At 40.6% G+C, this 505,105-nt stretch overlaps 1 protein-coding gene and 1 pseudogene across 1 annotated transcript; both read right to left on the reverse strand.

Annotated features, from left to right (window-relative positions):
• Positions 1-38,397: 38,397 nt before the first annotated feature.
• On the reverse strand, positions 38,398-332,416 carry LOC126162448 (protein Gawky). Its single transcript, XM_049918963.1, has 24 exons — positions 332,387-332,416; positions 256,210-256,319; positions 224,503-224,655; positions 205,451-205,721; positions 204,538-204,755; positions 200,350-200,824; positions 190,571-191,160; positions 183,162-183,258; positions 176,828-177,100; positions 176,232-176,525; positions 172,233-172,400; positions 166,871-167,021; positions 163,639-163,846; positions 151,321-151,395; positions 127,798-128,052; positions 122,908-123,237; positions 121,958-122,149; positions 114,995-115,249; positions 111,724-111,905; positions 80,331-80,523; positions 69,800-70,008; positions 64,291-64,630; positions 48,364-48,483; positions 38,398-39,275 (listed from the first exon to the last, which is right to left on the reverse strand). Exons 2-24 carry the CDS (start codon positions 256,273-256,275, stop codon positions 38,871-38,873), a joined length of 5,520 nt encoding a protein of 1,839 aa, XP_049774920.1. The 5' UTR covers positions 256,276-256,319; positions 332,387-332,416; the 3' UTR covers positions 38,398-38,870.
• Positions 332,417-386,709: 54,293 nt separating this feature from the next.
• Positions 386,710-386,827, reverse strand: LOC126163229 (5S ribosomal RNA; annotated as a pseudogene).
• Positions 386,828-505,105: the final 118,278 nt, after the last annotated feature.

Consider the following 505,105-nt stretch of genomic DNA (forward strand, 5'->3'; position numbering starts at 1 on the left):
AAAAATACATAGCAGATGCCTCATACAAGCCACTGAAATACTAAGTAGAGTTTAGTCACATAACTCCCAGGAATTCTATGGAATGAATGTGGTTAAGATCACTTTACAGAGAACTCTCAAAACAATCATTTAAACTCTCGTTATCGACATCACCTGAAAGTTCAGTGGTTTCTAGAATACATGAGATTTGAAAATATATTCCAATTATTAGACAGAATTTATTTCCTGTATTTTGATTTCAAGTGCATCTTTACTTTAGTTGTAAATACTTTTTACTTTCACTTGGTTCTTTTACTTCACTGCCCCATTTAACTTCCTTGCATTTTATTGTTTTCACAAATGCCTACCAAGTCATGAGGCCTAACCTATGTAACCTGTAACTAGTATAGTGGGGGGTCTTGTAAACTGCAGGGAATTTTGTTTTCTGTTTAGTTTGAATGTTTGTAACATTGCAATCTCAGTACCTTTCAGTCCATCTGCTCTGAATTGTCTAACAGATTGGTCACGTTTAGAGCAGGGAAGTTTGTGACTACACCAATTTTTGTTTTAGTTAGGGAGAGACTGAAATGTGTGTGTGTGTGTGTGTGTGTGTGTGTGTGTGTGTGTGTGTGTCCACACAGTATGAAACTTACACATCACCAGCATTATACATTTGAAACTGGAAAAAGACCGAAACTGGCCAGTAATGCAATAAAGGCATCTTGCATAGTAAAACAGACAATCTACACTGGTTTTTCATGATGGTTTCATCATTTAAAAATGTGACAGTGGATAACTGGTCCTCTTTGATAATAATAATAATAATAATAATTATTATTATTATTATGACAAAAACTTTATTCAACATCATACAATACAAGTATCATTTTGCTGAATTCGTCAGTTCATAACAAATGGCTGCACATAGTACATTTTTTACAATAAACTGATACAATAAGGCACAGGTCTATAAGTAATTTACTTATAGACGAGGCTTGATTCAAAGGAAGAGAGCATTTCACTTTAGCAGCTAATATCTGTATCGACAACATAAGGAAAAGATGGATTACTAGGCATTGTGCCTGTCTGCATGTCAATGTGTCATCGTTATGGTGAGTAGCAATCTATCTTTTCCTTATATTGTTGATTTTTCCAACCTGGAGTTTCCGTTGTTTGATTTGATCTAAGATTTATTTTAGATTAGTTTTTTTAAGAAATAAATTAAAACTAAAACAACTGGATGATAAAGCATTTATATTAAATGATGTTAAACATACATAATGAAGTCTATACGAAATTGCCTTTATTCTGTGCAAAACAGACACACTCGTCTAGTGGTTAATGTGGGTTGATGAGCAATATTATTCATAGTTTGGCTTTAAATTTTGCAGTGGGGAGAGATCTGACTGAATTCTGTAATGAACTGACAAGCCTCAATCCAGCATAAAGTAGGTTTCTCTGCTAAAGTGCAGTTCAGTGGCTTGTGAGATGAAACTGATCTATGTTTTTTCTTGTGTTTGTTCATGTCAGAGTTTACCTTTAAATTAAGTGTTTTGGGCAACATAATTGGTTTAAAAACGTGTACTAATCAGCCACAACATTATGATCACCAACCGACTATCGACATAAACACAGCCAGGTAATAGCAGCAGCACCTGGTGAGGAATGACTGCTAGTCAGACACATGCACAGTGCATTGCAGTATCAGTGAGTGTGCTGTCCATTTGTAGAATGGGGAAGGCCCACGATCTGTCTGAGTTTCACCAAGGACAGATTTTGATGGCCTGGAGGCTCAACATAAGCATTTCAGAAACTGCACAACTTGGGTGTTCGAGGAGTGCTGTGGTGAGTGTCTTCAACACGTGATGAAACCGAGTTCAGACATCACAGAGTTGGGCAGCAGCCGTGGTCCTCAGTACCGATGTTGGACGCTGTAGGCTGAGAAGTGTGGTTAAACAGTACAGGTGGCAAACTGTGGCAGAATGAACATCGGACTTTAATGCTGGGCAGAGCGCGAGTGTGCCTGGACACACAGTGCACCGAACGCTCCTAATGATGGGCCTCCACAACCGACGACCCGTGCATATGTCAGTGTTGACAACATGACATTGGCAACTGCGACTGAAATGGGCATGTGAGAATCGGCTCCGGACATTGGTGCACTGGCAGAGTGTTGAATGCTCTGACGAATCCAAACACCTGCTTCGTCATACTGGTGGGAGGGTGCGAATCTGTCATCCTCAACGGGAAGAGCTCCTCGATACCTGTACTGTGGGATGCAGACTAGCGGGCGGCAGCTCCATTGTGCCCTAGGGAACATTCACTCGGGCATCTGTGGGTCCGGTGGAGCTTGTGCAAGGCGCCACGATGGCCGAGGAGTATCGTACACTGGTTGCACGTGTATACCCCTTCCAAATAATCATGTTTCCTCACGGCACAGGCATTTTTGAACAAGATAATGTGCTATGTCACAACGCCAGAACTGTGTTCAAAAGAGTGTGAAATCTTATGGGACTTAACTGCTAAGGTTAACCTAAATTATCCTAACAACAAACACACACAACCGTGCCCGAGGGAGGACTCGAACCTCCGCTGGGACCAGCTGGCCAGGACTGTGATGGAGTGGTTCGAGGAACACAGTGGCGAGTTCCAGTTGATGTGTTGGCAGCTTAACAAGCCAAATCTGAACTCGATTAAATACACCTTGGATGTGATTGAACGTGGCGTCAGAGCTCATCCCCAGAATTTACAGGAATTGGGTGACGTCTGTGTATATGTAGTGCCAACTCCATTCAGTGACCTACCAATGCCTCACTGCTTCCATGTCATGATGTGTTACTGCTGTTATCCATGTCAAAGGTGAACGTAACGGGTATTAGGTAGGTGGCCATAATGTTCTGGCTGATCAGTGTACAAATTTATAACAGTTAATATACCAACTTTAGGAAATAGAACACAGCATGAGTATTTTAGTTCTGCACCACAAATTATTCCTACAGCCTTCTCCTGTAACTTTAACAGCTTATGAAGATTACATCTGTGATACCTATGTCTGATTTATGCCGGCTTTCTGCTAGCTGCGCGGTTGGTCCTTCGTTTTCATTTATCTGTTCGTGCAAATTACTATCGTCTTGGCCGATTACACCTTCTGTGTTACGATCAACAATGGGTAATTTTTGGTCAGCCATTTTGATCGTGCTGGTAATTACCAAAAAACAAAAAATTAATAAACATCAATAGAAATTTTTTTTATGTAAATAAATGTTGCACCTGAAATATGCAATTTCCTGTGAAATCGCATTTCAATAAATTCCTGTCATTTTGTCAAACAGTATAAACAGTATTAGGACACCAGTGATTGAAATATTCGTAATAATTTACACTATGCTGATGAGTCAGAGTTTGCTATGATTTTTGCGTCCTTTCGATTAATAAATTTTCTTAGAGGGAGCGCTGAGGAAAAAGGAAAGAAAGCTAGCTACGAGAAGATAGGCGCTACTTAGCATAATCATGCAAGCTATTGAGCAAATGTCCTACATTCTCTACGTAGTCAAGCAGCTCACTTATGTCTCCCATTGGTGGACAAATTGGTCTTTTTAATCCTCTGCTTCTTGTTTTTTATATTATGCTCCTCGTTTTCTAATAATGTGGCTTTTGTTGCACTCGTATTCATACAGTAAGAAAATAGACAAAAATTAATTTTTCTTACACACAATACAAAATTTTTAAGCTACGACTTTGTCCCGGAAAATCAGTTGCGCCAATTGTGATTGATTGATTGATTTCTTTATTAATCCATGTAACAATTTACATTGTGTGGATTTCGTCAGCAAAATCATATACAATACAATATACCTACAATTATACACACAAAATTTGTATTTACACACATTTTTGAGGTATCTTAAATTAGTTTTATATCCTTGTGTAATTTGTAATTTTAATAACAGAGTGGATATAAGAAAAATATACAGATCTGACACATGTAGTATCACAAACTGCAGTCAGAATTCTCAGAGCATAGCATGCTGTAGCGATTCTGTTACTAAGTATTTTAATATGTTCTTCCCACTTTAACTGACTGTCAACATGCATACCAAGAAATTTTGTGTAGTCTACACATTCTATAGTTTCATTGTTTAACTTAAAGTTGTTATAGTGTGGTTTTTTGCAGACATAGAAGTTAACAGCATTTGTTTTTTTAAGATTTAGTGTTAGTTTATTATTGGATGCCCACTCACGTACACTGTTTAGTGTTTGTTTGGCTTTTTCTTTTAGTGCATCTGGTGAGTTGTCACTGATTAGAACATTTGAGTCATCTGCAAACAATATTGTTTGTCCATGCTTGATGCTCTGTGGGAAGTCGTTTATGTAAATGAGGAATAGTACTGGGCCAAGGACACTACCCTGTGGGACACCTATATTTACATAATTTGGGTCTGAAGTATACTTTACAATATAGTTTGAGCAACTTGAAATATGTGAGATTTCAGTTATCTGTCTTCTATTTTTTAGGTATGACTGGAACCATTTGTTCACAAGTCCCCTTATTCCAAGTTCATCTAACTTATTTAACAATATGTTGTGGTCTACTGTATCAAACGCTTTAGTTAGATCAAGAAAATATACCAGTTGTGTAGTTCCCTTTATCTAATGCTTTTAGAATGTGTTTTGTGAGGTGTGCTGTTGCTGATTCTGCTAGTCTGTTGGTTGGTTTTGGGATAACCGTGCTGGGAGGCAGCCCAACAGCTAACACAAAGAGTATCAATTGGCATGAAATTTACGATATGAGAGATAGTTACTACTTGCAGTACTGGGATTAAAGCATGGATTCTTATTGAAACTAAACTGGTGTCATGAAGAGTCTTCCACGTAGCGTAAGAAAAATACAATGCAACGTACAAATGCAATAAAGTAATAGGATAATTTTTCTTACTCTGCCCATGGAGATTTTTAGAATGTTTGATTTTGCAGCAAACTTGGGTGCTTAACAAAAAGTCAATTGTTTGACTATTACACATAAATATTTAATATTAGTCACTATTAGATTGCACTGATATCATAATGTACCTGTAATTTTCTGTAGACGCCGATTATGCAGTCCATCCAGTAAATCTTGATGATTAGCACATATATATTTTAGATGTCTTGCAGGATGGAAGAAATTGCTGCCTCTTCTTATGATTGCAGGCAAAAATCATGCTTATGAACAAATTTCGGAATATTTTGGCGTAATAAATAACAATATTCTTGCGGCTATAATGATTTTTTACATACTCATTTTCTTGCTTTTTTTATACACACACACAGCCCATTTACTACACACATTGTTGAGGCAAGAGTAAAAATTACAGTTCCTTTTAAAGTGAGATCTTAAACATAAGTACCCTCACGCAAGGTTGAAACAAAAGTCGCTGAGGCAGAAAAAAACTGAATATTCTCCGGACACTGCTCTTGTGTTACAATGATAATTTTAAAAGCCTATCTTTGCCGTCTTCTGCGGCACTATGCAAATTTCTTATTACTAATGACGGAAAGAAAACATTCATACAAATTAATAACGAGAAAAAAATTGAAAGGTATGATATTAGGAGCTAGGTAATGAGTTAAAATGGAATAAACACAAGGGGGAAAATCATCAAAAAGCTCAATTCAGCATCTTTAGCTTTCAGGGACATCTTTCAGTTTGTTGACCTAAGATAACACTGTAGGCTTATTTTACATATTTTCAGTTCCTTCTGTCTTATGGATTATCTTCAGGAGTGGTGACCTTAAAGTAAATAACGTGTTTATGTAACAGAACTGAGCAGTAAGAATACTGTATAAAGTACTAGTGCTATTCACGAATTAACCTCCCATTGGCTATAAAAATTAACAAATGCTTATAGCTTCACAGCACTTGCATGATCAGAAAAGGAGACTCTGAAGATCAGTCAGCACTCGCCTGGTTCACCAGTGTATAAGCAGCAAGCGATTCAAATAGACATTGTTAGCAAGTCTCCCGTTAGTTGTGAGGTACGATCCGTCAGTTTGTTTCTTGCAAGCAGGACGAGTGAATGACACCAAGATTAACTGTTATTGTGTCGTGTGTATGGGAATGGGGTCACAAGTGATGGTGGTGTGAAGGAGTGATGCAACAAATTCAAATCTTGCTGGAGAGATGTGCGTGATGAAAGTGGCAATAATGACATTCAGATGTGACTGACGATCTCGTGCAACATGTTGATAAAATTGTGTGTGTGTCATTGGTTCAAATTTTCTGGGGATGTGCTTCAGATTTCAAGTACAACAACCATTAACACTGTCACAGAGAGGTTAGGTTACCATTAGTTTTGTGCACAGTGGGTACCAAAATATCTAACTGATGTTCACTGAAAGAAATTGTTCAGCTTTGACATTCTTTCAACACTACCATGAAGAGGAGAAAGTATTTTTAGCAGACTCATGCCTGGAGATGAGAAATTGGTGCAATATGTGAACTCTCAAACTAAGTAACAGTCCCAGACAGTAGAAATCACAAAATAACAATTAAGTTCTTTGGGATTGCAATGGAATTTTGACAACGGACTTCATGACCGTAGTGCATGAGAATACCGTGTGATCCCATTTTTATTGTGAGACTCTTAGAGAAACTTTGAATGTTAAACCAAAACAATAGTCGAGATAATAACTGAAGGAATCATTCTCCTTCATGATAATGTACGGCTCGGCACAAAAACTGAATGAAGGAAAAACTCTAGACTTTTCACCTGGGAGATTTTTCAACGTCATCCACAGAGTCAGGCAACCTTCATCTCTTCCCTAAGATGAAGGCAAGTCTGGCTACTCAGTACATCATGACCAACGATGAGCTCAAGAATGCTGTCAGTAACTGGCTGAAGCACCAGGCAGCACCATTCTTGACTATGTGGAGAAGTAATGTCAGCATGGAAGTGAGGATTTGTGTGTGTGTAGTTTTTTCTTTTTTTTAATAGTAAATGGAAAACTTGATTTACGAACATTCCTATCACACACACCGAGAACCATAGAATTCACATATACAATCCTTAAATGGTTTTGGATGTTGACATTAAAAATCTGTTTCAGCTGCATTGTGATCTTCACAAGCACAATACATTGCACCAATTAATATTCATGTACATTTTCCTTCTTTTCAAGAGTTTAGAATGGAGTTACATACTCAGAAGCAAAGCTACTCAACAAGCTCTCACCTAGGAAATTTGGAATTCTGGCACATTCAAAAACAAAATAAAAATAACCATTAGCCACCCCCTTCTAAGTGTATATGAATATGTAATGTAAGAATTGAAATTTTCTATTATCTAGATGGCAGGTGGCAAAGTTTCTTCTAAATGTGCATGACAAGTATTAATGTAATTCAATCAGGCCCCATCATTTGAAGATGCAGGTCACTTCTGTGTTTGAAAAACACCACTCTAATGAAGAAGACATTAAGTTACCAAAGGGTGATAAACAGCAGGTACTCACTATAAATGAGACATCAGCAGTTTTTTTCCAAGTTTCAGTTTTCTTTCTAATTTACTTGATTAAATTTATCTGTCACCAGTATTAAGTACTACAGTGTTTACTGTTAATACAATCTACAGATTAAGTTTCTATGACTTGCCTCTTCTGTTAATGTGTATTTCGACTCATCTCAAATCACTAAATGTTCTCTATCTTGATGAGATGTGTGGCATGAATGAATTTGAGTACAGGAAATTTCTTGTCCCATGAAGACTACATTTTGCTGCAGTGTATTCTCCTTAACCTGTTGAATTACCCTTTTCTTTTGCATCATACCTGAGAATAACATGCTTCATCTGGTTTCTCTACATACATTTTTCAAAGTCTCTAGATACAATTGTTCAATAGTTATACAATCACTCAATAGATAGCTACAAGTTTCAATGATTTTTTTAAGCCTAAGAGAATGATCACCATCTTAATTAGAATGTGTTTGGGACATGGCTCGTACACGAAAATGTGAATTGTGGTGAGGTTTTTAGCAAATACATCCAAACAGGGCCGACATGCTATTATTCCTTTCTTGGCTGCCAAAGACAAACTCTGGTAGACATCCAGCAGAGAATGAAGAATGTGTATGTGGCAGCATATCTATCGAAAACCACCATTGTGGAATTGCACACCAAGTTCTGTGCTGCTGCTTCATGATTACGCATGCCCCATATTGCAAATATGTAGTAAAACAAACTCATGTGGGGGACACTCAAGCATCTGGTCTATAGCCCTGATCTCTCCCCCTGCAAATATCACACCTCCGCTCTCTTAAAATAGGCCTTGAAGGATTGAGATTCCTTTTGGACAAGGAAGTGCAGTAGGTAGTTACAGGCTTCTTCAAGCAGCAGGATATGGTGTTTCACAGAATGGATATCTTCAACCTCATGTGTCATTGGAATGATTGCCTCAATGCTCATGGGGAGATTCCATTGTTACGGGTGGGACAGTTGCACTACGTTTTTCAACAGTCAGATGCTGATATGACATAAAGTATAAATAGAAATAAAGTAAAGATTGACTGGTTGCCATACAAATAATTGTTTTACCTTCCCTTTAAATCTGAATGTCAGAAGTTTACAAATTGAGCTATTATTCATCTTTAAAACTTTGTCACGGGTGGGACAGCAAATAGACATAGCACTGAATAACCACCAACATTTTAGAAGAAATCTGTGATTTGTGCACTTATTTTCTTTTGAAAATATTGAATTCACATTAATAAAACAATTCTCTACATGACATAATATCAACAAATATTAGATTAGGAATACTTACTTACAATAATTGCAATCAAAGACTGTCACGGGTGGGACAAGGAATTGTCATGGGGTGGGACTCACGTGAAGTACAATCTGTTTTTATTATGTCAGTTAGCTATGAATCAGTAGGTAACATATATCTAGAGGGCACTTTAAGTTTTAATAACTTTGTAGAACATTTTTGTTGCCTATAAATAATATAAATTTTGGTATAGTATTAGTTTAAAGTTCTGAGTACTTAATTATTTCACTTGAAGAATGTACCACTTCGAAAAAATATACACTTGACATCTCATCCACTTTCAAAAATGTCTAAATTGCCGGGAAACTCATAATATAAGGTGTCCCTAACATGTTTGACATTTGGATTCGGGAGAATAGCAAGAACTTGTTTAAACTCTATGTGGGATACATTCTGCTCGTCAGCTTTGAATACCTTTGCTGAGTCCCCAACAGATCGCATACACATAATCTGTATTTCACCATTGTCTTCTACACTTCTCTGTGCAATTGCAGCATATCTATTTCTTTCTTGCAGTTTGGAACTCAACTAAAACAAATGTTCCTGGCATGATTTGTTCCACAGCTGGTCCCGAACCTGTAACTTCTTGGGAATTGGGTGTCAGCAGGACATCAGGATATGATTTCTCATCGCTCATCTCAGAATCTGTGTAGATTAGTGAATATATGTTGGCTGAAAGTGGAAAAACCTCTACTTTCTCTAAATCTGATTTTAGGAAAGTTCTACCACATACTAGGTTACAAGTATTGTAACTGTTGAAGTAATGCTTGCTGCGAATATCTTTTATTTTTTTAACAGCTTTCCAGTGTCCATCCAGAAGGTCTCTGATTTCATCAATATGATCTTTTGTCCGAAGAAGAAAGTTTATTCCAGAAACAGATGATTTGGCACAGTCTAAAAATTCCTGTGCATCGCTTATGATGCCTTTTCTTTGCTTAACTTTATTCCAAACAGCCCTTTTTGTTACAGCTCCAGTGCCATCCACTGCACCTTTCCCATGTGATGTTGCAAAGAAAAACCATTCTCCAGACACTCCAAAGTCTTGCATCATGTAGCAGAGGTTAGAAATGGTGAATTTGTTCTTCAATTGACCTGCGCAACCATCAGAAAAAATTCGTATCGAGGTCAAATTGGGAAGCTCTTGTTTCAGCTAACTTATTATAATCTTCAAACATGCATAAACTGAATACTTGTCATGGCACAGTTCATCGCTCACAATTGCAAATGACTGTAGCCCTGTTTTCATCCAAACACAAATAGTGACCACTGTAATCCGTGTATGACTCCAGTGGGCACTTTGTATCTCATCTAGTGCCAGTCCTACATAGTTTTCTGCAAAATCTATTTCCAATATCACTTCATCATCACTAACTGATGCTTTCACAGTCTTGAAAGCTCTAGATTGCATCCTTTTGACAAAGAAGTGCTCCTTGAATGTTTTTAGTTGAGACTGAAGTTCAGAGAGAGCTTCACAAAGTGTTCCACTGGTAGTAGTCTGTTTAGGATGACACTCATGTTCGGTCCATTTTCTACAAGATATTATGTCACGCAAATCAAACTTTCCATCTATTAATGTGTGAAAATTCATGATGCATTTCTTGCATTGACTTCTCATGCATATTTCACTTTCTACATCACAGCAAACAAGATTCATAAGGTGAGTATGAGTAGCAGGGAAACTAGCTATTTTTTTTTTTTTTTTTTTTTTTTTTTTTTTTTTTTTTTTTTTTTTGTGAATGGCTTCAATGATGAAGTTAGCATGATATAAGCACACGCATACATAGTGAGGCATTTGAGATGTTAGAACAACATTTTTAGGCCGCAACTTGTAGAATTTCAAAATCTTTACATCAATATCTGGATTGTCTTACTTAAAAAGAAAAAATGCTTCCTTAACTGTCATATTCATGTGACGTTTCTGCAAGCTAACTCTTTTCCCAGTTTCATGGTCTACAATAGACTTTACATCCTTTATACCAGGTGTCTGCCTGCTGATTTCATCATTTGTGAAAAATTTTTGTATTTTGAGCGGATTATCACCTGTAAGTTTACAAGACGTTTTCTTCGCTACCGGAAAAATCTGCTTTACTACCTTTTTAGGTAAGCTTTCACTTACAAGCTTTTTTATTACTGCTGATTTTTTGAGGGGCTTGAAGGAAGCACCTTCTTTACCCGAGAAACAGCTTTGCCAAGGGACTGAGGACATTTATATGATCCAAACTGGGAAATACAGGTCTTGGACTGATCTTCAATTAATACGGATTTTAGTTTAAGTCTGTACTTCCTTTTTCTTTCAGCTTCCTTCTTTCAATATTCCAATAAAGATTTTTCACTGAAGGATACCTTCATCTACATATTTTCCCTTCTTCTTTTATTCCGCTCTCTTTCTTTTTCTTTATGGACATTGTACTTGCTGGTATCTTTCTTCAGTTTTTCTCGAAGTTTTCTCATATGCTCTGCTGATGTTGTTTTCCCCATTTTCTGAATAAATAGTAAGTTTTTATTTAGTGTAAACCATCAAAGCACTTGTTATATGAACCAATTTAACTTAACAATAACAAGAAGTGTTAAATTGTTTAGATTTGAGTAACATCCAAAAAACTGTCACGGGTGGGACACAATTTCTTTTAACATATTTGTAAATGATCATTTACAACTTAGAAGGTGCCTTATGGTTCATTGGATGTTTTTATTTGTTTTTCTTAATCCTAACCTAAAATATATAGAATTATTATAATTGCTAGGTTAGAAGGTAAACTTTTTCATGTTTTTTGTCACGGGTGGGACACTAAATACATAGTAACTTTTGTGAATTAGCTGCATACTCAATAACTTACCTTTCTTTAAAAACTGAAGTTTGTCAGAAAGATAAGATCCTGCTCTTGAAATTTAAGAATTAAAACATCAACAATCGCTGCAACCCAAATTTAAACAGCTGCCAACACAAAAAGCAAACCTTTTGTTTTCCATCCTCTCTGTAGAATCACCAATTTTGTTTAACTAAATTTCCTCAGCTAATTATGTAATTTTTATAATTTTTTCAGGACAGTAAAATTCTACTTTTGTTGATTTGAAAAACTATAACATTGTTAAATTTGGAATTTTTTCAAGAAATATGCCTCAGGCTCAGTTTGGCATGGAATGACCCCATGGCGATATTGCTTGATTGACATCATACCGATTCTGGACACTATGGCCTTCAAACGAAAAATTTTTGACTGTCCCTTATAATGAAATCACAGTTCAATACAGCAATTAATGATTCTTTGTGTTCAAGGTAGTAGGTGATTATCTGACATCGACAGGCACTCCATGCAGAGACAGAAACATACTTTGGATATTCTCAGCTCCTTTAGTTCTTGCACCACAAAATAGCAGTAGATGATAATTAAATTCTTTCATACTTCATTGTGTATCACAATTATACACTCCTGGAAATTGAAATAAGAACACCGTGAATTCATTGTCCCAGGAAGGGGAAACTTTATTGACACATTCCTGGGGTCAGATACATCACATGATCACACTGACAGAACCACAGGCACATAGACACAGGCAACAGAGCATGCACAATGTCGGCACTAGTACAGTGTATATCCACCTTTCGCAGCAATGCAGGCTGCTATTCTCCCATGGAGACGATCGTAGAGATGCTGGATGTAGTCCTGTGGAACGGCTTGCCATGCCATTTCCACCTGGCGCCTCAGTTGGACCAGCGTTCGTGCTGGACGTGCAGACCGCGTGAGACGACGCTTCATCCAGTCCCAAATATGCTCAATGGGGGACAGATCCGGAGATCTTGCTGGCCAGGGTAGTTGACTTACACCTTCAAGAGCACGTTGGGTGGCACGGGATACATGCGGACGTGCATTGTCCTGTTGGAACAGCAAGTTCCCTTGCCGGTCTAGGAATGGTAGAACGATGGGTTCGATGATGGTTTGGATGTACCGTGCACTCTTCAGTGTCCCCTCGACGATCACCAGTGGTGTACGGCCAGTGTAGGAGATCGCTCCCCACACCATGATGCCGGGTGTTGGCCCTGTGTGCCTCAGTCGTATGCAGTCCTGATTGTGGCGCTCACCTGCACGGCGCCAAACACGCATACAACCATCATTGGCACCAAGGCAGAAGCGACTCTCATCGCTGAAGACGACACGTATCCATTCGTCCCTCCATTCACGCCTGTCGCGACACCACTGGAGGCGGGCTGCACGATGTTGGGGCGTGAGCGGAAGACGGCCTAACTGTGTGCGGGACCGTAGCCCAGCTTTATGGAGACGGTTGCGAATGGTCCTCGCCGATACCCCAGGAGCAACAGTGTCCCTAATTTGCTGGGAAGTGGCGGTGTGATCCCCTACGGCACTGCGTAGGATCCTACGGTCTTGGCGTGCATCCGTGCGTCGCTGCGGTCCGGTCCCAGGTCGACGGGCACGTGCACCTTCCGCCGACCACTGGCGACAACATCGATGTACTGTGGAGACCTCACGCCCCACGTGTTGAGCAATTCGGCGGTACGTCCACCCGGCCTCCCGCATGCCCACTATACGCCCTCGCTCAAAGTCCGTCAACTGCACATACGGTTCACGTCCACGCTGTCGCGGCACACTACCAGTGTTAAAGACTGCGATGGAGCTCCGTATGCCACGGCAAACTGGCTGACACTGACGGCAGCGGTGCACAAATGCTGCGCAGCTAGCGCCATTCGACGGCCAACACCGCGGTTCCTGGTGTGTCCGCTGTGCCGTGCGTGTGATCATTGCTTGTACAGCCCTCTCGCAGTGTCCGGAGCAAGTATGGTGGGTCTGACACACCGGTGTCAATGTGTTCTTTTTTCCATTTCCAGGAGTGTATTTCCTGTTCCATTACAACTGCCGTATTCCATTGCATTCATCTGATTTACTTTCTACAATTCTTCCATCGAATATTCACTTGCTGCAACATAATAACTGGTTGTGTCTGGTTCCTTTAACAAGTAAAAGATTCTTGTAAACAAGCAATGTTAATGTTCTCTTTCGGTAACACTCGATAGCCTAGCAATTATTTTATACACTTAAATCTGTAAAAATATGTTTTTTTAAATGGAAATATTTATAAGATTTTTAACTTATTCCCCAATGTTAATGAGCATTTGATTGAGGCTTTGTTGAAGAAATCTTAGCATGTTAGTTCTTTCATAAACATGTATTTTGTTTTTCTGATAGGTTCTATATCCTCCATGATTTCCTCACAATGAGTCTACGGAACGAATAGTGCAGCTGAGCTACAGTGCTGTACAAGTTAATCAACCAGGTGTGTGTTTGGTTTTACTTAGCTCTGAATAAGAAAAGCTTAGCAATGTTTTCTGTTTTGTGTGCCTATTGAAATGGAAATGAGCGTACGGCATTGTGGGCCAGGAGTCCCCCATTTGGGGAAGTTTGGCTGCCAAGGGCAAGTACCTATTGCATTTGACACCACATTGGGCAACTTGCGCGTCGGAGATGGGGATGAAATGGTGATGAGGACAACACAACACCCAATCATTGAGCGGAGAAAATCTCATGCCCCAGCTGGGAATCGAGCCTGGGCCCCTTGGCGTGGCATTCCCCCGCCTGACCACTCAGCCACTGGGGGCGGACTGAGCGCCTATTGACCACTCGATTTCTTGGGCATAATCCTGAGGTCACTTAATGCAGGGGGGGTTACCTTCATGGTATCTTATGTTATTGAATTAAACATATGTAAGTAAGAAGCACGAAATTTTTCTCGAACAGTCCACAGGTATACTGCCGGTTCATAGTGTCCAACGGGCACAATATTTCGGCAATCAGACATGTCGCCATCATCAGGTGCGCTGATGAACTGAGCTCCTGAGGGCGGGCGGCTGATTTAATTCCCCTCCCCCCGCCCATTGGACACTATGAACCGGCAGTATACCTGTGGACTGTTCGAGCAACAAATACGCAGGGAGAAACTGAAGAATCACACGTAATTTTTGGTTTTCTCCAAAAAAATTCCTGCCCCGAGATACAGATCTCCAAATATGACACTAAGAACACCATTTTCAAGATGCAAATTTTGGAATTTTTTTAAAATTCTGTATCTAGATATTTTGTTATTTGAAAGACAATTACTTTATGATTACAATGGTATCCTCCGTTTGGAAATATCTATCAAAGTAATTTCACTGTCTCCTTTTGAATTTTTTTTATAATTTACAGAAAAAAACTTTTTTTTTAATCCAGAAAAGTTATTGTTTATCTCTTGATTACAACCACGTAATGCTATATTCTTTGCAAAGGAGAGCTATCACTTTTAAGTTGGACAGGTTTTATTTAAATTTTTTTAAACTTTCAAGGGTAATGTATGTCTTTATTGAAGTTGTTTGTAATTAATTTCTTTGTTTCAATGTTTATTTCTGTTGTCTTTGTTGCAGTAATTTCTTATCACTTTCTTTGTTTCAGTTATTTCTTATCACTTTCTTTGTTGCAGTTATTTCTTTTCACTTTCTTTGTTGCAGATTTTTGTTGCACTTTGTTATACACTCCTGGAAATTGAAATAAGAACACCGTGAATTCATTGTCCCAAGAAGGGGAAACTTTACTGACACATTCCTGGGGTCAGATACATCACATGATCACACTGACAGAACCACAGGCACATAGACACAGGCAACAGAGCATGCACAATGTCGGCACTAGTACAGTGTATATCCACCTTTCGCAGCAATGCAGGCTGCTATTCTCCCATGGAGACGATTGTAGAGATGCTGGATGTAGTCCTGTGGAACGGCTTGCCATGCCATTTCCACCTGGCGCCTCAGTTGGACCAGCGTTCGTGCTGGACGTGCAGACCGCGTGAGACGACGCTTCATCCAGTCCCAAACATGCTCAATGGGGGGACAGATCCGGACATCTTGCTGGCCAGGGTAGTTGACTTACACCTTCTAGAGCACGTTGGGTGGCACGGGATTCATGCGGACGTGCATTGTCCTGTTGGAACAGCAAGTTCCCTTGCCGGTCTAGGAATGGTAGAACGATGGGTTCGATGACGGTTTGGATGTACCGTGCACTATTCAGTGTCCCCTCGACGATCACCAGTGGTGTACGGCCAGTGTAGGAGATCGCTCCCCACACCATGATGCCGGGTGTTGGCCCTGTGTGCCTCGGTCGTATGCAGTCCTGATTGTGGCGCTCACCTGCACGGCGCCAAACACGCATACGACCATCATTGGCACCAAGGCAGAAGCGACTCTCATCGCTGAAGACGACACGTCTCCATTCGTCCCTCCATTCACGCCTGTCGCGACACCACTGGAGGCGGGCTGCACGATGTTGGGGCGTGAGCGGAAGACGGCCTAACTGTGTGCGGGACCGTAGCCCAGCTTCATGGAGACGGTTGCGAATGGTCCTCGCCGATACCCCAGGAGCAACAGTGTCCCTAATTTGCTGGGAAGTGGCGGTGCGGTCCCCTACGGCACTGCGTAGGATCCTACGGTCTTGGCGTGCATCCGTGCGTTGCTGCGGTCCGGTCCCAGGTCGACGGGCACGTGCACCTTCCGCCGACCACTGGCGACAACATCGACGTACTGTGGAGACCTCACGCTCCACGTGTTGAGCAATTCGACGGTACGTCCACCCGGCCTCCCGCATGCCCACTATACGCCCTCGCTCAAAGTCCGTCAACTGCACATACGGTTCACGTCCACGCTGTCGCGGCATGCTACCAGTGTTAAAGACTGCGATGGAGCTCCGTATGCCACGGCAAACTGGCTGACACTGACGGCGGCGGTGCACAAATGCTGCGCAGCTAGCGCCATTCGACGGCCAACACCACAGTTCCTGGTGTGTCCGCTGTGCCGTGCGTGTGATCATTGCTTGTACAGCCCTCTCGCAGTGTCCGGAGCAAGTATGGTGGGTCTGACACACCGGTGTCAATGTGTTCTTTTTTCCATTTCCAGGAGTGTAGTTTCTTTTCAGTTGCTTTGTCGTGGTTGTTCATTGCAGGTTTCTGTTTTGAAGTAGTCCAGTGCTAATTTGTTTACTGAAGAGGCTTCTAAGAAATCTAAGACAATCCAGTAAGTTCTGCGTTTTTGTGAGTAATTTGCCAGTTGACACAGTTGCAGTGTGTTTTGTGAAAAGGACTGTTTGAAATGTATTCTGACTGGGGTCAAAGGAGAGTGAAGTGTGCTGACTATTTGCATATTCGTAAAAGAGTGATATATGAGGGTAAAAAAAAAACAGGCTTTGTTCAGGTTGGGAATAAGTGTTCTCATTTGAAGACTGTTTCAAAGAGAAGATTTTCCAGTGACGACTTTTTGTGTTATAAATGTTTTGACAGAATAAAAACAATGATCGTATCTGAACAAGATGAAGCCTCACACAGTGCAGATTTTGCATCAATAGAGGAAGAATTAAATACCCTGAATCAGCCAACTACAGAGGTAGGTGTTAGAGCTGTTAAGAAACTGTGGTCAGTGAAGTCGAGTCATAAGTTCTATGCGTCAAGAAGGTGCAGAGAAATTACTAAAGCTGTGGATGAAAACACAACAACAAAACTGACCACACTCTTCAAAGCAGAAATTCCATCTTCAGAAGAAAATGAACCAACGCACTCTTGCACCTCTTGCCAGGAATTTTTCACAAATATCAGTTCAGCTGTTGAATATTGTGCATCCTACTGTGAAAAAGTACAAGTTTTAACTGTTATTCTAGAGACATTTTCAAAGAAAACAATTTTGATGTCCATTATAATTATCCGGGCTGTTATGCCGTGGTCGGTTGATGAGTTTTGTCTCAATTCCCAACGTTTCGTCTCCGACTGCGGGAGACATCTTCAAGGGGGTCCGTAGGTCGATGGAAGGTCCAACACACCCACAGGCTCGCTACTGACTGCCGCTAAATTTCGTGTGTGACATCACGTGTTTTGAAAACGTCAGTGCAATTGGCCGCTGTCCGTCGCCGTCGATCGCCGTTGCCATCACCCAGTAGTGGACGGGTGGTACACATCTTCTTTAACACCGGCATTCATATACCGTTTAATTTCACGCCCTCCTCCTTTCGGTTGAAATTATTTGGGTGTTTAGCGATTTCGATTGCCTCCCTGTAGAGCCTTACGTAGTATCCGCTTGTGGCCGCTAGTACTTGCGTCTCCTCGAAACGAATATTGTGGTTCCCTGGCTGGAAAGCATGCTCGGCAACAGCTGATCGTTCCGTTTCTCCTCTTCTACAATTTCCCTTGTGCTCTTCCAAACGTTTAGAAACAGTTCTTTTAGTTTTACCCACATAAACATCACCACAGCTGCATGGGATCCTATACACTCCAGCTTTTTCCATAGGTTTGCGAGCGTCCTTGGCAGGCTTAAGGCATTCCTGTATCTTCCTGGTGGGCTTGTAAATTACGGTAATATTCCGCTTTGTCAAGATCCTCCCTATTCTTTCCGTTACATTTTTAACAAATGGCAGGAAAACCTTAGATTTTGCAGTAGCCTGTACGTCAGTATGATTTCTGCGTGGCTGCCTCAACGCACGTTTTATTTCGGCGGACGAATATCCGTTCTTCATTAGTGCATTGTGGAGATGCTCCATCTCGGCATCGAGTAACTCAGGTTCACAAATATTTCTAGCTTTGTCCGCTAACGTCTTGATAACATCCCGCTTCTGTTGTGGATGGTGGTTCCAATCCCATTGCAAATAACGGTCAGTGTACGTGGGTTTGCGGTATACTGAGTGGCCCAAACTACCATTTTCGTTTCTAAAAACAAGCACATCGAGGAAATGTAATTTGCCGTCTACCTCCTCCTCCATTGTAAACTGAATTCTCGAGTTTATGCTGTTTAGATGTTCGTGGAACCGGCTTAGTTCCTCCCTACCATGTCTCCACAGCACAAATGTGTCATCCACGTATCGTAACCAGTACCTGCTGGCAGTACCTAAGGCCTGTTCTTCGAATCCTCAGTTACTTTGCTGTACACATAGCAAAACTCGTCTATTACTTTAAGTGTCTCATTTCTTAATCTAATTCCTACAGCATCACCTGATTAAATTAAACTATATTTCATTATACTTGTTTTGCTTTTATTGATGTTCATTTTAACTCCTCCTTTCAAGACACTGTCCATTTCGTTCATCTGTTCTTCCAAGTCCTTTGCTATCTCTGACAGAATTACAGTGTCATTGGCAAACCTCAAGGTTTTTATTTCTTCCTCCTGGATTTTTCTTTGGTTTCCTTTACTGCTTGTTCAATGTACAGATTGAATAACATTGGGGATAGACTACAAACCCCGTCTCATCCCTCCCCAACCATTGCTTCATTTTCGTGCCCCTTAACTGTTATCACTCCCTTCTGGTTTCTGTACAAATTGTACATTAATATACTCATATCAAAAAACAAAAATATTGTTTCAAAAAATTAGTATCCACATGAATACACTCTTTAGTACATTTTGTACCATACAGACAGATTTATTGATCATAAAGCGAGTGACTGCGTGTGAGATCGTTCTCTAAGTTTTTATATATTTTTAGGTTTCAGATAGATATTTTAACAGTTTTTGTGATAATGTTTACTATATAAGTGACTTATTAGTGGTTTCTTCATTCACCTCTGCCTTTCTTGTGTTGTGACCTGATATTTGTGTTTCGTATCCAGCAACGTAACCTCTTACTGTGTTTACATTCCGCACTGAGCAGTTGCAGCTGTAGCAGCGCATCGAAAGCTAAGTACTAATTCATTGTTTGTGTATAGTGGTTTATTTAGGAACTTTAGTAGTCTTCAACCGGTGTTTTTTGTGTTTTCTGGTGAAATAGTTTCAGAAGAACCTTTTGGGAACTGTTTTCAGCTTCTTACTATGTCATTAGACATTTGATTCTCTTTCTGTATTAGTCTTTTGTTATATTCATATTTGTTGTTTATTAATACTGTTAATAATAGTAGTTACTTCCCTTGTAGAGTAAGTTTGTGATTATTGTAGTCAGTTTTTAACATCTTCTTATTGTAGTAGCGGAACTTAGAAAAAGTAAAATTTTACCATGAGTGAGAAGTGTGGGCTTTGCCGTAGGTTCGTGAGTAGTGGATTGTGGTGTGAGACTTGTTCGAAGTATTTTCACTGGGGGAATGCAGTGGGGAAGCCAGTGGGCATTCTGGTGAGATCCTCTCCTGGAACTGCAGGTTATGTATCAAGAGTAAGTTGATAGAGGAGCAGGAGAGTAAGATCTGTGCCCTTCAGGTGCAGTTGAAAAACGCAGAGCAGGAGCTAGATAGGATGAGGAGGGAGAAGGGGGTTGGGGAATGGGAGCAAGAGATCTGCTAGGAGAAGAAGATTTTCAGATAGTTTTACTATTGGTGTTTACAATAGATATGACCAACTGTCAGAGTCTAGTGGAGAGGAATCTCTAGTAGCTGTAGATGTAGGAAGTATGCAGCAGATCTCAGTAGTTACTGTGCCTAGAACAGCTGCAAAGTCGAAGAGGAAGAAGGAGGTTCTGCTGTTAGGCAGTTCTCATGGCAGAGGTGTAGGCCAGCAGTTGCAGGAAGTGCTGGGGAGTGAGTACCAGGTCACCAGCATTGTGAAGCCTAATGCAGGGTTGGCTCAGGTTACTGGTAACGTAGGGGGGTTATGTAGGGATTTTACTAAAGAGGATCAGGTAGTGATTGTGGGTGGGGCTGGTAATAGTATTGATAGGGATGGGGAGTATGACATAGATGGTGACCTGGAAAAGATAGCCACTCAGACTGGCAACACGAATGTGCATTTCGTGGGACTGTTTCAGCGTCATGATCGGCCTCATCTTAATACAGCTGTCAGGTGTAATAACATTAGACTTGGGGGTGCGCTGATGACAGAAAGCATGGGTCACATTTCAGTGGTGTCGGTGGAGTCTATCAGCAGGACGGGTTTCGCTAGACACGGCCTGCACCTCAACAGGTATGGGAAGGGGAGGTTGGCAAAGCTTTTAGGTGACAGCATAGGTGGGGTTGGTGGGATCACTCATGGGAAAATTCCTGCAGTAGTGGGTGTTAGAGCTGCACCTTTTTTAGATTGAAGTCAGCTGATAGGTATTCCTGCTTACAGGAAGTCTCTCTAACAAAGGAACCACTTTTGACAAAGCTTAGGTATCCAATTAATGAGGGAATTAGTATATTTCATCAAAATATACAAGGTATTAGAGATAAAAGTTAGTGAACTGCTTATAGATGTTGACTCTGAAATTATTGGTATATCTGAACACTTCTTAAATAAGGAGATAATTCAGAGGCTACCTTTACCAGGATACAGGTTGGCTGGCAGCTTTTCGAGGATCTCTTTGTGGTGTGGGGGAGTAGCCATGTATGTGAAAAACAGCATCCCATTTGAGTCAATTGATGTTTCAAAGTACTGCACTGAAAAGGTGTTTGAATGTTGTGCAGGTGTGGTTAAATTTAATGGAGCTAAACTTCTAACTGTTGTTATTTATAGATCCCCAGACTCCGATTTCACAACATTTTTGCTAAAGCTAGAGGAGGTTCTTGGTTCACTTTATAGGAAATACAAAAAGTTAGTTATATGTGGTGACTTCAATATTAATTGTATAAGTGATTGCGCAAGGAAGAGGCTGCTAGTAGACCACCTTAATTCAAATAATCTTATGCAAACCGTATTCTTTCCAACGAGAGTGCAAGGGAACAGTAGAACAACCATTGACAACATTTTTGTTCATTTCTCATTACTAGAAGGGCATTCTGTTAGCAAAAAGGTGAATGGCCTTTCAGATCATGATGCACAAATTTTAACTCTAAAAGATTTTTGTGCTGCAACACATGTTAAATATAGTCATCAGCTGTTTAGGAAAACTGATCCAGTTGCTGTAGAGACCTTTGTAAACCTTATCAAGGAACAAGAGTGGCAAGATGTTTATAGCGCTGATACAGTAGACGATAAATATAATGCTTTCCTCAAGACTTTTCTCGTGCTCTTTGAAAGTTGCTTTCCATTAGAACGTTCAAAACAGGGTACTAGCACAAACAGGCAGCCTGGGTGGCTGACTAGAGGGATAAGAATATCTTGTAGAACAAAGTAGCAATTATATCAAAACGTTAGAAACAGTCAAAATCTAAATGCACCAGCCCATTACAAACAGTATTGTAAGGTGCTTAAAAATGTTATTAGGAAGGCAAAAAGTATGTGGTATGCAGATAGAATAGCTAAGTCTCAGGATAAAATTAAAACCATATGGTCAGTCATAAAGGAAGAGGCTGGTCTGCAGAGACAGGTCGAGGATATAGAATCAGTGTGTAGTGGGAACGTCCGTGTTACTGATAAGTCGCATATATGTACAGTATTTAATAATGACTTTCTGAATATAGCAGGTGAACTAAATAGAAACCTAGTTCCAACAGGGAATCATATAGCACCGTTAGAAAAAAAGTGTTCCGAGACTGTTACCTGAAATGCTCCTCCATGATACTGACAAGAGGGAGATTGAGTTAATAATTAAATCACTAAAGACCAAGAATTCTCATGGATATGATGGGGTATCTAGCAGAATACTGAAGTATTGTTCTATGTATGTTAGCCCAGTACTTAGCCATATCTGTAACTTTTCCTTTAGGAGTGGTCAGTTTCCTGACCGATTAAAGTACTCGGTAGTGAAGCCACTTTATAAAAAGGGAGACATTGATAATGTTGACAATTTTAGACCTATTTCTATGCCATTGGTGTTTGCTAAAGTTATCAAGAAGGTTGTATATACAAGGTTACTGGAGCATTTAAATTCACATAATTTGGTTTTAGAAATGGTTTAACAACTGAAAATGCTATATTCTCTTTTCTCTGTGAGGTTTTGGACGGATTAAATAAAAGGTTGCGAACGCTAGGTGTTTTCTTTGATTAAACGAAGGCTTTTGACTGTGTTGACCACAAAATATTACTGCAGAAGTTGGACCATTATGGAGTAAGGGGAGTAGCTTACAATTGGTTCACCTCTTACTTTAAGAACAGAAAGCAGAAGGTAATTCTCCACAATATTGAGAGTGATAGTGATGTTCAGTCCCAATGGGGCACTGTTAAGTGTGGCGTTCCCCAAGGGTCAGTGCTGGGGCCACTGCTGTTTCTCGTTTATATAAATGATATGCCTTCTAGTATTGCAGGTGATTCAAAAATATTTCTGTTTGCTGATGACACCAGCTTGGTAGTGAAGGATCTTGTGTGTAATATTGAAACAGTATCAAATAATGTAGTTCATGAAATAAGTTCGTGGCTTGTGGAAAATAATTTGATGCTAAATCACAGTAAGACTCAGTTTTTACAGTTTCTAACTCACAATTTAACAAGAACCGATATTTTGATCAGACAGAATGGGCATATTATAAGCGAGATGGAACAGTTCAAGTTCCTAGGCGTTCAGATAGATAGTAAGCTGTTGTGGAAAGCCCATGTTCAGGATCTTGTTCAGAAACTAAATGCTGCTTTATTTACCATTAGAACAGTATCTGAAATAAGTGACACTTCAACACGAAAAGTAGTCTACTTCGCATATTTTCATATGCTTATGTCATATGGTATTATGTTTTGGGGTAATTCTTCTGATTCAAAAAGGGTATTTTTGGCTCAAAAACGGGCTGTTCGAGCTATATGTGGTACAAGTTCGAGAACCTCTTGTCGACCCCTATTCAATAGTCTGGGAATTCTGACAATGCCCTCACAGTATATGTTTTCTTTAATGTCGTTTGTTGTTAACAATATTAGCCTATTCCCAAGAGTTAGCTTTCACTCAGTTAATACTAGGCAGAAATCCAATCTGAGTGTGGAATGCACTTCCTTGACTCTTGTGCAGAAAGGAGTGCAGTATTCTGCTGCATCAATTTTCAATAAGCTTCCACAAGAACTCAAAAATCTTAGCAGTAGCACAAACACTTTGAAGTCGAAACTGAAGAGTTTCCTCATGGCTCACTACTCCTATTCTGTCGAGGAGCTCCTGGAAGAGCTAAAAAATTAAGCAAATTCCAGTGTTACATTGTTGATTTTCTTTATTTAAACTTACAACTTGTCACCTGAATATGTTTTTTTGTATTTCATTTTATCTGTTTCTAATATCGTGTTATAATTTCATGTATTGACTCGTTTCATGACCATGGATACTTCTCCTTAATTTGGTCCCATGGAACAATAAATAAATAAATAAAATAGTTGTTTCCTTCATGGTGGAAGTGAATGTTTTAAAAGTGGGAAAAAATCGTAATAAATTAGTCCAATGGTTTGGAGCTAACACCAGATGGAGGTAGCTCCTGTGTGGAATTAGAACAGGTGTACAATTACAAAATTGTTAAGGCTTTCGTGGCCACTTGTTGACAAACTGCCTATTGGCTTCTGTCTCGGGTTCTTCGGCCGACGTTCATCTAATGATTTTCCTGACGTTTCGCCAGCACGAGTGGCTGGCATTGTCAAAGCTTCACCCTCCATTGCCGGTGGTGAACTGGAGACGAGCTCGTGGCTGCAGACCGTGCTGGCGAAACGTAGAAAAATCATTAGATGAACGTCGGCCGAAGAACCCGAGACAGAAGCCAATAGGCAGTTTGTCAGATGTACAATTTCTCCTCTTCTTCATGTGTACTCAACGGCAACAGAATTGAGAGTAAATAAAACACAAGTTTCTGATTTGTCACACACACATTTGGCACTGAGGATTTCATTTCTGATCTGTGGTGTGAAATATACATTGAAGACCTGGTGTTTGTTCTCTAGGTTTTTTTTTAAGAGGGAGGGGGGGAGGGCGTATTGCAGCTACTGAATAGTTCATATTTCTCATCTTCACACGACTAAGAACAAAATCACATTCATTATTAAAATTACATGGCATTTCTCATTTTTAAACAAATTTTGAAGTATAGAAATAGGTTTTTGAGAGACAGAGAGATCCAAACTTACACTTTTGTGCTTGTGTTACATTAAGATACCAAAATACAAGCAACCAAAAAGAAATGAGACTGGCCTTATTCCTAAGGGATTATTTGTCATGGTGGAATACTGTACAACTCTTTTTTCAGATTTAAACCACATACATACACTGGGACTCAGCATCAGTGGACTGCAAATGGGTTCTTGTGCAATGCACAGTAAATGTAGGGCGACTGGCCACACATCTTCATTTATTTCTTCCTTGGTTTATAACATTTCTGGTCACTTGTCAGTGATGTAAGGAATTTGAAGGACAAGAAAATTAAGTACAAATGGAAATCATATCTCCTGACAACTCCTTTGACTTCACAGAATAATTTCTCAATGTGTAACAGTAGCCCCCCCCCCCCCCCCCCTTTGTTAAAGGTAAAGACACTGAACCCAGTAATAACATGTAAATGGTCAGCATGTTGCCATTTTTCTGTTGAGAGGATGTACTGTAATTGTAAACCGAGGCATTCTATATACTGAGATGTTCCACAGAACAGGCAAATAACTAAATTTTCCATGAAGCGGCACAGGAGCTCTTCCAGCAAAATCCATGGTCTGTAATCAACCACTTGTCTAATATTACTGGATTGATAGAGTTTTATAAAACTTGTCTCGGTGTAACAAAGTTGATACACAGTCATTGCAGTTGTGTGGGATGGTAAATAGTTCCTATGGAACGCAGGGGGGCCTCTGTTCCTTCTTGTACAATGCCATATTCTAATCTTGCCTAATGATATTTCCAACAATGATGTCGGCCACAGAGTGGTATACAGAGGTCGTTTCAGAAATTAACAGAATTAAAATGCTTCCTCTTCAAGAATAAGAACTGTGACTAAACAAAGATTAACTAATAGGCTGAATACCACCTCTCAATGTTCTCATTTCTTTGCATTTTAAATTCTGTTAAACAATGGACTTTGATGATAAACAATAGAAGAAATAAAAAAGGAATGATAAGTTGCTGAATTCATTCACATGGGCTGTAAAAATGATTGAGAATATTCATGCATCCTGTGACTCTGTGTAATACTTTGCAAATTGGCAGGTGATATGTTAGTAATAAAGTTACATATGAGCATGCCCTCATTACATTGCAGACAGCCTTTATTTCAATGCAACTGGTCATAGTACATTCAATGGACTGGTATAAATACTTTCAAGGTAATTTAATCTGGGCAATCAGGTCCATGTGACATTTTGTAATATGCAAATAAAGTACATTGTGTCTCGTTAGAACACTTTTAAATAACTAATACATGTGAAAAAAAAGTTAAAATAATGTTAACTTTTTGGCATACCAATTCTGGTCCCTGAGTTCTTAATCTTCATGAACGAGACATGTAAGACAACTTCCATTTCACTCTATTTTATCATTTTTTGCATGATCCTGTGATCACTAGTGCTACTTTGATTCATGACATTGTTCACTCAAATACTATCATATATACATTTAGTACTTATATGGCAAAAAAGAAACAAATAAAACTGAATCAACACTATGTTTCTTTTCCAAAATTACACTAAAAAAAAGCAAATACTGTAATCTGGAAAAAGAAGCTATACACCAAACAGCCAAAAATAATGCTCAGATGAAACAACAAGTCTTTACATGTAAGAGTTTTCCAAAGTAATGTATTTAATACAAAGCTCCCAAATACACTACAGGTGAAATTTTGTTTTTGTAGTTCATAAGAATGAACAGTGATTTGTTTTCATTTTGAATAATGATTTTAACAAATTATTGGTTATGGGTATCTTTTAGAAAACATCAACATCGTTTCACAACACCAGTGGCCACCATTTCACTGCGTGTTGAGTATAGCAATCTGAAAAGATATGTTATTTAGGATGGAAGTACAATGATTGTGCCAAATTAAATTATTTACTCCTTTCTGACTAGAAGGGAATACAAAAATCTCCACATCAAAATGGATACACAGAAAAATGTGGCAACTACAACAAAAAATAATGGAATTTGTTATGCCTCTAATGGCATTAAAATTCAAGATAGCATTACTATCTCAACAAACTGTTCCAGTGTCAAGTTCACAATTTTAACAACTGTGGTTATTACTGCATCCTTTTCACAAGCCATTTACCAATTTAACTGTAAACTGGTTATAAAATAACCATAAATAAAGTGAGTTAACCTAAAGCGTTTTTCTGATAATACATTGGCGTAAACTTGACAGAATATTCAGTCCACATCATTAATTCCCTAAAATACATGTGTGATGTGAGTATTTTTGTTCCAACTGATCCACAATCGCTCGTAGAAAATAAATAGAGAAAGTGAAAAGAATTTTTAGTAAAAGGAGACTACACAATCAAAACAGGTTATCAACCTGTCATTTTCATGAGCTTCAAACTAAAATGTAGTTATACGTTCTACGACAGTCCAGTAGGGAACAGAGTACTGCCTGTTATAGCAAGACACTGCCAATAGAGAATATAGCCTGTTCCTTGTGAAATCAGCCTGCAATAATTTCACAAAAGTTTCTTTCAAAAAATGAATTGAGTTGAATTACAAAAAACAAAAATTTTATATGACCAATACAAGAATCTGGACACTGATTGCTGCAGGAAATACACACAGACATAAGTGATGTATTGATTGCAGTATGTTTAACTAACTTACCCAGTCTCAATAAACTTTTAATACATGTTATTAAAAGATTTTATTTTATAAACAAATGTCACAAAATTATTATACATGGTAATCACTAAGAAAGCAACATTAGGAGAAAACACTTGTTTCCATGCTATAGGTGACTGTAAAGCGTTTTCATTATGGAAAGAATCTGTATTATTTAATAACTCTTTTACATATTGATCACAAAAAGCTTTTCTTTTTTTAATCAAATTTGCCCTGAGCAATGTTGGATTTTTATTCTAATAATTCTCACTTGTTTCTCAATGAAGTACACGATTAAAATAAAGTCTAAAGATTTAAATAAAACAATGATTTTTCCATAACCAATGTGCAAATAAAAAACTTATGACCAGCAGACATCGACAATAACATTATAATAATAGTAATAATAATAATAATAATAATAATAAACAAACACCCCATTGTTAATATGCAACAAACACTTTATACAAAAATGAATGTTCAGAGGAGTCTTGAGTGGCTGATGTAATACATTTCTTTTTTAAACACCTTAATACTATTACTGTAATAACACAAATCTAAAGTCACCTAAATAAAACATTATGATAATAATGTGGCCTGATGATATAATGTATAGTCTATTTAAGAATCAGTCTGCATAAATTTAACAATGGACAGAAAACAGTTAGAATGATGTGAATATTTCAGCAATAGACAATACCACACTGAAAATTAGAAACAGTGCACTTCCACTATTTACACATGCTCATACTGAAACATGCACATGTGCACACAAAACCAGTACAGAGATACAATTCTCTCGCCACACACACACACACACACACACACACACACACACACACACACACACAGTCTTCTTGTGCAAGCTAAAATGCTACAATATTGCTCTGGTTTCATTTTACCTTTGTAAAAGGTCAAGTAAATGCAACTGTTTTTGTCCTACACATGTAGCAAAGTCTAAACCAGAAGTTCTTAATAACAGTGATTGGCACGCTTATGGCATCTCTGAATTTGGTTTTTTCTTGGTAATTAACTGTTCAACAAAGATCTATAAACATTATATCCCTAGGGAGAAAGCAGAAAAAGTATGATAAAGGCATAAAAAGAATCTGAAAGAAAGTATTCATCAGAACAACTTCATAATAGTAATAATTCCTACTGGTAACAAAATTTAACAGCAGACTTTTAATTTCTTGCAGAAACTCAATCATGGAAGTGCAATGCTTATTTTGAAATTGAGTAGTCAAATTTTGAAGAATTCAGAGTGGTCCAAAAGCATGTTAACACCAACAGCAAAATAAAGTTCGTTTCTGTTTGGCACTTACAAAAATAAAGTGTAAATGTACGTGTGTGTGTGTGTGTGTGTGTGTGTGTGTGTGTGTGTGTGTGTGTGTGTGTGTGTGAAGAGGCACACATCTGATATCTCAAATGTGGAAAAATGGCGAGATTCAGTAAAATGTTTCTGTTTTATTAGTAGTAAAATGAAATGAGCAAATATAACATAAAGCTGGAATTCAATGAAAAAAGGCAGTATATCTGAATATCATATATTCAAACAAAATAAGAAATAAATGTTTTCAGGAACTCTAAGCAACCAGAGAACGAAAAGATAAGTATTCAGAATGATAATCATCATCACTCGCTTTAAACCACAGCACCAAACAGCTTATGGCCAGTTCTACATCTATTAAAGCACTTCATTTTGGATATGCTAACATTTTATATAATGCTTAGTGTATTTTGAATATGTTCTCACGCACTAACACACATTTCTGCACATGTTGTGCAATATGTATACCTCATTACTGCGTGACTGTAACCTAAGCAAACAGGATACAATGCAAATTTTCATGAGATTTTTTCACAATACTGATTCACAAACAATGCAAATAAAATTGGCTTGTTATGACTGATCATTTAAGGTACTTGAAACAAGCGGTTATATTCAACTAGAAACTATATTTACAAAAACTAGGTAACACATTTCAGTATTCATGTGGATCTAATACAGACAATGTACAATCATTGCCACAATCAGAACAACACTTATACAGTAACCAATATGTAATATTTACTTACATGGAAACAAAAATAAATCTGTTAAATCCTAACACTAAACAAAGCTGTTATATTTTTTTTAAATTTATTTATACATACATAAAACATCAACATTTCACACATTTTGCACCAATGCTTCTTTATGAAACATGACTGCCTGTTATGGAATATAAATGGATGGACTGAGAATTGCTACTCTTTATTAACCAGAAAATGTTCTCTATCTCTCACAGCTTTCAGTCAAACAGGGATGAACAAATATGGAATACAAAAACAAAACAAAAAATTACAGGATAAGACAAGTTGCAGCATTATTTGAACTTTCGGTAAAAATCAACTAAGTCCTCTGCTTATAAGTCTAATTCTGGCAACATCACAAAGTACAATAATTATCTGGTACTCAAGAAAAATTGAATTTATAATAGTAGTCTTAACTGGACAGTCCACAAATTGCTAACACAACTGAGCCAAGACATCCATTGTCTACACAAAAGGATACATGTAAAACATACACTTCTAAATTACACAAAATTAAAACATTTGTTACCAATTACTGAATACATATCTTTATATATATATATAATCTATAGCTCATTCTCTCTCTCCCATATACTTTTTACCTATCTACCTACATATCTACTTTAGATCACATTTGAAATGTTTGGTTCAATTCAAAGTACCAGGCTTTGTACGTCTTTCTTCAATGTGGAAGCATAAACATACACTCAATTACAAGCACCAACAGGCAGACTCTTTCTTCTACAAATATGCCATGACATTAAGTTTAGGACCAGAATACTATTCCATAAATTAAGGCATCAATTTTGTAGTATGGGTGTGTGGGGAACAGTGTCAACCATTTCCTACTGCATAATGAACACATTTTAACACATGAGAAGAAAAACAATTAAGCGTGAATGGAACAGCTAATTATTTACCCCAATAGACTTATTGATTATTGCACATCAATTTGACTTTAACATGATTTCTTGTGCGCTTGAGAGAAAACGAAGTTTCCATTTTTCTTCCCAGTTTCAACATAAGTCATTCTTAATCAAATGTCCAGTCTAACAGCTTATTACAAGATAAAATGCAACAAATAAATACATCCGTAAGAAAATTAATGAGTAATGGTAAATTAGTTACTAAGTTATCACAAGGCCGTGTCTGCGTCAAGTAATGTGCTGATCACTGCTAGCTGCCATTTCAACTCCACACAGCCATTGGTCCTATGGCTCTAGCTTGTGCTAAATGTTTCTCTTAGTACTGGAAAGGTTATAATGGCTCAAACATGTGCCAAGGCCAAAAAGAATTTTTTTTTATAAGAACACCAATATTTACAAGCCAGCTTTTACAAACATATTTTAGTCTACTGTACTATCTCACATTATCATGTAATACAGTCCTAAGGAAAAGCTGTCTGCTGCACAGAACTCTACATGTTACAACAAGGGTAATAACGAAGCATGACATACATATAAATTCACATTAACTATTTGTAAGTCTCAACAGATAGATCACAACATTAAGAGTGTCCAATACACAGAATCCTCATAGGTATTTCTAGTTACAGAAATATTTCTACCCTACTGTTATATTAGTTATTGCAATCTGAGGCTGCCAAATGGTAAATATAATGAGACATTTGTACTTGGCAGGAAAGCTGTGTAATGATGTGATTCGTCACAACTTTCTGTACGTGTTCTCATATTTAATTTTTATTGGGTTTTAAAAATTTACATTAAAAACAAGAATGATTATTCTGTCAGGTACTATACCGATCACCCATTATGATGAAGCCACATCTTGCCTGATCTTATTAAGTCTATATTAATACAAGAAGAGAAAAGTTTAGCCACAAAGAAAGTGGCAAAGAGATTTATTGGTGCATATAATATCACAATGGAAAGGATTCACATTCATATTTCAGTGTGAAGGTAGCCAGCTTCCTTCATGGAAGAACTGGAGTTACTTTCAAAACTGTCTTTCTAGCAATCATCATCAGGTTGCTAGTCTATTTCCATATGAAATCAACTCCACGTAACATCACAGACAGGAAACAAGACTATGCCAGGAGTTTATCTCACAACCTCTCAAATTAAAGTACATTACAATTAGTTGTCTTCAGCAAACTTTTCCAAATTTCAGTTCTCTGTGGCCAACACTTCTTGTGCTACATACTTACGTAGTAAATATTATAGTGAAAATGCACATTTTGTACAGCTTGTAAAACAATACAGCTCTACAGATACACAGAGCACCATTACAGTTGGAGTTAAATATGCGGTAATGAAATATAGTTCTTTATTACAAAATAGTGACTCACACGTGACAAGTCATCTAGAATGCCACAATCTGTTTTCCTCAACACATGTCAAATAATATCTACACAAAAAGTCAGCTTATATTGACAGTTCTGAGCACAAATTATATTACAATACTGAATATCTTCCACATGTACATCACTATGTACAGACTTAACTGCTAATGTATTCAAAATGCAAGTGTTCCTACACAGCATAAGCGTAACAGTATAATTTTGAGTCACAGGGTTATCCCATACACTGTCTATATCCAGTATAATCTTGCAGACTGTTAGAGAGCCTCTGGAAACTTCTATTCACTGATATGTCACACAAAATTTCGAAGTCATGCCCTCAACTGTAAGAAATTATGCAAATAAATCATTAATGAAAACATTTATTCTATTCAGCCACTACTACTCCTCAAGATTGGTGTAATATGCCATTTAACAAAACTGAGCAACCTTTCTCCCCAACCCCCACCATTATTTCATTCATTACCTATGACAAGCAGAGTCCTGAACAAACTGACACATTCTGCAAATGCTAGTTCACAAAGCCAATGTGTTGATTCCAATACTTATGAAGTCAGAGAATTCGTATTTAATTTTTTTCCCCACTACACTGTTAGGCCCACAGCACTGTCAGATCAACAGGCTTTAAAATAAATAAATTTTGCACCCAGATTAAATTTCAACACATTGGACAGTGTGACAAAATTGTTTCCACAGAAAAAAAGTTCCATTTATGGTTGAACATCCTAAAACTCCCTGAGGCTTCTAGAAGCACATCCCTTTTTGCTTTTTAGAAATAATGAAATACAAAGATTTCTTCTATATTGTGAATAATTGTAGGAGGACCTGAAATAAGTTGTTCACAAAAACTCTGTGTAAAATATTGTGGAATAAATATTTTTAAAGCAAACACCAAAATTACTTCCAAGAACAAAATAATGTTCTCAATTACTGTATGTAATATAAGGCCACTGAAATTTATTATTCTGAGTTATTGTTACTGAACAATTGATAGAAGTTTTCAAAACTGCCTACTTTTTTTAAAAAAATTCAACAGTTCACCAGCAATATGAGCAGACAGATAGCATGCTAACACAATAAGAATGCTGGTATCAATTCTGTTCATTGTTTATGTACATTAGTTCACAAGCATGGAGTATGCTGTGGTCCATTCGAACTGTTCATGTCATTCATTACCCATATAAGGCACAGATTAATTCTTTCACTCATACAAATAAATTAAATTGGATTTCAAATTTTAAAATTGACAGATCACAAAATACTCATAAAAATAAATTTGTGGTAACCAATATTGATTATACAAATGGTTGAGATACAAAATTTAGCAATTACAACATGAATGTGATTTAATTGATGTTCAGTTTGTTTTCATCTTTCACTGGGGAAGTCAACTGACAATTCCTAAGGAAAAATACACTCTAATCTTACACAGAAAAATAGCAAGATATGTGAACACCAGAATGTTAGCACAATATACAGCTCAGATTTGTTTTAAAGTCTGATTTCCTTGTGTGACATTCCACTGTCTTGTGAACACAAGAAGCTAAAGCTATTTAAACAATGAGCAAAAATCATTAGCATTTTTTTTATGTATCTGCTTATCAAGATCCCTATTCCCTAACACAGACATCAAAAGTTTTACTGCGTTTGGTTAATTACAGAGGGCACAAAGTGTATCAGGAGGAGATTTTTTGGTTGAAACTATTTTTTTCTTTTGCTTAAGTCCCACACCAAACAATTACATCTTTCTAGATTATAACACAAGTATCCTTCTGTGAACAAGCACCTACACCTGAGAAGTATGACATTTGCAGGTGTTTATAATAGCAGGCACATGTTACCACAAATTCAATCAATGCAATGACAAACCAGCTATGAACATACTGCTGCTTTCCATACAAACATGCAGTTTAAAAAATGGTGTTATTTCTTTTCATTTTACAACTGTCTAACCCTCTTTACTAAAGAAAACTAGGAAATAAAATTTTCATTTGTAACAAAAGCAGAGCATCACAGTACAGCACCTAAAATAGGATACTCTACATGATGCTCGATCGAATGCAATGTGCACTTTACAGATGTATCACAATTTTGGTCTCTTGAGCCTGAACTGAAACCTTGCCTGGTCTCCATTTATTTTGGAGCATGTTGGAAAGAAGGATATATTCGGTTTGTAAATAAAAATAAAACAAGACAAGGGAATAAATCCTAACCAATCATACCATATCAACAGTTTTCCTTTATCCAAGTGCACCAAAGCGTTAACTTCTAGAAGACACAGTTTAATAAGATTTTCAGCAGAGAAATAATGGATGGTTAGATAAGAAAATTCAAAGCCTTACTTCACAAACTGTGCACATCAGCCAGTAATACACAAGTATCAAATATCCAACACTCACCCTGATGATTTGCTTTGATCCCTGGTCATCTGATCAATGTTTATGGTTACAGGTATGAATGAGACTGACATTTCCAATCAAACACTCTTGAACTATTGGAGTCAGCAAAGCAGAGCAACAATGTTTACTGATACGAGCCCTGGAAAGCAACACCAGTACTCTGAAGCCAATAACGTGAAGGACGTAGAACTCCACTTGATGTTCTAACTCCAGTCACTAAACTTACTTCAGCAGACAGACAGTATTTACATTATACAATTTGTTTTAGGACAAAGTCTCCACAGAGAGCACTCATTTAGCTTCATAATTTGAGGGATATAGTCTCTTAGGCACATATGAAATTTGGAAAAAAATTGTAACACATGACAACAACAAACTGTCTCAAATGAAATGCTAGTGCCACCACAGCAAATTTGAAAGGCACAGAGGACAGGCCTTTTGGTGCTTGTTGGAGGATATGAAGAGGAAGACTACACAACACAGCAAAGCCAAGAGACTGATAATTAGGTACTTCCTTGCTACGGGCCCTGCAAATTAACTGGACTGGTCAGTAGTCTCCCTCCCCCATAAAAGGAACAACAACTTACACTGGGAACTTAAAAAGATTTTTAGCAAACAGTTAAGACAGGTCTGCAAGAAATTATCTGTGACTATCTCAGACAACACATACTAATTTTTGTGTGTGTGTATATATATAGACTATGGCTGTGAATGGTAAAGAGGCCCGTTTAATGTACAACTGATGTTCACTTCCTCCACTAATTCTTTAATGCAACAGTTAAAATATGATGATGTGTGGCATTGTGACAAAACATGGTAATGTGCAGAGGCACGTTTCTTGAAAATTGAATGGTACCTCCACATTACTAGCATGTTTTCAAATGCAATACTTTTCACATTTACATATGTAGAACCTCATAAGCACTCAAATAGAAACTTTATGAATTAACTGCTCAAATTCGCAGCAAATTACAAAGTAAATCACTCAAAATGAACATACTCCAAAAGGTTATGGAAAAGCTAAATGGATTCAATCACTTTCCACAAAATATAGCTAATACTTTTTTAGTGGTCAAATGATCAGTACTGACAAAGGAGAATATTTGGAGTAGGGGGCAGGAGGGGGGGGGGGAGACAACCATGAGACATTTCATACTCAAGTAATCTTGAGCATCACAATAACCAAAAACTAGCCTTTAGCATCCTTCAATAATGTGGCACACAACCTGCTGAAAATAAACGACTAGCAGCTGGCACACTTCAATAGCAGGAATGTGTGTCCCATACTGTCGGACAGATAAACGCTTCTCACACAGGCACTCACTAAGTGTAAGTTGTTATATATATCTTTACTCAAAGACAAATGGAAGAAATATATCACCAATATGGCTCACCAAAGTCTTCGGCACAAGAACCACCACTTCAGAAAGACAATGTATCGTGCTCTATCTGCCACTCAATATCTTAACCTACCGAACACAGTAAAATTCTGAATTGGTCAATGCACATAAATTTTGTCACAATTCATGCTGTTAGTACAGAATGTTTTGATCAGTGTTACACAATTTAATCACATTTTACTTATATTACTATAATGTTGTCTGTTGCAAAATCATTTGGCGTTAATTTAACTGAGATTTTAGTGGCCTGAGAGGCAAAATGTGCACAGTTTGCACATCCTCACCAGAATGGTGTTCACTGCAATGATTTCTTATTAGTACACTTTTTTTTGTTATATTTTCTTGTTTTTTAAAAAGCTATAATACATAACTCTTACCTTAATAATTACAACAAAGCAACTGATATGGCTCAAAACTGCAGTTACTTAACATTCTTTGATTAAAATGCTGTCATTACTGTCTACAAATCACACTTTTTGCATTTTATAGTATTGTTCACAGTTAATCACATAGAAGTTGTACAATCATGGAAAATGTGACCACATTTCTACAAAATACTGCAAATCTGGAGGTGAAAATACTAACAAGTCAACTTTTGTCATGTCAATATTTTGCATTACAAATCAAGGAAAAGATACTAGCTAGTAAAGCACAGTAATGGTATTATTAAATCCACTTTCTCCCATTAGTAACTGTTGCGGAAAGTAGATAAGACTGCCCAGTTCTTAAATGTACACTCAAAATATTTCACACTATGTGTCATTTTTAAAGTTCTGCAACTGAAAGCTTTCACTTTTCATAAAAGACAATTACTTCTGATGAAATATATGTTATTCTATTACAAGACCACAAATATATATTTATATTTTATATATATGTATCTTTCTTATTTCTATATGTATAACATGTTTGGTCACAGAGGTATTTTTATTCTCCCCTTAAGAGGCAAATTTCCTTATCCCTCCAATAAAAAAAAAGAAAAAAAAAGAGTATAACAGCCTTCACACACTCATTCTTCTCACATGATTAAAAAACAAACATGGCAAGGATGGATTCAACGTTTTTAGTTGCGCACACTTGTGTTAAGATCTTGCTACCTTATTTAATTAAATAGATCAACTATTTGTCTCAAGCTCATACTGCAATGTAAGATACTATAATTCTCCCCCTCATAAAAGCAATGAACTATTTAAAAATTGAAAGAAAAATGCAGAAAATACTCCTTAATTTATCTGTTTTGTGTCAAAAATATTTTTGAAATCCATGTCTTCAAAAATTTGTTTTATGTACATACATACTAGTTTTTTACAAATTACATGTGTCCATGCACCATCAAGAGAGTAATCTTCAGAGGAGGAGCGGGAAAGCAAGGAAAATCATAGTTTTCTCTAACTATTTTGACATCAAAATACACTCAGGCCCAAGATCTTGCACTAAACATGCACGCCACACAAACGCGCAAACTTGCGCGTCAACACACACACACACACACACACACACACACACACACACACACACACACACACACACACACTCACTTTTTAAAAAGAAATAAAGGAAATCACACATTATTCTCTAGTTAAAAGTTCACAAAAATTGACGAGTTTGCACAGGATCACTTACAAGATTATATCACATTTAATAAGGATGCAGCAAACTTTTTATATAAATACACATGTTTATACTTACACTGGCTACAATAGAATAATAATTAGAATGCACTTGGTTTTTAAATATTACCACTTTTCATAAAAATGTGTTTTTTAAACGCAATATATTAAATACCTCATATTTTACCTTAAAATCTTAATTCCTATGTATTTACGATTGATCTTAATCTACATAAAAACCTTGTGTTTCGATTCAGAATTTGGTACTATACTCACTGGAGAAAAATAATTACAGGTAAGCTTGTTATGTACACAATACTTGGCTCTTTTTGAAAAATCTTCCATATGTTCACTGCAGCTGCTGTCGTTGTTGTTGTTATTATTGTTATTGTTGCAGTAGTTGTAGTAATAGTAGTAGTAGTAGTAGTAGTAGTAGTAATAGCAGCAGTAGTAGATAGTAGATGTTGATGGATGTTGTTGCTGTTGTGGATGTTGTTGCTGTTGTTGAAGATGTGGTGGCTGTTGATGGCATTTGCATGGTTGTCATCTCTTTCACCATCACAGCATTCATCTATAATTATGGCTCTAGTCTAACCATGGCTTTTATTTGTAGCTTACAATACTTTATTTAAATGTATGTGCAGAGCCACAATTTCAACAACACTGAGTCTGCTTCTACAATACTATACTAAACTCTTTTTTGGCTGTTATTACTATAAAGAAAACCTTAGTATACTCAGGAGTATAAGTTTTGCACTATCATCTAAAAGAAAAGAAAAGCAAATCTCTCGTTGCTTTTGTCAATTCTGAAGGAGAGAGAGCATTTTCATTAATCAAAACTGGGCAAATGGAACATCTTACATTGAACATAAAGCCACTTTAGAGTCACAGCACAGTTGAAAATACAATACACATACAAAATTTTATTCTTTCCAGTTGTTAAGTGGATAAGTTTGATTACTCTGCACCAATTTACGTCTATGCACACACAGGTAATGCAACAAAGAAACGAGTGTATGCATAGCACCTACTAGTGCTGGTCAAAATTTATCACTATGTCTATATTTTCATTTTTTTTTTTTTTGAAGTAATGGATCACAAACATTGAACACTATTATTTCAAGGGAACACTTCGATTGTGTACAGCCGCAAAGAAATGGGAAGGCAGCACTTTTACAGGACAGCCTTCAAAAACTAATGCCAGGTATTTGGCACACAGTCTGATTGTAACAACATTAAATATTTTTAAAAATTAATCCTCACATCTTAACAGTCAAAACTGCAATCCTCATATATTTTATATACATATATATATATTTATATAAGTAACATAATAATAAGAATACAACTGCTGTCACTAACTAGACTCTCATAGTTATGGGGACAGAAGCAACCGTATAGCGCAAATAGGAAACTGAGATCACAGGTATGGAGATTTCTCTCTTCTCCACAGCAATGCGCACAGGTTCTCCAAGTCATTCTATTTTAAATTCAGTTTTGTTTTACAATGGCTACTATCCAACACATTTTGGAGTTGGACAGCATGCCGGCACTGAGGTGATAGATAGGAGATGGAATTTGGGAGCAGTTTCCTTATGTAAAAGGATGGAAAACTTCGAGTACGTCACTATGGAGAAGATTCGATAGAAGCTCATTCTTCACTCAATATTATGCCCAATATACGTTTACGTGCACAGATGGGACAAAGGAAAGGATTTTAAATTCCTGTAGGTAGGCACAAGTTTAGTTCACACTGAGCCCTCACCCAGCAAGTCACCTGGCAGGAACGAATTGAGAGACGAAGGCGTCGAGCGGTGTTGATCGCCACCTGATGTTCCGTCTCCCCATAAGGAACCTGAGACAGATGATGGAGTAGGTGGCCAAAGCTGGCTACCTGCAACTCCACCCCACGCGTCAGATGCCGACTTTGCAGGCCCTGGACCACCTTGGGATCCTCCAGCACCACTGCCTCCTGATCCACGTCCACTACCTGGTCCTGGACCCCAACCACTGCCAGATGTCTGCTGGCCACCAGCACCACCACCACCACCATGGCCCAGGTGCTGTAGCAATGAGTGCACCTCTGACTCACCAGGTGACTCGGCAAAAATCGTCGTATTGCCGAGGACGCAATTGTTAAGTGCCCCTTGAGCCTGGAATTAATACAGCATTTTTTAATTTTTTTTTAAATGTCACTCTTTACATTTCAGTCATATTTTTAAACTTTCAATGAAACAGTCACCACAAGTGTTTGATTAGAATCTTACAGTGCTCTTTAAAAAATTAACAGGGATCCAAAATGGAACTATCACTTAATTCTTTTACGACAAGAGTGCTATGTAGAACCACCACAGTGAAGAAAAGTGTTTTCTGATTGACTGCTATGACAATTTCATTTCCTGAACAGCATCACCATTCACTGAACTTTAACAATGCAACAGTGAATGTGCATTGAGCGGTCCATCCACTGTCAATGGTTCTTCTAGGCGCAGGCAGTGCATGAACAAGTTAAGACGTGAACACTTATTAGGAAATGACTTGTTTTCTGAACAGCAAATCATGAACTCAGATCAATAAAATATAATACCACAATCACACGGAAAAGTAGAAATCAAATAACAGGTGGCTATTTGATGGGAAAAACACAGCTTAACAAGTTATTTACAAATAAAATGAAAAATTAAAATGCAGAAATATTCCTAGTTTTTTTTTTAAGTAACTGTTACAGAAGTCCCAATAAATCAATCAAAAAGCATACAAAGTAATTTAACTCGATGTGGCATGGCTTAGTAACACTCCATCAAGGCATAAGTTGGTAAAGATACTCAAATGGAAACAAGATGATTATCAACTACACAACTGAGGGGTGTTGGATCCAAACATAAGAAATTAATTTAGATGCAAACAGATTGAAGGAAATTCCAGAGTGGAAGTGAAGCAAAGTGAGGTTTAAATTAATCTAAGCATGAAAATGAACAGGACCCATAAATACAGTTGCACAGAAAAGAAATAATGTTAAACTGAATAATCCTAAATTACATAATGTTAATTGGGATTGTAGGCAAGCTTTCTGAAACAGATAACAGAGTAAGAGAATTAAAAGATACAATACACCAACCGTGGAAACCTGGATTAGAATGTGTATTGAAAGAGCCATCAGTAAGTTAGGTGAGGAAGATAATGGGCAAAAACTAATGGGGAAAAAAACTAAGATGGATATTAATGACATCAAATGAAGAGTAACTATTGTGTGTGGATAATGATGGCAGCAGAAAAATTTAAACTGACAATAATTCCTAAATACAAAAATATATGTTTAGTACGTACCAACAATACTGGAAATAGCGTAACATAGGCAACAAACAATTTCTGTGTCAAAACCATTTTTGTTCTTCAATTAAATGTAGTGGACTTTATTAAAATACATAATAACGAAAAATTGCTATTTGTCTTAAAATGAAGACTGAACTGCTTAAGGCAGCTGATGAGAAATAGAAGTAAAAAATTGAAATCAGTAAAGAGTTTGGTACACACTAAGCGATAATTGAAAATAGAGATAAAATTATGGTAATATTTGAATGCAGAACATTCTAATCGAGAGAAAATATATTATGGCGGGTAGACATGAAGATGCAAGGACTGTATTGGTACGGAAAGGGAGAGGAGGTTCGGTGAAATAGGAACAAGGCAGCACGACAGGAGCAAGTATTGTCAGTGAGTCCATTATATAGCCAATAACATTAGTTCTACAGAGATGTAAAGCTTTGCTTTCATAGCAAATTTATTTCCTAGGACTGTTGCACTGATGAGAAATGATAATGAAATGAAATTCTCATTTCTTTTAATTGATGAAGAAAAAAACATGGGACAGCTAAGTATGAAACGATATTTCTTACAATTGGTGTAGCCTTATGACAAATGTCTTTTCGGGCAAAGTTTAAAAAGACATAAACTTGTGTTTTGTGACTTTTCTTCAAACACTAAACATAAAAATAATGGATGTCCATGAATACCCCCCCCCCCCCCTTTTTTTGCCTGGTGCCATTTTCTGAGCACTGCTACTACGAAGACAATCTTTTAAGCTGCAGTGTGTGAGTGATTTCCTGTGGGTAGTTTTTGTTCTCTTCACTGCAGAAAAAAGTTACTCGCATTAGTACATAGCTGTAAGCATAGCTGCAAACTTGTAAAGCCACAGTAATTTATGTTGAGAAATATTTTTATATGAATCTACAAGACTTATTTTATGCCCGAGTTGGCCAGTTTTGTTTTCCAATCACGTTACTGCAGAAACTACAATCAGCACTATGATGAACTTTGCTTGGTCCCTTCACTCATACAGGAGTTACAAATAATGCAATTCAAAGCAGAGTGCACAAAGCATTTGGGAATATCTAAAGTTGGCGGCATCATAAACTACATAGTTCAGGCCTGCTTTCTACTGATATCTTATGCAACCATACTTAAAAATACCATACATCATGTTGAAGTATCTGCAATTTCGTACAACAGGAACTTTAGCTTGAATACAAATGTACACATTTCTTTGTTCCAACATGCTACGTCCGACAACTGAGTCCCTAATCACCAAAATGCGGTATGTAGCTTGTAAGAGACCATTCAACTGCTCACTGTCTGATGTGGCACCCAAGCGTAAATTTACAACAGCACTGATACATCACTGCCTTTGTGCAGAGGTGTGTTCTTTACTTTGCAAGCACGCTCTTAAACACATTATGTTCCCTAATTGGGCTTCACCACCTGATGTGCTATATTATTAACCAAAAATTGGTTACTTTTGCAATATTAATATTCAGAAAATAAGGCCACTTCAAACTATCCCTGATAAAATAATCCATCTAGATACAATTCGCTATGCAGTAGCTTTCATTATGTAAATGGCATTTTCATGTTTTGGGGCAGAGTTCGTATCTACATTGGAATTTACTGTATCACAAAAGCAAATTTTTTGGGCTCCTAATTATTACACTTTATTACACTGTTCTACAGTACCACAGGATGAATTTGTTACTGCTGACAATTATGACAGACTGACCACGGCATTTTGGATATTGTTCAGAGCACAATAAATCAATTTCCTATATACGACAAAGACATATTTGACGAATGCAGCAATTAATTCTGCAGCTCTTGTAGACACCTGCTGTGTTGCTGATCTGAGCTAATGTATACAATCCTTTACATGAGCACACACAGGTAAAAAACGTCCGAGAAGTTTCAGGTGTTTCTGATGAAATATTCACAGCAAAAAAGTGTGGTTCCAGGAAAGTGACCTATCCTCAGTAAGGGTAACACTGCCTAACCTAATGTTGCTTGTGTAGTATTCGCATGTCACCACTTGAAGCATGTATCTTTCCTCCTGACTCACCCTGTATACCTACAAGATTTCTGTGTCTTTATTTTGTGTTAAACATTTTTTGGTGCATCTGATTTTATCACAAAAGCGAGGCAGGTTGAAGTTTATCATTTTGTCTATATGAGCTGACTACAGATCACGGAGGATGCAAATGAGTCAAAATACAACCTTTATTACTTTTCAGAAAAAAGGTAGCTCTATTCTGATGGAGCTGTTATGTTCTGATATCCATCTCCATTAGAGGAACAAAATGTGCATCAAAAAAGTTTCAAAATGACTTGGGTACAGCAACTAAGGTGCAAATTGACAGCCTGAGGCAATATCAACAAAGACCAAATACTCAGCATGCAACAACGAAGTTTCCCTTTAATATCCAAACCAACCAACCGACGACAAAGTAGCTTAATGCTGTCTAGGACTGATGGAATTCTATGAGTAACAAACAAGAAACTTTAGTAAAATTGTCAAACACAGACTGAATTTTTGAACAAAACAGTGTCTCTCAGCAGAAACATTTGAGACAAGGAAAATATTCAAAAAACTGAAATCAAAATTTATCAATTCCTCTTCCCTGAATTACAGTGGCACACACACACACACAAAATTATTTTCGTGAACTGAAGCTGTAAGGTGGGCTGGCTGGTGAAATGGCTTCGGTGGCATAGCACTTCCCTCAAAAGACAGAGATTTGGATTTCAATTATGGGTAAGCAGATAGTGTTAACATGTCAGTCAGCCTAAAGATTTAAAAAAGCAGAAAGATTCTGTACTGCAATACAGACAAGAGTGATACCAGTCACATACATTATTAATCATTAAATATTAGAACAAGTCAAATGAAAATGAGAACTACTGAATTTTCTAGAAGAGAACTTTTTTTCTGGCAGTGCCACTACTAGTGGTTAGCTCTTACTCGAAACCCTATCCCAATCATCATACTGTTCATATGATGGACATTCAATCAACTATGTTAATTACATGTAATTCAACTATTTATGATCCAAAGACATAACACAATGGTTAGAATAATGTGCAAAGTAAAACATCCTGCAGCAAACATCAGTAACTTAGTTCACTAGAAACTGTAATTTCTCAAATTAATCAAAGCCTCCAACAAAAGTGTAACCATTTACTATGAAACATTTTTGGTGTTATGAACGACCATTTCTACTGTGGTATTCCACCAAATATAAAATTTAATATTTCGAAAACATATTCCTTTTTTCTCAGCACTGACAGTCTCTGTGTGTGCGTGTGTGAATAATGTAATTGTGAGTAAAATTGTTTACTTAATTATTAATAAATATTTGTAAAAACAAAGATGATGTGACTTACCAAACCAAAGTGCTGGCAGGTTGATGGACACACAAACAAACACAAACATACACACAAAATTCAAGCTTTCGCAACCAACAGTTGCTTCATCAGGAAAGAGGGAAGGAGAGGGAAAGACGAAAGGATGTGGGTTTTAAGGGAGAGGGTAAGTCTTTCCGCTTCCGGGATTGGAATGACTCCTTACCCTCTCCCTTAAAACCCACATCCTTTCGTCTTTCCCTCTCCTTTTCCTCTTTCCTGATGAAGCAACCGTTGGTTGCAAAACCTTGAATTTTGTGTGTATGTTTGTGTGTCTATCAACCTGCCAGCACTTTCGTTTGGTAACTCACATCATCTTTGTTTTTAGATATATTTTTCCCATGTGGAATGTTTCCCTCTATTATATTCAGATAATAAATATTTGAATGTTCCACTACTCTACAACCTTTGCAATTCAATAAAGAGTGTCAGTTTGCTACTCAACAGTTGAGACATGTAAAGCTCTTATGGACATTATATGCTGTTGTGCACAACTAAAGGACGAAATTAACTCTAGCATGATGTTACATTGCTGAGTAACACAGCTCAATGAAACTTGGACCATACATAGAAAGAACTGCTAGAGCACAGGATGATTCAAAAAGAAAGAACGGATTTCAATTGTTTATTACAGGCAAAGTATAAAACATAGAAACACATTGCTCGTATGTCACTGGATGGAGGAAGGCTCAAAATTTTGACACAGCAGAGCTGTTGTTTGTACCAGTATGGCAATTACACCACCAGATAAAACCATTCCATTTGTGGAAGTCGCGCTGAGCCAATCCATTGTTCACGTGCAGTGAGCATTCTGTTGTTGATTCAGCAAGAAGCCACCTACTTGCAAGCAGATTTATGACTGGCATAATTTTTTTTTTTTTTTTTTTTTTTTGGAAGTTCATTGCATACACAAAGGGAAAAGTACTGGTTGGCCACTACATCTGATGAAAATGTTGAGCTTATCCAATGTGTGTTCACGTGGAGCCCTGAGAAATCACAAGAGGGGAGGCCACGAACTTCAACTTCCTCAGCAATATTGCGGCATGTTCTCAGATAATACCTGCACATGAAGCCTTGCAAGTTGCAGTTACTGCAGCAATTGTGTCCTTGTGACCATAACAAAAGGTAGGAATTTTGCATTTCAGTTCTCCACGATGTGGCAGAGGACATTTTTTCCTAGCGACTCACCTATTCAGACAAATCAATGTTTTAACTATCGGGTAATGTAAACGGTCATAATTTACAAATTAGGGGGTCACAAGAACAAGGCATTGTCATCAAACATGAATGAGACTCAATGAAACTGAATGCATTTTGCGCCGTTTCTGTACACAAAGTTCATGGATTTTTCTTTTTTGCAGAGGAATCTGTGACAGGAATATCACATCTGGACATTATGATGGAAGTCGAGACAGATGGTGCATTGTCCTTCCTTGACGTCCTCGTTCGACGGAAAACCAATGGGCACCTCAGCCACAGTGTCTACAGGAAACCGACACACACAGATCGGTTATCTGCACGCTCTCAGCCACCACCACCCAGCACAAAAATGTGGCATTCTGAATACCCTCATCCATAGTGCTAAAGTCGTCTCAGACGCTGAAAGTCTGCCACTAGAACTGAGCCACCTCCGAAAAGTATTCCGGGAAAATGGGAAGAGCAACAGACATGTGTCACAGGCTATATCTGGTGTGACATGCAAGAAACACACCAACAGGGAAGAGAACACCACTGAAGAAGAAAGCAAGAAGCTTGTGTTTTTTGCGTTTCTGTAGTACAGTGTTGGGAAAGATTAGCCAGCTCCTGAAGACAGATAACATTTCATAGGTGTTCAAGGCCCCCAGCAAACATTCGACAGCTCATGAGGCCCATGAAGGATGATCTAGGGCTTAGAATGCCTGGAGTGTACAAGATACCATGTCAGTGTGGCCGTTACTACGTCGGCCAAACGGTACACACTGTGGAGCAACAACAGACGTAACACATGAGGTGCTTATGCCTACACTATCCAGAAAAATCAGCAGTGGCAGAACATGCCTTAGAAAATGGACACTGAATTCTATTCGACGAAACATCTGTCGTTTTGAGAATGAAGGGATTTTGGAATAGTGTCATGAAAGAAGCTATTGAAATAAAAACCTCTGAAAACACCAACAACAAGGACAGTGGTTTGCAGCTCAGCACAGCCCAGTTAAAACGGGCACGATGGATGCAGCGTGAAAACATTCCCATATATGGCGAAGAAGAGAGCACTAGTGATGTCACAGCCAGCAGTGTGGCTATATAAAAATGCGGCCACGGCGACACAGCAGTCAGTCTTACCACTTGACGACGACTGAAGAGGCTCGTGGCATTTTAATCACATGATGCAGCTGGAAGCCCGAGAAAATTTTATTAATTCATATCGCTGCGAAATCATGCATTCATACATGCTGCAAGATTTATGTCTCTTCAACTTCAAGAAGATTACAATGATTTCATTTTTATGCACAATGGCGCCCCATATCATTTTCCCATTGAGGTGAAGCGTTACCTTAACAATACCATCCCACAACATTGAACTGCAAAAGGAGGACAACAAGATCTTGCACTTTTTTTTTTGGTGGGGGGTACATACAAGACAGAGTCTTTATCTCGTCTATGGCAGCTACTCTCCAAGACCTGGAAATGAAATTGTTGAAGCAATCAATTCAATAAACAGGGACCTGTTGATTTGTATTTGGAATTAAATGGACTACTTTTTGATGTTTCTTGACCAACACATGGTACTAACATTGAGTGAATGGTATTGTGTGTGTGTGTGTGTGTGTGTGTGTGTGTGTGTGCGCATGTGAACATAAAACTTTGAATCTTCGAAGGTAAATGAAAGAAATATTTAATAACTTGAACAGAAACGATCCTTTTATTCGCAGACAATACTTATACCGAAGTCACCGTGAATCACGATGGTCCCCTGAACATTGAAAATAGTGGGATATGGTTCTTAACGGGTGTGTGATCACTAAGCATGTCAATGTAGATCTGCAACATACTCCCATACTGGTCACAAGGTTGATAAGGAGTTTTTGTGGTAGTGCATCCCATTCCTCCACCAGTGTGACTGACACCTGCTAGATGTTGTCAGTGCATGTGAATGTGCTGCAATACACCACCCCAATGCAATCCACACCTGGTCGATTGGATTTAAGTTGGGAGAATGGGCAGGCCAGTCCACTCACCGAAAACCCTCTCCTGTACAATGCGTTTGTGCATTGTCATCCATAAAGATGAAGTCACGGCCGATTGAACCACTGGAAGACACACATGGGGCAAGAGTACAATGTCACAATAATGCTGATTGGCAAGTGTACCATGTTCAAAGATTTGGATGTCCATACGCCCATGCAACATTATGGCTCCTCATATCACAACACTTGGACCACCAAAAATGATCATGTTCGACAATGTTGGACATACCCTCACACGGCGAGAGTAGGAACGTGTATTGTACCAGAACACTGTCGAACATGATCGTTTTGGAGGTCCACGTGTGGGGTGGCATAACATTGCATAGGCATACTAACCACCACCTGTTTGAAAACAGTACTCTCACGAGTCACTGTTATTGTGAGACTGTACTCCTTCCCAAGTGTATCTTTAAGTGGTGCATTCAGCCCCGATTTCATTTCCATGGACGACAATGCGTGACTGCATCAAAGAACGCAGGGGAAGGAGCTCTCGGAATGAGAGGTTACTTGGTGAATGGAATGACATGTCCACTCCAATGACTTAATTCCCATCAAGCACATTGCGGAAATGCACTGCAACACTTCCACATGCACCGACAACCATCCAGAAGTTGCCAACCGTGCTGGTAGAGGAATGCAAGAACTCGTTTCCATTCTTGTGGCCAGCATTAAGCATACTGCATAGCACGCACTGCCATTCATGACGATCATGCACTGTTTTAAGAACTATGTCTCATGTTTTGTAATGCCCAGGAGGTGATCATGAATCGCAGTAGCTTTGTTGTATTTATTGTATTTGAAATTAAAAGTATCATTTCCATTTGTCTCATTGCATATTTCTCTCATTTATCTTCTTTATTATAATGTAGCAGTGACACATCAAGCAGAAGTTACTTTCATCCTTTTTTGCACACAACTGTACACAATGATTCACTGTAGAGTCACAGAGGAGTATCACATATAACTAACACTGTGGAAATCAAGTGAGCATGGTAACAATGGTGTTATACTACTGCCATATCTGTATCAGGTTTATTATTTTAACATAAACAGATGTTTAACAACTGGAACTCTAATGAATCTCTCAATCACGCCGTCCTTTTATAACACTCAAATACATGGTTTTAAATGAAGCAGCAACCATTCATATATATTTAAGATGTTGAATATAAAAATGAATTATTCCCCAAAAACAAACACACAAACACACACACACACACACACACACAAACACACACACACACACACACACACACACACAAAGATTAAGCAAATTGGATATACTCACTTTATTAGCCTCTTCACGTGTAGAATACTTGGCAAGAGCAATTCCATGATTCAGGTACAAATGAAAACTGAGCAAAGGACCATGTTGCACACAAAGTGTCTTTAGTGTTGAGCCATCAATCTATAAGAAGAAGAAGAAGAAGAATACAATAATTAACATGGAGTGTCACAACTGACTCAAATATTGATTCTTTGACATACATGTATAAAGAACGACGTGGAGTTAACTGAGACTTGACTTATTATTACTGGCAGAAAAAAAAGCTAAAGGCAAAAACCAAATTGGTAACTATTTACTTAATTACATAGAAATGATCCACTGACTATGGACCATAAGGTGGGGGAAATAACTGCACACACTGACAGTGTAAAAAACGAGCAACAAATGACATGTAATTTTCATGCAGCCTAGAGCTTACAGAAGTGTGCAGATGTTGGATTGTGGCACAAGGTTATTGTGAAAGGTGTGGGAAGTATTTTGGATCATCAGTCAAACTTCTTTAACTCTTAAGGTTCTGCAGCACCCTTAGACCTTCATCATCAACCAACAGTGATTTCTAGAATATACCCTCCACGTCCACTTGGTACTAAATAACTACCCCAATCACAAAGAAAACATACATGCACAAGGGGAAGAACTTACGAGAGAATATAGATGTGATTTGTTGCGTGACCCAAGTTGTGCCCAGTTTATTGCATTAAAAAAACAAATATATAACCTCAGCTCAACATGTGTGCACGAGTGATCATGTTCACACCTGACTGTTCACATTGGGTAATGGTCTGGTATGTGCGACTGGTTGAAGGAGGGGGAAAACCGCTTTCCCAATTTTCACACTGTAAAAACTTTATAAGGTGTCTACGGCTATGGCACATTGTTTCTTGAATTATTTTTTTATTAGAAGTTTTAATTTCCTCGTGGAAAAAGAAAACAGCTACTTTTCATTTCATGTGATTTTTTGCACATTTCTCAATTGGTTTTGAAGAAAGTACGTGGTTTAAAAATCTGAAATTTTTGCACTTGGTAGTGTGGGACAAACTTTGTGGGACAAACTTTAACAAACCACTCACCTTTTCACAATTCATAATAGTCATTGTTAAATGACGATATTTGTCAAGAATGTGCACTGATTTACAAATGTTGTATTTGAAAAGTGTGGTAGGGTGCAACTAACTATTCGCAATGTTTTAGACTATACATTAATGCTCGTGCAGCAGAGCTAAAAATACAAAAGTGTTTCTGAAATGGTAGTGAGTGACAATGATACCTGTCCTCTTTCACAAGTAAATGCAAGTCATTAAATGAAACAATGGAAAATCCAGGATGGAATAGTGAGAATATTATGAAAAGGACTGATTTCTACTCACCATATAGCAGGGACATCGAGTCGCAAACAGGCACAGCAAAAAGACTGTCGAACAAGTAAGCTTTCAGCCTGTGTGTGTGTGTGTGTGTGTGTGTGTGTGTGTGTGTGTGTGTGTGCATTGTCTATTCTGATGAAGGCCTTTTTGGCCAAAAGCTTACTTGTTTTGAGTCTTTTTGTTGTGCCTATAAGCAAATCACCATCTTCGCTATATGGTGAGTAGCAATTCATCCTTTTCACAGTATTGAGTTATAGAATGGCTTCAATGCTGTGAGTGTAAGTCAAAGGAGCTCGCTCAGGTTTAGTATAGTGTCAAAGATTGCAGTAAAGAAAATCAATTTACTAGCATTCAATGTAGGCAAAATATCAGACCCTCATAAGATTTAAATCATTCATATTCAGAACACTACAAATTTTTCCCTTAACAACACTTGCACCAGGCTTCAGGGAAGTTGAATGCCTGCCAGAGGAAATGGACATGATGGCCGTCGGAGACCATAGTATTGCCGCAGCACTGTGCTCCCACAGTGAGTGTACCACCCATCTTGCCATGTGAATATGTCAGCCAACAGGATTCCTTGCAACCAGTATAAACACAGCCACCCAGTGAACTGTATTCAATAACAACCTTGCTTCGCACTTGATTATTTTCTCAGGTTGTGTTTCAGATTCTCTCTCTCTCTCTCTCTCTCTACTATAGATGTAGATTTACTTGATCTGATGACATCATTGTGGAGAGGGTTTCTGATTTGCACTTCTTTGTTGCATAGGTTGCTTTGGGCTTGTCTTAGTCTGTGTCTTGTCCACAGTAAGCTAGCAATGTTTATCCAGACTACTGCTTGGGATTGTGTTCTCTTCCGCAGGAGGCCCTTCCGCCACGTGGCTTCACTCATTTCTCTCTTGGATTCTGGCACATATGAGTGGCTAATATCCAGCTACTCATGGATATAGCAGCGACAAATGATGACACTGTAAAGTCATCCGCTACAGTGTTACAGTAGCCAACTCGTTATATCATAAAAGACAAGCAGTTAATTTTTTCCATACCTTACAATTAAGTGGAATATATATTTTGTATATGAAACTAGTAGAGGAGAGTAAATTAGTGTAAGATTAGACTTTGCTGTGGACTGACTATAATAAAAGCTTGGGAGATTTTATTTAACTGATTTCTAGCTGGAAATGGAAAAAGTAGATGCCAAAAATAGAAGTACATTTATAGACGTCACTGTGTCTAAGGTGATTAATACACAAAATTTCCCTGTTTGACTTTTGTGCTTTCCTATTTCTGGGAGAGTGCAGTACCACACCTTGTAAATAATTATCCTACTTTTAGTTTCAAAGAACAGCGCGCAACTCTTAATGACCATATTTCTTTTACAAAATTCATATGATGAAACCAAGCCAAAGTGGAACTTCATTTTAATGGACTTGTAATTCATCATCTGATCTCATGACCTTGGCAAATTTTTGAATTCTTCTCTCTGTCTCTGAAGTGTTTCCATTTTAATTTCTATTTTAAAAGAAAGAATGACTTGAAAGTTTAGCATAGCCTCGAACACTACAGGTCAGGTAAATGAATTACTTTCAATCTATGCAGGTGTAGTGTTGTACCCTCATGTAATGTAAACCATGAGAAGTGTGTTTCTTTCCTTATATTTGTTTCTATGTTGCTGTTTTTTGTCTCACTGAGTGGCTAATTCACAACAAAGGAATTCCCCACTCTCCAACGGCCAACATATTCTGTCGCAGATACACAGGTGTAGCAATCAGTCACTCACTGCCAGTCAGTTTGAATCAACTTCTCGAAAAATGACTCCACTGTTTTATTGGTATAGTTTTGACAGTACAGAGACTCAGAGTTTTGAAGTGCACAGGAGATAGGAGGTTGAGGACTCGTACCATGAATATTGACCACATTTAGCAACTTTTTTTTCCCTTAAATGAAGAGCTAAAAAATTCTTCTGAAAAAGTTTATTTACATTATAGAATATTCAAGAAAAATTCTGTATGACATTAAAGTAAGATGAATTAGTGCACACTGTTTTGAAAGACAACTCTGCAAAGAACCCACTGCATCCCATACATTATTCAAATCAAACAATGGAAAATCCAGGATGGAATGCAGCAATATTTTGAAAAGGAAAGTTGCTACTCACCATATAGCGGAGATGCTGAGTCGCAGATAGGCACAACACAACAAAAAGACTGTCACAAATAAAGCTTACAGCCATTAAGGCCCTCATCAAAACACACACACACACACACACACACACACACACACACACACACACACACGAGACTACAGCTTCAGGCAACTGAAACCTGTGTGTGTATATCATCTATTGTTCACGAAGGACTCAATGGCCGAAAGCTTTATTTGTGACAGTCTTTTTGTTGTGCCTATCTGCAAGTAAGGAACTTCACTATATGGTGAGTAGCAACTTTCCTTTTCATAATATTCGTACATCATACAGACACTCTTGTATTTTTTAAGCTTTACAAATATTTATGTTTGAAGAAGAAGGGCGTTTATTGCACTCCTGAGACTCCTCAGAATGTAAAATGTTGCCATCTTTGATGGTGTCTTAGTGTGTCTTCATCAAAACTAATTTGTCCTCCTTGAGCTACTAAAATTTGTCAATATTTTTCGACAACTTTTTTTCTTTTGTTTTCAATGATGCAGTACTTGGCAGTGGTGATGATTCATTGACAAGAGCTAGTAACGACCCCTCAGGTGATCATCTTGTGGAAGATAGATTGAAGAGTGAAAATTCTTGAGGTAACCTCATTTACCTAGGTTCTGTTTCCACTTACAAGGAACTATGCATAAGTCTTTTAATTAAAACATTTTTTAAAAAGATTATGTGGTGAAAGCAAGGCCATGTGGAAATGCCTCGATGTACTTTTCCCTGAATCATCAAATCTCATTTTGCCAAGATTTTTGAAGTAGTTCTCTGTAAATCCGTCTGAGGTATTTCCTTTTCAATGTCACCATTCTAAATGTTATAATATTTAAAGGCTGTAAGAAAATATGCCCCTTTAGTTCCCTAGTGTTACAAAACTTTGAAAATAGATGGTCTATGTATACGTATATTTTAATAACAAAACCAAGGAAAAAACTTCACATGTACCATTACAATATTTGTAAATTTTCTTCACCAATTATGAAAGAACTTCTCCTTTCTCTAATACAATATGAAATTGTGCAGTGACAGTTATCATAAAAACAGATTCAACAAGAATGAGGAGAGCTGTTGTGAAGTTTGCAAGATGGGAGACAAAGTACTGGCGGAGTTGAAGCTGTGAGGACAGGTCGGAATCATGCTTGGGTAGCTCAGTCAGTATAGCACTTGCCAATGAAAGGCAAAGGTCACGAGTTCGAGTCTCGGCCTGGCACATAGTTTTAAGCTGCCAGGAAGTTTCATTCTGAATGTCACCAGTGGGACACAACCTGGTCGCTAATGTGTACACTGTCTAAAGGCCGGCTGAGGACCACCGAACATATAAGGCTTAATGTAAGGAAAAGAACACACTAGATTCTTAACATTTACAATGAACAGGTCAAGATTATTCCAGTGTGTTTATGTTATTTGCCTAGCAAAATGTGATATCATAATGATGAATTCCAAACAGGAATCCAGCAGGATCTCCAGTCACTACTCAAATCCTTAGGCCCATGCCAGAATCTCTGCCGGGAGTCCATCTCTCTACTCACCCCTACCTTGTACATGCTTCCTAGAGTCCATAAACCTAACATCCCCCCCCCCCCCCCCCCCGAGAGAATCTCTGCTCTCATACATCAACACCTTCAACCTATTACTCAGAACCAACCCTCCTATATAAAAGATACCAACCATTTCCTCCACTGACTCTCCGCAGTTCCTGTCCCTTTACCACACAGTGCCCTGCTCGTCGCTATTGATGCCACCTCCGTGTACACTAACATTGCTAATACCCATGGCCTTACCACTATTTAACACTACCTTTACCAATGCACGATGGATTACAAACAAAAAACCTCTTTCCTTGTCGCCATTACCAACTATATCCTCGCTCACAATTACTTCTCCTTTGAAGGCATTACCTACAAACAAATCCAGGGTACGGCTACAGCCAACCGCATGGCACCATCCTATGCCAACTTATCATGGACCATCTAAAGGAAACCTTCCTAAACACCCAGAATCCTAAACCCCTCACCTGTTCAGATTAACTGATGACATCTTTGCTATCTGGATTGAAGGTGAGGACACCCTATCCATATTCCTCCAGCAAGAACCTCAACAACTTCTCCCCCATTTGCTTCACCTCGTCCTACTCAACCCAACAAGCTACCTTCTTAGATGTTGACCGCCAATCCCGAAGATGGCTAGGTCAGTACCTCCATCCATATCAAACCTACTAACCACCAGCATTACCTCCACTTTGACAGCTGCCACCCATTCCATACTGAGATGTCCCTTCCGTACAGCTTAGCCGTGGTTGTTGCATCTGCAGTGATGAGCAGTCCCTCTCGAAATATACAGAAGGTCTCACTGAAGCCTTCACTGACAATAATTATCCTTCCAACATTGTACAAAAATAAATTTCCTATGCTTTGTCTTTCCAGTCTCTCACCAGCTTCCAACGTCTCACTGTGCGGCCACAGAGGAGCGTTCCCCTTTTAACTCAGTATCACCCAGGAATCTAACAACTGAATTACATTCTCCGATAGGATATCGACTACCTCTCATTGTGCCCTGAAATGAGAAATGTCCTACCCACTATCCTTCCCAGCCCTCCCACAGTGGTATTCTGCCGTACACCGAATCTACACAATACACTTGTCCATCCCTACACAACCCCTGCTCCAAGCCCCCTACCTCATGGCTCATACCACTGTAATAGACCTAGACGCAAGACCTGTCCCAACACCACATACACCAACCCGATCACAATCACCACCTGTCCCATCAAAGGCAGGGCTATCTGTGAAACAAGTCATCTGATTTACAAGCTAAGCTGCAACCATTGTACTGCTATCTATGTGGGTACAACAACTAACAAGCTGACTGTCTGCATGCATGAATGGTCACCGACAAACTGTAGCCAAGAACAAGTGGACCACCCTGTGGCAGAGCATGCCGCCCAACACGACATCCTTCGTTTCAATGAAAGCTTCACAGCCTGCGCTGTATGGATCCTTCCCACCAACAGCAGCTTTTCTGAATTGCACAGGTGGGAACTTCGCCTGCAACATATCCTATGTTCCCGTAAAACTCCAATCCTCAACCTACATTAGTCACTGTCCTCACCCATCCAGCCCCTTCCCTGCTCCCATTCCAACACTACACAGCCGCTATTCCACCACCATACCCAGTCTTTTATTTATTTAATTTTTTTATTTATTTATCTCTATTTCTCTCCTTTTCTGCAACCCCCCCTCACCTCTCCCCTGCCCACCTCCCAACCTGCAGCACTTCACTGTCTGCCATCCCTATCATACTATCCCTCCCCCTCCGCACCCCAGCCTCCTCCCTTCGCCCACCCAGTCACTACTCCCATCATGCACTGGTCCTGCTGCTTGCAGCGTGGTTTCAGTTCGTTGAGACTGCAGTTTGTGTGTGTGTGTGTGTGTGTGTGTGTGTGTGTGTGTGTGTGTGTGTGTGTATTGCTGACAAAGCCCATTGGCCGAAAACTAAGTTCAAAAATCTTTTTGTTGTGCTTATCTGTGACTCAGCATCTCCGCTATATAGTGAGTAGCAACTTTCCTTCTCAGAATATTGTTATGTTCCGTCCTGGATTTTCCATTGTTTGAAACAGGAGGAAAGTTTATATTAAGGAAAAAGTAACATCAATCAAATCAACATGCCTTGTAACGTCCTTCAGTTTATATTATGAATGTATATTTTTCATTCACTTGGAGAGCTCATACACATAGGCATAAGAAAGAGTCTGAAACATCTAGACATTTTATTGCTGCTCTGATGAATTAAATACATTGGCTAAGCCATATGGGATGGGAGCAGAAAATTTGTGAAGCATAGAGAAGAGCAGTTTCTGCAGCATGTGGATCTGCAACATACAAAGACTGGCTGGTGGGTGATAAAGAAACACCAGATATTAGTTGTTTGGTTTAAGAGTCAATTTTGCTGCTAATAAATACACGTCAAGCTTCATATTGTCCAGTGCAAGCCTTTCAATATAAAGCCTGTACATCAATTTTGCTGTTTTTATATGGAAATATCTTTTCTATTGCCCTCACAGGGCTGTCTAGATTTCCTTCCATCCTTTCCCACCAAAAACAAATAAATTTGAAGTAGTTGCCTGGTTCTGAACAAAGAACCTTGGCATTAGGTAGCTAAAAATGCTGACCACTGTACCATGCAGTCAGACAGCGTGTGCAATTGTGATATTAGTTTTTAGTGTTTTGGCATTATAAGACTTTTAAGGCTGTGTATAAGGCCAAGAATGTGAGAGGTATCAGTGACATGATGATGAAATTGAAAATATAATAATTTGAACAAAACATCAAATGATGAACAGCCAATCCAGTAGAAAATAGCGACATCAGTGGGGATGGTAGTTTTATGGATACTGCCAATGAAGTGTAGTTAGCAGCTGATGTGAGAAACATTGTACGTTCTGCTTCTGTTCTTGTTCTAAACAGGCTCATCGTTCAGTGGTGTGCAGGCGTATAGGGCACTACAGCACTCCACACATAAGAGTACTGGAGTGTATGCTGTTGCAGCTAACCTCCCCGCTTCATGGGCGCAAATACGACAGTGCTGCCACCACGGTCAGGTTACAAGTTTGGTTTGCTGAGTAGTATATTATTGGTGGTAAATATTTATGTAATAGTGCTTAATGTGCTACTTGTATATATTAATTATATTTATGGGATGATTACATTTGTTTTAAATGTACAAAGAATGATCATGTCCAAGACTGTAAAGTTATTATGGGCAAATAAGGATTATTACTACTACTACTGTTATTATTTATTTGTATGATGATACTAAATTAAAAATTCACAATGCGCGTACTCTGGCAGGAAATGCAGTGTACTTAACAAACTTTCAAGAGATTAGAAAAGCAGCAGGGGCCATTCCACGCCAAAGCGCGCAACAATTCAAAGATTTGTGACCCTCTATTTCAGATTTCCACAAAACTTTGCACATTTGCTTAAACCTATAATGTAAGAACTTATGCAAAATCTTTTTGGTCTCAGACTACAACTTTATTTTGTATCAAATTTTAAATGTAGTGATATTCTGATAACTGGGCTCTGCAAGAATGTCAGTTCAAAATGGTACTTATAAATGCTCATAACTCAGGTGTTCATGAAGCTTTTGACTTGGAATTTTTTTTTCAGAAGTTAAGTAAGGCATATAGTTAACAGATATCCAGTTATTGAAGCAGTAAAGATAAAAAAAGAAAATTAACAAAAATTAATGTGTCAATTTCTGGTTACAGAAAAATTGCGAGGATGTGGAAAAGTGCTTATAATCACATTTCTTCAACTTGCAGGGAACCTAATTTTGGTCTATAACCCCTAGATTGTAAGCTTTCTAATAAAATAAAAATTTTAATTGGTCTTCTGCTAATTGACACAGACATATGAAATCAAAATACTTGTCGCTGTGATGGAAAAGGGTCATTTTAAATAACTTCATCTACTCACAGCCTTCTGTCTCGGATGCAAGGGTATCATATTAGCACATTTAACTCAATCAAGGCAGGCAACTTAATTTTAAGTGTGAAAATTTATTTCCTTTCATTTGACTAATTCAGTAATTTTTTAAAGACAATAATATATATGATTTGTGTGTTTAGCCAATCACTTGCTCACAGTGATAAACTAGTGTTGTTAGATACCAGTAGCTTGTTTGAAACATTTACAGGCATCAAAACAATGCAACAATTGCTGAAATTCATGGTTGAGAATAACTGGCATGCAACAATTACACTATCTGGCCTCAGTTGCTCTCTGTCTTTCTGTGAGACAGGTAATATCTGTTTGTGGTGCAGCCCTATCATTCCATTTGTATAAAGTATGCTTTACGTGAATTGGTGCTCAGTTAATTCCAATGGAAAATGTGAATTATTGCACTGTTGAAAAATTACTAAAAAACACCACATCATTTGACAACCTATACCTCAGTAAAAACTTTACAAAAAATAGAAGAGCTGAGTGAAGATTAACAAGATTTGATATTGCTGTGACCCAGTATAAGCTTCCCACAAGATCAAGAAAGTGCTACTATATGTGGACATCACAGATATTATTACTTAAAAGTTTCTGAAAGTCATCAAGGAACTTCTTGTGATCCTTTCACAAAAACACAAACAGTTTTTAAAAAAATCTTTTGAGGTCAGTTTGGTTGTTTATGTCTAAAAACATTAAGTGCTAAAAGAATATATGTAAAGATACGCCGAACACTGTGCACAACATTTGTAAGATTTGTGAACAAAAAAGTAGAAATGAATGTCTTGCAAATGACCTCGAGGTGACATTTCAAGAATCAGTACTAAAAAGTCAAAGAACTGAGGATGCAAATAAAACTTTACATGATTTAGGGTGCTCTCCCTTACAACTTCACTCCATTCAAAACCACAGCAGGGCTTCATAAAGCAAAAAGGAAGTAGAATAAGTGGAGCATGTTTTGGAAAGAAAAGTGTTCTGCGCATTAGACTGCCGTATTGAACACACTGACCGGAGAGAAGAAAAATCTGATGATGAAATTGTTAAGAAAGCCAAAGATTTTGATGCCATGATATTGTTAACGAAAGAAAAAGTGGTTAGTGTAACAGTACCTGAAAAAATTGAAAGTTTAACTCTAGCTCCACCCTCCTGGTCAAAAGAAAACATATCAGAATTCAATGTTAGTGAGAATGTGGTTCGACAAGCAAGGAAAATGAAAAAAAAAAAAAAGAAATGGGTATTTTATCAAACCAAGACGGAGAAAAGTTATTGCTGATGAAGTGTTCAAGATTATCACCAATTTCTACCAAAATGATGAATATACTCAAATGTTACCAGGAGCAAAAGACACAGTCAGCATTCAGAAAGAATCCAAACATTAACATAGAAAAAGCTTTAAAAATTTGTAGGAGCACCAAAACTATTTTTCTACTGAGGCTGAGCATTTCTTTTTTGCTACTCTACTAGCCACTGTAAATCTGTGTGTGACAGTTTGGGAGGAACTATAAAACATATACTGAGAAGAGTTACCCTTCAACTAGTGGATGATGCACAAACAACAACTGTGCCTGGTGTTTACGATTTCTGCTATGCTAATATTGACATATTTTTTTCCCTTCTTAAAGACAGTCAATGTAGATTTCCTATGCAAAAACCTAGAGAAGAGATTTTTGACAACCCGCACAATACCATGTAGGAGGAATTTTCACCATAACAAACCACTTTCTTGTGATTCTTTAAAGATTAGATGAGTAACTTCTTCTGAAAAGCCTTCCTTGATTTTTTCATTCAATGAAAATGCCCCACAATGGACATGCACTCTTTCTCAACAAAATTCTTTTGTAGCAGCTGTATGTGATGACAGGGAAGGCGGTGTTTAAGTACTATTTCTCCACCCCCCCTGGACCAGCAGTGTCATTCTTTTGGCGTGAGAAGGAAGTCTTGTTTTGTGTATTTGGAAAACATTTTCTGTGCTGTTGGTGTACCTAAATCAACATCATTAGGTTGAATGTATTACTTTAATGAAAAATATATGAAGTTAACAGAATATAATCTGAACAATGATGTGATATATATTAAATGAACATCCAACATCTATCAAAACTCAGGGTGCTGCTGTTTTCTTCTTCTTTTTTTAAAAAATATCAGTTTCAATGAAAATAAATCTTGTATCTGCTGTCAAAAAGTGTTTTACATATTTAAAAAATCATTGTTTGGACAACAGCAGCTTAAGTTAATTTTCTATATTCCCATAAATCTACATCTACGTCTATACTCCACAAGCCACATGACGGTGTGTGGCGGAGGGTACTGTGAGTACCTCTATCGGTTCTCCCTTCTATTCCAGTCTCGTATTGTTCGTGGAAAGAAAGATTGTCGGTATGCCTCTGTGTGGGCTCTAATCTCTATGATTTTATCCTCATGGTCTCTTCGCGAGATATACGTAGGAGAGAGCAATATACTGTTGACTCCTCGGTGAAGGTATGTTCTCGAAACTTCAACAAAATCCCGTACCGAGCTACAAGAACAATTATTAATTTTTTTCCAATAAAGATACACCCCTTCTGTGACATCTGGGGAAATATGACAGTGATGTGTTGAAAACAAGATACTTTCTGATATTATTATTATTATCATCATTGTTATTTTTGTCTGAAGCAGTGCAATCCAAATAAAATCCAGTTGCAACATTTATGTTTGTAAATAAAACTTCCACTTTATGCCCTCAGACTACATGAAGTATGCGGAGAAATTTTTCATTGACTATTGCCGTGAAGGAAGTACCAAGTAGAGAAAGTTTCGTGAAAATCTGAAGCAGGAGGTGTCAGGTATGAATGATCTATCTTAGAATTATTTTTTTCCCACCACCACAAAGAGTATTGTGATTTCAGATTTATTTGTGTGTCCACTGGTAGAAAACCATTTATAATTTTATTTTATTACAATGTGAACTGTATTGGGAATTATTTAAGACCAATAATAAGTTCCCACAAGGTTGGAGAAATGTGATCTAAGCAGTTTTCAATGTGTCTGCACTTTTTCCAGAAACTGGAAAGTGACCCATGTTAAACTTTTTTGTATTATTCTTTGTAACTTTACTGCTTAAATAATCACATGTCTGTTTAGTACATGCTTAACTTTAAATTCCAAATCAAAAGCTTCATAACCGCTCGAGTTACGGGCATTTACGTAGATAAGTGCCATTTTGCACTGACATTCTTGCAGAGCCCAATTATCAGAATACCACTGCATTTAAAATTTGTCATAGAAAAGTTTTAGTCTGAGAGCAGAAAGATCTTGCACAAGTTCTTATGTTATAAGTATAAGCAAATGTGCAAAGTTCCATTAAAATCTGACCTGGTGGGTGATATAACCTGCACAATTTGATGTGGAATGACCCATAGCTGATGAGGCAATGTTAAAAAGCAACTTTATAATATTATGTGCTAACATTTAAGGACAATCTGAATAAACGAGGACAAGGTGAAAAATTCTTGCACTGAACTATGATACAATTGATATCAATCAACTCTGCTATAGTTATATTGGTGGATGTTGTACAGCCATCAAACTGATCTGTGGTCTGAAACTGATTTTGTGGGCTGATTTCTTACTGTGGATCAGATGTGGGCCCACTACTTTACACCATAATTACAACTGCAAGCCAAGCAGTAGATGGAAGACAGTACCCATTTACAAAAACAGGCGAAATTAATTTCATTTGCAGGAAAGACTACTGCCAATGGTTTCTGGGATGCATAAGAAATTATACTTACTGATTACCTTTCAAAACAATGATAGCTGGTGGAAGTCAGCCCAAAGAAGCTTCCTACAGAGATGGCATGACAACAGTAGAACTGAAGGATTTGACGTATGATTGCTGGAATGTAAATTTTATTTGAAGCGTTCACCATCTTCCAACTTTCATTTATTTATGCCTCCTCAAAAATGTACGTGTGGAAAACTTTTTGATTATTATGAAATTGTTCAGTTGGTTAAGCATTAACACGATTTTCAAATGTTGAACTACAATCTATATGAGAACCCAATGGCTCCACCTTTCCCTACCCTGCATATAAGTAGACAGCAAGAGGATATACACAGGGTAACATTAATAAGGCAGACAAATTGCAGCGACAGATTCCTGACTGATGGGAGAAAAAGGTCTTGTGAACATATGTCTAGAAATGCATTGTTGTTGCAGTAGGTGTTGCTGACAATGAAAATGCCTCTGACCATATGCCATGTGTTCCTTGCATGTTGCAGACTGTGAGATTGACACAGCATAATGTTAGCAGCAGAATGGTCAGGTATACATGTTGATAACAAGCCGTAATGGTGTTTGTGTACAGCCAAGCAGATGAAAATGGTCAAGAGGCAGCACAGTTATACGAAAACACGTACTCTCACAGAAACCAACCACATCACGCAACAGCCCTTTTTGGGTGTTTGTGTGAACATGGGTTGTTTCAGATAGACGAATATGCAGAGAGTTGAAATATTGTGTAACGTGGGTGTCTGTGAAGGTACTTGTTTTGGTGTAGCCGTCCTGTCTCTTGACCATTTCCAACCGCTTGGCCGAACACAAACACCAACTCGGCTTCTTCTGACACGAATACCGGATCATTCTGCCACTTACAGTACACTGCGTCAATCACACAGCCTGCAACACATAGGGAACATATGCACATAGTCAGAGGAACTTTCATTCATCAGCTCCATCTACCATGGTAACAATGCATTTCTGGACCCATGTTCACCTCTGAACTTGTCCTCAGTTTCCAGTCAGGAATCTGTCCCTGTAGTTTACTGGTTTTATTAATGTTCACCCTGAATAGATTTCCATAGCACCAGAAGTAGCAAAGCACTGTAGTGTTCAGTCTGGCTTTCGGCTTACTAATTTCTTTGCCTGTTTCACTACATTAGCTAGAATCAAGCACACAGCATCCCTATGTTACATCAGATCTTTACTATTTTTCAAAATCAGGAGACTTCTGAAAACAACTTATAAATCTTGCAAAACAAGCTCTCCAACTGAGGCAAACTAGAAAGACTGTGTCATTCCTAAGAATTTATAACGAAGTGTACATATTTCGGTCTAGAATTTATGCTTCTTCCTGCAAAACCATGAAAGACTTATGTTCTAAAAGAAGTTTAAAAATCTTCTTCAAAACTGTTCTTGATTAATATCAGTATATGAACACTAAAGCAGATATTTCATTTCAGTTTGTCACGAATTATTTCTCCCATCAGCAGTAAGAATACTTCTTTCTTAATTGTGTGTAGTATTCTACTAGTCATCCATGTTTACATTCCTTGTTTTCTTAGAAAAAGCACCATTCAGTTCACTTCAAGTACATTCTTTCTAAACATGATTCTAAGGCAAAAAATGTTGAAAGTGACTAGAACGTCCTGATGTATTATGAGAAAAATTACGATCACATTGAATCAAAATATTATAAGGATAGATTGCTACTCAATGTAAAGACAACACACTAATTTCCAGACAGGCATGACAAAAAATTTGTTACACATTTAGCTTTTGGCCAAAGCCTTCCTCAAAGAGGATACACACGCACACGTAAGAACACATCACGCACGACAGGTATCTTTAGCTGGAGTTTCTAAATGTAAATACTTGTGTTACTGTGTTAAACTTTTCACATAATATTATACTTCTTAATGAGTAGATTATGACAGCACTTGGAATTCCTGCACCGCAACTTGTACCGGGTACTGGGCAGATGTTTTAAGTAATATAAATAAGAGTTATGAACAGCATCAGATGTTGAGTGATCACTGTGAAAGAAACAAAGCGGGGGGAGGGGGGGGGGGTGGAGGAGAGAAGGTAAGCACTCTTATGATCAACATTTTGACATACAATTACAAGTGCTGGATTCCCTACACATTCTGTGTCATCCCAAACCATTGGTCAAAGACTAGTAGCAGCCTGACTAGGGAATTACTGTCCCATGTATAGGCTTTGTTAACACCAAAACGCAAATAGTTGCATTTTGAGTGAAGCTGTGACAGGGAAGCATGGACTGTTGACAAACAGCACTGCATTGCGTTCGGTGGCGAATCTCAGTTCTGAACTATTTGGGATGACCACTGTTGGCAAACATGTTGGTGATCTGGTGAAAGGTCCTATTCTTCCAATGTTATGGAGAGGCAATGTAGAGTACCCCATAAGTAAGAACATTTATAACAATTTGGAACAGATTTTATGGGAAAGTGAACAGCAATCTGGCGGATGTAATAATTTTAAGTGGAGGATCAAAATGTGTAGCTGAGTTATTGCTTTCAATTGCACAACTTCAGCAGTCCATGAAATCGTTTTGTGCTGATTTCTCCATCTCTTACCACTGTTTTCATATAATTTTCTAAAAAATCAAAACTGAATTAATCAAGAAGAGCTTACCCTTTTTACAAAATTTAGTCAACAGGTGCCGAATGCAAAGTGTAACAATCACTATGCGACAATGGTTATTACATTGCTTAATGTAGATTTGAAACGGGTGAAATTACAAACAGTTCATCCTTAAATGAATTACTTACACACACACACACACACACACACACACACACACACACACAGTTTCTCCATCACTAGTATACACGTTATTTTGCAATCAAGCCACATATCATACTCCCCCCCCCCCTCTCTCTCTCTCTCTCTCTCTCTCTCTTCTGTATGTGTGTGTGTACTGCAGCATGGCTCCACATTGCTTTCTTATATTACTTTTTAATTCCTTCAACAAGTAACTGTAGACCCTCTGAAACACTTTATGCAATCCAAATAATTTAATTAAAATATTTATCAAATAGTATCAATTTCTGAATATCCATAGTGTGTCAAAACAGGCACTTTTTATACCTGTGGTGTGAGATTCCTGAGCAGCAACCATGTGGAGCCCCATGCAGGAGTCTGAATGCCCCAAGAAGAGCGTCCTGTGCCACCAGTGCCAGCAGCATTTGTGGCAACAGAACCACTGAGGCCTCCCCAGCCATTGCTCTTTCCTACAGCAACGCCTGCACCAGTACCTGCCAGGCCAGGTGGTGGTCCTCGTGCTTTGCTGGCTGCTGCCATTCCGCCAGAAGGGGCTCCCCACAACTCACCAGTAACGACACCCCCAGAAGGAGGTGGTTCACCCCAACCACCCTTGCTGCCACTTCCAGCACCTGCTCCACCACCACCTCCCAATTTTCCCATGGAACTGTAACAAGATGTCAGTAATGAAGTGAAAGTGGTTATGAAATAAAACAATGATTGTGATTAGTAAATTAAATTTTAGGGTTTATAATTTGAAGCTGTATTTTAGTTGAAGATTTGCTTTTACTAGGTTACTAGTTAGCACACTAATTTTATTCAACTTATTTCATTTTCTAAGCATTGGTAGAGTGCTTTGACAGTCGGGCTTTTGTGGAACGTGACTCCATTATTCTAAATGACATGGGTTATGTTTATCATCCAAACAAATAAGACGACACCACAACTAGTCACACACAATGTATCTGCATAGCTGCATTTTGTTATCAAGTGAAAATTAAATATGTACATAATCTTTTATGTAATACAGTATAACCTTGTTAGCACAAATCCTAAGAAAAATGAAGAGTTCATTTTTTTAAAAATTGTGTTAAGTGAAAAACACAGATTTTAATATGCATAAATGAACAGTAGTGCAGCTATGCGTAATACACTACAGTCTCAGTCACTTTATATTGCTGTAGACTTGTAACAGTATAAGTGACTCCAAAAGTACAAGTACTGACAAACTACACTAATTTCTTGGAAGAAATTCAAGAATGGTTCACTCATATTCATGGGAACGAAAATAACTCATCTACGTCTACATGGTTACTCTGCAATTCACACTTAAGTGCCTGGCAGAGGGTTTATCGAACCATTTTCATACTATTACTCTACCATTCCATTCTCGAATGGTGCGTGGGAAACAGGAACACCTAAATCTTTCCATTCGAGCTATGATTTCTGTTATTTTATTATGATGATCATTTCTCCCTACAATATTTTCGCATTCGGAAGAGAAAGTTGGTAATTGAAATTTCATAAATAGATCTCGCCACAAAGAAAACCACCTTTGTTTCAGTGACTGTCACCCCAGCTCGAGTATCATATCAGTGACACTCTCACCCCTATTGCGTGATAACACGAAACAAGCTGCACTTCTTTGCACCCTCTCGATGTCCCCCGTCAATCCCACCTGGCAAGGATCCCACACCACACAGCAATACTCCAGAAGAGGATGGACAAGCGTAATGTAGGCTGTTTCTTTAGTGGGTTTGTCACATCTTCTAAGTGTTCTGCCAACACAGCGCAACCTTTGTTTCACCTTTCCCACAATATAGCTTGTAATTTCACAACCAATTGTAACTATAATATCTGTAAGTCCAGTAGTGATGTCAGATGTTGAAGCTAATCATCCTAAACTGGCCAAGGCTGTAAGCATCTCCTGATTGGTAGGTGGAATGGTATCTGTATTCTCCTCCTCATCATCATCATTTTCTTCTGATGTCCCTTCTTGCACCTTCGTCACAGACTTTGGCGCATCAGATTCCACAGAAGCATATATGGTAACACCATTGTCTGCACTAATGAATTCCTCAAAACTAATCCCTTAGTTGGCAACATCTCACAAAACTATCCATTCATTACTTGAAATGGCATCGTCCAACTTGTAAGTGCTGTCATGTGTTCATGCTCTGTTAAAGCACTTCTGCACATGATGGGGTTCCAGGCTGCTGTGATGGCTTTTATTGCATCAAGCAGATTCCAATTTGTGGTTGAAGTACTATTTTCAGCAGCATGGGTGGCAGCTTTTACATTTTGCTTGTGATAAGTGCTCTTCTTGGGAGAAATAATGCCTTGATTCAAGAGCTGAAGGCGTCTTTGTCACAGTTGGTGGGAAAAAACTGAAATGGAGACGCCACTTGCGAAATGATGTGCAGTCGATCTGAGCTTTCTTAAGGTGAGAGTAGATGCAAAGCCAAGTGATCATATACATGTTTTTATAACAACACGGTTTCTTGGACTTACCAAAAACCCAGAGGCAAAACTTTTTACTGCCATCCACATTACATACAAGGGCAACCATTACAAGTTATTTTCTGTTTGCTCCACTGGGACATTTATCACGTTTTATTCCCTGGCTGCAATCTGGAAAAAGTTTGTAGAAGAGTTCAGTTTTGTCCATGCTGAACACATACTTTTCCCTCATTTGGTCAAATTCAAGCAACCAGCTTGTTTGCTCTTTCTTCCTCAACTTTATTTGCTTCACTAGAAATTTGAACAGACAACATCAAATGTCTCTTTTTGGAACTGATATATCCAACCAGCAGAACAGAAGTTTCTGATCCCTTATTTCTGGCAATCTAATTTGCTTTTGACAGAATCATAGGGCCACTTAAAGGTATGTTAGATACACACACGACTGAACCATTCTAGTAGTAATATTTTGATGTCTTCATTCTTAGTGCTACAAAGTCATTTATATTTGTTCCCGGAGCCTGATAAGGCAGCATTAATGATTTTTCCTCAATTCTTAATTATTGTAGATAAATTGGATTTGGAAATTCCAAACTGCTCTGCAATTGGTTTTCTTCTCTCTCTCTCTCTCTCTCTCTCTCTCTCTCTCTTCTTTTGACAACAGTCCACTTCATATAGAATCTTATGTTTTACCTGTACATTTAGAGCCGTCTGTTTCCTCTTTGACATGTTTTTTGTGCTGTCTAACAATTTGGCTATGACTAAAAGGACACCTGGCATCAAACACATTTCTAAATGCATTAATGAATTTATTTAAATGTACCCCACAAGCTTATCTTGAGGTTATAATCACAGCTGCTGACCTACAATACTTTAGAAACAAGTCAACTGTGGGAAGTTAGCTTTGTAATTACATTTCTTGCATTCATTTCGGAAAAAAATTAATAATTAAAAATACTGAACATCAGAAGTTTGCATTACAACGAAATTTAAATACGCTAGAGCCTGAAAAAAAGTTCATAATTTGCTTTAACCGAAATTCGTGTTGACCAATAAAATTCCCCATAAGAACTAATGTATTCCTGCCAGGGCCAATATTTCATTCATGTTAACAGGAAGTTCGTCTTTAACGAGTTCGCGCTAATGAGGTTTATACTGTAAACAAATGCAATGACTGGGAACTGATTTTTGTATTTTTCTTAGTTAACATACAGCTTTGTTAACAGAAAGTATGGGAATGTTTTGAAACAGTGAATACACTAAGTACTACTGCCAAACTGTACGACGAAAGATGTATTTTTATAATAAGAAGAAAAGTCTATGCACAGACATATTTTGGATGGTGTTGGTAATGGAAGAAAGGAGAGGCTGAAATACTGGAACTATTTACACTATGAACATCACTGAGCACCCCAACAACTCGAAGATGTGTGTGAGAGAGAGTCACATTGTGGTAAGAAAACCACAAACCAAAACTTGCAACAGTAGATGTTCGCTGCAGACTGCATGTCCACACTGAGGCTTAATACTCAGAGTAATGTAGGCATAATAATATTCATCTTAATACAAAGAATGTGTTAATGCCTCCATCAGAAGGTGACTTCATGGACCATTTACGAGTGTCCCGGGATATCACTCATGTACAACAAGCACACTGCACAGCGATTTATTGAAACAGTAACTTTCTGTTGCCAAATTTGGGGTAGCAATTACCACAGAGAGAGAACTTCAGTTAGAGAAAACGAATCCCAGACAAATATCAATAGGCCAAGAATACACAAATAATATGAAATAATGCGTATACAATGAAATACTATTTAATGAGGCACATCCATAATAAAAGTTTATATTCTTGACACCTAGTGAAGGCAGAGTGGCAAAATGAAACCTCATGGCCAAGGGTCAACTTCTTATGCTGAACATAATGTTGAATGTTATGCTACAATAGCTGATTTGTACAGGGTAGGCTACCAGCCATAAAAAGTTTTAATTTCATCAAGCAATTAGAGTGAATCATGGATTATGCAGATCACTTATTATAAATAATTAAGTTCAATGAGAAATGTAATGGAATCAAAATAAAAATCGATGAGAGAGACTGCAGATAAACCTAACAAGAAATGACTGTAGGAAACATTGATGCTACATTCGCCAAAAGAAAGGAGCCAAAAAAAAACAAGTGAATAAATCTAAGAACTAACGAACTATCAGTATAAGTAAAATATGGGAAACACACACACACACACACACACACATCTAGATGAACAGACATGACTACACGGACACCCAAACTACACTCCTGTGGTCACCCATTAAGGATGAAAAGCAACTTTCGCACTTCGTTTGAAAGTACTGGGTGATCAAAAAGTCAGTATAAATCTGAAAACTGAATAAATCATGGAATAATGTAGATAGAGAGGTACAAATTGACACACATAGTTGGAATTACATGGGGTTTTATTAGAACCAAAAAAATACAAAAGTTCAAAAAATGCCCGACAGATGGCGCTTCATCTGATCAGAATAGCAATAATTAGCACAACAAAGTAAGACAAAGCAAAGATGATGTTCTTCACAGGAAATGCTCAATACATCCATCATCATTCCTGAATAGTAGCTGTAGTCGAGGAATAATGTTGTGAACAGCACTGTTAAGCATGTCCGGAGTTATGCTGAGGCATTGGCATCAGATGTTGTCTTTCAGCATCCCTAGAGATGGCGGTCGATCACGATACACTTGCGACTTCAGGTAACCCCAAAGCCAATAATCGCACGGACTGAGGTCTGAGGACCTGGGAGGCCAAGCATGACGAAAGTGGCGGCTGAGCACACGATCATCAGCAAACGACGTGTGCAAGAGATCTATCACGCGCCTGACGGACATTTTGTGGACTTTGTATTTCTTTTTGGTTCTAATAAAACCCCATGTCATCCCAAGCATGTGTGTCAATTTTTACCTCTCTATCTACATTATTCCGTGGTTTATTAAGGTTTCAAATTTATACTGACTTTTTGATCACCCAGTATACTGACTTGCTACATATCTGCTCAGTACATTTTCTTGTACTTAAATTTTTATCCATTTATATTATTAATTCACTTCTTGTTCAGTAACAAAATATCTTCATAAGGTTGCAATATTCAAGCTGTTTCTCCAGAGAAGGCAGTAAATATCATTTGAGGAGAAACTCTTCATCCACAACAGATTTTGAAACAAAGAATTCATTAGGACAAGTTAACTGCTACAAAGATTACTCTAAACATTATTTTCTTACGTGGCTTCTCATAGTATACAATACTATCATAAGAAAACTGCATTTGTAGTACTTCAAAACTATGATTTAAAAAAAGAATAGGATCAAAATAAATGCCATACCTCGTTGGTGGAGCAGGATTAAAAGTCCACGTAGATGAGGAAAGGCTAAGAGGTGGTACAGGCGTATCCATTGATGAACTGACAGTAGGAGAGGTTTTGCTACCTCCAGTGAAAATTTCATCTTTTATTACCGGTAATGATAGTGGAGAGCGCACAACGGACCCTGGTGTGATACTCGGATCATCCTCAATGCTTTTCATTGGAGTACCCTGTTACAAAAGTACAACACTTATTGTTTACACAAAAAAACACTTTAAAGAGATGCATGCAATCCACCAGACAATACAATACAAACAAAATAAGTCTAAATATATACAGTCAACAGATAAACTCTATAAATAAACCTATGCATAAAACAAAGTTGAAAACTCTCATTCTGTAAGTGCTTCAGAAAACACATGTTGCAATATGTATGGGTAGTCAATTAACTTCCACCGTGACAAATCCAGTTCTAAACCTTTAAGAAATTAACAATATTATGAAAGGAAAGTTGCTACTCACCATATAGCGGAGATGCTGAGTCAAAGATGGGCACAACAAAAAGACTAAGCTTTCAGCCAGCAAGGCCTTCGTCAAAAATAGATGGACAGACACAGAAAAACAAAAACAAACACAAACACAAACACAAACACACACACACACACACACACAAATTCACACATACAACTGCATTTTCTGGCAACTGAAGCCACACCATGAGGAGCAGCAGCAGCAGCAGCAGAAGCAGTGCATGATGGGAGTGGCGACTGGGTGGGGCTAATGAGGAGGCTGGGGCAGGGGGAGGGATAGTAGGGTAGGGCCAAGGACAGTGAAGTGCTGCTGGGGAGTGCACAGGGACAATGTGGAGAGAGGGCAGGGTACTAAGGGCAGTCGGGAGGTTAGAAAGAGGCAAAGGGTGTAGCGGAAAAAGAGAGAAATACACTGGGAGAGAGAAATACACTGGGGGAATGAGGCCTGTGTAGTGCTGGAATGGGAACAGGAAGGGGGCTGGACTATTAAGGCCAATGACTTACCAAGGTTGAGGACACGAGTTTTACAGGAACATAGGATATATTGCAGGGTAAGTTCCCACCTGCGCAATTCAGAGAAGCTGGTGTTGGTGAGAAGCATCCATATGGCACAGGCTGTGAAGCAGTCACTGAAATGAAGGATGTTGTGTTGGGCAGCATGCTCTGCAACAGGGTGGTCCACTTGTGTCTTGGCCACAGTTTGTCAGTGGCCATTCAGGCATGCAGACAGACAGCTTGTTAGTTGTTGTGCCCACATAGAAAGCAGTACAATGGGTAAGTGGTGCCCACATAGAAAGCAGTACAATGGGTAAGTGGGTACAGCTTAGCTTGTAGATCACATGACTGGTTTCACAGGTAGCCCAGACTGTGGTGTCACCGCCAGACACCACACTTGCTAGGTGGTAGCTTTAAATCGGCCGCGGTCCATTAGTACATGTCGGACCCACGTGTCGCCACTGTCAGTAATTGCAGACCGAGCGCCACCACACGGCAGGTCTAGAGAGACGTACTAGGACTCGCCCCAGTTGTACGACGACTTTGCTAGCGACTACACTGACGAAGCCTTTCTCTCATTTGCCGAGAGATAGTTAGAATAGCCTTCAGCTAAGTCCATGGCTACGACCTAGCAAGGCACCATTAACCATTTCTAGAGAGAGTCTCACTTGTATCATCAAGAATGCTGTATACAAATGATGGATTAAAGTTAAGTATTCCAGCAGCTACGTACTTTTCTTTATAGCATTCATTACGTATCCTGTTTCAGACCTAATGCCAGCCAGCGTGTGTAAACGCGTGCCTTTCGGTTACCCGTCACTTTGGACTGGCTGTCTTGTCAGTCCACAACACAGACATTGATGGGATAGGTGATGTTTGTGACTGCTCTGGAGTAGGTTGATGGGAGGATGTATTGGACAGGTCTTGCATCTACGTCTACTACAGGGATATGAGACAAGAGGTAGAGCGCTGGGAGCAGGGGTTGTGTAGTGATGTTGGCCTCCACCTCAAAGATTGTTACATCAGTACCTCTGTCACATCAAACCTACTAACCACCAGCAATACCTCCAGTTCGACAGCTACCAACCGTTTCATACCAAGAAGTCCCTTCCGTACAGCCTAGCCACCCGTTGTTGCCGCATCTACACTGATGAGCAGCCCCTCTCAAAATATTCCGACCGTCTAACTGAAGCCTTCACAGACCATTATTATCCTCCCAACCTTGTACAAAAATGTATCTCCTATGCCTTCACTTTCCAGTCTCCCAACAGTGTCCGTCTCACTGTGCGGCCACAGAGGAACATTCCCCTTGTAACTTATTATCACCCAGGACTAAAGCAACTGAATTACATTCTCCGCCAGGATTTTGACTACCTCTTGCTGTGCCTGAAATGAGAAATGTCCTATCCACTATCCTCCCCGACCCTCCCATATTGGTACTCCTCTGTCCACTGAACCTACAGAATACACTTGTCCATCCCTACACAACCCCTGCTCCAAACCCCCTACCTCCCTGTAACAGACCCAGACGCAAGACCTGTCCCATACATCCTCCCATCACCACGTACACAGTCTGGTCACAATCACCACCAGTCCCATCAAAGGCATGGCTACCTGTGAAACCAGTCATCTGAATTACAAGCTAAGCTGCAACCAGGGTACTGCATTCTACGTGGGCATGACAACCAACAAGCTGTCTGCCCGCATGAATGGTCACCGACAAACTGTGGCAAAGAACAAGTGGACCACCCTATTGCAGAGCATACTAGCCAACACATCCTTCATTTGAATGGCAGCTTCACAGCTTGCACCGTATCGATCCTTCCCGCCAACAGCAGTTTTTCTGAATTGCGCAGGTGGGAACTTTCCCTGCAATATATCCTACGTTCCTATGAAACTCCTATTCTCAACCTTCGTTAGTCATTGCCCTCACCAATCCAGCCCCCTTTCTGTTCCCATTCCAGCACAACAGAGGCCTCATTCCACCATTGCACCAAGTGTTTTTATTGATCTCCTTTCCTGCTACCCCCTCCACCTCCTTCCCTGCCCTCCATCTAACCTCCTAACTGCACATAGACCCTTTCTCCATTTCGTCCCTGCACACTCCCCAGCAGCACTTCACTGTCCCCGGCCCTATCCTATTATCCCTTCCCCTCCCTGCCTCAACCTCCTCCTTAGTGTCAGCCAGTCGCCATTCCCATCATGCATCAGTGCTGTTGCTCGACGTGTGGCTTCAGTTGCCAGAGACTGTAGTCATATGTGTGTGAGCTGCTTTTGCGCGCGCGCGCGTGTGTGTGTGTGTGTGTGTGTGTGTGTGTGTGTGTTTTTCTGGCAAAGGCCTTGCTGGCTGAAAGCTTATTTGTGACAGTCTTTCTGTGGTGCCCATCTGTGACTCAGCATCTCCGTTATATGGTGAGTAGCAACTTTACTTTCAAAATACTGCTATATTCCATCCTGGATTTTCCATTCTTTAAGGAATTATTAACAATGTATCATAATATTGCGCGCAATTAAGCATAAAATGTTCCACACAGACTGAGAAGTGTTTCCCCACAGTCCTTGTGACACAACGTATGTAACGCTGAAGATTTTGATCAGTAGGTAAGTTCAGTGATTAGGAGGTACAGACGGTAACGCTTTCCAGTATCCATTACGGCAGCATGAAGAGATTCTTTTACTGGATACTATATGTTCCTTTCATATCTGCCTGAACTTACTCTTGCAATTTCGACTACATTTCTTTGACATTGTAACATTTTGATTCCATGCAGCGCATGTATATACTGCTGCCATATTCTGAGATCAAAAATGTGTCCAGATATTAAATAGAGATATCCACACTTCATTCGTTGATTAATTTTGATTTACCTTTCCTCTCTCAATCCACATCCTCCTTTGCAAACAAGAACAGGTTACTTTTGTTTATCAGAACTGTGTTTACTTTCTTGCAAAACAACACTACACCATATACAAACTACTTGTGGAAAGCAAACTACGTTTTAGGAGGGAGGCAAAGCAAAGCTATTCACTGATATGACCTAATGTGATTCATACATCTTTCAACAAAACCATGGACGAAATATGTATCTTTATAGTGTGCGATGATGATAGGCAGATACTACTGTGTCGTTCTATGGCCAAAAGTAATTCATCAATATTAAACGTCGTAAATGTTTGTTCTATTTTACAGGTCCTGCTTCTTAGTAACCATTTTGTTCCTTTGACTTTGCAAAAGGCATCTCATAGCTGGGAATACATTACTTACACCTTTCTCTGTGGCCACCTATGAACAGAGCAGACTGAGTGTAGACCACAGTGAAGAAGTAATAACAATAACATTATTATTATTATTATTATTATTATTATTATTATTATTATTATAAAGAGACACTGTGCATTGCATCTTAATGGAAAAAAAGAAAAATGTTATTTCTTTGAAAAATGGGAGGGCTTCTTTTTTGTTTCTTTTTGGACTCCAAAGATTTTACTTTTTCTGGACCTAAGTTTTCCTTCCCATCATCTGGGTGACAAAATTCTTTCCTGACATCCACAGAACTGATTTTCATAGGCTTCTCTTGATGAACATGAAGGAGTATTTGGGTGAGTCTTGACTCTGTCATAGTTACAAATCTGAGGCAAGTTTTAATTCATCACAAGACAGCAAATGACCTCTCAGAGGATGCTAATGATAGATCATAATCAGAATAATCAGGCGAATGATTTTCTAAAACCATTCTTTATAAACCTACCACATTCAGCAGTATGTTGTCTCAAATAGTGGATACATTTCATGATTGTGCAATTATCTTCATGGTCCACAGCATTTCGAGCTGTGCATGAAGGTTGTACAAGTTACAATGTGCACTGTGTCTCTCTTCCAAATATTGTGCAGATGGAGGATTTGTTTGGAGGAATGTAACAAGTCTCTGTTCAAAACTAGTTAGTCTCTTTAGATCCTCTTCATAGAATTTTTGATCAATTTCATTCAAAATAGATCAAGAACTTCAAAAACAAATTTCTTAAATCTCTGTTCATGAAATAATTCCTCAGGAAGAGAAGACGTTTCTGTGTGCTTCAATGTTATTGATTTTTTCTTGGGTGAGAGAAATCTGGATCTTTCAGATTTAGGTTCTTAAAATAATCTGTGGTTTTCTCTAAAAGCTTATCAAACGCTTCTGAAGTCCTAAAATTTGCAAGAGCTGCTTTTAAAAACATCATCTGTCCAGCTGCATTAAGATCTGGATTCTGTACAGATCTGGCCACATCTTCGCATAATCCAAAAACTTCGATAATGACTTTAATATCACCAAGTCTCAGAATTTATGATCCACATCACATAACTCTGCAGGAGTGATCGTCTTTCATCTCTAATTGAGCTCTATGCATTCAATACTTCAGTCAGGAATTTACAGTGACGCAGCTGAGAACAAATTCCCTGTGGATAATTTTGTAAGCACCAGAGACGACAGTGAGCATTGTCTTCATTTTGTCTTCTTCAGTTTTGGTGAGTCATCAGAGACCCATTCTGCACTTTGTACTAGGTTATACTGGCAACACAAGTCTTGTCACCAGTTACAATTTTTTTCAGGTCTAATCGTCCACTTTTTCATTTCAATCAAGGTGCAGATGGCATCCATGTGTTGGCATTTTAGTTTGAGAATTAAGAAGAGCAGGACAAACTTTGCACACATTTTTCTTTTCTTCAAAACATTCTTGAGAATGCCTTGAACACTTGACTTAGAGATGTTCAGTTCTTCAGTGATAAATGCTACGTAAGGGATTACTAGGAACCTGAAAAATTTGTGATTTGGGATAATCATGAATATATGTGCAAATTCTGCCTCAAAATTTGAAAATGGTGCCTTTGCTAACAAATTGTATTTTACAGAAATTATATCCATATGAACTGTTTTACAAGAGATAGTTTGTCTTAGCTTTATTTTCTGCATATAAATAACTTTACCATGTTGTACTACATTGAAGGAGGACAAGTATGTTATACCCTTACTGGCACAAGAGGTGCAGTGAAAAATTTTCTTTACGCAGGTAGTCAGTGAACGTTTAGTAATACCTATTCAATCACTGCTATCCACAGCTCAAGTTGGTGCTATCAGCTTTGTTGTAGCTACTTTTAAGTAATAATCAAGAAGTGTTTAAATATAAGAAAATAGGTTAGAAATGCAATATTTATGGAGGGCTGACAGAAGGTCAATGTTTGCAAAAGGTATCTTTCATGCTTGGAACAGACTATCTGCAACACTCTTATCGTATTCACACGATTGGTAAGACATTACTCAATTCGACTTGTCTGATTGTTATGTGAAGGAAATGATGTTGCAATCCAGAAACTATATTAAATACCATATCTTTGTGTCTGACACTAAATGAGATAAATTATATAGATGTGCGCATTACACTAAAAATGAACACAGTAACCTTCAATTACAGGATTCACGAGTCACAAGTTTGCGATTACAAAACTTTAGAGAGAAAAAAAGACATATGGGCGATGTGATGGACTGATCACTTACACCAACAACGAGAGGTCCCCAGTGGTGGGATAGACTTTTTGAAACCATCTATACAGCGATGTAGGTTAAGGTCGCAGGTGTCACACCCTGCAGCCATTTGCCCTGGTAGCGTCTTATTGCAAGTAATCGAAGAATTTTGGAGTTTCACTTGGTGGTGCACAGCCTTAAAAAGGTATGTTATACAGGATAGTTGTGTAGTATATTGGCTATGGTACAGGTCTCACAATTTAAAGGTTTTGGGGTCAAAAATCATCAGATCCTTTGAAATGATTGGTTTTTAAACCTTTATCAAAATGACTGATCATTATTTTTATTCAATTAACTGATTGAAATGTGATTTTCTTATATTAATTACTTTGTCACATCATTTTGATCACCACATTAATGTTTTCAATTGCAATCTTTTTGCATGTCAATTTAATTATTTTTATCTATCATAGTATTTAAACATTTGAAACTCGCGTTCTGTCAGTCAAAAAACAAAAGATGAAATAATCTACAGCATAACTCCACTTTTACATTCCCAGAATTAACATTTTCCCACAGTTTATGGCATTTTTGATTGCTCCCGTCAAATTTCTTATGTCCAAAATCTTAATTTGCACTTGGTTTTACATTAACAAATTTATAATTGTCCGGCAATTTACACTTTACGAAAAGAAGATCATGGAGAAAATACTGACAACTTGTGTAAAATGATGCTGACATGGCATTCAACTTCCTGTAGTGTTTACTCATTGCTGGGCCACTTGTTGCGATAGTTGACGCCTTTGCTTTCTTTGCATCACTCAAATGTTTCTGGTTTATTAAACAGAGCACCAGTCATGTAGTTTTTCAGTCAGCAGGACACATTTTGAGAATTTATTCTTGCTGTTAATTGCAAATACGAGGGTCGTCCACAAAGTAAGTTCCGTTTCTATTTCTATCCACGGCAGCGCTACGATCGCAGTTCCGAGCAAGCGTGGCAATTACTCTGACTCAAGGAGACGACATGTACACCATTTTCAGACCGCTGCTGCTGACATAGTGCTTCTTTATCATGTCAGCCATAATTGAAAACGCCGCCGCGTGTGAAATCAGATTTGTGTTTTGTTTTCTAAAAGCAAAGAAAGTTAAAACCAAAGGATATTCATCGGCAACTCTGCATAAGTGATTCAATGATTAGAAGATGGGTCAGCATGTTCAATGAAGGAGGAGATCAAGTGCATGATGAGAACAAAGTGGACGCCTCTCTGTGGTTACTGATGAGCTGGTTCACACAATTGAAGAGAAGATTAAGCACAACCATTAAGTTTACACTTAGTGCCCTTGCTAGGGAAGTTCCGCAAATCTCACGATCACTAATTCATGAAACTGTTACTGAAAAACTGACATTTCGAAAACTTTGCTCACATTGGGTACCCAAAATTCTTACTGAACAACACAAAAAACAATGGATAGGCAGTGCACTTCAATTTTTGAAACACTACAATGAAGAAGGCGATGGTTTCGGATAGTCACATGGGATCGTACGACACCGCTGGGGGGAGGAGGGGGGAGGGGGCAATCAATGGTATGGTGGTGCACTTCATCCCCGACGAAGGTTAAGCCTAAGCAAATCTGGACACCTCGATAAGTCACATGCACCGTTTTTTGGGACAGAAAAGGCATTTTGCTGATTGATTTCTCACCACGAGGGCAAACAATCAACGCACGTGGTTACTGCGAGACCATTAAGAAATTGCGCCGCGCAGTACAGAATAAGTATTACTGTCAAAAGGTGGTGTTTTTTTCTACAATAATGCCTGACCTCACACGGCAAATGTGACCAAACAACTCTTATGGGAATTTCACTGGGACGCGTTTGATCATCCTCTGTACAGCCAGGACCTCGCTCCTAGTAACTTTCATCTCTTCTTACATCTAAAATCTGTCCTTGGTGATCAACACAAGGTTGAATACACAGGCGGCAACCTTCTATGAAGAAGGCATACAACAACTTCTGCCATGCTATGACAAGTGCCGACAAAATTTTTGAAGCTATGTAGAAAAGTAGTTTAACAGTTGTAGATTTTTGTACAATAAATATTTTTCCTGTATCTGTACACATTTGTTTTATATAACCAAACGGAACTTACTTTGTGGACATACCTCGTATTTATGTAAGCATTTTTCGTTTGTGTTTCACAAACAAAGAATGCGAGTGATAGTTTGCGTGTATGTGGTTTCTTATAGCCTCAAAAAGACGGCTGTAGCACAAGAGACGCAGAACAACATATATGCAAACGCCACACAAAATATGTAAATATTTGCACTTCACAACGAGAATAAATTTTTGAAATGCATTGTTCTAAGCAAGAAAAAATACTTAACTAGTGCAGTGTTCCATTATTTAAATAAAGAATGACAGTCACAGGCTTTTCAAAAGCATCGATTATGATGTATGAATTTAAGCCTGACATTTCTACTTCCCAGGCCGTTACCAGTTCCACTTACATCCGTGGCTAAACATAATACAAAATTCAGACAGCCTGTTTTTTAGGTGATAGACAAGTCCCTGAGGAGAGTTTTGATGCATATTATGTGCATAAATCTTACATAAAGTGTGAAAATGCAAGGGGGATACTATACACAACTTTTACCGCTTAGAATGTTATTTTCACATTTTACATTTTCCTGAATTTTACACCATTTTTTGAAGCCCCTTGAGAAGTGTAAAAGCAGGATTTCACTGTATTTATATTGACAGTGCATTGGTGTCAAAAATTTATTTTTCCTTTTTTGGATGGTAGTCACAATACAAACATTTAGGACCTAAATTATTATTGTACTGTGGACAAAATAACACAGATGAAAATTCAAATGAAAGAGGGGATTATGGGTAAAATGAAAGTCAAACAAAATTAGGAATTGTTTAATGATTGTGGTAACATGAATGGAAATATAGGATGATAAAAAGGAAGAACTTACATCAAAGTTAACACACAAAAATAATAGACATCACATGAACAAACGTTCTAAGTAAGAAAAAAATTATACGAAGAAAAATGAGAGCACATGGAAAATCAATACAATGATTAAAATGATGTGACAAATGAACAGAACTAAAAAATTACTTTTTCATCAATTAATTGATTAATAATAATGACCAAAGTTATTTTAAAATAGATTTTAACATAAAAAATTCAAAGCACCTGAACAGATTTGAACCCGCAACCTTCTGCACATGAGGCTTGTACCTTAACCCTTACTTACACAAACAGTGTGTTGATCCTTACTTTTTAAAGCTCTAGAGCACCACTCAAAATTCTGGACTGTTTTTCTGTGTTGATTACTCACATACAAAGGCCCACCAAGGCGAATGGCTGCAGGGTGTGATACCAGTGCCCTTAACCTACGTCACCATATAAATGGTTTCAAAAAATTATCCCACTGCTGAGGACCTCTCATCAAAAGAAAGTTGTGATTCATTGGTGTGATATTGAAAAATTATCGTCTATCTGTATAGGAGTCTGTTTACGAAACACTTGCAAAAACATTTTGAGAATGTTTAGGCCTACTGAGCAGTAGGAGGAAGGAGTGGAGCAGTACTCACGTTTAACAGACATCGGAGTTCAGAGAAATACTTTAGGATGCAAAATAAGTGAAGAAAAATTATTTCAGAATTGTAAGAAAAATTTTCAACAAATATCTATGACTAATAAGGTGGTTTCTACATATTTTTCCCACAAGTATCAACTGTATAAATAACAGCTTGCAGAGAGAGATGTAATCAATCACTGTGTGCAGTCATTGTATCCACTAATGGAACATGCAGTCTTCACCAATGGAACAAAGTGCGCAGCAAAAAGAACAAAACCTTTAGCATGGAAAAGCTGCAAATTATACACAAAGATTTGAGTGTAGCAAGTATGGGAAGGTAAGTAAAACTGAAGAAAATGTTTAAGCTTAACCATCCTGCTCTTCCTATGTACAAAGGAAATAAATAAAGGAAACAAAATGATTTATGATTCTTGCCTTCCATGGCTTTCCTGGTTCAAATTCTGGTACAAGGTCTGTGAATGCAGCTGCTGCACTGGTAGTAACTGCTGGCCATGGGTCTTTACTGTCACCTCCGGGCTGAATGCTGCCATCCCCACCACTGCCTGCTCCAGACACATCAGGCCAACCTGTATCTGATCCAGCCCGTGCAGTTACAGTTGACCAAGTCCTGTAAGTATAATCACACGCCAAAACCATTATGCAATTTTGTAATACGAACTACAACAGTGACAAAAATATAAATGAAGAGCAGTAACTGTACCAGATATTCGAACTCCTAAAATTTCCCAAGTGAGGTGTATATTTATTATTAGCAGTAAGCTGTATCTCAATAAACTTTTTGCAGAAACTGAAACGACAAATGTACATTACATAAATCAACACTCTGCTGTTCAGGTAATGAGCAATGCTAAAAGAAAGGCAATGATCTATACCCACACATATTATAAAAATGGATGCACATAGATAACTGTGCCTGTGTGTGTGTGTGTGTGTGTGTGTGTGTGTCCAGTCTCCTCCTAAACCACTCAAGCGATTTTAACAATATTTACTACATCCATCCTTTACTGTCGAGCAATAATCGCTGTGTGGCTAAGAACCACCTACCTAACATTGTTCAGTAAAAATGACATCAAACACCAAGGTGTGTGAAAAACTGCCGCACTGTGCATGACATTTAAGTTCTATTACTTCTTTACAACTAACTCTATTCTCAATAGACTTTGCACATAGTATCCATATATGCCTCTGAATGTACCTACAACATTTTATCATGGTACCACGCACAGTCCAGAAGAGACGACATAAATTTGTGATGCATGAAAAACTGTTGCATCACACCTGACGTTTAAATTTACTGCTCCTTACTACTAATTCTATTCACAACATATTTCACAAACGCTACCTACATATGTTGCTGAATGTACCTACCCAAGTACACCATTGTACGGCACATAATTCAAGAGATATGATGCCATAAACACTGAGATGTGTGAAAAACTGCCGCATTATGCATGAAGTTTCAATACATTTATTCATTAGTACTATGACACTTGTACAGTTGAGTCAATTTAAGATAATCCCCGACACCTGACAATGCTTTTGACACCTTTCCAACTGTGGAGCATAAATGGATGTAGGTGAAAACATTAGCAGTCTATAGAGCTATGAATAGGCATTGCTGCAAACATGTTTACAAAATCGCGTAGACACGTGAAGCAGCTGCGCCCAGCATACAGAGACTTTACAGGATCATGTTTCTTAACACAGATCCTATACTTACACATTTGAACATTACACATATTTCTGTGACAACTGTTTCATAATTTGAAAGGTATTTCCATGGATACATGGAAACAATGTTTATTTTGATACTTCACAACCAACACAGTTCATTTCATTTTTGTTATAATTTCTAACAGAAAATTGGCAAAATAAATATCTAGAGAATGACGGGTTTGTCAGAGAGAGAGAGAGAGAGAGAGAGAGAGAGAGAGAGAGAGAGAGTGTGTGTGTGTGAGCGCGCACGCGCGCTTGCTTGCTTGTGTGTGAGTGTGTGTCTCCCTTTTACTGAAGAAGGCTGTGGCCAAATGCTACATGTAAGTGTCTTTTGATTATGTCTGTCTGCAACTTGACGTGTCTTCTTTTCGGTAAATAGCTATCTGTCTTTTCCTACTTTTTTTATTTTTTTTAATCTAGGATAACTTGGTAATTATGTGAACAGCTTTATGACATGTCGGTTGGCTGCAAATGAGGAAGAAATCATCACCAGAAAGTCATTCTCTTATATGAAACAAGCTGCCAAAACATGATCCAAATTTGTCACAACATAATTTGTGAGCTGCTTTGATAGCAAAGTGTGATAAATCTGCTGCACATTGAGCACAGGTTCAGTAATTACACTGTTGTATCTAAGAAGTTGAACGGAATCATAGAGTTACAACAATTGAGTATTCTTAACTCATGGTCAACAATAAAACAAACTTTGTGTTTTATTGGTATCTGTTGCAAAATGGAAAAAAAAACTAAGCTTAACAAAAGCACAGTTAATGGCTGCACCAATCTACTTATCAAGGTGTAATTTGGCATGGCTTGATGTCCCCTCATACAGACATACATACATCCTGTAAAAATTTCATCAAAACTGGAGAGGGCTGAGTGGGGACCTAATTTAAATTTAGGCCACTTGGCATGGAATGACGCTGTATACATGTCCTGCCATTTTCTTACGAAATGGTCTGAGGTGAATACATGATATGAATTATGCAGCTCCTTCTGTCCCTAATAAATTTGTTAACTCATGGAATTTGATATTTGATGGCCTGCTGCAATATGACTGTGTAATGACAATGTTTGAAGATATGAAAGCTCATTTTTGTTTTTAGATGAAGAAGCAAAAGCTACACTTGTGGATATTTTGTCTATAAATGTAGATCATGTGGTTACAGCCAGATTCTGGCCATCTAACATCTAATGTCAAATCAGTTTTTGCTTCCTGGTAGATCAAAACTGTGTGTCCAGACCGTGACTCGAACTCAGGACCTTTGCCTTTTGTGGGCAAGCAAGTGCTCTACCAACTGAGCTACCCAAGCACAACTCGCAACCTGTGCTCACAGCTTTACTTCTGCCAGTACCAGGTGATCAGGAGGAGGAGGAGGAGGAGGAGGAGGAGGAGGAGGAAGAAGAAGAAGAAGAAACCTTGTCACCAAAAAAAAGGGCAAAATAAGCATTACCAGGGGTCATATACAGTGACAGACCTGGATGTGAATGTTACCCTCACAATCATAAAACTATTGGAAACTCTTTAAATCATTTACTTAATTTTCTTTCTTATCAGTTGAGTTAGTTTCACTTAATGTGCTAATACTTATTACAAAATATTCTGTTCAGAGTGATGACATTCTGAAGAATAACCTCATAAATGTGTTTGTAAAGTAAACATTTTTTTCTTTGCTGAAATCTTTTATTAAATCAAGAATGGTAATGATTACTCTGATGGAAGGAGGAAGATTAGAAGTTAACAATGTCATTAAATGCAGAGAACAAACTTACAAGCCTGGACCAGAATGGGGAGGAGGGGTCAATTTTGTCGTTAATGCAATCCCAGCATTTGCATTAACTGGTTTGGTAGGACAGGCAGCTCTTTGAGCACTTCTTGTAAAACAATCAAGTGGCACCTCACACAGTTCGTATGAAAACTGAACAAGAGATGAGAATTATTGCTAAAGACACAGATTACTGGGAAAATGCCTTCTCTCCCATAAAATGATGCTATCCACAAACCAATGGATTTGCGCGTTACATCCATTTTTTTTTAATTTTTTTTTTCCAACTATGAAACAGTGGTGGAGGAGGAAGAGGAGGAGGTGGTGGTGGTGGTGGTTGCTGTTACCATTATCGAGGTCTTCAGTCTGAAGATGGGTTTGATGCTGCTCTCTATGCTAGCCTAGTCTGTGTAAGTCTTTTCACCTTGGAATAATAATAACGCTAATAACACTCACTCTCTCTCTCTCTCTCTCTCTCTCTCTCTCTCTCTCTCTCTCTCTCTCTCTAACTGTTCCCACTAGATGCATCAGGGCATATCCTATCACCTTAGTCTTTCTTTCAGACAAGTTGTGTCTGCTCCACAATTTTATAGGTGTGTCTTCATTAATTACTCAATCTAACCTTCTATTCTTCAGCATTCTTCTGTACTACAATATTTCAAAAGCTTCCACTTTCTTCTTATCTGTGCTGCTTATTGTTGTTTCACTTCCATATATAACAGACTCCACTAGACTTTCAGTAAAAACTTCCAAACACTTCTTTTTTTCAGATATTCTGTCTTGCTATCGTCAGTCCACATTTTATATAGTCATGTAGAAGAAGGTGTAATTAGATGAATTACAAACACTAACTTCACTTAACGAAGGTTAATTCAGCACTTGCACATACAACAGCGCGGAGTGAACTGCTCCGGCCAGAACACATACGGTATGTATACAGTTATAGAACATTCCAGTACAATGATTCTTCACATTTGTGGATACTTCTAGAATGTACTCGAACCAAATATAGAAATTAAAATTTTACAGTTCAGGTGAGTTTTGAACTCACGACCCTCTATGCAACAGTCTAGTATCATAACCACTACACCACGGTGACTGAGCTACTCAGCTTCTTCTGCGACATTGCTCCCTCCTTATGAGAACAGCGTCTTGGTGTTACATTCTCCTAGTCTGGGAACGGGTCATCGGTCCTCTGCATAGTCCAACTCCCGATGACCGATTCTCGCCCTGGTGGTGATCTTCTTAGAACTTCCTATGCGACTACGCTTTTTGTCCACATTTCCACTTGTTGCCTGTCAATGGACCTTCGAATTTACCCTGGGTTGCAGGATCCTTATAGGGCTTCATTCGAAGGACATGGACCATATCTCTGATCTTTCGTCATCTTGTGTCGGGGTCGAAATTTTCAACTTCATAAGTAACATCAGACAACTGTTTTACAACCTTATAAGGTCCAATGTACTGCCTGAGGAGCTTCTCAGAGAGACCAACCTTCCGAACAGGAGTGAAGATCCAGACGAGGCCACCAGGCCGATAGACAAGAGGGCTGTGGCTCGCGTCATACCTTCTACAATCATTTTCTTGAGCCTGCAGCGTGCGAAGTTGAGCTAACTGCTGAGATTCCTCAGCTCTGGTTAACACTTGGCTGATGTAGTTATCGTCCACGTCATCAGGATGTAACGGAAACACTGTCCATTGTCGTAGTTGCCTCACACCCTTGCACCAGGAAAAATGGTGTAAATCCTGTGGTGTCTTGTTTGGCGGTGTTGTAGGCAAACATAACGAAAGGTAGCACCTCATCCCAGTTGCTCTGCTAAACACTGATGAACATTGATAGCATGTCAGCCAATGTCTTATTAAGATGTTCAGTAAGCCCGTTATTTTGCAGATGGTAGGCAGTCATCACGTGATGAGTAATGTTGCACCAACGGTTTCTCTCTGTCACAAGATTTGATTGAAAAACTTTCCCTCGATCGGTAATTAATGACCTTGGGGCACCTTGTTTTGCTACAATGTCTTCCACGATGAATTTGGCTACCTCCAATGCTTCGGCTGTTTTCACGGCTTTTGTAATGGCATAGTTGTCAGATAATCAGTGCAAACAATAATCATCTGTTGCCACTAGCAGATGTTTGAAATAGTCCAAGGAGGTCAATCCCAACACGCTGGAAAGGCATTTCGGCTGGTGGAATTGGTAGAGTCAGTCAGGTGGTTTCTGAGGAACTGCCTTTCTCCTCTGCCACTCTCGACAGTGCGACACATAGTGACGGACACTCCTAAATAAACCTGGCCAGAAAAATCTCTTGCGGATCCTATTGTATGTCTTAATAAATCGTAAATGTCTGCCCTCAGGTGCGTCATGGAAATTCTGTAGAACATCCAAGTGCATGTGTTTAGGAATCACTGGTAGCCACCTCTTTCCACACGGATCAAAGTTTTTCTTGCAAAGTAATTCATTAACTACCTTAAATTGTCCTTTCACACCCTCTGACCAATTTCAGGCAAGTATAATTTGAGATATCGTGGTGTCCTCCTGATCAGCAGAGATCCTGGAGTGCAGCGAGGCAGTCGCTATCTTCATCAAAGTCTTGATGGTTTTGCACAGGGTTTCTTGAGAGACAGTTGGCATCTTGGTGTTTTCTTTCACTTTGTACACTATGGTATTGGAGATGTAGTGCTCAGCTGGCGAGTCATCCTGTTGGAGCCTGAAGACCTGTCAACCAACAAAGTGAATGATGGTGTGTAACAACTGTGAATGGCCTTCCATTGAGATACTGTTGATATTTGCACATGGCCCAGGTCACAGCAAGACATTCTCTTCTGTAGTTGCATAGTTTCTCTCGACTTTTGTAAGTGTCCTAGAAGCATAGGCTATAAACTTCTCCCTTCCATCCAAAATTTGCACCAGAACAGCACCGATCCCATACCCAATGGCATCTATGTGTAGTTCTGTAGCTGTTCTCTCATCATACAGACCAAGTACAGAGTCAGTCATCGGAGCTTTTCGCAGCACATCGAAAGAAACTTGTTAAGCACCACCCCAGATATTTTTAGCATCGGCTTTTAACAACTCTTGGAGTGGCCTGGCTTTAAAGCCATTGATAAAACAAAAGTAATCAGAATATAATCCGAGGAAGCCTCATGTCTCTCTAATACTTTTAGGAATAGGAAATTCCGTTTGGATCTCACTTTTTCTGGGCCTGGCCGCACACCTTCGTTTGACACAATGTATCTAAGAATATTGATTTCTTTTGCTCAAAAGAGACACTATCTTGGAATAAGTTTCAGTCCACCTTGTTGGAGACACTTAAGAGCGGCCCTCAGTCTTGTTACGTGTTCCATCAGATGTCTCTGAGAACACTATAATGTCATCTAAATAACAGACACATCGTCCACTCTAGGTGAATTAGAAGATTATCCATCATCCGTTCTAAACTTGCTGGTGCATTACACAAGCCAGACAGCATTACCTTAAACTCACACAGGCCCTAAGGGGTGATGAATGCAGTTTTGTCACGATCAGCCTCATCTTCTTCGATTTGCCAGTATCCAGAGTCCATGTCAATGGTTGAGAAAAACTTAGCCCCCTTCAGACAATCTATTTTATCGTCAATTCATGGAAAGGGGTAAACGTCCTTTTTAGTTATCTTATGAAGCTTCCTGTAATCAACACGAAAGCGCCAACTGCCATCCTTATTCCTGACGAGAACCACTGTTGACGACCATGGGCTCTACGAAGGCTGAATGATGTCATTCTTCATCATTTTCTCTAACTCATCGCGAATTGTTCGATGTTTCATTGCTGACAGATGGTACGCTCTCTGGTTTATTGGTTGATGGTCTCCTGTGCTAATCCAGTGCTTCACCATCGATTTGTCTAATTTGCTCTTCATCTGTGGATTGAAGCATTCAGAGAACTCTTGAAGAATGGCAAGTAGCTTCTTCTGTTGTTCCTTAGTGAGATCTGGTGATGGTCGAGCTAGGTCTTGTCTCATAGTGGTAGCGCCATTTCGCCCACAGACTCGGCATGGGAGGTCTCTATGATGTTCAGCTGTTCTGCAATTAACAGCTCAGCGTTTGCTATGCACATGCGTCTTGGAAGAATCTCCGGTTCTCGGCGACAGTTAACTATCCGCAATTCACCCAATCCGTTCTTGAATGAGACGACAGGAGCTGGGATGACCAAATTATTCTTCAGTGGTATGCTTCTCTTACATTCCCCTACAAGATCCATGGGTTGATGCATGGCATGACACGTGACAGTTATCTTTCTAGTGCTGACTGCAGGAATGATCACTTCATCCAACACAATCTCCACACACTTGGATGTGCATCTTCCTATCCACAGTCTCTCATCTCGTCTAGCATAATCTTCAAGTGGCCACAATCTGTAAATGCCTGAGAAGCTTTCAAAAAGTCCCATCCGAGAATGATGTCATGACTACACTCTTTTAAGACAATGAATTCTAAGGACTGTTTATGGGCACTTATACGCACACAAATGATATCTTCCTGTAGGTTTTACATACTTACCATTAGCCACTTTCAGCAGTGATGTTTTGTTGTCGACGAATATGATTTGCTGCAACTGGCAATAGTACTTCTCCGAAATGACTGAATATGATGCTCCAGAGTACACAAGATCTTGGGCTGGTCAGCCATCCATGAGGATATTGACATAGTTTCCTATCGTTTTTGTAGTGATACATGGCGGAGGATTTTTCTATTCGGTGGCCTCACCTCCAAGGAAGGTCGCACCCTTTAATTTTCCATGTTGCAGTGCCAAGGTGATTGGTTGGAGCTTCTAAATGGGGATTGAGACCTCGATTGGCATGTTGGGGAGCGTCTTCTCCAGCGGCAAGCTTGCAGCAATGGTGATCTATGTCGTCCTGCACCCACATCTTCTTGTTCATCTTCATCGTCCCCAAGTTGGTGTTGTCTAAGATCAGTCTGCTGTGTTCAGGTGCAGGCGTCATCAAATATCTGATGCCTTTCTCGACAACAGCACACCACATGTCCCGGTCATCTGCACTGGAAACATACTGGTTGGTTGTACTGGGTCCTCAAGATATCAGTCTTCCTTGGTGCCCAAACAGGTTCCTCATGTGGCATTGTAGGAATGTAACTTCACCTGGGTCTCGACTTTTTCAATGTTTTAAAGGGAAATGAAAGACAAGAGATTGGGTTCAATGTCTGTTCCACTTCCTCTCTTATGACCTCTTGTGGTGTCTCAGTTTTTTTGCTCTCCATGCAATCCAAGTGCCTTCTGAACTTCCTCTCTCACTATCTGATGAACACTTGTGTAATCAGTTGTTTCCTCCATCATAGACATAGATTCGACATTTGGAATCTGTTCAAACTTCTTGCATGTAAATCTTTTTTGATGCATTGTCTCAATATACTGGCACCATTTTATGAAGTCTTCTGCTGTCGAAACCTCCTTCAGGAGTACGGCTTTATACATGTCCTCAGTAACACCCTTCATGAAGATGCGCAACCTTATCTTCCTCCTTCACTCTAGGATCCACTGTTTTACACAGTTCCAAGACATCTTGAATGTAGGATGCTGTAGTTTCTCCTGGATGCTGTGCCCTGCACTTTAATTAATCTTCAGCCTTGCACTTCTGTCGTCGTGTGTAGCCGAAATACTGGCGCAGTTCCGCCTAGAATACTTTCCTGCTTGTGAACTTCTCCTCGTTCTTACACCATTGCTTGGCAGTGCCCTCCAAGTAGAAAAATAAGTTAGCCAAACACATGGTGTCATCCCATTTGCTAGATTTGGCTATACACTCTTATAACTTCGACCACTTGTTTGGATCTTGGCCATCATCACCAGAGAACCTGGAAGGAGGTGGCACACAGTTGCCGTCATCGTAACGCCGTCGTCTTCTTCTGTCTCCGATAGATTGCAATCTGCTGAATATGGTTGGAACTCAGTTGCTGTCATTGTAACGTCGTCGTCTTCTTCGTCTTCTTCTTCTTCTTCTTCTTCTTCTGCTGTCCCTGATAGATTGAAATCTGTTGAATATGGATGGAACTCGGGTTTAGCCACGTAAACGGCGACTATGTCATGGCCTGATGGGAGCCACTGTGTCGTCGATGATGTGCGCCGCTACCCAGCATCTCCACCAGAATAATATCATGTAGAAAAAGGTGTAAGTAGATGAATGACGAACACTAACTTCACTCAACGAAGGTTTATTCAGCACTTGCACATACAACAGCGCAGAGCGAACTGCCTCCGGTCTGAACACATACGGTATGTATACAGTTAAGAGAACATTCCAGTACAATGATTCTTGACATTTGTGGATACTTCTAGAATGTACTCGAACTGAATATAGAAATTTAAATTTTACAGTTCAAATGAGTTTTGAACCCACAACCCTCCATTTAACAGTCTAGTATCATAACCGCTACACCACAGTGACTGTCCTACTCAGCTGCTTCTGTGGCAATATTCTCTATATTTCAGCCATTATTACTTATTTTCCTGCCCAAATAGCAAAACAAATCTAGTGTCACATTTCTTAATTCAATCCCCTCAGCAACATCTGATTTAATTCAACTACATTCAATTACCATTGTTTTACTCTTATTGATACTCATCTTGTATTCTTTTTGCAAAGACACTATACATTCCATTCCACTGTTCTTCCATGTACATATCTGTATCCGACAATTACAATGGCACTGGCAAACAACAAAGCTTCTATTTCTCTTCCCTGTACTTTCATTCTCTTCCAAAATTTCTTCGTTGTTTCCTACACAGGTTGCTCAATGTACAGATGGAATAACATCACGGATAGTTACAAACCTGTTTCAGTCCCTTCTCTCCCCCCCCCCCCCCCCCCCCCCCCCAAGCTATGAATTGGTTCTTGCTTCCTGTGTTTGATCCAGTCAGTTACGACTAGTCGTTCTCGTCTTCTGTAGGTAGTCACTACATATAAACACAAAAACCTGTTTTCAAATGTTCATCCTTTACTTCATGATGGAGGTCTAATGATATCAATGCAGACAAAATCCAACAATGTATAAAGGTTGGTACTTTTAATATGGTAGCTACTCATCTGCAGCTTACACAAAATACATCGATGTTTCAAACTTTTATTGTTCTTCAAAGCAGTCACCAGCGGTGTATGTAACCGTGAAATGTAACGCATCACTTTATAAAGGCAGTAATGTATCTGTTACCAACGAATGATGATTGTCATTTGCACGTAGAAATTGCTCGAAGTATGTAATAAATGTTAATATGCAATTGTCAGCAAATTCATTTGTACGTGCATGAAATTGGAAGGCGGGACACCGAGTTTCTACGAGATGTGGTGGCTCTGACCACCATTCGTCACTTGCTGGGTCGGTGGTTGTTCCATAAAGATGCGCCCCTTCTTGGAGAGATTCAGTGCTCTAAAGAATGCTGATGCTTATGACAACACTGCGAGGACAGCATAAGTTTCATTCTGCCCATATCCCATGAAGTGGAAAGTCTGTTCAGTTAGTTTAACATATTTATGGACAGAAATGTATTAAAAGCAGTGTCTCCAGCTCTCTTATTCAGTTAAAAGTGTAATGTTTCATGAAGAAGCTACAAGTCTTATTGTGTGGATTTGAGAGAGAGCTATGAGTTACATTTTCAGCCTCGATTTCAGACTACGGAGATGAAGTCAATAAGAATAAGCACGGTACCTGAGCACAGTAAAGCAGGGTGATCATACTAATGGTCATGTATCCTTCCAGCTCTGAATTTTAATCTAACTGCAATTAGCTGAGGCAGAACACAGGTAACACCTCAAGCTGTTGCCACCAATGTGGAGGTTGTAGGCTATACTTAGTAGTAGCAGTTGTTTTGACTGTTGGTGTGGAGCGGTCTATTGCCCGATGAATCTCTCTTACCAGTTGTGAAGCAAATGCCATGAAGTGCTTCCCTCAATTTAGGAATCAAGTTGTAGTCACAAGCCGTAAGTCCAGAGAGTGTGGTGCGTGGTTCAGAACTTCCCAGCTCCATTGACTAAACAAATTAGTCACAGTGCTGTCCCGCAAAATAATGGGCGGGTACTGCAGAATGTTACACCACTTCTTTCACTAAGCTGGTCGCAGACTATATTCCAAGAAGTAACAGCTTAGACACACAAGTGGAGAAACTTTCTGCAATAGACCAGCAAACTCTAACTATCAACACAACTGGCGCTGCTGAGGTTATTCTACCTTCCACATCGCTGGCAATTGGATATGCACAATGCTGATGACTGGTGTGTTGAAAAGTAATATCTCTGAATTTTTTATTTGTAAGTTCTCAAAGATTTTTAAATAAAATAAACATTACTAACATTCTACATCTCTATTCTTCATTTCTTCATATGTGTAGCCCTCTGTTGCCAGATAACTCCGAACTATAGCATGTAATGTGGCAGTGTGGAACGTAACTACACTACTGGCCATTAAAATTGCTACACCACAAAGATGATGTGCTACAGACGCGAAATTTAACCGACAGGAAGAAGATGCTGTGATATGCAAATGATTAGCTTTTCAGAGCATTCACACAAGGTTGGCGCCGGTGGTGACACCTACAACGTGCTGACATGAGGAAAGTTTCCAATCGATTTCTCATACACAAACAGCAGTTGACCGGCGTTGCCTGGTGAAACGTTGTTCTGATGCCTCGTGTAAGGAGGAGAAATGCGTACCATCACATTTCCGACATTGATAAAGGTCGAATTGTAGCCCATCGCAACTGCGGTTTATCATATCGTGACATTGCTGCTCGCGTTGGTCGAGATCCAATGACTGTTAGCAGAATATGGAATCGGCGGGTTCAGGAGGGTAATACGGAACGCCGTGCTGGATCCCAACTGCCTCGTATCACTAGCAGTCAAGATGACAGGCATCTTATCCGCATGGCTGTAACGGATCGCGCAGCCACGTCTCGATCCCTGAGTCAACAGATGGGGACGTTTGCAAGACAACAACCATCTGCACGAACAGTTTGATGACGTTTGCAGCAGCATGGACTATCAGCTTGGAGACCATGGCTGCGGTTACCCTTGACGCTGCATCACAGACAGGAGCGCCTGCGATGGTGTACTCAACGAAGAAAGTGGGTGCACGAATGGCAAAACATCATTGTTTCGGATGAATCCGGGTTCTGTTTACAGCATCATGATGATCGCATCCGTGTTTGGCGACATCGCGGTAAACGCACATTGGAAGCGTGTATTCGTCATCGCCATACTGGCGTATCTCCCGGCGTGATTGTATGGGGTGCCACTGGTTACACGTGTCCGTCACCTCTTGTTCACATTGACGGCACTTTGAACAGTGGACGTTACATTTCAGATGTGTTACGACCCGTGGCTCTTCCCTTCATTTGATCCCTGCGAAACCGTACATTTCAGCAGGATAATGCACGACCGCATGTTGCAGGTCCTGTACGGGCCTTTCTGAATACAGAAAATGTTCTACTGCTGCCCAGGCCAGCACATTCTCCAGATCTCTCACCAATTGAAAACATCTGGTCAATGGTGGCCGAACAACAGGCTTGTCACAATACACCAGTCACTACTCTTGATTAAACTGTGGTATTGTGTTGAAGCTGCATGGGCAGCTGTACCTGTACACGCCATCCAAGCTGTTTCACTCAATGCCTAGGCGTATGAAGGCAGTTATTACGGCCAGAGGTGGTTGTTCTGGGTACTGATTTCTCAGGATCTATGCACCCAAAGTGCGTGAAAATGTAATCGCATGTCAGTTCTAGTATATTTGTCCAATGAATACCCGTTTATCATCTGCGTATCTTCTTGGTGTAGCAACTTTAATGGCCAGTAGTGTATGTCGGTGCATGAGAAACAGCGTCATGTTACAGAGTTTCAAATTCGAAGAGTTCATCCACACATTGAGCACCTCTCCTTCAGCATGACATGCCACACCAAAATGAGAGCTGTGACATCTGTAACGATCTGATACCTTGCGTTTGCACTCATCGATTATCCACCATACAATCCTGAGTTGGACCCACCTGATTTTCATGTTTCCAAAACGTAAAGAATGCTTCGATAATGATAAAGCAGTGCAAGCAGATGTGAGGTTGTGGCTCCATCAACAAAGTCAAACATTCTATAGTGACAGTATCAACAAACTGGTCTCTCACTGGGAGAAATGCTTCCATTGCCAGGGAGACAACATTGAAAGATAAATAAGTAGACATGAAGAATAATGGCATTCTCTGAAACATTTATCCATTTTGCACACGTTATTAAATAAATAGTTGCCACTATTAAGGTTCCATCCCCTTGTATTATGCAGCAGGTGTGCCAAGCGGACTAAAATACCACCAGCAGGCACTATCATGAAGCATGCAACATCACACACGAAAGAGCACAGTGTTGCGAACTATGCAGTCATTGAATTATTTGTATTAACTGACTGAACAGTGCTACACACAAAACCCCACATGCTTGCTAGGAATTAAATCCAAGTACTCCTTACTAGTTACTTTACTCATTTGCTACGTAACAGATTGTCCCTGTAATTAGGTCCAATCAAACTCAGTTTGTTACCTCAACAAGTTCTACACGAAGCTATGCTGTCTTTCACAGTTGATTTATGTAGCTTTTTTTCTATTTACAGTGCAAATTTGGTATATATTTTAGCACAGTATTCTGCAAGTCTTTTACTGTATCTTTAACCTATCTAGAATTCACTTGTTCAGAACTTTTCCAACTTTGTTTCCTCCCCTCAGCACCTTACAGACAAAAATATCTTCCATATAATGAGATCCCCACAATTCAAGAAATTACAAAGTTTCTCTTTATTTGATTATCCATCAATGGTTCCTTTATCACTTCCCATCAAATGTGAACATATTACCACACCACCACCACCACCACCACCACCATACAGTGTCATTGGATGGCTGCAAGTCCTCAGGGTGGCAAAACTGCTGCACATCAGGCACAGTGAGTGCTGAGCTTCAACTAAACTACAAACTGGATGAAGACTTACTTGTCTGCTCTAGTAAGATAATGGCGAGGAATGTGGGACTTGTCTGGCAGTGTTTATCATTAGCATGGCAACTATCTTCAGTTACAGACATGGACAAACTTCATTCTTTTTATTACCAGATAGTGCATTAGTATATGATGTAACATCTTTCCTTCCACCCTTCAGTGTTGTTACGTAGCTGCCAAAAGCAGATGCTTGCATCAATTATGATGTAAAATTTGTGTCATTACAAACACAAAAAAGTGAAGATGTTTAGTACAAATGCAGTAAGTCCATCTCAAGAACTGCCACTGTGCAAATAGTAACGCTGCAGCAGAAAGAATCAAACAGCAACAACAATAAAGACGTGCAGCAAGCTTTTATGCAGCTAGTTGGCAGCAACCACATTAACCACAACCATCCACCAATTCTCCCGAGTTTCTATATTTACAGCTTTCAAGTTTACTAAGTCAACTTGGTAAGACAAGCTGTATCATAAACCCAGATTTTTAAAATAATTTTTATTTTTGAGTGTTCAGATTTATGAATTTGAGGAGAGAAATATTTACTGTCAATACACACAAATAAAAGCAAAAGTGACGAGACTATCCTTGTGTACCATCGACCTCACAAGTGTGCCCCTCCCATCTTGGGGTCTAAGTGACTGCCCTTCCTTTTTAGTCTTTCCCAACTTACCCCCCCTTCTTCCCCAGGAAGGAACTAATAGTTTCAAAAGCTAGAACAGTGTCATCACTTCAGGAGAATTAAGTAGCCCCGCAGACAGGTCGAAGACCACAGAAAGGAGAAGGTTTGTGCCTAAAGAAGCTAGAGTAGCTTGAACACACATGGAGGTACCTGGGATGCTAACAGCCTATTTTAACCCTGCTGACACTTTTGTGTCCAACAGTGGTCATTCAATTCAGAACGATGACAAAGTTTGTCAAAGAGTGTACTCTTCCAGGTGGTAGACAATCTACAATCGTCTAAGACCCTCAGATCCTGCAATACACAAACTTTGAAAAGTACAAGTGTCGAAGTTTGCTGCCTCCAGAGTTAAATTACTCCTCAAAAACCAGGAAAACTGAAAACTTACAGATACTGTGGCCTAACACAAGATCATTATAAAGCATTCTGACCGGAAGCCCAATCAAGACAGCAATGAGAACATTCCAAACGTAAGGCCAGGCAAAAGAGTAACAAAGAATTTCTGAACAGAAAGCCAGGCAAGAGAGTAATAAAGAATTAACTCACGCTGGAGGAGGTTCTAAAGTCAATAAACAAATCCTGTGAGTTATCACTGACTTCAGTTCCAGAATAGTCGGATCTCCACACTTTATAGACGCAAATGAGATACACTTCTTTAGTCACTGCTAATACTGCCATAAATCAAGACTAAAAGAACAGCCACAGAAAGTAGAAAAATTTGGAAAGACCTGGAAGCGACGTTGCTCAAGATTTTATTTAAGAACATCAACATAGTTCTTTGAGAATTAAATGTTCAAACTGGAAGAAAGAAATTCAGGAAGATTATTAGGGACTATATCCCTCCACAGGATTAATTAGTATCGCCAATGAATGGTGGAACACAGTTTAGATCTGATAATGAAATCATAAAAAAAAAAATAATAAGAATGGGTATCTCACAATGCTTAACTAGGAGCATTTAAGATTTATCATTTGGTGATCTCACAACATGCAAACAAGGAAAATCAAAATGCCAAAGCCCTCAGATTTAGACTCTAATCATTTTATTTCCAAAATAAAGGTCAAAATGCTCCAAAGACTACAGCAAACTAAAATACTACTTATACTGAGAGCAAGCAATGCGACACAGGACAAATGGGTAGCTCAGAGACGAAATGGTGAAGCAACAGAAGGTCAAATAGGTAAAAAGATGAGGCCTAGAAGAATTCCTTGTATAAGACAGGAGATATAGAATTTGATTCACGAAAGGAGAAAATACAGGAAAGCATCAACTGAAGCATGTAGAAGGAATAAGTTATCTAAAAAATGACAAAGAAAATACAAAATCTCAACACAGGAACGGCTAAAGAACACACCTAACATTGTCAAAGCATGCATGACTACGGGAAATGTAGCAAATAGGAAAATTATAGAGGCATTTGGAGAAAAGCAACTGCGTGAATATCACGAGCTCATATGGGAAGCCAGTACTAAGCCATGACGAGGAAGCCAAAGGGTGGAAGGAATTCATAAAAGAGGTACACAAGGTAAATGAACTTTACAGCAATATTGTAATCATGGAAGAGGAAGTAAATAAGATGAGACGGGTATTTTGATACTACAAGAATAATTTGACAGAGCAATGGAAGATCTAAGTGGAAACAAAGCATTGAGAGTAGATGACCTTCCCTCAGAATTATTAGTTGGTTGGTTGATTGGGGGAGGTGACCATCGGTCACAAGGTGGCAGGAATCAAGGGAGGAGCTACACGAACAGCACAGTCTAGTCAACGAGAAGGGAATACGGGCAAACGAAGAGGTAAAATGAATGTCAGGGTAGCAGAAAGAGGAAAGAAAATGAGAGCTGGAGGAAAAGCAAGAGCAGGGCACCCCACAAATGCTACCACTACAAGAGTTGGAGCACCAGCACTGCCACCAACCTTTCCTGATCATCACGTCACTACATTATTACGACAAAATTGGGACAACACCAGGCAGAGAATACACAAGAAAAGGCAAAACAAAATGGCACAAAAGACCAGGAAAAACCTGGGTAAAAGGGGCGGGGGGGGGGGGGGGGGCAGTACTGACCAGTGTGGAGGCAAAGGCTGGGGCCTCCATAACCAATGCCAATGTTAACCACGAACTCCAATTTCACAGGGAAGTTCAAGGACTGGAGGAAAAATTACTTTCACGAAGAAAACAGGACAGATGTAGCCGTGTGAGGCCGCCCGCTAACACCCAGGACAAGGATGGGCAGGGGTATATTTAGTGTGAAGGGCCAAAAGATGAGGGCAGTCCAGCAAAAAATGAATTACTGTGAGGGGGTGGGGACAAGGCAACTACAAATGAGGGGCAGCTCATTGCAGGGTAAAAAACCACAGATCAACCTACTATGGCTGATGCCGAGACGGCAAAGGATGGTTGATTCCCATCGGGAGATGCGGAAGGAAGAACACCATGTGGTGCGAGTCTCCAGTGTGTGAAGTTTACGAAGCCACAATTGTGCAAAAAGGTATATGACAAAGCCGCAAATCTCCCCCTGGAGGGGTCATGGGAGAAGGGACGGGACGGGACGGGACAGATGGAGGTGGAGGTGCAGGTGCAGGCGCAGGCGCACTGTCAGGTTGTGGGCGAACAGGCACAGCTGCTGATCAGGATGGACCACAGTATGGCAACAAAAATGCACCACCCTTGACCTAAGCAGACAGTTTTGAAAACAGTGCAAGTGTGTCCATGTACAGGCATGCCAGACAACCCTGGAGTCGTCATTCTGCAGAGGCCACCAAGTGGGAGCTAGTCCAAACACAGAAATCATCCACGTACAGAGCAGAGGTGACCAATGGTCCAGTAGAGGCCACACATTCATTAATAGCAATGAGAGAAAGAAAGACACTAATATGGAGCCCTGTGGAATGCCATTCTCCTGGGTCTATGGAAAGTTGAAACAGGTGTAAATCCGGACTCTGAATGACCAGTGGGACAGGAACACACATGGACATAAGTGAGGCCTTACGAAGATCAAAGAAAACTGCAACAAGTTGGCGATGCTGAGGGAAGGCCTGCCAAACTGTGTTTACAATTAAAGCAAATGATTCATCTTAGACTGTCCCTCCAGAAAGCCATGCTGGTAAGGTGATAAAAGGACCCGAGATTCAGTACCCAACTGAGCCGACGAGCCACCATTTCCTTACGTAACTTGCAGGGGACATCGGTCAAACTGATGGGATGGTAACTATCTAGGGACGATGGATCCTTGTTGCTCTTGGAAGGACAGGAATCATAATACTGTCCTTCCCTGATAGGGGAAAATGCCTTGGAGCAAAATATGGTTGAATGCCTGGAGGAGATGCTGTCATTGTGGAGGATTGACATGTTGAAGCAACTGGTTATGGATGTAATCAGGACCACAGTGTGATTTGTGGGAAGAGGAAAGGGCCAGAAGTAGTTTCCATTCAGTAAAAGATTCATTGTAAGATTCTGCCTGACAAGGGGTAAAAAGTAAGTGGGAAGCTTTAGCCCGCTCTTTCTGGACAAGGAAGGCAGTCGGATAGGAGGCTGACACCAATGCCATTACAAAATGGGCTCCACAGTGTTCTGCGAGAACTGATGGATCTGTACAACGGCCACCTGGAAGGATGCTACTGACAACCTGGCAGGGTGCAAAGTGTAGCCCATGCCTGCGATACGTGGCAGAAGAACCTATGGAGGAAGCAAACTATTCCCAACACACCTGCTTACAGTGTTTTACTAAGCAACAAGCTTTGGCATGAAGACATTTAAGTAATAACACCGGTGAGGGACGGGTGACGTTTAAGATGCTGCAAACAATCAGATGGCAGTGGCAATGGTCATGCTCTACCGTGAAACTGGCTGGCAGCAAATAGGGGCCAGCAAGCAGGGAACAGCAATGCCAGCAGTGTAAATTATCCTATTGGACAGATCACAAACAATTTCACTAATACAACATGACGAAGAAGGTGTAAGCAAAATCTGGGAGGCATATACAGGGTGATTCACATACACACACAAATATTAAAATATGTTATTCTAGAAGTAAAACTAAAGAAGAAAGTTCATATAAACATACCGTATTTACTCGAATCTAAGCCGCACCTGAAAAATGAGACTCGAAATCAAGGAAAAAAATTTTCCCGAATCTAAGCCGCACCTGAAGTTTGAGACTCGAAATTCAAGAGGTGAGAAAAGTTTTAGGCCACACCTCCAAATCGAAACAAAGTTGGTCCATTGTAATATGAGACACAATTTAGGTCGAATAAATGACGATACAGCTACAGTAGTTTGGTTCGAGTCGTAAGCTTAGCAGTTAAGCTGCACCAGGCACCAGGCGTCAGTCGCTCCGTCCATATTTATACGGGTACCCTTCTTTTTTCACGTGCTTCGTCTGGTTTGAATTGATTGCTTATTTCTCTTTGATCTGATAAGTGCCGTTCTCTTTGTTATAGGTGTTTACGTCACTCTAAGCTGAAAATGCATTACTGTACTGTCATGCATTGTTTGTCGCATTCTGATAATGAGTGTTTACGACCTGTCACCTTTCGCGGCATGGCTTGCTTTTGTGCGCGCTACCGCCGCTTAGGCGCTTACAATTAAAAAAAAAAAAAGAGAGGAATCGTCTCATTATCGAAACAATGACAAGAGACTGCTATTTGTTGTTACTTACACTGCTGCTTTCTTTGGTAATGAACAACAAGAACCAAATAATAGGCTGCGTATGATAGAAGATGTTCTGAACGAGAGTTTAGCAAAAATTTTTCTCAGTTTGAAAATCTTTGCAGACGCTTCTTTAGTACATTATATTCTGCACTGAAATTAGTCATCTTAGATTTAAAAATCTAGTCAATTGCCGTGCTTCAATTCTGACTGTATCACTATTAGGCATAAGAATAATACGAATAAAAACATTACATGATATGTATATTCTTCCGCGTTTGTTGTTGTCTCACTCTAGTTTCGTATTTTATTAGGCAGACAGAATTTAAATGAGATAGCAGCAAATACGAAAGAATGCATGGTAAAATGTTTATATTCGTATTATTCTTATGGTAAAGAGAATACTGCGTGTGATTCACAATTCATAAAAGTTCCTATTAGCAAGCATCTCTTCTGACAGTTAGGAAAAAATTCAGAACGTAGAGTTGGCCATATTGACAAACATCCCAAACAGTCTTGCCAGTCGGATTTTCGTAGTACATAGAAATGCTGCTACATTCGAAGATGAACAATACGGAATTTGTATTTACTTTGTCGGATAATGTACGAAAATGCAGTGGTTCGAAACTCGGGGCGGAGAAAAAAGCTCGTCTTCCACCTTTTTTTAATTTTTTTACTGATGCAGACGTTTTGGCGCCAGTATTTATCTTTGTGCCTGCAAAGCATGCCCGTGTAGCGCTACACATATTCGAAGGCAGAAGTTAGTTGTGGCGGCACCTACCAACATTTTTCAGAACTTCCACTTACTTTGCACTCGATTCTAAGCCGCAGGCGGTTTTTTGGATTACAGAAAACGGAAAAAAAGTGCGGCTTAGATTCGAGTAAATACGGTAGGTCCACAAATGCTTAGTTACCAAGTTACAGATAGTAAAAGATTTTGCCTGAAATTTAGCAACTTCACTAATATGAAGCCATCGCAAAGCTGTACGAGGTTGAAGTAAAGCATGATTTTCATATATTTTGTTGTTATTGGTCAGGTGAATCTAATAAAATATGTCCCAGACGCGTATCTGCAGTAGTTTTCCAGAACATCCAGAGAAGCAAAGATAATTATACAAGTAAATTTGTTTACTTTCCATTAAGAATGTAGAAAAGTTTATGTCACTGTTGGCAACCGTTTGCTGGTTGTTTCAGTCATTTCCTAACCTCGAAACAAGTTCGTTTTCTGTATTGTTCAGTGACAGAACATAATAACAACAGTGTTTTTAAGTGAAATCACATAGTATCTGTTGCAGTTTGTACACTGCTCTCCTGCCATACGCAGTTTCCAAGACCAGAGCCGCTACTTCTCAATCAAGTAGCTCCTCAATTTGCCTCACAAGGGCTGAGTGCACTCCGCTTGCCAACAGCGCTCGGCAGACCGGATGGCCACCCATCCAAATGCTAGCCTAGCCCGACAGCACTTAACTTCGGTGATCTGATGGGAACCATTGTCACCATTGCAGCAAGGCCATTGGGGTAGTTTATAGATTATTTATGAAATAGGAATGCCTTTCAAATTTACAACACAGGAATATACGGGTATGGTGTTTGTTTATGGCAAAAGTGATGGTAATGCTATGGCTGCAGTTAACGAATGTCGTATATGTTATCCAACTCTGAGGATTCCGAATGCACGAACCATTAGTGGAGTATTTTGAATGTTACAGGAGACAGGTTCTCTATGTAGCATTCATAATCAGTACAAGCACTCGATGTGTGAAGACAATGAGGAGGATATTATGGATGCTGTTCAGTGTAGCCCGGGTACCAGTACACAACACATCTCTCAACGATTAGGCATTTCACAATCTAAGGTATGGTGTACACTGAAGACAATAATCTGTATCCTTAACATAAACAAAAAGTGCATCATTTACATCTGTGAGATCCTCCCCTCACTTGGAGTTGTGCAACTGGTTAAATACCAATCGGTGGTTACACAAATACATTTTATTTACTGATGGGGCACAGTTTACTTGAGATGGTATAAACAATTTACATAACATGCATATATGGTCTAAAGCAAACCCACATGCAACAGTGCATCGCAATTTCCAGCAGTGATTTGGCATAAATGTGTGGTGTGGTATAATCAACACGCGCTTTATTGGATTATTCATTTTCCCAGGATGTCTAACTGTTTCCCAGGACGTCTAACTGGCGAGACATACTTACAATTCCTTCAACAAGAAATGCTTCGCTTGCTCGAAGATGTTCCACCTGCTACGTGATTGCAAATGTATTTTCAACATGATGGCATACCTCCTCATTTCACCAACGCTGTTACTACACATTTAAATGAACATTTTCCCCCGAAATGGATTGGTCATGGTGCTACACGTCTGTGACCATCCAGATCGCCTGATTCAACACCAATGGATTTTTGTGTATGTATGAAAGACATAGACATAGTTTATGAGAATGAAGTCAATACACGCGAGGCATTACTTGCTCGCGTTATGAATGCAACATACAAAATAAAGAGCAACCCTGTGAAACTGAAACACGCAACAGAATCTACTCATAACGTGCAGCTAAATATGCTGAACTTGGTGGAGACGTTTTTAAACATTCATTGTGAAATTGTGTGTATGCTGTACAACTTCCTTAACACTGAGCCTTGTTTTTTCCGGTTTAACATGAATTCACTTGTGCTATGGTAAGAAAGCAGATTATCTAACATCATTACCATCATTTTTCCAAAATTAAATGCTCTACAACTTCTGTTGAAAACTCTGTTTTTTGAATTCCAGACAAATGCACAAATTGGGCCAAGTAATTAAAAAATTAAAAATTTTACAAAATTACACATTTGCTTCTCTGGATGTTCTGGAAAACTACTGCAGATACATATCTGGGACTGTTTCTTAGATTCGCCAGATCAACAACAACAAAATAAATGGAAATCGTACTTTACTTTAACCTCGTACAGTTTTGCAATAGCTTCATATTAGCGAAGCTGCTAAATTTCACGCAAACACTTATTAGCCATAACTCTAACATTTGGGGATCTATGTTTATATGAACTTTTTTCTTTAGTTTTACTTGTAGAATAACATTTTAAAATATTTGCCTATCTTCACAAATCACCATGAAGAAGCCAATCAGCACAATGGAAACCCCAGTGGAATAATCTGCCCATCGGGAGGGGGGAAGGGAATGAGAGAATCAACAGAAAATGGTCACTATCGCGATCATCTTGTGGCAACCAGTGTAAGGAAGGAAGAAGGGTGACAGCAAGCGAGTGCAAAATCAATGGCAAGAAAAAGTGCCATGCACGGCACTAAAATGACTAGAGGAATCATCATGAAGAAGGCATAGGTCGTGGACTGCATGGAATTGGTCAATGAGGAGCCCCCTATTAGACGAAAAAGCACTGCCCCACAAAGAGTGATGGGTATTAACTCAGTGAGGATGTGGTGGGGTCAATTTGACCCCACTCATTTTGTTTTGTTGGCAGTTCCTTGTTGCGCAGTTGCATATTGTCGAAACTGTAATTATTGAACTCCCTAATGCGTGCATGCACTCAGTCTATTACCGTCCATGAAAGGAGATAATGAGTGCAAATGGAAAGAGGGTATTTGTGATCCTTGCACAACCGCGAAATAGTATTTCTGTGCCATTTTGCAATTAACGTTTTTACATGAATGTTATGTGTTTTTTGGCATAGTCAAAATGGATAATGAAAGGGATGCTGAGTGTATATGTCGTTGGCTGGTGGAATCACCAGACAGTAAAAATTGTCTTACGACAGATGGGAGTGAAAATGAAGATTGTGTAATGAGCGCAGTGGCAGTAGTAGTACTGAGCAAGATTCATGTGAAGGCAGTGACAATGAAGATAACATAACGCTAAATGAGCTACAAAATACTGCCCTCAATGCTGCGTTACTAGAATTAGTCGAGCAATTGGGAAATCAGGTACGCAGTTCATTCTATTTTGGTAAAGATGGATCCAAGTGGTGCAAAGATCCACCTCAACAACAAATTCGGCCCCGTTCTGAAAATATCATCAGGCAGGTACCTGGCATGAGTTTAGTGGCAAGATTAGCAAAGACAGAACTTGAAAGCTGGAGTCTAGGTTGCAATTAAAATATGCTTAGTTGTTGTTGTTGTGGTCTTCAGTCCTGAGACTGGTTTGATGCAGCTCTCCATGCTACTCTATCCTGTGCAAGCTTCATCTCCCAGTATCTACTGCAACCTACATCCTTCTGAATCTGCTTAGTGTATTCATCTCTTGGTCTCCCTCTACGATTTTTACCCTCCACACTGCCCTCCAATGCTAAATTTGTGATCCCCTGATGCCTCAAAACATGTCCTACCAACCGATCCCTTCTTCTAGTCAAGTTGTGCCACAAACTTCTCTTCTCCCCAATCCTATTCAATACCTCCTCATTAGTTACGTGATCTACCCACCTTATCTTCAGCATTCTTCTGTAGCACCACATTTCGAAAGCTTCTATTCTCTTCTTGTCCAAACTAGTTATCGTCCATGTTTCACTTCCATGCATGGCTACACTCCATACAAATACTTTCAGAAACGACTTCCTGACACTTAAATCTATACTCGATGTTAACAAATTCCTCTTCTTTAGAAACGCTTTCCTTGCCATTGCCAGTCTACATTTTATATCCTCTCTACTTCGACCATCATCGGTTATTTTACTCCCTAAATAGCAAAACTCCTTTACTACTTTAAGTGTCTCATTTCCTAATCTAATTCCCTCAGCATCACCTGACTTAATTTGACTACATTCCATTATCCTCGTTTTACTTTTGATGATGTTCATCTTATATCCTCCTTTCAAGACACTGTCCATTCCGTTCAACTGCTCTTCCAAGTCCTTTGCTGTCTCTGACAGAATTACAATGTCATCGGCGAACCTCAAAGTTTTTACTTCTTCTCCATGAATTTTAATACCTACTCCGAATTTTTCTTTTGTTTCCTTTACTGCTTGCTCAATATACAGATTGAATAACATCGGGGAGAGGCTTAGTATTATCTTGAAATACACAAACTTGCAAATTGCAGAAAGGAAAGCAGCTTGTAAAGTAGTTGCAAATCACTATTTTATGAAGAAAATGATCATGAGAGAGCTTAAGGCTTATACAGACTTCTTGTACATTGCTGGATTTTACCGCCGATCTGGTAGGCAGAACACCAGTGACCTATGGGCTTCAGACGGAACAGACATTGAAATATTTTGGCTGACAATGAGACAGCAACGTTTTCATTTTATTCAAAGTGGTCTTCATTTTGACAATAGATCCACACTTGAAGAATGAAAACAGCTGGATAACTTAGCACCAATATGTTAGGTATTTGAAATATTTGTTGAAAACTGCAAGAAAGCCTATGTCCTAGGAGAATATACAACCACAGAGGAAATGCTGATTGCATTCACGGGCAGGTGCACATTTAGTCAATACATTCCATCAAAACTGGCCAAATATGGCATAAAAATATTTGCCTTGGTCAACGCAAAGAATATCTGCATCATCAACCACAAAATATATCCTGAGAAGCAGCTAGAGGGATCATTTCCACTGAGTAATAAACCATTTGATGTGGTGAATTGGCCAGTGCAACCCATTTCAAAAAGAAGCTGTAATGTGGCTTTTGATAACTGGTTTACAAGCTATAAACTAGTGTCACATCTGCTGAAATAACACAGGCTAACTTCTGTGGCAACAGTACGCAAGAACAAGAGGCAAATCCCTCACGAATTTTGCAAAACTTGTGGTAGAGTAATCTACTCATCTTAGTTTGGTTTCCAAAAGGATATTACACTTGTTTCTCATATACAAGAAAAACAAAGTCGTTTTGCTCATGTCTAGAGTTCACCACACTGGTGAAATTGATGTTGCTCATGTCTAGAGTTCACCACATTGGTGAAATTGATGAATCAACAGGAGATAAAAAGAAACCAGAGATAAACATGTTTTATAATTCTATGAAAGATGGAGTTGACGTTGCAGATGAGCTGTCAGCTACTTATGATGTAAGTCACAACTCAAAAAATGGCTTCAGACTCTTTTCTAAGCAATACTGAACATGGCCAGCATAAATACTGCTATTGTTCAGCAATCAATAATAATAGAAACCGAAAGCGTCGTAATTTCATAAAAACACTAGGCCGTATGCTCATCAGTGTCCGACAAGAAATACCTCAACTGCCAAGCACTTTGAATCAGAGAATTTACTGGAGAATCTTCACAATAATCAACTGCCAGAGTCCAAGATGTACAAAAAAGATGTCAAGAGTGTCCCTATGCTGGACATCATAAGACAACTCATGTTTGTGGAGGTTGTCAAGAACACATTATTCCATTCGGCCAACAATGTGCTGTGGTAAGAGATGATTAACATCTTACGTCAAAAGTTTATTGTTCATTTTGTGTTCGAAGAGGATTTATCTCGTAAATACTTAGCAAAAAATCTGAATTGTCGATGACAATCTATAGTTTTGTGGATTTTTAACAAACATGTAAAGTTAAGAGCTGTTAAAGTGATTATTTTGTAGACTTTATGTAAAAATTAAGTAATAAAGCATTTGTACACTTAATGGTGTTTGTTTATATGAAAATCATATAATTAATAAATAATTCATAAATTTAATTCCCATTTTTTGTTAAGAAGTGCCAATAAATACTTAAAAAATATAAATGAAAAACAAGGTCAATAGGACAGCTAGGGCAGCAGGTGTAGATGGCCTCCCTCAGAAGGGAGATAGACCGCAGAGTTTAAGTTGACTCAGATGGCAACTGCTTCCTATGTGGTACGGAAGGGGATTCTAATGTCGTCTACACGGATAACGTGCAAATGCCCCAGGAAGCCCTCAAAGGGCCGACCCAGTCACAACAGAAAGCATTGACCCATGAGGTTTGGTGAGTTAGTATCAATAAAATGAGATTCCTGGAGAACAACACAAGCTGCCAAGTAAAAGGAAGTAAGCGATTGCTACTCTGGGAGGTGACAGTAGTATACATTACAATTCCACTGAATAAGCACGGAAGGGGATCCAAATGGGAGGCGAACGGCCTGAAGTTTAACCACGTTGTCGGATCACTATCCGTAACCAATTAGGATTGGGTGACATAAGAGGTCAGATGCAGATTGTGAAGGAGGAGACAATAACTCCAGGGGCACCAGAGGGCCTTGTCCAGGAACTTATGTTTCTTTTTCTTCTCTTTCTTGGGTCGAGGAGGACAGAGAATGGAGGGAGAGCAGGCTTCTGCAAGATCCAGAACAGAAAGAGAGCAGGCAAGTTTGAGGCACATGACCTGTGGGGGTCTCAAGGCCGAATTGTGGCAGCAGGCCTCTGGCCTCGGAGATGCCTGGGGAGGGATCCAGGAGATGCTTATTTATACTCCTGTATGTTTTTTTCCTTCTCATAAATTTGGCAATCTGACACGCATGGAGAGTGATGCTCATGACAGTTCACTCACAAGGGCAGCAAAACACAGGGGCTCCCCTAATAGATTGGATGTCCATATTCACTACATAGAGGGTCCACTGTACAGCAAGAAGACATGTGCATGAAAAGAAAGCACCAAAAACACCTTGAGGGTGGCGGGGCATACGGTTTCACATCACACCGATTACACATAAAATTCACCTCCTCCAGGTGGGTAACACGCTCACATGCCAGAATAAAGGCACCCATATCGATGCAACTGTCTTTACGACCTTCCTTAAAATGAACGCCCTGTTATTCCATATTGGCATGGAGTACCTCATCGGTTTGAAGGATGAGGTCCCTATGAAAAATGACTCCCTGAATCATATTCAAAGACTGGTGGGGAATAAAGCACACCGAGATGTCACCAAGAGAGTCACAAGCATGAAGGGCAGCAGATTGGGCAGCAGAAGTAGTTGTCATCAACAGCGAACCTGACAGCTTCTTACCGAGACATGCCACTTCTCCAAACTAGTCTTCAACATTTTCCATGAGACATAACAGTTTGGTGACAGTAAACATGTCTCTATCAGTATCAGTGCCGACCAGGTAGTGAGGAAAGCGTTTCACATCAAGCCAGCGAACCTAGCTCTCCTCCCAGGATGTAGCCAGGAGAAGGAAGGCCACAGGGTCATAAGAAGCAGCATTAAATGATCCATTGCCAATCAAAGAAATGGCTGTGGAAGACTAGCCAGTTCTTTGGAGCTTAATACATTTCATATGCCTAGAATCCAGCCTGATGCTCCAATTCTCCAATCGGGGTTCTCCCCATGGCGCCACCCAGCCACAGCAAAAGCTGTGTGACATGCCTGCTGTTGCTGGGAGCTCCGAAGCTGCAGAAGACAAGCAACCACTCCTATGCATACAGGAGGAGGCAACAGCACAGTTATCAGAAGTGTGATTCCTGTACTGCCAGGGGGGTTCAGCCAGAAGGGTACATAACAGCCCCACCACACAGACTGGCTACACGTGCTGGCGACCTAGCAAGGCGCTTGGGGTGGGATGATTTGAACTGTCGTCATCTCTACAGCAAGTTCAGTGTGCTAATCACTGCACCATCTCACTCGGTGTTTGTCTAAAGAAATGGAGAAAATGTACATGGTAATTAGAAGAATGTTAGAAAGAGTGGGTTTATTAGCAGTCTCAGAAAAATTCAGAAACTCTAAAGAACTTCCAAGAAGTAAAAAGAAGCATTGCCAAAACTACAGGGAATTACACAAAATAAGAGAATAAATGTTTAACTCACGTAAAAGAGTTCTTCTGAAATAACAATGTAGTAGAATTTTACAGTACATTGGAGATTAACTTAATTGGATATGATCCCATGAATCTCAGCTTTAGTAACAAGGAAGGAAACTGTCTGATCTTGGCCAAGTACTTTCATTCAAGAAACTGAAGCAGCATCTAAAACATTCAGTTACAATTAAAATGAATGAAATCAGGACGCCAATCGACCCTACAGAGGAATATTGTTAGTACTAGTGAACTGTGAGATCTTGTGAAAAGACATTCTGCAGAGAATGAAAAGACAACTAAATCCATTAATTGGTGTGCCAAGGAGGCTTTAGGAAGGATAGATCATGTATGGAACAAACCTTCAAACTGAAACCGGCTTCAGAAAGGACAAATCATGTATGGAATAAACATTCAAACTTAAACTGATAATTTTGTATCACAAACAGAGAAACAAGAATTTTGTGTTCACATTCATAGACATCAAGAAAGTATGTGACACAGCAAATATATAAACATTGTTCTAAATTATGGAGGAAGTGAGTTTAGACAGTAAAACCAGTGATCTGATTAAACAGACTTTAAAAATCCGGTGTAAAGTTCAGGCAAAGTCTCCCCCTTGCTCTTTAACCGTGCAATTGATCAGGTGATCACGAAATGGTGACACCAACTGAAAGGAGTGAGTTAATTACAATTGGAATGCAAGCTGAAAATGAAGACAGATGGACTGTCTGGCATTTATAGATGGCACAGTCATATGAAGCAGATGACGCAAGTAATCAACCCCCTAAATCCAGATACTTCTTCGTCTACAAATGCCTATTGAGAAGAGAGAATATACATGACTAATATCAAGACAACACCTAGAAGGATGGCATTGGAAGGAAAATTCAGAAACTGGATTATTTTAAACATCTTGGTGAATGGGTAGAAACTGTTCCGACAGAAAAAGAAGCTATGGGAACAGAAATACATTACAGTGCTTTTGCATACAAATTCATTATGAACATCTACAATAAGAAGAATCGTTCTCTGAATGCAAAATTTAGACATTACCGGACAGTGAACCCCCCCCCCCCCCCCCCCCCCCCGAAACCTTATATGCGACTAACCTTGTAAGAACAGTGTTACTTAGGAGGCCAGAACTTGTGGAAGTAAGTATTCTCTATGTCTACATTTACATCCATACTTTTGCAAACCATTATGGAGTGCATGGCAGAGTTATTCCCAAGAAAAGAATGATTGTTTAAATGCCTCTGTGCGTGCTATAATTAATCTAATCTTGTCCTCGCAATTGCTGCAGGAGCGATACTTAGGGGTTTGTAGTGTATTCCTTGAGCCATCAGTTGAACACAATACCTGAAACTTTTTAAGTAGGCTCTCTCATGATAGCTTGCACCTACTTTCAAGTGTCTGCTGGCTAAATGTCATCTTCATCTCAGTGACACTCTCCCACAGGTCAATTAATCATTTGTGCTACCCCTCTTTGTGTTAATTCAATATCCTCCATTATCCCATTTCCTATGGGTACCTAACACTTTAAACGTATTCTAGGATGGGTCCCGCAACAGATTTGTAACCAGTCTCCTTTGCAAGAGAGGATACTCTCAGGTGGGTGCTTGGACCTTGAAGAACAAGAGAAAATTATTCTAAGTGAACAAAGAATTGTACAACCAGATGAAGAGGATCTCTGACCACTGCCAGGAAATGAAGGACTTACGTTGTTCTGAAACACCTCAGAATGGTTCAGGAAATGTTGACTCACCATGTAATAAAGTTTCTTGTGAACAACAGAGCCAAAGTACAGAGGATCCAGAGTACTAAAGCATCTGCAGAAAATGGGAATACAGGAAATGAGATTTCGAGCAAAGTGACTTTCAAATAACAATTTCAGGTTGCCGTATGCTCCTGTAAAATTGGAGAAGAATGTTACAAAATATGAAGGTGAAAGTATACTAGACAAGAATAAAAACAAGATAACAAGCTGATCCAAATTAACATGGTCCTCAGGTGGCAAAATGGGTGGAAAGATGAAGAAAGACTCACAATCTTATAATGCTTAGGTTTTTAGGATGAGCAGTCTTGAGTAGACACCGAAAGCCTCACTACAGCTCCTCTAATGCAGATTGCCTAACAGTGGAAAGTTGTGAGGTTAGTGGATGAATTCCTTGCAATAGATAAAGTATACAAAATTTATGCTGAAACATTTGTATAAATAAGTATGTCCATAACACATATGCTTGGTGCTGTGCTAATTAGGAAATATGTTTTCCACCAGAACAATAATCAGCCTACAACCAGAAGAGAGTCCTACTGTTTTTTTAATTACACAGCTTCAGAAAAATATTGCTAAATTCAATATCAGTCTCGATAAATATTCAGTTCTACCTGTTCCCTCCTCCCATTGTTGACAAATGCTTCAAATGGTCCACTCTTCTCTAAAAATTAGGTCTTACTTAAACACAACTTATGATTACGAAAAGCTTTATCTCCTCTCTATGCAGTCCAAATTTTGACCGGTTAAAAAGATTACAAATGCTGTGCTTGAAATTTCTAAACAAACACAAAGAGTACTGAGCAACAACATTATACAAACGACAGAATGTTACACAATGAAAATAAAGCTATTGTTTCCCTTCAGGCATTGCACTTAAACTATGCAAGCCGTATTTTCAATTGCTTTTAACAGATTACCAGACAGGGTGCAATGTCATAAAAATATTGAATTTCTTTCTTGATAGCAGTGATCTCATATGCACAAAACTCAATACTGGAATCAGACTGCTAAGGTAAAAGTAAATCATGAACTATTCAACCAAGTCCAGATGCATGGAGAAGTTATACCAACCTGTTTGAAACTTATTCAGCTCAGTTGCTTCTTAAAGCTTAGAGCTAAGGTAGTTTTAAATGAATCAACCACTGTGTATATAAATACCATCACCTATTTCTGAAGCCAAAATGGAAATGTCAAAAAATAAGTGGTCATGGCAATATTCATTCACACAATGACAAGGGGAAACATGCCTCCTCTTAATTCAGGGACCCTTCTTACATACTCTTCCAATGCTTGCAACAAAACCGTGACAAAGCAAACTAAATTTTATAAATCTGTCACAACACTGTTTCCTGTTTCAGAGTGGGTTACTCAAGAAAATTATTGTTAAGTGTCCTTTTTGGTTGGTGCTCAACTACAACTATAGACCTACAAATATAAATTTAGATAATGAATACAAATAAAGAAAAATTACCCATCACTAGGTCCGAGGAGAGGATTCATATTTGGTGAAGAATGACTCTGAGGAAGTGCAGTCTTAGTAGTTGTTCCTGGAGCTCTGCTGAATTCATTACTGGTCACGTCTTGATCTTTCTCCAGAGATGGCAGTTTCCACTGATTCAGACGGGACTGCTGACTGGTCTGATAAGATGATGGCTGTAAAATAGAAAGTAAAGTTACACAACAGCAAAAGATACATAATTTAAAACGTAAACTAATAGTATGAGAACTAAGGACTACAACTGCAACATTACAGCATCCTCACTACCTCTTGTCGTCAGTCTTAGATTTGTGGGGAAAATAACACGAGACCAACTCATGAAAGCCAATGGTAGGAAGGATCCACATTCATTAATCAGTCTTATTTATCTGTACAAACAGGACACACAGTAAATTTCTTTATTTTGGAATGTAACAAATATTTCTGATGGTCCCACTGAAACTGGCATATGAACAATGTCACAGCAACTTAGCAGTAGGTTTAAAGGAATAGATATGAAACAAATGGTAAACACATTTTTACCTTAAATTTCCATCACAGGCTAAGCAGTTGTTTCTTTAATTTTCTAACAGAGTGTACTAAAATATTGATGTAATAAATGGCAGTAATCAATAATCAATTCTTAAAGTCTATAAATTAGGTCATAGTTTTTTAGCAAAAAATTTCAAACTGCATTAAGATGAGGTCAACGGTAAATTTACAGCCTTGAGTTAAGCCATGCAACCTTATGAAACAGGGGAATGTGATTTTATTTTACTTTTGTATCACTCATGCATTCAAGTTTGGGTTTAAAACATGCCTCTTAGTACAATGATCATCAAAAAATCAGAATGCCAGGGTGTAGGTAGAAGTCCTTTTGCAGTCCACATTTTTGCATATTATGGTGCAACGTAAGTTGCTTGATTTATGTTGGAGACACTGCTTTGAATGTTAAGTGCACAAACATACAGTCTTAATATTCTAGTTTCTGCAGAGTACATGCAACACAGGGCAACTCCAAGGTGAGTATATAAGCACCGACATGTAGGCAAGCGATTAGTGTGGCATTCGTGTTTTTACAACGTGCATCCAGTAAATGGAGAAACGTGAACTATGGGACATTATTACATTGTTTTGAAACAGGACTAATGTGCTGTTATTGTTTCCTTGGCTGACAAAGGACAAATACCAGCAGACATCCGTAGGAGAATGAATAATGTTTATGGGGCAACATGTCTGTCAGAATCCACTGTTGTGGACTTCTTCATGCAGCAGAACACACTGTTTTATCAAATGGGTACCTTCAACCTGATGTGTCAGTAGGGTGACTGTCTCAATGCTCACAGTAATTTTGCCTGATTGGCATGCAGATTCTAGATTGTACAGACTTCAAAAGGGAATTTTACAATTGCTGTTTATATAACACACAACTGTTACTTATGTAACCAACCAAAACAGTGAGAGAGAGTTATTGCAACTGTCCAAATTTGATCCAAACTTGCAGCCTGCACTGCCAACGACATATCAAGTGGTCATTACAAGACAAACACGAGAAAGAAGCTATGTCCTCGAGGCAATCACCATATCAACTGACAGGACTCCCATGGCCAACCTGGCTGATATAAGCAGTTGCTCTGCTGGGAACGTCAATTCTCATTGGTGCTCTATATGATCCACATATGACGCTGGCTGCCTTGTGATGACGACTGCCACCTCGGACCTGGACTACTCTTCAGTGCTGAGACTGGTTTGATGCAGCTCCTTCATCTATCCAGTGAATACTGAATCAGTGTAAATCTCAACAGTTCCTGTCTTTTACTAGTGACATATTTACCCACATATCTTCATATCACTTATCCACTCCCCACAAACTCCACATTTCAGATGTCTGGCCATCTAGAAGTGCATTCATATCTCATATAGTAACATGCTCCGTGAGGCTATTTGCAGATGGCACGGTTGTCTACAAGAAAGTAGCAACATCAGAAGACTCGTACGTACTCCAGGAAGACCTGCAGAGGATTAATGCATGGTGCGACAGCTGGCAGCTTTCCCTAAACGTAGATAAATGTAATATAATGCGCATACATAGGGGCAGAAATCCATTCCAGTACGATTATGCCATAGGTGGTAAATCATTGGAAGCGGTAACGACCGTAAAATACTTAGGAGTTACTATCCGGAGCGATCTGAAGTGGAATGATCACATAAAACAAATAGTGGGAAAAGCAGGCGCCAGGTTGAGATTCATAGGAAGAATTCTAAGAAAATGTGACTCATCGACGAAAGAAGTAGCTTACAAAACGCTTGTACGTCCGATTCTTGAGTATTGCTCATCAGTATGGGACCCTTACCAGGTTGGATTAATAGAAGAGATAGACATGATCCAGCGAAAAGCAGCGCGATTCGTCATGGGGACATTTAGTCAGCGCGAGAGCGTTACGGAGATGCTGAACAAGCTCCAGTGGCGGACACTTCAAGAAAGGCGTTACGCAATACGGAGAGGTTTATTATCGAAATTACGAGAGAGCACATTCCGGGAAGAGATGGGCAACATATTACTACCGCCCACATATATCTCGCGTAATGATCACAACGAAAAGATCCGAGAAATTAGAGCAAATACGGAGACTTACAAGCAGTCGTTCTTCCCACGCACAATTCGTGAATGGAACAGGGAAGGGGGGATCAGATAGTGGTACAATAAGTACCCTCCGCCACACACCGTAAGGTGGCTCGCGGAGTATAGATGTAGATGTAGAGTAGATGCCAGGAAATTAATTATTATGGAATTCCACATGCAAGTGAAATAGCCCAGCAGGTTTCCCCCCTTGAGACCCAAAAGTTAATTGTAGTTATTTAATGGGGTATGAGGTGTGTCACCAACACTTCAGCCACAAATGAATCAGAGAAATTAATGTTTCCAATTGTCAGGTCATGTTAAACTATTTGTAATTCACAGTATCTGGCAACAACAATAATTACCTTCAGTTGTAATGCACACTGCTATTAGCTTGGTGTGTTATGCAAAACAATGTTAGAAGTGCAGAGTTCGGCAATGAAGAGAAGAAAAGATGTAGAACAGATGACTATTTCACAGGTAATGGAGCTTATGAACTACTGTAACTGCAAAGCCTGTGGTCTTTATGCTTGCTATTGATAACCATTTATAATATAGTTTAGGAAAGTGCTGACCCCACAAATTTTCTCTTTGAGGTGGCACTTTTCTCCAATCATTCACTCACAGAATGAATAAATGACTAACCATCTGCGCAGTTGGATCTGTAGCAATTGTGAGATCAGCAAACTTGTGAGGTAGCATCATCTGATCATGCAGCGTAGATTTGAAAAATTCAGATTGCTGTGCCCCTTGCACAGCGGCAAGGTGATGCTGCTGCTGTTGTTGCTGCTGTTGCTGTTGTTGGTGCTGCTGCTGTTGTTGCTGCTGCTGCTGTTGCTGCTGCTGGTGTTGTTGCTGCTGCTGCTTCACATAGATTGCCTGCTGTGATGCTATCTGGTTCTGGTGGGAACATAAAAACAAACAGGTTAAGAAGATTCCTTCTCTTTATTACATCTAGTAATTTAAATGTTTTTCAAGTAGTTATTTTACTCATATAAAAAAATCCATGTAAGCAACTCAATCACTTTTCAAATCCTCTTTATGAATGAATTACATTGCAGTTGTATTATTATTAAGACAGACTCTTCATAACAGGGAAGGAAACTTGGAAAGGCAACCATATATTGCATCACACAATACTATGGGTAAATTACTTCTTATAACAAAGTCTGTGGAGCTCCATGTGTCTAATCAACTTCAGACATCTCATAATATTTCACATATTCCTTTTCCATACTCTCCAACACTACACACTGCCTTCTTAGGCCACACATATTAATCTTGTCAATTGAAATTCTAAATGTATCTACAGTTCCCACTATATTTCTGCCATAGGGTACGTGTTGTAGAGAAAATAGGATCCAGCTATTCATTAGAAAATGCAAGGCAATTTGATAAAAGCAAAATTCAACCCATATCTCCTACTGAAATTAATAAAATAATAAATTCACTCAAAAGTAAAAGTTCACATGGAATTGATGGCTTTTCCAACACAGTACTACACGCTTGTTCCCAACCACATCCATAACAGCTCACTGAAACACAGGATTTTTCCAGATAAACTGAAATATGCTGTTGTTAAATCACTGCATAAAAAAGGGATAGGTCTGATGCTAACAACTACTGTACAATATCACTTCTGACAGGTTTACCTAAAATTCTTGGGAAAGTATTGTAGTCAAGAGTAGCATCACATACTTGTAAAAATGAAGTACTAACAATCACATATTTGTAAAAATGAAGTACTAACAAAATGTCAGTTTGGTTTTCAGAAAGGCTTTTCAACAGAAAATGCTATATATGCTTTTACTGATCAAACATTAAATGTTTTGAATAACCCAACATCAGTCACTGGGATATTTTGTGACCTCTCAAAGGCTTTTGACTGTGAGAATCAAGAAATCTTTCTAGATACTGGAAGAATGCATAAGGTTGAAATTAACAGTACCGCTAGCCTGCAAAAATCAGCAGAGTGCCAGAGAAAAATTAGAGAATGCATATTGTGAAATCATGATGCAAGGACAGGAAACAGAATGCACAGAAGGAAGATGGGATTGTTTTAAAAATGGGATCAAAAAGGCAGCTAAGGAAACACTTGAGTCAAGGAGAGGAAAAAAGTAAAGAAAGAATGGGTAACACCAGATATGATAACCAAGATGGATGACCACAGGAAATAGAAAACTGTAAACACAGAAGAAGGGAAGCACAACTACAGGAGGTTAAATAATGAACGATGTACAAAGAAGCAATGGAACTGACATTCAGGGAAAAGAGAAACAACAATGGACTGAAGGAAGTAGAGGCAGCAGATGGTAAAATGGCGAGTGAACCCCAAGAAATAATGAGAAGATAGGAAGAATATACATAATGGCTGTACGCTGCAGACAGCCGACCAAGTGAAGAAGAGCTTGGGATAGAAGAAGAAGATAAAGTTGCATATGAAGACAATGGAAATGCAATACTAACTAGTAAGGTTGCAGCATTTAGGAAGGAGATGAAAATGGAAAGGCAATGGGAATTGATGAGATTCCTGTGGAACTGTTAAAGTCATTGGAGAAAGAAGGGAAAAGGGAGTTGATTGAATTGTGTCATATGGACTTTACAGGAAGTATCTTAATAACTACAGAAAAGAAAAAGAACAGCAAAAAGTGTAAGGAACATAGAACAGTAAGCCTGATATTGCATGCAGACAAGTCTTGCTGAGGACATTCAACAGAAGGCTATATGGAAAGTTGAATTACATAATAGGAGATGAACAATTTGGTTTCAGGTGAGGAGTGGGAACTAGAGATGCCATTGGGCTACTGAGAGTGACAGGGGAGAGGTACATGGAGAAGAAAAGGAAGGTGTATGTTGTGTTCATTGATCAGCTAATTAGAAATTTATATTTGAACCAGAGAGCAAGAGTAAGAATAGGAGGTGTGATGAGTGCAGAAATTGAACTGGGAAGAGGTGTAAGACAAGGTGGTTGTTTATCAACAACACTGTTCAATATCTATCTGGAGTAAATCATTAGTGAAAGTTTTGATGGAAGGAGAGCAGTTTGTATGGGGGGCAGGGTCAGAGTGTGGAGTGTGTAAGATTTGCAGACGACATGGTTGTGATGGCAGGGAGTGCAAGGGAGATGGAACAAATGTTAGACGGCCTAAACAAAAAATTAGAAGAATATGGAATGAAGATTAATAAGAAGAAAATGAAAAGCATGGTAACTGGAGGAAAGGGGAGAAAATGCTGTACGAAAAAAGGGGAAGAGGAAAGAGAATAAGTGAGTAACTTCAATTACTTGAGAAGTCTAATAATATATTGCTCAACAGAAATTACGAAAAGAATTGCAATGGCAAAAGGAGGAGTCCAGAGGAAATAGAAATTACTTTATAGACCACTAAAGAAAGATCTGAGGAAAAGACTTGCCAAGTGTAACATCTGGAGCATTGAACTATATGGTGCGGAGACCTGGAAATTGAGGAAGGAAGAAAAGGAAAACTGGAGGCAATAGAGATGTGGATATAGAGAAGAATGGAAAAAGTGAAATGAGAAGACCCAGTAAGGAATCAAGAAATATTAAGGAGAGATGGAGAAGAAAGAAACATGCTGAAAGTCATCAGAAAGAGAATATGGAACTGGATTGGACATTGTTTGAGGAGGGACTGTTTATTGAAGGAAGGAATAGAAGGAATGGTGGAGGGAAAAAGGGGGAAGAGGAAAAAGGAGATATCAAATGATGGACAATATCAAAGGAGACAAATATTCATAAATGAAAGGATAGTTATGGACAGACAAAAGTGGAAGAGGCTTAACCCATGACAAGACCTGCCATAAGGCAGAATATCTACTACTACTCTACTACTACTACTACTACTGCAACCGGGAAGGTGTCAAGAATGATGTCCAACAAGGTTCAATCTTGGGTCCCTTATTGTTCTTAATATATATATTAATGACTTGCCACTCTATATTCATGAAGATGCAAAGCTAGTTATTTTTGCTGATGGCACGAGTGTAGTAATCACACCCAACAAACAAGGATCAGCTGAGGAAATTGTAATGTCTTTCAGTACATTATTAAGTGGTTCTCTGCATATGGACTAAATTTTGAGAAGAGACAGCATATACAGTTCTGTTCAGTAAATGGCATAACACCATTGATAAATATAGACTTTGAACGGAAGTCTATTGGTAAGGCAGAATATTTGAAATTTCTGGGTGTTTGCATTGATGAGAAACTGATTTGGGGGGGAAAAAAAATCTGTGATGATCTGTTTAAACGGTTAGGTTCCGCTATTTATGCTATTAGGGTTATTGCAAATTTTGGTGATAAACGTATCAGTAAATTAGCCTACTATGCCTATTTTCATTCACTGCTTTCATACGACAACATATTTTGGGGTAATTCATCATTAAGATTTTCTCTTAATGATTGCACAAAAGCTTGTAATCAAAATAATGGTTGGAGGAAACCAAAGATCACCTTGCAAAAATTTATTTATGCAACTCCAGATATTCACAGTGCCTTCGTAATACATATATTCGCTTATGAAATTTGTTACCATCCCAATTCAAAACTAAAAGCGAAGTGTGTAGCAGCTACAACACTGAAGAAAGGATGATCTTCACTAGTCTGGATTATATCTGACTTTGGCACAGAAAGGAGTGAATTACACTGCCACAAAAATTTTGTTCATTTCCCAAATAGCATTTAACGTCTGACAGACAGGCAACAAACATTTAATACCAAATTAAAATAATTTCTGAATGACGATTCCTTCTATTCAATACATGAATTTTTAGATATGAAGTAGTAACTGTAAAAAAGAGAGAGAAAAATTTATACTGTGTAAAGAAAACTTATTTAAACTGACACATACCACCTCATTACAAAATTTTGTATTCATGATATATGGAACAAGTATTAATTTAATATAAACTGAGTCACTAGAGGGATTAAAAAGACACTATACAGTGAAGTCATCAGTCACTCCATCACATAGTGTTTTAATAAATTTTCCAAGATGGAAAGTGCTTCCATCCTCCTTCAAACTGATTTTGGCATTATGGATGTTCCCATTCAGAAAAACTATTTTGACAAGACTTCTAAATAAACTTGTAGGCATGCCCTGCACCCCTGTCAATAATCTAGTATAGGATCAGTATATAGCAACCATTTCTGCTTTAGTGTCTGCATAACACCACATAATCTAGATTTAAAATATCATTTGCTGGTATGCTTTTGCCAAATGATCTGATTCAGTTGTTTGCACAATAGTGCCAACACTTTTAGTGACAGGCACAGCATGAAGGAACATAATTAAGTGAACAGTCATCAAACATAAATCATCAACCACAGTTAAGATTCCTCATAAACATATTTTACAGTAGCAGCTGCAGCAGCAAACTCATGAGCTCCTACTTGCATGAGCCAGAGCATGAACAGATAGTCTTAGATATTCCTGTAGCAGTAAATCAAATTGAAGATAACATTGGTTATTAACCATAAGATAGCATTGACAGCTATCTACGATGAAGCATAACTCAAATGAATCTACAAATATATAAGCATAAAACCCACCAAGTCAATACCATAAATACCAATGTGCACTGTTAAATAAATTACGACAACACATTCTCCAACTCTAGAGACTTTTTAATTCTACCAGACAATTACTACCTTGACTTACGACAAAACGTAGGTCCTGAATGTGACAATCCTGACTACATTATAGCCACCAATAAAAACTGTAATCACTGCTGCACACCCGAAGTATTTTCTTTGTGACTTTTGCATGTTTCTTTAAATTCTAAACACTACGGTAAATTCAGAGCTCCACATCACAAGACTTCTGTGATATGAAGCAACTATGATTTAACATAAACAAAACACTTTAGGAAGCAAAGGCTGGTGGATTTTCCTTTTTATGAGTAGAGAAGGAAAAGTGTAGGTACTGCTGTATCCTATCCCTATTTTCGGCACAAGGTGAAAGGCATTAGAAAGTGTGTCTGAAGTGGTTTAATCATATGCCATAACTGTTCTATAACTATCTAAAGGACAGTCTTCAGAGGTACCTTGCAACACTCCAGTACCGTTGTACTGCCATTTGCAGAAATATCTGTGTAGTCCAAAATTGTGATCTTTGGTAATTCATTATGGAACTCAGTTCAAAATTTTGCAGACTCGCTGCTGCAGAAGAAGATAACTTTGAAAATATTTTCTATTAAATTTCAGGTTGCCATAAATATGATAAGAATCTATCACTCCATATTATGTCTAGCAGACAAAAACTTTCTAAAACCTATTTTGCACCACCCTGTGCTACCAAGCAGTGAAAATAAAAAATATTTATGAGCATATAAATGAAAAGATATGAGAGCTCCTCACGTAATCCATGACATGATAATCACTTAGTAGCACATCGTCTTAAATTAGAAACCTCACCTTACTACACAGTAAAGGGAACAGTCACAAAGAAAACAATATCCTAATTAAACAACAATTAAATAAAGATTCCTTACTAAATGGCAACAAATGCACAAGTAAGAGTGACAAAATTTTCAAAAACAACCTCCTACTACAATATGAAGTAGTCACAGCATAAGTAAAGACTTAATCCGTCATTTGCTGCCCCCCCCCCCCCCCCCCCTCCGCCACTGCTGTAACATCTACCAAATTTGCAAAATGCAACTATTTCTATTATTTCAAACAAGAAGGAATGTAAGCCTGGACTTGACAAATATGAAAGCAATGTCACATGAAGAATAAATTCTGAGTAAATGCACATTTGTAAAAACAGCTCTTATATAAACTAAATGAGTTTCAGAACAACTATTTCAAATGAACGAACAAAAGACGACATAGACCATCCACAAATGAACAAAACAATGGTATGCAATTTCGAACAAATGTCTCATTCAAACCCAAAAATACTGAAACCAGACATGAGCCAGTTATCAACGCAGAAAAAGTTTAATAAATCAGTTGATGTATTATGTTCTGAAATGAGTTAATGTCAACACTTTAGCACTTTATCTGAAAAAAATTTCACAAGCTGAGTTAACTGTTATATCTACACTCGATGGGTTACACGAAAATACAAGCACGAACAAAACCTCTTTCAAGTGTGTTGGAAAGAACAGAACTATTTATTTTTAATTTGAACTTCATCTTTTTCTTACATTCTAGAATCAATATGCGATCAAGTATTCAATAGTGCATTATTCATGTTGTATATAGAAAACAACTAATGATTTGCTGTGTTTGTCTGTTATGGTTCAGGTAATAAAAAATATAACCACCAGAAAAGTTCACAAGAAGTGTTCATCTGTATGAAACAATGAGATAGTCTGCATGAAATATCTGAAACAGGATTTCTATAGCGTCCCTCTTTTAACCTGCAGTATTCATTAATAAACTGAAAGCAACAGAATATATTTTAAAAGAAATTGGAATAAATATTTTAGATAGCTTTCAAGGGACATTCAAGTGTGTAAAGACTGCAGTCTTAGTGAACATGACACATGCCACTTTATTTGCTCTACACTTTAGTGGTAACATTTTTATCAATAAAAGTAGACTCTGTAATGAAATTTTAATCAAAAAAGGTATTCAAAGTGTACCTGCAAATTTGTAATTTGCTGTTTAGTCTTCGTTATTTGCACAGAAATTTGCAGAACAGCATTGGAACTATTCTTATGGGGTTGCACTTGCACAACAGCTTGTTGTTGCATCAAGTTCTGCAAGGCCTTTATCTGCTGCAGCAATTGATTTAACAATATCAAAGTTTGTGGAGCCAATGGTTGGTTAAGAATCTGAAAGAGCAGGAAACAAACATGTAACACACAAGACTAAATATGGAATAGCAATGCACCAATGCATTCAATTACACATTAAAAAGGAAGCCATTATCAAGCATAATGCTAACAATTTATTTTAATCACTGCAATACAGTATGTTTTTTTTTTTTTGTTCCAGCACTTTAAAGCAAAGCCTTACCGATTTTGGGTTTAGGCATGCAGAGAGAATAAGAGTAGAAACACAAAGTTGTATAACACCTTGATACTGGGTTGTTTGATAATTACTGCTCTAAGACTAATCTCTGTATCTGGTCTGTGTGGCAGTGATGAACATGCTATTCAGCCACCACTGAAAGTTGAAAAGCTTCAAATTAATCGTCACAAAATGTGCACCTACAATAACGTGTTGTCTTAAGTTATCGACATTAGTGAGAGTTCTCACTTGCTTCTTGCCTGAAGCTAGACACTCAAGTGAAGAAGTGTAGACTTTTTCAGTGTGCACTTTTGAGCAGCAGCCAGAAGTTCTCATTCCAAATGAATCTGTCCATCTCCTTTACATTTTATTTTTTGCTGCTAATTTAACATGATTTTTATTAAACAAACATCTAAATTTGGTGACTCTTCTTGCTTGTAACTGAGAATTTAGAGCCCTCAGATATAGCTTTCTGTGTCACTAATTACTAAGTGTTCTAGATCTTTACACATCCATTTACAATAGTGTTGAAAACTAAACTTTCAAGTTTTGCACTGTTCAATTAGTGAACAATATGTACCTGATGATTGAGGTAGCCAGCTTGAACGGCCATCTGTATTTGCTGCACAAGCATGCGTAACTGAGTAGCAGTTGGCTGCGCCTGGGGTGCACGTGCAGCAGCAGCAGCCGCCGCAGCTGCAGGTGAGCTGAATGCGCCCACACCAACACCCGCACCTGTGGGCTGTTGCACGGCTGCCTGGGCAGCAGCACCAGGGTGAGCCTGCTGCGGTGTTGGGGGTGGCTGTTGGCTGAGCATCTTCTGCATAATAGCTGGGCTCATGCTGTTTATATTTAATCCTGCATTATTCAGAAGGTTTGGTCCTGCATTACTCACACCACCACCAGGGCCCTAAAGTGAAAATGAGCATTATCTGTATTTGTTTTTCAAAAATGATGCAAAAATACAAAACAAAATCATTGTTTTAATATTTATCACAACACAATGTGTGAAGACTTAATCTACCACAAACGTAATATTAATGAAACAAACAATAAGAATTAAAAATGTGTGACAATTTACAAGTGTGTGCCAGATCGAAATCTGTATCTATATACTTTCACTTAGAAACATAATAGATGTATACAGCAAATAGTGAAAACTATGAGATGGTCAATAGAATGAGAAGAAGGAATAATGGACCCAAAACCAAGGAAACATCCACTGAGATTTTTTTTTTAAATGTATCTCGTATTTCTATTACCACAGAACATTACTCAAAAAGTATTCCAAATTTCTTTATTATAACCAATGTTTTAACATTCCCTTATGCTCAGTTTACTTATCTTTCACACTGCTCCAGTTGATCCAGCTACTCTGCTAATTATGCAAAAAATATTACAGTAACCACTCAACATATATGAAAATATATCTTAAGTGTCACAAACATTGTAGTTCGAATATAATAGAGGGAAACATTCCACGTGGGAAAAATATATCTAAAAAGAAAGATGGTGAGACTTACCAAACAAAAGCGCTGGCAGGTCGATAAGACACACAAACACAAACATACACACAAAATTCTAGCTTTCGCAACCAACGGTTGCCTCGTCAGGAAAGAGGGAAGGAGAGGGAAAGACAAAAGGATTTGGGTTTTAAGGGAGAGGGTAAGGAGTCATTCCAATCCCGGGAGCGGAAAGACTTACCTTAGGGGGAAAAAAGGACAGGTATACACTCGCGCACACACACACACACACATATCCATCCGCATATACACAGACACAAGCAGACATTTGTAAAGGCAAAGAGTTTGGGCAGAGATGTCAGTCGGGGCGGAAGTACAGGGGCAAAGATGATGTTGAAAGACAGGTGAGGTATGAGCGGCAGCAAATTGAAATTAGAAATTAGCGGAGATTGAGGCCTGGCGGATAGCGAGAAGAGAGGATATGCTGAAGGGCAAGTTCCCATCTCCGGAGTTCTGACAGGTTGGTTTTAGCGGGTAGTATCCAGATAACCCAGACGGTGTAACACTGTGCCAAGATGTGCTGGCCGTGCACCAAGGCATGTTTAGCGACAGGGTGATCCTCATTACCAACAAACACTGTCTGCCTGTGTCCATTCATGCGAATGGACAGTTTGTTGCTGGTCATTCCCACATAGAATGCTTCACAATGTAGGCAGGTCAGTTGGTAAATCACGTGGGTGCTTTCACACGTGGCTCTGCCTTTGATCGTGTACACCTTCCGGGTTACAGGACTGGAATAGGTGGTGGTGGGAGGGTGGATGGGACAGGTTTTACACCGGGGGCAGTTACAGGGGTAGGAGCCAGAGGGTAGGGAAGGTGGTTTGGGGATTTCATAGGGATGAACTAAGAGGTTACGAAGGTTAGGTGGACGGCAGAAAGACACTCTTGGTGGAGTGGGGAGGATTTCATGAAGGATGGATCTCATTTCAGGGCAGGATTTGAGGAAGTCGTATCCCTGCTGGAGAGCCACATTCAGAATCTGATCCAGTCCCGGAAAGTATCCTGTCACAAGTGGGGCACTTTTGGGGTTCTTCTGTGGAAGGTTCCGGGTTTGAGGAGATGAGGAAGTGGCTCTGGTTATTTGCTTCTGTACCAGGTCGGGAGGGTAGTTACCGGATGCAAAAGCTGTTATCAGGTTGTTGGTGTAATGGTTCAAGGATTCCGGACTGGAGCAGATTCGTTTGCCACGAAGACCTAGGCTGTAGGGAAGGGACCGTTTTATGTGGAATGGGTGGCAGCTGGAACCACAACACCCCAATTCAGTAGTTAAACTTTCCTCCAAACCTCTCTCCCAATCCGAAACCTCTGTCCTATCCAAAGGCCTCACCTTCAGCCCCACTCCCAGATTTAACCAAACAGCCCTCGTCAAAGATTTACTGTCCTACACCCGTACTCTCTGCTGGAAATATCACTTTGCCACGAAGAAAAATGATCCTAATCCTACTCCTAATGATCCAACTCCCCAAGACACTATCCTAATTGAACCATGCCTGGTACAGTTCCGTCCTCCGTCACAGCGGGACCCACCTCCTCTTCCTCAAAATCACCCTCTCCTAACCTTCCAGGAATTTCTGACTTCCAGCCTTGCCTCTCAATCCTTCTTAAAAAACCTTAATCCTACTCCCAACATCACCACTGCTGAAGCCCAGGCTATCCGTGATCTGAAGGCTGACCAATCCATCGTCATTCTTCCGGCGGACAAGGGTTCCACGACTGTGGTACTTGATCGTCGGGAGTATGTGGCTGAGGGACTGCGTCAGCTTTCAGACAACACTACTTACAAAGTTTGCCAAGGTAATCCCATTCCTGATGTCCAGGCGGAGCTTCAAGGAATCCTCAGAACCTTAGGCCCCCTACAAAACCTTTCACCTGACTCCATCAACCTCCTGACCCCACCAACACCCCGCACCCTTACCTTCTACCTTCTTCCCAAAATTCACAAACCCAATCATCCCGGCCGTCCCATTGTAGCTGGTTCCCAAGCCCCCACAGAACGCATCTCTGCCTACGTAGATCAACACCTTCAACCCATTACATGCAGTCTCCCATCCTTCATCAAAGACACCAACCACCGGAAACCATCCTTGTAACCATTGATGCCACTTCCTTATACACAAATATTCCGCATGTCCAGGGCCTCGCTGCAATGGAGCACTTCCTTTCACGCCGATCACCTGCCGCCCTACCTAAAACCTCTTTCCTCATTACCTTAGCCAGCTTCATCCTGACCCACTACTACTACACTTTTGAAGGCCAGACATACCAACAATTAAAGGGAACAGCCATGGGTACCAGGATGGCCCCCTCGTACGCCAACCTATTCATGGGTCGCTTAGAGGAAGCCTTCTTGGTTACCCAGGCCTGCCAACCCAAAGTTTGGTACAGATTCATTGATGACATATTCATGATCTGGACTCACAGTGAAGAAGAACTCCAGAATTTCCTCTCCAACCTCAACTCCTTTGGTTCCATCAGATTCACCTGGTCCCACTCTAAATCCCATGCCACTTTCCTTGACGTTGACCTCCACCTGTCCAATGGCCAGCTTCACACGTCCGTCCACATCAAACCCACCAACAAGCAACAGTACCTCCATTATGACAGCTGCCACCCATTCCACATCAAACAGTCCCTTCCCTACAGCCTAGGTCTTCGTGGCAAACGAATCTGCTCCAGTCCGGAATCCTTGAACCATTACACCAACAACCTGATAACAGCTTTTGCATCCCGTAACTACCCTCCCGACCTGGTACAGAAGCAAATAACCAGAGCCACTTCCTCATCTCCTCAAACCCGGAACCTTCCACAGAAGAACCCCAAAAGTGCCCCACTTGTGACAGGATACTTTCCGGGACTGGATCAGATTCTGAATGTGGCTCTCCAGCAGGGATACGACTTCCTCAAATCCTGCCCTGAAATGAGATCCATCCTTCATGAAATCCTCCCCACTCCACCAAGAGTGTCTTTCCACCATCCACCTAACCTTCGTAACCTCTTAGTTCATCCCTATGAAATCCCCAAACCACCTTCCCTACCCTCTGGCTCCTACCCCTGTGACCGCCCCCAGTGTAAAACCTGTCCCATGCACCCTCCCACCACCACCTATTCCAGTCCTGTAACCCGGAAGGTGTACACGATCACAGGCAGAGCCACTTGTGAAAGCACCCACGTGATTTACCAACTGACCTGCCTACACTGTGAAGCATTCTATGTGGGAATGACCAGCAACAAACTGTCCATTCGCATGAATGGACACAGGCAGACGGTGTTTGTTGGTAATGAGGATCACCCTGTGGCTAAACATGCCTTGGTGCACGGCCAGCACATCTTGGCACAGTGTTACACCGTCCGGGTTATCTGGATACTTCCCACTAACACCAACCTGTCAGAACTCCGGAGATGGGAACTTGCCCTTCAGCATATCCTCTCTTCTCGCTATCCGCCAGGCCTCAATCTCCGCTAATTTCTAATTTCAATTTGCCGCCGCTCATACCTCACCTGTCTTTCAACATCATCTTTGCCTCTGTACTTCCGCCCCGACTGACATCTCTGCCCAAACTCTTTGCCTTTACAAATGTCTGCTTGTGTCTGTGTATATGCGGATGGATATGTGTGTGTGTGCGAGTGTATACCTGTCCTTTTTTTCCCCCTAAGGTAAGTCTTTCCGCTCCCAGGATAGGAATGGCTCCTTACCCTCTCCCTTAAAACCCAAATCCTTTTGTCTTTCCCTCTCCTTCCCTCTTTCCTGACGAGGCAACCGTTGGTTGCGAAAGATAGAATTTTGTGTGTATGTTTGTGTTTGTTTGTGTGTCTATCGACCTGCCAGCGCTTTTGTTTGGTAAGTCTCACCATCTTTCTTTTTAGATATAATCAATGTAGATTGCTATAAACAAAGATTGAATATTTAGATTTGCAGCTTAATATAAACTTTCACCAATTAGACTAACCGGTGGTGCAAAGGGCATCTGTTGAGCAGCAACAGGGTTGAATCTCTGACCAGGAAAGGCTCCCATTCCAACACCAACACCTACACCAGCTGCACATGCTCCAACATTTGGGTGTCCACTTGTGAGATCAAATGGCGAATGATCATCATGACGACGCCAGCTCTCAACACCCACACGACTAGCAGTGGACAGTAGCTCATGTGCATCCTCAAGAATCATGTTGCTTGCACGCAAGGCATTCTCGATATCTTCCTTCTGTAAAAATGCAATAATAACCAAACTTCAGTGTCGAGATAGCTGTTACTCAATTACAAATATTTTTTTTACAAAATTGTTTTAACATGTTTGCTGTCTCCATTCAAACTGCAAGAAGTTCTGTCTTTTTGCTCTTTCTTTCTTTTTTGTGGAAGCATAACTATCCACTGTAAACATAAACACTAACAGAGGCAGAAAAATACAATGAAGCAGACGCAAAGCTCAACATTTATTTTGCAAAAACTGTCTGGCAACAGAAGAAATGACAGATGCAATATTATGATAATCCTGAAACCCATACAGCAGAAATGACTGCAGCTCATTAGTTGTCATTTAACATATTTGAACTAATCTCATCATCATGAGGGTCACCACACCAATCTCAACCAACACCAACACACTTCTCATCAAATTCAATGAAATGCCATTTGACCTGAGGCATATATACATACCTTACAACACAAATACTTAAGTAAGCAGTGAAACATTTCCCTTTTACAAACGATGCAATTCTACAAATGATTTAGAGAACAACATAAAGATGTTCTTCCGAACAATATCGTATCTGTAAGAAACTTTTGAATTTAGCAAACATGTACTTTGATATATATTCCATATCACAAACTTTAAATTGCTTTCAAACACTGTTTCTGTGTACCATCCCTACTCTCAATGTCATTACACCTTGGACGTCAGTATTAATGGAGATCACTGAAAAATTATTAGCTGACAGTACTGGAATGCTGTTGGCAGCAGACCTGAGCTAGAAGAGATGCACGAGTCTCCGAGCTCTCATGAAAGTTATTGAGCATGAAATAATAGTTATTTTAGCACAGGTTACTCATTAAATACTTACATAAGTGTGTTTTTAAACTTACTATTAAAGGTTTTAATTTTCTGTACACACTGTTAATGAAAACATGAAAAGATGTAAGTTCAAGTTGTCATATTTTTTATGTATTGGCATAGGGAACTTACAGAATCTCATTGTACTGTTCTGTTTTTGTTCCAGCAATATTTCATATTACCGGAAAGTATCGTAAATTTTAAGTTGTTCAATTCAGAAATGTTGCATTAGTAGTTATCTTAACTTTCATAAACATGTTTTCTTGTTTATCGGTCATTTAACTGACTTTCTTATTAAACTACAGGGTGGCACAAAGAAACATGAAAATCTGGAATATTATAAAAATGAACGAAACTTATTTGATGTTTAAATGCTTGTTCTAGAAGAGTTGGAATCTCATTAGGCATTACTTTTTAAAAATTACGTCATTCAAGTGTTGACCATTCTGTTGACTCTGAAGCTTTAGCACAATGTAGTGCAATATGTTCTATGGGATATTGAGGATGTTTCTTCATTCTGAGTCTTGAGCTGGGTAAAATTAGTCTGTCTAGTTTGGTAAACAACACACTTCAGATGTTACCACAAAAAGTAGTCATGAACTGAAGTCTGGATGTCAGAGTAGACAAGCAAAGTTAGCATTCTTTGAAACTATGTAATCTCTAAAGAAACATTCCACTACAGCCATGGAATGTCTGGCACTGTGTTGAGGTGGCTTCACCCTGTTGAAACCATGTGTGCTGAATGTCAAGATCTGGAAGAGAATGGAGTCTTGAAGCCAAAGACGTCATGTAGACATAAAACTGAGACAACACATTGAAAGTAGTGTTTCCTTCTTCCTTGAAGTAAGAGCCAATCATTCCACAACACAACACTGCACACCGTACAGTAACTTTAGCTCTACGTAATAGATGCCGGTGAAGTGCAAAATTATTTGTTTGTGACCAATAATACATGTTATGCAACTCATGTACCAACTTAGGTGAAAATGGGTTCTGTCTGACACTGAAAAAGTTTCAGTAATGTTAGTATCCTGACTGGTTTTAACTAACAGGTTTTCACAAAACTGCACTAGCAATACAGAATCATTCATTTCACTTCTTGAATAACCTGAACTTTTAAGGATGAAATTGAAAGCTATGGAGTATTCTTGGGACACATCAATGTCCGAGCTCCAATGACAAGGTAATTTTTCCACCAGATGATGAGGACTCCTTAGCACTGCAGCATGCACAGCGTCAATGTTTTCTAGGGTACATACAGCCAATGCATGCCCAATAAGTTTCTTGTGAAGAAAAAACTTTAATGCTAAGTGAAATCTCATTCATTGTGAAGCTGTCACAGTGCCACCACGCTGGTAAAATACTTTCACAATGACCCACACGATCCATAGCATTTAAGAGTCTGTTACTACTGAACAGTCTGGTGTTTTCCCCTACTTATTGAACATTTACACAGCTGCCAACATCAACTACAAATGTTCCTGTTTCTCTGCATCACAATGTATTATTTTTATCACAAGTGAGAAGTGCCTGTATTGGCACTGAATGTTAGATCCAGGGTTTGGTGTGATGGGTGCTATAGTATTTTTTTTTTCTCCCCCCCTCTATAAGTTGATTGTAGTGGTGTGGAAACTGGAGGAGTAAACGAGGCCCTTCAGTGGTTTTGTAGGATATGTAGTAACGATATGAAGACAGCTGAACAGGAGCCTAAAATTGCTGCCCTTCAGGCTGAATTTTACAAGGGTAGGAAATATCTGGACAGATTAAAGAGGAGTAAGGGTAAAAAGAGGTGGGAAGTGGCAACTGGTAATAGAAGGAACAGGCTTATAACCTCATCTGATAGCTTTATGGTAAATGTGACAAATAAGTTTGAGCTCTTGCTTCAGTTAGAAACTAATGAGCCTCATGTAGATAGGGCACAACAAACTTTCAGCAGTAGATTGATAAGTAAGAATACAGGAAAGCCAGTAAAGAGAAAGGAAGTTTAATTGTTAGGTAGTTTTCATGCCAGACATTTAGGCCAACTTTTGCAACATTATCTTGGATCAGAATAGTAGGTCACTATCCCTCCCAGCCTAAAGCTGGTGAGGAACAGATGACAGAGGGTTTAGGATAATTTTGCAAAGACTTCACCAAATAAACAAAGTCACTATAGTGCGTGCACAGGACAAGAGTACTGAGGTACAATACAGAGTGTGACTTGGGAAGATTGCCACAAATGAGCCATAGCAATGTTGAGTTTGTATCTGTCCCGAAAATCCTGACCAACTTCATTTGACCTCTATAAAAGAGGCTTATGTGATGCAGGGTCACATACTGGCATGGTTCCTGTTGAGTAGATGGAATTTTACTAAGCACGCCTTTCACCACAACAGGAAAGGGAAGGATAAACAGGCTGGGCTAATAGCAGAAAATTTATGGGGGAAGGGGGCAGGCAGTTGGTGGCACTGTTGTAAGTGGTAAAATATAAGTGGTTACAGATGCAGCACTGGTATCTTACTGGTATCTTACCATTTACGTCACGGGCATCAACACCCCCCCCCCCCCCCTTTAATTTTCTGCTACACAGAAATATCAGTCGCTTATGAATGAAATAAATAGAAAGTGCAAGGAAGCTAAGACAAAATGGCTGCATGAAAAATGTAAAGAAATGGAAAAAGAAATGACAGTCGGAGGGACTGACTCAGCACACAGAAAAGTCAAAACAACCTTCGGTGAAATTAAAAGCAAGGGTGGCAACATTAAGAGTGTAATCCAGAATTTAAAAAAGGTCTGGAAGACTTAAGATCAAATAAGGTAGAAGGGATAGACAACATTCCATTAGAATTTCTAAAATTAAAGGGGGAAGTGGCAACAAAACAACTATTCAGGTTGGTGTGTAGAATGTATACGCCCAGCGACATACCATCTGAGTTTTGAAAAAACATTCCAAAGATTGCAAGATCTGACAAGTGCAAGAATCACCACACAATCAGCTTAACAGCTGGTGCATCCAAGTTGCTAACAAGAACATTATACAGAAAACTGGAAAACAAAACTGTGGATGTGCCAGATGATCAGTTCGGCTTTAGGAAAGGTAGAGGCACCAGAGAGGTAGTTCTGATGTGATTGATATCAGAAGCAACACTAAAGAAAAATCCATGTCCACAGGATTTGTCACCCTTTAAATCGTGTTCAACAATGTCAAATGGTGTACGAGATTCGAAATTCTGAGAAAAACTGTGGTAAGCTAAAGGGAAAGACAGGTAATATACAACACGTACAAGAGCCAATAGGGAACAATAAGACTGGAAGACAAAGAATGAAGTGCTCAGATAAAAAAGGGAGTAAGGCACAGATGTAGTCTTTCACTCCTACTGTTCAACTACAAAGCGAAGAAGCAATGACAAAAATAAAATAAAAGTTCAAGAGAAGAATTTAAATTAAAGTTGAAAGGATATCAATGATATGATTCACTGGTGACACTGCTGTCCACAGTGAAAGTGAAGAAGAATTATAGCATTTGTTAAATGGAATGAACAGTCGAACGAGAACAGAACATGGATTGAGAATAAATCACACAAGGGTGAAAGTAATGAGAAGTAGCAGCAATGAGAACAGCGAGAATGTACCATCAGGACTGGTGATAATGTACTAGATCAAGTTAAGGAATTCTGCTATCTAGGCAGCAAAATAACCAATGACGGACGGAGCACGGAGGATATCATAAGCAGACTAACACTGGTAAAACAGCCATTCCTGGCCCAGAGGAGTCTACTAATACCAAAAATAGGCCTTAATTTGAGGAAGAAATTTCTGCTAATGTATATTTGGAGCACAGCATTGCATGGTAGTGAAACATGGACTGTGGGAAAACCAGAAGAGAGAAGAAATGAAGTGAAGCATTTGAGATGTGGTGCTACAGAAGAACACTGAAAATTAGGTGGACTGATAAGGTAAAGAATAGGAAGTTCTCCGGAGAATCACGAGGAAAGGAACATATGGGAAACACTGACAAGAAAAAGGGACAGGATGGTACAATATCTACACTGAAGAGCCCAAGAAACTAGTACACCTGAATAAAATCATGTAGGGCCCCCGTGAGCACGCAGAAGTGCTGCAACATGAAGTGGCATGGACTTGACTAATGTGTGAATTAGTGTTGAAGGAAACTGACACAATGAATCCTGCATGGCTGCACATAAATCCATGAGTATGAGGGGGTGGAGACCCCCTTCTGAACAGCATGTTACAAGGCATCCTATGTATGCTCAATAATGTTCATGTCAGGAAGGTTTGGTGGTCAGCTTAAGTGTTTGAACTCAAAAAGAGTGATCCTGGAGCCACTTCGTAGCAATTCTGGACGTGTGGAGTGTTGCATTGTCCTGCTGGAATTGTCCAAGTCTGTCAGAATGCACAATGGACATGATTGGATACAGGTGATCAGACATGATGCTTACATACATGTCACCTTTCAGAGTCTCTTCTAGACATATGCGGAGTCCCATATCACTCCCACTGCACACACCCTACACCATGACAGAGTCTCCACCAGCTTCAACAATCCCCTGCTGACACGCAGGGTCCATGGATTCATGAGGTTGTCTCCATACCAGAACATCTCCTTCCGTTCAATACAATTTGAAACTAGACTCGTCCGACCAGGCAATATGTTTCCAGTCTTCAACAGTCCAATGTCGGTGTTGACAGGCACACGTGAGGCATAAAGCTCAGTGTTGCGCAGTGATCAAGAGTACTTGAGTGGGCCTTTGGCTCTGAAAGCCTATGTCTATGTTGTTTTGTTGAATGGTTCACACCCTGTCATGTGTTGGCAGCCCAGCATTGGAATCTGCAGGAATTTTGAGGAAGGATTGCACTTCTGTCACGCATTATCTTTTTCTGGGAGCAGTGATGCCAGTGATTTGATGTTTTACCAGATTCCTGGTATTCACAGTACACTCGTGAAATGGTCATACAGGAGAATCCTCACTTCATCACTACCTCGCAGATGATGTGTCCCATCGCTCGTGCGCTGACTGTAATACCACATTCAAACTCACTTCAACTTTGATAATCTGCCATTGTAGCAGCAGTGACTAATCTAATAACTGTGTCAGACACTTGTTGTCTTACATGGGCGTTATCGACCGCAGTGCCATATTCTGCCTGTTTACATATATCTGTATTTGAATATGAATGCCTATAAAGATGCTTTGGCACTTCAGTGTATTAGGATATAATGGAGTAACTTTCACAAAACTAAATGGAGCTGCAGAGGGTAAAAACTGTAGCTGAAAACAGTGATTGGAATATATGCAGCAAATAACTGAGGACGTGGGTTGCAAGTGCAACCCTAAGATGAAGAGGTTGGCCCAGGAGAGGAATTCGTGGCACACCACTTCAAATTAAATCCGTTCATTCAGAGGACTGATGACTAAAATAAAGAGTCACAGCAGCACCTTTTTATGGGAAGGGAGGGCAGAAGGAATGCAAGTTTTAAGAAAGGTTAGGATCGCAACAACCTTCAGTCTGGAAGGGAAAAAAAAAACACACACACACACACACACACACACACACCAATGACTTAATTCTGGCATGTTCCATCAGCAAAAGCAGCTATTGGTTAAAAATTTTCATTAATTGGTGCAAATTTTATTTCCACCCAATTTGCACATTAAGAAGTAAAATTAATGAACTACTTATTTGTATCGATGAATTAAGAGTCATCTCTGGAACATCATGTGACTACTGGTACAAATGGAGAAATGGAAGTTGCTACTTTTATCAGGGATTGTCATAAATTTTGCTGAGTAGTGTACAAAAATATGCGCTACAAAAGCAGAATTTCATAACAAATCCTTCAAATAGCACGTGTACCAAGCACCGCACATAACTGTAATTTGCTCATAAATCACCTTGAAGCTCTACTGGTATACTTAAAGAAAAGATGGGCGAGGTGGGAGAAGGTGGGGAATTGTTTCTGGTGATTTTAACCAAACCTTTCTTGAAAACATTTATAGTAAGAATCTATTACAGTCAGTAACATTATCACTGAACTTAATTCCTACCATAAACTTCCCAACTACAGTAAATAATTGCTCACAAAGTGCCATAGTAATATTTTTGTACAAGGGTTTTACGAACAAAATTGTACTACAAAAGCGATCATCAATCACCTCTCAGACCATGATAGGCAGTTCCTTTTGTTATATGTTAATGCTGAACAGGATCTAAAATCTTACTAAATTTGAATTCAATTCAAGAAGGTATTCATTAGCCCAAAAGTTGATTACTTTATAACACTCCTCAAAGACACGAACTGGAATTATGTACACTGCGCTCACGGCATGAATGAGGAACTTACCTTACCTGAATACTATTTTCCCCCGGAACTAAGCCAGAATAGACCAATGTCTACAAAGACGCCATGGATTACTCAAAGGACACAGGTGTTGAGTAGGACGAGAAGGAAATTGTATGTTTCAGTCACAAATAGCTCTGATGTTGAAGCTGTAAGTCATTACAAGACATACTGCAAAATAAGTTTGTAATACAGAAATCAAAGCAAGTGCGATGAGAAATAACTAATTACATCAGGTAGTAAAAAGCATTTCACAGCAGTTACTGAAAAGATGGGGTTACCAGGTTCAGCAAATGCTGCCATGGAATGCTTCATCCAATAATTACCAATAACTTGAGTAATATGCATATAACCCTCACTATATGCAAAGAAGTAACGTCTACCATAAAATCGAGAAAATAAAAAACTAGTGGTTATGACAAAATATCAACGAAGTTAATTCATGAGTGTGCCTCTGAGTTTAGTGATATATCAAGGTATCTGTGTAACCAGTCATTTGCTAGTGGAGTATTTCCTGAATGGTTGAAATATGCATGGTGAAGTTTTATAAAGGAGGTAAAGAAATACTGTAAAATTTCCGTCCAATTTCAATTTTAGGAGAGGTTATATATAATCAGCTTGTTAATTACCTGACAACAAACATGTCAAAACCACAATCTGGATTTTTAAAGGGTTCTGATATTGGGAAGGCTCTCTACAAATACAGTGAGAATATGCTTAATTTATTACACAATACAGGCTACTGGTATATTTTGTGATGTGTCAGAGGCATCTGACTGTGTAATCACAATATCCTTTCCTATTATGCTGAAACAGGAAATGCAGCAAAATGTTTCAAATGCTATATTTCTGACAGGAAACAAATGTTTCATTAGGAAAGAGACATGATTAAATTATCAGGTATCATCCACATGGGAACAAATTACATGTGGTGATGCACAAGCTTCCATCTTAGGGCACTTACTTTTTCTCACTTGCATCGATGACCTTCTCCTGTACCATTACTACATGCCAAGTGTGTTTTGTTTGCAGATGATATAAAGGTTGCAATAAGTAGCAAATCAACTGTAAACTTTGAAGAATTGATTAATGAAATTTTCATGGATATTAATAAATGGTTCCTAGCTTTCGAAATGTGGTGCTACAGAAGAATGCTGAAGATTAGATGGGTAGATCACATAACTAATGAGGAAGTATTGAATAGGATTGGGGAGAAGAGAAGTTTGTGGCACAACTTGACCAGAAGAAGGGATCGGTTGGTAGGACATGTTCTGAGGCATCAAGGCATCACCAATTTAGTATTGGAGGGCAGCGTGGAGGGTAAAAATCGTAGGGGGAGACCAAGAGATGAATACACTAAGCAGATTCAGAAGGATGTAGGTTGCAGTAGGTACTGGGAGATGAAGAAGCTTGCACAGGATAGAGTAGCAAGGAGAGCTGTATCAAACCAGTCTCAGGACTGAAGACCACAACAACAACAACAACAACAACAACAACAAAGCACTCAACTTTGAAAAAAACCCACTACACGCAATTTAGAGCTTGTCTGACAGTTCTCGGCAGTATATGCCTAAAATATGATGACAGACAGATAGATAGATAGATAGACAGATAGATAGATAGAAGAAGTTAACAATATAAAATTCTTGGGAGTACAGATTTATGATAAATTCAACTGGGAGGATCATACCACAGTAATGCTGAAGTGCCTAGAAAAATCTCTATATTTACAATGCGAATATTGTCAGACATATATAACAGAAAAATAAGAAAGCTGGCATGCTCTGCTTACTTTCATCACACTATGTCACATGGGATAACTTTAAGGGTAACTCCTCATGCAAGTCTACAGTTTTCCTGGTCCAAAAATGAGTAACACAAATTATTTTTGGCATGAACTCAACATCCTGCAGATGCCCGTTAAGGGAACTAGGATACTAATTACTGCTTCCTAATATAACTACTCCTTAATGAAATTTGTAATTACAAACAATTCCTTTTTCAAACCGACAGCTCAGTTCATGGGACTGATACTAGAAATAAGAATAATCTTGACAAAGATTTTAAGTCACTTACTTAAGTCAGTAGCTTGCCAGCAGTAACAAAAAGCTTAACTAGTAATAAAGTTCAGTTCAAGAGGAGCCTAAACGATTTAATGGTGGCTAACTCCTCCAGTTGATGAATTTTTACTAGAACCAACTGCTGTATTGTGTGTGTTTGTGTGTGTGTGTGTTTTATGTACAATCTGACTTCAGTACAAATTTGGTACAATAATGCAATCACTGTAGATCAGTGTTGTAAAATGATTCTTCTATTTGATGGTGCATGGCTACTACAGCCTAAGAATAACCATATGCACATCAGAGTACTGAACATCTACATATTTTGTGAAACGTTATTTGTTACTTTTTAAATTTTTTTAAAACTTACTCCACACCCATAAGAGCCATTTAATTTAAGATCAGTGGACGGTACTTCAACATATTTTTCTTTTGCCCAGCATAGTGTGGAACTCTATGTGGCATGGATTCAACAAGTTGTTGGAAGTCCACTGCAGAAATATTGAGCTATGCTGCCTCTATAGTTATCCAGAATTGTGAAAGTGTTCTCAGTGCAGGATTTTGTGGATGAACCGACCGCTCGATTATATCACATAAATGTTCAATGGGAATCGTGTCAGGCAATCTGGGTGGCCCAATTGTTCACACAGATTGTCCAGAATGACCTTAAAACCAACCACGAGCAATTGTGGCCAAGTGACAGGGCGCATTGACATCCATAAAAATTCCATTACTGTTTGGGAACATCACATCCATGAATGGCTGCAAATGGTCTCCAAGCAGCCAAACAAAACCAGTTACATCAGTCCATTCCATGTAAACACGGCCCACATCATATGAAGCCACCACCACCTTGCACTGGGCCTTGCTGACAACTCGGGTCCATCACACTCGAACGCTACCATCAGCTCTTATCAATTGAAATTGGGACTTATCTGACCATACCACAGTTTTCCAGTAGTCTAGGGTCCAACTAATATCGTGATGAGCCCAGGAGAGGTGCTGCAAGCCACGTGTCACACTGTTAGCAAAGGCACTTATGCCTTTATGCTGCTACAGCCCATTAGTGGCAAGTCTTGCCGCACTGGATACAATTGTTGTATGTCCCTCATTGATTTCTGCGGTTATCTCATGCAGTGTTGCTTGTCTGTTAGCACTGACAACTGCGAAAAAGCTGCTGCTCTCCATTGTTAAGTGAAGGCCGTCGGCCTCTCTGCAGTGTTAGCAGTGCAAGACACAGGGTGTATACGGGGACAAGGAAAAAAAATTCCCGGATTATTCCCGGATTTCTCCCGGATATCCCGTTTAAAAAATACGCTTTTTCCCGGGCGAAAATACACTTTTTCTGTGCTAACTGACAGATTTTCCGTAGATTTTCCCTCGGGACTGCAAAACTTATCAATTCTTTGAATGGTTAACGTTTTATACAATCGCGTAGAGCTTCCCGAAAAAAAAAAAAAAAAAAAAAAAAAAAAAAGACGGGCAGAGAAGTTTTGGAGAGACTTATAACAAAAAAAGAGACCTTTGATTTGCAGCAACATATACGTTGCATATTTTCGTATTACGAAAGTATAAATTCGAATTGCACCAAACACAGCGCGTTAGTTTGCGGAGCGTTGAAACCGAGGTTGCGATGTCCTTTTGTAAGCGAGTCATATCTCAAGCCACGAGATCTCGTCAGCCGATGACAGCAGCTATTCAGAGCATAGGACACGTGTTATAGTCAGCCAATAGCAAGATCACTGGTTAAATAGCGGGAACACTCAAGAGGAAAAGTTAACGGTTTACATTAATGTACACAGTACCGTATATCTACAATAAAAGCTAAGCTTTCACATATAATATTAGTTTCTAAGATTAACACGCTACAACAGAAGCTTAGCTTTCACATGTAATATTGATCTTTTTTGCGTGTGTTATACTTTAAGATACATCACACACATGTGTCAGTAAATTTAATATTATGACATAAATGTCTCGGCTCGAAACTCTTGTAAGTGGCTGGTCCTCAAACTGTTCAGTTTCGAACGCTCTGTGGTTTAGATATCCATCCCACTTTCTCACACGTAACATAATTCATCTTGCGTAAAAAGAAATTTACTTTGAAAGTAACGCTTTTCTAACCACCGTTCGCAATACTATCCGAAGACTGTTAGAAATAGGTTCGATTTACCAGTTTCCAGAGAGCACCAGAAAACAGGCATTATTGTGCGTGTGCAACTGCAGTGGTGTAGGAAGCCAGTATGTTCGTGTTTATAAAGCACTAAAAGAGCTTATATTACACCATAAAAGAAACAGGGCATCAGAGGGTACTCCAAAGAGCATCGGAATTTCGTAAACCATACTAAAATGCATAATTCAGCTTGAAGTGCGAATTGCCTTTTGCCAGATTCACAATGAAGTATGTCCCATCTGATATTAAGCTTTTCAGTGTGGTTTTTGGGATGTAAATTTTCTCGGAGTACCAGTACTCTACGATCTCATTTTTGGTTCTTTATTATGGCATAATGCCATATATGGCAGAAGATGATAACGTGCACTTGAAATTCAGCGAAAAGTTGGAACTAGCCAATACTGTAGAATGAAACACTTCGTTTCAAGTAAAATGATTGCCTCAGCGGAAAGATTAATAAAGCCAAATTTCTTTAGCAAACTTGCTAAAATAACTTCACTGTTCTGCAAGGCGATTAATGCTTGACTGCTACTAACTTGGAAATAAAATAAAATCAGAAAACTGAAATTAATAATATATTTTTGCTCTCCATAATTATGTCAATGTATTTTAATTCACTTGATAGCTCCCCGGCCACAGAAATCCGTTTGGTTTTCATTTGACTTGGGAGCTGTACACGAAGAGAAGCAGCGAAATCACTTAACGTAAACACGCGTCACGTGGAGGTTAACCCCCTCCCCACTACAACTCAGACAACTCTGTGCAAGTGTGAATCTGGCAGCTAGGGCGCGTGAGAAAAAATTTTTCTCGTTTGCATCTGGCTGCTTGCTACTGCTACAGACACAGCTAACAGCCAAACTTCAAGTAGAAGGAGAAGGTACTGCTTATACGGAAGTCAAATGCGCATGCGCAACAGACCGCTGGCAATTGGTCAAACGAACCTAATGTGAACAGTTGTGACGTCATGCTCATAGCAAGCAGTTTATTGTTACGAAGAATTACAGTCTGCGCCCTACGGCCTTTGACATATTTTTGCTATTTGCAAACGCTTGTGCGTGCACGGTTTTTTGTTGTAAATTGCACATTTCCTTTGTCACTAAAGTTTTATTTTTTTCCCTCTCGTTTATATTTTATTGCTGCAGTATCATTCTCCAGTAGCAGGATACAATAACATTCTTTGCTAGAGAATCAATTCTGCAGCCAAAATTTAAAAAAATTAACTGAAAGCTAAAACAATGAAAAATTCCCGGGTTTATCCCGGTTTTCTCCCGGATGAAAAAATTCCCGGGTTTTTCCCGGATTTCCCGGTTGTCCCGGGTCGTATACACCCTGAAGACAATGCCTGATATTTGGTATGCTTAGCACACTCTTGACACCGTGGATCTCAGTACATTGAATCCCCTAATGATTTCTGAAATGGATTCCCATATGTCTAGCTCCAATTTCCATTCTATGTTAGAAGTCTGTTGATTCCCATTGTGTGGCCATAATCACTTCAGAAACCTTCTCACATGAATCACCCGAGTACAAATGACAGCTCTGCCATTGCACTGCCCTTTTGTACATCGTGTACATGATACTGCCACCATCTGCATATGGGCATATTGCTATCCCATGACACTGTCACCTCAGTGTGTATACTCTGCAGGAAGAGGTTTCGTAGCAGAGAGTGGCGCCATTAATTACCGTCCTGGGTAATTTAATGAATTAGGTGTAGTAAAGGACAAATTCAGTTTTCCAATGTGGAATTTTTGTGCGTGACCATCTCCACTTCTTTGGACTGTTTTCCAGTTTTGTTTATGGAGGAGATGAATGAAGGGAATTGCAACAAACCAGTTGGGGAAGATGTAACGACTTTTTCAAGTGCTTGTTTCCTATCTGGAGGCTGCATCATAGTCTCGAAAGTAGCAGAGTTCTGCAGGGAATTTGTGAGTGATATGGGAATAGTGAGACATTTAACCCTATCTAACGGCTCAAGACAGGGATTGTTACTCTTATTTTAGACCTGTTTTAATACTGTGGCAGTGTAGAGAATTAATCTAGGTTTGCCAACAAATAGGCAGTACATTATCTAATGTGTTTTGCATGCAGCGAATTGCCAATGAGTACGTGGAATCTGCCTGTAGGGTTGCGTGGAATATCACGAGCTGTTACGGAATATCCATTCATGAAGCGGAAGGAACATTTCAAATGCAGTTGCATGAATTATAACCATGATGACATAAAAAAACTGACTGAAAGGGTGTACGAATCTCATGTTACTATTCACCACACATTTTAGAAAGTAAATAATAAATCTGAATTTTTTTGCCCTAGAGACAATTTGACATTGCATATACAATTATCACCAACATCTTAAGAGAGCATCCTACATTGCATAAACTTCACATAGCATTGTATAAATCTGTTGATTCAAATTCAGTCATTCAATTCAAACTGAATCGTCATACTGACTTGTCAGGTGATATACATTTTCACGTGAAATGGAAGACATTAATTTTGGGTACAGAGTGGATTGACGACATGTGGGTAAAAGCTAATCATAGTGTTCCAGAAAATTGGTCCGATGTTAAGAGGAACTGTGGTCCCACTGGTAGAAGAGGTAGTCGATTTATACTTGGTATATTATGAGGAGCATTTAATAAGTAACGCAACACTTTTATTTCTGAAAGCACATTCATTTTATTCAGGATTCCAACACACCATACTATTCCCCACTCCTTTGGCTACAAAATCCTATTTTTCAACATACTCTCCATTCAATGCGACAGCCTTACAGCACCTTACTGGGAGGGCCTGAATGCCTGCATGATACCCCCTCTACTGGTCGACTTTGGTGTCAATGTCTTGCTGCATCAACAAATGGTCTTTCATTGTCCCTTTTGGTCTCCTCTTAGGTGGCAGGCAGTTGAGCAGCAGGGTTTTTGACTGTAATCTGTCAATCATCTACAATGAGAGCGTCTGCACATTCCAACACTGCGACTCGCTGGCACACGGCAGTCTGGACAGGTTTGCGCAAACCTGATTGTAATGATGACAGACATCTCATCCACTGAATGACAATGCCTTTGCTCACTGACAGGTCTCCGTAGACATTCTGTAAGCACTTATGATTATCTTTGATGCTCTAGTTTTCCACCAAAAGAAACTCAATGACAGCTCTCTGCTTGGAATGCACCTCTGTTATGAATGCCATTTTGAAGGCTACACACAGTGCCACCACCTAAATGAACTTCATGAAACTATTGTGGCTGAAGTGGCAATAATCCACTATGTCCCACAATAAATTCTGCATTTTTTCCAACTGAAATTGGCCAAGAAAAATAAGTGTTGCATTACTTTTTGAATGTCCCTCATAGTATATCCCACTGTTTTATCTCCAGCAGTCAATTGCTTTTCAGGTAGAAGAAAACACATAGAGGTGGACCGCATGCGCATGCACGTACACCACTATACAGAGGGTGGATGAAACATAAATACGCCTTCAGTAATAAAACTTTTGCTATTGAGGACGTGACTGAAGTGAGTAGCACAATAATTGTGGCACCTTTGTTTTGTTTCTGTAACACTCTACACCCCGAGCATTCTTCACGAGTCTAAACATGCTGCAAGTCATATTTACAAGACAGGAAGCTAGGCACAATGTACAACAGCAATCCAATGCATACTGGTCAAACCAGCACACAACTGTGCTTAGGTTTCACTAGTACCATGTTGCACTCTTCTATTACTCTATACCGGCATTCTTCAGTTTGAGGGAGCAATGATGGAGCCAAGCCTCATCAAGTATGATTGATTTTGTCAAAAAAGGCATGCCCTGTTAGAAGCATACGAAGCAGCTTATTGTGCTTCATTTAGCAGTTAGACAACCCAAATAACTGGCATTTTACAGAATTGCAACTCATTCTTATTGAATGACTGGACGCTTATGTGACGTTTCTAAGAAATTTCAGGCATAGATAAGTGCCCATCACTTCTGATGAGTTGTCGATTAGCCTTGATGTTCTCTGCTGTAGTGCAGTATTGCTGAACATGGGCAATGTTTTCAGCATATTCTCATACTTCTTTTTTCCTAAGTCCAAACAACGGATAATCCTGGACGGTATAATGGCAATATTATGAAAAGGATAGCTGCAACTCATAATATAGCAGAGATGCCGAGTTGCAGATAGGCACAAAAAAAGACTGTCAAACCAAGTCTTCGGGCAAACAGGCCTTCATCAACACACACACACACACACACACACACACACACACACACACACACACCTCTCTCACACGAATGACCGCAGTGTCTGGCAGCCTGTGTGTGTGTGTGTGTGTGTGTGTGTGTGTGTGAGGGGGCATGTGTGTGCTGTCTATTCTGGTGACCTATTTGTCTGAAAACTTTCTTCTCACTTCTTATACCAGAGACAGCACTTTGCAGCTCTAGCTCTAGCTCTAGTCCATTAACTCCTGGTGTATGTTATTCACAAGGCAATTTATACATACACTGTATCTTAAAATTACCTTTTATAACTGCCACTTTAATGCAACTGAATTTATTTGTGTACAAAGGAAAGGAAAATTATGTTTATTATTACCTTAATCAATATTTTGTCTTTGTGTGTATATTAGCTTGGTCATGAGCACTCGTGCTGTTTCTACTACACGACAAGTATAACTGAGTAATTATTATCAACAAGGTATAGCGAGTCGAGGCACACAGTCTGTACAGTCCTTAAATGAGTGTAAATAAAAACCTGAGACTTTGTTAATACATTTATCAGAAGGGATGAAGTCAAACAGTGCAAATAGTAAAATGATGATTTTGTTGTGCCAAAAAAGTTCATTATCACTGAAATTGCAAGACTTACTTCTCAGGACCTAGAAATCTTGTAGATCTCTTGAAACAGGGTGTAATGGAAATTACTAAATGCCCACAATGAAAAAGCTAAATAGGCTTTTAACCATGTGATGACTGCCCAATTCAGATCAATGCAGTTGCCTGCAGGTAAATAGCAGTGTAGATACATACACAAAAATTTAAATGTTACAGTCTTTTCATCTGAACCAAGCAGCAGATGACTGTTGCTATGGCAGTGGTTGTCACAGATGTCAGTAAGCAGTGATATCAATTATAGTATTGAAATCTGCATTATTAACCACATACCACTGAAGATGTCGAGTGTGGTGCCAAGTTAAAAACAGGTAGGAATATTTTGATATTTTTAAAACAGAATATCGCCACTGATAATCTCGCCCTGAAGAGCAGTTTTCACCACTGTCAACTGTTACCGCATTTCTAAACTAAGTGCGTTTCGGAGGTTTGTGATAAATTCTTCAATTGTGTCCACAATTCTATATTTATGAACTTGAACAATTCGCAGAACTCCAATAAGACGTAAACATTATGATTTTGCAATTCTTGGAATTCTCTTTTCAGTTATAGAAAAGCTGCTGGTATTGTTGCCAAATTTTTATTACACATTGGCTGGACTAGTTTTCTATTTTGACACAATAGGTTGATTTTTTTTCTTCTTCAAATTTACAACTGTCATCAGTAGCATTCATATAGATTTGAGGCTACACTAAAGAGCCCAAATCTAAAACCTATTTTGTTTAAATATATTTGCCCTTATAAATAAACCCAGTTCACATATATGAACCTTTATCTCGGGTTTATCCTAAATGACACTTCTCTATTGATAAGATCATTCTACATTTTCATTTTCATGATCTTGAAATCAATATAATCTAAATAACATATCACTTAAAGATATATGCAATCATTCATTGTATGACATTTTTACAGGAAATGCTGTAACCCAGCAGCACTGACCACTCTGACATCTTGAATCAGCCACAAGAAGGTGAGAACCACCACAATATTGATAACATTATCATATTCTTGACATTCATGATTTTGACAATGTCACACTAAGGATCATACTACCATTCCAACAATCTAGTGATATCTTTTTTAGTCTCACTTGTCTTTCAACTTCATTTAATTTTCAGGCTTTTGTCTTATTTCAGCACATTCCACTCATTTTGGTGATTATTTATGGCTTAGGGTGCTAAACAGCCAAGTCATTAATGCCCTTCAACTCATTTTATAAGCAGGGTGATTCATCTAAGCTATTTGTTTCAAAACTGCTGGAATCATTTCAGACATCATAATTGATGTGGTGAATTGTAAGAAAGTCCTCACTAAAAATCGTTAGTCTCTTGCCACAACTATATTTCATACTGAGATATTGGTATCAACTTCATTTTTTTCAAATATGTCTGCTCTTAGTATCATAGATATCAGAGAGACAAATTCAACCATATTGTACTCTCCAAAACCCATTAAGTAGTTTCAGAAAAATTACAATGTTGAGAACTTAGGATTTATCTGTTTTGAACACAAACCTATTGCTATTTCATGTGGAAGTTCATGCTGTTACACAGGACATCACATATGGCTGATTGGACATTCCATCTTGGTGTAGCAACAAAAAAAGAAATCACAACTTCTTGCTACAGGTGTCATATCCCAAGAACAAAGTCTGTCTTCTGCACCTATTCAACAGACATCCTGTGACAGACATTTGTTGTACCAGGTGCAGGGCAACCCGTAAAAGCAGTTATGTCATATACTAGTTCTGTTGTAACTTCTGCACACTCTTGTCTTCAATGTCTCCTTCTTCTGTCCTAGTGCCACACCCAGCCCACTCTGCCACTGCTTCATATGTCACATCCAAATACCCCTGCCAGCACCAGGGTGAGCAAACCAGTGCCACATTCCTGTATTAAGCTTTACCTGCCCCTCCCCCCATCCATAAGCTGTGTGTGTGTGTGTGTGTGTGTGTGTGTGTGTGTGTGTGTGTGTTATTTAGACATTTTTGTGGACTGTCCGACTACATGTCTGGAATGGCGTGGCATGGCATGGCATGATCTATAATCAATTACTTAAGCCTACTCTCCACAGGGACCCAGTATATAGAAACACCCAAAATGAACTCCCACTAGTATTGAAAGTGACTCCCTTTGGTTACAACATCAGCATAACAGATGCAACTCAATTTCAAGCAGTGAGATAGAATGTCAACTGTGACAACAATGAAGTTCATTAGACACACGTTCTAAGTATTGTTGCATTACATTATACAGTATAGCAGACAATTCTTTCTGATATTCTGAGAATGCACCCTATACCACACACTTCATGTTGTCTCTCAGATTATATACGCTGGTATGTGTTGTTACTGTTGTCGTCTTCAGTTTTAAGACTGGTTTGATGCAGCTCTCTATGCTACATGTTACTCTATCCTGTGAAAGTCTCTTCATCTTGGAATACCAACTACAAGCTACATCCTTCTGAAACCTCTGTTCTATTCTTGTTTTAACTGATTAATGCCCATGTTTCACTTCCTTACACAGCTACACTCCGTACAAATACTTTCAGAAAAGACTTCCTGACACTTAAATGTATATTCTATGTGAAGAAATTCCTCTTCTTCTGGTATATTTTGGAGAACAAACCCAGAGAACGCGAGAAACACACTGGTCACATTATGAACATTGTTAACCTCATACAAAACTGTGAAAACCTCAAAGGCACTATACATGTGATTGTAAAGTGGCTTTTGAGACCATTTAAATGGAAACTAGTGGAAGCTATACTTCTACTCCCAGAGGACATACATATCTATAAATTATTTAAAATTGTGGGCAACCACAGCCAAATGTCCACATTTTTACAAGTTGGCAAAGAGCATGACTGTAACTGCAAAAAAAATTTAATTAAATTAAAACCATGACCAATTTCATGCCAATTAAGGCACATCCACAGGTGAGGATTCTCATTTAGATCACAGGTGGAGGCTCCTAAATTGGCATGAAACCCGTCAGGGTTGTAATAAGAAACTTTCTACAGCCAGAATGGTGTTCTTTGACTTTTTATAAAAACCATCCATAAATAACTCCATGGCTGCTGGAAATTAAACTTCTCACATTATCACTTCCTCAGATATTTACTGTTTTTTTCCTCTGAATCCTGCCCATGGCTACACATTTTGCAAGCAATTTCCATAATTTTTTACATGCTTTCTAAATCTGAGGCAAATAAACACAAAATGGGCAGGTGAATGTTTTTCTAAAACTTGGCATATTTTCATATTTGGGTGCCTCATCACAATACAATCAAGCACTCAGTCAGACACATAAGATGGGAACTGCAGGACTTTAAAAGGCTTCATCTTATCAGTTAGGTTGCATTCACCGTGGCATATGACAACGAGCCCAGACACTATTGCCACAGGTCATCCAACAACCTCGGCTGACAACTCGATTGCAGTGAATGTGATCTCCACGAATGTTTGGCAGGATCCAGGAGGTTAGGTTAAGTTAGTTAGTACCTATCCTAGCAAGGAGGTCAGAATCTATTTTAACCTCCGTGGGTGGGACAGATGCCACAAGGCCTCAGTGCTTGAAGGCAAGTGCTAGGTTGGGGCTTTTGCTATTAAAAAGATCCGAATGCATGTGAATGAGCTGCACATGCCTCGAAACAAAAGTGGTGTGTACTGTACACTTTTCCCTCAGTTACTGGAATAACCAGCCAAATGTTATGAATATATGAGATGAAGAGAGAAACGTTCTACTATGTACTCTAGAGGATCCTTGGTGATATTGAAAAGCAGTATTACAAACATTCTGCAAAACTTCAAATAATTCACCAAAACAGACATATGCTAATTAAACGTCAATAACTGTCTTTCAACTCACGTGTGAAAGACAAACATAAAGCACTGAAAAGTGGAAAAACATACATCACCTTGCAAACCACATCATACGAGAGTTAGCACCCTTCTGCAATAAAAATGTTAGTAATCAGTAATAATAATTTGTAGAGTGTTAATGCCCACCTGCCACATATCAAAAAAGATCCATTACAGAAACTTCAGCTTCAAAATAGACATTTGTCACACTTCTCATTTTAACACAGTTTTTTGAGGTTATAACAAAGGCCAAAAATTTCTGTTATAGATTTTGTGTGCATTGAGTATGAAATGGCTACACAGCCACAGAACATGCATCATGTAAGTAATATAAGGTAACATTCAATGAACTATTACAAAGATTCTTTTTCCTGGGCAAAAACACACTTTTTCCGTACTAAGTGACAGTACATTTTCCGTGGATTTTCCCTCGGAACTGTAAAACTTATCAATCCTTTGAATGGTTAACGTTTTATACACTCGCGTGGAACTTACCGGAAAAAAAGCAAAGATGGCGGAGAGAAGTTTTCGAAAGACTTAATGAAAAAAAGGGAGAGAAGTTTTGGGAAGACCTTTGATTTGCAGCAACATATACGCTGCATATTTTAGTATTACGACAGTATAAATTCGAATTGAACCAAACACAGTGCATTTGTTTCCGGAGCATTGAAACCGAGGTTGCGAGTCCTTTTGTAAGCCAATCATATCTCATGCTACGTGATCTTGCCAGCCGACGACAGCAGATATTCAGAGCATAGGACACGTGTTATAGTCAGCCAATAGCAAGATCACTGTCACGTAGCGCGAACACACAAAGAGCGAAAGTTAACTGTTTACATGAATATACATAGCATAGCTACAAGAAAAGCTAAGCTTTCACATATAATACTGGTCTCTAAGATTAACAAGTACGACATAAGCTAAGGTTTCACATGTACTACTGATCTTTTTTTACACATGTTATACTTCAAGATTCATTACACAAATGTGCCAGCAAATTTAAAATTATGACATAAATGACTGGGCTCGAAATTCTTGTAGGTGGCTGATGCTCAAAGTGTTCAGTTTTAAACGCTCTGTGATTTAGAAATTCATCCCACTTTCTAACACGTAACATAATACATCTAGCATAAAAAGAAATTTACTTTGAAAGTAACACTTTTCGAACCACCGTTCGCAATAGTATCCGGAGACTGTTAGAAATAGGTTCGATTTACCAGTTGCCAGAGAGCGCCAGAAAACAGGCATTATTGTGCGTGCGCAGCTGCAGTGGTGTAGGAAGCCCACATGTTTGTATGTATAAAGCACTAAGAGAGCTTATATTACACCATAAAAGAAAAAGGGCATCAGAGGATACTACCAAGAGCATCGGAATTTTTTAAACATTACTAAAATGCATAATTCTGCTTGACGTGCACATTAGTTTTTTCCGAATTCACAATGAAGTAGGTCCAATCTGATATCAAGCTTTTCAGTGTGGTTTTCGGGATGTAAATTTTCTTGGAGTACCAGTACTCTGCAATCTCATTTTTGGTTCTTTATTATGGCATGCCATACAAGGCAGAAGATGATACCGTGCACTTGAAATTCAGCGAGCAGTTGGAACTAGCCAATACTGTGGAATGAAAACACTTTGTTTCAAATAGAATGATTGCCTCTGCGGAAAGATTAATAAAGCCAAATTTGTTTAGCAAACTAGCAAAATTAACTTCATTGTTCTGCAAGGTGATTAATGCTTGACTGCTAATAACTTGGAAATAAAATAAAATCAGGAAACTGAAACTAATAATATATTTTTCCTCCGTAATTATGTGAATGTATTTTAATTCACTTGATAGCTCCCGGCCACAGAAATCCATTTTGTTTTCATTTGACGTTAGAGCTGTAAACAAAGAGAAGCAGTGAAATCACTTAACGCGAACACAGGTCACATGGAGACTAAACCCCTCCCCACTACAACTTGGACAACTCTGCGCATTCGCGAATATGGCAGCTAGGGCGCATGAGAAAAATTTTTCTAGTTTGCATCTGGCTGCTTGCTGCTACTGCCGATACAGCTAACAGCCACATTTCCAGTAGTGGGAAGCAGGAGAAGGTACTGCTCAAAACAAACCTAATGTGAACAGTTGTGATGTCATGCTCATAGCAAGCAGTATATTATTACGAAGAATTACGTAGTCTTCACCCTACAGCCTTTGACATATTTTTGCTATTTGTGGACACTTGCACGTGCTCAGAGTTTTGTTGTTGTAAATTGCGCATTTCCTTTGCCACTAAAGTTTAATTTTTTTACTCTCATTTATATTTTATTGCTGCAGTATCATTCTCCAGTAGCAGGATACAGTAACAATCTTTGCTAGAGAACCAATTGTTACCAGCTAAAATTACAAAAATTTAACCGAAAGCTAAAACAACGAAAAATTCCCGGAATTCCGAAAAATTCCTGTAATTCCAAAAAATTCCCAGGTTTTTCCCGGTTTTCTCCCAGATGAAAAAATTCCCAGGTTTTATCTACATTTCCCAGTTGTCCCGGGTCGTAAACACCCTGTTTTTATGTTGTTTGAAATCTGTTATCTCCAATGAAAGGAAATTTCAGAACACATATTCAGAGATATATCCCAGTTATTATCTTTCTCACCCTCAGGATGCCACAAACTACTACTTTCTTGTACTAAATACAAAGACTGTGCACATACTGGTGTACTGGTTTGAAAACATCAGCCATCTTCAGCAGATATCAGTCGTTGGTAGTGCAACCCCCCACCCTCGATGTTGGTTCCACTGTCACTGTTGCATTACTGAGATATAAAAGAGATAAGGTACACAGGTAGCAGATTTAATACCCAATTACATGAGGAACAACAAGGTGATTGTATGTTACATACAGATGCTTCCGGTTAAACATTGCACCATTCTCACTACTGTAAAATAATGTCATGTGAAATGCATTAAAGTTATCTCTCTACTTAATAGCTGCTGTCTATTTGAAGATCAAGAAAATGTGTGCGATACTAAAAGATGCTGAGCGAAATATATGAATCTCTGCAAGCACCCAAGCACAATAATTATCTTTATGTTTATTTACTCAAATCAAGTGTGCCATACCTTGAATCCCAACTCTGACAGTAGTTTGAACTGTCTACTGGACCACACAATATCTCTCGTTAATTGCTTTGGACCCTGAAAAATAAACAAATAGATAAATAAATAAATACACACACACACACACACACACACACACACACACACACACACACACACACATACGGTGGAGGGGGAAAAAAAACCACAGACGTAGTAACCACAGAAACAGAACATAACAATGTGTTCTAAATGGTATTTCGCAAACACACAGCAAACAATATCCAGTAACTAAGTAACTATTGCCAGTCTGATGATAGTACAAATTGTATTCAGTGCTTTATGTTTGTCTTTCACACATGAAATGTTTGACAGTAATTACTGAATGTATTTAAAAGAAACAACAGATCAGAACACACATCATTTGCTGAGAATATTGTTTATGTTTGGAGGAAAATGAATACTTCATAAATATTGTGTGGTTATTATTGAAAAAAACTGTTTGTGTATTTGGACAGCCAACACTCAAAGGCCAAATCTGATGCTCAGCAAACCCATATGCTAGATTCGAATTCATATGCTTTGATGGCTGGTTTCATCACCGAATCTTTTTTTTCTCCAGAAAACATTCTGATAGTACAAATCGTCTTCAGTTATTGGTGTTGTCTACGAAACTGTAACTAGTCCACAGCATTTATTTTTTTGAAACAAGATGGTGCAACATTATATGGTCTCAAAGTGAGGCGTGTTCTGAACAACATATTTCTGGATCTATGATAAATATTCAGTTCACAGTGGAGTGGGTACTGATTTGAAACTTTCAGGGAGATTAAAACTGTGTGATGGACTTGGACTTCACAGGCAAGTGCTCATCTGTGGAAGACAACAAATCACAGCCCAGCACACACTTTAAATCTGGCATGAAGTTTTACATATACTTCTGGATGTTTATTTGTTGAGGTCTTGGCCTCAAAATGACATATATTTTGCCCTTTACCGAGACTGATGTTATGTTAAATACAGGGTTTACCAGTCTTCCCCGTAATGGACACCAAAGCTTTGAATTTATAAAATGAAGGATATTCTACCACTCTTATCTATATCTATTCAGACAACAACTTCATTCAACCAACAGCTTCAGCTTTCAAATCCTTTACCAAATATTTACCTGCATTAAAAAAAAGCACAATCCTGCCCCAAAATGGAAAAACATGTGAATGTAATGCAACAAAGATAGTCGCCTAGAACAACATCTACATCTACGTGATTACTCTGCTATTCACAATAAAGTGCCTGGCAGAAGGTTCAATGAACCACCTTCCAGCTGTCTCTCTACTGTTCCACTTTCGAACGGCGTGCGGGAAAAAAGAGCTCTTAAATTTTTCTGTGCAAGCCCTGATCTCTCATTTTATCATGATGATCATTTCTCCCTATATAGGTAAGTGCCAACAGTGTTTTTGCAATCAGAGGAGCAATACTCCAGAATACGGCAGACAAGTGTCGTGTAAGCAGTCTCTTTAGTAGACCTGTTGCACCTTTTAAGTGTTCTGCCAATGAATCACAATCTTTGGTTGGCTCTACCCACAACATTTTCTATGTGATCTTTCCAATTTAGGGTATCTGGCATTGTAATCCCTAAGCATTTAGTTGAATTTACAGCCTTCAGATTTGTGTGACTTATCGCATAATCAAAATTTAGCGGATTTCTTTTAGTACTCGTGTGAATAACTTCACACTTTTCTTTATTCAGTGTCAAATGTCACTTTTCGTACCATACTAGTATCTTATCTAAATCATTTTGCAATTCGTTTTGGTCATCTGATGACTTTACGAGACAATATATGACAGCATCATCTGCAAACAATCTAAGACGGCTACTGGGATTGTCTCCTATGCCGTTAATATAGATCAGGAACAATAGAGGCCCTATAACACTTCCTTGGGGAACGCCGGATATTACTTCTGTTTTACTCCATGATTTTCCTTCTATTACTACGAACTGTGACCTTACTGACAGGAAATCATGAATCCAGTCGCACAACTGAGGCGATATTGCCGAAGCATGCATGCACTTTGGTTAGAAGATGCTCGTGAGAAACAGTGTCGAAAGCCTTCTGAAAATCTAAAAATATGGACTCAATTTGACATCCCCTGTCGATAGCACTCATTACTTCACGAGTATAAAGGGCTAGTTGTGTTTTGATGGAACCATATTTTCTTAATCTGTGCTGATTACATGTCAATAAATCATTTTCTTCGAGGTGCTTCATAATGTTCAAATACAGTATATGTACAAAAAACCCTACGGCAAATCGACGTTAATGATATGGGCCTGTGATTCAACAGATTACTCAAACTTCCCTTTTAAGGTATTGGTGTGACTTCAGGGTCAATAAAAATGAAGAGGTTCAATAAAAATTAAGTTCGTTGCTTGACCATTTTTAAATACTTTAATTTTTTTATCTATAATTGTGAAGTTCAAAACAATTTTTTTTTTTAATCTTTACTGGATGGTGGCCATTTTTGTTTGTAAGCACGCAACGATGTTTCAGATCAGAGACGTTAGCAAAAATGTGAATCTATTCAAAAACAACCAGTCAAAATTACCTCCAAAGTTTGGTATCCAAATTTTCAAAAATCCACTTTTTAGGCCCAAAAATAACACACAATGAGTAATTTATGAGAGCCTATTTTTTCCTATAGTTACCGTGTTTACTCGAATCTAAGCCGCACTCGAATCTAATCCGCACCTGAAAAATGAGACTCAAAATAAAGGAAAAAAAAATTCCCGAATCTAAGCTGCACCTGTAATTTTAGACTCGAAATTCAAGGGGAGAGAAAAGTTTTAGGCCGCATCTCCAAATCGAAACAAAGTTGGTCCATTGTAATATGAGACACAATTTAGGTCGAATGAACGACGATACAGCTACAGTAGTTTGGTTCGAGTCGTAAGCATAGCAGTTAAGCTTTACCAGGTAGCCATCGCTATGCATCAGGCGCTCCGTCCGTATTTATTCGGGTACCCTTCCTTTTTCATGTGCTTCGTCTGGTTTGAATTGATTGCTTAGTTTGCTTCGATCTGATAATTGCCGTTTTCTTTGTTATAGGTGTTTACGTCACTCATAAGTTGAAAATGCATTACTGTACTGTTTGTAGAATGAAGGCTTTCACGACCGGGTGACATGGCTGTTGATATACTTTCCGGGATGTAAGGTCGTGGTCCAAGAACTTTTCTGCTCCTTACGTTTCGTCCAGGACTGCGCTGGGCTTCCTCAGAGGCGCTGCTCCGCTGAGTCTTGCCGTCGGCAAGCAGAGCAGCACCTCTGAGGAAGCCCAGCGCAGTCCTGGACGAAACGTAAGGAGCAGAAAAGTTCTTGGACCATGACCTTACATCCCGGAAAGTATATCAACAGCCATTACTGTACTGTGTCATGCATTGTTTGTCGCATTCTGATAGTGCGTGTTTACGGCCTGTCGCGGCTCGTGGCATGGCTTGCTCTTGTGCGCGCTACCGCCACTTAAAAAAAAGAGAGAGAGAGAGATAGAGAGAGAGAGAGAGAGAGAGAGAGATAGAGAGAGATAGAGAGAGGAATCGTCTCATTAGCGAAACAATGGCAAGAGACTGCTATTTGTTGTTACTTACACTGCTGCTTTCTTTGATAATGATCAACAAGAACCAAATAATAGACTGCGTATGATAGAACATGTTCTGAACGAGAGTTAGGTGAACATTTTTCTCCGTTTGAAAATCTTTGCGGCCGCTTCTTTAGTACATCAAATTCTGTACAGAAATTAGTCATCTTAGGTTTAAAAATCTAGTCAGTTGCCGTGCTTCATTTCTGACTGTATCACTATTAGGCATAAGAATAATACGAATATAAACATGACACGATACGTATATTCTTCCGCGTTTGCTGTTGTCTCACTCTACTTTCGTAGTTTATTAGGCAGACAGGATTTAAATGAGATAGCAGCAAACATGAAAAATACGTGGCAAAATATTTATATTCGTATTATTCTTATGGTGAAGAGAATACTGCATGTGATTCACATTTCATCAGGTTCCTATTAGCAACCATCTCTTCTCACAGGTAGGAAAAAATTGAGAACGTAGAGTTGGCCATATTGACAAACATCCCAAACAGTCTCGCCAGTTGTATTTTCGTAGTACGTTGAAATTCTGCTACATTCAAAGATGAACAATACGGAATTTGTATTTACTTCGTTGGATAAAGTATGAAAATGCAGTGGTCGAAACTCGGGGCGGAGAAAAAAGCTCGTCTTTCACCCTTCTTCTTCTTCTTCTTCTTTTTTTTTTTTTTTTACTGGCGCAGAGGTTTTGGCGCCAGTATTTATCTTTGTGCCTACAAAGCTTGCCTGTGTAGCGCTACATATATTCGATGGCAGAAGTTAGTTGTGGCGGCACCTACCAACATTTTTCAGAACTTCCGCTTGCTTTGCACTCGATTCTAAGCCGCAGCCGGTTTTTTGGAGTACACAAACCGAAAAAAAGTGCGGCTTACATTCGTGTAAATACGGTTGATATCATACCCTACTAGCCTCATATACAGCAAGAACACTTACAAATGTTTCCTTGATTTTTTATGAATTTTTGAAATTTGAAAATTTTCATTTATTGTAAAGTTTGGGGTTGGTTATCTTAGGTGGGACTGAATATAAAAATTTGATTTTTGCCCAGTTTGTACTCTTATATGATAGCAACATACTGTAAAAATTTCAATATTGATTTCTGATTGTGAACAAAGATATGAATTTTTGAAAATGAGGAAATAATTCACACATTGATGTGTGATATTGGCAGGATATAATCAATTATTATTGAAGTAAGGTACTGAATTATATACAGAAAGGGGAAACATCACTGAAATTAACATTTATATTATTTTGACAAACTTAAAATAAATATTTTCAATTAATATCCTTCGAGATGTGACTGTTTCTAAACCAGGTGATGAATGATAAGAACACTTATTTCTTCAGACAGCTTCTGTGATACAGAATAAGACCTCCCATTTGCTGTGGTAAGTTCAAGCACTGAAAGTTTCCTTACATTTTTCATTGGTATCCAAACTTTGTCACTATTAGATTTCTTGAATGATGTTCTTGGGCCAGTAGGGTGGTAAAAATGCACAAAAACATCATTGTTTTCCAAACTTATTCTTTCAACCTCTGCAAGCCACCACTGTCCATCATACACACATGCCACTATGTCATTCAACGTTAAAGACAAGACATGTAATTTTACAGACACAATGACCCTCATAAATTTCAGTTTCTGATGTTACATAGCATCAAACTAAGTTTTCTGCAATGCCAAGGAATTTGTGGAAATGCCTTGTTTTTTTATTGCTATACAGTTTTCAAATCTGGTTTGAAGTGTTGTTTTCATATGCAGAACCACTACTTCTGTCTTGATCAGCAAATAGGTAATGCCTTTAATATTATCCTTGCAAAATACATACACATCCTGTACTGTGAGAATTTGGTCTGTGGTTGGTCTTTGTAGGCTGGCTTTACTTCACATTTTGTTGTACCTCCTACTCCATCACATGCAGTTTTACCATGGCAAGACGCAAAAAAGCGCCATTTAGCCTCCAACCCATGTCTACTTTGTGGCTGCACAGATTTGAAAAATTCTTTTTGTTCTTAGACTGATTACCACTTCCATCTGAAAAGTATATCAGCTTCTCAACCTTGAGAAAAATTTCTTTTATGTGGTTTATTGCATATTTTTGGAACACATGTACAGCCAAAATACTGTGATCCAAGTAGTTGCTTAGAACGCAAATTGAGGAACTGCAAACTTCACCTTTCTTATTTTTAAAGTAGAGAATAAATGGATGCACTGTTGCCTTGTCACTGACCCAGTGGTACTCTAGTATAGCATCCTGAATTACAAATGTAAATTTTTTTTGCAAAATCAGCTGGCAGTAGGCATTCAGTTTCATAAAGCTGTGCTTTTTTGTCCTTCCATTTTGTCCTTAAGAAACATAGTGGTGACTTTTGAGTTTTTGTAAGTTATCAATTAAAGATTCCATGTGCTCTTCCTGAGATTTAACCACTGTTATCATTTCTGCCCTGTCAATTGTTGTTGTGTACATAGTTCCCCATAGTCAGCGCATACACAACTTTCCCACTAGAGCGTGCCCCGCTAAGCACAACAGTGCAGGCAAAGCGCTCATTCATCTCCGCACTACGAGATGGCGCTGCCTTAGAGACGGACCAAATTCTGCTTCCGCCAATCCGTGTATTAATATGTAACGCAGCCAATGAGATTGCTGCTAATGTAGAACCTTTTCTCCTCGCGGATCACACTCACGCAGTAATACCTGAACGCGCGAGGTATTATAACGAGTGTACAGACCTCCGATTAGTCAATCTGTACGAGTCTGCATTACTCTGTACCAGTCTATAGTCAAGTTTCAGTCTGTGCCTAATAAGATTACCATATTCCTGTACATAGCCATGAAGATAAATGTAGACACTTTGCCAAGTATCAGAGATATGTGAGAATAAGATTAACGTACCAAGACCAAAGGAACTTCAGATCGTCAATTGTAAATAGCATCCAGAATCAAGTTACGTAATGTTTATGCTTGTTATTATTTTAATAAATGTGTGTGAAAATTAATCAAGTTCTGTTTAAAGTTGGTCACCGTCTATCTGCTACTCTAAGCGTGCAAGTGGCATTTCTATCATCTGACCTAATGGCAGAAGATAAACACGCCACAATAAGACCACGAGAAATATTGCTGACACTCGCCTACTTCGTTAGAGAGACAAGTCAAATAATCTGATGGTATGTATACCGAAGGTCTTACAGTACGCACACCACAATTGTGATCCACTGTTTGAAGGTAATACTGTCTGGCATATCCTCATCACATTCATGAAACAAATCAATAACAGTTTCCTTACCAGGGCATTTATTACATAAACTCATGATGCAGTCATAACTATTAGTATCACAAACCATTAAATCTAGTAACTCTTTGTAGTTAAGATCACTGAGTTTTGCATCCGCAATCATCAGTATGACATTCTGATGATATAAACAAACACATACGGAGTGTGTCCCTGAGGATCCAGCCAAAATACACCACTTAGGGTGGAGGTCACAAAATTTTGACCTTCCAATTTTGCATTCAGGATGAAAATTTTTGAATGCGACATAAGTTCATTTAAATTTCACAGCACTAGTCGTTTCTGCTTTGTTACTTTAACTCCATTTATAACAACTCTTTTGCTATCTTTGCAACCTGGGCACATTCTACTATTTTCATCGTCTGCAAAAAACTGCTGGATCTTTTGAATTGTTTCTTCACTTACACCTACTCCTTTCTTCTTTCCTAAAACTCTAAGAATGCCTTGCTCTTTCACTAAATTTTGGGTTAGTTTAAGCAAATGATGAGAAACTGAATTCGTCAACTATTTTTTTCTCTTGACCATGAGTCAGGGAGCAAACTTAAAATTTTAACTTTTTCCTCTTTAGATGTCACTGACATTTAATTTTTAATTTCTCTATTAAGCTCAAATATTCAGTGTCAGATGATGCTGGTGGTAGGTTTTCTTCTTCTTTAGAAATAATGTTGGTATCTGTATTATTAAAGCATGAATCCAAGTCTTTTCTCATTTTGTCTGAAATTTGTTGTACCTTATTTCCAGTAGCTGCTTTTCTTTTTCTGCTACTTAATTTTATTATTTTTGAAGCAAAATCCAATATGCTAACAGCTTCCTCATTAGGAATATAAATGTCATTAACAAGGTTACATGATTCTGGTTCTGGATTCACAACAAATATTTTTGAGTAACAATTTGGGCACAAGGGAATTTCCAGGAATCACATTACTTTTCATTTGGGAAGCTGTTTCACTCTCACACAACAAGGACAAATGTTCAAGTTTTATTTCCCTCAAACCTTTAGTAATAGGCTTTTTATGAACTTTATAAGTGGATCACAGCACTTTCTTCCAAAAATGTGGTTGTACTTCAGAATATATTTGTTCTCTTGATAGTCACACATGTTACAGAAGAACATACTTTAAATTTAAACAAAGTTTGTCTAACTTCGTCAAAGTCATTTACATCTTTCAAGTTTTTTTTGAAATTGAACCATAAACTGTTTTGTGACACACTTCACTTGCTATCTGTCCAACAGAGCACTGTTCATCCATGTTATTGCATTCCAGTTAATCTCTCAAAATTAATTACACACAGAACAAAGCACATAACACATTCTACACTCTCGATGAAGTATGTACAGTCGTTTCCGAATGGACTGACTACAACAATGCCACACCCAGCAATAATGTACTTCTATAATGCCACACCTAGCAATAATTTACCCTTTATTGACAATAAACCTAAACGTAAATGTGCAATTTTATTACCATAGAACAAAAGCGAAAGCTCCTATCGTTTAATATTGCATCATTAACAATAAATAAACTAAATGAATACTCGGTGATAGGTGTACAAACTGTGCAAAAATCGTATTTTTATATTCAGTCCCACCTGAGATAACTAACCCCAAACTCTACAAAAAATGAAAATACTCAAATTTCAAAAATTCATAAAAAATTAAGGACACATTTAAGTGTTCTTGCTCTATATGAAGCTAGTAGGGTATGATACCTAACTATAGGAAAAAAAACAGACTCTCATAACTTACTCCTTGTTTGTTATTTTTGGGCCTAAAAAGTGGATTTTTGAAAATTTGGATACTAAACTTTGGAGGTAATTTTGACTGGTTATTTTTGAATTTACGGTATTTTGTGTAATAGTCAATGTTGTAGAGGACACTTTTCTAAAAACAATCATGTCAATTGCATTGTGTTAACTTAACCTAGTGCAGAGATATTAATATTTTTGCTAACTCTAAACTGAAACATTGTTGTGCGCTTACAAATGAAAATGGCCGCCATTCAGTAAAGGTGAGAGGCAAAATTTATTAAAAACTGTTTTGAACTTCTCAAGTAAAGGGCAATCACATATAAAAAATTAAAATATTTAAAAATGGTCAAGAAACCATCACTGGACCACTTCATATGGATTGACACTTGAGCAATTTCCCAGTCATTGGGTACGGATGTTTCTGTGAACAAGTGGTTGTATATGACTGCTAAATATGGAACTATTGTATCAGCATACTTTGAGAGGAACCTGACTGGTATACAACCTGGACCGGAAGCCTTGCTTTTATTAAGCGATTTAAGCTGCTTTGCGCAACTGAGGATATCTATTTCTATGTTTCTCATCTTGGCAGTTGTTCTTGATTGGAATTCAGAAGTATTTACTTCGTTGTCTTTGGTGAAGGAGTTTCGGAAAATCATGTTTAATAACTCTGCTTTAGTGGCACTGTCATCAGTCACTTCACCATTGTTATCGCGCAGTGAAGGTATTGATTGCATCTTGCCACTGGTGTGCTTTATGTATGACCAGATTTTGAGACACATTTTCGTTGTGGAAATTATTGAAAGCATCTTGCTTACCACATGTATGACAATGGCAATGTATCCACACAATGTACTTCTGTTTATTTTAGTTTATACAAGTTGCAGTTAGTTTTTTGTTTTTTTTTTTTTGTTTTTGTTTTGTTTGACAAATGGTCGTTTCACATACATGAGAACAATGTGCAAAAATGTAACAATGGCTAAAGAATAAAATTGAGTACAGACTGCCAATTTCAGTGATAAATGCACTTATATTTGTGTGTTTACCTAGAGAAAAGCTAATAAAAATAATAATTATCAAGAAGAACTGTGCAGCAAAATAGGAAAACTTAAAAATTTGAAAAATTTAACTTAGTGTGCAGACAAAAGAATGGGCTTGCTACTTTGGCCTTCATTAGCTGTAAGCAAAATGTGACTAAAATTGAGATAGCTTCACCACATAGTTTTAATAATTTTATTTTTATGTATTATTTTGGTTACCTTCATTTAAATACACAAGTAAATATATGAACACAGATGTTTGAAATTGTTGGTCAACCCTCAGTTTTATTCTTTAGTCAAAGTTACATCTCTGTATATTCTTCCTGTTTCATATTGACCAACTATCTGCCAAACCATCAAGAATAGTACAATTTGTAAACCAAAACAAACAGAAGCAAATCATGTGGGTAAGCTGGAACTCTCATATTTACAGGACCTGGCTCTAGGCAACTATCTTCTTTTGAAGTTATTTTCACACCACTGTGTTCTCGTTTCATGACAGTAATGTAAATAATTTTGATGACCACCTGTCATGAGAGGGCTTAGCTAGCACACTGTTCATGTGCTGCACATCTCACAAGAGACTTACATACTGATGGGACTACAGAATTAACAAAAAAGTTCTTCAGCTGCTGCATCGAATCAGTGTTTTTTCCTTATACACCAATGACAAGTCATAATAATGTGTTGTGTAGTTGTAAAATCGCTTCTGAAATATCACATAAAAATTGTGTGTGGAGTACTGAATAAAGTACAGTGATCTTCGCAACAAGCTGGCTCATACCATAACCTGCTAGCAGAATTCAAGAACTGTATACCATCATAGTTAATTTCTCTCAGGTACAGACGCAGCAATTCAGTTATAATCTGTCGTTCATGGAATGCTTTCAAAATTAAAACAAAAAAGGCATCTTAAAACAGTGATAGGAACATATACCAAGGCTACAAACACCCTGTTAAGTAACTCAACAAATCACACTGTATCGTACTGTGACATGTAAATCAGTACACTGTATAAAACACTGCATCACCAAAAACAACAACCCTTCCTTGGAAGTAGCTGCACAACTATTTATTCTTTCCCTATCAAATGGTTTCTAATTTTTTTCTCACTTTCACCATCTGTAAATGGTGTCTCTAGAATTAAAACCATAATTCTTTGTCAACAAAGTACATACTGAAAATCCGGTATATACAGTAGGCGAATCTTGCAGGTAACAGATTCAGTGGATCATGAACAACATTAGAAGAAAAAGACACAGATTATATGTAACACTACTGAATCTGTCTCAAGAACGGCATGGATAACTATCAAGTGCACATGCTACTTTTTTTAGAAAAATATTTTACATATTTTTAGACTGCTTGTGCTACTGCTGGAAAAAGAGCTAGTGCTCAAAATCTAGTGTGAATGCAGTTGTCTGTCATCTGTTACTGTGCCCCACGCATCATTGCATTGTAGGTGAGTGGTTGCCATTTCCTAATGTTACGTATTACATTTTTATCTGTCACTTATCATCGCTTTTACCCCTGGCAACGTTTGAGAATGTGAAAAATGCTGAGCAGCACGGCTGGCTGGGTAAGTCAGCTGACAGGTCAGAGGAAGCTGAAGACAGACCTCTTCCAATAGAATCATATTTAGTACAGAACTGCGGTGTTCAAACCAGCGGTCAGTTTAATGACAGCTTTATCTTTTTGTAACAAAATAATAAGCAATGAGTTTCATAAAAGAAATTTAATTTCTTTACCGGTGTTGAGCATTTGGTACCCTTCCTCAGAAGATTATACCTGCCGCATTATTTGCGACTGTCAACAAAAAAAGGCATACAGCAAATCGCACAGATACTATGAACCATATGACCATGGCATTTTGCTGTATGCCTCTTATTGCTGAAATCACAAATAATGCGAAGGGTATAACCTTCTGAAGAAGGGCACGAAGTCCCAAGAGCTAGTAAAGAAATTAATTATCTTTTATGCAGCTGGCTGCTTATTATTTCGTTACATACAACTACAGTTGCTGAAGATGTATAAAATACTACATTTTATCTTTTTTATATACTTTACTGACAATTATAATAAAAATGGCAAATGCAGATTTCTGTAACATGAAATAACACCAGCACGTTTTTTTATCAATGACTGAAATAATGGCAACTCCAGAAATATCAAAAAGAAATAACAGATATATCAAGTCTCCAGCAGACAGAAATTAACATCTATACTGCCCTCCATTGGAAGGGTCAAGTGCTGAACAGTATGAATATCCACATGCCTTTATTATCTCACGCCAAAACTACAGCAACAAATTCCAAGTTTCAAAAACTCTATATTTGTTTTGAATCTCTCACCACTTGTGTGCATGAATATTTTGTTGTGGGATTCCCACACTGAAACAATTCATTGATACCCTCTTCTTTATTAGAGACAAGACAAGCAAGGAGACAGGAATAATGAAAAACTAAGTAATGTGACTGTAACAGCTGATTGTAGTTTAGAAACAAAGCACAGGGCACAGGTGTCAAACTTTTTATTGTTTCAGCTATTCACAATTATGCAAGCTGCATAGTAGCCTCATACAAGTTGCTATGGGATCAAATTTTCTCACCTGTTTTGGAGGATGCCCCCAAGAACTTGTGTCCATATCACCATCCATCCAGCCACCCGGATTGAGAGGATTCTTTGCTTTGGGTCCAGCCCAAGAAGTTGGAGTGAGAGGTGGCTCATTCCAAGAATTAATGCTGGCAGCAACCTTTGATTCATCACCCCAGCCAGCATTACTTGCATCATGAGTGGTATCACCCCACGACCCATTTCTGTAATTAACAAAATGACAGTTCATAGACTTTTGCTGCAAAATGCGAATAATTCAGGCTGTGGTAATGACTAGAAATGAACTCTTCAATAAAAAATAATTACACACAGAAGGATTCTAACAAATATTACAGAAATCATCTCTGGAAGGTAAATAACAAAAGACAATGAATGCCTCTCTGATACTTGAAACTAATTTCCAAATTTCTAGTTAGTAGGAGCCAGTTCACATACAAGGTAAACGGCATGAGTAGTATAATAATTGAATACTGTTATACAGAGCTTCATGCAAGTCATATTAGCATCCTTCAAAAATAAAATTTAAAAACTTAAAACAGTCAACAGTGTGATAGAAGTTAAAGCAAACAAATTCTGTTACGTATTTCAAAATGTCACATATTCTCACATACATCAGGAGAGCAACATTCAAAAATGATATACGTATTCAGTGAAGATATGAAACTGTTTGACATTAACTTGAGAATGCAGAAATACTATAGTAAATAGTGTTTGAGGTGCAGAAACATGTGCAAGTGGATTAAACAGTTTAAATATCTCATATATGTCAGCAATACTCATCACAGCATATCACCAATTCAAATCTCAACTGCCAAATTACAAAATTGCGTAACAGCATTATTTGTCAAGCCGACATATAAAAATTGTGTTTCGTGTATGTTTAGTGTTTCAACTGTCCACACAATCATTCATGGTTAATTTAAGTTTTTGTTCTCTTGGTAAAAGTGTAAGCCCACTTCCCAGAATTTAGCAGTAGACACTTACATCCTGCTGCTGGAAGTTTATCTATTTGCATGTAAACCTCAAACTTAAAGAAAAAAGGTAAAAGAAAGAAATGGAGAGGGGGGAAAAAATCATGGTTCAAGTATTCAAGACAGTCTTCGATCCCTCTGCTCAAATAACATTTTCACTATTCCCAGTAAGAGAGTCATACAATATATACACAGTTGTAAGTGCAGGAGAGCTAATTATCACAAAATATGTTCATGGTGGGTTCAGACAGTGGACTAGAATCCACAATGACACCAGTTTTTATCCTTTTCGTTAACTCTTAACAACAATTCTTAGTGGAATTCAGTCAAGAGCTTGAACTTCCAGACTGTTATATCCTATAATTGTAAGTGCATTGTCACTATTAACCAGATTCAAATTAGTGAAATTGGTAACAATAAGATGGTTCAAGATTTGCATATTTAAATTTCATAATGACTAACGACCAACAACTGTTGTATACAAGTTTCACTGAGTGAGGTCTGTCCTATGTAATGACAAATGTACTATTATTATGTATTAGGGTCAGTCAATGTTCTAATTATCACTTCAGGAGGGAGGGGGAAGTTATGTAGTTAATTATTTGCCACAACCCAATGATAAAGTGCAGAAGGGCTACAACATTATTTTTCGGCTCCTCTAGCAGGATGTTACGGTAATATAGTGTGGGAAATTCAATATGTACCACAACTGACGATGTTCCCCCCCACCCTTTTTTTTATGGAAAAAAAAACCTATTTTTTGAAGTGTTATCTGAACTTTATGACTTCCCCTCAAATATGTCATTAAGTATGGATTCATACATATTTGTTGCTAATTGCAATGCAAAGGTTTCTGGACAGTGGAGAGTGATTATGTACGATTTGGTATCAGTCACACCTGAACCAAGTTCTCCACTCGCTGTATCTACTGACAAATGTGTAAGCCTATTTAATATTTAATGGATGTCTCTGCATACAGTATATTGTAGCTATTTGCAACCATTCTAGTAAGAAAAACTGTTTGTAAGAAGACAAGCATTAGTTGAAAAAAACGTCATTCTGTTGAGTTAAACAGAAATAGAATGTACAGTTAGGTGGGTGAAGTAAGTCATCAACTGTATTCTATGACTTTCTAACTTGAGCTACACGTTTCAAACCAATATTTTTATCACAGATTTTTTAGAAGTGAGTGTGGAGGTCAGAGTCTTAACACTACTTCGGAGAAGAAAAACTACACGACTTTCGAAAAATAAAAATGAAATGACATTCATACAGTACTATAGCAGGCGGAAGCCAGGAGGGAAAGGATCTGGATGGAAAGGCAGATAATGGTAGGGAGACGGAGGATGGATGGAGAATGGGAGATGGAGGGAGAAGGGCAGAGAATGAGGGACAGAAGGGTGAGGGCAGTGAATGGGAGAGAGGGGGGGCATTGAGAATGAGGGAAGAAGGGAAGGGGGGAGAGCATAGAGAATGAGGAAGGGAGGAGAGAGCATAGGGAATGGGAGAGGGAGGGAGGAGAGAGGATAAGGAATGGGAGCGGGAGGGGGAGAGAGGGGAGTGGGGAGCATAGAGAATGGGAGAGGGAGTGAGGGGGGTACAGAGAACGGGAGAGGGAGTGAGGGGGGGGGGGAGAATAGAGAATGGGAGAGGGAGTGAGGGGGGAGCATAGAGAATGGGAGAGGGAGTGAGGGGGGAGCATAGAGAATGGGAGAGGGAGGGAGAGGGGAGCATAGAGAATGGAAGAGGGAGGGAGGGAGGGAGGGGGTAGTGCAAAGAAAGAAAGAGGAGGAGGGCAGAGAAACAAAGAATGAGGAGGAGGGCAGACAAAGAAAGCAATGGGCAGAACATGAAGAGAGGGAGGGGGCTAGAGCACGAGAGGGGGAGGGGGGCAGAGAATGAAAAGGGAGGTGCGTGGAGGGGGGGGGGGAGGGTAGCAGAGAGGAAACATATCCAAGAAATCCCGAAGGGACTGCTGTAGTGTATTTACTATTAGACTGACTATTACTGAAATGTAATCAATACGTTTCGTTCAGAGATGTCCAGTGGTGCGTCACTGGAAAGTTGGTTGGGATGGGAATGTTGCTCAATGCTCTACTTTTCCCTCTATTGGTTCAAACTAAATAAACCATTTATTTTAGTAGATCCCAGGGATAAATAATTTTCTCCTAACACACTGAGTTACAAACTCACTTGATACTGTGGTAAATTACTGCCTAAAGCATTGCTGTCTGTAGATCCAATCACAACACTCACCTTCCTGGTTGGGCCCAAATTGGTGTACCATCAGGTTTTGCTCCTCCAGATGTGTTTCCTGGAAGTCTGTTTTGTGGCATGCCTGGAGGACACGGCATGCTTCCTCGCCCAACATTTGGAGTTGGCATTTCCTTCCAATGGGACACCTTACCTGTTAACACAAATGTGTATTTTTTGTTTAAAATAAATGGACGGAGTTTACACAGACTAATAAACCAGGAAACATAGCACATTGTGAATTTGCAGTATCTACAGCAAACAACCTTAAATCATTTCCCTTGATGTGTGGTGGCTGCTTTGTACACAAAAGCAGTTTTTCATGACATAAAATAATGAACGATTTGTTATAAACTGCTGCCAGTCACAACAATGAACTTACAAAATTTATTTTTCACCCATAATCTGCATTTCAGCTGTTAGACCATCACTTGGCATCTATCCACAATTAGTGGAAATTAACCATGTTTGCATAAACATGAATACTTAACATTTCACTTAGCTACTGTAGGTCTATGGGACACGAGATAGGGTAAGCAAAAGCTACATTTTATCGCAGGAATTTACCACATTATTGCAGTTGTAAGTAACACAGAATACCTGCACATTCTACTGAGATGTTGCACAATATGGAGCATTGGAAAAAGATATAAACAGACACATAGCCAAAACAGCTGCTGCTGATTACTGTCACAGGGTACAGAAATTTGCTTTGCGAGTGTATTGCGAACTTCATGACAGTTCCACCACCAGTGTCTACATATCATAATTACATACACAAATTTAAAAATTGTTTCAGAAGTGCAAACCTGTGTGTACATGCCAATGATTGTTGTCCATCTCACAAATAAACGGACTATCATGAACAATCCCATTATGAACTACGTACCCAAAGTACAATTTGCCCTTGAATATATAGCTTATATCTAATGTATTCTTTTATATAAAACTGGATCAAAGTTGTTACAGAATGTTAGACTCTACATTAGATGTTTTATTTAAGATCCATTTTTATTGGTGTATTTTCATTTCTCCCTTAATATATTTTTTTTATTGCCTGAGGAATGCAGCTTTTGTAAATAGCATGTCTAAATAATGCTGACTATTTTTCATGTCTGCAGGTAGTGTATCTTAGAGTGGTACTATAACCTTCTCCACATACACAAACACACTCTTGTAAGGACACTTTAATACTGCCTTACAGCTAATCTAGTTTGATGTTCAGCTGCTTCTCTCTCATTTTAAAAATTATACATATATTACACTGTCCAGTCACACTAATGTGACTACTTGTCAATTGCCTGAATAACCATCTATTCCAATGCAGACTACATCTACATTTATACTCCGTAAGCCACCCAATGGTGTGTAGCGGAGGGCACCTTACGTGCCACTGTCATTACCGCCCTTTCCTGTTCCAGTCGTGTATGATTCGCAGGAAGAACGGTGCCGGAAAGCCTCCGTGTGTGCTCGAATCTCTCTAATTTTACATTCGTGATCTCCTTGGGAGGTATAAGTAGGGGAAGCAATATATTCGATACCTCATCCAGAGAAGCACCCTCTCGAAACCTGGACAGCAAGCTACACCACGATGCATAGCGCCTCTCTTGCAGAGTCTGCCACTTGAGTTTGCTATAGATCAAAACGCGCCGCTCTTCTTTGGATCTTCTCTATCTCCTCTGTCAACCCGACCTAGTACGGTTCCCACACAGATGAGCAATACTAAAGTATAGGTCAAACGAGTGTTTTGTAAGCCACCTCCTTTGTTGATGGACTACATTTCCTAAGGACTCTCCAAATGAATCTCAACCTGGGACCCGCCTTACCAACAATTAATTTTATATGATCATTCCACTTCACTTCAAATCGTTCCATACGCACACTCCCAGATATTTTACAGAAGTAACTGCTACCAGTGTTTGTTCTGCTATCATATAATCATACAATAAAGGATCCTTCTTTCTATGTATTCGCAATACATTACATTTGTCTATGTTTAGGGTCAGTTGCCACTCCCTGTACCAAGTGTCTATCCGCTGCAGATCTTCCTGCATTTCGCTGCAGTTTTCTAATGCTGCAACTTCACTGTATGCTACAGCATCATCACGAAAAGCTGCATGGAACTTCCGACACTATCTACTAGATCATTTATATATATTGTGAAAAGCAATGGTCCCATAACACTCCCTGTGGCACACCTGAGATTACTTTAACGTATGTAGACGTCTCTCCATTGAGAACAACATGCTGTGTTCTGTTTGCTAAAAACTCTTCAATCCAACCACACAGCTGGTCTGACATTCCGTAGGCTCTTTCTTTGTTTATCAGGCGACAGTGCGGAACTCTATCGAACGCCTTCCGAAAGTCAAGAGATCGATGTCAGAGATATAGGCCTACAGTTTTGGGCATTTGCTCAATGACCCTTCTTGAAAACTGGAACTACCTGTGCTCTTTTCCAATCATTTGGAACCTTCCGTTCCTCTAGAGACTTGCGGTACACGGATGTTAGAAGGGGGGAAAGTTCTTTCGCGTACTCTGTGTAGAATCTAATTGGTATCCCATCAGGTCCAGTGGACTTTCCTCTGTAGAGTGATTTCAGTTGCTTTTCTATTCCTTGGACACTTATTTCGATGTCAGCCATTTTTTCGTTCGTGTGAGGATTTAGAGAAGGAACTGCAGTGCGGTCTTCCTCTGTGAAACAGCTTTGGAAAAAGGTGTTTAGTATTTCAGCTTTACACATGTCATCCTCTGTTTCAATGCCATTATCATCCCAGAGTGTCTGGATATGCTGTTTCAATCCACTTACTGATTTAACGTAAGACCAGAACTTCCTAGGATTTTCTGTCAAGTCAGTAGATAGAATTTTACTTTCGAATTCACTGAACGCTTCACACATAGCCCTCCTTACGCTAACTTTGACATTGTTTAGCTTCTGTTTGTCCGAGAGGTTTTGGCTGCGTTTAAATCTGCAGTGAAGCTCTCTTTGCTTTCGCAGTAGTTTCCAAACTTTGTTGTTGAACCACGCTGGGTTTTTCCTGTTCCTCACAGTTTTACTCAGTAGGTACCTGTCTAAAATGCATTTTACATTGCCCTGAACTTTTCCTATAAACACTCAACACTGTCAGTGTCAGAACAGAAATTTTCGTTTTGATCTGTTAGGTAGACTGAAATCTGCCTCCTATTACTCTTGCTAAACAGATAAACCTTCCTCCTCCATATTCAGGGATGCTGCAACGGCCTTATGATCACCAATTCCCTGTTCTGCGCTTACGGAGTTGAAAAGTTCGGGTCTGTTTGTTATCAGTAGGTCCAAGATGTTATCTCCGCAAGTCACTTTTCTGTTTAATTGCTCGAGGTAATTTTTGGATAGTGCACTCATTATAATGTCACTCGATGCTCTGTCCCTACCACCCGTCCTAAAGATCTGAGTGTCCCAGTCTATATCTGGTAAATTGAAATCTCCACCTAAGACTATACCATGCTGAGAAAATTTACGTGAAATGTATTCCAAATTTTCTCTCAGTTGTTCTGCCACTAATGCTGCTGAGTCGGGAGGTCGGTAAAAGGAGCCAATTATTAACCTAGCTCGGTTGTTGAGTGTAACCTCCACCCATAATAATTCACAGGAACTATCCACTTCACTACAGGATAAACTACTACTAACAGCGACGAACACTCCACCACCGGTTGCATGCAATCTATCCTTTCTAAACACCGTCTGTACCTTTGTAAAAATTTCGGCAGAATTTATCTATGGCTTCAGCCAGCTTTCTGTACCTATAACGATTTCAGCTTCGGTGCTTTCTATCAGCGCTTGAAGTTCCGGTACTTTACCAACGCAGCTTCGACAGTTTACAATTACAATACCGACTGCTGCTTGGTCCCCGCATGTCCTGACTTTGCCCTGCACCCTTTGAGGCTGTTGCCCTTTCTGGACTTGCCCGAGGCCATCTAACCTAAAAAACCAACCAGTCCACGCCACACAACCTCTGCTATTCGTGTAGCCGCCTGCTGTGTGTAGTGGACTCCTCACCTATCGAACTGAACCCGAAATACCATCACCCTATGGCGCAAGTTGAGGAATCTGCAGCCCAAATGGTCGCAGAACCGTCTCAGCCTCTGATTCAGACCCTCCACTCGGCTATGTACCAAAGGTCCACAGTCAGTCCTGTTGACGATGCTGCAGATGGTGAGCTCTGCTTTCATCCCGCTAGTGAGACTGGCAGTCTTCACCAAATCAGATAGCCGCCGGAAGCCAGAGAGGATTTCCTCCGACTGCTGTGAGACATGGAGGAAGAGAGTGAATATAAAGGTTCCAGAACCTACTGACAGATTCACATCCAAGCATACTCCACTGCTATCACCGCCTGCACTAGGTTTCTCGGTCTAGAGTCAATGGTGCGAACAGCCTGATCGATGTAGTCCCACAGATTCTCGATTGGGTTTATAGCTGGGGAGTTTGGTGGTGACGGGAGTACGGCAAAATCATCCTGGTACTCTTTGAACTGTGCACATACACTGTAAGCTGTCTCGCATGTTATCCTACTGGTAGATGCCATCGGAAAACCAAACTGCATGTAGGGGTGGACACAGACCCCAAAGATAGATGCATACTTAGTTGATGCACTGTGCCTTCCAGAATAACAAGATCACCCCGATAATGCCTTCCTGCCTGGACCCTTCTGACAATTCTTGCAGGATGTCTGCCTTCAGGAGTTCCACGTCATAACTGTCAACAGTCAACTGTCTGATGGAGCATTAATACGATTCATCAACTCAGGCAACCTGTCGCACTCAGTGGAAAACCAGTTGCAGTATTGGTGTGCAAATTCCTGCCTTCGTCACCAAAGAACAGCAGTCAGCATGGGTACATGAACCAGGTGCCTGCTGTGGAGATCCATACATAGTGCTTTTGTTGACTGGTCATTGAGGAGACACTGTTGGTAGCCCCTTGGTTCACCTGATGGTCAGCTGCTCAACACCTGCACATCTATTAGCCCATTCACATATCCACAGCTGTCATTCATCCTTGTCATCTATGGCTCGTGGTGCATCACAGCTGCCTTTGCACTGGTTTCGGATCGAATCAATGCACAGTATACTTCAATCTCATCGGCATGCAACCAGTTTCCAAACGTAACCATTCTGGAATTGCTTCATCCTTGGCCTGAAATCAGATGACCATGTCCTTCAACTCCAGTGCCGATCACTGTGTTTCCATATTATGACAACTGCACACTTTATACACCCTTCACTGCCACCTGCAAATGATTCTCGCACACTGATATCAAACCTAGGCAGTAGCCACACTAATGTGCTGGATGTTGTATTAGATTACATTAGAATTCACTGCTGTTTAACATACCAATGCGACTAGATTGGCTGCCCCAGAATGATGTTCCATCATCGTAGTTTGGCAGATTACGGCGTTGTGCTGGAGGAGACGGTTCTTCCCAACCTGATGGTTTGGTGACACCCACACTGCTTCCCAAAGTGAGATCTTTTGGGGGTGGGCCAGCCCACTGGTTTACGCCTGAAAGAAGTCCAACAGTGGGGTTTGTAAAAGTTATTTGCTGTTCCTATCATAGCAACACCAGTAGAAAAAGGAATATTCAGAGAAAACCAGAGGCTGCTCATAAAAATCAACTATAGAAAGACTAACAATGAAAATGACAATGAGAACCAAATTAGGATAAGCAACTTCAAACATTAAAACACACTGCACTTTAATCCATCAAACATTTCACCATCTGTTGATCAACACCATATTAAAAAGTAATTTTGCAACTTTAACACGTTCAAGTTGGTAAAGATAACTTTCCCCTCGCTGTGGGGATTATTCATGCTTATCGTCATCTGACGGCACTGCTTTTCTTGTTTCTTGCCTTGGGATGGCGGTCATATTCAAATGCCCTATGCTACTATTTTAATATAGTAATATTTTACTTTGAAAGTGAAGTAAATCCAATAAAAATAAATAAATAAAGCAAATTGGCTTACATCACCTTCACAATAAACGGTCCAATTAAGGCATGTGCATGACACGATGAGCGTATCGTTCAAACCATTACTCTCAAGTGTTGCCAGAGATACTGTTAATTAATGAACATTTTAATGAGACATCAAAACCAAGTGTACTTTACGTATTTGCAGTTACTTCTGTAATTATATTTGTACCAGTTCACCCTGAGCTATCAAGTGACTTTCTTCACTGAAGTAAACAAATCTACCATGGAGGAAGAAGGCTCCAAGTTTCTTTCATTGTCAGGGGAAGACGGTGAAGATAAGGAACGGCAGCAAATAAGGGGGGAGGGGGGGAAATAATAATAACAAATGAGTGTTTGGAAGGATAGGAACTGGTAACAAAATGTTGACTGCAATTACACTTTTTCTTTATAGATATTACTCTTGATTGAATAAAGATATTAGGAATGATATCTGAAGGAGCAAATAAATATGCTGTACAATGAATAAATTCTTTACCTAGTAGCAGAGGACACCAACAGGCACTGCAGCTTATTATAGGAAGCGAAACGAATATTTTTATTGACATACTGCTTATCACAGGTGGAAAGCAACCACTGATCTAAAAATAACAAGTATACAAAAACACATGCATAAAAGACGCCATGAATGTTATCTTTTTAAGTATACTGAAATTTTTACATTTTTTGGACAATACCACAGCTAAAACTGAAGAGTGATTGAATAAATTTCTAAATACTGTTGAAGCAATTTTTGATACTATCAACAATGCTGTTATGCCTGGCAATAACATTGTTGTCAATGAAAATATAGTTTCATGGAGAACATCACAGTTTTCACAAATATATTTAAGGCGTGCAACATAAGCATGGTATAAAAGTATATGAATTGTGTTTTCTTGGAGCTTACACTTGTAAAATTGCCATTTATGCCGGAAAAAAAAATGCAATGACAACTGAGAAAACGCATTCGCAGGATGTGGTAATGAAGATTAGTACAGGCATTATTATTTGAGGGACATATATTATTTATACATAGTTAATACACTAGTGTCTCTTTGGCTGAACATCTTTTGGAAAAAAAATTGTGGAACTTTAAAACAAACAAAAAATTTGTCACCATCGCAAAACAAAAACTGGGTGACATAATGATGCTTGAAAATCATTAAATTTTTGAGATGAAGTGACGCAAGTGTAGGCTAACTACATTCAAGAGTCAAGCATGTGCAATTCTTCACAGGGAAAAAACTTAAATACAAGCCTGATGCTGCCTTTAAAAAATGAATAATATAATAAGCAAAAAAAGGGTGCTGATTTATCCGATCAAGTGACATCATCTTATAGTTGAGGGTATTCAGCCCAGTTGTCAATCATGTGATTATTGCCACAACATGTTTTAGGAGAACATTATCCCACAAGTGCTAAAAACAAGGAAACCAGATACATATATATGGCTTACAGACTTCCTGAGTTATAGCCTACGCCCCCCCCCCCCCCCCCAAAAAAAAAAAAAAAAAAAAAACAACCATTAGGTCTCATTACAACTTGAAAACAAGCTGCAAGCATGCATTGTCAACTCAAACCATAAAAAATCACAAACCAGTGCATCCACCATTCCCGAGGTACAGTCGCAAAACAAAGTCGCTGCCATCACCTACCAACAATGATATTTACTTAAAGCCTAATGCTCTGCACCAATGATACTACTGAATACTGTCTGTCATAAGATCTTTGAGAAATGCCTGTCTGGTCCTGACTCATTCTAACTTAAAACCACCTCTATGCTGCAATCTGAATGAAAACAGCATGCAAAAATTTATATCACTAGGTAAAATGTGTTGGTGGCTGCTTCTTAAGGAGGGTATCACTAAAGTGTGCCCAAAAATGACCTTTAGGTACTTCCGTCCTCTCATTTAAAAAACTGACATGCTCCTCTTTCAAGGCACAATAAATCTCTACCTCCTCTGAATTTGATACCAACCCCCCTCTTTCCTCAATGTGTAACACCCTCATGCTTTCCAATATATCCCCAATGAATACTGCTCACTCTCAAGATGGTTTGCTACAGCTGACACGCTTGACAACTGTGGTTAATATCCTCAAACTGCTTGAATGACAGTTGTACGATGGCTTTACAGCAGTTATCCTTTCTACAGTTGTTTGTGGGAAACTGTTAAATGGTATATAAAACTTGTTATACAATTAATAAATGGGAATTGCATAATAAATATGTGGTATATAAATTATAGATAGGATAATAAACATACAATATTCTACACTTTAGAGAACAAATCCTTGGTCATCTTTAGATCAACATTCACCACATTGAACAAATGTATACTGAAAAGCAAACACCTACAAAAAGAGTTTCACATTTCCTTGAATCATATAAAGAGCCTGCAAGAAGTAAAAACAAGGGGTGGTGATTATTCCACTAGGAAAGCTATAAGGGTGGCAATTTACTGCAATCACCGTGAGGGCCAACCAGCACCCTAAAATTCTTTGAAAAATTGCATAGCAAACAAACAATACGTTAAGTTTACAACAGTGAAGTATTGTGTTTTTACAAACAACTTTTTGTTCATTATGTTTATAATATAATGTTCAGTTAAGTTTATAATATGAAACTGCATTGCTTTTAAAACTGCAATTTTGTTAGTTATGTTTATAATTTTCAGGTGAAATACAAGTACTACTACTGTTTTCAATTAATGTATGTTAAATTTCCATTATTTAAATTTTCAGCTATATGGCAAATTTTTCTAGTTGGTGTTTTACACTATCTGACAGAACATTCAAGTTTGGGCCACTGATGATACACACCACCCAATGGCAGACTCCATCGTGCGCCGTCTTGAACAAAGTTTAGAAACATTGACACCAGAAAAATTTCATTATTTCCACCCTGAGCTGTTGATAAAATCTTTATTTAAACAACCAGTTTCGGTTGACTGACCATCATCAAATCCTTAAAAGCAATTACAGCATCATATAAATATAAAATCATTGACATCAAATGATAAACACATATTAATATAAATTAAATTGCCCATATGTTAACTGTGCTAGGCAATGCACTCTTCCGTATCACATGAGGACTTGGTGTTAAGGCTGCGAACAGACGCATACCACAGAGTTGGCTCTTTGCGGTATGCAATCGTTCACAGCATTAATGCCAATTGTTGATGTGACAACAGTGACAAATTCGTGGTTTTATTATTGGCCTTCAACGACTTTATATTGACCTAATATGATACCGTAAATGGTTTAAAGAACCTCATGATGGTCAGTAATTGAAACATGTCATTTTTCAAATACCTATGAGGTGGGAAAAAAAGATTAACATATTTTCCACTAAAATTTACGACATTGGAACAGACCTGCTGTAGGGACTGTAGGTGGCACCATCTTCGCCTGTGACGGTTGCCCAGTGTGGTGTTGTGCAGCACCATGATGTGGAGCACTTGCTGTGGGGTGTGCTGCCCACATAGCACTCGTGTCACCTCCTGCCCCGACACCAACACCACTACCATTCAAGCGGCGAGGATCCCCCACTCCCACTCCAGTCGCAGCTCTCATCTCACCCACGCCCCGAATGTCCCTCACCCCTACATCTCCACGCAATCCCCCCTCAACCACACCATGCATATGTTCTCGTGGGCCTAACATTCCACCTGAAAGTAAGAATTTACAAATCAGTAGTGCTTTCCCCCTGCATGACACAAAATTCAATAAAAACCAACAGTTTTGTTCACAATTCAGTATACTCAAAAACTCTACCCTCTGTCAGTCATATTGTGTATGTGAATACTAAACACAACATCTCATAGTCTTCAAAAAAAAATCCGTGAAAGTGTGAATTCAAGAACAGATTTTACAAGAGGAAACACGACCATTAAAAAAACTATTCTTTAGAATAGAATCCAGCAGAATAATTATCTTACACATAACAGCAATGCACATGTGCAGTACTGACCACCCCAAACGGCTGCTGCAGCAGCTGCAGCTGCCGCCGCCGCACCAGGAGCTGCAGGTCCACCCCACTGAGATGCTGATGCCGTGGGGCCTGGGCCAGGGGGAGCTGTAGGGACACCGGTCCACACATTTGAACTATCTGCCACATCGTCGTCCTCACCCCACGTGCCTCCGATGTTGCTACTCGGTGTATGGCCCCATGGTGTCTTTTGAACAGCCTGCGAGGGTGGTGGCTGACCACCATTGCGGAGATTTGCTTCCCAGAGGTCTGTCCCTATAATAAGATTACAATTTTTAATAATTGCCAACATCATAAAAAAACTTGAAAGCCACAGCGAACAAAAATGTTGCAGGTCATGGAGAACACAACTGTATAAATTCCACCACACTTAAAACAAAGTGTGTGTGTGTGTGTGTGTGTGTGTGTGTGTGTGTGTGTGTGTGTAAACCCAAAAGATCAATGTGCACTGTTTACTGTGATGGTAACACTGATAATTTACTCTTCAGATAGGCAGAATATACTTTAATAGATACAATAAGCTTAATAACATAAAGAGCGAAAGAAGAAGACTCATAAATGAGTCTAATTTACTAACAACAAAAGGTAACAAATTAACTGCAGACACAGGTAGAAGTTCCCCACAAAATAAAATCAATTTTGATTGTGTGACTGTACACACAGTCTTCAAACTGTTTGCATGCTCAGCTCAGCACCCGCAATAAATGACAACTCTTGACAGACACAATGTAGATCGAGTCGCACAAGAACAGGAGAGTAAATCTAACAGGATGTTGCCAAATTTGGGGGGAAAAAACCCATAGAAAAACAAACTAGGAATGACCAGTGGACATTAAAGCACTACTACACCTAAATCAGGAATGGATATGAAGTAATCATGCATGTGGATCTCTAATCATGCATGTGGATCTCTCTCTCTCTCTCTCTCTCTCTCTCTCTCTCTCTCTCTCTCTCTCTCTCTCCCCCCCTCTCTCTCGTGTGTGTGTGTGTGTGTGTGTGTGTGTGTGTGTCCCGCTAAAATGCCATGCTGTCTCAGTGGGAAGTGGGGAACCTGCAAAAGTGCAGAATTACATAGCAGTGCAGTCGAGCCAGGAACACGAACAGCTTGCATGTGACATGGTTTCATATTATACCATATTTGGAAATTCGAAAATCTGTACCTCTGTACAACACATCACGAAGAGCAATTTATATTGTTACTGATTGTTGGTACAAGAAAATATGCCTAATAAAGCTATGTGCACTGAATTGTTCCCTGAAAAATACTTACAACATCTACACTGTAGGCAGAGAGGCAAAAACAAATGGTTTCTACAGCATGCCGTTAGAGGTGGAATGAATGTTTCTCTCACATTTTGTTTCAAACTCACTTTATTATCTACATTTGTTCCGCTAAAACCGCAAAGGTTACATTAAAAAAGCATTTAAGACATAATGAAAATTATACCTGGCACAAACTGTCAGAACACGGACACATGGAGACAGTTTACCAAATTTTCGACAATCGGGTTGCCATGTAATCGTTGTTTCTGTTAATGTTTTAGTGTGATTAAAAATAAAAGTTATGTGATGGCAATAATGAGAAATCTTCACAAGCAGGCTAGGGTGATTATTTGTTGCATTTGTAACTTTTTCAAATATGAATTTGGAATCTGAACTCTAACTACTGACATTTGAAGGCACTACAGAAGCGTGTGGTGTTGGCAAGAGAACTGTGAAGAGACTTAACAAAAGTGACACAGCTATTGTATTGCAAGCTTAAGGAAAGTTGGTTTCATGTCATCTAAAAGCATCAAAATTGTGAGAAAATTTTAACACAAAAGGATTCTTTTGACAACGCTGCTTCAAAGTGCTTCGTGTGAATGGTTAATAACTGACATCACAAAAATTTGTTACAATTGTGAATGAAAAAATTGGCTGCAAAGGTAGCACTTGGTCAATGTAAAGAATTTTAGACCACATTGGTTTCAAATAAGTTAAGGAGAGAGTTTCTAGTTGAAGAAAGTGACACAGGAGCAGCATAAACCATAATGTACGATACAAGAGATGGCGGTAGTTCAAGAGTGTGTTACCTAGATAAAGCCTGGTTGAATCAGAATCATTCCACATATACCTGCTGGAAAATGAGACATGGCCCTAGCAGTTGTAAAGTCCTCATAGGAATAAGTCCTTGAATAATTATTTTGAATGTTATATTAAAAAAAGATGCTATGACTTACCAAACGAGAAAGCGCTGGTATAAGACACAATAAAAAACACACAAACACACACACAAATCTCAAGCTTTCGCAACACACGGTTGCTTCATCAGGTAAGAGGGAAGGAGAGGGAAAGACGAAAGGGACAGGTATTGTCCCTTTTTCCCCCTAAGGTAAGTCTTTCCGCTCCCGGGATTGGAATGACTCTTTACCCTCTCCCTTAAAACCCACATCCTTTCGTCTTTCCCTCTTTCCTGATGAAGCAATCGTGGGTTGCGAAAGCTTGAAATTTGTGTGTGTGTGTGTGTGTGTTTGTGTGTGTGTGTGTGTGTGTTTTCATTGTGTCTATCTACCAGCGCTTTCTCGTTTGGTACGACACAGCACGTTTTTTTAAAATAACATTCAAAATAATTATTCACGGACTTATTCCTATGAGGACTTTACAACTGCTAGGGCCATGTCTCATTTTCCAGCAGGTATTCGTGGAATGATTCTGAGTCACAGCATCTTTTTTTAATATATTTTTCCCATGTGGAATGTTTGTTTCTAATATATTCATATTTTGAATGTTAGCTCTTCTTCTGGTTTTGTTCCTGAGAGTGAACGTATATTCAGGTGTAAGACGAATAGTAGTGACTACCATTCAGAAATGAATGTTGTCAGTTCGATGTAGTGGTTCACTAAGCAATTCTTGCCATAGCTCTCTTCGAAGTTGGTCACTGTAACGTACCATGCCTGTTATCATTTGGTTATTACACAGAAAACACCAAGTACAAACACCAAAATTCCTGCAGGTCATTAATTTATACAAGTCACACGATAGAATGTACAAACTTGACTTTCTTGCATGTGAATATGGTCGAACAGTTTTGCGTTTACCCAAGTATCACCAAGAGTATAATCCATGCAGCAGAGATGCTGAGTGCATATAGGTACAACAAAAAGAGTGTTACAAATAAGCTTTCAGCCAACAAGCCCTTTGTTGAAAATAGATCACTCACACATATTCAAATACAACACACACACACACACACACACACACACAAATGCAATCTCTGGCAGCTGCCAGAGACTGTGTGTGTGTGTGTGTGTGTGTGTGTGTGTGTGTGTGTGTGTGGCGGGGGAAGGGGGGGGGGGGGTGTCATCTATTTTCGACAAAGGCCTTGTTGGCCAGAAGCTTATTTGCGACAGTCTTTTTGCTGTGTCCATCTATGACTCAGCCTCTCCACTATATGGTGTGTAGCAACTTTCCTTTTCATATTATTGTTACATTCCATCCTGGATTTTTCATAGTTTGATTTTTGACATTATAATCCTATGGAACTAATTTGTGCTAAGGCATAAGGCTTTGGAAAACACATACACACACACACACACACACACACACACACACACACACACACACACACGCATGAATAAACAATCATCCCTCTCTTCAGTGTGGGCTGGAAAGCTTTAGGAAGAAGACTTTAATACAGAAGTGAAGACCGACACAAGCCTCGAATTCATCATCGTAAATTTTCACTCAGATGATTCAGGCAGAGACTCAGATAGCAGTGATGATAGTATTACAATGTAGACTTTGGAACAAATTAAAGTAATAATATTTCTTAGTTTTGGTGACTCATGGTAAACAAAATGTGGATTCCAACATCTACATTGCATAGATAGTATATGAGAGCTTCCTAGCCTTTATTTTTTTGAAATTTGTATCCAATGAAGTATGCAGACTATAGAGTTCAACATATTTCCCGAGGAGAAGTTAAGCCCTTCCCAACATGTTGTATGCTCTAATAATGTAAGAGAAAGTGGCCAGATGAATTGGTCAAAAACTCTTATTTCCACATGTAACCCGTCTTTTTAAGTCACAAATTGGAAAATGCCTGAAAATGGTAGGGAAGTTTACCTGTCGAGTTATTAATGGTTTTCGACGTTACTGGTAAGCATTCCCTCAAGTTATTCACAGAAGACTTAACTGCTTGCTTGTCAATGGATTGTACATGTGGTCTTTCACTGTAATGTCGAACAAGTTAACTTACCCTAATAATACCTGTTGACAGTGAAAATTATAACAACATACTAAACATTTCTACAACCGTCTTTTGTGCTGGTCTTTTCTACTAGTAATTCTTTTTTACGCACAGTAATTACACTTAACTGAAGTCCAACACACCCATAAAAATGCATTATACATATTTTCAAAAAATTCTATGGAGTAGAAACAGTTGTCAAGCAAATATAATGATTTCGGTTTGTGTTGAAGTTAATTTTGCTGTGTATTACATTTTTACATATAATACAGTTAAAATTGCAATAAATTACTATTGCAAGCAGTTTCAATGACCTTGTTGTTAGCCGATTGTCATTTTGAGAAAAATTGTGTTTTATGCCTCTGCAAAACTGTGCCAGTTGTTCTCACCTTTGAACATGGCACGGACTAAAGCTGTGGAGCTGTTGACGTAATGTCATCAAGATGTGCAGTAAATTCTCTCTCATGAAGATTGACCTACATCTGTTTTAAAAATTTATTATTGCCTTCATAGATCTGAACACTTAATACGATGTACCACAGACAAATTACTCTAATTTTTGTCCACAGCAACACAGTACGGTAAAATGGACTTTTGTCAGCCCGCTCTCTGCCGCCACACATGCGCAGATTCATCCCCTCCACACTTCCTTAGCACTCAGCCTCTATGCGCGCACCGAGCGAGGTTTCACAGTGGTTAGCACACTGGACTTGCATTCAGAAAGACGTCTGTTGTATCCCGCATCCAGCCATTCTGATTTAGGTTTTCAGTGATTTCCCTAGATCGCTTCAAGCAAATGCCGGGATGGTTCCTTTGCAAGGGCACGGCCAATTTCCTTCCCAATCCTTCCCTAATCAGACCTTGTGCTCCATCTCTAATGACCTCGTTGTCGACGGGACGTTAAACACTAATCTCCTCCTCCTGCTCTATGCGCGCAAGTGCCTTCCTATGTGATGCAGGCTGCAACAGTCCATCACTCCTGCATAATTAAAACTTTACACAACAGAAAGTATAGGAAGGTTCTGAAATCCTTGTATATAATCTACAAGGTATGCTCAGATAGTAACAGCATCGAGCCTCTAACAATCGAAGAGATTGTTTTGAAAGGAGTTGACAGCACTGTGTTAAGGATAAGGTGTTGGCAGTAGAATGCAATAATTGTGTGTGTTCCGAAAACTGCTGATTGGAGGTGAGGAGTGTAATCCGGTTTCTTCTCGCAAAGGAAAATGCACGTTTCCAGGTTTTTGATGAAATCAAAACTGTTTATGGGGGTGGAGTGATAAATCATATTAATGTGTCAAGTGGTATTGTGAGTTTAATACTCGCAGAATAGATGTTCATGATGAATGAAGGACTGGGCAGCCTTCAATCAAGGCTGATTAAGTGGAAGATGAAGTACAAGCTCGGACTCTCAAGAATGGGGAAGGAAATCGGCTATGTCCTTTCACAGAAAATATACGAACCATCACAACATTTGTCATTTGCCTGGAGCAATTGAAGAAAAGCACAGAAAATCTAAACCTGAATGGTCGAATGCGGATTTGAGATGTTGTCCCTCTTGCACACACACACACACACACACACACACACACACACACACACACATTATGCAATGCAATAGAAACAAAACAGTCAAAATAATTCATAAAACAATCAGCCAACAAAGTAGTACCTTGCTCAGAAAAATAAATTATTAATCTCATGTGAAATGAGGCGAATTACGGTCCAAGATTCAAAAAGTTGATAGTGAGCTTTGCAATAAGAGAAGAAAGTACACAGAACAATCCAATAAGAAAGCAAAAATGTTGCCTTAGTAATGTAAGAGTTGAATGTATCACCATAAATAATATTAAAAATTTTTCCTCCTCAGCAGCACTCCTCTTCCCTGCAGAAATTTCAAAAGTTAGAAATTTAAACCCTCTCCCGAAGTTTTTGTCCAGTCTCTTCATCCCATAAGAGACATAATGTAAAAATATGATACAATACATTAGATTGGATTTAATACCTGGTTATAGAGTGTCAAATACTTCTTATATTGCACAATCATGTTATACATATAAGATAGAGTCTAAAAGTCAAATAATTTACCATTGTTGACATTTGGCTTCCAGACAGGAGCACCATCTTTAACACCTGGTTCAGGTGAAGCAGGGATGTCCCAACCTGTATCCTGATTGACATGTTGCTGCAAATATATAAATAAACACACACACAGTTTTACTATATGCAATGCAATTAAAAATGCAGCATACTTGTGCAACATATTTTAACTACTATGTCCTGCTGTATGCAAACGGTTATACGAATTATCGCAAATAAAAATTTCAACTGATATGCTATTAATGACCCAACTAAAGTCTTTAAGAAACACATTAATCCCAGAGTTCTTCTCAAATGAGGGCCATCACCCTTGTGACAGTTGGTAACCATTCAGAATTTACTTCACAAATAAGCTAATATCAGAACAAAATGAATTACAAATTACATTAACTGATATTTGAGTTTGATTAACTGCACTGTGCTAAATATAAAATTCTTAAACTGCCAGTTTGCAATGAATGTATTATTGAGCAGGCAGTATTAATCAAGTCAAACCTGTAAGGTAAGGAATCTTGTCAAGTACACAAGAGTGATACATTAACTTTACATTTTATCTGCATACAATATTGGGGAGAAAACAAATTTAGTTGATTTTGAGTGGCAGGAAAAGATTACAGTGGAGACTCGACTAACTGGATTAATTTTTGTCATAAATCATTTGGATACTAAAAAATCCGAATAACTGAATGAATGAAGAAAAGTGATTTTTGTATTATTAACTATAGAAAGATGACCTATGTCGCCCACGTATGGTTATCTTTTAGGAACATTGTGACATGGTACTCTTTCTAGGGTAATACATAATGTTAAGTGCTTCCTCAAAACAACAAAAACAAATTAAACTTAATGAAATGAATAAAAATCTATGTTTATAAAGATTTTTTCTCTTCATTATTGCTACATCACGAACTCATTTTAACTGTAGTAAATTCATGCTATCACACACAGCTTGTTTTTCCAACCATTTGAAAGTAGTTTCCGGGGCTCGAAATGCTTCTGCATCAGAAGGTCCTGCACATACTTTTTTGCATGTCCTTTTTCTTCTTTCTTTCATTTCCTGCTGTTCGTTAGCACACAATGTTTCCAATAATGTTATCATCTGACATTATCTGAAAACCTTAGATCATTACTGTTGCAAGTGAACCACTCTTTCATATCACTAGTATCATATTCTTGGCATATTTTGTCAGTCATTAGCTCATTTGCACCCTCCAAAACAAAATCATCCTATCAGGTAATGAATGTCATGGGCCAGTTTTTAGTATTCTATTCCAACCTTTGTTTGAAGTCTCCTTTTAATTAAATCCAGAAACTGACAAAATAAGTCAACAATCTACGTAAAATTTGTTTTCTATAAAGTCATTTTAATGTTTATTACCAATCTGATCCATTGGTTGTAACAACAATGTCACATTAGGAGGAAAAAATATTCCTGCAAGCACTCCATTTTCTCTCTCTACAAGTTGTTGCAATTATAAAGTAAAAGTAGGACTGCTCCATGATAATCAATTTCATTTTGAATTTTTTTTCTTCCTTCGGGGATAAAAGTGTTGTCATATCACTCCATGAATATTTCAGTTTTCATCCAATCCAAGTACTTTTTTGGTTTTTATTAATTGAGGGAACCCCAATATTTTTTAAGCACATAGGGCTTTTGGAATTTCTTAGGAAAAGCTAAGGCATTTCACGGATCTCAGTAGCATTTGCACAAACTAATATTGTTATCTGCTATTTACTGGAACTGAAGTCTTGTCAATTAAAGATTTTGACTGTAATTATATCCAACATAAACCCATTCTACCAGTGTTGTAAATAAAGTCTAACTCTTAGACATTTTCAACCAACCTTTTTTTTTTTTTTTTTTAAACCACTTTTAGCAGAATTTACTGTATCTACATGACGTGAGGTTAACGAGCGAGTTGTGGCGCCCCAAACATATTCTAAGTTCGGAGATAGCATGGCCGCAAAGGCTGTTCGGCACACTGGGGCTTGTAAGCAACCGCGTTTTGCCGAACACTAGCCAGAGCAAGAGGGGTAGACCCAGCGCGTGGTCCAGGCCGAGGTTGTGTCGAGGATTGTGCTTTATGTCAATGAAGGAGATTTGTATGCCAAGAGTGCCAAAGATGGCAGACTTTGAGAAATCATAATGGCAGATATTTCACAGTTCATGTAGAAATTAATAATAGCCAGAAGAATCATGATACCTTAAAAAGAAACATGTACACTGCCATTATTTGCATGATGATTCTGAAGGTGTAATCAGATTTTCAATATCTTTATTAGTTTCAAGTTTAGTATCCGACTGTAAATTATACAAGTAACACCAAGCAACGAATTTCCAAAATCTTAACAGTTCACACGATTTTGTTGATCAACGTGTCTTTAGAAATCTATTAGTATAAACCTACATTGGTATGAATTACAGGCTTGTAACTTGAATAGTATATGAGTTATTGGAGGTCAAAGTGGCCGATTACTATTGACCGCTTCAGGCCATCAGTACTCCACAGTTACGCGAGAAAACAGTAGTAGCATGCTTATAAATATATTTATTCGTTATGTCTTTGTTTATTTCAGATATATACTATTCATGAAGAAATTGGTGCAATATTTACTGTGTTTTAGAAAGCACAGAGAGATCAGGCTACTGGCCTACCTTTGTTTCTATTCCTGTGATATACATATTTGATTTGTTTATGTATTTAATAATGTGTGTTAGAGCGAGTTTATGGCCCAGCCGTAGGAATATTTATTTAATTTTAATTTATTTAAACGTAAATCCAATATTCTGTATGTGTTTCAATATGTTTGTGAGTGTGCGTTGGCTTGGAGACACGGCGGGAGCGCTTTAGCCAATCACAGTGCTCATTACTACGGCAGGAGACTACTGAAGTCAATGGAGAGACTGTATGGAAGTGGGGAGGAGCATTGGATGGCACAGGACACAGGCGTGCTGGGCGGGAAGGTGCGACAGATGGTCGCAGGAAATACTTGGAGATTGTTAAACAGTTTGCGTATGGTCACGGGAGATAGAACAATTTTGTAGTGCCGACTTGGGTGCACTTGTGCGATTTCTGTGGCTTCTGCAGTGAAGACGTAGTATGTGTTTAGAAGTGACTATCTTGTGAGCTATGGTGTTGTTCAAAACTAATTACGTGAAGTAGGAATCTATTGTGAATCTTCAGGTTTTGGCGGCGCAAAGACTGTTCCATTAAGTTTCGGGTGTGCAGCCGCAAGAATTCTCCTTCTTCTAATATTTTGGCTGTATAACATTCAGCTATCTTCAGAGTGAGCTTCAAGACTGCCGCTCCAGTGCTCGCTTCGTCCCTTTATACTAATGTACTGCGCAACTGCGCATGCTGCCACAGATGCAAATGCGCCAGGGGCGTTGGTCGGTGGCAGAGATGTGCACAATGCGCGAGTTACATTTATGACTCCACAGTCGATCTGTGTTGGTATGTCGATATATCATTGTGAGCTGCACTGTGATGTTGTCTTTGTGAGCTTATTACACCAAGTGCTGGATTGCATGATTTATCAAGTTTGAAACCACTATCTCTATTAATTAAATTGGTCATCAAGCAAATTTCAATTGCCTCCTTCACTATTGAGTCCCGAAAAGATGATGTAGTCGCCAAAATTTCTACGTTGTCATACAATATACTGTGACCAGTGCCAATACAGCGCTCTCCCACTGCCGACTTGTTAGGTTGTTAAAGTCGTGTGTACATCCGGTTTTCTGTACATCTTTCTTGGACAGTACGAGTTGTTTGTCCAATGTAAGACAAGCCACATTCACATGGAATTTTGGAAACTCCATATTTTCAGAGTAGCAAATCATCTTTGACGGAGCCCACGAGTGCAGCTGTCTTGGGTGGAGGATGAAAAATTAGTTTTACTTTGTGTCTGCTGAGAATCCGTCCTATTTTTGATGAGAGGCTACACACATATGGCAGGAAGGCCATCAATTTAAAGGTTTCTTCATCTTCTTCTGCTTTCTTTGTGACCTCTTTCGGTTTCATTTTCAGTGCCTTCTGTATCTGCTGGGGGGAGTACCCATTGTCTTTAAACACTCTTTGTAAGTGGGAAAGTTCATCGTGCAGACTGCTTTCGTCAGAAATAATATGCCCTTTATGGGTCAAAGTTCAGAGAACAATCATCGTCTGGGCAGGATGGTGGCAGATATTTGCACGTAAATATAAATCCACGTGCATCGGCTTCCGATACACTTCATGTCCCAAAGTGCCATCCTCTCTGCGCCGAACCAGAACATCCAAGAATGGAAAGCATCCCTCCTCTTCAATTTTCACTGTGAGCTCTATTTGATCGTGGAGGGAGTTCAGATGTCTTGAGAAGTCTTGCAAGTTATCTTCAGCATGTGGCCAAACTACAAAGGTACCACCACCAACATACTTCCAGAAAACCATGGGTCTTCCATAAATAAGTTGGCCACCAGAGGCGTTAAGGGACTACACATGGCGACTCCGTCCGTCTGTGAAGACTTCGAGGAGAAAGTGCTTGAATCTGCTGACTTGAAACCCACAGTGAAGTGATATTTCGTCGTCCACCCAAGACAGCTGCACCCGTGGACTCTGTCAAAGATGATTTGCTACTCTGAAAATATGGAGTTTCCAAAATTCCATGTGAATGTGGCTTTTCTTACATTGGACAAACAACTCTTACTGTACAAGAAAGATGTACAGAAAACCGGAGGTACACACGACTTTTACAACCTAACAAGTGTCGGCCGTGGCAGAATACTGTATTGGCACTGGTCACAGTATGTTGTACGACAACATCGAACTTTTGACAACTACATCATCTTTTTGGGATTCAATAGTGAAGGAGGCAACTGAGATTCACTTGGCAACTAATTTAATTAATAGAGATAGTGGTTTCAACCTTGATAAATCATGGAATACGGCACTTTGTGTAATAAACTCACAAAGACGTCATCACAGTGCAGCTCACAATGATATGTCGACATACCAACACAGATCGATTGGGGAGTCATAGATGTAACACGCGCATTGTGCAAGTCTTTGCTGCTGACCAACACCCCTGGCGCATTTGCAGTTGCGCAGTACACGAGTATAAAGGGACAAAGCAAGCACTGGAGGGGCAGTCTTGCGGCTCACTCTGAAGATGGCTGAACATTATACAGCCGAAATAATAGAAGAAGAAGGAGAATTCTTACAGCTGCACACCCAAAACTTAATGGAATAGGAATCTATTGTTTCCCTGTTATTCAACTTATATTTTATTTAATTGCTAGACCATCGACACCAATAAGTGTTTTTCAGAAATAAACAGTATGCTTAAAGGTTCTTCTGCTATCGTACTCATCATTTAAAGTTGTTAAAATAGTACCTGCATATTTTAATTGCAATCTTTCATATATAAATTTCTATGTTGCATTCAAAATTAGGAACCTTCGACCATTCAATTCATGTGTAAATTCATATTGTATACTGTAGACTCAGCAGTATTTGGCATGTAATACAGCAACTACAAATCCGAGCCCCTAGACAATGAAACCAGGTAAACTTTTAATATTTGAACTCAGAGTCTGAGGGTACATAGTTGCGGGCCACATTTTTTACTTGAAAGCCCACAATCAGCTGTCATTTTTCATATTGTATTTCCAATCTGCAAATTCCATGATGAGATATAAATCTGTACAAACATCTGTTACCACTAATTACTCATCACCATTTTTTTTAAATTTAACTGCAATGCCTTTTCACAGAGCAAAGGACCAGATATTGATTACCCAGTTGATCATTTTTGTAAAAACCAGCAAGAAAAAGCTTCATTTTTCAGTTTCTTCATCACTTTTCTGTGTTTATTCCTGCCTTCACAATAAGGTTTTGCAAATGGATTTTAAAATTGAATCAGTAGGCTTCTTAAATTCACGTATCATAGAAGTATCTACACCACACTAATTGTCTAACTTGCAATAGCATTCTCCTTTTTTTTTTTTAGCGTTATAACAACAATCATTTTACCTTAAAGCAATAATACCAATCTGCTGCACTTGTACTAACTAAAATAACAATGAAATGTGTTGCGTAGAGATAATGCTGGGTGCAAGCAGGTAGTGCCAGCATGACACGTCCATGGATGCACGGACTAGACCACAAAGACATTTCTCACAGTTGACAATCTAGATAATCTCAAATGCATATAACTGAGACCTGGATAATAGTCTCCACTATATTAAGTGAAGGGTCTATTGATCACGAAGGAAATATTTTGGCAACAGGTTTTAATGACTGTAAAATCAAGGCTGTAATGTAGCAGACAAGCACACAGAAGAGAAAAAATTTGGTGAGTTTCTGGATAATGTAATGTTTGTAAGGATGGGAACTCACGGAAAGTAGGTGAGGGGGTGCATGTTCAGGTGAGTTGGGAGGAAAAGGAAGAGGGAATAGGAAGGAGGAAGGGGAAAGAAGGGGAAGAGTGGAGGGAGTTGGGAGAAGGAAAAGGGGAAGAGGAGTTGCAAGGAGGAAGAGGGGTAAGGGAGCTGGGAAAAAGAAGACAGAACGGGAAGCTGGGAGAGGAAAGGAGGAAGGGGAATTGGAAAGGTAAGAAGGAGAATGAGAGGAAGGGTGAGTTGGAGGAGAAAGAGGGGTAGAAGGAGGTGAAACAGCGGTAGGGGAGGGGGAGTTGGATGGAGAAAGAGGGGCACAGAGAGGGGGAGCTGGGCAGAGTAACAGGTGTACAGAGAGGGGGAGCTGGACAGAGTAACAGGTGTACAGAGAGGGGGAGCTGGACAGAGTAACAGGTGTACAGAGAGGGGGAGCTGGGCAGAGTAACAGGTGTACGGAGAGGGGCTGCTAGGCAGAGTAAGAAGGGTACAGCACAGGATGGCCAGGGTGGGCAGGGTCGTGCGGCGTGGAGAGGGTCGTGCGGCGTGGAGAGGGTCGTGCGGCGTGGAGAGGGATTGCGGGCAGTGTCGTGCGGAGTGGAGAGGGATTGCGGGCAGTGTCGTGCGGAGTGGAGAGGGATTGCGGGCAGTGTCGTGCGGAGTGGAGAGGGATTGCGGGCAGTGTCGTGCGGAGTGGAGAGGGATTGCGGGCAGTGTCGTGCGGAGTGGAGAGGGATTGCGGGCAGTGTCGTGCGGAGTGGAGAGGGATTGCGGGCAGAGCTGTGCGGAGTGGAGAGGGATTGCGGGCAGAGCTGTGCGGAGTGGAGAGGGATAGCGGGCAGAGCTGTGCGAAGTGGAGTGAGAGGTTGGGCAGAATTGTGCTTAAGTGGAGGGACAAGGTGGGTGAACAGACTGGAGGAACGTGGCAGGGGGAGTGGCAGCCATTTCATGAACATTTGAAGCAGTGAAAGTAACACACACAGGCTCCCAGTTATCTCTCATTGTCATATTTGACAAATCTACTCACCCCTCCCCAACCGTCTTGACTGAAGAGTGCTTCTCGCATGGAATTCAGGTGCTCAAGTTGCTGCTGCTTGGAAGAACCTGAAGTTGCTCCAGAAGACTGTTGTCCTGAACTAGATGTTCCTGTATTTACACTTCCGCTGCCACTTAGACCTTTGCCAGCGGCAGCAGCCCATGAAGCAGATGCACTAGAGTTGGAACCATTGTTACTCCCTTGTTGTTGTTGAGATTGTTGTACTGAACTCTGGCCAGATGTCACAGTCTGAATATGACCAGTTGATGTCCCTGGTTGCTGTTGCTGGGAAGAGGATTGATTTGTGGAACTGCCTTGCTGTCCAGCTGAGCTGGAGGTCTGCTGCTGAGTTACTGAGCTGCTACCAGACTGCTGCTGTTGTGAACCTTGAGATTGACCACTTCCACCTCCCCCAACCTGCTGTGCACCTCCACCTGTCTGGCCACTTTGTTGACTCATCTGGGAGGATGTAGACTGTGTTGATGATGCAGAGCTACCTCCTTGTTGTTGTGATTGTTGTGGCTGGCTCTGCTGTGAAGAATTCTGTCCACTTTGTGAATTATTGCCCTTATTTGAGTTACCTGTAAATTAAAGGATCATTATTCCCTAATCAACACACTCTCTCTCTCTCTCTCTCTCTCTCTCTCTCTCTCTCCACACACACACACACACACACACAAAATACTGTTCGTGACTGTGGTGTGTCATTAATATGTCACTTTCCCCAGCTGACCTAACATGCTGAGTCCTCATCTGTGGAACAAAGATGAAAAAGCACACAATCTAGAAATTCAATAAAAAACCACATGAATATTTGCATTATCAAAATAAAGTAAATATTAACCAGTATTAGCAAGACAAAACCTGCAGAAGGGGGAGACAAATTGTGTAGGATGAATCCCCTTTCCAGTGTGTCATAAAATGCATACAGTATGGACTTAACAAATGTCACGCACCCTGTTGGACTGGGATCACCAACATCCAGGCTGCCAACATCTTTTAGTCATCCTCCCTCGGACAATCAATTATTACAAAGGCTTTACCATCTAATTTTGTGCCCCTAGTTGTCAAGCAATTACACAATTTTCTTGAAAATGGATGTACCTGCCACATTCCTGGAGGTGTTGACTACTGTCAATTTGGTGTGTTGCTTCTATCATACGTAGCACTCATATTCCAAGACAGGGCCTAATCCAGGGTTGCCACAAGTTTTCCCAAGTGGAACTGTCTGGTATTTCCCTGATTTCCAGACAAATTTTAGCATTTTCCCCTGACGAAATAACCTCAGGGAAGAGTAAGCCTCCTGCAAGAAGCGTATAAGGTTGGGAAGAGTTGCGTAAACCAACACTACAGGTGACCGCCAATAAAATGTTGGTTCTACTATGTTCATTGTTGTCACTTATTACCCACTGTGTTATGTCTATTATTTTAGTGGTTCTGTGTGTCCGCCTGCTTAGCCGAGTGGTAACATGTTTGCCGGCCATTAGGCGGGTCCAGATTCGATTCCTTGCAGAGTTGGAGATTTTCTCCCCTCGAGGACTGGGTGTTGTGTTGCACTCATCGTCATTTCATGATCACCAACACACAAGTCAGTCAATGTGGCATCACCTGAATGAAGACTTGCAACTTGGTGGCCAAACTTCCCCGGATAGGGCATCCCAGCCATCAATGCCACACGATAATTTCATTTTACAGGCATTGTATAATTTTTCTTTCGAAAAATATATGAGTACATAGTGTACAAACTGCCAGCGATTGCCATAATTTTCTCCTTCTTATCATCCATACTTTCTAATGTATGGACTACTTTCAACGTGCCACAATCTACTACAACGAATAAAATGTTTATAAAACACCGCACTGTACAATTTACTTGCAGTAAGAAAGTTGCAATTCCTGAAATCCATTCTCTGTGCCCTCTGGCCTGCTGAGGAGCACCAGAGTCCTGGGTCCATGATGAAAATCCACCGCATTATGTCACACAGACCCGGCCTGCACACAGATCGGTGTGACTAGATCAGACAGACAGGGCCTGCACATTAGTGGGAAATGGTGGGCTTCAGATCAGCAGGCAGGCCAGATTCGTTAAGAGATGCCTGCAGAAATGGCCTGCGGTTTTGGACTGTTGTGGAAGTCCACTCATGTGGCCAGCTATTCAAGTGTCACAGACACCACATTGATGAAATGAGACTGCAGTGATTAATCCAAGCATCAGATAACTTGCACGAATACTCTGAGAATCAGTACTAATGAGGATAGGTAGCAACTCACCGTGAAGACAATCGCTGAGCCGCAGACTGGCACTATCATATTCCCCACAACTACATTTTTGGCCATAGCCTTTGTCAGAAAATTAGAGTGCACACACTTTCACACAATCACTCAGACAAAACTCATGTACCCATGACTGCTGTCTCTGGTGACTGCATCAGTATTATCTGAGAATCAGATCCAAACAAACCACTTGTCAAACCTCCCTGCCTCTCATCGGCAACTGATAGACTAGTGGCAAGAAGTCGTGGCAGCACTGACTACAAGCTGAGGGGAATTGTAGGAATGGGAGAAGCAGTAAGAATGAGTGAGCAGGGAAGCAGTGCACATACTCAGCTGCACCCAGCCAGAGACAATGCGTAACATCTCAGTAAACAAGCCATTTCATCTACTGAGACAAAAATGAGATTTCTTCCTTTTTTCCAAATTTCCCCGACATGTTTCAAATTCTCTGATATTCCCCGATTTCCAGAACTTGTGGCAAACCTGCAGTCAGTAACCTGGTTTCGCCAATGTAGGCATTGCGACATTCACACTGAAGTTAGCAAACACCTACAGCATGGAGAGAAACTGTATCACTGCAGATCTCATTTCTTGAGGCTGCTCTGAAATAGAGGCTTAAATCATTTGCAGTAAAAAATCCAGTCACAGACATCTCTCATGAAATGTTAGGTGAGCAACAGGGAGTTTTTTTTCCTGTTCTTTTGTCTGCTTTTGTCCCCACTGCACCTCACAGCTCACTGTGTCTCTTTATTGCTATATCAATCTGAACTGAATGTCGTTCGAACTTTTGTTAGTTCATGATGGCAGTAATCACTGTCCCTTAATCCGGTGAGCTTGGTTTAGCACAATGTACACAGAACAACATGCTTTTGTGGTGGACTGTGATGTATCTGTACATGCGGATACCTAGTGGCGCATATCAGTTTTCTATACAGATTGTAAATGGTAACTTTTTAGAAACAACATACCACAGTGGTGTAGGGGAAGTAGAGACAAACAGTTTGATACTGGACACCTGTGGTCAGTCAAACTGAGAAGCGATGACAAATTGACCTACAAAAGTCAGAAATACAGAGCATGTGCACCAAGCAATATTTTGAATATCCTCTCGCTTTCTTATGCATCTGCTTAGTCGGTCTCAACTGATTGAAGCTCATTATTTTTTTTCATGGAAATTGGTGTTGGTGTTGAATAAAACACACTTTGTTCTTGCACTTACAAATTTAAAACTGACGTTTGCGTAAATTTTACCTCTAAGCTTTGTGAATTTCAGCAGAGTAAAATTTACAAACTGTTTTATTTCTCTGATCATCTTACTGTGAGACTGCTGTGTTTGCAAGAGTTAAACCTTTTGAAGGTGCAGTTTTTGTAGTAACTCAGCAAAGATAATTTTTTTGCTGGTCTATTACGATTGTGATCAACTGACTTTATTTTTTTTATTTTGTTTTCTTTTACTTTATTTAAAAAATATTTTTACTGATATTTGAAGTTTACTCACCACAACATGCAAACATTGCAGAAGTGAAGCAATGTGTTCCGACAACACTAGTGACCCCACGACAAACAGAAACTGATTGTTGTAGCCATTTTTATAGATCTGGTGCAGTGGCCCTTGCTTTTCACTTTATTGATTTCACACTCTTCTAACAAGCTGAGAACATGGCCCTTCTGCACCCTGTGGAGAACACGAACACGAACACACACACACACACACACACACACACACACACACTCACACACACACACTATTCTCAATACTCCCTATATTATGACTGTTTTCTGATAAATGCAAACACAAAGCAGTTATGTTATGTGGCTGTGAACACCCCTTAAACCTTACTTTAAAAAAGCGGTCAGTTCAGCCTATGTAACTGGTAAATCACTAAGGTGAAGAAGGCTTTTTTTTCCATGCAGGATGCCATGAACTGCCACTGATGATAATATCTGCACATGTAGGTTTTCTGAAAATTGGAAATTTATGTTTTTTGTCAACTTTCTCAATAGTAAGGTCAAGGCAGTTAATGGAGTCCCCTTCTTCTACTTCCACAGTAAAAGTTATTTTTGGATGCATGCTGCCCATTGCTTGGGCAAGTGCATTAACCTCACAAGTCACAGCCTCTACCACTAATAAAATATCAACATACCATTTATAATAAATAGCTTTTTTCTTTTACCTGTGGAAACGTAGCAAAAAAATTATGTTCTAAATTGTTCATAAACGTATCTGGCAAATGTACCAGTCGGATTATTACCCATCCCAAGCCTATCTTTTTGATAATATATTTGTCACTGAAGAAAAAAAATAAAATAAAATAATAATAATAATTAAGCTCAAACAGAATTTAAAAATTTAGATAGTTCTGCACAATCTGCAGTACTGATTTTTCTACGTGTTAGCAGATTACGTCTAATAATTTCAATAGTTTTAATTAATGATATGGTTATAATAGAAGGAAACATTCCACGAAGGAAAAATATACCTAAAAACAAAGATGATGTGACTTACCAAATGAAAGTGCTGGCAGGTCGACAGACACACAAACGAACACAAACATACACACAAAATTCAAGCTTTCGCAACAAACTGTTGCCTCATCAGGAAAGAGGGAAGGAGAGGGAAAGACGAAAGGATGTGGGTTTTAAGGGAGAGCGTAAGGAGTCATTCCAGACCCGGGAGCGGAAAGACTTACCTTAGGGGGAAAAAAGGACGGGTATACACTCGCACACACACACATATCCATCCACACATATACAGACACAAGCAGACATATTTGGTCTTTAAATATGTCTGCTTGTGTCTGTATATGTGTGGATGGATATGTGTGTGTGTGTGTGTGTGTGTGTGTGTGTGTGTGTGTGTGTGCGCGCGAGTGTATACCCGTCCTTTTTCCCCCCTAAGGTAAGTCTTTCCGCTCCCGGGACTGGAATGACTCCTTACCCTCTCCCTTAAAACCCACATCCTTTCGTCTTTCCCTCTCCTTCCCTCTTTCCTGATGAGGCAACAGTTTGTTGCGAAAGCTTGAATTTTGTGTGTATGTTTGTGTTCGTTTGTGTGTCTGTCGACCTGCCAGCACTTTCATTTGGTAAGTCACATCATCTTTGTTTTTAGGTATAAATTTCAATAGTTTCTTTTATCAGAACATTACTGCTGAGGTCTGTTACATCCAGGAATGTCGTCGTCTCATTATTAGCTATTTGTGTGTCCTTCATTGCATTTGCAAACTAAAAACTGTTTTTAGCCTGTAAATATGTACCACATGCGTAAAATGATTTAAATTTAGTGTTAAGAAAATTATTTACTTTATAGCACAGTGATGATATGTTCACAGTTGGGCAAATCAGATTTCCATCTTTTTGAATCTTAAGTTGAGATTTAAGCTGGGGATGTGTAGCATTCATCATTTTAAGCAATTTCTTTATGTAACTGTTAAGAAGAAATTGGGAGTTGTCAACCTTTTTACACAGATCAGTCTGAAACTTCTCAGATCAAACAGAAACTAGTTGTCCTGAGATCAGTATGCGCATTCCCCACATGATGCAAAAAGGCCATACTCTCAGATTGTTAGAAGATCTTGAAACTTTACAAAGTGAATGAACACATCTCGTATGTATATTTTCGCCTGAGGTGCTGGAGTTGGCGGTCATTTGTGCATGAGGGGTGTGTGTGTGTGTGTGTGTGTGTGTGTGTGTGTGTTTTTTTTACTGACGAAGGCTGTGTCCGAAAGCTTTTACGAAGTGTCTTAATTGTGCGTATCTGCAACTTAACGTCTCTTCTTTACAGGAAGTAGCAATCTGTCTTTTCCTACATTGTTGATATTCCTACTGGAGTTCTGGAGTTTCCATTGTCTGCCTTTGTCTTAACTTGGTATAGAATGCATTACATATTTCCTTCATTTTCTTATGTTGAGCATATTACTCTGTACTTGTCCCTTCTCTGATTATATATATTTCAGTAACCAGATAATCTTGCTATTTTCTCATTCTTTTCTTGGAACAGCATGTCACAGGGTATGAAAAGAGTTCTGGCAGTGAAGTTCCTCCAACCACTGTAATAACTTATAGACTTTGTAAGCCTACTGTGGACTTTATATATTGTATTGTTCTTTCTATTGCATTCTGTACAATTATATAATTGATGAATGTGTGTACATTAACAGTAGCAAGCTTAAGTACAAACATTTTGTGGCTACTATACTTCACTTCGTTATGAACAGTAGCGCTGTCAACCAGAGAACTCTGTCGACATTGTGGCCTAATATTTACCATATTTTAAATATCTGCAACAATGCTAAGCTGACCTTGTGTGTATATTTTGATGCTGCCAATATGGCTTCATTATACTACGTGCAGGTTTTAAAACAGGTATGCCCTATTCATATTTTAAGTGCACATTTTTCGCATATGTCTGTAATACTTTACATAATGGGGTATTTTAGTGTGTTAAGATGTGGACAGTCCACTAGTTGCATTCGATTTTCCCATGTTTTGCTGCAGATGTGACAATATCATTGCTGATCAAAACTGGTAGTCTAAGGGCCTAACAATTTTGTAAACATAGGCAGAAATAAAAGAAATTTATTCTGTAATTTATCATGTATCTAAAAACAAAGATTCTGTAACTTACCAAACGAAAGCATTGGTACGTTGATAGAGAAAATAACATACACAAAAACACACACACACACACACACACACACACACACACACAAATTTCAAGCTTTCGCAAGCCACGGTTGCTTCATCAGGAAAGAGGGAAGGAGAGGGGAAACACGAAAGGATGTGGGTTATAAGGGCGGAGCGTAAGGAATCATTCCAATCCCGGGAGCGGAAAGACTTACCTTGGGTGGGGGGGGGGGGGGGGGGGGGGGGTTGCGCGCGCGCACACACACACACACACACACATACAGACACAAGCAGACGTGTGTTTCTGGTAGTACAAGGACAAAAATTAAACTTTGTGGTTGACACTATGAATGACAGTGGTCACACTCAACGTTTATGTGAGGAAACCACAACACAAAAAATGCCTACAGTGTAGAGGGGCCACTGTTCCCCATAAATAACTCTTCATATCCCAAACTACAAAAAATTGATATTAGTATGCACATGGACCACCACCACCACCACCACCACCACCACCACCACCACTAACAACAAAAAAACAGGTTTGAACCATAGATGCATGTCACCCAGATTAATGAATTACTGAACATATGTAATACACTGGTATAGTAGACTATGTGTGTGTCAAAATTCATGATAGAATTGATCCCTCTCAACAGTAGGGTGCACTTCAGGTTAGTAGATGGTTGCGGCCTTAAAGAAATGCATCACATTGTGCAGTTTTTCACAGGTAAACATGACAGAGACCTGCTACATCTTATGCGTGTCCACCTGTTTGCCTGTAATTCAACACCAGACATCTGTATGTTCAGAAAAATCACCATCTCATAATTTTCTTATTTATGTGAGTATTATGACAAGATGTTACTTTTTTTGTCACTGAGGCCATGTAACCTGAAATCCTATTTAGCATTTTTGGGTTAATGTTAACTACTCCAAAAATTGTCGCAAGTTGTGCCTGACAGCTGGATGCTCATGGATGAATTATAAGGCTTCTCAGGCTCGGTGTATAAACAGCACAATGAGTCATCACAACTTCTGTAAATGACTGCTGCACAACAGCCTATATGAGAGTAACTACACTATCTGACAAAATGAAGCACCCGAAAGGGGGTGGAAAAAAAATGAAACTTCACTGGTTGAAATAGTTTGTGATATTATTTTGGTGATTACAAAACTGAGTCAAATTCACAAAGAACTTGGCAATAAGTGCCCACTTATCAATATGACGTTGCATCCACTCTGGCCTGTATGCATGCACTGATTTCATTGGGAAGGGTGCCATAAAGCCATTGCATCCTCTCCTATGGCAAATTGGCCCACAACTGCTGTGGCTGGTCCTTGACATCCTTGATACTGGCACTGGGATAGAGTTGACATCTTAGCTAGTCCCAGAGATTTTCTATTGGAGACAGATCAGGAGAGCACCTCAAAATGAAGAAGAGAGTTCATCGAGAAATGGTGCCATGTGTAGATGAACATTGTCCTTTTGAAGAAATGGCACAAAGGAATTGTCATGCAAGATTCCGTGACATACTGCTGTGCTGCCAGAGTTCCCTCGATGACTACGAGTCATGAGCTGAAATCATACTCAATGGATTCCCACAGCATTCTGTCTGGAGTAACACCATAGTGCCTCTACAAAACTTTGGAAGAATGAGATCTTTCACATGTTGCCTTCATACTCACCAATGATGATCATCCGAGGTAGTGCAGAATCACGATTCATCACAGAACACAACGCAATGCCAGTCCATTCTTCTCTGTCATGGCACAAGTCCAAATGCAGCCTTTAGTGTTGAGCTATTATGGGAAGCCTATGCACGAGATGGTATTTCCCTAGTTTGGCTGGAGCTAGACTCGGACCAATGGCGCAAGTTGACACGAAATGTTGGTGGGAGTCCATTACCTGTTCTCAGATGACAGGTGCAGACATGAAGGGAGGATTACTGCATGTGTGGTTGCACAATGCAGTGGACCTCACTTGGCGTGGTCAGTCATTGTAGGCCAGAACCTTGATGGCAAGTATGCCTACCCTCAAGCTCCCTAGCAACCCACCATTGGGCCACTATGCCCCAAAAATGTAGATATTGCAAGATCTGATCAGCTGGACAAATGGAGACACACTATGAAGCCTCTTTTAAACTCTGTCAGTTGCTGATAATGCTGTCTCACACGAATACGAATATGTGATATCCCCATGTCCTTCACAGCGATTCCTCAATATCTGACGATGTTTATGCCATGTTATATGCCCCTTAATCATTTACAAACCTGCCAATGGTGCACACATGGACAAAATTACATTGACATCCAACCATGTCTTCTGCATGCTTCACTTTTCTGTCAGGCAGTATATTACAACCATACTTTGAGTGTTACATAATTATACAACAGGCCAAGCAATCACAAGGTTAGCATCTAAAAACAACAAAATTTTATTAACTATTTATCAGGATGATGTCATCTGAACGAACTAAACACGAAAATTTTATTCTGAAAAGTAGTGAATTATTGCGATACTATCAGAGAACTTTTTCCCAAGTAGCACCCACAATGATCTTAAATCAAACCCCATTATACACCTTACCTGTAAAGCATCCACAGTCTGACTGGCACTTACAAGAGTAAGGGAGAGGAGGGGTGGAAGGCAGAAGCATCTGAATAGTACAGCAGAGCATCATAGTTGACATTCCATGCAAGAAATAGGTACTACTGGAAGACATATTAGCATTGTCATCATCTGCACTCAACAACACAAGAAAACTCACAGAACACCAGCAGTATCATAAATTTCAAATGTACAAAATATGAAACTTAATTGATTATCCATTCAATGAAAAACCAAACATAAAAAACAGCATACTCCTCACCTGACCCTTGCTGAGCACTGCTGTTCGCAGCAGTAGATCCTGGGCCACTTGAGACTGCAGAGCTGGAACGGCTGCTACCACTACTACTACCCCACTGGCTGGAGCCCGACTGTTGCTGCTGCTGTGAAGACCCTGCGGAGGATCCCCAGCCTCCACCAGTTGTCCCCCCAGCACCGGAACCCCAGCCACTAGTTCCGCTGCCTCCAGTTAGGGAGCTCTCTCCACCACCACGTAATCCTACACCCCTGGGAATTCCCCATCGTAAGTTTGTTGCAGGGCCTTCAGTTGAATTTAAAATATTGCTGTCACTCTTATAATTATTAGAAGTTTCAGGAACATGTGCCGACTTGTCCAAGTATTTTAGATCTGACAGTGGATTGCAATTACTGATTGATTTCGTGCAAGTTTGTGCACTGGTTGGTGGACTATTGGTGTTGGAAGAACCGAGATGACTTGCAAGTGACGCACTGGTGTCCTGGAAGAAAAAAAAATGTACAAAATCATACATACAATACACGTAGAACTCAGAAGGTTCACTTCAATGTGAAAGAAACAACTACCCTGCGTGTATCAGAACAACGACCAAAATATTCTATGGATTCCGCCAGAAAAATGTATACACTCTTTGTCAGGCTCTATCGCGATATTGATATAGTCGTTTGATTTGAGTTACAAGTGTGTTGTAGTATGGTCTTTGGCTTAAAAGTTGTTAGTACTTTAATCTCAGTATTGAGAAAACAAGATGGCTGCAGCACACTTGACATTTGAGCAATGAAAACATATTGTGAAGCGGTTTTTCAAGTTTGATAATGCTGTTGAAGTGCAATGTCAGTGGAGGCGGGAGTTTGATGCCGAACCGCCAACCCGCCTAGCAATTAAATGCATCACTGACAAGTTTGAATTGCATGGAACGATTTGTGATATTCACAAAGGAAGATCAGGAAACAGCGTAAAGATACAAGTCCTGCCTCGTTGGCTCTCGTGTTGATAATGTTTGTTAATTCTCCACAGAAGTCTGCTATGCAATGTGCACGTGAAGTGGGGGTTAGCAGAACTCTGAAAGCTGCAAAGTGGAAAGTTTACATTCCATGATTACTGCAAGTAATTAATGACGATCCTAATCGCCGAATGAAATTTTGCTAATGATATCAGCAAATGGCAACTGATGACTAACAATTTATGATGAAGGTAGTATGGAGTGACAAGGCACAATTTAAATTTAACCGTGAATGAGTGTAATAGCGTGTACTGGGCACCGGAAAATCCGCATCTTTATGTGGATAATGCGGTCAATCTACCAGGAGTTCATGTGTGGTGTGGACTATCATCTAGGGCCTTAGTAGGACCCTTTTTCTTTGATGCTACTGTCACTGAAGAAGTGTACCTGGAAATGTTACGCACATCAATTTTGCCAGGTACACGTGCACTTTATGGAGCTGATGAAGAGGTTTTCTACCAACAGGACGGAATGCCACCACACTACCACCTAGCTGTATGAGCTTTCCTGGATGACAATTTTCCGGGGCATTGGATTGGATGAAGAGGGCCCACTGAGTTCCCTCCACGGTCACCAGATCTAACACCTATGAACTTTTATTTGTGGGGAACTGTGAAAGATAACATCTATGGACGTAAGCCACACATGTAGCAGGAACTTTCCCAGTAGATTACAGTGACATGTGCAGCGATCTCCACTGTAACACTGGCTGACATAGTTGCGGCGACTGCTCGTCGTCATGTGTACAGCCACCAACAGTGAAAATTTTGAACATTTAAAGTATCCCTGTGGTAAACAAAGTTGTACAACATGTGTGATCAATTATTAAATGTAAAATAAATAAATACGCAATGCTTTGGTTCCTTAAAGTGTGTATACATTTTTCTGGCGGACTCTGTATTTTGTTGAAAATACTAAAAAACTGCCAGTTAATAAAAGGATATAGGAAAAGGTGACTTACTTTACCCCATTCAACTCTATTACACACCACTTAGGCGAGTGAATAAAAATAAAAACTAATGAACTAATGTGCTTTGAATGTTTTGTGATCCTTGTGTAACTCTTACATCATACAATTTATGTCCCAGCTTAAATATGCACGTGCGCTTGAAATAACGCGCGCACACACACACACACACACACGTATTTCCCCCCCCCCCCCCCTCTCTCTCTCTCTCTCTCTCTCTCTCTCTCTCTCTCAACCTCTATTCAACCTGCTCATCTGTACCACAAATGTAAATCAATAGCCACCGCCACTAACTATTGAGTGCAGTGTAACTGTGACAAAACAAGAGTTCTCAATAATGCTTCCAGGCAGCTTATCACAAGGGACACTTTGCATTTTGTAATCTGTATAATTTTCTAGTTTTAGTTCACTTTCATGTAAATTCCCCTGTGGATGCTCATCGACTGTTTCCTAATAATACCCTAATATGTAGAAAACCTGTTCGTTATTGTTGCATTAATATCCATTTCACTACAATATGTGCGCTAATCCTCACAAAAATAATACTTCTTTATCTCAGTGGCAGAATACTCAGCATTTACATATGTTTATTCACCTTTCACTATATTCAGTGATATGTTTATAAGCATTTTGAAGGTACACAAGCTATCTACCACAAGAATGGAACTTAAACAATGGAAAAACCTGGATGGAATGTGACAATATTATGAAAAGTTTAGTTGCTACTCACCATATAGCGATGATGCGTTGCACGTAGGCACAACAAAAAGACTGTCAGAAAGTAAGCTATTGGTCAATGAAGACTTCATCAGAAATAGACCATGCGATGCGCGCGCGGACACACACACACACACACACACACACACACACACACACACACACACACACACAGTCTTTGGCCTCAGCAGCCACAGAATGTGATCATGTTTGTGTAAGTTACATTTGCATGTTTGTGTGAGAGGCGTGGTGGTGGGGGGGTTGTCTATTTCTGAGATGAAGCCCTTGCTGGCCAGAAGCTTACTTTCTGACAGATGAATTGAACTTTTGCGTTAATATCAGTCTCACAGCCAAGATGTACACAGCCATTAAATACATAGGTGTATATTACTTTTCACAGCAACTAGTTTTAATGGTTACAGCTCATTTTTTTAAATGGAAAAAATATTTAACTATCTCAACATGTTCTTGTCATGATCATACAGGGCTATTACAAATGATTGAAGCGATTTCATAAATTCACTGTAGCTCCATTCATTGACATATGGTCACGACACACTACAGATACGTAGAAAAACTCAAAGATTTGTTCGGCTGAAGCCGCACTTCAGGTTTCTGCCGACAGAGCGCTCGAGAGCGCAGTGAGACAAAACAGCGACAGGAGCCGAGAAAGCGTATGTCGTGCTTGAAATGCACTCACATCAGTCAGTCGTAACAGTGCAACGACACTTCAGGACAAAGTTCAACAAAGATCCACCAACTGCTAACTCCATTCGGAGATGGTATGCACAGTTTAAAGCTTCTGGATGCCTCTGTAAGGGGAAATCAACGGGTCGGCCTGCAGTGAGCGAAGAAACAGTTGAACGCATGCGGGCAAGTTTCACGCGTAGCCCGCGGAAGTCGACGAATAAAGCAGGCAGGGAGCTAAACGTACCACAGCCGACGGTTTGGAAAATCTTACGGAAAAGGCTAAAGCAGAAGCCTTACCGTTTACAATTGCTACAAGCCCTGACACCCGATGACAAAGTCAAACGCTTTGAATTTTCAGCGCGGTCTGCCGAATCACTAAAGGGGCACATATCGAACATTTGTGAATGCCTAAAAAAACTTTTTGAGTTTTTGTATGTGTGTGCAAAGCATTGTGAAAATATCTCAAATAATAAAGTTATTGTAGAGCTGTGAAATTGCTTCAATCATTTGTAATAACCCTGTACTTTAAATAACCCTTAACATATAAGAACAAACTGGGGTTACTCAACAAGCCACAATGAGTCCATCTTTGCATACCTATACTGTTTCCTCTGTATATTTTGAAAAAAAGTATTTCCTTATCAAACATCCTCCATTAGAATATTTTACAGAGATCCAAATTACAAAATGTTTCACAAAACATTTATGTCAAGTGCAAACCAATGATTAAAACCAATCTACGAACAAAACTGTGAGAGACCTACTTCAAATGAAAGCACATTGTATGAAAACTGCTCTTGAGGGCTCTGAGAATTACCTGGTGCTGCACTGCATTGTGGCTGGTCACCACAAGGGACGGAAGACCTGCGGTGCCACTATAAGTTGAGCTGATTATCACAGATGCTGAGAGTATCTCCAGCTCAGGGGATGAGCCAGAGGGTGGTTCAGCTCTATCCCTCCCTCCGGCTTCCCCTGTGCCCCCCTGCTGGCCCAAGGCCTCAGACTTGTTACTGCTGAGGTGCAAAGCATGTAGCCCTGCAAGTGGAACATAATGCAAACAAATGTGTCGCTTCGCTGTAGAACACATTTATAGTGTTTTTAAGTCTATTATTTAAAGTGTTTGTTTAATTAGCTTTAGTTTCTAAAGGTCAAAGTAATTGCAAGCTGACTGCAAATTACTTTAGAATACCTTGGTTTCAAGGACCCATCATGCTAAGCACCTATTACATTTTAATATAATGGAAGTTCTGGTGATCGCCATTTGAAAAGGTAACAAGCAATTACTTAACTTTAAAAATACTGATAAATTAGCATTTATATTCTTATATACTTGTATATTTTCTTTCTATATGCACACAAGACTTAAAACCTGAAAAATATAAAGTAATTATAACATACACCATTAGTTCAATGTAAAAAAAATTCAAACAAACTGAGTTCATACTCAAATTTGTTAATTTCTTTCCTTTACATCATTTCCCAGGTAGTGCTGAGGCACTGTTGAGAAAAGTATACCATAAACTCAAGTCTTTCAACGTAGTTCACATGGTGGATGTGACTTATAGTCAGTTGACAATTTTTACTGACATTATTCCACTAATTTCATAAGAAAACTTACAATTGGGCAATAAATACTGATCTTATTATAAAGCTTTCCTACAAAAAAACATGTTGAGATATGCTATAACAACATGAATGATACCACTGAAGCAGAGAGGTTGTAAAATCACCTGCACTAGTTTGTTTGTGGTTTGTCCCATCCCCCAGCCTGCTGGCAGTGGTAGATGCTGGAGGAAGGACAGATTGCTCTACATTTGAATGAACTGCTACTTCTTTGGAACTGATTTGCTGCTGCTGCTGGTAGTGGTCAGAAAATTCTGTGCACGCATGTCCCATTAGATCACTTTGTGCGCATGGAGAATGCTGCACAGGAGGCCGACTGTCTGTTGCTACTTCTGCTTCCAGGGTAGTGGATCCACTGGTACTGCAGTCCATTGAGTCCTGTGGTACAAAGTGGTAATTATGTTCATATACATGGATATGCAAGAGGTAAAAGTATTAGCATGAACAATTTTATAGTGTCTGTTACTGTTTTTATTGAACAGCAATTAAGTACACATGAATTGCAGAGCTTCAGTCTTCTTGAACCAAACAGAAACAAAACTTCTAGAGGAGGATATTTCTTGCCAATTAAAAGTACTATGGGATTTACCGAATAACTCAAAACATGAGTTCTCGAGGACAATCTAACTTTGTCAGGCTGGAAAGCACTCTCTTTGCGTGTGTTTGTGCACGTGTTTAGATAAGAGCTGAATATTGCAAGGTTGTCATGAATAAATACATCAGAGCACACAGTACACATCGGTGAGCTGAGACAAGTGAGATAGAGACGATCTGGGGCAGTCCTTAAATCTGCCACGCTTTGTTTATTGGCATGACCTGGCACTGGTGGTAGTATCACTATTATCACTATGCATTCCACTTTGTGACCTTGTCAGAAGTATGTGTATTTATACTGACTGATCGATCACTATGTTCCTGTTATCCTGGTGCCTGTATGACCTGCCCTTAATTTTTAATCTTCCCCAACTCATAGCCCCCCCCCCCCCCCCCCCCCCCCCCGGGAAGGAACTAATAGCTCCAAAAGTTAGGAAATTTATCGCTTTATCTTTCATGTGTATGTATCAGCTGTACTACATGTTTTGCATCCTGGAAGTAAGTATTGGTTAGCAGTTTCGTCTCCTAATATATAAATCATCTTATTTTGTTCTGTATTGACTTTGGCTCCTTAACAAATATGCCTCCACACATCTCTGTTGTCTGCATTTCTCCTTCAACCTCGGATCTCTATTTTGGCAAAGACAGCCAACACATGGTCCTTCCAGCAAACATACAAACCCACCTACAATTAGGATGAAGGTAAACAAATATCCCCACTACTCCATAAATGAAGCCTTCTTTATGTTCTGAGGGAAAAAGAGAAAGGTACTACCAAGAAACATATTAAAACATCATTTAGTGTTGAGTGAGCTGATGGTGTAATCGATTATACAGCTTATACGTTTTTACTATGCTTGATGCAGAGTTCTGAAGCCGGAAAATTTAAAATTTTCAATCTCAAATGTATGTCCTTCCCTCAGACATGTAATCTACCTTGTTATGGAGAAATATGTCACAAAGGCAAAAAAATAAAAAAATAAAACTTATAGCAGTGTTGTGTGACTACACAGATGGAAATATAAAGTTAGTGCCACTTACAACTGGAAAGCTTCAATTTAGGTGCATTTTGAATAGAACAACATTACCTTAAACTTTTGACTTCAACAGCAATGCCTGGATGACTTCAGAAATTTCTGTAAGGTTACTGATGAGTTTAGATAACAAGACTATAGCAGGTCTGTCAGTAATAAGAAATAAGAATAATGCTACTGTATTTTGTAGTGTTACAAATACTGCCATTAGTTCTGCTGTCTTTCCTGTATACAGTTTGTAAACAGGCTGACTACACTACTTCGTTTTCAGTCAAACAGCAGGAAAGATTCTCACTATGAATGGAAAGCTGTGTGTTTTTATGTGACTCTCCCTTTTCTCTCAAAACAGTTACCTTACATGCATTGTTGAAAGCATCAAAAGCATATGGAATGTCAAGTCTTAGAAAGCACTGTACGTACACAAGCTCAAGCTCAGATTAAGGAAGGATAGGGACGGAAATTGGTTGTACCCTTTCAAAAGGAAACATCCTGGCATATCGTTAAACAATTTAGTAAATTCACAGAAAATCTAAATCCGGATGGCCAAATGGGTATTTGAACCGTCATCCTACTGAATGGAAGGCTCTACAATGTTAATCACTGTGCCACCCCACTGGGTCAAAGTGTTCAGCATTTAACACTTTTAGTGAAACTATCAGAGTGATAGGTACACTGCACAGTACCTCCGCCTCGTGCACTCAGACGACACAGTTGAACACTCTTATAGATCATATCTCAAATACGATTAAGGATATTGAGCTAACTGATAAAAAACTTAAGTGGATCACTGAGGTTAAAAGCTTGCAGGAGGATGTCATAGCAATATAACAGCTTATGTCCTTCATCAAGTAGCAGCTGGAGAGTGAGTAAGGTGAAGGTCACACTCCAGAGGTTGCAGAGGAGGTCGAGGTGCGAATAGATGTTTCATGCCAACTCAGTAAAGTATCAAATCCCCTGCTTTCGGTCATTCAAAATATCCGTACCTTGCCAATCAGTAATATCAATCATACTGTGAGGTATCTACAAAACCTAGCCGAAACACTGTAAATACCACACAAGGTAGCGTGCAAGCTTATTTACCCACTAGCACAGGGCAATTAGCTAAATTGACCCCGGAAAATCTGGAAGGTGGTGGTTTGTTTCCTGCACTCCATAGAAGAATTTTATTTGATTGTATAGGGACACATGGCTTGGAGACTTGATTGAGGAGCACTCCTATAACTTACAAGACTTCTATACAGAGCGTGTGCAAGGGCCTAGAACTGCGTATCTCTGGACATTAGTGAGGAAGAGACTGTCACGAATGTCTTGAAAGGCATGCGGCCGAAGGATCACTCGCATGCTATATTTTTAAACAAGCTGTGCTCATTTTCTACTTGAATGGTATGATAATGAGTATCGAAAATCACAAAGATGGTGATGAGAAGCAGGGCTGCAAGAGGCTACCAGATAACCATAACATGTGCTTCATTTTCTACTTGGATGATATGATAATGAGTATCGAAAATCACAAAGATGGTGATGAGAAGCGGGGCTGCGAGAGGCTACCAGATAACCATAACAGGTGCTTCGGAGACTGGGCTGGGAACTTGGACATAAAGAGGGACGTGTCGTGTGACTCTTTTAGGTGCAGCTATACACTATACCTGGTGAGGGATTGCAAAGATCTGATGAAACAGTGTCAGAATGACAAATGCCAGGACCAAGCACAGGGGTGGGGTTCCTGGAAACCACTAGGCGGGTTAGCAGAGATTATGTGCACACTATTTGGAGCTGTATCACTGAGTGCACTAGTGGACTCAGGCAGCAGTGTCTTCTTACTAGATTATGACTGGTTTTGCAAACATACGCAGATAGCCAAGTTGCCTCAGTTGGAACACAACTCAAAGGGAAATGCAACTCCATGACAGAGAATCCATTGCAGGTGGCTGGTAAAATTAGATGTAAGCTTAGGATAAGAGATTTTATTCGGTCGTACTGGTTTTTAATAGTTAAGGGGGCTTTTAATTAAATTAGTGATTGTGTCTTTATTTTTTAATGGGTACAGGGTGCATATTGGACTATGTCAGTCATGACTTAGGTTTTAAATTTTCCCCTGCCACCAAAATTAAGTTCTGTAGGCATTGGGACTCAATGGGTGTAAGTCAGGTCCAAACTAGAAGTTCAGAGGTCAATGTGGGGCATTTGCCAGAGTATAAAGCCAGGCAATTAATTGAAGTTTTAGAACAATTCTCCAAGGTGCTCACCAACAGACTGGAAGTTACAAACAAAATTGTGTATAAAATCCAATTGAAGAACCAAGTCCTGGGGTGACAGGTACCTTACAGATTGTCACAACCTAAAATAATCAAATTGTATAAAATAGTGAAACAATTACTAAAGGATGGGGTTATCAGACCATTAGTGTCACCATATGCAGCTCCCATTTTTCTCACGCCTAAACAGAACAACATAGGATTCCAGCCAATAACTGATTAGTGAGCACTGAACCAAAAGGTGGTAACGGAGTCAGTGTTGTTGTCAGATCTTTGCAACTGCTTCACTTGGTTCAGTGGAGTCAAGAACTTTACAGTACTAAATCTAAATCATGCTTATTACCAAGTTCCTTTAACAGAGGACTCTAAACCACTGACAGTATTCTGCATGGATTACAATAGGTTTGAATTCAACAGAGTGCCACATGGTCTGTCCACCTGGGCCATAGTGCATTCTTGTTTGTTAAGATTGTGCTGAGGGATTTAAAGTTTAGTGTGTGACATTTTCATTTATAAAAAGAGCTTTGAAGACCACCTGGAACACTTGGGTGACATCTTGTGGCAGCTGAGGCAACCTGCCTTGAAAATAAAACCAAGTAATGTTAACACCAGCTTGCAAGAAAATTTTCTTCTTGGGATGCATCATGTCAGCTACAGGAGTCAGCGTGAGCCAGTCAAGGATGACCACCGTGCACAAGTTCCCACAACAAGAATCACATTGCTTGATTCATTGGCAGGACCAATTTTTTTTAGAAAGTTCATCCCCAATTTTGCCATTTGGCCTCACCATTTAACACCGTTTTGGAAAAAAGACGAAAAGTTTGAGTGGGGGGCATCACAACAGACATCTTTCAACACACTGAAATGTGCCCTTAGTGAGGCCCCAAGTGTTATGTAATCCTGACTTTAATTTACCTTTCACTGTACAGGTTGATGCTTCAAACGGAGGCATTGCAGCTGTTGTCCTGCAGGAGCAGGGTGGTGCACACCCTCCCTTAGCCTATGCCTCCAGGGCACTGCCTGGGGTGGGGAAACACTACTCCATTTGTTAAATTTAAGTGTTGGCTGTACTGTTTACCCTAGGAAGATTTAAATTTTATCTGTAACACCGCCACTTCAAACCAGAGACAGACAACCAAACATTGAGCTGGGTGCTGGTCAAACTGCGCAAGATCAGCCAAATATCAAGACGGGCAGTGCACATATCATCCTTCCAATCTGAAGTGGTCCATACCAAGGGCACCCAGGACCCCATAGTTGATGCACTGAGTCACATGTTTAGTCCCAAGGAAGAAACACCTAATGGAGAAGAGAAGGCACCAGTAGCTGCAGCGATAGCAGAGATGCCCATGACCCATGTTGACTGAGGTTCCAAAATTATTCTCTAACCTCAGTGAGGAGCAAGAAAGGGACGATCAGCTGAAGGAAGGATAGAACTAGGGAAGGGACATCAAGTTGACAGGCATACATTAGAAAAGGGAATTTTATACTCCAAGACAAGATATGATGGATTCAATTTACCTGCCCAGGAAAATAGTGGACCACAAAAAGAAAATTAAAAGCAATGAACAGATGGTGTGAAAGGTAAGGGCAAGAACATTCAAGAAGTAGTTTCAAAATGTCAGGAGTGAAAGTGGGGAAAACACTGATGCCATTGATAAGAATGGTTCTTTTACACTCCACCCTGAGAGAGAGATACATCCCACAGACAAACTATCTGTCGAGAGCCCTCCCACACACTAAGGCTGGAAACAGATTTGTATTTGTTGTTGTAGATACCTTCACCAGGCTCATTTGGTCGATCCCCTGTAGATAGACCACTACTGCATACAGAGTTAAGCATTTATCAGACATCTTTGTGAGTTTTGGCCGTCCTAGGGCACTTGTAAGTAACAACATGCCAGCATTTAAGTCATGGGGATTTCAGGTATTTTGTTTCAGACTTGGTATCAGGCACATTACAATAAAACCATACTGCCCACAGTCTTCCTTCGTGGAACAGATAAACCAAAATCTCAAATCATTACTCATGATTTACGAATTACAGTCTCAGTGTGTATGGGACAGCTTCTTGAGATGGCTGAGCATTGCTTTTAACACAGCGAACCACGTGTCACATAAAATGATGCCCCCTCAGCTAATGCTGACATATGATGTTAACGCACCCCTGAGCAACGTCTGGTCACTGAAAGACTTGGTGCACAAGAATGTCAGCCGCAACTAACAGAGACGGACATGAATTTGTAGCCGGGAGTCGGTATGCAGTGCAAAAGGCAGTGGGGGACACCATTTACGTAAAGAATAGATGTCTGGGAAGAGAGTAAAGGGACAGATGTGATCAATGTGAAGAAGCTGCCCCAATTTGTAGGCCCATGCAGGATGTTCAAAGTTCTGTCACCTGTTAACTTTCTTATGGAGTACTTGCAGATGCATTGCAAGGTCAGTGTTCAAGTGACTAAGGTTAAGCTGGGAGATCCAGCAGACAGCAAACAGGTGTACTAAACTTGTCTCTTTTAGCCCCTTACCCCATCTCTATCTTGGGGAGACTGATATGTCAATATCAATTATATTCAAACTACCACCACTGCCTCAGGAAGGTTCCATGTGGCATCCTGGGTGTGCCCTGCCTCTGACTTGAGGAGTGTTCAAATAGTGATGCACGAGGTGGGAATGCGAGAGCAGTGTCTGAGCAACCATGCAGGGGATCCGATAGTATGTGGCATCTCCCAGCATCATTAGGCACAGGTATTGCAGGCTTCTGCTGCAGAAGGCTCTATGGTGTGACAAGGACAGATCCTGCAGTGTGCGAATAGGAACTTTGCCTTCCTGCTGCACTGGAACTGCGTATCACATTGTACACTTCAATGCCCAGACTTCCTATGGACAACCTTTTGTGAGCTTGCTCTATCCGACGTAATGTTAATAGTGAGTAGTGGTTATGTTACTCCTGCTGCTTGTTCTAGCACTTGTTTTGCACTGTAAGTGCAAATGTCATACAACATGTTGGTTTAGCAGGATTATGAAGCAACTGTGACAGGGTGCGTGCTGCTAAGCGATTTGGTAAATTACATTCTGTATGTTAATACAATATATTATTCTCCGGTTCTAGAATACTGTCATTGTCATTTAAATCTGGTGTGTCCGGGTACACCTAAGGTGCCACCATTTTGTAATACGTGGCAGAGTACTGTCTGCTCTGATGGACCAGAGCAGACATCCAGATCAGATACGTAAACTGGTATTCTATTAACAGGGTTTTTCTATTTAAATTCACTTACTGTGGTGCTCTGCTGTCTAAACTGTAAGATTCTGATTGCTTTGAATTTGCACAGCGGTCATTCATACAGTGTAGTGAATTATTCAAATTAACTGTCTTCCCTTGCTTGCCTGTTTGATGTTTATCTGATACTTGAAGTTTAAAATTTTGTGCACTTCTCTATAATTAGATCTGAGTGCAGACACAAGTCTCTACTCGGACTTGACAGCTTTAACATTAGAAGTTGTTGGTTTGCCAGTCACTTGCTGTTAGCTCCCACGTAAGAATGTGTTTTGTGTATTTGATTCCACTTGTTACTGTTGCCTGTGCTCTCACAGCTGATATTTGTGTAAATTGCCTTCTTCAAATTCTAGCTCAACAGAACTAACAGTTAAAGAGTGTGTGTGTGTGTGTGTGTGTGTGTGTGTGTGTGTGTGTGTGTGTGTGTTTTCTTATATCTGCTGTTATTTTCTCCCTTTTGAAATTTTTTTAGTTAAAAACTTTTAGTGCAAGTCGGAATACCTACGCTGTCATCATTGAATCTTCTAACATTGTTAGATGTATATGCTTGCTACAACACTGAAAGTCACATAGTGATGTTGCGTCACATAAAAGTGGCAGAGAACATCAGCGTGTCACAAATACAATAACGTACAATTAAAACACAACATGTTGTGCTGATGTCCCAGCATACACTACTTGCTTTACACCACAATGTAACACACACACACACACACACACACACACACACACACACACACACATACACATACATGCACAGGGTTAACATTAATAAAACCAACAAATTGCAGAAATGGATTCCTGACTGGAGATGGAGAAAAAAAATGTCCTATGAACATGTGTCCGGAAATGCATCATTGGCACGGTAGAAGGCACTGATGAATGAAAGTTCTTCTGACCACATATCGCGTGTTCCTTGTGTGTTGCAGGCAGTGCGATTGACACAGCGTACTGTACGCAGCAGAATGGTCTGGTATTTCTAGTATTCATGTCGGGAAGAAGGTGAGATGCTGCTTGGGCCAAGCAGATGGAAATGCTTGAGAGGCTGCACAAAAATGAGTAACCTGACAGACACCGATCACATCACACAAAATTTCACATCCTTTTTGGGCATGTTTGTGACCACGGGTTCTTTCAGAGAGATGACCACCAACAATTATGTGTATACTGCATGACAACCACTACTGTGTCTTCCAGCTGCAATGAGTGCAAGGATTATCAGCAGTGGATTTTGTTAATAATTTTTCCACCAGACCATCACCATTATGGGATTTCTGTCATTAGTTTTCTTTACCAACAAATCAAACTTTACCAGAACTGGCATCATCAATCATTGGGGGATGGTTGAAACATCTCATCTGCATCAGTTAAACTGTCGATGTGTTGGCGGAGATTCTTCATGACCACATCCTTGGACCAGTCATTATTCCACAACATCTAGATGGAGGAATGCACCTGAACTTCCACCAGATACTCTGCCTGGGCTACTTGAGAAAGTAGCACAACAAAGCACCCCCCCCCCCCCCCACTTCTGCATTACTGTTTGCAGACACCTCACCTCACGAACATCTTCCCTGGACACTGGATATTATGCGGAGGCCCTATAACATTGCCTGTTAGATCAACAGACTTAAACCCCTCGGATTTTTATCTTGAGGTAAGGGCATGTGGAAAGTCCTGTGTATGCTGAACCAGTTCCTGATGTGCAGACACTTTCAACAGCATGTTCGCGACACCTGTGATGCTGTTTCGAGAGAGGTAAAAATGTGCATGAGAGTGCAGCAATCCATTATGCAAGGCGTGAACATGTGCACTGGAGACCACTTTGAACATCTGTTGTGACGTGGATGCGATGCAGCTCTGTACTGCATTCTGGGAAGATTTGTCATTGACACACACCTTCCATTTCCAGACACATATTCGTAGTATCTTCTTTTCTCCATTTCCAGTCATGAATCCATTCCTGCAGTTTGTCAGCTTTTATTAATGTTCACTGTGTTTGACCAAGTTCAGATCTAGAGTGTTAAGGGGCCAGCACATCAACTGGAACTTGCCACTGTGTTCCTCGACCCACTCCATCACACTCCTGACCTTATGACACGGAGCATTATCTTGTTGAAAAATGCCACCAACATCGGGAAACATTATCGTGATGAAGGGGTGTACATTGTCTGCAACTAGTGTATGATACTCCTTGGTCATCATGGTGCCTTGCACCACATCTGTTGGACCCATGGATGCCTACATGAATGTTCCCCAGGGCATAATGGTGCTGCTGCCAGTGTCTCTCTCTGTCCCGCAGTACAGGTGTTAAGGATCTGTTCCCCTGGAAGACGATGGATTCATGTCCTTCCTTTGGCATTATGAAGAAGGTATTGGGATTAATCAGACCATGCAACGCTCTTCCTCTGTACCAACATCCAGTTGCCGATGGCAAAGTGCCAGTTACAGTCATAGTTGCTGATGTCATGATGTTAACATTGGCACATGCGTGGGTCGTCGGATGGGGAAGCACTTCGTTAGGAGTGTTTGGTGCAATGTGCATTCAGATACACTTGTACTCCGCCAAGCATTAAAGTCTGATGTTAGTTCTGATACAGTTTGCTGCCTGTCCTGTTTTACCAGTCTGCCCAGCTTACAACGTCTGACATCTGTAATGAGAGAAGGCATCTCAATCTCACAATGTCTGGACTTGGTTTCACCTTGGTTTCGCCACATGTTGAAGACACTCATCACAGAACTCCTGCAGGAGGATCTGCAGCGAATTGACGCATGGTGCAGGGAATGGCAATTGAATCTCAATGTAGACAAGTGTAATGTGCTGCGAATACACAGAAAGATAGATCCTTTATCATTTAGCTACAAAATAGCAGGTCAGCAACTGGAAGCAGTTAATACCACAAATTATCTGGGAGTACGCATTAGGAGTGATTTAAAATGGAATGATCATATAATGTTGATCATTGGTAAAGCAGAAGCCAGACTGAGATTCATTGGAAGAATCCTAAGGAAATGCAATTCGAAAACAAAGGAAGTAGGTTACAGTACGCTTGTTCGCCCACTGCTTGAATACTGCTCAGCAGTGTGGGATCCGTACCAGATAGGGTTGATAGAAGATATAGAGAAGATCCAACGGAGAGCAGCGCGCTTCGTTACAGGATCATTTAGTAATCGCGAAAGCGTTACGGAGATGTAAACTCCAGTGGAAGACTCTGCAGGAGAGACGCTCAGTAGCTCGGTACGGGCTTTTGTCAAAGTTTCGAGAACATACCTTCACCGAAGAGTCAAGCAGTATATTTCTCCCTCCTACGTATATCTCGCGAAGAGACCATGAGGATAAAATCAGAGAGATTAGAGCCCACACAGAGGCATATCGACAATCCTTCTTTCCACGAACAATACGAGACTGGAATAGAAGGGAGAACCGATAGAGGTACTCAAGGTACCCTCCGCCACACACCATCAGGTGGCTTGCGGAGTATGGATGTAGATGTAGAACACCCAACAAGTAGTGCAGTTTCCGAAATGCTCGTGCCGAGTTTCTGGGCCATCAAAATCTGCGTTCAGTCAAACTCAGATAGATAGAGCGCCTTGCCCATTCTACACACAGACAGTATGCTCTCCAATACTACATGCAAAGTGCATATGTCTGACTAGCAGCGACTTTTCACCAGTTGGCGCTGTTATCATCTGGATGGGTTTATTTCAATAGTATGTCGGTGGTCAAAATTTCTGCCTGATCAGTGTATACAGCCTACTCCATCTGAATGTTAATTAGAGTATTGTGTGAAAATCTGAAGTAAATCTGTCAAGACCTTTCCGAGTCTTATGGTAACAACATTAAATGATGACTTGCCTTTATGTAGCAGTATAGATTGTATGTATAGTAAGAAATTTCTCATAGAGGAGGAAACAAACTGACAAGAGATCTGCATTTAATAATACATTAGGGGGCCACTAAGGTAGTAATTGACAGTAGTGTTGAAATCAACTAAGTTCCAAATTTTATCTTGTCACACGCAACTTACCACAAAGTACAGCCAGACAGAAAATAAAGGAAAAGATGATTATTATGGTTTAAAGTCCCATGAATAACAATGTCATTAAGGAGACTGAACAAAAGCTCGCATTGAGAGGGTATGGGGAAGGAAACTTGTGGTGTCCTTTTGAAGTATCCGTCAACCATATCTTACCCTTGTGTCATCTTGCTTGGTACCCATGGCCTGATTGTCCATCAAAAGGGTTGATGACGGATATCCAACAATAAATGAATATTTACTTGAGGAATTTTAGTTCTCCAGTTTACTTTTCTTCATTTGTCAAATGCCATACCACAGATTTAAAGAGAGAGAGAGAGAGAGAGAGAGAGAGAGAGAGAGAGAGAGAACCTATCTTCATTCCTTCACAACCTCAACACCTTCTCTCACACACATTTTACCTGGTCCTCCCCAACACAGCATGCCACCCTACTGTACGATAGCTCTATTCGCACCTCTATCCATATTAAACCCCACCAGCAGTACCTGCATTTAAACAGCTGTCATCCCTTCAACACCAAAAAATCTGTCCCATACAACCTGGCCAGCTGGGGACTGTGTATTTGCAGTGAAAGGAACTCCCTTTGCCAGAATGCCGAAAGTCTCACCAAAGCCTTCACAAACAGGTGATACAACACCCCCCCCCCCCCCCCCCCCGACCTAGTCCACAAACAGATCTCTCTTAACATTCCCTCACGCACTCCCAATTCTCCCACTACCCTTTGAAACAGTTACAAAAGGAATGCTCCCTTCATCACCCAACACAAACCCTGACTTGAACAACTGTATTACATCCTTAGTCAGGGCTTTGGTTACCTATAATCATGCCCTGACATGTGGCACATCCTACCAAAGATCCTTCTCACCCCTCCTGAAGTGGTATTCCCCCACCCACTCAACCTCCTAGTCCATCCCTATGCCAATCCCATCCCCTCGCCACAGGGATCATATCCCAGTGGAAGACCAAGGTGCAAGACCTGCCCAATTCAGCCACCGAGCACCTCCTATTCCAGGTCCTGTCACACAGGCTTATTCTACCGCATCAGAGGCCAGGCCACCAGCGAAAGCGGCCATGAAGTATCTCCTTCAGACCCTGGGTTGCCTTTTATACGTAATTTTGAAAATAGAAATTTTTAGGGTGTAAAAACCAGTCTGCAATTTGTTAGAAAAAATTATTTTCAGAAATTTCTCAAAATTTTGGAACTGCACAATTGCATGTTTGGTCCTTTACCACAACATTTTTTACGATATACACACAGTAACTAAGTCATGTTTTCATTCGCATTCCTTTCTGTGATGCAAGCAAGAGCAGCTGACATATTTGGGTAAACACAGGTACAAATCACATCTATTGAATTTTGTTCTTGAAAGCCATTTGCAATGGATTTTTTGGTAACTTCTTGTAGATTCTAAGCCATCAACAACAGGCCATTGATCAAATTTGTCTAATCTCTTATCTGTGAGTGTGAACATGATGGTATGTATCTTTCAGTTTCAACTATAATAAATGTCCTCCTCCTGTTTCAAAATGATCATCAATCCCTCTATGGCCATCCAGATAGCAGCAAATAATTTATGTCTTTCATTAGAGGTTTATTTGCTTTACTGTCATTCCTATATTGAATTCATACTTCATGTCTACCAGACGTAAATTTATGTTTAGGATCTCCTCCTCAGTTTACGTGTGTACAATACATCTCCATCTGCTGATACACACACACACACACCAATTCCTTCCATTGACTGACTGCACTTGCATACAATTTGGTGGTGGTGGTGGTGGTTAGTGTTTAACGTCCCGTCGACAACGAGGTCATTAGAGACGGAGCGCAAGCTCGGGTTAGGGAAGGATTGGGGAGGAAATCGGCCGTGCCCTTTCAAAGGAACCATCCCGGCATTTGCCCGAAACGATTTAGGGAAATCACGGAAAACCTAAATCAGGATGGCTGGAGACGGGATTGAACCGTCGTCCTCCCGAATGCGAGTCCAGTGGGTGCATACAATTGATGGGCACACTGAACAACTTCTTGATTTCCTGCGAATTTTGCAAGTTGTTGCTTTGTTTTTATCATGTAGTAAATGTCTCTGAAGACTGCAGCTTCTTGATACAATTGTTCATTGAAATGATTTAGGAAATAAGATGCTGGATTTATAACTTTGACAACATCCTGAAACAAATGAAATTAAATTTTTCTTGAAAAATATTGTACGCAAACAAACCTCTGCTTTAACATAGGTAGGTGGTAAGGTGTACTGCTCTGTTTGATCTTCAGAAGATGGTGGCACCTGAGAAAATGCTTATTTCCCCAAATATTCCGGTGACCTGATTTTTTAACATTTGCTAGTGCAGCTGTAGCCAGAACATGTATGTTCTGTTCCTCCTGGTGTTACTTATAATGTTGCTGGTTTACGTTCCACATGTTTTGTTGTTACATGTCATTTTCACTGAACTGTGACGTGGATGCTTCTTCAAAATCTTCACTTTATGACAACAACCCAGACAAATTTTTCCAGGAATTTCTGCATTTCTCTTTGCAGTTGGGAGCAAAGCAGAATCAAGGGTATCATCATCAATGCTTAAATCATCTGTATCTTACAGGTTTAGCAAAGCAGTGATCGCAGAATCACTCAGGTGTGCCGAAACCAATAATTTAATTTTCTTTTTCAATTACTTTCTAGACAGGTGATATTATCAAAGTAATGACAAAACAGTGTCACAGGATCATATAAAACCAACTGTCTGTCAGACATAACAGAAAAATATGTTGAAACAAACACAGATATATGCACTTTGTCAACATGCTTTGGTCTTAAAAATTTAACATTAGGCCCAATACACACACAATTGTGCATGTGCAAATGTTTCCATTTATATTTCCAATAATTTTCAATTAAATGAACAGTTTATAAGATATTTGCTTAATATGATCAATGTAAAGTAGATTTAAGTCATGAAAACTATCTAAACCAAACTTATGACAATGCAATGGAAAATCTAGAATGGAATGTAACAGTATTATTAGAAGGGAAGTTGTGAAGTGGATGCTTCTTAAAAATCTTCACTTTATGACAACGAACCAGAAAAATTTTTCCGGGAGTTTCCGCATTTCTCTTTGCAGTTTAGAGCGAAGCAGGATCAATGATATCATCATCATTGCTTTAATCATCTGCATCTTACAGGTTTCGCAAAGCAGCATTTCCACTATATGGTGAGTAGAAACTTTCCTTATGATAACACAGACAAACAGTCAAATGTGTGCTTCTTGGCCACCACCATAACTCGAACCACATGTCTGATGATGACTGCTGGTGCCCTCCAGTGATCAATTGTGGAAATAAAAGGCTTCCCACATCTCAACTCCCCCCCCCCCCCCCCCCAACATGATTGTACAGTGCAGGCCTGAATTTCCTAGCAAATACAGAAGGCAAAACTACAAACACACAATAGTGCGTGCAGGGCCTGACAGGAGCATACCAACCCTGCTGCTGTCATTACGCAGGTTTTTCTTTGGCGTGCCCACCAAGTGGCTGTCCAATAGAATAAACGGCCAGCAATAAACTGTGGCAAAGAGCAAAATGCAGCTGAACATAACATGCTTAATTTCAATGGCTGCTTCACAACCCAGACTATCTGGATAGTCCCCTGCATCACCACTTTTCTAACTGTACAGATGGGAATTATCCTTACAACACATGCTCCATTCCCAAAACTATCCCAGCCCCAACCTATGGTCCCCGCACCATCCACCCAACAGTTTCCGCCTCCTGCCCTATGACCTTCCCTCTACTCATGTCTCCTCACCCTCACTGTGTGCCGCCCTTTGCCAAAGCACTCACCCTTCTTTCCTCTACCCTGCTCCCTCTCCCCCCCCCCCCCCCCCCAACTGCATAACCTTTTGAAGCTGCACCTGGTGGCAATCTTGTCATGCCTCCATCTAGTCCCTGCATGCTCCAGTAGAGAGTGCTCCTCTCTCCCTGCAGCCATACTCCGTTATCCCTTCCTCTTCCCCATCCCTTCCAAATTGCTGCTTTTGTTTTCGTTCCACATGACAGTTGTATTTCAGTCCCAGCTGGTGGAGGTAGTAGTCATGTGTGCATGAGATGTTCTTCCTGGAGTGAATCATTCATCTACATGGATACTCGGCAAATCCCATTTAAGTACCTATTGTTCCAATCTTGTATAGTGCGTGGAAAGAACAAACACCCATATCTTTCCGTATGAGCTCTGATTCCCCTTATTTTATCATGGTGATCATTTCTCTCTATGTAGGTCAGTGTCAACAAAATATTTTTGAATTCAGAGGAGAAATTTGGTGACTGGAACTTCGTGAGAAGATTTCACCACAATGAAAAATGCCTTTGTTTTAATGATGTCCACCCCAAATCCTGTATCATTTCAGTGACACTCTCTCCCATAGTTCATAATAATACAAAACGTGCTGTCCTTCTTTCAATATTTCGATGTATTCTGCCAATCCTATCTATCAGTAGTATTCTAAAAAAAGACGGACAAGCATACGGTAGGCAGTCTCCTTAGCAGATCTGTTACATTTTCTAAGTGTCCTGCCAATAAAACAGTGTCTTTGGTTTGCCTTTCCCACAACATTTTCTGTGTGTTCCCTCCAATTTAAGTTGTTCGTAATTGTAATTCCTAGGCATTTAGTTGAATTTACGACCATTAGATTTGACTGATTTATCATGTAGCCGAAATTTAACTAGCCTCCCACGTCTATGATACCACCCACTTCCTTCATTAATTCTTCACCATCCCCACCATTTCACCTCCTGTACCCTATGCGTCACTGCTGATGCCCTTTCCCTATACACCAACACGCCTCATACCCATGGTCTTGCCACTACTGAACACTACCTTTCCCAATGTCCTTCAGCCTCCAAACCTGCAACCTCATTCTTCATACAGCATACAAACTTTATCCTAACTCACAACTACTACTCCTTTGAAAGAAAGGCACACAGACAAATCCGAGCACAGCCATGGGCACTCACATGCTATCCCCATATTCCAACCTTTTCAAGGGCAATCTAAAGGAGATCTTCCTAGCCTCCCGAAACACCAAACACCCAGTCTGGTTCAAGTTCACTGATGATATCTTCATGATCTGGACTCAGCACCAAGACACCTTATCCTCATTCCTTCACAACCTCAACACTTCTCCCATTCACTTTACCTAGTCCTCCTCAATGCAGCATGCCACCTTTCTGGATGCTGATGTCTTCTCTGATGGTTCCATACACACCTCTCTACAGCCACTAACAGTATCTGCATTTCGACAGCCCTACTATACAGCCTGGTCAGCCAAGCCAGGTATAGCATATCTGCAGTGACAAGAACTCCCTTGCCCAGAATGCTGAAGGTCTCGTCAAGTCCTTCATAAACAGGCACTATCCTCCAGAACTAATCCATAGACAAACTGCCCATCCCATTTCCTCACTCTCTCCCAATCATTCCACCACCCCTCACGAAACAGTTACAAAGCAGTGCCCCCTTTGTCATTCAATAGCACCCATGACTGGAACAACTGAACCACATCCTTCATCAGGGCTTCGAATATCTATCACAATGCCCTCAAATAGGGGGCATCCTTGCCACCTCTCCTAATGAAGTGTTCCATCACCAACCCAACCTCAATGACATCCTAGTGCATCCATACACTACTCCCAATCCCAAACCCAAACCCGGACCACAGGGATCATAACTGTGAAAAACCCAAGTGCAAGACCTACCCAATCTTCGCACAGAGCACTTCCTATTCCAGCCCCGTCACAGGCTTATCCTCCCCCACCGGAGGCCCGGCCACCTGTGAAAGCAGCCACGTCATACCAGCTCTGCTGCAATCATTGCACAGCTTTTTTTTTATTGGTACAACTACCAACCAGCTGTCCATCAGGATGGATGGCCAATGCCAAACTGTGGACAAGAGCAAAGTAGACCACCCTAGGGCACAACATGCAGCTGAACGTAACATGCTTTATTTCAATGGGTGATTCACAACCCAGACCATCCGAATGCTCCCTTCCACCTACAGCTTTTCTGAATTTTACATTATTCTGACCACAACCTATGGTAACCTACTGTCCCGGCACCCTCCACCCAACAGTTTCCATCCCCTTTCCTATAATTTGCTCTCCTATTCACATCCCCTCGTCGTCGTCATTGTGTGCCATCCTTCGTCAAACATCCGTCCAACTTACCCCTGCAATGCTTCTCTCCTTTCCTTCTTCCCACCTCCCCTCCCCCCAACTCCGAACTCCCTGCTCCACAGCCTCCCAACACTGGACCTGGTGGTAGTCTTGTCATGTCTCCATCCAGTCCCTGCACACCTCACTAGACAGCTCTCTTCTCTCCCCCCAGCTGTACTCTGTTATTCCTCCCTCTTCCCTGCCCCCTTCAGACTGCTGCTTTCATTCCACGTGATAGCTGCATTCGAGTCCAAACTGCCAGAGGTGGTGGTGATATGCATGTGAGGTGTACTTGCTTGTGTGAATGGAAGTGTGTGTTTCCTTTACCAAGGAATGCTTTGGTCGAAAGCTAAATGTGTAACAGTCTTCTCGTTACGCCTGTTCGCAACTCAATGTGTCATATTTACAGTGAGAGCAATCTATCCCTTTCCTTGTATTGTTAACTAAAAAAAGCTTGTATACAATGGCATAGAGAAAAAAATGCAAAAGAGAGGAAACTGTTGTGACTGGTCTTCCATCTGTCATGAAGTGTGTATTGGGTGGACCAATTAACAGTTCACAAGCATTAGGGGAATCAGGTATTGTCGTTAAAATGTACGAGACAAAATCTGGGGAAAAGAAACACGGCAAATGTCATCAAATCATCAGGCAGTGTGTGTCTGGTGGAATTCGGAGTCAATCTACAGAAGCCTTCCTTCTACTTGTGGAAGCACAAACTATGTGAGTCATGATAGGAATAATTGAAGAAAAGATCCTTCATTGGATGAGCATTGTAAGTGAGAGTTGGAAGTAATACAAAACTCATGGTGCTGACAGTTTTCAGCCCTTAAAGCGTCAACCATAATGTGAACTTTGTGCATCTAATAGATCATTCCATTCACATGCAAAAAAAGGAGAGAACGTTGTGAGACATTAGAGGCGCCATCCCATGATATGGCAAAAAGACAGAAATTTTTTTACGTTACCTACCTGGGCACACATTTCACAGAGCATATCACATGGAGGAACTATTAATGATGTTTTTGTCACAACAGGTAAATTTTACACAGCTGCGGAAACTGCAGTTCCTTCCAGAGTGCTGCAGGCCTGACCGGCAGCTACAATTCCTGTGCCAGCAGCTTTTTTCACCACTTTTGGTGAAAAACTTTTGGGGACTGACAAGATTACCTTCCTGACCATTCAAGGTATGTGAGAGCATGGATTTGCATCATATTGCAATGTTTTTAAGTTAATCCGAAATATTTACCATTACTACTTATTCATATTTCATGCTTAATGTTTCTAGGGTTTTTAATTCTGAACTTCAATGTGTGTTCAATGCAAGGTGTTTGTGTGTTCACATGGCAAAACAGTGTAATTTCCTTGAGGTCACATGACTGACTGACAGAAGCAAACCAAGCTCAGTTTGGTGCTCGCGAAATTGATACGTCGTATTTGGTAGTTTTCATGTTTATACATTTGTATTATTAAAATATGTAGTTTCAGTGACACAACACATTAAATTCAACTCCAAAACATGTCCTTTTTTAGTACAGCTGAATGTGCTAAAATGTCAGGAAAAGTGCATTAACACGGTACCATGGTACCAATTTCAAAATTACAACACTCGCCACATATCATGTATTTTAGTATGAACAACTGAAGTAAATAAACGAACAGTAATAGTTCTTAACACTTCACAAATATAATCATCAGCATCCTAGCCCTTTGTATGATGCTGATAACACAGTAGATCCATCAATAAAATAACCTGAAACTCACCCTGAGAGCAGGTACTTGGTCTGTGGACATCAGAGGGGCAAAATGGGCAGTGTGGATAGATGCCCCTCCTACAACACTATCGAAACATTCACAGCCAGCAGCAGGTAGCAATACTGCTAAATTTCCTGGCACAACATTTGGCTCTAAATTATCCTGAAACAATGGTACAAAAGTCTGTTACATACAATACTAAACTATTATAACCAATAAAACATAAAAAAATAACATGATGATTCTCAGTAATAAATGCTGAACTACTCTTAATAACACATGACTCAGAAATTTTCATTACAGTCTAGATTTAGTTATGGTCCAAGTCTGTAAGAAACTTTTTTTTACTACAATAAATGCAACTATCCTGCTCCGTTACCTGCTGTATAATGCCTGGGCTTCTTTAGCCTGAAACATGAAATTCCAACTTCTTATTTTCAAAGGCTCTTGTGGCTGTGACAATGGACTAGTGTGTTCGTGTAGCTACCACACACTGATTACCAGAAAACTTCCTTTGACACAGTAGAAGTTTGTACTGATGTAAAGGAGTATGTTAAACTCAAATTTAGTTCTCTTTGTGCCACATGTCACATATTTGATATAATGGTGGAACCATCACTCATTTATTCATCCATTCTTTTGTACTTTTCTGTTTCAGCTGCTGCTACAGGAGAGGTTTATACAAAAATGGATCAGATTTTTGTACTTCGGCCACAGGGAAAAATGGTAACGTAGTGGAGTAATAGACAGATTTACGTGGGGTACATAGAAGGCTCAAGCTTACGCACCATCATACAATCATTTCCCCACGAGTGGCAACTATGAACAGCAGGGTATACATTCCTCTGTTATACAACATATTACTGTTAGTTCTCTTGTGAAGAAAGATGTCAAGACATTTTAGCTAGACTACTAGCACTGTTTACAGATGGATTCTGTAAACGGCCAATATGTGTATTGAACAAAAAAAGAAAATCTCTGCAGTTATTGTGATGTTGTTGGGGGGGGGGGGGGGGGGGGGGCACTCGCAAATAACACACACTGTGTAGTGTCCCTATACCTGCACAATGACAATAAACAATAATGAGATTGACTGCTGTGCACAACTGATCATGGTAGAGGGTGTCAATGTGTCAGTTCACTACTACTTGCTTGTGAAACCTATGGGTTTGTCCTGAATACACCAAAAACATACCCCATTAACATGCAGTATTAAAATCAATTTGAAATGTTGTAATACCCATCCCACGTATCTGCGTCTATCAGATTTCTCATTGCACAAAAGGCTCCCACACACAATCAATCTGTCCAACTTCACCATGCTTACCGAACATTTGACAGTGTATGGTGCCGTTTGATATGTTTGTTAAGTATACTCCGTGTTTACGAGAAAAGTTTTCCAAGATGGCGTACATTGTTTGTGAGAATGTTTTGGCATATATTTTTAGTACAAATAATTATATTATAATTTATCTCACTGTATTGTGAGTTTCCACAACTATGGGAACTAAAATCAAGGATAAAAACAAAATAACAATGCCAATCACCAAAATGGCAGTGTTACATTTTTCCCAGTCCTATACTACACAGGCAGGTTTTAAGAGGAAAAACAGTATTTTCCGCATAATATACATGTGGAAGTGCAATGAAATAAAAAAATTAAAAAAAATGAAGTTCTCCAGTTCTTCCATGGATGATGATGATGTATTTTAATGAAATGTCATTAGGGAACCAAGCAGAGAAGAATAAATTTTCACATACTTGCATCTCCTTTTTCAGTGTGAGGGAGACATGACTCTAAACAAGTTATTGATGGTTTCACTCTCCATCCACAGAAAGCAGGTGTCATCAGCAGCTTCTGAGTGTAACACGTCAACAGGTTTTCATTTGTATATTTCTCTCTCATTTTAAAACAGTCTGGGCCAGCATCTTGCTTACTGCTTCTTCTTTAAACAAAGTCACAGAACTGTTTTGTCTGCATTTGCGATCATTCTCATTACTGTTAAAATACTTGAACATTTACAGCACCTCCTTCGAAGTGATGTTGAACTGAGAAACGCTGGTTGTGTACAGTCTCATTTGACAAATCTGTGACTAGACAATGGTTAATTTGACAAACAAGTTTGTTTGTTTATGGGAGCCTTAAAATATATGCCTTACACAGCAATAAAATATACAATGAGAAAGTCCTGACTACTTTGTTATCTACCGTAAGGGTGGTCAACTTACTGCTGACCATCACCCGAGGTAGAGACGCAGTAAGAAAATGCTGAAAGAGGGGACCAATTACAAACCAGAAGCCATCTGTCAGTAAAAAAAGTTCTAGCAATTGTCTTTTGGGTTTTAAACAGTATGCTGATTTCCAAATTTGATCAATTTTGTTTCTGCATGGCTATGTACTGCCCCAGACTTCAAGGTATAAGCCCTATGAAATTATACAGAAATGTCTTTTTATCACACTACTTACCATCTTCATTTATTACGATGTAGCTTGCACATATTTGAGCCAATATTCACAGACAGTACAGCAGCCTACAAGTTATACATCTGGACTTTCAGTTGGACAGTCCCAACTCTTTTTTCGATAAAGGCATCAAGAATTTCCCAACATAATAGAGAATTTTATTTCTGTAGAAATTAAGTGGAAAAATAATATACTAGTGTCAATTGTGTGAATCACACAAAAAATGAGAAATATTCTGAATCACACAAAAAATGAGAAATATACTGTTTACATCTGAAAGACCTTCATATAATTAAGAGGATGGATTCCACGTCAACTGGTTTTGGAGATGGTCCCCAGTTGACCATATCAGATATTGTTCAATTTTTGTGAACAAGTTTGCTAAACTAAAAAACCAAAGGAAGATATAAAAATTTCCCAAAGGAAGATACATAAATTTCTAGTTCCCAAATTTTAATACAATTTGAGTAGGAGACTCAAGGTAGGGTGCACACATGTCGCAGCAACATTGCAAACATGCTCAAAATGCAGTAATAGAGTGGATAACTGCAAAAGCTGCAAAATGTGGCATGACAGTTGAACAATTTGCATTGTGCACATTGTTAGTACTGCATAATCTGACTCATTAGTTTTGCTCCAAGTAGTACTCAATGTTGGCAATAAATTTTGTCATGACAAAATTTCTCCCACGTAGTAGCTTCATCTCTACATTGCTGGTTTAGAAACCTCTTCTTTTGTGACCTCGTTGTCTAGTAGCATGTTTATAAAATTTAGTATCAGACCATGATTCAGATCCCCCCCACCAGAGTATCGATATGGATGACAGATCACGAGATATCAGGCTCCATAATCTAGCCACAGCTTGTTTGTGGATGTGGTGGCACCCCTTGCTGGAGCACCCTTGCTGGAGCACCCTTGCTGGATCATGTCACGTCAAGCCGTCAACTGGTGCGAGACTGCCTGTAAATACTGCGGCCCATGCTTGCCAGTCAGTCTTTCCCTAGTCATTGTCACCTGAAGTACACACCAATGATCAGTAGAGTTTTGACCTTGCCTGCATTATGTTTCTGATTTGGATCACTCCCTGGGCTGTTTGTATACACTTCTCATTCTGGATTTATTTTTCATTAGCTGTTTACTCCATTGTAATCAATCTCAGGAACTATCTGTTTGTTCTTCCAGTCCGTGTGTTACTGCCAGTGTGAGTGAATGTAAACTGTTTTGTCTCTATAAAGAAAGGGACAGAACTGTGGTGATGAAAACTTTCCCACTATGCAATTATTCCAGTGAATCTAGGATTCTGAAATTCAAAAGTTGTGGTAGTGGCACCTGCAGCTACAACAGCAACAAAAACAGTGGGAATTCCAGCAGCAACAGCAAGAACTGTGGTAACTGCTGCAAAACGAACAACAGTCAGCAGCTGCAGCTTCCTTCCATTTTCCGCCACCATTCACCTGCTTTGATGTGGAAAACAAGAGTTGGGAGGTCTATTTACCTAATTTTGTTCTTCACAGCAAGGCAAGTCAAATAACTGATCCTGACTGTCAGAGTGCACTCTTACCATCTTCTAGTAATAAACTGTACAAAGTGGGGTAGAAACTAAATCCACTCCCAGACCGCAGTAGTTTGGGTTTTTCTAAAGTCTGTGGTTTGCTGATTGACTATCACAGTCACCAAATCCACTTAGTTGCAACTATACTCTGTTCATCATAAGAATAAACCTGAAGTAAACAAACACAAAAACAATGATTGGTCAGAAGCTGCCGCCCATGTGCACTGGTGGTGGTCCACTCTTTGAAGTAGGTCCTACTTACATATTAGATATCTTACTTCTAAGTTATGTTAAATGAAACTTTGAGATATTTTAATGTATTCAACAGCCATCTACGTTTTTTCTTAATCATGCTTTAGCTATGTCGTTTTTATTTTAAAAACCGTCATACTGGATGTATGACAGAATTGATAAACTAATCGGTAGACTGATAATCTGGTGCAGATTAGGGATTACTGGATCAAGTCATGCCTTGGCTATCCTTTTTTTAAATTCCATTTGAATACTGCACACAATATTCCTGCTTTCATTTCAAATATAAATTCTTAATTATCAATATTTTATGAAAGATTGTTAATAAAGGTTGCTTAAATTAAGAAGACATAACAATACAAATTTTAGGGCAAAAATGAAAAAACCAAATACTCTTTAATTCGACTATGTCCATTGTTTTATACTACAGATGTAGTCTTACATGAGGCAAGTGATAAGTGTCATAGAAATATGAAAGAAAAAATCATTTTCACAGCATTTCAGCACACCATACAAATGCTGCATTTTTTTAATTCCATTTGAATACTGCACACAATATTCCTGCTTTCATTTCAAATATAAATTCTTAATTATCAATTTGCAGGATACAGAATGGCAGTCACAAACAAAGAGGAAAATATGCGGCACCTGATTGGCTTCATGGATTCTGTTTCTGATCGGCTTGTTATCAACATAGCAGATGACACTTCCAGAAATGAAACTTATTTCTTGGATTCAGATAAGGAGCTAAGAGATTACCAGATGACTGACTAATTAACCCTTCAGTGACTTCAGTATTCAACAATATGGTGAAATCCCTGAAGTCTGCTTTTGCACCACACATAGCTTGCTCAGAAGAATTACCCTGTGTTTAAGTTAGGAATTTTCATCAGTCTTGTTTGTAAGTAGAATGCTTTTTTTACATCTCAGCTGCAACTGCTCACATCATTGTAGGTTAGTTGGACCAGATGGCTGACCAGTGCTGTCCAAGTTAAATGCACCAGTAAAGCAGTTGTTCCAGTTTACCACTTGGTCTATGTAAGTGCAACACAGCGTAAAATGTATCTTTATGATTGTACTTGACTGTACTGGGTACAGCTTGGCTTCTGCTCCATATGAAATGAAATCCAGTGAGATTCAAGCAAATACAGAAGAATATATGGTGTAATTGTTACGTCAGGTTGATTCTTATGACGAATACAGTATAGGGTCAAGTTTAATCAAGGTATTTAATAAAGTATGCAATCCTACTCAGCATGGGCTGCTAACTTGCAAGACTTGACATGCAACTGTGATTTTTCCTATAAATAGTGTAGCGTTCTGCATGCAGAATCCTTAATCTGTCTCACTCCTGATAGAGAAGTTAGTATGAAGGCTTTAGAATCATCCAACTCAAGCCTGAACAACGTGTTAAAAATTACCTCCAATTTATCAAGCATCTGTCCATCCGGTAATCTGGCAATGGCAAATTCATTAGTTAGTGCAGTAATTAGTAATCTACAGCCCTAATTGTTGGTAGACACGCAGAAACACAAGTGCTTTGTTTGCCGTCCATGTGTCCTAAAGCAAGAGGATTATCATGAATCCGTTTCCTCCCCATCATTGTGATGGGTCTCTGAAAAGTTTATACCATCAAATAGTAGCCTATGCCATTAGCAGCTTCAATGATCTTTCACTGATGTCACCGGTTTTGTCACAAACTGGGCCGTGTAGCAAGTGTCTGCCTCTTGACAGGGAGCGATGACGATGAGGTCATCAGCATGCTGCATGCTATCTTGCCGGATCCCATACAAGCAGTAGATGGGGTGCAAAAGCTTGATGTTTCAGATCGAAATTAATGGAGCAATGGCAGATTTCCAGCTGGACACAGACGTGGCCATGTACGTCTGATTAATGGGGACACGTCACAGCTCCCCACACCTGTAGCACACTCAATGTCATATAGTGATGTACAATGGCCAGTCAATCCTGTTGTGTGGTTAGATCATAGTCCAAGCTAAGTGTATAAATGTAGCTCAGCAACTAACCTTGCTGGAAGTAAACTCTTGACCAAAAACGATTACTTTTATCTTAAATGCTTTTGTGCTATTTAGTTTGTAACTTCAAAATCAAGTGACTCATTCTAACTACACTACTATTCACACAACTTGATGCATTATGCACACAGTAAAAGAACTGTTTGAACCTACATTAGGTTGTACAATATGTTCCCAAGGCCACATATCCTTTAAGCACTCAGTGGTGCCCAAGTTTTCTCGAACACACCCAGTACCTTTTGATTATGTTAAAGTGGGACTAGAAAGATTGGGCAGTATGGGAGTACTATCCCCAGTGTCACTGAGCCAGTGGACAACGACTGTGGTTGTAATAAAGAAGCCAAATGGCTCACTTAGAATTTGTGGCGATTTTAACTCTACCATTAATGCTCAGGCATATGTCGGCATGTATCTAATTCCTTGGTTGGAGAAATTATTGGCAAAATTGCCTGGGGGGCCATTATTTTTCACAGTTATATCTTGCTGACATCTATTTTTCAACTGCCTGTTAATGAACAGATGACTCTTTTTGTGATTAATAAACCATTCGGCAGGTATCATTACAAAAGGTGAAGAGGTTGAAAAATCAGCCAAACAACTGCAAATCTCTTCAGAATGACGCAATTGCTGTTTCTCAGCCATGTTCAAAACTAAAAAAGGTTGCTATTTGAGGTCACCAACACTGTTGCAATATTTCAGAGATACCTTGAGCAACTCATCCAAGATATCCCCCACTGTGTTAACAATTTATAAGACTTGCTACTTACTGTGGCCACATGGGAGCAGCACCTGTGCAATCTACAGATGATGTGTGAGTGGCTCGAAGCCCATTGTCTGCGTTGTCGCCTCGACAATTGTAGTTTTCTTTGAGCCAAGTGTAAGGTACCTAGGACATATATAAGTAAAGTAGGGCTCAAATCCCCATACGATTATGAGGAAGCAATCACTAACTTACCATCTACAAGGAACTACAGTCAGTCCTAGGCAAAATTAATTATTATGCGAAATTTATCCCCAATGTGGCTCATCTATCCCATCCGCTCCATCAACAGGGTAAAAAAAGGGTTGAATTTGTATGGTCAGAGAGATGGCAGCTTTCCTGCAATTTAAAAATTGCCTTAGCTCGGCTCCTTGTTTAGCAAAACACTTAATGCTTGCCACTGGTATGTCAACTGTGGCATTGGTGCTGAGCTGTCCCACAAATATGTCAATGGCATAGAACAGCCCATTGCATTTGCGTCTAAAACATCAAATGCAGCACAGAAGAATTATTTGGAAAATGAGAAAGAGGCATTGGCTATCATATAAGGTGTAACAAAGTTTTACGTGTACCTTTATGGTACTATGTTTCCCCGCAAACACTGATCCCAAACCCCTCATTTCATTGTTTGTTTCCCATTTGAAACTTCCCAATAAGACTATGCAGCAGATGCCACTGAGGACATTGTTCCTCAGTAACTACACCTAAGAGATCCATTATTGCTCCACTATGCAGCACCAAAACACTGATGCACTTTCCTGCTCACCATGCAGCTCACATGCTGCCTTTGGCTGACACAAAGTGCTGTATTTTGTCTCTTACTCAAATTAGTGTAGCAGCAGAAACAGGCCGTGATCCCCTACTGGACAGGGTGGTGTCTGCTGTAAGGCAAGGTTGGCCAGAGCACCTGCCTCTTGGCACCAACCCTGAATGGCACACTTCATTCTGCTTCTGAATACTAAAGCTCTTTCACACTACACGTGGGGAATGTGCAGAATGGAGGCAACAGCACTGCATCTTGTGCATTGGCCTGGTGTTGAATGCTACAATAGAACACTATCATCTGGAACTACAATGCCAGCATCTACTACCGATCAGCACCAGCACAGTGTTTCAACCATTGGTCATACCCTGACGTGCCCCGGAAAACAATGTGTGTTGACTTCACCAGGCCATTGCGACAAGTAATGCAATTGCTAGTTGATGATAGCCCCTCTAACTATCCATAAATGGCACAGCTGCTATCTGTCCATCATATTTGCAACAGAGGGAGCAACTTCCACCCTGGTTTCCAACAATGTTCCTCAATTCTCACCATCTGTGTTTCAGGATCTTTGTAAACACAACAGCACTTAGCACCTAACCACCTCTCCTTCCATCCCACGTTAGTTTGGATGACGAGCGAACGGCCAGGCGATTCTAAATGCAAATGCACAAGAAAATAACAACAGCTGACTCTCAGAGAAGCTCTTGCCAACTTCCTCACCACCTACTGGTCCATCTCCGTAAATGGATGCAGCTTGTCCGAAACTTTATACGAGTGGAGATCAACCTCAATAGCGCTACAGTCAGGTAATCTCTTTACGGGAGTCTTGTTAGTGCTTACTCCTGACTGTTTTGCTTGTATTTTTTGGGCTGTTCATTTTTTATTATCACAGTACGATATTTGCTACAGACTTCGCTTGTTGTGAGTAGACACAAGGAGAATTGGCTGCTGTCCTTAAGCAACTGAAAGCTGCATTGACCATGGTCGACAGCCTTCTGGGTGCTTCTCAAAACATTGTGGCAACATTGGGGTGCCAGAGATAAGACATGCGGCTGTTGGATTGCCCTCGTGACCTGTCTGTCGCTGCACCTTCCGATACGCAACAACTGACTGGTCCACCCGCACCCGAGGGTGAGTGGCAGGTAGGTTTGCATGTCACTGGGAGGGAGGGGGAAGAGGGAATGAGCTGCATGACTGGGTCCTTACACCTCAGCAACAGGTACTAGGTGCTATCCAGTGCTGTTAATGTTTCTGAGCCAGCAGAGGATGCCTCTTCATTTGGGCCAGCAGCAGATTTTCCTGTCCAATCTGGGCAAGTGCTAAGGGCGTGTATGTTAGTTATTCGGAGCACCAATGTCCCAGTATGTTTGCCAGGGGGTCTCATCCATGACATGGAAGCAGCTCTGCTGACAACAATCGAGTGCACTGGGTGCATCCGGCTGCAGATAGTAGCATGTCATTAAAAATGATTACTCTCACTTGGGTTTTGATGCCATACTTCATTCCTTTCGACATTGTTAGCTGCTCCATGCAGAAGACTTGCTTTGTTGTCACTGCACATTTTCGTGATTTAAACTGAGATAAATCAAAGCTGCAGTGTTCACCACCAGCACGACAGTGCAGAAGTCAACACAGAATTAAATAAGTATATATATTCATGCAATTTGCCCATTTATTTCTACATAAAATCTGACTTTGGAATTTTCCTTTGTCTGAGACTCCATGTACCAGATTTGTGTGCCGATTTAAAATTCTAGATCCACATATTTTATTTTTCACATCATTCTGCATAATCTTTCACTAATTGAATCAGTAATCATCTGCAGTGTGATATATTATGAAATTTCAAATATTTGCAAGTACTACAAAATTCTTAAGGCTTTCGTGGCCACTTGTTGACAAACTGCCTATTGGCTTCTGTATCGGGTTATTCGGCCGACGATTGCAAGTACTGTTATAAACTCATACTGTTATTAGCAATTGTAGGATTAAACTTATTTGCGCTCTCTTACAATTTTTTAGAACAGTAGTCCTATCATCATTCAAAACAATAGTTCTCTAATTTTGTTGGATAATTACATGAGATATGAATTATTTTTGAGAATTTTTGGATGCTTACTTAGCAAATGATATGACCAGAATCAAAAAAAATTCTGGTCCTATATAAAGTCGCTAAGCAGGTCTAAAGCTTCCATCCTGTTGCTTGTTGAATGCCCAAGTTTTAAATTTAGTGTTTAAGAAATCTTTCACGCAGAAGAATTGTGCAAACATACTACCACTTGAGTATCGAACAGACTCCCGTATGCAGGACATATTAATAAGCATCCCTGGTGTGGAGAAACAACAGAGTTGAAGGCACATAAGTCATGAGGTCCAGATGGAATCCCAAAAAACAATACTCTATACCTCTGGCCCCTTAATTAGCTTGCATTTATCAGGAATATCTCACCCTGTGCGATGTCCGAAGTGACTGGAAAAAAGTGTAGGTGACTCCTATACAGAAGAATGGTAAAAGACTCAAACCGCAAAATTAAAGACCAATGTCCCCAACATCGGTTTGCTGCAGAATCCTTTAACATATTCTCAGTTTGAATACAATAAATTTTTGTAAGGCCACGAAGATTATGCCCATGAACCAACACGGTTTTAAAAAGCATCACTCACGTTAAACTCAGCTTGCCCTTTTTCCATGGTATACAGCGAACAATGGATGAATGGCAACAGGCAGATTCCATATTTCTAAATTCCCAGGATGCATGTTACACAATGCTCCTCTGCAGGCTATTAACGAAGGTGTGGAAGTATGATAGGACTGTTACTATTTTCTATGTACATAAATGATCTGGCAGACAGCGACTGAAGCAATCTGTGGCTGATATGAAACTTCCTGGCTGATTAAAACTGTGTGCCCGGTAGCTCAGATGGTACAGCACTTGCCCGCGAAAGGCAAAGGTCCCGAGTTCGAGTCTCGGTCGGGCACACAGTTTTAATCTACCAGGAAGTTTCATATCAGCGCACACTCCGCTGCAGAGTGAAAATCTCATTCTGGAATCTGTGGCTGTTTGCTGATGATGCTATAGTGTAGGGAAACGTGATGAAATTGAGACACTGCAGTAGGTACAAGATGAATTGGACAAAATTTATAGTTGGTGAGCTGAATGGCAGCTATCTTTAAATGTAGAAATATTAAGTTAATGCAGATGAGTAAGAAAAACAAACTCCCAATTTTAGGATACAGCATTAGTAGTGTCCCGTTTAACACAGTAATGCTGTTTAAATATCCGGGCATAATGTTGTAAAGCAATATGAAATGGGATAAGAATGCAAGGATTGTGGTAGGGAAAGCAAACGGTCAACTTCAGTTTATTGGGAGAATTTTAGGAAAGTGTGGTTCACCTGCAAAGGATATGCATATAAGAGTACTAGTGTGACCTACTCTTGAGTAATGCATAAGTGTCTGGGATCCACACCAGGTTGGATCAAAGGAAGACACTAAAGCACTTCAACGGTGGGCTGCTAGATTTGTTACCAGTAGGTCTGAACAACATGAAAGTGTTACTGAGATGCTTCAGGAACTCAAATGGGACTCCTGGAGGAAAGGCAAAATTCTTTTCGAGAAACACTTTTGAGAAATTTAGAGAACCAGCATTTGAAGGTGACTGCAGAATGATTCTACCGGTGCCAACATACATTTTGAGTAAGGACAATGAAATTAAGATACGAGACATTAGAGCTCATACAGAGGTATATAGACAGTTGTTCTTCCCTCACTCTATTTGTGAGTCGAACAGTAAAGAAAATGAGAATTAGTGGTACAGAGTATCCACCATCAAGCACCATATGGTGGCTTGTGGAGTACGCATGCAGATGTAGATATATTTTTGAAAATTTTCGGAAGTTACAAAAGTCGTGGATAACTTATTTCATACAAATTAGTATTTATGACTCATAGTTACTGCCAAAGAACAGATCACCCAGAATTTCGGTGTATATCGACGCAAAGAAACTTCCATTTTTGCGAAATTTTGGAAGTTACCACTGTCCTGTCCATAAACTAACTTGTAGTATTAAATTGGCATTTGTGATTTAGTTACTGTAGAAGATATTATAATTAACACACTGTGTTACATTTAGTTTTCCCTTCCAAGAAGAGTACATATTATCTACATTTATCATAAACTAACTATTTTTGGGGTCTTTAGAGAGTAGAATTAAATTCAAAAAAGTTTAGGAAACTACATAGTAATTTTTTACCACAGGTATTTTGCTTATAAATCTTGTTGTGTGTATTTCCTTCAATTATTTATACAGAACTGGCAATTTTATAGCTCAACAGATCAAAAGATAATCAGCAGGCTTAGTTTAAAGTTAATTCTTCACTGTCCTGTAAAACATTGTACCAGCCACAAAGCAGCCCCACTGTGAATACTGTTCTCAAACACTGGATGAGTTGGTTGACATTCCTGAGCAGCTGGAAACTGCTCCGACTACTGTCGAAGAGCTCCCGAGAATTATGTACCTGTGACGACACAGATATGTCAAGTACTATCCTGCCCTGGGGATCTCTTCTCCTCTGCAGGAAATATGGGATATGTCATTACTTGCCCACCTGACTGCAAGTAGCGTGCCAATGCTACATCTAGGCATCCTGTACAGGGCAGACAAAGACCATGGTGGACTCAGGATGTTATACTAGTCCCTTTAACCAACAAGTTTGAAGTGCTCTCTTTTACAGAAACAAATTAAGCAAATGGGACTCGCCCGTTTTGAGGAAAGCTGCTTTGTCCCGTGTCAAGAGACAAACACAGAAAGATAGGAGTCTATTAACTGTCAGCAGTTCAAAAGTATGGCAAATAACACCACCACTTAGGGAAATGGCAGTGAGGAACAGGAAGGAACATCACATGCACTCAATGTTTATGCCTGGGGGCATTCAGCATATTGAAGAGGCTACTCCAGCAGCCACTGCGGGAACAAGGTGGAACCAACTGCAGACAGCGACCCAAGAAGGAACGAATGATGCCTGTGGCCTGGGCTCTGAAGTCATACTTGGACCATTCCAGAGGCTTGAAGAGTTGCGAAGATCAGCCTTGCAAATGGAGTTGCAACAAAGCTCACAATTTGCAGCATTGTCCCCAGAACTGATCGTGACCCCCTGATTCCAAGTCGCATGGAAGGAATGATTCAGAGACTTTGAGGGTTCTGTGACAAGCTACACTATGACTTGCAGAGCTTGCACCATAGACTGAGAACTATATAGTCCCCTTAAATGGATTTAGTATGCACTAGGTATCAGAGGCCGGTACCCAGGTAGCCGGCTTAGTGTGGGGGTGCACACAAGGTTTTTTTTCCCGATTAGATGACTCTCCAAGCCAGTCTATGTAACAACAGCTGCAGGACAACTGTAAGTATAAGTTCAAGGGCCAAAAGAACGCCTCCTACAGGTAAGAGTATTAAAATCCTAGTGGTTCACTGTCGAAGCATTCACAACAAAGTACCAGAGTTTGACGTGCTCTTGAAAAGCAGTGAAGCTAACTTAATACTCAGCACAGCAAGTTGAATGAAACTTGAAAGTGATAACAATGAGCTTTTTGGGGAAAATTTAACTGTATATCAAAAAGATGCTAATGGGAAATGGAGGTTGTGTATTTGTTGCAACACAGGAGGTTGTGTATTTGTTGCAACACACAAGACAATCAAATACACCATGATGGGAAATTGAAGCTGCATGCGAGATTGTGTGAGTAAGACTCAGTATACAAGGGTGGGCATAAAATATCAATATCCTTCTATTGACAGCCAGACTCACCTCCTGATGTAATTGAAAACTTCAGGGAAAACCTCAGCTCCGCTGTATGTAAGTCCCCCTATCATACTGTAATCATAGGTGGTGACTTTAATCACCCAACAATTAATTGCAAAATTTACAGTTTTGTTAGTGCTGGGCGAGACAAGACGTCCTAAGAAACATTACTAAATGCCTCCTCTGAAAATTACCTGGAACAAATAATTAGGAACCCCACTCATTGAAATATATTAAATCGGACAGCAAGAAACAGACTTGACCTCTTTGAGGATGTCCACATCAAAACTGGTATCAGTGACCATGATGCAGTAGTGGCAACAATGGTGGACAAAGGACAATAAAAGAAAGTAGAAAGACTATATATTCAGAAAATTATATTAAAAAGCAGAATGAGAAACATGAAACTTTCAGCACAGGGCTGGAGCATGTAGAGGAACTATGGGTCAAGTTTAAAAGAACTGTCTATCATAGACTGAATAACTTTGTAGAACCAGTAGAACAGTTTTGTAATGGGAGAGGCCCTCTATTACCAGTCACTGTAAAGGACCTTCTAAAGAAACAGTGACTACAGCATAATAGGTGTAAAACAAAGCCTAGGCCGACAGATGAGAGATGCTGAATGAAACACGTTTAGCTGTCAAGAGAGCAATGCATGAAACCCTGAAACCCTCAATGACTACCGTATATTGTCAAATGATATTTCACAAAACCCGAACAAATTCTGGTTGTATGTAAAGGCTGTTAGTGTCATCAAAGTTAGTGTCCATTCCCTAGCAAATGAGACAGGAACTGAAACTGAGAGTAGCAAATCAAAAACTGAAATGCTCAATTTTATTTTCAAATGTTCCTTTACAAAGGAAAACTTAGGATAATTGTGCCATAATTTAATCCTCGTCTCACTGAAAAGATAAGTGAAATCACTATTAGTGTCAGTGGTGTTGAGGAACAGCTGCAACCATTAAAACTGAACAAAGGTCCAGGACCCAATGGAATCCCTGTCAGATTCTCTACTGAATTTGCAGCTGAGTTAGCCAGTCTTCTAACCACACTGTATCACAGATCACTTGAACAAAAAACTGTGATGAGTAATTGCAAAAAAGCACAGATCACACGTGTCTACAAGAAGGGTAATAAAAGTGATCCACAACACTACCATCCAATATCCCTGACATTGATTTGTTGTAGGATCTTAGAACATATTCGAACATAATGAGGTGTGTCTAACAGAATGACCTCCTCCATGCCAACCAGCATTGATTCTGAAAACATCTATCATGTGAAACCCAACTTGCACTTTTTTCACATTACAGACTAAAAGATTTGGATCAAAGCAGTCAGACAGATGCTGTGTATCTTGATTTCTGAAAAGCATTTGACTCAGAACCACATCTACCTTTATTGCCAAAACTCGATCATATGGGACATCAAGTGACATTTGTGACTGACTGGATTGAGGACTTTTTGGTAGGGAGGGAGCAACATTTTATCTTGGATGGAGAGTCTTCGTTAAATGTAGAAGTAATTTTGGGTGCACCCCAGAGAGACATGTTGGGACCTTTGCTGCTAATCTTGTATATTTATGATCTTGTGGTCAATATTAACGATAACCACAGACTTTTTACAGATGACACAATAGTCTATAGTAAAGTACTGCCTGAAAGAAGCTGCAAAAATATTCAATCAAATCTTGATAAGATTTCAGAGTGGTACAGAGATTGGCAACTTGCTTTAAAAGTTCAGAAAAGTGTAAAACTGTATACTTCACAAAGAGAAAAAAAAGAAAAAACATGTGGTATCCTATGACTATAATACCAACAAGTCCCAGTCAGAGTTGGCCAACCCCTTGAAAATAGAGGTAAACGAAAGCCTACTTACAAAGTTTCAAAAAACAGCCTAAATGATGATTAGAAGAATATACTACAATTCTCTACCTACCATTCATATAGGGATTGTGAGGGCAAGATCAGATTAATTAAAATACACACAGAGGCATTTAAACAATCATTCTTCCTGCATTCAATATGTGAATGGAATCTGAAGAAACCCTCATAACTAGTACAGCTGGACATATTCTTTGCCACGCACTTCACTTCACAGTGGTTTGCAGAGTACAGATGCACATGTAGACATATCCTTTGCCATGCACTTCACTTCACAGTGGTTTGGAGAGTACAGATGCACATGTAGACAGCCGATTAGGTGAAGGCAACTAGCATCCTATGCATAGTGCAGGCTATGCAGACTATCTGTAGCATTGTACCCTGGGTCAGTCAGTCATCTGATTTGCAGCAGACTGGAAGGCCGAAACCAGAGGCTCAGATGATTCTGTGACGGTACTGGACATGAATTTCTCAATCTCCAGTATAAGGAGGAGAATTTTTCAGTTCCCCTTAATATGTCACATGTGCACTAAATACAGAAAGCGGCCATCACGGTAGCAGAGTACATATCGTGTGCACATGTGAGTTTTTTGTGTTAGAGAAACCCCCCCTTGAGATCAGAGATGATATGCCAACCAAAATTGAAGTTCCAACATCCACAATGTTCTCAGAGAATGCTTGCCCTCACACTGTGGATATAGAAAAGGTTAATATGATATTAGTGAACTGCAAGAGCACCTAAGAAAAGGTACAAGAATTAGTATCACTTATTACAGATTACAATGCCCAGATAGTATTAGGAACAAAAAGTTGGTTGAAATCTTAAGAGAATAGCAAGCAAATCCAAAGTTCAGAATGGAATATTTATCCTATGCATAGGTTAGTCACCAACAGGGGTGGCATATTCATTGTAGTTCTGATAATATCTAATGAGGTTATCATGGATTCTGAATGAAAATTAATACGGATTAAGTTAAGCAACAAAGGTCAGCCAAAAATTGTATATGAATGCTTTTGTAGACTGCCTGAGTTAGGAGCTGTAGTGATAGGGCACTTCAGATAGAAATTGCAGAACATTGTTAATAAGTTTCCTGGTGCTATTTTAATTGGGGATGACCTCAACTTGCCAGGTAGAGATTGGGAGAGTCATGCTATTAAAACTGGTGCAGAGACAGGGATTTGGGTGACATTATTCTGAATGTCTTGTCTGAAAATTACTTCAAGATGATGAACAGAGAACCAACTCGTGAAGGTAATGTCTCAAACCATCTCGCAATGGACAGACCTGAACTTATCGAATCAGTTAATATAGATGAAGGTATCTGTGCTCGTAAGGTTGTGATATCAACTGTGACTACGAGTTTTACAAGGAATGTTACAAAAGGAAGGAAAATATTTTTGCTTAGCAAGAGTGACAGTACACAAATTGCAGAGTATCTGGTGTCAGCATCAAATATTCTGGGCTCAGGGCGAAGATGTGAAGCACAAAAGGGAAAAAATTCAGAAGCATTGTTCAACTTTTGGTCTTGCAAAAAGTCAGTAAGAGGTTTGAAATCCTTTTTTAATTCATTCAGTGACCTTACTGACACCAACACAAAATATAACAGAGAGAGGGCCGAAATAATGTATTTGGTTTTTTGAAATTGTTTCATCACAGATCACTACGAGGTCCCTCCTTTCAATCATCACATAAACATCAAAACGGTAGATATTGAGATAACTAATTGTGGTATATAAAAGCAATTACATCTGCTTAGTAGTGGAATGGCATAAGGACCACATGAGATACCTGTAAGATTCTACAAATATTATGCGAAAGAACTTGCTCCCCTCCTAACAGCAGTTTATCATAGTTCGCTGGGCCAACCAAGGGGACCTAGTGACTCAAAACAAGTGCAAATCATTCCTGTTTTCAAGAAGGGTCATAGGACAGACGCACATAATTATCATATCAGCATGTACTGTTGCCGTAATCTGCTGCAGAATTGTGGAACATGTTTCATGCTCAAGAATTGTGATGTTTTTGGAGAATGAAAACCTGTTCTACAAAAATCAACATGGATTATACAAAGAGAGATTTTGCGAAATTCAGGTCACTATTCTGCAAAGAGATTTATAGTGCTGCAGTCAATGGGGCTCAGGTTGGTGTCATGTTCCTTGACTTCAGGAAGGCATTTGACACCATTCTGCACTAACGTTTAGTGAAAAAATACAAGCTTACCAAGTATTGGACAGATTTGTGACTCATACATAGAACGTCACTCTTAATGGAACAAACTCAAGAGATGTTAAGATAATTTATGGAGTGCCCAAAGAAAGTGTGATACGACTGTTACTGTTAACCATGCACACTGATGAGCCAAAATATTATGACCACCCACTTAACAGTTTGTTCGTCCATCTTTGGACCAAAATGCATCACGTATTCTGCAAATCAGGGATCCAACAGTTTTTTGGAACGTTTGTGAAAGTGTGTGGCATTAGATGTCCAAGCACAGATCATGTAATTCAGATAAATAAATTGCTACTGATTTTTGTATGCCATGATAGTGCCCAATAGCGACCCAGATGGGTTCCGTAGGATTTACGTAAGACGAAACTGGTCACGGAGACATCAACGTGAGTTCACTATAATGCGCCTCAAACCAATTTTGCACAGTTCTGGCTCCGAGGCATGGACAATTATACTGCTGAAAGATGACATTACCGTTGGGGAAGATATCATGCATGAAGGGATGAAACTGGTTCGCAGCTGTCAGCGTGTCTTCAATTACTACCACAGATCTAATGCAAGTGCAAGATAATGTCTCCCATAGCATAATACTGCTCCCACCAGCCTGCATCAGTGGCGTGCTGCACATTTCAAGCCACCATTCACCTCAATGACAGCATTTATAGAGACGACCAGTGACCTAGTGTGCAAAAATGTGACTTACTCAAAGAACTGACATGTTTCCACTAATTGACTGTCAAATATCAACGGTCCCATATCTGCTGCAAGCGTAACTGCTGATGATGTTGGGTCAACTGTGAACACACAGCGGTGGTCTGCTGCAGAGCTCCATGTTCAACAATGTACGATGAAATGTGTGCTCTGAAACACTTGTGCATGCACCAGCACTGCGCTCTTTTGGCAGAGATACCACAGATCAACATCTACCCTACATTACAGAGCAGACAAGACTCTGAACACCATGTTCTGTGAAGAGTTGTGGACATCTAACAAATTAGCACTGTCCTCCTATTGCTTTCTGTAAGATGCTCACAACAGTAGCATTCTCTAGATGCTCACGACAGTAACACATGAACATTTGACCAGCTTTGCTGTTTTCGAGATACTCGTTCACAGGCTCTGCATAATAATAATCTGCCCTTTGTACAAAAGTTGCTTATCTCAATGGATTTCCACTTTCGCAGCCCATACCTTCGCTAGAGTGGTCCCCTGTTCGTGTCTGCTCTGCTTACATATTTTTGTTTCTGTGTTATGTGCCCACAATGCAACTAGGCGGCAGTGGGCAGTTGTCATAACGTTCAGGCTTATCAGTGTACATAAATGACCTAAAAGAAAGTGCCGGAAGCATTTAAAGACTCTTCGCAGATGAAGAGGTGTTTGTAAGAAAGTAGCAATGCCACAAGACATCAATTCGCAGAATGATCTGTAGAGGATGGTGCAGAGTCTGGCAGATGACCCTGAATGTAAATAAATGTAACACATTGTGCACACAAAGGAAAACAAATCCACTGGTGTAGAACTACACTACTGACGAAAAACTGACGAAAAACTGTCGAAAACAGTATCTACAGTAACATATCTAATGAACATATAAAACAAATAACAGGAAAAGCAGACACCAGATTCATAGGAAGAATCATAATGTAGTGCAACTCTTTCATGAAATGGCTTAAACAGCACTTGTTCAACTGGCCTTACAGCATTGTTCACCAATCTGGGACCCTTACCAGGTAGAACAGATAGAAGAGAGAGAGCAGATCCAACAAACAGTAGCACCTTTTGTCACAACATCTTTTAGGTGGCACTAGTGCATTACAGAGTCCTGAACGAACTCCAGTGGCAGATATAACAAGGGAGTCAATGCACATCATGGAGAGGTTTACTGTTGAAAATTATGAGCGAGTGCTTTCTGGGAAAGTCTATTACTTCCTCCTACATACATCTCACAAAATGACCACAATGAAAATAATTCAAGAAATTAGAGTTAATACAGCAGCTTACTGACAATCATTCTTCCCATGCGCCATTCGCCAGAGGAATAGGGAAGAGTGGCACCGGAAGTATGGTACTCTCCCTCACACACATTATTAGTTGGCTTGCAGAGTATGGCATAGATGTAGGACCCTACACCCTCTTTGGCCTGCTAAACCAAACTCAATCGACTCATTGACCATGCACGTAGTCTTATTACCATGTGAGCTCCCACGTCTGGGCTCGCACTCTCAGCCAGGACACCGAACTGACCCAAGGCGGCGGTTGCAGCAAAAGAGGTGACAAAAGTTTGAGCTTGCAGCCTGTCAGAAACATCCAGTTGGCATCATATTCAGTTCCAGCCACAACAAGGTGTACAGTCCCCCTTCCCCTCAGCCACTGGCTGAGCATGATCTTCGCAACCAAGCCAGGGGCTAGCACAAACTTTCGTAACAGCCTGCCCATTCCCACTACAGCCCCCACCCTTGTGACAGACATCGACCATGGCCAATGATGGAAGTCAATAGGGGTGGAGCAGCTTTTACCCACTAACCCACTTCTGGCTCCCAGGTGTACCGGCAAGCCCCTCATCACACAATCGATGTGACTGCAGTGACCATGGAGGCCAAACTGCTCTCCCCTTCTTCAGGTGGGATCAAGCTGCACACCAGAACCCACTGATCAGCTGGGACTATCAGAAGTGGCACCAGCATCAGCCCTACCCGGTAATGTCTAGGTACTATCGCGGTAACCTTTGGCATAAATTCTGGAATCTTTTTCCCCCATTACACAATGAAGTCAACCCAGGCTGAGCCATTTCTGGTCCTACATACTGATTAAAGAGTGGAGGGGTTCAATACCTGAAAGAGATTGGGATCCCCGCCCTGCCCGAGTATTGATATGGAGGGCAGCTCAGAGGTACTCTCGCTGCTTACTCTTCCTACAACTTGCTCCCAGAACCAGTGCCACTGCAGGCATGTCATGTAGAGCCATCCGCTGATCTGAGACTACTTGTAAATATCACAGCCCACGCCTGCCAGTCAGTCTATCCCTAGTCACTGATGCCTGAAATACAAGTCATTGATTAGTTGATTACTGATTCCAATTGTTCCATAAACTGTTTAAAGAGCTTAAGATGACTTTCCTATGCTCTAGAGTTGTTTATTGCTAGCTGTTGACTTTGTGAATTACAGTGTTATTGACCTCAGAAACAGCCAGAACATTCCTCCAATCTCAGCATTAACAACAATCCGAGGCATTGTAAACTGTGTTTTACCTATGTGTTGTAGGAAAGAAAACAACACCTATATGTTTTAACACTTTGATTTGATATTTTTTTGAGACAGACAGGGTGAAGTTGCCCAAAATCACATTTCCTGTCAAACTAGGTGATTTTTGAATCCTTTTATCTCAGAAGGCCCCCCCATGAACCATGGACCTTGCCGTTGGTGGGGAGGCTTGCATGCCTCAGCGATACAGATAGCCGTACCGTAGGTACAACCACAACGGAGGGGTATCTGTTGAGAGGCCAGACAAACGTGTGGTTTCTGAAGAGGGGCAGCAGCCTTTTCAGTAGTTGCAGGGGCAACAGTCTGGATGATTGACTGATCTGGCCTTGTAACAATAACCAAAACGGCACTGCTGTGCTGGTACTTCGAACGGCTGAAAGCAAGGGGAAACTACAGCCGCAATTTTTCCCGAGGGAATGCAGCTTTACTGTATGATTAAATGATGAAGGCTTCCTCTTGGGTAAAATATTCCAGAGGTAAAACAGTCCCCCATTCGGATCTCCGGGCGGGGACTACTCAAGAGGATGTCGTTATCAGGAGAAAGAAAACTGGCGTTCTACGGATCGGAGCGTGGAATGTCAGATCCTTTTATCGGGCAGGTAGGTTAGAAAATTTAAAAAGGGAAATGGATAGGTTAAAGTTAGATATAGTGGGAATTAGTGAAGTTCGGTGGCAGGAGGAACAAGACTTCTGGTCAGGTGACTACAGGGTTATAAACACTAAATCAAATAGGGGTAATGCAGGAGTAGGTTTAATAATGAATAGGAAAACAGGAGTGCGGGTAAGCTACTACAAACAGCACAGCGAACACATTGTTGTGGCCAAGATAGATACGAAGCCCACACCTACTACAGTAGTACAAGTTTAAATGCCAACTAGCTCTGCAGATGCCGAAGAAATTGAAGAAATGTATGATGAAACAAAAGAAATTATTCAGATAGTGAAGGGAGACGAAAATTTAATAGTCATGGATGACTGCAATTCGAGTGTAGGAAAAAGGAGAGAAGGAAACTTAGTAGGCGAATATGGATTGGGGCTACGAAATGAAAGAGGAAGCCGCCTGGTAGAATTTTGCACAGAGCACAACATAATCATAGCTAACACTTGGTTTAAGAATCATGAAAGAAGGTTGTATACATGGAAGAAGCCTGGAGATACTAAAAGGTATCAGATAGTTTATATAATGGTAAGACAGAGATTTAGGAACCCGGTTTTAGATTGCAAGACATTTCCAGGGGCAGATGTGAACTCTGACCACAATCTATTGGTTATGACCTGTAGATTAAAACTGAAGAAACTGCAAAAAGGTGGGAATTTAAGGAGATGGGACCTGGATAAACTGAAAGAACCAGAGGCTGTACAGAGTTTCAGGGAGAGCATAAGGTAACAATTGACAGGAATGGAGGAAAGAAATACAGTAGAAGAAGAATGGGTAGCTTTGAGGGATGAAGTAGTGAAGGCAGCAGAGGATCAAGTAGGTAAAAAGACGAGGGCTAGTAGAAATCCTTGGGTAACACAAGAAATATTGAATTTAATTGATGAAAGGAGAAAATATAAAAATGCAGTAAATGAAGCAGGCAAAAAGGAATACAAACGTCTCAAAAATGAGATTGACAGGATTTGCAAAATGGCTAAGCAGGGATGGCTAGAGGACAAATGTAAGGATGTAGAGGCTTATCTCACTAGGGGTAAGATAGATACTGCCTACAGGAAAATTAAAGAGACCTTTGGAGAAAAGAGAGCCACTTGTATGAATATCAAGAGCTCAGATGGAAACCCAGTTCTAAGCCAAGAAGGGAAAGCAGAAAGGTGGAAGTAGTATATAGAGGGTCTATACAAGGGCAATGTACTTGAGGACAATATTATGGAAATGGGAGAGGATGTAGATGAAGATGAAATGGGAGATACGATACTGCGTGAAGAGTTTGACAGAGCACTGAAAGACCTGAGTCAGAACAAGGCCCCCGGAGTAGACAACATTGCATTGGAACTACTGACGGCCTTGGGAGAGCCAGTCCTGTCAAAACTCTACCATCTGGTGAGCAAGATGTATGAAACAGGCGAAATACCCTCAGACTTCAAGAAGATAATAATTCCAATCCCAAAGAAAGCAGGTGTTGACAGATGTGAAAATTACCGAACAATCAGTTTAATAAGCCACAGCTGCAAAATACTAACACGAATTCTTTACAGACGAATGGAAAAACTAGTAGAAGCCGACCTCGGGGAAGATCAGTTTGGATTCCGTAGAAACACTGGAACACATGAGGCAATACTGACCTTACGACTTATCTTAGAAGAAAGATTAAGGAAAGGCAAACCTACGTTTCTAGCATTTGTAGACTTAGAGAAAGCTTTTGACAATGTTGACTGGAATACTCTCTTTCAAATTCTAAAGGTGGCAGGGGTAAAATACAGGGAGCGAAAGGCTATTTACAATTTGTACAGAAACCAGATGGCAGTGATAAGAGTCGAGGGACATGAAAGGGAAGCAGTGGTTGGGAAGGGAGTAAGACAGGGTTGTAGCCTCTCCCCGATGTTATTCAATCTGTATATTGAGCAAGCGGTAAAGGAGACAAAAGAAAAATTCAGAGTAGGTATTAAAATCCATGGAGAAGAAATAAAAACTTTGAGGTTCGCTGATGACACTGTAATTCTGTCAGAGACAGCAAAGGACTTGGAAGAGCAGTTGAATGGAATGGACAGCGTCTTGAAAGGAGGATATAAGATGAACATCAACAAAAGCAAAACGAGGATAATGGAATGTAGTCGAACTAAGTCGGGTGATGCTGACAGAATTAGATTAGGAAATGAGACACTTAAAGTAGTAAAGGAGTTTTGCTATTTGGGGAGCAAAATAACTGATGATGGTCGAAGTAGAGAGGATATAAAATGTAGACTGGCAATGGCAAGGAAAGCGTTTCTGAAGAAGAGAAATTTGTTTACATCGAGCATAGATTGAAGTGTCAGGAAGTCATTTCTGAAAGTATTTGTATGGAGTGTAGCCATGTATGGAAGTGAAACATGGACGGTAAATAGTTTGGACAAGAAGAGAATAGAAGCTTTCGAAATGTGGTGCTACAGAAGAATGCTGAAGATTAGATGGGTAGATTACATAACTAATGAGGAAGTATTGAATAGGATTGGGGAGAAGAGAAGTTTGTGGCACAACTTGACCAGAAGAAGGGATCGGTTGGTAGGACATGTTCTGAGGCATCAAGGGATCACCAATTTAGTATTGGAGGGCAGCGTGGAGGGTAAAAATCATAGAGGGAGACCAAGAGATGAATACACTAAGCAGATTCAGATGGATGTAGGTTGCAGTAGGTACTGGGAGATGAAGAAGCTTGCACAGGATAGAGTAGCATGGAGAGCTGCATCAAACCAGTCTCAGTACTGAAGACCACCACAACAACAACAACAACCACACATCTCAGAAGGGAGACGTGAACCATACTTGCATTAACTACCATTTTAAAGAAGCCTCTTTTTCTCCACAATATATTAATTTTCCACAAATGCTGTTTCCTTGAAGGTCTGTAACTATCCAATAAAGTATCTTACACAAATCAAAATTTTGGAGTTATGCGAAATGTAGATTTTTTAAAAGTAGTAGTTAGTCACAATTTAACGGAATGCTTGCATTTGATCATGTTGTCTTTTGTCACTATCTGTTAGCAAAAAAACTGGCATCCTCATAGCCAAACGACCAGGTCAAGTCACCCATGGGCAGGGGGACCTTTTCCAGGTTCCCAAGCCTGCTAGTGGACTGTTTAGTAAAGGTTCCCAAGCTTTGGGTGAATTTTTTATGGTTCCCAATTTGACATACTGGCATTCTTGCAATACAGCATCAGTACTAGAGTGATTTAAATTTTCTCATTAAGTTTAGTAATTACTGTGTCTGTGAAATTGTGTTGTCAACCCAATGTTGTAATACAGTGGTAGATTTGTGATAATGTGCTTATCACGAATACAGCATTTATCCTTTTGTACTGGCCAGTTAAACAATCTCAAAGACAGCAAGGATGCATGGAGTTGAAAAGTGCATCTTTCTCCTCAAATGAAATTTCACACACACTACCAACCCACCAGCTGTTGTCATACAGGCAAGCATGCCTGGATGTCAAGTTCAAACCACAAATTCTGGGGCATCATCAGTTGGTTCTGATACTTTGTCAAACAACAAGTGCCCTAGCAACATTTTCACTGTAACTGTTTTACAATAAACTGGCGACTTTCTCTTATTCAAGCAAATCTCGAAGCCAAAGAAAACTTTTCTTCTTTCTTAGTGAGAATCTCTGACTGATAAACTTTGGAATTCTCAACAAAAATAAATTCAACTTTATTCTTGTTTCGCTTACAGAATGCGTGTAAACTGAAGGTGTGGGAATTTATTTTTCTTTGTGCGGAAACTTGTGTTTGTTTTACAGTCATTAATTCAATCACACACAGACTATCTACAACTGGGTGCAAATAATGTATTTTAACATCTTTGAGGTGGTAGCAAAGATTGGTCCAATTCTTGAAATATTTGTGTTGGTTTGGAGCCATTGCTGAGGTATGTAATTTTCTGCCGATTTGTCATTTTTTTTATTTTTATTCAACCCACATTCTGTGAAAAAGACGCGAACTGCAGTTGTATTTGTCATAGGATGCTAATAATTACGCATATTTTATTTGCTCATTTTCAACAAAATTGAGAACAACCAGTAAATCCCCATTCTTTAAAGAATCTAACTTGCATGTATAAGAAAAGCTCTGAAATTTTGATTACTTTACAAATGAGTTAATGGTTTAAATATTTGACATTAAGGTTGTAGGTGAGAAAAAGTTTGGAAAAGGTTTGAAATTATGCATAAAGTTTGTTGGAAGTTGCTAAGTGTTGTCATTCTCAAATACAGGATGAACAAAGTATGTGTATTAGAATACCACCAGTTATGCTGCTTCAAGACAAACACATAATTTCTAACTGTAACACTTGTCTTTTGGTTTCCAACTTTTAATATAAGATTATACATCTTAATGAGTACATAGCAACAGCATTTTAAATTTTTACATTTGGTCAATAATTATGCAAAATATTGAAAATCAAATGTTTGTTAGCCCTAGTAGCTGTTAGATAGGCAACCTGCAACTGGTACCAGGTTCCAGGATAGTCACTTAGTAATATGGAGGGTATGAACAGTAGCTTCATAAGTTTCCCCAGCAACCAAATGTGGCTGTTAATAAGATGTAAAAGAAATGTTCATTGCACAGCAACCTGTGCAACAAAGTAGTAGTTCTCTGCAAAATGAAGTGGTGCAATTACTTCACCCCGCTATGTTTTGTTCACAGTTTTAAGATACTGCCCTATTTTTTTAAATAACATTGTGAAACATCAGATCAACATCAGATCAGAGACTTTTGGTCCCATCTCTACTAGTAGTTGCCTAGTTTCAATTGATGCACAATTTGTTTGGAGCCACTGTTAGTACTCCATAGTGTCTTCATAATGACCCACTGTTTGTACTCCAGAATGTCTGAAGAATCGATGTGCTTATACCGATCAGTAACATGTTACTGAGGTGCAATTCTTGCTGGGCAACTATCATATCTATGCAGAATGCAAACTTTTGATTCACTACTGTGAACTGTCAATCCTGCAAAATGTTTATAACCCTTGTCAATACTACAACTGGCAAGCATCAATTTGATGTTCTGATGAATTGTGCACACACTTATTTGAGTTGAAAAGCCACTTACTTAGCCATTTTTGTTTTGATAAGCCATGAAAATTTCTATTACATTGCTTACTAACAGCCACATTTGATTCTGAACTTTTCAGCCATCAATTCAGACAGAAACACAATTGTTCATGTCAGGGCAAAGCCTACTGAAATCACCGTCCTAAAAAAAATTTAAGTACTAGAGCCATTATTCCTTCGGACCAAACATTGCCCTGCTTTTTCTCTGGCAGCTCGGCATTTTTAATTTTCAAATTTCTAGCTGTTCTCTCAGACACCAAATTCTGCTGAGATCTGTTGACTTTAACTGCTGGCTGAAGCAACTCACCAGGTTGGACACCACTAGCATATGCCACTTGGGCTACTGATCAAGCTTTGTGTCCAATTAACTTTTCATTTGACACAGACTTTAATATTGTGTTTACGGATGCTCTGAATTTTAACAGTGGAAACAATGACGGAAATCAAGCTGTTATTAAATCTATCACGTATCCATCTGCTGATCCTCAGCAGAGGAAGTCCAAGCTGCAACAGCAGTCAATTTATTAAAAAGTTCCCTATAGTAGACTGCGTACAACTTTTGCCCAACTGAACATTGCTTCCTGAAATTTTTCAGCCAATCTGCAGCAGTTCCAGTAACCCATCTAATTTTTTTTTTTTTTTTTTGTTTACCATGGCCATTCAGCTTTGAAAAAGAATTACAGCACGATCTTTGTAGAGATACAAAGTATCAGTAAAATGACTTTATGAAGAAAATTTGTGTGTTCAGCACTGAATCTCAGGTCATAACAACTCAACAACAGCTCCTTTCTTCTTGCCAACAGGAGAATAATCTCAATTTAGCAGCCTTTGCTGGAATTACATATCCGCAAAGGAGAACTTGAAGCAACCAAATTATCAAAGTTTTTCACATGCTGAATCCTTCAGGTATTCAAATCAAAACCATCAAGTCAGTTACAAAACCAAACTCTGCTTAAATTTTTGGAGTTAATTACATTTTTGTGTAATATGGTTCTAAAATATTGAAGACTGACAGAATATGCATAATGTTTCATAAATATTCATAGTTGTTATGTTACATGTGGGACATGACACTCTTGGAAAATTGAACAGCCAAAACTAAAATACAGTTATGCACCCAACAAAACGATTAAGTCCCCATGAATAGTTGCAGTAGCTTGAAGTTAGTGACTGGTGCATCATCTGCCTTCTAAAAACACAGGAGGCCAAAAAATGTGGCTGCTAACATGGAAAATACTCTACAGCTGATGTTCCAGAAGCTGTATTCCTACAAACTGAGAAAGTGACAGCAAAACAATGAATTAATTTTGTATCTTTATGTCCATATTTATTTGGAATGTGTGAGAGATTTTATTGAGCAATTTTAGACCTTCAAGGGAAAAAAAGTATTTATGAAAACCTATTATTTGGTAGAGAAAAAGATGCTCTTTCAAATGGTAGTTAACATAGGAAGGATTAGGTGATCCTTCTGGGATAAAAGTTTCAAAATCACTTACTTCGGCAGCAAATTTGATTTCGGGCATCTGCGCCTTTGTCTCAAAATGTATGAACTCAAAAGTAATGAAACTTACAAATTACATAAACAAGCCACTAAGCAATAAGATCACAAAATGAGATGTTTCTAAAACAGCTACATACAGAGATCAAGCTGCTTCAACCTGGAAGAAATTTTGCTGCAACAAATTTTCTTGATATCCGTAAGTGGAACTAGGAGCACTAGGCTACTAAAAAAATATGAACAATGTAAGTGTACAACTGAAACTGTTCAACTAGCTGACCAAGATTTTTTTTCCAGTTTTGCCACAATTATACACTGAATTACTGCACTTCGATATCGCTAACAATCATGAAATGTCACTGCGACATTAGTCTAACTTACATTTAAGAGATCCCTGCTCACACTGTATTTAAATTTGGGAGCCAAAAATTTGTAAATCTTCCTTTAGTTATTTATCAGACTTTCACACTCACAAGTAAATAAATGTGGCAATCTAAAATCCACCACAAAATACAAATTACTGAAAACAATTGGTATGGATATCACTTCATGTGTGTTCTTCTACAATATTCGCTTGTCCCTGGGTACGCTAGAATCTATTAGCTGGAAATCTAATGTCTCTGGATTCTCCCTGTGTTTTGAGACTATTCTGCCTGCAGGTAAAGGGAGAACTCTCTCCATGTCTCATGTGATTTGTTCTTTTATGCAATAGCATACAACTCTAAAGTATTTCAATGTTCACTGATAAAGTTTTAACTTGCTTATCCATAAAGGCCGACTGCTCTCCTCAGTGTTCTGTTGCACTTCCATAAAAATATACCTGTGACACCAGAAATGTTCTCAGAGAAACAGAATGTAAAATTTGATTAACAGTTAGTATTTACGTGGCATAAAAGTTGTGCTATATTCACATCAGCATGTATTCTACCAGAACCACATTTAATTGATGTAATTAGTACTTCATGTATAGCAGAATCAACAAAACTGATAAGGGTTAGAAAAAAATTTAGATTAGGTGACTATACAACATTTCTTTAACATTTGCATTCTGAATATTTTCATTTAAAATTTTTAATTAACTCTGTAACTTAAAAATGCTAGTTATCTCATTTTTATTATTCTGACAGAAACTTAAAATCTCAAGTATATTCTGTCAACTTAAGAACAGACCTTCGAAAAAGTAAACCCACTTATCTCCAATTCAGCACTGATAAGTGTTCAGCTACCTGAAAAGCAGCTGGCCCTACATTTGCAGCCTGGCTGTCATATTTTGGTTGAGATGCTTACCACTACATATCCTCTTTACTGGATGCATCTTTAACAGTAAAACATGCACTTTCTGCCACTCTCCTGTATTGCTGTTTAGGCAATGCTTTCAAATAAAGTATGGCTATAGTGATACTGAAACTTCCTGGCAGATTAAAACTGTGTGCCGGACCGAGACTCGAACTCGGGACCTTTGCCTTTCGCGGGCAAGTGCTCTACCAACAGAGCTACCAATGCACAACTCATGCCCTGTCCTCACAGCTTTCCTTCTGCTAGTACCTTGTCTCCTACCTATAGCAATACTGAGTTTGGTACTGAATTTAGAAGCTCATAAAGTAAAGAAGAATATGCTGTGACTCCATCAGACATTGAAAGGGACGACATTTGAGTGCCAAGAACTCAACAGTGATAGGAGATAAATACCACCACTGCATTCCACCTAGGTCCTCCAAGATTTATGTTCATCGGAAACTATTGTGAAACACACATGGTTTAGACTTCACTGCTCAAAAAACTACAAAATGACTTCCTTGTTTGAAGATAGTTTCGTCAAAGTCCAGTGCAGAAGTATACTTGGGATTTAATTAGCTTTAATGGTTCTCTTTGTATGTCTAAATGTCATGCCATTCATTATAGTATGTTTTTGATTAATTAAAAATATTATTTTTTGCAACATAGTTTGAAAAAAAATTAATATGTTATGGAGTTAATCAGTGTACAACTTCTCTGCCACCTAGTATTCAAAACAAGGAACTGCGCAAGTATTTTGAAGTTAAAAATTCTATTAGATCCGAGTAGTATGTTTCAACCGCTGACAAACCTATACATTCTCAGAAAAATTTAATGTAGGGGTATGTTAGTTGTTGATAACAGCTGAATCTACTGTGTATAATCAAATTATCAATGTGTGGGAATTCATGAACCCTGCAATATGTTTCATCTTTTCCCTTGACTGCACTGAAGCTATGTATGCCTAACTTTTCACACAGCATCATTACACCAGTGAAAATAACTGGGGGAGGGAGGTTGGGTGGAAGCATTTTAAGGTAATCAAGCAAAAGGGAATTGTAACTGAAAGAATTTGTATGGTATATCTCTGAAATAATTCTGTACATATTCAAATATCTTAAAATTATGGATATAATTCTCACTTCAAGATTACAAGGAAAAATATTCTCTGAAACAGATCTGCAATATAAATTAATACAATATCGAAATGTAGATCATACACTGCTGTGGGTTTTATTAGAGATAAAGAATATGATGTACATAATAAAAATTAAACCTAGGAGACAAACATTATACATTGGGGAAAAGTGAGACAAATAAGCCTGAAATACTGGAAATTCATTTATGGGTTAAATTTAACAAATATTCTGAAACATTATGGGCAATATACGCACTAGAGTGACTGACCTAGAGTTAAAATGTAGAAACTGCCTCTATACAAGGTGACAAACTTATCACCCATTTGTTTTATGTTTTAGTTATAAAAATACAAACAAACAAACAAACAAACAAACAAAAACACACACACACACACACAAGGTGAACCACATATTTAAATACTGATGCTGCTGTTTTCACTAAGATTTTCTCTGTTTCAACTTGTTTGAAGCTGTTGACTGACAAAAAAATCATATATTGCTTTACCAACACTTCATGCATAGTATTCTTTACTTGTGCATTCTCGTTTACCATAAAAAAGTGCATTACCTTAACAACACATCAGTACCTTGCCATATTATTTCCAAATGTTGGTGAACGTCAAAAAATGGTCAGTGTAGTATTCCAACCCAATGAGGTACTACATACCACTGCTAAGAGTATAATAAAGTTCTTGTAACTGGTCAAAATAAAGAAATAAGAGCATAACAGCTTCAATCTGCAAAGTCGTATTCCAGCTCATGGATCACACACTGGCTAAGAAACAAAATTAACAGGTACTTCCATAAAAATATCTGAAAATCTTATGGCAAATTATATATAAGCATCTGATAATTCGTATAGGGCTAAAGGACTACCTCCTCCACACGTCGAGCTCTAACATATCTCCATCTATACTACCACACACTTCCTAAGAGACGGAACTGTCCGTTACCTGCACTCACACAAATAATTATAAACCGCATTCAGTGGTGACTTAGGAGCTTCAGTAACTTAGGGGCTATTCCAATGAAGTTTACGAAACGTACTCACCTTAAACGTTTGTGTAACGACATTTACTTTAGAAATCTCATCTGAACTAGATTCGTTTGGAAACATTGGGCTCAATTTTTCTTTGGCAGGCAAAACATGGAAACTGATATCTGAAAAAAGAAAAGGACGGCGTAAATAGATTTTGTAACACTTTGCTAACTATCGCGTCAGCTATACAAACTTACAGTTATTACCATTTTACCGTACACATTATGACAAACAAGCACAAAAACATTTCATTAAACAGATAAAATAGATACTATTCTCTATTTTTCACATTAAGTCTGTTGGCTCACCTTATCAAATAAGACGTCAGTCATCATTGCAAACCACAATGGCAGATCTGAAACGTATTAAGCTAATTTAATACTATTCCTACTACATTGTTACGGAACGTACACAGCCGTTTAGTCTTAATGAAATATGATGGCAACTACGGCACAACAGCTGATACAATACGCGTATGTAGAAGCTGTTGGCATCCATGTTGTTTTACTGAGCATCAATACGATACTTCATTGCGCAACCATCCTTGCTAATTCTACAAATGGCATTTTGAACGAGTAGCATAGCACACTACATGCTTAAATCTGGAAAAATCATTGCTCTCGAATTTCATGTTTATTTATCTGTCATACGAATCTCTCTCTCTCTCTCTCTCTCTCTCTCTCTCTCTCTCTCTCTCTCTCTCTCTCTGTGTGTGTGTGTGTGTGTGTGTGTGTCACAGATTAACTACTGAAAACAACAGCATGATAATTCAAGGAATTTTTCTGCCAGTGTATGAAATAATTAACGTGCGTGTAACAAAAACAATTTCGCTACATAGAAATCACATTACAAATCGATAAAGAACTCAGGATGTTGTTCCATCAAGAAGGTTAGCACCCTTCTGTATTCTCTCAGCAGGAAGCTCTTTCGCAACTTTCATGGACTGGGTATCAAATGAATCTACTAATAGTACATGTACACGACTATTGAAGCGGAAGAATCTGTGGAGCGGGCTGTATTAATTGTTTGTTAAAAAAAGTATGTCTTGCAGTTTGTATTGATCGCGTTACGTGGCGCTGGTTACCTCCCGCGGCCTTTTACTGAGATAGCCAGCCACTACAATCAGATGTTGCAAAAAGTATTATTTGTAAAATACGTTACGAAACAAGAATTCACACTGGATTTCATATTAGTGCCGGCTTTTGTTGCACCTTCGACAGTACATATGTATGTATTGATATAATTAAATATATATTGTTTTATCTCTTAGTACTACACAATGGAGAGAAAAAACACAAATTACGAATTTAAAGACATTTCTCATACATTTCATCAGCAACAATATAAACTGGATTAACGGTGAGTAAGAACAATACCGGTGTTGGACGAACATTTTATTGAAACCTGTTTCACTGGCCATGGTACAAATCGAATCTTTTTCGGCCATTTTGTGCCTGCCGTGCTCTGCTGGGCGAACGAGACAACTAACCCGATCTCAGCCGGAAAGAGCCGAGCACCTTCCGAACAACCGAAGGTAGGCCACCGGTGACAGCGCTGCCAAACTGTTGGAACGACTCCTGGGTAACACATCGTAAATATGGCGGGTGTTATTGTCACGTTAGCCATGCTGTCGCGATGCTAACACAAACAGGTAGCGAAGCGGAACAAAATATATAAAAAAAACTCGGTTTAAAGGGACTGTGAAATACTATGATAGAACTTTTCACATTCTTACGACGACTGCGCTGCAGAGTTACAAATGACAAGACGTTACAGTAATTTGCTATTGGTACTTTTTGTTTTTACCCTGCAGCCACGGAGAAAGTAGATTGAGCAGGGCATTTTACCTATATTATTGCAACCGGTATTACATGGGCTCGTAAGATTTACGCGGGCAAACAGAGAGAGGGTAGACATTCATCTACATGACGAACATTTAAGAGTCAAGATAACAACATTGTAAGATAATAATATACTTATTAATTTCACAACAACATTATTTAATGTCTTATTTCACGTGTTATTGATGCTTTTCCTGGTGGTTTTTACATGTTTTAGAGCAAGTTGTAGAAGTGTTACTATTTTGAAACGGTAAATAAATTGGCTTTGCGCCCTCCCCACGTTTTTTACTAATGCTTCGTTGTTTCAGTCATCAAACGTGGGTTTGGTGCAGTCCTCCATTTCTGTCGATTCGCAGTTATCTTCTTCAGTGAAATATAACTTCTGCATCCTAGATCATCGACTTGTTAAAGATGTTCATCTGCAAGCATTGCTCTGCGATTCTTCCACCTTACCCTCAAGTAGTTTGTTTCCGAATGAATACGCGCCGTAATATGCATCCCAGTATTCTTTCGCTGCGATTTACGGTTTTAATTAATTTTCTTTACCTTGTTGACTCGTTACAGGACATCATCATTCATTACCCGAGCAATCCATCTAATCATTCAACAGATGGCTCTTATACCACATTTCAAAGGCTTCTAAACGTTTCATTTCAGTCCTTCCCATAGTCCAAACAGCGTTTCACCGAGCTTTTTCTGATCTGAAGCTTTGAATTTTTGGTTGGTAGCAGCTGTATTCTTTCATTTTGTTACCAAAGACTTTTTTCCTTGTGCAGTCCTTTTTACTCGCACACTTCGAGCTGACACGGCGAGGTGGCTTATGGGAGCGACCTTACAGCCTAGTTTACACTACGTTGCGCGCAGCTGCGCTACTGATCACTGCGCATGCGTGGCGCGCGTTTGCGCGACTCAGTGAAACCAAACAGTTTTGGCTTGATCCAACTTTGGCGACAGTAGTTGCACAGTATTGTCGGTACAGTGGGAAATTGAAATATAAAATGGGGAACGGAGGAAACTTCGATTTTTGGATATCCATGCTATGCATGTAAGTTTGTGGGATTTCAATCATACTGGATTCAAAAACAAGCAGCGATATATTGCTGCGTTTGAGGCCGTCCTAACCGATCTGAACATGAATGGGTTGACAATACATACGCTGCAGAGCAACATTCATTCAATTAGAAACACACACGCAAATGAATTACGGAAATACAGCAAGCAAAATATCTGGTTGTAGAAAACGTCTGCAAGAGTAAAATCCGTGTTTCAAGCTGGCCATTTCTTGAAGGAAATTTGTGTACAGGAAATTTGGAAACCAGAATCCAAATGCATATTCCACAACACGGCGAGCTGTCGACAGTTTATAATTGGAAACTCAAATGACCATGCTTTGAAAAAAAAGTCTTCACTGAATATGCCGTTGGCGCAAATGCGTCTTAACCAACTGCATCTTCTAATAGACCGAGAGTTATGGACTCTATTGCCGATTTTGGAGAATTGCTTGGAAAAATACCACCATCAAATTGTTGATTTTGGAACACGATATAGGCCCTGTAGAGAAGAATATGAAGAAACGTAAACTGTTCTGGTGACATTCTCAGATGACTGAAATAACTTCTCGGGTCTTCCACGACAATTTCTTTCAGCAAGGTCGCTGAGCAACCGAGCTGCTGGCTTTCCTTTACTCAAATCATTAATCCAAACACGTCTCTTATTTCTTTTCTTATGCAGTGATTTCTTGCAGACAAGCATTGATTCCGCCAGAACTCGTGCAGCTGCCGAAACATTCATTTCAGACGAGACTACGCCGTTCACAAAATGACGAAACAAGGGTACACTGTTGTCGCTCTTTCTAGTCACATATGACCCACCTGCGCGAAACTCGTTTCATGAAACGAGTTGCTCGAACTATTGTCGTGTAAACTAGCCTTAAAAGCATTTCCTTCTTTCCCATCTGTCACCGCGCCGAGTATCAAGTTGGATTGCGAGAATAGTAGGGTTACTACGCGTTTCTTTATCTAATTAATGGCATCGTGGCCTAACCAAAAGCTGTAGTAATGAATATTTGTTTCCAGACAACTAGTTTCAGTCAACCAACCATCTACAAATCATGGATTAATAGCAGTTCATAAAAATTAAGAGAGGACTACGTGACGTCAAGTACATTGGTAAGACGGTAATAGGCTGCCAAGTTTTGCACTATGCGACTGCTGAAAATTTAGGGTAGCGATATGTTAGACCCATCCTTGAACTTCACGTAGTGTCAATCAGTAACCTGCATATGATCGCTTTGTCAAAGTTAGGCGACTGGAAATAACTAATAACTTTTCGTAGTTCCACAATATCGGTCTTAGAATACAGTGTGTCCCACCCAAACCTTCCAGATTTGAAAGATCCAGGAGAGAAAAACCACAGTAGATACAACAATGAAAAATGCACCACATTGTAGAGAATATCACAGAATTTATATTCCCGAGTCAGAAGTGCCAAGTATCGCAGCCAGAGTGCAGCATGGTCGCATGAAGTGAAAATGGCGACTCCACAGTACTGCGCGCAAACAGTAGTGTGGTTTGCTGAAACAAAATCGCTGATTACTGTGCAAAGAAATTATCGTCGTGTGTATGAATGTGATCCACCTGATGTGAAAACAATTAAGGAATGGTATAGGACGTTTCTGGCAACATGAAGTGTTCTGAAACGTTCTGGTGGTGCACATTACGGACTTTCAGAAGAGACAGTGGTGGAAATCAGACAAATGTTTCTCAGAAGCCCACGTAAGTCAATTCGTCAAGCATCTAGGCAACTTGATGTACCTCGATCAATCGTGTAGTTCACCAGCGTCATCGTATGTGTGCTTACAAAGTGCAAATTCTGCAACATCTGACGCTGAACGACAAACCACGCCGACAGCAATTTGCTGCAGCGTATTGATATGGTTGCCAGCTTCCTGAAAAGATGTTTATTCTCAGATGAGGCAACCTTTCATCTATCAGGAAGAGTTAATAGGCAGGGCAGGTTGGTTAGATTAGGTTACGTTAGTTCGGATTTGCCGCGCGGTCTGAGGCGTATCTTGTCAAAGTCCGCGCGGCTCCCCCCCCCCCCCCCCCCCCGGAGGTTCCCTCGTGCGTGTGCGTGTGCGTGTGTGTGTGTGTGTGTGTGTGTGTGTCGTCCTTAGCGTAAGTTAAGTTAGATTAAGTAGTGTGTAAGCTTAGGGACCGATGACCTCAGCAGTTCGGTCCCATAAGAGCTTACCACAAATTCCAAATTTGTTCGGATTTGGGGTTCGCAAAATCTGCACGTTGTCATTGAACATGTCCGTGATAGCCCTAAACTAAATGCGTGGTGCAGGCTAATGCACGACAGGATTGTTGGACCGTTCTTCTTTGCGGAACAAACAATGAATGGGCCAGTGTATCTGGGCATGTTGGAGCAGTTTGTGTAACCTAAGATACGAGACTTGCAACCCAACATCATTTTTCAACAAGATGGAGCTCCACCGCATTGGTCAACGGCTGTTCGCAAGTTCCTGGATAGGACATTTCCCAATCGTTGGATTAGACGCGGACGACCCATTGCCTGGCCACCACGTTTACCTGACATTGCGCCGCCTGATTTCTTCATATGGGGATTCGTGAAGGACCGCGTGTATGCGACCAAAGTGGACGATACTTCTATTTTGCGACATCATATCACTAATGCAATTGCAACAATAACAGAGGAAATGTTACAAAGAACTTGGCAAGAAATTGAATACAGGCTCAATATTCTTCATGCTACAAATGGTTCACAAGTAGAGGTGTATTGATGATAAATAAATAAATTCTTTGAGATGCTCTACAATGTGGTGCATTTTTCACTGTCGTATCTACTGTGGTTTTTTTTTTCTGGGTCTTTGTAATCAGGGAGCTTTGAGTGGGACGCCCTGTGCTTTGAAACTGTGAAACCCACCTTTTCACTAGTTACACTATTTAAGAAACTGAACATGCAAGGGAATTAGTTAAGGATGGAAGGGCAGGTACTACAAACGTATGACGAAGATGAAGTCTACTTGAACAGTGAGAGAGAGAGAGAGAGAGAGAGAGAGAGAGAGAGAGAGACTGGGCATGCGGAGTGTGCGGAAATAAAGATCTCTGCAAATACCACAAAAAAAAAAAAGATTTAGTTTCAAACCCAGCCCATCTTATTTCCATCAGCTCATGATGAAAAGCAACTCAGCAACTTCATTCGTTAGAATTTTGCATACTGCGGGCTGTGGTATATCCAGCATTCAACGACCATTTTTAGTCTGCAGTCTCTTTCATTTCGACATTTTTACATCTTGTTTTCCTTTCTATCCATCGCTTTGTCGTAATTTTGCACGTACAACGAGGTGCAGCTAGTCAAGCTTGACCAATACAACTTGTTTAAATTACAATTTATTTGTGTGATTATGGCTATATGGCGAAAATCGTCGTAGCTTTACGTGAAATGTTAGCACAAACGGGCTATGTATGAAAATTTACTGGTGAACGTAAAGAGTTGACTGCTTTCTCGAATATCAACTGTACACACATTTATATAAGTAAATATATATTGTTTTATCTCTTAGTACTACACAATGGAGAGAAGAAACACAAATTACGAATTTAAAGACATTTCTCTGGGTAACACATCGTAAAATATGGCGGCACATGTACACACATAATTGGCCTCACTTCTCGCCACTACCCTCGTCTGTTCACTGAGTGAAAATGACTTCCCTGTCAAACTCCTCTGTATGAAAAAACAAATGACTCTGTCCAAATTCCAAGGACACTAACCATGGGATTGTAAAGCACACACAAAGGAGTTTGTTACACAGACATTTGGACTGATTGTAGAAGAAGACTGACAAGTAGATCCTTACTAAAATCACGACTAAGGGCCGTATTATACTGTCAAATAGCTTTGGCAAAAGTCTTTTACAGAAGACAGTTTACAAAATCTTGGTATTAAGGTATTTTCATTTCCTTTGTAAGTGTTGTAACGCAGTTTTGCTTTTTATAAAATGTTTTATCAAAAATATCTGACAGTGCAATTTGGGCCCCAGAATAAACGTCTCGGGTGAGCAGTCACATTTATAACACACTGCAGGTATGGAGATAAATCTTGGTACGCCAAATCTACGTTGTAATGGAAAGGGTTCCGATGTGACAAGTCCATGAAACAGTGAACACCACATGGCCTCAGCTGTTTCCAACAGTTCTACGGCTGATTGTGACCCCTACCTCATCAGAATCAGCATTTCCACGATAAGATTTCCTTCCACCACTGAGATGACAACTGCTATGTTCAGCTGTTAGTCAATTAAATGCGATTGACAGAATGAATGTTTCACACTGCAGTGGAGTGTGCCCTGTTCTGAAACTTCTTTTAAATACTAAAACTGTGTTCCAGATTGAGATTCCGATTGGGAACTTTGCCTTTCGTGGTCAACTGAGCCATCCAAGAGCGAATTACGACCCGCCCTCTCAGCTTCATTCCTGCCAGCAGGAAAGAGATACTGGCAGAATCAAAGTTGTGAGGGGTGGATCGTGAGTTGTGCCTCAATAGCTTAGCTCTGTTCTAAAGTCAATCAATAAAGCGACAGAAGCATGGCAACAACAGCACCCTCCTTCAACATCGAACGCGCTTTCAAATAAGGTGTGACATGCTGGACTACTCTTTAAAATGTAACGCTTCAACTTTTAATGCGAAATCATGAAGTTAATAGCAAATCTTATCTGTGAAGGCGGGTACACACTAGACCACAAGGCCAACGAACGACAGCTAACCGCTTCGCTGGCCGAGATTTGCTTGGTGTGTACGGGAGGCAAATCGGAAACAACGAAGCGGCTGGTCTTGCTTGCAGCAACGTCAAAACGTTGGCAGTGTGTAGGGGTCTTGAGACCCATCCCTTAAGGCGAACGCCGGGTCGAATGTTTGCTGGTACAGTAGCGATTTTCGGTGTCCCCTGAACGGGTATGTATTTCTTGCGTCTAAAAATATTGAAGTATTGAGAGGAGTGCCGAGACAGCATTAAAGTTGATAGTTTATCGTGAGCGGGAATGTTTATGGGAGCCTACGAACTGTGATTGCATAAATAAAGCAAGGGAAATAAGTGAGCTGTTATAAAATAAAGTGTACAATGTGAAAAAGAAAATGGAATTTTACAACCTACACAATTCAATAACGATTCGAAATCTGTAGCTCTAACTCGCAAAAAAGTGAAATAGCCCTTATTACAAGTCAGCTTTAACCTCAGAAAATCTTGTTTCATCACACCAACGTCGTTTCTTCTTAGACTTCTTTTTCTGATGAACAGCTTCTTGCAGTAAAATATGTGCTACAAATGCGACAACTGCAAAATCCGTCCGCCGCTCGTGGTCTCGCGGTAGCGTTCTCGCTTCCCGAGCACGGGGTCCCGGGTTCGATTCCCGGCGGGGTCAGGGATTTTCACCTGCCTCGAGATGACTGGGTGTTTGTGTTGTCCTCATCATTTCATCATCATCCAGGAAAGTGGCGAAATTGGACTGAGCAAAGATTTGATAATTGTACGGGCGCTGATAACCACGCAGTTGAGCGCCCCACAAACCAAACATCATCATCAACTGCAAAATCCTTTTCTTCTCCCATAATATCGGCCGGTGAAACTTATTTAAACACTGCTTTATAACAAACAATAAAACTGGAGCAACCTCGTCAAGTTATCACAGCCAACTGCGATTCCACAGAGTCTAACCTCTTGGTCCCAACCCATGTCAGGCCGAAAGCCAATGCGTTGGCCACCAACGTTCGACCGAATCCACTAGCTCTTGTTCGTTTGTCTTCGTAGGACTAGCGTGTACGCACCTTGACACGAAAGTACAAGTCCGAGTCGATGATCAGCTGTTGAGATGTTTCGCAAAAACGCAATGGTAGCACAGAAAAGCAGTCACATCTCGACAACTATACACAGTTGACATTCCTAGATCTCGATGGAGGAATGAGGCAATGGCCTTCTACGCAGTTTATACTGTATACTGGTGTTACGCCCAGACACGTGACAGAGTTAACTGACAAGCCAACGGCTACGAGACTGCAATCTTGGCTAAGTAAGTGGAGGATAAGACATAACCTCACAAAACGCCAGTTTTTTTGTTCCAACCCCGACACTTCATTAAAATGCAAGCACAGGAACAGCAGAACTAAAAACTCTACTCTGGGGGTAATAAATCATCCTACAAGCACAAGTAAAATACCTTGTAATTCACTTACACGAACTACTGAACTGGTGAGTAACACAACAGATAAAATAATAAAAGGAGAGTATAGACTAAACCTAGGACGACTTGTGAAATACAGACTGCGTGATGCAGACCAGCAGTACAATCCACCAGATTCAGTGACTGGAATCAAAGCACTAAACAGTTCTGACGCTGTCATACCTGCATGGCATCTAATTGGCAGGGTACGCTATGTCAGTGCACTTGTGTGGTTTGCCACCAGGCCCACGAGATGTTCTATCTCCGTAGTCGCCCAAGCAGCAACGCGATTCGAGCAAAGTCACCTCCGCTGCTAGTGCCTCCAGTAGCAGCCATGGTCAAGAACAGCATCGAAGAAACATTGGAAAGGAAGGAAGATTAGGGCTTAACGTCCCGTCGACGGTCAGGTCATTACCGACGGACCACAAGCTCTTAGAGGCGAAAGGATTGGGAAGCAAATCGGGCGTTACCTTTTAAACGAACCATTCTGGCATCAAATTAGGAAACCACGGAGAATCGAAATCGAGACGGCCGGACAGAAATTTTAACAGCAGTCCTCTCGAATAAAGCGGCCACTGGCTTACCACAGCGCCACCTCGTTTGGTATAGCAAATCACTATAGGGTCCAGGAGCCCCAGTCGCGTATTACACAAGAAAGGACGAACGCTCGAGGCGGGGAAAAAATTCTCTCTCTCTCTCTCTCTCTCTCTCTCTCTCTCTCTCTCTCTCTCTCCCCCCCCTCTCTCTCACCCTCCCTCTCCTCCCCCCACCTCAATAATTATGTACTTCGGTGCTATTGAAATCTTTCTACAGGTCATATGCACCCCATTTGTTCGCCCTCCTTACACACATCAAGATCCGTCACACTCCAACTGCACGCAAAAGGGTATTAACAACTCCTGCCACCCGTGCTCGGACACTATTCTGCTCCGACCAATGTCCCTTCGACTGTCTAACGCTCAAGGATCAGGACAGTTCTTCGACACTTCAGATGTATGGTAGAACCATGAAAAAAAAAAAAAAAAAAAAAAAAAAGATTCGCCAATATCTGACGAACGTGCGAGGTGCTACTAGGGAAGCGTCTCCGACCACTCATTATCTCTGAACACGTGAGGGGCGGGGGGGGGGGGGGGGGGGGGGCACCATTCTGTCGTGCATTGTTATCAAGACCTACTTTGTCCACATCAAACTCTGCCTTACACACTCTTAAGGGTGGCGTGCATTTCGCGTGCTCAGATTGAATTACCCGTTCCCAACAGTATCTATTCATACTATACCAGATACCACAACATCACCTCTGATGATACGCCGCTAGAACATCGTACACGCGATTTGATTAGAAGTATCCCGACCGTCCTATATAATCCGGAACTGACCACTAAATGTTACGAGAGGCGGATCCAGTGTAAGAGGAAGCGAGAAGTGTTGTGTCATCAGTAGATAAGCAGCAACAACAGAATGGATCAGTCGGGAGAGCTCAGTGACTTCCAACGTGGGCTGCTCATTAGGGTCATTTCAACCCTTCTAAAGCCCTCAAAGTCGACTATTTCTGACTTATTGTGAAGTTGAAAAGCGAAGGAACAACCACAGCTAAACCAAGACCAGGGAGGTGTCATATACCTGAAGGCGACTGTCGAGCATTGCTGAGAGTGGTTGCAAAAAAATCGCATGAAATCGCCGGAAGGAATCACTCTTGAGTTCCAAAGTGTTAACAGCAGTCCAGCGAGCACAACGACTGCGGGCAGGGAATTAGAACTGGGTGCAATGGTCGAGCCGCTCTTCGTAACCTACACATTTCTGTAGTCAATGCTGACATTTTAGATGGTGACCGGACGACGCCACAGGACAGCAGAAGACTTCAAACGAGTGATTTGGAATAATCCAATGGAAGGGTTTGTGTCTGTTGAATGCCAGGAAAATGTTACTTCCTAACATCTTTAGAGCCAACTGGGAAGTACGGAGATGGTGTTTCGGCATGGTGGTTTTTTCGTGGTCAGTGCGTGTTCCCCTTACTCCGCTTAAGGAAATGCTAAACGTGGAAGATATTAACACTTTTAGCGCATTATGCACTGCGTACTGTAGAGGGGCATTTCGGAAACGATGTCTGTATCAGCATAACAAGGCACCCTGTCATAAAGTATCATTTGGGAGGCTACGGTTGGTGGACACAACATTTTTTAAATGGACGGTCCTGCCCAGAATTCCGACCTGGACCCCATGGAACACCTCTGGGGAGAGTTAGAGCGTCATGTTTACTCCACACCCAAGTGTCCAACATGGCAGCACTATCTTCTCGCTTGCGAGGAAGAATGGGTTATCATTCCTCCACAGACATACAGGTACCTCACTGAATGAATCCCAAGAGGGTTCGATCTGTCAAAGGTAAAAGATGTCACACCCCATATTAATCTTCACTAACTGGTGTCCGGGTACTGTCGACAAGTTATTGCATACCACGCTAGTGCAAGATGACCGGACCAGGCAGCCAGAGATGTACCTTTGAGCTTCCTAATCTGTAATTCAGTTTTCCGCGTTGCAAAGTTAGTAATCACTACTACATTCCTTTTCTCTTTTCATATCTGTCTCTGGCAACGTTTGTTCATGCGAATAATGCCCAGTTGTAACGTGGTTTAGAAAACACGTTAAATTGTGGGTCCCCTTATAACTCTGGGTAAGTCAGTGCAGAGGTCGGAGGATGACAATGACATACCACTTCCAATTGGTCTATTCCTAAGAAAGCACTGAAGTGTTGAGATCAGTCTTCTGGTCAATGAGAGCTTTATCTCTTCCATATCATTAAAGACTAAAAGAAACGCCTTGTCGATGCAGCCAACTGTCTCTGTCTCTGTCTCTTGCCATCTGTACCATTTGGTTGTAGTTGCTCCAATTCATTCCACTGTTAACACTTTGTAATACGAATGTTCTGCACCTGTATATTCGTTTTTCCAAGGATTTTTACTTCTAAGGCGTCCAATCAATTTAGTTTATCTTTTCTGTATCATGTTAATGTCTTTTCATCTTAATTTTTTTTTAAATATTTGTTTATTGTATTTTCTTTCAATCGAGGATGCTTTTATGCTTTATCTCCGTATCTACATCTCTACTACATTTTTTTCCTGTTTCTCTGAGACTATCTTTCACAATTACACCTTAAAATGCTCCAAATAACTGTCTTAAGGCTTATTTGGTCATTGCAATTCTTTTAATATCCATTGTATTTCTGTTACCCTCTGTTATTCCACTTCCAAACTGATGCAATTCCTTTTATTTGTATTAGTATTGTAATTCTTATGTCAACGTTCACCCTTACTTGTATGTTCGGTTTTACAAACACCATTATTTTAGTCTTGTTTGTGCTTATTATTGTTAAAGGCATCAGACAAATTTTTTAACACATTGGTCATGTCCTTTCCAGAATCTGGTATGTCTACAGCAGTTTCGGTCACTACAATAGGTTGTCCGAGTACGCCAGCAAGTACGGACGTGATTATTGTCTTCGCGCTTCGCACTCTTTTACCACTAATTGTGTTCCCTTTAATGTCGCGTTTCATTGATTGTATTGCACTTCATAAATGTACTGAGAAGAGACATACGCACTCATTTGTCTTTTATGTCTCATATTATTATCCTAAGCATCTGCTGTAGCCTTCGCTCTATTGAGGATGTATGATTTACATGCTCAAGTATTCGGGAGTACATTTCAGTGACGTATGAACTGTTACGAGTGCATGAGGTGGCCGCTAAATCAGTAGGTTACAATAAACGGCTGTGTCACGCTACGCCAAGTCCCCCGCTCGTTGATATTGATCTGTCTTCGTATTTCTAGGCTTTGTCTGAAAGTGATCAAATAACCTGCCAAATCTCGAAATGTGAAAACAGAGGCGGATAAGCATCCTAAAGTAAATCTTTTATACGTAGCTTTAAGCGATCAAGTTACGTCACTGCGAAAAAAATCTCTGAAGTACATTTTATACATATTTGGATCAACGTCACTACAGATATTCGATATGCCTGCCATCAGATGATGTGGCGCAGACAAATTGTGAAATTCTGCGTGACCCGCTGAAGTGTCGTAACATTGATGCTGTCGATCACCTCCTGAATGGCCGTTTACAGCTCTGCAATGGTTTTGGGGCTGTTGCTGTACACCTTGTCTTTAATACAGCCGCACAAAAGGAGTTGCATGTGTTCAGATCCGGAGAATATGGCGGCCAATCGAGGGCCATGCCAGTGGCCTCGGCGGGTACCCCAGAGATAGAATGCGATCCCCAAAGGGCTCCCCCAGGACACCAAAACACTCTCCTGCTTCGATGGGGTCGAGCTCCGTCTTGCATGAACCACATCTTGTTGAAGTCAGGGTCACTTTGGATAATGGGGATGAAATCATTTTCCAAAACCTTCGATACCGTACGGTAATCACCGTGCCATTGAGGAATATCGCACCGATTATTCCGCGACTGGACGTAGCACACCACACAGTGACCCGCTGAGGGTGAAGAAACTTCTCGATCGCGAAATGCGGATTCTCAGTCTTCCAAATGCGCCACTTTTACTTACTGACGAACCCATCCAAATGAAAGTGGGCATCGTCGCTAAGCGAAGCCATTCAACGCATACTAATTCCCATCATGCCCCGCGGCCAACCGTGCAGTTTGAACGTCTTAACACAAACCGATTTTATTTCGCCTAGTTCAATAACTGTCACCCAACATACACACACGAAGTGCCGTCACATACATATCCAAGTCGGTGTTACAAAAGTTCAAGGCTTTGGCCTTGAGAGGATGCTTAATCGTTATTCCTGAGAATCTGGATCTGTTTTACGTGGTACAGATGAAGTGCCATAGACTCGCCAACAGAGCTGACAATATACATCTTGAGATATAATTTTTACTGGGTGCAAATATTACCGAGAATTATTCATTGCAACTCTGGCTTCTTGCACCGGAGTTTTTAAGCTTCCTCGCATGCTTTGATAAGGATTCATCAATGATGACTGAGTACTTTGCTGCATCTTTCTGCTTTCTGTGTTGTCAGATTTTCAGGTGCGTGAGCACCGCTTCTTTGCGTATAGGTTTGTACATACTCCAACAATGTTACATAAATGCAGCCACAATCTGGCTGAACTATAGGCGGGAAGCTCATACAACGAAGACAACGAATTTACACAAAACATGAATCGTCAATCCGGCTGAACACCGAACACATTCCGTCCACTACAGCAGATGAATTCTCCTGCCAGTTTCTAGTGTTTCCGAGATGCTACAATTAACTGATAATTCAAATCTTTAGCTCATTCTTGTTTCTTCTTCTTTACCCTACGATGTCCTACACTACATATAAATTTTGTTAGTGGAAAAAGGATACATGTCTTTTTATTTGCAATTTACTGGATTCAGACAGAGGACTGCAAGCAGACGAACTGTGCTGCGCTGTTTTAAAGATCGTAGTTTGTCTCAGAAGTACTCCTCACTTTGCTTTAAGCAAGTGTTTGACGGCTGTCCCATACGTACTACAGCCTGGGAATTGCTTCGTAATACAGGGTGTTTCCATTATGATAATACAAATTTTTAGGATGATTGAGAAGGCTGAATGTATCAATTTGAGGTAAGGGACCCTGGTCCGGAAACGAACGAGTCTAAAGTTATAAGCGAAAATCGTTGTGATACCTCTGCCAGTGAAATACATGTATCGGTACTGTTGCTACTAAGATTGTGGTGTAGGCAACTTTCAGTGCTGGTAGAATGGGCCAAAACAAGAATAAACGTCTGGTAAAGATGCGCTCTGAAATACAGTGAAGCGCCAAAGAAACTGGTATAGGCATAGATATACGCAAACAGGCAGAAAACCGCGCTGCGGTCGGCAACGCCTATATAAGACAAGTGTCTGGCGCACTTGTTAGATCGGTTAGTGTTGTTACAATGGCAAGTTATCAAGATTTAGAGTTTGAACGTGGTGTTATAGTCGGCCCACGAGTCATGGGATACAGCATCTCCGAGGTAGCGATGAAGTGGGAATTTTCCCGTACGACCATTTCACAAGTATGCCGTCAATATCAGAAATCCGGGAAAACATCAACTCTCCGACATCGCTGCGGCCGGTAAAAAATCCTTCAAGAATGGGACCAACGACGACTGAAGAGAATCGTTCAACGTGACCGAAACGCAACTCTTCTGCAAATTGCTGCAGATTTTAATGCTGGGCCATCAAGTGTCAGCGTGCGAACCATTCAACGAAACATCGTCGATATGGGCTTTCGGAGACGAAGGCCCACTCATGTATCGTTGATGACTGCGCAACACTAAGCTTTACGCCTAGCTGGGCCTGTCAACACCGACAGTGGACTGTTGATTACTGGAACCATGTTGCCTGGTCGGACTAGCCTCGTTTCAAATTGTATCGAGCGAATGGACATGTACGGGTATGGAGACAACCGTACGGATCCATGGACCTCGCGTGTCAGCTAGCGACTATTTAAACTGGTGAAGGCTCTATAATGATGTGGGGCGTGTGCATTGGAGTGATATTAGACTCCTAATACGTCTAGATACAACTCTGACAGGTGACATGTTTGTTAGCATCCTGTCTGATCACATGCATCCATTCATGTCTATTGTGCGTTCCGACAGACTTTGGCGATTCCAGCAGGACAATGCAACACTCCACACGTCCAGAATTGCTACAGAGTGGCTCCAGGCACACTCTTTTGGTTCAAACACTTCTGCTGGCCACCAAACCTCCCTGACATGAACATTATTGAGCATACCTGTGATGCCTTGCAACATGCTATTCAGGACTCAACCCCCTCGTACTCTTACGGATGTATACACAGCCCTGCAGGGTTCATGGTGTCGATTCCCTCAAACACTAATTCAGATATTAGTCGAGTCCATGCCACGCCGTGTAGCGGCACTTCTTCGTGCTTACGGGGGCGCTGCACGATATTAGGTAGGTGTATCAGTTTCTTTGGCTCTTCATTGTACAGATCTTACATCTATGAACACTTGCTCATCTTCGCTACTTCGACTACTGAGCAAGTAGTCACAACTCCTTATGATATACATTTTAGAGCCCATATTTAGTGGACTTTTTTGTTTACTCTACCAGCTCCAAAAATATGGAAACCAAAGTGCTTGCGGTAAAATAGATGTGCTTTATAGTATCTAAGAACAAGTGCGCATGGCTCGTAGGGTATGCATTTTAGCGCCCATGTTTACTAGATATTTTTTGTTTTGGTCCTCTGAAAGTTACCTACCCTACGAACTTGACAATAGTACCGGTAGCGGTATTCACTGTCGGAGGGGTATCAGAACGATTTTCACTTACACCTTTCGATACGGATCGTTTGCGGACCCAGATCCCTTAACCCAAATTGATACATACACCCTTCTCCAGCACTCCTGAAAATCTGTATTATCATCCACGGAATCACCCTATTGACATGTCGATCGAACCTCGTGAACGCAATATTGATTTGTCTGTGATAAGATTAGACGGTTTTGAACAAATGTTTATTGTTATTTACATACTGACACTTTTGAATACATTATAATGTACATATTGAATATTCTCCTCCATAAACAATCAAGTTGTGCGCTTAGTTTAATTTGTGTATCTGGTCCTTATGATCATTTCAATGCTGAGTAGCACACAGACAGTGCTATTAGCCGCCTCTCTGCAGTTATTCCCGTAACACTACTGCGTACCAAGGTGAGAGCTTCTCTGAGCTTTTACCCAGCATTGTTCTAGTCTTTTCTTTGAGAATGATAGTTGGGTAATCTGCACTGCAACATAAATATCCTGCAGCAATTCGGGCAATGGCTTTTGTGAGTATTGGCTCACCCTTTCGTGATTTCTTTCGTGCCTGACGTTTGAAGGCCCGTTAAGTTTACCACCCTATCTGTATAGCAGTACTTGAAACAGGGCCATGTATCGTGGGACGCCATGTGTCCTAACACAAGTCCTGTTAGCTTTCTTTTCGTTGCTAGCCGATAGCCGACTTTTTTATTCTACTTTACTCAATGTGTTTAGCAAATACATTGGTCTGTACAATACTTTTTACAGTATACGGTTGTTCCTTCATGAAATCAGCAGCCTATACCTGCCAAATATTTGTTCACATAATACGGCTCTACGCGCTCAGATAATTCGTTCGCAACGGTTAGCATCCACTGAATGAGGCATAATTCATTTTATATTGGGGGTTTAGTACGTCATTTTCAACAGGTGAGCGAAGGTACACATGATGTCCCCAGGAATCACGACTTTAACAGAAGCCTTCCCACTGCAACGACGTACAGTGAGTCCGAAAAGTATTCGTCTAGTTTTAATTAAAATAAATAAATAAATAAAAAACTACGTATATGTCACGTGAAAGGAAGCGAACACAAAATGTGAACATCCAGTCATAAGCAACGAACCATGGTAAGTCATTTTTATTGATGGACAAGGAAATAAATACATCCATAACGATGACAAATTTGACAAAATGGAGAATTTATTCAAGGGCTACTTCAAAGATATTTCGTCCACTCATTTTTTTTTAATTTACAATCTGAAAATACGATTTCAATTACAAAAATTAATATTTAGTGGTGTTTCCCTTTGCAGCTATTACTGATTGTAGTCGTCTGGGCATCGACTTGACCAAGTTTGCCGTCAGTGAGGCTGGAATTTTGTCCCATTCGTCTTTACGTGCTTCTTTTAGGTCCCTCTTGTTAGAAATGTGTCTTCTCCTGATACTGTCTTCCAGTACCTTCCACGGGTGTTCAGTACGATTAATTTCTGGGCTCTGAGGAGGGGTTTTAAGTTGTTTTGGGGTATTTTACAGGAGCCACAGCCTTCCATTTAGAGCCGTATGCTTTGGGTCGTTATCTTGTTGAAAAATGTAATTTCCTTGCAGACCTAATTTTTCGGCGCTAGGATTCAGACAGTTCTTTCAAATGTTGATATACATATGGTGATTCATTGTACCTTCTACGAGATGTAATTTTCCAGCACCTGCAGCACTCGTACAGCCGCACACCGTCAGGGAGCCACCACTGTGTTTAACCATTGGCACAAGATTGCGTGGCAACATCTCCGCATTCTTCTTATGCTACACCATTAGCCTGCCATCCGACCCGAATACGTTATATTTACTCTTATCAGAAAATATTACTCTATTCAAGAAGTCTTCCTTTTCGAATCTATGTTCTATCGCAAAACGAAAACGTTTCTTTCGATTCTGTTCACTGACCCAAAATTTCTTGCGCGCTACCCGGCCGTGATACCCATACGTTTTGAAGGTATTTCTGATTGTGTTGGCACATACTTTCTTTCCCCTAGACTAACTCCCCAGCCAACTTAGGAGCGCTGATTTTATGTTTCTTCTTCATTTCCGTCAAGATAAATCTCACGTCTGCATCAGTCAAAGTGTGAGGGCGTCCAGTACGTGGTTGGTTGCTTAATGATTTTGTTTCGCAAAATCGATCTATCATCGACTAAACCGTCGATCTAGGTCTACCGACTACTTCAACAATCTCGAGAGAAGATTTTCACTCATTGTGTAAGCGCAGAACAAGTTTCCTTTGGATCAGCATCGTCTCATTACCCTTACGAACTATGGCGCTCAGAAGCACAACAGGCGACAGAGTGCGCAGCGCACGGTTGACTAGTCAGCGTTGCAGTTTAATCACTGCGCGCAAAATTTCAGCGTGTTCAGATGGTGGGCGAATACTTTATGAACTACCTCTTGTATTACATTTTCTATTTCGTTAACCTTGCTGTCGATTTGGACGTATTTCTTTCCTTGCCTTTCAACAAAAGTTACCTACCGAGGTTCTTCTTATATGACTGGCTCTTTAGATTTTGTATACATTTCTTTTCATGTTACACATACTTTGTTTTCTAAAAGATATGCAGCTAGACGAATACTTTTTGGACTCACTGTATAGAACAGTTGTATTTAAGAAAAGTCGCACGGTATACTGGTCCCCAACAATAGCCAAAGAGTTCACACAGCTCGCTAAAACGCGCGGAGTGCTGAGTTGTGGAAAACCGTAACAGTGTGACGACTACAAGATAATCTTGCTGCAAAACAACAGCACAAAAATTTATTCATCTTCCATAAAAAAAACCGAACAATGTTATCAGCATGTTCTAAAAATGGGACGGCGCCTACACGTCGTCACCGATTTCGCCCAAATTTATGGTATTGCTGGGCTTGGCCAGAACTAAAAGCGATACAAGTGGGAGCGCCAGATGGCCAAAGTGTTTGGAAAAAAATTACATCTTCTCTGCGAATCGAGCGCGACATGAGCCGTTAAGTTGGTATATTCTCCAGGCAGCGGTTGGCCCAGAGGAATGACTACGTAACAGTAATCAGAAGGTGGTGGAGGTCCAGTTCCGATGAAATTACATTTTTCTGTTTTCGGTTTTTGCGTTACTTGCATTGTAAGTAAACTAAAAAAGTGCTCAATATAGTGTATTTATTAACATTTTCCTAAAAGGCACGAAAAGAAAAGGCAAAGGACAATTTGGTATTACAAATTTCCAGGAAGCGATTGTAAGGTGTACACCTGAACTTTGGATACAAAATTAGATACTTTATTATTTTACAGTTAATATACACGTGCTGTGGTGATATTCATTATAATAATATGGAAGCAGTAATTTTCTTGGCATCTTGCACAATTCAAAACGCCACTTTTTCACAGTTACACTGTTGTTATAGTTTCTATAGAAAAACAAACGTTCTTTGCATACCTAAAAGGTTCTCTTTCGTAGCACTGTTTGGCAGCAAACCAAGCATAACGCATCATTTCGCCAAATATTGCCGAGGATAGCTGGTGATGTCCAGTAGAATGTATTCTGATGCAGTCTTTCCTAATCCCCAACCCGCCCGGGAATTGAACCCGGGACCCCGTGATCCAGAGGATGCACAGCAATGCTAGCCACTAGACCACGGGCTGCGGACTCCTGACACCAGTGAAAAATTTTTTTGTATAAGCCTCCCAGATTTTTATGAGATAATGGCGACATTCTTATATTTTGTCGCGTGATCATCCACCGTTTATTGAATCCTCGGTCCAGATGAGCCAGTACTCTCCCGCTAGCAAATGTAACCGTTGGTAATAATTTTCCAGAAAGGGTTACAGTACATTGCACTGTGAACGAGTGGTTTACTTTATTCATATTCTGTCGTTTCACAACTACTTCTCCTACTTAACCTCCTCAGTCCTGGTGTCCCCTATGGGAGACATCACACATAGCATTATTTGATTTTTTTTTCCTCTGAGCTCGTATCATGTTGGCAACGCTGGAAAGTTTTTACCAAGGAAGCTCAAAGATGTCAGCACCTCATGCAACAGTAGTTCGTCGTCGTCGTGTTGAACCAGATTGTTGCCACGGCAGAATAGGAAATGGCTGACAGAAGAAAGCGCGTTTTCAGAGGAGAGGCTCTTTAAGTGTTTTATTACTACTTTTATCTATTTTAAACAATATAATTTATATGGGATAATTAAATGAATAGTCAGAGAATAATTATTTAAAATAATAATTTTACAGTTGTCTTTTAAAAATATATTGGAATTCGAGTGTACACTGTAGCGGACATAAGGACTTAGTATAATGTATAAAGCGATTTGTCAACAAATTATATTTCTTTTTTACAAAAATCACATTTTAATTGTTTATTTTATATTTTGTGGTGTGTATTAGATTAATATTAATTATGTTTCAGGAAATTGTAACCTACAGGTAGACAATTTTACAATTTGGTCCTTCGGAATTAGACGTGTAAAATAAAAGTAGTCGCAGTGGGACTCGACCGACGGCTTTCTGATGAGCGTTCTGTACTCATACCGCTGCGCCAGGTGCTGCATGAATTATACGCTGATTACGCTGACTTACGTTAACAGATCTATTTGTTTAATAAGAATTTTAGGAAAAGTAATAAAGTAGTTTCTGCGTGAGAGGTAACAACCTCACAGTATTGAGTGCCAATGTGGAAGAAATAAAGGATGCAATCAATCTTGCTATGACGGTTATTGTCAACTTGAAGGCATATAGTTGGGAATGGTAGGTATGGCCGGAGCACTGGATAATTTGTTATGCCTATCTTCTTTGCACAGCTTAGCGAAATGGACGTTTCTAGATATCAGCACAGCACTTTCACGGATTAGTGTGAGGCAGTAATTACTGGAGGATGACTGCAGAAGGTAACTAACGCTGATAAAAAATACTCCACAGAGCACAAAATACTCCACAGAGCACAAAATACTCCACAGAGCACAAAATACTCCACAGAGCACAAAATACTCCACAGAGCACAAAATACTCCACAGAGCACAAAATACTCCACAGAGCACAAAATACTCCACAGAGCACAAAATACTCCACAGAGCACAAAATACTCCACAGAGCACAAAATACTCCACAGAGCACAAAATATTCCACAGAGCACAATCGAATCTCTGTCAAGGAAACTAGAAGAAAATAACTGATGGTGTCATTTCAAATGCTGATGGCACCGTAATGACTGTTATATCCCAAAAGTCCAGGGAAAAGCTGGGGACTCATGAGTAACGAACCCAAGACGATCGAAACATGGTTTCACGGCGAAAGCTTACAGTATCTGCAAAAACGTTGCCGGGAAAAAAATACTACCCCATCAAGTGGCACCAGGGTAGAATATGTGCATACTTACGAGTTGCAGCGTTAGAGAGTCACTAGTCACGGTGGTAGGCGATCAGATGGCGCTCAGGAGGCCTGCCTGAGCGCCCTCTGTTTTGGCTCTGCAGGCAATACCTGTGCTGATTTTATTCTAGCGTACAACTACGCCCCACCGATGAATTCGTACTCCTGTTGAACAGCTTCAGCCAATTCAACGGGGTCGCATATTGGGCCTGCGGAAAGCTGGATGGATCATGGGCACTATGTATCGCTGATGTGTCGCTGCTTTCAACAGTGCTCTGGGGATCATTCCCACGTCTATATATCACGTTGTGAACGTCCATGTAGAACAGCCGCGTGTCAAGGTGAGGCGTTGTGCGAGCACAGCAGTGGCCCACCGAATATCATCCAGGAACGAAATCCGGTACATGTTGCACCTTCTCTGTCTTCACTACTTGCAGCATAAGATCATGTATATCTCTGGCGAGGCTACCACTGACACAACTAGAATAGCTACTCTGGCGTTGAGAAAGAGTTGACTGGAAAGTGGAATGGCGCTCTGTTGTCTTCGTGATGAGAATAGGTACTGTCCGTGTGAGTGACGTACACGTATATGGCATGCCTATTCCAGAACCCATTCGCCAACACATACCTCCCATCCCAGGCTTCTCGTTTTTTTTTTGGGTGGGGGGGTGGGGGGGGCTGTAAAGTAACCTGAGCACGCTATATTGCATCGGCTGCTATTCCCGGGCTATTGTCATTTCTTCGACAGGAAAGTGATACGCTTTTTCAGCAGGGCAAGGCACTTCCAGATACAGTCACTGCGACTCAACGTCTCTTCTTGGTGTACAATAACTGCCTTGGCCAGCAAGATCACCAGATCTCTCGCCAGTTGTACACGCAATGGGAACGGCGAAGCGGGAACTTACTCGTTCTCCAAGACATGCAATAACCATTGCCGAATTGTAACAAAAGGCAAGACGCTTGGGGCAGTCTGTCGCAGAATGCCATTCGGCAACTTTATGGCCGCTTGCTTGCAAGTTACACGCCCGCATTGTCGCCAGAGGGGGATACGCCGTGTATTGATGAGATTGTTTGGGCACCCTTTACTGTGACGTGTTGTTTCACTTTGTCTGAATTTGTTATCCTATATTGCTACAATGATGAACTACCTGTCACCTCGCTTGCAAATAAAATGACCTTGTCCTTGAGGGTGTTGCAATTTTCACCGACAGTGTAGAGAACAAATATTCTCTTAAACGTAAGGTGATGAGATATCCTACCTTGAAGTAGGACGGACGACTTCCTCATTTGTATAAGCGAGACATACAGATATGTGGACTACATTCTTGACAAAAAATGGGATGTTTTGCATGTTTTAAGGAGACACGGGTCTACCAAAATGATGAAAACGACCGCCGATTGTCATGCCATTTGGACAGGAATAGTCAGCTATACAAGGAGTGTGTTCAGTGTAAAATTACGAAATGCGCGCGTTGCAGACAAATTGTGTCGCCTCCAAACATGCATGCTTTTAACACGCCGCCTATGGAGGCACTCTTAGTCATTTGCCCCATAGACATAAGGTACATCCAGGAGCTTGTCTTCACGCGTGGAGAGGCAATCTAGCAAAAATGCAAGACAGTACTAACAAAAAACAAATAGAGGAATGGATGCTTTTTGAATGAAAACGTGGCTGGGACGCGACCACTATAGCAGGTGGGTTCGTGGGTTTTTTCTCCTATGGTTCGAGAAAGATCGGAACTAAATTTTATAAACCCTTTCGAAGCGATGACAATTTTTTTTGACAGGATATATAGTTCACATTCTGTGCATAGGAGTAGAATTAACAGGATAGGAACACACACGTGTAATTGTGGAGTGTTGGTCAGGCTTGATTTGTTTGAAAATGACATACGTGGAGCTTGTTTCCAAAAGTACCGAATCCATAAAATTAATAAAAAAAGATTTAGGAATTGCAGTCCCTACCTAATAGCTTGTCGGATCTAAGAAGCAAATATTTTCTTGCGAAAAGTACCAAATCTCTTACACAGCCAAATCCAGCATTTTACACCAAAACATTCCAAATCTCTCTGAACTTTCATAGCAAGCAAGAAGTACCTAATTCTCCTGCAATAATCTTGTTGAGTGTTGTGACGTCACAAACGCAGTCCGCCAACTTCAGTTTGTTATTGTGTTATTTCGTGTAATATTCTTGTGTGTTTGCTTATGGTGAACACTTGGAATGAATTCTGAAAGTCAATGAATATGCCGATATGCCTGAATTTACAGAAAACCCAAGGAAACGTAAAATATCTGGAAGTGAAGTGTTTCGAAACGCGTAAAACATAATGCTCCTGCAAGTACAAAACTTCAAATCACGTGTAAACGTAATGATAGCCTTATGCATGTCAGAAGATGACATGATATGTGAAAATATCAGATATTTAAACATTACGGATCCTGTAAGGCAGAGAAACTTTTTAAGGGGATATTGTTTTGAACTATCCTGAAAGAAGAACGCCTGATGAAGATGATAAAGAACGTTCAAGGTATGAAAGAATGTTCAAGCAAAAAGGAAACTATAAACTACAGGATACAAACTGCTCTCCAGGAGAAGACCCCTGTTTGTAAATTTACATTCCTAAGTATTTTTAACGTTGCGAGGAGAGGGGTGGGGGTTGAGCATGCAGCTGATGACAAAAAGAATAGTCTGTCAGCAGTTTCTGAAACAAGAGGTGCTGCAGGGCTTGGTGGTGATGAAACTACGCGCTGTAATTATAATGCAGAGAACAGCACTGGTGGAGAAAAAGAGACACCACTAAGAAAATACTTGCCTACAGAATTAACTATACTTACGATGTGGAATTGACTTTGCGAGGAGAGCTTTATTTGTTAATGAAGTATAATGTGTATACTTTTAAAATAATTTGTATTACAAAAGTACCAAATCCTAGATTACGTTGCAGATAATTGTACAACAATAATGAGGAATACCTTAAATTTTTCTAAAAGTCATGTCATTGATACTTGTTTTGTAAATAAAACTGTCATTGAGTCCCTGACAAACTGTATGTCAGCTGTGGTTTACATACGAGAACTATTGTGGGTACAGGGAATTTTTCTGCTCTACTCACACATCTGTCCAGTTGGATTTAGTACGCTTTGGAAACGAGCTCCACATATCGTATTTAGACAGTGTGTGAACAAAAATCTGATAGTGCGTACGTCTTTTTTTGCTTGATAGTCTAGCTTTGGACACAGCGTTGGCAAATTAAACGCGAATCAGAATGCAAGTAGTCCCCATCAAGAAACTGAAGAAAAAGCATCCTATGGAGTTCATCAAGAATTACAGACTAGCAAGTTTTAACGACTGCTGCAGAAGGAGAAAATTGTACTATAAACTACAAGATGTTTCTTTCAAACAATGCCATGCGGAAGAATAAAGGCGATTTTTGGATCTCATTAAAGAGGGACAGGGTAGGGCCGTCCGGCTCTGTCTTCTCCATGGGATATCCAAGGCAAACGGCTCCACATGAATCCGGTGAGGATGCGGTGTTAGATGCTGGCATTGCACAAAGAAAAAGATTTTTTATCGAACATGAACTCATTGTAGTAACACTGTACGCAGTTACACTGAGCAATTGTATTTTGTTATCTTTGAACAAGTAAGTACAGACCAAGCGCCGAGTACCAGTACGTGCAGAAAAACCGTATCATAATTTCTATGCGGCTTGGCTTGTCTAGCAAAAGGTACATAATATAAACCTGATATTTAGTTTTAAGGCATTATGTTGTGAGTCATTCTAGCTGCGATAAATACGCTGATTAAAAATATGTAATGGTTTTATGAATCTGTTGTTGTAATTATTGTCACAATTACGATTCGTATTATACAACGTGAGTCAAGTAAAAGGCTATAAATTCACTTTGTATCAACAATAAATAAATAAAGAAATCTCCTAAGGACTCCCGGCATGCATCTCCCCACTGACCACAGTGTAATCTTCGGTTTTGGAACGGTTCCCGCATTAGCGCCATGTCTCACTGCCGTTAAGTCAAACCTGGTAAACTTTCCTTTTGAGACACACACAAAAGTGAGCCTGCAATTCCTACTTAAGAAAGAGAGGTTAACTCACCTATATTTTGGATTTACAAAATGTGCTATTACATTCCACACTCAGACGCAAAGTAAATGTCTGTGCATTTGGAAACGTAATTAATTTTCACGTCTGCTCTTTAAAAATAACTTCCATATTTTGAAGTGACTGCCTATGTAAGAGGTGTTAGCAAGTGTAACTTTAAGACACTAGGTAGTCCTTTGCTAAATAACACAGTCCAAGGTACACATACCCAGTGACAGACGAAATCTGTCCCCTAGCGTAACGTTACCTGTGGACTCGTAATACTGCTTTCCACTCATCCTTATTTAGATTTTCAGTGGATTTAATGTATGGCACATCACGAATTCTGGGATGGTTCCTGCAATACGCCGCAATCGTTTCGTATTATCTACGCCAAACTTTTCGCCTGGTGAAAGAGGCGCCCAGTTGGCAGACTGTTGCGCGCCTGATTGTTACGAGTATCGGAGAACAGTAACAGCTTCTATTAAATTTCTCGTGGTACCTAAATTCGTAATTAAAGTTCTCCTACGTTCTCGCAGTCTTTTCGCGAAGAACTCGTGACCGCTTTTGTTAGGTGGCGTAAAATCGTGGAATCCTGTTTTGGCGAGCGAGCACATTTCTTGCTGTGGCAAACATAAAATTTTTAATCCTTACTCAGACGTCTGTCAACTTTTTTTATCAGAATTTAACGTCTAGTCCTATTTCACGTAACAGCAGTAAACGAGTTGATCTGTGTACGACATCGAAAACTGTTGTAAATTGGCAAGTTTGCTAATACCACAGCGTGTTGTGGGTATCAACATGACAGAAAAAATTTATGGAATGACACACATTTAAGACTGCACATTAAAAGTCGATATCATTCATTGTTCATCGCGAAGACCGCTTGCTATCAACATCAATGGCTACAATTCCGCATTATAAAAAAAGTTAGATATCTATTGTAGATGAAGCACAAAAACACACTTTTCAATTTTCACAGCCTTCGAAGTTCAGCAGGGAAAGAGTTTCTGTAAAAAAGCTTAATTTCGTGCATCTTACCGTAATGGCGCACGAAGGGCGCATCGTATCGGGGAACATTACAGCCGAGTGACTATTTATGTCTTCAGGGCGTCCTGCAACCTGCATATTACTGGCCTTACCGTTTGTACGATGTAACTAGTACGACTGAGTTTTCGACCGTACGAGCCAGCGTGAAACATGGCAGCGAGAAGTCTTATCCATGCTTCAGAATAACCAGTAGAAGCGTCAATACTATGACCTCGGCGATATTTGTAGCTTTCATACTGACGGCTTTGCCTCTCAGTATGAGTAGATTCACGTATATCGTGAACGCTATCTCCGCCCGCAGGCGCTCCTACCCCTTTAGCATTGACTACGCCTCACATTGGTATCGCAGGCAACGTCGTAACGTTAGTGATATGTCCACAACATGGTGGTGCTTATTGCGCAACATCTACGGATATAAAACAGAATCATGATACAAAATCATGCATCATACTAGCAAATACAAATTTGCTTATATTTTATTTTATTTCATTGTAAAGATTAACCAAAAATACCTGAAATTACGCTTACAACCGACAGTAATGTTCAAACTGTCACAGAAGTAAAAATATCGTGTGTACTTTTAGATATGATATTTACAGAAGCTTGAGACAATAGTGCATTGGACGCCAAAATTAGCGGCTTTGCGGGTGAATACTATCAAACGTTAACCTATTTCAGCTTTTGTCCTACGCAACAGAAACCTATTAAAACTTGCAGTAATGAAACTGCGTATATGTACTGTGTATGTCCCATCAACAGCGTCCAAGCTCCGCCACCTCCCCCTAGTACATCAAGTTGTTGCAGGTGTAAGATGCGCATGTCTTCTCATTTCAGTGTGACGCTACCATCTTATTCGAGCACAGTTTTTCAGGTGGTATAACAAACGTCTACTCATGTCCGATGTGGCCTTCTCAGAAAGAAGTAAAGCCTGCAGGCTAGAGAGGCACATTCCAATATTGCTCATATTTATACATTTGTTATACCTACTTTCAATAATATTTGTTTTAACTAAACGAAAGTCACAAGATACATGGCGTCCCTTTTTTGAATTTGATCTTATAGTCACTATTAATTCCATCTAGTAGTAGTTTCACACTGATCAGCAATACTTACGATTTTGGAACTACTATTTTCGTTCTCCAATTACAAAGCAGTTTTCCAATGAATCAGTGTGGAACCTGTCTTCCTTGAAGCTAGTTTTATGTTGCTATTTCATTTGTAAATCGCTCGGAATGTTTATAGCTTTGACTGTTTTCAGTTATTAATCACACAACATTGGGTCTTTCTATCGATTTTGGAGCAATGTTTCTATTTGTGTTTGTTGAGGGTTAGATGATAGTTTCCGCTCCAAGTATCGATCCTCGTACGTCCTTTTGCATTTTGCTACACTGTTCGGGCGTTGCAGTTTCCCTACATACTACATACAAAGCATCATCCGCGACCAGTCTCCTGAATTTCTGCAAGTTATCTACCAACCTGTGGGTTGTCCCCGGAGTTACGTTCAATATTCAGGGGTATGGCGGGAGCGATGATCCGAAGCAAAAAAAAATCTAGTACACAAGGAGTCTAAAATGCATACCTTAAGAGCTATGAGCACTACGTCTTCAATACTGTGAAATAGATCTCTTCTCCTGCAAGCTCTTTTTGCTTTCCACAATTTGGGTAGAGGAAATATGGACCAAAATAAGACAAAAATGTCTAGTAGACAAGGGCTCTAGAATGTGTACTTTTGAAAGCTGTTAGCACAATAGCGAAGATGGACGAACGCTCACAGCTCTTGAGATGTTCATTTTTGAGACCTTTTTGCTTCGAATGATCGTTCCTATCGTATCCCTGAATATTGATCATTCCTCCTGGGACAACCCGTATTGGAAACAGTAACGACCCAAGAAGACGCCCGTGCGTGACGCTGCAAGACAATTACACACTGAAGAAGCATTTGCCCTTCCTTGGATGCTAGCTGGGTGCGCCCTTGGGTATAGGTATGTGGGTATGCGCTTCAATCCGACAATGTTTTTAGAAAACGTAAGTCACCTGTGCTTTTTTCCAATGGTGTAGCACGACTCGTTGTCCTACTAACTTGCTACGTGGGCAGCAAGTTTCTTCTTCTTACTTACGTCCAACTGCACGGATTATCTCAACAGGTCCAGTGGTCTTCCCAGTATTGTTGATTTTTCTTAAAATTCGTTAATCACTAATATCTATACTTACCAAGTCGGCACCTTTCAGACAATTGGAAGGCGAATGAATACCATAATCTTCACCGAGAACGCAGTTTCTGAAGACAAAATTCAGCATTTCGGTCTTCTTTTGTCGTCCTGTATTGGTTTCAGTATGATCAATAAGGGCCGTAAAGATGACTACTCTGTTTGCTGTCGGCCTGCTTAGCTGACTGGTAACGCGCAGCGGGCGCGGGTTCGAATCCCGACCGGGTTGGAGATTTTCTCCGCTCGTGGACTGGATGTTGGGTTGTCCTCATCCTCATCATTACCGACGCGCAAGTCGCCCAATGCTGTGTCACCTGCAATAAGACTTACAACCCGGCGACCGAACTTCTTTAAAAGAACCTCCCGACCATCAATGCCATACGATCATTTCATTTCAGCTGTTTGCTGACTTCTACTAATATCAAAATTTCCTACGATTTTTCGTCAATTCCATAAGATACAACCTTACTTTCAAATATATTGAACACTTTTCGTATTGCTTTCCTTATGCTGATTTTGACTTCGTTCAGTGTTCGTGCGTCAAAATAACTTCAGTAAGATCTTAAATATATGCTGCACTTTCATATTAACTTTGCAGTTTGGATATTTAATCACAGCGGGTCGTTCACATCCGTCGCCTTATATCGATACATGCATATCTAAAACGTGTTGTACTAAACTCTTGAACTGTTGGCATTGATCATCCGTGTTTGCAGTTAGAGAGACGAATTTTTAATGTTGGCTGTTCGATTAGTCATCAAACTGTTTCTCGTTGCATTTGCCGATCTGTTTATTTTCCTACATTTATTAACATGTTCCTTTCAACGGCAGTAGTCACTGACGCTAAGGCAGGCTTATGGTTGGCGGTAACCTCCAATGCGTTAACTGACTCTGGTAAAAGCGTGGGTTCTTCTGTTACCTGGAGATTACGACGCGACCCTAGTATATTCGTTCTCAAAATAAATTTCGGAAAGCATGTTCAGTAAAACATCAAACGAAATCCTTACACTGCTGGCTGTTTTAAGCACACTTTCTGGCAGTCTCTACTGGTTAAGCACAAATCTCGTTGTTACTACAGCATGACCGATTATAAGCACGCTTTTGCTGAGTCATCCTGTCACTAAGGCACCAGAGACAGAGATGACCTACCGCAGCAATCGACTACGATGCTGGACTCAGATCTGATATTTATCTTCATTCAAATTATTTCGCATTCGTAACTGGTAATAATCTCACAAGGTGTGATCACATGGTTTAAGGCAATGAATACAGGCATCGTAGACGTCCAGGCTAGCCTTGTGACACATGTTCCACTCAATGTGTACTGTTTTATTGCTGGTTTCAGTCAGCTTTCATGTGCTCTTTCTGTACGGTCCAGTTACATTAATGTGACCACTGCGTAAGTTCGACGTCCCCCCTCCCCCCACCCCACACACACACAGACGGTAGGTGGCTGAACTGGCAGTGGAGGGTACACACAAATCGTGCCAAGGGGGGGGGGGGGGCGAAAAACAGTGCATTCGTTGTCGCAATGCGGAAACGGAGCGGTTTATCTGACGTCCAAAAGGGCACTATCACTAGTTTTCGGGCCAAGGGTGGAAGCATTTCCGAAACGGCTCAATCTGTTAACTGTTCGCGCACCGCCGTGCTTACAGCGTACCGTTATCCAGAAGCAGCGCCGAGGGAACAGTGGTGCGCCAAGGGTCATGGATGCCATCGGTGAACGACGGCTACTAAGATGTGTATGGGCGAACAGACAAACAACTGTTGGGCGACTGACCGCCAAGATGAACCAAGGGGCTATGAACAGTGGAGCCATGCTCACTGCTGTTCATCTACGACGAAGGCTGGAACTGGCACGCCAATCCCGCGACTGGACTTAACTGAGTTGCGACAGGCGGTCTTTTCAGATGGATCACGTTTGATGCTCCATCAAATATATAGCCGGTAGCGTGTGAAACGTCTGCAAGCGAAGGGCACAGGCTGCAGGAGGGCATTCCCTGGGTGATCTCATCGTTCTAGGAGGCACAATGCATCAACGCTAGCATGCATCTATCCCTGGGGACAATGTACACCCCCGCACGTAGTTTGTGTTTGCTAGGCACGATGGCATCTACAAGCAGGATGCAATGTGTCACACAGCTCGCAGTATATGTGCGTGGTTGAAAGAGCACCAGGATTAAAAATGGCTCTGAGCACTATGGGACTTAACATCTATGGTCATCAGTCCCCTAGAACTTAGAACTACTTAAACCTAACTAACCTAAGGACAGCACACAACACCCAGCCATCACGAGGCAGAGAAAATCCCTGACCCCGCCGGGAATCGAACCCGGGAATCCGAGCGTGGGAAGCGAGAACGCTACCGCACGACCACGAGATGCGGGCAGCACCAGGATTAGTTCACCATAATCACCTAGCCACCATACTCCCCGGATTTAAAACCAATCGAGAATATAAGGGGGCCACTTCAATCGCGCTCTTTGCGCCACGGGAGAAACTTGGCACAGCCGGTCACGGTAGTGGAGTCGGCTCGGCTCCACGTCCTTGTTAGTCCCCCCTCCCCCAGAAGTTCTCTGACTACCTCCCTACACGTCTCGCAGCGGTTCACGCTGCAACAGGCTGTTTTTCAGGTTTTTGACAGGTGGTCACATTAATGTGACTGGACAATGTATTTGTGAAATCAGCATGGGTAAAATACAGGGAGCGAGAGCCCACTTGCAACTTGTACAGAAACCAGATGGCAGTTATAGAGAGTCGAGAGGCATGAAAGGGAAGCAGTCGTTGAGAAGAGAATGAGTCAGGGTTAGAGCCTATTCCTTATGTTATTCAATCTGTACACTGAGCAGGCAGTAAAGCATTCAAAAGAAAGATTTGGTGCAGGAATTAAAGTTCAGGGAGAAGAAATAAAAACTTTGAGGTTTGCCGATGACATTGTAATTCTGTCAGAGACAGCAAAGGACTTGGAAGAGCAACTGAACAGAACCGACAGTGCTTTGAAAGGTGTATGTAAGATGAACAACAAAAGCAAAACAATGATAAATGAATGTAGTGTAATTAAATCACGTCATGCTTAGGGATTGACATTAGGAAATGAGACAATTTAAGTACTATATAGCTTTGCTATTTGGGCAGTAAAATGACTGATAATTGTGGAAGAAGAAAGGGTATAAAATGCGGACTCGCGATGGCAAGAAAAGCGTTTCTGAAGAAGATAAATTTGTTAACGTCGAATGTAGATTTAAGTGCTAGGAAGTCTTTTCTGGAAGTGTTTGTGAGGAGTTTAGCCATGAATGGAAGTGAAACATGGACGACATACAGTTTAGACAAGAAGGGAACAGAAGCTTTTGAAATGTACTGCTACAGAAAAGTGTTGAAGTTAAGATAGGTAGATTATATAACTAATGAGGGGGCACTGAATAGAATTGGAGAGAGAGAAATCTGTGGCACAAGTTAACTAGAAGAAAGGATCGGTTCACAGGAGACATCAAGGGATCGTCAATCTAGTGTTGGAGGGAAGTGTGGGGGTAAATAACTTAGGAGGAGACCAAGAAACGAATACAGTAAGCAGGTTCAGAAGGATCTAAGTTGCAGAAGTTATTTGGAGATCAACAGGTTTGCACAGGACATAGTAGCATGGAGAGATGCATCAGGCCAGTCTTCAGATTGAATACAACAACAACAAAGTGAGACGTTACCGTAGCCACTCCTTTGGTCAAGCGACCTGCAAGAACCACTAATTATTTGTTATTAATATGGGTTATCTATTCATCCTTCCGGGCTCTACACGTTACTGGTCGCTGGGGTTAATGATAAGTTCATGTAACCTAGAATATCCACACGAGCGCGCTCCAACAGCCGCTTATTGACTGTAGTGCAACACATGACAGGGGTGCTGTCGCTGCATTTGCTTTACAACCACAATGCAGTCGAAAATAGAGACTAGGATTGAGAGTTGCGTACCTCCTGCACTGTTGAGACAACATTGTCCAAATAAATAATTTTTCCCCCTGTACATTATGGATAAGCAGGAAAGAGGTGGAAGGCTTTATGCACTCGCGACTGCCGGTATTGCTACGACTAATTGAGTTTTTCTATGTTTGGATCATACAGGAATAATTATAATTTTGTGTGCACAAAACAAATTTATAAGGTAATTTTTTTTTAATTCATTCTTGTTAATTGCCAACACTGGCTCTCCTTGTTGAGGAAAACGACACCTCTTATTATAACATTGCTCTAGGACGAAAAGCAAATAAGTAGGCATACTCCATCGAAAGGCTGACCTGAACACCGCAACTATTTACCATGTATGGGAACATTGGTGATTTGAGTTCCCTTACATTTCGCTTACCTGAGAAACGTCTTGCCAGTTAACGATAGTGAGTGTACTGTGTAAAACGAACCTTCATACATCTGTTTTACGCATTCGGAATCCTGCGCCAAATATCCCAATCGAATGTCCAGAACGAGATCTTACGAGGGCACAAGATCGGCTGATCGTGGCCCGCCGCTGATTTGCTAGCTGCCACTCCGTTATTCGTCTTTGTAATTACAGTAGTTTCACTGTCACTACGCGACACAGTATTACACAACAATGCAGTCACGACAACAAGGCCAGCAAATGCCTGCTACGAACGGCATTATTTAGTCGGCAGTGGGCGTTCAGACAGACTTGACGTCAGTGCTTACAACTTTTTGCGACAAAGGTGACAATTTCTTCATGTACATATCTCTGTGAACCTAAAAGCATTAATTTCACGATTATCTGTCACTAATACCACAATAAAATCAATGGAGTGACAGGTTTCCAATTATATACTGTAGGCCTATATAAGGGATCAAGTCCGCAGCTCGTGGTCGTGCGGTAGCGTTCTCGCTTCCCGCGCCCGGGTTCCCGGGTTCGATTCCCGGCGGGGTCAGGGATTTTCTCTGCCTCGTGATGACTGGGTGTCGTGTGATGTCCTTAGGTTAGTTAAGTTTAAGTAGTTCTAAGTTCTAGGGGACTGATGACCATAGATGTTAAGTCCCATAGTGCTCAGAGCCATTTGAACCATTTTAAGGGATCAATTCCACATCAACTCACCTAGTCCTCCCCGCTGGACAATCACTGAGGTTTCGTTGAAATTTTATGTGAACACTTGCACATGTCCCTGATGAACATTGGTTAAAACTTAACATTCGTCGAAGCAATACTGGCCGAGATATAGCAGTACCCGTACGTGAATGACAATTTTATGTTGGAAAACCGTAGGCCTATGTTGCTAAGTAGTTGAGTCCAAAGTTTGATGTTTACTATGCCTTTAATCAACGAGATATAAAAAGCCAAAGTTAAAACTTTATTCGCAGTGCGATATTTCCGCTTACTATGCCTCAATTTATGGGCTTCAATACGTCGTTTCGAAAGAGACTGGTTTTGCAGCTTAAATTAAGAACGGCATTTATAAAAGAAGTGTCGAATATATTCTGTTTACATATTTCCACAAAAATCGTCATCTTATCACCGTATTCGTCGACTACTGGACAATAACAGGTGTGTGAATTTTTGTAGTCCACATCCTTGTGCTGCCCAGCTATTGCGTATTAAGTTTCATGTTCACCATGCATTTACTCTACGAGGTAAAAGAATACGGAGCAGCGTTGCCAACCATACGATAAATTATCGCGATATACGATAATTACAAAGTGAACACGATATAGTATAGTACATTGCTGATAATTGCGGAATCTACGATAATTTTTGTCAAGATTTAAAATGAAAATAAATTGATGCTTGTAGTAGTGTCATACGTTAATAATTTGTTTTGATATATTTAAGTCCATACTCCATTCAATATAAGCAATTTCCTCTTTTTCTCTCGTCCACTCCTCACAACAGTCCAACGACTCTTAACACTGTATATTCGCTTCCGGGGAATACCCTTACCACCTAACAAATATTGTTTCACAACAATATGGGCTATTAGGGCTAGGCCATCGTCATCAGTTGCTGGTGAAATTGGGACTTGAATGCACAGGTAGTTGTCTTTGTGCTTTGTTGTTGTTGTGGTCTTCAGTCCTGAGACTGGTTTGATGCAGCTCTCCATGCTACTCTATCCTGTGCAAGGTTCATCATCTCCCAGTACCTACTGCAACCTACATCCTTCTGAATCTGTTTAATGCATTCATCTCTTTGTCTCCCTCTACGATTTTTACCCTCCACGCTGCCCTCCAATACTAAATTGGTGATCCCTTGATGCCTCAGAGCATGTCCTACCAACCGATTCCTTCTTCTAGTTAAGCTGTGCCACAAACTTCTCCTCAATCCTATTCAATACCTCCTCATTAGTTACATGGTCTACCCATCTAATCTTCAGCATTCTTCTGTAGCACCACATTTCGAAAGCTTCTATTCTCTTCTTGTCCAAACTATTTATCATCCATGTTTCACTTCCATACATGGCTACACTCCATACAAATACTTCCAGAAACGACTTCCTGACACTTAAATCTATACTCGATGTTAAATTTCTCTTCTTCAGAAACGCTTTCCTTGCCATTGCCAGTCTACATTTTATATCCTCTCTACTTCGACCATCATCAGTTATTTTGCTCCCCAAATAGCAAAACTCCTTTACTACTTTAACTGTCTCATTTCCTAATCTAATTCCCTCAGCATCACCCGACTTAATACGACCACATTCCATTATCCTCGTTTTGCTTTTGTTGATGTTCATCTTATACCCTCCTTTCATGACACTGTCCATTCCGTTCAACTGCTCTTCCAAGTCCTTTGCTGTCTCTGACAGAATTACAATGTCATCGGAGAACTTCAAAGTTTTTATTTCTTCTCCATGGATTTTAATTCCTACTCCGAATTTTTCTTTTGTTTCCTTTACTGCTTGCTCAATATACAGAGTGAATAACATCGGAGATAGGCTACAACCCTGTCTTACTCCCTTCCCAACCACTGCTTCCCTTTCATGTCCCTCGACTCTTATCACTGCCATCTGGTTTCTGTACAAATTGTAAATAGCCTTTCGCTCCATGTATTTTACCCCTGCCATCTTCAGAATTTGAAAGAGAATATTCCAGTCAACATTGTCAAAAGCTTTCTCTAAGTCTACAAATGCTAGGAACGTAGGTTTGCCTTTTCTTAATCTAGCTTCTAAGATAAGTCGTAGGGTCAGTATTGCCTCACGTGTTCCAACATTTCTACGGAATCCAAACTGATCTTCCCCGATGTCGGCTTCTACCAGTTTTTCCATTCGTCTGTAGAGAGTACGCGTTAGTATTTTGCATCCGTGACTTATTAAACTGATCGTTCGGTAATTTTCACATCTGTCAGCACCTGCTTTCTTTGGGATCGGAATTATTATATTCTTCTTGAAGTCTAAGGGTATTTCGCCTGTCTCATACATCTTGCTCACCAGATAGTAGAGTTTTGTCAGGACTGGCTCTCCCGAGGGCGTCAGTAGTTCTAATGGAATGATGTCTACTCCCGGGGTCTTGTTTTGACTTAGGTCTTTCAGTGCTCTGTCAAACTCTTCACGCAGTATCATATCTCCCATTTCATCTTCATCTACATCCTCTTCCATTTCCATAATATTGCCCTCAAGTACATTGCCCTTGTATAGGCCCTCTATATACTCCCTCCACCTTTCTGCTTTCCCTTCTTTGCTTAGAACTGGGTTTCCATCTGAGCTCTTGATATTCATACAAGTGGTTCTCTGTTCTCTAAAGGTCTCTTTAATTTTCCTGTAGGCAGTATCTATCTTACCCCTAGTGAGATAAGCCTCTACATCCTTACATTTGTGCTCTAGCCATCCCTGCTTAGCCATTTTGCACTTCCTATCGATCTCGTTTTTGAGACGTTTGTATTCCCTTTAGCCTGCTTCATTTACTGCATTTTTATATTTGCTCCTTTCATCCATTAAATTCAGTATATCTTCTGTTACCCAAGGATTTCTACTAGCCCTCGTCTTTTTACCTACTAGGTCCTCTGCTGCCTTCACTACTTCATCCCTCAGAGCTACCATTCCTCTTCTACTGTATTTCTTTCCCCCATTCCTGTCGATTGTTCCCTTATGCTCTCCCTGAAACTCTGTACAACCTCTGGTTCTTTCAGTTTATCTAGGTTCCATCTCCTTAAATACCCACTTTTTTTGCAGTTTCTTCAGTTTTAATCTACAGTTCATAACCAATGGATTGTGGTCAGAGTCCACATCTGCTCCTGGAAATGTCTTACAATTTAAAACCTGGTTCCTAAATCTCTGTCTTACCATTATGTAATCTATCTGAAACCTGTCAGTATCTCCAGGCTTCTTCCATGTATACAACCTTCTTTTATGATTCTTGAACCAAGTGTTAACTATGATTAAGTTGTGCTCTGTGCAAAATTCTATCAGGCGGCTTCCTCTTTCATTTCTTAGCCCCAGTCCATATTCACCTACTACGTTTACTTCTCTCCCTTTTCCTACTACTGAATTCCAGTCACCCATGACTATTAAATTTTCGTCTCCCTTCACTATCTGAATAATTTCTTTTATTTCATCATACATTTCTTCAATTACTTCGTCATCTGCAGAACTAGTTGGCATATAAACTTGTACTACTGTAGTAGGCGTGGGCTTCGTGTCTATCTTGGCCACAATAATGCGTTCACTATGCTGTTTGTAGTAGCTTACCCGCACTCCTATTTTTTTATTCATTATTAAACCGACTCCTACATTACCCCTCTTTTGTATTTATAACCCTGTATTCACCTGACCAGGAGTCTTATTCCTGCTGCCACCGAACTTCACTAATTCCCACTATATCTAACTTTAACCTATCCATTCCCTTTTTAAATTTTCTGACCTACCTTCCCGATTAACGGATCTGACATTCCACGCTCCGATCCGTAGAACGCCAGTTTTCTTTCTCCTGATAACGACGTCCTCTTGAGTAGTCCCCGCCCGGAGATCCGAATGGGGGACTATTTTACCTCTGAAATATTTTACCCAAGAGGACGCCATCACCATTTAATCTTACAGTAAAGCTGCATGCCCTCGGGAAAAATTACGGCTGTAGTTTCTCCTTGCTTTCAGCCGTTCGCAGTACCAGCACAGCAAGGCCGTTTTGGTTATTGTTACAAGGCCAGATCAGTCAATTATCCAGACTGTTGCCTCTGCAACTACTGAAAAGGTTGCTGCCCCTCTTCAGGAACCACACGTTTGTCTGGCCTCTCAACAGATACCCCTCCGTTGTGGTTGCACCTATGGTACGGCTATGTGTATCGCTGAGGAACGCAAGCCTCCCCACCAACGGCAAGGTCCATGGTTCTTGGGGGGAGGTTTGTGCTCTTAAAAGAATATTAATTTTTTGTTCTTAAGGGAAATTAAAGTGTGGTGTTCTTTAAATAAATACTGTAGTAGTGTATTCAAATATAAATAATGGAAAGTGACAACAGTGATGTGGATTCTCCGCGGACGCCACAGAAGAAATTGAGGCTGCGTAGTGAGTTGAAATTAGAACGTTTGAAACAAAAATTCAGAAAGGAATTGTTGACTGATTTAATTTTCAAGGATTGGCTACAACCTGTTAGTGATGATGCATATAAAGCTCGGTGTAAAATTTGTAGATGTGAATTCAGTGCTGAGTTGACTGTAGTGAAAAATCACGCTGGAGGGAAAAAAAACACGTAAGTACCGTAAAATGTGTCGGGCCTCTACAAAAGAAACTTGACTAGAACTTGCAGTTGGGTAGAACAAAAGCCACGGGGATGATAAAGAATGTCATAGGTAAATGTCATTTGGATGAACTGAATGATGTTTTACGGAGACAAAAGTTCAGTTTCATAATTGATGAATCTAGCGACATTTCCGCTACGAAAAATTTGTGTATTTGTGTGCGGTATTTTGATGAAGATAGCTCCAAAGTACATACTAAATTTTGGCAGTTGTTACAGCTGTTTGACGAGAAAAATGCAGAGGCCGCTCATGAAGGTGCCACTGCTAATCGTTTGTACGATCTCGTACGTAAAACCTTGTCAGTAAATAATATTCCTCCTGAAAATTTAGTAGGATTTGCTTCGGATGGGTGCAACACAGTGATGGGGAAAGATAATTCTGTTGCTAGTCGAATAATTAGAGATTTTCCTGGTATTTTTATACAGAAATGTATATGTCATTCATTGCACCTATGTGCAAGTGAGACTTGCAAACAATTACCAAGACTATGTGAAGACACGGCAAGGGATACATATTCATTCTTTAAGCATAGTTCAAAAAGAATAGCCCAGTTTGTGGAATTCCAACAGTTTTGTAATGTCGAACCTCACAAGATACTGCATCCGTCTCAAACAAGATTGTTATCTTTGTTAACTGTTGTTTCACGTATTCTAGAACAATGGAATGCATTGCAATTATTTTACACTTGCAAGTGGGAAGAAGAAAGACTGTATGCAGCTGAACAGTTAGCAAAGGCATTCAGGGACAACTTTGTACGTGTATATTTTATATTTCTCGAGTGGATTCTACCGAAATTTGTGTCTCTGAATCAATATTTTCAAAGCGAGAAATTAGTAATTTGCTCTTTGCATGATAGAATGTGCAAAACGTACAAAGAAATCCTTCTCTGCTATGTGTCTCCTGATTATATCAATAAAACTGATTTGACAGACACAGATCCAGCAAACCCAGCCCAACTTGTGCATTATACGCAAATGTATTTTGGTGTAGGTGTGATGGATTTCATGAGCCAATCTGAAAACATCTCACAAAAATCTAAAGTGACTGATTTCTACTACAGAGTGCAATAGTTTCTTATAGTATCTTGTTGTGAGATAAAAAAGCGGTATGTTGTCAACAATTCTGTTCTAAAAATGTTGAGTTGGTTAACAGCAGAAATAGCATTGTCAAAAAGTGCTGCAAGGCCGTCAACGCTTGTTCCACTTATAAAGTCGGTTCAAAAAATGGTTCAAATGGCTTTGAGCACTATGGAACTTAACATCTGAGGTCATCAGTCCCCTAGAACTTAGAACTAACCTAAGGACATCACACACATCCATGCCCGAGGCAGGATTCGAACCTGCGACTGTAGCGGTCGCGCGGTTACAGGCTGAAGCGCCTAGAACCGCCCGGCCACTGCGGCCGGCCTATAAAGTCGGTTCAGAGTATTTCTCCAAAAGACAAAAGGCTTCTGCAAATGATTGATGATCAGTGGAGAGCATTGCCACATGCAGAATTTCCCGAAAATCTATGGTCTACAAAGGTGGACGAATTTTGTGTGTTCATAAAGAGCGCTAGGGACCTTCATGGTAACCAAGAGTTCCTCCAAATAGGAATCTTTGTGCTAGATATATTAGTTTTACCACATTCTAGTGCTGATTGTGAGCGGGTCTTTTCAAAAATGAACCTAGTGAAGACACAATTGTGAAATAAGTTACATTCGGGTACAGTCAGCGCAGTAATGCTCACTTCCCAGCGTATGAAGAATTGTGTACAGTTCAAACCAACCAGTACAATGACTGCATCAATGAACACGACGAACATTTATGCTAACAAGAAGGAATCTCATCGGGATGTGACGCCGATTTCGCCGATGTGGAGTTCGACGACGATGCTTATTAGGGTGAGTTTAATTATATTATTATTTTTAATTATATTACGTACACAGTGCTACTTTTCGATCGGGGTTAGCGAATTTTCCTTGCATAAAATCTGTGATGCTTTGGACACTTCCGAGTTTATCTGGTTCTGAACGTATTTTTAGTACTTAGCATCGCGATTAGAGACGTTATGGTTCGTAATTAGGAGGTTTTATGGATAAAAATTTTAAAAGATGAGAAGACTTTGCCATTCGCGATCGAAAACAAATATTGTGTACGTCATATTATCAGCATTACTGTTTTTGTTTTTTAGGATTATCAATATACGATAATTTTAGATAAAAAACGATAATTTTAAATACAAAATGCCATAATTTTATCTTCTGGGGTTGGCAACGATGATCCGGAGTTCAACATTTTTTCGTGACGCGATTTTCGCGCCAACTTCTGATTCAAATAGTCTGGCACTGTTAGCCCGCGTTGGATAATGGAATACACTTTTTTGTTGTTAAAACCGTGGTCTTTCTAATGAGCCCAATTTGGAAAGTTGTATAGAACATAATTTTTTTCTAATCATGTAGAAAATACCGCATTTTTTATTTTCTTACAAAATCTTCAAATTTGCACTTAATTTATTCAGTAGTGGAAAGAGGTACATAAATAGAACTTCTTGCAACAGTGTTGGCACTACCCGTGTTTTGCGCTCAACACGAAATCGTTGCGACAGTCGAGGAGCATTGCCCGCTTAAGTGACACTTCTGGATCGGAAATCGCCTAATTTGTTGATATTCCTGCTCGAGAGTTTTACCTATAACTTGTGTATCGAAAAAATGAAAAGTGAATGCAGATGAATGTGCGACTTACAGGACACTTTGACTCGAAAGTAAAAAACTGATTTTGGAATCTGTTCGCACGAACGCAGACAGCAATGTTTACAAAGTATCATTAAATACCTGAAAGAACAGTCAAAATGATGATCACTAAAGAACAGTGTTGGTTGTTTTTTTCTTCTTCAAGGTCATCATCATCATCACCGCTTGAAGGCATGGTACTAATAATAACTTCATTGATGGCCACTTCGATTATTCCATCTAGTGTCCCGTACTCTTGCTCCAGCTGCTGCAGATTCCTGCAATAACCTTGCCAGTCCTGTGCAGTAACTGAAAGGAAAGCAACATTAGGAAGTTTCTGCAATCTTTCGTTCGACATGTCACCAGCGACAATGTTCGCCTTGAAATTGTGTTTTATTTTGGCCTATGCCAATTCTATATGATTTAGATAGCAGTTGTAGGGCGGTAAACGCGTACTTAGTGGCTTCTGCTCTGCGATTTTGCTCACGACCTGCACTTTCAAGGCTGTTTTTTTTATGTGGATAACAGTTCGGCCTTCCTCATTGAGTCGTCGCACTTTTCTTTCCTCATCTTGCAACCATTCTTAACATTGTAATCATGAAATGGTATTTATTAGGCATTCTGTCGAACTTTCTGCTGTGGTTTGGCGCATTATCCATACAATCACAGAACTGAGTGGAATATTTACGAACGATGGTATCTGCAAACCACACCCACCCCCTCCGAATCTTCGATTACTAGTTACGTCAAATTGAAGAAGTATGCAACTTAGCGGAAACAGTTTCTTGCATGAAACTTTCTGACAAATTAGAACTGTGTGCCAGGTCGGGTTTCCAGATTCGTGTCCCGCCACACAGTTTTAATTTGTAAGGAAGTTTGAAAGCAGCGCTCACTCGGCTATTGGGTGCTATTCATTCTAGTTTCTTGCATCTTGCTGCAGGTACTTGCCGGATTTGTCTTTTCGGGGTACTTCTCAAATTTACAGAAGTAAATTTTACACACATAATTGATACCACCAGTCAAGGAACTGCGAAATGAGTTTACCAATCAATTTGTTTCACCGGAACGTAAAGCAGAACGGCTGTACAGACGTCATTAAATTTTAGCTGATTTTTGAAAGGTGCTGTAAACATCAATGCATTGTATTTGTGATAAAGGTAGAAAATATTGCTTGCAAAAATCGGAGAGTAATGAAATGGTCACCTCTTGGTGAGATACCGCACCTCAATTTTCTTTCGTGTAGTCGAGTACTTGATTACAAACTAGACAAAAACTCGTTCGAAATTTGCAAACGATATTCTTAAAGTTTTTAATCCAAGTGAAGTCCTCTGATTTTAATCAACTGAATAGTGTTTCTTGGTAACATCAATATATATTTCTCTAACATTTTTTTCTGTTTTTATTTGTGTGTTCCGTCACGATTCTGCTCTGGTTTTTAAGAATAACTGCACCTCTGTAACAAGTATTCGCGGGGAGTTCCTGAAATGAACTTTCCCAGTGACTTGAAGACACAAACTTGAGCAAGTTTTTGGTCTAATGTCAACACCACAGCAAGTGCTTACTTAAATTATTTGTTAGTGGGCACAAGCCTTTTGCAAACTTCACTGCAAAGTTTCACGTTCGTCATACCTTTAGCCCCTGATATATAGGAATTTTTTCGGGTGATTTTGCCTAAAGTTTTCTGGTTGAATAATGTCCGAGCAGTCCTTTTTGTTATTTTTGTGAAGGACTGCATTAAGCTGTACAAGATGGCGACATTTCATGTCTTCAAACAAAACAGAGCCTCGAAGTAGCAACAAATTCACTCTAGCCCTACGCCAAGGCGCGCTTGGAGGCAAACAAGTAACTAATCTCGGCCAGTATTGCTTCGATGAACGGCAAACTTTTAAATGTTCATTGAGGACATGTGCAAATGTTTACTTAAAATTTCATCGAAATCCATGTGGATCAAGCAGAAAATGTTCCGAAATTAGGCGATCTGACATACAATGACCTTACGGTGTCATCTGCAGCAGTCTTGCCGTCAAATATGCGAAATATCTTCCATGCACTAATGTTTCTAAATCTCAAATGCCTATGCTACATCTATATCCATACTCCGCAAGCCACCTGACGGTGTGTGGCGGAGGGTACCTTGAGTACCTCAATCGGTGCTCCCTTCTATTCCAGTCTCGTATTGTTCGTGGAAAGAAGGATTGTCGGTATGCTTTTGTGTGGGCTCTAATCTCTCTGATTTTATCCTCATGGTCTCTTCGCGGGATATACGTAGGTGATTTTATCCTCATGGTCTCTTCGCGGGATATACGTAGGAGGGAGCAATATACTGCTTGACTCTTCGGTGAAGGTATGTTCTCGAAACTTTAACAAAAGCCCGTACCGAGCTACTGAGCGTCTCTCATGCAGAGTCTTCCACTGCAGTTTATCTATGATCTCCGTAACGCTTTCGCGATTACTAAATGATCCTGTAACGAAGCGCGCTGCTCTCCGCTGGATCTTCTCTATCTCTTCTATCAACCCTATCTGGTACGGATCCAACACTGCTGAGCAGTATTCAAGCAGTGGGCGAACAAGCGTACTGTAACCTATTTCCTTTGTTTTCGGATTGCATTTCCTTAGGATTCTTCCAATGAATTCAGTCTGGCATCTGTTTACCGACGATCAACTTTATATGATCATTCCATTTGAAATCACTCCTAATGCGTACTCCCAGATAATTTATGGAATTAACTGCTTCCAGTTGCTGACCTGCTATTTTGTAGCTAAATGCTAAGGGATCTTTCTTTCTATGTATTCGCAGCACTTTACACTTGTCTACATTGAGATTGAATTGCCATTCCCTGCACCATGCATCAATTCGCTGCAGATCCTCCTGCATTTCAGTACAATTTTCCATTGTTACAACCTCTCGATACACCACAGCATCATCTGCAAAAAGCCTCAGTGAACTTCCGATGTCATCCACAAGGTCATTTATGTATATTGTGAATAGCAACGGTCCTATGACACTCCCCTGCGGCACACCTGAAATCACTCTTACTTCGGAAGACTTCTCTCCATTGAGAATGACATGCTGCGTCCTGTTATCTAGGAACTCCTCAATCCAATCACACAATTGGTCTGATAGTCCATATGCCCTTACTTTGTTCATTAAACGACTGTGGGGAACTGTATCGAACGCCTTGCGGAAGTCAAGAAACACGGCATCTACCTGTGAACCCGTGTCTATGGCCCTCTGAGTCTCGTGGATGAATAGCGCGAGCTGGGTTTCACATGACCGTCTTTTTCGAAACCCATGCTGATTCCTAAAGAGTAGATTTCTAGTCTCCAGAAAAGTCATTATACTCGAACACAATACGTGTTCCAAAACTCTACAACTGATCGACGTTAGAGATATAGATCGATAGTTCTGCACATGTGTTCGACGTCCCTTCTTGAAAACGGGGATGACCTGTGCCCTTTTCCAATCTTTTGGAACGCTACGCGAGACCTACGGTACACCGCTGCAAGAAGGGGGGCAAGTTCCTTCGCGTACTCTGTGTAAAATTGAACTGGTATCCCATCAGGTCCAGAGGCCTTTCCTCTTTTGAGCGATTTTAATTGTTTCTCTATTCCTCTATATCTACCATTTTGTCACCTGCGCGGCAATCTAGAGAAGGAACTACAGTGCAGTCTTCCTCTGTGAAACAGCTTTGGAAAAAGACATTTAGCATTTCGGCCTTAAGTATGTCATCCTCTGTTTCAGTATCATTTTGGTCACAGAGTATCTGGACATTTTGTTTTGATCCACCTACCGCTTTGACATAAGACCAAAATTTCTTAGGATTTTCTGCCAAGTCAGTACATAGAACTTTACTTTCGAATTCATTGAACGCCTCTCGCATAGCCCTCCTCACACTACATTTCGCTTCGCGTAATTTTTGTTTGTCTGCAAGGCTTTGGCTATGTTTATGTTTGCTGCGAAGTTCCCTTTGCTGCCGTAGCAAGTTTCTAACTCGGTTGCTGTACCACGGTGGCTCTTTTCCATCTCTTACGATCTTGCTTGGCACATACTCATCTAACGCATATTGTACGATGGTTTTGAACTTTGTCCACTGATCCTCAACACTATCTGTACTTGAGACAAAACTTTTGTGTTGAGCCGTCAAGTACTCTGTAATCTGCTTTTTGTCACTTTTGCTTAACAGAAAAATCTTCCTACCTTTTTTAATATTTCTATTTACGGCTGAAATCATCGATGCAGTAACCGCTTTATGAACGCTGATTCCCTGTTCTGCGTTAACTGTTTCAAATAGTTCGGGTCTGTTTGTCACCAGAAGGTCTAATATGTTATCGCCACGAGTCGGTTCTCTGTTTAACTGCTCCAGGTAGTTTTCAGATAAAGCACTTAAAAAAATTCACTGGATTCTTTGTCCCTGCCACCCGTTATGAACGTCTGAGTCTCCCAGTCTATATCCGGCAAATTAAAATCTCCACCCAGAACTATAACATGTTGGGGAAATCTACTCGAAATATTTTCCAAATTATCCTTCAGGTGCTCAGCCACAACAGCTGCTGAGCCAGGGGGCTATAGAGACATCCAATTACCATGTCTGAGCCTGCTTTAACCGTGACCTTCACCCAAATTATTTCACATTTCGGACCTCCGTCAATTTCCTTCGATACTATTGCACTTCTCATCGCTATAAACACGCCTCCCCCTTCACTGTCCAGCCTGTCTCTGCGGTATACATTCCAATCTGAGTTTAGGATTTCATTACTGTTTACGTCTGGTTGCAGCCAACTTTCTGTCCCTAGTACTATATGGGCGTTGTGACCGTTTATTAATGAGAGCAGTTCTGGGACCTTTCTGTAGACGCTCCTGCAGTTTACTATTAGCACATTAATATTGTTATTCCCTGTTGCATTTTGCCTACTCCTACCTTGCCGCGTCTCAGGAGGCGTCTTGTCGGGCCTAGGGAGGGAATTCTCTAACCTAAAAAACCCCCATGTGCACTCCACACGTACTCCGCTACCCTTGTAGCCGCTTCTGGCGTGTAGTGCACGCCTGACCTATTCAGGGGGACCCTACATTTCTCCACCCGATAGCGGAGGTCGAGAAATTTGCACCCCAGATCTCCGCAGAACCGTCTAAGCCTCTGGTTTAAGCCTTCCACTCGGCTCCAAACCAGAGGACCGCGATCAGTTCTGGGAACGATACTACAAATAGTTAGCTCTGATTCCACCCCGCGAGCGAGGCTTTCCGCCTTCACCAATTCCGCCAACCTCCTGTACGAACTGAGGATGACCTCTGAACCCAGACGGCAGGAGTCATTGGTGCCGACATGAGCAACAATTTGCAGTCGGGTGCACCCAGTGCTCTCTATCGCCGCCGGCAGGGCCTCCTCCACATCTCGGATGAGACCCCCCGGCAAGCAGACAGAGTGAACACTGATCCAGTAACAATAATCACCCACGTGCTTATCCAAAACACTATAATCACAAGCATAAGAAAATCAGAATTATATCCTCTAAATATATTCCAATTATTTGCCGTTTCCAAGGTCCGTTTGCTATGCCTCTTGTAATCCACAAGCTACTTTACATTATGTGACGGGGATCGTTTCCTGTTCTATTTGCGAATGCTGTGCAGGTAGTTCTTCCCATCATCGTCATTTAGCGAGATTTACATGGGAAGAAATAATATGTTGGCTTGTAGCATCTGCCAAAGGTCTTTCGAGAGCATCTCTGTAACGATCTCGTGTTTACTAAATGCCATGAAAATGAGGACTCTCAGAAAAAAATTTAATAATGTAAAATTAAATAATTGTAAAAAGGTTGGTTTGAAAACTAGAAGGCGTTACTAGGTATATTCCTACTACAGGAGGTGTGTTCTGGCCTTCCTTCGACATGAGAATCAACTAACCAGACACTTGTGCAGGGGGCCACTCTTTAAGACATAATGGCAACCCCTGCGCTGTTTAGCATTTATCTCATACAGAATGCAGTGTTACGTACGTTTATTTGGTTAAAAAAAAGAAAGTAAGAACGTAGAACTTATCAGACATACAACTCTAAATTATTGGGTTTGCAGCGACCATATTACCATCTTTTTGCAGATGTTGCCTTTACAATTGTCTAAATCAGAACAGAAACAGGAACGGCGAAAGCTAAGAAAGCAGTCAGTCCCGATCAAATACCAGTTGAAATGCTGAAAAAATGATAACAGTTTCTTAGTTCTCCCAAACGTATTTAATAAGATTTATAATACGGGTAAAATTTTCAGACAAATGGCTGATGTCACACTTTATCCCCTTGCCCAAGAAGAGAAATGTAACAAAATGCGGAGATTAGACTAATTAGCCTAATAAGCCATACCCTAAAGATATTCCTGAAGATCATTAACCTAGAACCACTGCGAAATGTGAAGAAATATGGGATCTTCACATTTTGGATTTCGATGGGGTCGCAATTCAAGTATTGGTTCAGAAGTGCTGCGTTCAGAGGGAGGAGTTAATACTGTGCGCTTCACAGATTACGGAAAAGCTTTTCACAACAGTGCAACACCATAATCTTGTAAAAATTTTGAGAAGACTTGACTTAGAGGGGAAAAAATATTCGCTGCATAGAAAATCTTTATTGGAATCAAACAGCTGAGGTTAAAATTGGCAGTCAAGTGACAGAAGCAAAAAGAATCTGTACTCAGAACATGTATTCCAGGAGGAGCCTGAAGACCGTGAGATAAGTATCGAAGTAAATGGGGTATGGATTAACAACATAAGATATGCAGATGACGCAGTCTTAATTGCTGATAACATGAACGACCTCCTTATTGCATTGGCAGAGCATAGTAGGACTATGGGCCTCAGTATCAACACCAAAAAGACAAAATTTATGTCAGTCACGCTCAATTAAAATGCACATCAAAATGTAGAATTAGTGCACAATAATCAACTCATGGAAAGTGAGAATAGGGACGTGGTTATGCGAAAATTGGTCTCCGACATGGACTTCAGATGTGAAATGAAGGCCCGCAGTGCGTTCATGAAATTTAACCAAATGTTAACAAGCAATGACTTTGATCTAAATCTCAGAATTGGATTTATAGAGAGCTATGTGTGGCCGGTACTTTTGCATGGCGTGAAAAGTTGGACGCTGAAAGTAAACACTATGAACTAGTTGGAAGCATTCGAGGTGTGGTTATATCATAAAATCCTGAAAACACCGTGGACAGCCGGTACTTTTGCATGGCGTGAAAAGTTGGACGCTGAAAGTAAACACTATGAACTAGTTGGAAGCATTCGAGGTGTGGTTATATCATAAAATCCTGAAAACACCGTGGACAGCAAGGAAAACTCATTAAGCAATTTTGAGTAAAAAAAGAGACCGAGAACTGCTAACCACAATCAAACGTAGGAAAACAGCTTACTTAGGTTATGTGATTCGAAATGAAAGTTATCACTTTATTCAAGTGATAATGGAGGATAAGCCTGAAGGCAACAAAGGAATTCGTAGGAGAACTGTCGTGGCTCCGCAACGTCTGACAGTGAACTGGTATGCGTGGGGCTTTGATACATACTGGTAACAGAGATAGAGAAGACAGGGCAAATGTGTTCGCAAACATCCACCAGTGGATATGCAGCAGCAGAAGAAATTATTGTAACCCACTGACTCAACAACGAACAGTAAATTTATCAGTACAACGTATTACTTTTATGTCTGCAAATATCAGGAATTGCTTGCTTTAAAAATTATTATTACCAACAAACTCGACAACCAAACAGCTCTGAGATCAGACATTGCCACTTCATATATTTTTGTGGGAATACCTACAATAGTGTAAAAACACAAGGTTTTCCGTATGGAAAATAAATTAATTAATGTTATCACATACTTCTTGAATTGCTGTTTTATTCAACTAAACACAATGCTTTTGGAGAGTCCCCATGAACTCTTTGCGTTTTTCCTGGGAGGATAAAGCAACTGAAAATAAGAATGAAATAACGAAACGAGACGCGGTTAGCGTTGGACATTAATAAGGCCTTGACTGGTAATGTATGATTTTAATTTTAAAACCATCACTGAACAGTCTTTGCAGAGAGACAGACTTTTTTCCACATCCCACAGATTGTTCTTCGCCTACTTCGCTTCTCGCCTACTTCGCTTCACTCAGCGCGAGCAAAAATGGTACGGATGTGAAAGTAGTTCACTTCTAAAACCGAAAATGTGTATAGTATTGAGATTATAGAAAACTGTGTCAGAAAACGCAGTTAAATTCGACAAACTTTACGGGGAGTAATGAAATCTAGTTCTGTGTGAATGGGATGTATATGTTCAGTTTTGATGCAAACGGTACAATACTCATATTTTGCTGTAAAATTTCATAAGTAACCACAACTAAAGCATGATTTGATTCCATGTGTAGCGCGGGTGTCATTCGACACGATGCCCAGATTTGCTGAGTGACGAGCAACTTGCAAATGCGCCGCGAAACAGACTGGTTTCCGCCCCCCGCCCCGCTGTTACCCCCTCCGCTGACACCGGGCACACGCCGGCCACGGCAGGGCTAACGGCAGCCGCCGCGGTGTTGCCGTCGTCTCTCTCCACAGCGTACAGACAGAGCGATCCGCGCGGCGGCTGGCCGCTCCCCACGTGTCGCGGCGGGCTTCCAAAGATCTGCAGTAAGGCAGTCGAGTGGTAGTGACCACCACACGTCGAGACAAGTGGTGTAAGAACGCTATCTTGAGAGACCTTTTAAGCTTATTACTGCAGTAGCCGTATCACACTGCGACTGAATTCTGAGTAACTTCATTCTCTCTGAACAAGACCCAAAAGATCACAGGAATTTTCAGTTAGGAATAATACTGCATGAACCACTCCTTCATGTTCTATACATTAGGAAACCAATTCAGTTTCATTTGAACTGGAAGTGAAATACAAAATCCCCGAAGAGTCGCTAATATACTGAACTGATTAGAACATCTGATCTACATGGATTTACATGACAGATAAAACATACACTAAACAGTCAAAATTAAATATCTGTACACTGAACAGTCAAAATAAAATATTTATAAGTCCAGAGCTTAGGGAAACAGATTCCATCAAATAGTTTACGACACCTACTTTGAGTCTGTTATAAGGTACGGAATTGGGAGACTCCATATTTTATAAATAGAACATTACTACAATAAATGAATAAATAAATATTAACGCAAAGCTTTAAAAGTCCAAAAAGAAAGACCTACATATTAACCCACAGCTTTAAAAGTCCAGAAAGAAAGACGTAAAACGCATGTTTTTCTCCCTATCAAATACTGAACAAGAATTACCAAATAAATTATCAACTAACCTAAAACGCATGTTTTTCTCCCTATCAAATACTGAACAAGAATTACCAAATAAATTATCAACTAGACCTGCAATTACACTTAAGTATTTGCTACGACTCAGAGATCAAAGTCTGTTCTAAGAAGTGGATACTAATAAGTAGCATCTTTACGCACAGTGGCGAGGAATGATTTTATCACCACTGGCCTTCGCCAACACCAAGAGTTACCGTGACTACGAAGCAAGAGGAGAAAAGTGCTCTGGATTTTGAAATGTCTTCTCTGTATTTGCGAACCACCATCTTCAACTGAAATGTTCTGAATAAATCGCCAGATGCATTATAAGTAGTCCTGGACGGTAGCTCTGTTTTCCAATCCCGGCAATGAACATATGAAGGTACAGAAGGTGCCTGAATTGAACTGTGCATCGCATCTGAACTCCTCTGTATGAAAAAAAGCGTACGTCTTGGTAAATGCTGGAAAATCCCAGTATGTATCGAACACTGAAGTAACAGGACTTCGTGAAAGCACATTATAGAGACAGTTATCTTCAAATGGGGTTCTTACAAAGAGAGGTCCTCAGCGCTGCGATCGACTTTTTTAAACTATCTATACGGTGATGTAGGTTAAGATTTTGTGTATCACATACTGCAACCATTCACCCTGATGGGCCCTCGTATGCGAGTAATATGGGAAAAAAATTCAGAACTTTGTGTGACACTCAATAGCTTTAAAAAAATCGGTTTACATAGTCTGATTCCGTGGTGTTGTGGATAGCTTCGTTAAATGTAATTTTTTATTTCTATTCCTCTGTCAGATGATTTTAAACACCGTATGAACTTTTTCATTTTTTCATTCTTCTTTATATCAATCTTTTTCCAGTCGGAATTTTTGTGAATATGAAATTAATTATATTTACCTATCATAATATTGAATTATTTGAAAACTCCGATCCATCAGTTAAACAGCGAAAGACGAAATAATTGTTTATATTCGTGCAATGCGTGAGACAAATGTACTTTGGTACGAGATCGACAAGTTTTTGTACGGTAATCGTCATACAGACATTTAAAACATAACCTAAGTACCTATTGCACTATACGCAGATGAAAACTTAAATGAAAGGCGGGTTTATAAGCAAAACGAAATTCAAGTAAAATGAGAAACTGATATGATGATCGCAATAATTCGGACAAAAAACTGGGTGTTGCAACTAAAAAAATTAAATCGTAATTAATACATAAAAATAACACATGAACAAAGATCAAATGGAGAAAGCATGATAGGAAGAAAAATGAGAACAAATGAAGTTGATATTATGATTAAAAGTATGTGACAAAGGAATGGAATTAAAAAATTACATTGAAATCAATTAATTGAATAAAAATGATCAAACTCATTTCGATACAGATTTAAAAATTAATAAAATTAACTGCACCTGGCGAGATTCTAACCCACAGCCTCCTGCATATGACGCTGCTATCCTAGTCACTGTACGCCACGCAACCGCGCTATTCGTTTCAGCTTTCTTAACGCTATTGAGTGCCATGCAAAATTCCAATACTTTTCCGTCAGTTACTCGCTAAAACGAGCCCACCACGGTGAATGGCTGGAGTGCGTGATACATGGCATCTTAAACTACATCACGGAATAGAAGGTTTAAAAAAGTCGATCGCAGCGCTGGAGGCCTCTCCTTTTTAATTGTAACAAAGGCTAGCCAATTAAATTAAAGTTGCTGTAATGCAATGCTATCAGTAGACGAAAAATGGCAACTACCGTTTGATTGCTAGGGTCAGCACTCGGATACATGACGATGGTCGACACGATGTATGCCAACTTGTACCTACATGCAACGATCACAACCAGGACACCAAAGCTAAGCTTCCGATCGAAAAGCTTTGTGTTAGTGAAGTGGGTCACACGGTATTGCAGTTATAAACGATTATCTTCACAAGAAATTACATCAAAGTTTTTCTAGTGCGATTTCGTATATTCTCTGTAGTGAAAATTGGATCCCATTATGTCAGTTCTCTCAAACTATTACCTGCACAAAAAATATCATTAAGATTTTCTGTAGAACTCTTGGGGTGCTATTCAGAACTGTAGCCACAATTTTACTTTCGCAAATTGATAATTTTTTTTACTTTAAAATTTCCCGTTTACAAATGTTTTCTTTACGAAATTTTGCAGCACTATTTAAATTTAGAACAGAGTAGGAGAACTATTTAAATTTAGAACTGAGCATTCTATAACTGTAACAAACCAAGAATGTATATTTCTCTACAGTCGTGTGCCAACTTCATACGATTGTGGCCACGGGTCCCTCATTATTCTAATTATCTCAAAGTATAATCTGCACTAAGAAATGTCATTAGGATTTTCTGAAGAACTCTTGGAGCGCTATTCAGAACTGTGGTTATTTTTTCGCAAATGTGGCGATTATTTTTTCAACAAGATTAAAATTTTCCAATGTGTTATTGTTTTCTTCGCTAAATTCTGTAGAACGATTCAAGATTTGTTCAGAGAACTCTAGAACTCTGGTATACCTATCAAGAACGCTGAAACATAAGTATATTTCTCGAAAGTCGGGTGCCAATCTCACGCGACTCCGCCTGGCCGGCGCTGAGTAACATGATGAAGTGCTGCTCAGTCGTTGCCGCAGTACTGGTTATTTCTCGGGTTTTACTGTTGCTGTTAATGCAGTGTGATGAAGTAAATAACGCACTAGACCAATCTGGGACTGCTCTATCGAATGGGCATCTAAAATTCTACTTCAAAAATCATTTTCTTTGTAAGCGGAAATAAATCGATCCTTTTCGTCGACGCTCGGCGACTTATGAAAAACGCGATGAGAAAGATTTGTTTGGGCTAACAGAACCACACGTTGCAAAAACGAAACTGCAAATATCCGGAAAAACATCGTGAAAATTCCCGTGACGACCCATAAGAGAGACACGTGGTATAGTAGTATAGATTACAGCTGCGCCAGGCAAATCGTCCTGCGATTCAGTTCGTTTCACACCACGATTTTCTCTACTGCAAAAGTGCAACTCAGCCCTGTCTACTTTTATCGTCAGGCAAACAATTTGGTCAAAAAGCTTCAAAAGCCTTAGCTACTATACCGCCGAGATAAAAAACAAATCACCTCCTGAGAAGGCTGTAACAAAATACATTCCATTATACATCACCGGCTATCCTCGTCAATATTTGGCGAAAAGATGCGTTACGTGTGGTTTATTTTAAAATAACTGTGTAATGCGGCGTTTGTAATGTGTGCAAAATGCCTAGGAAATTACAGCTTCCCCGTTTTTACGTGGATTATCGCTTCATCAACTCTACAACAATGAAAGTATCTAATCTTATATATATGAAGGCTTACAGTCCTTTCCCTGCAAATTTATGTGCAATTCCAAATTTTCCTTTGCAATTACTTTTCAAACCTTTTACGACAATGTCAGTAACTAAGATATATTGAGTACTACATCAGTTTACTTGCAGTTTAAGTAACGCATAAAATGATGACATAAAAACGGAAAAACTTCTGCATTAGGACTAGAACCCACGGCCTTAGGAATACAGTGTTGTACTCTTTCCACAGTGTGCAAACTACGAGGGTAATCCCAAAAATAAGGTCTCCTATTTCTTAATAAGTAGATAGACCTGTTTATTTCTACAATGGTTTACATCAGTTTACAGCTTGAACATTTAGCCATTTTTCGACATAACCACCATTTCTGTCGATGCATTTTTGTAGACGCTGTGACAGTTTTTATATGTCCATGTCATACCAGTTCGCCGCCATGCTGTTCAGAAAGTTATGAACCTCTTCTTTCACCTCGTCGTCAGAGCTGAATCGCTATCCGGCCAAATGTTCTTTTAACCTAGGGAACAGGCGATAGTCACTGATTATGTTCCACTGAAACTGTTGCAGGGGAGCAACGGTTTGCCGAGCGATGTGTGGGCGAGCGTTGTCATGGAGAATATGTACACCCTTGCTCAACATTCCTCTTCTCCCGTTCTGAATTGGCCGTTTGAGTTTTTTCAGTCTCACAGTATCTGTCAGCGCTAATTGTGGTCCCAGCGATTCAGCTCCGACGACGAGGTGGGTTCATAACTTTCTGAACAGCATGGCGACGAATTGGTATGACATGGACATACAAAAACTGCCACAGCGTCTACAAAAATGCATCGACAGAAATGGTGATTATGTCGAAAAATAGCTAAATGTTCAAGCTGGGATCACAGATTCAAGGACCTTCGCCATAGTGTTTAGGAGGCTGATGGGCCTGTTGTTGGTGGGGACTGTAGGATCCTTGAACCTCTTGGGGATCGCAATCAGCTTGGCTTGTTTCCGCTGTAAACTGATGTAAACCATTGTAGAAATAAACAGATCTATGTACTTATAAAAAATAGGAGACCTTACTTTTGAGTTTACCCTCATACGATAACACAGATGGCTCATTCCTCGCCGCCCGCGCCATACATTCTATATTTTCTAAAGGCTTGGTTATCTCTAACTCTCCCACTTCTGTTATTGCAATTCTGACCAAGCCCTGGCTGTAGCATAAATTTGACGAAATCAGTGAGATGAGCAGGCGCAAACCACTTGTAACCTGGTAAGACAAAAGTCATCAGAGACTCTCAAAAATCTACTGATGCGCGCCACTGCTGCTCCTTTGAAAAGGCTACGGTCGAATTTTGTCTCACCTTTGTCCATTACAAGCGTGTGTTCCGTATCTTATGCTCTCGCTTTCAACGTGACGTAAAACCCTTATTTTCCCTGCTGTTCTTCCGCAGTGGAAGTTCTGCTTGGTTTCGTTCCATCGAAATGTAACTCCAGTCAAAAGAGAATCATAATGATGAATAATAATTTTTTCCGGTCGTCCATAAACTAACAACAGAGACAAACATTTATCGTTAGAAAAACTGATTCGTGGTATCGGCGGTCTATTTTCGAAGTAGATCAATCCTGTGTTTATACTTTAATAACTGAATTGTTTTCCAGTGCTGCTGATACTACTTAGTCGTGCGTTCTTCCGCTTCCGTTCAAAGCACACTCACTGAAGTTAAACATGTGGTTAGCTTCCTTTAGTAACGAATTAATACACGTCTCGTGCTAGGCAGTACTTACAGAGCGGTAAACATTCCACAGGGTCACTCACAAGCAGCAGAGTTCAAGATATCGAAAGGCACTGCAAACGCCGATCCTTGCGATGCTATTCAAAACGCTGCACATTTTTAAAATCATTCCGAAAGGCCAAACAACATCAACATCTCACTTCCCCCGACTTTGCAGAGCAGTGGGAGAATATTTTTCATCTTGGGGAAGAAAATGGGTATACCTTTTTTTTTTTAATGACGCATAGTTCACTATTCACTAACAGATATTTCTTTTGTGTACAGGAGCCAGTCTTCTGTGTACATAAGCAGGCGACGATTCATCCTGTTGGAAAGATGATATACGCCATAGACCTGCTGTAAGAAAGGATCACAAATCTGAGTGTCAGCAAAGCATGTCTGCATTATTGCATAAGGCACACACGAGAAGCAGAATTAGAATTAGTTCAAAGTCCGACAGCGTTAAAACTATCATTCTAGCGTCGGCAAACTCAACCATTATTCCCAGTTATACGAGGAAACCTCAAATTACATGTTTAAAACGATATCGAATGGGCACTGCTGAGTATTTTCTGATTCAACTATGCTAAAAACTGAAGATGTTACTTGAAGACCAGCTTTGCAAACGAAATTCTTGTTTGATGCGGCCTTGGCCCTAGCCATCCGACTTGACTGGAATCACTCACGTTGCCAAAGTGAAAAACTTACTTGTTACAAGTTTTTTTTTATGAAACCGTTTAAAGTACTGCCGATGACATGACAATGAGAGACTTTCGGCCTGATTAAAAGCCGCAAACAAAAAAAGGCATTGCACCAGTTTCATAAATAAATCACGGAAACTAGCCTAAACAATTGAGTTTAAATCGAGGATCTTTATTTCTACCTTTTATATCTTTAACTTCCAGTTTACAAAACGCAGTTACGAAATAAAATTACATACAGATGTTCGAAAAAAATGTCATTTGGTAACACTACTAAAGCACGAACGAGCGCACTCCCTTTTATTTTCTCGTCCCACTCGCGTTAGGACGAAATTAAACAATTTTCCTATGCTACTCTGAAATTAGGTAAGCTCTCGACGTTACCTTTCTCACGGCAAACTGCTATTAATCAGCTGCGCTATTTCCATTTTCGTGCGTTGAATCTTTTCAGTCGATCCCAACAGCTTTTGCAGTGCTCAGAAAACTGTAGATGCCACTAGTATTTTGTCTGTAGTGAAAACTTGATAAAAAAGTTTGAACGAATAACAGTCCAGATAATGGGTGGTTGTGAAGGTTTAATTATACCTTTAACTCATTTCTAGTCTTGGACCAAGTAATCACAGCTGTCATAGATATGTTAAACTCAAGTACGTTTCTGTAGACGCAAACAAGTAGTTATAAAATAATGCTGCACATGGGTAGCAGTATTTGAGGGAAACTAAATCACGACCGACAGCTCCATTCCAGTTACTCCTTCGCAAGATGTGAAATATTATTCTTTGTCTGGTAGGACTGGTCGAGCGGCAACACATTGCTGAAATAAATGGGAAGTCTTCCATTATTGGTGTTATCGAGCACCAGCTTAAGGATGAAACTAGTGAAGCAGAAGGGATGAAAAGGAGACAATAGGTTAGTGAGCCTCCTGCATTGTATTTACGCAAAACGAATTTGGTATTCAAATGACATGTGTCTGTGACATTCCTAAGAGACTGATTGGGCGGAGCGTTGCCATGTGCTATCAGCTGTCTAGCATTACAGGCAGAGCTCAACTGGAGACTTTCCACAGCAGTTCTGAGAACAGTCCACATCTGTAAACGGCGCCAGTGTGAATGCGACCTGACGGCCGGAATACGTCGCTTGCGAACAATGAGAAGCCTGTAGTCCTGGCAGCTGCCTGTATCCTAGTCACAGGCAAAAAAAATATAACTCTGAAGATCCATGTTGCCCTGAAAAATGTGGATCCTAGTTACATCCGTGATACGGAGCGTGTTCTGCTCAAGCGCAAGAACTACGTACGAGTAAAGAAAGACTTGACGGTAATGTAAACAGTGCAAGTGTAAAATATTATATAAATATATGGGGGGTCATATGAAAACGAGACAGATAAAGAAATATGTAAACTGTTTATTATTTCAAAAGTAACCGTGAAAACCGGTAATATATTTATCCCACTGTGAGACAAGACGGTCACATATGCCTTCACGGAAAAATGTTTGCGGTTACCTATGGAATCACGATTGTACTCAGGCGTGCGCGTCTTCGTCCGAAGCAAATCGGCAGCCGCGAAGAACGTCTTTCCTCAGGGCTCCAAAAATACGTAAATTGCATGGGGAGTGATATGAGCTGTACGGATTGGTTGGTTGTATGGCTGGTTAAAGGGACCAAACTACTAGGTCGTCAGTCCCTTTGTCCTCTTAACAGACATGTCTATATGACTGTAGATCAGAGATAGCCTGCTATGCAAAACTCAGAGGAAGAAAATCCCACGATCTACCAATCTCAGCAAAGCTGTGGTATGGGACAAAAAGAAGAAAGGGAGACATCTAGGGGGGCCGGAAGCTACTGAAAGCAGAGTGCAATGAAGGGCATTCATCTCCAGCCCCCGCCACTTACCAGAGGTACTCTACTCCGACATTGCCTTGGAAAGACTAGCAACACGTACAGTGCAAGAGAAGCATAGAAGGCAGACGATGAACAGGGCTAAAAGACAATTTGACCATTTGGAGGGGGGGGGGGGGGGGAGAAGAGTAAAAGAACAGGCAGGATTAAGACCGAGCTGGAACACCAAGCCCAGATAGCTGTAGAGGATCCAACAGTGTTTTCTGCCAGTCCCTCAATGGGCCGATAAGGTTAAAGCCTGCTTCATGAATAAAACTTAAATCAGTTGCTGGGGCATTGTCGGCTAACACCAGGGGTAGCAAGTCAGGGAGATTAAGAGTCCGCCAAAGGGTGGCTAGGTTGGGACAGTCCAGCAAAATATGGACCACCATTAAACATGAGCCACAACGACAGTGGGTTGGATCCTCCATGTGGAGGAGATGATCATGAGTGTGCCATGTTTATGGTCGGTGTGGCGCTGGAAAAAGATGGTGGAGCCCTTCTGAGTGGCATGCATGAGGACCTCCACAGATCTGTAGTCTCCTTCATCACCTGTAGTTAGTTTGGTGGAGTCAGAGTGAGCCATTCTGTATTCCAGGCACCTACAACTTCCCAGTGTAATACTGAGTGGAGCTCTGTTTCTGGAATACCGATTAAGAGTTGGTTTACTGGTAACCAGTTTGACCAGGCTATCAGCAAGTTCATCCCTAGGGATCCCAATGGGGCCTGGGGCTGAGCGCTCACACTGTTTAATACAGGATATCCTGGATAGCAATGACCAAGGGATGGCGAGGATAGCACTGGTCGAGAGCTTCTAAACTCTTCAAGGAGTCGCTGCTTGAGAACGGACCCACCAGTGCAGAAATGTATATGCTCAAGAACACAAGAGATGGCTACCAACTGTGCAGTGAAAAAACTACAACCATCTGGCAAGGAGAACGGTTCAGTAGGTCCTACATGAGTATAGACTACTTTTGAACCCTGGGATACACCAAGGATAGTGAACAATTGGCAGAAGGACTGAGAACAATTGGCAGTGGAGGACCTGGGGATGAACAGCGTCTTTTGGACCTTGTGATAACGAAACTGTGGCTGAGGTGTGCACCATGGAGGTGTGTGGGAGTGTGTCCAGAGGAGAGGTGGAAGAGGAAATAACTGCAGTGCTGAGGGGATAGACTGGATGCCGACTGCAATCGTAATCCCTGATCAGGGCCAAAGAGGCCACGAGAAAGCAATTCACAGGGCTAGTTCGCAAGGCTCCTGTTACAAGTCGAACCTAGCAATGGTGCATCAGATCCAGTATCCGCAATGCTGAGGGCAGTGTCGAACTGTATGCCAGCCTCCCATAACTGAGGTGGGATTGTATCAAGACTTTGTAAAGTTTCAGAAGGGTAGTACAATCTGAACCCTAGATGGTGTTACTCAGTGTATTAAGGGGCAGCCAGGACATCCGCTTAAGCTGGAGAAGATGGGGAATCCACGTCAACCGAGAACTGAAGACCAGTCCTAAAAAGCTGTGTGTCTCCACCACACTGAGTAGTTGTTCATCGAGGTAAAGTGCTGGTTGTGGGTGAATGGCACGACGGCGACAGATGTGTGTGACGCGAGTCTTGGCGGCAAAAATCGAAAGCCATGGGTGAGGGCCACGCCTGAACCTTTTGTATGGCGCATTGTAGTCTACGTTCAGTGACATCCACACCAGAGGAGCAGTAGCAGAGGCAAAAGTCGTCAGCATACAAGGAAATTGGTACTGAGGAGCAAACAGTTGTTGCTAAATTATTGATGGCTAATAGAAAGAGAGGGATTACTCTCTACAGAGCCCTTCGGGACCCCATTCTCTTGCACAAGGGATTGCAATGGGAAGTCTCAACTGGAATCTGTAACGGACAGTGCGACAGGAAATTCTAGATGAAAATCGTTAGCGGACCCCAGAGACCCTACTCGTGTAAAATAGCAAGGATGTGGTATCATAAAGCCTTTTGCAGGTCGAAGAAGGCAGCTGTAAGGTGTTCACATCAGGCAAACGCTGTTCAGATGGCAGACTTCAGGTATACCAGATTATCAGTAGTGGGAAGGCCTAGGCGAAGACCACGCTGCGAGGAGCCAGAAGACCCCCAGACTCAAGGAGCCAACACAGCTGTCGGCTATCCATGTGTTCAAGCAACTTACAGAGACTAACAGGGCGATAACTGTCAATTTCCAGAGGGTGCTTACCCAGTTTCACTACTGGAACAAAGATGCTTTCTATCCACTGCGATGGGAACTTGCTCTCACTCGGTAAGTGTTTAAACATGGCAAGGATATGCCGCTGACAATCCACTGGTAGGTGCATCATTTTGTTTTGGGTGCGGTCGTGCCCTGGGGCCATACCAGGGCAGTGGGTTAGGGTACTGACGAATACCCACTCACTGAATGGAATAGTATACGGCTCCAGATGGTGTATAGTAAAAAAGATAATTGCTTTTGCACCAACCACTGTTTTAGGACAGAAAGGGTTAGGTTGATAATCCTCAGAAGCTGAGGCTGGAGCACAGAGCAAAATGTTCGTCAATGGATAGGCGAAAGCATCCCAATCATCACTGTTGAGAGCCCGTTGGGGCAGGCGTCCAGGGAGTGACACAGATACGGACAGGGAGATCGGAAGTGGTCACAACGACAGAGGTCATCGTGGACCTCCAGTGGATGGGTGGGAGAAGGCAAGGGCTGCAATTGGAAAGGTCAATAGACGAGAAGGTTCCATGCATCACACTGAAGTGTATGTGTGTATATCAGTATTCAAGAAGCAAAGGTCAAGATGTACCAGTAAACTGTTGTGACCACAGTTCCGTCCCACAAAGGGTTATGAACATTGAAATCACCCAAGACAGAGCAAGTTGGGCGGAACAGAGAAACCGATGCAAACAGTATGTTTGGAGACACTTCACTTCATAGAGAGGGAGGTAAATATTGCAGAGAGTAATATCCTGAAGTGGCCTTTCTGAGCAGCATCAGCCTCCAAAGGTGTACGAAGGAACACGAGTTCGCTATACAGGGTGATTCACGAAGATATGCAAATATTTTAATATGTTATTCTACACGTAAAACTAAAGATAAAAGTTCCTGTAAACATAGATCCGCAAATGTTTAGTTACAGAGTTATGGTTAATAACTGATTTTGCCTGAAATTTCGCAACTTCGCTAGGTTGGTTGGTTGGTTGGGTTGTTTGGGGAAGGAGACCAGACAGCGAGGTCGTCGGTCTCATCGGATACGGGAAGGACGGGGAAGGAAGTCGGCTGTGCCCTTTGAAAGGAACCATCCCGGCATTTGCCTGGAGCGATTTAGGGAAATCACGGAAAACCTAAATCAGGATGGCCGGACGCGGAATTGAACCGTCGTCCTCCCGAATGAGAGTCCAGTGTCTAACCTCTGCGCCACCTCGCTCGGTGCAACTTCGCTAATATACGTATCTGCCGTAGTTTTCGAAATATCCAGGAAAGCAAGGAAGTAACTTCGTAAAGTTTTCACTTTATTAACTAATTGGCCCAATTTGTTTTTTAAATTCCAGACAATTGCACAAAGTTTTCAACAGAAAATGTAGAGAATTTAATTTTGGAAAAATGATGGTCAACGGAAACTGTATGAATGTGTCAGATACTCTGCTTTTATCAATACCACAGCACCATCCCAATTTCATAAATAATCTATAAACTACAACAGTTACTATATGGTTTCACTGACGTACACTGCTGTTGTGTTCTTTCATTGAACAATACAGCAAACTAAATCGTTTCAAAGTTAGGAAATAATTGAAACAACTCACTAACGGTTGCCAACAATGGCATGAACAATTCTACAGTCTTAATGGAAAGTAAACAAATTTAGTTGTATAATAATCTATGCTTTTCTGGATGTTCCGGAAAACTACTGCAGATACACGTCTGGGACATGTTTTATTACATTCTTCAGATCAACAACAACAAAATAAATGGAAATCGTGCTTTACTTTAACTTCATAGAGTTTTGCGATGCATTCATATTAGCAAAGGTGCTAAATTTCAGGCAAAATCTTTTATTAGTCATAACTCTGTAACTAAACATTTGCGGTCCTATGTTTATGTGAGCTTTTTTCCCATTAGTTTTATTTGTAGAGTAACATATTAAAATATTTGCATATCTTCGTGAATCACCCTGTATAGTGTGTCTCTACCTGACACCCTGTCATAGGCAGCACGATTCTTATAATATCCCCAGAATTCGCGAAGGGCTGGGGCCTGTGTTGCTGGAAACCAAGTCTCCTGAAGGGCAATACAGAAGGCACGTGAAGTGCTTCAAAGATGTCGTAGCTCAGTCAGGTTGTGGAAAAAACCGCTACAATGACACTTGAGAATAACGCAGTTAATGTACAGCGAGGGAATGAAGTGACCAAGGGGCAGGTTATACCTTAGGGTCATTTGCTGCCACTGGGATCGGGGGGGGGGGGGGGGTGTGTACTGGAATGTTCTCCTACTTGGTGGACTTCTTTCTTGTCTTTCGTCTACTTAGAGAGGATTTAATGATCTTTTCTGAATCAGTTTCACATAAAGATGATGATCACAAAACACTGCGACCAGCAGCCTGTGGCTCCTTCAGCCGCTGGCTGGTGTCTGGTTGCAGACCAGTGAAAACCTTGGAAGAAAGTGCCTCGAGGAACCCTTTTATGGCGAGAGAAAGGTGATTTGTCTCCAGCTGGGCGGTTGGGACCAATATACCTGGAAAGTGTGAAGCCACTGATCCCAAAGTAGGTGTGGGCGAAGCAGCAAGAGGAGAGATCCCAAACATCACCGGGGCGGGCATGGTTGAGCAGCCATGAGGGCCCACTGTAGGAGATACAATGGGCGGGAGTACCGCTGGCTAAGGGGGTGATATCATAGACATAGACTAAGATATTGTTTGATGTGCTGGGTGCAACCACTCATACTTCATTTTGGTCTCTTGGTATCCGAGTTTGTCCAGTATCTTGTATTCTTATATGTTCTTTTCTCTCTGGAAAACAGTACAATCTGGTGATCAGAAAAAATCTTGCTTTCCACAGTTGACACAGATGGGAGAAGGTGCACATGGAGTGTTCACATGCAACACTCGTCGAGAATCTACAGATGGAGCAAGCGTTGCAACGCGAAGACATGCTCAAATTTAAAGCACTTGTAGTACTGCATGGGGAGGAGGAGTGGCATATGGTTTCACATTGCATTGATGTACCATCACCTTGACCTTTTCAGGCAGTGAATCGCCCTCATTGGCCAAGTTGAAGGCATCAGTAGATCTACTGTCCTTTGGCCCCCTATGTACACCCAAGCAAAGTGCACACTCCACAGCTAATGTCGACACTTAGTTCATCATCAGATTATATGAGCAGGTCTCTGTGGAAAACGATGCCCTGACCTCAATTTAGACTGCTGTGGGGAGTGACAGTCACCATTACGTCCCTAGCTCCTTACAAGAGAGCAGTGGCCATGACTGGGCAGAGGATGCCGTTTTTATCAAAACTGACCCACTTTTCATTTTAGAGATAGCTAACATTTCCCCAAACCTGTCTTCTAAGTTCCCCACAAAGAACAAAGGTTTTGTGGCCAAGAAGGAATCACTATCAGTCCTTGTACGAACCAAATATTGGGGAGAGGGGAGAGTATTGCTATGCTTACCACATAGCCTCCCATTCCTCCCATGGCGTAGCCAAGGAAGGGAACATTTTAGGGTTGTGTCTCTGCACATTGAAAGAGGACTGACCTTTCATAAGACTTGGGGCCTCATGGCCACCAGAGGTAGATAACTTCACCCGCTTCATTTGCAGCAGATTCGCCATGGGACCACCCCCTTTGAACGGGGGCTCTTCCCATGGCACCACCCAGCCTCAGCAAGAGCTATCTGGTCAGTAATCTGTTGCTTGGAGTCCCTGTGCCCCAATCATGATGGGCATATACTCCTTGGAATACATGGTGAGTTCTCAGTTCAGGTACCAACAGTGTAATCCCTTTGTGGTTAGTAGGCTACCACTGTGCAGGTACTTGACGAACCCCCACAATGGGGTGGCCACTATGATTGATTGATTGGGAGGGATTATGGGACTAAATGTCGAGGTCATCAGCTCCATGATTCAAAAGTTACTTGCAGAAGAGAGGGTCCACTAAAAGTGGGGAGATCCAGTCAGAGGGGTCAAACTATGAACCGAGGAAGGTAAAACCACACACAGTAGAAGGCATTATAGGGTACGGCAAACCTAAAACCGGAAAAACAGAAGGATAAAAGAGTGGTCGTTGGATGGGGGAGTTGTCATGTGTCCCAGACCTAGAAAACAAGATGAGAGGTTCCAACCACAATCACCCTACCCCTGCTCCAGGAGTAAAGCAGAACCTTATAGCTGAAAATAAAAAAACCACTTTCATGTAGAAAATTGAGCACCAGGTCAACCATTCGTGAATTGTCTACTAATATTACAGACATGGAATCTGGAAGTCTGTACTTAGTACGAAGGACCTAAAGTAGAAGACATTCCACGAATATATAGGATACCGTCAGTCTAGTTCTGCAGCCACATTTTGGGGGTGGCTTGTGCGGAGTTTATTAGGGTGAGAGCAGTAGCGCACCAGATGTCATGGGATTGCTACTGAGCTGGGTTTTGGGTGTATTACCATATTACAGAGAAGGGTGCATAGATGGCCGTTTAGGGCGACTTCCCTTGCACAATCCGCACTTCTGGAGAATTTTGAAAATGGTAGCAGGTCAAACCTAACAATGGGGACGTTGTATTTATATAATGGAAATTTGTAGAATACGCCGGAAGTGGAAACACGAGGCCCAATCATAAACCACATCCAAGAAGGGTCGGCACCAAGAAAACTATCTGCTGGAGGGGCAGAGGGGGATAGTGATAGTTGAAGTATAAGCATGCAGCACGATAAGGAAGTAATGCAGCAAAGGCTAGGGCCCTGTGGTATCCAAGCACGAACTCACGAAAGAGTTGTGAGCCCCCCGGGGAGGAGGCTCCTGCAGTGTAGTCGGGACAGCCTTGACTACATTTGGGCGGGCGTTAGACCGCAACAGAATGATGCCGTCCTTCAACATTCCTGGACGTCTGTTTGAATTTAATGGCGCGCTTCAATTTTTACAAGGTGACCTCACCTCGTACCGCTGTGCATTAATTGCGGCCCCTTCTTCCTGAAAGTCAGTGAGCAGCGGGATCTTGCAGTCCCGAATCTGGCGTGCCTGTTGTTTGGACTACGCTGCAGAAGTTTCGCTGGCGACCCCTTACGCGTGTTCCATACAGTTCCAATCTCTCCTCATGGCGTTTTCCATATTTTGGAGCCCCGCAGAACAACTTTCATGGCTGCTGACAAGCTTCGGGCGAATAGGGGTACAACTATGGTTCCGTAGGCAACCGCAAACATTTTTCCATGAAGGCGCTGACCGTCTTGTCTAATAGTGGGATAAATGTATTACCAGATATTACTTTTTAAATAGAAATCTCCTTAAGTTGTGGGTGCCTTTTTCTCTGGTGCCTCTGGGGATATATCTAATATCTTCAATTTCGTGATCAGCGTAGGTGGAAGCAGTCCAAAGACTGCTCATGACCAAATTATCCAGTAGTTTCATCGCCGTAAAATTAATTTCGTGCGATAATCAATTTATGAATATGTGCGAACTGTGACAGCAATTGAATAAAACTGTTATGCCCATTGGAATATCGTCAAACAACAGCCTTGCGAAATGATCAGGAACACTAGACAAATATACTAGTGGAACAAAAAACCAAGCGAAGGAGGTCTGTAGTATGTATGTTGATCTAACACACATTTAAAATAGTTACCTAGGGAAAATGGTTCGGCGGAACTACTACTCGAATACTGACAGGGGCTGCAATAGCAGACTGAAACTCGCAGCACGAAAGGAACCAGACTCCCTGGCCGCTCGGCCATTCCACCGGTGGTACGAGCCTCCATGACAAGAACTTGCACCAACTGCCTAAAGGAGTACCGCTCAGGTGAGCAAATTATTCTGACATATTCTACAATTCAGCATCAATTGGGACAATCCTGAATTTAGCTCTGTGATTTTATGGATAAGTCATCATATTTTATGAAGAAGTGTGAGTCATACAGCACGTAACTTCATCGTATATTCTAATTCGTGGTAATGCTACACTTTGCTTCCATTTTATGTTGCACACCTTATGGTCGATAGTCATTTTATACTTTCGCGTCGACTAGAAATACGCTTGATTTTATTTCTGACACCTTTGTGGAATCAAGAAACTGAACGACAACGCCAGGACACAAAATAGCCCTGATCACCACCTAAAGCCTCAAGTCATTACAGAGGTCCCTATTATATTGGTATAAGAGAAGCACCAGCAGTCATCCTCTGGCACACAACTTACTATCACAAGAAATTTCGTGTGTGTTCATCAGATGTAAGGATATGGCCAGGAGGGCTCCAGGGAAGTGTGATAGGATCGCTCTTGTTCTCTCCATGTCCGAGTAATACATCGGTCCGTACATGACAATGCCGCGAGCAAAGTGCGATTTTTTAAGGGTCGTATCTTCATCTACATATATACTCTGCAAACCACGGTGAAGCGAATGGCACAGCTTACGTTCCACTGTACCAGTTATTAGGGTTTCTTCCCGTTCCATTCACGTAAGGAACGCGGGATGAATGATTGTTTGAATGCCTCAGTGGGTGCAGTAATTTTCTAAACGTATCCTCGCGATCCCTGTGTGATCGGTACGTAGGAAGGTGTAATATATTCGTATAGTCGTCGTTTGAAGCTGGTTCATGAAACTTTATTAGTAGAGTTTCTCAGGATAGTTAACATTTATCGTTAAGAGTCTACCAGTTCGGTTCCTTCATTCATCTCTGTGAAGCTCTTCCGCGGATCAAACAAACCGGTGACCATTCATGTATACGTTCAATATCCCCTGTTGGTCCTCTCTGGTACGGGTCCCACCTACTTGAGCAATATCCTATAACTGGCCGCCAAATTGATTTGTTGGCAGTTCCTTTGTAGACTGCTTGCAGTTCCCCAGAATTCTACCAATAAACCGAAAAATGAATTGTGTGCCTAGGGCCTCCCATCCGGTAGACCGATCGCCTGGTGCAAATCTTTTGAGTTGACCCCATTTCGGCGACTTGCGCGTCGATGGGGATGAGATGGTGGTGATAACACAACATCCAGTCTCTGAGAGGAGAAATTCTCCGACCCAGCTGGCAATCGAACCCGGGCCCTTTGCACGGCATTCTGTCGCGCTGAGCACGCAGCTATCGGGGCGGACATAAACCAAAGTCTACCACCTACTTCACCCACTGTGACTCACAGATATTATAGTCAGAGGCTAGTATGTTTTTTCTTTTTCGTTTTGTGAAGTGTACAATTTTACATTTACGAACACTGAAAGCAAGTTGCCTTGAAATCTTATCAAGATCTAACTGAATATTTATGCAAGTTTTTTCAGACAGTACTTCATCATTGATAACTGCATCACCTGCAAAAAGTCTGAGATTACTATTAATGTTGTCTGCCGGTCATTGATAAACAACATGAACAGCAAGGATTTCCCTGGGGCACAACCGAAGTTACTTCTACATTTGACAATGACTCTCCGTGCAAGGCAACATGCTTGGTCCTGCCTAGCAAAAAGTCCTTAATCCAGTCACAGTTTTCACTTGATACCCCATACGATGGTACTTTTGACAGTAAGCGTAGGTGTGGTAGCGAGTCAAGTGCTTTTCGGTAATCGAGAAGTACTGAATCAAACTGACTGCCTTAATCAAAAGCTTTCGGTATGTCACGTGAGAAAAGTGCGAGTTGGGTTTCATACAATCGATGTTTTCGCAATCCATGCAGGTTCGCATTCAGGAGATCATTCTGTTCGAGCTCAGAATATGTTCTAAGAGTCTGTAACAAATCGCTGCCAAGGATAATGGTCGGTAGGTTTGTGGATAGCTTCTACTATCTTTCTCGTACACGGGTGTGATCTGTGGTTTTTTCCAGTAATTCAAAGTACTGGGCATGCATTTTTGTTCGAGAGATCTACGATAAATTATACTTAGGGGAGAGGCTAATTCAGCCGCAAATTGAGCATAAAATCTGATAGGGATTCCATGGGACCATGGGCGCTTTATTCAGATTTAACGATTTCAGCTATTTCTCAAAACCCCTGACACTAATACCGATTAGAATCATCTTGTCAGTGGTACGAGGATTGAACTGACTCTCCTCGGTTTTCCTTTGTAAAGGGACAATTGAAAACGGAGTTAAAGAGTTTCACCGTTCACTTTGCTACGTTCAGTTTCAGTCCGTGACTCATTCGCTAGGAGCTGGTCACTAACTTTGGTAACACTAAACTTTGGTGCCAAATACTTCCTTCACATACGGCCAGAATTTCTTTGGGTTTTGTGAAATATCATATGACAATATTCTATTACTGCAGTCACTGAAGGCATGACGCGTTGCTCTTGAGAGCCAAACGTGTTTCTTTCAGCAGCTCTATCGATAACCATACAATTTGTTTTAATCCTGTTATGCAGTAATACCGCGAGCAAAATGCGATTTTTAAGGGTCATATCTACGTCTACTACATCTACATACTCTGCAAACCACGGTTAAGTGCATGGCACAGCTTACTGTATACCGTGGAGGGTTCCTCTCATTATGAATTGTTCTACTGGATACATATTTATCCAGTGAATGATCTATTATTCTTTTAAACTTGAGCCATATTTGCTCTATATGCTCCTACCATATGCTGAAAGTTTCAAGTTCCTCGTTGAGATACGACACTACTGATGTTTTATCTACTTTACTTTACATATATATCTTTATTTTAGTTGTCCTTTGGTAATCATTGTTGCCGCAATGGCATCGTGGTCACTGATGCCAGTTTCGGTATGGACATCCTCAAAGAGCTCAGGTCAATTTGTTGCCATCAGATTCAATATATTTTCATCATGGATGCAGTTTCTAATTATTCTAGGTACTTTTCAGAGAAGGCATTTAGTAATGGTTCACAGAATGTCCCAAAATTCCCGCCACTAACAAAACTGTAATTTTCCCAGTTAATTGTTGGATGGTTAAAGTCTCCACCGGTGATTATAGTATGACTGGAAAGCCTACGTACAAGTGAAGCGAGGTTTTTCGAAGTTTTCGGATACATCACAAGGTGAGTCTGGTAGCTGAAGGAAGAATCCACTCCCCCCCCCTAATACTGAGTCTCGCACAATCAATATCACATGCACCTTCGGTTTCTGTCTCGGTGGATTTGAGCTCCTTGTGACTGCGACAGATACACCACCTCAATTTCCATATCGCGGGTTCTGTTGGTCACAGGGATAAGGGGTTAACTGTTTTTGATATTCCTTGGCCTACCGATCATTTGTAACTTATCGGAAGAACGGGTACACTGCAGCTACGATAAAGTACAGGGTCAAAATTTAAATATTACCCACTTCCTCACGCCCAGGTACATTTAGCAAATCAGTTCTTTTGCATTAGGTGTGGTCTAGGACGGACCTTAGACGGCATCTAAAGGTAACATTTGTTCATAGGCGTGATAAAAGCCCCGAGAGAAGCACCAGATCACGGCCAATCGTCGAAATTTTTACTTTGGATTGCTCAGATGATATTCTTGGAGAACTTCGAAAATTTTTTCGATATCTTTATTCTTGACTGAGACCCAATGTGTTAAAATATACTATAGTTACGTACGAAATATCGGGTCTGAACATATGACAACGGTTCTAGGTTCGTCGCAGGGTTTATGAAGTCACCAAACTATGTTTTTTGTCAGCATTTATTCACCAATAAAATTTTATGAAGCGCTTTCTCTGTATAATACATATTTCACACCTATGCAAATATGCCAAGGAGGTACTTCTGTAGTTCTTAAAGTACCTGGAAAGGACTAAAAATTACCTACAAAAATTATGGAAAACTGGAAAGACTGCAAATTCCGTAAAATATTTAATTAATAGTGGTATAGGGGCAGGCCGCATTTTGGACCGAAATGTTAAACATGTATATATAGGGGAAAATATAAGTTGGAACTACCAGAATTTCTGAGTTACTGAGAAATGGTGGAGACAGTTGCAGTGGGAAAGAGAGACAAAAGAAGACAGTATAAGTGAGAGAAGAGACAGTAGCTGTGGGACATACTGTCAATCAAAGGGAGAAAAAGGAAAAAGTGGAAGAGAGATGCTGAGTATGAAGGCATAACTAAAAGAGACACTTGGATAAAACGATTTGGAATGTTCCGTTAAAAGAGCTCAAATATTTTCGCATGCTAAAAATTTTAGTGAGGAAGGCGGGATGAGGACTGAGGTAGCTGGTTCCTCCCTTTTCTGCCCTTGTTTTTCGGGGGCATAGTCGCCTCTTTCGTGCTTCGACAGGAGCATTTTTCCGCTGGTACATAAACGACCTCAGGTACAAGTTGTGCAGCAGTCTGCGGATGTTTGCTGGTGACGCTGTGGTTCACGGGAAGGTGTCAATCTTGAGTCACTAGGAGGATACGTGATGACATAGGAAAAATTTACAGTTGGTGTGATGAATGGCAGCTTGCTGTGAATGTAGGAAAAATGTAAGTTAATGCATTTGAGTAGGAAAAGCGATTCCATAATGTTCGAGTACAGAATTAGTAGTGTGCTGCCTGACACAGTCTCGTCAATTAGATATCTAGGCGGAACATTGCACAGCGATATGATCCTGGTAAGAAATCGGTTTATTGGAAGAATTGTAGGAAAATGTAGTTCATCTGTCAAGGGGGCCGCGTATAAAATAGATTCATGAGTATTACTGGAGTGTTGGGATCCCCTCCAGGTTGGATTAATGGAAGACATCGAAGCAATTCAGAGGCGGACTTCTCTATTTGTTGTCTGTAGGTTCGATCAATATGCAAGTATTATGGAGAGATGCTTCCGGAACTCAAGTGGGTATCCCTGGAGAGAAGGCGACGTTTTTTTTAATTTTTTTTAATTGAGAGACACTATTGACAAAATGCAGAGAAGTTGATCGCAGAACGATTACTGCCACCAACACACATACCGCACAACAACCACAAAGATAAAAGAAATTAGGGCTCTTGCGGAGGAATGTGAACGGTCGTTTTTCTCGCGCTCTTTTTGCAAGTGTTACAGGAAAGGAAATTATTAGTAACTGTAAAAAGGTAACCTTGCCACGGGCCACACATAGGCTTGTGGCGTATTTATGTAGATGTAGACGTTGGATTAAGGGTTTCTGCGAGGGGGAATCTCACAATCAGCGTCCATAGTCGCTAAAGTGTCATTCTAGCCGGGGTAACTAATTCGAGCCCTGTTAGTAGGAGAACATTTTATTACAATTTACCCAAATAAAGTGTTGGAAGCTGTAGCGCAAAGCTCTTAACTGCCAGAGATTATGTAAATTCATGGGCTGAATTCCAAACTCCGCAGTTTCGTATTTGGCGTTGTTGTTGGTGATCTCTTCGTCATACGAGACCGTTGACCTCACTGACATTCTAGTGGATAGGTGAAGTAGTAGCATCGCTTTTCATAACATCACGGCTCTTATTCTATCATTCCACACACTAAACAACACTAAGTAAGCTCTCACCATTTATCTACACAATACAGCAAACGTTCGGGACTTAAATTGTCACGTCTCCACTAAAAGCTTCCCTTGAAAAGGATGCAGATGTCCTGAACTTTGAATCGTCTCACAATTCATTTTACATTATTATTTTTATTTCCCCATTGTTCCATAATTTTATCACTGCCGTGTCAGTGCACTATGCATCGAAAGTAAAAAGTTCTTTTTTCATCTGTCTCCCAAGGCAGTCACTCATTCAAAACCTATTTATAGCATAAAAATCCGCTTCGGCTGTCAGTAAGAATTTATTGCACGATCTGTTTCGAAGCCCGAAGTTTCGTCTTCAGGTGCACCAATTAATTATGATAACAGAAGTGTGTGGCGGTCGGGCCAGTGAGCCATGGTGGGGTCACACACACACACACACACACACACACACACACACACACACACACGAAAGTTGCTGGTCCTATGCTCGCATGCGTGTGTTTGACGTGGCTGTGACCCCACCATGGCTCACCGGCCCGACCGCCACAAACTTACGTTAACATAATTATTTGGTTGCACCTGAAGTCAAAATTTCGGGCTTCGAAATCGGTCATCCAATTAACAAGAAATGACTGATAACTGAAACGGTTTTTTTTATTCTGTTAACGTGTTTCTCAATTGCGGATATTAGCCTGATCAAATATTTTGCATTCAAAAAATATGGCTGATTGCAGTTCTTTTCCTCCTTTTTTCGAAAGTAGACGCCATGTTCTCAATCCATTGATAAAAAAATTAAAAGAATAGTTCCGGGTCTCGCCAATCCAGCTGCTAACAATTTTCGTATCCACACTATCAAAAGAACCAGCAAATCGTTACACTTACAACAGAGAGAGAGAGAGAGAGAGAGAGAGAGAGAGAGAGAGAGACGTATCACGTATATATAGATGTCCAAGGAGTACTGTATGTAGCGAACCAGTGTGACCAAGAGCAAGGCTAACATTTTAAGAAGGTGGGCCTGCTGTTTCATATTAATCTCCGCCGCTCGTCATTTAGATTACACGTAGTTTCTGTAAGAACTGCAACGATTTTCCTACTTAATCAGTTAACAATTTACATGCGAAGTTGTAACTCAGTGTTATCTTATGGCTAATCGCTACACTCCTGACAAACAGTTTTGAAACGTAAACGGTTTGTTACGGAAAAATCCACAAATAATAACAACTACATAACCTATTGATGACAAAGGGGCCGTGGTCCCGATTGTGTCACACTAGCGTGAACGTTCTCCCATATTCGTCGTATGACAGATTCAAACCGTTCAGAGAGAGAGAGAGAGAGAGAGAGAGAGAGAGAGAGAGAGAGAGGGGGGGGGGGGTTGATTCACCTACCGCACTGGCTCACTGGTGTGTATTGTCCCAGTGACGGGACGTTTAGCCTTGACAATCAAGTGTTCCACGCACACGTGTATTCGGCCAGTTCCCACTGAAAGGTTTTGCAGCTGGCAGGCAAACTGCTACTGGTACGTATTGGCAAGAAACAAGTACGGTTAGTTGACAGCAGAAAATTTCCCCGAGCTTAAGTCTAGCGTTAAGCTTTTGCTTTATCGTTTTGTTCGCGAGTTATACCTGTTCCAAATCTCATTCGCAACACGAAAGAAAAATAACGAAAATGAGTGATTACCGAAGAGGTTACTACCTGTATTACCTCATTAACTGTGTGTGTTCGACTATCAAGTGTGCAGAAGTCCATCATAAGAAGCAAGTTAACAAATCAGCTTTCTCCGTGTTATTGTAAAACGCGCCCCAATTAATATATTAAAGTACGTGGGCTCGCAAATAAAATATGGGTTTTCTGCAAAATCAATTTCCTAATACTGCTTCTGGTTGGACATGTAAATAGAATATCGATTCTGAAAAAGTGTTGTATCGTTGGTCGCTACAATTTTTTTTAAAAATGTTGTTTAATGAAGGAAGAGTGATTTTATGTGGATTGAATGAGAAGAATTACTGACTGGTGAGAAAGTTATTTATTTTCTTTATTTGATTGGAGGAACACACATTTTATCTTTATTAGATAAAAAAGCTGTTGACAGCAGCACAAACGAAGTGGTTCTGGAAAGAGCAGGTGAGAAGAGAAGCTTCTGGAGTTACATTGTTAAAAGAAGAGTGCAATTTACAGGCCATCTATTAAGACATAAAGGACTCCTGAACACAATGATAGAGGGATATGTCGAGGGAAAAAGGCCAAGAGGAAGACCACGACTGAGGTACATGGATCAAATCGTGAAAGATGTGGGATGTAACACCTATAAAGAAATGAAGAGAAAAGCTGAAAGACGCACAGAATGGAGACAAGCTGCCATTGTAGCTGTTGCAAACTAATCGTTGGATTGACCACTTCAGAAGAAGAAGAAGATAAAATGGCTCTGAGCACTATGGGACTCAACTGCTGTGGTCATAAGTCCCCTAGAACTTAGAACTACTTAAACCTAACTAACCTAAGGACATCACACACATCCATGCCCGAGGCAGGATTCGAACCTGCGACCGTAGCGGTCGTGCGGTTCCAGACTGTAGCGCCTTTAACCGCTCGGCCACTTCGGCCGGCTAAGAAGAAGATAAAAAAGGTACATAAATGCCGATATGTTTGTTGAATTATCAAAATCGTAATTCTTGGCAACAATCCTCTAGCATGTGTAGCTCGGTAATGAATGAACTGCTGTACCAGTTTCGCCTGTTTTTGTGACAAAGCCTCTCGTAAACTAACAATGGATGGTAACATAACATTCCCAAACTCTTGTGAACAGAAATATGAACGCGTCTTTACTCGTTCGAAGGCTATCTTCGCACATTTTCCCCCAAAAACACGCACGGTATTGGTGAAAGGAATACAAGTTTCGAATGCGCTAATTAACAGTGCATAAAATTTTTACAAACATTTTTTCTTGAACAATCTCCTCCTCCTCCTCCTCAAGCGTTTACTGACATTCGTAAGGAAATTGCACTCCCTCTACTGATACCTCAAGCTCACTTCACTGTGCTTATGATATCTGAACAACTGATTCACTGGCCGTAATACTGTAAAACAACTATCACTCGGGAAAAACAATATTTGATCAGGCTTATCACAATCAATTCAGGACTAACATACAAAAATGACAGTGGAAATAGATTGAGTTTTTGTGTTCCGTAAGATGCACTGCATGTAAATGTGATAAAAAGACCCTCTAATGACTCTTGTAGTAACGCGCAACAGATCATGGGTTAGTGGCCAGTATACGGTGGTAATGATAAAAAGAGAGCTATGGGGGAAAGATACGCGCAGAAGACACTGACAGAATGCAGGATGTAGAGTACATTACAGGCATACAGGCCGAGTATGTACATTACGGAAGAATAGAATTGCGCGAAGAAACGCGTAAATCACGTGTCGCTAATTCGGCGCTCTGACGATAATGTGAAGGCACAAGCAGTGGCGTGAAGGGCGGCGAGCGCAGCCGCCTGCATTGATCCGAGCCGCTTCCCCAGCCCCCGGCGAAGCCACGCCTCCACCGGACTCCCATGTCCCGTCCCGCGCTGCTCTGCGCTGTCCCTTGTGCGCCCCGACAATTCGTCCACCAGTCACCAGTCTCCTTCCCTGCCGTCAGCGAAACGGCACAGTGCGCACAATACGGCCGCAGCCGGTGTGAGTGCGCCTGCGCTACCGGCTGGCCGGGGATCAAGTTCGGTTCGCTTCGGTTGTACTCGCAGCCGCTCGATACGTCATCGAAGTCGCCGCCCTAACGCATTCCTCTGGCACTGGGGGCGCAATCTCGTTCATCGAACTGCGCGTCAGGATATGCTTCGCTATGCTTTCCAGGCAGTAACTTAAAGAGGAAAGCCTAAAGCTATTCTAACATCACACGATACTACACATTGCCCACGCTCTTCACTAGTGACCATAAAACTAATCGCCATTACGAGCATGCCACTCGTAGCGATGTTCGCGTCAACAGAACACACACTCCCTTGCACACTTAAAGGATAACACCGAAATATAGAGCTAGCAGAGCGCGCAGCTGCCAGCGCTAGGCTGGCGAGTGAACTTACGCGCGCCAGAAGGCCGTGCCGCCGCCGCCCGCAGCCCCGCTCAGTCTTGACTAGTTACGTAGCGCCGACGGCGGCATCGGCGACGCGACGCTGCTGCTCCCTGGCGGCGTAATCGCGGCCGAATTTCTACAGGTGCTGCTACCCGGCGGCCCGTAGCGTCAGCGTGCACTGCTGCCGAGTTCAGAAAAACACTGGCACGCAGCGTGTTCGCGGCTTCGCATCGGACTCGCCCGTAAGACACGAATATGAGGCCTAGAAGAAAATTATCTACGAAACGGCCTCTGAAGACGAAATAATGTAATCGTTATTCGGCTGGAAATCAGAAAAGAAAGCATCACTGAAGACTTAATATACTGAAGTCTCCTTTTTCTTCGTTGCAGCCACCTAAATAAAGTCAATGTAAAGGGTGCCCTAGCTGGAATGATGAACATTCAGAGTAGGATAGGAACGACGGTAGCCGCCAAAGCTCAAATGCTTACTCCGTTTTCAAAAGTTCCTTTGCAAAGGAGAATTGCTCCAATTGTTTCCTCGTACCACTGAAACGACTACTCTAATCAGTATTCGCGTCAGTGCTGCTGAGAAATAACTGAAATCGTTAATAGAAGAAGGCTTTCACGACCGGATGACACAGCTGCTGGTAAACCTTTCAGGACGTGAGGTCGTGGTCTAAGAAACTCTTCTGTTCCTGACGTTTCTTCCAGGACTGCACAGGACATCTTCAGAGGCGCCCCTCCAGTCGGCAAGACAGCGGAGGAGCGCCTCTGAAGATGTCCTGCGCAGTCCTGGACGAAACGTCAGGAACAGAAGATTTTCTTGGACAACGACCTCACATCCCGAAAGGTTTACCAGCAGCTATGAAATCGTTACGATTGAACAAAGCTCCAGAGTTCGATGGAATTTCTATCAGGGTCTATCCTGAATATGCTGCTAAGTTGGTCCCTCTTCTATCTGTCGTAGATCCCTCGAACAAAAAAAACCGTGCCTAGTATTTGGAAGAAAACACAGGTAACACCCGTCTACAAGACGGGTAATAAAAATGATCCACGGAACTACCGTCCAATATGTAGTGGACTGACCCGACAGCCAATCCACTATGACTTGTAGCCGAATAGCACGCGTTTAAGCTCACGCAGTTGGCGTGAGGTCTGGAACAATTAAAGGAGTTGAGTCTAATAAATAAAGTACGTAGTTGATGTAATACTTAACTTTAATCCATAATTGGTGTACATCGCTCTTGACTGTACAGGTTTTACAATCTCAATATTAACTGGTAATGGCGCCTTGCTAGGTCGTAGCAAATGACGTAGCTTAAGGCTATGCTAACTATCGTCTCGGCAAATGAGAGCGTAATTGTCAGTGTAGCATCGCTAGCAAAGTCGGCTGTACAACTGGGGCGAGTGCTAGGAAGTCTCTCTAGACCTGCCGTGTGGCGGCGCTCAGTCTGCAATCACAGACCGTGGCGACACGCGGGTCCGGCGTATACTAGCGGACCGCGGCCGATTTAAAGGCTACCACCTAGCAAGTGTGGTGTCTGGCTGTGACACCACACAATATACTTGACATCGATTTGTTGTACAATTTTATAACGTATTCTGAGGTAAAACATGATTAGGTATCTCCTGAATGCGAGCCAGCACGTATTCTGAATACATCGATTATGTGAAACCCAACTCGCCCTCTTCTCGTTGATACACTGAAAGCTTTGCTTTGGATACAGGTAAACAGATTGATGCGTATTTCTTTATTTCCGAAAAGCATTTGACTCAGTACCAATCTACGCTTATTGTCAAAAGTACGGTCATATGGGGTATCAAGTGAAATCTGTGACTGGATTGAAGACTTGTTGCTAGGGTGGACGCAGCATGTTGTCTTGGATGGAGAGTCATCGCCAGATATACAGGTAACTTCGGGTGTGCCCCAGGGAAATGTGTAAGATCCTTGCTGTTCATGTTGTTTATTAATGACCGTGCAGACAATATTAATAGTAATCTCAGACTTTCTGCAGGTGATGCAGTTGCTTATCATTAAGTAGTGTCTGAAAGAACTTGCATAAATATTCAGTTAGATTTTGATAAGATTTCAAAGTGGTGCAATGATTGGGAACTTGCTTTAAATCTTCGTAAATGTGAAATTCTACACTTCACAAAAAAAAGTAATAGCCTGTGACTACAATATCAGTGAGTCACAGCTGGACCGGCCAACTCACACGAATACGTGGGTGTAATACTTTGTAAGGATATGAAATGGAGTGATCAATATAGACTCAGTCGTGCGTAAAGCAGGTGGTAGACTTCGGTTTATTGGTAGAAAACTAGGGAAGTGCAATCAGTCTACAAAGTAGATTGCCTACAAATCATCTGTGCGACCAGTGCTACGAGGGTCAAAAAAATGGTTCAAATGGCTCTGAGCACTATGGGACTCAACTGCTGTGGTCATAAGTCCCCTAGAACTTAGAACTACTTAAACCTAACTAACCTAAGGACATCACACACACCCATGCCCGAGGCAGGATTCGAACCTGCGACCGCAGCAGCAGCGCGGCTCCGGACTGGAGCGCCTAGAACCGCACGGCCACCGCGGCCGGCTCTACGAGGGTCATTCAGTAATTAAAGAGACAAATTGGTCTGGAAAAAAGCGTAATTTTTACAAAACAATGCTTTTTCTATGTTTCAGCATAATCCCCTTGAACATTTATGAACTTGTTCCAACGGGCTACAAGCTTTTTTTATCCCAGCTGCAACGAACTCTTTTATCTTGATATTTGAACCAATTTCCCACAAACGTTTTCACGTCCTCGTTGTCCTGGAACATCTTCCCGTGTAATGCCTCCTTCAGTGCATCAAACAAATGGAAATCAGGACTGTAAGGGGGATGAGGCAGTACTTCCCAGCCCATTTTGTTGATGGTTTCACAAGTTAGTTGAGCAATATGAGGACGTGCGTTGTTTTGCTGAAGAATCACACCTCTTCTCTGAGATCCATGACGTCTCTCTCTCATGGCTGGCTTCACCTTGTTTAAAAGCAAATCCGAGTAGTATTGGTTGTTCATTGCACGCTGCTCTTCGAGAAAATCACAACAAAATGGACCTTCAGCATCCCAAAACACCGTCAACACGACTTTTCCTGCTGATGCTTGGGTTTTGAATTTTTTCTTGACAGGTGAGGTGGTGTGCTTCCACTGCATGCTTTGTCTTTTAGATTCTGGCTCACAATAGTGAACCCATGTTTCACCACAAGTTAAAATTTTGTTGAAGAAGTGCTCACCTTCTCTTTCATAACGTTCCTTTAGCTCTGTGCACACTCTCAACCTTGTTTCCTTGTGTAGCCGTATCAACTCCTTTGGGACCCATCTTGCACATGTTTTGCGATGCTTCAGCACCAGTACTAACTTTAACTTTTTCAACTATCGTTTCAAGAGTCACACGGCGGTCGGCACGAATAACGTCATCAATTCGACTTTCAAGTGAAGGAGTTCAAACTGCAACTGGTCGGCAAGAACGATGTACGTCAGTCACTGACTCGCGACCATTTTTGAACTGCTCTATCCACTTTTAAAAATCTATACGATTCATACAACCTTCACCATAAACTTGAGACATTCTGCAGTACATATTCACTGGTTTCTCGCCTTCAGCAAGTAAGAAACGAACATCGAACGCTGTTCAACTAATGGGGACGTTTCAAGCGGACTCGCCATCTTGAAATGTATTTTTGAGGTTATAAACAAAACAATGTTGATACGACAGCTGAACAGGGCTCATCCCAGTGATGCCAACTTAAGCCATAAAAGTACCAAACTTGCCGAATGGTCACAGGTTTGTTTGATCCATGGGAGAGTTTCACAGAGATAAGTGAAGCAACTGAATTGACAGACAGACTCTTGACGATAAACGTAAATTATCCCGAGAAACTCTATTAATTAAATATCAAAAACGGGCTTTACATGATTTGAAATACACTGCAATCCCCTACGTATCGCTCACGTAGGGATCGTGATTAGAATAATTGGAGCACGCACAGAGGCATTCAATCACTCTGTCTTTCCGCGCTCCGTAAGTGAATGGAACGGGAAGTATCCCTAATAATAACGGGTAAATGGGATGCATCCTCTGCCATGCACTTCGCGGTGGTTTGCAGAGTCCATACTCTAATAGATCATTCATAGCAACGAAGTCTAGTAAACATGTATTCTAAAATGAGTACCGTAACAGCAGTGATAACTTGCTCAGTAGAAGACATGTGTTTCACTACCTAGTTGTGATGTTTGTTGAATTTCTTCTTCTATGGGTGTGGGAGAGATAAGAGTTAAAATAGCCACATACATCCTGTGTAGATCGCATGTGGAGCTGCTTGAAGTACAACCGCTTGGTGTTGTAAAAACAGGTGATAAAAAGCGCAGATATATTTTCAAATCAATGCAGGATCAGGGGTAGAGTTAAAACATACGGGTACAGTATGCGGAGATCATACGCGGAGTTCTATGGATTAAAGATGTTTAGTAGGCCATTAATACAGAAAAAGCAGACTGAGGATGCTCCTATCAGCCATGTAACGGGGACAAAGAACTTATCCAAACTTTGATTAGTTATTGGACTCCCAGTAATAACCAGTGTTCACTCCAGTGCGGGTATTACCCGACCCAAAATATTATTTGCACTTGGCCTCCCGTGACCGTTACAGTAAACGGTGACGTTACAGTAAACAAATACGGTGGTGGCTAAAGAAATCGCATCGCACTGTGACTGACAGTTGTGCATCTATTATCAACTGCTGCAGGGCGTCATCGTAAAATATCACGATAAAAACAGACGATAGATCAAACACCAGGTGCAGTAAATAATATTCTAGTCGACTAATAATGGTCATGTTTTTGTTCTTGTTATGGTCTCAAGTCCGAAGACTAGTTTGATGCAGCTATCCACGCTAGCATTCCACGGGCAGGCCTCTTCATTTCTGCCTAATCATTACAATCTACATCCACTTGAACTTTGAGTAAAATTTTGGTTCCACTGGACAACTGCACTTCCATTATGGAGTGGACTTCGCCTTCCAGTTTCTCAACAGTAGCGCGTATTTGGGCAACTTCCAGGAGCGGACGACAAGAACCCGTCGCTAACAGAAAAGCTTGTGTCTGAAATATTAAATTTGATAACACAGTTAACCTAACCTAATAAAGGCAATCTGGACCATATAAGACAAGTTGGCGTTTACCGTTGTAACCAAAAAAATCTCGGAAAGTTCTTGCCCGATTAACTTCAAATTTTTGCAATATGCTCTAATGCACACTTGGATAGACGTAACTATATATTTTTTAAATACAGGGTAATTATAATTAAAGTTAAACTTTCAAAACGCTGTAGGAATAACACCACTGGTCAGAATGACGTCAAATTGCAACAGAATATTATCGGAGAAGGGGGAAAACGTATGGCAGAAGAAAAAAATAGTGTGAAATTGATCAATAGATGGCGCAGTAAGTGTCAGAATACGTAAATGAAAACGCCTGTGATGCGCACGACCCATTGAAGTTGGTAGAAACGCGCCGGGTACACGGCTTTCCCTCCTTTCGCGTCTGCGACGTTCGCCGTGACTGTCTCAAAGCAGGATCGCGCTCTGCTTGTAAAGCTGCATTACAAGAATTATGACAGTGTACACGTCGCTCGGCAGAAGTTCCGGACACTGAAGGGTTAAAAAAAGGGGGGGGGTTGATCCGATGACGATCGTGGGTGTGGAGGAAATGATTCGGAAATTCGAAAAACAGGTTGTCAGTGGAAGCAGTGGCCACAGCAAGAGGAGACGAGTGGTGGTTTGCAAACGTGTAGTGCACGAAGAATTTCCGAACGTTGGACATATCCGTGAGCACAGTGAGTAAAATCCTACGAAACATCCTTCTTTTCTATCCATTCCAAATTATCCATGTGCACGAGTTGCTTCCTGTTGACCTGCCAGCAAGGGAGAACTTTGCTTTAGAATTTCTTGCTCGCATGGAGGTGAACAATGATTGGCCGTGGAAGATGATGTGTGCAGACGAAGCCCACTTCGATCTGATAGGATATGTCAATATACAGAATTGTGGAATGTGGGCAACGGAAAGTCCACACGCAAATCAAACAGTACCACTTCATCCTGAAAAAGTCACAATGTGGTGAGGGTTTACGGCATAATTTATCATAGGGCCATATTTTTTTCGAAGAGACAGGTGCTTCCGGTCCTGTTAACTGTACCGTCACTGGTAAGCGCTATGAGTGTTTTTTGCGCTACCACGTCATTCTAGCTCTCCAACAGAGTGGATGGGATCATTTTTATGCAAGATGGCGCACCTCCCCACATTGCAAATCCAGTTAAGCAACTGCTGAAGCGCAATTTCGGAAATACCAGAATTATCCGCCTCCATTTTCTACAGGCTGGCTGTCCCGATCACCTGATCTTAATCCGTGACTTCTGGCTGTGGGGCTATCTGAAAGATGTTGTGTTCAGTGTTCCGACTGCAAACTTATCTGCATTGAAGGCACGCATAGCGCAACACATTCTGAACGTGACCTCGGGAACACTTCGATCAGTTACGGAACGTGCTGTTTCTCGATTCCCATTTGTTGCAGAAAACGGTGAGCAGCATACTGAACATGTTTTGTGCCAGTCACAGGAAATTAGTAATCCGATTTGATTTTGATTGATGCTTTTTATGCGGTTTTTGGCCTCAGGACAATTGGAAACCGGTTTTTTCCATCCGACGTGATGTGACCTTGCCGTGGTGGATGGACTTAAGTAACTATTAGTATCACACCTGTACACCCATGCACACTGAATAGTGCAGTTTGTTGAACATCAAACGTACACCTTAGGCATTGTTGTATGATTCATTTGTCATTTGTAGTCTACCACTATTAAATTATGATGCTTACAGCGCCATCTATTGCTACATTTTGTAACTATTTATTTTTCTTCCGCCATACGTTTCCTCCCTTCTCCGATAATATGCCGTTGCAATTTTACGTCATACTGACCAGTGGTGTTATTTCTACAGAGGTTTCAAAGCTTAACTTTAATTATAATCATCCTGTATATACAAAGGGGAAAGTTTAGATAGAAACTCTCGAAGAGTTCGAGACTGATTTACTTCAAATTTTACACGATGCTGCTCTAATTTAACACTTTGATGGACATAGGTTACATGTTTCTTTAATATATAATGGTATATCCAAGAGGACGACATTTCTAGGAAAATGCTGGGAAAGTTTTTGACCGAATTACTTCAAATTTTTCACGATGTTCTAATAAACGTTCGGATGGACAAGAGAGAGAGAGAGAGATGGAGAGGGAGGGAGGGAGGGAGGGAGGGAGGGAGAGGGAGAGAGAGAGAGGGAGGGAGAGAGAGAGAGAGAGAGAGAGAGAGAGAGAAATATGTGTTAAAAATCCGTGCTACTTCAGTATATAAAGCCTAGTCTATGTTTCACAGCGTTACCAAAAATCCCTCAAGTTCTTGACAAATTTATTTTACATAGCTAAAACCTCGAAACGTTTTTGCTTATAATTTTATGCACGATACTGTAGTAAACATCCAGACGCCCAGTGGTTAGAATTTTTTTAAACAACAATTTACAGGATTTCTATTCAAAGCGACAACAAGAAAGAAAAAGCTGTGCCATGCAACGAGAATGAGTGGTTTAGTTTTCTTCAGTCAAATCCCGTAACTACAATAGCGGGCATTTAAACCATTAGACAAACTGTTTCGCCCATATACTGTCCTTTGTCCTTAAATGCAATTTTAAATAAAATTTGTATACACGACAATGTGCTGCTATGTTTTCTTCCTCGCAGTCTGTTTTAACAGGAAACATGTATGATATACTTGTATGGCTTATCGGCTTATGATTAGAATACTATTAGATAATCTGGATCGTCCGGAACTTTTTAATCCTGCCAGTTCGCGGGTTAAAAGTATGCTAAATACTGTCACTGAAGCCGCTACTGTGTCCTCGCACATCCAGCAGTTGGGAAGGAGTGCCAGTGATCCCAGGCGATTTATCCGTTCATTCATTGCGTATTCAATTCGCAATCAAGGTTTCGTTTGAAACAACAACTAACGTTCAAGATAGGAGAGTGATAGATATATATTGGAATGTCTGTAATTAATATTCCGGTTTTAAAATGCTATGGAAAGAAAATCACTGCTCAGAATGACTTCAGGTTTGAACAGCATATTGTGACACAGGGCCTCATGGGAAAAAACGAAAATTTTAGCAATAGTTGGCACTGTAGGCTTCTTAACGTAAATGGGGTCGGCTACGAATGATAGATGAATCGCATTACGACTGCTACGGTTTGAGTTGCAAATTACACCATCCGTATTGTTCCATGCACCACATGATTGCACGAGTTCGCCAGTCAAAAGCTGTAGCACTGTTCAAAAATGGTTCAAATGGCTCTGAGCACTATGAGACTTAACATCTGAGGTCATCAGTCCCTTAGAACATAGAACTACTTAAACATAACTAACGTAATGACGTGACGTCACACACATCCATGCCCGAGGCAGGATTCGAACCTGCGACCGACCGTAGCAGTCTCGCGGTTCCGGACTGAAGCGCCTAGGACCGCTCGGCCACCGCACGGCACTGTTAGTTAAGCCCATCCACCACTAGAAAATTGCACCACAGCGAATGGGAAAAATCGGTTTTCAATTCTCCAGAGGCCAAAAACCGCATAAAAAGCAAAATGATATCAGTTCCTGATTATTGTGAGACTGGCGCAATAGATGCCCAGTATGATGCACACCGTTTTCTACCACAAGCTGAAATCGAAAAACATAATGTAGCACAACAAAATGGAATGTCTCTGAGGTCACGTCTAGAATGCATTGCGCAGTGCGTGCCTTCTATTCAGCAATGTTCGTAATTGGAGCACTGTACACACCACACAAATCAAGATCAGGTGATCTGGACGGCCGGGCGGTAGTGAAATGACAACAGATAATTCTAGCATTTCCGAAATGCCTCTGCAGCAGCCGCTTCACTGGCTGTGTAATGTGCGGAGGAGCTCAATCTTGCATAAAAATGAGCATAACGATTCCAAGTTTGCAGGGTTCGAACGGCGCTGGTGCGCGAAAGACTCTGACAGCGTTTACCAGTGACGGTAGAGACAAGAGGACCCGCAGAAATCATCTCGAAAAAGTATGGCCCTACGGTAAACAACACTGTCAACCCGCACCACAGTCATATTCGCACAATGGAGTGGTACTGGTTGATGTGCGTGCGGATTTTCCGTTGCTCATATTCTGCAATTCCGCGTATTGATATGTCCTTGAAGATGAGAATGGGCTTCGTCTGTCCACAGAATGTCAAATGACCGTTCATTGCTCACTTCCATGCGAGCGAGAAATTCCAGAGCGAACGTTTGTATTGCTGGGGGGTCAGCAGGAAGTAATTCCTAAACATGGGTGAGTATGTATGGATAACAATGCAGAATGTTACATAGGATTTTAAGAAATCTCCTCGCAGGCATGTCCAACGTTCGACCAATTGCCCGGGCACTGCATGTTTGCACACCACCGCTCAGTCCGCAGCTCGTGGTCGTGCGGTAGCGTTCTCGCTTCCCACGCCCGGGTTCGATTCCCGGCGGGGTCAGGGATTTTCTCTGCCTCGTGATGACTGGGTGTTGTGTGATGTCCTTAGGTTAGTTAGGTTTAAGTAGTTCTAAGTTCTAGGCGACTGATGACCATAGCTGTTAAGTCCCATAGTGCTCAGAGCCATTTTAATTAAAAAAAATCGACATATTTGGCCGCGCGGGGTAATCGCGTGGTCTTGAGTGCCTTGCCGCGGCTCCGCCCATAGGAGGTTCGAGTCTGGACCCCGGGCATATGTTTATTTATTAGTGGGTAGGCCTAGGGACCGATGACCTCAGCAGTTTGGTCCCATTGGAACTTACCACAAATTTCCAAGTTTTCTTTGACACGCGTCGTATCAACTGCCTTCCTCCGTCTGCCGCACTGCACTTCAAAGGAATCTGTCTTTTCGAATGTTGTAATCATTTTCTCCAGACTCGAACCAATGCCTTTTTCATTCCGTTAAGTGGAACTTCTGCAGGGCTGCCGGCGCACTGTCACAATTCTTGTAAGAGAGCTTTACCAGCAACTGCGCGATCCTGTATGGAGAGTCATGTCGGGAGGCTCGGACGCACCGCGTGCCGCGCGTCTGTAGCAGTGCGTATTCTGACGCTTACAGCGCCATCTGTTGGTCAAATTTTCGTTATTTTTACGCGCATGACGTTTCCCCCGGCGTCAGTAATAAGCTGCTCAAATTTATTCAAAACACTGTAGTGCTGCTCAGTATATTATTGACTTTCCTGAAAACATTTTCCAATGGTTGCAGTAATTGAAACATGGATAAAACCAAACTCTGACATCTGGGGGCTGTCAAGTGATAACATTAGTTCGGAATTATGGTAAAAGGGGAGGGGGGGATAGCTTGAATGACTTACTTGCAAGTGCTGTACTAATAAATTTCAATCCCCCATCCCCCCCCATGAACCATGGACCTTGCCGTTGGTGGGGAGGCTTGCGTGCCTCAGCGATACAGATGGCCGTACCGTAGGTGCAACCACAACGGAGGGGTATCTGTTGAGAGGCCAGACAAACGTGGTTCCTGAAGAGGGGCAGCAGCCTTTTCAGTAGTTGCAGGGGCAACAGTCTGGATGATTGACTGATCTGGCCTTGTAACATTAACCAAAACGGCCTTGCTGTGCTGGTACTGCGAACGGCTGAAAGCAAGGGGAAACTACAGCCGTAATTTTTCCCGAGGACATGCAGCTCTACTGTATGATTAAATGATGATGGCGTCCTCTTGGGTAAAATATTCCGGAGGTAAAATAGTCCCCCATTCGGATCTCCGGGCGGGGACTACTCAGGAGGACATCGTTATCAGGAGAAAGAAAACTGGCGTTCTACGGATCGGAGCGTGGAATGTCAGATCCCTTAATCGGGCAGGTAGGTTAGAAAATTTAAAAAGGGAAATGGATAGGTTAAAGTTAGATATAGTGGGAATTAGTGAAGTTCGGTGGCAGGAGGAACAAGACTTCTGGTCAGGTGACTACAGGGCTATAAACACAAAGTCAAATAGGGGGAATGCAGGAGTAGGTTTAATAATGAATAAAAAAATAGGAGTGCGGGTTAGCTATTACAAACAGCATAGTGAACGCATTATTGTGGCCAAGATAGACACAAAGCCCATGCCTACTACAGTAGTACAAGTTTATATGCCAACTACCTCTGCAGATGATGAAGAAATAGATGAAATGTATGACGAGATAAAAGAAATTATTCAGGTAGTGAAGGGAGACGAAAATTTAATAGTCATGGGTGACTGGAATTCGTCAGTAGGAAAAGGGAGAGAAGGAAACATAGTAGGTGAATATGGATTTGGGGGAAGGAATGAAAGAGGAAGCCGCCTTGTAGAATTTTGCACAGAGCATAACTTAATCATAGCCAACACTTGGTTCAAGAATCATAAAAGAAGGTTGTATACCTGGAAGAATCCTGGAGATACTAAAAGGTATCAGATAGATTATATAATGGTAAGACAGAGATTTAGGAACCAGGTTTTAAATTGTAAGACATTTCCTGGGGCAGATGTGGATTCTGACCACAATCTATTGGTTATGAACTGCAGATTGAAACTGAAGAAACTGCAAAAAGGTGGGAATTTAAGGAGATGGGACCTGGATAAACTGAAAGAACCAGAGGTTGTACAGAGTTTCAGGAAGAGCATAAGGGAACAATTGACAGGAATGGGGGAAAGAAATACAGTAGAAGAAGAATGGGTAGCTCTGAGGGATGAAGTAGTGAAGGCAGCAGAGGATCAAGTAGGTAAAAAGACGAGGGCTAATAGAAATCCTTGGGTAACAGAAGAAATATTGAATTTAATTGATGAAAGGAGAAAATATAAAAATGCAGTAAATGAAGCAGGCAAAAAGGAATACAAACGTCTCAAAAATGATATCGACAGGAAGTGCAAAATGGCTAAGCAGGGATGGCTAGAGGACAAATGTAAGGATGTAGAGGCTTGTCTCACTAGGGGTAAGATAGATACTGCCTACAGGAAAATTAAAGAGACCTTTGGAGAGAAGAGAACCACTTGTATGAATATCAAGAGCTCAGATGGCAACCCAGTTCTAAGCAAAGAAGGGAAGGCAGAAAGGTGGAAGGAGTATATAGAGGCTCTATACAAGTGTGATGTACTTGAGGACAATATTATGGAAATGGAAGAGGATGTAGATGAAGACGAAATGGGAGATAAGATACTGCGTGAAGAGTTTGACAAAGCACTGAATGACCTGAGTCGAAACAAGGCCCCGGGAGTAGACAACATTCCATTTGAAATACTGATGGCCTCGGGAGAGCCAGTCATGACAAAACTCTACCATCTGGTGAGCACGATGTATGAGACAGGAGAAATACCCTCAGACTTCAAGAAGAATATAATAATTCCAATCCCAAAGAAAGCAGGTGCTGACAGATGTGAAAATTACCGAACTATCAGTTTAATAAGTCACAGCTGCAAAATACTTACGCGAATTCTTTACAGACGAATGGAAAAACTAGTAGAAGCCGACCTCGGGGAAGATCAGTTTGGATTCCGTAGAAATGTTGGAACACGTGAGGCAATACTGACCTTACGACTTATCTTAGAAGAAAGATTAAGGAAAGGCAAACCTACATTTCTAGCATTTGTAGACTTAGAGAAAGCTTTTGACAATGTTAATTGGAATACTCTCTTTCAAATTCTGAAGGTGGCAGGGGTAAAATACAGGGAGCGAAAGGCTATTTACAGTTTGTACAGAAACCAGATGGCAGTTATAAGAGTCGAGGGGCATGAAAGGGAAGCAGTGGTTGGGAAAGGAGTAAGACAGGGTTGTAGCCTCTCCCCGGTGTTATTCAATCTGTATATTGAGCAAGCAGTAAAGGAAACAAAAGAAAAATTCGGAGTAGGTATTAAAATTCATGGAGAAGAAATAAAAACTTTGAGGTTCGCCGATGACATTGTAATTCTGTCAGAGACAGCAAAGGACTTGGAAGAGCAGTTGAACGGAATGGACAGTGTCTTGAAAGGAGGATATAAGATGAACATCAACAAAAGCAAAACGAGGATAATGGAATGTAGTCAAATGAAGTCAGGTGATGCTGAGGGAATTAGATTAGGAAATGAGACACTTAAAGTAGTAAAGGAGTTTTGCTATTTGGGGAGTAAAATAACCGATGATGGTCGAAGTAGAGAGGATATAAAATGTAGACTGGCAATGGCAAGGAAAGCGTTTCTCAAGAAGAGGAAATTGTTAACATCGAGTATAGATTTAAGTGTCAGGAAGTCATTTCTGAAAGTATTTGTATGGAGTGTAGCCATGTATGGAAGTGAAACATGGACGATAACTAGTTTGGACAAGAAGAGAATAGAAGCTTTCGAAATGTGGTGCTACAGAAGAATGTTGAAGATAAAGTGGGTAGATCACGTAACTAATGAGGAAGTATTGAATAGGATTGGGGAGAAGAGAAGTTTGTGGCACAACTTGACTAGAAGAAGGGATCGGTTGGTAGGACATGTTTTGAGGCATCAAGGGATCACAAATTTAGCATTGGAGGGCAGTGTGGAGGGTAAAAATCGTAGAGGGAGACCAAGAGATGAATACACTAAGCAGATTCAGAAGGATGTAGGTTGCAGTAGATACGGGGAGATGAAGAAGCTTGCACAGGATAGAGTAGCATGGAGAGCTGCATCAAACCAGTCTCAGGACTGAAGACCACAACAACAACAACCTCGATTTTCAAGCAACAGCGGCAGAAAAAATTACTGGCAGCTATCAGTTTTGCACTGCATCTGTACATCGTCCCGCATATTGCCGGAACTGTGGACAATATCTACGAATAATGTAACAACACTTTAAAAAACTATTCCTAACTTTTGGCGATTTCAGCGCCCATCACATAGCATGCGATTGCCATATGAAAGAATAGGCAGGAGACATCAATGGATATGACAGTGGCCTCTTTATTATCTTAACCAAATTACATCCTTGCCTGTACAGTAAGACAGTAAGGGATGAGACTACTTTTTTTAACTATGACTATCAGTCGTTAAAATAATAAACAGTTTTTTCTAATGAGTCGACTTGGAGCATGAAAACCGCAGATTGGTATAAATAACGAAAAATCCTTGATTCAGAAATATAGTAAAATGATAAATACCAACCATTGCACACAGTTTATTCACAACTTATGAACTGCATGTCACACATGGCAAGTAGGTCATTTTCAAAAAGGCAATTAACAGTAAAAACAAGAGGACAGGGGAGGTTTAAACATTGTCAATCGCGATCGGGAGCAGTATGTGCCGATTAAGCGTATCAGGGACAGAATAGACCCACTGAGGAAAATGCTGATGAAGAGATTATTGCACTTTTAGTGCAATGAAGGACGAGGAAATTGAGTACACACTCAAAAAGACGAGGAAATTTCAGCAGCCAAAATTTAGCAAAACTTTCTACGTCTATAAAAAGTTCGATGGGCGGAGCGTACAACTACTTCCACCGCCATACGTCACCGAAAGATCTTGCCAAGAACAAGAGAGAATTCTGGGCCTAAGTAACATCACTACGCAGATCGGAAGTTTCCATACATGCACTCGTCGACCAACATGGTGTGCCAATAGAAGACAGCAAAAGGATAGACGAAGTTTAAAATTTCGCAGTCAAGAAATCGTTTACGTAAGAGGACCGTGCAGACCCCCTTAAGAACACAGAAATAGACATCCCTGGCGTTGAGAAGCAACTGAAATGTTGAAAAGAAAAGTTGCCAGGTCAAGATGGAATCCCACTTCGGCTTGACAGAGAGTACTGTTCGGCATTGGCCCATTACTTAGCTTACATTTATCGCAAATATCTCACCCTGCGCTAAGTCCCAAGCGACAGGAAAAAAGCGCAGGTGGAGGGTAAATGGACGGGACCGCCAAGTTACAGACCAATATCCTTAACATATGTTTGCTGCAGAGTTCTTGTACGTATTATGATTTCGAATAAAATTTCTATGACGTTGGAAAGCTTATGTCAAGGAATCAGCGCAATTTAGGAAGCATTTGCCCACACTATAGCCTGCCAACCATGGAAGAAAGGGAACTTTAGTTTCATGCAATGTTCCCAACAGACTGTTGACGAAGCATGAGGAATAGGTTCCCGAATACGTAAGTGGCTCGAAGACTTCTTAAGTACTGGACGGCGAGTGTTTATCAGAGACAAGGGTATCGTCAGGAGTGCCCCACGGAAGTGTGCTTGGACCGTTATTGTTCTCTATATACATAAATGACCTAGCAGACAGGGTGAACAGCAATCTTTGACTGTTTGACTGATGACGGTATACGAGAAAGTATCGTCAGTGGGTGACTGTAAGGGGATACAGGACAGCTTAGACAGAATTTCTATTTGGTGTGATGAATGGCAGCTTGCTCTAAATGCTGAAAAATATAAGCTAATTCAGATGAGAAGGAATGTTTAAATACAGTATTGGTGGTACGCTGTTTGACACAGTCACGTCGATTAAATAGCTGGGCGCAACGTTGCAAAGCGATATGAAAATGCAATGTGCACCAATGTAAGGGCTACTTGACGTTTGTTTCACTGCGGATGCACTACTATAGCCCGTACTCTTGCGGGAATCAATAATTTGCGAGTAGAGGGTTAATGGACGAGAGACGCTGCACTGCAGCATGCGCAGAAGTTGGAAATCTGGGTCGGTAAGAGAGCGTGTCAGGATGGCTGAAGCCGTTCAGACAACCGCTCACGAGAAGCGATAAATCCGGGTTCGAGTCCAGATCCGGCACAAATTTTGAACTTCCGCCACTGCATTTCCACACTGCTCTGTGTCGCCGGAAATCACGTACTGCCACTCACCCCTTCCCTTTCTTTTCCCACTCTCTATTTCATACACATACCTAACTATACGGGGTGGGGTGCTCTTGCCGTTGATACTTCTGTACCGTTTTCTCATTCGATCCAAACTGGGTTACGGGTTCGTACTATATAAATAATCAACCAGCAGCTTATTATAGGAATGAAAGAGACTGTAGCGCACCTGCTTAGGGGCTATGAAATGTAGACCATCTCATGCACAACTCATTGAAGGACACGAGAAACCGTTTAATATTAGGTCAGTACTCATTGAACTATGAGGCAAGATACGCTAATTTCAATTCAGCATACAAAGAATTTGCAAGCATTTGCTGCGAAAATTTCTAGAACACACAGTGGCCTGCTTTTCTATATAACTGCATTTGAAACTACTGATGGAAAGGCTGCCTTTTTGCAGGTAAACAAAACATCGCAGATGGAGGAACATGGGAGCTATGTAATTCACATATACAGCTGAACACTGCAGACGAAAATAAAACAATGCGTTGTTTTCAGTTCTCAGCTTCGCATATAGCCAAAATTTCATTTCCCAGCACACCTCGATATACCTGGTAACGCTCCAGCAGGCTTGAAAGCGATGCAGTGTTGCACTTTACTCGTCTTTTGTAATTCTGTCACACTCTATGAGAGTGCAGAAAACACTATCTAGGACTAAATTCTCGAAAATCAGTAACGAGCATCTACCCAAAATTCTACCTGTTTACTACGAATGCCTAAGAAGACAAACGCAAATTACATTTACGCGAATTAACGCACATCATGAAAGTAAAGGTAACGAGAAAGCAGACGGCGTGGTTAAGAAGGCTATACACAATGGATCCCCACTAGACATGAAACATCCTTTTACGGAACATTGACATATCTTTTGGAAACGAGCGGTCCAAACCTGACTAGGCAAATTGTTTCGGAGCTCGCAGATCGAAGGACACGATTAAACTCAAACACAAATTGCCAACAGACCTTGGTTTCTTTTCTTCAACGGACCACGACAAGCTACCTCTAAGATAAGCAGATAAGTGTAAATCACAGATCATTCCCAGAAAATCCAGTTCGGTTACATATATTTCAGTCCCCTGCGTCCGAATGTGATGTTATGACGTATGGAGACACAAATAAGATCTTACTTCAATGCCAGAAATATTAAGAAGCCACAGTTTTCTTAACTTCTATCAACAACATATCGGTTCAGTATGTCTTATACGCAAAGTTCTACAAGAGCCTACGTTATTATAATCGCCTTTTTATGTTCTGGAAACGTAAGAAGTAGGGCAAAGAGATCACAGCCCAAGGTTGCATTGTTGGCAAATTTATTCAAGATAGCGGATCGAAGATGGCGGCGATAGATGTGCATACATTGCAATGACGTCATGGTGGGAAGTGCAAATTTTGGCGGAAAAACAGGTCAGTTGGGCTATATCGACTAACCTACCACCTCCCCTCACTGCCCCCCCCCCTCCCCTCCAAAATGGTGGGAAGTTCAAATTTTGGCAGTAAAAAAGGCACTTGGGCTACCTCCACTTACCTAAGAAAACGCCAGGAGAGAAGGTCACTTGCGCTTTCTCCACTAACCTAAGTCATCTGACCGCCAACTCTTCCTTGGAATTGTCAGGAAAAGAACTCAGCCTGTGCTGGATAGTACAGATGTAAGTCTTAATTTTTTCTGGCAGTCTTTATTTAAACAATTTGAGGCAGTAGCTCCATCTAGTGTGTTCACCATGAGGTACAGAGTCCAACTGACCTAGTGCACAGTACTGCCACCAGAGGGCACTATCGTCCCTCCCATGACGTAATCTAAGATGGCGGTCGGGTGAAAAATGGCGGGAAAAGGACTCGGTCTGTCCTTGACTGCTGGAGAGAGGAAGGAGTGTACTTTATTTATTTTGGGACAATTTATTCAGGGATGGATTTCACATAGTTCATTTATTACACTGATACAAAACACTTGTTCTGGTGTGCTTGAGGTCACACGACATAGCTACAGATCTGCAAATTACTCGTAAATCACGGAAATAATGCATGTAACATGCTCTGCAGCCACGCTCACTAATTATAAACTGTCGAAATAATGCAGTACGCAGCATACAGAGCTGTTCACTGATGTACAGTCATGCAAACTACTCGTAAATTGTCAAAATAATGCATGTAAAAGGTTCTGCAAACAAGCTCAGTGTCGAAATAATGCATTGCACAGCCTATGGACCTGTTCACAAAATAATACAACAAACACGTTCACTACAGGTAAAATTGGCAAAATAATGCTGTATAACGCTCTGACAACAAGCTCACAAAGCTTAGACAGCCGAAAATAATGCAGTGCACAAACACTCATTGCATGTAAAAACATGCTTTCGAACTACCATTAACCACGCACGACATATCACAGACTCCAACGCGTGCACGTGCCGGCGCCGCCGACCGCGTACATGCTCCTTGCATGGCTAGCCACACTCAAGCCTCCGCTGGAGAAACAAACGCCAGGGCGTTAGCCAACGCTCACACACCACTGCCACTTACAGCCAGCAGGTGAAAGTTGCGTCTATTTTCAGGTATACCGTTAGAATTATTCGGTTGTTATACTGCTGTCACATGTCTATGTAAATAACAGCCAGGTCACCCTTTGGATCCGCATGTGTTCACCTAACCACTGTGGCTGAGGCGTACCTGCCAGTACAGTGCTGAGAGTGATGTTTGCACAGCAGTTCACCCTCGTAGACGCAGCTAGAAGGTTCTCAATGTTATCCTGACATCACAGGTCTATGTAAGTAAGAGCCAAGTCTCCCCTCGGAAAGCGCTATAGAAATGTGTTGCAATGCTTCCCAGAATAGCACCGTTTGCATTCTCCCCAGCGATCATAACAGGCCATGCGAGACGCCTCTGGCCACGTGTGTGTTTACTCAGCCACCATGCGTACCTGCTGGTGCGGCACAGGCCTAATTGCCAAGCGTGAGATGTTTGTGTAGCAGCTCACCTGCAAAGGTCCAGCTAAAGGGTCCTCAATGATATACTGACGTCACATGTCTATGCAAAGAAGAGCCAAGTCTGCCTCTTGGAAATAGCAAAATGCTGCAGTAATAGTTAACGAATGCTTTTGTAGGAGCTTTCGTGATGTCTCAGCTTGCCTGGATGGAAATTCTGGTTCTAACGGGACCTGTTCACGAAAATAGCCCAGAATAAGACTGACTACATTCTCCCTCTCGATCCTAACGGGACTGCCCGTCCATTACTTATCAGTCCCTTCTTGGAATTTGTAAAGTGCTGCAGAAATAGTTAACCGTCGCTTTTGTAGGAGCTTTCATGATGTCTCAGCTTCTCTGAATGGAAATTCTTGTCCTAACAGAACCTGTTTACGAAAATAGCCGAGAATAACACCGAATGCATTACTCCTGATGGTCCTAAGTGACACCTCATCCTGGAAGTCGTGAAGTCCTGCTTTCAACAAACATCTCCAAACGGAAACGTTCTCACCGCTATGTAGGGGCTACTAAGTCCCAGCACAAACAATATATTGCGAATGAATGGACCATTCTTGTCGGCTCTTACTGAATTTACCCGCCAAATTACTGATGCTACCGGTGTGGAACCACTGTCCGCCTTTTTCTTTCTGCAGACGAGACTTTCAGCGGAAAAACTATTTTGTACAGATCGCCATATGCACTGACAGTTAAACCCTGCAAAAGTGGCCTACAGATCTTCAAATATGGAAAGACTCATGCTCAATTACACTACTCTGCTATGACAAATTGTTCCCATTCCCACCAAATGGTCAAAACACGGTCCCTGTCGCACTAACTCAGGCCACTGTTTCTACACAGGTTGCAGAAGGTGGTGGATATTGCTCTCTCCGACTTCTGCTCAGTTCAGACTCAAGTTGGAATGATCACATGCTCAAAGCTGCAGAAATGGCAGCAGTTGCCAGAGTCATAGGGACTATCTAAAACTTAAATGTAGCAGATAAGTTTGACAAAAGGTGGCTCATTCCGAGATATGAGAGTAACAGAAATATGGTTCACTAGTGGCCGTAATCATTAAAGGACTTCTCCATTGGATACAACGCAGGTATGTTCTTGAATGGAAAGACTTGATTCCAAATTATAGACATGATTTCTAGCGGATACCGTAACACTAGAGATCTGAAAAGCTAGTGCGCATTTCTTATGACCTCGATCAGCAAACCATCTAGTGTTTGTGATCCTTCTCAATCAACTATCGCCTGTAACCCAGTCGAGATATCACCAAACCTCTGATGTGGCATTGAGACAGAATGTGTTATAAATACTGGAGAAATATCCATTGGTGGCATGAGGGAGTTGCAAATACCGGTTTCATACCACATTCCTTAGCTGAATCACTTTCTGAATTCGGTGATTTTATCACGAGGTTGCATCGTCGGCGATGTGTAACCACAAAGTTGGTCTGATAATAAATACTCTGGTGATCACCATCTGTATTCAGTGTCGCGGTATTTGTCTAGAAAAACCACTTCATTCGGAGGTAATGTCATACCTCGATTTATAAAGCCAGTATAGCTTTTAACATGGATATTTGTATGCACCTGTAGAACCAAGACTGCTTGTGACAGTAACATACAGTAGTTGTTGAGATCGTGTTTTTTAACATCTGGCAGTTTATAAGACGATTAAGGCTCTCTAAGACACAGTGGTAGCACTCGCAAGAAAAACTTACGAGACATGTCCACCCACTGCTGATTTCACTCAGTATTATTTCGTATCACCAGCAATCAGTTATTGGCGAAGTATTATACTTAGTAGTAGGGGATCCGTGATAGGTTTGCCTTGAGCATAAGGCTTGTAAAGTATGTGTTTGTGTTCTGACATGTGCGAAGGAAATAAATATGTCCAGTCGTAAGGAAGGTATGGATCTGACGTGGAATACTGTTATAGCAAAGTGAAGAGTATGTCAGGTCATAAGAATGGTACAGATATATCTATTTCCAGAGCCACAGCCATCAGCAGGGTGTATTTCCGATACTTCACTTATTGTCGAATGTTGTCCAATTGAGACTGCAATCGTAATATTTAATAGTAAGCACAGTGATAAAATATATACGTTGCCACTTTCCTAAGATGATTCTGTCTTTGAGTGCGTGGCGCGCCGACAGTCGGTTGTGCCGGAAATGATTCACATTTCCCACTAAAGGCAGGAGCTGTCCAAATCGAGAGGCCTGTTGGGATCCTGGAATGCAGTTGAATCGTCCTCTAGGCAGCCGAATAGTGAACTAATACTTGGTAAGTGTAGGATAGTCTCCGTGATCAAGTGGAAATTTGAGAAGATTCAATATGGACGTGTGTTTGTGTTGGACCATTATTCTCTCCCTTGTAGATTGTCTGGTTGACTGCTTCTTCTGCACATTTGCCGTCTTTGTGTGGTTGAGAGAACTTCGATTGTGGTGTGCGCATCTAGCAAGTACAAGACGCGTGGAAGACACGTTTGCTGGTTCTCTAGACAACACCTTAGTTGACTTTGGAAATTATAAGGATGATTTGGGATACATTATATCACAGACATGGGTATTTGCGAGTGAAAATATCAGTTTCCTCTATTTTTATTTTTCGCGGTTTCATGTAAAGGTCTTCTCAGACGAGATTAGTTTCTAGTTACTCAGTGGTTTATAGCAAGCTCCACCTCACTAAAGTTTCGAGTTTCCAGAGAAATTATTTCCGTTCTATATCTTTGAAATTTACTGCACAAGAGATACTGCTAAGCAAGTGATATTTCTATGTACTTGATATCGAGGAGCATCGCGAAAATGGGATGATGTTCTGGCAAACCATGTGAAATTACATAAGTTCGTGTAATCCCAGAGTCTGGGGATGGGTGTAGAAAGCAAGCAAGCAAGCAAGTAGCTTGGGGCAGAAACAGTAACGCCACTGTGCCAAAGGGAAACGAGCCCATCTTTGTACAACAGTTCGGAGATTGACTTCGGTCCGTTGAGTGTGCTCTAGTCACGCGTCCACGCTGAAATATGCAAGCAAATATCCAACTCAGTGGCACAATAGTGTAATTGAGCAAGAGTATTTCCATATTTGACGATGTGTAGGCTACTTTTGCAGGGTTTAACTGTCAGTGCATATGGCGATCTGTAGAAAATAGTTTTGCCGCTGAGTCTCGTCTGCAGAAAGAAAAAGACAGACAGTGCTTCCACACCGGCAGCATCAGTAATTTGGCGGATAAATTCAGTAAGAGCCGATAAGAATGTTCCATTCATTCACTAGATACCCTTTGCGCTGGGACTTAGTAGCCTCTGCATAGCGGTGAGAACGCTTTCGTTTGGAGGTGTCTGTTGAAAGCAGGACTTCACGATTTCCAGGATAGGCTGCCACGTTAGGACCATCAGGAGGAATGCATTCGGTGTTACTCTGGGCTATTTTCGTAAATAGGCTCTGTTATGACAAGAATTTTCATTCAGAGAGGCTGACACATCACAAAAGCACATAAAAAGGCGATTGTTAACTATTTCTGGAGCATTTTACTATTTCCAAGACGTAGACTATGCTCTTATTTACATATAAACGTGACGTCAATATAACATTGAGAACCTTTTAGCTGCACCTGCGTGGGTGAGGCACTAAGCAAACATCTTGCACTTGGCAATTAGACCTGTGCTGCAACAGCAGGTACGTATGGTTGCTGAGTAAACCCATATGCGGCCGGAGGCATCACGCATGTCCCGTTATGATCACTGAGGAGAATGCACCCTGTGTCATTCTTGGAAGCATTGCAACACATTGGCTCTTATTTACATAGACCTGTGTTGTCAGAATAACACTGAGAACCTTCTAGCTGCATCTGCAAGGGTGAGCCGCTATGCAAACATCTCTCTCAGAGCTGGACCGGCAGTTACGCCTCAGCCACGGTGGTTAGGTGACCATGTGTGCGTCCAGAGGGTGAACTGGCTCTTATTTACATAGACATGTGAAGTCAGTATAACACTCGAAGAATTCTAAATGTATACCCGAAAATAAACGCCACTTTCACCTGCTGGGTGCAAGCGGCAGTGGCATGAGAGCGATCACTCGCAGCCCGGCGTTCGTCTCTGTGGCGGTGGCGGCTTGCGTACGGCTGGCCTTCCGAAGCGCATTTGTGAGCGTATCGGCGCAGTGTTATACAGCATTATTTTGCCAATGTTCCTTGTAGTGAATGTGTCTGTTGTATTATTTTGTGAACAAGTCTGTAGGCTGTGCAATGCATTATTTCGACAGTGGGTGTGTTTGCAGAGCCTTTTACATGCATTATTTTGACAATTTACGAGTAGTTTGCGTGTCTGCACATCAGTGTACTGCATTACTTCGGTAATTTACGAGTAGTTTGCAGCTCTGTATACTGCGTACTGCATAATTTCGGCAGTTTATAATTAGTGAGCATGTCTGCAGAGCATTTTAAATGCTTTATTTAAGTGATTTACGAGTAGTTTGCAGATCTGTAGGCTATGTAGTGTGACCCCAAGCACATCAGAACAAGTGTTTTGTATCAGTGTAATGAATGAACTATGTAAAATCCATCCCTTAATAAACTGTCCCAAAAGAAATAAAGTACACTCCTTCCTCTCTCCAGCAGCCGAGAACAGGCTGAGTCCTCTTCCCGGCATTTACCACCCAAACCGCCATCTTGGATTATGTCATGGGAGGGACGACAGTATTGTGTACTAGGTCAGTTGGACTCTGGACCTCATGGTGAACACACTGGATGGAGCTACTGCCTCAAATTGTTTGGGGGAGGGGGTGGCGGAGGATGGGGGGGAGGGAATAGTGGAGGTAGCCCAATGACCTATTTTTCCGCCAAAATTTGCACTCCCCACCATGGTGTCATTGCGAAGTTGCCAGATCTATCGATCTACCACCGCCATCTTGAATATATTTGGAAACAATGCGACCTGGGGCCTTGGTCTCTTTGTCATACAACTAATGTCAAGATTTAGTGGTCGATTCTACCAAATAAGAGATATTAAGCATTAATTATATAAAAATGCTGATATACTTTTTGTAATGTATCGTTATTTCACTGAAATGACTAAATGGCCTACAACTGAGGTCAATTAAACGAATGAATAATGAAAAAAATGTACTCTCTATGACGACTATAGTTAGTCAAAGTGTGATGATGGACCTTGTTGGAAACCGGTTAACATAATAAAGTAATACTGTAGAGCATACCGAATATTGCTCTTTACAATTGTAATAATTAAAGGACTGCAATGAGGTTATACTATGTTCTCGCTGCAAAATGAACTTCTGTATTGCCACATTATGAACTTGTATCCACATTTAGTAAAGGAAAACTGTAACTTCTATGCTTTACCACTCAGATTAGCACAGACCGATGGAGTTACTCTTTAGAGACAGAACTTAAATAAATTCTGTGATAGTTCACGGAACGGAAGAAGCGCTCAACTGTGTTGGCCTGTTTTAACAAACGCTGTAGCTTACGGAATTATCACAGAAGTTGTCAATGCAAGCAGGAAAACTAAAGCGTGAACGGAGAGTGGACGGTGGTGCTCTTCAAGCAATAAACATCCGACTGTCGTAATGCTGCTTTCCTATGAAAGTGGCAATTCGTGTTTTGGCATAGTGATTGAAGTAACTGATTACGATAGAGGCATAGAGGAAACGATCAAACGGCTCGAGTTAGTATTTTATAACAGTCGATGAAGCCGAACACCAGGCATGTAGGATATCACCTCAGCCGTTCCTGAAAGGTTTCAGCCAAGTTTCTGAGGAGCCATGAATTATTTGAAACTAAACGCTAGACAAAAGAAAGTTTAACGTTCAATTAATCTTGGGCAATACAGTCATTAAAAGGTGCATCGTAAGCTCAAATTAGACAAGCGATTTAAGGAGACAATCTCCACCCAGGGATCTGAACTACCCAAATGTACGAGCTCTGTGCTTTAATCACTTTGCTAGAGCAAACGCTGGGCAAGCAGCAACGGTAAGTCTGTTCCACTGCCCTTAACTTTCGAGCGCCAGTGGAATGCAGTTCAGTGGACTCAAGCTTTCACTGCCGATCGAGCCGGTGTTGCACCAGCCTAACTGCAGTCCAAGGACACCAAACACAAGCAAATACAGTGCTCTCCCCATACATAAAGTCTTCAATGAGACGACGGCACTTCGTAAGAACTCAACAACGCAACTATTCTAATTTGCACCTGTCATTCGAAAGAGAATTCGTTTGTAGGACTCTAAGTTGAAACTATTATATACACAGTTCACATGCAAATTCTAAACGTATTAGACTGGCATGTTTACTGTTACGACTTTAAAATCGTTAGGCAAAGAGATAGCCACAATTCTAACTTAATGTTACCTCATTTTTTCTACACTATACATTGTCACCAAATCATAGGTAGAATGAGGGAGAAATATTTCTCGTTATGTCCATGTCCGGATCGGACTGTGTCGTTTCACTATAGCTGATGCGTTTAACAATATCGCCAGAGAAAGTGTAGCTCAGATGCTCCATCACAGTGTCAACTGTGCAAAGCACGCAGTTTGGCTGAGTTCAAAGTTCCGCCTCGCGCCCTGTATACGACAACATCAGACTAACGGTAAATGAGTAGCCTCTTTGCCGTAGGTGCCGAGCGTAGTGGCGCAGAAGTCAGGCCACTCAATAGACACGCATTCGGGAGGACGGAAGTTCAAATCCCCGCACAGCCATCTAGATGTGAATTTTCCGTGGTTTCTGTAAATATCTTCGTGCAAATGCTGGAAGGTTCCTCGAAAAGGACAGAACCAATTCCTTTCTCCGCCCTTGCCCATTCCTATTTTGTATCAGATATATTTCATTACATCGGTAAGCCCCAGCTAGTAAAACTGATTATTACTAGTGACTGCAGCTTGATTCTGTTGTTTCTCAAGTGGAGTCTGACATCATAATCATTCAACTGAACTAGATCTGAAAATCTTCTCATCACACAGCTTCTTCCAGCATTGAAAGCCAAATACATGTCACGGCTGTACCTGTGTCGTCTAGTCCTTCGGGACCACGAGATGAACAGGTTTCTTGTCCTCTGATATGATGATCAAAATGGTTTTTTCACACTGTCCACCAGCCTTTTCATAGTTTTAGAAGAAACTAATAGTGAGTTTGGACTGAGAATTCGAGAATCTCGTTTTGAAGCACTAAATGTCCTCGTGACTGCATCGAAATCGGGTAAACAAACGTCTGACTAGGTGAAATGATATTTCAAAGATTTTTCTTTCCCAATGAGGGAAAGATTCTTGAGGCTGTCAATGTGAAAGAACCAAATAGAAGAGCAGCGTACCTGAGGGCAAGGAACTAGTTCATCTGATGTTCCCACATAACTCGACAGCACAGGTACTGTGAGTGTATACCACTTTCGATGTTGGAAGAACTTTGTGAGATTTTCAGATCTAGTTTTGTGGATGATTGTGATGTCAGTCTCCACTTGAGTAACAATATACTCAAGCTGCAGTGGCTAGTACATAATCATTTCTTTTCGCCAAGGCTTAACAAATGGTTCAAATGGCTCTAAGCACTATGGGACTTAACATCTGAGGTCATCAGTCCCCTAGACTTAGAACTACTTAAACCTAACTAACCTAAGGACATCACAAACATCCATGCCCGAGGCAGGATTCGAACCTCCGACCGTAGCAGCAGCGCGGTTTCGGACTGAAGCACCTAGAACCGCTCGGTCACTCCGGCCGGCCAAGGCTTAACAATGTACTGAAATATGCCTGATACAAATCAGTATATTTAGAGGATCACCTGAATTTCGATGTATTTGTGTGCCGTTGTATTATGGGAAGAAATTTCACTCATTTCATGTGCATTGTGTAAGAAAACATATTTTAAGCATTATTTACAGATTATCATTATTGTAATGATTTTTATCATAATAATGAGTTGCGTGTTATTTTCAGTTAACAAAATACACGTACGTGAAACGGTGAACTAGAAAACAAAAGAATGTAAAATAACTGGACTAATAATTAATGTTTGGATATTTTAATTAGCTTTGTTGAAAATACTCTGACAGCACATTGTGTACAGCTTCTTTTTACAAAAATGGTATTTCAGAAACCAACTTCATTACACATGATTGTACGCCGCTTGGAAGCTTCTTTAATTTATGTTGCAACAAAAGTTTTCATTTTCAAAATTAATTAATGATGATGGGGTATTTTGCAATATTTCGGATTATTACAAAATTCGATTATTCTGTGTTCAAGAATGTTAATTACATACTTTCTTTTATACAAGAAACTTTTTTTTAAAATCTTCATTTCGAAGATATTCCCTCCAAACCTAAAACGCCGAATTACCTTTCGAGTTATGTTTTACCCCATAAAAGTGAAAATGGACACAAAAAATAATAAACATCGAATTGTTTTGTCTCCTCTACATGCTCGCCAAATCTCATCAAGAACATTTATTGGCATTTGGGACTGTTCCCTTTTAAGTTGTGAAGAAGCAAAAGCACGCATCGTTACAAAAAAGTATAACACATATGTGAGTCATACTTTGGCATCAACTTCGTCGAAGATCAGAGTATGCAATACCGACACGACGCTCAGTAAACAGGCAACAGCGCCACGATTCCTTGGACAGCAGAAGCAACCGCAATGCCAGAGGGTTGGGTTATTTGGGGGAAGGTCAAAAAGTCCTAATATATTATACAATACTTCACTATAATCCGTTCATCATAAGAATAAACCTGATGTAAACAAACACAAACGCGATGATCGGTCAAAAGACGTAGGTCCTACGTATTTATGTATTAGATATCTTATTACTAAGTTACGTTAAATGAAACTTTAATATATTGAAATGTATTAACAGCCATCAACGTTTCTCTTAATCACGCTTTAGCTACGTACCGTAGTTTTTATTTCAGAAATCGTGTACAGTCACAGCCTCTTCAGCGTTGTGCTCTGATTGTCGCGCTGTTAAGGCGCAGTATGAAAATGGCTGAGGCTGCTTTCCTTTCCTTAGTGAAACACGTGCGTAGAACACGGTTAAGAAGTGCCGAGAAATAGCTGTTCTTAATGTTTTTGATAAATTTACGGAGAAAATCTGTTTTGAAGTTGTATATATTGCAGTTGTTGAAAAAAATTTCGTTGAACGTGTAGCGTAGTCGGTAGCGTATTGGAATGTGAACCACATACGGATATTAGTGCGTAGTTTATATCTCCCCAGTACCATTTTTTTACTCGTTCAGTTTGAAATACGTCTTCTTGTTTGTAATTAAATATTGGACGAGAAATTCCTGTTTTCATTTCAAATGCAAATTCTTAATTGTCGATATTTTGTGAAAGACTATTCACAAAACTTGTTTAAGAAAACATAAGAATTTAATTTTTATGGCAAAAATGAAAAACCAAATCCTCTTTATTTGGACTACGTCCATCATTTTATACCACAGACGTAGGTACGTGTCGTAGAAACATGAAAAAAAAACAGACATTTTCACAGCATCGAGCACATGATAAAAATGCTGCATTTTTACATTTGCTACTGTACCATTACAATATGAACCCAACAGAACGGATCTGGAGCCTTCGGGATTTGACCCGAGAAGTAACAAGACTGTTAAACTGCCAGACGTACTGGAACTAACGCACGCAGCATTTCACACGTCACTGCCGAACGCTGGCGGGATATAGATCGGTTCGTCATAAAAGAAGAAGAGAAAATGCTGCGCCTGTTGGGCTTCGTGGATTCTGCTGTTGATAGATTCGTTATCAACGTAGCAGGTGACACTTCCAGAACTGACATGTATCTCTCAGATTCGGATAAGGAAGGAGCTAAGAGATTGCCAGACGACTGACTGTAAGTAATACCTTCAGTGGCTTCAATATTTAACTATACGGTGAAATCCTTCAATACTCTTTTACGATACACACAGCTTATGCAGAAAAATTACCCTGTGGTTAAGTCAGGAATTTTCATCATTCTTGTTTTTAATTACAACAGTACGTTAGCTAAAAACGATAACTTGTTTCGGTTTTCGTCTAGTTGTCAAAGGAGCGTATTGTGGTAGATTTGCAGTGTATTATTTTATTCTGCTTAAAAATTAAACGACATTCGAAACTGTATTGCTCCTCTGCTAACGACATTCGAAACTGTATTGCTCCTCAGCTCGCCTCTTTTACGGTACGTCTTAGCAGCATCAGCTCATGTCAGAGCAGGCTAACTGTACCAGCTGGCGGGCCAGTGCTGTCCAAGTTAACGCGCCGGTAAAACTGTTGTCTCGTATTATAGCGAAGCCGATGTGCGCGTAACGCACGTACCCTTATTATAGTATTTGACGGTACTCGAGACAGCTTGGCTGCAGTCCCACGTGAAGCGGAATCGCCACCCACCTCCTCCTCGTTACAAGCAATTTAAATTAGATATCTGCTATGGAAATCAAATGATGAAATCTACCATAACATCTACATATGACCTCTGATGACAGCAGCTGCCGCAGATAAAAAAATCGGTACAAAACTTACACTTTGACTGCGGAGAAACTCACGATCATTTTTTACAATACCGGTATACTTATTTTGCGTCTACATTGCATGTACACTATTAGTGATGGTCGGTTTCTCTTTCAACAATATATATTCAAATATGTTGAACATTAATTACATTTTTAATGAATCACTAATATAACCATTATACATGTGTTGTTTTTTTGGAAATTTGTGGTAAATTCTATGGGACCAAACTGCTGAAATCATCGGTCCCTAAGCTTACACACTACGAAATCTAACTTAAAATAACTTACCCCTAGTCTTAACTTAAACTAACTTACGCTAAAGACAAAACACACACACCCATGCCCGAGGGAGGACTCAAACATCCGACGGGGGGAGCCGCGCGAGCCGTAAAAGTCGCCTTAAACCTCACGACTACCCCGCGCGGCTCATGTTGTATTAATTCCCTTTAACACCTTGGTTGTGGACGTCGTCATTTTCTAAAATGATGTGCCAGTGTTTCGACCACATAATGTCGTCTTCAGTCAGGAAGAATTTGGTAGAATTTCACTCCGGTCGAGAAGGCCTTCGAAAATACATGTTACCTAAGATCTGCCGGATCAAATCCAAAACGCGATTTGGTATTACAATGCATGTTCAGCGATCATGTCATGCAATTTAGATCAACACAAATGATGATTTACAGGAATAAAAACAGTTTTCAACAACATATATCATTTTAGATGGACACGTAAGTGTATACTGAATCGATCCATGACTGGACCAGTTTCTCGGAGAAATGCAGATGACATAAAACATGAAATAATTTCTGTCTAAAGTCTCGGTATAATTTTATCAATTATAGCGAACACCAGTAGGGCACAGAAGACAATCACATGAGCGAAGGGACACACATTACCCATTAAGCTTTACTAATAAGTTGATGCAAGAAAGTTTACAACCGACTTAAACACGCATATTATCTGCATGTCTTACATCTGAATCATGCATTTATAATTGTTAATAAAAATGTTTTTGTACTTCGGGTGAAAACATTGTCGCAAAATGAAGAATACCGAATGGATGAAACAGCTGCAGCTTACGGAGTAAGCTAAACGGTGTGCGGGAAATGCCATAAAATATCAGAAACGAACTGGGATGAGCAATCAAATTCGATGCATTTGTGTTTTGGAAAAAAGCATTCTTAGTTTTCTACGCCGCCGTGTACTTCAAATAGAAAACAAAAGAAACTCTGCAAAGGTAGGGAGCGAGAGGGAGGAGGAAAGTCCATAGAATTATTATGAGGCAATAAATTTGCGTTCACGAAAATAACCGATACAATTGATACCAGAGGTCAATGGGGGCGAGAAAATTGCGTCTACTCTTTGTGTTAATATATACGCAAAATTTATCTAGCAAAAAATGTCCATAGACATTTGAAAGCCAACAGAAAACTATTTTTGATAACAACGAGGTTATGAATGCTGCTGAAACACACTTCTCCCTTAAGTTAACTATCCGAGAACTTACGTTTCACTACTTTTGCACTGAGTAAGGCTGAAGCCCATTTACGGAAAAGCAGATGATGTACTGGTGCTTCATGTACAAAATTTCGTTAAATATCAGGAGAAACTTATTTAAAAACTTCGATCTTCTTTCGTTGTAAAAAAAAAGATCTATTTCCACTGCCAAAACACTGAAGAGCCAAAGAACCTGATACACCCGTTTAACATCGTGTAGGGCCCCCGCAAGCACGCAGAAGTGCCGCAACATGACGTGGCATGGACTCGACTATCTGAAGTAGTGCTAGAGGGAATTGACACCGTGAATCCTGCAGGACTGCCCATAAATCCGTAAGAATACGAGGGGATGGGGATCTCTTCTGAACAGCATGTTGCAAGGCATCCCAGATATGCCCAATAATGTTATTGTCTGGGGAGTTTGGTGGCCAGCGGATGTGTTTAAATTCAGGAAAGTGTTCCTGGAGCCATTCTGTAGCAGTTCTGGACATGTGGTTGTCGCATGGTCCTGCTGGAATTTCCCAAGTCCGTCGGAATGCACAATGGTCATGAAAGGATGCAGGTGATAAGACAGGACGCAAGTACTTGTCACCTGTCAAGAGTCATATCTAGACGTATTAGGAGTTCAATATCACTCCAACTGCACACGCCCCACACCATTACAGAGCCTCCACCAGCTCTAAGAGTACCCTCCTGGCATGCGTAAAGCTTTGTCGTGCAGTCATCAAGGGTACACAAATGGGCCTTCGGCTCCGAAAGCCCATATCGATGTTTCGTTGAATGGTTCGCACACTGACGTTTGTTGATGGCCCAGAATCGAAATCCGCAGCAATTTGCGGAAAGATTGCACTTGTGCCACGTTGAACGACTCTCTTCAGTCGTAGTTGGTCCCGTTCTTGCAGGATCCTTTCCGGCCGCAGTGGTGCCGGAGATTGATATTTACCGGATTCCTGATATTCACGGTACACTCGTGAAATGGTCGTACGGAAAAATCACCATATCATCGCTACCTCTGAGATGCCGTGTCCCATCGCTCGTGCGACGACTATAACACCACGTTCAGACTCACTCAAATCTTGATAACTCGCCACTGTAGCAGCTGTAACTGATCTAACAAGTGCGCCAGACACTTGTCTTATATAGGCGTTGCCGACCGCAGCGCCGTTTTCTGCCACTTTACATATACCTGTATTTGAATATATCTGTATCAGCTTCTTTGGCGCTTCAGTGTATATAGTTTGGACTCCAAACATGAACTTCAACAGAGTAAAAAAGCAAATACGATTTGCACGCAGAGTGCACTGAAACATTTTCTAGCAATACAGCGGAGGGAGCACGAAGTAACCGTACTGAAAATATGATACAACAGACTATAAAGTAAGAACTGTATCTGAAGAACAGGATGTGATATTTCGTGGCAAATCAACTGCAAATCAGCCAGATCACGTGAATGACATTCAACGCTTCTGGAGCAAGCCATAGATTTCTGTTTTCCTTTTGTTTTTTGTACCTCATAAATTCACTCCAGTTTAGCGTTATATACACATCACAATCGTGATAAGTCGCTGAGATTTCTTGTTAGCTCCATTTTAATTCTGAAAGTCATCACGTTATCCGTCTATAACCAGTTTTGTCCCACGTGAGTAGCCCACAATCTGAAGAACCCAAGTGTCACAGTGAGCAACTCGTCAATATGTGTGCCTGAGGCCCACCGCAACGGGATTGGTTCAGCACCGTTATGGGAGCAGAATGTCGGCGTAGCAGTATTGTATCACATAACTTCTCCTATCAATGGCTTTTTGAATACAAGCTAAGCACTCTGTCCATTTGTGATACAGAAACTGGTTGAATAGCGTGGTAGGACAGCCGAACGAAAAATTGTTCTACTGTGGTATTCTCTATGCACGCACTGAAAATCATTACTGCAATATTACAAGCATTTTGTAGAATCAAAAGTGTTTAGCTCACTGTGAAATGCTTTATGAACGGCATAAGACGAAACATTTCGATAACGAGGATGACCGATATAACTGAAGCTGCAGTCCCCTGAAAAACACAGTGTGTAACTGCAAAAGATGACTACTTTATTACTTTATAACTGGGGTGGGGAGGGGGGCGACGACCTATTAATAACATCACCGGAGTTTTAAGACGGCAAACCACGATAAATGACGATGTCAAATTCAGATTTTCACCCACAAAGTGAAGTTGTACACATTATTACCAAAACTAATCCGCTAAATTTCGGTTAAACAACAAAGCACACAAATCTAAAGAGTGTAAGTTCTACTAAATTCTTAGGGATTTCAATTACAAATAACTTAATTTGAAACAATCACGTAATGTTACGGGCAAAGCAAACCAAACACTATGATTTATTGGTAGAACACCGAGAAAATGCAATAGGTCTGCTAAAGAGACTGCTGCACTACATGTACGTTCACTTCTGGAGTGTTGCTGTGCGGTGAGAGATCCGCATCAGATAGGGTCGACGGAGGACATCGAGAAAGTTCAAACAAGGGCAGCTCGTGTGAATTGGTGTGACAATCATTAAAACAAAGGAGTTTTTCGTTGCGGGAAGATCTTCTCATGAAATTTCAACCACCAACTTTCTCACCACAGTGTGAAAATATTTTGCTGGCGCCCACCTAAATATGTAGGAATGATCATCATCGTAAAGTAAGAGAAATCAGCGCTCGCTCAGAAAGATTTGAGGGTTCACTTTTCCTGCGCGCTGTTCGAGAGTGGAACGGTAGAGAAATATCTTGAAGATGGTTTGATGAACCCACTGCCAAGCGCTTAATTGTAGATTGTAGAGTAATCATTTGGCTGTAGATACCAAGTGTAGAAGTGTGAAACCGGAATTTCCCTACAGAGGGTGCTAGCCGTCAGTGTAGGGCCCGAGAGACTGCGCCTGCAGCGCCATCTGCTGCCTGGAACGGCTTACGACGAATGTCGAGACTGCTACTGTGAAGTAACCCAACTCCATACATCGGTATCTGTTCAAACCCATAAACATGTCGAGTTTTGTGCCTACGAAGTACGATTTGCGGACAGTATTGGTTTTCTGTTATCAGCTAAAGAAAACTGCTGCAGAATCGCTTCGAATGTTTGTAGAAGCCTTTGGGGAACATGCTCTTGGGAAACCAGTGTTTCGAGTGGTTCAAGAAATTCAGAAGTGGTGATTTTGACGTGAGATGCGACGAGCGCAGGGACTCACCGAAAACGCTCGAAGACAACGAATTGCAGGCCTTAATGGATGAAGATGATACCCAAACAACAGGAACTCGCGGAACAATTGAATGTGACGCAGAAAGCCATTTCTCCTCGGTTGAAAGCTATGGGAAAGGTGCAAAAAGTGGGAAAATGGGTTCCGCATGAACTGAATGAAAGACAGCAAGCAAATCGACAGACCACTTATGAAATGCAGCTCGCTAGATTAAAAAATAAAAAAATGTCTAATAGTGACAGGTGATCAAAAATGGATATATTTTGAGAATACTAAGTGTCGTAAATCAAGGGTGAATCCAGGCAAACCATCGATATCCACTGCAAGACCAAATCGCTTTGGAAAAAAGACAATGCTCTGTGTTTGAGAGGATCAGAAGGGTGTCATCTTTTATGAGCTGCTAAAACCTGGTGAAGCCATTAACATTGGTCGCTACCGACTGCATAAGATCAATTTAAATCGAGCATTATGTGAAAAGCGACCGGAATATGTAAATAGGCAACACAAAGTCATATTGCTCCATGATAACGGCCCATCACACACAGCAAAACACGGGTCAGGGAAACGATCGAGGCGTTCAGTTGGGAAATGCTAGGGCATGCGGCTTACTCTCTAGACTTGGTTCTGTCCGATTATCTTCTGTTTAAAACGCTGGAATACGCCCTCGCTGAACAACGCTTCAATTCGTATGAAAATGTACGAAAATTGCTCGCTGACTGGTTCGCTTCAAATGAAGAACTTTTTTTTTTTGCGTGGCAATTCATAGCCTGTCGGAGAGATGGGCCAAATGTATAAATAGCAAGGGGGATTATTTTGAATAAAATATTGTTTATCAGTTTCAAACACAGTGTAATTATTGCAACCAAATTCAGGTTTCATACATCTACAGTGGTATTATCATCACAAAGTATTGATTTATGGGCAACAAACGTAGATACATTACTGCCCATTAAAACTGAAACACCCGGAGGCAACGAGTTTCACTTTCGGAAATCGCATTTGAACATTGCTTGTTTGTTTGCTAGCAGATCGTGTTACACTCCTTGTAAGAAGGGGGGGAGGGAGTCTTACAGCATAAATTCGTCAGCGGCGGGATCGTGACCTACCGATACTGTTGTTTATCGTTCTGCGATTTTGCTGCTCGCGTTGATCGGGATCTTGTGACTGTCATTAGAATGTGGAATCGATGGGCTCTGGGCGGCCATAACGCCATGCAGGATCTCAACAGCTCTACACGGATGACGCCTGAGAGGGCAGGCATAAATTGTTCATTTGGCCATGTAGGATTATCGACCAGGAAAGAGGGTTCGACCTTGTCAAATGTTAGATGATGTTCGAAATTCTGAGAAAAATAGGGAAAAGCTGCAGGAAAAGAAGAGTTAATATACAATATATACAAGAGATAAGAGCGAACAGTAAGGAAGCCCAAGAACGAAGTGGTCGAATTAAGAAGGGTGTAAAACCGGCATGTAGTCTTTCGCTTCTATTGTTAAACGAAGCATTTGAGATGTGGTACTATAGAAGAGTATTGATTCTCTGAGAATCAGGAGATAAGAAATATAGGGAAAACTGATGAAAAGAAGGATGATACACTGTGTTAAGTCATCAGGGAATACCTTCCATTGGACTATAGGGAGCTATAGAGGGTAGAAACTGTAGAGAAAGACGGAGATTGGAATACATCCACCAAATAATTGAGGACCTAGGTTGCAAGTGCTACTAAGATGTCGAGGTTGACACAAGAGAGGAATTCGCGGCGGGTCGCATCAAACATGTCGAAAAACGGATGCACTACGGACTGCCAGCACGGCGGCAACGAGAGGCAAGGAGGCAGCAGTGCGGTCACCGATAATACTTGGCACATACTGTGTGCTCGTGAGTGGCAGCACGTGGTCTTCTCAGGCGAGTCCCGGTTCTGCGTACAGCATCTGTGTGTGGAGGCCCGGAGGATGAAGTATTGGGTTGGTCTGCATTCGTCATCGTTATACGGGCACAGCACCTGCCTCGCTGCATCGAATGACGTATCTGTATCTGACGCCCAAGCTCAGTTCGACTCAATACACTGCCAGGTTAGCCATAGCTGCTGTCAAGGGTGGCAGTTCCATGTACTACATTTTCTACATCTACGTGGTTACTCTGCTATTCACAGTAAGTGACTAGCAGAGGGTTCAATGAACCTCCTTCAAATTGTCTCTCTACCGTTCCACTTTCGAAGGGCGCGCGGGAAAAACGAGCACTTAATTTTTTCTGTGCGAGCCCTGATTTCCCTCAATTTTATCGTGATGATCATTTCTCCCTATGTAGGTGGGTGCCAACAGAACGTTTTCGCAATCGGATGAGAAAATTGGTGATTGAAATTTCATGAGAAGATCCCGTTGCTTTAGTGTTAGCCACTCCAATTCAGTTATCATGTCTGTGGCACTATCTCCCCTACTTCGCGATAATACAAAACGAGCTGCCCTTCTTTGAACTTTTTCGATGTCATCCGTCAGTCCCACCTGCTGCGGATCCCACACCGCACAGCAATACTCCAGAATAGGGCGGACAAGCGTGGTGTAAGCAGTCTTTTTAGCAGACCTGTTGTCCCTTCTAAGTGTTTCGCCAATGAATCGTAGTCTTTGGTTGGCTCTACCTACAACATTATCTATGTGATCGTCCGAATTTAGGTTATTTATAATTTTAATCCCTAAGTATTTAGTAGAATTTGCAGCCTCCAGACTTGTGTGAGTTATCGCGTAATCGAAATTTAGCTGATTTCTTTCAGTACTCATGTGAATAACTTCACACTTTTCTTTATTCAGTGTCATCTGTCACTTTTCACAACATACAGATATTTAAATCATTTTGCAGTATGTTTTAGACATCTGATGACTTTACAAGACGGTAAATGACAGCATCATCCGCAAACAATCTAAGAGGGCTCTCCTAATTCGTTAATATATCAGGGACAATAGAGGGCCTATAAAACTTCCCTGGGGAACACCGGATATTACTTTTGTTTTACTCGATGACTTTCCTTGTATTACTACGAACTGTGACCTTTCTGATAGGAAATCACGAATCCAGTCGCACAACTGAGGCGATATTCCATAGGCATGCAGTCTGGTTAGAAGACGCTTGTGAGGAGGGCCTGTAATTCAGCGGATTACTCCTATTTCCCTTTTTGGGTATTGGTGTGACTCGAGCAATTTTACAGTCTTTAGGTACGGATCTTTCTGTAAGCGAGCGGTTGTATATAATTGCTAAATATGGAGCTATTGTATCACCATACTCTGAGAGGAATCTGACTGGTATACAAGGTGGGCAGGAGGCCTGTATACAAATTTTATCGTGTATTCTTCTACTGTGTATGGATTGCTTTCAGTCCAAAAACTCCTTATGATGCGGATCGTACAGTATTTTTATCTCTGCGTAACTACTGCAACCTAAACCCAGTTGAACTTGCTTACTACATTCAAGCCTTGGTTTCCGTCTGCAGTCCCCCTCCCCTCACAAATTCTTCCCTCAATTAAGAAATTGGCGGATCCTTAATGTCTCCTGGTGTCTCACGATGTGTCATGTCAACTAGACCCTTCTTTTTAGTCAGGTTGTGGGCTTTTTTTTTTTGCCAGATTCGGTTCAGTACGTACAATAAGTAAAAGTTAGTTATGTACTATCCTTTCTGGCGTTGTCATTTTAATGTTCGTTAGAGATGATTGTTCATCATTCTGACTTTGCACAGCTTTTTGTGTATGTCTGCAACTTTCTAGAATTGGATGCATTGAATATCACATACATCGACCACCTGTCCGTCCGTACACACCGTCCTGATTGATATGGATGGGGCCCTCAGACGTTCAATATTTACCGCGCAAAAAGATATTGACGTTCGCCCAATATACGGTAACGTGTAAGGGTGGTATTGCACAAGAAAAGGCAGCTCCTGTCGGGATCGAGAGAAATTCACTCCGAACGAATTTTTGCAAAGAACTGAAAAAAGGAAAAGACAAAAATATCAGTGTGCTAGAGGATGTATATTGATTGAAGCATCTTGCGGTACTTTGAGACATTGAATTCCTGGCTGTTTACGAAACATCAGCCACAGTACCTCTTCTTCCACAGTAGCAAAGGAAACTGATGCTCATGGTAACAACAATAAGCAGAAATGTTTATTTTACTTGTAGCCGGTTTCAGAATTGACAAATAAGATCAGATCGCCTGTCGAGTGAGCATACTTTTATTTCTTGGAACATTTGTCACACCACTGACATATCATGTAAGCTTTCACTCACAATCGATAAATAACTGTTCTATTTCGATTGCAACAGTTGTTACAATAGAAAAACACACAGAAAACAGCTCATGTACTCTATAAATTACACAGTTAACTTGTTGAATTTATCATTACTTGTTGTTTTGGTTTAAGAATATATTCTGCAGTGAATGAGTCCCTGATCCATTGATATGTTCACTGGAAGCTTTTCAGACTTATTACTCTGTTTACGTTTTGCAAGACAAGCATTCACTCCCAATACGCCCGATTTCCACATCGTCGAGCACGAGTTCGCAACGAAGGCAAGTTCTTTCTAAACTTACGTGTCTCAGGCATAAATATTGCGCAGTACGATTGTTACATTCTTGGCCTCGCACTTTCGCGATATATATTGCACAGTATTTTTGCCCAATAAATATTGCGCGTGTGTGGCCGCTTAAACGCCTGGCCAGACAGAACGCGGGCTGCCGTGCGGGTTACTCCGCAACAGACGGTCGGAGCTCACAGCGGCAAGGGGCGCCACGAGGGCAACATAGAGGCTGCTGTTGCTGCGTCAGTTGTCATTCTGTGGAAGCCGCCGAACCCTCAGTAGCAGCTTGCGCCTGTACCGCGGTACGATAGATCTACCACACCCAAGTCAAATCCGCCAACAAGGGCTCATAGCTCCTGTCTGTAGCAAGTCTGTACTGCGGCGTTCTGTACCGCCAGGCTTTAAATTACAATTCTGCCTTTAGGGCCCTGCTGCCACGTGATCAGTAAGGCCCTCCGCACACGGAACTACTCTAATGAAACACATTGCCTTGCCGACGCGAGTTGTTTAAATGTCGCTTGCGAATCACTTCCAGTGTGGTTAAATAGGGCTCCGCAGACGGCGCAACTTCAGAGTGACAGCAAATCGGCTGCAACGCGATACCAACCAGTTGCCAGCGACTCGGCATCCGCGATTGCCAAGCGATACGAGGTGGTCGTGTCTCGAATACATCGCTGTATTGCTTTAAGCTGGAAATGAACGAGCAGGTTTTGGACATCAGCTTTGTGCGGGAAGTGGAAAACATCCCACTTCATACAATATGCCATGCTTATGCAAGAAGGATTTGACAGACAGGCGTCGTGTGAACCGAGAAGTCGATACGGCGAGTGGTTAGCGTACAGTACATCTATTGTTTAAAATAAAATTACCGGTACGTAAATGACAGCAAATGCATAAAGAAAAGTCATGCCGGGAGTATTCTTTTGGCTACCAGCCCCTGCGTCGTTCCGTAATGTTATTAGGTTGGTACATAAGTTCGTTTCGTCTTTGTTTTGCATGTTGGTACTCCTGTTGCTATGGGTTTATTTATCGATTGGCATTTTTTATTTGTAACTTACTGTTGATATTTGAGTTTACACGTTGTCATTTTATCATTCGGAGATAGTGAGTAGAGCTGTGGAGTTAGAAAATGCCGAGTGCCCAGTGGAGAATCTAAACATTTCCGACACATTATTCTGTTTCAATTCAATAGAAGGGTGCCAGCAGCGGGGACAGCCAGAAACATTAACGCCGGAGATAAAGCTACTGGGCAGAGCACGGCAAGAAAGTGGTTATTTTGGCATTAGTGACTCCACGTTCAAGAAGACCTTCGAGATTTGATGATTGTTCAAACGCATTAATCCACAATGATCGACGTCAGTGTACTCGAGAACTGGCAAATGTGATGAACTGTTATCATTCCACCATTCTGTGGCATTTACATGCAATGGGCAAGGTTAAAAAATCGGGTGTATGGGTAAAATCAGCGGATGGCCATATGTGTATCTCTGCTTGCTCGTCGTCAGTTGGCTCGACAACAACACCGACCATTCCTATCATGTATCGTTACTGGTGGGTGACGAGAAATTGTGTCTTTATGCTAAGGAAAGGAGAGGAATAGTTGAGTACAAAAAAGGCAGCAACTCCCCGTACAAAAAAGACCTGCGCGCATCCGCGAAAGATAATGTTATGCATCTGACGGAACAGCGAACGGCGTAGGGTACTACCAACTTGTTTCCCGAAGTCTAATCATCATTGCTGACATTTATTGTCAACAACTGAGACGTCTTGCGCACGCACTCCAAGAACACCACCCTGGAAGACGGTGTAAAGTGATACTAGTACACTATAAAGCCCGCCCGCATTCTCCTACACTTACAAAAAAACACTATACAGGATTTGGATTCAGAAGTCATTCCGCACCTACCTCGTTCACCAGGTCTGTATATAGTGAGAAGAATATATTTTTGATGACTAAACGCAACGAACTTATGCACCAGAGTAATAAATTGTAATGTGCAAACAAACCGCGATAACGATGGGAACACGACAGAAAGCCACAATTTCTAATGCGTGTAAACACAATGCTGTTCACAGAAAGTGTGCTAAACCACTTTCACCATATTTCGGTGTAGCTTATATAAATCTCAAGACCTCTGGGTTTTAAAAATAGAAACACTGTTATGGCAGAAGAAATCATCTCTGTCAGATCACTGTAACACTGTTTAGTCGTTCATAGAAAGCGATGATTTTTTCTGCGGCTCCTAGGCTATACGGATGAATCCTGAATTTTCTTAGCTTTTTAATTCGTGTATAATAATAATAACAGAGCACCACGTCTTTCTCTGAACTTGTATCTCGACATGAGAGGTGCAGCAAGTAGTACTCCCTCTCTCCTATCCCATGCTTGCGACCGGCAACTGCAGTTCCTCATTGGAACAGTTGTGTAGTGTGTGGAACAGCCAGTTGCAACCAGTTACGGATTTAGATCACCTTCCCTTTACATACCTTTTTCGTCCCTCCATGTACGGACGACCCAAGTGGAATGTTCGTGTTGATTCCAAAGATTTAGAGTCACACGGGCCTGGTATGATGCTGCTTGTGAATATAGCTATGTCGATGTTTAAAAAGCACTGTGCACGTGTTCCGCCCAACTCCTCGGGTCCCATCAGGTGAGCGTAGCATTAGTACCCTTCTGCCCCACGCGAGTTCATGGGACAGTGGTGTCACGGTTCGAGTGACACAGTGTAGAGAGCAATGGATTCTGCGCACTAGGCAATGATTTAGGCCGAAAGCCCGTTCCTTCCCGTACACGAAGTTTAACTAAACAGTCATAACAAGGGTCTTATAAACCCAGGTTCTTGTGCTACTTTTTTAATTTAGGGCAGTAAATTGCAGAACATTAGAAGCCGAGGTTAAGTTAGTGAATTTAGAAAGGGGGGGGGGTATATATTACCAAATTGGATACAGTCTTTATCAGATTTGTAACTATATAATGTCAGTTCGAATAAACATCAGAAGTTGTGTTCTACTAGTAGCCTGTAAGATACACAAGAAAACATACTATTTCACGTATACTCGAAACATAACAGCTCGAATAAATATTTACAAAAAGAAACTCCATGTAAACCACTGAGGTACATGCACCAACGTGCTCTTATTATGATGAAGAGGTAGATGACCACTACAAAGAGTTACAGAAACTTACGAATGATGGGAAACAACTGCAAAATAATGTCCGAGAGGAGTGTTAAGACACTGCACTCGTATTCCGGAGGTAGGTGCTTCAAATCCCTCCCGGCATCTCCATATGTTTAATGGTTCTGGAGATAAAAGGGTTGTCCACCTCTAGTACATCCGGAACGAGTAAATTCACTACTGGCCATTAAAATTGCTACACCAAGAAGAAATGCAGATGATAAACGGGTATTCATTGGACAAATATATTATACTAGAACTGACATGTGATTACATTTTCACGCAGTTTGACTGCATAGATCCTGAGAAATCAGGAATCAAGAGTAGTGACTGGCGTATTGTGACGAGCCAGTTGCTCGGCCACCATTGACCATACTTTTTCAATTGGTGAGATATCTGGAGAATGTGCTGGCCAGGGCAGCAGTCTAACATTTTCTTTATCCAGAAAGGCCCGTACAGGACCTGCAACATGCGGTCGTGCATTATCCTGCTGAAATGTAGGGTTTCGCAGGGATCGAATGACGGGTAGAGCCACGGGCCGTAACACATCTGAAATGTAACGTCCACTGTTCAAAGTGCCGTCAATGCGAACAAGACGTGACCGAGACGTGTAACCAATGGCACCCCATACCATCACGCCGGGTGATACGCCATTATGGCGATGACGAATACACGCTTCCAATGTGCGTTCACCGCGATGTCGCCAAACACGGATGCGACCATCATGATGATGCAAACAGAACCTGGATTCATCCGAAAAAATGACGTTTTGCCATTCGTGCACCCAGGTTCGTCGTTGAGTACACCATCACAGGCGCTCCTGTCTGACAGTTTTAAATCCCTGAAAAACTCTAGTCACCGTTTCTTCTCTTGTTATCTAACAGACTTTGTTATCATCTGCACCAAGTACCAACTCTGCCCGATTTATGTTAAGGGGATCATTGGCATATACCTGTGTAAGTCTAAGTAGGCTGGTTTTTATGTTGGTAACGAACACCACGTAGCGCTCTGTATGAAAATCACAGACTCCGTCCGTGGCTGGTTGGCATACTTGGAATATTCACTGTTGTAGTGTTGAGCAGTTGGAGGTGAGCCAACAGCAGTGGTGGATGTGGGGGCAGAAATGGCAGAGTTTTGAGAGGTCACTATAAACGATCTCGAGGTGTGTCGGCCAGAAAAAGGAAATTTGTAAAGATGGATGTCATGAATTGATATACATATATATATATATAATACCCAGAAATACTTCATTTATCAGATATCCGCCCTATTTGGCTTTTGAACGTCTATGGGTATCAAGACTAAACTGGTGTAATGTTATTTCACCGAAATTGTTATTGTACCTAATATTACAGACAATAAAAGCAGCTGACGCTAGAAACATTAATGTGACAAGCAATCTGTGTTTAACACGAATGGATTTTCGCGTATCACTATCTGGGTTAGAAATTTTGGGTCTAATTAAAGAGTAGTATTTCCTCCATCTCCAAAGCTTTGTCGGAAATTTTCGATATTGTCGCGGATTTTCCATCGAAAGCTCTACAATGAGGTAGGTTCTTGCACGCTCCAAAATCCTGTCGCCTGACCTCCAAAATCCTGTCGCCTGACCCTGTCTCTTACCCAACACGAACGCGATCGTTTATTTTTTTCTTTGCCACTAAAAGTTTTAAAAGTACAGCTGCAGCCCGACGTTCTTCCATCGCAACTCTTCCTTCACGCAAACAGAAGAATCTCGCGGAGAGTGGTCTCTCAGCTCTCGCGTACACACTCACTCTACAGTGCTCAAACGCTTCCGCAAGACTCTCACAAACTTGAAAGTACTCGCAAGGTACTATCAGGCATTAACTATCAGCGAAAATAGTGGAAACAGTTCTGCAAGTTTTACAAAAACAGACAATGTCTGAAGGAATAATCGCAATCAGTGGTTTTACAATGTTCCTTATAATCCGTCTTGATTGCAAAATGTTTATTCATATGACCTGTTTCGGTTCCTCTAGAACTATCTTCAGATCTGATACTTCGGTTACAGGAGTAATCCGTCCACACACACCAACCTTCACATGTGACGCAGCATGTGAAGGTTGCTGTGTGTGGACGGGAGAAGAGTAGGATCAGCAACCTTCTTGGGGCCACAAGAGGTCCAAAGGTATCACAGAACAGGATACGGGGAGGTGTTGGGACGGAGCCCTAGGAACACAGACTAAAGGAAGCTGTTGGAGGTTATTCAGTAGAGTCCAGAGTCGGATCCCAGCTGGACTACCCGCTTTTGGGCGGTGCGCAAACGATCTGAACGGTTGGTCATGGAACAGAGTTGAGTGAAATGGGAGAGTACGCATGAATCAGGATCATTATTCCAATAGTCGCGGTGATTAAGTGTTCCCTTTCCTCTACAGCTTCGTGGTAAGTATGCTGTAAACACTTCCAAGAAGGCAAAACGTTGTGTCTGTAGGGTTGCATACAAATGTTCTTGGTTGGACGAATTCTCAGACGTCCAGTTGCACCTCGATTTTCCCGCATGATCGCCCTATCTTAATCCCATAGAAAATGCTCGTGACTATTTGCAACAGCAGATGAGACTTTGTAATCAGCACCCCCTGCCCTGGTAACTCTGCGGATTCTAATGATCTGTGAGTGATTTTATTTGGATACGACACATTCAAAGAAACTTGTGAACACTATTCTTCGCCTAGATGAGACCATTACCAACTCTAGCGGCGCTGTTAAGCGGTAGTAGCATATCGTCTCCTGGAAATAGCTATTTGTCCGGTTGTACACCTGCGCTAATTGAGTTGTGGAGGAAGAGATTCCCACCTGAACAACGCCACGGATACTAATTGAATAAAATAGAAAAACACAAAATTATGTTAATCTTTCAATGACATTAGAAAAGAAACGCTGACATTGGTTATATTCCTTCAATAGCTGACTGCAAAGGCAGATTACAACAGCCTTTTGGAATAGTAGTGTTCGATAATCACTCACCGATACAAACGACAATTATGACTTCTTATGTGGAACGATAATGTATCAAGAAACAGGAACTGGGCTGAAATCCAGGAAGCGTTATAGCAGACAGATTCACGAAACTGTGTTTAACAAAAATGCAATCTCTTTAACGTATCCTCCGTGCGCCCGCATTACGAAAATGGCGACTGTAACAGCGGGTTTCATCCTAGTGAGGGAAACTGTTACAGCTACACATCGAGCTGAGTAGATACCATTATCAGCTGTTCAGCCAGTCCGTTGCGATGCTGTGGCCGTTTTTGCAGCTTTGTCAACAAGAGAGAAACCAGAGGTATTCGTAATGAAAATGCTTCACCAATAATAGATCGATACTGCCCGTGCTCGTCATCGCAGCGATAGAAAAGATGCCAGTCAACATGTGATAGGCGAAGCTGTCGCGATGGAGACTCGTATTGGAATTCGAATTGGAATTCGAGGTCGTTAGGTTCGTCGATGTTGGGCCTTTGACAAATTAAACAAGACACTAGCAGATATTCAGAGGGGAAGGCTCTCAACCGCCTGTTTCATTATTGGGCACGAATAAAATTAGTACGAGCAGTTATCGTTCTCTCTGTCAAGCACAGTATTGTGGTCAACAGATTATAGAAACAATCACTTCACTACTCGTAAGGAAAATGACAATTCGCTCACGGCTCGCCAATTGATTGTTTGGCAAAGAGAAACGTGGAATTCGTGTGTCATTGCATGGATTCACCTACTTTGTCGCTATGACTTCTGTTTTGTTACCTTTATATCAATCGAATAACGCCTGATCAGGGATTTTCATCACTTTAAGAAGCAGTCGAATCCCTCAAACAAGCATGTCTCTGAGGTACAGACATCGTGGGGAAATATATATATATATATATATATATATATAATTTGCAGAGTTGGTTCGAAGACCTGCAAAAGCCAGTGAATTTTACGCCCGAATATTTATAGAAACAGTAAAAACATCGGTATGAAATGAAAGACTGTCGTTTTTGTAAAAACTTAAAAGTCTACCCTCGTATCAGTTGAAACGAATCGGAAATATGTTGGCAAGTATCATTACGCCTCAGTCACAGAGTAAAACCACTGCAATGTAGTTTGAAGAGGGTGGCATAATTGGCACCTATGAAATAATTTTATCACAAACATTTTGGTTCGTACAGGAGTTGCTACTGCACCACGCAATATGCACAGCACGGAATGAGCGCCAACTTGTGCACACGATAGGGTGCAGCTTGCTTTGCATGGTTGGTGCATTGCTGGCGAATAGTTTTGTAATCCTAAATTTTTATCAAATACGTAGTCAACTGTACTATCTTTCCTTGGTCACACCAAGATAAGCAGTTATTCAAAAGTTAATCATGTGCTTTAACTAGTAAGAGCACCGGTGGAGAAAAATCACTCTACGATTTCTGTCAATCTGGGTATCGCAACAATAACAGCAGCCTGTAATTACTATGATTACAAATACTTTTTCTTTCTAACACAGATTTGACGGAAGGAATACTGGTGTAAAGTGACACTCATTGCGGAACAAACTATCACGTGACTCAAACGTTCACATACACTGTACCACCAGGACCCAATAAGAAACAGGCGAATCAAACACCAGAGAGGAACGCCTGTCAAAGTCTGCTGACAGACTGCCAACAAAGTAAAGTAGCTAAAAACGGACGTGAAAAGTTTCAAAGAAAAACAATTCGTTATTAGAACAAATCGCATTTAAGTTTTCAAGTAGCGTCATTTGATCTATGACAGCTTTAATCAGATTCGCACTGTAAAATAAGTATATGCCGCCGATATTTCGACCGACTTGTAGCAGCATTCTTCCGTGCTAAACTGGATCCAAAAGTTCTTTTACGATCCTGTTTACTCAAAGGAAATGGTATGAAGGTCAGCCTAAGACTATAATTTTGTACCTTTTGTTTAAAAATTAATTTTCACACCTCAAAGTGGTTTTCTCAGATTTCATGCACCGACACATCGTCCAAAGGACATACTCAGGAACCCAGACTATACGATGTAGGCAAAACATCGAAGAAGTTTCAGTAGACAGACAGTTGCTCTAGGGGCTCAAAACAAACTGTGCTGAGGGTTTGTTTTGCATTTGGGCAAGAAGGAAATTACACGGCACCATATCTGCTCTTTAGGCCAAAATGTCGCTGTATGAACTCCGTACTTCTCTACAAATGCTGGTGTTCTGGGTGCTCTGCAAGCAAGAGGATTGTGAAAGGAGATAGTATGCAGAAGAGCCTTTAACCAATCTCCTGGATGCTTTGGAAATGCTGACAGAAACACACTTCGAGTACCTGGGACTGCTGTTAGTATTCGTTTTTTTCCAGCGTAGCTATGGCTAGTAGCCGATTTGTAGTAAAGTGAGCATGATTGTACGTGCCCTAGCCACTGATGAAGATCCAGGACTTAATGTGGGAATGGTCAGCATTCACAATTTATCAGTCCCTACGTCGAAAGTATAATTTGCTGTCATTGACACATCTCACATGTCACAGATGCCTTGGATTTTAATAGTAAAACACATAAAAAGGTTTAATATAAAGTCGTTACTTCTACACACCCATATTGATACCGATTCTGAACTGTCAAAGAAATCTCAACTGCCGAGGTTTTTGTTCTTTGGTTACATTGAACTCTACCCTAGTCAATTTTCAAAAGACGACAATCCATGCAATTATACGGTGATTGTGCTGCTGGTTGCACTGATCAGCAAAAACAGTTGCAATATCTGCAAATTTATTTTGATCAAGAACATGTCGTTGGGCCTGAATTTGTTGAATCGACATACTACTTTGGCTGTGAGTGGGGAAGTGACCCCAAATGCAATAGCTGAACATGTACACACTCTTAAACATGCCTGGAAAATAAATAACATCCATCAGACAAGACTGCTACTGTTTCTACGCCATAGCTTTGTGACAGAATACTTCTCACAGAAAACGGCTTTGTGTGTCGTTTCATCGGATATAATTGCAGTGCATTGTTGAAATAAACAAAACGGTAAATTGGATGCTGCGATTGCATGTAGATAGGATGCTGCGACTGCGTGGCTCTTTTGAGGGTACAACAATGTACCAGTATAATGTCCAATCACAGATTTTTACGCCAAGAGTCAGTTTGCTTCTGCGTGGGTAACCACAGCATGGTGTACAAGTAAACTATTCCTAGGTTTTGGTCACCTTCAGCAGGGGTCGGAACATTTAAGCATTTTATAGCGCAGACTTGCAAACCGTGCAATAGAGAGAATCGACAGCAAAATTCGCTTTGAATTGAGTGAAATATGAGAAATGAAGAAATACAAACGGGTAAAATACCTGAAATCTTTAACAAACTAAAGTATGTATGGTGTCGACGCAGGCAGAAATATGTAGAATGAGCGGATACCATAAAGCAGCTTAAGAGTGCCTCATGAGAAATGATGAAACACATGAGAATATCACATCTACACATGAAAAAAATTGGGGATCGGGGTGGGGGAAGAGCGCCGCAGTCTGTCGCTGGCACCTAATGTAAATCCAGCACTATATCGGTTTTTAAGGTTACGCAACCATGAACCTTTCAGTTTTAAACAGCAGGTAGTTCTAACAGTCCAGGTGCTGAGAACTATAAGGGCCTCAAGCACACTTATCAATTTCGAGACTGTACTATATACGCATGCTCCTGACATCTATTAATCTTATAGTGATCCAGCTTTATCTATCTCTGTAGGCCTACATTGTATGAATGAACATTAGTGAAAAGCTGTCTCACCAATTTTTTGCATATTTGTTTCCACATGGGTAAAAAGCACAAGGCATAATTCTGTTGCTCTGTGCTGCTCAACTGTTATCTTGATTTGGCAACATAATTTAGTGTGCATATACACATAATAGTAGTAGTAGTAGTAGTAGTAGTAGTAGTAGTAGCAGCAGCAATAGCAGTAGCAGCAGCAGTTCGTAATTGGAGGTATATCAGCGGTTCTATCTGAACCTAAAGTCAGAGAAAGTGCTTCATGAAAATAATGATAACGAGGAGCATGAAGTGTTGGAATAGGTCATAATTGTGAGTGTGGTACATTTAGTATTTGTTTCATATATTCTGACTCATGTTTCACATTAATTACAAATTTTCTAAGCGTCAAAAGGCACTATTGTCACGAGGGAAACATTCCACATGGGAAAAATATATTTAAAAACAAAGATGATGTGACTTACCAAACGACAGTGCTGGCAGGTTGATAGACACACAAACAAACACAAACATACACACGAAATTCAAGCTTTCACAACAAACGGTTGCTTCATCAGGAAAGAGGGAAGGAGAGGGAAAGACTAAAGGATGTGGGTTTTCATCCGGGGAGTGGAAAGACTTACCTTAGGGGGAAAAAAAGGACAGGTATACACTCGCACACACACCCATATCCAACCGCACATACACAGACACAAGCAGACATTTGTAAAGGCAAAGAGTTTGGGCAGAGATGTCAGTCGAGGCGGAAGTACAGAGGCAAAGATGTTGTCGAATGAAAGGTGAGGTTTGAGCGGCGGCAACTTGAAATTAGCGGAGGTTGAGGCCTGGTGGGTAACGAGAAGAGAGGATATACTGAAGGGCAAGTTCCCATCTCCGGAGTTCTGACAGGTTGGTGTTAGTGGGAAGTATCCAGATAACCCGGACGGTGTAACACTGTGCCAAGATGTGCTGGCCGTGCACCAAGGCATGTTTAGCCACAGGGTGATCCTCATTGCCAACAAACACTGTCTGCCTGTGTCCATTCATGTGAATGGACAGTTTGTTGCTGGTCATTCCCACATAGAAAGCTTCACAGTGTACGCAGGTCAGTTGGTAAATCACGTGGGTGCTTTCACACGTGGCTCTGCCTTTGATCGTGTACACCTTCCAGGTTACAGGACTGTGGTGGTGGGAGGGTGCATGGGACAGGTTTTACACCGGGGGCGGTTACAAGGGTAGGAGACAGAGGGTAGGGAAGGTGGTTTGGGGATTTCATAGGGATGAACTAAGAGGTTACGAAGGTTAGGTGGACGGCGGAAAGACACTCTTGGTAGAGTGGGGAGGATTTCATGAAGGATGGATCTCATTTCAGGGCAGGATTTGAGGAAGTCGTATCCCTGCTGGAGAGCCACATTCAGAGTCTGATCCAGTCCCAGAAAGTATCTTGTCACTAGTGGGGCACTTTCGGGGTTCTTCTGTGGGAGGTTCTGGGTTTGAGGGGATGAGGAAGTGGCTCTGGTTATTTGCTTCTGTACCAGGTCGGGAGGGTAGTTGCGGGATGCGAAAGCTGTTTTCAGGTTGTTGGTGTAATGGTTCAGGGATTCCGGAGTGGGGCAGATTTGTTTGCCACGAAGACCTAGGCTGTGGGGAAGGGACCGTTAGATGTGGAATGGGTGGCAGTTGTCATAATGGAGGTACTGTTGCTTGTTGGTGGATTTGATGTGGACGGACGTGTGAAGCTGGCCATTGGACAGATGGAGGTCAACGTCAAGGAAAGTGGCATGGGATTTGGAGTAGGACCAGGTGAATCTGACGGAACCAAAGGAGTTGAGGTTGGAGAGGAAATTCTGGAGTTGTTCTTCACTGTGAATCCAGATCATGAAGATGTCATCAATAAATGTGTACCAAACTTTGGGTTGGCAGGCCTGGGTAACCAAGACTTCCTCTAAGCGACCCATAAATAGGTTGGCGTATGAGGGGGCCATCCTGGTACCCATGGCTGTTCCCTTTAATTGTTGGTATGTCTGGCCTTCGAAAGTGAAGAAGTTGTGGGTCAGGATAAAGCTGGCTAAGGTAATGAGGAAAGGGGTTTTAGGTAGGGTGGCAGGTGATCGGTGTGAAAGGAAGTGCTCCATCGCAGCGAGGCCCTGGCGTGTGGAATATTTGTGTATAAGGAAGTGGCATCAATGGTTACAAGGATGGTTTCCGGGGGTAACAGATTGGGTAAGGATTCCAGGCGTTCGAGGAAATGGTTGGTGTCTTTGATGAAGGATGGGAGACTGCATATAATGGGTTGAAGGTGTTGATCTACGTAGGCAGAGATACGTTGTGTGGGGGCTTGGTAACCAGCTACAATGGGGCGGCCAGGATGGTTGGGTTTATGAATTTTAGGTAGAAGGTAGGGTGCGGGGTGTCGGTGGAGTCAGGAGGTTGATGGAGTCAGGTGAAAGGTTTTGTAGGGGGGCCTAAGGTTCTGAGGATTCCTTGAAGCTCCGCCTGGACATCAGGAATGGGATTACCTTGGCAAACTTTGTGTGTAGTGTTGTCTGAAAGCTGACGCAGTCCCTCAGCCACATACTCCCGACGATCAAGTACCACGGTCGTGGAACTCTTGTCCGCCGGAAGAATGACGATGGATCGGTCAGCCTTCAGATCACGGATAGCCTGGGCTTCAGCAGTGGTGATGTTGGGAGTAGGATTAAGGTTCTTTAAGAAGGATTGAGAGGCAAGGCTGGAGGTCATAAATTCCTGGAAGGTTTGGAGAGGGTGATTTTGAGGAAGAGGAGGTGGGTCCCACTGTGACGGAGGACGGAACTGTTCCAGCCAGGGTTCAATTTGGATAGTGTCTTGGGGAGTTGGATCATTAGGAGTAGGATTAGGATCATTTTTCTTCGTGGCAAAGTGATATTTCCAGCAGAGAGTACGAGTGTAGGACAGTAAATCTTTGACGAGGGCTGTTTGGTTGAATCTGGGAGTAGGGCTGAAGGTGAGGCCTTTGGATAGGACAGAGGTTTCGGATTGGGAGAGAGCTTTGGAGGAAAGGTTAACTACTGAATTAGTGGGTTGTGGTTCCAGATTGTGTTGATTAGAATTTTGAGGTTTTGGGGGGAGTGGAGCTGGAAGTGGAAGATTGAGTAGATGGGAGAGACTAGGTCTGTGTGCAATGAGAGGAGGTTGAGGTTTGCTGGAAAGGTTGTGAAGGGTGAGTGAGTTGCCTTTCCGGAGGTGGGAAACCAGGAGATTGGATAGTTTTCTGAGATGGAGGGTGGCATGCAAGATATTATGGCAGAGCTGTATGTATACCATGTAAAAGTGTAAATACCTCCACCACCTGCCTGAAAGGAGCTCTATTACTAAGCATGACGTATCAGTCCATGCAGTTTTTCCCTCATTCTTACCCTACCACCCATCATTCTGCTCAAAGTTTTACTATGGTTTTAGAATCCAATGGCATTTTTCCTGCACCCACTGTAATCTCTGTGGTCAGTGATATGTGTTGAATCCAGGAATATGTTCAGGGCTGATGTCTTCTGTACCAGAGTGGCCACTCAAACTTGACGGTGTCACAATGGTCCTTATAAATTAATGATGAGTGAAGGGGGGGGGGGGGGGGGGAGGGGCATACCATAATATAACTTTTCTTTCCTGTCAGCTGACATACAATTGCCATAAGCAGTAGTTAAACTGCAGTTTTTAAAAATTGATAGTTTATATGGAGTAATATTCATATGATTAACAAACTTTGAAACATTAAGTATTTTAAAATTTATGATTTATGAAACTCAAAAAAATTAAATTTCATTACTAGGTCATAAAACAAAGCATTTGCCAGCATTTCCCTCATTTTTTGAGGTAAAATGTAATTTCCTGAGAATTCCAGGTTTTCCAGAAGAATCGGCACCATTAGTACCTTACAATGAGGAGAAGATACTGTGTGGTATGACTACTCACCAGTTGGTGCTTTTCAATATTGAATCAAGTTACTTATGGTGCAACACTGGCATGTGAAAAAGTATAGTGCCTCCTTGACACAAAATGTTGCCAAGATCAAATGTGTTGATGGTCAGTACAAGATCGAGAATATCTCAGTCATGCCGTATACCTCCAATGCTAACCTGATTAATTCCGAGAAATCGGCAAACAATGTATTCACTGCAGTAGAGTGCAGATTAGCCTTCTCCAAGCTATTCTTGGCCACTAGAGAAGAAACAAGCTATACTTATTTATCTGAAGATTTTTCTTAATTTGAAGTCCCAAAAATACCACCATATTCACATCCAATTGACAAGAGTTATTACAGAATATTTCCAACTCGGGCCTGCTCTTTTATCAAGAGTCGCTGAGTGAGGTGGTGCAGCAGTTAGCACATTGGACTCTCATTTGGGATGACAACGGTCCAAACCTGCATCCAGCGATCCTGATTTAGGTTTCCCACGATTTGCTTCATGCAAATGCTGGGATGGTTGCTCTGAAAGCTCATGGCCGACTTCGTTCCCCACCCTTCCCTAATCTGATGGGACCGATGACCTCACTGGTTGACCCCACCCAACCAACAACCAACCAACCGTTACCAAATGATTTTTTGCGAGACATTTTCCAATATAATTTTTCACTGTCCCAGAAAGGCTTACACATTTCAAAGATAAAGCTACCACAGTAAATGTTTATACGTGGTACTGTCTGCCTCATAGCGATTTCCTTTATTTTCAAATGCAACATCTCTATTTCCAGACCTTTAATCAGATGATATTTTGAATGTGTATCACCAGTAGAGTGGTAAATTCGAGTACAAACATAAATGCATAACGTAATGACAACTTTTATGCAAACTGTTTCGTTGCCTAACAGACTAGCAAAAAATGTTAACTGCCCATCTCACACTACATATCAGTTTCAAAAAGACTGGTTCTCATTTATATATACTTCTATAAATTATGCCTGAAAAAGCGATTCTCTCTAGCTTTACAATGTGCCTTACCATCACCACTTACAGATACGCACAGGGAGACAAAATGATTATATTTGTGGATTTCAGAAAAGTTTTTCATTCTATAGACATATTGGTCAGTTTCTGATAGAAAAGAAACAAACCAACTGACTTTAACAAACAACATTCCAGAAGTTAAATTCTTAGACAAAATGTCTCAACCTTTCTGTTACAGTAACTCATATAAGAAAAATATCTCAGGTACCCAAATTCAGAAATCTACTGCCAACTCTCCAGTATTGAATAGCTAAGCAAACAAAGATACTCTAATTATAGAATGCTTAAACAATCACCTGGAACATATATAATAAAAAATTAGTATCCCGGAATATAAAACAAACGTTAGAACATAGTAATGAAACAGCAAGCTTTATACACCTTGATAATTGCAGGCAGATCACCACTCTCTCTCTCTCTCTCTCTCTCTTTTACATGAAAAAGGAATAAGGAAAATTCCAAGACAATTTTTGGCCTAAGCTGTGTAGATGAAATCACAATAAAGTTATATTTCTGAAATTATATCAGTGTACTCAGCAAACATCTTACATTTAAAAAAGCACTCCGCCTTCAGGCGGGACCATCCAACCGCCGTGTCATTCTCAGTGGAGGATGCGGATAGGAGGGGCGTGGGGTCAGCACACCGTTCTCCCGGTCGTTATGATGGTATTCTTGACCGAAGCCGCTACTATTCAGTCGAGTAGCTCCACAATTGTCATCACTTCGCTGAGTGCACACCGAAAAATAGCAACAGTGCATGGCGGCCTGGGTGGTCACCCATCAAAGTGCTGACCACGCCCGACAGCGCTTAACTTCGGTGATCTCACGGGAACCGGTGTACCCGCTGCGGCAAGGCCGTTGCCTACATCTGACATTTAAGGGAGGGGAAATTGAAAGTTAGTCACAGTGACATTCTCGGAATGACGAGAGATCAACCAAAATAATCCTCCATATTGGCATTTCAGCACACTTGTCAACATTCAGAAGTTTGCCAAGAAACTGAAAACTGGAATCCACTGGCCTGGACAGAAGAATGGAAGAGATAGTTCATTGAGAAAACTAAAAAGAAATTGAGAGAGGAGCAAATTCAACAGGTAAGTAAGTTCACACTTTCTAGTTGGGTATGAGAGTAAGAGGAAGAATAAGATTTTCTGAAGAAACAGTTTAAGTTTGGATTATGATTTTAAGTTCTGTTAAGAAGGCAGCAAGCAACTTAATTATAAAGAGGTAAGTGTTCACACATTTCTTTTAAATGTATGTGCAATTCAAGAGATGAGTTACAAAATCAGATTGTTAATGAATAATAATAATAATAATAATAATAATAATAATAATAATAAACTGGAAATAATGATAGATGAGGTGTGTAAAGTCGTTTGATGTATGAAGAACAAGGCCACATGAAGATGATTTACTCCAGCTAAGGAAAATTAGGGGAATAATTTTGTATAGTCACAAATTTTTGTACATTGGTGGGATGGAGAGTCACGAACAACACAATAAAAATCCTGACTGGTAGGTGTGAGCGTGGGGGTACGTGGCCCTTTAAAGGTCACATTGTTGTTGTTGTGGCCTTCAGTCCTGAGACTGGTTTGATGCAGCTTTCCATGCTACTCTATCCCGTGCAAGCTTCTTCATCTCCCAGTACCTACTGCAACCTACATCCTTCTGAATCTGTTTAGTGTATTCATCTCTTGGTCTCCCCCTACGATTTTTACCCTCCACTCTGCCCTCCAATACTAAATTGGTGATCCCTTGATGCCTCAGAACATGTCCTACCAACCGATACCTTCTTCTGGTCAAGTTGTGCCACAAACTTCTCTTCTCCCAATCCTATTCAATACTTCCTCATTAGTTATATGACCTACCCATCTAATCTTCAGCATTCTTCTGTAGCACCACATTTCAAAAGTTTCTATTCTCTTCTTGTGCAAACCATTTATCGTCCATGTCTCACTTCCATACATGGCTACACTCCATACAAATACTTTCAGAAATGACTTCCTGACACTTAAATCTATACTCAATGTTAACAAATTTCTCTTCTTCAGAAACGCTTTCCTTGCCTTGCCAGTCTACATTTTATATCCTCTCTACTTCAACCATCATCAGTTATTTTGCTCCCCAAATAGCAAAACTCCTTTACTACTTTAAGTGTCTCATTTCCTAATCTAATACCCTCAACATCACCCGACTTAATTTGACTACATTCCATTATCCTCATTTTGCTTTTGTTGATGTTCATCTTATATCCTCCCTTCAAGACACCATCCATTCCGTTCAACTGCTCTTCCAAGTCCTTTGCTGTCTCTGACAGAATTACAATTTCATCAGCGAACCTCAAAGTTTTTATTTCTTCTCCATGGATTTTAATACATACTCCGAATTTTTCTTTTGTTTCCTTTACTGCTTGCTCAATATACAGATTGAATAACATTGTGGAGAGGCTACAACCCTGTCTCACTCCCTTCCCAACCACTGCTTCCCTTTCATGTCCCTCGACTCTTATAACTGCCATCTGGTTTCTGTACAAATTGTAAATAGCCTTTCGCTCCCTGTATTTTACCCCTGCCACCTTTAGAATTTGAAAGAGAGTATTCCAGTCAACATTGTCAAAAGCTTTCTCTAAGTCTACAAATGCTAGAAACGTAGGTTTGCCTTTCCTTAATCTTTCTTCTAAGATAAGTCGTAAGGTCAGTATTGCCTCACGTGTTCCAGTATTTCTACGGAATCCAAACTGATCTTCCCCGAGGTCGGCTTCTACTAGTTTTTCCATTCGTCTGTAAAGAATTCGTGTTAGTATTTTGCAGCTGTGGCTTATTAAACTGATTGTTTGGTAATTCTCACATCTGTCAACACCTGCTTTCTTTGGGATTGGAATTATTATATTCCTCTTGAAGTCTGAGGGTATTTCGCGTGTTTCATACATCTTGCTCACCAGATGGTAGAGTTTTGTCAGGACTGGCTCTCCCAAGGCTGTCAGTAGTTCCAATGGAATGTTGTCTACTCCGGGGGCCTTGTTTCGACTCAGGTCTTTCAGTACTCTGTCAAACTCTTCACGCAGTATCGTATCTCCCATTTCATCTTCATCTACATCCTCTTCCATTTCCATAATATTGTCCTCAAGTACATTGCCCTTGTATAGACCCTCTATATACTCCCTCCACCTTTCTGCTTTCCCTTCTTTGCTTAGAACTGGGTTTCCATGTGAGCTCTTGATGTTCATACAAGTGGTTCTCTTATCTCCAAAGGTCTCTTTAATTTTCCTGTAGGCAGTATCTATCTTACCCCTAGTGAGATAAGTCTCTACATCCTTACATTTGTCCTCTAGCCATCCCTGCTTAGCCATTTTGCACTTCCTGTCAATCTCATTTTTGAGACGTTTGTATTCCTTTTTGCCTGCTTCATTTTCTACATTTTTATATTTTCTCCTTTCATCAATTAAATTCAATATTTCTTCTGTTACCCAAGGATTTCTACTAGCCCTCATCTTTTTACCTACTTGATCCTCTGCTGCCTTCACAAAGCTACCCATTCTTCTTCTACTGTATTTCTTTCCCCCATTCCTGTCAATTGTGTCCTTATGCTCTCCCTGAAACTCTGTACAGCCTCTGGTTCTTTCAGTTTATCCAGGTCCCATCTCCTTAAATTCCCACCTTTTTGCAGTTTCTTCAGTTTTAATCTACAAGTCATAACCAATAGATTGTGGTCAGAGTCCACATCTGCCCCTGGAAATGTCTTACAATTTACAACCTGGTTCCTAAATCTCTGTCTTACCATTATATAATCTATCTGATACCTTTTAGTATCTCCAGGGTTCTTCCATGTATACAACCTTCTATCATGATTCTTAAACCAAGTGTTGACTATGATTAAGTTGTGCTCTGTGCAAAATTCTACCAGGCGGCTTCCTCTTTCATTTCTTAGCCCCAATCCATATTCACCTACTACGTTTCCTTCTCTCCCTTTTCCTACACTCGAATTCCAGTCACCCATGACTATTAAATTTTCGTCTCCCTTCACTATGAATAATTTCTTTTATTTCATCATACATTTCTTCAATTTCTTCGTCATCTGCAGAGCTAGTTGGCATATAAACTTGTACTACTGTAGTAGGTGTGGGCTTCGTATCTATCTTGGCCACAATAATGCGTTCACTATGCTGTTTGTAGTAGCTTACCCGCGTTCCTATTTTCCTATTCATTATTAAACCTACACCTGCATTACCCCTATTTGACTTTGTGTTTATAACCCTGTAGTCACCTGACCAGAAGTCTTGTTCCTCCCGCCACCGAACTTCACTAATTCCCACTATATCTAACTTTAACCTATCCATTTCCCTTTTCAAATTTTCTAACCTACCTGCACGATTAAGGGATCTGACATTCCACGCTCCGATCCGTAGAACGCCAGTTTTCTTTCTCCTGATAACGACATCCTCTTGAGTAGTCCCCACTCGGAGATCCGAATGGGGGACTATTTTACCTTCGGAATATTTTACCCAAGAGGACGCCATCATCATTTAATCATACAGTAAAGCTGCATGCCCTCGGGAAAAATTACGGCCGTAGTTTGCCCTTGCTTTCAGCCGTTCGCAGTACCAGCAGAGCAAGGCAGTTTTGGTTATTGTTACAAGGCCAGATCAGTCAATCATCCAGACTGTTGCCCTTGCAACTACTGAAAAGGCTGCTGCCCCTCTTCAGGAACCACACGTTTGTCTGGCCTCTCAACAGATACCCCTCTGTGGTGGTTGTACCTATGGTACGGCTATCTGTATCGCTAAGGCACGCAAGCCTCCCCACCAACGGCAAGGTCCATGGGGGGAGGGGGGGGTGGAGGTCACGTATGTTTTCTCAAATAACCAAAGAACCAAAGCTTCTTGCAAAAATGTTTCCCAACACAAAATTAAACTATATCAAATTTCAATAAAATTCTTCTGGGTTTGTGACCACATTGTTAATATGTAAGACTATCAACATTTTCTTAAATTTTATTGATTGTGACAATGGCCGGGGAAGCCTACGTTTATATACATTAAATTTATTACAAGAAATCTTTATCTTTTTTCTCTAGGGATAATAGTTTCCACTTTGCTAGGGATGGTACAATCAGATTATTTTAATGTTTTAATGGTATAAGACTGGACAAAGGCCAGAATAACTTGCACTCTGGGGTTACCATACAAACTTAATTATGTATATAGATAGTTTGTCTATAGGTTTTGGTGAGTGAGTCTGTGTTTATCAAAATATGTGACATAAATGACCATACTTTTTGACTGCATTGACTTGGCAGCTTAAGTGTTTTACACCCACATGAGACCGTAAATCTTTGTGTTTGACATAAATTTCAACTTGATAACCTGACCTGTTTCTGAGAAAATGGGGTTGTAACAAACGGAGAGACAGACAGATGGACAGGAGTGTGATTCTGTGAGGGTCCTGTTTTTACTGAGGTACTCAACAGAAAAAAGTAATGTTTATTGTTAAAAGAAGTGGGTTAAGATCCAGTATTAAATTTGTTGTATACTACATTTAAGTGGTAGAACCCATATTAAGGGATAAATTGCGTGATGGGCGTGTTGTAGGGTGGGAGAATGGGTGGTGGGTAGATGAATGGAGGAACATAGGTGAAGGGTTTTCGGGGATGCACCCCCCCCCCCCCTCCTTAGCAGGTCTACCAACTGAAGAGTGTGCAATAAAATCCCCACTCTCTCTGCCCCACTATATCATAAAAAGCCACTACAGGGTGTTTCGCTAAGTCATACAGACCTTTCCTTAGCTCGCCTTATGAATCACTGCCACCACAATGCGCACACATGCACGGGCGGTGTTGATTTTCCACAAAGTGCAGTAACATTACATGGAATACAGATATGAGTTACCAACAATACTAATGCAAGAAATACATATGGACCGAATGTATGTAATGTCTGCACACTGTTTTACACTGGTAGAGGAAAGATTGATTCTTAGTCATCCTGTACAGAAGCTGTAGCATTCTACCAGGAAAGGCAACTTCCCCTACCATTTAGTGCTGCACGCTTTTCAGTTTACAGGTGGGCTATTCCTCACTAGAATTTCCTGTCTGGTTTTCCCATGTGAGTAGACTAACTTCACTGAGCTCCTGTTTGTATAGTGGAGTTATTTTTAGCTTCTTATGTGATTATTTGCTTACAGTTGTTAAAAGAACAATTATGAAAAAAATCTCAACAGCTGGAGCTGTCAACTGTCTATTACATTGAAGAGCCTGCCCCATGTATAACATGCTCTCATTTTGTATTCGACAGTGTTGATTTCATTGTCTTAACTATCAGTGGCTGGAATACTTTTCCCTTCAGGCGGGGTGGGGGGGGGGGGAGGGGGGGTCAAAAGCATCACCCCAGTCTAAGCTCACCCAACGTCACAACAGGTCCAGAGTCTTAAACTGTCTCTCTCTGTAACAGGTCACTGAGGTACTACGCACCTTCAGCGCATTTCACCAGATTACTGTTCTAGGTTTGAACATAACTAGTCCTATTAAATCAGACATACTGACGCATGCTTTGCAATATATACTGTGGATGTGTGAAAAGTGGCTCCACTTAGTGTAGCCAGTTCTACAATGCCAGCAATTCCTAAAGGGAAGAGGTTTATGCAGCGTACCAGTAACACAGTTAATGGTGAGAGAAGTGCAATAACTTTCTGGTCATTCATGTATTCACCACCAGGTGAGTAGAAAAAACAGTTGTATGGTTTTACAATATGCTGTCAACAACAGACAGCAGCAAGGTGCCACTTTTATCAAGCCAGCCAATCCCTTTCTTACTAATACTACATAGATCATTAATATCACACTTACAAATTAAAACATTTCAGCCACTGTTTATAGAAATTTATTTTACAGAAATGCTCTCTTAACAATTGCAAATTAGTACTCACTCAATGAACTCCACTATACAAACATGAACTCAGTGATGTTATTTTGTCTATGTACATAAGAACTGGATGGGAAACAAATTAAAAAGCAAATAGTGCTCATGGTAGATGAAATTGCCCTTCCCAGAAGAATGCTACAGTTCAGCATGATAAAAATAAATTTCTCCTCTAGCAGTGTGCAGAGATCTACACAGAATCTGTACATATGTTTTTCTTGCATAATTTTTACTAGTAACCCATATGTGTATTCCATATAGTGTTAATCTACTTTGTGGAAAATAAACAAACCCCAGGAATGACTGCACACTGTGTCATGAGTGTTTCATATGGCAAGCTGTGGAAGGATCAGTGTAACTTCATGAACATCTTTGGCTTTTGTGACGTAGTGGGGCACCTATGAAGAAGGAAAGTGCATGCCCACAATCCTGCTGTCACCTGCCTTCCCTCGTATTACACACATATAATATTTTTCTGTAACTACTTCATTTAACAATAAACACTAATTTTGTAATATTAAAACCCTACATTAGAAATCTGCAGCTTTAACATCCTCTGCAACATGCAAATATTAGTCTATAGAAAAATGAGTAGGACCATTTTTGTAGGAATGTAGTTGAATTATATTCTGGGAAACATTTTCACTGCACACTGCAATTTTCAAGATATTCAAGAAAAAACACAAAAAGTAACCATCAAATGACGACATTTTTAATAATTTTAATAATAATAATAATAATAATAATAATAACAATAGTTAAATGTAAACGTAGGCTTCTGCGGCCATTGTCACAGTCAATAAAATTCTTCTCGTTTTGAGGCCGCACTGTCAACAATAAAATACACCCGGAAGAAGGCGCCTTGCAACGCCGAAATGTCGAAAGTTCATAGTTGCCAATGCGACTTCAAACCCAGAACAATTTTATTGATATACAACTGTTATTCAGATAAATGACTAAAGAAGGAGAAAAAGTAATACAAAAGGAATTTGTAAAAGTATACATGAAGGGCTATGAAGGAGATAATACCCCTCGTGTTGCAAAATTGCTGTAATCATTCCATGCAAAAGGAAACATACAAGAAAAAAAAAATGTAGATTCATCAACATTTTTGTAATATACAGCATAATAATTAAAATGTTTACCAAACATATAATACATTAGATTTTTATCAAGCAAAGGAACAAACTGGCCTTAAAAGGTAATATAAACTTTAAAATGGACCATTATTCAAGCTGTGAATGAAATTATTAATGGAGCAATGAATATGTCTCGGATTCATACTCAGTCTGACAAAATCTGTATGAAGAGTCTTCAATTCAGTTTTCTTTAGCATACTAAGAAATTCACATATCAATACTACAGCTCCTACTGAATTGTATCTCAAAGGTGTGAAATTCTCAATACAGAATTAGGGAGGAGTCGTCATACCACGGAAAATATTGTCAGCACGTCTTCATTATGTCTTCAGACCAATAAACTGAGAAACAGAAATACATGTTAACGAAGCACACCTGAACCACTTTTGTTTCGATAATGATATTTCACTGTTTTCCTCTGTTGTAGACAAGCTTCAACAACTAATGGAAGTATTAACACATTTTGGACAGTTGAAGTAGGCTAGATGGAGTGAAGAGCAAAGGAAGGTAAGTTCACAAGCATTGTGTTTCCCAAATATTGACTTACAGCAGTGACATATGAACTGTGATTATAAAAAGCATTTGAAAACTCCAAGCTGCTTAGTGAGCAGTGGAGAGAAATAGGTGGACCCAAAACTGGAGCATGTACGAACTGTGATTTCTCTCCATCACAAAACCTTTCCTCTTGTTTCTGCATAGTTTAAATTTTTCAGATCAGTTTGCATTTTTTTTTTTTTTTTTTTTTTTTTTTCCTGTGGCATGAAAGACGTAGTAACCTAAGAATACCTCTTAAAACTGGTCAGGATTTAAGTGAGCCTCTTGAAAGGCTGATATGAAGTTTAAGAAATTGAGACATTATAAGAAAGTAATGCATTTCAAATCTTTCCTTTATGTCCACTGCCATTCCTTATAAAAAGGAGGGGAAAAAACGGCATCTACAATTTCTACAGGACTACACACACACACACACACACACACACACACACACACACACACACACACACCATTTCGTGTTTCACAACTGAGAGCTAGTTCTCTCATTTTGTGTATACTGATTTCTGAGGTCATACACAACATAACCATTTCAGGTTATCTTTTCTTGAATATCATTCACAATAATAATATTTTTACATGTACTGTTTAGTTCTTCTCTACACTTGTTCAACATCTCTTAGATCACTGAAAGACACTGCCTACACAGTCTTATGCCAACTCTTGACTGTTGCTTTAGCACTGAATAAAGATATACCACTCCAGTGAACAAAGGAACAATACTCTCAAATTTTCTGCCAACTAGTGCTGACAGTGATAAGAGATGCAGTAGTAATAGTGCCTTCATATTTACGAAACAGAATATCTCCAAGGCAGGTTGTTGCTGAAAAGCAAACTTTTTGTTGCTTTCACAATTGTGTGACTTGTGCTTCATCTCTTCTGCCAAGCTCATACACTGCCCCACTCAGATAACCACAATTAATGTCTCAAATTGTCAGACAATGCAGAGAATTAATTGAATGGGCCTCATACAAGTAATATATTGCTGTCTGTTTTGTTATAGAACGCAAAACCAACTAGGGTCATACGCTGCCCACATCAGAACTGTATAACATGAAGACAAAGAGAGGAGTTAAACATGACTACACATTAATCGCAATCAGTGGATGAGAAGACAGCTAAGAAAACGGTGATGTGGAGAAAGGTCTATAAAACATGCCAAAAAGAAACGGAGGTCTTGAACTAAAAATTAAATTGTCTACACCATATTTCTATGGTGGATAAAAAAGTAAAACACAGTCGACAGCCCGCGCGTCATTCGCTAAAACAGCCGATAACTCAGACGGCAAACAGAAATGTGAATGTAAGTGGTTAGAAAAAGGGCATTTTGTCAGAAATGGCAAATCGTCAAAGGTTGAGCACAAATTGGTGGGCAAGCACCACCTAACAAATGGTAATGGCTAAGAAGATAGTGCCCGGTATAAAACCTAGTTAAAATAATTATCACACGGCGAGAAGGCCGAGAGGAGATCGTCCAAGGCACTGGGATTAATAAACCGGAGCTTGATCCTATGAAGGGAAGAATGGGAAAGTGACACCACCTGCTGACATATGTCAACACAGAGATTATCGGAGGGAATGTAAGATCTAGCGGGCTGAGGTACAAGAACTGCAGTCTTGGCAGTAGTGTCAGCAGCCTTGTTTCCTGTCAGACTGACTTGGCCAGGAACCCACATAAGGATCACAGTGGCTCCATCAAGAGAGGGCAATATATTAAAAAGTTTTTTTTGGGGATGGAAGAGATCAACATAGTCTAACTGATCAAAAAGTGAGAAAAAATATTTTCGAAAATTTTGTCCCCCTAAACTCAATAATCTTGGCAAGTAAACATTAAAAATTTATTCTGATTTGACTCTTTCCAAATGTGGCAAACTATACAATTTGCAACACATATTGAAATAGTTAGAGCCCTCTGCTTCCCTTCAATTCTCTTTCATTTTCCTGTAAATGCTGCGAGTCTAAATTGGATTTAAAGCAAAATTAAAAGTAGACTAAGCTGCCTGACAAATTCCTCACACACAGTCATTATCTCTGGCTAATGAGACCTGTAGCCTATTCACGCACGAGTTCCCGGAGTTAGGCCTGAGTGCGCGGAGTTCACTGTGGCCATGTGACAGTATGTGACCCCCCCCCCCCCCCCACTTCTTGTTTTTTTACCCTTTAGGAAGCACTTTGTCTGACAGCTTAGTCTGCTTTTTAATTGTGCTTTAAATGTGTCTGTCTGCCACTCAGTGCTTCCTCTATGTGGCGAGTACCAAACCAACCTATTTCATTGTTGTTACATAATGTGTTTCTACAAATGAATACAAAATTTATCTTATGAAGCTGCAACAATGAAAGATGTTCACTTGAGTTTATAGTTATGTTCACTAGAGGCTAATTACTATTACTATTTTGGCACCAGCAACAGTTAATGTATAACAACAAGTCTCTGCGGGTCAACAGAAACATCCGATCTCACGCGTCGGCTTTGACCCGTGACGTAAGGGTGTTGTGGTGTGTGACGTCATTACGGCGCGGAGTTTGGTTTGTGAGTGTGGCGTGTTTGTAGATGTCGTGTTGTTGTTTGTTGTGCCCTCTGGTGGTATGTTCATGGTTTTCGTTTGTTTGGTGTGTTGGGCTCAGTTTGCTGTTGGTCAGTGGTGAGTGCTGCGTACGTCTTTTTGAAGCGGAATTTTTATTAGTGAGTTAACGGTTTTGTGTGATGGTTAATGTAATGATGATTGCTGTACGTCGGCTGAGTTTGTTATTAAGTGTATTCGGTTGTGGTTTTTGTTCAGGAATGGATATGAAAGACCGGATTAATAGTTCTCGGTTGAGGGCTATTTTCGTCTTTATGATACGTATGCGACGTTTTTATATCCGCCATATTTGGTATTCGTATTGGGAGATGTTTTTGAGTTACATAGGTCAAGGGTAGTGGTCGATCCTAAGTTATGGGATTGGTAGCTGCTGTTGAGCTATATAGTTGGAGGGAAGTGTTCAATCTCAATATTTGGTGGAGTATGTTGATTTTTGTAATGGGAGATGGGATCGGGAGTTGCTGTTGAGCTATATAGGTCAAGGGAAGTGTTCGATCCCAATTTATGGGGTCGGGAGCTGCTGTAGATATATGTAGGTGAAGGGAAGTGTTTGTTCGCAATGTTTTGCGGTGTATTTTGATTTTTGTATTGGGGGATGGAATCGGGAGATGCTGTTGAGCTATATAGGTCAAGGGAAGTGTTCGATCCTAATTTATGGGATCGGGAGCTACTGTAGGACGGGTAGGATCGGACGCTTCTGTATTTCCGTCTCTGCACATTATACAAAAGTGAACTTCAAAATTGTGTGTCTCTTTGCTAAATCCTTGTTTAATTATAGCTCACATTTCAGAATGATCTCTCTCAATGACGCAGTCATACAAATGCCAGGACAAATCAAACATTTTTTATTACACCAAACACCTGAAAAATTTTGATCATGCTTTCTTAAATAGCCTAGTTTCATTGCATAACAAAGGCATTTATTGTTTGTTTCAACTAACTGCTACACTCTGAAATGTTTTTCGTCTTAACTAATGTCAAGGACTGCTTTCCATTTCCCAAGCACAAAAATTATTTCTGGCCTACTATTTGCGATAAAAATTTTAAACATAGTCTGAGTATCAGAACATCAGCAACACCAACTATAAAAATCAATATCAAAAACATAAATCATTAAATATTCTTTTCTTTCTTTTCCTGTAATCCATAACATCTCCTATACTGCCACACAGTAATTGGTACCCCTTCTCAGAATTCTTCTGAAACTAATGTTCCACTCCCTTTCTTGTGTGCATTCCCTTCGAAAGTAATTGATGTACTTTTTTCGTAAAAGAAGAAAGTAGGTATGAATAAAGTCTTAACTTGGAATTATTTCAGGAAATCACTGAAACTTTGATGGTTTACAAGAAGTCAAACGTCTTTGTCCTGTTAGTATATTAACATATGAAAGTAACTGCACAGCTCACGGAAAGTGTTCTAGGGCATGTCATTGAAATCTATCATTTCGAATGCTCAAGACACGATTTCCTAGTAGAGAGTGAGAGAGCGGAACTTAAAAATTTATGTCTTGTTACTTTTCCTACTTCAGATTAACACATCAGACTTTGTCATTTGTAAGTTACGAAGTTAACATTTCGGTACCAAATCGAACTACAAATTGTACAGGTTCAAAAACTTTGGAACGTATATTGTTCTTGTTGTTTCACAGTATATTTCAGTAACGAATTGTGTCCTATGTTGTGCAAAAGGTAATTTACAGGTCCAGTAAAAATCACTATCATAATTCTGGGTCTCATTAAAAGCATAATTGCTGACGGTATGGCATCCCCATCGAGAACACTAATTGCTTCGTGTACACAAGGCAGAATGTGATAAAACGGGTGTTTTGAGCAGTATATCAGCACATAATATACTTAATCCTCGAGATGTTAGTGAACAAGTGATGAGCGTTCCGTGAGTTATGTGACGTTCTTGGTCCAGTTATAGCTCAAAAGTATAGGCAAACCGCTGAGAAATCTAACGAAATATTTTATTGAAAGTGTCATCAGTTAACATGGAAATTTCATCGTGATGGTCCATCTGTATAAGGGTGCAGACATCACCCACTATAAACGAAACTAGATACTTCTTTGAAGTTAACTTTAAACATTTATTGGACAACATACAGAACCATTGTGCACGTAAGAAAACAAATACTATCAAACTATAAATACCTTATGAAAAATGACGGTGCAGTTCGTTTAGTCTTTTTTTTTTCTCCAGAGAGTCGAATTATCGGTCGCACAGAAATAATTTTTTTTAAATACAGGGGATGGAGAAACTGTTTACTAGGAACTTATGTAAAACGAGCATTGCGCAGTTTCTCCCAATATCGACATCCTTAAAATGTATAGATAATACAAGTTGCATCGATTGAAGTGGCATGCGAAATCGATGTGATGCTTGCATTATGATAAATTTCGATTTCGTGCGCCATAACAACTGCTAGAAATATGTAATATAATAAATACCAGGGGTTTCTTACATTACCCATTTTCTTACGTGACCCATAACCTATTATAAATAATGAGATACACCATTAAATAGTTAGGCACTTGCAAGATTCGGGAACTGTACACCTGTTCACAGTTACTGATGGGGTAACGTTTATATTTTATTATTTTATTTTACTCTAGAATAGTGAATTTGCTAATTAAATTACATAATATTTCTGACCATCAGTCGTTCTTTGAATGTAACCAAACTTTTAAAAGTTATAACAGCACGGTATAAACAACGACTGCAGCGTAATTAGCATAACTATTGTTTCTATTATTATCTATCGTGTTGGCATGTATGTTTTATATTTTTTTTTACACAAATTGCTCAGTTAAGCATTGCGTTATCAGCAATACCAGTCAGCTAACGTAAATATAAGTCCGTACTAACATATGGAACACCGCCAGTCAACAGGCGGTCACAAAAATCAGTTCAGAGAAAGAAATATTCGAGCACAGTCATTGATCTCTTTCCAAACTGGATACCGAAACTGTTGCTATGTGAACTTGTCGGATAAGGATCCTCCTATTTCGTTTCGCGCCTTACTGCAACACAGTGGCCACGAAGCGTCACTAGAATGCAAAAGAAAATGCCATGCGATTCTGCACCCATGTGAATCCATTACATCGAATGTTCCCAATTTTTAGAGAAGACAATATGAACTGTTGCAAGAAACGGTCACTGTTCCGCTGCGTCATTTCAAGACTGGGCTAGTGTGTTTGACAGGCAGATATAAAAATTCATTCTGCGTTATTTCACATAAGATTTACTGTTGTGCAAAAAACGCCTTGAAATGCGGTAGAAGAAATCGACAAATTAGTTACCGGTACTATATTATCCAATCCTCTGCATATGTATAATTTTAAAATCACCTGTCGGATTGATGTGTGAGAGAACTTTAGATCATACTGCTGCCTTTGCAACCTCAGCGACGTAAGGTAAATATATCTTTTTAAAATATACTTAAGGGGACTTTATCCGTTATGACGTGTGAAATAATTGGTGATTGATTGCTTTTCGTGTTTCACATAGAACAAAGGGACTGGAGCACTAAGGCTGCTTGTTCTTCGTTATGAGCTGACCATCGCCGCCTCATTCAATACAGTTAGTCCACGGCCAGTGACTATGAGAAGATACCGTGTTTTTGTTCACGTTTCGTGAGACCATTGTTACTGTAACTATGTCTCTAGTTTTATTGTCATTCTTCTGTGCTACATTTGTCTCAAGCCAATTAGTACATATTCCCATTTCTACAGACATGCTGTGTTGCACATCTTCAAGATTGGTATCACATGTAATCAGTGTTGTGTCATCCACTTATAGCACTGCATCACATGGTACAGCTGTGGGTAAATCATTAACTCTCAACTGTCCAGTTTGGTGTAGCGGAAGACCAAGTTGGATAACAAAAAAGCCAGATAGGCTGGAGTTCTTTAAATTCTCTCTTCTGGCCCAGCCATAACATAAGGAAGAGGTGGAGACACTCCATGCCCACACCGGCGTGGTGGCAAACACAAAAGGTCTGCTATCTCTGCATAACTGTTAGTTTTAACTAAAGTGAGGTCTGCAGGATGTGGATACTGCGATGTTTGTGTACGTCTCGTTAAGGTTAGCCATTAATATGTGCTCATCTGAGGATAGGTCGAAAGTTGAACGAAGGGTAGCGGTTTGAGGGGCAGAGGAGAAAAAGTGCCAACCTCTGCAATAGTTGGGTCGGGTTGTACGAGGTGCATTCAAGTTCTAAGGCCTCCGATTTTTTTTCTCCAGACTGGAAAGAGATAGAAACATGCGCATTGTTTTAAAATGAGGCTGTGTTCATTGTCAATACGCCCCAGAGATGGCAGCACTGTACGGCAGATGGAATTTTACCGCCAGCGGCGAGAATGAGAACTGTTTTAAATACTTAAAACGGCGACGTTTTCCTTACTTGAACAGCGTGCAATCATTCGTTTTCTGAATTTGCGTGGTGTGAAACGAATTGAAATTCATCGACAGTTGAAGGAGACATGTGGTGATGGAGTTATGGATGTGTCGAAAGTGCGTTCATGGGTGCGACAGTTTAATGAAGGCAGAACATCGTGTGACAACACACCGAAACAACCTTGGGCTCGCACAAGCTGGTCTGACGACATGATCGAGAAAGTGGAGAGAATTGTTTTGGGGGATCGCAGAATGACTGTTGAACATATCGCCTCCAGAGTTGGCATTTCTGTGGGTTCTGTGCACACAATCCTGCATGACGGCTTGAAAATGCGAAAAGTGTCATCCAGGTGGGTGCCACGAATGCTCATGGACGACCACATGGCTGCCCGTGTGGCATGTTGCCAAGCAATGTTGACGTGCAACGACAGCATGAATGGGACTTTCTTTTCATTGGTTGTGACAATGGATGAGATGTGGATGCCATTTTTCAATCCAGAAACAAAGGGCCAGTCAGCTCAATGGAAGCACACAGATTCACCGCCACCAAAAAAATTTCAGGTAACTGCCAGTGCTGAGAAAAATGATGGTGTCCATGTTCTGGGACAGCGAGGGCGTAATCCTTATCCATTGCGTTCCAAAGGGCACTACGGTAACAGGTGCATCCTACGAAAATGTTTTGAAGAACAAATTCCTTCCTGCACTGCAACAAAAACGTCCGGGAAGGGCCGTGCGTGTGCTGTTTCACCAAGACAACGCACCCGCACATCGAGCTAATGTTACGCAACAGTTTCTTCGTGATAACAACTTTGAAGTGATTCCTCATGCTTCCTACTCACCTGACTGGCTCCTAGTGACTTTTGGCTTTTTCCAACAATGAAAGACACTCTCCGTGGCCGCACATTCACCAGCCGTGCTGCTATTACCTCAGCGATTTTCCAGTGGTCAAAACAGACTCCTAAAGAAGCCTTCGCCGCTGCTATAGAATCATGGCGTCAGCGTTGTGAAAAATGTGTACATCTGCAGGGCGATTACGTCGAGAAGTAACGCCAGTTTCATCGATTTCGGGTGAGTAGTTAATTAGAAAAAAATTGGAGGCCTTAGAACTTGAATGCACCTCGTATGAGCAGTAGCGAATTTCTTGTTGCCTGCAACAGGTTATGCAAGGGTATATTTTATTAGTAGTGGGTATCATGTAGGTGGATACTTTTGATGTTGTGCAGTGGTGTTATGGCGGCTGCTGCTGGGTGCCGGTGTTGGCTTCTCAGTCAGAGGCAGCGTACATGTAATGCTTAGGTTCATCATCGTTTAGTGTTTGATAGATTATATATAGGATTCACAGTGTAGGGTAGTGTTTTTTTTTTCATTAGTGTGCGAGCTTGCCTGTTTCCCTGGTCGGCTTTAGTAGTAGCTGGCATATCCAGTCAATGTTGTCGATTTGCAGAGGCTTGCCAATGTCGTTTGTTTGTGTATGTTACCTAGCTATAGGTGGTTATGCCCTAGCTACTAGAGTCTTTGGCCTCTTATTATTTCACCTATGGTTGTGATCATAGTTTCTGAGAGTAAGGATGAAAGGATTATTCGAGTGTCTCCAGCTCCGGTATAGTTGTGTGACATGTTTTTTGAATACTTCCTTGAGGGTTTCAAAGCGGTATTCGTTGTGAAGATCCATGGTGCGTGTGTAGCGTAGAGCATTGCTAATTATATGTAGCACTTTCTTCTGTATGATCTTCAGGTGGCGCAGGCGTGTAGGAGCTGCGTGTTCCCAGACAGGAGCTGCGTACGTCATCAGAGCTCTAATCAGTGTCATGTATATTGGCCTCGACACCCTCCTATCCAGTGTAATTTCCCTGTTGAGCATTGGGTACAGTTGTTTGAGCCTCGTGTGCACGTGTTGGCAGTGTATTCAGTGTGGTACCCCCATGTAAGTTACTGGTATAGCCAGACACCGAGATATCTGACCTTCCCGGAAGTGTATTGGGCATGCATGTAATGTTACCTGTCAACAGTGTTCCTGTTTGTGCAGTAGCTTCAGTCTGTGTGTGAACAGAACTGCTTTACTTTAATACACCATTGTTCCAAATAAGACTCTTCAGTTCTGCGTGCCGACTGTATTCATGAGTTTATGTTCAACGGTTTTCAGCCTTGTGCAAGGATAGCTGTGTCATCTGCGTCGTGTTTTGTATTGCTGGAAAGTCATTAAAGTAGAAGTTGAACAAGATGGGCCCCAGGAAGTTTCCCTGTGTTGTGTCTATTGTTTGCCCTTCACGTCGGTGTTAAAACATCTGTTAGTGAGATATGAGTCTGTCGGGGAAACCAGCATCACTTAGTTTGTGTATAAGGCCGTTGTGCCAGAGACAGCCATAATATGTCAAACACCCTTATTATTTCAAAACCGAATTTTATTAGGATCTTCCGACTTCTTACATAACACGTGCTAGTTATAAGTATTTGTTTTGTACGTACTACACCCCTCAAAAATTATGACAGGAAACATAAAACGATCTGCATTGTAAAGTACAAATGTATGACACATTTGAAAAGCCTCACCTACCAAAAAAATGGAACCTACAAGTCTGAGGTTTTAAAAATCCATTAAAAAACACTATCACACTTCTTGGATGTGCTAAAAGCATAATCATTAACTATATTGCCATTGGGCACCACAAAGTGATCTCACACTGTCTGCTGGAATGTCCTCAGTTCCACTCCAAATTCCACGATGACCCTAGAGAACCCATCTGCGATGTACGTGTGTTGGTAGTCTTGTGGTTGGTTGATCTCCTTCCCAGAACAAGAATGTGGACCCCAAGACGCCCTGTTGTTGGCTTCCATCTTGAAGTTCAGTGCTGGCAATACCCTGCAATGTGGTGTTGTTGAAAGAGTTTCTCCATTATCAGATAGTAGCAAGACGAAGTTCACCATTATATCGAGTGCAACAGCTAGTTCACAGATTGTGCTGGAGCATCTAGGACATTGATTTACTGCAGTATCATAATCATGGAATCGAGTGCTACTATGGTGAATGCCATCAATTTCAATGATCAGCTCATGACAAGAGCTGGAACATTGGAGTATTTAAAGGCAGCTAGAGTGAGGCTGTGACACAAGACTGTTCATAATGACTCAGCTATGTTCACTTAACAGGCTATTAACTGCTGTGTCAGTTCTTTGCTACATGCTCTTGCGTAAGATACAGCGACTCTCGTACCATATCTTCTGAACTAATGAATATGCGTCACTTCTTTTGCTTTTCTGTCACAGTCTTCTGCATATTCTCAATTTAGCAGATGGTGTTGTAATGCCTCGAGGGCCTGAGCCACTCATGACTTACTGGCTTGCTTCCTGCCTCTGTCTCTGGCATGACTTGATTTTGCCTGTGGCATTGTTAATGAGTTTTAATAGAAACTTCTGATTCTCTACTCTTTACTATTCAATGCCGTAACAGCAGTCTGAAATTGGCTACTTACAACTCTAAGAAATTCAACAATGAATCACAGTTCCATTTTGAAGCAAATCTGAGTACATCTGCGGTATCAGAAAATTTAGGCTCATCCAATGAAACATCTTAAAAACTAGAAAATCTAATATTCTATAGTGACTAAAGATTTTCACAACGAACTTCAGGATTAACAACTTTTAAACGCTTTAGGTAATTTCAACAAACACTGTCTCAGATGATAATATTGTTCTATGGCTATCATCCTTGAAAGCCACATGTCTGTATCTATTTTATTTATTGATTTATTACATATTTATATCTTTTTCATTATGCAAATGTTTGTCAGAACGTCATATCCTCGACTATAAGACAGCGAGTTTGTGCAAGAACTCTGCTTAGTTATTTATGAACAAATAATTCTTTATATTTATTGTAAATTCTTTATATTTATTGTAAATGGTCAGTGACTGAATGTTTGTAACATTATTTTATTTGTATATAGTTATAATAGTTTAATGTGGAAAGTGGTCAAGTTGAGTGAAATCCTGTCTGTAGAATGTGACACTTTTTGAGTGGTGCTCTCAAGGGATCGAGTGAGAGCACTTTTACGTTAGACCTGTAAGAAGGCAGACTTGACGGAGGTAACATGTGAAATTGGGTTGTATGGTTGACTGATTCTGGGCGGTGAAAGGCCGGTAGAAAACTAACTTTTGAAGGTACCTTAACTTCCATGAGGTCTGAATGTGTTACAGTGCAGAACATTAACCTGTGGTGCATGATCTTTAGCGCAGTGAACAACTTTTAACAGTAATTTCTTTTGCATTTTCAGTCTGGATGAAAATGCATGCAAGGCACAACACCAGTAGGGAGTGCGTGAGGTTAGTGTATGGGTTCCTACTCATTGTCTCTCGTGTTTGAGGTGTAAATCGTCATACTGTAATCTGAATTAAAGCTGGTGAATATTTAGTGTATTGTGTTCACGAAATAGACTTAGTTTTTCGCACATCTTGTATGACTGGTTAGCTTGGGGATTGTGTTACCTTTCTTGCTACGCACTTAATAAAATTTTATTGCGTTTTAATATTGTTTTTGTTCTTTCCATATTGTATTTGGTAATCGTAGGACCACTTTCAGTTTGTTTAAGATGATTTTCTTGAATAAGCATTAATCAACAGAATTCTTTAGTGTCACCTACATCAATTTCAGACATTATAATACAAAGGTTTATTAATTATTCATTTACCTTCTATTTAATCTTACTGTTTACTTTATCAGTTCTCATTTCTAGCCAATGCATAGACTATTTGACTGGAGGATCACAAGTACAAGTTATTATTTGCAGTGAATCAGCTGCTGGGCATGAAAGCAGAAGTTCACGACTTAACCCTACAACTTCATCGACTCATGCTTTTTAACCAGATCCATCAGTAGCCCATATACCTAAGGTTCGAGTAACTGCAGTTAAAGTCGCTTAGTCATAACCATGCTCATCCTCCTGCAGAAAACGCTCACGAAAGTTTCTGCCTCTCACTGTCCTACCCCTGCATTCTCTTTCTGTTTTGCAACTGAGACAGTTCTTAATGTGCAATACACCACTGCCCCTCCTTTGAATTTTATATTGGACTATTGAAATCTTAACGGTGACCTCATCTTCCCCATTTCACAACTGGCTACTGGCGCAGTCCTATCACTATTCTCCATCATAGTAAGATTCAATACACTTTCTGTGAGCTTCAAAACCTCGTCTCTCTTTTTATATTTATTGTATTCCTCTTCACCATTTACTTTTAAGAGTTTAAAGCGCCCCTCCAGCAAGAGAATGGTCACACTATTGCTCTCAACCTTCCGGTTTACAGATGCATTTTCCTCCATATCTTAACTCGCCAACAAGGCAAACAGCTCCTTGCACTCATGGGCGCATTCATCCCTTAATGTCTGTAATTCGCTTAGCTTCAGTCCCCTCATGCTCTCACATGATCGTTCACAAGTAGTTCTATTTTCCCGAGACACTATCTCATACTTTCAAACTTAGCCCCTAGGTCAGCCACGATTTGGGACCTAATATCATCTGACAAACTGTTGAACTTGGCATGTACATTGTTCGTGTTTTCTTGTGATTTCATATGTGCCAATATTTCAAGTCTCCGCCAGTACACCAGAATCTACACTGTTATAAATAGTCTAACAGGTCTGAGTTGGATTGTGACCACATAGAGTTGTGTCAGTATGGCCAGGTCGCCATGTTCGATAGCCCACCTTGTGTTCCTGTTCAGCCATCATGAATGCTGATGTCATACTAAGGTTGCACCAGTGTTCCACGATTTGGATTGTGAAGTCATATAGCCAGGGCCAATATTCCGAGTCAGCCAGGACGACAATGTGCCATCTTGCTTTTTCCGCCAATTCTTGCTTAGGGAAACACTGCTACCATAGGAAAAACGTTAGCACAATTGGCCGATTTTTTAATTGCTCGCTGTATTGAATTTACCACCAAAATCTGAGTTTCCAGACATTTCATAGATAAAGCAATTGGCCCTAAATTTCAGAGCCAAATTGTTAGCTACAACTGATCCTACTTAAGCAACCTTTTAAAAGTAAATATAGATTGTTTGTCTGCATGTCTAATTTTGTTCCCCCCTTGTGACAGTGTTACGTTGAAATACAATGTCCAGACCTTCTGATCTTGCAGCTTCTACACAGATATTATGATCAATTGTGTAATTGATGTTTAACGAGCTCTCTACAAAACTCATAAAGACAAAAACTGGAAAATGTAAAGTACTGCCAGAAAATGAAATAACCACCAGAACAGGGACAAAGTAGACTTAGGAAAGAAAGAGATATCTTGGAGAAAAAAATGAAAGCTACTAAAGAGCAGATCAGTTACTGTACTGGTATACAATATTGTCACATCCAACATTTGCTAATGAGCAGCAATGCTTCCAGTCTTGGGTTACTATTTGTACCTGAAAAAAGTGAAGCGACGAGTTTATCGTTAAATGGGAAGTGTAATGATGAATCGTGAGGCATGTCTTCAAGTATACAGAGATGGAGAGTTCGGATATGACGACGTAGGAGCTGCTAGTGAGTTTAATACAACTGTACAGATCTCACTCTGATCTCTGCTGAACACCCTCTGCGTAATACAGAACTGATCATTAGATGTTATTGGAGGTGTACCTACCACTATAAAAGGAAGGGGGACTTTGTATTGTCGACAGAGAAGAAATATTAACGGAATTGGCCAGTCAGGGGAGCTCACTGACTTCCAACATGAACTAGTTGTTGGATGTCACCTGAGTAACAGATTCATCACAGACATTTTTCTAAGGCTATTCAAGTCGACCATTGATGATGTGACTGTGAATTGGCCACACGAAATAACAGCAACTGCTAAACCAAGATCAGAGAGACTTAATGCACTGACTGATAGGGTCTGCCGAGCACTGCAGAGGTGGTTGTAAAAAATCGAATGAAATCAGCAGATGGAATCACTCGTAAAGTCTCAAGTGCCACCAGCGGTCCAGCTAACACAATGATTGTGTCTAGGGGGTTAAAAAATATGGAGTACAGTGGTTGAGCAGCCCCTCATAAGCCACACCATTCTAAAGTTAAAGCCAAGCTACACTTCAGGCGCTGAAAAGAGCGACGCCACTGGACAATGGACAACTGGAAACGAGTGATTTTGTGTGATGAATCAAACTGTATCATGTGAGAATCTGAAGTAAGGTTTTGGGTTTGATGAATGCCTACTAAACGTTACATGCCAACATGTGTAATGCCAACAGTGAAGTACAGATAATGTTGTATTGCAGTATGGGGGTATTTTTTGTAATTATAGTGTGGGCCCCTTATTATACTTAAAGAAAACGCTAAATACAAAAGGTTACAGTCACATTTTACAGCTTTTTTTACTGTGTACAGATAGATGAGTAGTTTCAGAGATGATAATTATTTGTATCAGCATGACAGTGCACTCTGTCATAAAGCAGCGTCTGTGAGACAATGGTTTGTGTACAGTAAAATTCCTGAAATGGGTTGACCTGCCCAGAGTCCTCAAATGAAGTGAACAAAACACCTTTGGGATGAGTCAGAATGCAGACTTTGTTCTATATCCCAGTGTGCAACATCACTACCTTCTCTGATACTGGCTCTTGAGAAGAATGGGCTATTATTCTTCCACAGACATTCAGGCATCTCTCTGAAATGATCCCCAGGAGAATTCAAACAACGATCAAGGCGAAGTGTGGGCACACCACACATTAATTTCTGCTAATAGATGTCTGAATACTTTTGATTGTATAGTGTACATTGCCTGGGAATTAGTCCGAATTTTAAATGGTTGTATATTAATATACTGATGATATATATGGATACATACACCTGAAATCTGTTCCATAGGTTACTACATATTCTGACACAATCTGTGTGTTGAATGTAACTACTTGTAATTGTAATAGTAACGCTTAAGGCATTTATACATTCACAGTACAAGCACCTTATACTGAATATTTGTATTTATGAGACAGAAGGCTGTAGCAGCTGGTGATGTCTACATTATGTGTCAGACCAATCCAATGGTCATAAGTAGATACTATTAGTCATATATTGAGAAAAATTAGTGATTCTATGACTTTTATGTTTTATCACTTTTTCTCAGTCTAGTGTCTGCACTAACAGTGGTCTTATCTAATGCTACTGGGTGAATTTTTCGTATATTTTCAGAATCATCTTTTACACACAAATATAATCAGCATGTTGTTTTACTTTAATATCTGTTACTTTTAGCACTTACTTAAATGAGCTGTCTTGACAAAAGGGTCAATGACAATTACTGATTAGTATTGGCATTCAGTGTCATTGTGGTTAGGTAATGATTGAAGATTTGGATTTAGCTTTATATTTTGCACTGGTTTTGCTAACTGGACAGAGTGTACCTAATAATTATATTCATTTGTCTCAATCTCTTCTACTACAAGTAACAGTTGTTTGTGTTGTGTAGACTAGTTACTGGCTTTTGATGTTGCAAGAGTATAACCTCCTTGAGTGCACTCATCCTCCATGCCTTGTTAAACTTCATTATAAACACTGAGCCTAATCTGATACTTAGCACTGTAAAATAAAAATTCATGTATGAGAGTTGGAAGATAGCTAGAAAACTGCCAGGACTAGAAAAATAATATAAAATGATTCTTGTCGCTATTGACAGTCATGTAGCGAAGGTCTTATTTCTAATTTTGATTTTAAAGCCTGTGTCAAAATCATTTCGTCTTCCTGCTTTACATCTTTCTACGGTCCACATTCCCGTTCCAATTCTTAATGTTTTGTTGTTCTTTCCTTCTGGTATTTCTTCATTCTTTCACTATGTGCCAGTTTTCTTTTCCCTGCTGACTTGGAGTCCTTCCAGTATCAAAACTAATTATTTAAAACTCTCTTCCTAATACCTCTTCTTCTCTTATGTTATTCCTTTCCATGTATTTCCTTACCTCTTGTATCCAGGTGATTGTTAATTTGTTTTCCCTAAATTATTTGATGATCACTTTGGTGAGTCGATTATTACCCACACTGTAAATGTGTTCAAGAAATAATAATCTTGTGTTTTGTTTTCCTTCAACTTAATGTTTTCTGTGTAATTCTTCTTTCTAATGTTTCTAATTTATCAAGCTTATAATTTGATACTAGACACTAGTGTAATATTCTATAATTATGTAAATAGTTTTATGTCAGATTTTAATGAATTAATTCATCTTGTTTAAGCCTTAAACCAAACATTCACCTCTGTCATCTTTGGAGAACAACAGTTTCTCTGTAGATGCAGTAGTTTAAAATCTTCGTTTCCACAAAAATTTCACAATCACACATATTTGTCTTCCTACTTTACTTTTGAAGTTGTGCCTATCTGAGATTAGGTTTGCCAGCATAATTTTATCGCCAAATTCACTGAGTACTTTATCTAATGCTCCACTATCAATAGATCAAAAGAATTTTCGTAATCACTTAGTGTTACAACTATGTCTTAGGAACTATTAACATGTAACAAATTACAGATTACAAATTAAAATCCTGTTCTCATCAATTGATTCAGTTTCTAAACCCACCTTGATATTCATCTAATAGACTGTCAACCATAGATTGTAACCTGTTTAATAATATTGTTGAGGACATATTATAAGCAATTTGGAAAAGGGATGTAAGTACCACTTCTGTAATTGTTACTTTCGTGTGCAGTGGATGGTGTAGAGCCACTTTCCAATTTCTTGGAATTTTTTGTATTTCCTATTATTCAGCGTCAGTTATTATAATGTGAAGCAAGGGACTTATTGTTATTATCCTATGCACATTTATGGTATTACAGCTACAGTTATATTTGAAAATTCTTCTTACTTTAATTTTGGAATAGTTTATTGTTATATCACATATTTGCATAAGAAAAGGCTATAGGCAGCAGTAATACATCTAAAGTCTAAGGGATTGAGGAGAATTGTTTCAAACTGTTAATAAACATAGGCATAGGTTGATTTAGTAATAGGTGATCAAGTAATGCAATAACCGTTATTCATCAGTGCAAAATTGCGATTGCTTCAAAAGAAGTCAGTAGCGATTATCACAGTGAGCAGTAAGCAGAAACACTGCAGGCAGTTATTAACGAGATTGGTAATAATGACTGTTTATTGCCATTATATATTATAGTGTCTCATCTGTGACAGAGAAATCTTAGGTACATTCATAAGAGGCATAAGGTACACAACCACACTTGGAACAGAGAGACTGAACTTACTGAGCTCCCGGCTATAGAAAACAAGAGATAGCTTTCTGATAACTGATGTGAGAATGTTCATTTTATTACTTTCAGAAATTGTGATGGATTGAGGAGAATTGTTTCAAACTGTTAATAAACATAGGCATAGGTTGATTTAGTAATAGGTGATCAAGTAATGCAATAACCGTTATTCATCAGTGCAAAATTGCGATTGCTTCAAAAGAAGTCAGCAGCGATTATCACAGTGAGCAGTAAGCAGAAACACTGCAGGCAGTTATTAACGAGATTGGTAATAATGACTGTTTATTGCCATTATATATTATAGTGTCTCATCTGTGACAGAGAAATCTTAGGTACATTCATAAGAGGCATAAGGTACACAACCACACTTGGAACAAAGAGACTGAACTTACTGAGCTGCCGGCTATAGAAAACAAGAGATAGCTTTCTGATAACTGATGTGAGAATGTTCATTTTATTACTTTCAGAAATTGTGATGGTACTGTTGGGGAAGCTCAAGAAAAAACTGCAACAGACCTAAAACTACTCCTGCTTTACTCAGTAGAGAATTTTTTTGCTTTGATGACAATGAATGGATCTACTGAACATTCTCCAAATTTACTAAATCTAGTTGATGAAGGAAATGTTGATTGAAAATGTGTTTTACATTAAAATTTTTCATTTGTTTAGTCCAGTTCTGCTGTTGCATGTTATTTGTATTATAATTAAATAATCTTATAAATTTGACACTGTCAGTCCAGCCATGGATGATACTGATGCAGGTCTGGTAAAAAATGGTAACAGTAATAGTTGTCAGTCTACTGTGTTTGGTTGCTATATGGTGAATGTTCGTTTCATCAATAAAAGTAGTTCTACAGTGTATTAGGAATGTATGTTTATTGAGTGTAACTGTCTGCTAAGTCTTGGTGACTCCACATGATCACAATCATAGTCACATTCTCTTGGATGGTGATATGACAGTGGGCAACAACGTTGAACAATGGAATATGCCAAACAATATGTTTTGTCTTTCCATAGAGAATTCTGCTCCTTTTGGAAGCCATTTCACATGTGTGTAAAGACAAATTCAAATGGATCAAATGTCTGTGAGCAATATGGGACTGAACATCTGAGGTTATCAGCCCCATAGAACTTAGAACTACTTAAACCTAACTAACCTAAGGACATCACACACATCCAAACCGATGCAGGATTCGAACCTGCGACTGTAGCGGTCATGCAGTTCCAGACTGAAGCGCCTAGAACTGCTCGGCCACAAAGGCCAGCTAAGTCAAGACAACACAACTAACTGAAAATATGTTTAATCGCATTCGATCAGTCAACTGGACCACCCATAAATACGAGTGCACTGGTACCCTTGCAGCTAGCAGCATCACCTTCCATGCAGTCTACTGTACATCACATTGTTCGCTGTTAGTCTATATGTGCCTGACTGTACTCCCAAGGACATGGCAAACTGTTCAACTAGAGGACCCTTCTCAAACTACTGCCTTTCAGACTAGACTAACAAGTGTTGTCGTTCATCACCATGGACAATATCTTCGCTCCAGACAGTACAGTCAGTGGTGCCACGGACTTCATTACACTCCTAAATCACATAGGAGAAAATATAGACCCAATAAGTGATATCATCCTCGCACCATCAACACACAATATATACAGAAACTGCAGAAGCTATTTTATTTTGCTGTCTCAATTACTCCCCAGAGAATCAAAACCACCATGTCATTTAGGACGAAGTGCTTAGTGATAAAACACCATCATAATTTATGGCATCTTCTTCATACATAGATCGACATTCATTTCATGCCCGATCACATGCTTTGGACTCTGTGGATTGTGAAACTTCCTCTACAGTTACAACTGGCTGTAGTTGCCCATGAGCATGAATCTCTAGACACTCATCTTACATTACTGGATCGGATACATTCGATCATGCAACATTAACTATGCATCAGTAGTGTAGACAACAATGGTGATGAGCATGACATAGTTTCTACAACTACACTGATACCTCCGCAAGTCACCATATGGTGTGTGGTGTAGTATACCGTGTACCACTACTTGTCATTTGCCTTCCTGTTCGACTCACAAACAGAGCGAGAGAAAAATGAGTGTCTATATGCTTCTGTATGAGTGGTAATTTCTCTTATCTCATCTTCATGGCCAACGTGCAGTGTACATTAGTGGCAGAAGAATCGTCAAGCAGTCAGCTTCAAATTACGGTTCTCCAAATTTTCTCAGTATTATTTCTTGAAAAGAATGTCGCTTCCCCTCCAGGGATTCCCATTTTGAGTTCTTGTTCGAACATACCGGTAGCAAATCTGGCAACCCACCTCTGAATTGCTTCGATCTCTTCCTTCAATCCAACCTGGTACGGATCTCAAACACTCGGCAGTACTCAAGAACAGGCCACACCAGCATACTACATGTGGTCTCCTTTACAGGTGAACCACTCTTTCCTAAGACTCTCCCAATAAACCAACGTCGACCATTCTCTTTCCCTACCACAGTTCTCACATACTCGATCCACCTCATATCGCTTTGCAACATTACTCGCAGATATGTAAATGACTTTATTGTCAAGCATTTGTAATACTCCATCTGAACATTACAGGTCTGAACTTCCTACTGATCCGCATTAACTTACATTTTTTCCACATTTAGGGCTAGCTGCTATTTATCAGACCAACCAATAGGAATACTTAATCCAGTCACGTGCTCGACTTCAGCCAGTAGGATGGTAGTATCTGGTGGCGTCATTGTAGGAGATATAGGTGAGGCTCAGCAGCTCTGGGACCTCAGTCTTTTCCAGTCAGTCAGCAGCAGCAGCAGAAGAACAATAGTGTCAACAGCAGTAGCACTCCAGCACAGTCATGCGGAAAGAGATTAAACGGGAAAGTAAGCATCCCATATTACATCTTTCTCTCTGCTTAGCCTTACTTTTATTGTTATTATTCAATGTTTTCACGTCTTGGCCCATGTCTAATGCCTCCTCGTCTTTGTTCAACAGGGTCAAGCCCCAACATGCCAAGCTCTGATGCCACGTCCGGACCTGTAGCAACCTCATCTGCCATCTTGTCGTGACCTTGAAAGGTCTCTCTTGGATTCCTTTCATGTTAATTTTTTAAATCTGTTGTCATTTATGGCATAAATTCCTCTTCTAAATTTACTGTGGTGTTTCTGACTATCTGGGAGGAGACTGAGCAGTGAAACGTGTTACTTTTACACATAAACAAGAACGATCTGTCACACTATTACACTTTAAAACACAGTTTATATGTAATTCAATTCACACAGTCTCATACGGAACCTACATCCGCTTTCTTTTATATACTATGTATGATAAGATACGGTCATCCCCCTTCCCTTCTGTGTGAGAGGAGGAATGAGCAAATGTATTTCTAGTTGCATGCTTGATGGTAGCAGACAAGCCTGTCTGCTAGAGAACAGTAGGACCAACGTCGGAACAGGTAGCTACGCTTTCTAGAAGCAAAGAGGTTTCTATTCTTAGTATGGTCCTGTCCGTCCCTTGTCATGTTGGTATAGGGAGGTGCCTCTCTGGTCACTTCCATTCGTATTTGTGAAGCACGCTCGGTAGGAGCCCAGGTCAGTCTGTCTGTGGCGAGCGTCTGAAGTGGTAAGATCTCCGGCGAAGCACGTCTCTGCTAAGTCCGTAGGACAATGGATTTCTTAAGTTCAGCCTAACTGAAAATTTAATCACCTTTATTTCAGGTTTAGCTCGAAAATATGTAATGTTATCTTAAATTGCAACGCAGTGTATTTCGAGTGTGAAGTTCAGAATATCTTGCAGTAGTTGCTTTGTCACTACTTTGTGAGTAAAGTGGAACCACGTGTTGATCAGTAACTCTAAGATCATCAATCTTTCAATGTTTCAACGTTCTTTGTGTGTTATTTTATGAATGCAGTGTTGTATGCGGTCTCCCAATCTTGGCTCCATATTTGATGTGTTCCGTAAGATTACAAACTCACATTTTCACAATCCTAAATAAGGCACCAGTTTAGTTATGAATCAAGTTTAATATGCTGAAATTTCAATGATCAATGTTAAAATAAATTTCGAAATATAAACTGATTTATTTCTTTTTATTTCAATTCTCTTTTATATATATATATATATATATATATATATATATATATATATATATATATGCAAGGTTAACTTCCCCAAACAGCTCACAGCTTTTAAACCGCTTTTATTGTCTATCAGCACCGCTTTCATAACAAATTAATGCAACAACATTTCACATGGCGACCCTGTTCTGCGATTCCGCTAGACTCTGGAATCTCTGTAACGTTAGATTGCGAGCGTTGTATAATCTTAATTTTTTTTCCCCCTCCAGCGCTCAAACTACTTCTGCGTTGTTTCTGAGCAGATTTTCAAAAGATTCACGGCGTTGTTGAGCGGCGTTGTGTTGTTTGTCTTGTTTTGTTTTATATATGTGTGTGTTTTATATGTATGTGTTTTTTTTTCTCGCTTGTAAATTGCACTGACTTCGATCAAAGATATAAATTTGTTTTGCGTGTGAAAAAGTGCGTACTAGGTTGGGTACCTTTCGTGTAAGTGTCGTAATTTTTGGGGGATACATTTATTGTGATTAGTGTGTTGCGTACCGGGTGTAAATTGAACTAATGCAGACACGTAACCAAGCTATAAGTAGGCGGTCCAACAACATAAGCAACATGGACCAAGGGGATAATTTGATTTCGAATATTAACGCGTCGGACGGTTCCGAAAATGCAGTGGGGAATACTTCAGACGAAATGCAAAACAGGACGAACGGGCTCACAGCAGAGCCAGAAATTAATTTGCCTCCTGCTAACCAAATTGATTTGGCAGAACTCTTGAAAGCCTTATCGCAACAAAATAAAGAAAACGCAGAGAAATCAGAAAAATCGATCTGAGAGCTAGGCGAACAAATGACGCAGAAATCTGAAAAATCGATTCGAGAGCTAGGCGAACAAATGACGCAGAAATCTGAAAAATCGATCCGAGAGCTAGGCGAACAAATGACAGAGAAATTTGAAAAATCGATCCGCGAGCTAGGCGAACAAATAGACGAAAAACTAATCCAGCAAGTAGAACAATTGAAGCAGACTGGGGCGGAGGACAACAGACAAATACATGATAAGATTGCGGCATTAGCGGACATCGTAGGCACGATGAAGGTGACGGAGTGCGATAGCAATACTACACCGGTAGCGGTCGTAGAGACCGAAGAACTGCGTTCCCTTCTTAAATTTCAGAAGGGACAGTTCGAAGTGAACAGGCGGCACAAAGCTGTAACAGGCGAATTACAAGAACGCGTGGCGCATCTGGAAAGCCGCATTGGGTGTGATTCCGAACTCGCCAATAGCACTAAAAATTGCCGTACGCACAGTGCAGAGAGGGACTCCAGCCACGAGGGAGATTTTGACGACAGGGAAGAATGTATTTTGAGGGGCAGACATGAGAAAAATAGAAACATTCAAGGGCCTCGCCGGGAGGAAATGCGGGGATTTGATTTCAAACATTTCCTTACGGTAAGAAAGTTTGAGATATTTCGAAATTCGCAAAAAGGAATACATCCACGAGCATGGCTCGAGCAATTTGAATTCTGTCTTCCCCCCGACTGGGCAGATTCACATAAGATAGAATATATGTGTGGCTATTTGGAAGGCGAACCGGCGATTCGCATGAGGTCGGCAGCGCGTCACTGCAACTCCACTCTGGAGTTTCGCCAAGCCTTTCTGTCCGCCTATTTGTCGGAAGCGGCACAAGACAGGGTCAAGCATGGCATAATTATGCTGCAAAATTTGAACCAGTCTGGTTTCGGCAGCCCAGCACGCCTATTCGACCACACGCTGCAGGCAAATCAATTTTTATTCGACCCATACGGGCCTGCGGAACTAATTAGGATATGCATCACCAAATTGCCGATGCACTTGCGCCACGTCATTCTTGCGGGACGATGCAAAGAGGACGTGGAAACGTTTAAGACACTTCTACAAGAGTTGGAATATAACACAGGAGAATGTCCGCCTAATCAGGCACAAAGTTATTACGGGGCACAGCAGCGCGATCGCAGTCGTTGCCGTAGTACGAGGGCTATCCACAAAGTACATTACGTTTTGGAATTAAAAATAAATGAAGTATTGGAATTTTTTTATTATATACAGATGAAAGCCACACTTAAATACTACTTTTCTACATAGTTGCCATTTAAATTAAGGCACTTATCGTAGTGATGGACGAGCTTGGAAATTCATTCGTCGTAAAATTCGGCCGCCTGCGCCTTCAACCACGTGGTTAATCAGTAACCCGGTGAAATACGGTTTTTGTGGATTTTCTGGAAAGAGGCTCTACAATAAACTCTCAAAGGTATTGCCAAACTCTGCACAACCTCAGAAGAGCAATACAAAACAAGCGCAGGGGAATGTTGGGCTCAAAGATCTTGCTGATTCACGACAACGCCCGGGCCCACACGGCAAATGCCATTCGTGAAGTTCTCGAATCTTTTAAGTGGGAGTTGTTTCCTCATCCTCCGTACAGTCCCGACCTGGCACCGAGCGACTTCCACTTATTCCCAACAATGAAGAAGTGGTTGGCTATGCAGCGTTTTGAAGACGACGCACAGCTTCAAGACGAGGTAACCACGTGGTTGAAGGCGCAGGCGGCCGAATTTTACGACGAAGGAATTTCCAAGCTCGTCCGTCGCTACGATAAGTGCCTTAATTTAAATGGCAACTATGTAGAAAAGTAGTATTGAAGTGTGGCTTTCATCTGTATATAATAAAAAAATTCCAATACTTTATTTATTTTTAATTCCAAAACGTAATGTGGATAGCCCTCGTACTAATCAACGGCGTGACTGGTCGTCGCGATCGAACGGAACAATAATCGAGACCGGCCGTATAGAAACTGGGATAACAGTCGCGAACACAGGTGGAACAACGGAAATAATCGAGGACGTGGACAGGATCGTGAACGCAACAGTTACGGCAACCAGAATCGATACTACAGTGAACACGGTGGGAATAGGACTGTAGGCGGAGCACCTCATGATGTTGAAATTCGGCCAGCTAACCCTAGACATAATTCAGAAAATGGAAATGAACAGAACCGGCAATGACAAACGATCAGCGCAGAAGGCGCCCAATCGGAACAAATGAGCGACATGGCAAAGGAGTGCATACGGTATATAGAGAGGGAAGATATTAGAGAGGATTTGTTGCAAGAAACTACGAGTGCTGAAATTTCAGGAATAAATCCAGTCGTGACAGTTGCAGTAAACGAAATATGTTTTAAGTGTATCATTGACACTGGAAGCCCTTTCTCGATAGTGAGCGAGGCAGCATTTCAAAAATGCGAAGGGACTGGGACTTGGCCCGTTTTTCACGTGCGAGGATTGAAGGTGAAGGGCGCAATCTACGGTAAGAGCGTAGAAATCCGAAGGCAGACTCGGCTTAATTTTACCTGCCAAGGAAGAGAGTTTGAGTACAACTTCTTTGTGCTCCCAATGCTGAATGTGTGAATGATTTTAGGAAATGACTTCATGAATGCCCACCATGCAGTAATTGACATGGGTGGAGGAGTAATGACAGTTCAAGTTGGGGATCAGCCAATTAATTTAGTATTTGATGAATGCGTATTACGTGCCGAGTCAGGAATTAGTTACCTTAAATTTCAAGCTCAAACGGAGTCGCAACCCGGACTGGAGCTACTCGTGAACTATGTAAGTAAGTCGTGCTCTATGTCTGGTGAGCAGGGGAAAGATGTTTTTGCTGATGCACTGAGAAAGAGCATCGCGGGTGTCAGAACCACGGACAGGGAGAAGGAGAAATTGTATTGCCTACTTAGGAATCATGAACGGGTATTTTCTGAGACTCCGGGGGCGATTAAGGGTTTTACTTACCAATTCAGAGTACGTGACCATCAGAAGTTTTCTGTTAGACCATACCCTATTCCCGTGGCGTATAAAGCCCAGGTGGAGAAGGAAATAAACAAGATGTTAGAACAAGGAATAACTGAGCGGGCAGGAAGCTCGTACAACTCACCCTTGCTTGTCGTACCAAAACGCGACAACTCAGTTCGTTTGGTGCTAGACTCGAGACAGATAAACACAATTATTATGTCGGAAACGGACAGGCCTGAGAGCCTTGAGGAACTCTTCAACGTTTCCACGGGGTAAAGGTACTATCATCTGTCTATCTCCGTTCGAGTTTTTGGCAAATCGTGCTACACCCATCTCGCAGATTATATACAGCGTTCCTGTGTTATGGAAATTGTTTCCAATTCCGGCGTCTCCCGTTCGGACTAAACGTCTCATCAGCTGCTTTTATAAGGGGATTAAATAGCATTTTGCCTGATGATTTGAAACAGCGAGTGACAATTTACGTGGATGCACATTAATTGCGGAAAAGTCGTGGGAGGACCATTATGACGTTCTGAACAGACTACTGGATGTTTTTCAGAAGGCAGGTGTAACAGTCAACTTAGATAAGTCACAGTTCGGACGAGAGAACATAAAATTCTTAGGCCATATTGTCTCAGCAAATGGAATAAAACCTGACCCGGAGAAAATTGCGGCGATAGCGGAGTGTGCAATGCCAACAAATAAAAAACAGTTGCGAGCATTCTTAGGCCTGTGTAATTTTTATAAGCGATTTATAAATTTTAGTGTACTTGGTACACCCCGTCTATGTGGACTAACAGGGAAGAACGCTTTGTGGGTCTGGGATCAAGAGGCACAGGATGAATTTTATAAATTGAAAAAGGCATTGGTAGAGGCTCCCATCCTCGTGCATCCCGTCCTGACACAAGAATTCTGTTTAATGACGGACAGTTCCTTGTCAGTATTAGGTGCAGTACTGTTTCAAACGGAAGGAAATGATGATATTACAACTTGGAAAACAATCTCGTTTGGGAGCAGGGTGCTCTCTCGATGTGAAAAAAATTATTCCGTGACGGAACTCGAAGCACTCGCGATAGTTTGGGCATTCTCAAAATTTAGGTATTTCTTATTTGGGAGGACCACCAGGGTGTACACTGACCATCGTGCACTCCAATTTCTTATGAGCACAAAAATCACGCATGGGAGACTAGGACGCTGGGCACTATACCTACAGGAATAAAATTTCACTGTAGAATACATTCCTGGACAGAAAAATGTAATTGCTGACGCTTTATCGCGCATTCTTATTGGTTTGGTTCACACAGAAGAAGGGGAACTCGGTGAAAATAATTTTAGCATCCTATACTTACAGAATGTAGCGTTCGAGAATTTTGTTACCACCTCTTTAGGGAGTATAGTGGACGAACAGGATAAGGACGCAGTATTGAAAGATATAAAGAAGAAGTGGGAGGTCAAGGAGAATGTAGGAATACGCCAGTACTACTTAGTGCGCAATAGAATACTATTCAAGAAACGAGCCCCGGACGACTCCAGATGGGTGTTGGTGATTCCGGAGGAACTCGTAAACAAAATTATATGGTACATACATTTGAGCTATGGTGACTTCGGAGCACAGAAATGTTGTGAAAAACTGAAAGAGACATGCTATTTTAATAACATGCTACGGCGTATTCTTAGAGTGTGTGGACCTTGTCAGCGAGCAAAGGCGGCCACAGTGACTGATGCTGCATCATTGCACCCGATAATACCAGGCAAACTTTGTGACCTCGCGGCCGTGGATCTATTTGGGCCACTAATACGATCTAAAGCAGGTTTTGCATATGTTTTCGTAGCCGTGGAGCTAACCTCCAAGTTTGTGTGTCTGACTCCGTTGAAGCGAGCCACAGGGAGGGCAGTGGCAACTGCATTTGCAAAGCATTTTCTGCATGAAGTTGGGAGCGTGAAAAGGGTTATCTCGGATAATGGACCACAATTTAGATCGTAATACTGGCAGCGGATGCTTCGACGGAGAAGAATTAAACCTATATATATATATATATATATATATATATATATATATATATATATATATATATATATATATATATATCACCCCAGCTCGAACCCCAGTGAGCGTATTATGCGTGAATTAGGAAAATTATGTAGGTTATACTGCAGTTGTGATCACCGATCGTGGGGCATACACCTAAAAGGATTTCAGAACATAATTAATGAGTTGCCTAATACGTCAACAAAGTTTCCGCCAATCACTGTGTTAAAAAACAAGGAGCCCCCGAGCAAAATCAAAGAGGTGGTGCCTTGGCCACTAGAGCCGAGACTACGCCGGAACGCAATTGTTGACGTAGCTTTACGCAACATCAAGTGTGCAGCAGAAGCCAGAGTCATGGCATATAAGGAAAACGTGAGAAAAACTGTGTTTCATGTAGGACAAAAAGTTCTTATCAGATCACACAAGCTGTCTAACAAACGGCCAGGTGTCTGCAAGAAATTTTTTAATCTCTTTAACGGCCCGTATCGGATAAGGAAGATTCTCCATGAAAACGCCATAGAAGTGGAAACTCTTCGATCGAAGAAATCAAAAGGGCTACACCATGTGTCAAATGTAAAACCATACATTGAGTAGAAAGGACAGTGAGGAGTAGAGAGGACGGTGAAGAGAAACAATTGATTAGTTTACATTTGTGATAAATGCATTTTGAATAATATGTTGGTAAAAATAATGATAAAGATGTTTCTATGTGACTGATTGAAGTGATGTTCGTGGTTTTTATTTCTTCCCTTGTGCAATTAGGATTTAGGTTGGTTCAAATGTGAAGGTAAAAGGTTTCTTTGTGAACGAGTGAAATGCGGTTTATGGTTTTTTTTGTGTAAATTGAAAAGAGTCGCTCCTGAGGGAAGCAAGATCTGTGTTGAATTAATGCAAAACTCAGGGGAATATCCGATCTGTGGGTATTATGGGTCTGGCAAACCCAGGTCCCCAGCTGTTAGTAGCCTTGTTTCTGATTTTCTGCTTTCAGTGCTACTATCTATCTATTACTATTCTATATCTGTCAGTATAAATGAGAATCTCTTACTGTAGTATGCGTGCTGTATGAATATTTTAAGATAGGAGAACTCTGAGAAAGGAATGAGTAAGTTTGGAATCTTGAAAACAGGATGCGATAATACGATTGTTTAACCAATGGCTTCCCAAATGCGCTAATATGTTAATATTGATGATGTATCTCTTTTTTGTTCTTTATAGCTGAGTATGTAAAGTGCTGTCTGTGGATTTCGTCAGTATATTGATTCCCTTCAAGGTGAAAGAAGAATTGTGGTTTATGTAATTTACGTGGCCCTGAAATATTATTGTGGTAGTCAAATACGAGCAGTTTTTCAGCAAATGGAGAATGGAACAGAAATATGGATCCTTTCTGTAGTCTTGATTGATTTTGAATCAAAGGCTGAAAAATTATTCTGCGTTAATACTTGTCCTAGAAAAGCGACGTTTATGTGTTCTGCTGATGCTGTGAGCATTACAGCTTACTGTTTTCGCTGGTGCGGGATGCACTGCAGACGATATGAGTTGAACTGAAGAAATTTACCTCTTGAAGGTAGAGGAAGATTAAATAATTTTGATTATGGGACCAAAGGAAAGCTTGGTTTAATGTAATAAGGATGAAGCAAAACATTTGTCATTTAAACTACAGGAGGATTCGGATCTTTTGTGTCAGTTGTAAGTGCAATAGGATGTTAAGATGAAACTGTTTTACAGAATAGAGGAGACCACAATTTCGCCATTCATGATAAATGAATCCAGAATAACCACCACAGGCGAAATCACGGATTTGGTAGCCAAAGGTTACTTAAAGAAGGAACGAAATTGGAGGAAAATGGGTAAGAAAATGTAGTATAACCTGTATAATGAAAATTATTTTACCCTTCTCAGAGTCATCTGTGTGATTAATTCTTGTGATAACGTAATTTTAGATGAAATTGTCTTACTGTTTTATGTATAGACATATGAGTATGATAAATGTATAATTGCGAGTCTCTTACCAGGTGTGTCAACTGGTATAAATGTTTTTGCGTGTAAATAACGCTTGTCCTTTTTCATACATATGTTTAAGGAAAGTTTCTCCATATTTATCATGTGACAAGACATATGCCGTGAGCGTCAAGAAGAGGACGAATTAGAACAATGTTGTAGTGGTATAATCACTGTGTTGAAGTAGCATTGAAGTAGCTTGTTGGATTAACTATTAGTGGATTGAAGTAAAATTTTGAGTAATTCATGTTTATGGGTAGTTTGTTTGTAGAATAGACAACATGTGTGTATGTGTGTGTGTAAATAACATGTGAACCCTATGCTGCCCTGATCTATATTTGCACAAGACATAATCCTATTCATTTTAGTGTATTAATAAGTAGCATTTGATTTATTAAAACGCAAATGAACCACATTAGTGATGTGGATTTAGATATTATATTGCCAGATCATTTAATTTTTATTTTTATACTGTCATTTAACTTTTATTTTTTATTTTGTCATGTCATTTAACTTTTATTTTTATATTATCAATTCATCTAACTTTTTTATTTAAAAAAAATTTAGTCTCACTTTTGTTCTTAAAAATTGTGAAAGACAATACTAAGTGGTATTATGTACGACATTTTGTAATCACATAACTATGATGAACAATTTCTGTGAATGCAGTTGAGAACGTGAAAGCAAACCGGCTCAACTCTTATGAGACAGCGGGAGCAGTGAGGAGGAGGACTAGTTGTAAATAGGCGGGTTTCCCAGCAGGACACACTGTCAACCGGGCCACTTCGGGAGCGTGGTCACAACAAAAGAAGGGTACGGGACAAACATTTGCCCTTGCACCTGGAGCTAATGGCTGGCCGCACCAGTGCGACCCTTCGTGGAGGTGATGACCTGAGATGGCCGAGCGGTCCACTGCGCGGAAATCCATCTGCTGGCAACACACCACACGCACGAGACCATGACGAGACGGCCGCGGTGAAACGACAGAAGACAGGGGATACAGGGGCGTGGAGCCTTTTGACAGGTACTGTCCAGAGAAATTGGCAGACTTCAACAATTCCTGGCGGATGCCCACTGTCAAGCGACAGTAAATCATAGTTATATGTTCTCTGGTTGCTAAGGGTGGCACAAAGAAGAGCCACTAAGTGTCATTCTTGCCCAGGAATATCAAACCGGCGAGGCAATTGTGGATAACTCAAGAATTTAACAACACAAGGGGCGTGGAGCCTTTTGACACGTACTGTCCAGAGAAATTGGCAGACTTCAACGACGCCTATCAACATTTCCCGACGGATGCCCACAGTCAAGCGACAGTAAATCATGGTTTGATGTTCTCTGGTAGCTAAGGGTGGCACAACAAGAGCCATTAAGTGTCATCCTTGACACCTGGCGTGTCAAACGAGGATACCGCACGAATTTGACAACACAAACATGGAATCAAATCGAGATGTATGTGACACGGGCCACCAAGAGAAACTTCATGATAGGGCAGAGACGGCGGGATTGCACGCAACAGATGGACAAACTCCCTACTGACAGCTGCGGCGACGAACCCCCCCCCCCTCCCCTTATATTGTGCCTCGGAACAGTGGAACTACTGAGTGTGTCAGTGAACAATGATTATACGGTTCTTAGTCCAATGCGTATACGTGTGTTCTTTCAGAGAAACTTTGATTGTGTATTTTGCAAGGGGTTCGATTTATTGGTGTTTTTTAATTAGACTGACTCTTGTATTTTGCAGATGTTTTATTTATTGGTGTTTTTTTTAGATGTCTACTGTACTTTCAGAGCTGTTTTATTTCTCAATGTTTGTTTTTGTGTGTTGTATTAGATTTGGGATATTTTGTTTCGTAAATTCATTCCTGTGGCATTGCTTCGTTTAGATAGCTGTTCATTCTCATTGGACTGTGATCGATTAGCCTTTGCATGGGGCATATTTATAGTGAGGAACCCCTTAAGGGTAACAATCACATAATTAATTGTAGTTTCAGTATAATGACACAGTGATCATTGTTTGCTAACTAACTGAAAGATAGTAGAGTGATTAAATTAGTGCCACAAAGTTATTTTAATTCTACAAATTATTAATTTTGTAAGATATAGAATTTTTTGCGATAACCACTTTGTAAAACATGTTTTTTTCTCTTATAATTTTTTTTTTTTTTTTTGCTTTTGCGGATTATGCATTGTAGTGTTCTGCTTTATAATAATGATGTTATTTTCATGTTCTTTTTTAATTGCTGGGGCACCTGTGCTATTTTCATAAATTTTACTTGTTAATAAACAGTCATAAATTTTCCTGTGATCAGTTGGCTCTTGCAATGAGCAAATACTAGTGAACACCATAAGGGTAACAACCAGAAATTGTTTTCATATTAATGACACAGGAACCATTGTTTTTACTTGCTGACCGAATTAGGTCTACACTATCTTTTAAATAGGTGTCACAGATTGTTTTTTTCTCTTTGAAATTGGTAGATTCTAAAGATGTGTTGAAATTATTGTGTTTTAGCAAGTAGCTGGTGACCTTTTGCCTTTTATTTACATTTTTGGTTTAAGTTGGGTGTGAGAAGCCTGCTTGGAAATGTCCTAGCATGGCCAGAAAATTCTCTGCACTGTCTTTTCCTGGAGCGTTCGGGTTATGAAAGGTCTCTGTTGGATTCCTTTCATGTTAATTTCTTAACTCTGTTGTCATTTATGGCACAAATTCCTCTTCTAAATTTACTGTGGTGTTTCTGACTATCTGGGAGGAGACTGAGCAGTGAAACGTGTTACTTTTACACATAAACAAGAACGATCTGTCACACTATTACACTTTAAAACACAGTTTATATGTAATTCAATTCACACAGTCTCATACGGAACCTACATCCGCTTTCTTTTATATACTATGTATGATAAGATACTGTCATCCCCCTTCCCTTCTGTGTGAGAGGATGAATGAGCAAATGTATTTCTAGTTGCATGCTTGATGGTAGCAGACAAGCCTGTCTGCTAGAGAACAGTAGGACCAACGTCGGAACAGGTAGCTACGCTTTCTAGAAGCAGAGAGGTTTCTATTCTTAGTATGGTCCTGTCCGTCCCTTGTCATGTTGGTAGAGGGAGCTGCTTCTCTGGTCACTTCCGTTCGTATTTGTGAAGCACGCTCGGTAGGAGCCCAGGTCAGTCTGTCTGTGGCGAGCGTCTGAAGTGGTAAGATCTCCGGTGAAGCACGTCTCTGCTAAGTCCGTAGGACAATGGATTTCTTAAGTTCAGCCGAACTGAAAATTTAATCACCTTTATTTCAGGTTTAGCTCGAAAATATGTAATGTTATCTTAAATTGCAACGCAGTGTATTTCGAGTGTGAAGTTCAGTGGAACCAAGTGTTGATCAGTAACTCTAACTAGTATCATCAATCTTAAATGCGAATGTGTGTGAGATTATAACGTCTCGTCTTGACAATATTTTTCAATATAGCAACTTTTCTTTATGTTCAACCCACATGGGGTGTACTTTGTGAGACCAGTACCATGTGCTTATACAATTGTTTGACCCATCAGGTTAATAATAAGACGATAGTAACCAGTTCGAGGTTTTTCTTTAGTAAATTGCGTTTCGATGTAATTTATTTTAATTATCAAAATTATTGTGGAGTTACACTCTTTGTGTAAATCAAGTTGACCACGTGAAGCATGTGGTGTAAGCATCAAAGTAGCCCTCAGCTATTCTTTTCGGGAAGATTTCACAGAGAGTTAGTATGAATTTAATATACCAGTGTGTGGTAATTTCATGACGGACAGGATTGCGCTACGAACGTAACTTCTTTGGGTGAAAATTGAATCAGTTGGTTGTGGTTAATTTCCTCTTGCATATGTTTCAACGTTCTTTGTGTGTTATTTTATGAATGCAGTGTTGTATGCAGTCTCCCAATCTTGGCTCCATATTTGATGTGTTCCATAAGATTACAAACTCACATTTTCACAATCCTAAATAAGGCACCAGTTTAGTTATGAATCAAGTTTAATATGCTGAAATTTCAATGATCAATGTTAAAATAAATTTCGAAATATAAACTGATTTATTTCTTTTTATTTCAATTCTCTTTTATATATATATATATCACCGGTTGTCGTATGACTATTAAAAGATTATAATTAATGTTAGTCTGGTTGGGAATTTGGTAAGCTAGACTGGATACCTGGTGAAACAGCTGCGCAGTAATGCAAGGTTAACTTCCCCAGACAGCTCACAGCTTTTAAGCCGTTTTTATTGTCTATCAGCACCGCTTTCATAACAAAGTAATGCAACAATATTACAACCTGCAGCAACAGCATCCAGCAGGTCTGAACCAATAGTGGCCACTTGGGATCCGGTAGTGCACATAGCCCACTTGATGGAGCAGGACAAGGAGTTGCTATTGTCCATCCTACTCATCGATTTGTGTGATGAGGACATGCGATCTGGCCCCGACACTTTGAATGCTCTCGCTGGCGGTGTTAAAAAACAAGATGGAGGTCAGTACTGGTCATCAACATATGACCCATCCCAGCATAACACCCCTGTGATAGCGCAACCACACAGTGCAGATACAGTGCATGAGAAGGCGTCGGGTGCACCTACGCTTTTCGCCTCCACATACAATTTAACTCCCAGTGGATCGAAACGTGTGAACATTGCTATAGAAGCACATCATGTCTGGGGGCTGCAAGCGAGGATGGAGATTGAAAATGTATCCAAATGTGTTAAAGTGCCAATTTCTGAGTTCGACTGGGATGAAATATGTTGTGCAGAGAGTTACATCAATCAGCAGATGACTATAGAGTTTTATCCAGCTCGTCCCCCCCCCCCCCAGACATTCGCTTTACTGGTGTGACTCTTCCTATTACAACAGTGTGTGATGACTGTGCATTATGTGTGAAATCGGGTGACAACTGTGTTTATCTAAGACATGCCTCAGTTATGAAGTTATACAATCTGGGCACTGCCATACGTCTTGCATTGGACAGACTGAACCATTCGTTGCCTAGCATAGACTCTGCATACAATGATGTTGTAAACTCCCTACGTGTGCATAGTGTACTTGTTGACGATTGAAAGCAGCACCTTTGTTTGCACATGAATGCTAATCCTATAGAGAAATAGATTAAATGTGTGTGAAATAGCTGAGTACTGTGAGTCATCTATTGGCTTGAGGCAGATATGCGCTGAATTTACTGCATGTCAGAAACCTTTATTTGGTAAATACTATACAGGTGCGAAGAAGGAGAAGATACATAAAGATTGTAATGTTATTCCTGAAGTGTTACACCCTGTGTATGATATTTAAATAAATAATTTACGTATATATAATCTCAAACTGTGTTTGTGTTTTATTTCATACCTCTCTCATTATAGCCAAAGTATTACAATTATTAATTTTTTTCAATGCTATATGAGTTATTGAGATGATGATTGATGAAGTTACTCTTCATGGGTAAAATACATAGCTGTTTTCTCTGTGTTGTCAATATAGCTCAGTTGGTTAAGTGATGGAGCTATAGTGGCTACACATACCATTATTATATTTTCAAGTGTATTTTCTATGTTAACTACCTGTCGGTACCGGCGTAGTTAGTATCAAGGCAAGGTGGGTGAAACTTCCTCATCATAATGACTTTGTCATCGGTGACTGGTCCTGTGAAGATGCAAGAGAAGACCTGGATAAGAACAAGAAGAGCAGAATACTCCTTCCTGATAATATATGAGGAATTATTATAGGTCCATCCAGTTGTGGGAAGACTAATGTCCTCATGATTGCTAACACATATAGATGGAGTCAGATTTGAGCATGTTTGTGTATTCTGAAGAACACTGTTTCAACCCAACTATCAGCTGCTGCAGGAGATATTGCGTAGTGTAGATGGTGTTACATAGACAACATTCAGTGAAAACGGTGATATCCCTCCACCTGAAAAAGCAAAGCCAAATACCGTCTTCATAATTGACAATGTTGCTGTGGAAAACCGAGACCAAATTCGAAAATATTTCTGTTTCGGTCGTCATATGTGTGTTGATGTATTTTTATCTGAGCCAAACATATTCCAGTATGCCCTAATGGTTGGTTAGGGATAACACAAACCTCATTATAACCTTCAAACAATACAACCTGAATTTAAAACACATTTACCACGCACATGTCAGAACTGACGTGTCGTTCAATGATTTTGTAAAGATCATTAACAGTATGGGTTTCTCGTTATTGATAAAACAAGAAAACCGAGTGATGGTAGGTACAGGCGAAACTTTCAAGAGTTTTTGCACATATAGCACGCTAAGAGAGCTTAGTACATCAGTATACGCCGCACCATGGACAAATTTGCGCGTATGTCTAGCTCTCAACCCGAGAGTATGGTTGTACACAGACAGAACATTCACTTGTATGTGGATGCGAAAATTCAGGCTATTGTGCATAAAGTTGGAGGTGATGATGATGATGAGTCCCATAATTCTTTATAGAGCATAGGGGAGCGACGTGGGAGACCCACGCTGCCTTATTAGGCAAGATCCTAGTGGAGGTGGTTTGCCGTTGCCTTCCTCTGACCGTAATGGGGATGAATGATGATGATGAAGACGACACAACAACACCCAGTCATCTCGAGGCAGGCAAACACATATAGAAACTGGGACCCCGTGCTCGGGAAGCAAGAATGCTACCGGCAGACCACGAGCTGCGGGGTATGTGGAGGGAACTAGAGACATGGTTAAAATGGCTCTGAGCACTATGGGACTTAACATCTGTGGTCATCAGTCCCCTAGAACTTAGAACTACTTAAACCTAACCAACCTAAAGACATCACACACATCCATGCCCGAGGCAGGATTGGAACCTGCGACTGTAGCGTAAATGACCGGATATGTAAAGCTTCACGCTGCGGAGAGTATACACCGAGATATCGACGAAGCATAAAGTGATTCAAGCACGGAAAGCAGTTCATTAGAAATTATGTTTGCTGAGGTTAGGGCATATGGATCGACAGAAAACACTAAAAGAGACCTTTAAGCATCTCTCTGACAGCTCTCAGCAAAAACAAAAACACACGATAACGAGGGTGCTGCCATTGACGAATTTATTATTCGTCACACCCTCAGTCAGATAGACAGAACATTTAGCGTTAGCAGAGGAAGACCATACATGTTGGGTACACATCCTGTAACTGATGACACAATACAGATTGGCGAGAGATGGTTTGAGAGAACACCTGGCTTAATGAATCTTATTTTCCAAAGACCTGCCTAAAAACCTATAAATTATTCAGAAACATACTGTGAAATACTGCCTATGACTGGTGTACACAAGATCATGAAAAGCCTGTGTAACAAGAAATATAAAACCATTACAAAATCAGTGCTTGAAGGCGAAAACAACAACAACAGCAGCAGTGGTATTGACATTGAGCATAAAGTAGTGAACAATCGAATCCCGCTGTATATATATTAAGACGACCCCCAGCTAGCTAATAAATCGACTATGGCTGCTCATGGAATCAGCTGCTGCAGGTAATACAGCTCATTCGAAAGAGGTTGTTTCAACAATCTCGGAGCTTATAGAGAGAGGTATCATCAAATAAGTATGGAGAAGGTAGTTCGGGAACTGCACAAACGAGCTCGTAAAACACACCCTCATAGGTATGTTATGATTAAAGGGCTGGATGACTTGTGGCAAGCTGATCTTGTAGATATGAGGGAATATTGACATGAGAATAATGGATTCAAATATATTTTAGTGGTTATTGAAACATACCGGTACTCCAAATTTGCCTGGGCATTACCTGTCAAAACAAAACCGGGTACAAAGGTTGCCGATGTTTTTGAGCGTTTGCTACAGACAGGGACGAATCGATGCCCAGACAACCTCCAAACCGATTACGGTGGGGAGTTCTACAATAGGTATTTCACGACCGTGATGCAGCAGTATGGAATACATCGCTACTCAACATTCACTCACCTGAGGGCAAGTATCGTGGTGCGCCTGAACAGAACAATGAAAGGTCGAATGTGGATGTGTCTTAACCTCTGCATCTCATACAAATAGACAGATATCCTCCCAGAAATTTATTAGTATAATCGAACCAAACATACCACAATAAAACTGAGACCAATCGATGTTCATGATAATCGACTCATGGATATGGTGTACTATCGCATTAAGATGCTAAATCCACAGAAACATAAATTTAAAGTAGGTGATTTGGTGCATATCTCAAAACACAAGACGGTATTTGAGAAATCATACCTACTGAACTGGTCACCTGAGATATTTACAGTTTCAAAGGTGCAACGAACAAATCCTAGAACTTATATATTGAAGGATAGTAACAGTGAAGAAATTGCAGGCTGCTTATACACCGAGTAATTGCAGAATAGCTCAGAACCGGATGTTTTTCTCGTGGAGAGTGTCATAAGACATCGGACAAATAAAGCACTGGTCAAATGGCTTGGTTTTCCTGCTGCACAAAACAGCTGGATTGATGCCAGCGATTTGCTATATAATGAGCGTGCATAGTGCACAACCACCACAATAGCATAACATGTGTGCTAGGAGGTGCATTAGAGGAGGTGGTGGTATTCTAGGGAAACTGCCAGTGGAATTACACATCCTTGGGTATAGCTACTGTGGACCCAAGGCAAAGCTTCAGAAACGCTTGGCGCGAGGTGATAAGGGAGTTAATCTGCTCGACGAAGCCTGTATGGAACACGACATTGGATACGCTGCAAATAAAGATCTATCAAGTCGTCACATTGCAGATAGGATTTTAGCTGATAAGGCTAAGGCAATACTGGTATAGGTCAAAACATCACAGCATTTGCAGTTGATAAAACCATGTGTGGGAAAATTAAGTTGAGTTTGGGAGTGATGAATTTCAAGCGAGTTATGAATGCTGCACGTTGTGCACTAAACAAAAAGGAGAAGGACATGGGTGGGAAGCAGAGCTGTTTGAAGAACTGTATCCTGACAGCGATGTATGCAGCTAAAAACGCACTGAAGCAGAAAGATGCAGGAAGAAGAAGAAGAAGAGGAGGAGGAGGAGGAGGAGGATCGGTTAAAGCACCTCGAGTTCTACCAATACCCAAGACATCTGGATGTTTTATTCCATTTCTTATCCCCGACCTCTTCGCGCTCTCGACGGTAGGTTCCCTCGCTGGTGGTGCTGCAGCTATAGCTCGAAGGGTCAAGAACGCGCAAAACTCCCAAACACATTTAGAAGACTTAAGAAGACATAACTGCATGATGGAAGCCACAGCCATCGGAAAAGGACTATTCTTGAAACCATACGGGAAAGGGCTTGGTCCATTCATAATTTTAAAAACAGCCCATTAGCGATCCTACCAGATCTACCACTCGTTAGAGCCATATTCAAGATACCAAGATTCCGTGGTGTGTTTATGCGGAATACATTACCGAAGACAATGTGGAAAACTGGTGAATGCCTTATTGTGAATTTAGATGTTGCTGGAGGCCCCAGCACCCACTGGGTATCATATGTTATGAAAAATGGGGATACCATCTACTATTTCGACTGATTTGGTGACCTGCAACTACCAGAAGATTTACAACAATACTTCACTCACAGAAGACGTGTGCTCTACAGTTATGGAAGCTATCAGGACTTTTAATACACACCTCTGTGGACATCTATGCATCATGTTTCTCTTGACATTCACAAAGAAGAAGAAGAAGCATGCTATATAAGGAGGAGGTTTAAACATTCATTCATCAGTTGAGGTTCAGATGCAGTGTCATACACTTTGACATTAAAAGAACGATCATATGTATTGCGTGCAAATTACTTCCCACCACTTTATTTGAGCTTTGGTGAATGGATTATTGCATTAATTGGACTGGAGATGTACAACAGCATCCCAAATAACACTGAGACTAACAATAAACTGCATCTGGATATTAATGGTGAAAAAGATATTGTGGAAATAGAACCAGGTGCATACGATATCGACGATTTAAACGAAGTCTTAAAACAGTCTGGAAAAGGTATTGAACTACGTGCAAACATCAATACACATAAATCTGAAATAAGAACTTTAACCAGAAAGTTTCAATAGGGCGCCAACTGGGTTTCACAAAAGGGCAGATTTTGAAGAAGGATCGAAGTAAATTTTACAAGTCAGATCAGACTGTGGACATACTCCCTGTCAGCACCATCCGTGTCGAGTGTAACATTGCAGCAAACTCCTATCTCAACGATAGTCTGATTTACAAGTTTTACGGATTCTTTCCCTCAGTTGCATCAGGGTATAAGATTGTTGAGACCCCTGTCACCTTTCAGTGACAGCTCAGATACTGGACTATTTGCAGCTGCCCATTGTGGACCAGAATAATCAACTTGTTGACTTTCGTGGTGAGGAAATCATTGTACAATTATATCTGAGGAAGGATGGGTGTACAGTATAAAGCAAGTGCACGCAATCCACAGCATGCCACTTCACTACGGAACAGCAAAGTGATAAGACATGCGAACTACGAGTTTGTTAAATCAGTTGGCCTGAACCTGCAATGTCGTCCTCACTCAGTCCAGTCCAGTAAAGTCTGATGTGAGAATTACACGTCAGGAACACTTCTCTCATTAATCTTGCGCTTCAACCACGTTTAACAAGAACGATGAAATCATGATTGTCATTCAGTACCAAGACGCACTCACGCCTCCATGCAAGAGTTTCATTTATCTGGAGGGGTCATTCAGGAAAACCGACGGCAGCGATACTGTGGGATCCAAGCTGACACATAACACTTTATCATTCTTGTTCCAATAGATACACTATGAACTCAATGGGTCTGAGATCGTTCGTACACGCAATGTTGGCATAACGTCAACCCTTAAAACGTATGTCTCAGCATCACCTGCAGATTTGCGTAGTTAATAAAATGCAGGATGGTTCATAGACGATCCAGAGGATAGAACAGTTGCAGTATACAAGCGATTTACTGCATGCATACCTCTAAAAATGCTTATGGGCTACTTTGAGGACATGAGACAGATTATAATGAACGCTAAACAGGAACTCATTCTGGTGTGGATTGCGACGGACAATTACTCATACGTTCAAGGAGCTCAAGAGGAGAATGATCACAATCAGCAAGATAATATGGAAAATGCGTCACATCAGTGTATCAGACGAGGAGCGATTCAAGCTTTTAAAAATCCTGAATTCAGGTACATTTCTGTCACTGACATTTCACTCGTGGGAGACTTTCGAGTACCCAGTCTTACCGACTGTGAGCAGACAAACTTGGGCTATTAAAACCTCCACACATCTAGAGACACCTAGATTCATCATACTTGCATTTCAGACTGATAGAAGGCGTAATATAGCAAATGATTCCACAGTGTTTGACAACTCCAAGCTAACTAACGCCAAAGTCTACCTCAAAAAAAAAAATGGCTCTGAGCACTATGGGACTTAACATCTGTGGTCATCAGTCCCCTAGAACTTAGAACTACTTAAACCTAAGGACATCACACACATCCATGCCCGAGGCAGGATTCGAACCTGCGACCGTAGCAGTCGCGCGGTTCCGGACTGCGCGCCTAGAACCGCTAGACCACCGCGGCCGGCAAAGTCTACCTCAATTCAGAATTCTACCCATATGACAATTTACATTTACAGTGGAATAAAAATGTCTACAGTCTAGCATATGACATGCATGCGAGGTTTCGTGCTTCTTACTACAAACTTGCCAGAGGAGAAAGAGGAGGGTGTCTGCTCAGTCCGCGTAAGTTCAAGGAGCTTTCACCGATCATCGTAATAGACTGCTCGAAACAGAATGAGATAATTAAGTCTCGACCTATAGATGTGCGAATTGAATTTGAATCATCGACAAAATTCCCAGAACACACTACCGTGTATGCTCTAGTCCTACGTGACTGTGTGATCAACTACTGCCCACTTACCGGTGTTGTGCAACGAGCTGTATAAATGAATTGGTGCTGTAGCATACCTAGAGCTCATGGTGTGAACATCATTGCTGGCGCTCAGGGGTTCTATGATCGTGAGTGCAGACAGTTCGTATTTAAAAACGTTGTGTTTGTAGCTTATACACAAGATGCTGAAATAATGGGGACATTTTAAGCAAACAATGCATCACCAAGGTCTTACAAGCATGTGAGGTGTGCTAAGACACGGAAAAGTGCAAAGTGGTTAACACATTTCTGCCATGGAATTCACTGGGATGATCCTGGCATACCCTATAAAGATATGGTGACCACTTAAATTATTCGATCACATGGACACCATCGTTTATATGAAGGGGAAGGAGAAGATCTCATGGATGCATCGAATCTTTAAATTTGCTTCTATTCAAGACCTGTAATTCTATGATTATCGTTCTATCCATCAACTCAAGAACATTTATCAAAAACGTGCTACTGTATCTGCTTATGAAAATGTTAAATTACTTTTAAGTTGGATGAGAAATAAATGAATTTTTGTCCTTAACAATCCTTGTATACTTTTTTTTTAAACCTACATCCTTAGCATGTAAGTTTACTCATGATACTATACCTGCTTCCATCTATACCTGCATTCCATTGGAACTTTGTGTCTCACTTACCACAGCCTTGCATGCTGTCACCTGGGGACTTGCGCTACCTGTGCTATTAATAGGTACACTTTCACATTCCTCGCCCATCGCCTGCAGTGAATTCTCTGAAAATGTGTGTTGAAGGCGCTATGATTGTAGACAAGTGCGTCTGCAATGGAGATGTGGCTGCAGAATGTCCACAGATATATTTTAGCAAAAAAAAAAGATTAGGTTTTTTAAAAGTAAGAACAGTGATGTAGTGTAACGTTTCCGAGATACAGTTCAGTTCGATGCAGAGATATTCTTAACGTATTGTTATTACTAGAATCCAACACAAGTTGCAGATTCCACGAAGGGAATGTCAGTTATAGAGCCATACTTAAAACTAAAGCAGAGGTATAGACTAACTTAAATGCTAAATACTATTACTAATGAAATTCCTTCCAAACAGACTATACTGAACTGAGCTGCTCAGTGAATTAACGTTCTCCTACTTAACTAGATGGCTCTAATTTTTTTTCTTGAAGTAGACATTTTCCGTGAAATAATTAATTGAGTGGCTCCAGCTTAACGAGACAAGTTCTATATATATGTTTGAAATATACATATATCATTGAAATACTTTAATAACAATATTTAACTGGGTGGACCCAACTTAACTGAGCAGCTCTAAATATTTTTCTGAACTGTGTGGCTCTAGACATTTTCCACCACAGACAGCTGAAATACTTTAATAATAACAATTAATTGGGTGGCTCTAAAGCATCCAATCCAAACACACACACACACACATGCACACACACACACACACACACACACACACACACACGAATAACGAAAGAGAGACAATAATATTATTTTTTTCAGCACATTGTGCTTATATATAAATAAAGTCACAATAATTTTTTATTTTCCAAGACATGGTGATTATATGTATACATAAGGAAATGATTTTTGTATTGTTTTTTCAGCACATAGTGCTTATATATATATATATATATATATATATATATATATATATATATAAGTAGATTTATTTAAACATTCAAACATATTTTACACTCACACATATTTTTGCACTCCCACATACACACACTCATAGCACACATCACACACACTATCAATAATTGCACTGTGATAAAAGAGCCATACTATTTGATACATAAACCTCCCCACCCCATTCACACACTCATTCTCTATCTCTCAATCAGAGCCCCTATCCCTACTTTCGCTTCAAGTAAATAGTGTGAGTATGGGAGGATTTCCACCCCATTCTCACAAATGACTCTTTTATCATCATGAGGTGACAATCCGACTTAGATTGCAGTACAGTGTACACTTCATGACTTCGCAATCGAATACTTGTTTACCAAACGATGTGTGGAGGAGTACCTTGAATGCTGCGACCATACAGGCACTGCAAATAGTCTTCAACTGTGAGAGCATGAGATGCTGCACATCTAACACCCTTTGCCCACATCTGGGTGCCCCTGTCTATTGTAAGATATTCTTACATTTTGGACCTCAATCCAACAAACTCTACAATCGGTAAACCATTCGCCTCGTCTTTCATGAGACTGATATTCTTCTTGTTCTTAGGAACAATACCATAAGGATTATCGACCTCATAAGAAGACATGTCGACTTCTTTACCATGGCAACTAATTATTTCATATGGATCGCAGTTCTTGATCCAATAGATAAAGCTGTCTGTATCCATATGAAGCAACTTTGGTTCTACGAAATGACGTCTTGTAAACTCATAGTGGAAGCGGTACATGTAGAATTTGGAGATATACAGTACGCACATCCCCAAATAAATAGGCTTTATAAACTCTACTGCAGTCTTAAACATCTCCATAGCAACAAAGTTTTCATTGAAGATGGTGGCATACTTAAAATTTGGCCTGATGATACACTTTCTTACGCAATAACGCCCTTCCCATGCTGTTCTAATCAAAATATCGCGTTCATTTCTTACATTCTGCATTGTTGTCCTGAAAATGGAATTGTTCATTAATTTATAAAAATCTTTTTCAAAATCATTATTCGCAACGACCCTCTTTCCCGTATTTAGTTCAATATACTCCTTCAACCAAGGGGATTGCTTGAAGGAGATAGCCTTGGTGATTCTAACAAGCTTCAGCCCTAAGCTGAGACACTGCTGGAGATGATGATATTGAATAATATACCTCTGCTTATCTCCAACAGAAGCCAACAGATTAGGAATGCTGATTTCTGGACTTCATGGCAAGTCCCTTGTCTCTCCATGCAAATTATTAGGATATGTGAGGTCTGCCTCTACCACAAACCCTACATCAGAATCGGTTGCAAGACCCATTATTTTTCCACCTAATCCCTTCAATTTGTCTTCAGACACCCATCAAAACCCACCAACCGGCAGTGGCTGCATCATGGCTTGCCCATATGTCGTTCACATCTAGGTACATAATGTAACTCGAATCAAGGGATGCGTTAAACCTGACACCCATGTACGGGTTATTTGCCTTGGCATGCCTGTGGATGCATTGATAAAGTCCCCCATGGATCCCACACTCAAAAAATAGAAGCAGTGTAGCACTAGTCTGAAGTTCAATGCTGTGCCCCGTGTTTTTGAGCATAGTGTCCCAGGACAACCCAGGTGCCATGTAATAAAAGGCAGGGTCCAGAGAGTACGTGGCCATACATACACTCCGGAAATTTTCGAAAACATCTGCAAGCAAATGCACGTCTGTGTCCATGTATACTCTATCATATTCCGCCAAATTGGGGACATTGAATTCCCGCCAGACATTCATGGCATGCTCATAATCTGCTGTAGTTACGGCATTGTCTGTGAGAGTACTGGTAAATGCAGATATGTTAGGAAGCCTGGTTTCATTGAGTTTGGCAATACAATCAACATACTCGTATGGGAAAACTCCTTTCCTAGTCGCAAGTTGGAACTTTTCCTCATCAGGAAATCGCAGATCGAGTGATATGCATATTATTCTGAGGTAGAGTTTCAACGAGTTTTTGGAGTGAAGTCTGCATAAAGCATAAAGAGTCAAGGAAGCAGAGCGTAATTATTGTCTCCATTCGTTTTGAGAAAGAAATGTACTTCTCAACACTTTCAGGTAGGACACTGATCTGATCATTCTTCATACCGAAATTAGCCAAGTACTGAATGATAAAATGCGCGTCATACCCACTCAAATTGTGAAAAATGACAGGTATGTACCTTGGTAACTTGTAGTTCAAATTGCATACATTATGAGCTGCACTGTGGAACTTTCCCGTAAGATTGCAATGATCTCTACGGGGAATTCCCGCTTTTTTATCTAACGGTAGCCCACAAATTTGACAATTGACCGCCTTTTTTTACAATTCATCATCTTCCTTTGATTTAGTCATGGGAATGTTGGTGCTGTAGAGCTTATCAACTTCCCATGAAAGTTTTTCAAGCTCAGTGAGAAGCCAAACCGCAGGATCATCCCTGACATAAGCCTCGTAGCAGTTATGTTTAGAGCATATGCACATACAACTTGGAACGCTGCCGCATAAGGTATGTGTTTTCGTGTGAAGGTTTTATGTGAGGCTAAGGGGTCCAATTCACAGCGAGTAATAAGAACCAGCAGGCATTCAAAGTCGGCGTACACTACAAGCGGACATCGCTGCTGGTTGTGAGCATTTTGAAATTTAATAAAGTTATTTTCCTCTGTGGGCATAATAACACATACTGGGTCCTTGGAAGCCAATCTAATAGATGTATCGCTAATAATTCGTCTGATGAAAAATAATTCAGACACCTTATACAAGTATGTTTTGGACGAGGATTAGCTGATAGTTGGGAGGAAAGGAGTCAGAACATGTCTTTAATCAAAACATAGTGATAATTATCACCTTCAAAGAAGAGCAGTATGTTTACATGCAGCTCTCGCTCACCTGAAAATTTTGAGAAATGGAGTGGGCCGATGATGGTGTGCTTGTCTTGCTCATCTCACTCGCTCTTCTTCTCCAGGTCATAAATGTGAACCAATATTCTGGTATTCTGCACCTCAAATTTAGGTATGTTCTGGATCTTGACAGGGACCACTGTACCATCAAAGCTATAATATGTCTTAATATCACAGACTTTGTAACTATTCGGATGCTGTGGATAATCTGTGTGTTTGTACTTTCTCTTGCAAGCTAGGATTGACCACACAAAACAAGCTTGATCGTTTCTATTTTTGACATTAATGCACCTCTTCTTGTTAGCTATATCTTTAGGCAGCTTAATATAACTGGATCCTCCATTTACCAGACCATAGACATGTATATGGATGTCAAGATGTGGTATATTGCTGAGCACTTTAGCGGACCTGCATACTTCCATCTCGGAAAACTGGGCCATTAGTAGTGCTCAAGGTGGATTCATGATACCACTTAGCAATGGATGTGCTCCGAGAAATAAAGCCATTATCACCCCATATACAGGGTGAGTCACCTAACATTACCTGGATATATTTCGTAAACCACATCAAATACTGACGAATCGATTCCACAGACCGAACATGAGGAGAGAGGCTAGTGTAATTGGTTAATACAAACCATACAAAAATCCACGGAAGTATGTTTTTTAACACAAACCTACGTTTTTTTAAGTGGAACCCCGTTAGGTTTTGTTAGCACATCTGAACATATAAACAAATACGTAATTAGTGCCGTTTGTTGCATTGTAAAATGTTAATTACATCCGGAGATATTGTAACCTAAAGTTGACGCTTGAGTACCACTCCTCCGCTGTTCGATCGTGTGTATCGGAGAGCACCGAATTACGTAGGGATCCAAAGGGGACAGTGATGGACCTTAGGTACGGAAGAGACTGGAACACCACATTACGTCCACATGCTAACACCTTTTTATTGGTCTTTTTCACTGACGCACATGTACATTACCATGAGGGGTGAGGTACACGTACACACGTGGTTTCCGTTTTCAATTACGGAGTGGAATAGAGTGTGTCCCGACATGTCAGGCCAATAGATGTTCAATGTGGTGGCCATCATTTGCTGCACACAATTTCAATCTCTGGCGTAATGAATTTCGTACACGCCGCAGAACATGTGGTGTAATGTCGCCGCAGGCTGCCACAATACGTTGTTTCATATCCTCTGGGGTTGTAGGCACATCACGGTACACATTCTCCTTTAACGTACCCCACAGAAAGAAGTCCAGAGGTGTAAGATCACGAGAACGGGCTGACCAATTTATGCGTCCTCCACGTCCTATGAAACGCCCGTCGAACATCCTGTCAAGGGTCAGCCTAGTGTTAATTGCGGAATGTGCAGGTGCACCATCATGCTGATACCGCAAACGTCGACACGTTTCCAGTGGGACATTTTCGAGCAACGTTGGCAGATCATTCTGTAGAAACGCGATGTATGTTGCAGCTGTTTGGGCCCCTGCAATGAAGTGAGGACCAATGAGGTGGTCGCCAATGATTCCGCACCATACATTTACAGTCCACGGTCGCTGTCGCTCTACCTATCTGAGCCAGCGAGGATTGTCCACTGACCAGTAGTGTACGTTCCGTAGATTCACTGCCCCGTGGTTTGTGAAACCCGCTTCATCGGTAAACAGGTAGAACTGCAACGCATTCTCTGTTAATGCCCATTGACAGAATTGCACTCGATGATTAAAGTCATCACCGTGTAATTGCTGATGTAGCGACACATGCAACGGGTGAAAGCGGTGACGATGCAGTATGCGCATGACACTACTTTGACTCAGTCCACCGGCTCTCGCAATGTCCCGTGTACTCATGTGTGGGTTCATGGCAACAGCAGCTAACACACCAACTGCACCCGCTTCTCCTGTGACGGGCCTGTTACGGACCCGTTTGCATGCTACGACCATACCTGTTGCATACTGTTGGCGGTAGATGTTTTGCAATGTGCGGCACGTTGGACGCTCTCTGTCCGGGTACCGTTCTACATACACCCTGCAGGCTTCAGCTGCATTTCGTCGACACTCGCCATAGATGAGTATCATCCCCGCCTTTTCAGAGTTCGAATACACCATGGTCACAGTTCCTACAACACTACACTATCACAGACGTCTGGTAACACGGTGTACTACAGTTGGTCTGCGTGCGGAGACGAATGCAGAATAACAATAGTAGCAAGCGCTACATGCTGCTCGCCGACCGTGGCCCGTGTTTGTTACAACACGCAACTGAACGTCGGAGGTTTCAAGCGTCAGCTTTAGGTTACAATATCTCCGGATGTAATTAACATTTTACCTCGTGGGCTTTCTTGATGTCCCAGCTTGTATGCACGAAAATTCTTGCCCTAACAGAACCTAGGTAGCATCCTACCAATCGCTAGCGCAACGTAATTCCCAAGATATGGACTGGAAATTATTCCTCTACAAACCCCAAACTTTAGTGAGGTGCAGCGTGCTGTAAAGTTTACAGTGTAAACCACTGAGTAACTAGAAACAGAGTAAACTAATATTTCCACTCTCGAATACCGATGTCAGTGATGTAACAGATTCCAAATAATCCCCATAATTTACAAGCCAACTAAGGTCTTCCCCATGTCTAGAGAACAGGCAAACGTGTCTTCCATATGCTAGATGCACACACCACAATCGATCTCCTCTCAACTAAATAAAGGCGTGAAATGTGCAGAAGCAATCAACCGAACATGGGAGGGAATAACGGTCCAGGCACACACAACTCCATACACAATCTTCTCAAATTTACACTTGACCACGAAAGCCGCCAAACACATACTAAGTATTAGTTCGCTAATCAGTCGTTTAGAAGACGGCACAGTTAGCTCAGATACATTTCTACACTCCAACAGGCCTCTGCATTCGGACAGATGCTTCTGTTAATGGGAAACGTGAATCGTTCTCACCACAGGCCATGCATACACAGAATCATTCTAGAAAACCGGTCGCATATATGTTTTATCATTATATTTACAATTAGCTGTTACAATCATGGTCTCAATTGAACGGCATTAGGCAATTAGCGAAGTATCGGAAATACACCCTGCTGAAGGCTGTGGCTCGGGAAATGGAAATATATGTACCTTCCATACAACTGGAAAGAGTCATCTCCTTTACACATGTCAGAACACAAACACATACATTATAAGCCCGATGCTCAAATGCAAACATATCACACACACCCCACTACTACTAAGTATAATACTTGACCAATAAATGATTCCACACGATGCAAAATAATACTAACCGAAAATCAACTCTTAGGTTTTTCTTGGGGGTGCTACCCCTATGTCTTAGAAAGAGAGACGTAATCGGCCAGATGTTAAAAAAAACGGTTGCAACAACTACTGTATGTTACCGTTACAGCTGCACGCAAGACCTTAGACCTTACTCTGCGACATAAATTTCATATTTATACATCTCTCCGCTCCTGAGAAAAAAGGGTTTTAACAGATGGAGAGAGAGAAAGTCAGGCAACGAATGACGAAAGAAACATTTTTTTCTGTGATATAATTACAAATTAACACTTTTCGGATTTTTTCTTTACGTATACTTTTGAACCTTGCTTCTTGGCAAATTCATGATTTCAGATCAAAGGGAAGTAACGTATAGGTTTTGATATGAAACGTAAATGGCCATATCTTTTGATTGCGTTAACTTAGAAGCTTACTTTTCTTACAACAACAAGGAATTGTAGACTTTAATATGTGGCATAAATTGCGAGTTTATATATCTACCCTTTTCTGAGAAAAACAGTTTTCAACAGTTAGATAGACAAGACAAAAAGATGGGCAACAAAGTGATTCTATTATGGTTCCATTTTTAGCAGCTGAGGTACAGAAACTAAAAACAACAATAATCACGCCATCTGATCTATTCGAATTCAGGTTCATGCAGTAAATATTTAAAAACGCACTTCAAAGTTGCAACGCTTCATTAATGGAATACTTTTCAACATCTCATTTTCTTAATGCCTACCTAGATGCAATATTAATTTTCTCATCCAATAGGGAATCGCGCAACAAGCATTGAAGCAAGGTTCCGGCATTCTCACTCAGAATGGTGTCATAATAAACTAAGACGAATGTCAACTTAGTTGTTAAGAAGTTATTTTTCTCGAACACATCGTAAAGGGATCAGGAATTAGGTCCACACCACAACATGTTAAGATCATCCTTCAACTGCCTCTACCATATGACAAGAATGACACAGATTCATAGACATGAAAAATTTCTACAGGAGACATCAGCCTCAAGCAGCAGCTTTGCAAGCATCCCTACCACAAGCCCTGGCGGGCAAACATACCACTGGCAAACGTAAAATCACAGATCAGATACAGGCAGTGTTTGAGCCAGATACAAACAGCGTTTGAGCGCATCAAACTCTACCTCACACTAGCCGTCGTTTTCACACACCCCATCCTAATGCACAGCGAACTACTCCATTCTTGCATTCTTGGGGGTGTGTTACAGCAAGATTGAGGAGGCATGCTACTGCTGTTCCAGGTCTTTTCTTGTAAACTCACATTGTGCCAATTGTGCCAGTGCAGGTGGTCATCTTACAACAGGGAGATCCTGGAGCTCCATAAGGCAGTATGATATCAGGCAGGACGTTGAAGGATCCTCCCTTATTATTTGCAATGATCTCCGCCCTCTCGTAGACTCTATCCACCAATGGTATCGGCACTTGGACTATGTAACTCAGTTTACAACTGACATCCCCCCCTTAAAGTCGCAGAAAACGTTACTGGATTATTTTTTTGGGTCAGTTCCTTGTCTTCCATTATCAATTATGAACAGTTTACCAAGGCAAAACAATAACGGCCATCTGTTACAAGCCATCTCTCACGACCCACACAGCAACCTTAGAACGGAACTTCGTTATATCCCACAATGACAGTGCTCATAATATGTGATACTTCTCAAAAGAAGATACGCACTCGCATACCTGAAAGCTTCCCTCAAACCATCTTCGAACAGCTTCACAATCTGGCACATCCAGGCTTTTGCCCTACGATCCACTTACTCATGGAGAGATTTATTTGGCTTAATGTTAAAAAAGACTGCAAACTCTGGGCTTGGACATGCATACCACGTCAACAAAGTAAAGTTTCGCGCCATGCACGACCATCATTTGGTCAGTTTGAGATTCCTTAAGGACGCTTCCAAACCGTCCACGTCGACCTCGTCAGCCCACTGCCAGTATCAGACGGCTACTGCTACATCCTATTGGCTATCAACTGAATTACACAATGGGTCGTGACGATACCACTTTAAAAAATTGCGACTGAAGCCAACGCAAAGGAATTCATTGAAACATGGATATCAATCAAAATTTAGCTGTCCCACGTCAATCATTAATGACCTACGCAGACAGTTTGAGTAGGCACTCTTCTCTGAACTGTGTAATTTGACAGGTACCACACAGCTAAGAACTGTTGCATATCATCCACAAAGTAACGACTGGTGGAACATTGGCACCACACATTAAAAGTGGTCCTTATACGCCACGGAGGATTATGTTTGAAGGCACTTCCTTCGATTCTTCTCAGAGTCCGTCCAGGACACAAACACGATGTTGGAGCGTCACTTGCTGAAGACCTATAGGGTAAGGCGCTGTCTTTCCTGGAAACCGACCCACGATCTGCCAGACCTAGTCGCTCTTGTTAAAAAACACATAGCACACCTCAGAAATCGTCGCTTCTCCCACACTCAGTACCAAAAGTGTTCGTCCACAAAGCTCCTGCAGATTGTGACTTTGTCATGTTAAGAGACGACACAGTATGTCTTGCACTACAACATCCCTACACAGGACGCAAAAAAAGTGCTTCAATGAGTCAATCGAACCTTCTTCACCTTACTGAACGGTAAACCAAAAACGTTTCCGTTAATAGACTGAAACCCGCTTGGACATTAAACAATACCACATCCGATGACGACCTGGGCCAAGTACCCAACGCCCAACGACCAACGACCCTCATGCTATCAGCGGTATATCATCGACCTTCGAACTCAGTTAAGACGTCAGTGACTTCGGTCCTAAGGATCTTACCTTCAACATTACAGACAACAACCTCATCACTGAAGGACAACACATGGATTGTGAGAGCACAGACGGTTCCATCGTGCGGCATTCCATAAAACCATCGCACTGCAAATGAGATCGATGCAGTTGCCCTCACTTCCACTTCTCGAATGATGGCGTGCTCTTGGTCATGTCACCACCCTTACTCCTGATGAAGCCCGCTCTGTGGCCGGCAGATTCTACACCATATGACGCACTGCCGTGCCATCTACTCTCGATGCCCTCACACACTCGTGGTGTGGTTGTCCCCACTGCGTGCTGGCCCACTTCCACGATTTTAGCTGTACGCCATCTGGCATACCTCATCACCCTACCACAGTGTTCGTTCCTTCAGTTATAATAACACCGTTTTAGTTCGTGCACAGGAGAGGAGGACGAATAGGGAGATACCATCCAAAGACGTATCTGTTCCGTTAGCGATCTACACCCTTCAGATGTAAGCTATCATGAGGACAAAAGGTTCTTCATAGGTTCACTGCCTAAATCTAGACAGAGTCGGCGCCCTGAGAATGAAGAAATTAAAGCGTCCACGGATGCAGTTCCTACAAGATTAAAAGACATCAAGCAAATAAAACAAAGTTAATAAATTTGAAACGTAAGGAACTGGAGGGACTTATGATAAAATCCGAAGCAAAGTCAGTCATTGGAAATGAGACTGCTGTTATTGTACCATCTTGTCGGACACGCCAAGAACAGAAGAAGAATTTTCGTTGATGGACTTCAAATCGGTGATGGTAACATAATCACCACCCAGGAAGGAAAAATTAAAGCAATCTCCACGTGCTATGAAAGCATGTACGCATCGGGAAAAGCAAACGAAGAAGAATCTTCCATGAATATCGCGAGATGAAGATGAGAGCATTTCTTCGGACATCACACAGGAAGTAGTGGAAATCATGCACAGCTCTACCGCTTGGAAATGAGTGTTGCTGTACAAATCACGGTTAATTATCAAATGACAAATCAAATCAAATCAAAATAAAAACATGTGTTACTGACGGAAACCCCTTATCATTGCTTCTGTTCGTCATATCGCTGAAACCTTTCCTGAGACAGCTACAGCATAGATTGACAGGCATTACTCTTCAAGGAACAAAGACCGTGGTCTTGCAGGCGTGGACGTTGTAGGCGTATTCATCGGAGTCCATGCAGATGTGTTACAACTAGAGATGGCACTTATAAAATATTGTTCCGCATTAGGTGCCAAGGTAAGTGAAAACAAAAGTAAATTTCTACATATAAAGGAGCTTACTAACTTGTACACTGTGTGGACGAACCATGTTAGTGAATACAAGGCTCTTGGAATACCATTGACAAATTTCCTTTTAACAATGTTAACAATTAATTGGTGGAAGATGGCAAGGAAAATCAAGGGAGTGTGGATTGAAAGTTGCCAGTGTAGCATAGGCCAGTTCCAGAGAATACAGTTTATCAACAAGTATAGCTTATCCACCGCCTACTGCAGAGCATAAGTACTCCTGATCCCTTCATTGATGGCGAAGACGATCATGTCCATCTGAGCAAAGTTCTTATGGAAAGGGGAGTTGTTTCGAGTGCCTATGAAGACAGAGATGTTGGATCCAAGCACTGGAGGAATAGGACTAAAGACCTAACAGCCATCAAGTCTAAAGCTATGGTACTGTGTGGCAAACGAACATAGAGTGTAGTGTGTATGAATCCAGAATGCGTTACAGCAAAACTGTACGAATTTGTCAGGCTGGAAAGTGTGGAACCGTCAATAAATATACAAAAACTAACTTTTAAACTAAAACATATTAGGGAGTTTTATCTTGAACGAAGCTACCTCAACAAAAACTTCTAAAATCCAGAAACATTATCACAGAGGTGATTTTACCAGAAAGAATTATACATGAAAGGCAAAATAACATAGAAACTAAATATGATGGAATAGGATGAAATGTAGTCTGGAAAAATATCAGTACTGATGTTCTCTCATCTGATGTGAGAACAGTGTGGCACAAAGCAGTCAATAACATCAGCAGCACTAATAAGCATCTCTTTGCCATAGGTTTAAGTGACATTAACTTCTGCAGTAAATGCAACCTTGTTGCTACAGTGTCTCATCGGTATGAGTGTGGAGATAGGATTATCAACTGGAGCTGAACCTGGGAGAAAATTGCTCAAATAACAAGAACTTCCACAAACAATGTACTGTCTGACAAAAATAATGAAGTATGTTGTACCTATTTTTAATGTCGGGCGGTACTGTACCCTTACACCACCGGCTACCCATTCAGAAAAAAATGGCACGGTACTATCAATGCGAGGGTAGTTCCAAACATTTTTTTAAGAAAGCTGTATTAGAACAAACGTAGCAAGTCATCATAATAACCAGGAGGAGACCTTAGCCCCTGGTGACCTCAAATAGACGACCAAATGCTGTTACTTTACCAAATTTTTGACACAGTTGTTGCATTATTGTACTCTCCACAATCCGGAGTAACGTACACATACAAATTTACAACACTCCACATGACAAATAAAACATTACATCATACAAATAAAAATAATGTCGAGATTAAAATTTACTTAGTTACTGGGATCTTCGTTATTTTTATGAGTAATCCAAACTTCACTAATTCTATGACAAATAAAAAAAAATACTAATTGTACTCATAAAATTTTAAATAGCTCACCGTCCAAACACAGAACAAGTAATCTGGCATTCATAAATTGCGTTGTAATAATCTTTACACGGCAATGTCTAAATACAAAACAAAATCAACAAAAGAAAAAAAATTGTGTACACTAGTTACATGTAGAATATCAGGCTCCATACCATTACTCTAAAATATACATCAAACCTACAGAGAAATAAAACTGAGAAGAAAAACAATGATATATACCACAAGTTACATACTGGTTACGTAAGATAGTTCATCTAAGACATCATGTCATACCTCATTAACAATCATCACTTAAGCAATTGCCACCACTACTCGACTGTGAGTTTAACCTTATCCTTGTCCACCAGTACAAATACCTGCTGCTGAGCTAGTCAGTCCATCAACTTTGATCAATACACGCAGTAAATAGTTAGCAATAAGTGCTTGAATCCACCAGTAGCTCTCGTATCTTACTCTACTGCTCATTTCTCTGTTGTTACTCATTTAGACGACAAGAACTTGCATTTCGACTAGCCTTCGTTACACTTTAATGTGAAATATCACCACTGTGATAATGAAAATAAGTGGCTTCAGTCAACAAACCAGCAAGATCATTACTGTCCATGACATCAAAATGCATCAGTTAATTCCCATATTTGTTGCGCAACGCAAACTCTTGTCCCCTGTGACAACCTTACTGACCAATGCCACAAGAGCCGCTACGTTAGTATTATGCCACAGGCTAATAATTAAAGCATCATTGTACCAAATATTCTAATAAACATGCTAAGTGAACTTGATAACCCAGAACAAACAAACAAAAACACTAACTATTTTAAACACAAATGTTAATGAAATACAATTACACTTGCTGTCCCTTCAGGAATGAAACATATATAAAAAAAAATTTACGCAATTACAAATACAAATACATTATTTCCTATCTTGCGAGTCAAACGGAATCATCTCATTCTGTGATTTTCTTGGGATCAAAAAAGTTGCTGACAGGTTCCCTAGAAACACTGTCTCGGTGTCAAAGCTCTCCCATGGTTACCCGGACGAAAGTCTTTAGGTCACTCAAATCGGCATTTTGAACATGCACTGAACAGTAAACTGTATCTCACATTAAACACAAATGTCATAGTCACTCTCAGAGTACCATCCACACGAATCTGGTCGTCCAGAAATGGCCCTACAACTACTATTACCCACGGTTCTGTCCTTTCAGTTCATGGTGTAATTAAAAGTCGTAAGTTCCAACAAACAGCACTTATTCCCGCACCAATTTAAGAAATGTCTCCTACTACAAATGCAAATGTCAATGTCCCACTTTAGTTTCTTGCGTTCAGACAATAATTAGTCACCATACGACAACTGTCCTCTTTAAGTATAACAAGCGTCCCACATGCAATTTACAAAGCACACTTAACAAGTCACTGCCAAAAGTTTATGGATCCCACCATTCAGTGGTCAGGACAAAACAAAACAATCGTCCTGTCTGCGAAAGACAAAATCTTTTCCACCACTAACAACGTGGAAACACCAGTCCTTCACTTTCCAGCTTATGGAGACATACGAGCAGTCATCTTGTTTCACGGCTCCACAGTCCAGTACTAGTTAATAGTTGCTGTTAAAAAATGCCCGCCGGACTCTGCCGCGCGTCGTTCATTCTGCCGTCGCGCCGCCGCGCGAGCCGTTGAGCCGAAAAAAAAAAACCACCCGCTGTTGCCTCCGCGGGATACTGTCTCCAGTCGTAAGGGTGGTGGAACTTAGGAATGGCAGCCAGTGGTAGGTGCGTGTCGCCCCAGGCCGTTGAGCTGCTGTAGTGGGCGCGTGGAGTGTACCTCGACGGGCAGTGGAGTGTGGAGCGCACCGGCTCTGTTGCCTCTCCCATGGCGACGTCAGCTTGGCCTCCCGCTAGCAGTATGGGCGCGTTCTGCGTAGCACCTCAGCGCTACGACACCCAATCATTCAGACCCTTCCGTGCATCTCGCAACATTACAGATAAAAGGATATTCTTACAGTATTTAAATACTCATTGATTACATGTATGATCTATTAGATACATTGGTAATAAAAGAATCTTTGTTCTAAAAAACATAAGATCATACACCCTAGTTTTCTACACATACAACATCAACATTTATCTCTTTTCTATATACAGCCCACACTTGTGCTATTGATTGTACCTGTCCTCCCTCATACAAAACATGAAAGTGTAAAAAAAAAAAAAAAAGGAATAAGAAACAAAATATACAGCTCATAATTACAATATCAAATAGTAGACTATTCTAACATCCTATCACAGTGAAAATATTAGAAACTGTTGATTCTAAAACTACAATATAAAATGAACCTTTGGGCTTCTGACAGACTGAAATTAATACCCCTTGAAAGTGTTCTAACAAAAAAAAATAAGAAATAATCTACACAGCTCACAATTACCTACCACATGTTGTTAAATAGTAAACTACTTTAACATCCTAACACAATAAACATTTTAGAAACTGATGACTCTAAATCTACAACATACAATGCACCTTCGTGCTTGTGACAGACTGAAATTAGTATCTCTTTATATATTTTACCTTTTTATTATATATAAAAACATTTCTAGGACATGTATGTACCATCCACATGATGTCAGATCCTGACCTGCCATCGAGGTTCATCCAAATCAAACAATAAAGCACAATAATGTTTTAGTAATGGATCGGTAGCATCCCTTTTACAGGAGTGTGCGCTTTGATCACACTACTCTACGACTCTCACTCACCAGACATCACATTTTCCTTCTCATTCAATCCATTAATGCACCAACAGAATAGGTCTAGAAGTCAGCTAACCTTAACACCACCACACTCACAACAACATACCATACCTTTGCTCCCTTATACTCAACCACACAACACATGGAGTTGTTTCGGAGATAGCATTCCAGTCTCCGATTACGTCCTTTCACTCTGGCACCTCTCTCCATTGGCTTACCTCTGCATTCACTTTACCGATTATTCATCCTGCTAAATATCACTTTAGAATTGCAACATTTCATCTAAGAACAAAAAATACACAAATTATTCATCCTGCAAAATAGCTGTACACATTCTTGGTACCGTTTTGATTAGTTATACTGGTACCAGGCTTCAAAAACAACAACAAAAATTATTTTTTTCATATTGCAAATGTTATGGTAAGAATTAGATTTACACTTATATTACATCTTACGTCAGTATTACACAACGTTCACCATCTGGATCTCATACTCCCTTTATGTCCTTTCACGTTGTGCAGTTGTCCTCATCTCTTCATTCGTATTTCGGCTCTCTGTCCGTCCATTACTCCATCATTTCCTGGTCTTCCTTCGCCATTCGCATCAATCTCGATTGCAGCATACACAGGCCTCTCTGTAACATACATCTAAGACATCTCCACATTATTAATTGTACTCACCTTCATTTACCACTGTTTCATCACGTCGAATCTCTCTTTATTAATCACACTGCTTCACGCCGCTTCTCTCCTTTCCATTACTATTTATCACGTCGCTTCTCTCTCTATCATCTTTATCCACTCATTAATCATCACGTCGTTTCTGCTTGATCCTTATTCATATGATAAAAAATACGTACATACACCACTCTGTCGACTCCTGTTCATGACTCATTCGACCAGTCTATTCCGTCATACTTCCTGACATCCCGCCTGAAAATTGTTATGTTCGATTTGACCCTCCACAACGTTACACACCACAAATAAATACACTGACTATCTACCATAAATTGTCTACTTTCGGTCTATCCTTAACTATTCCATAATTTGATGTTAGAAATGTGATGAAGCCCACGAGATTGTTTTCCCTTGATCGTCTCAATCAGTACAGCATTTTCATGGACAATCCGCCTCACTCTGAATGGTCCACTATACACAGTAAAGAATTTGCTAGTTAGGAATCTGTGCTTCTTTGATAATCGATGAGTTTTAATTAGAACCTTGTCTCCTGCTGCCAATTCGATCTTACAGATCTTTCCTTTCTGCTTCTCCTGCCTATCCTTAGCTGTTTTCTTAATATGCTCTGTCGCAACCTTGACAATTTCTGTGTGCCTCTGCTTTCCTGATCGCGGAAAATCTACCAGCTCCCTGACTCGATCTGGTGGTGGTTCATTCTTTAGTACTGTAATTGGTGATAAACCGGTTGCTCCATGTGGTAGCTCATTGAGGATGTCCTGAAAATCTTTGAGAAAAATACTCCAACTTCTATGTTGCCTATGGCAATAGATCTTACACAACTTTCCCAGTTCTTTTACCACTCTTTCACTGGGGTTACTTGCAGCATGGTATCGGGATATGAACACCGGTTTTATCCTTCTTCTCTTCAGTGTGGTTAGCCATTGTCTGGATCTATATTGTGGTCCATTGTCAGCTATGAACTTTTCTACAGTTCCTACTTCTCGCAAAAAGTTTTTAACGACCGCTGCTGCTACTGTCCTTCCCGTCGCACGTTTCAATGCGGTAAAAGTCACATACTTTGACACCAATTCCACTGCTACTAAAACATATCTATATCCTTGCACTGACTTAGGTAGCGGGCCAAACAGATCTGTTGCTCCGAATTCCCTCAATTTACCTGGCACTATCGGAAAAAGCGGTGCTTTGCATGAGATAGTTAACGATTTTGCCTTCTGGCACAATTTGCAACTACCAAGCACGTTCTTGATCCTCCTCTCCATACTAATGAAATAAACTGATTCCCTTAACTTCTTACAGCATTTCCTTGCCCCGTAATGCCCGTAACTTAGATGCGTGTACCAGATCAGCTTGTTGACTATTTCATTTGGTATACACAACACCCAGTCCTGTGTGTTCGGATTTCTACGGTAGAAAAGGACCCCGTTCTGAATTGTGTAAAAGCGCGCTATATTGGCATGTAAGTTCGCTCTAACTCTCTCCTTCACCATTCTCCATGACGCGTCTTTATCCTGCTCTTTCGCGATATTTGTGAGTACCGCCCCTATGTATTTCTCGAACGGCACGCCCTGCATATACAATATGTCATATCTGTTCTCGTTTACCTCCTCATCAAAGCATTGACCATGACCTACTGGGTTCCTTGACAACGCATCTGTCACTATATTCTGTGGCCCAGGAATATACATGACCGTAAACTGAAACTCCTGTAAATAGAGTGCCCACCTAGCGAGTCGTCTATGGTTAAGTTTGGCCGACATCAGAAACTGTAGTGACTTGTGGTCAGTATAGATTTTAGTATGCCTCCCATACAAATAGTATCTAAACTTACTAAAACCCCATACTATTGCCAAAGCTTCAAGCTCAGTTACCATGTAATTTCTCTCAGCTTTGCTAAGCACTCGGCTCGCAAATGCAATAGGTTGTTGTATTACTTCTCCTCCTTGCTCTTGCTCTTGGAACAATGTTACCCCTAGTCCACTACGGGAACTGTCCGTGGCCATACAAAACTCTTTCCCTAGGTCTGGATGCCCGAGAAGAGGTGCCGATAGCAGTGCCTTCTTTAACGCCTCATACTCTTCCTGTGCGACAGAGTCCCAATTCCATACCGTTTTCTTTCCAGTCGGCTGACATAGTCTGGGTGTCGCTGCACCCCCAATCTTAATAAACGTCCTGTAAAAATTGATTAATCCTAAATAACCCCGTAGCTGACGTTTTGTTCTTGGCACTGGAAAATCTCTGATTGCTTCGAGTTTGTCTGGATTTGGTCTTATTCCCTCTGGTGTCACAATGTGACATAGAAACTAGATTTCTTTACGTCCAAATTCTGACTTTCCCAAATTCACGGTTACCCCATGTCTCTCCAATGCACCGAGCAATATGCTTAACGTTCTATTGTGGTCTTCCCAGTTTCTTTCTGCCTGCAGTACATCATCCACGTACTGTGTTACTTTATCTTTTATTTCCTTAGGAATGACAGTATTTAGCGCTCTGATAAATGCTGCGGATGATACATTTAACCCAAATGGTAGTTTCCGGAATTCATACAATTTCCCGTAGCACAAGAAAGCAGTGTATTTTCTACACCCCCTATCTAACGCCACCTGCCAGAAACTCATTATCAAATCAACTGAGCTGAGAACTCTGATCCCGTGAAACTTTTGTAGCAATTCGTCAAGTGTCAGTGGCCGATCTGTCTCTGGCTCTATTATCTTATTAATCCTTCTTGCGTCCAAAACTAATCTAATTGACCCATCCTTTTTTTCAACACAAACTAAAGGGCTGTTGTATGGACTGGATGCTGGTTCGATAATCCCTTGTTGTAGCATGCTTTCGATCTCAGCTTCTACCCTTTCTTTGTACACAACAGGTATCGGGTACACTTGGACCCTAAACTGTTTATGGGGCTTGACTTTGAATCTATACACAAAATTTCTTATTGTACCCGCATAATGTTTAAATACCTTCCTGTTCTCGTAAAAATTTTCTGCAATTCGCCGTAGACCGTGGTTCCTCGTAAATGCCATATTTTCTCCTTGATCTCCTCCTCCAAACATTTATGAATTTCCTCCTTCTCTTGTTCGAACCCCTTATTCTGTGCCTGTCTACCGGACTTTACCGCGAGACATAATGCTAAGTGTGCGTTATCTTTAGCACATAAGCAATCGTCGAATCTTAATGTAATTTCCTCCGAATCTCGTTTCAACTCCATTGAACCATTTCTCATGTTAACGACTGCTTTATATTGATTCAAAAATTTATGCCTAATATCCCTTCAACAGTTAGTGACGACACAATCATGAACGCTGTACTAAACCTCTTCGCCTGGCCCACAAAGTCTACCTGTGCTTGTAACTTCACCTCAATCCCCTTTCCTGTAACTGCCCCTCTCACTGTTGTCCTTTGCAATGGAAACGTTGGCCATGGTTTTGTAAGACTACAACACTTAAACACATCTTCCCTCAAAACAGTCATTACACTGTCTGTGTCGATGACACATGGTACGATTACATTATTTATTTCTACGCTAATTATTGGGTGGAGTTCAGTCCCCACATCTCCTACCTCCTCTAACAGATTCTCTCTTAGTTTTCCGTAATCGATATACCTAATATTTACATCATTAATAGTCCTGGATTGTACCCCTCTATCATGTAGTCACCTTCTTCTTCTTCCGCCATTGTGACAGTGCTCGTCCTGTCGTGAACCCAGTGACTGCCTATCCTCCCTTCGTTCATCATTTTCATTTTCCCTTCTTCTTCCATCTCTGTCCCATCTTCTATTTTCCCGGTTTGACGGTCGATATCCCTATCAATTCTGCCCCCTATTTCCTCGCCATCTTCCATTTCCGTCATTCCTCTGATACCATGCTCTCCTGTCAGTCTGATAGTTTCTGCTGTTCCTATCCTCGACTCTATCTGACCTATGAGTCGTATCTCCGTTCACGATGTTGCTCTCATTACTCAGTTCCTGTAACAAGTGCTGAAATGACGCGGAATCGTCTAAGCCTCTGCCTGCTATCACTATATCTCTGCGCAATCTCACTGGGAACTTAGTTATACAAATCCTAATGAGCTCCCCAGTTTCGTATGGCACATCCAAATACCTATTTCGTCTCAACATTTCCTGATAGCACGCCACTGGATCTCTTATACCACCTTCGTTATAATTTGGCATCATCAATATGCTTTGCTTAAGCTGGTCCTGCCTACTTTTCGACCAGAATTCATTTAAAAACTTGTCACAAAATATTTTGTAGCTACTACAGTCTTTAATAACTTCCTGCATTTTCGCTCTAGCCTCGTCCCTCAAATGGTTACACACAAACTTCATTTTGAGGAGCGGTCCCCACGATGAAGGTAATGAATCTTGAAATTGAGACAGCCACAGGAATGGATGTTGGTAGTTATCTGGATCCGGAAAACAAGTGTATGTTTGTACCGACACGTAGTGCCTCCTACATTCTTCTTCCGCATCTATGTTTTCCGACCTTGGACTATACCCAGTTGGATTTGCCATCTGTTTTATCCGACACAACCGTTCTTCTAACTCTCTGAGTTCGTCTTCCTCTTTCTGCCTATTTTCGATTTTTGAATTTATCTCACTCTCCCTCTGCAATCTACCTAGTGGTGTTTCACCTTCGCTTCTGCACGCTAATTGCAACTGTACTATTTCTTCCCTATGTTTCCTATTTGTTTCTAATTGTGCCTCTTTAATCTGTAATAGTGATTGTATCTCCTCCTGGTCGGCATAAACCTCTCGCTGCATACTGTCAGAGCCTGTTTCGCCTCTTATACTGATCTTTTCTACATCTGTGCTAATCGTATTCATTCTGACCACTACCTCCGCAACTTCATCCCTGTGTTTATTTAGCGCCACTTCCTGCCGGGTGACTTGAGCTTCCACACTGTCTAATGCCCTTTGTTTATCTGCAAGTGATTCCTCCACTACCTCTTTGATTCGCTCATCCGGCAACACGTCCCTACATTCTGTAATATCACTCTCTATTGCTTATTCATACCTCCAAATTATTGGCTTTTTCTTTCATGGCGTCACATACTTGCTTCAACGCACCCAGATTCTTCTCCCCCTCATCTAACCAGTTATTAACTGCGGACAGATGCTCATCGATAACTGTGTGTAGCTTCCTCATTGCCTCTTTATTTCCCTTATCCATTGCTTCCAATCTTTCCTTATTTGCTTCCAATCTTTCCTTAGTCTCCCTATCTCTCTTCTTATTATCTTTATCCATCGCTTCCAATCTTTCCTTATCATCTCTATCCATCCTCTGTAAAAACTGCAGTAGCACATTGTCGTTTGCTACTTTCGGTGCACTCACCTCGCTCGCCTGAGAAACCATAGCTTCGCTAAGGGTAGCTACGCTTTCACTGCATACCTGACCTAGTCCCGGCTCGCCCGCGTCGTCGGGAAAAGCCCCCGATTGTGGAGAAAGCCCACCGCTTAAAGGATCACCTAGCCGCGGTCCGCTGACCAATTCAGCCCCTTCCGAGTGTTTGCCGTTCTCGCTCATTAACCCAAGGTCGACACCTACTTCCTGCTGCACTGCTACGTTCACCCCAGAATCACTATTCTCCATGGTGACTACACTTTTCGACTGCGACCTAGTTACTACGGACATTACGCAAAAAAATATTATGCAACGATCTTCCAGCCTTGGACGATATAGCAATTAATTACATAAAAAATAAAAGATCCTCACCAATCCAGAAACAAATTGCAAACAAAAAAATTTTACTTCTTAGCGCTATCACAATATATTCCATCAAAAAAATCTTAACAGCAAACCCTAACAACAAATTCCTGGCAGGGTCGAAATTATGAGAGGCACCCACATGCCTTGCTCATACTGTGGCATCAAGCAGTCAGGCCTGCAAGATGAGTGGTCTGCCAAGCGAGTGGATTCATTCTTATTTATCGAGTAACATGAACTTTAGTACTCACAATTAAGTTACAAATTATTCTTCTGTATGAATATTATGCAACGGAAACGCACATCTGACTATTAGTAATTTACACAACTCTGACTGTTCACTACGCACTACGCATTTTCTTTTTTATTTAACGGCTTTGATCAACACGTGGCCATCGCACTGAATATGAATGGCGCACACATTATAAATTCTGGATATCATGGCAACATACAATTCGAAGGAAAAGGCCACCAATCTTTTTCTTTCACTGTCTTATTTATTCTGATAAATTCTATAGCCTAAACACACAAATTCTATAACCTACAACAATAACACATGAGAAATTCCGTCCAGAGGGCATGGCTTTACATTGGTGATTCTCTATCTTATGGTCTCGTAATTATTTAATGCTACAGTGCACTTTCTGCATAGGATGGTGGATCTTTTTCTATATCTCACACTTCGACTCTCACAGCCATCATCACGAAACTTTCCTCCAGACCGAGCGGTACAAAAGGAACATGCATAACCCACTACCTCTGAAACTACCTTGCTACTCTCCCATGCAAACCACACATACTTAAATTACATGACATACACCACACTGCAACATGGAATACGACATAAGGAATAGTCACAACATTATAATCACATCACTTTCAGCTTTCCCACTTCAATTAGTATCCATCCCAGTTCCACACGACACTGCCCCACTTCGTAACTTTTCTTTCCTGTACGAACTCTGGACGTTATATGCACGTCTTCCTGTGCATTGCAAGTCAAGTGGCGTTGCTGGATAGACAGCTGACTCACCTTGCTTCTCTCTCAGAGTATTATAGTTTGAATCAACCGTCACACGGAAACACAACACGCAAAGTAATATTAAGAACATATTCATCACACACGCGAGTCCTCAACTGATACCATGGACGAGTACTTCTCTTTATCCTTTGTCTCATACACAGATTGAGACTCACACAGTACTCACCACATGGAAGTACTCGTCTCTAATTTCAAGTCCTGCACACGCCATTTCTTGAATATTTCCAACTTATAGTACACACGCTAGTAATTCAGCTTAACTTAAGCACTCGGAAGTATTTCAACTTATTGCTACACGTGGTTTCATTGTGACCGTTGGTCACTTCCAAAGATTACTACGATCCCATTAATATTACCTGTCTGACATTTAATTCTACCCACAAAAGGTCCTGAAATAGAGAAATTATTATTCTAAACTACTCTTAAGTATTTCACATCATACAATGTCTCCACTCTTTTGTCCTTATGGAGCATGCCTAAGACAGGTCTTACCAACACTAGATCCAGCGGCAGAGTGCTGAAACATGGCCGTTCTTCAGGTCCTCTCGCACCTCTGCCGAAGTGGGGGAGCACCTTTCTACCGTATTGGTCAGCCACATTTCAGGTGCTCAAAGCTCAGGTAATTTTCATCTCTTTGGTCCCACCAAAAGTGACCCAAGTACCGTCTCAAAGATGATCATATATTCACATTCACTATCTGCGGTTAGCAGACGACCATACATTCATTCATTTCACAGATCTCACCAATCTGGATGTAGGGATTTATTTTGTGGGAGTGCACATGTGATCAATTAAATACATAAATTGTCATTCTTTCCCACACTGGTATCCGGCTTCGCTGTATTAATTGAAATTGAGTTATTTTTACAAAAAATGTGTTGTTCTGACAAGAATAATGAAGTATGTTGTACGTATTTTCAATGTCGGGTGGTACTGTACCATTTCAACCTAATTCCTGATCCCTTTACGATGTGTTCGAGAAAAATAACTTCTTAACAATTAAGTTGACATTTGTCTCAGTTTATTATGACACCATTCTGAGTGAGAATGCCGGAACCTTGCTTCAATGCTTGTTGCGCGATTCCCTATTGGGTGAGAAAATTAATATTGCATCTAGGTAGGCATTAAGAAAATGAGATGTTGAAAAGTATTCCATTAATGAAGCGTTGCAACTTTGAAGTGCGTTTTTAAATGTGTACGGCATGAACTTGAATTAGAATAGATCAGATGGCGTGATTACGGCTGTTTTTAGTTTCTGTACCTCAGTTGGTAAAAATGGTACCCTAATATGATGACTTTGTTGCCTATCTTTTTGTCTTGTCTATCTAACTGTTGAAAACAGTTTTTCTCAGAAAAGGGTAGACATATCATCTTGAAATTTTTGCCACATAATAAAGACTACAATTCCTTGTTGTTGTAAAAAAAAGTAAGCTTCTAAGTTAACGCAGTCAAACGATATGGCCATTTACGTTACATATCAAAACCTATACGTTACTTCCCTTAGATCTGTAATCATGAAATTTGCCAAGAAGCAAGATTTAAAAGTAAAAGTAAAGAAAAAATCCGAAAAGTCTTAATTTGTAATTATATCACAGAAAAAAATATTTTTTTCGTCATTTGTTGTCTGACTTTCTCTGTCCATCTGTTAAGACCCTTTTTTCTCAAGAACGGTGAGATGTATAACGATGAAATTTATGTTGCAGAGTAAGGTCTATGGGCTCTTAGTGGTCCAAAAAAATTGAAGTTTATAAGTAAATAGAATCAAAAGATACGGCCATTTATGTCACATATGTCACATATTTAAATACTACCAGACTCACACATTACAACCTATATGGTACTTCTCGTTGATCTAAAATCATGAAATTTGGCAGGAACCAAAGTTTCATGGTACAAGTAAATTTTAAAAAATCATAAAATTTTCAATTTGTAATTACATAACAAGAGATATTTTGTTTTTCATTTATTACTCAATTTCAAACTTAACGCTCTCGAAAGTCTTGGTATTACAGGGACCAATATTGCCACTATCAGTGCCAATAACATACACAAATCGTCGATTCCCAGGACGTATGAACTGTCTATACGGGTAATGAAGTTTGTACAGAACCGTCAGAGCGCGAGTTCCACTCTTACCTGAACAAATTATTTTGGGATGTTGTCAGGGTGCATAGGTATTTGTAGATACGCCATTTTGCAATCGATAACACTGAAAACGTAGACGTTCGCCAAATAGCGGGTGAAGTCCCGTATTGCTGGTAGAGGGTAGTTTTCTATTATGGTGCGAGCATTAAGATTTATATTGTCACTGCATAAGCTGACAGAACCAGTTTTATCGGTGAAGGCCAGGAACTGTCAGAGGGCCAGACTATGCTTCTTTGTAAGAGCTCATCCACTGATGCTTTGGCAACCATCAGTAGGTCAGGTGGCGGTTGGTGTGGTCGGTGATGTTCAAACAAATGGCTCTGAGCACTATGTGACTCGACTTCTGAGGTCATCAGTCCCCTAGAACTTAGAACTACTTAAACCTAAGTAACCTAAGGACATCACACACATCCATGCCCGAGGCAGGATTCGAACCTGCGACCGTAGCGGTCGCGCGGTTCCAAACTGTAGCGCCTAGAACCGCTCGGCCACCCCGGCCGGCTGGTCGGTATGTACGAGGATGCCAAGTGTGATGATCAACCAAACTTGTGGGGATCCCACGAAAATTCGGCGGGGAATGAGCGAGCGAGCTGTGGCCAGCTTCATGGGTGTCAGTAGAGGTACTATGTCAGCATGTTGTTTGTGTTGCAGCAAGGAAGAGACGATAAGTGGATGTGGTTGCCATAGATGGTCGAGTTGCTATCTTCTCATGAGGAGCTCGTGTTAGACGCATTTAATCTTGTCCCTGATGGCGTCACTTTTGTGACATAGTTGAAGATTCACTTCATGTGCATGAGAATAAAGACAAATGTGGTCAGTTGTGAGTCGCGGATGCAAAGATGCAATGCGGCTGGAGTTTTTCAATGCATACAGAGGCATGGCGTGGTTGCAGGCAGCCAAGGGTTTGTCGATGTCATGCAGAGGTCATTACTCCAGTGGAGTGTGGTAACAACAAACAGTGTGTCTGCTGGAGTCAGCTCAGTCACATTCAGGCTGTTGCCTCAGGATGTAGCGGTGGCGATGAACCTGGTGTGTCACTTGGGAAACCTTATGTGTCACTTCTTTTGCCCACAGGCTCTGCTTTGGAGGCTCCTCCTAATGCACCCAACATGGTGATCCACTCTCACAGTAGGGTGAAATATGGGTTGTAATGCGTTTGTATCGCTTGAGGTGGAGGGACAATGTGGAGACTGGCCCCCTGGACTCACCCATTCACACTGTGAGTGGACAGGTCGTCGCTCCTTCAGCAGGATCCGAGCAGACACGTGAGGTGGAGGGGTTTACTAGTTAATGGGAGCTCCAATGTTAGGTGCATTATGGAGCCCCTTAGGCAGATAGCGTTCAGGACTGGAAAAAGAGCCAATGTGCACTCAGTATGTCTGCCGGAGCCCCTCATCTGATACGTGGACGCAACCTTGCCAATGGCTATCGAATGTGCAGGGTGCAGTCATCTGAATGTTGTTGCTCATGTAGGCACTAACGACGCCTGTCTCGTGGGTTCTGATGTGATCGTCAGTTCGTGTAGGCGGTTTGTAGAGGCAGTGAGGAGTGCTGGACATGTGCGTGGGGTGCAAGTAGAGCTCGCATTTTTCAGCATAGTTCCCAGAGTTGATTGGGGTCCTTTAGTTTGGAGCCGAGTGGAGGGTCTCAACCATAGACTTTGTCCACTCTGTAACGGTCTTGGTTGCAGATTTCTGGACCTATGTTATTGTGTGGGGATTTGCAGGGCTCCCCTTGATAGGTCAGTGGTGCACTACACAAAGGAAGCAGTTCCTCCGGTAGCAGAGTATTTGCGAAGTGCACATGATTATTTTTTAGGCTAGACAGTAGTTTGAGGTGCTGTTCTGAACATTTGCCAGTCCATATGCAGCGATAAAGACACTTCGACTCTCGCAGTTTTATCGTAAACTGTCGAAGTATTCCGTAATAAAGTTCCCGAATTTACTGCTCTCCAGGAAAGTTCTCGCGTTCAAATTATTTTTGGGACCAAGAGCTGGGTGAAACCCGAAGTGAAAAGCTCTGAGATATTTAGTGAGTCGTGGTACATATATCAGGTAGATAGATTAGAGGTCATTGGAAGGGGAGTGTTCATAGCAGTTGACAAAAATGCTGTCTCAATTGAGGTCGAAGTTGAGTGTTACAGTAAAGTCATCTGGTTTCGTATAACAGTTGTAGGTGAAACCAAGTTAATGTTGTGTGTTTTTACCGGCCACCCAATTCTGCTGTGACTGTTCCAGAGTCATTCAAAGAAAGTCTACAGTCAATAACGCTGATTACCCAGATAATGCAATACTAGTTGGTGGCGACTTTAACCTGTCGAGTATAGACTGGGATGTCTATGGATTCATTGCAGGAGTTACAGACAAACAGTCATGCGAAATACTTTTCAACACGTTTTATGAAAATCCTCTTGAGCAGCTAGCACGCCACCCCACATACAATGGAAATATCTTAGAACTTATAGCTTCAAATAGGTCAGACGTTATTCGCAATGTCATTATAGAAACAGAGATTAGCAACACGTTGTTATTATAGCAACTATGATTACGAAAGTTAATAAATCACTCAAGAAGGCAAGGAGAATGTTTCTGTTAGATAGAGCAGATAAGCAGTTATTAACATCTTACTTAGTGAATTGGCATCACTTAGTTCCAGTAAGATGGATGTAGAGGAATTATGGGCAAAGTTTAAACAGATTGTAATTCGTGGTGTGGAGAGTTATGTGACTAGTAAGTGGATAAAGGATGGAAAGATCCAATATGGTTTAATGACGAAATTCGACGGATGCTGAAGAAGCAGAGGCTGTTGCACTCTCAGTTGAAAAGGGAGAGCATAAATGACGAAAGGCGAAGTGTTGTAGAAATTCGTGCATCTGTGAAAAGATCTTTGCGCGAAGCATACAACAACCACCACAGTCACATGTTAGCAAAAGATCTGGCAGAGAACTCGAGAAAATTTTCGATATATGTAAAATCGCAAAACGGGTCGAAGGCTTCCCATTCAGTCCCTTGTTGGCCACTCTGGTGTGGCAGTTGAAGAAACCAAAACGAAAGCCGAAGTTTTAAATTTCACGTTCAAGAAATCGTTCACACAGGAGAATCGTACGAACATACTGTCACTTCATAGTAATAAGCATACCTGGCGTAGAGAAACAACTGAAAGATTTGGAAGCAAATAAGTTACCAGGTCCGGATGGACTTCCACTTCGATTTTACAAAGAGTACTCTATGGCACTGGCCCCTTACCCAGCTTACATTTATCGTGAATCTCTTGCCCAGCTCAAACTACCGAGCGACTGGAAAAAAGCGCAGATGTATACAGTATAAGAAGGGTAAAAGAAGGGACCCGCAAAATTACAGACCAATATCCCTAACTTCTGTTTGCTGCAGAATCCTTGAACGTATTCTCATTTCAAATACAATAAACTTTCTTGAGGCTAAGAAGCTTATGTCCACGAGCTTTTAGACAGCATCACTCGTGCCTAAGCTTGCCCTTTTCTGAAATAATATGCTGAGAGCTATGGATGAAGGGCAACAGGTGGATTCCGTATTTCTAGATTTCTGGAAAGCATTTGACAATGCGCCCCATTGCAGGCTGTTAACGAAGGTACAAACATGTGGAACAAATTCATAGATATGTGGGTGGTTCAAAGACTTCTGAACCCAATATGTTGTCCTCGACGGGGAATGTTCATCAGAGACAACAGTACTATTGGGACAAAGCGGTTTCTGAGCCACTCTGCATTGTTGCCAGATGTTTCCAAGATGGCGGTGATGACGTCATCCAAGATGGCGGTGTGTAGACTTGGCAACAGTGCATGACATCAGCCAAGATGGCGGCTGTGACGCCATTCAAGATGGCGGATTTTGGTGGGAAGATAGGTCAATTGGGCTACCTCCACTAACCTAACTGCACTCCCCTCCCCCAGAAAAATGGCGGGAAGTTCAAATTCCAACAGGATGATTCCTCACACCACGGTTATCTCTACTACCCTAAGAAAAATCATGGGAAAATAGGACACTTGGGCTACCTCACTAACCTAAGTCACCTGACCGCCATCTCTTCCTTGGAACTGGTGCCAAGTTTGCATTTTGGCAGTAAAGAAAGATCGCTTGGGATTTCTCTACTAAGCTAAGAAAATGGTGTGAAAGAAAGGACACTGGGCTACCTCCAGTAACCTAAGTCACCCGACTGCCACCTCCTCCTAGGGCTTCGTGGGAGAAGGACTCGACCAGTTCAGGACATAAGTCTTTATTTTGCATGCACCAGCATTTATTAAAACAATTTCATGCAGTACAGCCATCCAGTGTCTTCACTGTGAGGTCCGAACCCCAAATGACCTAGTACACACTACCACCAGGAGAGGGCGCTGTTATCCAAGATGCCAGCATGTCGTCAGATGATGATGCGAGTACCATTATCCCAGATGGTGGGAAACAGTGTGTTTGCCACGAGGTCCAGACTCAAACTGAGCTAGTTCACAGTACTGCCACTAGAGTGTGCCCCCATTATGTAATCCAAGATCGTTGTTCACAGTATGTTAAAGTCCCATCACCCCCTCCCCACCTGTAGTCAAGCGCTGAGAGAGAGATGCTGCAGTGCTTTCTCTCTCATGCGATTCTAACGGGACATGCACCCGCAAGCTCACGAATGCTGATGTCATGGCCTCTAGCCCGCATACGCATACTGCCATCACAGATAGTCTTCCAGAAATATGCTAGCGATTCTAACGAAACACATGTGACACATTCTGCATCTAACATATGGATTACCTAAGTACTTAATTCCAATCCAATTTTAATGATATTCAATAACTGAATGTATCACTTGGAGATTCAATGATCAAATGAGAAGTTCGAGGTTCTCCCACTAGGAGCGCAGTCATAATTCATCCATGACGTAGCACCCCCTACCGCTAGAATGCTGCCCTCCTATTGGCTACTACATCAGTGACATGATTCGACGTCATAGAAGCTATATAAGACAAACAACATCCCAGCTCGCCGTCATTCTGCTTCTGTACTTCTACGAGTTTCTCAGAGGTCAAACGTTTGTACTTTCATCATCAACATGAAGCATACTAACAGCAGCAGCAGCCGCAAGTGCCCCTGAGGAGATGAAGATCAATTACCTGCTAAGTACTTCTTCGGTGTTCAAATATCCGTTTGAGTCACAGTCCACTGACTGTTGTGTCAGTAGGAGAGCTACAGGGGTGCTACCCCACATTACATTGTTGCCAGATGCACCCAAGATAGCGGCGATGACGTCATCCAAGATGGCGGCGTGTAGACTTGGAAACAGTGAATGACTTCATCCAACATGGCGGCCATGACGTCAGATGATGACGGAAAACCGATTATCCAATATGGCGGCTTTCGACGGGAAAGTGCCACGCCCCCCTCCCCCCAAAAAATTGCAAGAAGTTTAAATTCCAACAGATAATGCACCACACAACGGTTATCTCTACTAACCTAAGAATATCGCTGGAAGACAGGTCACATGGGCTACCTCCACTAACGTAAGTCACCCAACTAGGCCCTAGGAACCAGTGCCAAGTTTGAATTTTGGCGGTGAAGAAAGGTCACTTCGGGTTTCTCTACCAACCCAAGAAAATTGAGGGAAACTAAGCTCACCTCCACTAACCTAAGTCACCCAGTCGCTACCTCTTCCTAGGGGTTGGTGGAAAAAGGACTCAGCCAGTACTGGGCGGATGGAGACAGGAAGGAGTATACTTTATTTATATTGTATTGGACCAATTTATTTAGGGATGGAGTATATTTATCAATGTGATACAGAACACACATACATAACTCATGTATAATGCTCTACACATGCACTTGCTAATTGTAAACTGTCAAAATAATGCATTGCACAACCTACAGACCTGCAAACCACTCATAAATATTGCAATACCTTTGTGTCCAGAGAGCCAAACAACCTGTAAGTTGTCAAAATAATAATCCATCTAAAAGACTCTGCAAACATGCTTGCTAATCGTCAACTGTCTAAATCATGCACCAGTCTTTATTTAAACAATTAAAGGCAGCACCACCATCCAGTGTGTTCACCACTAGGTCCAGACTCTAACTGACCTAGTACACACTACCACCAGCAGAGGGCACTGTCATCCATGAAGATGGTCAGACGTCAGCTGATGACGTGAGTATCATTATCCAAGATGGTAGGAAACAGTGTGTTCAATTATGAAGCCCAAATGGTATAGTACACAGTACAACCACCAGAGAGCACTGTTGTCCGTTCCATGATGTAAACCTAGATGACGTTGTAGTGGGGGGAAAGTGCGGGAACCAATAGCAACCCTTAATCCACTCACGTGCTCGACTTCAGCGGATTGGATGCTAGTATTTGGTGGCGTCATTGTAGGAGATATAGATGAGGCTCAGCAGCTCTGGGACCTCAGTCTTCTTCAGTCAGTCAGAAGCAGCAGCAGAAGAACAATGAAGCATCGACAGCAGTTGCACTCTAGCACAGTCATGCAGAAAAGGATTAAACAGAAAAGTAAGCATTCCATATCACATCTTTCTCTCTGGTTAGCCTTAGTATTATTATTATTCAATGTTTTCTCATCTTCGTCCATGTCTAATGCCTCCTTGTCTTTGTTCAACAGGGTCAAGCGCCAACATGCCAAGCTCTGATGCCATGTCTGGACCTGTAGCAACGTCAGCTGCCATCTTGTCGAGACCTGCAGCAACAGCATCCAGCAGGTCTGAACCATTAGTGGCCATGTGGGATCCGGTAGTGCACATAGCCCACTTGATGGAGCAGGACAAGGAGTTGCTGTTGTCCGTCCCACTCATCATTTTGTGTGATGAGGACATGTGAATTGACCGCTACACATTGAATGCTCTCGCTGGCGGTGTTAAACAACAAGATACTGGTCACCAACATATGGCCCATCCCAGCATAACACCCCTGTGATAGCGCAACCACACAGTGCAGATACAGTGCATGAGAAGGCGTCGAGTGCACTTACGCTTTTCACCTCCACATACAATTTAACTCCCAGAGGATCGAAACGTGTGAACATTGCTATAGAAGCGCATCATGTCTGGGGGCTGCAAGCGAGGATGGAGATTGAAAATGTATCCAAATGTGTTAAAGTGCCAATTTCCGAGTTCGACTGGGATGAAATATGTTGTGCAGAGTGTTACATCAATCAGCAGATGACTACAGAGTATTATCCGGCTCGTCCCCCCCCCCCCCCCCTAGACATTTGCCTTACTGGTGTGACACTTTCTATTACAACAGTGTGTGATGACTGTGCATTATGTGTGAAATCGGGTGACAACTGTTTTTATCTAAAACATGCTTCAGTTACGAAGTTATACAATCTGGACACTGCCATACGTCTTGCATTGGACAGACTGAACCATTGGTTGCCTAGTGTAGACTCTGCATACAATGATGTTGTAAACTCCCTAAGTGTGCATAGTGTACATGTTCATGATTGTAAGCAGCACCTTTGTTTGCACATGAATGCTAAACCTACAGAAAAAAGGATTAAATGTATGTGAAAACCTGAGTACTGAGAGTCATCTATTGGCCTGAGGCAGATATGCACTGAATTTACTGCATGTCAGAAAGGTTTATTTGGTAAATACTGTATAGATTCGAAGAAGAAGAAGAAGATACATACAGATTGTGATGATACTCCTGAAGTATTACACCTCGTGCATGATATTCAAATAAATAATTTATGTATATATAATCTCAAACCGTGTTTGTGTTTTATTTCATACCTCTCTCATTATAGTCAAAGTATTACAATTGTTAATTTTTTCAATGCTATAGGAGTTATTGAGATGATGATGATCATGAGTAAAATATATAGCTGTTTTTTCTGTGTAGTCAATATAGCTCAATTGGTTAAGTGATGGAACTACAGTGGCTACACATACTATTATTATCCTTTCAAGTGTATTTTCTATGTATTTTAACTACCTGTCGGTACCGGCGTAGTTAGTATCATGGCAGGGTGGGTGAAACATCCTCATCATAAGGACTCTGTCGTCGGTGACTGGTCCTGTGAAGATGCAAAAGGAGAATCCTTTTAGCAGAACAGTAGGTTAGGTACAGGTGAAACTTCCAAGAGTTTCTGTATATATAGCCTGGTATTAGACATGAGTACATCAGTACACCTGTACGCTGCACCACGACAAATTCGGAAGCATGTCTAGCTCTCAACCCAAGAGAATGGGTGTACATGGACAGGTCATTTGCTTGCACATGGACGTGAAAATTCAAGCTGTAGTGCATAAAGTTAGAGGTATGCGTAGGGAGATAGAGATTATTACCAGACTCTATTGAGAATGATCAGTGCATTAAATGAGTTAGTTAATGAAATTGGTAAGAAAGTTTCCAACTTAACTGAAACTGGAAATGTCAAGGTTATTGAGGAGAAAACAGATGTAGAGGCTCTTGTTGTTGAGAAGGAGGATGTGTCACATAGTAAGAAGAAAAAGAGTGGAAATATAAAGCCTCACACTGCAGAGATGTCTGATCAATATACTCCAAGATATCAACGAAGCAAAAAGCCATTCAAGTGCGGAAAGCCCTTCGAGAGAAATTACAGTTGCTAAGGTTAGGGCATATGGATCAATATCAAACACTAAGAGAGACCTTTAAGTCGGTTACTGAATCTCTCAGGCAGCTCTCTGCAAAAACAAAACCACACTATAACGATTGCTGTAGCCATTGACGAATTCATTATCCGTCACGTCCCTGGCCAGAGAGAATGGACATTCGGCATTAGCATAGGGAGACCATACATGTTGGGCATGCAGCCTATAAATGTAACTGATGACACAAGGCAGATTGACGAAAGACGATTTGAGAGAAGACCTGGCTTAATGAATCTTATTTTCCTAAGATCCACTAAAAAAACCATAAATTATTCAGTTGATGATAGGGAAATTTACAGTGAAATACTGCATTTGACTGATGTACATAAGATCGCAAAAAGCCTGAGCAGCAAGAAATACAAAACCATTATAAAACCAATACTTGATGGTGAAAACAACAGCAGCAATGGCGATTTTATTGACATTGAGCATAAAGCAGCGAGCAATCGAATCTCACAGTATATATATTATGACGACTCAAACGAGCTAATAAACCGACTATGGCTGTTCATGGCATCAGCTGCTGCAGATAATACAGCTCATTCAAAAGAGGCTATTTCAACAATTTCGGAGCTTAGAGAGAGAGGTACATCAAATAAGTATGGAGACAAAAGTTCGAGAAGTGCACAAATCAGCTCGCAAAACGTACCCTCGTATGTTATAATTAGAGGTGTGTATGATGTATGGCAGGTTTATCTTGTAAACATGAAGGAATATTTACATGAGAATAATGAATTCAAATATATTTTAATGGTTATTGACACATTCTCCAAGGCTGGTCATTATCTGTTAAAACAAAAATAGGTAGAAATTTTGCAGATGTGTTTTGAGTTTTGCTACAGAGAGGGAGGAATCGATGCCCAGACAACCTCCAAACCGATCATGATGGAGAGTTTTACAATAGGTATTTCAAGACTGTGATGCAGCGGTGTGGAATACATCACTACTCAACATTCACCCACCTGAAGGCATTTGTCACAGAGTGTCTGAACAGAACAATAAAAGGTCAAATGCGGATGCATTTTAGTCTTCGTGGCTCATACAAATGGACAGATATTCTCTCATAAATAATTGCTCAGTACAATCAAACCAAACATAGCACAATGAAAATGAGAACAGTCTATGTTTGTAACAATGGACTCATGAATACAGTGTACTAGTGTATTAAAATGCTGGATCCACGTAAACAGAAATTAAATGTAGGTGATTTGGTATGTATCTCAAAACGCAAGACAGAATTTGAGAAATCTTACCTACTGAACTGGTCAACAGAGATATTTACAGTTTCGAAGGTGCCAAGAACGAATCCTAGAGCTTATATCTTGAAGGATGGTAAAAGTGAAAAAAATTACAGGTTGCTTCTACACTAAGGAGTTGCGGAATAGCTCAGAACCGGATGTGTTTCTCGTGGAAAGAGTCATAAAACGTCGAGGAAAAAGAGCGCCACTGCAGCACAAAATAGTTGGGGTGTTGTTAACAATTTACTATATAATGGGGTGCATGGTCCGCAATCACCGCAGTAGCGTTACATGAATGCTAAGAGACGCATTAGAGGAAATTGTGGTATTATAGATAAATTACCAGCGGAATTACGCATTTCAGGATACACCTACCGTGGATCTGGAGCAAAACTTCAAAAGCACTTTGCACGAGGTGATCAGGGGATTAATCTGCTCGACGAAGCGTGTATGGAACACGGTATTGCCTGCACTGCAAATAAAGAACTCACACGTCGTCACATTGCACAGAGGATTTTAGGTGATAAGGCTCTGACGATACACAGAAGGAAGGACATTGGTATAGGTCAACACAATGCAGCATTTGCAGTTGATGAAACCATGTGTGGAAAAATTAAGTTGGGTTTAGGAGTGACGAATTCAAGCGAGTTAACCCTCTCCGCTCTCTCGGCGGTAGGCTGCCTCGCTCGTGGTGTTGCAACTATTGCTCGAACAATCAAGAAAGCGCAAAACTCCCAAGCGCAATTAGAAGAAGTTAAAAGACATAACCGCTTGATGGAAGCCACAGCCATCGGAAATGACTATACTTGAAACCATACAGGAAAGGGCTTGGCCTATTCATAAATAAAAAGAAAGCTTATTAGCAGTCCTACCTGATCCGCCACTCACAAGTAGTGAGTTCTTAAGTTTGTCAGAAAAAAATTCAACATTCCAGGATTCCATGATGTGTTTATGCGGGATAAATTACTGGGAATAATGTGGAAAACTGGTGAAAGTGAATTCAGATGTTGCTGTTGGTTCTGGCACCAAGTGTGTCATATGTTATCAAAAGTGCAGCTACCGTCTACTATTTCAACTAATTTGGTGACCTTCAACCGCCAGAAGAATTAGAGCGATACTTCGCTCGCAGAAGACGTGTGTTCTACAATTTTCGGCGCTGTCAGTACATTAGTACACATCTCTGCGGACAGAAACGCATCATGTTTCTCCTGACCTTTACAAGGACTAAGAGACAGAATATATAAGGAGGAGTTTTAAACATTTCTTCATCAGTTGAGGTTCAGACGCAATGTCGTACACTTTGAATTTAAAATCACTATCATCTGTATTACGTGTAAATTTCTTCCCGCTAATTGATTTAACCCCCCCATGAACCATGGACCTTGCCGTTGGTGGGGAGGCTTGCGTGCCTCAGCAATACAGATAGCCGTACCGTAGGTACAACCACAACGGAGGGGTATCTGTTGAGAGGCCAGACAAATGTGTTGTTCCTGAAGAGGGGCAGCAGCCTTTTCAGTAGTTGCAAGGGCAACAGTCTGGATGATTGACTGATCTGGCCTTGTAACAATAACCAAACCGGCCTTGCTGTGCTGGTACTGCGAACGGCTGAAAGCAAGGGGAAACTACGGCCGTAATTTTTCCCGAGGGCTTGCAGCTTTACTGTATGATTAAATGATGATGGCGTCCTCTTGGGTAAAATATTCCGGAGGTAAAATAGTCCCCCATTCGGATCTCCGGGCGGGGACTACTCAAGAGGATGTCGTTATCAGGAGAAAGAAAACTGGCGTTCTACGGATCGGAGCGTGGAATGTCAGATCCCTTAATCGGGCAGGTAGGTTAGAAAATTTAAAAAGGGAAATGGATAGGTTAAAGTTAGATATAGTGGGAATTAGCGAAGTTCGGTGGCAGGAGGAACAAGACTTATGGTCAGGTGACTACAGGGTTATAAACACAAAGTCAAATAGGGGTAATGCAGGAGTAGGTTTAATAATGAATAGGAAAATAGGAATGTGGGTAAGCTACTACAAACAGCATAGTGAACGCATTATTGTGGCCAAGATAGATACGAAGCCCATACCTACTACAGTAGTACAAGTTTATATGCCAACTAGCTCTGCAGATGACGAAGAAATTGAAGAAATGTATGATGAAATAAAAGAAATTATTCAGATAGTGAAGGGAGACGAAAATTTAATAGTCATGGGCGACTGGAATTCGAGTGTAGGAAAAGGGAGAGAAGGAAACGTAGTAGGTGAATATGGATTGGGGTTAAGAAATGAAAGAGGAAGCCGCCTGGTAGAATTTTGCACAGAGCACAACTTAATCATAGCTAACACTTGGTTTAAGAATCATGATAGAAGGTTGTATACATGGAAGAACCCTGGAGATACTAAAAGGTATCAGATAGATTATATAATGGTAAGACAGAGATTTAGGAACCAAGTTTTAAATTGTAAGACATTTCCAGGGGCAGATGTGGACTCTGACCACAATCTATTAGTTATGAACTGCAAATTAAAATTGAAGAAACTGCAAAAAGGTGGGAATTTAAGGAGATGGGACCTGGATAAACTGAAAGAGCCAGAGGTTGTACAGAGTTTCAGGGAGAGCATAAGGGAACAATTGACAGGAATGGGGGAAAGAAATACAGTAGAAGAAGAATGGGTAGCTTTGAGGGATGAAATAGTGAAGGCAGCAGAGGATCAAGTAGGTAAAAAGACGAGGGCTAGTAGAAATCCCTGGGTAACAGAAGAAATATTGAATTTAATTGATGAAAGGAGAAAATATAAAAATGCAGTAAATGAAGCAGGCAAAAAGGAATACAAACGTATCAAAAATGAGATCGACAGGAAATGCAAAATGGCTAAGCAGGGATGGCTAGAGGACAAATGCAAGGATGTAGGGGCTTATCTCACTAGGGGTAAGATAGATACTGCCTACAGGAAAATTAAAGAGACCATTGGAGATAAGAGAACCACTTGTATGAACATCAAGAGCTCAGATGGAAACCCAGTTCTAAGCAAAGAAGGGAAAGCAGAAAGGTGGAAGGAGTATATAGATGGTCTATACAAGGGCAATGTACTTAAGGACAATATTATGGAAATGGAAGAGGATGTAGATGAGGATGAAATGGGAGATACGATACTGCGTGAAGAGTTTGACAGAGCACTGAAAGACCTGAGTTGAAACAAGGCCCCCAGAGTAGACAACATTCCATTGGAACTACTGACGGCCTTGGGAGAGCCAGTCGTGACAAAACTCTACCATCTGGTGAGCAAGATGTATGAAACAGGCGAAATACCCTCAGACTTCAAGAAGAATATAATAATTCCAATCCCAAAGAAAGTAGGTGTTGACAGATGTGAAAATTACCGAACAATCAGTTTAATAAGCCACAGCTGCAAAATACTAACACGAATTCTTTAGAGACGAATGGAAAAACTAGTAGAAGCCGACCTCGGGGAAGATCAGTTTGGATTCCGTAGAAATACTGGAACACGTGAGGCAATACTGACCCTACGGCTTATCTTAGAAGCTAGATTAAGGAAAGGCAAACCTACGTTTCTAGCATTTGTAGACTTAGAGAAAGCTTTTGACAATGTTGACTGGAATACTCTCTTTCAAATTCTAAAGGTGGCAGGGGTAAAATACAGGGAGCGAAAGGCTATTTACAATTTGTACAGAAACCAGATGGCAGTTATAAGAGTCGAGGGACATGAAAGGGAAGCAGTGGTTGGGAAGGGAGTAAGACAGGGTTGTAGCCTCTCTCCGATGTTATTCAATCTGTATATTGAGCAAGCAGTAAAGGAAACAAAAGAAAAATTCGGAGTAGGTATTAAAATCCATGGAGAAGAAATAAAAACTTTGAGGTTCGCCGATGACATTGTAATTCTGTCAGAGACAGCAAAGAACTTGGAAGAGCAGTTGAACGGAATGGATGGTGTCTTGAAGGGAGGATATAAGATGAACATCAACAAAAGCAAAACAAGGATAATGGAATGTAGCCAAATTAAGTCGGGTGATGTTGAGGGTATTAGATTAGGAAATGAGACACTTAAAGTAGTAAAGGAATTTTGCTATTTGGGGAGCAAAATAACTGATGATGGTCGAAGTAGAGAGGATATAAAATGTAGACTGGCAATGGCAAGGAAAGCGTTTCTGAAGAAGAGAAATTTGTTAACATCGAGTATAGATTTAAGTGTGAGGAAGTCATTTCTGAAAGTATTTGTATGGAGTGTAGCCATGTATGGAAGTGAAACATGGTCAGTAAATAGTTTGGACAAGAAGAGAATAGAAGCTTTCGAAATGTGGTGCTACAGAAGAATGCTGAAGATTAGATGGGTAGATCACGTAACTAATGAGGAAGTATTGAATAGGATTGGGGAGAAGAGAAGTTTAAGGCACAACTGGACCAGAAGAAGGGATCGGTTGGTAGGACATGTTCTGAGGCATCAAGGGATCACCAATTTAGTATTGGAGGGCAGCGTGGAGGGTAAAATCGTAGGGGGAGACCAAGAGATGAATACACTAAGCAGATTCAGAAGGATGTAGGTTGCAGTAGGTACTGGGAGATGAAGAAGCTTGCACAGGATAGAGTAGCATGGAGAGCTGCATCAAACCAGTCTCAGGACTGAAGACCACAACAACAACAACAATTGATTTAAGTCTTGGTGAATGGACTATTGCATTGATTGGACTGGAGACGCACAACAGCATCTCAAATATCACTGAGACCAACAACAAACTCCATCTGGATATCAATGGTGAACAAGACATTGTGGATATAGAGTCTGGTGTACGGTACTGACGATTTAAACGAAGTCTTAAAATAGTCTGGAAAAGGAATTGAGCTATGTTCCAACATCAATACACTTAAATCTGAAATAAGGACTGTAAATGCAACGATTGACTTTAACCAGAAAGGTTCAATAGAGCACCCACTGGGTTTCACTAAAGGGAGGTTTTGAAGAAGGATCCTAGCAAATTTCACAAGTCACGTCAGACTGTGGACATACTGTCTGTCCGGCCGTTGTGGCCGAGTGGTTCTAGGCGCTTCAGTCTGGAACCGCACGACCGCTACGGTCGCAGGTTCGAATCCTGCCTCGGGCATGGATATGTGTGCTGTCCTTAGGTTAGTTAGGTTTAAGTAGTTGTAAGCTCTAGGGGACTGATGACCTCAGATGTTATGTCCCATAGTGCTCAGAGCCATTTGAACCGCACCGTCCATCAGCAAAATCCGAGTCGAGTATAACATTGGAACTGACTTCTATCTCAACGACAGTCTGATTCATTCTATTTACGAATTCTTCTCCTCAGTTGCAACACGGTATAAAATTGTTGAGACTCCTAGCAATGCTATATACTTTTCAGTGACAGTTCAGACACTGGTTATTTGGAGTTGCGTATTGTGGACCAGAATAATCAACATGTTGACGTTTGTGGTGAGGAAATCATTGTACAATTACATCTAAGGCAGAATAGGAATATGGTATAAAACCAGTGCATGCATCCCCAGCACGTCACTTCACCGCCAAACTGCAAAGTGATAACACGTGTGAACTATGAGTTTCTTAAATCAGTTGGCTTGAAACCTTGCAATAACGTCATCACTCAATATAACAAGTCCAGTAGGGTATGATGAGGGAATGATACGAGGGTGAGTCAAGTGAAACTTTAAATTTGTAATAATAAATCGAAATTTCGCGTCGTTATCGTGTAAGTTAGTAAGCGTGCTACAAACAGCGTGCAGAATGGCCTGTAGGTGGCAGCATAGTGCAGATGCACACATACCATCGCAGTATCAGAAAAAAATGGCCGCCCCATTTGCGACTTGCACCAGGGAAGAACAGCGTTCTGTTATTCGGTTTATGCGTAGTGAAGGTGTGGAACCTATTGAAATTCATCGACGAAAGAAGGTTCAGTGAGGTGATATATGTCTGTCACAGCAGCAAGTTTATGAATGGAGTAGGAAGTTCGCAAATGGTGTGACTTCAGTGGAAGATGCTCCTCGTCCAGGTCAGGCACAACGAGTTGTGACTCCACAGAACATTGCAGCAGTTGAATCCAAAGTGAAGGAAAACCGCCGAGTGATACTGAATGACATTGCAGGATGTTTACAGATTAGTCATGGGTCAGCACCCCACATTGTGCATGATGTGCTCCAGTTTGACAAAGTGTCTGCAAGATGGGTGCCACGGCAGCTGAGTCCTGAAATGAGATAACGATGTGTTGATGCTTGTAAAGAACTTCTTCGGCGCTTTGAACGAGAAGGTGATGGCTTCCTTGCAAGAATCGTTACTGGGGACGAAACCTGGGTTCATTTACACCAACCGGAAACGAAGAGAGCGAGCAAGGAATGGCGCTATTCCTCATCACCAAAACCAAAGAAGTTTCGAACAGAACCATCAGCAAGGAAGGTCATGCTGACTCTCTTTTGGGATGCAAAATGCGGCATTACATGCCTAGAGGGACCACTGTCGCCAGTGCATCATACAAAGATCTCCTAAAAAAATCATCTGCGTCCTGCCATCAAATCAAGGCGACGTGGATTGATGACAGCAGGTGTCCTTTTGCAGCATGACAATGCAAGGCCCCACACTACCCGAACAGTAGTTGCAACAATCACAGATCTGCATTTTGAGTGTCTTCCTCATGCACCATATTCACCAGACCTTGCCCCAAGTGATTTCCATATGTTTGGACCACCCAATGGGGGGAAAGAAGTTCCGTTCTGATGAAGAGGTACGCCATGTGGTGCTTGAGTGGTTGCGCGGACTACCAAACGAATTTTTTTTCTAAAGGAATTTATGCACTTTGTAAGCGCTGGACGACTTGCATTGAGCATGGGGGAGATAATGTTGAAAAGTGATACAGCTTTGTACCACTTCTGCACAATAAATAATATTTTAAAAAAATATTAAAGGTTTTCATTTGACTCACCCTCGTACATCAGACATACTTCTCATGTAAACATTGTGCTTCAAACACACTTAACAGGAATGATGAAATTATGATTGTCACCCAGCACATAGATGCACTGACGCTTCCATGCAAGAGTTTCACATATTTGGAGGAATCATTCCAGAAAACCGACGGCAGCACTACAGTGGGATCCAAGCTTACGCTTATCGCTTTAGCATTCCTGTTTCAAGAGATACGCTATGAACTCAAAAGGTCTGAGTTCGACCTTACACGCAATGCTGGTATAACATCAACCCTTAAAAGATACGTCTCTGATTCACCCATGGATGTGAATGGTTTAGAAAATGCGGGATGGTTCATAGACGATCCGGCAGATAGAGCAGTTGTAGAGAACGAGCGACTTACTGCATGCCTACCTTTAAAAATGCTTATGGGCTACTTTGAGGACATGAGGCAGATTATTGTGAATGCTAAATAGGAACTCATTCTGTACGGAGTGCATTGGATAATAACCCATACATTCAAGGAGCTCAAGAGGAGAATGTAAACACAATCAGCAAGATAAAAAGGAAAATGCCTCACATCAGTGTATCAGAGAGAAGCGTTTAAAGCTTTTAAGAGTCCTGAATTCCGTCACATTTCTATCACTAACATTTCGCTCTTGGGAGGTTTTCGAGTAGCGAGTGCTACCAACTGCAAGCAGACAAACATGGGCTATTAAAACCGCAGCTAGAGACACCTAGATTCATCACATTTGTGTTTCTGACTGATAGAAGAGAAAATATAGCAAATGATTCCATTGTATTCGACAGCTGCAAGTTCAGTAATGGCAGAATCTACCTGAATTCAGAATTCTATCCATATGACAATTTACACTTGCAGTGGGCTGTAGCATACAACATGTATGCGATGTTTCATGATTCTTGGTATGAAACTGCTGAAGGAGGAGGAGGAGGGTGTCTACTCAGTCAACGGATATTCAAGAAGCTGACTGCTCGAAACAGAACGAGATAATTAAGTCTGGACCTATAACTGTACGAACTGAATGTGAATCTTCAGCAAATTTCCCGGGACACACTGCCACGTTTGCTCTAGTTTTGCATGTTGGTGTGAGCAACTGCTGCCCTCTCACTGGTGTTGTGCAATGAGCTGTATAAAGGAACAGGTGCTGAGCCATATCTAGAGCTTTCCACAATGGCATCTCCAGGTGTGAACATCATTGCAGACGCTCAGGGTTTCTATGATGGCGAGCGTAGACAGTTCATATTTAAATATGTTGCGTTCCTAGTGTACACAGGAGATGCAGGAATAATAGAGACATTCTCAGTAAACACCGCGTCACAGACTTCTTTCAAGGACGTGAAGTGCGCTAAAACATGGAAGAGTTCAAAGTGGTTAACACATTTCTACCATGGAATTCACTGGGATGATGCTGACTTACCCTATAAAGACATGGTGACGTCGCTTCACTAATCCGACCACACATATACCATCATCTACGTGAAGGAGAAGCAGAAGGTCTCATGGATACATCGAATCTTCCAAAGTAGCTGCTATTCAAGGCCTGGAATCCAATGGGTGTCCTGCTCTCCATCGACTCAAGAAGAAAACATGTGAAAATAGTTTGGCTGTGTCTGCTTATGAAAATATAAAATTACTTTAAAGTTGGATGAGAAATAAATGAATTTTTACGTTATAATTTGTGTATGATTTCTCTCAACCCTGTTCGCACTTTGACACTCTACAGTTTTACCCAGATACCATGTCTGTCGTTTTTTTCAAACACAGAAGCTATAATTTTAGTCATGTTTGCTGCATGTTTTTGAAAGTGTATATATATATATATATATAATGCAATAGGGGATAGGTTTTTTTGTAAAGAACAACAGCAAAGACGTATGGTAACGAATTTTTTTCGTATATTTAGTTCACTCAAATACAACTCAATTCTTGAGATTACAGTTCAGTTGTTCAGATACAATATACACTCCTGGAAATGGAAAAAAGAACACATTGACACCGGTGTGTCAGACCCACCATACTTGCTCCGGACACTGCGAGAGGGCTGTACAAGCAATGATCACACGCACGGCACAGCGGACACACCAGGAACCGCGGTGTTGGCCGTCGAATGGCGCTAGCTGCGCAGCATTTGTGCAGCGCCGCCGTCAGTGTCAGCCAGTTTGCCGTGGCATACGGAGCTCCATCGCAGTCTTTAACACTGGTAGCATGCCGCGACAGCGTGGACGTGAACCGTATGTGCAGTTGACGGACTTTGAGCGAGGGCGTATAGTGGGCATGCGGGAGGCCGGGTGGACGTACCGCCGAATTGCTCAACACGTGGGGCGTGAGGTCTCCACAGTACATCGATGTTGTCGCCAGTGGTCAGCGGAAGGTGCACGTGCCCGTCGACCTGGGACCGGACCGCAGCGACGCACGGATGCACGCCAAGACCGTAGGATCCTACGCAGTGCCGTAGGGGACCGCACCGCCACTTCCCAGCAAATTAGGGACACTGTTGCTCCTGGGGTATCGGCGAGGACCATTCGCAACCGTCTCCATGAAGCTGGGCTACGGTCCCGCACACCGTTAGGCCGTCTTCCGCTCACGCCCCAACATCGTGCAGCCCGCCTCCAGTGGTGTCGCGACAAGCGTGAATGGAGGGACGAATGGAGACGTGTCGTCTTCAGCGATGAGAGTCGCTTCTGCCTTGGTGCCAATGATGGTCGTATGCGTGTTTGGCGCCGTGCAGGTGAGCGCCACAATCAGGACTGCATACGACCGAGGCACACAGGGCCAACACCCGGCATCATGGTGTGGGGAGCGATCTTCTACACTGGCCGTACACCACTGGTGATCGTCGAGGGGACACTGAATAGTGCACGGTACATCCAAACCGTCATCGAACCCATCATTCTACCATTCCTAGACCGGCAAGGGAACTTGCTGTTCCAACAGGACAATGCACGTCCGCATGTATCCCGTGCCACCCAACGTGCTCTAGAAGGTGTAAGTCAACTACCCTGGCCAGCAAGATCTCCGGATCTGTCCCCCATTGAGCATGTTTGGGACTGGATGAAGCGTCATCTCACGCGGTCTGCACGTCCAGCACGAACGCTGGTCCAACTGAGGCGCCAGGTGGAAATGGCATGGCAAGCCGTTCCACAGGACTACATCCAGCATCTCTACGATCGTCTCCATGGGAGAACAGCAGCCTGCATTGCTGCGAAAGGTGGATATACACTGTACTAGTGCCGACATTGTGCATGGTCTGTTGCCTGTGGCTATGTGCCTGTGGTTCCGTCAGTGTGATCATGTGATGTATCTGACCCCAGGAATGTGTCAATAAAGTTTCCCCTTCCTGGGACAATGAATTCACGGTGTTCTTATTTCAATTTCCAGGAGTGTAGTTCTTGAGCTAGCTACAATATAATTGTTGAGGTACAATACAGTTCTTGCAATTCCAATGCAGAGATACTTTTAACTCACACACTACAACAGTAACACTGATAGAGAATGTTTTCCAAATTTTTTTTCAGCAGCACTCGATGAGAATGTTTGCAGTTTTTATTAAATCTAGGCTAAAAGCTAATGTTGAGATAGTTTTACTATAACTAAATTCCACAGTCCCAGTAGCACAGCTTTTACAATAATTCTCATAGACTGTGTACACTTAAAATCTAATTTTAACAGCCCCAATAGGAAAGGTTTTTACAACAATAATAAGTCTAATGGACTGCGATATATATATATAATATAATATATAATATATATAATAATAATATATAATAATATATAATATATAATATATATAATATATAATAATATATAATATATATAATATATAATAATATATAATATATATAAATATATATATAATATATATATAATCTCAATCATATTACTACTCTGCAGACACTCTCTATCACTCATTCTCTCCCTCTCACTCAATCAGAGTTCCCCACCCCTTCTCTCGCTACAAGTGAGTAGTATGTGTGTTGAAGGGTTTCAATCCTGTCATCATGAATGACTCTTTTATTGTCATGAGGACAGGCCGATTTTAGACTGTAGCACAGTGAATAGCTCATATCCTCTCTTTCGAACACCAGTCTGGCGTACCATATGTGGTGGCTGCGGTGCAGCACCGCAAACACCACTGTACAGGTATCGCAAATAGTCTTCGACAGAGAGGGCTCTCAATGCCATACGACACACAGCCTTAGCCTGCCTCTGGGTGGCACCTTCTAATGTACAATAAGCATACATTTTTTATCACAGAGCTACAAACTCCACAATCGGCAATCCATACGCCTCGTGCTTCATAAGGCCGATAACCTTCTTGTTCTGTGGAACAATACCGTAAGAATTATCAGCTTTGTATGGGGATATGTAGAATTCAGTACTATCGTACCTCATTACTTCATATGGATAGCAGTTGTCACCCAATAGATGAAGCTATCTGTGTTTATACATACATCAAAGAAAGTTTTGCGTCAGCTCTGTTCCCAGAACTCCTGAAAATAGACGTTGACTATGGATATTGTATCACAGACACAGTCCCTTTGACTGTTCAAAGATGTCACTAAACCCGCCCAAAGATGTAAACAACCATGCATGAGCAGCACCTATTAGACGGAGGGGGTCCGACAGCTGATCAGTTCAAGTCATTCCACCAGGAAGGAGGTATACAGTTCGTGTTGTCTGTAGTTCAACTATGCCTAGACCGTCAATACCGCGGTTCAATAGCATCTGCATTGTTACTTTGTGCCAGGAAGAGCTTTCAACAATGGAAGTGTCCAGGCATCTTGAAGTGAACCCAAGCGATGTTGTTCAGACATGGAGGAGATACAGAGAGACAGGGACTGTCAATGACATGCCTCGCTCAGGCTGCCCAAGGGCTACTACTGCAGTGGATGACCGCTAGCTACGGATTATGGCTTGAAGGCATCCTGACAGCAACGCCACCATGTTCAATAATGCTTTTCCTGCAGCCACACGACGTCGTGTTATGACTCAAACTACGCACAATAACGTGCATGATGCGCAACTTCACTTCTGACGACCATGGCGAGGTCCATCTTTGCAATCACGACACTATGCAGCGATGTAAAGATAGGCCCAACAACATACCAAATGGACCACTCAGGATTGGCATCACGTTCTCTTCATCGATGAGTGTCGCATATGCCTTCAACCAGACAATCGTTGGAGATGTGTTTGCATTCAAACCGGTCAGGCTGAACGCCTTAGTCACACTGTCCAATGAGTGCAGCAAGGTGGCGGTTCCCTGATGTTTTGGGGTGGCATTATGTGGGGCCGACGTACGCCACTGGTGGTCATGGAAGGCGCGTAATGGCTGTATGATACGTGAATGCCATCCTCTGACCGACAGTGCAACCATATTGGCAACATATTGGCGAGGCATTCGTCTTCATGGACGACAATTCGCACCCTCATCGTGTACATCTTGTGAATGACTTCCTTCAGGATAACGACATCCCTCGACTAGAGTGGCCAGCATATTCTCCAGACATTAACCCTATTGGACATCCCTGGCATAGATTGAGGTCTGTTTATGGACGACGTGACCCATCAACCACTCTGAGGGATCTACGCTGAATCGCCTTCATGAACTTGTGGATATTATGCCATGACTAATAAAGGCATGCATCAATGCAAGAAGATGTGCTACTAAGTATTAGAGGTGTGTACAGCAATCTGGACCACCACCTCTGAAGGTCTTGCTGTAGGTGGTACAACATGCAATGTGTGGTTTTCATTAGGAATAAAAATGGCGGAAATGATGTTAATGTTGATCTCTATTCCAGTTTCTGGTACAGCTTCTGGAGGTGACGAAAAATTTTGTTTTGATGTGTGTATAAAGTAATTTAGGATCTGCAAAATGAGATTCCTTAAACTCATGATGAAAGTGATACATGTGGAGTTTGGATAGGTCTAGTATGCACATCCCAACATAAATAGGTTTTGTAAACTCTACTGCAGTCTTCGCCATCTCCACAGCAACAAAGTTCTTATTGAATATGGTGAGTTTCCTTAAACTCATGATGAAAGTGATACATGTGGAGTTTGGATAGGTCTAGTATGCACATCCCAACATAAATAGGTTTTGTAAACTCTACTGCAGTCTTCGCCATCTCCACAGCAACAAAGTTCTTATTGAACTTATTACACCGTAATGCCCATCCCATTCGGTTCTAATAAAACTTCCTTTCCTCAAATTCTCAGTTGTTTTACAGAAAATTGACTATTTATTAATATGTAAAAATCTTTCTCAGAGTTACATGCCACGGAAGCTCTCTGTCTCGTGTTCAAATCAATACTCTCCTTCAACCAGGGAACTGCTTGAAGGAGATAGCCTGGGTGATGCTAACCAGCCCTGTCCCTGACTGAGATGCTGCTGGAGATTGCAATAATGAACAGTGTATCTCAGCTTATTCTCCAGCGTTGTCATCAGTTTTGTGGTGGAGCCTCCTACAGAACTAGTTGCTCTGGACACAGCAACAAATCGGATTGCGTGTCATGCAAACTAATGGGGTATGTGAGTTCTACATCCACCACATATCCTCTATTCAGCTGCTATCTGCCATAAACCTCATGATTTTTCACCTAAACCCTTGCATTCGTCTTCAGACACTCACCAAAACTCATCAATCGGCAGTGATTGCTGCATGGCATGCCCTTGTAAGTTATTTACATCCAGGTACATTATGCAGCTTGAACCAAGGGATGCGTTGGCCGCGCAGATTGGTCAGGTGGGTTTGAGGCATCATGTCACGGACTGCGAAATTTGAACATTTTGGATGCATTAAATCAGTTATCCATCTGTGGGTTATTTGCTTTGGCATGCCATTGGACCCATTAGCAAAGTCCACAACAGATCCCTCGCCCAAAGAAAAGAAACATGTCGGCATCGGTATCGGTCAATAATTTGACACTGCAGTTCGTTTTCTTGGGCATTGCTTCCCAAGACAACAAGACAACAACAAGACTGCAGTGCTGCCAATTAAAGACAGGACCCAGAGAATTTGTGGCCATGCATAGGCTCCGGAATTTCTCGGAAACGCCTGCAAGCAAGCTCACGTCTGTGTCTATGTAAAGCCGTTTGTACTCTCCTAAGGTGGAGGTGTTGAATTCCCGCCAGACATTCATGGCATGTTCATACTCTGCATTCGTTATGGCATCGCCTGTAAGGTTCATGCAGAATGCAGTTACATCGGGTAGCCTGGTTTCATTGAGACTCGCCATACTATCCACATACTCGTATGGGAAAAAAACCCCTCCTAGTCACAATTTGAAACTTTTCCTCATGAGGAAATGCAGTTCCAGTGATACACGTATCCACCTGAAGTACAGTTTCAACAAGTTCCTGGAGTGGTGCGTCACTGACCTGGTCTTTTTCCATGGCGAAAACAACCAAGTGCTCAACTAGTAAGGGAGTGTCATACCTGCTTAAATTGTGGAAGAAAACGGGTATGTGCCTTGGTAGCAGGTACTTCAAACTGCATGTAGTATCAGCTGTGCCACGGAACTACCCCGTAAGCTGACAGTGCTCCCTACGAGGAGTTTCCGCTTTTCTGTCTAACAGCAGCCCACAAATATGTCATTCAACTGCGTTATTGTAGAAATCTTCATTCTCCTTCAATTTGGTTATGGGAACGTTGTCACTACAAAGCTTATCAACCTCCAGTGAAAGTTCTTTGAGCTCAGTGAGCAGCCAAACTGCTGGATTATGTCCAACGTAAGCTTTGTAGCGGTTAAAACTGGAATCATAGGATGAAACAATTTGGTACACTGCCGCATGTGGAACGTGTTTTTCCATAAATGTGGTCTGTGAGATTGTGGGCTCACCTTCACAGCACATCACAGGAGGGAGGAGGCGTTCAGAGTCGGTGTACACTACAAACAGGCATCACTCCTAGTGGTGAGCATTTTTAAACTTCATGAATTTGTTTTCCTCAGTAGGCATAATAACATCTATTGGGTCCTTGGCAATGTAAACTGCTAGATGCGCTGCTAATAACTTGCCTGAGGAAAGATAATTCATGCTCCTTCAGCAAATATGCTCTTTATGTTATTTTTTCGACAATTGGCTGTAAAGGAGTCAGGACATATCTTTGATCCAAACATAAAGATAATTATCACCTTCAGAGAAGAGTAGCACGTTAACATGCAACTAACGCTAACTGACCAATTTTGAGAAATGGAGGGGGCCGACGACAATATGCTTGTCCTGCTCATCTGCCTTGCTTTTCTTCTCCAGGCCATTAACATGAACTGATATCCCGGTATTCTGTGCCTCAAATTTAGGTATGTTCTGAATCTTGATGGGGACCTGGATACCATTAAAGTTATAACATCCATGATTATTATCACCTACATGGTATGTACTGGGATGCCCAGGATTGACCATGCAAATCAAACCTGATCCTTTCTGTTTTAGACATTAATGCATGCCTGCTTATTAGCTAGAACTTTAGGGAGCTTGATATAGCTAGACCCTCTGTTTACCAGAACATAGACATGATAATCGATGTCCAGGTGTAGTATTCGGCTGGGTGCTTTACCTGACCCTCTCACTTCCATCTCAGAAAACCGAGCCAGTATAGTACTCAAGGTGGATCTATGAAACAACTCGGCGATTGACGTACTCCACGTTATGACGTCATTTACCTCCCAAATTAGTGAAGACTTGTCTCTTCGATGCCAGAATCAACTTGGGAGGGGGGGGGGGGGGGTGCGATAGTTTGACGCAGAGCACCGCACTGCATTTAATAGCGAGATACTGCAGAACATTGACTGCTCTGAGGAGCTCCATTTCCACGACAGGAAGTCACGCCCTTAGAAAACCAACATGGTTTGTAACATTATGTGATTGCCTTATCATTTTAAATCATTCACTAATCGAGCAGTCGCTCGGCAACAGCTACAGTTAGCAAATAATGTTGCGAGAATGTAAAAGGTGAACGACCTGTGACGTAACTTGTTTATTGTCAAAGCGCCGTCAGAGATGCAGTGAGTTATTGACTTTGAAAACCGCGGCGCGAAAAACGGACAGAAGAAGAACACTTTTACACTTTTTTTTTTGATGTACGAGATATTCTCGATGAACAGTTACTCATTCTTCTCTTGTCTCCTGTAACTTGTGTCGGATGCGTATGTCTTGCCGCCGTATTATTATCGTTAAAAATAATACTATTTTAGTGTAAATTAAATGTGCAATACTAAAAGTGCAATACTGCATAGCAGTAGATTTATTGTGCGACGTGTATGTAAAAACGCCAAAGGAATTATTTTCATTACGAGAAGTGCCAGTCAAAACGGCATCCATGTTAAATTCTTCATTGTAGTGTAAGTTCATCTATTAATTGCCATAAATTCAGAGTTAAATGGAACTGGTGTATGGACTATTTATTTAGTGTAGAATCTATGTCTCACTCCTTCATGAAGTTATTTAATTTTCTTTATGTTTCTGCCAAATAGAGAGTTCACAGTCACGAATTCTTTCGTCGAAATCAGACGGAAGTTGTATGCGGCGAAATATTTTCTCCGCGCCATATTCTATTGGTAAATGCATGATAAACTACGGTCCCTTTGGAAATTCATGTTGAGCTATGCAAAAATAATTATACTTTGAATAGGCATTTACTCTCCTCTGCAATGCAACTTCTGACTGATCAGACGATCCAACAAGAAATAGCCGCTCACGGTCGGCGTTCGCAAATATATTTCCACCGCTGATTATAGCTATATGTTACAGCACAAAAGTAAACATATTGTTATAATTAGCGACTACGAAGGGGGACATTTATAACTGTATGTTTATGTATACGCATTACGTAAACATATCGTTATAGGTTGCGGTACCCTGCTGCTAGATTCTCGAACCTCGTGAAAGAGATTCGCTCCTCAAAAGCGTCTGCAGTCACCGAGTATTCTAACTGTGGTATGGTGTCACTGACCTGATGTCCTTCACTAAAAATATGGGATAGGAAACTGCTGTTAGCCACAGGATCATCTATATTACTATTACTACTACTGCTACTACTACTAATACTACAATTACAGGATGATGAAGATGTCCATCCTGTGGACGATGGAGTTGGCGAGGTGCACAGGGGTATGTGTCGAGGCACATGTACCTTCCATTGGCAGCGAGGGTGATGAGGCAGAGGTGGAGAAGGATGAGGTGGCGGCAGTGAGGGACAGTGGGAACACCCTGGTTGTGGCGATAGTGTCCAGCGATGCTGCTGGTGCTATATGCCGTTATCTTCACCATCGCCAGCCTTGGGGGATGGGAGATCGTTGCCGCTCTTCAACTTCTTCTTCTGACTGAACCACCCACGGATGCCAGGGGGTACGCGATGGTGCAGGGGCAGGCGGTGCGGCGGCCATAGCTGATGCTGCCGCCTCTCGTGCAGCTGCCAGTGGCGTTTTGCACGGCGCTGCATGCTGCTTGGGCGTGTGTCTCTATCCTGCCCACGCATATATATATATATAAGAACCACTATATCTTACATGAACAAAAAAATGTTTTTCTCAAACAGGCACATGGTATGAGAAAATAACTGCACTCACATTCTTGCTGCGCCAACTCAGTTAGTATTGTTGGAGGCTGTTGCTTCAATAGTCTCTCAGCCTCCAGCTGACGATCTACATCAGCCAGCATGTCAGCGATGAAGGCTATAGGACAAGGGGAAAAAAGGGCTGTAATACCAGATGCAGAATAAATATTCGTCACACACTAAAATTACAGCAACGAGCCTTTCAAAAGCTCGGTAGTTTGGAGCTTTGCCCCTTCCGACTACGACCTAAACAAGTGCTTTGATAGGTACTAAAATTATGGGTCGTACACAGGTACACTGAATGATTAGAAAAATTAATTTACATGGTAGACTGCCCTGGTGAAGGAGTTTACTGCCACCGCTGCTGATGCTGTCGCTGACTGAACGTTTCATCTTGTAAATGAGTTCCATACAAGCGAACAAAGGAAGGTTAGGAATGCTGATAAGCACCAATCAAGTACACATATGAACTGACGAAGCCAGAATGAGAGTGACTACCCAGGACGAGGATTTATATATCCTCTAACCCCTCCAACCGCCATTTTACCCACGGAGCCATAGCGACATTCTACTGTACCTACAGATGAATGCTGGTCTGAGACACAGCACAAGTTGGTGCTGGCCATGGCTTTCGCACGCTCATGGATCCAGCTGGAAAAACCCACCTTCTCATCTGCACAACACTCAGTGGCGAGCTGCGGCCGCTGGCGGACGTGCTGCCGCTTTGCGAGTCCCCCAGTTATGAGCGTACCTCGTGTAGCAAACTACTGTGACAGTGCATTTAAGAATATTTTACAGGATCTTCTTCAGAGTTTCGACGTGATGTGTTTGTGCTCACTTATTTTAGCGATGTATTTTTTCCAGTGTATGCTTCCAGAATTTATTTCCGTTCCACGTGCACCTAGGAAGACATTGCAATGTTTTATGTACGAGAGTATTTGAAACAAATTGTTTAAAGCAACATCTGCAATGGTATTGTAGTGTCAAACACTTTACCTAATTTGTTTATGCACGCAAATATTCTGGAGTAGTGAAGGAAGACTGAGAGGTTTCACAAGTGTGCTGCAATCTATTTTTATAGTATGTGTTCAAGTGTGGCAGTATAATCGCAAAATTGAAGCAAACTACTGTGCATCGATCTTTTTGAAAGTGCATTTAGAGGCATATTCAATTGGATTTAGTAACTCCTGAAGCAACTTGTGCTCAAAGACAAGGGTGTGTCCCACAAAAGTGTGTAAAGTGTCTCTGTGACAGTTTCACGACTGTGTCGCGATCTTTTTCTTTTAGAGCCCGTGTTCGAGTGTGGTGGTGGTGGTATTGCTCGGAATAAAACGTGTATTTCTTTAAATATTCTCGTGTCATCTGCAAAGCTCTCTCTCTCTCTCTCTCTCTCTCTCTCTCTCTCTCTCTCTCTCTTTATACAGTGATACATTTAGTTCCTGTGATATCTTCAAGTTACATAGGAAACGATATACCACAACACCAGATGTAATAACTTCTGAAGCAGTTCGTGTTCAACGACAAAGGATATCCATGCGCCAGGGATGGGAAGGAGGAAGGCCGTGGGTATTTCCAATGTGACAGGAAGTTCTTAGCAGCTACTGTGTGACCGTGCTGTAAGCCAGAACGCTCCCTGACCATGCCGTAAGCCAGCACATTGCCTCTCTTCCAACGGAGCACAGGGACTCTTTGGTACATATCTTGACTTTTGCACTTTGGAAGACTGATTGACTGGACATTTATCGAATGGCCTGCGGTTACAGCATATGCATTTATCAGCATGAAATGTGAAGCATAACTTAATCCCATCTTCATTATTTTGTGAAGCATATTAGTCTTAATCAAATATAATTGCTATTGACACAGTCCTCAGATGCTAATATACTCCTCCAGCACAGACATCTCATCCATTGAACACAGTAACAATTATGCCCATCCTCCCAGTCCAGCAGCTAGACACAGACTGAGTCCTTTTCCTACCATTTCTTCCCCATGCCGCCATCTTGGATTATGTCATGGGAAGTGAGAGGGGGAGGGACAACAGCGCCCTCTGTTGATGGTGTTATGAAATGCATCAGTTGGACTCCAGACTTCATGGTGGACACACTTTGTGGAGCTACTGTCTACAACAACTCAAAATATTTAAATAAACACTGCATACTTACGTCTGCCCTATCCAGTGTGGACTGAATCCTTTGCATTAAGACTTACATCCAGCCTATCCAACAGCCCTGCACAAACTGTGTCTCTTTCTCACCAATTTCCAGGTTGGGAAGAGGGGAGAGGGAAGAGGGAAGGGAGGGCGGAGGAGAGGGGGTTAGGTTAGTGGAGGTACTCCAAGTGACCTGTTTTCCCGCCAAAAACTGAACTTCCTGCCATGATGTCGCTGTGACATTGCCACAGCTATAGCCGCCATTTTGGATTCGCCATCTCGTATAAATTTGGCAACAATGCAATGTGGGGTTGGTGCCACTCTTGTCCCACTACTGATGAGGGTCTTAGATACTGTGATCATGCAATTTGTTCTAACACCATTGACAATTTCTGCTGGCCAAATGCATCTCTCGGGTATCGGCATATGGCAACAGACAATCCAGATCTGTAATGAGAAACATAGATAATTATTTAATATAGTGATGACCAATGTTAATTGAATTATTAGAACAACCAATTTACTTAACTTGAATATATTTTACAATTTTTAAATAAAATGCAGCACATTACAAAATGGTCATAGCGTCCATAACGGAAAAAGACATCTTGTTGTAAAACGAGGTGAAACAGAAGTGTGTCTCCTCATGACATTGAGAGAGACATAAAACAATAATTCATTTATTTAAACAAAATATATCACAGAGATTAGTTAAAATACATAAATGCAGCTCATTGCTGTGTTATTGACACGGGGTGTTACATATATCCCCTGAGATGGTGGTGACTATATATATATATATATATATATATATATATATATATATATATATATATATATATATATATATATATATATATATATAGTCACCACCATCTCAGGGGATATATGTAACACCCCGTGTCAATAACACAGCAACCTTTCCAGAGGTCTGCTGATTTGTCTTTAAGCTGGGATAAGGTCGATATTGTTTTTGCTAAGACTGGATTTCGTTTCTCTATCGTTATTTTTTTGTAGTAATGGTGTACACAAAACACAATGTACATGTTTGATCTACACATCTCTTAATGTTGCAGAGTACAGAGTTTACCATCCTGCACTTTTAGTGTCCTACGAATTATGGTCATTTGTTGTGTCTGTGATCATTACTTTGAGTGTTTATTTGAAACTCTGCTCCCCACACCCCCACAGGAGAACTAACAGTAGAACAGCATTGCCGTGGGTGTTGTTGTGCATGGCAGTTACACGCAGCCGTAGGCTTGTTGGTTTCGTGATTACTTGCTCACATCTTCCGTGAATGCTGCTGCTTTTGTGGGTTTATGTGTATGTTCGGATGTTTTAACCTTTCAGATTATCTCCCATCCTCACAACACATCAGTGCACCAACTGACAGTGTCACAGGTTCATGCTTTGGTAAGTGAAATTCAATGTCTTTTCACTGTGACTGCAACTGTCGTTAGATGAGCGTTTCCCAACACTTAGTATGTGTTCACGTTTGATTGACTACCATAATGTTTGTTAAATATTCATGTTCCAATTTCGCATGTTGCTTTTACAAGAGTCTATACTTGACACAAGCATTTCCCATCTAGGAAGTCCAATGTCCAGATTTAAACTACACACACTGTATTTTTTACTCTTTACGATATGAATGAAATCCCTGTGGAACCCATCGGTTTAAGTTTTTGGGTTTTACTAATGTCGTTACTTTCATAATTATATAGTACTGATTTTTAATTATTGCTTATACATTTCGATTATGTGTCAGATTTCCACTTAGTGAGTGGGACTTTTTGAGCATAGCGCATCATTTTGTTTCTATAAGTTTACAGGTCATTCGGTCACTCGCCCTTTTGTCTATTTAACAATAAGACAACAAAGTTTACACCTGTTTATTTAATGGATATGAGACTTTGACTTTGCCAAGTGCATCATCTTCGTTTTAGCATTTGGAGAAACATGCTCACAAAGAGTGTGTCTGTGCTTCATCGACACACATAATGTTATGTATTCATAATTTATGTCCATCACTAGGTCATTAATAATTATTCAGTCTTAACTAACAGACAAAACAACATCGACTCAATGTGTTAAATTAAAATTGTGTTCACGTATACAAAATTTACACAAAGGTTTCAACACACATGTGCGCAAAGACTTCCTTAAAATGAAAAATTCTAGTTTCTGTGCTGGTCATTCCATCAATTTATACTTATTAATGATGTTTGAAGTGATCTCCTTCATCTGAGTACTGCCATTTCTATGCTAATATATATAGAAAATCATTGTTTCACGTTACTCAGAAAACCTCTTCAAATAATTCGAAATTACAGTTCCAGTTTGGTCTTAGGCCAGACATATTACCTTTTCTTTAAGTTACTAAACTAATCTACACCATGGAACAACATTTTAGCATTATATATCAGTTCTGTTTGTAGAAACACATAAGTAAATTCATGGCATTTTGCATCTAAAATATTCTTATAAATAACATCAGTCAGCAAAACTGAATACAGAAATCAGCATGCCTTGGGCAAACATTAAGGAAAAAATCGCATTATCATGAATACATTGACATTTTGTAGTTGAGTTTTCATTGGTTTCTGATAGTGTGATATTGCTCATACACTAGTATACTTAACATTTAACGTTTCGTATTGCAGTTTCCATATCTATGCTCATACATATCTATTTAGATCATGGTGACAGTAATGTCCTTCGATCTTTAATGATTGAGGTGATGCCAAAATTTAACTTCCAGGGTGTGGTATGTTACTATCCTGCATGGACCTGGGTATAGTAGCTGCCACTTACAGTTTTTCTTAAGTCGAGCTAAGAATGTGGATGAGTGTGTAGAATTACTAGATCGCCCACAGAGCTTTATTAGGTTTCACCCAGTCTTTTGTGACATGTCCTTTTTCATAGCATTGCTTGATTTGTAATTGCAATTAGTGTGTCTCTTAACTTGTCCTGAAGCGATGATTCTTCTTTTGGCGGTTAAGATGGAGGCTTCAGTCATTCATTCTTCTCCCCTCTGTTAAACATTACTTCAATAGGTGCCTACGTTGTACTGTATATGGGTAAACTGTTAACTCTTTCTCCAAAAATCTCTATGTAGTTTATCTATTTAGAATGATGTGAAATAACGTAAGTATGTATAACTCTGTAAAGTTCTCATTGAATCCTCTCCATGGAATTACTTTGTGGATGGAATTTTTCCTCTAGAAAATCTCTCCACTTTTTCATGTGAAATTTTTAGCATTGTCTCTATGAACTTTGTCAGGTTTTCCTCTCATAGGCAGATGAGATGGTGCTGGCAGAATCTTCATATTATGGCAGATGCTGTTGCTGACTTAAATGCATACAACTTAACATATTTTGTGAACACATTATAAAACAGTACTAGGCATTTTGTACCAGACGTCCAACTGGGACTGGACCCATGATATCGGCACAGACTAATTCTCTGGGTATGGTTGGTATGACCGGATGTAACTCAATAGCACTACACCTGCTCGATGGTTTAGCTTTTTGGCAAATAAAACAAGTTTTTAAATGGTTGTGTATGTACGTATGCATGTTTGGAAAGGAACAATACCTTTTTCCTTAGGTATTTATCGGTTCCATAGTGGCCCCACAAATAATGAGTGTGCCATGCTAAAGAGTGTTTACAAGAATCAGGAATACACGCACACCAGTTGTTTTGGTTACGTTTTCTTGAACGCAATAATATATCACCATGTATTTTATATTATGCCTTTAACTTTTCAGAGATTTTCTGCATAAGCTGCATATGCCATCTGTCATATAGATCTTGTAGCACTGCCATGTCTTTGCACATGTCTAAAAAATACCGACAGTAGTGTGTGTCTTTCATTAACAAAATTCTATGGTCTGTAATTTGTCCTGAAATGTTATTTAAATTTATGAGACCCTCGGGTTATCTAGAGAGTGCATCTGGTATGATAGTCTCCTTTCCTGGTACATGTACAATTTCAAATGAGTACTCTTGAAGGGTAGCAGTCCACCTTGCAATTCTCGCATGTAGTAATTTGCATGTCAATAGAAAACTGAGAGCTCGGTGGTCACAGTACACATGTATATGCTTACACTAGATGTAATAGCTGAACTTTTTGAAGGTCCGCAGGACAGCAAGGCTTCTAATTCAGTGGTTGAATATGAATGTTCACATTTGGAAAGTACAAAACTAATTAAATTGACGTCTTGTTTTGAGTTTGTTGTCTTTATTTTGAACAGACAAGTTCCAGGACCATGTAATGCAGCATCAGTTGCTATACAATAATCTAAATTCATATTTGGATGGCATGAAGTATTTGGATTTACTACGGTATGCTTTATAACCTCAAAATCTTTTTTACATGCATCCACTCAACACCAGATGGTATCCTTTACAAGTGTTTCAAAAGTGACAGACTGTTTAATAATTGCTAAAAAATGAAATGATTAGAAAATGAAGTTCATCCCAAAAATGCTTTTTATTGCCATTTCTTTGTAGGATGGGAAAGTTTCTTGTAGCCCCTAACTTATTAGGATCACGTTTGATGCCTACTGGCATAATAATATAACTTAAAAATTATTTCTTCACTATCAAATTTATGTTTTTGTACGTTAGCTGTAACACCAGTTTTGAAAAATCTATGTAACATTCTGTCAAGTACAAGGATTTCTGACCATGTTCTGGTAGCTGTGAGAATGTCATCAACATATACAGTCCTGAGTTAATAACGAGCATCAAAACCAATTCAGGGATTAGTGAACACAGGGCTGCCGTAGCAAGATTGAATATTGTAATCGCCAAATCCTCGAAAAATAAGCGAAAAATATACCTATTCAAAAAAGCAGATAAAAAATTCTCTTGACGCCTTCCTGAGAGACAATCCCCACTCATTCCAAATTAATAATATAAGGGTAGACCAGATGTGGCTTAAATTCAAAGAAATAGTATGGGTAGCACTTGAGAGATTTATACCAAATAAATTAACAAACGACGGAGCTGATCCTCCTTGGTACAGAAAACGGGTTAGAACACTGTTGCAGAAACAACGAAACAAACATGCCAAATTTAAACAGACGCAAAATCCCCAAGATTGGCAATCTTTGGCAGAAGCTCAAAATTTAGCGCGAACTTCAATGCGAGATGCATATAACAGTTTCCACAACGAAACTTCGTCTAGAAACCTGGCAGAAAATCCAAAGAGATTCTGGTCGTATGTGTAGTATGTTAGCAGCAAGAAACAATCAATGCCTTCTCTGCACAATAGCAATGGAGATACTATCGAAGACAGTGCTGCCAAAGCAGAGTTACTAAACACAGCATTCCGAAATGCCTTCACAAAAGAAGACGAAGTAAATATTCCAGAATCTGAATCGAGAACAGCTGCCAACATGAGTAACGTAGAAGGAAGTATCCTTGGAGTAGTGAAGCAACTTAAATCAATAAAAGCAAGTCTTCTGCTCCAGACTGTATACCAATTATGCATTAGCTCCATACTTAACAGTCATATACAACTGTTTGCTCGACGAAATAGCTGTACCCAAAGACTGGAAAGTTGCACAGGTCGCACCAATATTCAAGAAAGGTAGCAGGAGTAATCCACTAAAATACAGGCCCATGTCGTTAACGTCGATATGCAGCAAGATTTTAGAACATATATTGTGTTCAAACATAATGAATTGCCTCGAAGAAAACGGTCTATTGACACACAGCCAACATGGGTTGAGAAATGAAACACAACTAGCTCTTTATTCACACGAAGTGCTGAATGCTACTGACAAGGGATTGCAAATCGATTCCGTATTTCTGGATTTCCGGAAGGCTTTTGACACTGTACCACACAAGCGGCTCGCAGTGAAATTGCGTGCTTATGGAATATCGTCTCAGTTATGTGACTGGATTTGTGATTTCCTGTCAGAGAGCTCACAGTTGGCAGTAACTGATTGAAAGTCATCGAGTAAAACACAAATGATTTCTGGCGTTCCCCAAGGTAGTGTTATAAGCCCTTTGCTGTTCCTTATCTATATAAACGATTTGGGAGACAATCTGAGCAGCTGTCTTCGGTTGTTTGCTGATGACACTGTCGTTTATCGACTAACAAAGTCATCAGAAAATTAAAACAAACTGCAAAACGATTTAGAAGAAATATCGGAATGGTGCGAAAAGTGGCAGTTGACTTTAAATAACCAAAAGTGTGATGTCATCCACATGAGTGCTAAAAGTAAAAGGAACTCGTTAAACTTCGGTTACACGATAAATCAGTCTAATCTAAAAGCTGTAAACTCAACTAAATACCTAGGTATTACAATTATGAACAACTTAAATTGGAAGGAACACATAGAAAATGTTGTGGGGAAGGCTAACCAAAGACTGCGTTTTATTGACAGGACACTTAGAAAATGTAACAAGCCTACTAAGGAGACTTCCAGAATGAGATTTTCACTCTGCAGCGGAGTGTGCGCTGATATGAAACTTCCTGGCAGATTGAAACTGTGTGCCCAGCCGAGACTCGAACTCGGGACCTTTGCCTTTCGCGGGCAAGTGCTCTACCATCTGAGCTACCGAAGCACGACTCACGCCCGGCACTCACAGGAGACGAGATACTGGCAGAAGTAAAGCTGTGAGTGCCGGGCGTGAGTCGTGCTTCGGTAGCTCAGATGGTAGAGCACTTGCCCGCGAAAGGCAAAGGTCCCGAGTTCGAGTCTCGGCCGGGCACACAGTTTTAATCTGCCAGGAAATTACTAAGGAGACTGCCTACACTACGCTTGTCCGTCCTCTTTTAGAATACTGCTGCATGGTGTTGGATCCTTACCAGACAGGACTGACGGAGTACATCGAAAAAGTTCAAAGAAAGGCACCACATTTGGTATTAACGCGAAATATGGGAGAGAGTGCCACAGAAATCATACAGGATTTGTGATGGACGTCATTAAAAGAAAGGCGCTTTTTGTTACGACAGAATCGTCTCATGACACTCCAATCACCAACTTTCTCCTCTGAATGCGAAAATATTTTGTTGACACCGACTTACATAGGGAGGAACGATCACCAAGATAAAATAAGGGAAATCAGAGCTTGTACGGAAAGATATAGTTGTTCATTCTTTCCACGCGCTATACGAGATTGGAATAATAGAGAATTGTGAAGGTGGTTCAATGAACCCTCTGCCAGGCACTTAAATGTGATTTGCAGAGTATCCATGTAAATGTAGATGTACAGCTACTTTATCTAAAAAATCAGGACCAAGCACTGTGTCAGGTGCTGCAATGAAAATTCTTGCACTTACATCTAATCCCAAGGGTAGTACATGAAACTGGTAACTCCTTCTGACGTGAACAAATGCAGTGTATTTTCTTGACTCTTCATGCCATTTTATTTGGCAATAAGAACTCCTGAGGTCTAGGCTAGTGAGTTAGTTTCCACAATAGAATTTTTGTAATTGTTCATTTAAGTTCACCAGTTGAGTATGAACTGGTACATTAATTTTATTAATGGCTCTAACATCTAAAACGAGTCTTACCTGTACATTTGCTTTATTTACTGAAAGCAGCGGGCTACATTATGGAGTTAAAGATGGTTCTACATCCCTTCATTTCCTTACTTTCATAATCAATAGCCTCTTGTTTGGTTCTCGGAATCGAATATGAGTTCCTACAGTATGTTTCATGTAGCTTGATGTTCATTTCACTGACATACGTATGAATCATATCTGGTTTTTCGTCAAACGTGTGTAAATGTTTATTCAGCACAGCCTTCAATGATTATTGTTGTGTTTCACTTAAATATCTTAAATATGTGGATTCTGTGATCTCAGTATTAAATGTGCTCTCTATTGACATGTTGAGTAATTAGGATCTCTGCCAGATGTCGGAGTCGTTTTTCACGTTATTTCGATAGCAAAACTCACTGTCTTCTTCAGGTGCCACCTGAGAATGCTCCTTGGGTGGTTTGAGTCCAGCATTTATGCCTGGATGGTCCTGGGCCCTTCGTAATCGGTGTACATCGTGTCAGGTGTTCCATCCACGGTCTGCACCCGCCATGTGAGACTCCAATGGTCCTCTCTGGTCACCAGTGTTCCGACTGCCGCCCCCACCTGGCTCAGCCATCTTCTGGGGTCATGGTCATTATCAAATGGGTTTCAAAACCGATGTGTAATGTCTGGTGGTCTGTCACATGGCTGTTTCATCGGTCTCCCCTTCTGTTTCTTGCTGGATGTTCCGTAACTGGTCCTCGACACAGCAGGTGTTCTGTCCTTCAATCACATCCGCCAGGAGCAGCTCCAGTGGTTCTTTCTGGCGGCTGGTATTCTGACCACCATCCATGTCTGGGTCGTCTGTCCTCTGGGGTTATGGTCGTCATCCCACTGGCATGGGATGTTGTAAATACTTGGCTCATATATCCCTAGGTCATACTTTTCACTCCCCAGCATTGTCCCAATTTTAGTGGGTGGGCAAAATACGCTCCTGATGTCATATTTCATGAGAATTCTGGTGATCTTGGTACGGATAAGTCCAGGATATCGCATGTATGCCAACTTCTTCACCTCTTCTTGTTCTTCTCATGGATCCTGTGGCTGACTGGCAGGTCGAAGTGCCTTCTGGGTGTCTCTAGAGGAAAATTCATTTTTACTGAACATCGATTGTAAATTGTCTATTTCCGTCGCCAAACCGTCTGGATCTGACAGAATACGTACCCTGTGGACTAGAGTTTTCAGCACTCCATTCCTCTGTGCCAGATGGTGGCAGCTATCGGCTTGCAGGTTTGCAGGTGTAAGTTAGTGTGAGTAGGTTTGCGGTACACACTGTGTCTAACTGTGCCATTTTCCTTCCTCTTGACTAGTACATCCAAGAATGGGAGTTGTCTATCCTTCTACAGTTCCACCGTGAATTTTATATTTGGATGGTGTCAATTCAGATGCTCCCGAAAATCACCTAGCTTCTGCATACCATGTGGCCAGACAAAGTTAACATCCACATACCTTAAAAAGCACGTGGATTGACATGTGGCCGATGTAAGTGCTTGCTCTTCAAACATTTTCATAAATGGGCTGGCCACCACTGGTGACAGGGGGTTGTCCCTCGCCATCCCTTCCGTTTGCTCGTTAAATTGAACGCCATATAGGAAGTATGTCGAGCTTAGTACATGCCTGAATAAATCAAGGAGAGTCCCATTAAACTTCCCTCTGATAAGATCGAGTGAGTCATTCAGTGGCAACTGTGTGAAGATAGACACCACATCGAAACTGACCATGATGTTAGAGTCCACAAAGTGTAGTAGACTCGGCCATTGTAGGAAGTCCCCTGAGTTTTGAATGTGGTGTGCACATGTGCCCTTATGTGGTGTGAGCAACTTCCTCAGGTATTTTGCAATAGGGTAGGTGGCTGCGCCGATATTTCTAACAACAGGTCGAAGAGGAACCCCATTCTTGTAGACTTTGGTTAGTCCATACAGTCTGGGTGGTACTGGTGCTGTGGGATGCAGCTTCTTGACGACTTGTTAAGGCGGGCCCATCTCCTTCAGCAGAGCCGTGGTCATTTTGGCCACTTTGTCCGTGAGGTCGCCTCTTATTGGTTCGTATGTAGGAGCCTCCACCTTTCTGTCATACTTCATCCTCTGTTGCATGCCACATGACTAATAGATCGGAAACCACACCACTCTAACGTTATAGTGTGTTTAGAGTACAGAACCGTGTAGCCTTAGGAGCACATGTATTTATGTTCCCTCCTACCAATACCTTCTTGGTACTGACCTCAGACCTTAAAACAATACTTTATAATTGACAGTGCAGTTGATTAACGTAAAATGCTACAAACTCAATCCATCTGGAGCCACATAGTGCATAAAACCACACGTTTTCTTCTTCTTAATCATATTTAATATCATTACAACACTTTCATCTTTACAGCACACCGATAAGGGGTGCCAACTTCCTCGACGTGCTCACATCTAAAGAAATCTTGTGCATCTGGATGGGCGCCGTGAGTAAGATTGGTATGGAACAGTGGTTACAGAATTGGCTTCCTCTGATCCTTCATGAGATGTGGAATGTAGGAGTCTACTTCTGGTCAGCTGAAGATTAAATCAGTGACAGTGTTGCAGGGATTTGTGTGTGCACGAAATTACCGTTCCAAATGTCTGTTTCTTCCTCTCATAGCATGATGATGGTTCACGTTCTGAAGGGAGAATTTCTTCAACACTATGTTCAACCAAATTATCTGACTCAGTTTTATCACCTACAAGCAAATCGGCATTTTCTTCCACAGCCATTGTATTAAATTTGCCTATCTGAGTCATATGCAAGAATCGAAATAAAATTCTACAGAGAAAATTTTGAAACTATGGATCTAGAAAAATTTCTACGAGTGATTTGAAATCTCTTTCACACTAAGCACCTTCATTAATAATTGCATTCACACCAAACAACAACTGAATCTGGCTTCTTCACCATTAATGTTACTACTGCCATGACACAGCAATTTTCTAGATCACAATATAACAGTTAAACTGGATATAATTGAAGTTATGTTTTATAACACTGAATAGTTAACTTCTGGACATAAACTTGGAATAAATTATGAATTACGTACATCTGTGAAAGAAATTTTTTATATAAAAGTTTGCTGTATTATCTTGATTGTTGGCCGGCTGGAGTGGCCGAGCGGTTCTAGGCGCTACAGTCTGGATCCGCGCGACCGCTACAGTCGCAGGATCGTATCCTGTCTTGGGCATGGATGTGTATGATGTCCTTAGGTTAGTTAGGTTTAAGTAGTTCTAAGTTTTAGAGGACTGATGACCTCAGACGTTTAAGTCCAATAGTGCTCAGAGACATCTTGATTGTGGAGAACTACAAAAGTGAAGTTGGAAAATTTCATGGGACGGGTAGAAGTTATTACTTTGCCAACTTTCTTTTGGATTATGAATCATCGGAAGGGGGTAAAAAATTTTGATGATATATTTTTCATGAAACAGAAAAAGGATTTATACAGCAAGCATTCAGAACAGGTCCTGTTATGGTCACCAACTGATACCTGTTTCTTCCTGCTCACGTACTCCATCAGTTTAAATCTGTTCTATTACTAAGAAGGGATGACATGAAAAGAGGGCAATGGTTTTTCCCAGATGATCCTGTAAATGGCTTAGTAATTGGATAATGGATTTTGGAATTAATGATTGTTATAAAATTTAGCTCAAATGGGTGGATCAGATATAAAGAAGCATCTTATTTACGCAGCTGCATAAGTGCATAGGGCTAGATGGAAGACCAGTAATATTATTGTGAAAGTATTAGCAATTGTGCCATTGCCTGTTTATCAAAGGGAGGCTGGGTCTGTGTTATTTGAAACTAAAATAATGAGAGAATAATTTGTAGCCATCAGACTTTGAAATCCCCAAACTAAACATTCGAGAAGATGAGGTTCTTAGATATTTTGATCATGCAATTTGCAGTAACAGATTTGACAACTTCTGCTGGCCAAATGTGCCACTTATCACCACAGTCACAAAGACAATCTAAAGTTGTAATGAGAAACTGGATAGTTATTTTATATAGTGATGACCAATGTTAATTAATTTATTAGAACAACTGCTTGAATTAACTTAATACATTTCATAATATTTAAGAAAAATGTTACACATTACAAAAGGTAAAACGGGAATGTGTATCCTTTGTCACAGTGAGGGAGATGAAAAACAGTTTCATTTATTTAAACAAAATATATCACAAAGATTAGTTAAAGAGTCATAAACACAGCTCATCACTGCTTTAGCGATATGAGGGCGTTACATAACCTAATTTCGACATGCTCACTCATTTTATAGTAGAAGTTTTCATGGTATTGTGTCTTCTTAAACTATATTTTTATTGTTTTGTTTTCATGGGAAACTGCAAATGTTCCATGACAACTTGGATATTTTTTCGATTAAATGTTTTCCCATAAGCTAGGTTAGACACCTGAAAGCAAAAAATTATTTGGGTCTTAGAATAACAGAAAAGAGCTGAACCTGCATTGTGTGTCTAGAATATAAGTCATTGTAGGACACTTCACACTAGCCATCGCGTCACAGTACTGGCACAGCAAGGTGTATTCACATTGTCCATCACTCACTTTAAGTAACTTCACTTAGCCCGTCATCAGATGATAAAAGTGAGGTTATGAGCGACCATGTGTGACACAAAAAGACAGAGTATAGTATCAGAACTGGCGAACTAACTGATACATGCCAATCGATTTTTCCCAATGATTGATTCAGACTGTCAGACTGTAGGGCAGCGGCGCTGTCTGTTTTCCAAGAGCCTGTAAACTATTGTTGTGGTCAGCCAGAAAGCACTGGAGGACATACTGACCATAGTTTCCAGTCTGCAAGTGTACATTCTTCTTTTGTTCACTGAAAGAAATATTTCTACTCTCTGTTTACTCAGCAGGATCTGGAACTGTGATTATAAATAAAATTTTTGGATTCCAACTCATTCAATTATATTTAAGAAAATTTGACACACACAACAAGTAATATTCCTGATGATAATAATAGTAATAGTAATAATAATGCTTCTATCATAAACAGCACTATTAGCAGTTCAGAGGCTACCTCTGTGGTAAGTTCGCATTAAATGGTCTTTGGCCTTGACTTCTGATAATCAAAGTTGATTGCTCGCCAAGAAAGTGGAAAAATAATATCACCACCACACGGTTTTGTTAACATTACACACAAACAGTTACTTTCGCGACATCTAAGCGATCCAGTACGTTGTACAGTCCTCGTGAGTTCACTTCCTATTTGTGCCAAAAAAAAACAGTCATTTAGCAGCAGCACAGCTGTGACGTCATCTGAAGCAGTGCGTAAGCTGTCATTTGACTGAAGCTGAACGATTGATAGCTGAGTGAGAAGTGAAGTCAAGTTGTGTCACTGCCTCTCAGGCCATATTTATGTATGCGCACAGTGGACGGCTGAAGGGAACACCTGCCATCATCTGCTCTATGCCCCGGTATTAATTTTTTATATCGAATTGAAGCTTGATACGAATTTTCATAATTCTTAAGTCTAATATTTAGTGCCTTCAATTTTTCGTAAAAACTGCGATTTTGACCAAAATATTGTTCTGATCAAGTTGAAACTTGTAACAGTTGAGTCTCAAATACATTTGCACATTCTAAATAATTTTGGTTTTTTAGTTTTATTATTTAGTGCCACTTATTTTGTTCTTAAAACGATGTATTTAGGGAAAGATATTCATCTGATCACTCTGAGAGTTAACTATTTAAACATTAATATACTGAAGCATATGTTGACAGAGTTTGGGACAGCAACTTTAATTTTTAACTTCACCCTTAGATTATAGTGCAATACTTGCATGCTACGCACAGGCGTGTTATGATGACATGGCGCTAGTAGCAGTGAACTGGGGTATGTCCGGCACACCCACTCGCCTCTGTATCTCTCAAATGATACAGCGCTTGTTTCGTCACAGGACATGATGTGTGGCTTCAGTCTAGAGGGGGTATTCTGCGGCGGTTGATGTGATTTTTTACTTGAGATCACGCAGAGTTATGAAAGTGGCTTAGGAAGTTATGCTTTAAATTTTCGTGTGGATGAGAAGTTTTGTAACCACATAATTTCTGCTATTGTTTGTCATGTTCAGGGTAAAGGGGTCAAATTTTATATTGGGCACTTAGCAGAAACCGAGAGGGAACTATTATTTGAAGTGCTGCGATCTTTCCCAGATGCTTGAACTGATAGCACAGACACGACTAATAAAATTGAACAAGCTGATTGATCAGAACCTGGTGAGGCAGGAGCCCTACTGACTGCCACCTCTGAAGATGCACGTGCTGTACGAGATCACGAATCAGTTATTAAAGGATGGTGTGATCAGGCGGTCAATCTCCTCATACATGTCACTGATCTTCATATTTCTGAAGCCCAATAGGGCCAGTTACTGTCTGCTGGTGCATTACCTACTCTTAGCCATAAGGTGGTATTAGAACTAGTTCAGCTAACAGACTTACATAATTTCTTCACTTGGTTTGCTGGTGCAGGAATCAAGTTGGACGTGAACCAAGCCTATTACCAAGTATGTTGACCAAGGAGCCCAAGCCACTAACAGCTTTTTACACAGATTAGAACTTACAGGAATTCAACACAGTGCCATTTAGCTCAGCAAGAGGGGCAGCAGAACTATCACAGTTTTTAGGCACTGTGCTTGGGAATTTACCTGTCTGACGAAATAAGATAGA

The sequence above is a fragment of the Schistocerca cancellata genome, chromosome 2, assembly GCF_023864275.1.
Source record: "Schistocerca cancellata isolate TAMUIC-IGC-003103 chromosome 2, iqSchCanc2.1, whole genome shotgun sequence".
In the NCBI taxonomy this organism is placed as follows: Eukaryota; Metazoa; Arthropoda; class Insecta; order Orthoptera; family Acrididae; genus Schistocerca; species Schistocerca cancellata.

What these genes read in the sequence shown, in the direction of transcription:
- LOC126162448 (XM_049918963.1), bottom strand. Translation starts at nt 256,275, where the DNA reads ATGTTTCCAAACGAATCTAGTTCAGATGAGATTTCTAAAGTAAATGTC. An exon ending in ACCAAGTACCTGCTCTCAGG is followed by an intron (nt 205,722 to 224,502) that starts GTGAGTTTCAGG and finishes TTTGTACCACAG; the next exon opens with GACTCAATGGACTGCAGTAC. An exon ending in CCACAAACAAACTAGTGCAG is followed by an intron (nt 204,756 to 205,450) that starts GTGATTTTACAA and finishes TTCCACTTGCAG; the next exon opens with GGCTACATGCTTTGCACCTC.